Source organism: Lonchura striata, chromosome 2 (assembly GCF_050655825.1).
Source record: "Lonchura striata isolate lonStrDom1 chromosome 2, ASM5065582v1, whole genome shotgun sequence".
Classification (NCBI taxonomy): Eukaryota; Metazoa; Chordata; class Aves; order Passeriformes; family Estrildidae; genus Lonchura; species Lonchura striata.
In genome coordinates, this window is record NC_140704.1 from 148,243,745 (window position 1) to 148,682,453 (window position 438,709).

Here is a 438,709-nt window from a genome sequence, read left to right on the forward strand (position 1 = left end):
TCAGTGAGCAATTCAATGATGCTTCAAAAAATTCTCACCAAGGTGCTGTAAAAATTCCAGTCAAAATAAATTTTAAACTTGTGTCTTTATTCCAGCCATGAAAATCCTAGCTTTATCTTCAGAACAGCCTAGATGCTAACCTCTGTGCATGGGATCAGTAAAAAAAGGTTTAAGAAAAAAATCATTAGGACCTATTCAGTGCTTTGCAAGAACAATGTATGAACGAGAAACAAGTACAATGGATGCATATTTTTTTCCCCATAGCTGGTAGCTATTAATTTCTTTTTCATTTGCAGAGCTCATGTAATTAAGTAATCATTGGCTATTAAAAAAAACATATTGCTGCTATTAAAAAGTGGCATTTATCCTAATTTTTGAGTAATCGTAAATGTTTATCCATCCACCTGCTGTAAAGAGACAGGGCAACAAGTGAGTTACCTGCTCACCTTTACTGATCAGCTGATCCTTCCTAGAGAGAGACCAGTTTCCTTTCCTGAAAAGATCATCAGTAAAATTGTCAGAACCTTGCTATGTATTGAGGTCAGACTGGATAGTTCTGTGTATTTTGCTTTCAGTAAGTTCCACCACATCCATCTACTTTTAGTAAAGAAAAAATCCCTGCACATTGTGTACTCATTTGTATGTGCTGAATCTAGTGGAAAAATGTGATAAGGTGGGAAGGAAAGAATAAAGTAAGATTCGCAGACCCAGTTGATATAACTGCTAATTAAAAGAAACACCACTAGTTTCTCTCATCTGTAAGCTAGGTGCATTTAATAATGTCAAAAGAAAAAAAGAAAAAAAAAAAAAATCTGAGGCTGTTTTCATGAATCACACCTTAAGACATGACTTTTCTTTAAGGACACATTCCGAAATTCATTAATGAATTTGCATCAACTTCTGCAAACTTTGGTTCAAACCTGAGAAGTTTCCAGTTTGCTTCCAGTACCCAGGGTGAATGGTGGTCATTAATGTTCTGGGTAAAGGCATTCAGCTCCAACATTTAGACATTTTATTTAAGTGTCCACTTCTAGAGATGTGATTCAGTGGCTACAGCAGGGTCTGGGGCCTTTTGAGATGCCCAGCAGCTCCCACCTGGACTGCAGGTGTTTGTTGTTGGTCCAGAAGGGCACAGATCTGCCATTGATCTACCAGCCCCATGTGGGCTACACAGCAGCTTAGAAAACTGGATAAAACTTTTGGTCTCCAGTGACTGTAGTGGGACCTGAAATGCCTGACTCGCATGCACATGTGAATTTAGGCATCTAAATTCATTAGTTATGAGCTGAAGCCCTTCCCAAGTTTCTAACTGAGCTCTGGAGAAATCAGCATTGTGCACAAGTCTCTTCCATCAGTCTTAGGGCCACATGAAATGTTCCTCATTTGCAGTCTCCAGTGAAGGAAACAGAAACAGAGGATGGCCTGGTGTTACCTCCAGGGAAGCAAAAATGCTAAAGGTGAATGAAGTCTGGGTAGGGTTAGAGTTGCTGAGCTAATTCAGAACATTGCAGACAAACAGAAAGTTCTCTCAATACTTCTGATTACAAGTTCATTTGAAGGCAGGAAAACACTCAGGATGTACAAGACATGATGTTAACACCAAGCAAGCTTTGTGATCTGACAAAGGGCAGGAATAATCTTACAGACCTTTTAAATTGCATTTCTTCCCTGACAATGCCATTACAAAGAAAGGCTTCCTAATGATCTATATAACAGAGGAATAAACTAAAATGTATGTTTTACCAAACAGGCCCAATAGCACTGGAGTTGAACTGCCCCTGAAGACAAAATGAAATGCCACACTCTTTTCTGGGCTTGTGTAGTCACTCCAACCAATGCAAATGCACTATGACAGCCAGACAGCCTTAATCACCATCACAAAAAGCTGTCACTGCCACATATTTATCCCCTGCTGACAAGACAGATTCAGGTCTTCTGGTTACTGAATCCATTGCATAGTCTGCTTCAGCAAGATAACAAAAATGCCAGTAGGAAGTGTGAAAGGAGCTGCCCCAGTTATCCATTCCCTGTCATGCTTCTCTGAGACTTGATCCTTGCTGGGGAGGGGAGAAGGAACAATGAGACAGCTTCGTTTTGGATCTGTGCTGGAACTCAGATACCCATACCAAGGAAAAAAAAATACATTAAATATTAAGTGTGTCTGTTTTACCACTCATGGATATAAATTAAAGAGTTTAAGTGGTCCTTAAATAGATATTGGGACTAATACTTCTCATTATAATAGATTACGTAAGTGGCTGTTAGGAAGCCAAACTGTAAAGATTATTAAAAGTCTGAAAGCATTCAGCTCCAGTCCTTATATCTTTTGTCAACTTATCAAAGCTGGAATAGAATGAAGGCATCTCTACAGACACATATTTGGTAATTATTAGATAGCATATGAAGCAAAGATCCATGATTCCTTCTCCAGCAGCAGGAGCAGGTAGAAAATTATATCAGAAAGCTGCATTTTCTGATCACAGCATCTGTCCTTCAGGGATTCCTGGTGACACAAATTATGGAGTTGTGTTTCAGTCTGAATTATGTGAGCCTAACCTAGTCTATGCTATTAGACCTATAAGTGAGGTGTATCTTACCTTTAATTAAGTTAATTCTTTCTGGTTTAGGATATGTTATCCCACATCTGAATTCACCTCAGTGCATCTTGGAGCAGCAACTGCCACCCCCTGCCAGCCAAACCAGTAATCCTCCTTCTCTTCAAAGGACAGCCTCTATGAATATAAGTTTAGAAGACAAATGCAAAAATTTGTCTAGCTGTAAGATTAATGTCTAGGAATGGGTAAGATTGCTATGTAATTTAAGTGCCTGGCCTGGCAGATTTGTATGAGAACTGGGTATTTAAGAATGATCATCCAGATGAAGTTTTAGAAACATGAAGATACTCTAGAGGAAAATTTGGACTTTTGAATATGCAACAATGCATATTTGATGCCCAATTATGTGTAAAACACATGCCCAGAGTGCAATAAGCAAAAAAAAGAAACCTGGCATGTGCCTCATTCTCAGGTTCTCTTCACCCAAACAGAGCTCAATGATTGAGCAACCTTGAGCATGTGGAGTGTGGTTTGACCTACTTAGCTCCAAAGTGCAGCTGAAACATACACAAGTAAAATAAAAGAGAAACAATAGCTCTTGCAGTCGTGGGGTTTGTAGCTCTGTGGCATCCACAGTTGCCATGGTGATGCTACAGAGTACTGCAATAGTAACAGGTGTAGTTAAGGTTACCAATTTCATTCCATACCTTTGGATTTTCATACCTTTGCCCTACAAATTCTCCCACTAAATCAGGCATGTACAATTCAGTGTGAAGATATTAATCTGAATCTGCAGCTCTGTTCCATTTTCACAGTGCTTGAAAATAAAGCAAAGCTCACCTAGACGATGAAGGTTCTATGATTGCTTACAACCAGACAGCTGTTTCCTTTTTTTTTAAAGTTAAACAAGATTTGCTTAATCCATTTTCTAGCTGGGTTAGAGGAGATGGAAAATACTGTTTTGCTTTGAAAAAAACAGTCAGATTAACCTATAAACAACTTACATGCCTTTAAAAGGCACAATTATAATATTGTTTAAGTATAGGATTGCAAATTTAACTTATGCATATATTTGCTAAATTGGGTGTCAGAATCTGTAAATGTCACTTGCATATTCAGTTATCAGTCCTGAATACTCCCCTCTCATTGAATTCACAGCTGCATACCTTTGCCCTAGTGTGCATAAGAAGCATTCCCAAAACCACAGAACACCTAATGAAAACAAAGAACCAGAGGCAAAGCAGTGCAGCAGTTACATGGACTTCTGAGCATAAAAAGCTGCCTTTGTCACATCTATTCCATTGTTTCTAGTGTCACAGTACCTGCCAGCTTGCTTATAAATGAAATAAAGAATGAATCCATCAAGAACCTTTACCTGTAGCATCAAAGACGGGAGTGAAGCAGGGTTGTTTGACTAACAGAGCTCCCCTGCTCTGTTTGTGACAGCCAGGGGGTGACAATGCACAGCCCTGCACTGTTTGTGACAGCCAAGGGGTGACAATGCACAGCCCTGCTCCTGCTGAGATTACTGCTATCAGACAGTCTTTGAGCCACCTGCCATCACCGTGCTCACATATTAGCAAACCCAGACCTGTGCTGCCACTTGAGTAGAGGAAAGCCACTCTCTTCTGGTCCTGGAAAAACTGTCTCATTACACTGATGACAGAAATCATCTCAAGGAGAGGAGCTCCCTGACAGTGGACTGTTTTCTTTAGTGTTTTCAATGCAATTCTAGAAAAAATGAGAAGAAAACAAAAATCTGAGAAATGATAGCAGGTATAGTTAAAAGAGTCCAGCCTAAGATTGACACAAAAATAAAGAGCACAAAGTGCTGAAAATACCAAATAGCCCTTCAGAAAGCTCAGCTCCTTCCACCCACCCTCAACAGACCCTCTGTGGATCCTGAGTCTGCCTTTCTCTCCATGAGGACGTCTCTGTGCTCAGCAGTCTCCCTGATGATCAGAACAACTAAGCAGAACTAAATCAACAACATGCTAACAGGTTATACTGATGGAGTTTTTAAGAGCCCCGTGCTCAGTATTTTTCTTTCTCAGACTCTGTCCTGAAGTTTTCTCAACTTTCAATGCTGAGTTTTCCCAGCTTAGAAAACGCGGAGGAAGCCAAATGCAAGGTACAGGTAAGCAAGAGAATTTACTACTTCAAATCTGTGATAGCTTAATAATATAAGAACTAGGTCCACCTATGGATTAAAAAAAAAAAACAATGTGTATTGTTGGTTTTACACTGGCACCAGTGGGAGTTGGAGCAGGGCTCAGTCTCACCTCATGGGTGAGTTGGAAGTGGACACCCAGAAAAAGCAGACTCGTTCCTCTTCCCTGGATTCAGATTACTATCTCCATACCACAGTTTGACACCTGTTACCTGTAATTTTTCAGCAGGCCACTCCAATACTTTCTCCCTAGCTCTGTTCCAGTCTTCCTGTAGCAGAGGAAAGAGGACATCAGGAGACACTTCCATGCTGTCAGAAATATTTTTTTCCTGCTGGGATGCATGTGCCAAGCATGTACTCAGCTCTGGATCCATCTGCCTGTGGAAAGCTGAGAGCCTTGTTCATTGACTTTCAGATCTGAATACAGTAAGGATATCACAGACAGGAAAATTTGCTCCTATACCTGATGTGGATGCTATAATATATCAGTATCTGTGATATTTAAGGGTTATTTAAAATCTATTTCTTCAAATTTTTTACTGAAAAGTGAACGTTGTATCATGCATTTTTTTAATTCATTAATTTTCACACATTTACATGTTCAGCAAAGACTTTTACTGAATTCTAAGAAACAGAAGAACTTAATAGAGATATTCATTACATGGGGCTTGTATCAGCCACCATATTACATTTCCATAGAACATGAAAATAGAAAGCTCAAGACGTTAGTGTATATTGTCTGAGTGTGGTATCCTGGACTGGCACAGATCCTTATGGACAGATACCTGATTGCACAATCTGTGCATTTAATTGATTTCTTGGAAGTTCACAATTGTCTGTATCAGAAATTTAAATTATTTTTTATATTTTTTGGCTGGTTTTCCAAGGGTCTTGGAGGAAACTCATTCTGGTTTATGACAGGCCATTATTTGTGCAGGCAAGAAGCAGGACACTCATTAATACGATGTACAGTGCTTGGCAAAATGTGACTGTTCTTTGCTGACAATTTCCAGTCTCTTCTTTCCTAACTTCTCAGCCCAAGCTGAGCCCAGACTCAGCTCTGGATAGAGCTGATTTAGGTTTAAATACATTTCTACACTTCTCTGTTTGGCTGCAAGCCAAGCTCAACTTACATAAGGAGAGATGTTGCTGTTGTTGTACCCTGTTCTTTGCAGAAAGATGACTCAGTGAGTCCCCTTGTTCTGTGCTTCACTAGTACAAATTTTGTGTAAAAGCAAGTTTATCCTCGTTACTTCTGTAAAATGACATCAAACTGACTTTTGATTTCTCTTTAGCTGATTGACCATGAGTGCTCTTGCCCCAGATGAACATTGGGAGTACATGCTACATTCAAATGGTTTCAGGCACCTCGTTTCTCTCCCTGGAGCTCCAACCCACTGAAGCAATCAAGTGGATATCTGGATTTGATTTAGGGCTCACTCCAGGGACACACAGAGTCAGGAGGTCCCTGATGAGGCTGTAGCAGAGTAACTGTGATGGGAGCTGAAATAGAGACCATTTCTCAGCGCTGGGAGCCAAGGCCCCTGGCTTAGAGTAGCCCATGGCATGCCAAACCACAAATGAACCTCTGCAAATCTCATCTATCACAATGACCATTTCCTCCACAAGAACCCAGAGAGCTGGAGCTGAGGGATTGCTGCATAGGAAGGCTGTGGCTGTAGAGCATTAGGGAAGCATTAGAGAGGTTTTCTGGTCACATGCACAAATTAGTTGATTAGAAGCTGGACACAAATTCATAGCCTTTGTGATTCCTCAAATCCCACATGGTTATGTTTCCTTTATTGCCAAAAAGAAAGGTCAGATTGATTCTTGGTGTAATCCTTGTGGTCAAGAACATGCAACCCAAGAATTATTTTGGCCCTAGTTCTTTGCTAGTGGCTAATGCCTTACAGCAAAGGCAGTGTTGTTATTTGTTTCCAAGAATCAAAGAATGGTTTACATGTGTGCAATTCAAATGTATGCTATATGAAGTACACAAAATGCTTATTCACACAGGACCAGGCTTTGGACACTTCTTTAACATCAAGGACAGAAACCAGTTCTATGGAATTGCCAACAGATCTGACAATAAAAGGCATATCCATGATGTAATGAATTTGGTTATCTCTGTACTTTTGGCTATAGCTTCCAATCCCAACTGTAGCTAATGTCTGTGCAGATTAATATTGTTTTCTGTTTCCACCATTTTAAAATAGTTCTGCCTCCCCCTGCCTTATCCCATTCTCTCTTTCATGGTAAAGTTTCTTGTCTTTTCAGTAGAAAGGTGAATAGAATTGATCCAGCATTCAGCATAACTGAGAGCGTGAAAACCTTCAGAAAGAGACTGAAAGTACAGAAATCTATTTCCCTCAGTGCTCCTACTTCTGATTTGTTCAATATTGCAGACATAATAATTTTTATGCTACACATTTCTAAGAAAAGCTATGGAAACTGCAAAGCAAAACAGCTTGTATAGAAGGAATGTAAAAACAGGGAGAATTAACAACTCTTTTCAGTTTAAATACATTGATATTAAAAAACATATAATCATTAATCTGCTGTATTGCTCAGGCTGGAATGAATTTGTTTTGTGAATATCCCAAGCTTTGGTGTTTCTAATTTTGCTTAATATGGTGTTGGTTTTGTATCTATAAAAAGGAAGAGCCTTGTGTCTTGGAAGAACTGTTAATTTTTGCTCATTTTTATTTTTTCTTGGATAAGGTAAGTCACCTACTGATTATATGTTTTTGGGCAGTAATAAAAAAAAGTGGACCTGAATGAATCATGGAGTTAAAACTTGTCCATGAATCATAATGTTTTAACTAGGAGTGAGTCATGCCATGATGAAGCAGCTGTACTGAGTACCACCAGGTTTTTTGTCAGAAGGGCTCTCAAGCCAAGCATGTCATCGTGCTGTCCCCCTGGGCAGCAGGACCATGGCTGGTGCTGCTGGTGCTGCACAGGAGGCACAACACAGTGGGACATTTCCAAACCTGGGGATGGCAAACTGCTGGAAGATGCTGTGGACACTATGCAGAATATACAATGGATGTGGTTCTTTGTATGGCATCTAAGGATTCCTGAGAGCTGCAATTGTCTGAATCCCATATCCCAGGTGAGTTACTTGCAGCAGCCACAAGTCCTGTGAACATTGCTGGAATTCTGGACATCATTGATCCTGACAAGAGATGCCCTGCATGATGGATTGTTTTATCTGACAGCTTTGCATGGTTCAGGCAATAAAAAGGAGACTGAAAGCTTTCTGATAAGAGAGGATTAACTTCTACACCCCTGTCCATCACCATAAGCAAAGCATATTGTGGATGGCTCCCATCTAGCTGCAGTTACCTGCCCTGTCTGCCTGGACATGGGCAACACACAATGTAGACCAAAGAAAGGCACACTGGCTTTTCATGCCATTTGTGCCTTTGCTTCCAAGCTGGAAAAACCCCAACAATGAACCACAGAGCCCAGCAAGTCCTGTGGGCTTTGCCATGATACAGCAGTAAATCCCATCAGCTCTCTGAACACAAGCTGTAATCCTGAAGCACACCTACCCTTCCCATGTTCCATCTGTGGATCTGGGGACCAGCAATGTTCAGACCTAATTCTATGAACACAGGCCTTTTTTGCCATGGAAGAGTCTGCCCTCCCCTCGCTGCATCTCCCTTGACTTGCTCAGACAATATGGATAGAGGAGCTTTCCATGTCAGTGACTGGAATGGGATAAATAAAGACTCAAAGCAAAAGAAAATAGCTCACTAGATGTGTCTGTTGCATATTTGGATAGAGTTGTGGCATTATGGCAATGAAGAGGTTGGAAGTTTAGCTGTCTATTTATAAGCTTGGTAACAATTTTTTTATAGTACACTTAACATTGCTACCTCAAAATCTTTTATGGGATCTCCTTTTATTCTATAATATGACATTATCATACTGCTTTGAATAGTCTCTGGTTTTTGACTGAATCAGCATTGCCTGTGTAGCCATGCCAATCAAAAGAACAGCCTCCCCACAAGGGTTACATAACTTTTCATACTTCTGCATAGACCCATCAAGGAGGAACATACAGACAAAGACATATAATATACTGACCAGTCTCATTTTTTTCCAATCCCATACACATGTGTCCAGAAAATTAAGATTTCAGGTCTAAACCTTCCTGTAAACCATTGCTAAAATTTGTATATCTTCTCTCTGCCTTCCTGGGCCTTTACCTCTTGCATGGTAAGAAGCAGGCTCTTTCAATAAGATCTCTTTTCTGAGTCTGTTTGAGATGGATCCACAATTAATTTTCGCCCTTTAGTCACTGCAGCTCATCCTTGCATCTTGCAAGCTTCTGATAATCATCCCTGTCATTTCTCACTGACCTCAGACCAGAATCAGATTCAATTGAAGGGATATTTTGCCAAGGAGCTTCTGTTTTAAGGCTGTGAAAAGAGCAACATCTCTAAGCTGCCTTTTGCAGCTTGCATCTGCTCTACTTGTTGGCCTTTGCATCCTGTCAGCAGCTTGACCCAAAGCTTGTTTTAACCATATTACCAGATGCTTTCTGACATGGCTCTGCTCTCTGCCACTGATTTATATGTCAGTGGCAATCACGTTTCTTCAATTTCTGTGAGAACCAGGACTTAAAATAAATGATCACAGGAAAACAGTGATATGTCCTGTATTGGAGGTGATTATGAGTAAAAGTTTCAGAAGCTTTGCTTTAATGTTTTTCTGTCTTTCCAAACCACGTTGCTGTCTATGCAGCTACACTAGTCTGAATTCCTGTCAATGCTGGCACTCTTTTTTGTATAAGTCCCACTGTTCTTGATTCTACCTTTATAAAGCAGTGTTCAGAGCAACAACTCCAGGATGAGAGTTGAACCAAATTTGCCACTGCCACCTTCACATACCACTGAACAAGTGGTCTAAAAGCAACTTGAAGATTCATAGAGCTACAGAGTCACAGAAGTCAAGAAGAAGTCAAGAAGAAATCAGGAAGCCATGCAGACCCCTGCCATGCAGCTGGCAGTTTCATGAGGCTGACATAATTTGTGACAGATGGATGAGATTTGTTATCTCATCCTAAAACCTTTTGGTGAGTTTAATCATCCTACACAATATTTCTCCTAAAGGCTAATCTAAATGTCCCTTGCTATAATTCAAGGCAATCTTTCTTTTCTGTTCCCAGGCAATACATTCAATTTTTCACTGAATCTGTAACACCCAGATATGTGTTTCACAGATACTTCCAGAATTTCCCTCTCTCTGACACCAGTCTTCTCTGAAACAGAATGAGTGCACAGAGTGTATCTGTTCTTTCCTGCTCTTTCCCAGCCTCTCTTGAAGACATCTTATCATGATGTGTGCTACTCCTCATACATCTGAGCAGTTCATTTGTGCAGTTGATTGTACATCATTGCTCTCCTGGTTGTTTCTCCCTGACCCACTTACTGTTAGGATAAATCATGTCAACAGACTCACATGAGGTGTGGGATCTGTGTGTGATCTGTGTGTGTAGTTGAGTTCTGGAAGACTTGTGGGGCTCTTTCCCAGGCTGGAGTAATGAACTAAGGATGAGATTCTGCTAGTCTATGCTGTAACAACAGAGATTATGGTGTAGATGTCTTCATATGTAAATTACAAAAAATATTGAGTAATGTCTCGAAGTTCCTTGCACAGTCCTGTGATCATCCACAAGTGATGCTAAAATTCATCTTTTTCCATCTTTAATGGTGTAGACCAGCCTCAAAAGTGGTTTTAATGCTTTTCATGGAATCATTCAGCAGAGAGGAGTAGGCAGTGAAATCCTACTTTTATGGTACCAACATTCAGAAGGAGCAGTGACACCAACTTGAGGACTTTCTCCTGTTGTAATCTAGATATGGATAAAGTAGATCTTTATTTCTACATAGGTAGGAATAAATGAAACAGGCCAATGCTCATTCATTGCCCCTAATGCCAAGCAGCATTGTCATCCATGTGGATAAACTCTCCATCAGCATCAGAAGAAGAATCAGGTGAGGTGCCATTTGACTTGGGTCTGTGGTGGGGTCATGCAGGACCACGGCCAGGCAGTGCTGGTGAGGGGCAGCTGGTACAGAGCCCAGGGTAATGGTCAAACTGGAACACTCCTGACCATCACTGCAGCCAGTCCCAGCCTCTGCATTACACATTTGCTGAGATGTAGCTGACAAGACCTTCAGGTCTACCTCGGGTTATCAAGGAATGCTGCATTCTATTGACTGATATGCTGAACCTTTCAATCCATAAAATGTGTTACAGCACTTGAGTTTAAATATCCACCTTCTGAAGAAAGGGAAAGAAGGTAAAAAAAAACCATCTGTAAAAGCATGGCTGAAACAGAAGGTCAGAATTTTTTGTTATAGGGCAAAAGACTGGCACTATACACCAACTAAATCAATTTCCCAAGCCCACTCACTCTCCTCATCCCCTGCAGGAGTTTGTAGACAGCTAAATTTAACTGCAAGAAATTCTTTTCCATGCTAGTCTTCATGATTAAATGAAATCATTCTTTGATTAGAAGTACAGAAAAAAATTAGGATGAGTATCGCGAGAGTAAAAATGGAAACACAAGTTAGATTGTGAACTGAGTCATCTGGCAGAAGTATAAAAACAAAAAACAGAGGCATCCCAGAATAGCTCCTCATGAGAGAAAATACTGTAGGGACTGAAATCTAGACATCAAACTATTGGAATAAACTACAGGAGATTTGACACATTTTGGCAGATATTTTCACCAGTTTTTGTAAGCTTTAGAAGCATTTTGGAAAAAAAAAAAAATCTAAATTTGGTGCAAAACAATAACAATATCCAAAGAGTACAAAATAAACAAAGGAAAGTTTCATTACTCACTTATAACAAAGATGCTACAGTCAAACCACAGCCAATATTTTGTCATGATTTAGCCAGTTATTTTCTCTTCAGATAAAAACCACTGTATGAAATGATAACAGATGTGATTTTTACAGTGGTTAAAAACCTTTTAGTTATTCACCTTCATGGAATGAGCTTCTTCACTGTCTGTTTGACAGGTATAGGCAATTGATGTATTATTCAGGAAATTCTACCCAGGCAGATGCCATATGCCAGAAGAACTAATTTCTACCCTTGCTTCTTGGCTTATCTCTCCTGTCACGTGCAAAATGTTGGCAATCCTCAGTAAGAATTGTTTATCTTCATAAAATTATGTAACTTTCTATAAATTTAGCATTAGCAACACAAAAACAAGTGCCCAAGCTAGTGAATGGCTAATGCAACCCACCATATGCTCCCTTTTACAGGCAAACTGCACAACCATGGATGCTTATGCAATATTCAGCACAATATCTGAACATTTTTTGTCACAAAGGCTTTATTCCACATTTTTGGAAAGGCTCAGCTTTCAGGTTATTAGATAACTCTCCTTTTGCCACTGCTCTGGCCCATTCCTCATCCATTAAATTACTACAAATTGCAAACAAATAGTAATAATATTAGGTGTGCCTGTTTCCAATTTAAAATTAAAAAAAAAAAAAAAACAAAAAAAAAACCCCAAAAAACCCCTGCCTTCCAGTGGTGTGTTCCTAAATTTTCCAGCTAATACTCAGTAATTATTTTCATCCATTTAAGACAAGCAATTTCCACACCCATTTGGAGACTCTGAGCTCAAATTTTTAACAGAGAATTTTGTTGATGCAGATTCAAAGATCCACATTCCACAGTGTAGGACTGTGCATCTTCTTTGCTTTTCAATCCATAGTGTTTTATTCTCTATAAGAAAGAAAAACTTTCTTCTAACTGACATATATCAAATCTTAGAAAAAAATACAGCCTACAATCTGCTAGGAGAGAGAAATCATCAACCAAATCAGTTCTGAGCATTGTCATTTTTATCAGAGAAAAAGTTTATACATTTTATTTCCCCTCTGGAGGCTGGTACACATGAAAGATGAATTAGTTCAATAAAAACTTCAGTGGAAAAAACTTGTTCTTTAGCTCAATGCAAGATCTTGTGATTTTAAAAGCCCCAAATAAAATTCTGCTGATAGCTTAAGTAAGAAAAGTTACCAAAAAATAACCCAAATTCAGAAAAAATACCTCAAATGTGTCTTTAACTAATTCCCAAGTCTTTCCTAGAAATGTAATTTATGAACTTTGGGGTTTTTTTTTAATATGTCTGAAGTCGTAGTATGAGCAGCTACCCCCTTCCTGGCTGGCAGCAATGCTCATCTGAGCCTGTCTCTTGGTCATCTTCACTTCACAGAACATCTCTATGACTTAGCTTGTACAGATAAAATTAAATCCTTCAGAGCATGTGCCACCAAGGGCCTGAATGGGTCTAAACCAAAAAAATCTGTTAATGCAGATTCATCTCTGGCTTGGGGCGGACATCAACAGATGAAGTTCTGATTCCTGTGCCTGCAGGTTAGGTTCTTAGTCACAGGTATTGTATTACTGGCACCCAAGGTTCATATTGAAAGTTATCAGCCTGTCTCTATGCAAAAATTAAGGTCTGTTTAAGAAACCTTGGTGCCCTGCAAGGCCCGTGTGTGACATGACTTCAGGCAGCACCAGCAGAGATCACCGGAGCTCACCAAGCCCTGGGCTGTGCAAAGGAGAAAAGGGGGGACAAATATTAATGTATTATTAGCCTTCAACAAACGGCAAAATTCAGCTTTTGTGAAGGTTTTATCAGTTTTGAAATTTGGCTTCTTTCCTAGGGAGAACTTTGACCCCCACTTCTGAAATCTCTGTGACTGAGATCTGTGGGGAGGGAAAGAGTGTGAAAAGTCAAGGTATTCATCATTCAGCAATGTAAATGCTGCTTTCTTAATGGATTCATCATAAATTTCCACTTCTGATATCACTGAACATATACTTTAACATTTACACAGGCTACAGTTTATGAAGATAACACAGAATAATCTCAATTCACTAAACATTAAAAAAGGTCCCATGCATCTTTTATTTCTGTCAAATAGCAAGAATCCAAGAAAGGCCTGCTGGTGTTTACATGTAGGACCAACACTGGAATAAAGCCTGCATGTAATAAAGCCATGGAATTTGGTCCTCCTTTGGTGAAACTACAATGAGTGAACTGGTGCTGGAGTTAGTTCTTGCTTCTTTGTGCTCCCTAACAGCTTCAGTGAAGAAAGACACATTCCCAGGGAAGACTTAGAGGAAGACTTCAAGTTCTAAGCAATGCTAAATATGACATGTGGCCATGATGTTGGGATACACACGGCACAGGGTATGCCTGGAAATGTGATGGTCCCATTTTTTATGCTTTGGAGAATTTCTCTCTGTCAAAGACTTCCTTTTATCCCACCCAAGAGTCTATACTTACTGTTTTTTGCAGAATTCAGTGACAAGGCCCTCTGAATGTAGTAGTGCCAGGGTATCCCTTGGAAAGTGCTGTCTTCCATCTGATGCTTCTCACTGTCCTCCTCTCTGCCTCAGCACCTTTGTATCTTCCCCTCTTCTGATTCAGCTGCTTTCAGATGCTGTTCCAGTAGCAATAATGAGATGGTGCTAATATTTGTTTTCTTAGTGCAGGGCTAAGCCTTTGAAGAAATAGCGCCTTGTGTGATATGGAATATTTCAATGTATTTTTACACACAGCAAAGGAATTTCTTCACTACTTTCATGTGCTTTGTGACAGTTCCTGAGACGTCAGCATATCCTGGGATTTGGGAACTGGCATATTGTCTGTGAGCCTTGAAAAAAGTGCAATTCACAGTTAAAAGGAAATTAATTTTTTTTTTAAATCCCAAAACATAGCATATATAATACAGGATCTTGATCTACAACATTTACATAATGTTACCTCTCCTTAAAAAGTCAGGGAATTTGTAAAAAGTCTCAGTGAGCTGCAGACTTCTAGAAAGAAAGACATTCATTACTGCCCTTAAGAAAAGCTGAAATGCTGATCTCTTGGATTTGATTTAATATCAGTCAATTTACTATCAGTTTGGGATTTCAGATCTATGATAACATTGTTAAAGGCAAGATTTCTCCTTATCCAGGTGAGATTCTCCACAAAGACATTGTTTCAGCCACTCCCCTTGATTATTCTTGTCATTAAAAAATATCTCCTAATGTGTATCCTAAAGCTTTCCCTTCATAGTTTCAGGCCACTACTTCTTATCACATCATCCACTGAGAATTATCTTCTTTATATTTATTGTTACTCTGAAGCTATATATAAACTACCCTTCCTGAATCTTCATTGTCATAGATGTATAAATTCAGCTTCCTCTATGTTTCCACTTGAAATTTTTTTCTCTAATGCTTTTATCTTTTTTATCAACCTTTGTATTTCTTTGCTTCTCTGCTGCCATCCTAACAGGTACCATTCTTTTGCTGACAAAACCTATTTTTTACCAATGACAGAAAAAATGAAGAAGAAAGGCCATTTTTTAAAACTCTCACTTTTTCCTTTACAAAGTCATAAAGATTAAAGGTAAAATTCTTTAGTTCCATTTTCAACCTGTGGTTGTTCTTATCTTTTGACCACCAGGAAAGATCATAAATTGCCCAAGCGTTATGGAGCTTACAACAGTATTTGCTCTTTATAGCAACACTGTTTCACACTCATTACATTTTCTTTTCCAGAACATTTCTTCAGAGATAATGGTACAAAATTTAACCACAATAAAAACCACTGTGGGAAAAATTGAACTATCCAGGGAAATTTTTTCAGGATATCCTTCATAGATATGTCAAGTAAAGGTCTGTAGTAACTGAATGTTTCCACTGTCAGAGACTAAAGTGTATCTGCATATAAAAAGTGAAGTTTTCTTTGTAGAAATGTGGCTTTGTAGCCACTCCTTAACACAAGCAAATGTGTAAATTTGTAGAATGAGATGCAGATAGATAACTTCTCCTAACATTTCCTGTAGAAGCTTAGTTCCTAAAGACCCTTGGCTAAATCAATATTTTTGTATGCATTTTCACGACAGAATTAACATCTTTGAGTCTTTACTTCTTTCACTTTGCATTTTTATGTGAATTACTCACTAGCTTTGCCAGTATTTTTGTGCCCTGGTGCACTTAAGTCTCCTCAGGAAAATATTGATGTCTGTCATCTTTGTTTTTACCAAATTGCAGTTGTTCTTTGGCAATATGAGAAATGTCAGAGGTACCTGATTTTCATCATGCTTTCTTCTGCAGTCCAGATTATTACACTGCTAAGCACAAATATCTTTATGTTTTCTGTGCACTGAAAATTCTTTTGGAGAGCCTTTTCTGCTGCTTCTGAGACCCTGCTGTCTGCTGTGGACAGGAATCTCTTTTTATTCCAGGATTTGGGGGTTTTTCTTCTCTTTTGTTGTCAGACGTTGTAAAATGAGAAAAATAAGCAGCACCAGATTCTTCTATACTGTTCTTAGCTTCTGATTACTCAAATCCATAAGAATAATCCAGTTCTTACTGTTTATTCATATTCATGCTAAGTTCAAAAAGAAAGTCTGGACTGAAAAGAAATGGTGTTTCTTCACAATCCATAATTCTTTCTCTCCCCTGAGTATTCACCAGGCTCCACAATTATATAACTGTGTGCTTTATCTAGTTTATTTACTGTGTTCACTGCAGCAGCTTTCAATTCATCTGCAGAACTCACAAATGGAAGGCATCTAACATTGTCATATTGATAAATAAATACTAGTTAATTATGAGTTGAGTTGGAAATACATATCCCTTTACTAGGAAGGGGTTGTCTGGTACATAGCATACTAATTTAGTATTGTATTTTATAATCATATAATATATATGGATTGTGTACAATACCAAAATTGAGGAAGGGTTTCAGTCTTGGGGAAAACTGACTTTAGTTTTGCTGTATTATGTACTATTTTGTCTCATTATCACAAGCACAACCTCACAGCAGTGAATTATGGAATCACAGAATACTTTGAGTTGGAAGGGATCTTAAAGACCCCTTAGTTCCAACTCTCCTGCCATGGGCATGGACACCTTCCACTAAACCAAGCTGCTCAGGTCCCCATCCAACTCAGCCTCGAACATTTCAAGGTACATGGCAGCCACAGCTCCTCTGGTCAGCCTGTTCCAGGGAATCTTTGCACAGTGTCTGTGGGATACAGTGAAATGGTATGAAAAATGTGTAGCAGTGGGAATGGAAATTAGGTTGACAGACCTGTGGGCAGACCCTGGTTCAGCACTGCCAAAAGAAACCCTTAGACTATTTATAGTAGGGTGTTCAAACATTTTGCTGTTCTTTATCTGTTACATTGCTAATACTGATCCAGAATGTACAGTTGACTGTCTCTTAATTACCTGTCATTAATATAACTTTAATCATCCTTGATCCTGATTTGAAATAAACCTCTTAAATTGAGTAGGGTTCCCCTGCAGCAGTCACCATCACTCATTTTACATTTCCAGAAATGAATACTAATTACTATGAACTAAGTTAATGAAATACTTTGGTCTTTAGTCTGGCATGCTCTGGCTAACTCCAGCAGAAGGTAGAGGCAATTTTAATAAGAGGGAAATGGAACTTCTTTACTATGTGGGTAGTCGTGCACTGGAACAGGTTGTCCAGAGAGGGTGTGGAGTCTCCCTCACTGGAGATATTCCAGAATCATCTGGACACAATCCTAGTCCATGTGCTATGGGATGACCCTGCTTGAGCAGGGAGGTTGGACCAGATGACCACACTGTAATCCTTCCAGCTTTACCCATTCTGATCCTCAAAATACAACCAAGGTGAGGAAATGTGCTTTGTTATGTGTTGAGCCACACCTGGCTCAGTGAGGCCCTGGTGGTTTTGGCCTGTTCAAAGGTAATGGTCCTGAGGATGTCCAGATGAACTGAAACAAAAACGCTGAAATTGTATCATTTACTGGCTACCCACACTGCAGCCATCAACAGAGAGGGTTATGGAGAGCAAAGAGGAGATACCTTCACCTTTTCTCTGCCTTTCTTTGATGTGCTCTAGTTAAGAATAAGAAAATTTATACCTAAATATATTCTTATAGGTAATAGAAATATTCTCCTTAATTTTGGCAGTAACTGTTGTCCTGGGAATCTTAGTTGATGTAAAATGTTTCATTAACTCCAGATAAGTACGGAGATATTGAACTTCTAGGTTTTAAGGCATTTTGTGATGCATTTCACAGCAGGCAGGAATAAAACAAAACAACCGAAAACTACATTTTTGTTCAAATTATGACTGTGGGAAAATCACAAGTTGGCTTACTTTAATTGTGTTCTTAGCCCTCACCAAAGGGATTTTTAAGATAGCACTTGATTGTCAGCAAGATGCTGTAGAAATGAGCATGGTCTGTGTGGCCTCAAGAAAGTAAATGGCTTCATGCTTTGTTCTGAGAAATGCTGCCATTTGGATTTGAACCAAATGGCTTCTCAGGGAAAACACTGCTGCCTTCTGCCAGCAGGCTGCAAACAATCACCATGGCTGAAATTCATCTGAGTACGGAGAAAGCTAATCTCTGTGCCTGTGTTCTGAAAGCCTGATACACAATACCAAATAACTCCTCTCTCTCATTTAGTTCTGAGTGCCTTTCTCACTTCTTGGAACTATTAATTACAAGGGTAGATTTAATTGTGGCCCTAAGTGAATTCCAGATCCTTACTGCTGATTTTTGACTTGAAGGACATAAAATCTTTATGACCCTGCAGGAGATTGTGACTTTTGCTACTTATACACGTACACCAGCAATAAACAGGCCCCAGATGGGAATACAAACCCTGCCAGCTGTGTTCCCACAGCTCAGGAACCCAGAGAGAGTAGAAACTTAGAGACCTGGATGATTGCTCAGTGCTCTGCACTGCACCAAGGTAAAGGGTGGGAGGATGATCCCACTGATCCCACACATCTCCATGACCACTGCGCTTGGAGCAAATGAGACTATTCCACTAAATAGGAATGGCTGTAAGAGCTCAGGCATATCAATGGACTGCCACAACACTCAGCTTCTCAGAAACTCTTCTCTTTTTCCAGAGGTTTAATTCTGATCTGAGTTTCAGTAGTCCCACGTCAACAGAAGCCCAGATTTACATCAGTGATCAAGATATAAAAGTCCATCTTCTACCATATGCTGTGTTAAGTGAGAAAACAGGCTGACTGGCACTTCCATTACTACATTCTCTATGTCTTGATGAACAAATCCAACAGAGGTGTCATTCATGTGACAACATGATGGCAAAACACAGTGGAATTTCTCCATGACCACCCTTACTGAAAGAGAAAATGGGGATGGAAAGCAAAAAGCTCCAATTTTGCAAAATGCCATTTTCAGTTCACTCCAGAATGCCATTACTATATAACAAATATGAGCTGGCAAGCATCTGCTTCTTAGCAGAAAATTGAAGTATTTTACTGGGGCTGTGGATAGTATAATATCTGTGAGAAATCAGCTGCAGGAGGTAGGGAAGAAGGAAAAAATTGCTATAGAGATCGTGCAGAGAAGCAGGATTGTCTCTGCCTGCTTAGAATTCAGAGCAGGACTTCTGCATTCTTACTAAAACCAGATGCTTTGAGACATTGCACCTCAGTCAGGTTTTGTCCAACATCATGGGAATTTAGCCATCTAAAAATTAAGCTAAATTCGGTCACTATTGTGAAAATTCACCACCCTTCCCTTTCTCTTTTTTCTTTTGAAAAGAATAAAATACAACCAATTAACCTCCCACTAAAGGGATCACACAAACATCTATGAATCAAAGAATGTGAGGCAACATTAAAAAGCTAAATTGACAACAATTCAGCAACAAGTCACATGAATAAGCAAGTCACATGAATAGAATAGCATTTGATGGCCTGGAATGGAAAAAGGCAGCTAGTGCCAGCACAGGAGAACTAGTCTGCTTTGCCATGTTCTTAGATTATATAATAAGAAAGCATAAATAGACAAGCGAAGGTAGCCACAGAACCAGAATAAATATGAGATCAGTGAACCATTCCACACTTAAAAACTCTCACCCGAATGACTTTGGCACATTAAAAGCCAGCAGTCTATGCCTCTTGTTCATCTGCAATAAAAATAACTACAAAGAGCTATATCTGATCTGGGAACAAATCTGTCCTTTACCCACACCACAGAACTTTGTCCTGCAGAACTGGAAAGCTGCTAGAAGGTCTCCCCAGAGCCTTCTCTTCTCTAGAGCCCCAACTCTGTCATCCTGTCTTCACAGCAGAGGTGCTCTTTCCATCTGATCATCTCTGGGGCCTCCTCTGGACTCGCTCCAACAGGTTCACATCATTTGATGGGAAGATGGGGACACTTCTCAAGCCCATTGAGATCCCTTTGGATGGCACCCCTTCCCTCCAGCATATCAAACATTTCACATAACTTTGTGTAGTTTGGTGAACTTGCTGAGAGTGCACTCAAACACTCAATCCCACTGTCCATGTTGCCAACAAAGTTGTTAAACAGCACAAGTCTCAAAACTGTAAAATGCATACAGTTCCTTGTAGCTATGACTGAATTCCACCCTTCCTTTCACTGCAGATTGTGCTTTATGATCCTTTTCTCTGTAGTTCACAAACAAAAGTACCCAACACTTTCTTTTTTTTTTTTTTCTTTTAAACCTGTCAAGCTGACAATGGAAACAAAAATGTGAATGTTCACAGTCTTACTGAGCTGATGATCATCAGCATTCTCAGTCTGAAATCAAATTATAACTGAAATAAGAGATTGGTAAATAGGGGAGCCTTTGAGACTGGGATTTTCTGTTTTGTGTAGTACCTAGAGAACTGCCTATCTGTGCCTTCTGAAAATATCCTTCCTTTGTGGATGAAAAGCCCTTTGAACAGAGGAAACATGCAAAAAAATTAGTCTGAGAGGTTACTAGTGTTAGTCTGTTCCTGTATAGTTACTTGATAAAATCCAACAGGAATTAATTGCTTGTACATAAACTTTTGCTGACAGCCAGAAGCTAATGTCTGTTTAACCTCTTGGGTGTCAGTTTCCTTTGCATATTTAATTTTCTTGGTGTAGCAGTTTCTTACTAAAGGAGAAAGGATGCAATTGGGAATTTCCTGATGGTGCAGAAAAGCAGGTATGTGGTTCTACCTTGGACCTTGAGTTATTTCACAGAAAAGAGGAGCTTGCTGCTTCTCTTTGGCAAGGACTTTGAGGGGGTCAGGTACCTGATTCCCAGCACAATTTCAAAAGAAACTTTAAAATTCAGATCAAACCTATGAGAATAAGTGCAGATTACTCACATTTTGGGGTGCCAGGTAGCTACTGAAGGCATGTCCTCTGTTTGGGCTGTCTCTGCCCAAGTAAGCAGTAGGGGCAATAAATTGATTTTCCTCAAGTCTGGTTTGCCTGCAAGGTTAATTGGCAAATGATCTCACTCTCATAATCTTGATCCATTAACATTTTTATCCCAATTTCTCTCATCAATTTGAACTGAGGAACAAGCAGCTGAGGGTCGTTTGGCTGTCACCAGGACTAATGCACCACAACTCTCAGGAAAGTGAGGGAAGGGACAGTCCTTTGTCCTTACACACAGCTGAGATGTGGCCAGGAAACTAATTGGGACTGAAGAGACCAAAAATACATCTCCACACATTTGAAATCCATCAACATGAGAGAGAGAGTTTAAACTGTTCATGGAAAATAATGAACAGCCTTTTTCACATTCACTTTGAGAACCCTCCTCAAGAATATTCTTCATACAGGTATAAGCCTGTCAAGAGAAAAGTCCTCCTAATTCCCTCTATTCCCAGGGCTAGCAGAGTATTTCATTTTTTATAGCAAGATTTTCATCCAGAAGATACCAATTAAATTTTGAAAAAGCTGTGTCAAGAGCCTCATGGAGTTCCTCCTCTCTGCAGCTTCCTCTGGGATGTCAGAGCATTGGGGAATCTTGCTCCATGTTTTCAATGCCCAAGCCACCAGATGCACAGGCTTCTGTGCCATTTTTTGGGATTAAATAGGAATTTGTCTGAGGGGAAGAAGACATGGAAGCATTTCTAAGGTAAGAAATGAAACAAACTTTCTCTGTGCCTTTGGAAATGGCTCCACCTGGGCCTGTCAAGTTTTGCCACATGTTTTATTAAGGGATTACACTTCAAAAGCTGTTATTTCTCTTCAGTAGTTTCCTAGTGCACTCTCCACTTCTCTCCCCTCATTCCCAAATGAATTTTTACCTTTTGGGCATCTTGGGCAGAAGATGATTCCATTAAGGGCTGGCAAGTTGGAGCGCTCCCAGGACGGCATCGTTCTTGCATATCACTTAGCAACATTGGAGAACATTTATTGCACATTCTGCTATTTATGTTTCATGTTTTATGTGTTGACTTTCTCTCCTGTCTCCAAGTTTTTATACTGGAATTGCTTCATGTTAGATGCCCTGTTAGTGATGGCCAAACACAAGTCCCCATCCTGTCCCTGAGAACTAAGCAGGGAAATTATTTCACCTGCTGCAAGAGCCAGTTTTTCCTGCTTGTTTTTATGGAAAGCTGCAGCACCTGATTAATGTCAAATATATCCTCACTCTTAAATAAATGCCATATTCTCAGATACAGGAGCTTCAGCAGATGCTCCCAAAATTTAAAGCTTATAATGCTTCACCTGGAGTAGTTTTTAACACAGTGGAGCATCCCATTCTGTACAAAGTCCTGCCTTCATTGCCCTCTTGGCACACTCCAAAATATCTCCTTTCCCTTGGGTGTCCCTCCATTTTCACTGGTACATCCACACTTGTATGTCTCACGTGCATTTCTTTCAAGGAGGCCAGCTGGCTGGGAAGGAGTGAAAATGACTGGTCAGAAGATAAAGGTGTCCAAGACATCCACCCCACCCATCACCTAGGGTTTGGTTTTTCTCATATTTTTGCCCTTCCAACTTTTCTGCATCAGAAAGCCCAGACTGGCACCAGAATGTGCTCTGCTACAGTACAGCAGATGCATACGAATAATAAGGTGCAGGACTTTCTGAGGGGATTCATGTTCTAGATATGTGACTCTGCTTACAGCTGTTTAGAGAGGAACTCAACACCTCAATATAGATTCAGAATAGAAATTTACCCTTATACCCCCAAATAAATATGTTTTGGGGAGAAGGGAGAGAGGTAATGCTCTTAAATATCCAGCTGAACTTCTTCACAGTGATTTAAAATATCTAGCAAAGAATAAAAGCAATATGTATTGAAAATAAAAAAGATGAAAACATAGAGATAAATATTAATGATTGTTGTGTGAAATTGTATGAGCTGGATTCACAGAGTTGTGTGAAAACCTCTTTTTAGTCTCATTTGGTTTAGTTTCTCTCAGATTTCACTTCAGGGTTTGCTGCTTGAGTGTAATTTTGTAGAACTGTTTCTGGAAGCAGTTGAGCTACATTCTGGGAAACAATCCCAGCAATTGAGCATGAAAAATAAACTATGACCATATACCTGATGCACTATTTCCATTTTCATCATGCATTTGACTGGAAGAAGAGGAGAAAGAACTGCTTACAAAAATTGTACATGAATTTAAGCAAGCAATCTGCAGAATAAGTATACAAATTGGATACTGTGACAACAAATCAATTTGAACCTTGATGCAATCAGAAATTATTTCTATATGAAGGCATACCACATTTCTGGGTAGAATGACATAATTTGTTGGAGAAGAAATAAGGATATAACTTTAAAATAAGGATCTTAAGTGCAGTTGTGAATATAGAAATATTAAGATTAAAATAATATAAATTACTCATTCTCATATACAAAATTTTTTCATAGAAAAATGTGACAGCTACTGCCATTACAAAACCAGAGAAAGCACAACAGTGGCAAAAAAAGCTATCATGAGCCTAAGGGAACTCAATCTCTCACAGTAACATTACTTTTTGTGAATCAGAATGTATGCATACAAGGTATTTTGGATTTTCTACAAGAATGGCAGTCAATTTTGTCCATGCTTCTTTCTAAGTTCTTAAGACGCATCTAACTAAAATGGCATTTTGATGCAGATGAAGTTTCCAGTAGCTTTGGTGATGTCTTGAAACAATCAACAGACTTGAAAGCTAACATTGGATTGCTGAGTGAAAAATAAATGCAAGGGAGATGTTTCTCTGTATGTAACTTTTTGTTACTGAACACTTTAGGCCAGCAAACTTCCTCAACTAAAATCTATACTAACAGTATCCTCATGATATGAAATAAATGTGGGGAAAACAATGTGTACTTATATTCACACCTGCAGGCTGGGCAGAGAAGTGGTTGAGAGCAGCCCTGTTGAGAAAGGATAGGGGATGGTGGCGGATGCAAAACTCACCCTGAGCCAGCAGTGAGCACTTGCAGCCCAGAAAGACAAATGAATCCTGGGCTACAACGAAAGGATCTGGGCAGCAGGCTGAGGCAGGTGATTCTCCCCCTCTACTCTGCACTTGTGAGACCCCACTCAGAGTGCTGCATCCAGTTCTGGGGCCCCCAGCACAAAAGGGACATGGAACTGTTGGAGCAAGTCCAGAGGAGACCACGAAGTTGGTAAGAGGACTGTAGCACCTCCCCTGTGAAGACAGACTGAGAAAGTCGGGGCTGTTGTGCCTGAAGAGAAGGTTGTGTGGAGATCCCATAGCAGCCTTTCAGTACCTGAAGGGGACCTGTAGGGAAGACAGAGGAGGACTCTTCGTCAGGAACTATGGTGATAGGACAAACTATGGGTTCAAAATGAAGGAGGAAATTTCAGTTAGATATTAGAAAAAAAGTCTTTACTGTGAGGAAGATGAGACACTGGAACAGGTTGCCCAGATAAACTGGATGTCCCAGCCCTGGAAAGTGTTCAAGGCCAAGCTGGATGGGGCTGTCACCCAGTCTTGTGGGATGTGTCTCTGCTCATGGCAGCAGGGTTGGAACCTTGAAAGTCAAGGCTTTAAAATTCTTTGAGGCTGTTTCCAACCCGAAACCTCCTGTGATTCTATGACACCAGTTAATGTCACTGTTTTTCTTTCTGTCAGTGTGTGCAGGTAGGAACGAGTGAACCAAGGGAATGACTGTGTTGAAAATCCAAGGGAAAGTGGCGAGTCACTCACTCTCATGTGAAGCTGAGGGGTGAGGATCAACTCCAAGTGCTAAAAACAGGCTTGGGAGAAGGGCCAGACTCCCGTTTATAGCAGTGGCTGCATGAGTGATGGCTCTGTTTCAACACCTGCTGGTGGGATGGGGGGTCCAAGTGGTGCTGGAGAAGCACCATCTCCACTGTGAGGTATTTCTTCCTGGAGTGCCTCCAGCAGCTCCCCACTGAGAGCCTTTAAACAAGAGCAAAGCCTTCCCGGAGCCTCAGGAGGGTAATCCATACACTGAAATACTCTGTTGAGCAGGTTGTGTAGTTTCCTGCTCAAGCAAAAGGGGAGATACCTATCTACTCAAACATTACCACCTCCTTTGGAAACCACAGCCTGCGCTCTCAGCTGTGCTTTGAAATCCCAGCCTTTCCCATCTCAGAGGGAACAAGGGTGTGTGCTGGCCTTTTTACTTCAACAGTTGAGCCAGAAGTCCCCACCGCAGCCACGGAGTTTATAAATGTTACACACTGATCATGAAGGAACAGCCACACACCAGCTGTGACCAGGGGCAGTTCTCACCAGGAAAAGATGGTAACAACAATATATATTCTAAATTCATGGTGCAAGCACAGTGAGCCTGGAAACCTCAGCCCCTGATACATCTAGCCACTGCCATCATCACATCATCTTTCAGAACAGAAGCTTCTCAAGACCAAAGGCATCCAAACAGATAATCCATAATATTCAAATTTCACATACAGCCTGGGCTGTTGGAGACTACCACTGATGGCAAAAACCATATGCAAGCTATCAGTAAAGTGAGGGTGCAAGGATTTTAAGTTAAGTGGGGGCCACTGGTGGTCAGAAAATGCAGAACAAGGTGACACAAGACTCCAGGAAACCTTCTGTTCCTTCAGATCTCCCAGCCAAACATTTTAAAGGAGTTGATAAATACTTGCTGGTGCAGAAATATTCTTTCCTTCAGAAGACAGCAGAAAGTGCAGATTGTTTTTAAGAAAGACACACAGGCTATTTTTTTTTTTTTTCGAGGAGAATTTCAAATATCTGCTGACACCCTCAGGCAGAAAGGCAGATTTTCTTCCAGTTTAAAAAGCATATGCTTCTCTCTCTCTAAAAAAAACTCAAATGAAAACACCCTTCATCCAAAGCAACTGAGGAGGGGCTGTTTGCTAATTTTACTCAATTCAGCTGCAAAAAAAAATATCTAAAAGTAACTCATATGCAATATCTAGTACTCAGAACTGTAGTTAACAGGCCACAGCTCCAGTACTGAGCAATCTATAACAGAAATTTGAAATATGCTTTATTTGCTTCTTTTCACTTGGTTCTCTAGAGTTTTATTACTCTATAAAACTTCTTCTTTCCCTAGACAGTAAATATTCTCAGAGTGAGAGCTCAGGAGGCCCAGAGCAAGTTTGGGCAACTGCTGAAATTCAAGCAGTAGGTGCTGTCTTCTCCAGGAGTAAGAGAAAGCCAAGGAGCAGAATGGCTCCATGTGCAAACAGCAACAACAGGGCTGCTCTGTTCTGTCATCCTGGTCCTGGCCCTGGGCAAGACAACAGTCTGAGCACGTCATGCTGATGTCACCCAGAGCCCCATCCTCATCCTCCTGCTACTTATATTGTTCTTTCTGGAGTGACAGCTATGTGTGATTACGTAGGAATTTATGTACACATTTAAAAATAAGTTTCTTCTGCGAAATTCAAAAGGAAAAAAATGGGAGGGAGAAAAGGAAAAGCTATTATTCCAGTATCATGATCTTAAATTGGTTTACTTCTTGGTAAGATATTTTGCATTCCTGAGGCTTGTTTGAACCTTCAGCATCCTCATTTCCTTGTTCTTCACTGCTGAAAGGAAACAACAGGGACACTGCTCAGTTCTCATACAGATTTACCATGACATGCCATTTTCTCTTGGAGGCAATTTACCAGATAAGGAAACTATCTGTTACTGTATACTAAAAAGTTTTTAGTTTTGCTGTGATCCTGCATTCAGCAGGAATTAATTCAGTAATCCAGATGTACTAGAGCTGGGGTCATCTCCTCTCATTTTACCAACACAACACTATTTGAAAAGGTCTCTTTTACAAACTACCAAAAAACACAGAGTTAACACTTTTTTCCGTATCTCTGTTTAACATACATCTCTTAACACTTGCTCTGGCCTGAATTTTTCTCCAAGGATAGAGTTTTGCTCCAAGGAGTAAGTGCTGAGTTGCCATGTGCAAATGCCTCCCATTGACTTATGAATGCAGGCTCCAACAGCAAAGGTCACAGAGGGGGTGATAAGACGATGAAAAAATTCTTACAAGACAGTATAAAAAAATATTTTTTCCCCCTTGGAAGAGGAATGGTCCATTAGCAGTGAAGAAAAAGTGAGATGTGAGCAGAAGAAAATTAAGAAAGGCTTTTCGCAGTGGATTGCAATCACACCAGGTCAGACTGTGCCAGCCAGAGGGAAATTTCAGTGCAGAAATGACAAACATAACGAGTATAAATGCATTTCTACAGATTGAAAACTTGCTTGATCTTCACATCTCCTCCTTCAGGTTTCCAAAAGTTCTTTGGAGGGTTTTGTTGTTTGTGGAGGGAGTTTTCATACTGAGAACTAGGTTTAAACAGTTACTCTCTCATAATCAGTCTTCTTCTCCTCTCTTGCCCTTCCCAATCTGTAACAACCAGCCCCAAGAACTCATCACACTCATCAACATTGAGTCTCAGAATCTCATACATCAGGGAACAGGAAAACAATATAAAACAGAAGAAGAACTCTCAGACACTTGGGAAATATTTTAGAGGGCTGATGTGATTTGCTCAATGGAAGTACCCACCTGGAGTTAGCCCATGGCATTTCCTCATGGGAAGAGGTGCTTTTAGAGAAAAGGGGATTTTAAAGAAGAGGTGCCTTCAACTAACTCAGTTACCATAAGTGGTGTAATTGCTGCCTGTTGTCACTGGTGAGATAGATCTATCCTAAATGCATGAGTCAGAACCCTTCTGCTGCACTGAGTTTTGCATCAAATCCTTTTTCAGTATAGCAGGTACAGCAAAGATGATTGAGATTTCATCTGAACAAAAGTGAGAAACAATAGAAACCTGAACAAAAGTGAGAAACAATACACAAAGGAAAACACTTGGATGTGTGAATGGGAAGAAGGGTATGACTGGGAGGACCAGGGTCATTAGGTATCTGCATGAAGTCCAAATGCAATTTTAGTTCCCTATTGCCAGTGATGCATTCCAAGTCAGACAGGATGACAAGGACAATTATGTCCCTGCAGCTCTCACTGAGGTGAGACATGCAACTGCAAGAACAGATGGAGCTGATAGCAATTATTGGATGAGGAAACATGATTGAAACATTCAGACTGTGTTGGTCTGAAGAAAAATGCAGTGGTATAAAATTCTGCCTATTCTTCTGCAGCCAGTAGACAAATAGAGGATCAGCAGGAAAAGAAAAATATGAGAGCATTGTAAGGGAAAAGCCTTAGGGAAGGTATAGCAGTGCAAAAAATTGCTTGACAACATCCAAGAAATAAATGTACTAAAAAAGAGTAGTAGGTTTGTCTGAGGGGTTCATTTGCACAGAGAGTTACTTTTTAAAACTTGTGCTCCTTTTAGCCAAATCTGACTTTCTTTAGCTCAAGATGGGAGGGACAGGGAAGGGAAAGAAGGAAAACAATCTAGCAGAGAAAGAGAAAAGGAAGAATACAACTAAAGCTGTAAAGTCAAACCAAAATCTAAAATTCAGGCTGAAAGGTTAATGAATGCAAATAGCTCAACTGGGGTGCTGCATATTGAAAACTAGAAATCATATTGAACAAGGGAGTAATTAAGAAAGGAAGGAAAAGAAACACACTGGGCCATGGCAAAGTCACAATTAAACTCACTTGATGTAAGTCAAATGGTTTTTCATAGAAATGTATTCAGTGCAAATGAGGTCCATAATTGGAAAATATTATTTGACACCTCTTTCTTTCCCTACTGAAACATACCTGCTGTTTTCATTTTTGTATAAACAGCTGTTTGTACAAATATTTCTAGTTTTATATAGCCAGATTTAAACCAATAACTTTCCTCCAAGTGCTCTCAAAGCCCAAGGTGAAATCAGCAATGCTGCACAAAGTGCCATTGCCAATGACCACAGCTCGGGGTGTCAGTGGACACAGGACCAAGCAGTGTCCCAGACAGGTTTGTGAATGGACATCAGCACAGCTGAGTGCCTATAAACCAACCTTCAAATGGCACGGGAAAAACAGTGAGGAGCTTGCAGTATTTGACCAGCTTGTTCAGCAGGTCTGCACAGCTGCTCTGCATTGCAGAGAGAGAACTTCAGAGCAGGGAAAGTTTTGAACTTATGCTAAAAGTGGGAGCCAGGCATTTTTCACACAAATGCAAGTATCTGGCCATAGCTGGCATTCTGGGACTTACACAAGCTGCATCTGGTTTCTATGTGAAGTTTCATTTCCAACCCATGAAACCATAAAGAGAATGGGCTGACAGAAGTGTGCAAGGAAGTTGCAGCCTTCCCTATTGGCACCGCCTGGGGCACACACTCTGCAGCACTTTGTGGTAAAGCCTTCCTTCTTCACAGCTCCTGGTTAAAATGCTTTGGATGCTCCCAGCCTGAGAAGCTGCCTCTGGACATTCCTTGGACCTTGCATTATGGCATTCAAGGAATGTGAAACTATATTTTTATTTTAGTAATCACACTAAAAGAACTTAAGGATAGGTGAAGACAATGTAAGCAAACTGAATGGTCTCATTCAATAATAATCTTTTTCAGTAACAGTTATGCAGAATCTCAAAAACCTCTCTTCACTGCTTCTTTCATTCTGTTTTTTAATAGTATTTTTAAAAGCCGAAAAAATAATTAGAGGACTAATCCTTATATCTGCTATAACTGGAGATTTCTGAACCTAATATGATCAGGGTTTTTGTTGGTTTGCCCCATAGAGCCTGGCTGCTTCTTAGCTGTAGATTATGGTCTGTCATAGAAAAAGCAGCTTTTGTCAGTTTTAAACTGAAAGAAGTTTCTCAGGTGAGTATTTTTAATCTGAAAAAATCTGGAAACCAGTAAAAGTATTTGTCTTGAAGAAGAGAAGTTGGAATGTGTTTTGGTGCAAAAAACAGTTGGAGACCTCATTCAGTTCTCTGGGGCCAGAGACTGGCAGAGCTCACATGTTCTGCATGAGGTCTGGATTTTATTAGACTACGTGCTGTGGACCTGTCATATTCAATAAAATGAGACTTTGGCTGCTATTTGTTTCTTAATTAGAGTGTTTTTTTAAGAAAGTCTGCTCTATAAAAGATAGCAGTAAAACAAAAAAAGACTAACCATAAATAGTGTCAAGTAACTTATTTAATGCAATAGTAAATCTGAGAAGCAAAAATGTATTTCACGCCTTCAGAGCTCAATGCTCCTGTTCTGTTTTTTAAAAAATCTACCCTGTTGTAACACATTTTCAACACCCAGTTCCTTCCTAGGGTAACTAGTCAGGGTCTCAGTGCCATAAGATTTCCAATATTAGAGGGTACCATATAGTCATTCAAGCGAAAGGAAAGTGAAGAAATAAGTATCATGTTTCCTTTACTTTTTTAAACCGAAAAAAAAAAAAAAAAAAAAGTCAAGACAAACATCTGATTACTCTGCATAGGTTTAAAAAAATTCCAGAAAAATGAAAGAGAAAGGTCACCTGCATATCTTAGTATGTGCTTTGTAGTAAAGATTTTGCCCTGGGATTTTCTCCTTCAGAGAAAGTCAAAGAAAACAAAGAAAAGAATCTTCAGTGTGAAGCTGGCAGACATATCCATAAATGTGCACATTGCTTCCAAATCTAGGTGGATAAAGCAAAAAAAAATTGGGATTTTTGAAAACAGATTAGAGGCTGTCCTCAAGGAAGTCAAGTACAAGAACTGGACAAACCCTGACAGGCAGAGGGACCTTTACTCATTCCCAGAATGACTATGCAGTTTCCTCCTAATAAGACATTAAGTTACACTGCTAAAATTGTGTGGTTTCAAGGTCTGAAAGGGGCTCTTAGTCTTTTCTCAGTAAGCCCAGTAGTAAGTAGATAGACTCAAAGAAACCTGCCTGAAACAAAGTGTTATATAACACATTACACAGAGTATCTATAAAGAGCTTACTTTTTAAAATGAAGAGATGGTAAATCATCATCCACATAAGCAAAAAAAAAACAAACAAACAAACAAAAAATCCCACAATATGATGTAGAAAGTATCCAAGAGTAAACAGTAAAACACTTTTTTTGCGTTGTTAGGGCTTTTTTTTTTTTTTTTTTGGTGTTTTTTTAGTTTAGTTCTTCTTGTATAACTCCCACTTCAGTAAAACAGCCCTGAAAATGATTCAGCAGTATTAACTCCCTAGGCAATGATGTGCTGTGAGAGGCAGGTTCTCCTTTCACATGTACAGTTAAGAAATACATTTGTTTTTCTCTTTTAAACTGAACATACTGTTCTTTGTCCTCACAGGAAGCAAACAATCAAAGAAACAAACAAATCCAACCAATAAACCAAAAAAAAAAGCTCCAAGACTGAAAGCCCTGGGCAAGTCAGAATTTAATTCTCTATTAATAAATGAGGGCATCAGAGTCTGGGGAGTGTGCATGGAGAAATGGTCTCTTAAGTGCCAACCTGACAATTCCATAGAGCTTTTTTCATGCAAGTTCTGGAAAGAAGCTTTATTAAATGATTTACTCTTACTTTAGCCACAGCACTTACCGTAGGAGAATCTGGCTGGAAGCTGTCTGCAGCCTGCTGTTAAAAACAGTGCCTTGTGCCAAAACAGGAGTGCAGGAAGAAGAGATGAGTATATCCAGAGACTGAGTTTTGTCTGGGCATTTTGAGGTGGTTTTACTTTGCTCAGAATGAGCTTTCATCAGCAATGCAGTTACTGCAAACACTGCACTGGGGCTCAGTCTGGCACTGTTGTGAGGAACTTTGAGAGTGGGGAGCTGTGTGTGCCTGGTTTTCATCCAGACCTGATGATACCTCCAGGATTGCTTAAAGCATAACTAATGCTGCAACTACCATCCTGTTTTGCTACTCTGGGTCTACCAATTCTTCTCACATACTCCTTCCCCAAGAGCATACCACGGTTTATATTCCTAATTTCCAAAGATCTCCAGTTCTGCCCTACCTGTCCTTCTTATCTATTAGCACCTAGGTTAGCTCCTTCCTTTACTCTTTAGGTGGCTGTGTTTTTTATTTAAATCCTTCTCCCTGCCCCAAATTCCTTTCTAACTTTTTTTTTTTTTGTGTATGTGTGTGTGAGAGAGAGAGATAAATATAATTTTAAAAGTTTTAAGCCTATCAACCTGTCTGCAGCCCAGCCTCACCCCAAAACCCACTTTGGGTTAAAACAGCAGCTGCCATGAAAAACCACCAGTTTGTGCATTGCAACAAAACCTGTTGATTGAGAATTTAGAGAACATTTAAATTGTCTTAAATATTGCCATTACTCCTTACCTCAGACCTTTCCACTACTGCTTGCTATTAATTTCCTTTTCTTGTTATAATTTCCCTGAAAACTGAGGCACGTTCTTGGTGCCTGGATCATCCTGCTGTGCAGTAGGATGACTCCTGGCCAGCAGTCAGTCTGCATGGCATGCACAGAAGGGAAGGGATGTTTATGTTTAGGGCTGTTAGTGGAAAGCTGTGGACTCTGGCACTGAAAACTTATCAAATCTTAGCTGTCACATCCTTGCAGTCCACAGCCTTTATGGCACTAGGTACTGTGGAATTTTGGATATGGATATACTAACATATTAGCATGTTTGTAGCCTAGCCATGTGGAGGTGGTGTTTGTTGCTTGCCTCACAGCCTGATCCACTGCACAGCTCTCCTGAAAACAAAAGGCAGCTTAGTCAGTTTTCCCATATAAGCAGCAATTCTTTGAAGAGATGCAAAGAGGTTTTCATAGCTGCTAAAAAAGCAATGCCAGGACACTTAATATACCTTCCTTCTAATTTATCTCTGTGTTTCAGAAAGGCTACAGCATTTGTACAGGATTACGGTGTGCTGCATCTGCCTGGGAAACTATGGTTTTGTGGGCTCCTTGTGAACTGTACTTTAAAATATCAAAGACCCCACATTTTCTCTTAACTGTTCTGAAACCTCAGCTTGTCATTTCTTAATCTTCCCCCTCAGCTACCTCCCACCTTCCTGCCTGCTGTTCTCAGACTGGTTTGTATTAACAGGGGCAGATCCTGAGCAGAGCCTGGGGGTGAATGAGATCACTCCTGTCACAATTTGGTGCTGGGTGGGTTTTGGGCTGAGGGGAAGGAGCAGCTCCTTGGTCTGGAACATTGCTCTCCTGCAGCCCTTTCCCTCCTGTCCCTGGTGCATGTGGGCTGTGGGGCTGCAGGGCACAGAGCAAAGCCCTCCATGCCAGTCTGAGGCAGAGGAATTGGCCCCAGTGATGTTCCTGAAGAGCAGGCAGCAGGAGCAATCCATCCTTCCCAAAGCCATGGATGGCTGCAGCGAGAGCTCCTGCCCCACCCTGGCTATGAGCAGGTCTGCTAAATGCTCACGTTGTGTATAGTGGAGGTTCTCCTCACACAGAGCCCTTCCTGCTCTGATGAGGAGCCAGGAAACCTGCAATGAGGGAGAGCTGTGGAAATGGCAGCTCCCCTGGGCTAAGGAAAGCTGAGAGTTTGGAGAAACTGTGAGGTTTGTGCTTTCGTAAGGCTGAGGTCTTGAGATGGCCTCACAAAGGCCACCAAAGAGCTGCAGGAGGCAATGGGTGAGCTTAAAATGGTTTGTGTTGTGGTGCTGCTTGGAGGAATAATTCCCTACTTGGCTGACAAACACATGGATCCTTCTCATTCCCCACAGCCTCCAGAGTGCCCACCCAAGCTGGAGGACAGGGCTCTGCCTGGTGGGCAGGCATTTATTTACACAGTAGTCAGCTGGGCTGTGGAGAAGCTGCCTTTCTGCCAGATCTCACCAACTCTCTAAAACAGCCTGAATATCTTTTAATCTACATCTTATTCCTTGCTTTTTGGGAGATTTTCAATGCCACCATTATATATCTCAACATATATCTCAATTTTCTGTAAATAAGGCAGGAGTAATGGGGTTTTTTTATTTCCTTCCTTCCTTCATTATGAAGCTCAACTTGTTAAAGTCTAAATTTCTGGGTTCTACACTACTACATTCATATAGATACTAGAAAACAAACCCAGATCCATTATATGTGACTGGGTTAATTGAGGTTTTATTTTGCCTTTCATCTGTCAGTGATGCCATTGACTGCAGCTGCATTAAGAGCCCTTAGAAAATCTCACTGGTGTCCATGATTCCATGTTTTATCCATTCTTTTGCCACCATCTCAGTAGCTGAGTGGTAGCTAAAAAAAGAAGATAAAGAACTGTGTTTTCATTAGAGAACCAAGCTTAGAACCTCAGAGAAGTTATAAAGGCAGGGTAGCATTTAATATTGCTAGAAATTCACCTTGCCTGCCCAACAGTAACTACTAACAAGCCTCTATTCAAATGTCAGCAACTCCCTCAGCAGCAGCTGCTCAGTCTTTTTCAGGCCCTAGAACAGGCACCAGCAGCACCAAGTTTGCTGTCTTTCCTGTCAATAATGTTTCAAATATTTTTTCTCTTCATGTAGTTTTAATATCACTCATTGTGGCAATATTGTTGCTAATTAAATAAAAAGCTGCATGACTCAGAAACCTCCTCTGCCAGGACCTGAAATAAGTGTAAAAATATGCATTTGTGCATGTGAAAGACAGTTTTCCTTTCCAACAACAGTTGCAAACTGCAAATCCTTTTAGTGCAAGTAACAAGACACCTGAGAGCCATCTTGCTAATGTGAAGGCAACAGCTCATAGAATTACATTTGTTCATATTTTATTTGCTCTGTTTCACAATGTTCAGGAGTTGTTATTGTCTAGTTCTTTAGAATTACACATTTTAAGATGAAGCTATAGCACAACTTTTAGCTGTGCAAGTCCTAGTTTAATCTGCATTTTTATACTTTTGCTGGGTATTTGCTAGAAGTCCAGCTGGTGAGAGATTAAAAAACAACTCATTAGCTGCTGCTCACCAAACCCACTGGCAGGGGCATGGTCTCTCCCTTTGTCCCAGCACCTACCTCCTATTACAGAGATCAGTTTGTAGCAGCTCTTAAAGTCCACCCTGGACATTCAGTGATTGCTGGCAAAATGCAACCATCAAGTAGTAATTTCAACATCTGCAGAACTGGGCCATTAGACATTCCACTGATAAATAATGCTGCTGGCTGTCAGGGTACAGATAGCCTTAAAATAAAGGTTACCTACAACAGAATGATTGGAGTCTGAAAACAGAAGCATGTGTTCATTTGTTTTGAAATGTATTTGAAAATGCAATTCAGTTTGTGCTAAATTAATGATCACAGGCAGAGATCAGATGGTTGGTAGAGGAAAAAGACTCCACATGCCATGTGCCTGTTTCTGCTGTGATGTGATGGGACTTAGTTTAAATATATCTCTTACATCTGTTGACTTTTGGTTCTACTTTTGAGTAATAATCCAATCTGCATCAGTATTTAAAAAATAATTCAGCTCCATACTGCACCAAAATTTATTATAAAACCATAAATAAACCAAAATGAAGATTACTCAAGTCCCAGGATTGTAACAACATAAATGTGTAGGGATGGCTAACTCATTTTGACACACACATGAAATATTATTTAAGCTGGCAACCTGCTGGGTTTCTTCATTATATCAAAAGTAACCTTTAATATTATGTAACAGCTGTAAATATAGCACCAAAGCAATTAATGGTTAAAAGAAGCTTGACAGAAGCACTGTCTTTCTTAGTTATTCAGCTATCAGACTCAGAGAAGCTTGGTTGTTGCAGCAGCAACAGACTTCTGCCCTCCAGTGTAATTCTGACTTGTGCTGAGCATCCAGTGAAACTGAAGCACTACTCAGAAAAAGAGGGAATTTATCTCCTTTTCCATGATAAACATAATTTGATACTTTTTGTTATACCTGACTGTTTTGGTTTTGTTTGTTTTTTTTTCATAAGCACTGAGCTAAGTGCTGTGTCAGAGCCCAACTGCCCAAAGAAACCTCAGGTCTGCATCTTTGTCCCTATTTGGGGCCACTCTGAAGCACCTGCTACTGTGTGATCACACACACAGGTGCTTTCCTGGGCTGGCAATAGCTAATTATGTCCATACACAGGTGACTTTTTGGCCAGATCAGCTTTGAAAATGTTCCCTTTCATTGTGTTCCTGCAGTACTAAAGCACCCCACAGGCTCAGGCTAATTTCAGATTGGTTTTAGTTAAACTCTTTGTGCTCTAATTCAGGACAAGGGGTTCCACTCTTTTCCCCTCATATTATTAGAGTTACACCAAAAACTAAAAGCTTGGTAAAGAGTCTACATGACAATTACAGAACCATACCAAGCCATGGTTCTGTGACCTGACTGTCAGGCATTTGCAGTTTGTGGGATGAAGTGTTGGATTTGATGTTTATCTCCCCAAATTACTGAAAGACACTATCCAAGAGGACTCTTTCCCTGCTGTCCTCCTGGCTGGGGCACTCAGAGGTGCTGATACTTCCTCCTATGGGGAGGAGTCAGAGGGCACTGCTCTCCCTTGAGGACTGCTTGGCATCAGAATCCTCTCTGCAGGTGTGTTTCCAACAGTCCAAATATTTTTGCTTTTAAACAGCAAATTATTCTCTCTTTTTTTCAGATAGTCAAAATTGGTGGAGTAGCCATAACAAGGATCATTTAAGTGGAATGAGGTTGGAGCACAAAAGTAGCACCTTAAATGAAATTGGACCATAGACTGTATCATTAGGTTTCTGAGCTGTAGTACATATTTTAAAACCATAGTAAAATTCTGGCTGCTCTCAGCAGTTTGGGATTTAACTTGTAAATTCAAAATGGATGCAAAATGTTTTATTTCAAAAACTGAAGTACTATATCAATTCAGGTCATAATAAAGCCAAGATTTGTACAAGGAATGAAGGAAGAGAGAAACAAGAGAAACATTCAGAACACAGGACACTAGTGAGAATCAGTTATGCTTAAGAACAATGTTTAGGTTGTCATGTCCCTGAGGACTCCTGGGGAATGGGTCTCATGTCATTGAGTGGAAATGCCATCTTACCTGAAATAGTCTTACGAACATATTTATTCTAAAAAAATCCATTTTCTGGGAAGGAAGTATAGCAGTAAAATATTTTAAATGCAAATTTACATAAACAGCTGTAATTTAATAGCTGAGTCCAAATATAAAAACACAAAAAGTATGAGCATGGGTGACTATTTTTTTTACTTTCCCAATAATAGGCTAGACTTTCCAATAAATATGCTCATAAGTTTTACTTCTAAAGCTACTGAAAATTTTATATGAGTTTAATACTAGAGGGATTTATGTTTCTATTAACATTTCAGGAGTTCAATTTATTTTCGCAATAGATATTTGATATTCTTGTCCTGGCTGCTTTAAAGGAAATGTTTTCCTCCAATGTTTAAGAGTGTACATCATGGGAAGAACTGCTTTTTTAAGGCTAGAAAGGAGCTTTTATCTGGTTTCTATAAATTTTCGACAAAGCCAGGAAACAATCCAACTTACTGCAATCTCAACTGCATGCTGTTTAAATTGTCATATCCACAGAAAAATAAATTACATTCTGGCTGATGGATTTATCTCCCCTATAGATGTGAATAATTTGAAAAGAATTATCAGAATGCAGTTACATTTTATGGATTTCACGCAATTCTCAAAATTTCTTAGTGTGAAAGTATTTTATTTGATGGGAGATGGCTCTCTAGCTCATTAGTTAGGAACGGGTCTGGAATACTTGGACCCTTGGCAAAATTGCATTGTCACTTCTGTGTGTATCAAAGACAGATTTAACCGTGTTATTCTCTCAGTTATGGCATCACTGCTTCCCACTGCTTGCTGAAAGCAGAAACAATCTGCCTAAAATATTCTCCTCTGTCAAAGTTTTAATTTTGTTTCTGTGTAAATAATGCATATGCACAGGCACTAGTACTGCTGTCATTAACTGGGAATAAACCTGGAGCTTTCAGCTCTGCAAGGACGGACCCACACAATGTGAGCAGAAGAAGCAGTTCTGTCACATTCTATTCAATAACCGGCTGCTGCAGCTGCTGTTACTCACCATCGGGAGGGCAAATCTGCATGTATTAAACACTGTTTATAATATTAAATGTGGAGATGCCAGCAGAGACCGTGGGGCCCTCATTTGATCACTTTTAAAGGGTAGGAATCAGGCATGGCATGAGGAGAGGTTGTTGGTGGCTTTGCTCGCAAGCACGTCTGCCTCATTGTGGCTCTCCCTGGCTGTGCTGTAGTCATTAACTACCACGGCTCTGTAAATCCAAACAAACCACACTGGAAGCAGCAACTGCAAATGAAATAATTAAAGTCAGCTTTGCTTTGCTGAATGTTAATAGACTAATTGTCCCAAAGACATTTAATGGAAGCATGTACCTTTTCTGTGTGTGAAGTAGTGAAAGCTTACTTAAATGCTCCAAATGCGCCTCAGATGATCCAGCTAGAGACACTACGTGCTGCAGAGGTAAAAAAAGAAAAAAAAAAGTTCCTTTTTCTCAAGTCTCAAAGTGATGAAATCTCGATTGCAGGGGAAGGCTGTCTTGAAATGCCTGAGAAATAATCCATTGCATTGATATTCTGTCAGAGTCTTTCACTGCTTAAGACAGAGAAGTAAAACAAATAAATCCTGTCACTAAGGAGCGAGCTGAACTCAATACAGTGCACAATGTTTGCAAGGTCAACTCCCTGCTCTCTATAGGCAGGTCTGTTTATAACTGCTGTGCTGAAAACCAAAGCCCACTGCTGATCCCCATGTGCTGACAGCAGTTACTCTCACACTGAAGCCAAAATAATAAATCTCACCAAGCATTTTTCAAAAGTAGACCTGCATCCTTCAGGGTTAACTGCATGGAAGAGACAAGCAATTTCAGAATGGAGTCAAACTTTAAAAAACCACTCCAGAAAAGCTTTGAAGATTGCTTGGGCTTCAGGAGGGGAAGAGTCCAGATGTCACACTGATTTTTCCATCACTCTTCTCTTTCCAAACAATTTTTATTTGTCTAGTTGTAATTCACATTTTCTGTATGTTTCACCTCTATTATTCTGTGCCTGAGCTTGAGGAATCCCTTTTCTGTAATTTTTTAACATCTCTCTTCCCCTTTCAAGCTACAAAAAGGGGGCACAGTTGAAGTGATGTGCTGCTGAGGATGAGTGGATCCCCATCATCTTCTGCACCACTATCACACCCACAGAACATGTTCACTCAGTGAATACACAGATTAAAACATGTGTACAGCTCTTTTTAGCTGATCATACACACACATTACTTTCCTCATCATCCTGAAAGAGGATTAATGAAGTTCCCCCCTCCTCAAATGTGCTCATTCCATGGGAAGGGGACACAACAATGGATTTTAGGGTCCCCAGTGACTCAAGAAGGCAGCCAGTCCTTCTGCTAGGACCCCAATAAACAGTATCTAGGTATTGACCTCAAGTCCTGAGCCCTCCTAAGCACATTTTCAAATCAAGGAGAGAATAAATGATTGAGGCAGAGAGCAGATGTTTAGGACACGGCTGCTTATAGTGTGAAACAGAGAAAGATATTTTCCTCTGTTGATATCAATAAGGCTGAGCTGCTTCATTCTCTTATTTGAGGGAAGGTAAAGGGTGTTTTGAAATGCTACCCCTGCCTTGAGGTGGTACCCACAGGTCTGCTGAGGAGCAGTCACAACCAGCCAACTGCTACACCTTAACTGAGAGGGACAAAATGGGTAAAACTATCAACCTGTGCTGTACAGAAGAACTCAGTGTACACCTCACCACTCTCACTGTCTCATTAAATTAAATCAAATCACCTCTGAGGTTTAGATGGCAGAATTGTGCACAACAGGTATCTGTCTGGACTTTCAATTCTGCATGAAGTGTGGGTAAGAGGAATGTGCCTTTGCAGCTCAGTTTCATTGATGTATGAGCTAGTATTCATGTCAGGTTTTCTTTAAAGGATACTTGAATGACTATTTTTAGATTTTACTGTGATGTTATTTCATCAGCTACTGCATGCATAATGCATCATCAGCAACAAAAATTTTAATCATAGCATAAATCAGCCAAAAGATGCTACAAGAAATCAAAGTCCAAATTGCTTTGCCTGGGGACTTGAGTAAATTATTTTGATTTTTAATTTCTAAATTCAGAGAGGCTCTGGGGGGCATGCTCCCCAGATGTGTAGCTGATTGGTAAATGTGTGTTGCAAGGTTATTCAGGAGCAATGCCAAAACCTGAAACATCGTATTTCAATCTGAAAGAGCTTTTACAGATTTCCTTAAGAAAATTGAGACCATGATTTGGGTCTCTCATCTAAATAATTCAGTTAAAGTACAGTTCCTGACTGATGTCCAAAACCACCTGCTGATTATTCACAAATTCCAAAACCAAGGAAGAAGAATCTGCAAAGTAATTTCAGTGTAGTCCCCCAAGATCCAGCAAGGAAACCTTCCACAGGCACAGAAGGCTCACAGTGTTCCAGTTTAATTTCCAACAGAAAAGAAAGAGTAATTATCTGGGGCTTTGGCCTGTTATTAATGTGTTAAGGAAATAGAATTCAAATCAGACACCTTACAGAACAGCACAGAGACCTGGTTTTCAGCTGGGAAAGCTTTTTACTCATTGCTGCTGGTTTTGTTGTGGACAATCCATTTAATCTAACTCAACAGCTTTAAAAGTGGGTTAAATATGTTATTTGTGGGGTCAGATTTGCAGGGCAGGGCATGTTCCTTTTGCTTGCAGATCACATGGATGTGAGAGCACTGGCCATTTCAGCGAGGAGAGATGCAGCTGTTGGTGCAAGCAGGTGTCTGCTCCTTGTTTCACACTCTCAGGGAAGCAGAGGCAGGACCAGTTCAGGGACAGCCTGGGCTGGAAAGGAAGTGCTGAAGGATTAGGGAGCCTCTTGCTTCCTGAATAACTGTGCTAGGTGAGATGGCTGAGCCAGATCTAGGGAGCAGGGTAGCAGCTGGATGTCTCCATCCCAATGGGACAAATCTCAAAGTATCATTTAATCAGAGGCCCATACCTATGACAGCAGGAATATTTTCTCCTAACCTCTGTGACTCTTCTTCACAGTGTTTTATCTTTTGCAGGGAAAATCTTTCTCCTCCACACCTCTGCAATATGGAAGAGCCTTTTGTAATTCTCTGTTTCATGGTTCTATCACATTTATCTTCAAGTTATCTCTTTCCTTTGATTAGGCCTTTTATTTCTCTTTCCCCCTGGGTTATCCACCTGTTTCCATAGTACATAACTGAGCTGCTGAATATTCATTATTAGTCCCTGGAGTCACATAAAGATCTCTAGAGGAGGATAAAACTCTCCTTGGTTGTGTTTTGGTTAGATCAGAGCCAAAATACTAAATGTAACTTAGTATGCAATATCTCCCCTTAGTTTAGAAAGAATTGGAGAGGGAGTATTTATCCTTTCATAAGGGAAAGGAGGGAAGGAAAAAGACTTGGAGACTGAGAGGGAAGGGGGGAAGAGGAAGAAAGCAGACAGGCAGCCAGCAGGAAGGGGAAAGACTACAGTCCAGCCACTATGATGTGAAATTCCCCTCTGTCCTGAAATCATTGTGTTTACTGAGGGCATTTCATCACTGCTTGGTAATGGTGTCAGAACAAACAGACTTTCAAAGCAGCAGGAATAAAAAATTCAAGCAAATAACTTTTTATTCACTCAAGCAAACCTGCCAGATACCAGCTCCTTTTGCAAGCAGAGTTCTAACAGTGCCAGCAGCACCTCAGATGGTCCAGCTATTTATTAATGGGAGAGAAGATCATAGGTGAGTTTTGATACATCACCAGTTTTAGGCATGGCTTCATTCCCTGGGGATCCCAGCCCCACTGGAGCATGGACTGCAGCAAGGGAAGGCTACCCTGTCTGCTCTGCCTGTTCCAGGCTGATTTGCCCTGCCTGGGGAGGGAGGCAGCCGGGACAGTGGCATTCCCAGGGGCAGTTCAGGGTATCTGGAGGTGCCATCCTCAGCACAGACTTGTTGGCTCAGCCTTGATGAATGCCCATTTGACACTGCAGATCAGTATATATAAGCTGAATGAACACATCAGGAAAACATATCAGTTTGGAAAAACAAATCAGTATCTTTTTCTTCTTAATAAAATTATCTGCATGATAAAAGTATTTGAACAGTTTTGGATTTATTAGGCAAGTGCTATGTTTGACTGTAAGAAAGTACACCTAATATCCTCATTTAGCATGACTTCAGTTTGACCTTTTTATACTTTGCACTAAGAGAAACATTCTCCAGTGACTGTGGTCAGGACACTAATCTAGATCAATGTCCAGGGATATAATGAACATTTAAAAGCATGAGCAGGGGAGATGAAAGGCTCTAGACCTTCTAGGAAGGTAGAAGGACATACTCCTGATGGGATGCAGCTGGACCAAAGTCTCCTCAAGCACCAGGTGAAAATTAACCCGATGTTCCTCTCCACTCTGCACTGCTGTTGCAGTTACACCATTGCAACCTTCTGATATCATTGTCCAGGACACCTGCCTCAGCACAGGCATTTATCCACAGAGGACCTGTGCAACCAGTGTATTACATATGCTACATTCTGTTAAATTCACCATAAGGGTTTGCTAGCAGTTTCTTACATGTGTACACACGAGTTCCCTTGGTGAAACTTCATGCTGACAAGGGCAGACATGCCGCATTTTCATCCTGAGAGGTAATGATGGGATGAATCCCCATGATCATCCCTTTCCACATACCCAAAGCAACTCCCAGCATCTCAAAGTTGCCTGTAATGTTGCAAAAAAATAGAAATCTGGGACACATTGTCAGTTTAAAAACAAAAAATAGATTTGTGTTATAGAAGGCATATAAATTACAAACCTGTACCTTATGGGTGATGATCTGGCTGAATAACACTTCCTTTACTGCTTTAGGGAATTTTCAAAAACAATGTATTTTAATGAGTCACTGTAATGACTTGAAACCAAGTCAAAAGAGAAACTTTCTGTAAAAGGCTAGTTTTAATTTGGAACATGAGGTATTATTCAGAAAGTATCAAATATCTGTTACTCATGCAATGATTCTTTACAAACCTAGTACAAAGATTTTCTTTGGTAACTCCTGTGTTAAATGGAAAATCTAAACCCTGGCACATGATAATCATTGCTATTCTCATATTTTGAATTGAAAAGGAAAATAATTTTCACTCAGATTCTTTACCGTGTATGTTTATAATCCTTCTTTCAAAACAAAATTAAATCTAATAAATATCCAAAACAAATTTCCTAAAGGTTGACAGTTCCATCCCATGGGCTGGTGCTTTTTGGTTTAAACACTTTTCCTTCATTTTGTTGTTGATTTTTCTTTGTCTGATATCAATGTGAAGCTCACATGTTAAGGAGGCAAACAGTAAAAGGACAAAACCACAAGTCTTGAAACTTAAGAATTGGAATTACTCACAGCCATCAAATCTGTGCATGAGTTATAATTAGCTCAATTTTTCACCCACATGAAAATTAGTAAAGGCTATGTTTGGCTACTACACATAAGCAGTTATACCTGAATATATTGAGGGAACGTAATGTACAGCAAGTGCTGTTGCATTGCATTTTTTTTTATTTTTAATTAATCAAGAAAGACAGAAATTCCTCCAAATACTTTGGACAGAAAAGGAGGGTTCTGTCACATTATCTAATCACACAGATGGACCAGATAAGTATTTATTTGCTCATGATAAACACACAAATATGCAGTTCTCAGTGCTGATGTTTCCAAAGGCAACACTGTGGAACTGGATCAGACCTTCTGGGGGGAAGAAAAGAGGAAAAAGAGCAATCTGCAACTCTGACAGAATTTACAAACTTTCTGAACCATAAAATATGTTGCTTCATGTCTGCCATGGAGAAGGTCAGGAGGGTATGTAAAGTTTTAGCAAAGGCATAGAAACTCAAGCTCCAGTGAGTTCTAATCATTAAAAGCTATGCATTAACTAATTTATTAGTTAAATGTAAAAGTTAAAGTAACAACGTGCCAGTCATGTTCCAGTTTGAATAATTTGAGCCTGCACGGTTGAAACCCCTTGCCTGGCTTAGTGGATCTGTGGGTCGCTCATTCCTTGGCCCTCTTTTGCTTTCCAGGTTTCCTTTTGCTTCCATCTCTTTGTTTTGAATTTCTTTCCCCACGCATGGGTTAGCTTGAGTCTTTTTCCATACTGAGTTTCATTTTGTTATTTTCAGCTTGGCTCTGAGTTAGATGATGCTCATGCTGCAAAGCATTGCCAATCTTGTCATACCATCTGTTTCAAAAATTAGAGAAGAAGCTCAATCCCTTAATGGAATGAAATAACTGTACTTTGCTCTGGGAGTTTTCTTCATGGGTTCTGTTTTTTGTTCACTTGTTGATAGTTCTGTCCTTTATGGCCCTGTAATTTAAATACCATTCTGTTTTCTGCCATTAAGCTTCCCTGAAAGCTTAATTTTGCCTAAGACTGCTGACGCTCTATACAATCCAATTTATTTTGCACTTCAAAGCAGAAAAGTCTTCACAGTTATTTCTAAAATCTCAAGTAGCAATGAAAAACATCATGTTTTATGAGGCAATAACTAGATGGTTCTTCTGCTATTTTTTAAGGCTGTATCTGCATAGATTTCTCTATCATCACTTAAAACAGTAAAAGGCAATAATTTTATAATTCCTCTTTAGATATGGTTGTGATTTTTGTTTGAACTGAACCTTACTTGTGTTCTTTCGTGAATCCTATTGCTTCTGCCTTAGATCTGGAGGATTTCAGAAGGGACAGTGAGAATGTGTTCCTCTACCTCAATGGCAAACAAAGGAAAACCAACCTGGAAACGGTGCAAGAGAAAGGTACAGCTACAGGACTGAGGAAGCATTGCTTCTCTTCTGTGCACATCTGAGCTTGTTAACTCCATCCTCCTGCTCCTCTTAGCAAACTGGCACTGAAGGTGAGTGCACATATCTGCAATACTGGACATGATGAGGATTTTCTTTTTTTTGCAAAGTCAGTGAGTATGTATAATACAGTTAAAATTTAACCTTTCTCCTAGTACAGTCCTATGTATGCATGAGAGTGTTGGTTGTTTTTGGGGGTTTTTTTAATTATTTCTTAATTTCAGTGTTTTCTACTGAGTGATCAAACCTGGTTCCTTCAGAGGGTGGCATTTTCCTCATCTGAGGAACAAGGAACAGAGAAGAGCTGGTAGAATCTCATTACAAGGGCATTTCAGCAAAAGACCCACCAGGAAATTTTCAGGGCCATAAATAAGCAGGAGAATGACTGAGGAAGATTACAGCAGTGGCAGGGGATTCAATAAGAGCTGAACACTTCAACACTTATTTGAAGCTCACATAGCAGCTGTTGACAGATTCTCTGTTTCAAGCCCTGCTGCAAGCTGCTATTGATGGGGAGAATCACAGGTCTTGCTGTCCTTTTTCTCTGCTAACCAGGTTTATCTTCAGCACTTTAAGCTTTCTTCTTGCAATTAAAATTTTTCTTCTGCTAGACTTGCTAGAGCTGTTCTGGACAAAGACAGTTGTAAGTTAAGTGCTGAAGGCATGAACCACAGCACAAAGCATAGCTAGAAATAAGTAGGGGTCTGTGGTGTGTCTCAAGCACATAACTCATCTGCAGTTACCAGCCCTGCAAAACACCCATGTGAGTACTGCCTCAGACCATCACCCTTGGACAGATGGGAATTTCTCTCTTCCCTGGAGCTGGGCAGTGGAGGAAAATCAAACAGTTCATACTTCCCTCTTATCTCTTTGCTTCATGAAAACAAAACACAGATTATAAAGTCATGGGAATGGATCAATTTTACAGGAGTCAAACAAATTTAGAGGAGTTAGAATGGTAAGCTTTTATGGCATCATCTTCCCTTGTAAAGCACTGTTATTGTTTCAGAGAAAAAGGTGCAAAAAACAGTATTAGAAAATAATAAATGTCTATTGGGAAGGATTAGACTACAGCTTCAACTTGAGAAATGTTTTTTCAGATTGGACAATTTTTAATAAAATGCTGTAGTGGTTTGACATGGAAGAGAATTTTCTCAGGAAGAAGAGGGTCAAAACAATCAGTGGTCAGGGTTGGATATTGGCATTTGGACTGACCACTGAAGGCATGACATGCCTCAGAGAACACAGAGGGGCTAAAAGCAGAACTCCCAGGGGAACTCTCTCTTTGGTCCCGGTCATCAAAGGGAGCAGACTCTCCCTGCCCAGCCATGGGGAGAAGCCATGCAGCTTGGCTGAGGTAAGGCCGAAGGGTGGAGGCGCTGGACTGGCCAGCTCCCTGCAGATGGAAGGGTGGAGGAAATCTGGGATGTCTGCGTTCCCCCCCCCAGAGTCTCTCTGGAGAGAGAGAGAGAAAGAGACAGCGATGGTGCCAGCAGAGGAGGAGGAGGAGGAGAAGGGAGAAGGAGCAGGGGAGGGGAAGGTACCCAGTCGTGGGAGCTGGAAGTCTGGGCAGAGATCCCAAGAGCCATCTGGGGAGTTGGGACTTTTAACCCTTCCTTGGGAAATGAAAGCTTTGTGAAATATTACTCCTCCTTGTTTTGAAAGAGAAGACAAGAGACAGTCTGGGACTGAGATGTTAGATGGAGAAATTCTAGGTGGGAGGAGATGATGGAGTGGCCTTGGTGGGACTTTTCTTATATAGCCATAGACTGAACCAATTTCTCCTCCAAGAGAGACTGTATTTTAGGGGGATGCAATCGTAAGCCAAGAGACCTGCCTCAGTGACTACCAACACAGGAGTGGAGTGAACAGAGGAAAGTTGAGGAGGGTGTGGTGATGCCCTCTGTCTTCAGAAAGAAGATGATCTCTGTTCTTGAGACTCTCAGGCCCAGTGGAGGAAGAAAATGGGGGGGACTGTGGGCAGATTTTCTCCAGGCGGTGCCATGTGTGACATGGAAACATCAGAGGACACAGCTGTGTTTCCTGGGGGTCTGTGGCACAGGAGAGACTCTTCTCTCCCTTGATGGACTGAGTATTGATTATCTGGAGGGTAGGAACCTGATTGGGAGTCCAAGTTGTGTCTCACTGTGGTTTATTGGAATTGGGACAGGGGGAGGAGAAATGTTTTGGAAGGTTTTTATTTTGGTTTTAGTATCTGTTTTTCTTTCTTTTTCCTTTTATAGTAGTAGTAGTTTAATAAAGTTTTTCCTTTGTTATTAAGCGTGGGCCTGCTCTGCTCTGTTCCTGATTGCATCTCACAGCATTCGTTTGGGAAGTTGCGTTTTTGTGGGGGGTGCTGGCATTGTGTCAGTGTCAAACCATGACAAATGCATATCCTTCCTCTATCTGATTTCATTTCCTAAGACCTGAAGTTTTCTCTCTCATAGGCAAACTTCTTGTTTCTGTGGGATTTTTGATCGCATAAGGACTGCACATATTCACAAGATTTGAGTTATTTTTAATTTTTTATAATCTCTGAGATTAATTATTTATAAGCACTTTTTACAAACTTTCAAGTCTGATGTTACTAATTTAATACTAATTTAATATTTTCTTCCCAAATACTTTTGATAGTGCATTATTATGCAGCTCAGTTCAATCAATAATGAAGCTGCATTTTTTCATTCTAATTAGTCATCATATTTTCAATAGCCTACAAAACAAAAATGACAAGTGATTTATTTTTCTAAGCCCACAGCCAAAAGTTTGGTACATATACTCAAAACCAGTCTTTTCCTTTGAAGTGTAAATCAGTCTGTGGCACTTTAGTTTGTTATCTGCACAAGACTAGATTGTGACAAATAATATGCAAAGAATTTTGGATTCCTACACTGTCCTGTTTTGTTAGCAGAGTAAAATTATTATTATATCATTATACAATGCCATTCATGCTACCTAAAAGCACCAATTTACCTCTTCCCATAGCAGGCTCTGTACTAAGAGAAAATATTATTTTATTCTGTTCCATAAGTGAAAGTCAGCATGGAGTTCAGTGCTCTAAAAACTCTGCACATTTTGTATTATTTATAGATAATACAATAATAATAATAATAATAATAATAATAATAACAACAATAATAATAATGCCTCATCTTTGAGGGTTTGGTTTTGTTTTTTAATTTTGTTAAAGACCACTAACAAATTTGAAAGTGGGAGAAGAAATTGCCTAAAATACTGAAGGGGCCAGTCAGTCTGCGATTATACCTGTTAACCTTTGCTGTTAAAACAGAACCAGTTCTTGACAATATTACACAAAAATAGACAAAAGTAGAAAGAGATTCTCACATAGTCTCTGGAAACTTCTAAATTTTCCTAGGCTTTTTTGATTGTTTATAGCTGTAGTTGCCTAAATTTCATTGATCCATATTGAAATTTTTACTGTTTATATGCTAACTGGCTTTAAGTGTTTTCTAAGAACAACTACTCTTAATTGAAAGAGTTTTTATTCCTTTAATGTTTGTTAAGGAAATTCCAGCCAAAACCAAGGATCTATCTTTATACCAAAATAGTGACTTTCAAGGAAAAAAAAAAATTAAAATTACTGTGAGTTAACATCATCAGGATGGCTGAATTATATGAAAAATACAGTTCCATGGAAGCCTGCTATCCATATCAATTTTTTGATATTAACAGATCAATTTTAAGAGCTTCCTTTCTGTGCTACTCTACCTCCTTAGCAAAGCAGGTAAATGTGCATTCTTACCTCTCAATAGAGGAAATGGCTCCTTTTCCCAGTCCTAGTTTCATTAAAGATATGTTACTGCTTTGGCTGGAACAAAGCTGATATAGGGTTGGGTTTTGGATTTGTGCTGGAAATGGCATTGATAACACAGGGATGTTTTAGTTATTGCTGAGCAGGGCTTACACAGAGCCACGGCCTTTTCTGCAACTCACAGATGCAAGTGCAGAGGAGTTGTGAGGGGACACAGCCAGGACAGGTGACCCCCACTGACCACAGGTATATTCCAGGCCATATGCTGCTGTACTCAGCATATAAAGCTAGGGAAAAAAAAGGATGGGGAGACATTCAGAGTGACGGTGTTTGTCTTCTCAAGTCACTATTATGCACTATTATCCCTACTTTCCCAGGGATAGCTGACCCCTGCCTGCCCATGGGAAGCAGTGGATGAATTCCTTGGTTCACTTTACTTGTGCGCTCATCTTTTGCTTTGCCTATTAAACTGTCTTTATCTCAACTCACGAGTCTTCTCACTTCCACCTTTCCCATTTGGTCCACCATCCAGCAGGGGGAGAGAGCAGGTGGCTGTGTGGGGCTTAGCTGCTGGCCAGGGTTAAACCACGGCAGAGGTTATATGGCATATACCTTGGCATGTCTGGAGTACTCTTGGGATGCCAGCATGCAGAAGTCTCTGGCAGGCAGTTTGACCAAGTGGACAGTTCCATCTAATCTGAGGGATGTAAATTTTAACACTCTACAGGAGATGTGTGAGCACATTGATCCCGTAGCCTTCAAGGAAGGCAGAATAATTGTACTTTTACAGATTCATGAAAGCAAAATACTGTGCTACTTGTCCCAGTCTGTTGTTACATTTTTCAGGGGGGCAGGAAAGAGGAAGGAGGGAGATTGCAGGGATTGCATTGCAGAAAGCAATCCCAACGAGAGGTGGTGCTGCATGTCCACTTTAGACTGATGTTCTCTCTTCTGCTAAGTGTTGGTTAGAACAGAGGGTGGGAGGCACGTGCTATCTCCCTCCAATGGTCGTTAAAATCAAACCACTTCTTTACAAGAGCAGTACAGTATTTATTTTCCTTATTGTGGCCAACAGAATTTATTCCCACTCTCACTAGGTGAGATCTGTGCAGCATGAAGTATGCATGAGCTCATTTTCACTAGAACTTCACATCAGTTACAAATTCAAAATGACCTCTGAACCCTTCTTTTCGATTGGGCTCTTCTACAGCTTCAGCAGCACATTTTTGCTGTCAGAGATGAAAATTTGAACCTCTGTTAATGAAATGATACTCCATAATCATCTTTGCATAGTTAATCATTATAGGCAGATTTTCGTCTTCAAAACTTGAAGATAGAAGGTTGGATTTAAGTCTCTTTATTACACAAGAAGAATGGAGGTTATACTTAGAAGACAGTGGATCCCATAAGGAATGGTGTGCTGCTCCCTCACACTAACACCCAAGGAAGCCTTGCTGGAGACATGAAGGTTGGGGGCAGCCTTGGCTGCAGTGACCATTGTGGAGTCAAATGCTGCAAATGGCTGGAGTAAGATTGTGGAGTTTAGTTCCAGGTGAGGAAAAAGCAGGGCAGTGAATAAGATTGCAACCATGGGCTTCAGGAGTACCCTGCTGCTCAAGGTGGATACAAGGCGAAGCTCAAGGTGGGCTCCTTCAGGGAGTGGATCATGAGTGAGGCTGAAGACCTCATAGCAAACCAAAAAAGCTGGTAGAACTCGATGAATTCCTTAAGGAGCCTCTCCTGAATAGCAATGACCTCAAATATATTTGGATATGAACCTCCTAGTGACAGACCCAATGCTTCTCACAGCTATGATGGCCTAGATATGGGCCAAGTATGAAAAGGTAAAAACTGGAAAACTGTGAAGAGATGCTTTAGGGTACCAAAGTATTTATGATGCCCAATGGGATGCTGAAGAGCAACCAGCATCTGGTGGGCATCACTGAGAAGGTGAAAGCAGAAATAAGTCTGGAGGGAATTGACTGATGTGGTTGCCAAGTCCTTCTTCATGATATTTGAAAAGTCATGGCAGTCAGGTGACTGGAGAAAGGGAAGCATCATCCCCATCTTTAAAAATACAAAGGAGGTTTCTTGGAACTACTGACCTGTCAGCCTCACCTCTCTGCCTGAAGCCATGCTAATGTACATAGAAAACAAGGAGGTGATCTGGGACAGCCAGCACATTTTCAACTTTCAGTGCTGCCTAATCAACCCTGTAGCCTTCTATGATGGAGTGACTACATCAGGGGACAAGGGAAGGCAGATGTAATGTATCTGGCTTTCTGTAAAGGCTTTGACACAACAGACCTCCACAACTTCCTTCTCTCTAAATTGGAGAGAGGTAGATTTGATGAGTGGACAGATTGAGCAGCTCTGCCACGAAGGACTTGGGGGTGCTGGTGGATGGGAGACTGGACATGATCCAGCTATGTGCACTGGGAGCCCAGGAATCCAAACACATCCTGGGCTGCATCCAGAGCACCAAGGGCAGCAGGTGAGCTGGAGGGTTCAGCCCTTCTGCTCTGCTTTGGTGCAACCCCACCTGCAGTGCTGTGTCTAACTCTGGGAGCCCCAGTACAGGGAGGACTTCAGCCTGTTGGAATGAGTCCAGAGAAAGCCAAGATGATCAGAGGGCTGGAGCACCTTTCCTAAGAGGAAAGGCTGAGAGAATTGGGATTTTTCAGTCTGGAAAAGAGAAGGCTTAGGGGTGACCAAATTGTGGTCTTCCAGTACCCAAAGGGAGCCTACAAGAAAGATGTAGAGAGACTCTTTACAAGAGCATGTAGAGAAAGGACAAGGCAAGTGGGTTCAAACTGAAAGAAAGTAGGTTTAGATTGGATATTATAAAGAAATTCTTTACTGTAAGGATGCTGAGACACCAGAACAGGTTGCCCAGAGAAGTTGTGGCTGTTCCATCCCTGGAAGAATTTATGGCCAGGCTGGACAGTGGCTTGAACAACCTGGTCTAGTGCAAGGTGTCCCTTTCCCACAGCAGTGGAGCTGGAAGCAGATGATCTTCAAGGTTTGCTTCCAACCCAAACCATTATGTGATTCTATACTTTTACTTATGTGGCAAAGTCCTGACTACAGGATTTTAGAAATAAAGTTCCACATAAGAAGATGTCTCTGATTGCTATGAATAAAAGCTTGAAATAAGACATAGGTGTAAAAATAAGTCCCCAATATCTGAGGCAAATAAGAAGAATTTAATTCTTGCTATTATTGCTTAAATCTGATGGTAATTAAGCCAACCTCATGGTTTAGCAGAAGCAGGAAAATAAGAACAGCAGATGAATATATTTCCAGTCCTTGCATCTCTGACACTATGTGTTCCATAACAGCCAAGATAGGTAGGAGGATTGCCAGTTTGCAGTATTATTGGAGTATCTTGCTGTGGTGCAAGTTCTTTGCATTAGTGGAAGAGAATATTATACCTGATGTTGTAATTACTGGTCCTGCCCTAAATATGGGGAACCTAAGAACTGATGCCCCTAAGAACATAGAAGGGAAGGGGCACAGTCCTGAGTCCCTGCTCATGGACAATATGTTTATTTGTGACAAGAGTGCTTTATATAAACTAAATTTTTCAGCCAGACCACAAATTTAAGGGAAGGGTAAGTTTTTAGCAAAATGTTCTGATTTAAAGTTTATTTCCTGCAAATACACTTATTAATCTAAACTGCAGAATGTATAAAAGTGTTTCTGCAATCTATGTAAAATATATCATATAAAGTAATGCAGGAACTAGGCATCAGTGTCTCAGCATATCCCTAGAGACCCTGAAATTAATAGCTATATTTATAATTAAATTATATATTCTGAATCTTAGCAATGGCAAGGGACGTTGTGTACGAACTGAAACATGTTGCTATTCTAGTGAGATACTGACTCACTAAAGGAGGAACAGAACTGGGTCAGCCCTAGCAAAGTCTGAATCTATGCCTGGAAGAGGGGTACTATTATCCCTTAAATATTTCTGGAAATTCAGTTCTTCCTTGAGGGCAAAACACTGGGGATTTATTCTGTAAAATGCAAATATTCGAAGCCTGGCGACTCTTTCCGCTTTTGATCTGCCAGTTCTTAATGTCGCTCACAGCCTGTGGGCACAGTGTCCTGTCGCCTGTCTGTCCCCTTGCCTAACTCCCATCAAACAGCAGCCCCTGAAGGGTGCAAGAAGTACTGTAGAGGATGGTCTTAAACCTCCCTGGCACCTGAGACCTGCTGATGGGGCCAAAACCAGGCTTTTGCGGGATCACTAGAAGTGGGTGATTAAAGAATGGTACTGATGTTCCCTTCATCCTTTATGTTTCTCTCACCCCAGATTCATCTTTCTTGGATTCTCTCTAGAGACAGAAGTTATCAGAATAATCTCAAGTGTTCTAACACTCAATGTAACACTGAAGGGTGAGTCAGTGTTTTACAAATGAGGAATTGTATACCTGTTATCATCAATATGCTCCATTCACTCTTGCAGGTGTAACAATGCATCCATAACTGTTTATTTTACAAACACAGAAGTCTATAATACAGGATTTGTTAGCACATCCCATAGTATGCTGAATTAGCTTGAGGAGACTTCACACATTAGGGGAAAGCTTTAATGGGTGGCCTTTTTGAGCTGCTTGTCATTTTGAATTCAAAGCCACAGCAGAGCAGCCTGGGTGACATCAGTTACTGCCCTCAATTCTTTTCTCACCGTGCTCATCACCACAGGAAATCTACCACCCCATCACCTAAACAGCATGCTTCCTGAACTGTTGGGTGTTATTCCTTAGCAAGGCATGAGATGGGAATGTAAGTAGGTCACCTTTCCAGACAGCCATCACAGCTGGAGACATAGCTGAGGAAATGCTGTGCCTGAGATAACATTCAGAGAGCAGCACAGAGAAATTATTCCTAGTCCTCAAGTTCTCCAACTAACCTTTACCCCACCTCCTGTCTCCTACCTTGTCCCTGCTATAGCTTTACCCAGCTATATTTTAGTTAATAATATCATGGTAATCTATCCTCAGAATTAAAGAAAGGACCTTTTCAAGCTCTGCTGATCAAAATTGTTATCTTTCAAGAGTTTCAAATACATAGAGAGTTTTGGGAAAAATACTCTTCAGGTTGGACAGGTAATCACATAAATACATTTCTAATGAGTGCTGTGGGAGAATAAAAGCAATCTCAGATGACAACCTCAACCATTTCCATCTGCTTTGAACAGCCATTTTAGAGCTCCCTAACACAAGCCTAAGAGACCGAAGGTAAAAGGTTGCTAGAAAGGTTGCTAGAGCCCTTTAGTTTCTTAGTCTTTTTTGAGATGTAAAATGAATGCTGAAGTAAAGGATAAATGCCAAAGCACTGTTGGGGTATCTTTTCAATTTCAACTTTCTTCAAATTCAGGATACTGCCTCGAATGGCAGGGCGCTGAAACGAGAGGATCTTTAAGCTCCAATTTAACCCAAACCATTCTGTGAGTCTATGATTCTTCTGACTCGCAAATAAAGTTGCTTCTTGTCACTACACAGAGTTCCTGGAGAGAAAAACATGTTCCTTCATTCATTTTTATTCCTCCTTTCACTTCATGAAGTTTTGCTCCATAAGAGGGAGCGAAATGATAGTGTGCTGTCAGCCAAGTGGAAAGGTGTAATTTTATGGACCACTTCTCTGTGGAATGGGACTGATGAGGTAAGAAATACTAAGTCTCACAGCACATGGCTTCTATAGCACTATAGCTGGAAGGGAAGAGGGGTTTATGCAAAACTATTCCTTTAAAAAAGGTCAAATAGGGAGCTAAAACCTTCCCATCAAAAAGGCGTTGATTATGTGAGAGCAATGCTTTCCATCTACCCTTTGAAATAGTACAAGAGTACAGGGAATATTGAAGCAACTTCTGAGCCAATAAGAAGTAGAGGCAAGATGAAAGTGGCTGAGTAATTGTGTCAGAAGTTTGCAATTAATGAGAAATATCTGGCTAAAAATAGTAGAATAAGATGTTAATCTTTTGCATTTTATACAATACCAGGAAAGAAAAGTACAGTTTCCTTTCAATACTGCCATTAAATATTTTATTGTTAATACAAAAAAATATATTTCACTCAGCTTTAACTTAAGAATCAAGTGTGCAAGCACTAATTGTAAACTAAGACCTGTTCTCTGTAGCTTTTTAAAATACAAAAAGAGCAACACTGCAGCTGTAGGATGATGCCTGAGACCACAACCCATTTGTATGGGACCAGAACATGTTCAGACTCCCTGACAGAAGTCAGATCAAACATTCAAATGAATTCTTTGGACACTATCCAAAATGAGCTCCTGCATTTAGAGATAATAAAATTGCCAGTATAAATCATACTAAAGATGGATTTGACTGCAAATGCTGCTAATACATCTGGTGGGTGACAGACATCAGCTATGAGTAGTGACAAGCAAACACTTCATCCTATGCCTGTAGAGGCTAAACCTGGCTAGATTTATTTGCAAGTATATTTTTAGTTGCAAGACATTTGAAAGTGGTCAGGAAATTACTGACGTAGCTGAGAATTACACCAGGGCACATTATTTTTGGTTGTATCTGTGGATTACTCTTCAAAATGCATGTTGATAATTGTGGTTTATTTTAAATAACTGTTTTCTAATAATTATTTCCATGTTACAAGCAGAGCAAATTTTAGGTTAGGCCTAAGTGAGAAACACTTCCTATAGGCAATGTTCTTCTTTTACACTAGAATATAGATAACAAGATCCATTAAACCTAACATGAAAGACCAGATGTAAGTGTAAAACAGAACTTCTATTTTGTCAAGCTTTATTGCTTGTGAAATTAGCTTTTCTGTTTTCAAAAACCATAAGGATATAGTGCTGTCACCTAAGATTAGTCATACTACTGCAACACATGATGGAATTACTTTCCAACTGCAGAGTGAATGTCACCACAGAAAAGGGAAGGAGGGAAGGACTGAGGGAAGGAAAAAGGCAAATCTGACAGATCCGTCTTCAGAACTATTTTGTAGTCCTGAAGATTTGATTAATGTCATTAAAAGGAAAACAAGTGAAAAATCAGATGCTTCTCACTTGTAGTATATTGCAATCACCAAGTGAGTGATTATGTGGTAAATTAGAATCCCACTCCTGTGTCTAGGACACAGAAGCATTTTATACAGGTCTTTCTGTAACATTACAAAAAATTTTAACAAGGTCCTGAAAAGGAACCTTTTAGCTCCAGGTGACACACACTTGTCTTCACAAATGTTTCCCACGTAATATTCCTAATTAAAGTGTATCATTAAAGTATATTTTGTCTTTGAACCACACATTTTGGTGACACATAAAAACCACTGCAAGCCGGAGTGAAAATACAGCAGAGAGTAAAAGTTACACACCTTTTTTGTCAGCTGATTCTATCCACTCATCTGAACAAGACAATGATAGTGGGAGGAAAGAGATAACTGCTATTAGAGTAACCAGTTATACTTCCACAAATTAAAAGTAAGGATATTGCAATAGTTACAACAGGATATACTGCTTCTAGAAGTTCTTTAAGATAAAAGTAGATATTTAGTTTACTTCATTTTAGTCTTCTAAAGATTCAAAAACATTACATAGGGATTCAAGTCTATACTTAAAAAAAAAATAATTCATGTGATCAACAAGGAATGGTGCTTCCAATGGTCACATCTATGTTCTCTCCATATATCAACAGGTTGTGAACAATAACCTGTAAAGGAAGCAAAGAGATATTCACCTTTTTCTGATCTCCATACAGAAATATAACTTCTAAACAAAAAAATCTGATACTTAAGGAACATGACACAACTGCCTTTTAGTCCCTGACCCTTTACAGTTCAAATTACTATTATCATGTGCAAGGCACCTGACAAATATTTAGAAGACAAAGTAGTATGGAAGAAATTCTTGAAGAGTCTATATTTGTAAAATCTGTCCAGCTTCTTTAGATAAAAGGCATTATCATAGAACCATAGAATGGTTTGGGTTGGAAGGGACCTTGAAGATCATCCTGTTCCAACCCTTGCCATGGGCAGGGACACCTTCCAGCAGAGCAGGCTGCTAGAAGCACTATCCAGCCTGGGCCGTTCCCTGAACAACTTGTTTCAGTGCCTCACTACCCTGACAGTGAAGACCTTTTTCCTCATATCTAGTCTAAACCTACTCTCTTTCAATTTGAACTAATTTCCCCTTGTCCTATCACTACATGCTCTTGTAAATAGTCTTCCTTCATCCTTTGTTTAAGTTCCACTCAAGCAGAGGTGTATTAAATTTATATATTCAGGTATATTATATATAGGAATTTAGGCTCAAGTACTACAAATACTGTGCAGCATTTTTTATGGTTTTTTGTGGTTCACGAATTAAACTAAGAAAATTTTTATAAAGGTCACAAAGAAAATGAACAGTTTATTTTTGGCAAATTTAGTAATTAGAATTCAGTAAAATTCAGAAACAGAAATAAGCAGACCTAAGGTTTGTGCTTAGTCCTGTTCACATTTCGGCTGCAGAGAATTGTGAATGTAATCACTGCTCTGCTAAAGTCAAAGGATTATCTATCAGCAGGATCATGGTTTATTCATATTTACAATCTTAGATTAAGGACAGAACATCCCCAACAGTACAATATAAAGGACTAAAAAAAAAATAACTGCTATTATTGCTGCAAGTGTTGAGAACTAGGATTGAGGATCAGGCACAGCAATTTCTTTCATTACTGACACTTTTCTTGGAGAAAGAAGTCACATTGTTATTTTAACTCAACTAGATTTTTTTTTTTTGCTGCTTTTATTTTCTTGAATAGTATGAGATTTTAAACTTAGAAGATTAAAAATACATACAAGCTCTCTTGCTTCAGAAACTTTTAAGTGAAAACCAGTTTAAGATCGCAAAATATAGTTTTTATTCCTCAACAAATTGTTGCTATTCCTGAAATGAAAGTCATATCTTCTGCAAGCTATTTCAAAAGCAAAATAAATATCTCTTTCATGCTTTCTTTAGACAGCAAATCATAAAGCCAGCAGAAAATAGAAGCAATTGGAATAGATAAGCAATTTAGAGACACTTGTTTAATCTCAGTAATTACCTATTCATAGAGGCAGGATTGGTTAGAAAGGGCTATAGATATTTTTCTATTTAAAACTTTACAGAATTTCCTGAGATGTGTTAAATACTGGATAAATGTCATCTCTCTTCTGTCAAAATCATACCAAGATAAAGAACAGAATATGGTCAGATAATATTTTCTGCTGCAGTCACAGCAGATGAACAACTCAGAGCTAAATTTTGTCTGTTCACATGTATACAAATCTTGCTTATTTCACTGAATTTCCTTCTGTCAGGCAAAGCAATGTCAGAAAGCAGCCCTGTCAGTGATTTTCTGAACAGCATTTCTTGAAATGGTTTTAGAGTTCAGGAAAATCAAGAAGCTGAATTTTAACACTATGTCCTCTTTATATCTTTTGTGTGGTTTGGTTTTTTCATAGATTGCATAGTATTTAAATATATATTCAGTCCTTCACTCTTGCATTGGTCACTTCAGTCAGCTTGGTAAAATCAGATTAATTTGTTCCCAGACAGCAGGACTAAGTTTCAGAGGACTAAGATATACACAGCACAATATGGCACTTGGCTGGGCAAGTTCTAGATGACTCTGGGAAAAATTAAAAAATTCCAGTGCTAAAAGAAAAAGAATGTGAATGATATACAGCATCAGGCCACTTCACAGACAGCGGTAACCCAGCTGTGGAACTGCTGCCCCTCCTGGCTGCCAACTTTTTGATCAGTTTTTGCCCTAATGAATTTTGTCTTCAAGGTGGCCCCTAATGTGAACCCTTAATGAAGGACATTCGGCTCACAGAGTCAGGTTGTAAGCATGCAGCACCAGCTGGAACACCTGAGAGCAAAGCTGAAACCAGTGCCAGATTTGGCAGTCACAGATGTCATGGCAGGGCATGACCTCCTCCCAGGCTGCTGCATCCAACACAGACTAGATAAAGCAACACCTATAGCACAGTTTTCTATTTATGAACTTGGAATATTCATGTAACTAAATACATGCAAAAAGAGGAGAGGAGAGGAGAGGAGAGGAGAGGAGAGGAGAGGAGAGGAGAGGAGAGGAGAGGAGAGGAGAGGAGAGGAGAGGAGAGGAGAGGAGAGGAGAGGAGAGGAGAGGAGAGGAGAGGAGAGGAGAGGAGAGGAGAGGAGAGGAGAGGAGAGGAGAGGAGAGGAGAGGAGAGGAGAGGAGAGGAGAGGAGAGGAGAGGAGAGGAGAGGAGAGGAGAGGAGAGGAGAGGAGAGGAGAGGAGAGGAGAGGAGAGGAGAGGAGAGGAGAGGAGAGGAGAGGAGAGGAGAGGAGAGGAGAGGAGAGGAGAGGAGAGGAGAGGAGAGGAGAGGAGAGGAGAGGAGAGGAGAGGAGAGGAGAGGAGAGGAGAGGAGAGGAGAGGAGAGGAGAGGGTGCCTGAAGAAAACCATGAGAAATTCATGAAAGGGCTGAGAAGATCAAGAGGCTGTGAGGAATGCAGAGGAATTCCCCTACTATTTGGGGGGTTTGGGGTGTTTTTTTGGTGGGCTTTGGCAAGGAATGCTGAGTGATGCCAGTGTGACTCTGGAAGGCTTTGAGATACAGCAGGCCACAGGGACTCTGCCTCTACCTACTCTCCTCTTCCTTAGTTGCCCTGAACTATAGGGTCTCCCCACCTCTCCCATAACACAAAAACCCTATCTTGTCCTCGGTAACTACTTCCATTTTTGAAAATTTTTCAAGGAAAGAAGCAACAACACCCACTCCTGTCCAGTCCTGGTGGTGCAGAGGGATTAAAAAACAGGATGATCTAGGAGACAGGACTAGAGAGGAAGCCTCTGGAGGCACAGGAAATCAGTGCATAGGTATTGACAGTAATTGCTTTTCTGCAAGGGGCCACTTGCTATAGCAGCCACAATTGCCCTTCTAGACAAAATTCCAGAAAGAAAAACCCAAGATTTCTGCATTGCAAACTCTATGTCCCAAAACTTAATCTTCATGTGCTTCAATTAAAATGAGGTAAAAGTGTCTTATCTATTAATCTCAAAAAGGGGCTGTAAAAGCAAATTAGCATGTACATTTAGTGAAGAAATAAGTATTAGTGAGCACAAAGGCAAAAGTCCACCAGGAAATTAAGTTACAAAAGCAAAATCTGAATACGTAACAAATACTCCACTGGGGCATACACTAAACAGCGATAAGCAAACAAATTAGAGAAGTTTCTCATCTGATAAACACTAATTGCTATGTACCTAAAATGTGGCAGAAGTCCTAGTGGAAGAAAATGTATATCTGTATGATCAGGTATGTGCAGTGCAAAACTCTGTGCTTGAATCTGAGGGAAGAAATTAAGTAGGCACACGCCACCTCCTGGCATTTCTTAAATAGAGCTTGTGACTTATTTATCTATTGCCCACATTGGAACTTTGCAGGAAAATGTAAATCTGATACATATGTGCCAAATAATAATGACTGCAAAAAAATAGAAAAAAAAATTACATCTACACTGTTATTTTCAAAACAAAATCTCCTGAAGCTTTTGCTCCATGTAGCATTATTTCAAAATTTATCTAAAAAGACAGAGTGGGTTAAACATTATAACACAGATGAAAAATCTTTTGAATTTATCTGCAATTGGATATTTTTTTAAAATATATTAAATTTTTTAAAATTTATTTTTAAAAATATATTAAATTAAGCGAGTTGACCCAAGACATTCATTAGCTACCCTTAACCCCAGTATTTCAAGTTAGCCAGCATTTCCTACATTCCCACACTCTGCTCTCCCAGTGCCACTCCGTGTGTCTTGGTATCACCGACCCCTCTGCACAGCCCCAGCCTCCTCCTCGTGTCCACGCTTCCAGCTTTTACCTCAGCCCAGGTCTTCTCTCCAAACAGACCCTATTTCCTGACAGAGGGTAAAGAAACCTGAGAAATTTTTTGGGATACAAAGGAGTAAATATCCTACTTAGTCTTGATACTCTTAAAATAGTCAATATTCTACTTCCTTAACATAATTTTATGTCCATTTTCCTAAGACTTATTCCTGCCAATTTTTTTTTTTAATTTTATATATTTCCTAGGAAGTATTTTTAACATCCTAAACCAATGGGCAAATTGGCATTAGGTCAGTACAACTCAATTAATTTCATATTAATCCTGCCAGTTCACACAGGCTGAGAATCTGGCCCACTGTGATAGGAAATTAGGTACTTTTTTAGTCAGTGGAGGCTGTCACCCACAGGCCATTTAGAAATGTCTTTGGTTATTTTTATGGATGTGGCATATCTTTATGCAAAAGGTATCAACATGAAAAACTTTTTTTTTCTGTGAACAGTGGAACCAGTAAATCTTAATTTTGCACACCTGTATCTGTACCTGCACTGTGATAATTCAAATTCTTCTCTTATTTTCATCAGGATTTCATTCCATGATATTTTAGTAGCCCCTTCCTCCCCACCCCATTCACTCACTGCCATCTGGGAAGAAAGAAGCACAGTCAGATCTGTCTTGGTGCTGTATCTGTGCTGTCTGCTGTTGGTTGTGTCTGTAGCTCTTAGGCACAGAATGGCCAGGCCAAAAACTACAAAAAATTACTGAGTTCATGTGAGGCTTTTTTTTTTTTTCTCAGTGAGGTAATTAATTCAGTTCACTTTTGCCTACCATTTTACAGATCTTCACAAAATCTCCAGAAGCATTTTACCTGTGAGACATCTACCATAGTCTAATGTGGCTAAAATTGACCTGTTGGTTCCCAACTTTTTTGAGACTGGTCAGTGTGATTGCAAAAGCCTTAGAAACCAAGAAAAAGAAAAGAAAATGCTATGGGACATAATGTGCATTATTTGTTGTCTGTACTTTAAATGACACAGAATAAATAGTTTTTGCAGCAAAAGCAAAGATTCTTGGAGCACATTCATTATTTTCTAGTGAGTTTTAATTGGTTCCCCCCAAAAAAAAATACTCTAGGCAACACTGAAAATGGAAGAGAATAATTAGATTCTATTTTTGAATGTTATGGTAATCAAAAATTTTGACACTATTTTCCTATTTTACAGCAAAGGAAAGAGAATACTTCAAGTGAGGATCCACAGAATATACCAAGGTACATCAGCAGCTCAGTAGAATGGAGTGGGAACTTGGCTAATACATAAAGTCACTGATTTTGGAGCATAAAATACTTCAGGTGTGGCCACCTGTGCATGTGGCTAGCTCTCCTTACAGATAGCATTTCAGGAAATCAGAGTTTCACATGGAATGTTTGAGGCATGCCATTGCCATCCACTCCTTTGGTGAAAGCTCTGTATTTCATACTCCTACTGCCTTCAGTTGGACAAGTTAAATTTTAATCACACACACCTCACTTGAATATAGTACTATAACCCCATTAACTTTATAGAAACACTGCCTATTCTAAAAATAAAATCTATCAAGATTGCTTGATTCTGCCAGAAAAATCATAATCATAAACATTCCTGATGACAGAAAGGATGGAAAATATGTAATCCAGTGAGATAAGAATGTTTCCTCTGAATAATTTTGTTGTAAAGCACCTTTAAGACAACTAATGACTTAAAAATAAAATGTCTGAATAATAAGTTATTGTTACCAAATACATATGTGTAGCTATAGATATGAGATATATGTAAATATATGTCATATATGTCATATGAGATATGTAGATATATGTCATATGAGGTTCCTTTCTTACTCCCTTTAGGATTCTGTAATACTGGCATGATGTGGTTTTGAAAGGTATGTGGGGATTTGGGCTGCAATTTTAAGATTTTTGCTTTAAGACATCTGTGTGACTTTTCTGTCAGTGGTTGCTCAGATTTCCTAGGAATTAAAAAAAAAAAATGTAGTCATTCTAATCTATTTTTTCTGTCCCTCTGACAGATGTCATCCCAGTGAGCAGAGCTGTCACTGAGAACTCTCACTTGAGATGAAACTGGGGGAAAAAACTGATATCAACCAGGAACTGTGGATGGTCTGGGGTGTGGAATTGGCACAAACTCTCTGCTTTGCTTTTTATGGCTGGTTAATATCGTCACTTTGCATCCACCATGGCTCCTGACAAAATTAACAATGACAGAGTGAAAGTGCTAACACAAGCCCTGGGGATTTTATCTCTGCAGTTTAACAAAGCTGTAATGGGTTGACCTTGACTGGATGCCAGGTGCTCACCAAGCTGCTCTATCACTCTCCAGTAGGGCAGGGGAGAGAAAAATAAGATGGAAAACAACTATTAGGTTGAGATAAGGCAGTTTAGGGTCTGTGAGTGCATAAGCAAAGGGAAACAAAAATTGACCTCTACTTCCCATTGGTGATTCCCAATGCTCAGCCACTTTCCAGGAAGCAGGGCTTCAACACGTGGATTAGTTGCTCTAGAAGGCAGACATGATTAAATAGCAAATGCCCCCCATTCCTCCTCCCTGCCTTAGCTTTTATATCTGAGGTGATTTCATATGGTATGGAATATCCCTTTGGATATTTTGCATCAGCAGGCCTGCTTGTATTCCCTCCAAGAATCTTGCCCACTCCCAAACCCTTCACAGGGGAGCAGGAAAGGAATGTTAGAGAGACAGCACAGCTGCTGTGCCAGCACTGCTCAGCAGTAGCCAAAACACTCATGTGCTACCAACACCCCTCCAGCTACCAATGCAAAGCATAGCACTGAGAGGGTTGTTAAAAGAAATGAACTATACCTCAGTCAGACCAAATACAGTCTCCATCCCTTATTTCATATCATTTGAGTCATGCTGAAATCCCACATAATTTATATATCTTCCAAGTATTCCATTCTATTTTTTTGTCATTACTGGAATCCATTCTTACCCATACACACAATTTTAAATACGTCCCTAAACCATCTCCTTACCTGACACAGATTTTCATTAACCTTTATCCTGCATCCTTTCACACATAAATATTATTGTGCCATTTCATGGGCTTCCTTCACCCCTCCAGATCCAGGACTTGGAGTACAATGGGCTTCTGATCCTTGATAACTCCAGCTTCTTGGAGTGACCTCGGGTTTCCCCTGAGGGGCTCTGTGTCTTAGCTTACAATGTAAAATGTAACCAAAAGCATGTATTCTATCACCATCTGTTAAAACCAGGTGGGGCAGTGTTCTTTATCTCTTCCATGACCCATCCCTCATAACTGCCTCTGAGGGAGATACCTGCTGTTAATGGGCCATCAAATCTCATTGTATGACTCGTAAATTTCTTCATCCCATTGTGAGATGATCCACCCAGGGGAGGAGCTAAGCATTCCTACCTGGATATCTCCTGAGGTTTGGAACACCAAAAGCAGCCTTATCCACGGGATTCCCAGAGGAAGACCAGGCCCATCTGTACCATCGCTGGACCTTCAGAGGCAGATCACACCCTTCTACAGGATCTCTGCTTCAACAGAACCACATTGGTCATCCCAAGACGATTGCAGACACCGTTGAACTGGACTGCTACCAACCCTGATCAACAGCGTTCTCAGGTTGTATTTTGACTGTGTCAGTGTTTTGTACTATTGCATTTACTTTAATTTTCCTATTAAATTGTAGTTCTGACTTGGGATCTCCCAGCTGGTGCGCTTTCTGTTAGAATCCTAAATATTAAAAATTTTAAACTTGCTCTTCTTCAAGGCACAGACCCACAAGAGGACAGTGCATTTGACATAGTCGTAGAACAAACTTTTAAAACTAATAATTAGCATTAAACTTATGAGTGTGTAGTTAGTTAAAAATCTGTAATATCACAAAATAGAAAACTTAGAGTTTAGGATTTTAAGAAATAAATATGAAGCAAGATGGAGGTTTTAGGGTGGAGGTAGGTTGTATTTTACCTTCTTCCTTCTTCATAGGTTTAAGTGATATTTTGTGATTAGACAAAAAAGTCTGCATTGCGGACTTCAGGAGATCAGTTATTAAGTTAAAAAAGAAAATAATCTAAGTGTCCTTCCTTAATTAAATAGTGTTGTTTTAAAAGACCTTAAAGCAAGAGTTAGCCATTTTGTGCCTTACTAATGAAAAAGCTGCCAAACTCACAGTAGTGAGACTGTAACATAAATAAAAATAATAAACACCTCAGTCCAAACATAAAATACCATCTCAAGTGCCTTCAATCCCAACCTCAAAAAATCAATAGCTTTCGAAGTAGTACACTTTGCCAGAAGCTCCAGGTGACACCCTGCTCCCCTGCTGCAGTGTAGAGGATATTCCACATGGCTAGTCTGTCAATATGGGCCCAAGAGCTGTTTCCTGTTTGATCTGCTCAAAGTCCTCCTCGTTCAAGGCCCCACTCAAAATATTTCTTCTTCTTCTGGGTCACTTGATAAAGGGGGCAACAAGCTGACTATAACCTGGAATGTGCATTCTCCCAAACCCCGCTGGGCCTAGGAAAGCTTTTTTTTCCTTCCTCTTAGCCAGTGGGGACATAGCAGCTATTTTGTTAACCACCTCCATAGGCACACGATTGCACCCATCCTGCCATTTTCTCTCGCAAGAACTAGATCTATTTGATGCAGCCTGCACCCCAGATTGCTCTTGCTTTCAAGTTCTTAAGAATGGCTGATTAGGTCTACTTTAAAATGAATTATTTATTGAACAGACCCAAGATTAACAAGATATAAGATTCTAAACAGAATACTTACTAAGCTGGATAAAACAAAAATAACTATATGTAGATAAAAAATACAGTGCATGACAAAAAGGTTACCACCAAATTGATGATGGAGAATACATACAGAATACACATAGAATCCCTTCACTCAATTTCCAGGGAATTAACCACAAAGTTTGCATCCAAACTTTGGGGAAAAACCTACACATTTCCAGGGTGTGTGTAGGCGACTTCTGATTTTGTGAAAGTTTTGTGTGACTTTTATAGTTTGTAAAGTGAAGTGTCTGTCAGTCTTGTCAGTCTTGAAATGCTAGAAATTCCAGCTTATCTCCCTGCATCTTGTTCACAAGGCCAGATATTTATTGTCAGCTGGTAATTCCACCTCTGGCACCAGAGATAATTCCCTACTGGACAAATGTCCAGCCTGGTTATCTCACCAAATCCTGTGAGGGGGAGAATGACCAGAGCTGTCACAACTGCTGATAGAACAGATAAGCTCTTCTGTGGTAGGGAGGACAGTCCTGCCACACCTGTGCAGGTCCCTTTAGCTTACTTTGTTTTGTGGCAAGACCAGCTTTCAGATGAATTTGGATTATTTTTTTTTTTTCTTGCTGAAAAATTTCTTCTGCAGTATTGCCCCACACAATGATATCATTGATGTATTGCAGGTGTTCTGAAGCTCCACCCTTTTCCTGTGCAGTCTGGATGAGTCCATGGCAGATGGTTGGGCTGTGTTTCCACCCATGGGATACTCAATTCCAGGTATACTGAATACTCCTACAAGCAAAAGCAAACTGTGGCCTGCACTCTGTTGCCTGAGTGACTGAGAAAAATGCATCAGTGATATCAATTGTGGCACCATTTAGCTGCCTTTGACTCCTGTTAATATTGGAATTCCAACACATGCAGCACAGCAGCACTCGGAAGCAGCGTGACTTCATTCAGGCCACAACAGTCTCTATCAGCCTCTATTCCCCATTAGACTTTTGCACTGGCTACATGGGGCTGGTAGAAACATATCATCAGCTACATTTGGATGGTAATAAAATGTTGTAGTTGCCACCCATTTATAGAATCAACCATAAAAATGAAAGGTTGACAAAATACAACAAAAAACACATATTAACAAAATTATTATTTGGTGTCTCATTATATAGTTATAACATTTCATTTTCATTCCATGAAATACCTGTGAGTGGCTGAGCAAGCAATGGAGTCATTGCTATGAAAACTCCTGTTTTTTCACTACTAAAAGCTGAAATTAATGTTATAATGGATTATAATTGTTCAGCAGCTGGACTATTAATGTTCACTAATCCAGCCATTACTCATTTCTGTGAATAAGTACTGAATATTTCCTTATCTCTTTGCTTTATCTGCAACATTTTACAATCAACAGTATCCTTCTTACACAGGTATAAAAGCATCATCAGCATCCTATTATTCCTGCATTATATTGTTGCTGGAGTACATTAATTTCTTTGGGATTTTTTACTTTTTGTTATTTTTTTCTTTAAAACTCATTTAAGAGCTCATTCTCTTAGACCATTTAAGGCTAACTAATCATTCCTGATACCCTCTGAACCTCCTTCAGTACTTCAAACTGAATTACTTTTTGCTGCTTGCTGTAAATACTGAACATTTGATTGCAGTCTTAGGTGATTTAGTAATCCAATCAGAAAACGTAGAACTGCTGCTGCCAAATTACTCATGCAATTCACATTTTATTATTGGCTGTTGTACAAGATGTTTCAGTCTCACACTTCAGATACTTCTCAAGTGAAAGTTCTAAAAGTTCTGCTAATATAATAATCATAGAATAACAGAATGGATAAGGCTGGAAGGGACCACAGTGGGTCATCTGGTCAAACTTCCCTGCTTAGGCAGGGTCATCCCATAGCACATGGCAAAGGATTGTATTCAGATTCTGTTACATTGTGCTCATGGGCATTCTGTTCCCCCTTCCCCGGGACCCTGTGATCTGATCAAGATAACCCTGGACCCCTCCTTCCTGCCCTGACAGGGCTGGCAGAGAGCCAAGAAGCCCACCCTGTCCAAAGTCTATATAAACCCCTGACATTTCCTGTTAGTCCTCTTTTGCCCCGCTCTCCCCTTGGACTCACAGAATAAAGAGAGCTGCAACATCATATATTGGGCTAAGAGCCTCTTTTGGAAATCTTTGCCATCTCCTGATATTCCTCCCCTCAAAGGCTCGGATCTCTGGGCTAGCCTGATAATTTAGGGGGCTGAGCGGGGGGTTGGGAGGGGGAACATCAAGATGGTTCTTGAATATCTCCTGTAAAGGAGACTCCACAAACTCTCTGGACAAGCTGTTCCAGTGCTCAATCACCCACACAGTAAAGAAGTTCTTCCTCATTTTCAGGTGGAACTTCCTGGGCATCAGTTTCTGTCCATTGCCTCTTGTCCTATTGCTGAGCACCACTGAGCAGAGCCTGGTCCATCCTCTGACACCTCCCTGCAGGCACTGACAGACATTGATGAGGTCCCCTCTCAGTTGTCTCTTCCCAAGGCTGAACAGGCCCAGCTTTCTCCAATTACCTCTGTTGCCACCCATTGGACCTGCTCCAAAATGATGACCACCACATTTTACAGAACTTGGGCCATGGAGTTTTGTGCATATGTGGACCAGCATGTGTAGAAACTGTTGCTCCGGCAGATTTAGGAGATATTCAAGCAAAACTGGCCAGTCCACTTTGATGGGGTTGGGTGGAAGGGGTGTAAAAACAGATAATTTGGCTGCAAATTACCCATGAAGCAGTGGTTTATTAATGCAATTCAACTTTTTCTTAATCTTACTGGGTAGTTTGATTGTCAGCCTAGATATGGTCAAAGGTCCATCTTTCATTGGCGGTAAATGAAAAATTGATGTTGGACAAAAAGGTGTCCGGATACTCTTCTGATGTCCTCACTAAAAGTAGAAATTCTTGTAATTCACAACTACATTTGCTGCCCATTACTTAATACATAAGGAAGCTCAAAGAGATCAACACATATATATTTATAGACTACAGCTGTTTCCTCTGCTTTGAAACTGAATTAGGAAAACAGTTGTTTTAAACAACAGCACCACAATTATGCTAAGGGCTTTATTGACTTTTATTGAGTATTCCATAGCACATGGCTCATGTAATAATGTAATAAAAGAAACTTGCTTTGAAACATATCAACTGTTCTCAAACAAACCTCAATCCTACCACTGTATTTATTCTGTTATCTGAGCTTTGTAGGGCTACTCCATATACACAGATATGTTTAAAACAATAAAAATGGGGGAAAACCTTTTGAAAACCCTCAGAGAATAAAAAGTATTAATCACAGAAAGAGGAACTATAATGTCAGGCAACTTAAACTGGTTTTAAACGGTTTTAGAGAAATCAGGATGCTACTCATAGTGTTACATTTAATATCTGTGAGCAGTGGCTCCAACCTGACTTGCTGCTTGTTTTCTTCAGACAACTAGTAAGATATATCAACTTCACTAGTTGCCAGCATTCTGCTGAAACCATATGGCATGACGAGAACATTGGAGCCTGCATGCCCTTATGCACAGAGAAAAGAAAAATGAGACAAATAGTTGGAATGAAACTCTTCAGTAAAGAGAGGACTGTCTGTAGCTGATGGTTAGAAGGATGATCTTTGAACTAAAGCTGCATCTGACATGAGTTAAAACCATAATAATGCATTTGAATATTTGGCTGATGAAAAAAAATTACAACTTTCCTCTCAGTTTCAGAAAATGAGGAGGATTATTATCACCAGCTGTACTTAAAGGACAAAGGGCAAATATAGTTCTGTGTAGTTCTGACTGTTGTTGGCAGAGACCTTAAGAAATTGGCTTCTATGCTAATGCTAACATGTTCTGCTTTGCAGGTAGTAACTCAATACACATATTTATAGAAGGCTGAATGTTCACTGTGTCTTATCACTTTCATTATGTTTGGCCCCAAGAGTTCAAAACCATAAGCTGTACTTCAGAAATTATATAAAAAGGACTACAGTTTATTTCTTTAACTTGCTCAGTTGCACCCACAAGTGAGTCTGTCCAATTTTCACGAATTAACATGTTTTGGATACTGCTGAAAACTGTGAGACGTGTAGACATCTCACTTCTTCAGTTTCACATATTTAGGGATTATTTTCAAGGAACACAAGTGAAACACTGATCCTGTTTCCCCTATTGGTGAAAGTTTCAAGAAGTTTCAAAAGCATAAGAAAATAAAATGCTAGTTTTTAGCAGATGCAACATAAGCAGAACTGAAGTCACTGAAAGATATAAATTCAAATGGATTGACATGTTCTCCTTTAGAAGGAGCTACTACAACTGGAAATGGGCTTTTAGGGCTATAGGCTGGATCAATGGGCCAACACCAATGCATGAGGTTCATCAAGGCAAAGTGCCAGGGGCTGCACTTGGGACACAACAGCTGCATGCAGCACTGCAGGCTCGGGGAAGAGTGGCTGGAAAGATGCTGGTGGAAAAGGCCCTGGGAGTGCTGGTCAACAGTGGGTGAGCATGAGCCACTGTTTGCTCAGGTGGCCAAGAAGGTTGATGGCATCTGGCCTGTATCAGCAATAGTGTGAGAGCACTGACTGTTGCCCTGTACTCAGCACCGGCGAGGCCACACCTCAGCTCCTGTGTTCGGTTGTCGCCTCCTCATGACAAAAATGGACATTTGAGATGCTGCAGTATGTCCAGAAGAGGACAACAGCGCTGGGGAAGGGGCTGGAGCACACATCTGATAAGGAGCGGCTGAGGGAGCTCGGAGTGTTTATCCTGGAGAAATCAGGGTCAGGGGGACCTTCTTGTCCTCGACAGCTGCCTGAAAGTAGGTTGTGTCGAGGTGGTCAGTCACTTTTTCCAGGCAAAAAGAAACAGGACAAGAGAAAATGGCCTTAAGTTGCATCAGGGGAGGTTCAAGTTGGGTATCAGGGAGGCTTTCTTCACTGAAAAGGTGGTTAAGCATTGGGAAAGGGTGCCCAGGGTGGTGGTGGTGTTCAACCACTGGACTTGCCACTCAGTGCCATGCTCTGCTCCACAAGGTTATAGGCTGGGTCCATTGATCTTGGAGGTCTTTCACAATCTGAACGATTCTAGAAAGACTTCCGCTTCCCCCTGCTTGTCTGGAAAATCTGGCATCAGAGGCATCAGATTTGGAAGCTGGCAGCATTATTTCATGGAAAACAGACTAAGAGATTGTGCTGCCTTGGGCTTCACTGATTTTCACCGGGGTTTGGCATCGCGGTCTGTGTAGGTGAGTTTGGACTCCAGTCTCAGGGCAGCGTCCAGCACCGCTCGCTCTCCCCTCCCTTCCCTCAGCCCACGGCTGAGAGGAGCCCGGGTCCACGGACAACGGCAGCCCCGCCCGCCCGCGGCCCCGAGCCGCCCTCACGGCGCGGGGCGGCCACGGGGAGCGCCGCCCCAGGAGCCGGCGAGCCCACGCCGCAAGTGCCTCTGGGAGTTGTGGTCCGCTGCGGCGGCCTCCGCCCGCCCGGTCCGCGCCTGGCGGGGCTCAGCCGGCCCCATGCCCCGGGACTGTCCCTCCGTGCCGTGTCGGTGCGCTTCTTCGTCCGCCGCGACCCCTCGGCGTCCTCTCTGTGTGGGAAAGATTGGCGGAAAAGGAGACAGAACGACTCCAGCTAGAACTACAGCTCCCGGCGTGCACTGCGCTACGGAGCACTCAACGGGGTGGGTGGGGGGGGGCGGGTGAAGATGGCGGCTGCTAAACCGAGCCGGAGGGGCGGCTGAGGTGAGTTTGGGGCAGCCGGGCAGTGCTCCGGCCGCTCGTGTTCACCCTCGCAGTCGCCTCCTCGTCGCGATCTCTCGCTTCTTTCCCCTTCTGCACACTGGGGAACGAGGAGGACGCGCCAGAGGGGTGGGCGCTGAGGGAGTGGCGGGAGGCTCGGGCCTCCAGGCTGGCGCGGGAGGAGAAGCCTCAGGGCATCGCCTCAGCCTGGAGCCGCCGTGGCAGCGGCCCGGGGGTCCCTGAGGGCGCTGGTCCCGGCAGGAGGGCTGGCAGGCTGGCTCTCCCCCTCCGGACGGGAGCTGTGGGCACAGCGAGCGGATCCCCCTTTTACCGCGCAGGGCTGTGGCTTTGGGAGTTCCCTCAGCGGGCTTTCTTCAAATGGACCTTGAGACAGAGAGATACTAACCCAACACGATGCGCATTGACAGGAGATCAATTATCAGTCGAGATATTAACCCAACACAATACACATTGACACTGCGAGCTTTCTTGGCTTCGTCTTTAAAATTAACTGTGCATCACGGAGCCGTGCTTTAGATCATGGAGGTGTGGGTTCACAAATCCTGCTACTGGAAACCATAGTACAGCGTCTCTTTTTGGATACATCTAGAAAGGTATCCCGTGGTCCTTTGAGCTGAGATACAAGGAGGAAAACATTGTGGTGTGCATTGTCTCTATGCTGTTGTGGGACTTGTGGGAAAGCCTATAGCTTTAAACAGGGGTTTTAATTGCTATATCAAATCCCAGTTTGCTAGCCCAGGTGTTAGACTTTGCAGAGCTGCATCAAGGTTTGCTGGGCAAACCGAGTAGGTAAGCTAAACCCAGAGTTAACAGCCAAGGCTTTGCGATTTTATAGGTAGTTACCTCCTAAAGCGTTTATAATTAATTCTAAATATTTAGAAATATTCTCAAATAACTTCATCTTGCCTGAAGACTTGATGTTAGTGTTCTTAAACATATGGTAAAATTTCTTTGGGAAATTGGTAGTTTGGAGTTGAAATCTTGATTGTAGTGCACTGATACGCCTAAAGGCTTATCCATAGGTTTTATTTAAGCCTTTTGATAACAGTTTTAATATTTGTCTAAAAAAGACTGCTAGAATGAGATTAATTTCTGATTCAGGAAAAAAACCTTACAAAAATGTAATTAAAATGCAGTTTGTGATTAAACACCTGTTTTAGATGTTGCCAATGTTTGCAGTTCATGATAGACACTAACTTCTCTCTACTTCTAATCCAAACTTGTGCAGTAGAAAAGAATGAACAAATATTATATTACACGTGAGTTGAAGGCGGTGTGAAAATACTCAGAGTTGGCAATTCAAGTATAATCATAAAATCTAAATTATAAAGAGTACAGGTTAGAAACAGCTGTGACTGATGTCAGTGACTTTTAACTGCCCAGCCTAGCTCCATAAGGAAGTAATCCTTGTAAAGTTACCACACAATTTTTTAACAATTAGAAGATATGTAATGTTTTTAAGTGAAAGCAAATAATGTTTTCTGTAGTTGCATTCTGTCTTGGGTAAGAGAACAGGATAGTCTCCATTAATTCATCCAGCTTCATGCATAGCACTGCTTCTCCATCTGAGAAAGGTAATTCAGATTAAAGTCAGGTCCTTTCCCAGAATTACACTGTGGTATGTAAATCCATTTTATATTGCATTTTTTGGGTTCTGGGAATCTTAGTTGGAGCTTAACAGTCTATATTTAGGAATGAACATGTGATTTATTAATCTTGCATTGCACTGGCCATTTGCCTACTTTGAAAGCTAAAGTCATTGGTTAATTTTTCAAAGAGGAAATATGAGAGTGATCTAAAAAGTAAATGTGCAGTGGATTTTTAATTTTTCAGTTCATGCCTGTGTGGCTGTGAGAGGTGCTTAAGCCTCTCCCTTTATTTGGCTTAAGTTGAAGGAATGAAAAGAAGCCCAGCTGGCAATTTCATTTTGGAGACTCAAAATCAACTTAAATATTTATGGTATTACATAGTAACATAACAGAGGGCTTATTGGAAGAAAATAAAAAAATCTCAGGTATGCTGACTTCTCTTTCTTTACCTGTGGCACAAGGTTATGTAATTTTTTCCATTTTAGGTGTTTTAAACAGGTCATTTGTTTTAGGGCATACAGGAAAACAATCCCTGCTTTTCTCTTTGGCTTTCAATGCCATTTCTGGAATCTTGTGATAATAAGAATTTTTTGTGCTCATAAATTATGCTTTAATTTCATATCCTGGGTTAGTTAATGGAAAAAAAATTTGAAGAAACTGTATTTTTATCCTTGTTCTGATGAACAATAAATTGACATTGGGTTTCCTAGCCAAATGGTGTAAAATAATCTCAAAAGAAAACTGAACTTGTGTCATGCAAGTGTTCCTCTGTTTTTTAAGGTACATTCACTAGCTTTGCCATTGATTATAATTACATTTAGAACTATTTTTATATCCTTAGGAAAAACACAGTAACTTTTAGTCCTGCACAGAAAAGTAGGTATGATTTTGTTGACTTTCTTAATATCCAGGAGTCAGTTGCTTTGGTGGAGAAAATAGTGTCTAGTATTTGATATCCATAAGTTGCATCTGGTGATCTGTCACATGTCACAAATTGACATGGAATATGTTAAACAGTAAGTGTTAGGCTAGGAAACTAAATGGTATCATATGATTTTCCACAGCTCTCTTTTAATTAGCTATGTTCTACTTCATCAGGTTCTGTGGGGGGTTTTCCCTCTTTTGTTAGGTAAAATTTTTGCTCAGTGACAAATAGCTGAGCAGACTCAGTGGGAAGCTTCTTGGTTTAGTTCTGTTTTGCTATAACAGGTGGCAGCATCTGTGGATTAAACTTTGTCCTAGGCCAAGTGAGGCAGTGATGGGAGACTTTATGGAGACGAAATTTTGTGCTCTGTTCTGCATGTAGAGGCCAGGCCACCTGCATGTGGAATTTTGGTCCTTTTACAGATCATAAAATGACTAAAAACCCAGTGAATTATTTTAAAATAGGTATTTTCTATATGTCTTAGTTGATACAACTTTTCTAGTAATTTCTGCAGAAAACTCTTCTAAAAATATTGTAAAAGTGAGTTGACTTTGCTGACAGCAGTGGTTGTGCTTTAGAAAAATGCATTGCCAGAGATGGTCAGTAAGACACTCTTGAGTCTCTGGCACTTGACTCCCTGAAACTCTCACCAGGTTCTCTGCATTTTTATTTTCTTTTATACCAGTAAATATGTTTTCTGTAATGTTTCAGCTAAGTCTGTAACTACATTCTGAAGGAGAGATTTTGCTTCTCCATGTGTCTGTTGGATATGACAACCTGCAGCACATTTCCTTTTACAAATTACATTGCTTTTCATGCTGCCCTTGGAGAGGGACCTACAGCTTTCTAATAGATGGGATATTTTAAATAACTTACTTTGAAGTACTATATTTAATCCCAGTTGCTGTCAGCAAATTGGAACCTTTAATTGAAATGCATATATGAGAATAAAGTTTATTTTTAGCAACTATGAGCATTGCTTTAATATGTGGTCATTAAAACATATGTTGACCAAATGAAATGTTTATTCGCATGTTATCCATCCATGGAATTACAAATTTTTGGTTTATGTATACATACAATTATTAGCTGAATATCTTTTATTTAAAAATAATTTTATTTTTGAAGAAAGCAACACTCAGTATCATTAACTGAGATTTTGTTCTTGTGGAAAAGTACATTTATGTGGAGTTTGCATTTGGCAATTAGTAAAAGCCAAATACACTGCTTTAATACAGAAAAATCTCCAAATAATTTGTATTTTAGTGCTAAGTAAAGGAACAGTAGATTTGGCTACTGTTGTTGTAACTTCAGATGAGTTCATTTTATGAATATATTTAATTACATCAAAAATCCTGTGAGCAGCTATTGTGTATAGGAGGTTGCACTCTGATCTAAAATCTGCCTTTTCTGATACTGTGAGAAAAATGCCCTAGAAAGTGCCACACAGGTTTTTCAGTTGTTTTTCATAGTGTTGAAAAGAAACCTCTCTCAGGCATTTTAACAGGGAAGTGCTGTAGTTTAGAGCTGAAGTGGAATCATCCTGTGAGATGTTCAGGATTTCTCATCCTAAACAGTGGCACTTGGGAAGGTCACAGTACCCAACAGAAAAATGTTTATTCCAGCATCTAAGGCAAGAACAGGATGACTGCATTTCAGGAACTGGCAAAATCTACATCTAGTTGGTCAGCTAAGAGGATATCTGGATTTCTGTGGTAACAGCCTCTTTGGTATTAGAGCTGAAGAATGCTCATTCTGCATGAGTTACTGAGCATATTTGGATGTAAATTGTCTTAAACTGTAGTCTTGACTTGTTTTTTTTGTTTGTTTTCTTCATAGTTTCTTATGTTTTTTGCAAAATTGAAGACATCCCTGATTAACAATGCCTGGCAGTAAGTATTATTATCTTGAGTACATTAAGACAATATTTAGGGGTGTTTACTGTTAAGGTATTTTCTTTGGGGTTTAAAAAAAAAGTAAAAGGAAAAAGAAACATGATACTTGCTGTCATTTATAAGAATTTTAAGATGTTAATACTATCTAATCTCTGCCTTTGTAAATCTCCATATATTTAACATATATTTTATATGAGCTTTGCATTTGCCTTTTTGATTACAGCTTCACAGTATAACATTGAATTTCATGATTTAGACTGTGTTCTGAAATAGTTGGATTCAAAAACTGAAAAAAATTTATATTATAAATCTGTGTTTTGATATAGCTGTAATCCTATCTTTGGAAAATGACACCTAGTGTTTATAGAAGATAGAATCACTATTTAGGATAAAAAGTGGTATGACTTAAAATTTTTGACATTCAAAGTTAAGTGAGATTTTTGAGGCAAAAGTTTCTAAGAATCAAATTATTTACCTTCAAGAGTATCAAATTTCTCTAACTCAAAGGACTGTTATAAAATGTGTTAGAAAAGTATAAATTTAACTATTTTTAATGATTTTTTCCATTTAGAAAAAATTCTACATGATCTGTAGTAACATTATCAACACCAGTCTTTGGATAAAGCAATCTGTTTTATCCAAAAAGTTACAGTACCACTCATACTGAGTGCATTCTAATATAGGTTTGTAGTGAATTTCATGGATGCTTAATTTCATGAGGAAGTCTTTGAGCATTTGTTCTGTGCTGTGATTTGTAATAAGCTGTGTCTGTGGGCACTAGAAATGCCTTGCAGTAGTTCTGTGTTGTGTCATTTGAACCCTGGTCATGTAAAATACTTTACTGTAAGTATGATGTGTCACACCTGTCACGTGAAGTGGAATTTTTTTAACCAATTAAACTGGAAAAGTAAGGGTTTTTTTCATTTAAACCAGATGTGCTTATATTTGTGGTCATTCATATCAATGCATGTAGATTTTGCATTACTGCAGTCAGATGGGAGTTAAAGTAGACCAGAAGAGCTGATTGCAGTGTCTATCTGTGCAAAACACTCAGAACTAAACAGCCATTTATTTGTCATTGCCTGTATTAATGAGTGTAACTCATTGCCTGGGTGAAGGAAAGGGAACCTAACAGATGGGTGCATTGCAGTTCTTGTGAAGAATTTTCATAATATTTTACTTTTAAAAGTGATGGCAATGAAGATGTAGAATGGGATTTTAGGGCATGCAAGCGTCCTTTTGTGGCTGGTTGTACTTCTAATCAATGGAGATAGACCCTTCAGGAATTCAACTCTGTTGCATGTGGAAAGGAAATCTTCTGCCTGCTAATTCAGGCTTCTCTAAAGGTTCCATAGCATTCTTTTCAGAGCATATTGATGAAACAGGCTGCTGCTACAGTATTACTTTGAAATCTTAAAGTTGTCCTTGAAATCTGAAAAATCTCAGTTGTTTCTAAAGGTTGGGGGTTTTGTGTGTTGTTTTTATTTTATTTTATTTTCACATTCATCCCACACATCAAGAAGTGCATTCACTGTCTTCAGGAATAAAACTTATTCCTAAACAAAAGGCTGTTATGGTGAGATATTTTCCAAAAATATTTTCTGTCACGTTACAATGAGTTCTTTACAAACTAAGTAGAAAAATAGTATCTAGGTAACAGGAAATTTTGATGGAGTTCTTGGGTCATACTGACCAACTGCCTTATCCACTATTGCCCTGCTTTGTTTCCTGGGTCTGTGTAGCAGTTCCTGGTGGTAGTTTTATCCCTCCCGCACTTTATACAGTAGTTGAATGAATGCATAGGTCTAAAGGCAGTGTTCTGGAATATCATGAGAGATCCAGATAACTCGTATTACATAAAGACTGAATAAAAGCTTAATTAGTCTTTCTCGGGAATTCAGCTGTACCTGGTGATACTTTAGAGGTCAGCGTTGAAGTTACTGTGAGTGAAACATTGACAGGACAATATGTTTTTTAATTTCTTAAATGTTAACTGCAGAAAAGTATTCATTAGTCAGAATTGGGCTGCGGTACTGAGAAGGGGAGTGATGAACAAAGTTCATTAGCCAGAGATGATGGATACTTTTCTCTTTCAACCTCAGCTCAGCTATGGCTGCAGGGCTCTGCCTGAATTGTTCTTTGCATGTTTGGATTATCACATTTTCTATTGATGTTTCTGCTTAGCAAGTCTACTTAGGAATATGGGGATTTAGTGCTGCATTGAGTACTAAAAAATGTTATGATTTTAGTCTCAGTGCCATTGTAGGAGCCAAAATAGAAAATTTTCAGTCTCCTCTCTTTACCTTGAGAAGTAAAAATGCTTGGCTTTGACCAGCCATGACATGGCATTTGTGTTGACATCTGCAGTGGAGGTGTGGTGCTCTATCATTGCTGCAGCACTTGGATCAACCTTGCCAAGGTGTAGCTTTTCCCTGGACTTTTTTATCTTTAACTTTATGGTACAAGTTTTTCTTGTGCAAATAGCATGGATATTGCTGCAAATGGTTACCGACATGGATGGTGGCTTCAGCTGAAGCTGAAATGCAAATTCTGAAATGCTGAGGAAGTGAATGTGTTTTCTCATTTCTGATTGAGTAGAGTAGGACTAGCTTTGAACCACAGCTGTTTTAGTAACTGTTTAAGGTGTGCTAAATCACAAAGAAACTGTGGAGTAAAAGGTTAAATAGTGCTTTTATTTAGAAGTAAAGCCAAAGAACTTATAACCAGATAGTCTCTGCAATAGAGGCTGTATGTTTCTCACTTGCCTCGTGTGCTCTCAGTTTCCCTGTTGAATAATTTGTGCAGATAATTTCATACTTCTGTTATGGAACATGGGTAGTTTTGGTGGGTTTTTTTGTTGGCTGCATTTGGATTGAAATGTTAAAAATGCTTCTGCTGTGGAGAAAAAGTGATAGCTAAGTCATATAAAAATATTTGTTGAAGACTCTCTTTTTGAACATTATGTACTGGATATTCACACTTAATCAGATGTTTGAAACACAGTTTGATAGAAAATGAGGTTTTACTTTTTTAGAAACAGCTAACCTACTTGCTGGATATATAACCTGACTTCAGTGAAATGTTTAACTTAAAAGGCAGCTTTTATACTAAAATTAAATTGCTTGAACTAGAAGAATTATATAAGGCACAGGTGAGAGCACCTGTTGACTATAAAAATGTATTTTACTTCTGGTAGCTCTGTATGTGAATATTTTAACTTTTTCGTACCTTATTCTTCTCTCCTTTGACTTATACCATTAACATAACTGTATCTTTGGTTTTCAAGGTTTTCTTAATAATAATTGTTAGTTAAATTGTTTTTAACTGATAACAGTTCTTATGGCTGACTCTTAACATATAAATTAAGAGAACAAATAAACAAAAATAAGGATTTTGCCAAACATAATGTTCCCACATTCTTCCTTTGATTTATGGCTGTGAAATGTAGTAATATTAACACCTCCCACACTCTTCTGTTAGATATTTGTCAGACCATTCTGATTTAAGAGGTACATATATTAGTTATGTGGAAAATATTCTATTTGGCCTGTTCTCGATAGCAGTGAAGAGGCAGTTTTGGTTACTTCAGAATGACTCAAAGCATGCTCATGAAATTACATAATACTTTGTTTCCTTGGCTTCTCAAAGACTGTGTGGCTTTTTGCCCCTTGTCTGTGCAGAGGCAGCTCCTCGGACAGCAGGTGGAGCACGCTGGTGGCTTCCCTGCTTTGTGCAAAGTGAAAACAAACAGGAGCTGGAACAACTGAGTAGTGCTTGTTAATGTCTGTATTCATGCATGCTACTTCTTTCCTTGTGTTACTTCATGGTCTTAGAACAAATAAATGACCCACTCCTCCCTCAAGCCCAAAAATACCCAACAAACTTTTGAAATTATAATTTTTTATATGCATGGAGTTTTCTTTCCAAGTGTAGGAGGGAAAGCAGCACTTGAAAAGGAATTTGAAATGAGTGAATTCTTAACTGGCATTTAACATTTTCAACATATTTTAAGAGGCAGATAAATTCCTCATTTTGGTTTCTCCCCTCCCAACAATTTTGGGAATATAATTTATTTGTGTTTTGTGATTTTAGTTTTTATTGCATATGTATAATAAGTAAGTATTAACAAGATTGGTAATGGGAAGGGAAGATGCCCTGTGAAATAAAATTCTGAAATACCAGTGGTTGGAGATGTGTTCCTAAATAAATATTTCGAGGACTAAGCTTTCTAATGTTTTTAGTGAAAATCAAGCCATAGTTCTCATTTATTACTGTCTCCACTCTTTCCATCCAGCATACTTTTTTCCTCATCTGGAATATGTTTCTCATGTAGAATTCACACTTTACAATGGGACCTGCTACTTAATAAAGCACTTTTTGTAATTTTGTAGGCAGGAGAAACCCTCTTAATTTTATGACAGCATTATTGACTACTTAAAACAGTGTTAAATAGATTATCATTCTGTAGCATTTTCATATTGACTATTACAGAAGAATTACATCAGAGGGTGTCTGAAATTTTTGTTTGCTGCTTGATTCTGGTATTTTAGGATGAGACACATCAGAAGCCTGGTATCATGTCCTTTTCAACTACTAACCTAAGGGACCACAGGAACTTGGAAAGCAGCTGCCAGGGGAAGGTCATGGTTTTGGGCTTCCTTTGGCAGTTTGCCATGTGCTAGGACTAGGCCAGAAAAGGGAAATAACTGTATTTCAGAATGTCTGTGACTATTATAATGGTATGTTTGCAGAATATGTAATAGATTCTTTGCATAATATGCAAGAAATTAATTCAATACAAAAAAACATTTACAGGTTTTTTCAGCTGATTTTTAGGTGACTGTCTTTTCTACATTGAAAAAGTAGTAACTTCTCCAAATGTATCCTTGATTAAGCTAAGAAAAGAAACAAAACAGGAACTTGCAGCTGGAAAACTGTAGCTCTTTGTGCATCTCTTTATTTAACTCCTGGTACCTTAAACAACTTTGTCTGCCACCAAACTGATGCTTCCTCATTTAATGAATATTCATGGTTTCTTTAATACTTGTTAATTTGGAGCAGGTGTTCCTTTTGTTGTTTTCTGTTAGCTGTCATTTCTGTGTACACATCATCCTAGCCCCGTTTGGGAAAGTTAATGTTGAGGAGCAGTTCCATAGAGAGTCAAAACTACTCATAATAAGACAATATCACAAAGTGATATCATCATCACTCATCCTTCCATTTCTTCCATTTATTTTGGAACACACTTCAATATAGCCAAGAAATGAACAATGGTGTTTTATCCATTCCTTGTTAAAACCTGAAGAATTTATTTTTTCAGTTGTTACTTCTGTATGCACAATCTGGGCATCTTAACATAAAAAATTAAGTTCTTTAGAGATGAGTTTCATTCAGTGCCCATCAAAGCCTTTGTGTGCTTTCAAACTGTACATGGACATTTCCCCAAATACTAAAATGTAGCTTAGTAACTTTTGGGGGCTTTATTACGATATGGCTGTCATTGTTATTTACAGAAATCGCTTTGCAGCTATCAGTCAATTAAGCTTCATGTGCAGCCTTGTTTGCTATTGATTTCTGAATCATGGGGAAAAAGGCTAAGAAGGCTCATGCTGTTTGTGCATGCAAGTGTCCTATTTTTTTGTGCATGGCAACAAAGCAAAATTGATTTTTAGGAGTGGGGGTAAGATTTCCATTATGTGATTAAATGCATGTCTCTGGAAAAGCCAGGGTGAACTCCTTTTAAAAGTGTTTTGGGTTTCCCTTTCCTTGATGTATGGACTTTCCTTTCCACTGTTGGCCCTTATGAACCTCAGTAGCTCTCTAGGGAATCGCGTTTCTTGTGGATTGCTGAAGATGAAAATGAGCTGTGTACTTCACTCTTGGCTTTTGAAGAATGCTGTTTCATTTCTAGAAAGTTACATTATTCAGGATTAATTAATGCAGGAATTAGACAGAAATTAATAAGAGGATAGGGTAGGTCAATGAATGAAACTCTTCCAAGTCTGCTGAGAGTTCAGGAAGAATTTGGACAATGCTCTTAGGCACACAGTGTGATTCTTAGGGCTGCCCTGTGCAGGGCCAGGAGTTGGATTTGATCTTTATTGCAACCCTTTGTAGTCAGAATATTCTACAATTCTATGATGCCTTGTCTAACAACTTGCAGACACTGAGAATTCAAAAATAGTTGATGCTTGTGTAACTCATGTCCTGCTTGAGGTGTGCTAAAGGTCGCAGTCCTTTCACTTTTCAAGAAGAGCACAGTTGTGATACTAAATTGCACTTGGACCTGTTACAGTATTTTGTTGACAACAGTCTGTACTTTGGCTGGAAATGGGCACCCTGAGTCTTTAATTGTAGTTTGAGAATACTTACTCATTCCTTAGTAAGGGAATGAGAAAGGAATTCCAATCTAACACTAAGCTATATAATTATGCTAAATCAGTGCTCCTTCCTGATACTTTTGTAGAGCTGTTCATGCTTTGAAATTGGTGAAGATAATGCTTCATGGATATTTTGTTAGAAGTGCACTAACAAATACTCAATAATTTATGCTATTAAAAAAAAATTTCCTGTGTTCGTTAGACTAGAATGTAACTGTGTAGTAATTAGAAAAGGACTTTAGGATGGTGATACACTAGTGATGAACTTTATATATAATAAAATATGAATAGTTATAATTGATCTGTGTCTGACATGATTCAGCTAACAGAGTTCTCTTGTCTCGTAATATATGCTGTGCAGGCTGTTTTCAAGACTTTCTATGTGCTTGTGGTTTTTCTATTAAATGAGTTTCTGATTCATTACTGACATTGGTTTGGACGTGACCTTGAAGTTCCTCAGAACTGACAAAACATAATTTTTACAAATTGAGTCTGATGTTGGAATTGCAGTGTGGTTAGAAGTGCTGGTTGTGGGCAAGAACTGCTGGATTGCTGCAGAAACCAGTGAGCCTTTGTGCCCACAGATGTCCTGTCTGGTTTGTACAGAAAGCTGAGACACTCAAGATTTACTGATTAACAAGGTGTATTTATAAAATGACTTCTTTGTGTATAGACAGGAAGCTGTCTGTCTCCTACACTGGCCATCTGCTAGACTGGCCACTTCAGTTAGGTGAGAAACAGAAGTTGTGGTAGAAAAGGGACATGCACAGTCTGTAGGTACTGGAAGTGCCCAGAAGAGCAAATCCACTGTGTCTGTGGTCCTGTGTAACTCATTAGACATTACAGGAGGGAAGAATTTGCATTTTAATAAGCTGGGATATGTGGTTCTAGACAGGGATATGTTCTAACCTTATATCCCACTGCCTGGGAGAAGAGCTGCATTTCAGTTCTTGGGGGAAACCCAAATTCAAGATGAAGTACTCTTTAGAGCTAATGGAAAAGATGACAACCATGAGAATATTTTGTAATTCATATTGACCTAGAAGGAGGGGTTTTTTTTCAGTGAAACTTACATCTCTCATATCTATGTTTAAAACTGTGCTGCATATACTTCTGTTTGCTGGTTTGTTCAACAGCTGCTCTTCTGTGAGGACAGAATGAACGAGGTAAAACTGTTTGCCGAGAAAGGGAGACATGTAAAATGGAGTGTATTGGCAGCTCCAAGGACTTGTTCTTGATAATTTGTGAAGAGATTTTTTTTCAAATTTTTGATTCCATATTCTTTTAATGTTCTTTTTATTTTAATGGACATGTACATTTCCATGTCCAAATTGCACTACCTCATTTTGTAAATTCTTTCTGGGAAAATCAAGCTAGGAATAGAAACAAGCAGAGCACTTAATTGAAGATTGGTGATATTTAAACAAGAATTTGAGTTCTGAAGCCTAAGTATCCTCTGTGACTGTTTTTAAAAGTAACATTATAACATTTTTGTTTAGCGTTTTATTTTTCATTAATGTCAATACAGTTTAAACACTTTTGGTACTGAACAGGAACAGATGCTTTGTCATATTTTGAGCTCTGTGTATGTGCCTCAGCAGAATTGCTGCACTGTTTTCTCAGTGAAAATATCACAGTATGATTCTAGAGTCACAGAAACACTTTCATCCACTCTTATGTTACTTTCTGTGTACATTGTGTATGTGTGCAGGAAATAGAATGTATGCAGTGTGGTTTCGAACTACTTGTGAACAGAACATTTTAAATTCTTTTAATTAGGAAATATTTTCCAAAATCTTAGAACCTTGTAACTGGATTTTCTCAGATGAAGGTAAAACTTGTTTTTGAAGCTCTGGCCATGGTTATGTTGGTATTTGGGATGTTTTAATAGAGGAAAGATCTATAGAACAACACAGTCTTACATGTCCTATGAACAGGTCAGTGGTTTATGTTGGACTAGTTAAAATCTAGTCTCCTGAGCTAAGCTTACCTTCTCCATTAGCTTTGAGGGTTCCAGAGAGAAGGCCTGTGAACCTTTGCTTCCTCATCATCAGGACTTTGAATCATGACATACATGCATGTTTCACTCACAAAAACATTCTTGTGCCTTGTTTTTCAAGTGGCAGTGTGATGCCTACTCCCCTGTTGTGTTTCAGCCCTGTGTGTTTGGGCAGGTGAGCTGCAAAGCACTGTTGGGCAGGAGTGGAGAATTACATCCCCCCGGCCTATGTACTGCAGTCATAGGACACCTGCGATGAGGAGGTGATGCAACATTCTGAGCATCCTTTTTTCTCAGGAAAAAGATTGGCAGCAGCATAAGATTCTGGGAGTTCTTACCATTACAGCTGTGTTCCTTCCCTGTGGATTGGATTAAGAAAGCAAACTGCATCATCTTAAGGAAATGGAAGAATTCTTCATGTGGCTTTACATTCAAGTTTTTCAATGTGCAAAGCTTCAGGTGCTTTCCCTCAAAGAAGAATTGAATCCCTGGGCCCTGGCTGACCAGTTCATTGGTTTGAAGTGGATGTGTTGTCTGTAGGGCAGGTGATAGTTTATCAATGCCATCCTTATAGCTCACTTCAAATAATAAAGATGTATAGTAATGACAAAATCTTAATAAAATTCTAAAAGTAGAGAGTGTGTGACAATTTTCTATCAGTTTCTTGTTGTAGGGAAGCAGGAAGCAGCAGTTTCTAAAGCAGAAGACACTACTCTGTAATGCAGATTTCAGTTGACCAAGAAGATAATACTTTAGACGTCTTGGCAGCTGTCCTCTGTGTCAGGAGCCTTTCCAGTTACTTTTGGGATGCTGACCCTGGAATTAAAACAACTGCTGAAAAGCAGAACTGTTCATGGTATTTGAGTGACTGTTCTGAGATGCCAAGTAATCCCTATGTGCTGCTGCCCTAAGCTTGAGAAATTAAAGGTTCCATTCATTGTAACTCCTAGAGTTGTATCTAAATCTGTGCTCCTGTCCAGCTTCCCATTGATTCCCCTCTCATCCTCACGTATACAAGGGGGTATTACTGTAAAGGCAATAGCTTAATCCACATGAGTTCCTGTAGCAAAACAGAAATGAAAAGTAAGTGTTAAAATAACTCTTTTCATTGCTGGGAAAGAGGTCTGTGTCCAGTAGTATGAGGAAATGCAGTGGAGGGGGAATTGTGGAACATCTAGACTAGAAATTTTACAGCTAACTGGGCATGGGCAGGAAGGCACAAAGAAAGTCCCTGTCAGCAGTCTGCTGTGCTGCCTGGGGTTGGAACTGAGAAGAAAAGGTATAACCAGATCAAACATCTGGGTGACATTCTGTAGCCTGGATTTAGTCACCAAAGTACTGAGCCTTTTAGACAAGTATATATATTTTTACCAGTAGTTGGCCAACCTGCTGATCAGAAGTATGGTTTGAAGGCTCCTGAGGCAGACAGTGACCCTTTTGGAATAGTTTTGCCTCTGGCAGCCCTCTAGAATGGCTTCTTACTCACCTCTGACCCCCATGGAGATAGGCTAAGTGTTGCTGCTTGGCCTGTTACCTTTCAGCCATGCCTTGTGTAGTGCCTTTCCTCTCCTTCAGTATCTGTCTCAGTCCAGAGGTGCACCAGCCTCTTCTGGTCTTCTGTGTTAGATCTGTTTCTCCCTAATCTGCCACAAAGTGGGAGCAAGGTGGTAGGAGATGTGCAGGTGTTGCAGCCCCTCTTCTCAGTGGAGTGTTAATTAAGTTAGGTGGCTTGGCCTTTGAGCACACATGACATTTACAGTACTCTTCTCTGTCACCTCCAACTGTCTTCTGCACCTGGAAAGTGTTCAAGGATGCAGAATTCTGAAAATGACTCATCTGGGTAAGAGAATAGCTTGGGGCAGGCTTTGAGCAGAATTGTCTGGAACTCAGAGGCTGCCTCTGTGCCAGGATCATCACTGTGCTGGGGATTTTCCATTCCATGGATGCTGGGAGGAGCCAGGCATTTAGACAAGCAGAGATAAGTGTGTTAAACAGTAGGAGTAGAATGAGGTCACTGTGATAATGCCTATCATTCTTTACTTCTTTTATTCAGAATTTAATAGTAGGTAACGAATGTCCTGCGGGCTCAGTGTGTTACTGGATGTGCACAGTGGGTGTTTTGTCAGGTCAGGAGTCTGCTCCATGCTCTGCTCTTTGCCTGATGTCTTCAGAGAGCACACAAAGCACGATGAGCCTTTCTTTCACTCTCTCTCCTTTAGTCTAGTTGTTTATTTACATCACATTTTTCACTGATTTATGGAACACCTTGTTATGAAATCAGTATTTCTTTAGAAATAAAGGTCCAATTAAACAAAGACTCTGTGGGGTTTTTTTTCCATCCACTGGATTTATCACCTAGAACTCATTTCCTATCTGCTAACCAAATACTGAAAGCAGGAATGAAAGATGGACTTTGCCTCATTTTTTTTTCCCTGAACAGGGGAAATATTCCCTATCAGTGCCAGCTGTGAGGAAGAGGGTTCAAGGAGATTTATGTAAATGTGCCTTTCTTGTCTCCTAAAGTCTCTTTTTTTGTATTGCTTCAGTGATAGAAGTCAGGGAAGTAAATTACATTGGCCGGCTTAGTAGGAATATAAATAAGGACAGGAATTTAGAAGCAAAACATATCATAGAGCTTCTTCCACTGGAACCAGATTAGTTTTAGGTAATATTAATGTTGTACTAAACATAAGAGAGTGACAGTACTATCTCAAAGCAGGAAAGGAAGAGACCATGTTGAGGAGAGCAGAAATGAGCAAGTAAAGCAAAGTTACTATGTGAAACCAGCAAAGGTGGGAGAAAGGAGAGATAGTATAGAAACACTGCCAGTGGTGGAACCTAAGGAATGCAACTGGAAAACGTGATGTAATGGAAAACTTCCTCTTAATGGATTGCAAGTCTGCAAAACACACTATCCATCCCAAAGAGAATATCTTCCTGGAAGATTTGTTCTAATTACCGCTGGTTCTGAATAGAATATTTCATTGAAGAAGCTTGGTGGTGAGCATTATTTGACTAGCCTGGGGTTTTTTCCTACTTCATATTAGTAACTTAAAGTCCATTGTCATTTCTTACTTTTATAAAAATTTTATATTCAAATTATTTTTACATGCTTTTCACCATAGCAAAATGTGCATCTCTCCATGCTGGTTCCAGTATGCAATGCTACAGGTTTGGAGAAGAGTGGCTAGAAAGCTGTCAGAAAAGGACCTGTGAGTGTTGGTCAATAGTGGCTGAACATGGGCCAGTGTGTGGCCAGGTGGCCAAGAAGGTCAGTGGCACCTGGTCTGTATCAGCAAGTGTCATCAGCAGGACCAGGGCACCGAATCTCCCCCTGTGCTCAGCACTGCTGAGGCCACACCTTTGAGATGTGCCCAGTTCTGGGCCCCTCACTGCAAGAAAGACAATGAGAGGCTGGAGTGTGTTCAGAGAACAGCAGAGCTGGTAAAGGGTCTGGAGCACAAGTCTGAGTTGCACTTGAGTGAACTGGGGCTGTTCAGGCTAGAGAAAAAGAGGCTCTGGGGAAGCCTTACCACTACAACTGCCTGACAGGAGGCTGTACTCAGGTGGGTTCCCAGGCAGCAAGAGACAGGACAAGAGGAAATAGCCTGAAGTTGCACCAGGGGAGGTTTAGATTGGATATTAAGAAAGTAATCTTCACATAAAAGGTGGTTAGGCACTGGGATAGGCTGCCCAAGGGAGTGATGGAGTCACCATCCCTGGAAGTGTTCAAAAAACACATGGACATGGCACTTCAGGACATGGTTTAATGATGAATATGGTGTTGGTACTGTGTTGATGGTTGAATTTCATAATCTTAGAGGTCTTTTCCCAACCTTAATGATTATATGATTCCAGTTTAGAAGAACTCTTGAAGTCATATCACACCAGAATTAACTTGAACTTTTTAGCTTACTGTGAGAAATTTTAAGCAGGAAGCTGTTTTTTTTACATGCTGTTTTCATTTGTCTCAAATAAACTGAGCACCAAAATATTTTTAAAAATAAGTGTAAAATTGTCAAACCTAGTTATGGATGGAATTTTCCCCATTAGGTGTTACTGAGGGTTTGCTGTCATGGGGGCCAAAAGTTCACATCACCAGATGACTATCCTGTTCTTAAGACAAAAATTGCATCAGCATGTTGGACATTTTCTTGGGTGCATTTTGGTGGAGAGAGGCTGGAAAGCAGCCCCTTAGAAATCAGCTGGCTTTGGGTGAGGGGATGAGGCTTCATCCTGTGTAAATGATGAGCCCATCGTGCCCTCTGGGAGGGCGTTCCAGGGACATTGCAATGCTGATCAGCGCGCCCTTATAGCAGTTGCTCCTTTTATAGCAGGTTGAAGAATATTTTTAATTAACTCCCTTATATGGCTGGAATAATTTTCTTGTTATAAAATGTCTGATCTCATAGTGGAATGAGAATACCCTTGAAAGTCATTTTAGTCCTGAATTAAACACATCAACTGATATTAACAGTTCAGAAATAACCTGGTATAGTAAGTGGTTATGGTTAAAGTGTTATTTTATGCACTTTCATCAGGCTATTTGAAAGAAATTTATTTTATTTATATTTCTCATCTCAGATACAGAAAAATAAGTAAATGAAAGTTTAATGTATTACAGTCAAATAAATTTTTACACAGTTGTATTTAAGTACATTAAGCAACCAAATACAATTTAAATATTGCTGCGTTGCTTGATATTAGCAAAACATGCATTTTCTGTCGATTGAAACTTCTATGTTAATTACACCATTTTTTGATAGAATATGATTTTTTAAAAAAATCTTGGCTGATTGCAAATAATGTTAGTGCTGACCACATCCAAGCTTGGGACATAATAAAAATATTCAGTGAGTGAACATGAAATCTTACTTCTGGTTATTAATACAATGTAAACAGTTGACAGCAATATTAGACATGACAAAAATGTGGAAGAAATACCAGCATTAGATAAAACAGATGGTTTATTTTTCCTAGGTTTTGATAGAAGAAAATGTGGCAGTTTTAAACTCAATCGGCAAAACTTAGTCTTTTATATTTAAACCACCTTGATACTTTTGTTTTCCTGAAATTTTATATGAGTAAGATATAATTTAAATATTCAGACACACTATTTTTGAAATACAGCTTTATTTTAATACAGTTTTTCTAATTTACAACGTAGGGTTTCTTGTAGTAAACTATGTGGGGACACTTTTCTGTGCAGCTCAATGCTTTCTCTGAGTTTATTGGTATTGATCTCTTAAGTGTTGAATTGATATGGAATTTTTATGTACTGAAAATTATTAGCTGTATTTTTATTAAAAACAGTACTTATAATTTCCAGGGTTTATAAAAATGTCTTTATGAAAATCCTGTATTTGTGTATCCCAAGTGGATATAGTACAGGAAGTGAAACAGTAAAATGCTGATAATTAATTGGAAGCTGGAAAGTAACTTCAGAATTGCTTAACTGAAAATTGATTTTCTACCTAATGGATCATAATCATGTTAATGATTTAAATCCTGTAACCCTTGCTTCCTAAACTAGGAAGTATTATTAGAGATAATGTTAATTTCATTATTTTTAGATTGTTTCTTTAATTTTAGACATAAACATTTCTGTTTAAAAATGTCTTTTTTGCCAGTAGTCTGCCTTAAATACATTTCTTGCTGTCTGTTCTGCAGGAGGACTAAGCAAGTAGGTTTTGTTAAAATATTTATCACTCTGCAGTGATACGTGGCAGCTGTCTGAAGATAGTTTTTCCTGAAACGATACACATTTTTTGATTTTGGTCAGAGAAATGATGAGCTGTGTGTTCCAGGCAAATGGAAGCAATGAAACTGTCTGCAGTTTCATTGGAGGAATGTGTGTGAATCACACATTAGCAATATATCTTTTATTCTTTTCTCTTTTCCTGTGTCTGGCCTTGTTAACAGAATTTGATACTGAAGTTTTTCACGTGTTTGGTGGCTTTATGCAGATGTCACTGAGCTGATCAGATAAGCTTACAGTGTTGCAGAGCCCTTGCAGCTATGGGAGTGTGAGAGAGCAAATTTCTGGGACAGGAGTCAGTTCCCTTAGAGTGAATCCATATCCAGGATGAGGCACTATGTGCAGGTTCCAACTGTTGAGCAAGAAAAAGCCTATGATTATAATTCTGCTTTTGAACCGAGGCCGTGTATGTGTTTGGGTAGGTGAAATTACCATTTTCTGCTGGCGGGGGCTGTCTTACTGCTCTTGTGTAGAGTAAATATGTGTAAAAAGAAGTACCTGTGCAGCTGGTAAATGTGTAGAGTTATAACATGAAAAATGCAGATGATAGGACTTCTTTAGCAGAAATGTACATGCTTGAACTTGATAAAAATCCTGCTATTGGACAAGCAAACAGTATTTTTTAAACCTTATACATTAACTTTCATGTTACAGTGCAGAATTCTCTGTAGATATTGCTTTAACCTTTATATTTACTTGCATAAAATGATGTAAAGATGTGTGCAAGAGGGAGGCCATTAAAATTTAAATTTTGTCTGACACTAAAAAGGAATTGTCATAGGATTTTTCCTCAATAAACCTGCATAAAATGGAACTGTTTTGGTTTTTTTACCTGTGTTCTGTAGACCTGTGAAGCAGTTTATTTATGTGAAATGAATTTGTTTATCCAAATAAATTTTTATCTGATTTAAATTGGTATCCAAGAAGTAGGGAATCCATTTTCAGTTGCTCAGCTTCTATGCATCTTTGACAAGATTCATCTTTTTGGTCTATGTAGTAAAATGTTCCTAAATTTTATGGGTTACTTTTAATGTAGTTTGTTGACTTGATCTTTTGGGGATTTTATTTTTTTTTGTTGTTGTTGTTGTTGTTTTTTTTAATATATTAATACATTCTGTAAACCTATTCCTAATTTTTTTTTAATCTTTCATGGTTATCTCAGAGTGATATAACTCAGCAATGATTACTAGTTTTCCCGCAAAATCTGTGTCGTGATTGTTAACTATTCTGGTTTTTGCTTTTGGTTGTCATTTGTTTTTGTGTTGTTTGGAGTGCCTGTCAGTTTTACTTCTGATCGTGTTCTCCTTGGAGGCTGAAAATTTTGGCAGATTAAATCTCATTTTCTTGTACTTGAATGTTCTGTTTAATGTAAGAAGTTCTTTTGATAGCATTAACGTCTTAGTTTTAAGTTTATACTTTGATGATGAAGAATTTTTTGACAAGTTAATGGGTTTTTTTCCATGTAAACAATTACATAATTAAATACATAGTAATGTAAAGATACTACTGAAATCCAAGATGAGGAGGAAATTTCAAATCTTATGCATACTTACTGTTAGGCCTGTTTTTGGTGTCAAAATTCACTATGTTCCATAAATTTGGAGAGCAGTATTTCAATAGAGCAGTATTATGTTTCCATTAAGTGAAACCATCTGGTAAGGCTGCCAGAATGAGTTGGTACTGTTATCTGATCTTTTTTATCCATCTCCAAGAAGTAACTGGATCCAGATTTTATGTTAAATTTATGTAATTAACGCAGGTTTGAAACACCATTTTAAGATTTAAATTGAAGTTCTTTGCAAAGACTTTCTTCTTCTGTCACTTAAAGAGGGAGAAAGTAATACTAAAAAGTATTTTTAATTGCTTGTCTTGCAGTATTTTAGAATGTTTTTCTGCTCTTTTTATGTTTTACGTTGTTGTATGATACAGTTATTGTTGGAATATTTTGCTGTATTTAGTAGTAATCAAACACACTGTTTACTGTGGACCAAAGTTAATGGTCAACCATAAGGTAGAAACCAAGTAGGAACAAGAGATACATAGAGTGCTGAGCCAAAGAGTGCTGCAGAGTTGCATACCTGCCTCAAGAAATATTTAGCAATATTTCATGGTTTTGGTGGATTTTGATGGTCTTACTTGAATTTCCCAATACAGAATGGTATGCAAGACACTAATACAATACTCCTTTCTTATTATGATTTTACTTACTTCTAAGATGTTGAATATAATTGTTCTCAATAGAATATTTATGTAGAACTGCAAAAATTATTTCTATTTTAAATCAAATAGGATTTTCACCTCCTTTCCTACCTACATTTTCCAGCATATTAAATAATTTAGATTTTATCTACTTAATACCTACAGCTTTTATGTAAATGTAGATTTTTATATTTGTTAGACCTCCATGAGTAAGACATCAGCAGCAGTGATACAATTAAATTGACAGTAGTAACAAAGCATTGTTTAACACAAAAATTCTCAATATTCTTGTTTGTTGTTAAGTACTTTTTGTTATCATTATTGTGTATTGAAGTCATAAGTCAGTATTGATGTTACTGGTGGTACAGGACTCTTAATTCATAAGCTGGGCAGAATTCAAGTCCATTGGGGAGAATTTGGAGTTAATGCACAGTTTTAAAATCATAGACCTATCTTAGATAATTGTTTTGATTAAATAAGTGGCAATAATTAAGTTATCGAAGTATAAGCAGAATACATTTTTTGTCCAAGAGACAATAGTATCAGAAAACAGTTGTATTTGAGGGAGAATGTCTACTCCTGTAGAGTCTTGTAATTAAAATTAAGTGAAATTACAGCCAGTGAAATCCTTGTTATGAACCTCCATATGTTCCAATAAGTATGTTTAAAAGCTACAAAGATTATGTAGGTATCTTAAGTACAGAAATACAAGTCTTGATGCTTTTGCAGAGAAATTGTAATCATCAAAATTTTCTGCCAAGATACCCTTTATTGTTTGCATTTTTTACTGTTTTTAACAGTGTTAAAAGATTTTTCTGAGTATGTAAATGGAGATCTTGAATAAGACATTTGTAAGGTATTTAGCTACTCTGAATTCTTCAGGTGTTGCAACTTGAAAGACAGGATCTGCATGTATGCTTGATGCATTATTATTGAGTGTCTAATTGTTAACTCAGTGACTTTTAGAGCTGCTTTGGTGTTGATCTGAGGCTTGACCAATTAGTTAATCTGATAAGATGCCCACTAAAACATTTAAAAACTGATTTGTCAAAAACTTTTAAAAACAAAGGAGTAAGTCTACCCTGATAAGCAGATACCTAGAAACAGATTGGATATACCAATACCAGATATTGGACAAATACCTAAAAACTTTTTTCCTTTGTGCTGAGTTTTGACTTAACTCCAAAATTCTAGTAGTTCTTAGTGCTAGAAAAAGGACCAAACATTTCTTTTCAGGTTTGTTGCCTTTTTAAAGCAGGCAGTTTGACTTTTAAAATTAATAAAATTGAAGTTATGTGCATTGTTCTGACTATATGGTTTAGTAGTAGAGTAGAAATGTGATCAAAAAAACTCATGTCTCTGCTTCAAGTGACTGTCATTTCAGTGATGCCCAGTAAAAGGAAAGATAAGGGATAAGGAAGGCAGAGCATGTTTTGTATATTATGGTTTATATCGATTTATATGGGTGCCTTTAAAATAGATTTCATTTTTGTTTTCTTTTTTTTTTTTTTTAGAGTAATGCACATTTGGGTATTTTGAAACAGTCATTCAGAATGAGGATTAACGTGCAAATGAAGTAGCTTTGGTTTTAATATGACTCAATTTTAAAATGCCTTGACTTTTCTGCATGTTTTTAAGTATGGGTGGCAGGTGCATTTCCAGTACTCAAGATCCTTGCATATTTTCTCATGTATTGCAGTGTGATAGTCGTTTTGCTTCTTTGAATTGTACTTACTTTCAACTCCCTTGGTTTTGCTTTATTGCTGATAATTCAGCAAGCTGAAATCAGTGTTATCTTCTTCCTCCATGCTTGTCAGCTTGTCCCTTCAAATGAGTCCCTAGAACTGCATCCTAAATCCCGTTGGGTAAATCTCTCTGCAGGAGTTTGCTGCTGCTGTGCTGCGCTGCGACCTCGCTACAAGCGTCTGGTAGACAACATATTTCCTGAAGATCCAAAAGTGAGTAATGACTGAAAAATTTTAAGGGATTGATGTTTGAAAATCTGTGATATACCTTGTGCTTTAGCAATTTTTTAAAATTTACTTTTTTCATTTATCTTTTAATATTTTACCATAAATTCTGCTTTAGCGCTTAATAGCTTTAAGAGAGATTAGTAGAATAGTTTATCTGGAGAGAGATCCATGGAGATCATCTGGTCTAATTCCATTTCCAAAGCAGGGATGCACACTGAAGAATAAAAATTGTATGTTTTGCTCAGAGAAACAGAGATTTCATTAAACAAGATATTCTGCTGCAGAGGTAGCACTTCATCACTCTTTAGAACCACAAACAATTGCTTTCTTGTGGTTGCATATGTGAACATTTACTGGTTTTCTACAGGATTTTAATTTTTTAACTCTTGACTTACTGACTGTGAGCATTTTTATAGTTCTGGTAGGCTGTTGTGACCCAAAAAGGTTTTTCTGGTATTTTTTACAAATTTTTCCAGATACTCATCTACAATTTTATTTCTTTATTTTACTGTATCAGTCTTGGAGCTATATTAAAGCCTAACTCTCACTCTTTGTGAAAATAAATAACTTCTCTTTACCATGGAGGAATGCATGTGTCTATACATAATCATTTGACAGTTCAGACTGATCAAGAGCTTATGTTCCTGCTGCTCTGTATTTTTAAGTGTGTTACCAAATTTTTATGTCTTTTGTTATTGTAGAAGTAAGCAGCACAGTCAGTATTTACTTAATATTTGGCTTATATGTTTACAAAGTATGTTGGCTTTTTTTTTAATTATGTTGTACTGAGTGCCAGGTATTATGTAAGTGCATAATACTGGCTTTACAGGAAATGTTTTCTGTGAATACAGTATATTGAGTGCATGGAACAGTATGGTTTTATAGTTTTCTAATATAGTTATTGTTTTCTAATATAGTTTTTGATACAGGTGTAGAAACACCTGGAAATGCTACAGCTGTAGTGTTTTAATTTAAATCTGACTCAGTAGCTCTGAGCTGGCACTTCTTCGTCTCTGCTTTGGTTAGTATTCATTGGGTCACTGGAGGACACAGGCCAGTTCATAATGTTTCCCTTGATTTGCAGACCTTCTCTATACCATCAGAAGATTTGCTTGATAAAATTCATTAATCAATAATGAACGTCTTAGAAGCTTTTAAGTAATTTATTTGCAAAATAAATGTTTTTATGAACTTCAAGAAAAAAATACAAAAAGCCTTATCTTGTTTACCTGATAATTACAGGTAAACAGATACAGATGATTATAACCTCATCTGAGCAGATCTGTGTTCATATTGGAACTAATATCTTAATCTTTGATCTTGTTCTGACAATTAGCCCTGAGATGCCTGGGGGTCAGCCTTGTTCAAGATCTGACACTGAAGAAGTAAAACATTTAAACTACAATATTAAATATTTAAACTACAATCTTGTTTGTATATTTTATCAAAACTATGCATTGAATATACTTTGTGGGGGGATGGGAAGAGAAAAAAATTACATTGTGCTATTAGGAAAGAAGTGTGTCTTAGAACTGGTCACATATCTCACTACGTACCTTCTCTTAGAATACCCATTCCCTCAAAAAAAATGGTGGAGCAAGCTAGTTGCTTAATTTTCTTTAAAAATATTTTAGTTGTTTCATGTTGCTGATTTTTGCAGCTAAGTTTATGGCAATTTTGCTCAGTAGTTTGGGGGGTTTTTTCAATAGCTTATTTCCATCTATAAGACTCTGATCTTTAAATGTTAACTAGAAAAAAAGAAAAGTACTTGGAAAGCTTTGTATTTCCTATGAACTCTTTAATTTTCAATTTTGTATTTCTCTTTCTAGGATGGTCTTGTTAAAGCCGACATGGAGAAACTGACTTTCTACGCAGTTTCTGCACCAGAGAAGCTGGATCGAATTGGGGCTTACCTGGCAGAAAGACTGACCAGGGATGTGGCCAGACATCGCTATGGGTAAGGAGAGAAGTCATGAAAAATAGATGCTAATGAGTCATGGAATTTCATCATGTTTGTTCTGATCAAGTCTGGAAGTCCAGACAGACCCAGTCCCTTTGTGGTCAGTTAACCTTGTCTGATTGCCAGCTGCCCATCCAACTGCTCTCACTCCTGCTGCTCAGCTTCATGGAGAAGAAAATAAAATGGAAAGTTCATGCTTTTTCCCCATGGTGGAACTGAGTGACTTAACTTGGGGAGGAATGATTTAATTACTTCCAAATAATGACAAAATAAGATAATGAGAAATTAAAGCAGAGCTTAAGAACATCTTTCCTCTAGCCACCTTTCTTCCCAGGCTCAACTTCACTCCCCAGCCCATTGCCTCCACCCCCACCAAGCAGTGCAGATTAGGACTGGGGACTGTCGTCAGCTTGTACCATCCTGTGTCTCCTGCTCCTTCTTCCTCACACTCGTACCCTGCTCTGGCCTTGGGTCTGTCCTTGTAGGCAATCCTTTAAGAGCTGCTCTGGCATGGCTTCTTTCTTCAGGATGCAGCCCTTCAGGAACAGGCTGCTCCAGTGTGGGTCCCCCATGGGGTCACAGATCCTGCCAGAAAAACTCCTGTGCAGGGCTCCTCTGCTGTGAACAGCCATGGGGCTGCCAGAAGCCTGTTCCAGCAGGGCCTTGCTGTGGGCAGCAGTTTCCTTCAAGGCACATCCACCTGCTCCAGCAGGGGGTCCTCCATGCTCTGCACTGTGGATATCTGCTTACCTGTGGGCACTTCCAGGGTCCTTGAGGGGCTCAGGTTTGGGAAGTGAGGGGTTGGTCTTGGACCTGGCTATGTCTGCCCTGGTTTCTGACAGAAACCACCCCCACAGCCCCTTGCTGACACAACCTGGCTGTGTAAGCCAAGTACACCCTTGAATGTCAGTCAGGATATAGGAAAACAGCATTATCTTTCTTTTCAGCCCTTTTGGCTAAATCAAATATTTAAGTGAGAAATAGCAAGTCTAAGAAGTATCAGGAATTCTTAAAGAAAAGCAATATCCATCACAGACCACCATTTTTTGGCGTTCATGACATCCAAATCTGTTTCTATAACTTTATAGAAAGGGTAAATAGCCAGCACTTAATTCTATACTTCTCTCCCTCCTACACCACCCCATCTCCTCCTCAAAAAAAGAAAAAAAGAGAGAAAATATGGATGTAGAAAATAGCTCCAAGTGTCATTTTTATGCAGTGGGAAATATGCACCTTCCATTCTTTCTTTTCTGGTTTTTGTGGTAAGATTGTAAGTTACATTAGTTGAGTTCATGATAAATGTAATACATTTTTATGTGTCTGTAATTAATTTTCAGTTATGTTTTAATTGCCATGGAGGCACTGGACCAACTTCTAATGGCCTGCCATTCTCAAAGCATAAAACCATTTGTCGAAAGTTTCCTTCATATGGTGGCCAAGCTTCTGGAATCAGGCGAACCAAAGCTGCAAGTCCTTGGCACTAATTCTGTAAGTAAGATTCAGATGCTGAATCAAATCAGAGTATATCTTTGCTTGGGAAAGTAGTTAGAGAAGTCTTAAAGGGTGTTCAAGTTCTCATCACTTGAAAGATGCTGCATGTAGCAGGGTGTATCCTTTGTGCCTAAAGACAGAGCAGATACCAGCTGGAGGCAGATAAACTGTTTCCCTTCAGTATTCCAAATTCTTTTGATATCTGGACTCATTCTGTCCAAAAATAATCCTGGAAGGAACAGGAAAGCTGTGCTGTGAGTTCATGTTTTGAATCTTTAAGCAGCCCTCCTGGAGCCAGTATGTAGGTAAGACAGTGTTTTGTTGTCTGGCAGCTTGAGCTAAACAGAAAGATTCTTGTTAGCTGAAAAGCTCTGAGTATTGCAACCTCATCCTCTTATCAGTTTAAATATTTCAGATCCAGGCTTGAAGAACATAACTAAAAGTGTTAAAATGAAGATTTAGAGATCTGATTTTCCAATTAGAGTGATGGGTACAATCAAGGGTATAGCTGTGTCATACTTGCCTTCTAACCACTATTTTCCAGCTGGTAGAATTGGTATCTCATAAATTCCAGGATTGTGATGTGGACTGCTTAGAGTTACTGCCTTTACATGAGTACAGAGTACTTGCTTTTCGTGTAAATTGTTGCTGTTGCTAACAGTGGGGGATTTCTTTGTGGAATCAGTAAAGGTGTTGGGCTTTTGGATTTGGTTCCCAGCTGATGAAATTCAATGGAGTTGCAGTTCAGGAAGACAGGAGGAAGACAGTAAACTGATGTTACCCCAGAGCAGAATTTCTTGTTATGGTGAAACAGAGTTTTGCTGTAATGTGGGGCATAAGTGTACCCTTGTTCCCCCACTACGAGGGCAGCATTACTGAGGATAACAAGATCTATATCTCATTGTACATATAAAATTTTATTTATTTATTTAAATATCATTGAGCCAGGCGATCCTGCTTCTTTTGATGTGTTTGTATAATAATACCTGGGCAAGTCCTTTTAGGGAAATTACTTTGGAACTTGTTTCCTAGGCTGCCAAATGGCAAGGTGTGCATCACTTTCCAGTTGTTTAAAATCATTGGTTAGTGCCAGCCTCCACTGTGATGTACAAGGCATATGTCACTTCAAAATGCATATTACTGAACAGGACTCCATTTAGGGTAATCTGTTTGATATTCCTGTTGGTTCCTAAGTGTTTTGTGAGTAAAGGAGATTAATGGACTTCCTTAATTAGGAGATAATTTGTGTTCGTCTTCTATAAAACTCACAAAAAAAAAGGTTTCCCTAAATGAGAGGAGAAACTCTATGAGGAGAGAGAATTTTTATGGCACTTCAACATCATTCCAAGACATTATTTTAGCCTAACTCTGCTAATTTCACTATATGCATTCTAGAGTTAATGAAGACGAAGCATACAAGACTATTTGTATTGACTTGGAAAAAACGAGGGTAACAGCTTGTCTGTTACCAAGGGCACTGCCTTACTGTGTTCTTAAATAAATTTTGTTAGATTAATGAAGAAAGTTTACTATCATAGTCAACCTTTTTTCTCTTTTCCATAAGTAAATAAACAAAACCCAAAAAGTAAGATGAGCTGGTCTGGTGACTGAATAATAACGTCATGTGCTTTTGCTGATGAATCACTTTTGAGTGCAAACTGGTATTGTCTAGAAGAGAAGAATGGGTTGTATATGAAGTAAATGTGTTTAAACTGGTGAAAAGTCAGGCAACCTTTGGAAAATTTTACATAATATTTTTAGGAAACTCAGTTTAAGACCCCTACAAATTTATAGTCTGCTTACATTTAAAATATATGGAGTATGATTGTGGCTCTAAGTAGATTTTGATTCTTTCCTATCCAAAGCTTCATTGAGATAGAAAAGCAGGAATGTCTTTGAAGTAAAATTCAAACCTCTTTACTTGAGCTGTAGGGTTTTTCATCCTCACAGATTTTGCTTCAGCTGCAGGGACTCTTGTGATGGGTTAAAAGGGTTTCAAATGAAGCAAATCTCTGTACAGAACATCTTTGAGTAGTTTAAAGATGTATTTAGAAAGATGTAGTTGGAAAGATATGGAAGCTCCCACAGCTTCCTGATTGTGTTTTCTTGACTTCCAGGTATTTGGTTTTGGATGCAGAACTTACTCTACTTGGTGTGCCCTATATTTTAGGGAAAAAAAATGAAATTTTCACTTAGATGTCATCTTAAATTAATTTTGGAATTTAAATTTCATTTAATGTATGATAAAAAGTCAATTTGTTTTTGAAAAGCAAACCTGAAGATGACTAGATAAATAATTGTTTGGGTTTATTTATGCATATTCAAGCCTGATCTTCAGTTTACATATAATTAATTTGTTGCATTTATATATTGCATCTATAAATTATGTTAACTTATTTCCTACAGCAAGTGTTTTTAATTTTTTTTTAATAACATAATTGTAAATCTATTTATATAAGGCAGATACTTAAAAACGGTAAAAATCAATAGTGGATATAATGAATAGGTGTTGGGATTTTTTTTATATAGGCCAAATTTCTAATTGCTAATGTCTGTGAGGTTAAAAATAGCTTTTCTAGCATGGAAGATGTTTCTATAGACCATGTGCTAGGATAGCATATGCTGGTCAGGAAACTGAAAAAATGTGGTGGGAAAAAGTGGTATCTCCTTGGCTTATGCATTAAGGATCTGAAGACTGAGTGCAATAAGCTTTTCCTTAGAAATTTATGACAATACTGTATTTCTCTCTCTAATTTTCTTGTAGAATTTCAGTAACTGAGTATCATGAAAAGCATCTCCATTGCTCATGTACAAAGAATTAAATGTATTGCTTAGGTCTGTAGTGTTTATTACTAGGATAGAATTGACAAGCTTTAAAATCTTTCATGTTGTGGTCAAAATTTTTTTTAATAAAAGATCCAACTTATATCTACTAATCTATATCCAGTTTATGTCTATTTCTAAAGTTTTTAAAGAAGGTTCAGAAAATTTCTTTAGTGGGTGGCTGGTCAAGAGCAATTGGATACATAATTTAGTAAAACTTTCATCTTAATCCATATTTACAAGACTCAGTTAAATACAAAACATTTTAAGCTAATTTGGAATTCTGATGGGGTGAATTATGAATTATTTGTATTTTGTCAGTAAGATATTGGGGTTTCGTGTGGAAAATAGCAGATAATATGTGGAACCCAATATTGCCACATTTTAGTTATCTACCACAAATGCTTCTTTAGTTGATTGGGTGCTTCCTTTTATAAAGGCAGTTTCTTTGTAGGAGCAGTGAAGTAATGATCCCACCAGTGACAGTGTTGAGCTTCCTGTGCATGAGAAGGTGGCTGTTATTGCTGGTTGTCATAATTTGTAATTTAAAGGAAGATAAACAGACTCCCACGTGGAAAAGTGATTAACCGGTGCCTGAGACAAGACTTTCATATTTGTTAGTGTTGGTTTATAAAAGCAGTTTGTTTGGGCAGAATTAAGTGCATATGTATGTAAAAATAGTATAAAATGTTAACACTTTGAAACTAAGCTATGTCAGAGTTAATATTCCCAGCAGAGTACTTGTTTGCCTTGTCTGCAGCTTGCTCGTCTGGAAGTAGGCAATGGAAACTTAGCCTTATTGCAGGATGCTTATTTCATTCCATGTACCAATACAGAATTATGTGCTGGTGGTGATTTAATGCACAATGGAACAATTCCTTTTCTAGGAGGCCTCCTTTGTCTTTTTAATAGGGTTTAAATCTCGGGGAGACAGATTAACACACAGCACTCTTTCTCATCCTCTGGGTTATTAAATTATGTTAGAAATTATGTGTCTGCATCTGCTAGAATTTAAGTCCTTTAGGGTCACTCCCAAATTAAGTTTCTTCCTCCACCCATACTTGTGCTCTCTGGTTTTGCAGTTCCATGGCTACACTACTGTGGCCCTGTAAGCCAACATTCCATTGCTGATTTTGTTACACAGCTGTAACAAAATGTGATGAGCAAAAGAATTTTTATCCAAGGGGCTCAAACTAAAATTGAATGTGAAATTATCCATCCTATTCTAATAAAACTGAAAGTGTCAGGTGACCCCAGGTATTACTAAATAGCTAAATTACCAGTTTTCATTGCTGAGAACCTTGTGATTTTTTTCAAACAGTCTTTTAAAGTTAATGTATCCAGTGTCAAGTTAATGTATCCAGTGTTTGAAGCTTTTCTCTTTAGGAAAATTGAAGCGCTGTCCTTCTGGCGTTTGTTGTAGTGCATACAGAACATTCACACTTCTCATTAAGGTTGTACTGTGTGGTTTGTAAAAGTTTTACGTTTATAGGAGATCATGACTTCCCATGTGACAGTTTCGTAATAATGAAATACAGTACTTTGGCCTATGAAAGGTGCTAACTGCCAGTATCAGCACTCTGTGTTTGAAACAAGAGAAAAATGCAGGCTGCAGAAGACAGACTGGGGAGCTCAGATATGAAAAAAAAAATTCTCAGGTTGAGCCTAGTGTTCTTACAGGGAGATATTTCAAGTAACATAATTCAAACTCAAATATGATGCATGGTGATTATTATTGAATAAAACTGACCTTCTTTAAAGTCATCCAGGGACCATTAAAAGTTAGAGTTTTTCTCCTAATATACTTGCTACCTAATAGTGATAAAACAACATAAATGCTTAGAAGAAATTTTGTCCTTGATAATTTGTAGGATTTATTTACAGGGCTTGCACAATCTCTCTTTCGCTGGTAATATGGTCCAAATGTCTCTACTCAGTCTGGAACAAACAGCTTCTGAATATATAATACATTTCTTTACTTTGTGATAGATTTATATGTTTTTACACTGATTGAATTTTATTGGTTTCAAAATAAATGGAAATAAGGTACTACCAATGTATTCTGTATTGTGAAATATAGAAGATGCTTGTATTGGTAAAAAACTTCAGTAAGTTACCATTGGATACTTGAAAGAATTTACGGTGACTGAATGACATGTTTAAATCTATAAAAGCTTTGTAAATAATTCTTAGGCAAGTGCTTGGACTTTCATAAGAGTTTTATCCTTTTTTAGGTTGAATAATTGTTATATTTAAAGTTTGTTTGAAAATACGTGCTTAGGAGTAAAATATCCTTTAACAACAATAACAACACCACCACTGCAAAGTACAGACTGATGTCTACTGTAAAAACTTAAAATTTCTGTGATGGAACGGTATTTTACACTTTACTGGATGACAATGCACAGCTCAAAACTGTTACCACAGACAGCTTTCCTGTGGCCTAAATGCTCAGTCATATGAATGCTAATCCTGGATTATGCTTCAGAAATGCTGTATGTTCAATGGGTGAAATTGTTTTGTTATAAACAAGAAGACATTAAAAAACCTTTGCCCTTTCTGGATCTCTTACTGTGCATGCTGTTTTGAAAGGTGTGATTTTCATGTGTTTGTGTCCCTGCTGCAAAGCTGCATCCTGATACAGGAGAACTACTAAGAATGAGGGAGGCCCTGGCACTTCCTTGACCTAAATTCATCATTTGTTCTTACAAAGCAGTTTCTTGGTACAATAAATTTCTCTGCTAGCAAAACAGTTTACTAGAGTGTATTAAGCGTTCCTGTTGGGAGATCCTGTCAATCAAATAATTAGTACTTCAGATAATAATAATATTAAAGGCTGATACTAAATGCAACATGAATTACCAACATTATTAATTACCAATTAATGTTCTCACTCTCACAACCACTCCCACAGTGCTCTGTCTTCTTCAGACATTGTTTCCATTCATTTTCATGCTTTTATGGAGGTTTTCTGGGTAAGCATTTGTAGACTTGAGTACTCAAATGTCTGAAAAATATTAAGATAATATTGTTTGAGTGTTTATTAAATCCTTAGTCTTCATGCCTTATTGAGATGTAAGGACTAATGCAATTCTTGTCTGAAAAAAAAATCTATTTCTGTTTTGCTACTAACAGTTCCATGAAACAAACTAGGGAGCCACAGTATATATGAAGCATTTGCCAGGGTCTCTTGGGAAGGAAATGATCATTTTTATAACTTACTCTGTTGGGGAAAACATATGGGTGCTGTTTGTAGATTGTCTTTCAGTCTGTGGCAGTGAAACATACAGAATTAGATTTTGACTTCTGTGACTTTTTTACTACCTGACGTACAGGATATTCCTAACAGGACTTGTAAAATGGACTTGTACTGTACAGTTTTGCTCCATTCTCAGTAACAGCTGAGAATGTAGTTTTATGAACTACTGTATGTTCCTGTAGCTTTGAGAGGGTGAACTGATAGTGGAGCTGAAAGGGATAAGTGTTCTAGATAAAACAGAAAAAAACACTAAACAAAAGAGTAGGAAAAAAAATTGTAGGTTTTTTTTTTTTCTGAAATTCACAGCTTTCACTTCCAGCTTGAAAACCTCAAACCCTCCACAAATCAGTGTGCTGTAGATTATGCTCAATTGCTTTGGGCTTGTCTGATGTCTGTGGGTAATGTGCTGATGAAAGCAGGTTTTACATCATGAAAAATACAAAGGAAATGCCTCAGCCTGTGCTTAGGAATTGATAAAAATGGTGTGAGTAAAAGCAGAGGGATCTTAATAGAACATCACTCCGCTTCAGGGCAGAACCAGCACGGTGTTTGACCTTTCCTGACAATGTTTTCTTTTGTTTTTTATTTCCCTCTGTAGTCTGTTCTTAGAACTGTCGCTGATGGAGGATCCAAAAGGTCTTTAGGCAGTCTGCTTGCTTTAGAAAGGAGGAGTTTTAATGGCTGACTTAGACTTTGCTTGAATATAAGTCTATTATTGCTGTGCTTATTACCATTGGACAAAGAAAACAATTTATTATGTTTTTATAGCTGTCTTCTGTACCTTTTAAGACTGATACCTTTTAGGCAGCTGTAGTCTAGGTAATTTAGTGTATTTCATTCTTCTTTTACAGATGTTTATCTAAAGCTTTGTCCATCTCTTGAATAGTTGGAGAGCTGTATCAGTTATTCACCATTTTAGGCTGTGATGTTTCAAGTGGATGCACCACTTCATTTAAGGGCTTATTTGGCCCAGTTAGATGGAAAAAGTTTCTTCATAGGTGCCATGAGTAATGCAGATGTATCTTAGTATATTATTCTCTTTTCCATGCCATTATATTGGCATTGACTAAATTTCTTTTCTTCATTCAGCTGTTGTGGCTAAAATGTTGGTTTGCATTAACCATTCCCAAATTGCTTCCTTGGTTTTTCAGATCCTATTTCCAATTGCTCAAAAACTAGACATCAAATCAAATGTGCCTGCAACTCTGGCCAGCTTACTGTTCTTTGCAAATTCAATGAGTCCAGTCTGCTCATCTAAGTCTCTAGTGAAGCTCAAACCATATTTTTGTACTGTGATGATTTACAAGTGCTCCTTATTTTTGCCAAACTCTTGTACATCTCTGTGTCATGGTTTGACACTGGCACAATGCCAGTGCCCCCATGAAAATGTGATCCCTACCTTGAATGCTGTGAAGTGGAATCTAGAATAGAGCAAAGCAGGCCCAAGCTTAATAACAGGAAAAAAAACTTTATTAAACTACCACTACAAAAGAAAAGAGAAAACTAAAGAAGGGAAAAAAACCACACAAAGATCAAAATGAAAACCTTGCAAACCATTCCTCCCCCCCACCACCCAACTCCAACAAACCACAGTGAGACACAATCTGGACCCCAATCAGGTTTCCACCCTCCAAACAATCGACACTCAGTCCATCGAGGGAACAGAGTCTCTCCTGTGCCACAGACCCCCCAAGAAACACAGCTCCACATTCTGTGTTTCCATGTCACACATGGCACCGCCCGGAGAAAAAGTTTGCCATGGTGACCTTTCTCCTTTCCATGCACAGTGCTCTCACCACCAATGCATGGATGGTCAGACTGCCTTTAGGATTTTTCCTTTCAAGGATGCCCTGCCAAGAGGGGAGAAAACAACAGTTCAGTTTTTCATTGTTTGGGACCACAGTCCCCCCCCATTTTCCCCTGGGGCCGAGGGCTCAAGAACAGAGATCTTCTTCTCTTCTCTTTCCTTTCCAGGACAGGGGGCGCCACCACAAACCCCCTAACCTTTTCTCTGCTCACTCCACTTTTGTCTTTTTCCCCAGCTGAAGCAGGTCTCTTGACTCACTGGCATCCTCCCAAAACACAGTCCCTCTTGAAGGAGAAGATTTGGTTCAGGTTGTGGCTAACATGGAAAAGTCCAGCCAAAAGCCACTCCTTGTCCCCCTCCCATCCAGAATTCCTCCTTCCAACATCCCATCCCAGGGTCCAAGGTGTCCCTCTTCTTCTCTTTCAAACCGAGGAGGGGAAAGGAAAATTCACAAAGCTTTCATTTCTCAAGGAAGGGTTAAAAGTCCGAACTCCCAGGATGGCTCGATGCCTGGACATCCAGCAACTCCCACGCACTGGGCACCTTGCAGCAGCTCCCCCCGCTCCTCCTTCCTTGCGGCTTTCTCTCTCCCTCTCGGGAGAGGAACTCTGGGGGGGGGAAATGGAGACATCCCAGATTTCTTCCACCCTTCCATCTGCAGGGGCCAGCCCGATTCCAGTCCTTTCACCACCCTTGGGGCTTTCGGCCTACCTTTCTCAGACCATGGGGGCTTCCCCTCCCCCACCCAGCTCGTGGCTGGGCAGGGGAAGGTCTGCACTGCACGCTGACCGGAACCAAAGAGAGCGAGTTCCCCTGGGAATTCTGCTTTCAACCCCTCTGTGTTCTCAGAGGCGTGTCTACTTTCAATTGGTCAATATCTAAATTGACCTCTTCCTTCCGGGAAAAATTATCTTTCCGTGTCAAACCACGACACTCTGTTACGGGAAGTGTTCTTTTGACAGTGTTTTTTCTAGCTTTCCTTTAAGAATTTTGTGTATTTTTTGTCAGAAGTATCACTGAAGTTTTGACAGATGCTGCTTCATCTGGATTCACAAAAGTTATTTACTTGTAGGAATAAGACGGATTGCTGCGATTTGTTCTTGACAAATCCATGTTGACTGTTACTTACCTCTTTGAGACATTTTAGATGTTGGCAAATTGACATTTTTTTAGTGTTTTTCTGTGAATGGACTAGAGTTGACTGTATTATAATTGCCCGACTCCTCCTTTTTCCTTTTTGTCAAGATAGAATTGACAGAATGCCTCCAAGTTCATTTCCATTGAATTTGGTACCTCAGAATGTTGCTAGGTAACCTGGTAGTGACAGGATTGTGTTTGATTGCTTGGGCTGCTCTCTACAACTGCCTGAGAGAGCATGTAGCAGGATAGGTGTCTGTGACATTCACATTCTCTGTACAGAGAGACACAATTCTGTCTCTCAGGAGAAGCACAGAGAAAAGAAGAGAAAACAATTTTATCTCTGCTTCTTTTTTTCCCCATGTGGAATTTGGTATGGAGATTGTTTACCTGAAGTGATTGCTTGATTGGATTCTGGTGAAGGTTGTTTGGGTTCAGTGATCAATCGGATCCAGCTGTATCTCAGACTCTCAGCAGAGAGTCACAAGTTTGTAGTTAGGTAAGTTAGAAGTAAGTACGTAGAATAGGATAGTATCTCTTTAAATAGTATTTTAATGTAATTGTATAGTTTTAATAAAGCCAGCCTTCAGATCTACAGCCAGACATCATCATTTCTTGCCATCGGGGGTTGCCTGGTTTCCGGTAGGTGTCAGGCTTTCCTCTCAAGCTGAAAGAGTAAGGACAACAGGAAATGGCTTCAAGTTCTGTGAAGGGAGGTTTAGACTGAATATTAGGGAAAATTTCTTGTCTGAAGGAGTTATCACCATTGAAACAGGCTGCCTGGGCAAGTGGCTGAGTCACCATCTCTGGAGTTATGTAAAACAAGGTTTAGTGGTGGACTTGACAGTGTTAGGGAAATGGTTGGACCTGATGATCCTAAGGGTCTTTCCCAATCTAAGTGATTCTGTCAGTTGACAACTCCTGTTCAAATGTGAGATTGTTAGATGTTTCCATAGTGCATGCTATGTTGCATTTCATACAGTTTCACACTTCCATAGCTATCTAAATGAAGTTCTTGTGGGAAGACTCTAAAAAGGAAACCCTCCTATTGAGATTTTAATTCGCTGTAGTTCTAAAGTGTTATCAAAATTGGGTTCTTAATGCAGTTACTTCATGTTACTTGTTAAATTAAGCTTAAATTAAGCTTTACTCATTATTCTATTTTAGAAAATTGATATTAACAGTTGTTTTAAATGTATTTCATTTTTCCAGTTTGTCAAATTTGCCAATATTGAAGAAGACACACCTTCATATCACAGACGCTATGACTTCTTTGTGTCCCGGTTCAGTGCCATGTGTCATTCCTGTGACCCCGATCCAGAAATACAAAATGAGTAAGTGTCATTCTACAGGAATTACTGAAAACTGTTCACACATTAATACTGTCTGTAATACAGCTTTTATTAGGGTGTTTATTGGACTAATTCACTCCATATTAAGAAAATGACAGTCTGACTTTTTGAGTAGCACTGAATATTGCAAATCTTAGGTAGCTAGAACTCCTAGGATATTTAGGTGTAATTTTGCCTTAATAATGCGTGTTAGATTTTGTGGATTTTCTCCAGAAAGGTACCACTTATTATTGTAAATGCACGAGTTCATAACTTTCTTGAGATATTAACGAGGCTACCTATATGAAAAGCAGAAGCATATATTAAGTCTGTTCTTTGAGAATTACTCATTAAAACTGTGATTTCTGAAATGTCTGAAATATGCTTGTGTGTGTCAAACTCAAGAGCCTCCATGAATGGGAATTCTATTTTTCCCATTCTTATGTAAGTGCCACAGTTTGTTTTCCTGCCACTCCCCCTGAATGATGTGTCCTTCCCAGCAGCAGTTTTTCCTCCTTGTTTGTACATCCCTCTTCTCTCCTACTTTGTGTGTAATCCTATTGAAACTATCTCAGAAGATCTTGAATGAAATAGTGTTCATCTTGAATGCACAAAACCTCATTCAGAAATAGCTAAGATATAAGCAGCTATAGATTTAGGTATTTACAAATTAAAATCCAAACAAAAATAATTACTTGGTTATTACTGGAGAACTTGGTTACCTCTGTAGTTCATCTTAGAAATGTTTTAATTCAGCGAATTTGACTGAGTAAGGGCTTGTTAAGTGTTGTCCATACCTGAATCAATATTTAAAACATGAGGGGTGGATTTTAAGAGAAATAATTAAAAATTTTAATGAGGCTTGTACTTCATTTGATAGATGTACTAGCTTCTACTTGTTTTCAGTAAGTAAATTCTCTTCCTACCCTTTATTATAATGGACAGTTTGCTATTATCAGTTCAAAAAATAGTATTTTGTTATTCATGTCATTGAACAGATTCTCCTGCAAGCTATTTTTGTTTAATAAAATGATTGCAATAGCTAGTGGCTAGACCAAGTCCTTTTTTTGAACTGATGTATTTTTTTATTTTTATTTTTTCATTGTTGTTGGTTAGTTCCCAGTTGATTTCAGTCAAATGGTTTTAAAATAAAGTGGTGGTTCCTTTTGTCCATTAGACTGAAGTAGACAGAATTATCCTTTGCTTTCCATCTTGTGTATCTTTCAGAAATCTTTGAAGATCTTTTCTGACTAATCCATAGCCTTAATTACAACTTCTAATGGCACAATCACATGGCTGTGCTAGATACTACTTCTGTTGTGTTGTGGTAGTTTCTCATTTTTATTCAGCTCTGGAAGAGGCTGATATTGTGTGAAGTTTTAATTGATGGGTGGTAGATTGGGTAGAGTTGGTGGGTTTTATCCAGGGGACTTTTGTCAGACATGATGTACAAAATTTGAGTCTTCATTGAGTAGTGTCAGCTTTATTCTTACAGTCCATCTTCTGTTCAGTTGTTTGTTTTGTCAGCTTCCTTACTGGCTTTAAAGGTGTTCAAAGAAAGCACAGGCAATCTTAATGGTTGGCCAGTTTTCCCAGTTGCTGGTTGTGAGAGCCTACTGGAATTCCACAGTACTTAATTTCTGCTGCCCAGAGCCCTGCTGGGAGATGCTGTATTGCTCAGCTTCAGTAATTCCTCCTTTCCTTCCTCAGGATCCGAATCGCTGGAATCAGGGGCATTCAGGGAGTGGTTCGAAAAGCAGTTAACGATGAGCTTCGAGCAACTATATGGGAACCTCAGCACATGGACAAGATAGTGCCATCACTGCTCTTCAACATGCAGAAAATAGAAGATATTGACAGGTAATTATATTCCTTGTCACTGGTGTGGTTTTTTTAAGCAATCTCTAGGCTAAGTTTTTATGATGGATATCCTTTTTCTTTTCAGTGGAAGCAGCAACTCACCTTTACCAGCTGGGGCTCCTTGAAATTGATAGTATAGATTTACATAATGGTTCTTAATGTTTCCTAACATCTTTTCAACCACATTTATTCACTTGTTCAAGATTCTGTTGGCCTAAAAGTTATTCTAGAAATTATATATTCATATTTTGACTTGATAAAAATCGTAAACTCTGTGTTTTAGTGGATCAGATGCAGAGATGAGTAAGCAAAGGCTTTTAGGTGACTGAAATGATTTTGCTACTTAGATTTCTTAGAAATTGAGGTTTTAATTCCTTTAGCCATTAGTAAGAACTGCTTGTCCTGGCTAAAAAAGTACTTAGAGTAAGGAATGAAAGTTTTATTTATAGGTAGATCACATTCTCTTTTTTGCTTTTGGTGACTCCTAGACATATTACTTGCCACATTTGCAAAGTGACAATTAAGGCTGAGGAGATGCCAGTGACCTTACAACTGAAAAGTCCCTTTTTTTTGGTCCCTGTTTAAACACTGTGTAGGTGTTAAAACTGTTTATTGGTAGCACTGGGAAATTTCCATAAAACAAACTTCAGTGCAAGCAAATGAAATATTAATTCCATGTCCAATTCTGGCTGCTTCAAAACTTGCCTTCTAAGAGGCTCAGCAGCCTTCCTATAACAAGAAGCTTTTCATGCTTTCACTCAGCTTCCTAGATCTGTCAGTTTCTCTTTTTTTTATTTAAGTTTTGACATTTATTTTTCAATTCCTTAACTTTATTTTTGTGTTATTTCTGACTGCCAGTACCTGTCTCATCTCTAAAACAAATTTTCAGACCAAATAGCTAAAATCAATAGTTCCCCTGTCTGCTCATGCCTTATCTATTTACTGTATCTAACTGAGGGCCCACACAATATTTATAGAAATATCCATTTGAATTTTACGTCTTAAGAGTGAGCTGAGTAAGAGAGAAAGGTTTCTGAAGCTGCTGTTTGAACAAGGAGAGCGTGGTTTGCCTTTGCTTAGTCTTACAGGGCTTCTAACTGCAGGTGGGCCCTTTCCTTTGGTACTCTTTACAGTGCCCTTGGGCATACACTTTCCTTTAGGTGAATTAACTACTGGTGGAAAACTGACTGAAGCAGGATTTGGATTAGCCACTTAAAGTGGATCAGTTTATATGTACTGCAGGAATGATTTTTATCATCTGTGGAGCAACGCAATAATAGTGGTAGAAAAACAAATCTGTCAAAAAGCAACTTAAATTTCTGAACTGTTGTTCTTTAAACTTGCCCTATAATGCACATTGAACATGGAAAAAAAAAAGACTAATGATTTTCCAAATTGTAAGAAGGGGCCTTTTATGATGTGCATATGACAGCAAAGCTGAAAACAGTGTTCTTAAATTGTTACCTGCTGGTCTTAATGATGTTACAGATAATTTCTCATTGTATTTTATGTGTGACTTCATATTTGTGGACCACAGGGACATCTTGAAGTGTAGGAGTAGGAAGCATATTGTTCTGGCAGACGGAGACAAAGCATGGTTTGAGAAAGAGCAGAAATTCCAAAAAATATCCCAAACTTAAATTCATAGAAGAAAAATTGTTTTTTGGTTAAAGCTGAGATAAATGTAGGTACTTACCTTGGAAGTCAATGTAATTTTAGCTCGTGGAACTTCACAGCTTAATTCAAGATTCTTTTGAGTACATACAAGATGAGACACTTCCTGGAGTCAATAATTTACTATTTAAATGACATTTTAAAAATATAATTGTATTTGTGGATGTCATTATTTGTTCATGTATCTGAGTGCACATTCTAGTTATGTGCCTATCAGACATTATGTATTTATCTATTTACGTGCATCTCCAAAGTAGGGAAGGGATGTATGAAATTAGTAATTCCCTTACTTTGTGACATATTCTTCATAACTGTGGAGCTAAACCTACCAGCCTTATTTCTGGCAGAGGGATACTAGCATTTAATGTAAACTTGACTTCAGATCCTTCTGATACATCTGTAATGTTAATATAATAATGTTTTGTTTCAGAGGAAAGTTACAGGGTGTGTGAACCATAGTCAAACATTCCTGTTCCTACTCCGCTCAGAAATGGTGGTTAAGTTGTACTTATGTGTGCTGTCGTATCTTTGGCCAGTCCTGGCTATGTGACATTTAAGAAGTCTCATGCTTAAGTTGCTGAGTTGTTGTGAGCTAGTTTAAGTCTGTGATTAGGTATTTGCTATGGAAACTGCTGTACTTCAGCACATCCTTCTTCCAGTTCCTTGTTGCTACTTCTGATAGAGATTACCTACAAAAAAGCCAGTAGAGCAGCTAAAGGGAGTTGTCCTTGCCCATTTCATTGTAAAGCACATTTTCAGCCCTTTTGTGGTAGTACAAAAGGTTTGGATGCAGAGGAATACTACTGTTTTTTTCTTAACTGTTGCAGTTGGATTTCTCAGAGGTTTTCTGATATTTCTGTAAAAACCAAGTCAGTGAAACAAAATGAGTGTAAGATACTCATTTGAATATAGAAACTTAAGAGGCTGTACAATGCTTTCCTATAAAACTAAAGAGAGTATTCAATATTCATTGTCTATGATCTGCAATCCCAAGGAATGCTTACTGAGAAATACCTTGAGGTAGGTGCTGTTAAAGTTCAAATAAAATGTTACTCCCACTGATGACACAGGATAATTTTTGACATTTTGATGCAAAGAGTCACATTTTATAATAGGAAGATTAATTTAAAAATAGACTCCCAGGCAGTGCTGGAAAGTCACCTTCTGTAGGTTTGCATATACAAGCACTTAAAACATAATTTATTTTACTTCATTTTAACTGGAATTCTTTCAGACAGGCTAGGCTCTGAGTGCTGTGCTTTCTGCTTTCGTCCTTCCTCCCCACACACTCACCTTTGCAATGCTTTTGTATTTTAGGGAATCTGTGTCAAAACAGCAGTTTTCCAGTTCCAGCAGGACTGGAAATGACAGTCCTACACTGTCTCTTGTATCTTCTCAGGGCTGAGAAGGGTGCCCGTCTCCCTAGATCAGAGTCCAGGCAGTACAGGGGAAGGTAAAAAAGGGAGGATGGGTGGCACAGAGTTGATAAAGCTGGAGTTTTGTGGTACTCGTGGATTACATACAAATTGTATACCTTTTAAAATTCTAATCATGCTGCGCTTCTAAAACTATTTTTCCTTATCTAACAGAATTCCTGAGGCTCTTCTGTTACTAAAATCTGACAAGCTAGCATTGTTGTAGTAACTTCTGAAACACTGATGTTTCCAGAGGCAACAGGATTTTCATATGGCCAATTTTAGATTACAGTAATATTGGAACACTAGAAAATCTTTTGCTATCAAAAGTAATATTACAACTATGATGTTAACATGTTTATTTGACTATTGATATTTCAATTTGCAACTTTCTATAATGCTCTAAAGCTTTTATGATGCTTAAGCAAACTGAATGCTCTTAGTTGACACTTTCAAATGTATTTAACACACAAGCTTGCACTGCAGAACTGAAATTATACTTAAGGGTTTAGTGTACTGGTTTCTGCAGTCCAAAATGAAAGATGCATAATGTTATTGTAAGTGAATGAATCCTCACTTAAGTTCCTATAATGTATTTTGTGAGAGGAAAAAAAAGATTTCCACTTGCAGGTCCAGTGACTCTTGGTAAATAATGGAAGTACCTCAAGGGGAGCTGTTTGCTTTCTTTCTGAAATCTGTGTTCACCAAGGTGCCCATAGGGAGGGACTCAGCAGTGCTCTGTCCATAGTAATGATGGGAGACACTCAGGTAGAGGGTGACCAACTTTTGCACTGTCTATTTAGAGGTAACTATGTAGGTGATAATGTTCTAATCAGTTCATTGACATTTTTTTCAACTCACAAGTCATCTGTTTGTGCAGAACTATTGCAGTTTCATTTAATGCTCACCCACACAGTATGGATGCAGTAGTGGGCAGGTGAATTAGATCAGTAATCTGAGCAATATTACTAAGATTCTGTCTAATTTTTTTTTAGTGGTTTCACAGCCTTTGTTCATTATTAGCAATACATAGTGTTTTGTCAAAATGTGGTAGGTAACAAGTTAATTGAATATTAGCAGCTTTTGTGTTTGCCATATAAATATTTACTAATACAGTGGTCAGTACTGAGTGAACAGATGATGATCTATGGTCCTTCTATAAGAGAATAAAATATGTTATTCAGAATTCTGGTTTGATGCATATCTGAAATGCAGTTCTTGCCTAGTTCAAGATTGTGACTCATGAATGTTTAATAATAAGGGTGGATACAGTAAAGAAAAGGTGAATATTAGTCAGTAATATAATCAATACATTTTGTCTTATTTCAGCAGAACAGGTCCCCCATCCTCTCCTACAGTAGGAGTGAAAGAAGAAAATCCTTCTGTGCTGGCTGAGAATTGTTTCAGGGAACTACTGGGACGAGCAACCTATGGAAATATGAATAATGCTGTCAGACCAGTTTTTGCGTAAGTTGAAAATTGTGGAAGATCTTAAGAGGTTTTCTTTATTTCATTTTCAATTCTGTTGCATTAGAGTTTTTCCTACGTTTCAACTCAAAGGTTTCCATTCACATTTCTTAAAAAAATTGCCCCTCTTTTAATCTGTCTTCTCTCTTCTCTATCTATAAACTTGAAGGCAGTTATGGAGGAATGCATTTCCTTCTTTACTGATTTTTACAAGTGAAATACAATAGTTTACGTGAGTTGTTCCTTCAGCTGGCCTTTTTTTTTTCCAATATGATACTATATCCAGGCTATTGATTTCCCATAGATGAGTCTTACAATCAGTGGATAGACAAACCAAGTAAAGTACAAGTATCACAAAGGAATACTGTGCCCCATAAAGTTACAATTTATGTTTTCCTGCCATTTTCTTCCAGGACCTATTTTGATATTTTCCAATGAATATCTTTAACACTCATTTAGGGATGAGTGGCAGATATGCACACAGTATGCACATTATGCACAAAAATGCAGTACAAATTATACCTCTTGTATTAACACTCAGTGATACCACTTCAAACCCTGGCTCTTACTGGTGATGAGGAGACCTGCTTGCTTCTTGTAAATTTTTCAAAGTACATCCCAGGTATTGGAATACATTCTCTTAGATGGCCTAGTTCTTCCCACAAAGATTAAGCATGTTATTTATACACCGAAAGACCTTCAAGTTATCAAAAGCCATTTTCAAGTTACTAGTGTTAACAAAAAAAAGATAGGGTTGGTGTTGAAGGCAGAAAACTTGTGTAACCCCTTGTTTATCCTAAAAAAACATTGACTACAAAGAACTGTACCATTTCTTTACTTTCTGTATGTATGTGTTATACCAGCCTGAGAGGAGTTTCTGTTGCAAAGTTGAGTGATTTATTTAAAAAACACTCATTCTTTCCTAGATTTAAAATTTGCATTCTTCCAAAATACCTATGATGACACTGAAGGCCTCGTTACTACACAGTCTGGGTGGACTACTTGGTACTATACTGCAGCTGCTTTCTTGACCGCTTCTCAATTCTTTTACTGGGTTTATCTCAAAAATGCATCATTATTTGCAGTGGTTTGAGTCTTTTCAGTCATTTTAGTCTCAGGGAAATTACCTACTAACAATTCCTGATTCCACAGACTAGAGGTTTGGCATTTGAGAGGGTGCCATAGCTGCTTTTCCTGTGGCTGATCTGAAGCCTATGTCTCTAAAGTTTATTTCCAGCCTATTTTCATTTCTTACATGCTATGACTGTAAGGAGCCAGTTGGTCTGTGTGCACCTCAGTGTGTCACATGCTGCATTTATGCACTGAAATGAGTAGATAATGACCAGTTACTCTGAATGTTACCTCCTTTGTGAATAGAGAGTCTTTGTAGTCACCATTTTTGTGTTCCACTTTGAGGACAAATTGCCAAATGTGTCTTTTTAGAAATGACTGCTGTAAATGTTTAGTATTTTTTGAAGAAGAAGAGATGTAGAAAATGCAATTTCAAGCTGTTTTTCCTAAACATAAAGGGAGTACTCTATCTAATCAGCTTCACTTTGTGAATGACAGAACAGAGTGAAAGTTGGAGATAGAGAGTCTATTGCATTTTACTGGATTGAAAAACCTGATTAGAAAACAGTTTCTTCTAACAATGTTCAGCTCTTTCACAGCTTTTAAGGAAACTCTGGAAATGCAGATAGGGCCTCGTACTACAATGCTAACATGAAGGTGCAGGTTCAGTTCCCCACCTGAAGGCTTGCTTCATGTGACACTGTAGTATCAGGCAACATGCTGCTACTTCTTTGCAAAACTGAGAGAGCTGTGCTGCCTGCATCATGAGGCAAGGTTTATTCAATGATTGATGGGTTTAAATATAATAAAGATAATAGAAATCTGAAGTCAGTCTCCTGGTATAGGTTTGGATTGACATTAATTCTCCTTGCCTTAGGCAGAAAATCTCTATGGTTATGTCTACATGCAGTAGCTAGAAATTCTCAAATAATAACTTGCAATAAAATCTTACAGAACAATCTCACTAATTGCTTAATGAAAGTCAAAAATGTTACATTAATTTTACCTGAAAAAAATTTTTATGTTGTGTCAACAGTCAGAAGCTATTGAGACATACTTAGCATGGATTTGCAACAGTGAATAGATTAGATTCAGAGATCTAGAAATACAGTGAAACTTCCCAAGTGTAACCACTGCATTTCCATTCTTGTCAGTTATCACATCACGTGTGGAGGGGTTTGGAATATTAACAGACTGGTGCTCAATATTCTTTCAGCAAACATGATGCATGAGCAGAATATTTTATATATTCCCATAAATGCATGACTCAATCATGCTTTCTGATCCCAATTTATCATTATTACTTTAAGGATTACTTGCATGTGTGGCACTGAGAAAGAATTCGGGGATGATTAGTAGCTCTTTCCCCAGAAACTTGCATTATTGGTTCTGCTGGTCCTTTGAAATTGAGAGGCCTAATTGTGCACTTTTGCTACATATGTGCAGCAGATCTCAATGGAAGGCTGAACAAATTAACAAATGCCAAAGGTTTGGCATTTGTTAATCCAGCAATAAAATGTTTTGCAATCTTCAGTAGATATTCTTTATTGAAAGAAATGTAATTTGAAAAGGAAAAGGAAGTTAAGGTGTGACTTGATTTTAACTGAAGTAAATGCACCATACTAAAAACACCCTTTACTGTCTTTTGCAAAAACAAAACTACATTGAATGCACTTGTTATGATCAGTAAAATACATCACCTACAGGAATTTAATCCTGCTGTCTTTAGGAGGACAATTCCAGTATACATGGTATGCTGCCCACTGAGCTGTTACACAAAGTTTTAACCAATTCTGTCATCTGCCCCCTGCTGTCTTCCCAGCAGTTCATCTATCTACCTGAAGCAGCTAATATTTGACCTTTGTGGCAAAATAGGACTGTATGTCTTGTTTAGAGAGGAATTTTTTGTTTGTTAACGTGATATGGGATGCAGTGGACCATAATCTGCCTAAATGGATTTTTGGGGCAGATGAATAGGAACTGTCAAGGATAACAGAGAACACATGCCCTGAAAGATTAAAGGATCAGTTCCAATCAGGAGAAGATAGTGGAGAGTATGATTTTCCATTTGATAATGCCTGTGCACAAGAAAAGCAGCTATTCCCAACAGGTACTCAAGTTGGATATTTAGTAATGGAAATCTGCTGTTATCTTGGCAGGCGAATACCTTTAAAAGTTCTGACATTCTTTCCTGTAGGGATTTCTGTTAAAGGTATGTGATGTTTCAAAATGGCAGAACTTTTTTTAATCTCTGGAATGGAGTACAAGGTAATTTAGGGCACAGGAGATGCTTTGTGTCATCTGACTTAATCAGCCTTGAAGGAGACCTGTGTATGTGGGTGACTGGGCTGGGAGCAGCCCAATGAGGGAATTGAGATGTCCAGATTGTAGCAGAGTAAGTTACAGCATCTAGCCAGTGTTCACAGTGCTGGTTTCTTTCACCTCCAGAGCTTTTGAGTTTCTTGTTTCAAGCAACTTTATATGTTTCCTAAGTTCTTTGAGAAAAGGAAGAACAGTAATGGTTCTGTACCTGAGATATTCATTTAGGAACAAAACTTAAATTAATTTTCTGTTAAAAGGATTTTTTTGTTGATTTGGCATATTTGCTGTTCACTGGCAGATTTGTTTGTGGATTTGTTTTGATGTTTTTTAAACTTAAATTATATCAATTTAAATGCATCCAAAGTTACCTTTTCTTCAATCTTCTAGCCTGAAAAAACATAGTTTTTTTTTTTTTAATGCTTTTTCAGGGACACAGATCTTTTTTTTTTTTTTGCAAAAGTCTGTGTGCCCAATTCATAGCTTTCAACACTTCTGCTTAAGCAGAATTTTTTGTATTTGTTTGAAACACTGATAATTTTTTTCTCATTTGTGGTTCTTATTCCATTTAAAGAGAAACTGACACATTTTTTTATTGGGATTTTGATTTTGATATTTCTTGCAGTAAATGTTGAAGTGCTTCAGAGCATAAAGGCATATATATAAGAAGAGCAGTTCTTTTTTGTTTTCCATATGTTTTATTTATTAAACCATTGCAAAACCAGAAATATTTCTCAGAGTTTCTATTCTGGATGGAGCATTCAGCCCTAATTATTTTGCAGTTTGTAATTTAAAACAACTTATTTATCCTTTGTAAAGTATATATCTTCAAGATGTTACAACCTTCAGCAGAGCCCTTTTATGTAAATAAGCATCTAATGTCACAGCACTCTGGAAAGAGTATATTCTTAACTATATATATTCAGTGCAACTAGATTCCTTAAATTTCTGGAACAGGAATTTCTGTTCATCCAAATGTTGTCTGATCATATCCTAAACTTAGAAAACAAGGGCTTTTCTGAAGTTCTAAATTTCTCACCTAGTTAATAAGTCATTGTATAGAAGTTTTATGTTAGTAAATAATCCCTTTGAGGTGAATTTTGAACAAATTCTTGTGATACCATTTATTATATCTGCAGATTGTAATTATTTCATTATGTCTTAATTTTTGCCTACAGGCATTTAGACCATCATAGACTATGGGATCCTAATGAATTTGCTGTTTCCTGTTTTAAAATCATAATGTATTCTATACAGGTAGGATTTTCTGGATTTTTTTTCCTTGCATACATGTTTCAAACACATGAGAAAAGTTTCAGTGCTCATCTCACCATGCTAGTGGTGGACAATAGATGAAGTCAAAGAATCCAGAAGACCCAAGGGTAGGTAGTGGGGTGGTCCTTCTCCAGAACAAGGAGCAGGGTAACCATGCTGGTGTGACATGGTGCTTGACAAAGAAATTTCTCAGGTTGGTTATTTCTCCATGCCAAGACAGCTGTGCTGATTTTCCAACTGAAGAAAACAACTTCATATGCATCTGTTATGCTTAGGATTTTTAATAGTGGACAACCTATATTGTGGCCTTAAGCCAAAGGAGGGAAGGTAGAGATTGGATATTAGGAAGAAATTCTTCACCCTAAGAGTAATGAGGCACTGCAACAGGTTGGATGTGACTTTGAGCAACCCTATGTGGTAGAAGCTGTCCCTGCCCATGGCAAGGGACTTGGAACGAGATGGTCTTCAAGACCTGTCACAACTCAAGCCATTCTATAACTCTATGATTGTCTGTTGTAAACGTCAAGGTATTATTCTTTGATGGCATCAAACACAGATGCCCAGAAGATAAAAATGTAAAATTCCAGGTTTGTCGGAGAAAGCCGTGTTTTCTCACCATTTACATCAATGATGCTGAATTCTTTGAACTGCAGTTAGCTGAGTGAAGGACAACTTTATGCTTCCTCTGTGCTTGCAGATGTTCCTGGATATTTTAAGACTCTTAAGGTTTTGTACACTGAGCTGGCTGAATGAACCTGTATTGCTTCATCTGTCATGGCAGTTTTTTGAATCCATATTTAGTCATGAATTAGTTGTAATTTTGATAAATTTCTGAATTAAAATGTTGCACAATAGGAGCATGGTCATGACCATAGCTGAGTGCTGTATGAACTATTCTTGTTAAAGTCACAAATTAAGATTTTCTGTCTGTTTTCTTAATAGGCACAATATTCCCATCATGTAATACAAGAAATCCTAGGACACCTTGATGTCCGCAAAAGGGATTCACCACGAGTTCGTGCTGGCATTATTCAGGTTCTTCTGGAAGCAGTTGCAATAGCAGCTAAAGGATCAGTAGGTAAGATGCATTAAATTAAAGCATTAGGTCAAAGGATAAATTTGCAGGGTAGTGCTCATTTTCACTTTGGTTTCAGACTGATTGGAAACATTTTGAGAAGGTTTTGTGTATAATTTTTTTTTTCTTTGTGCCGATAAATGCTTGAAAACTAACTTGGTTTGCAGTTACTCCAAGCATATACACTTGGTTATTTGACTCTTATATAATCCTTTGCATTGAAAAAATTAGTGAAAAAATTGTGAAAGGCATAAAAAAAATCATAAAGTCTGAGAGAGCTGTGTGTGACCAGAAAATATCAAGAGCACTGTTGCTTTCTGATACAGTGACTGGAGTATTGCAGGAATATAATTATCTTTGAGAAATGTTACCTTATTGACACTGAAGAAGCTGAAATAAGGTGAAATATGTCATTTCAAAATAGGATGGTTCCTTGAAATAAGAGTAGTTTTGAAGAAATGTACACTCTAATGCTCTTTTCCTGATGTTCACTGGTGTCCTGCTGAAGCATTATTGTTTTGCTTCATTAGCCTGAATGTCTCCTTCCTCTTTATAAGAGACCCACTTGCATGTACAGACTTGTGAAATCTTTTACCATATGATGAACAGAGTTCATTATTTGATCCAATGAATATAACTGGATTTTAGTAGCAGGTTTCAAAAAAACCTGAAGTTCAGGAGCAAGTACCTGCAGTTAAATCCATTATTGATGCTTAATTTCAGCAACCACTTGTGTTTTGTATCTGAAACTTGCATGGTGAGTTGACTCTGGGCTGTTAGCATTCCCCTTTCCCACAGGACAGGAATAATCTAGAAAGAAAGTGAGAAGTTTAATGGATCAAGATAAAGACATTTCAATGGGTGGAGAAAAAGCTGCATGCACAAGGAATATCAGGTTACCTCCATCTTGGCCAGACCCAGTAGTGGATCATAATGGATTATGCATACATACCTGGCTGTATTTCCTGATTCCAAGTTAATTTCTAAAGTGTATCAAAGTGTAGGCACACCTCTAAAGTTTTTCTCTAGCCAGGATGCTTCAAACACTATAATTCACTTGGTTCTCTTCATCATCCCTACTTTCATTACTTGTGAAAATGGATTGAAAAGCCCAGTTTTCATTTTCTTCTGACATCTCCCCCCTTGACATATGCAATCACTGTTATTTGTTGTTTCCAGGCCCAACTGTTCTGGAGGTTTTTAATACCTTGTTGAAGCACCTGCGCATCAGCGTTGACTTTGAGCTGGGTGACAGACGCAGTTCATTAGAAAGTGCCACTTTAAGCATAAGCTCCAAGGAGAGTGATGAGAGGATTGTCCAGAATGCAATTATTCAAACAATTGGTGAGTTATACAATTGACAGAGGGTCACTTAAAATTTCTCCCCTTTTCCCTCTTCCTCAATGAGATGATATTGGACCAGCTTGAATCATGAAGGAATACTACCAGGTGTGGTTTCTCTAATTGTGTTTGCCTCTCATTCTCAGGCTTGCTTTATGTGTTTGATTTCTGAAAGGTTTTTTTTGGTTTTTTTTTTAATTTTAATTGAACACATAGCCAAGAAGGTTATGAAAATTAAAAGTGCTGGTGGACTTATAATTAATTTTAATTATGTTATTATGTGGCCCTTGAAATGTAGAAATCTCTACCTTTGGTCCTTTGGTACAGAACTACTTATTAGTCCTTCTATGAAAATCACTGCAAACATTTGTATACAGTAATATATATTTTCATAGGTACTACTTTAAAGTTGATAGACATAAATGTTAAACATAGTAGCAACAATGACACCTAATGGCTGGTTGTGCTACCATGACTTAACTGAAGTACTTTAATGCACAGCACTTGAAATTATTTTCTCGACAGTGTCTCTCCCTTTCTCAGATTTTCCCTTTATGACAGTGATGTTATATATTGGGGTGCATTTATTCCTTGTATTCCTTTTCTTAAAGAACAAGGGAGATGTAGCTTAAATGTTGTTCACTGATCTGTATCTTCACTTGTTTGAAGAGCAGTAACAAGTATGTAGTACGTTAATTCTCACCATTTCAGTAAAGTTCCCAAGTTAAAATGTTCAACTCCCACAAAAAAAAAATCCCAGAAACTCCACAAACCAACCTTTCTGAAGCTTCTTTCTACTGAAGTTAATGGTATACTATTTCACTGTAATAAAATAGAATATCTGGAGTTTGAAGGGACAAAAAAGGATCATTCAGACCAGCTCTCTGCTCCTTCCAGGACTGCTTCAAAAAAACCATGTGCCTGGGAGCATTGTCCAGATACTGCTTGACCTCTGTCAGGCTTGGTGCTGTGATCACTTCCTTGGGGAGCCTGATCTAGTGGCCATCCTTCCTTTCAGTGTAGAACCTTTTCCTAATGTCCCATCTGAACTTTCCCTGGTGCAATTCCTTCCCATTTCCTCATGTCCTGTCGCTGGTCACTAGAGAGAGATCAGCATCTCCTGTTTCACTGCCCCCCTTGAAGGTGTTTGATGTTCTTAGATTGAGGCACCCAAAGCATGGACTCGAGGAGAGGCTGCAGCTGCAGTGTAGGATGGGACAGTCACCTCCTCAACCAGCTGGTGCTCCTGTGCTTGGTGCACCAGAGGGTACAGTTGGCTCCTTTGGCTGCCAGGCCACACTTGATTCACACGGGACTTGCCGTTAACCCAAAGGCCCTGATTTCTTTCCATGGGGAATGTTGGGAATAACAGTGTTATCTCAGTTCCCTGGGAGTGCTGCCACAGCTGGGCCACTGCTGCGGCTGTGCTGCTGTAAGAGCAGGGCCCATCCTGCAGCTGGCACTGGGATGGCAGCTGTTCCCACGGGAGCTGTGTCTGGGCAGCTGCTTCACCTGTGGTGTGTGCAGAGCTGGGAGAGGACAGGGTCTTGTGTGAGTGGAAACCATTCCTCCCTGGAATGGATGAGGAGCTGGCAGAGCTGCAGTGCCCTTCCTGCTAGCTGATGCTAGCACTCCCTAAGAGATACTTTTAAGGCAGGGGAGGTGTGTGTGTGCCTGACATTTCTTCTGGCCCTGCCCAGGTTCCCTCAGCCATTGTGGCTCTTTCTGCTGCCTTGAGGTTCCCCTGGTCCAGGAGCCCTCCCTGTACCTCATGATGGAGTGCTCCTCTTCCCTTGGTGCTGGCACAGAAGCTGCTCACCTCATCACTCCCCAGGAACAGCAACACTCATAAAATACTTGTATATCTCTGGGATTTCTGTCTCCTCACTTGTAATATTTATTGGAGACTTCACAGACAAAAGTAACAATACTGTGTGCCATGATAAACACTTCCAACTTTTCACTAGGTACAGGTTAATAGACCCCTGATATTTAATTTTTAAATTGTATAGTTAGAGGAGGATAAAATTAGAAGGTTTTAGTATTCAAATATGAAAGTATAATGAAAAAGACTCACTATAATCATTCAGCAGAAGTAAATATGAGATTGTGCCCTAAAACAAGTCATATGTTTATTCTTCATCTACTTTGACCTGTTTATATATTCCTTGTATTTTAGGGGCTTTTCTTATAAAGAGAAGGGCCCTATATCTCATTTTCTTCTGTGATTTCGTTCTATTTTTATTTAGGATTTTTTGGAAGCAATCTTCCAGACTACCAGAGATCAGAGATTATGATGTTCATTATGAGCAAAGTACCTGTTTTGGGAACAACTTCACAATCGCTGGATCCCAGTAACCTTGGGTTTGTATATCCTACATTTTTAAATTTGAAATTAAAAATCTAGATTTTTGGAATCCTGATAAATTAAGAACTGAAAAACATTAAGAAAAATGAAATGCAAATTCTTACTCCTTCTAGGCTGTATTAAATACTATGCAGAATCAAGACCAAGACAAGCTCAGTGTCAACAATATGAAATCAACCTACAGACATTTTACTGGTAAAAATTACTGATTGCAAGGCAGTTTGTTTTTTCACTAAAACACTCTTTATCTTTGCATTTTTACAATTTTTTCTGAAATTATATACTTTATGGTTGTTTATTCCATAACTTTTTATATGTAGGTTTTGAGAATGAGAGGAATTCAATTATAAATACATTTTTTCAAATAGTTGCATAATTTACAAACTATTTTTAAGGTTTGTTTGGTTTTTTTTAATTCTGTACAAGTTGACTTCAGATTAAGAAATAACTGCAGAAATTCCAGTGAATTTTGGATTTTCCCTATGTATTTAGAAATGGGAAAACCTATAAGTGGGCAGACTTAATAAAGCCATAATTTAAAAGTCACCCTACACTGAATACTTTTCCCTGTAACAGGGATAATTTTGTTTAAAAGATTGCATTTCCTCAATAAATGGGGAAGTCACTGAAAAGCCTGAGCGGTTCTTTCCATATGTGCACAGACACTTTGCACCACATAAGTGATCCCCTAATAGATTAAGTAGGAAGCCATTGTCATTCTCCAGCTTCTTACAGCTTTTCATTCAGTGTCCCTGCAGCATGGGATGCTATTCCATGGAAGATACAAGTCTGTGCCAGGCAGTTGTCACTGATTATGGAGGTATTTCAAGAATGAATCCATATGAAATTCTTACTTGGATAAACAGTTGGGGGTGGTGGTTGGTTTTTTTTATAACTGTATGATTTTCCATTTATGAGATTCTATGTAAACATGTGCCTGAACAGTGTGTTAGTATGATGTGCATATGTCACTCTGAGCAAAGAAGGCTTTCTGATTGCTGATAAAGTCTGGCATTACTTAGAATTTTGGTTTCAGCTACCCAAGACATTTGAATGATACAGCCAGGAACGTAGCTCATTAAGGTAGAAGTTTCCACTGTTACATAGCGGCCAACTTTTGTGAAGAGGGTTGATCTTCCTTTACACTATTTAATGGAGAAAATGCCTTGCACCTTTTTTACTTTCCTGAAAGAATCTCTGTGAATGGAACAATTTATTCCAAGTTCACTTATATCTTCTAAGACCTTGCAAGAATAGTGACTATATACCTTTAGCTATTTGGCTACTTTTAGTGCCTGCAGGAGGAAAGTGAAAACAGATGAAGAACAGGTCAAGTAGTGTTTCATGTACCTTCCTGTGATACAAAAGCTGAGGAGTCTTACAGTTTTTCTTACTGATTTTGCTGGTAACTTTTTTCCAGTCTCAAAGTTTTGGGGTGATGCTTAAAGAAGAAATGTCCACTTTTCTTGAAAGACTCAATTGCATTTTAATACAGAATAAATTTTCAGTGCTGATAGTTGTGAAAATAACAAGCTATCAAGCTCATAGTGGTCAAACATTTTAGAGATTTCTGAGTAAAACATAAATATTTATACCTGCTTCACATATACAATTTAACTTTTTTTTCAAGTGAATGTGCTCCATTTTTTAAGCCTTCCTGTAAATGTGTCTTTCAAAAACATTTAATTATTGCAACTCAGTTGGGGATACTTTCCTTTATCTATGGTCATCCAGCATTCCTTTCAAGACTGCTGTATTCATTTGTCAAAAATGACAATAATGTCTAGAATAGAATAATATTTCAAATATATACAAGAAACCTAATTTGCAATTTTTTTTCCCAATTGTAGAGATTTGGGACCCAGGAGGATTCAAATCATGTTATTGAGATCTTTACTTATGGTAAGACTTTTGTGATCAGTATAATGTTATAAATACACAGTGTTTCACTTCATATATATATATTTACATATAAAAATACAGTATAACAACACTGGATTATGAAAATAAACATACATTAATATTACATAGACCTGTAATTCTATTATGTAATATTGTGAAAGCTTTTTTCCAACTTAAATTACAAACAGCACAACAAATATGCCTCCACCTCTTGGAGAACTTCCATGAATGTCAGTTATAATTGGATCTGCAGATTCAAAAGAACATCCTAGAGGAGGTTGAGTTCTGCCAGCAATACTGGCAACATCAAAGTGAAATCACTTTTATCTCTGAGCTTGGAAAAGTGGTAATTAGTAGAATGGCCAATACGTTTAAAACCATAGGAATAGATACCTCAGACACAGTTGCTCTTTCCTTTCTAATGTTTCCCAAAATTCTTGTAAGATATGATTGAATTGTTTATCACAAATACACTTTTCAGCTGTAAATCTTCAAAGAGTATTTCTGGAACTAGATCCAGCTGGTAAAATTCAGAAAGTGCGTAGTAAAGGAGGTTCTTGCCAGTAGAATCTTGGCCTGTCTTGTTGCAGAAGCTGAAAACTGTTCAGTCACTCAGACAGGGGAATGATTTCACAAACTAAAGCAGAAGACTGTCCTCCTGGAAAATGAGTTTTTGTCCCTGCTTTGACATGAAACTCATGTATGGTGTTAGGGAAATAGGTGAAAACATTCTTGGCTTGTCCAAATCTGAAATCTTAGACTCTGGTTTACAAAAGAGCTGGGCATTCAGAGTTGCAATTTCAGGATAGAAAACTTCTTAGGAAGGACCTCAAGTGGTCATTTTGCACATTGTCTTCATTAAATATAGACTCAGCTATGTCTAACTATTCCTGACAGTATTCATGTCACCATTGATAAAATTCCATTAAAACAGGTAAGAATTTTTCTAATGATTTTAGGTGCTACATAGCCTGTAAATATGCTTTAAAGGAATCAGAGTGTACATGTGGAAGGGATTTAACATTTTGGTTTGCATCTCTTTTAGAATATGGAAGTAAAATCCCATTGTGGCACAAAAGGGTGAAAATTACTGTTCTGATAAAGTAATTGTTCTTAATAAATTAGTCATTGATAAATAATGTGGAAAAAATCCAGCATTGTACATCATGTATTCTTTACAAAAGAATAATATTTCATAACATAATTAGTCTGTTGTCATGCATACACAGGCAGACAAGTTAATGCTGTATAGGTAGTTGAAATCTGGCACTTCATTAAAAGTGTGCACTTAGATTTGGAGCCCTGCTGCTTGTCATATCAGTTATTTTCCTTTTCAGAATGATTGATCAGATACCTTCTTGTTCCCTGGTGCTCCTGTCAGCCATGTCTCTGTGAATACTTCAGATAAGCTGTGGCCACCATGCTTGCTCAGTGTTGTGGTTTAACCCAGAGGCACCAGGGACCACCCAGTCACTCACTCACTCTGCCCCAGGGGGATGGGGAGAGAACCAGGACAGTGCCAGTGAGGAAAGTGGGTTGAGATTAAGACAGTTTAGTAAGTAAAAAAGGAAGCCAAGAAAAACAAAACCAAGAAATGAGAGAAAGAAGTATTAATAAAATAAAATAAAACCTTTGCCTAAAAAAAAGCCAACTGCTCATCACAAGCCAAATGATAGCCAGCCAGTCCCTGAGCAATGGCAACCCTCACAAACAGCCTCCTGTTCTGCTGCTGAACATGACACATTTTAATATGGGATATCCTTCTGGAGGTGTGTCTTGGTTTGGAAAGGCAGGTATCTGCTAAGGAAGGCAGAAGCCTCCCCTGAAATGGAAAAAACAGTAGACCCCCTCCCTTCAAATTGTTATAAATTTGAAATTAAGAGTGGCTCTCAGGCAAAAATATGGGAGCACGAATAACAGTTCTTTATTAGGGAAGAAAATAAAAAGATAAAATAGGCAATGCAGTGAACCAAAACAACACTGACAGAGTCAGAATACAACCTGACATCATGTTGGTCAGGGTGTTGGCAGCAGTCCAATTGGGAATTAAGGCTGCAGTCCTCCTGGAGTGGCAGGTGTAGTTCTGATGGAGCAGTAACTCTGTAGAAAAGGGTGTAGTCTTCCTTCTTGGCTTCTCCCTCTGGGCGGAGCATCTCACAATGGGATGCTGCAACTTTCATCAGTCCTGCAGTGACATTCAACAGTCCATTAACAGCAGGTGTCTCCCCTGAGAGAGGATCGTTTGTAGAATAGATAAAGAAAACTGCCCAATTAAGAGAATATAACTGCCACACCTTTAACAGATGGCAATTAAGTACATCTTGGCTTGCAGTCTAGGACAAGGTGTGTAAGCCCTGCCTAGCAGTAGCCAAATCATCTCTGTGTTCCCAGCACTGCTTTGGTCACAAATCCAGAAAATTACCTATCCCAGCCAAAACCAGTAAAACACAGCTCACATGTAAAAACTGTAAGGGTATGGAAGATATATATAAAGAAGATACAATTATTGTGTAAGTCTTAGATGAAAATACGATTGCATTTATTATTATAATTAAATTAGGAATAATTTTGCTCCCCTCATCCTCAACAGGCTATATATACTTCGTAATATATTCTGAGATTGTAATATTCTAGTAACCTCCAATTTAAGATATGGTAAATTGTAAATATTTCTGACTACTGTACATATTCAGCTAATTAAAATTTGAATTATTAGTTAGGTAGAAGTTTTTCTTTGTGTACCTGCAGAATTTGCTTTAATTAAAAGTAACCAAATGAGACAAGGCAGAGGTAGTATTAATTTTTAAAATAACACTATGGCACCAGTTTTCTAAGAAAGTGATACTTGCTTACTTCATGTTTTGCAATAAAGTAGTATCCATAAATCTTTAAGATGTACATATAGGCCCTGGTTTCTCATTTTTTATTTAACATGAACTTACTCTATCATATGTGAACAGCTCATAACCTGAAATGGATAAATCTCTATTGTAATTATCAACTGAAATTCCTGTCATCTTCAGTTTATGCCCTGCAACTTTTCATAGGCCTAATAAAAAAACCACATCATAAATCATACCTTTATTTTTGATTTGGGGTGTGTTTGTAAGGAAAGGATTGTGAACAATCCTTTTAACATGAGGGATTTAATTTGAAAATGTGTGCTAACGTCCTTCCAAATTAATCCTGAGGTCAGGAATTTTCAAAATTAATACAATACTTCAATTTGAATCTACCTTGCGGGTGCCAAAGCAATCCCACTAAAACGTGAATGACAGCTTCAATTAATTCTTACAATGCAGTAGTGACACATGAATTTTATTTCCAACAATGAACAGGTGACTTCAGGGTACAAAGCCACAACAATAAGTAATGCACTTCCTGCCGCCTTTCTGGACCCGTTGCTGTCTCCTTCACTCATGGAGGACTCTGAGCTGAGGCAGCTGGTCCTGGAAATCCTGCACAACCTCATTGATCGGCACGACAACAGAGCCAAGCTCAGAGGGATAAGGTAGAGCTCTTCATTTATTGCCTACTTGAAATTCCAGTTCATTACCCAAAGGACAAGTACTGTTGATTTTTAAATGTTTTTGCTAATATGAATTATTAATGTACTGTTTTGGTACATGCACAATCCTCAGTGTCAGTTATTCATGGCAAGAATTTTACAGGTAAGCCTCAGAGCACAGTATCCTAAATAACTATTACAAATATCATTGTTTAGTCGTGTAGAAGACAGAATTTTATTTTTATTTTATGTAGATAAAAACATATATGATTGTCATAATTCTCTTTCTGGTTCTCCCTCTTCAACTGAAATTTGAATATCCTTGTTAAGGATGGATATAATTAAAATGGGAATTGGGTCAAGATCTGCTTGAATACTTCCTGTTTTCCACATTCTCTTAATTTACAACTTTTTTTTTTTTTTCCTGAAACAACACATTTCTTTCATTTGTAGAATAATACCGGATGTTTCTGATCTAAAGATAAAACGAGACAAGATTTCAAGGCAAGACGTGAGCTTCATGAAAAAGGTAATAGAATGAAACATCACTTTTCTATCTAGAAATCAGTAACTGAACCAGTGGTTTTGCTTTTCTTCTACAGCTGTGGTTTTGCAACAAGTCACAAAGATCAGTTTCAAATTTTTGTAATCAAGTTAGAGTGATTTCAGTGTTGCAGTTCTCTAGATACTTAAAAGATGATTCCATGCAATAAAATTTTTATTTATGTCTTCAGTTAAAACCTTTATATGCATGAAATTAGAACAGTGTATGTCAAAACCTTGATTCTGAAAATATCTCCCTGTTGTTAAATCCCTGTGCAGCATTTAATTTTTGCTTGGTAGCAGTTTTTTCACTAATTTGGCTTTTATTTTGCTGTATTTTTAGACAATTCTGTGTTTAGAAATCTTTTTATACCTGTGGTACAGAGACTTATGTCTTATGTTTTAGGTTAAAGATGTCAAAGAAAGTTAACTTTGCCCAAAACAGCTATCTTAAAACATTGTTTTCACAAGACTTCTGACTTTTCAGTATATTTGGTTCTAAAGAAAAACAGGGTTTTTTTAAATGATACTTCAATGGAGTGAAATTGCTTACAGTAGACACCTTGGGTTTTATGTGGGAAAGATACATACTGTGCTCTGTCATTCCTGACTCTGGTTTATCTGTGTAAGTATGTAAACAAAACCCAGAAATACTGAAGTAAGCCAAAATACTGTATATGTAATAATATGCAAACTAGAGTTGTACAGCATTCAAGTAACTTTGCAAGATAAAGGTTCTAGCTATAAGTTAGCCCAGTTAATATTCTTCCAGTATATGTTCAACTGGAATAATACAAATATAAAAAATACTCCAACATTGGCAATTATTAGTAATGTGTATTTTAAAAGTGAATTAAATTTTACTTCATTAATTTAATATCTAATATTTAATTATTTAATATTTAATTTAATATTATTTAGAGTAGTTTGGATAAGTTGTATTTTGCTAGATGAAGGTTGTAGCTGTCAGACTAAGTATTTGAATTGTTAATATTGATCTGAAAAGACAAAAGAGGAAAAGAGATTCTTCACAGATCAAGAAAACATCATACAGGCTTCTAAAAAATACATTAACCCTGGGAAATTAAGTCAGTCAATGATTATCTGTGTGATACTGTTACTCACCTGGTGTAGATGTGCATGTTGGCAGCCTGCTCTTCCTAGGTGCTCTGCATAATCAAAGAACAGGGATGAGGAATCTCCAGAAGTTCATTAATACCTGGAGTTCTATTTGGGCTTGTTTGATGTTACATGGGGATCCCGAGGCAATTCTGTGTCACACCCAGGTGGAATGGAGCCAAACATAGGCACAAAACTCTTCATCTCAGACCAGTTGCTCAGTTTATATCTATCCTTTCTTTGAAGGGAAATATTTAACTTCTTGCATTTTCCAGTCTTCTAGAAAGATACATATTGATAAAATCCACATAATCATTTATTTTCCTATTTGAGTGCAATTCTTTATCAGTGGGATAAAAAAATTCATTATTTTATTTTCCAAATACTGGGTCTTTAAACAGCTAACTTTTATTTGGTAGTAGCTTCTGTGCTTTTTGCTGATAGCTGTGTTTACCTCATTTTTAAATATAATGTGTATTTGAGCAACCCTTTGATTTTAGAAGTAATGAAAAGACCAACAATGTCATCATTATTTCTTAAGTAAATATGTCCTCTTTGAAAAAGGGAGATTGAAAATCACTTTTCTTCCTCCTTCTAGAGCTGAATTAATATATATAAAGTTAGTCTTTAGATCTTGAAAATTACTTGTGTCAGCTGATACAGACTTGTACCCCCCTACAGATAGGAATGTTGGAGAAAATGGGGAAAATGCTTTGCATTTTTCTTTTGTGTTGAGGTAATAGTTTATTTACAGAGCTTTGGTTAGGCATAGTGTTATGAGAAGAAAGTCACTTTTGAAGTGGAGAGTCTTTAATTAAATGACCTATGGTCTTCACTAGAGCTGCAGCCTCCCTACACACATCAGTAAATGAGCCCTGCTCACCTTCTGAAACACATTCTAGTAGAATTTTTTTCTTTGTTTGCTGTTTGAGGGGGGTTGTTTAATGAACAAATTTGATGTCTTCACAAGGATAACACCTGGAGCTCATCAGTTACTCAAATGTTCTTGGAAAATATTTCAAGATTACTTTTTGGTTTCTCCTTTTCATCAAGGGGCAATTGCTTTTCTAATATTTCAACAGGAAATGAATTCCAGCATCTGATACTGTGCAGTAGTCATGCAATCCTCTGTATCATCTCTATCTGTACATTTTTACATAAAATAGAACAGTACAGTGTTTATAAAGAAGCTGTTATTAGAAACCTCAAGGTCTACTTGATTAATCATGTACTTGTTTTTCTATGTATGTGTACACCATGTATTTTATCCTTTTTTTTTTTTTTTTTTAATTCTCAATTAATCTAACATCAAAGTTGGCCCTGTTTGGAGTAGAGAGTTGGACCAGAAGACCATCAAATATCCTTTCTAACCTAAATTATTCTATTCTTTAATACGCATTTCCCCGTTTATGTCTTTTATAGCATGGTCAGCAGTTGTACAGACACATCTACTTAGGCTGCAAAGAAGAAGACAATGTTCAGAAAAACTTTGAACTCCTGTTTACATCTCTAGCTCTTACTACAATAGAGCTGGCCAATGAAGAAGTGGTTATTGACCTCATCCGATTAGCTATTGCCTTGCAGGTATGGGTCTGTATTGGGTTCATTGACTGACCATTCAAATGTGTAGTTGGAGATGTGAAGAACTGGGGGGTTTTTGTATACTGGTCTTCAAATTGGAAATCTCATAATTCAGTCTGAACTTGATTGATCACTAAGGAAGTGCACTTTGTATGTACCACTTACTAATGGGGAAACTTGATCTAATCAGTTTTGTAAAAAACTTCCACAGCATGTGCTGTTCAGGAAAAACAGCAGATGTGGAAACTTGTTGGAACATTTATTAGAATCACCGATACTCATTAGCAGATTGGCAAGGTGTTCTCTCAACCTATGATCTTGTGTTCTGTATAAAATGTATGGACTGTCTGCACCCAGGATGAAAACTTCTGTATACTTGATTGTCTGGGAATAGTTAGTAAACCAGGCTATTTTATCTTACCTTAAAGTAAAATTCTGTCACTGTCTTAGGTTTTATTTCTTAACATTTCCTTAATAGGTTCAAATATTAATTCATACTTGCATACAGTCCTCAGGGAAACTGTATAACTTACTAAGTTTATGTGTGTTGAAATCAAAAATAAAGTAGTGCTAACGTGTACTCTTGATGAAATCATGCCCTGTATTCTCAGTTTTTTCTGTCATTAACCTTATTCCCAAATGTGCAGCTGTATTATAAAACATCTGAAATGCCGTATGCATCCTTAATTTTAAAATATGTCATTGAACCAAATCCTTAATTGGTGGGAATGACATTAGGAGTTTTACTAGAGCAAAAATAATGCAACGTGAATAAACATAGAAGTGCTAATATGCTTTAACTAATTTCCTCTGTTGTTCTGTATCTGTGATCCATACTGGTGATCTTTATTATCAAAATGCTGTTTCTAATTTTCCTGAGAAAATATTATGATCAACAGGTGGTAAGGACAAGAGACTACCAGTCATTAACCTATACTTGCTGTATGAGAAACAGAATTTTGAGTTGAGGAAATTTATTTTTCTTCATAATGGTTGAATCTTTTAAGCTCTCTAACTTTAGATCAATATATTCCTACTTCAGGAATGAGCTTAAGAACTAGAATTTTAAGATGACATATATCAAATATTAAGTAATAGCAGATAAACATGATATGTCAGATAGTGTTACCAATGATAATTTTGACTTCCATGTATTCAAGACAGCATGCTAACTTTGGAAAACATTATGCTACCCCTTATATTTCAGGACGTTGCCATCATCAATGAGGATAACCTGCCAATGTTTAATCGTTGTGGAGTCATGGCATTGGTTGCAGCATATCTAAACTTCCTGAGTCAGATGATTGCAGTTCCTGCCTTTTGTCAGCATGTCAGCAAGGTAAGACATTGTTAAATAGTTCAGGTCATTTAGAAAAATACACAGTCCACTGTAAAATCAATGAATTACTTGTGTCTTGCTTGTTGTGTTGATCTCCCCTATTTGTGTCCACTGACATTGTTCTTGATTTTCAGTCTCTCATGGCATTACTTGCTGACTCTTAAAATTATAAACAAAATAATTTTTTCTCAAGATACAGCATTTTATTTTGTTTATGGTACCATATATAAAGGGCCAAATCTCTATCTGGTGTAAGACTTTACAGCCCCACTATCTTTGATAAAACAGTATTGACATGCACAAGACCATGAGAACCAGATTTTTAGTCTAAAGGGTGGGAGCCACAGTCTTTTTCCCTGGTTAAAAAAATCCCAAATGTTTCATTTGTGTTGAGGTTGATGCTTGTGAAGGTTAGATGTTGAAGAAAGCAACTATGGAACTGCTCCATTTGACATGGGGTTTTTTTTCAGGTCATTGAAACCAGAAGTGTGGAGGCAGCTTATTTTCTACCAGAAACAATTTTCAAAGACAAATGCAAGTAAGTAGATACAAAATGTGAATTGGTGCTCAGTGAAGTCCCTATTTTGCTATTAAAAATCATACATCATTGAGAAACATTCCATATGTGAAAAAAATCAAAGTTTCTGTGGTGTTCTGGACAGGCAGAAGAGTCCCAAGCATTAAATGCATGTACACTTACCGGGGAGAAAAAGTGGGCTTCAGACTTTTTTATTGTAGTCAGAGGCATTTATGCACAATAGGATGCTCAGTGTGCTAACACTGAGCAAAATACACAATAACAGCAAAATAAATTTTCAATGAATCACAGAATGGATGAAGCTGGAGGGGATCTCCAGGTTGCCTGGTCCAAGCCCCCTGCTTAAGCAGAGTCACCTAGAGCAGACTGTGCAGGACCACATCCAGATGCTCTGGAATATCTCCAGGGATGGAGACTCCACTACCTTCTGGGTAACCTGTGTCAGTGCTTGGTTACCTTTGCACAAAAAAAGTGTTTCCTGATGTTCTGACAGAGCCTTCTGTGTGTCAGTTTGTGCCAATTGCCTCTGGTTCTGTCACAGAGCAGCGCTGAGAGCTGCTTAGTTCTGAGGCCTTTCCACCCTTAAAGGAGCTGTAGACACTGATGAGATCCACTGATGAGATCCTGAACTGGCCCAGCTCTCTCAGTCGTCATTGGAGAGATGCTCCAGCCCCATAATCCACCTTAGTGACCCTGTGGGGCCCTGTGTTGGACTCCCTACGTGTCCTGCCTTGCCCAGCTTGACTCGGCACAGGTGTGGCCTTACCAAAGCTGAATAAAGGGCAAGGATCTCCTCCCTCGACCTCCTTATGCAGCCCAGGACACCCTCAGTCTCTTTTGCCACAGGGACACACTGCTGGCAAATGACAAATAGTACAATTAATTAATGAATATTACTGTTGCTGTGCAGATTTTTTTATTTAACAGAGATCATATTAATCTCAAGATGTAGCAGAAAAGGTGAAGAACAGATAAACAAGAAGTGTTAAAGTAATCTAAAATACTGCAGAGGTTTTCAGTGGACTAATTTTAGGTGTGTATTCATTCCTAAAAAACTGACCAAGCTTTATTTCCATCAAATCATTACCATTGACCCTCCATGGTTGCTCACAGGCATTAGAAAAATATTTTACTTAACCAACAAATATCTATTGGTAGACTATAACTTCAAATATATGTTTTGACAGTCTTCCAAAATCCTTAGAGAAGGATGAAACAGATCTGTTTTTCCTGACCAACAAGATTGCAGAATCATTAGGAGGCAGCGGATACAATGTGGAAAGACTGTCAGTTCCATATGTGCCCCAGGTAACAGGTAAGTGGTGATTAGTAGCAACACAACTTAGTACCAGTTTTTAATAATGTTTTCCTAATGTATTGTGTGCCAACAAAATCTAATCAGATCATTTTGTCTTCTCAAGGTTGTTTGGTTTTTTTCCGGCAAAGAATGGAAGTGAGGCCTAAGGGCCTAGAACACATTTTGACTCTTTTTCATGAAGTCTTTGCTTCAAAAGAATACCTGTACTAACTTAATATAGAACATGAGGAAAGAATATACAAGTCAACTTACTTTATCCATTTCATGTAAACATGGGATGAAAGATACTCCATCCTTTTGCCATATGGTCTTGTGCTGATTTGTTTCCCTTAGTTAAATTGTAAATGAGAAGATGTTAATTTAAGCAAGAATGAGATATTTTCCTCCATCAGATATGTATGCAAGCTTTGTGTCAGGTAACAGTGGAAATAAAGTATTCCCTGAGGAAGGTTTGTGGGAGTTGGTGCTGCACAGGCTGAGTGAATTATGTGAGAAGGACTAGCTACTATATGACATTTGTATGGTTTTCACTTTTAATATATTTTCAACAGCTAATCGAGCAAGTTACTGAAAAAAAATTGATTGAAGAATTTGTTCTTAACCATGTGTGTTTTGTGGTTGTATATAACTGGTTGCTATTGTAATAGACTAGGGGATACCCTAACCCAAAGCATGGCCTTTTTAAAGTAACTAGCAGTAAAATGTGATTTCTGTATTCCCTGGCTCACACACAGAAAAAACCAAAGTACAGATACACAGTGAATGCCAGATGTGTTCTCTGGCAGTCTGATTAAGGACAATTGCTGCCTGCTCTTGAATCTCTCTTTTGGATAGTTATTGTGGGAGGAATAGAGTTCTCCAAATACAAGCAGGCACATTAGTGATATGTTCCAGCACAGCCACAGTGTCTGTTTTCTGTTGCTGGTTGTCTTTTTCTAAAAAGGATAATGTTCCTATGCTTATTTCTTCTGGCACCTAAAAAGCCAGTTAACATTATAGTTTAGTATTGGTAGAAGAGGTGGGCAGCAAGTGAGAAAATGTTACAGGCTGTGAGTGAATGAGAATGGAGTGAGAAAGATAGCCTGGTTTGAAATTTATGTTGAACCACTTCTAGAAACTGAGATATATTTGTACCCGAATGACCTCAGTAAGATTTTCTTGTATACTTTGCTAAAAATGCGTTCTCACACAGGAAGAGACGCAAGTTCTGACATCAACATTAATTGAGTTTAGCTGAGAGTGTGTGAGTAACTGCCACTGCAGGTGATGAGAAATTGCCATATTTAATCCTTAGTAAATGTGAATCAGATTGGTTCGGGAATTTTGTAATTTTTTATAAAGAGCAGCAACCAAAACTTGTTTCTAGACTGTTGCCATAGCCAATTAAGTTAATTTATCTCTGATCCTGTGGAATATTGAGTTTCCCAAGCTTTTCCTTTAACTGAATGTGGACCAAGTGAATATTTTGGAATTCCTAAGTTTTTATTTATTACTGCAATGAAATGCTACATTTCTGCTATTAAGATTATAATGCTAGAATGTAGTGTTTCAAAAGAGATCATTAATCTTAATAAAGAAACAATACCTTTTTTTGTATATTCCTGTGAAACCTAGGGTTGAACCCAAAAAGCCAGTGAATATTTCATCCTAATTTCTGATATTTCCAAATATCAGTTACAGTGCTTAACAATGACTTACAGAACATAATTTTGCCATTTTGTCTTTGTTTCATGTCTTGATACTTCTTAACAACTAGAAAGACATTAGTATTTGCACATTTTTATACGTTTCTCTTTCTTACTTGAGGGAGGGAGAAAACTAATAATTAGAAAGGCTTTCAGTCATTTTTTTGTCTACATATATATATATATATATATGTATATTTAATTCAACTCTATTTCCATCAGGCAAAAAACCTCATAAATGCAAACACAAGTGGAAAGGTAAAAATGAGCTGTAGGTCAGCCTCCTCTCCTGCCCTGTGGTGTCTCCCTATAGGATGTGCAGTCAAAAAATGCTTTTAGAAGGCCTAAAGATATTTAGGCCAGAAATTGTGTTGTACTTAGTGGATTTAGTGTTTCCTTTTGCTTTTTTTTGTTTCTCTCCTTGACATGCCTGTAGCAATGTTAGCTGCTGTGGGGTTTGCTGTTGTGTTTGCTCATTACTTTGTACTCTACCAAAAAGTAGTTTCCTGTTCTGTTTCCCTGAGCAGGTAGTAGAGCCATAGGTATCATTTTTGTGATGGTACTAATTACCTCTTTGAGTGACATTACAAAAACCTGTAGAAAGTTGGAAGAAGCTCTCAGTTGTTTGAAGAATGATGATTGATCTTAAATCACTAGCCATTCAAGATAATGACTGCACAAAGAACAGAGTCTCTCACCCAGGAAAAGAGGCACCTTACAGGTCTTCTTGTTCCAAGCCCCCTACCATGGGCAGGGACACCCTCACTATCCCAGATTGTTCAGAGCCCCATCCAACCTGGCTTTGAACACAGCCAGGGATGGGGCAGCCACAGCTCCTTTGGGCAACCTGTGCCAGTGCCTCACCACCCTCATGGGAAAGAATTTCTTCCTAATAGCCAGTCTAAATCTACCCTCTTTCAGTTTAAAGCCATTGTTCCTTGTCAAAAGCAATGGATCCCACCTCGGTCAGTGAGGTGACATACAGAGCTGCTCCCTTTGCCCAGGCAATGGGGCCAAGGCTTCTGGGACAGCCTTGGCAGGGGCTGGGCCAGTGGGTATTTGGGCTCCTTCACTGTCCTCAAGTCCCTGGGCTCCTTCATGTGGGTGGATGAGCACTGTACTTTATAAGAGAAAAAAAATAACAATTGTCACAAATTTTTGCCATCTTAATATGTTGAAATTAGAGATAAATGGGCATTTTTCATATGCAAGTTCAGTGAGGCATCCATTACAAAAATGAATTCTGTCCAAAGTAGTCCCTAAAATGTATTTTCTGGTGTTTGTGTGTCAGTTATAGAGGGGAGCAGCAAGATGGCAGCAGAGATGTGGTTTTGTCTGGTGTTTTCTCTTGGGGGCTGAGGTGCTTTCCTCAGATTTTGAATATATTGGGTCATGCACCAGTGAGCCATCAAGGATTAAAAACTGAGTAAAATCCTTCAGAATGCTATTTGAAATATTCAGGGTCTCTGAGAACCTAGCAAATATTGGTAGAATTCAGGTGTTTTTCACAAATCTTGTTCTTTCACTGCCTCTTGATCTTAAAATGACATTTCATTTATGCAACTTCTGAAAATTATTTCTTGGTTTTTAAAAGCTGAGCAAATGTTCAGCTCTGCTGGAATGAATTCTGTTTATTCATGCTCAGTATTTGCACTGCAAAAGCACTTTGCTTAGCCAGAAATGGTTTAAACAAAGGTTGCAGAAGAACCAGCATAAATTGTCATGGGGGAGTTTTACAGTCCTTCTCTTCTTTTTAGTATCAAGTGCCTGTAGCTTCTTCTAACTATGCAGTGCAAGTCATCAAATAAAGATAGCAAGGTCCAAATGGCTTGATCTTGGCTAAAATCTAAAATGTGACATTGCAATTCATGTAAATGGCACACAAAAGTCAGGGCACTCAAGTATCTGTTTGTCAGAGGATCTCTGTGGCGAGTCTTCAAATGTATTTTTACTGTTCATTAAAATCTTTTGTTAATATATTAAATGTCAAAAATGAGAAAACACTAGTGGTGCAATGTCCTAGGACTGCAGTCGCAGAAGGAGATTTCATCAACTGATGGATCATTTGATCATAATGTCCTTATGCATTAATTAAATTGTTATGTTTCTTTTAGTATCAGCACAGTTAGTCTTATTCTGACAACTTTTTAGGCCAGCTGGACCTGCTAAAATATTTGTAGGAAGTGAGAAATGGAGAGATTTTTTTTCACCCAGTAGATTTTTAGACTTACTGAATATGGTACTTGTAGTAACAAGAATAAGGAAGGATTGTTGTTCATTTCCATTCAGAAATCTTTGTTTCTTCTGTCAATGACTCGTATTCCAATAAGTCCTTTTCTGTTTCAGAATACCTTAAAATTAAGACCTTAATATTTCAATTTCATAACCAAAAAAAAAAAAAGTTCAGGCTTTTGTAAAGTATTTTACAGCTATGTATGATCATGTGCTCTGTTATTATTATGCATTTGAATAAGACGTCAGTTTTTAAAATTCTGGATTTTCAAGGGAAAGTTGAAAAGATCTGTAATGAGAGACCTATGAAAATGTTATTTTTCTTCATGTTTAGTAACTTAGAGCAGTAACTCTAAATGTATCATTTTCCACAATTCAAATGATAGAATAGATGATCTTGGGTTAAACAGGCATATGGAAATAAATCTGCATCTGATGGGTAGAAATTTGACTAAACATATTTCAAGAGTGTTATGCAAAAAGTGAGATAATTTCTTCTTGTGCTAGATGAGGACAGACTCTCCAGGAGGAAGAGTATTGTGGACACAGTGTCTCTTCAGGTGGATATTCTGTCTGGTAACAACACAGAGGATAAGGTATGAAAATCACAGGTTATTTTAAAGCAGCATCTTGAGTGGAGGGAGAGGGGAATGTAAATCAAGTATTCCCAGGAGGTCAAATATCTTGTTATTCTAGCAACGTTAAACACTTTGAGGGGTTTGGTTTTTTAAGTTTTGTTCTTGCAGAAATATGTTGTCAAAGACACTCTTACTGTATAAATAAATATAAAATATAAATAAATAAAAATAAAATATAAAATATAAAAATAAATATGAAAATGAAGATCTTACTGTTTCAAAGGGTCAAGTATTTTGTCACTACAGTTTTTACAGATTGTGGTGTAGCAATGCATTTATTTACATGCTGAACAGTTGGCATTTTATAAGTAAATATTCTAAAGTGTTTTCTTTGCCTTTTGAGTGATACAATAAATTCCAGTATCTGTATCCCTGTATCATTTGAAGTATTTGAGAGACTTGTTCAACAGCCTGGGGCTGTGAGATACAAGCCTAGAGAAGTAAAAGCCTGGTGGAAGAGCTGCAGTCTCTGAGAGGGACAGGGGAAGACTGGGCAGGCTGTGTGCACCAGTGTCACTGTTCCTCTCCAGGAGACTTTGGCATGCAGCACAGGAAGTATAAAGTAGCAACAGAAAGTTCATATGTAGGGTACATGAGCTGATGCTAATTATCCCTTAGGAAGACCACAGTATAATTAAAATTATCCCACATCGTTTAACGCTTCATTTGCAGTATTTCTTAAAATAAATTCCTACTTCTACTGAATATTTTTCAAGGTTCTGCTGATTTTTATTAAGTAGATTTCTGCTGGCTGCAATGGAGATTAGCTGTTGAAATGGAGGTGTTTGTACCTCACATGAAGTACAGATGGTTCTTACTTTTGACATCTTCAAGCACAAACTGCCTAGAGACACAAAGCAAAATGTGTGAACTGAGTCAACCTGAATGTTAGTTAAAAATTCAGTATTAAGCTGTAGCAAAGGAGTAAGCTTTATTTTGGATAGAGGTGATATGTTTTGCATTATTATTATTACTGTTATTACCATTGCTATTATTCCTTTTTGCTTTGTGCTCATTTTACCTCAGATGATCTTTTGTGTTCACTTCTTGCTTTTCAGCTTTATCAAAGATACAGATAAAAGTAGAGAGAATAAAAAAGTGTTTGAAAAATAAGTGAGACAATCAGATCTCTAGCTTTCTGGAGCAAGTAAATGCTCCTCACGAGACTTAGGCTTTCTGACATAAGTATTCTTTTTAAAAATCATGCATTATATGTGGTTAAATGTAATTTAAAAACTCCCTTGAAAGTAGAATTAGAGAAGTTTCCATTTCAGATCTCAAATTATGCTGATGTTAGTTCAAGCATTGATACATAGATCATAGACTTTTTTTAAGTGGATGTAGTGGTTGTAGATAAAATCTTTTTATGGGTTCTCATCTTAATGTGGTCTTAATGTAGTCCAGTGTCTTAGATAATGAATTCTTTTTTATCTCTTAAAACATGAATTTTATTAATCAAGAACACAGGAAGTAAAGTATTCCTCCTTTACTTGCTTTATGAGGTTTGTTTACAAGGCAAAGGAGAAAACAGTATTTTCCAGTTAGCTGACTGCATCTTCATACCTATGTATGAAATCTGGTTTTCTTGCTGTCTAGATTAGTCAGTATAGCAACACATAACCATTAGCAAAACTCAATTGCAAAAAGAACAAGCATAAATCTTTATATTGAGGGGATTACCTACTTAATTAATGGAAATTTTAGGACATAATGTTCTATGATATCATATCTGCACTGAGATAGAAGACTGTTTATCCATAAAATAGCCGTTATTTTATACTATACAAATGCAATTCTTCTGTCAGTTTTTTGTGGTGCCAAGTCTTTTAGTGAATCTTGTTCAGGAAGGTGAGTTTTCCCATAGTTATCTCCATTCATAAGGTGAAAATACTTGTAACTGCAGGTAATTCTTCTGGGATATTAATTAATCAAGTATAATGCTAGGTAATAGCAGCAACTAATGTGGAGGTTAACTATGAAAGGCAGCCATAAGCAACTAACATTTACCAAATATGAGTTGTATAAAAGATGATTTCAGAACCTGAATACTCTTGGTCTTTAGCCATATCCAGAAATATTTGAGAAAAAAGGTGTTTCACTATTTATAAATTTTTATTTATTCAGAAGTAGAGAATACATGCTTATTGAGTAAAACCTGTTAGAAAAATGTAATTTTCAGCTGCATCTCATGAAATAACTCATGTAAAAAGGAACCAGCTACTTCCTTTTCCCTTAACAGTAGTTCAAGACAATAAATTAAAACATTTAAAGAACTTATAATCTTCTGAGTGGAATAAAGGAACTTTTTGCTACTTTACCTCTTATCTTATATCATATTGGACCATTCTGAAGAGTTAGTGTTTATCAGGAAGAATAAAAGTTCTGCCTTGTCACATGTTGGAAGGATTGAAGTGGGGAAATTCAAGCCAAGAAACCATGTTCAGGTGAAGACTGTTCTGCCATTTAAACATTCTCCCCTAAGCCACCCCAAGAAGGTGGCTTCACTATAAATATGTTTACTGATATAGAAACTAGGTCTGTAACGAATTGAAATGCTTTGGTAATTTTGCATCCCCAAGCAATTCCTGATGAAGTGCATCTGCAGCAGCAAATGGATATTCTTATCAGTAGATGAACAGATTTTCTCAGTGTATCAGACATAGCTTGTTATGAAGAGCCCTTAACTCCAGTGTTTATGATGTAAGCACCAAATTATTTGGATCCATCATGGTACAAAGTTAGCCTAAAGCAGTAACCATTTTCTACTCTGCACTCCACTGTCAGCTCCTGTTTTAGCATCACATTGCTGGTAACTCAGGGAGTCTCAGGAAGCAGCTGACATTATTGGCAACAGCTACCGAAGAACCAGTACTGAGATTTTACAGTATAGAAAAACTATAGCTTATTTCTGACCTAAAGGACTCTTCTACCAAAATCCAAATCCATTTATAAAGTATTGTTGCCATAGAGCATCTTGAGTACGATTTGGAAAGTTTTCCTTGATCTCATTGGATGAAAAATTCCACATTCATTTCAGTGGCTTAAAAATGTGAATTAGTGATCTGTTGGTTGTCACAGAAAGTCCAAATGAAGTTATTGGAGACTTGTAAGGCAGAAAACTTCTGGCTGTTTTGGCCTTCTGTGTTTTATCATATTCCTTATTTTTTAGAAGCTTATATGTTATACGTGATGATTAAGGAGTTTTATTTCTATGTGTTTAGGTTGATAATACTGAAGAAATCACCTTTGAAGCTTTGAAGAAAGCCATTGGTAAGATTTGTTACAGTTGTGTTTGTGAAAAAAAGTTCACAATTACTATGAAATAGCTGAAGAAAAGGGAGAGGCCTGAATAACATAAAATATTTCTTTTTTTTCTTTTCAGCTAGTAAATCTATTTAAAACTCCAGTTATTTACTTCTAAATCTCTGAAATTATATCTTGATAATGTTAGTGAATTCCTTTTCTGAGGTTAATGGGAGTAAATTAAAAGTATCTGGAAATGCCTGTCATCTATTACATTTGTGGTACAGACAAAGCTATAAATGTGAAATATTCAAATTAATACATAAATTAACTTGAATACATAAAATACATAAAAAATTTAATACATAAAAAATACTCAAGTTACCATTGACTTGTGAGGTAACTTGAGTATTTTTTATGTATTAAGATTTTTGGTCTTCAGTGCATTCAAAAAATAGGTTATAAAACACATTGTGAACTTCACAGTACTAAGATTTTTTTAAAAGAACATTTTTCTGACAAATGACCTGGCTGCGAGAACACAGAATTACCCAGATTCCTTATTTCATATTACTGTAAGTAATTGCTAATTAATGCTTTTCAGTCTACCAAAATCCTGTTTAAAATATGGATTAAACATTGATGTTTAGAACAGTAGACACATTCTAAAGAGTAAGAAAAGTTTGGCCACCTGTCAGCGTGATATTGGAAAATTCTTGTTTCCTCCTGAATCTGAACCTGTGTGCAGAGAGAAGTGCAGGCAATAAGGAAAAAGGGAGCATGGATGTTACTTATAATTAAAGACTTGGTAAGAAAGGGGAAAAATTGGGTCCTCAAACCATCTCCCTGAAATTTTATTTGTGTTTTGCTTTAGGTGCAATGACAGCTTGCTTGAGAATGCTTGCATCTCTTCAGGCACAATCCTTATTCACTTCTGCAATGTGCAGTTGATATTTCTTGTACTTCATAGGCAAAGATTGCATTTGTCTTTAATTTTTTTTATTATTCCTTTAAGATAACAGTGGACTTGAAGAACAGGAAAAGGAAAAAAGGCGTCTTGTGATTGAAAAGTTCCAGAAAGCACCATTTGAAGAAATCGCAGCTCAATGTGAAACCAAAGTGAGTTTCTGCAAAATGTTAGCACTGAGGATATCAGTGTAGGCATTAGTGGGCATGTGCTGACTGAAGGGGATTTAAGTTGCCGTGTTGCTGCTGCTGTTACTTGTTTAGAAGTTCAGTTCTTTGTTTTGTCTCCACTGCTGTCGATGTTAGGAGACTACAGTAATTTGAAGTGTGTTTTTGTTTGTTCCTAGACCATTTGGAAAGTAATGCATAACTTGTACATTCTTCACCTTAATATTTTCCTTGCTCTCTTTGAAATCCAGGTTCACAGTCCATTCCTCTTTCATTCTGGGATAACTGGAGCGGCATTTAACCCTCTCTGTATCTTAAATAACTAAATGTATTTCAGTTTTGTTAAACTCCTGTCTGCAACAGCAGAATTTGCTATGTAATTCTTGTCACTACAGGACAGGCTCACTTAATCTCAAATTCATCTTTAAGACTCCAAATCCTTGCAGCAGTGAGAAAGGAAATTAAGCAATGTGGCCTAGATTTACATGTGGCAGTGTGGAACACTCTCTTGAGTATGGCCTGGCACACCCATTGTAGCTCAGGTCATTATCTAGGAGTTAATAATTCAATTTTAACTTTTTTTTTTTCCCCTAGGCAAACTTGCTTCACGATAGACTGGCACAGATACTGGAACTCACCATCCGGTAAGGCTTTATGCAAGAAGAATATTTTACCCGAAAAATGACTTATAAAGCACCTGTGGCTATTTTCAGATGGCAATAGGGAGAAAATAATTGCCTTAATTGAATGCTGTGGCTTAACTCTGGTAGACCCCATGTAGCCACTGGCTTTACCCTCCTCAGAAGGATGAGGAAGAGAACTGGAAGGGCAAAAGTGAGAAAAAACATGGGTTGAGATCAGAACAATGTGATAGGTAAAGCAAAAGTCACACATGCTAGCAAAGCAAAGTAAGAAATTCATTCACTTCCCATGGGCAGGCAGGGTTCAGCCATCAGCTAAGCAGAACTCTTTGGGAAAGCAAATGCCATCACTCTGAGTTTCCCTTTTTTCCTACTTTCCTTAAAGTTGTCACTGCTGAGCATGGTACCATATGATATGGGGTGTCCCATAGGTCAGTTGGGATCAGCTGTCCCATTTATGTCCTCTCCCAGCTTCCTGCCCACCTGCAGCTTATGCCCTGGCCCAGCAATGTGACAAGCAGAAAAGGCCTTTGACTCTGTGTAAGCTCTGCTCAGCAGTAACAAAAACATCTCTGTGTTATCAACACTGTTGCCAGCACAAATCCAAAACACAGCCCTATACCAACTGCTGTAAAAAAAAATACCCAAGCTAAACCAGTGCACTGAAAAAGAGTACTTTTAAATTGTTTTACTTCTTTGAATCTTTCTGATAGTGGAGAATATCCAGAAACTGTATCATTGTCTTACAGTATCTCTGTGTCTATCAGTAGTATTGCTATTGTTTTCCCATTGCTGCATCTACTTGAGAAAGTAATTAGATATTGAGCACCCTGAGTAATACATGGTGTTATTATAGAGAGTTGTATACAGCATTATGCAGGATAAATAGTATTTATTAGCAGTAAGATGCATTTTGATAGTTCAGTAGCATCAGTGAAATTGATGATACAGACAAGAAAATAAAAATCCTCAGGGCATGATAATTTCATTAGAATTTCAAGAACTAGAATAAAATGCTGTTGGTATTTTATTATTTTATGATATACTGTTGGTATATATATTGGGGGGTAGTTTAATCTTGTTTCTCTCCTATAAGCATGTAAATTTATATGCAAGCAATCCGTATAACTGTAAATTCTGTATATTGGTTGTGCTTCTCACACAGTCCTCCGCCTAGCCCCTCAGGAACGATGACCATTACTGCTGGACATGCTCATTACCATTCTGTTCCAGTCTATGAGATGAAGTTTCCAGATCTTTGTGTGTATTAAGTGTCTTCTGAAGTCTGCTGGACATTATTTAGAATAGAGTACAATAGAAAGAACAAGATGAGTTTTCAAATTTTATTTGTTTATTGTATCTAACTTTAATATAATGGTGGACATGAGCCAAATACAGATTACTTTAGCCAAATTCATTAAACTGTCTTGAATTGTTTTATTCTGTAATATATTTTGAGTTAGGTTTTTCACAGACCATGTTTCTTCATTTTCATATTGGAGTACATGTAAATGTCAGATTTAAAACTTGTCTTGCCATATAGGTAAATATTTCAGTTACTCTAGGAATTTGTATTGCTTCAAATTCCTTTAATTTGAGATATTGTAACTGAAAACCTATTAAAGCCTTTTTTTTGGTTTGGTTTGGCTTTTGTTTTTTTTTCTGGTTAGTTGTTTTGTTGATTGTTTGTTTGGGTTTTTTTACTCCACCTCAATTTTGTGTCAAACTAGAATGCTTTTGGCTTGCGTCATCTCATTCAGTGTAACCAGGGGAGCAGTACCTGAGCTCCCTCTTGTTCCTGCTGTCATAGCTGCTCAACTTGTTTGGAATAGATAGAAAAACCAGTTACCTTACATGTGTTCAAATACAGTGAATGAATTAATGGGCACTTGTTAAGTATATTTTGATGCATCACATAACATGCTTTTTAGATAGATACATCCAATATATGTACTGTGTTTCTTGCTAAAAGTTAAATCTTAAGCTTTGCATAAGAGAGGAGAAATCTCCTCTTGAAGCACGGAATTGTGCAATATATTTCATGTCTTAAGATGTATGGTTTACAGACTGTACTTTTGAAAACACTGTAGTATTTTACTGTCTGCTTTAGTATAAATACAGGAGAGATATATTTAGTATAGGAGAAAATAAACTGAGGGCATTTTAAATCATAAATACTAAAACTATATTCTATGAGACATTTCTCTATAGTTTATAACAGCTTTTTAGTGATGTTTTAGAAGTTGAAAGTAAACTTAATGAAACCATTTAAAGATCAAGAATTTATTACATATATTTTCAAGCAAAAGCATTTTTAGAGACGCATCTCTGTGTTTGTTTTTGTTTCATCTCTCAAACCTTTAAGGTAACTTTCATAGGTTTATGTATCTGAGCATATGCTATTCAAATGTAAATAAATTAAGACTGATAGAGAAAATAATGGACTTTGATGATAATTATCAAGGCTGTCTTTATGACTCACTAAATCCTGCCAGTAAAAAAAGAAAAACAGCAATCATTGATGCCAGGAATAGTAACTTTGAAGTCCCTTAATCTGTCTGAATCTGACTGGGGCAGGGCAAACATGAATGAATGCTCTCAAATATCTGTAATAAATGTAGACTTCTAATTGAGTGTTTTGGATGAACAATGAACATGAACAAAGTAACATAACTTCAGTTAGGCCTGCTTTGAGGAGGAGTCTGGTTTAGATGAATTTCAGAAGTCCCAACCTAAATTAATCTTTGATTGCATAACTCAAGATCTGAAGGATTATTTGCCCTACTAATAATTGTAGAAAGGATTTTACGTTTTTTGAACAGTAGTCCAATATTGTACTGGACTACATTTAAAAGCCTGATGTGGCATGACCTAGAGAAATATCAGCTACTTAAACCTATGAGATGACATGCTGAGAGTTTCAGAAAGCATTCACAAAGCTCAAAAGGTAATTGAGACCTTCTTTTCAGTTTAACAGTGCAATCACAGCTGTTAGTGGATGACGAAACAGCCCCTTATCTACAGCATTCCGTTGTGATTTTTACTGCTGCAGCGTATCAGCCTGATCAGACCACAGTCTACACATAAATAGGACTCTAGCTTTTAGTTTTCACTTTTTTTTCTTTTTTTTTAAGGTAAGACTAATAGTTTTTGGCCTGTATAAAGACTGTAATTTTTTAAAAAGTAAATCCAACATAGGGATACAATGTAAAAAAATCTACCCACTCTGTCATTTTTTTTAAGAATAACACTTGGCACTTTTGTACAAAAAGGAGTCTAAGTAATACAGAATGTATTTCGGTTTGCACTTGTGCAGTATGGAGACTGTGCTGTAAATACAGGATTGTTTCTGTGATTGAATTCTGTTGCATGAATGCTGCATGTGAAAAAAAACTAGATTCAGCATTTCATTTTCTGTTCTGTTGGTGAAGTATTTTTCCTTTGTGGTGATGGTAGGTTTCTGTGTTTCAGATGTTCAGTTTGGGAAATGCAAGTGTTCTGCAGGTGTAGTGCAGGAAGTGAAGAGCTTGTAACACTCTTTGTGTTCACATGATATTTAATTTCTTCCTTTATGGAAATTCAGGGAGTCTGTAAGTTGATATTTGGTTCACTCTTGCCTTTCTGGACACATGGGAGATGGGAGTGACTGTAAAATGTATTGGTTTGGTAGTTATTGTTATATGAGCCAATGAATGAAACCAAAAGAATTAAGAATGCTGGTTATTGTACTGTACAAAGCTGCTTTGTTTCACTTCATGTTCTTCAGACAAGCTGCAGAACTTCAAAGCTCCTCATGCAAACTGGCCCTGTGTTATCTGCAACACACTGAGGACTGTCTTAATGGTTATAATTGTTTAAATGTATTACAGCTGTTGCTTGGGGTTCTCTTTCTTATTATGTCATCTTGAAAACATATAGCTTTTAGTAGTGAGTCACTTTAAAATAAATTAAATTCATGATCATGCTAAAAGGTAGAAATAGCCTGTTGTCCAAAATCAGAGTAGGGCTAATTTGTCTGTTGTTCCAATGGTAATATATTCTGTACTCTATGTAATTAATTAGTTTCAGTAAATGTAAGAACACACTGTGCATTCTATATTTAAGCAATAAAATAAACCAAAATTTAAAAATTAATATTTTCTAAGGTGTCAGTTAATTTTTATTGCTCACAATTTATATGTCAATTACTAATTTTTTAGTATTTAAAATAGCCCTCAATTTGCACACCCAGTTGTTTTTTGCAGATATTACAGTATTGCATCATTATTAAACTGCTACATTTATTTACTATTAAACCTGGACAGGCTTGAGAGGTGGAGCTGTGAGAATCTCATGAGGTTCAACAAGGCCAAGTACAAGGTCTGCACCTGGGGTCAGGGCAATCCCAAGCACAAACATAGGGTGGGAGAAAAATGGATTGAGTGCAGCAGCCCTGGGGAGGACTTGGGGGTGCTGGTGGGTGAGAAGCTCCATGTCGCAGCAATGTGCTCTGGCAGCCCAGAAACCAAACATGTCCTGGGCTGCACCCAGTGCCCCATGGGCAGCAGGGCAAGGGAGGGGATTGTCCCCCTCCACTCTGTCCTTGGGAGACCCCACCTGAGGTCCTGTGTCCCACTCTGGAGCCCCCAAAACAAGAAAGTTGTTGACTTGTCCAGATGAGGCCACAAAAGTGGGTAAGGGGCTGGAGCATCTCTGCTGTGGAGACAGATGGAATTTGGGCTGCTCATCCTGGTGGAACATGATTTCCACTGGCTCTGGGGAGACCGTATAGCACTTTGAATTACCTAAAGGGGATTCAGGAGAGCTGAAGAGGGGCTTTGGGAAGGGCATACAGTGATAAAACAAGGAAGAATGGCTCCAGATTGAAAGAGTAGGATTAGATTAGATGTCAGGAAGAGATTCTTTCCTGTGAGGGTGGTGAGGCACTGGAACAGGCTGCCCACTGAAGCTGTGGATGGCCCATCCCTGCAAGTGTTCATGGCCAGCTTGGATGGAACTTTGAGCAACCTGGTCTAATGAAAAGTGTTGGTGCCCATGGGACAGGCAAAGAATTCAATGATTAAAAAGGTAAAATATTGAAGTAGGAAATATTTGTAGGTTAGTAGTTAATAAATTAGTTATTTGCTTTTGATAAACAGCTAGGTTTTGGCCAGATGTACTCCACATCTATGAAAAATATGGTGTAAAGTGACTGTGAGAATGAGTGAAGAAAGAAAAAAGCTATGCTAAATGTTTCTTTTTGATCTGCTTGTCATTTTTAAAATTAATTTAGCACTGATTCCTGATTATGAATAAATGTAGCTAATCATGACTAGATTATTTAAGACTTCACTTTGTCAACACAATTCATGCGGTAGTAATTAGGGCACAACTTGTGTGTTAAACTGTTTCTGAAACAGAGATACTGGGGGGAAAAGCACAAAGGAATTAATGACAACATTGCCTGAACAAAAGCGTATTTATCTTGTTATTTCTCTTTTACCTGATTGATGAAATGATCCATCCCTATTTCTGCAGTCAGAAAATTCAGCATCGTTGAGTGAATGTTTGCATAACCATGAAGGTAGTAATAATCAGCAGAAAGGAATGGGAGTTTATTTTAAGGTGCAGTGTTCAGAGCAGAAGCACCACTCTTGTCAAAGAGATTAACTGATGTTATTGTTACTCTGCAGTGCAATTTATTCACCTGTTTACAGGCCAGTTTTCCACATTTCAGCTCATCATTTGTCTCACTTTCTCATTGCAGTATTTATTTATAAATTCTGTGAAATGTAAAATAAGTTTTCATCCCTATAATAAAAGTTGCAGTGTAATGCAGATCTCATCCTCAGCATAGGACAAAAATGGACATTTTGCAGTTTTAGCATTTTGCTTCAGTTCTGAGATGTCCTTTTTCTGTACGGCATAAAGGGGGAGTTAATTAAAATCTTGTCTGCAAATAGAATTTCTCACATCACTTATTTGACGTCTGCCTTTCCTTAAAGTCTTTTTATTCTGTTGGTTTTTTCACTAAGGCTGAAAATGTAGTCACTGGGATCCAGAGGGATTCACTTGGCTAAATACCTTTGAGGTTTATTTTGGAGTTTGTGTAGTGGGATTTGTTGGTTTGTTTGTGCTTTGGTGGGGGGAAGGGGGTGGTAATGTTTAGGGTTTTGTTTGTTTGGGGGTTTTTGCACTGTAGTAATCCTTTGCACTTTTAATGTAGGAAAAATACTGAAGGGGGCATATCACCAGCCAGAAGTTTATCAAATATAAACTGTTCATCCAAGGACATTCACCTGCTGTTCTCACACTGTTCAGTTCACACAGGATCACATGCTGGGTTTGGTGAACTGCAGCAGGATCTGGAAGAACACAGGCAGCATCTCTGCACCCAGCATGAGGGTACGTGCTATAGTCATTGGATATTAGGGATGCATGCTATAGTCATTGGTCTGTAGGAACACTTTGGTGACACAGTTCAGTCCTGTAGAACAAGCTGATGGAGAAAAAATCCAGACCTTTCAGAGCAGCTGAATGAATGACTGGGAAGTTTGTAGCAACATTTTTTGTTCCAGGAAGTGCTGGTGATTCATAGAATCATAGAATGGGTTGGGTTGGAAGGGATCTTTTAGAGAATTTTCATGGCCTAATGTTACACCTCTCTCCCTTCAAGTCTGTTTTAAAGCCTGTCAGTTCATCCTGATAGCTCATGAGCAAAGACCCTTTGCCCATGTGAGAAATAGGAATCCCATCTGACACAAACAAGTCTGGTGATGTGCTGATCACCCCAGTACAGAAAATACCCAAATTCTTGCTGTAACCCCAGCCATAGAGCCAGGTGTTGATAGGCTGAGTCTGTCTGTTCCTGCAAGGATAGGGGAAAAAATGACCTATGCTCCACATTTCCTGATCAGCCATTCTAAGATGCTGAAGCCTCTTTTGATCACTCTTGGACTGCATGTTGTGACTTCATCACCCCCAACATGGAAGAACAATAGTAACAGTCTGTGGGATGTACCAGGCTGGGAAGTTTCCTGCTCATGTCCTTTACTTGGGCCCCAGGGAGGGAAGAGGTTTCTCAAAGAGGAGATTCTGTCCAGAATTTTGGACCTTCTGTTGCCTTCAGAAGGCACACACCTATAGACAGGGATGAAAAATTGAACTTTCATATAATTACTTTAGCTTTGCTTCTGTGTGTTTCCTGCTAAGCTCAGTAAAGGACAAATGTCTGCAGAGGGAGTTAGAGTAGTTGCAGGTTGGTTTAATTAAAAACCTGGAATATTGGCCACCATCAGCAAGATCCAATCTGAATGAAGTGCACAGTTAACAAAAGTCAGTCTGATCACAACAGTTTTTACATAAGAAAGCAAGTGAAATTATATAGAACACTGTCACATAATTATTTAAGGTAATATCTGACCTAGGTAGATGGTCCATAGTGCTGACCTCCCCACAGTAAGGAGTTAATACAGCCTAACACCTAATCCTAGTCTATGATTATGTCATTTGTGTGCTGGAGAGAGTGAGGCAGCGTGTAGGGGATAAGGAGGGCAGGTACTCAGTGCCTGGCTGCTGTCCTGCCCCTTCCCAAGCCCATGGAGGTGGGTGGTCATCTGCCCTGGTGTCCCACAGCTCTGGAGCTCCCCACGTGATGCTGCATCCCTCTCTCGGCTCTTCGGAACCCGCTCCGCAGGGCTCCTTCCTCCTCGCTGCTCTCCTCGGAGCTGGAGCCCCCTGTGCCTGTTTCTGTGCCTGTTGGGGGCCTCCCAGCAGGACCCCCCGGGCAGGAGATCTTCTCCTCTCGGCACTCCTGCCCGTGGGGAACCTTCAGGCTCTCGTTGAAGAAGGCAGAAGCCATGCACTGGGCCGCGGCCATGTCGCAGGCACAGAGGAGCTTCTCACACGTGCTCCAGCCAACGCCTGGAAGAGAAGTTTCACAGTTCATGTTTGAAAGCTGTTCAACTTACTTCACGTATGATTTGCGATGGGTAGATGAGCTTTTGAAAATAAAATTTTCAAATCTGCCTTGAATTTTAGTCTCCAAAGTCACCATTAATTACCTAAACAAAAGCCGACACCAAGGTGCCGGGCAGTGGAAGGTCCTGCTGGCTTTAGTTGAATTTGTGAATGTAAAGACACAAATAGCTGACTTCTGATTGCAATTATAAAATGTCTGAATGTAATTTTCTCAGCCTGAGCTGGTCACATACACAGCAGTGTAATAACCTTTATCTCAACTAGGAAAAAAGTTCAAGTTTATAGTAAACATTGCTAATTTTTTGTAAGCTAAGTATTTGTCTCTTCAGCTCCAGCAGCTCTGTCATAGTGTCATTCAGTCTATCATGTTGACACACTATCATCAGGATATGAGAATTTCCTCTCACACAAGCTTACATTTTGGTGTGTGATCAAAACATACAACTTCAGATCTCAAATTTCTTTCTGCATGACATCCAAGTTTCTTAACTTGCTCCATACAGCAGTGATGAGAGAAGCAGCATCTAAAATAAACAATAGAATGGAAATAGAAATAGAAATGGAAAATACTTACTCTTCTGGAATCGCAGAATGCTCACAATTTTTTGTCTGTATTTATTTTCAGTACCCATTAAAACTAAAAAAATTTAGTTTTCATGCCCTGGAATTTTTTTTTCTATGAAGAACAAAAAACAACCCAAGCTGTTCCTACTTTCACTTTCCTCTTCCTAATTCCTTTTGTGTCATGTGTTTGACAGGGTTGTGTTATAATTTTAAGGGTCATAATTATAATTGTAATTGACCTAGTCTGCCATGAGAAGTGTCTTCCAGTGTTCAGATCTTGTCTGGAAATCTGAAAACTGCATCATGATTCCCAGATCATGCCATCTAATGCAATTTTTCATGCATGAAAAAATTTCTTGTTTGTGTGTGAGTGCAGGAAAAAGGTGTGTGCTCTCCTTAGACCTGACATGCCCCAACTGTTAGGAACTTCCCAGAGGAAGAGATTTTCAGCTGTAAATACAACACTCCCAGAGCCACTTTTATTTGTGGAATTCTCTGCATTGCCCCTCATTGTCAGCCGTGCTGGCTCTTGGCCAAAAGAACTGACAGAAACTCTGACAGAACTCTGACAGAACTTAGCTCCAGCTGTGTTCCCTTCTGGAGAACAGTGTGCCCTGGGTGGGTGTTAATTCTTCTCTTCATAAGTCACTTTCCAAGCCTCCTCCTAGCCAAGTGACCCTTATCCTCATCCCTTTGACGTACTCCTCCTTCTGCTTTGCTTACCTCCCATCATTCTCCTTTCTTATTTGGAGTTAGTAAGGCCTCTCCAAAATATTGGCACAACAATAGAATGTGGTTTAGTCACATTGGAATATTTTGTGGTTTATGTATTCAAGTGGATTTTTTTCCCCCAGAATGTGACTTGACTACTGCTACATAGCTACAGAATGCCCAGAGAATGATGTACTGCTCTTCCTTGCTCCATGGATACAACAGTAGCACCCACAGTTAATGGCACATAGAGAGAAGCCCACACCTGTCCAGTGCATCGGTGGGATCACCTCTTCCCTCTTGGCCACAATAGCAGCCATAAGACTCAAATTCCTCTGGGCATCGCTCAGTTAAGCAGAACAGCATTTCTCCAAGCTGGGGCAGCTCCCTCTCCACTCTTCCACGTCCCCTCTGTTGCACAAAGGTCAATCGCTCGCACACTACAAAGCAAAGTTGTTATTTGACACATCATGTTTTCACTGGTTGAGGGCTCTCTTGTGAAGATAGAAGTGTTTCCAGAGCTATCAGAAACTTTGAAGGACAGCATTTTACCACCTCTAAATTATTGCTTCAGTCCATGAATTATGGCTCTTAGAGTACTGCTGACTCAGCAAGACGGCAAAAGGGCAAGGCAGTTTAAAGGGGAGAGAGATTCCTATGAAGATAGAACACACAAGTCACATTGGACAGCAATGAGGATATTTAGCAGTCCTTTGTCATCTTTAAAGGTAAGTTTTCCTTTTGGAATATTCAAACTCAGATGAGTATTCAGTGGTTTCTGTCTTGGTGATTTGGAAAATACAGTCCTAACCTCTCATGCTTTCATGGTGATAGTTGGGCATGTTTTCCTGAATGAAACAATATTTTTTTTGTTCTAATTTGAAATATAGTCCAATTTGAGCTGTAGTACCCCTAGACCAAATGTTGTAATGGCTATTGTGCTGCTGAGGTTTTGGCATCACCAAATCCCAATCCTAATATCTCTGTGGCTCCCTCTACCCAGGAAGAACTGATATTATGGGAATTATTCATAAGATTTGGAAGAACACAGTGTTCCATATCAGGAAAAAGACATCAAAGGGGCCTGTTCTGGGACTTTGCAGGGGAAAGGATGTAGAGGCTGATGGCTGGATTGCAGGAGGAGGAGGGAGGGAGGGTTTCTGTTCCTCTGCATCCTCCCTTCTCCCACGAGTAATCCCATCTTTCCCTCTGAAGCTCTAGACTGATTCCCTGCTCCTGTCAGGGTCAATCCTGGATTACTGTTTCCAACAGGAAATACTGCCCATATGCCTTCTTGGGTCTTGACTCATTCATGTTAATTCCCAGAATAAACCACAGGTTCAGAGAATTGATTTGTGCTCTCTAAAAGCTGGTATTTTAAAATTGTATTTTCCAGTCTGGTGAAAGGTGGGGTTGATTCTTCTGCTCTTTTCCAGTTCCAGTGCTGCTTCTCTCCATTGGGAAGCCTAAAAAGATGGATGAGACAGTCCTTGAGTGTGGATTTATAGCCATGAAAGGTCTGAAATATCTTAGGATCTCTGGGATACCTGAGCAGGAATTGGAACAGAATCACAAATGGTGAGAAAAAGTCTGACTGGCAAGACTGTGGCAAAATGTGAGAATGAAGAGCAGGAAAATTCCTATTGCTGCTGCTGCTTATAAAACAAAGTAACCTAAATGTGTGATTAAATTATTTTCAACCAACAAAGGCAGAGAGAAACATTCCCTGAGCTCATTTTAGATACTGTATTATATGAAAAAAAATTCCTTACGAGCCAATAATTAGGTTTTATAAGTGTTACTGACAGCATATTGGCAGAAGAGGTTAAAGTGATGGAAGTTTTTGCAGAGTTCTCCACCTCCTTCTAAATACCAATACGTGTGCTTAGCTAACTGGTTTAAAATAACTATAATATTTATATGTAATACATACCTGCTTTCAATACAGAGGTTGCTGAATATTTCATCAGATGTAATGGGGAGAAACTCCTTTATTTACCTTTTCCTGCAGGTCCCCTCTCAGACAGTCCCAGGTCCAGAGCTATTCCAGAGGAAGCTGTGCTCAGGCCACCCTTTGCAGGGCTTGTCTCTGGACAAGACAAATGCATAGATTAGACTTGTGAAGGTAGAATAACTCTTCTTTCAGCAGTGTGTCCAAAAGTGCATATTCTAAACTATTAGCAACTGCAGTCTTCTAAAATTTGCTAATTCTTTGTGGGAGGCTGTTTATTAAAGGTTAGTGAAGCTTTCCTGGTCAGGTGGCAGTGAGCTGCCCTTTCCAGGGCAATCAGTGCTATTCAGCCTGTATTGTATGTAACCTCCAGATTTAAGTAACAAAATAGTTTAATTCTACATATCCATGAAAAATGCTGACTCCTCAGATAGCTGTAAACAGGAAAAGGGGAGTGCTCTACATTAGAAAAGGTGTAATTCATTTTTCACTTGCCTTTTCCTTTTGTCCTTGCAGGTGTGCCTGCAGGACTCTTGTTGGTGGGGACAATTTTGACTTGCATTGAGTTACTGTCTCCTGGGAATGAGGCTGGGGAGGTGCTTATCTCTTCCACTGGGACCAAAGCTTCCATAGATCCATCTTCTTCTAAGTAAGCAGAAAAAATAAAGCAGAAGAAGAAATAGAAAATAAACAGCAAGATTTTAATTTTAGATAGCTGGTGAGACTAATACCCTCAGGCAGAATGAGTGTGAATTGATGGTCATAGAGAAGGAGTATCGAAGAGGAAAATTGGAAAAGCAGAGAATCCACACTGGTCATTTATGCACATCTCTTGCCTTTCAGAAGAAAGGACTGTAGTTAATTATGATAAATTTAAATTTAACTGCTGATTTGTTTATTTTTTTAATTCTCTGTGTACTGAGACAAAGAACTTTGCCAGGTGCCGAAAATAATGTTTTTTGCTGCTTAGTCAGCTGTACTGAGAGATAAAGTACAGGTGAAATGTCATTTGCTGAGTAAATTGCTTTAAAAAGTGTCTGTTCACCTGAAGCTGCTAAAACTGAGAGTAGCATCAGTGAAAGGAAGAAGTTATTTGACTGATGCAGAGCTGTGTGACTGAAGGGTTTACTGGGTTGTAATCACAAGGAAATATTGAGGGGAAAATAAATTGAGAAAGATTGTTTTCATGAGATTCTTTATCCTAAAAATTAATTTGATATTTGTTTTTGGATTATCTGACACTTTATTGTTGATCAGGAATATTTTGTTGAAATTGGAGGTACTAAAATATTATTCTTACTTTTTAAACCTTTTTTTATATAAAATAATTTGTAAATGAAAACACATCAAATGGTTTCATTTTTTTTTTTTAATGTCAATGAGAACAATGTGGCATTTCACAAAAGAAATACTTTGAAAATACTAATGGGCATGTATTTTCATATTTTTAAAGCTTTCCTTTTGAATTACTGAATTTATTGATTGGACTAAACTCAAATTCATTAAGCTTATCCCTCTGATGTTGTGGTTTTAGTATGTGTTGAAAATAACCTGTCATAGGATAAGAGAATAGATTAAAAGAAATTAAAGTACTCTAAGAACGCAGCAAAGCCCATGAAAGGTGGCAGAAAGGGATCAATAGTCACACACTGGTTTTGATATCTCAGCAAGGTGCACGCTTTATGCCCCTTTGGCAGTGGAATGTTGAAATGAAAGTGATCCCTGCTGGATGTAAAAAATAAAACCAGAGTTTGGGAAATTCTACACTTAGCTAAGAATAGATATCACAAATAATCTCCTGGGAGCCATGCAGACCTGCAACACAATGCACAGAATTTCTGATACATTTAAGTTAATGTAGGAGAACCTTTAGTGATTTTGAGCAGTGCTTAGTACAGCAATGCTGAATTCATTGGGGTGGGAGACAGGGATATTGTTCAGACAGTGGAATCAAAGTCAAAAATTACTGCTTTTTTCTCTCCATAAATATCAATTTTCCCTGACATTTTTCTGGTGGATTTCAGCCTGCCTAGATAATCCTTTCTACACAAAAGGGGCCAGAGGAAACTTCCAGATCTACCAAGGTGCTCCATTTTCAGCTGGACCTACTGGTGAGGCTGTGCTCAAAGTATGGACTCCTGCAAAAGCTGGAACAAGTTTTAGATTGGGAGAGAGTTCCATGGAATTATCTATAATAAAGGAGGAAGCAAAATCAAAATAAACCCTTCTGGCAGCAGATGCTGTGAATGTAATTTACAGAAACAACCATTATATCATTAAACCTTATGTGAAGAGGCTTTCAGAAATACTTGGATGAGGAGTGCAAATGAGTGGCTGGAGGCAAGGAACAGCTAATGCTTCTCAGCTAAGTTTTATTGTTTGTGTATCTGCTATCTGACCCTGATCTAAATTTGATTCTCTGGCAGCCCTGTTGCTACCATGCACAGAATTTTAACTGTGATACTTTTAGATGAAGAATTGCTATGTCAGTCAAAGAAAGAGGAAAAATGAGGGTCACTGACCTTTTATTGAGAGGATGGGGGGAGCAGGAGCTGTGCCTCTGTGGTTCCCTGAGGTACCTGTACAAAAAACAGAGGCATCATGGTACTGACCTGCCAGGTGAATTCCTGCCATGCATTTCTGAAATTACTTTGACTTAAAGCATTACAAAGCCTAACCAAAGAGCCTGGATTTATAAAGATGGTAATTAGGAGAAGCGAAGTGTTTTGCTGAAGGATGTGCAAGTCAGAAGAAGAAATATTAACCAGAAATCCTCTGCTGAAGATTTTTGACTGTGACACCACAGACCTTCATAAATGAAAATCCATCTTCACCTGTAGTCAAGAGTGCCAAATTTGTCAACAAAATTTAATGACTCTTACCTCTGGCTTTGGAAGTTGCCAAGACTGTGTCAGGGGGCTCAAAAGAAACCACTGTTGAAAATAGAAAATATAAACTCAGGAAACACATGAACAGTTATGAACAGTTAGGTTGCTGAGAAGAGCTTTTTCTGGAAACAGGAAGATACAGACATATATCATGGATAGACATTTACCTATTTTTCTCAGTGGTGTATTTATTGATGGCTACAAAGTGATACTCATAAATTAATCTCATTGCATGTAAATAATGTACTAGCATTAATAATGTAACAGCACTAACACAGGATTCTATGATTCTATGAAAGATGTGTAAATATGGATGAATTGGGAAATTCAATATTAAGTCCATTTGACAGCCAAATAGACTAAACAGGATTAGGTCTGGCATCCCAGTCTTGTGCACAAAAGGATGCTGCATTCCTTGTGAGCACCTTGTGTTTGCCTGCACTGAGAGTCAGGTGAGGATGGGCAGCCATAAGGCCAAATACCTCCCTGATCTCTAACTTGTTTTCTTTACCTGATAAAATGATTTTCATTTGTCAGTTGCCTTTTGAACAATTATAAAAATAGCTATCAATCAAATGATCTAAAAAATCATCTCCACATTTTTTTTTCTGTGTTGTTAGGATATTGTGATGGGAAGAATAAATAGTTTGACTTTGAAGGAGTTTCTCAATGATACTTAGCTTTGGTTTAATGAAACTTCCACAGTAGTCAATCTTGAAGATTATTTGGGCTTAAACAGGAAGATAACTAGTTAAATAGTAAGTGGTTCTCCAAATGTTTCCTTCAAAGACTGATTAGCAACAGTATCTATATTGTTTTCAGCTTTCTAAAATTCCTAATACAGGTTTTTGTTCATTGGTAATACTTGGAACCTCATGATGGACTGTGCCTCAATAGGGAGCAGGAGTAGTTGTTTTTTCAGGAAGGGAAACATTTTTACTGAAGTGCAAATACAGGTGCTCTCATTCCTTCAGGAGTTCTGTTTTCTATTACAAAGTGTCCCAGAAGCAGATAGAAAAGCATGAACCAACACTGGATCAGCTGCTAGGCGAGAATGAAAAATACTGTAAAAAAACTACTTTGATAATACAGGACAGGTATGAAGGAACAGCCAGAACTTACATTCAGCATAAAGCCTTTTCAGGTACCTACACTTGGGCATGTGCTGCTATTTAAAAATATAAAAAATAAACCAACAAACTTTTAAATGTCAGAAACCTTTTTTTAAAAAAAGAAAAAAAAAAATCCATGTGGTTTTCATCATTCCGGATTCACACTTGGGGCAATGGCACAATAAAGGAGCACAATAAAGCTTGAAATCAGCTTCTTAGGTTCTCAAAAAAATCCAGTTTCCACGTCTCCCCATGCAAGCTGGTCTAGTGCAAAGTGTCCCTGCCCACAGCAGGGGCTTTGGAATGAGATGATCTTCGAGGGCCTTTCCAACACAAACCACTCTGTGATTTTCTGGGTTAAGCAGTGGCCTGGTTGCACATATCAGTGCATGTTGTTTGTGTGCTTGGCAGAGATGGGGTCTGTGAACAGGCAATCACGGAATCATCAAGACAGGAAGAGACCTTCAGGTCACCCAGCCCAGCTGCAGCCCAGCCCTGCCCCTGGAACCCCTAAACCACCAGACCACATTGCCCAGTGCCAGATCCAGATGCCTCTTAAGCACCTCCAGGGATGGTGACTCCCTGGGCAGCCTATTCCAATGTCTGAGCACCTGAAGAGTGAAAAAATTCTTACTAATAGCTAATCTGACTCTCCCCTGTCTCATCTGAAGGACATTTCCCCTGATTGTTTCCCTGCAGGATGGTAGAAGAGCCCAGTGCCCACCTCCCCACACCCTCTTGTCAGGGGGTTGTAGAAAGCAATGAGGTCCCCCTGAGCCTGCTCTTCTCGAGACGAAACAAACCCATCTGCCTCAGCCACCCCTCATAAAAAATGTTCTCTGGTCCTCTCATGAGCCTTGCTGCCCTTCTCTGGGCACTCTGCAGCACCTCAATGTCCTTTTTAAAGTGAGGAGCCCAGAACTGGGCCCAGCACTCGAGGTGCAGCCTCACAGTGCAGGCTACAGAGGGGCAATCACTTCCCTGCTCCTGCTGCCCACTCCGTCCTTGGTGCCAGCCAAGATGCCCCTGGCCCTCTGGGCTACCTGGGCACACACTGGCTCCTACTGAGGCAGCTGTGGGCCAGCACCCTTAGTCCATTTTCCAAACAGCTCTGATGCCTCTTCTCCCTTAGAAGCAGTGTGACTTTGCTTGTGATGGAGCCACAAAGTGGTTTAGAGACTCACCAAGGAGGATCCTGAGTGAGGAGGTGTCAGCCTGGATCTCTTTGCTACAAGTAAATAAAACACCAAACTGGTGGCTTGTTGGCACAAACCATGCTCAGAATTTCCTCCTGTTACTGTTTGATCTTAATTAATTCAATATCTTTTAAAGACAAGAAATGTGCTGTGGGTCCAGTGGTTGGCACCCACAGAGGGCATCTCTGCCAGCCAGATCATCTGCTCCAACCTGTGTTCCCAGGGAAACAAAAGGCTGTTTTGATGAAAACAGGTTTTGTTGTAGAGCATTCTCAGCCCTTGGGAAACTTACTGTAAACACTGGTTAAACACATTACGTGCACAAATTGAAAAATTGCACCTTCCCATTCAATCTTGAACTCCATCACCAAAACATTACATCTAGTTTTACATCAGTCCTTTTGGGAGGGCAGGAAGAAAGCAAACATCTTGTGTTCTCTCAGCTTTTGGGAGCTGAAAGCAGGACTCTTTTCACTCTAAGTTGCAAACCCAAACCTTCTTCCACAGATGCAGTCACAGCCCATGTTTCATCAGTCCCTTGATGAACCAATTCTGCAAAAAAAATATTTACTCCAGAAACTCGTGGCATAGGGTGCTCCTTAGACTGTATCCTCGAATAACATGATCAGAATCATCAGAAAGGAATTTATTTCTAAATATTATTATGATTACAGCAGCAGTATTAAAATATTGTTTTAGTATTTATACCCTACTGATACTAAAGTCTATTGAGCTACATGCAGTATAATAATAAAAATAATCCCAAAGAGTTTCAACCTAAACAAGAGGAATTGGCTGTCAGTCAGCATTCTTTAAATTCTCATTTCTTCAGATTATTTTTCTGAGTATAAACTGGTCTCAATTTAATACATTCCAGACAAAGAATTACAGAGGTTACCTACCCTCCATGTGTTGTCTTGTCAGCTCTCTCTTGCTGGTTGTTTCTGAAAGAGAAAAATCTCTCATGAAGTGTGAGAAGAGGATTTTTTCACTCTTTGATCTGACTAGCACAAATCAGGAGTGCATTGAATGTATTCCTATTAAAGATTTAGTCAAGTACATGCACATTTCACTCAAATTTTTCTCTGCAATAAAGAACCTACCAAAATCCTTTTTCTATGGATTCATCAGATAGGGCTATTTTCTTTCCCAAAGTCAGAATTGGACAGAACAGCTATACAGAAGAATTATAATGTGAGTGAACGCTAAGTGAAAATGTTTCATTAAAAGTTGCTTTTTTTTCATCAAGAAATATAATCAAGTACCTAAAATTAGCAGAGACATCCAGTGAACTAAAATGGAATCTGTCTTCATCAGCACTGATAAAATCAGCATAATTTTCCTGTTGGCAAAGAACAATATCCCCCTTATTTTTAGTGTGTTGGATCTACCATACTGTATATCAGAGACATCTGATCCCAGTGAAAGATTACTGTCTTAAAAAAAGACAGTGACCTGGTTTTGATGCAAACATTCCTGGGGCATTTTCTTCTCCCTTGATGCATTCAGGAGGGTATGCACACATCCAGGGTGTGATGCAGCTGTGTGTGTCTGTCTGTCCTTAGCACTGGAGGCTGTGACTGTGACCCAAAGGATTAGAAAAGCTAATGTTGCTTTTTCACATCTCCCTCAGCTTGGGGACCCAGACGTCCTGCCCTTGCTGTGCTCTGGTTGCAATCCATCTGAATGAAATTTTTAATCCAGGCTTGCTCCCACGGGGCAGGCATTTGGTCTTGCAGGGCTGTAATTTCAGCTACAGAGCTCAGATCAGTGTGTGACCATGGGGATAAACCTCCCCTTCATCCTTAGCAGGGTTTTTCCTTCCAGAATGGAAACCAAGTAACTGAACAGAGTAAGCCTGTTTTTGCTTTTCCAGTCAGTTTTTGAATGGTTTAAGGGAAGATTTGGGTTAGCAATAATTTCATCATTTCCTGCTAGTGACATCATCACAAGTATCACTCATTCATTCCAGGTGGCAGAAGCTTCCTGAAGAAAAAAATTTCTTCACATCTAACTGGAATTAGTTGAGTTCCTTGCACCCTGTGCACCTCCAGGAAGAGTCTGGCTGCATCTTCTCACCACACCCCACTCAGTACTGAGAACTGCAAAAAGATCTCCCCAAGCCTTCTCCTCTTTCCTCACGGGCTCCAGCCCCCTTCCCCATCTCAGGAGCCTCTCCTGGCCCTGCTCCAGGACAACAATCCACCTGTCTCCACCTTTTCTCCTGCTACTCACCCAAATAGCAGCAAATGGACAGGAGACATGAAACAGAGACCAGATTTATGGCAGGAAAGCACCCAGCTCCTGCTTCGTTTTCGTTGGGTGACATTTGATGCCAGCAGAAAACCTGGCAGGAGGGGGCACTCCGTCAGATCCCTGTTATTACCTGTAACTGGAGATGGGCAGGAGGAGACATCCAGCCCACTCAAGGAAGAGTTGATCTGTGCATTCACAAAGCATTCAATGGCATCTTTGTCACAGGTGCAGAGGAACTGGTCACAGGGATCCACAAACTCTGGAAATAAAACAAAAATCTAGACAAGGTGCTATTGAAAAATCTTTTCCACCTTCTGCTTTTTCCTCCCTGTAAGGTTTGTGTCTGTATTTTGTTAGTCCAAACTTATTTATTTTGTGCTTCTCCATGCAAAACATGGACAAGTTTCATAGTCCAACTCTTGCTTTAAACCAGTTGATGCAGTCTGGCATGGCTGTTAATAAATTATTTTCTCTTTGGTGGTGTCTGCAGAGTATTGAAGACTACACAGCAAGGCTTTAGTTTATCCATAGAAAACTTAATCCAGCTGATACTGCATTTAATATTTCACAGCCTTCATTAAAATATTCCTCCTAACTCCACGAAGTCACAATCCACAATCCAAGCCTTTCATGTGAGATGTGATTTGCTCCTTATAAAGAATAAGAGAAGCTTAGAACAGCTTGGATTTGAAGGTGTTTTAAACCTCATGTCATTCCACCCTCTGCCACGGGCAGGGACACCTTCCTCTAGCACAGGTTGCTCAAAGCCCCATCCAACCTGGCCTTGAACACTTCCAGGGATGAGGCATCTACAACTTCTCTGGGCAATCTGTGTCAGTGCCTCACTGCACTCAAAGTTAAAAATTTCTTCCTAACACAAAGAGTTTCCCATGAAATACTATTTTCTCTCTTCAAAATTTCCTACCTTTCAGAGTATAAAAAAAATTTACTTTTCATAGCTGCCACACTTCTATTTTGTATTGGGGCTATATAGAAAGAGAATGCTTAAATGCACTTGGACTATTAGAGATTGGCCTAAATAACAAAAATGTTTTTAATTTGAAAAAAGGAATGGAAATTGGATCAGATTGTTGATTAAATAGGATGTAAGGGTATTAGTTTGGGGATTCTGCTCCTCTTTGCTGGTATCCTCAAACCATGTTCTAGCATATAGTCTTTTCTGAGAGCCAATACTTGATGAAAGGATATTAGGCATTAAAGACCCCCACTGCACTCTTGTCAGGCCTGTACCAACATTGCATGGAATAGCTCCTGTTATAACACATGATCTCTGCCCTCACTGGTGATAGTGCTGTAGCTGAGGAGTGTGTGTGACCTTATGAACAAAGAATTTGATCCCTCAAGGTGCAGAAAAATCAGGCCTTGATGCCTCAGAACAAGATTGTTTTTCAGGTTTCTCTTCAGCATCTGCTGCATTTCTGATGTGTAAAGACATCTCAAGCAATGCTTAGTGGTCTTGCAAAGTAAGGGAAAGCCCAGGAAGAGGTTGCCTGTTGAGGGGCTCTGGGAAGTGGAGGTGGTTTCTGATGAACTTGACTATGACTTTTGGTAGGTAGACCAGAACAAACTTCTGGTCACAGTGAGGCTCCAGTGTCAAGCTCTTTTGAAAGGTCAATCTCACCACAAGTCAGGTTTTTAGTAGAGCAGCTGACATCTGCAGAAATCTTTGATGGGTCCCACGTGCACTCCATCTCCAGCGCTTCCTCATAGCATTTGCGGTGCTGAAAACAGCATCTTAAAAAGGAAATAACAGAGAGGTCAAACCATTCGTTCCCCTAGCTTGGTTTCCCTTTGCAAGCAGGGAAGGGATTGTTTCCCTATCATTGCAAGACATGGATAGTCTTCTGGGCCTGCTTCTCTGTCACAAAGTCTGTGGAGGCTCCTAATTTAGAGATGACAATGAGCTACTCTGAGAAATGGGAAAAGGTTGGTCTTACAGGCACTAGTACTTTCCCATGCCTTAAAAACCTCCTGTGAGGCACTGAGTCCTTTTCTGTGGAACAGAAATGGCACAGACAAGCCCCAAGATTTGTACAACAATTTTCTAAGAAATAAAATTGGTGAAAAAACTGCAACACTGTGGGAACTATCTCCAGGAGAGCCGGGCAAGCCACAGGTTTGGAGGCTCCCCTGAACCAAGAACACCTCTCGGTCAGTGGCAAAGCAACAATCAGTCTCTGCTGCACATGGCAGTAGGAATTCTGTGCTGATAGGGAAACCTCACCCCAGGGCTGCAAAACAACTTGTAAATACAAACTGTCTGTGTGGGTGATTCTCAGGACAAACCTGCTGATGGACGTTTCTGCAGTTTCTGGGTTTGTGCTGCTCTGCACTAAAATGAAGCTGAGTGAAGCAAAAGCCCAGGTGCTCAGCTCTTGGGTATCAATCCATTGAACTGACTCAAGCTCCCATTTCAGGATGTCATCACAATTGTTCAGAAAACTTTTCACAGAGAAACTCCATGGCTTTTTTCCAGTAGCAGAATTAGATCTCCATTTTCCCAGCCATTCCATGCTGCCGAGTGGGTGGATTAATTTCCAGCTATCTATAGGCTTAGCCCTTTCTGAGCCACTGCTGTCTTCACTCAGGGAATTAATATATTACATTGTTGGAAAACCCATTTTCTTGACAGACATGGATGTATCTTGATTCTTTTAGAATTTCCTTTCACATCTCCTGCTGATATAATTAAACAAGTATCTGATTGTCCTGGCCTGAGATTACTTTTCCTCTCACTAGAGTCAGATGATGTGCGTCCTACTTACCCACAAATAAATCTATCTTTTTATTACTGTTTTAAAATAATTTATACAGATGTTATGCTTTGGACAATCAGAGCATGATGGCATTTATTACCAGTCTGGGCAGAAAAGGATCTCTCATGGATATGACTTACTCATCAACTTCATCCACAGGGAGCCCTTCCATCTCAAACCGGCAAGAGCAACCATAATCTTCAAAATCCCTGGGACAGAACCCAGTAACACACTTCATTCTGTTCACAAAGTTGAGAAGGGCAGGGAAGTTGGTGAAGATGGACTGTAACCAGGTGAAGTGAGAACCCAGGCAGTCTGGAAAGAGAACAGCCATAAAACAGCTGGTAAATGGAGGTGAGGCAGGCGTGGGTGACACACGGGCGATGTTTGCGTGAGCACAGAGCCCAGACAAGGCAGTGACAACGGGCACTCAGCAGTGTTTAGAGTTACAGTGGTCTTTGGGGAGATCTGCATCCACAAAAATCCCTCTTTCATCTTAGTAAATATATTAAAACAAACCCCACAGGATTTCTATTCAGTGCTAAAGTACAACTGGAACAGGTACATACCAAAAAATAATGCAACACTTTCCACATTTTGAAAGACTCCATTGAAGAGTGTGGTATTGTCTAAATGAAAAAATAAACAAACAGTGCTTACTTAAAAAAAATAAATTTTTCTTCCTCTACCAGACTTCCCTAGTCTCACTTCAGTTTTTAAACCATTTGGAGATGAGTTCCTAGCCATTTGCTTCCCTGTGAAGCTTCTAGAATACAAGGGTTCCCACTGCCATGCAATAATGCAGAAAGTAAAGCTTAAACCTTTCTTACTCAAGATTCTTTCAGGTGTGTTAAGCAGCTCTGGCAGGAATGCTGCTGGCTCCAGTTCTTGGCCACCTACCTCAGCAAATAAATTTGAGAAGAAAAAGGTTTAAATGTTAGAAAAAAAACAAACACAAAAAACAAACCCAAAACAAAACAAAAAACCAAAAACAAACAAACAAACAAAGAACAACAAAAAAAACCCCCAAAAGATCACAATAAACCAGCCACATATATTTCATTATGATACACTGCAGTTGAATATCTTCCTACACTGGTAAGCTGATTTATCAAAGACATGAATACTTGCTCAGCTCCACCACATCCCTGAAAAGGTCAGAATTGTACTGGTGTGGACTGGTGTTTACTGGTAATTCACACCCGCTTCAGCTCAAAACCCAGTCTCTTGAACAGGTATTGCTGCTGAGGATGAGCTAACCCTTGTCTTCCTATTCTCATCTGAACAGTAGCCCTTACAGGACAAATTAGTAGAATTATATAAAATTGGTTTAGTGCCCACCTATCCCAAATACTCCGTAACCCTGTGCTATAACGTGAAACAGGGTTATATAATGTGGATGTGAAACAGTTTCATATAATGTGAAACAGTGCTATTTGAAGTGATTTGGTTTTTCTGAGTCCATCTTGGCTATTCTATTATTGCCTCACTGCCTCATTGTCTCTCTTCCTATAATTCTTTATATTTTAAGTTAATTATCTCTTCTTCCTTTTTTAGATGAGGTGGTAGATTTGGAATCTTTTCAACACTTCCATTTTTACTGTTGGCCAAATCCTGAATTAGAGTAAAATCTAATATTTGTTCTCTCACTTCCAATTTGTAACCTGTTTTTTTTTTTTTTTCCTCTGCATGATTTCAGAAGACAATGTATTATTTTGGATTTATTTAACCTTGGCTTAAAAAAAAAGAAAAAAAAAGTAGTAAGTAAAGGATATTTGCTGTCTCAAGAATCTATATATTTAAAACTGAAAAAGCCCATAGTGTTAAATTCATGGTGTAACTTATGTCTCAGAATAACTGGCATTAGGAAAGCTGTCCTTTTTCTCCAAAACAAATCTGGGAAAGAGCTGACAGTCATCTTGCTCATCTGTTATATTTTCCTGCAATAAATATAGGGTAAAAGAGTAAAGCAGAGTGGTGGGGTTTTTAGACAGGAAGCTTAACTCTGTGTTTAGTAAAGGATTAAGAAAAATAGGAATTTTCTTTTTTAAGATGATGTATAAGTGCTTTCTCAGGATGTCCACAACTTTTGTGATGTGAACAAGATTTTCATGGTAATAGTCATATCCTCCCAGCAATTAATTTCTCAAGTTCAGTTGAAGAATATGGATAGAGGATTCAGTGAGTCAGGAAGGGGTGCTTCCTCTTGTGTTATTCTTTTTCCTGAAATTCTTGAGAAGCTTTTAGATAAACAGTATTACACCAAAAGTGTCCTTCTGTGCAGCAGAACTAAGGGGAGCAAATTGCTTTCTACAAACCTGAAAAAGTCTCCCAATAAAAGCTGGTCTTTTCACAGAACTGGAACAAGTATGTTAAAAGCTACATTGCCATGAGGAATTCAGCTTCAGGCAAAATAATGGCATAAAACCAGCATTGAGTGCTATATACGTACACGTGCTTGCTAAAGAAAGACTAACCCTTATTTTCTGGCTTAAAGCCTGTATTTCCTCTGCAATGACAAACATCACTTGGGCCAGGTTCTGGTAAGTGCAACTGGAGCCAGGTTTGACACACTGCACAGCACCATGGCTCAAACTAAGTGTTGATGAAGAGCCATTAGTCATTTGGTCCCTTTGGCAAAATGTTTGGAGAACATGAAAATCCCATGGAGTGGAAATATGTCAGAGGAGAAAATTGACAAAACCATATTCAGGGGTACTGGAAGCTGTGATTGCTCCACTATCCTTCTCTTGCAATTAGTTCTTCTGAGCAAACTGAACTGTGTGCACCCAATTAACACTTAAATGTTTGAAGTTCTTCTGGAGAAGAATGTCTGCTCAGCAGTTTGGTAAATCATTGGCCCTTCTAATCCTCTAATTACAAAGACAAACTTTTCTAATTGTCACCAAGTCAAGATCAATGAACCAATATTTGCTAACAAGATTGCTTACTTTTGTTTAAATTGGGAGTGGGAGGAACAAGGAGAAAATACTTTCTGGATTAATTATTATCTTTTCCTCTTTTAGTATCATGTATTTGGAACTACTGTCCTATGTCATTCCCCGTAGAGGCAGTGAAAGATTTTGCTACAAAAATCAATCCTTTAAATCTCAGAAGATTCTGGGGATGCCAATTTGTCTCACCTCTCTCTAAAACCTGTTAAAAAATTCAGTAAGTTTTGAGGAGACTTGTATGATACATCAGCTCTTGGGCTTTCCCATTGTACATCTTATCTATAGAACTTCTTTTAATGTTCAGGTACATATAAAATTGTTTCTGGACTGCATCTGTGTTTTTCCTACCTGACAACAATTTCCTGAAGTGTTGTGTAAAAAAAAGGTCATCAAAAACATCACTGCACCTCCAGTTGTCTTTTTCAGCCATGGCTCACTAAAATGTCCTGATATAGGTCATGGATGCACTCCTTACAATCCTTGGGAAGCAAAAACCTTGACTATACCAGAAAACGTCAGGGTGCAGCAAACCCAAACTATTTGATTTATTCTAGGTAAGTCACATTAATTCCTCTCAAAGATGCTGTTTCATGCATAGATATTTGCTTCAGTCTCAAAGCAGAGATCAGCAGCATAAATCCCACAGAAATATAAATCAATAATCCTTCCCAAACCTAAACATGGTAGCACTTTAACTATTCATGTTCTGATTGTATTTAGCTAGGGGGAAACATTGTTGCACATCCTTTTAAGATTTGGGGGAATTATTTTTTCAAATGCTTTGACAGAAAAATATATGAATGTCCAGATATTTTTGAGCGCAGTATCAATATAAAAATATATACATTTAAAATAAATAGATAGTGCAGGTATTTGAGCATTTGCTGTCACTGCAGTGAGAAATGTGAATATTCTTTCTGATTACTTTCCATATTGTAGGAGTCTTAAGGTTCAGCTTCATAATTTTAGCCTATATGTTTCATGTTAGACCTGTTTGGTTTCTGAATTGCAATGTAAGCAACACCTCAGAAGAGAAGCAACTGGTCAAGTTGATGAAGGTCAGTGCAGAATTTTTCTATGCTGGGGTCCTGAGTTTTCTCTTCCCTTTAGAAATATCCCCATGGATTGACCAGAAATTGTGACAGACCTTCTAAAAGTTCTTCCGTCACTTGTACATCATAACTCTTACTGACATTCCTACAAAGAGCAGAGACTGCAGAAATTTGAGATATTTGTTCATCCCTGACTCAAGGAAGTTCATTCACTCATGACAATAAAATCTAAAGAGTTATATGAAGAAAAAGCTATTCATACTAAAATTCAAAACAGGAGCTTTAGGTTATTTTTCAGGATGTACTGAATGTTTTGGAGAATTAAGACAATAAAAATGTATTTAATGAGTAGAATCTCTTTATATGAAACTTATAAATTTGGAGTCTTAATGGCTTAAATAATGACAAAGTGCTAGCAAAAAGAAGTTGCAAATTTTTTTGTTGTATTTTTAACCCCACTACATTTTTTGTTGCTTCACTACAAGTCCTGAGAAAAATATTTTATGAGTACTTCATAAAGAAAGGTCTTCAAGCACATCTGGGTGTTGAACACCAAAATTTGAGCAGAGAGAAGGTGTGTTTCTAAGGGATTGTTTCCAAATGCTCATACTTAAAATAGTATTTTGACATAATATCAAATAATCATAAAAATACATTGCCACTTACCAGTGTACACCACCATGGACATAGACATGAGCAGAATTACAATCATTTTTTGTTTAATCCAAAGACAAGAAAAAAGTCACACAGCAGACTGGTGTGCCTGGTGAGTTAAGTACAATATTAGACAGAATGTTATCTCTTCAGTCTGGGAGTGGGAAAACAATATCTTGGGAAATCATTCTTTTGTAGCCTGGATATATTTCTGCTTGATAAAATTCAGTTTTTACCCTTTTCATAGTAATATAAATGCATATATTACAATAATGATGAACCTTATATATCCTTATTTTACCAATGTTGTCTAAAAGTCAGACTAACAATATTTATTTGGGTATTGCTTTGCGTCAACAGACTATGAAACTGCCATGTAGCAATAAAATGGTGCACTTACAGTTTCTTTTGTTTTGCAAACAGTTTTCATATCTTCCTTTGTCTCATACAATGTTCAAATAATTCATATATTTAAATGAAGATATTGTGAAACACTGTGCTGGTGAAGTCATTCTGATGTTACATCTATGGAATTCAGTTTATCCACAATCCATTATATTTCTTTCATATCACAAAAATTTGTTCTCAAACATTTATTCTAATCTGTGCTGAGACTCATCTAATACATCCTAATATTTTCCTAATGAGAAATATGATGTTATTTGGAGATCTTCAAGAAATAGTTGTAAAATATTCATCTAAATGTGTTGCACTAGTATTTATTAAATTGAAGATGATAGATTGGTTTTTAGCTACAGTCACAAATTACTTTAAATTTAGAACAAGCCAGGCATAGAGTTTTTTAAAGCCAAATAAATGAATATATATATATATATCAGTTTACAAATATGTACCTGATGATTATTATCTGCTTTTCTGAATTCAAATATGGAATTCATTTCCATTAGAAAATTGTGTAATATTTCATCAAGAAGTGAGATTATAAATCTAACAGCTGTAAATATTTATATTCTATTTTCCCAAATCTCATAGCTTATTCTACATTGTTTTCTTCTTGCTTCCCTTATTATAGAGAACATCCAGACAGACTTACCTTAAGGGTATTATCCCAAAGCAGCTGGATGGAAGACAAATGAATATCAGCAAAGCCAGTACTAACTTATTTATACCCACTTGGATATGGACCTCACCCATGTGATCACTTCCTTTATCAAACCCACTTCAACATTTATTAATTAATTCTTCCATGAGATTCCTTGGAGTGATTATGCCCACAGTGTATCTGGTAATATGGCTCCAGCCATGTAAAGGATCTATACTGAGAAGTCTGTTCTGCAGGTGCCTTCACCATATAATAACTTTTCCTAATACTCCTGGCTCTAATTAAATAACAGTCATCCCATTGTTATTAATCACTCACAAAATCTCTTGGGCATGTGAATGTGGCTTTAATAGCTTATCAAGAGGTAGTGTTTGGTGATGAAAGATGAGTGAGAGTTTACACAGCTTTAAACACTGCATTCCTCAGGGTTGGGAAGTCTTCTTGAATCTATCCACAGTGGCTCTGATCCAAGGCTGAGTGAAATGCAGGAGAAGGTTGATTCAGTGAGCTTTGGGCAGGCAGTTTTTCATTAGGAGGGTGTGCTTTCTGCCAGGGCCAGGCACAGCTACCCTTCAGAGTCCATCAACAGAGACAAACTGTCCACTGAATTGTAGCATGGAGAAGTGAGAAGTCTGACAACTGGGAATTGTAAAAATACTTACATGAGCAAAAGGCCCTTTGACTCTGTGACCTACAAGGTTTTCAGGAAGGCCTTCATGGTCACCTGTAAGATATTCATGGAGATCTTACAAGCTGTTGATATCTGAGCTGGATGTGCCTGGGGAGGTGGTTGAAAACGAACTGGTGGGGCTCCAAGGGCTGTGGCCAGTGGCACAAAGCCTGTTTGGAAGTCAGTGCCTGGTGGTGCATTCCAGCAGTCAGTGTGGGATCCAGCCCTGCTTAGCATCTCCATGAATGACCTGGGTGATGGGGCAGAAGGCACCCTCAGCGGGCTGGCAGGTGACACTGGACTGGGGTCAGGGACTGGCATTTCAAAGGGTCACGCTGCCATGCAGAAGGACCTCAACAGGAGCTCCATGAGGTTCAACAAGAAGTGCCAAGTCCTGCACGTGGAGATACGGCCTCATACACTAATATGTGCTGGTGACCACCTATCTGGGAAGCAGCCTGGTAGAAAAGGACCTGGTGTCCTGCTGGACACAGGGTTGAACAGGAGTGAGAGGTGTGCCCTTGCAGCAGAGAAGGCTCAGGATGTCCTGCACTGGGCAAAGTGCTGCCTGCAGGTTGAGGGAGGGGGTCCTGCCCCTCTACGCTGCACTGGTAAAGCCACACCTGCAGAGCTGTGTCCAGTTCTGGGCTTCCCAGTACAGGACAGACATGGGAAAACTTGTGACAGTTCAGAGGAGGGGCACAGAGATGATGAAGGGACTAGAACATCTCTCATGAGGAGGGGACAAGAGAGCTGGGACTCTTCACTAGAGGAGTCTTGGGGGGATCTCATCAATCCAGTAAACCCTCAAGGGGAGGGTGCAAAGGGACAGAGCCAGTCTCTGTCCAGTGGTGCTCAGTGGCATGACAAGAGGCAATGGGCACAAGCTGAGAGCTGCTCCAACAGGGTGAGACCTCCCACAGCAGGGCAGCACCACGGCCATGTTAGGGCACTTCTTGAACTTTGTGAAGTTCTTGTTGGCCCATTGCTCCAGCTTGTTAAAGTCCTTCTGGATAGCAGCAGGTCTTATACCCAGCATATGCTCACTGTATGGACACTCCTGTTTATTCCATTCTTTTATTACTTTCAATGTCTGCTGTAATTGGTACCACTCCAATCTATCCTGCTCTTTGACATAACACAAGTTCTTCTCTCATGCTGTTGAGCTCAACAGTGGAATGTATTTTGGAAGAGAACTACTGCATCTCACCTCTCCAGCATTGCTTATATTCTTTATATTGCCATTTTTCTCTTTGGCTTTGCCTTTGAACACATCTTTCTTCAATGAAACATCAATGTGCAGCAGCTATAGTGCAGATAAACTTCTTATTTAAAAACAGTATGAATGGCTTGATGGCATACTTTGGGTAGATAGTAGCATAATGTTGCTGCAGCATAGAAAAATATGGGACATGAAATTGATGTGGTTATTCTTTCATTATTTTAGAACTGGTTTTAGTTCGGCATACTTGCATATAAAGGAAATGAAAGCTGGGTTGGAAGGGGCAATCTCACCTGAGCAACCTGATCTGGTGAGGTTTCTTTAAGGTCCTTTCCAACTAATTTTATAATTCAAGGTTTCTCTAATCCTAGTGAGCTCACACAAATATATCTCAAAGTACAAGAGATGCTGTCACTTCCTGGGTTGACACTGAACAACAGGAATTGCTAAAGTAATAGAAGTTTTTGATTTAGAAGATAATCTGCATATATTTAATACCAGAGAGTCCTGTTTGTCTTCAGTATTTCAGGTTGCTTTTAAATTACTTTGCATTTGTTAATTTTGACTACTATGTCTCAAATGTCAGTAAAATAAATAGAAACTATTCACATTCACTAGCCAACCAGGTAAATATCCTTTATAAAATTAGACTTTTTAAAGCCTTTCAGTGCTTTTATTGCAGTTACATCACTTGTATAAAATATCTCTGTATTTTACACATTATTTTTACAATGCCTTGGAGGAGAAGACATTTCTAGGTTAACATGTGGTTAATAGCTTGTCTGATTTCAAATACTTGCAAGTTGCTGCTTTCTGACTTTTACACTGAGAAATCAAACAGAAAACTAAAACTGCCACCGGTCTTCCAACTTGCAGTAAATTTTCTCAGTGCTCTAAACAGTTGTGCAGATGTTTTTAAGGCATTTTTGCTTTAATGCTGGAAGAACACAAGAAAATATTAGTTAGAAGAGGTTTTACAAGGAAATATTAAAACATGCAAAAAGGTAAAATAATTTGTTTAATCCTTTAAAAATCATTATCAGTTAAGATATCTATCTGATGAAAGACAGCAAATACTCTGTGGATATACAAAAATCTTTGTTATATCTTCATAACAAAGTATGTAGAGATAAAGAGATATAAAGTGAAAATGTACTTACTGTGGGAGTAAGCAACTCTTTTGACTCTTTCGCAGACATAACTGGCATTTTTCACAAACCAGGAATAGTATTCAACACAGTATCTGAAGATGTAGTTACAGATAGGAGATGCAGTTAAAGATAAGAGGTTTGTTATCTTTCATAAGGAGAGGGACTTTGGACAAGGGCAGGTACTGATAAGATGAGGAGGAATGGCTTTAGGCTGAAAGAGGGCAGGTTTAGTGACATATTAGGCAGAAATTCTTTACTTTGAGGGTGGTGAGACAGTGGCACAGGTTGCCCAGAGAAGCTGTGGATGCCCCATCCCTGGAAGTGCTCAAGGTCAGGTTGGATTTGGCTTGGAGCGACCTGGTCCAGCAGAATGTGTCCCTGCCCATGGCAGCAGAGTTGGATCTAAGTGGTCTTCAGATCCCTTCCAACTCAAACCAATCTGTGATTCTATGATAAGCTCAGTATATCATGCTGCTATAACTAAATATGGAAATAAAAATCTAGATTCCAACCTCAATGATGCCATTAGATGTTTGGAAAGATGCAGCTGGGCTTTTTTCACCGGGCTGGAATACTGAAGCCAGATTGGCTCCTGATCAGTGCACTGAGACACATTTGGGTCTCAGCCAGTGGCCACAGACCCTCCAAAATAATCATTGCTGATTGAAAATTGTCATTTGGGAAAAAAAAAAAAAAAAAAGCCTGAAGGAGACAGAGATTTTAAGCAGACAGAGAAAGAAAAAATAGTGCCAGGTTTTACCTCATGGCTTCCTTTCTGGAATATCTTCTCTGACCAACACAGAGGCACAGCTGAAAGAACCTACAGAGCTCCATCACACAGGGGCTGATCTTCTGCACCATGAGGGTGACAGGAGGTGAGGTCACACGGGGCTCTCTGAGCATCGCCTGTGGGCACCCTGGGCAGAAAACACAACTCTGAACTAGTCCAAATGCTTGTACCACTAAATTTCCTGCTCTACCTTATCTGGGCTGTGGTGTCCAAAGCAATGCCTTCCCTACTTCAACAAATAAGTGATATCCCTGAAAATGCCATTCTGGGAAGGCAGGAAGGGCAGAATGAGAAAGAAAAGAAAGGAAAAAAGGGAAGGGAAGGGAAGGGAAGGGAAGGGAAGGGAAGGGAAGGGAAGGGAAGGGAAGGGAAGGGAAGGGAAGGGAAGGGAAGGGAAGGGAAGGGAAGGGAAGGGAAGGGAAGGGAAGGGAAGGGAAGGGAAGGGAAGGGAAGGGAAGGGAAGGGAAGGGAAGGGAAGGGAAGGGAAGGGAAGGGAAGGGAAGGGAAGGGAAAGGAAGGGAAGGGAAGGGAAGGGAAGGGAAGGGAAGGGAAGGGAAGGGAAGGGAAGGGAAGGGAAGGGAAGGGAAGGGAAGGGAAGGGAAGGGAAGGGAAGGGAAGGGAAGGGAAGGGAAGGGAAGGGAAGGGAAGGGAAGGGAAGGGAAGGGAAGGGAAGGGAAGGGAAGGGAAGGGAAGGGAAGGGGAAAGGTGGAGAGAAGTGAAAGAAAAAGAGAGAGAAAGAAAGAAAAAGAAAGAAAGAAAGAGAGAGAGAAAGAGAGAGAGAAAGAGAGAAAGAGAGAAAGAGAGAAAGAGAGAGAAAGAAAGAGAGAGAGAAAGAAAGAGAGAGAGAAAGAAAGAGAGAGAGAGAGAGAGAGAGAGAGAAAGAGAGAGAGAGAGAAAGAGAGAAAGAGAGAAAGAGAGAGAGAGAGAAAGAAAGAAAGAAAGAAAGAAAGAAAGAAAGCAAGCCATGGTGTGATAGTCAACTATTTTTTCCATTTTTGTGTAAGTAGCAGCAGGCTTTGGCCATGTGTGGATAAACTGCCTTACCTGCTGAATATAATCCCCTTAGCCAGTGTAATTGCATTTCCAGGTTCACATGTCTCACACACTTCATGGCTCTGGGCAGTGCTATGTTATGTGATAGCAGAGGTTATGAAGGTTAAATTTGGACTAATGAAGTCCTGTTGAAATAAGCTTGAGTCATCTAGTGCTGACAAGAAATTTAATATAAAATGGCATTCTTGGGCAGGAGGAAAATCAAGACTCTACCAATCTGAAAGAGAAACTAGTTTCATTGCTATGAAACTATTTCTCTCCTGGCAGTGCTTGACCAAGATAGCAGGAGTATGTGAGGGGCAAGGCACAGAGCCTGGCAGCTCCCAAACTCACAGGCTGCTCTGAAAGCCAGCTGTGTGGAAGGCACTACACAAATATCAGGTGAAATTAGCCAAAGATGGGCAAGAGGAAGCCCCATTTATCTCCATCTCAGCAATTTCACATGAATGCCATTAGGCTTTGTCCACTTAATAGCATTTGACACACCTTGATATTCTCCTACATGGAGTAAATTAAAAATTAATGATTCCTTGCTTAAGTAAACACACTTCATGTTAATAACCAAATATCAGAGCATGGGACAACGAGGTTTTAATATAAGTTGTTCCAGAAAAGTAATGTTAAAATTGATGAGAAATAATAAAGTTGATGAATAATTAAAAGTTGCTGAAGGCCACCCTCCTACAGATTTCAGCCTCTGCAGAAGTGGGTCCTCCTATCCTGCCAACCAGGTATTAAATGCTTTACTCAAGCTATGTGTTTTGCTAGCAGAAATTCAGTTTTATCTACCTGCAAATTGAATGTTGGTAATTTCAATTTGGAATCATCTATGTGGGAAAGAGAAGTCAAACAAAAATGCTGAAAGTGCAGGAAATTGATTTGGAAATTCATTTCTGACAATCACTTTAAATGAACACTGTATTTGCACAATACTGTATTTGTTTAATGATGAAATTCTTTTTCAATTAATATTCTATTTATTTTTTTTTATTGCATAGTATAATTGAAATATAATTGAAATTTAAATTTTCACCCATTCATAGTGATGCTTTATATCTCTTCTGTAATAAATTTCTACTGTGAAATGTATTTTTTTTGTGTTCAGTACATAAGTTCATAAAGATAAGTATAAGTAGGAATTTATTTCAGAACTTTTTTTTCTAAAAGTTCTCTTTCTTAAGCAATTGAATTAGTCAAGAGACCAGAAAAGGCAAGAACCACAGCTCCTGTGCAGAGACTTCCTCACGTGTGTTTCAAATTGCCACATTATTGTCAGGGGCAGTGAAGTGACCAGCTTTTGCAGTAAACAGACAGTTCTTTTATTAATTCAATATCACATCTCTGTGACACTGAGATTAAATTTTGCTGCCAGTGAAGACCAATGTCATGGTTACTGTGAATGATTCAGACTCAAAATATCCCTCCCTGCACACTCTGACATGCACATTTACATGTTTTATTGGTTGACACCCACTTCTGTGATTAAAGAAATGAATAATTGGAATCATTACTCATCCCTCTGAGCAATGTGGGTGCCCTTTCTTACTTAGGGATCCCAGTGCTGGATTTATTTCCCCAAATGTATGATTGTTAGAATCAGGCAGGCAGCCTGTGCCTCCATGGTTTCTCACAGAGAGGCATTTGGTGACTCCAATTCATCCATCTCACTGAAATCCATGTTTTCCCCCTTTTCAAAGCATCCTAGGTTCTCCAGGGTCTATAGTTTTGCACGAGAGGAGGACTCTGGTATTTAGAGTCCTTTAAACAGAAGTAAGATGACAGAGAATTAAATCTGATTTCAGAATTTAATAGCACTACAAGAGCTAAAAAGATGACCATGAAAATGGAAGTCCCAGCATTTCAGTTCCTTAGACTCTTCTGGTTTTATCTAAAATATCAAGCCTAAAGGATACTGAAGATACCTGCAGGTCAGGCTGATATGTTACCTTTGCACTATCCAGCATCCATTCTTCTCTTAAACAGCCACCACACAGAAACACAAGCAGATGAGAATGGAGCTTTCATGAAAATCTAGCTGATGATGATCCTTTTTAAGCTGAGGAAGTAGTTTGCGGTGTTGTAAATTCAGAACAGTTCTGGGAGTTTCATGTGGCATGAGCTGGTTCCATAATTTTATTTATGATGGGATTTAAAGCATGATATTTTCTTTTGGAATGACTTTTAAGAATGCTAAAATTGCCACACAGAGTAGCTATTCTAGCACCACAATATGACCCATGTTTTGAATTTGCAGTTTTGTACAATTCACAAGCAAATGGGAAGCAGTCCCTTGGATATTTGGGGTGGTTTACATACATAAACCATCACAAGCTAATTAACCATGTACGTTTTTTCTGCATGGGAATGTTACTATCTTGCATGGGTTTCAAACCTACTGCTCTTTTTTCTGCATGAGGTACATTTACTTACTGGTAGCTGAGTAAAGTTTCAGTGTGACACCAGGTCGGTAGGAAGGTGGCAGAGACAGTACTGTGGAAGGCAAATCTAAGGAGAGGGAAAAGAATAGAACTTGCTTTGGCACCTTAAAACAAAAAGGCAGCTTGGTTAAAGGAGCAACAGAAAAGAATAAAAAAACTAAGCCTGAACTCACAGTTCATTAATAAATATTTACATAGACAGTGATGTATAAACACATTGTCAGTCATTTATTTCTATATATTACTTTCTATTTCATAAATGTGCCAACTGACACACTTTGTTGCTATCCAGACCAGTCTTACCTGGCTCTGTTTGCATCAGTTGGCTGGTTTCTTGTGGAGACACTGACTGCATCCAAAACATGGACGTGTCAGCTGTGGGAACAGACACACCCTTCCTTTATTATTTATCTGTCTGCTGAGAAGAACTGCTACGTGTGAGACAGCTCAACAGCCAGAGCCCCTCACCCAGTACTGCCAGTGACATATGAAAATGCCAGGATGAAATAGGAAGGACAAAAACTGCACTTGACTAGAACTTGAATAGCCTATGCACTAGAGAAGGGCAGGATTTCAAAAAGGCATCAAGAAACCAAAAGAAGCATTTCTCTATTGCTTTTTCACAGGTCTGCTCACCAAATTTGGAGCTAAATGTGAAGGAAGATCCAAGTGGCAGAAGTATTTGTGGGAAGCAAGACCAGGTTATTCCCCTAAAGATAAGAACCTACAGGATTGAACCTATAGCTGATTTTGACATTTCTGCAACAATCAACTCACTGGTGACCCAGAGTGGGTGTCCCTGAAGGGCTCCCCAGCCTCCACCCAGAGACACTTGGCAAACCCCAGGGCAGTGCAGGGGGCAGGTTCCTGGCCATACTCACTGGGGCTGGGCTGCAGGGCTGGTGATGGGGCCAAGCTGCCCCCAGGGCTCAGAGGAGGTCTGGCCATGCCTTGGGGCCTGGGAGCATCCCCATGGGGTGATGGAAACCACGATCCTTTGGCTCCAGCTGTCTTTGGCCACAGTGGGAACTTCGTGGTGGGGAGTCCCCCTCCTTTCTGGGCGAGAGGGGTCCTGGTAGCTGGAGAAGCAAGAGAGACACAGAAAGGGGACCAGCACACTGGGGGTGCTGGTGCCCCAAGGCAGCAGCAACTGCAACACACCAGGGGAGAATAATATCCAAAATACACCCAGAACATCCCATCTACCCCTTGAGTGCTTCTATGGCACTTAAGCAGGCACTTGTCCATTTTGTTTTAAATATGAAAACACAGGGAGCTTCAATAATGTTTGAAATTTTAACTGAGAACATTTTAATGTGTGAGTTTTCATAAACAAAGAGAGAAACTGCAATGTTTCTGCAGGGTTTTGTTTTTTTTCTTGACGTAATTTGTGCTTAATTTCCTGAACTGCTTCACTGCAGTAGAAAGAGAGAAAGGTCTTGTCTGATTGAAGGTGAGCAGGCAGGTACTGGAGGGCAGATGCTGCAGTTTGAGAACAGACACTCGTGGCTATGAGTGATAAGAAAGGTGGGCATGTGGTTTAGGAAATTAAAAAAAAAAAGTTATAAAAGACAGCAGACTGCCTACAGGAAATGCAGGCATTTTGTAGGAGAGAGATGCAGCTGCAGTGACAAGGAGGCATGAAGTCAAGGTCAGAATTTCTATTGATTTCTACTACAAGTGAGCAGGAGCAAAGCCTTGCTTTTTGGTTCCAAAATGGGGCAGAGCAGCACTTTTCTATTTTGTAGCCCCATAGCAAAGTTAAATGTACTAAAGTTTATGAAATGCTCAGGTACAACTGAATGTCATAGAAAGAAATAGAGAATAATACAGCAAAAATTACCACAGAAAAGAAGAGGAAATAGTTTATATATTTTTTTTTCTTTTTTCCTTTTCTTTTTTTAATCAACAATCAATTTTTCTCTTCTTCTCTGCCTCTTTAGAAACTTATTTTTTTCTGGTAAAATGGCTTTTCACAAGAGTTTTTCTATCCTCCAGCTCTTTAATGCATTATTGACATCATTTGCTGATTCAGAGAAATTTTATGCTACCCTTTATTTGGAGTTAACATCACAGTTAACTGCAGCAAATATACAAGATCACTTGTCAAGACATTAATCAAGGGGAACACAGATTTAGGTCTGAGAATATTTGCTCACATTTAAAAGTCCACACATAGTCTGCTGATGAATCCAGTGTCTTGTTTGGGTCTTCCTGCAATTTCACGAAACTTGAGAAAATTGAATCTAGGTATTGGAATTATGAGAAGACAAAGTTAGAGCACTCTCTATCCACTGCAAATTGTGTGGGAAAAAGGAAAGGAATCAGGTTCTGCTACCATAGAAGCAGCTGTTGTTTCTAATTAAAGGGGGCTTTGGCCAAGTGTCATCTTTTTTTGTTTGTTTGTAAAAGGAGAGAAACATCCCACAGCTTTCAGTACAACTTGCCACTGATTTCAGTCTGCCTGAATTAATTTATGCTTGGAAATGGGAGATAGTGATGGGCAACAGTGAAAGATGAGCACCTGAAGTGCAGCTTAAACTGGCAAAGCAGTTTGGGGTGGAGGAGACACAGGACAATGACTGAATGGATTCACCTGCACTCTGAATGTAACCCATGTGAAAGTAGGAGGTCATTTGTGCTGAGAGCTATGGAAGGCACGCAGTCAGATTTAAGAGCACTAGAGACCCTCCCCAGCCCAATGCTGAATTCTCTAAAAGCTCTCATCCCAGCAGGTTTATAACAAATAATTTAAATGTTTGTAAAATCGGCTTACCTTTATGATATAATTATTGTATTAAATTTTCAACAATGTAAAATATTATTCTAACTATAATCAAATGCATAATATTATGCAAATATATAAGCAATAATAAAAAATGAAATAATATTTATAGTAGTAGTAACTAGGATGGAGTACTCATTGCAAGAGCTATCTGGACATGATTTTTACTCTGTTTCCTGTTCTCTTTTATTCCCCAGGATGTACTTACCCAGGTCAGATGATGTGTTACTGGAAAATGTGTAATTAATAACAGGAGTCTTATCTAGTAATGCCAAAAAATCAGACAGATTTTTCCCTGCAAATAGAAATGCTTACAAATATCAAGAAAGGCTTGTTTCCAGTATAAATCATCACTGAGGAAAACTAAGGCAATATTTTTGAGTGGAAAGGTTTTAACTTTTACCTGTCTGCCCTGCCATCACACAGATATAGATACAATCAGAGTCATTGCTCTGATGCACTGAAAGGCAAAAAAAACCATAAAAGATATCATTGTTACCAGTTTTCCTTGCATGGAAATATCTTAAACAGTTGAAAACACAAATAAAAAATGGCATGTGGTATGGCAGCTGACCAAACATTTTCTTTCTGATCTAATTTTTGACAAAAATCTCAAACCACGATCAAATCCAAATGTTAGTATCTTCAGGGAAAAAGTTTCTATCTAATTAAAATACTAAATTACAAGTATTTTTATATGGAAAAAAAATCTTCAGATAAAATAGCCCGTACTAATTCTCTGTGAATTAGAATTGCTCAAAATATTATGTTATAATAATTCTCAAACCCACCAAGTTTAGTAATTATAAAATATTCAAACAACATAAAATAGAAACATGCACATCTCTATATTGCACACATATACATTATATATGTATCTTGTTCCATGTGTTGCAAGAAAAGTGCTGTTGAGTAAGACTTGTAGGCTTTTACCCACATTTTTATGGTTGTTTTCATGCCAGGAGTAAATGAGACAGTTAAGACAATGATAAATGTTCAAAGGAAATGCAAACCTGATAGAATAGAAGTGGATTTGAAAATTTCTGTGAGATAACTGGTGGAGTTTCCAATGATATCAACAAGTAGAGCTGTAAAATCTAGACAACAAATAGAGGAAGTTTATTATTGAAAACACATATCCTATCATGTAGTCAAAAATTCACTCCTATATATGATGATATTTTAGATATATGCTCATACATGACAAAAGTTTAAAATATTTTAAAGGTTAAAATATTTTGCTGGAGAGGACTAAAGAAACCACAAAAATACTTTCAGAAGTATGTTTCAAAGATGATATCCAAAATGACATCTGTGTGTCTAAAAGCAAACTTAAATGGAATTTATCTGTTCAAGAGAACACTTTGAAGTAATGCCCTCCTTAGTCTGTTTAAATGTAGAAGGAGATCTAAAGCCTGCAGGTCTTGCCTGCTGTAATTGCCTGTCTGCTGTGTAGGAGCTTCCAAAAGGCATTGGATTTTTCCTCTGGGGTCTGCTTCAGGCATTCTGATGATTGAGATGTCAGCCCAAGAAAAGGCTGGTGGTGCTGTGGAGGAACTTCCTAGCAGAGACAGGTCACTGGTCTCACTTAGGGAGAGCTGAATTTGAGCACTGAATTTTTACTGCTCTGGAGAATGCTCCAAGCCCCAAGATATTCTGGAATTGCAGCACAAAGATTAAAGTTTCTTTGTTATTCTCCGAGGTAAACTGTGCAATTATCCATAAAGGTTTGTGAGATGCCATGAAAGCCACTGTGGCTTCTGCAGGGTCACCATGTGTGGCAGAGGGTTTGGAGTCTGGTCTGTAGCTGCTGATCTACTCTTGATGCCTTACATTAACCAGCTAAAGAATCCAAACACTCAAATGCCTCCTGAAATATTAAATTCTGTGAAACCAGGGGTGTGAATGAGGATTTCAGGTGAAGGGTTTGCCCAACATTTATACTCCATTCAACTGTTCTATGAAGTGTTAGTGCTCGTGTTTCACTTCTCTTGGGCTCACTGAGGTTCCTGGAAGTTTCTCTGTTGGTGCAGAGAAGCCCTTGTCCATCTCCTCTGGTTTATCTCAGGGGAGAAAAAGGGGCCAAGGTAAGGTACCATATAGTGCTGGTTGTCTCTCCTGTGCTGCAATTTGTATTTCCAAGGAGGCCTTTTGCCAGCCAAACCACACCAGTCACTTGACTGATGGCTCCATCCCAGACTGGCTGGCTGCAGCCACCTGAGATGAGGCTATGGAGTTAGAGCAGCCACTTGTCATGAATTATGGCTGTTGGCCTCAGTGTGGTGGTGGCAATCATAAGGATGAAGTCTGCAGAATTCAGACTACAGCCTTCAGCTCCAAAGGAAATAATTCAGCTTAAGCACATGCAATTGCCAACCTCTTTTGTGTACCCACCTGTCAAGTCATTTGTCACATTATTCAAACAGTAGCAGTAGTGCATAGGGAACTTGCCAGGGTCAATATTTTTTGCATTAGAGACTGGAGGGAGAGACAGAGAAAAAAAATCAGTGTATTGTGGGAGACAAACTGCTCCAGAGCCAAGCAAACCAACACTCACTGTTGTAAATGGTGACTGACACTTTGTGGAAGGCAAACGAGCTGTAAGAGGTGATGCTCAGCAAAGAGAAGTGTTTCTTGGTACCTGCAGAAACACAGGTCCATGCTATTAGTGCTGAGAACAAATAGTGAGAACAGCATGTTTTGACTCTGCTCATTTAGTGTCTAAAGGATTCCCAAGGTGCCAGTATCACACTCATTCCATTCTCATTTCCACTGAAGGAAGTATCATTTGTACTGCTTCTTCCTTTTTATTTTGTTTTTCTTTTAATTGAAATGTACACTAGATTAGAAAAGGCTTTTGAAAGGCGTCCCACAAGTAATTCTATTGTGTTTATATATAAACCCACACTAATTTCCAAGTTCTCTGGGGTAGGCAGCCATCTGCATGATAAATGCACAGAGGTAACATGCTCCTAGAAGTATTTCTGGAGGCTGACAGCACATGTTTACAGCTTCTCCTGCTAACACTTGTAGTGCCTGTTCTCCTGCATGGCTGGGCTGGCAGCTGTGACCTGCCCAGCCCTGTCCATTACCTCTGAGTGCAGTGCCCAGCATCCCATTCACCAGCTCTGTCAGGTTAATAGCAGCCAGGTCCAGGGACTTTGCAGGCAGCTCTGAAAGAAAAGGGGTGCATGAAGGCACAAGGAAACAGCTGTGCACCCCTGTGCACCCTTGTGCACCCACTGCTCACATGTGCCAGCAATCTGCCAGAACGGGAAAACCAAAATGAGCAGATTTTGTACATTTGGGGCACACCAAAAAAACCCTGATGGGAAAATAAAATTCCAGGACCACGGAGATGAGTCTAGGAAATAGCAAGATACAGCAACAGTAGAAGGGTGGGCCAGAATTCAGGTCTGCCAGCTGTGCCCTTGACCATGCCCTTGAGCAGCTGCAGGAGCCTGCCAGCCCTGGCATGCTGGTGCCCTGCACTGCTGGGCAATGGGTGTTTGCTGCCAACAGAGCAGCAGATCTCACCATGCAGGTCACAAAAGCCAGAGAAAGTGCCTTTTGTGAGGCACTTTCCCCAAACCTACATGAAAATACAGATTTTTGGTTTTCAGCTACATTGATGGCTTTACTGCTTGCTACAACAGAATAATTTTGCTGTAGCCAAATCACACTTTTTATCTTGACATGTTTTATTTATATTGATGTTGCTTATTTGTTTTTCTCAAGTTAAATTTTCAAAGATTTTTTTTTGCTTCCCTCCCACAAAGCCATGCAGAAGCAGAGCAGTACAGTGTCTGTGTGAGGGAGGAAGGTGTGTGTGAGAATGACAGAGAGAGGAAGAACAGAGCAGAATGGAAAAAGAAGCACAGAAAGCTGAAATGAGAACAAAATTGAATTTGGGGAGAAATGCAATTTTCCAATGACATCAGTACTATTTATAGCCAGTATGAAGGCAAGCTGCACCCCAGGGCTGAAAGCAGCACATGTCCACAGCATAGAATAGAGAAAAGGAAAAATAAAAGGGAACGAAGATCTGGGAAGGACAGAAAGGAAAAAGAGAAGAGTAGATTTTGGGAAGGACAGGTGTTAACCTGGGTGGGGTGGCCTTTCAGCAGGGGTGGGTTGGGGCTCACAGAGTCTGCAGGAGCAGAGCCCATCTGCTGCCACCTCCATGGCCAGCACAGCACATCCCCCTCCCATTAACACCCAGGTGCTGGGGCTCCTGATGTGCTGCCTCTTACCTGCAGTAGCCAGCACTGCCAATTGCTTCTCTTTCTTATTTTCTTTTCTTAGGCATGAAGCTGAAACGTGAAGAAAGAGATTGAGAAACCCTGTTGAATTTGACCCTTAATAATCAAAATAAAAATATAATAGTAAATATTTGCAGAGATCTTCACTAGGCTTGCACCCAGAATTTGCTGCAAAGTACTGAGTAAAATAAGGACAAATCCAAACAAATCTTCCCTTCTCTCTGCATGTTTGTTAATCAGAGCAGTCATGCAATTGAGGACTGTTCTCAAGATCTGTGTTGCAGGAGGAATGGGCTGAAACTGGGCTCAGGACGTTGGACTGGGTTTCTAGGACTCACTTGGTGACCAGCCAAAGTGTACAGCAGTAAAAGAGAGATTGCAGGCTGAAGATATGTGTTTAGAGATTTAGGTTTCCTATCCCACCAGAGGAGAGCTGAGTACCTCCTAAAAGAAATCCAAAAGGCTCTCCAAAGGAGGCAGTGCTAGAAAATGCAAATCTGCCATGTTTCTATGAAGCTTCAGCTTCTCAGCCCATCCAAGTTCCCCTTTATCTATGTTTATAAAGGATAAATACCCAGTAGGAATGTATAATCCAGGCCTTACAAACTGTGATAGTGTTAATCAGCTGTATTAGCAGCCCTCAATTAGTCAGAGCTAAATTTGGATTGACAATCTAGGTGCCAGGAGCTCTTCTAACCCTTCTCTCTCTTTCCTTATAAACCTTTCTGATTCCAGATTCTTGGCATGGGATCCAGGAATAGGCATCACCTGTTGTGCTCTGCTGAGTGCCAGCAGCCCTGGAGCTCCAGCCTGTCTGTGTTGCCTACACAGGGTGAAAGAACCAGGCCTGCCAGATGTGGGAATGGGGCTGTGGGAGCAGCTGGGAGGGAGGCACTGGTTATTCCCTGGGGAGCACCAGACCATTGTCCTTACCTGTGCTGAAAACCAGGAAGAGACACAGAAATCCCAGGCTCATCTTGGCTGCCACATGCCAGCAGAACCCCTGCATTATGGATGCTGACTTCCAGCAGGTTTGGCTGCCCTAGGAGAGATAAATGTTCTTTTGGTGGTGTTAAAATTTTTAGCATTGAGTGATTTTCTCCAGCCTTTGTCCCAGAATGATTTGACCACAGGAGAAACATCAAATTTCTGTGATGCTGAGAAAGACTGGTGTTGGAAATGACAAAGGAGCACAAGCAATATTTCCTCTGTGCCTGTGGGTGCCATGTGCCTCTTGATTTTTGAGTCCTACCTAAGTGGCTTTTCTGGGGACTTGGTAAGGTTGTCAACACAACCTCCTTTGGCAGGATGAGCTGTGCCTAAAAGGTACCTGAGACATCAAGTGCCTAAAGCTGCTCTGTTAAAAAATGATAAAATTTGTTTATGTTTATTTTAAAACCAGAAATGTCAACTGAGGTTCTTTTCCACAGAAATGTTGCTTTTCTGATCATTCCTGGTTGTGTACGTCTGTAGTTACTATCACCAGGTTATATCCTGTGCTGTTTTGACTACCTTCTTGGTAAGGATTAACAGTGTTCTGCCTTTCAGACATGACTGCTTTCCAGGTTTCAAAGATTTAATTAAGTCTTTGAAAAAAGAAAAAAAGGTTCTTTTCATGTTTCCCCTGTTTTTGTAATATCAGAACATGTCAAATAACTCTAGTTGTCAGAAAATGAGGGATGATATGAAAATCAGACAAAAAAAAAGTCCAAAATTTTTTAATATCCTCTAGGAGCAGCTAATCTTGCAAGTATGCAAAAAAACATTATCTTGAAGGTAATGCTATTTGATTAGAAAACTATCATTGTCATATTTAAAATATTTTTCATATTGAAGTCACCAGAGAATTAACACATTCAAAAAAATGGCTTATTTGTACTTAGTGGCTCTAAAGATACTCTTCCTTGGGATGGTGGAACAATACTAAATATTTCTGTGTTGGAAATGTCTATGTTTGCTGTTCTGATGAGTCAAAAGTGTGGAAGTGCCAGCTCTGCTAATTCAGGCAAAGCTCTGAGAGCTTTCAAGCAGTTCATTCTAAGTATTCAGCCCATCTGCCCAATCCTTTTCACTCAGACCCAGGCCTGGACTCATCCACAGTTTCTGCACAGCATGTGCAGAAGAAAAGAAGCGAGGCAGAAAGTGTTGGCCAAATCTTGTTCCCAGACTCCATCACCTTTCTATGGAGGAATTATGCATGGACAGAGTCCAGTATCCCATGGACAAGTTTAGCGGAGACCAGTGTGTTAGCTCAAGCCTCACAGGTGGCTGTGATGGAAGCAGTGGAGGTGTAGTCTGCATGGAGATAGGTATAAAACCAACCCTAATCTCTGTATTCTGATAATTTTTTTGTCATCTTTGGTTTGGTTCAATGAAATAGAGAGGAGTTAGTGAGAGATGCTCCTCTGGGGAGCTGAGTGTGAGGAAATGGTGATTTGCAAGGCAGCAGGGAGGTGGCTGTTGGGGAGAGCAGGCTTTGGGAGGTGGAGAGTTGGGTGATCATGCAAAGGGAGGTTTGTAACTACATGTAATATGGAGCAGGGTCTGTGGTGGCTGGTGCCTCTAGATTATCAAGTCTCCTATTAAAGGGGAATTATTAGGTTGTGTCTTTGATGTGGGAAGTGGGGTGAATTGCTGCTTTTAATAGAACTTTATGAATTTTGATTGTACTATGAGAAATGTCACCTTAGCTCTGCAAAATCTGCATGGGGATGAGCTGTGCTTTGTGATGATGGCTCGGTGTTTTCGGGCCACAGCCCCTCTGAGCAGGTTCCCCATGACCTGCTCCATGCACACAGGAGTGACCAGGCTGCACAGCCAGGGCTGTCCCTGTGCACACCAACCCAAGGGACATGGCAGGAAACACAGACAGCAGAAGTGCTGCCACCGAGCTGTCCCTGAGGTGCAAGGCTGGTCAGCTGCAGGGTCTCTGCAGCCCTGACTGGGGAAAGACCCACACCTCTGCCCTCCACAAGGAATTTGGCTGCATGGCAGGGAAAGTCCCAGAGCTAGGAGTGGGAGAAAAGGGCATGTCCTGCCCCATTTTCAATCTGTCCCTACAGAAAAGGCCAGTGTTCATCCACCATGAGGAAACTTGATTTCCAGGACCTGCTTTGAGGAATGTGGGCTCTCCTGGGTCGCCAGTGAATCACAGTAACACTGAAATCCTTGGTAAGAGCATATCCCAGACTGATGTGAAAGCACAACTGTTTTGCAAAGGTTCATATGTAAAAGGGTAGATAGCAGATAATTTCCTATAAGAGATTTAACTTAGTGCTGATTTATTTAAACTGGCCAGAGTTGTTTGACAGGGGAAAATAATTTTTCAGAGGACTTAATGTAGCAAGTAAGAGCAGGGTCTAGAGAGACCACATTCCTAAAAGACAGGGAAGAGGCAAGAGGATTGACATATGAAGGGATCATCTGTTTTTGGAGAGAGAAACAGAATACAGCAAGACAAATTGTGCTTGGAAGCATTCCCCACACACTGGGTGAACCTTTCTTCCTCACCTGAATTGTCAGTTCCCTGCTGTCCTCCTCACTGAGCTGCTCCTCTGTGCTAATCAAGACACACTATTTTCTCCACACACAGTGCTGATTTCCAGCAGGAATTCAGGGAAGGCATTAACCTGGCCACATCACACTATGGACTCAACCAAGCAAAACATCTAACCGTAGGGACAACAGGCAAACATAGCCTGGAATGATGGATCACAGTAAGACAAATCCTGCTCTACTTCTAGCAAAGAAATATTGAGTATTGTTGCTACAAAATTATGGAAAATCCTCCACTCATGAGAATGCTTGTTTTGCCTGAATGCCATTTTTAGCACTGGTGTATTCCCTGACCAGCACAAAATGCTTAAAAAGAAATTGCAGGTAAATCTCTATACCAGGGATATCACTCCAAAATGGACTACCCTTGCTCCTTATTTGGTAGACTTGATTTAAATTTGAAGCATTAGCTTTTAGTTGCTTCCCAAAATCTTTTTCCAGCATTAATTCTCTGAAATTTATGCTATCCAACTAAATTTCAAAACCATGTGTGACAACTATTCCTAGAACTGTTGCCTGAAATATCTCTCAGCAATGTGAATACCAGTAATATTAACTCTTGCAGTACATGACACATTTGATTACCCTCGTTATTCAATATCCAATTTTTATTTACCAGGGACAAGCCTTTATTACTTTGCAATTGTGTCTCTCTTGAAGTGACTCCACTGTGATGACTGAAATACGTGTCCAGGCTGCAAATACGAAACCCTCATTGTCCTCCAGACCAAAATCCCCATTTCATGTCAGACTATACTGAGCTTCACAGGCACTGAAGGCACAGGTGCCCCACAGCCCCGAGCAGGCAAATCCCATAAACTGACTCAGAGAGGGTTTTCCTTCCAAACAATTGTCTGATAAAGACTGAGGGTCAAGCCTTTGGTTACAAATTCTCCTTCACCTCTGCTGGATATAACAATCCTCCTCTGTTTATTTTAAGCTGAATGGTATTAGTAGAATCTATTTTATTTAGAACTGTTGATCCAGAGTTACTTGAACTGCTGAATTGGATATTTTAATCCAGTTCAAATTAATTTTATACATTCATGAAGACCTCTTATTAAATCCCTCTCTGTTACTCTGGGTTAACAGCAATCTTAAACCAATGTGTTTATTAGCTATGCTTCAGTAGAACTCCTTTAAATGTGGCAGATAACCATGAAGTTTGAATTGTTTTCATTTTTCCTGTACCAATGTACTGTACTCCAATATCAAGCAGTTTCCTCATGTCTTCATGCTTAACAGAGCAGAACAGAAATTAAGAGAACAAAGAAATAAAAGAGGAAAGTCTTTGAGTGCTAATTTCCTTACCTTATTTCAGTAGCAACATCTAAAGGTCATGTCTCATTCTAAGCACACCATCATCCACCAAGTCTAAAGAAATATTTCAAGTAAATGTGAAAATATGCCAGTGTTACAACTGCATGCTTCATTACATTGATACAATTACTTTTTAAATTCAGATTTATTTGTGTGAGAATGCGATATAATGCAATAAATATACATTTAATTTAAAAAACAATTTAATTTGCTACATTTCCACTGAGCATTAATAGCAGAGCTGAAATGGTTTATTCCAAATACAAGCAAAACCATCAAGATCTGGAATAGTTAATATCAACTTACCTGATTTCTCATGACAAAAATTATTATCTTCAGAGCCTATATAACACTGGAAGTTATTGCCAGTTCTTAATAAACACTTTGTGAAAAATGTTGAGTAGACAGGCTTGATAATCTTTCCTTAAAATCCAGTGAAAATTGTTATCCTAATCCCTGAAGGACCAACTAGAGGTAACACAATTGTAAGCACACAAAGTGCCTGTTGAATCCTGCATGGAAAGGCTCTGTGGCAGGTCAGGTGGGGACTGGAAGCTCCTTTTGGCAGTAGAATTGAATTGTGGAGGATTTTTTTTCCCTTTTAAAGGAACAGCTCTGCTTACTGCAATTAGACCCATGCCACCTTTGATGGTGAGAAGTAATCAAGGGTGAGCCCCCCTGGTAAAGCTTTAGCCATCCTTCATTTCAAGCAAGGGACATTGTCAAGAGGGCAGAGATGACACCTGAAGTGTATTTTATGTGTGGAACCTCAAAAGGAATAAAATGTCAGTTACAACAGGAAAAATAGCCTGGAATCATGGTTAAGTGGTGAGGAAGGAAGAGAGGTCTGGTCAGAGAAATGACATAAGGCAATTTCAGTGATGCTGAGTGATGTTTAATAGTATCCGAGGGAAGATCACTGTTGGAAACAGTCAGCAAAATTCTGCTACAATTTACTCCAGCGGGCTGGAAATAATTTCTCTGAAATCAGTGAGTTTAGAGGCAGCACATTTAAAAGCCAATGATCATCTGTTCAGTTATTTCATCACAATCCACCAAACTTTTCCATTTATGAAATCACTCAAAACATAGCAATTAACAAAGGAAATCTCAGTGGGTTCACAGTCGGTTTATGAAACAAAAACTGCTCTAGTGACAATTTTATGTGTGTGGTTGAGCTGTGTCTCTCTCTGTCTAACAATCCTGCCTTAACCAAAAACTTCAGATGCTGCAAGGCAACTGCAGCCACATTTAACAGAGCTGTAGCTGGTCAATAGATGTCCACACATGATGCACGTGCGTGCACAGTTTTTCCTTGCTTTCATTCACTCTGCTTTTCGCAAAAAAGCATTATGTGGTATTGTGTCACTGCATCTAGTATTATTTAATTCTATATGGAATTTATTGTTGTGAAAAAAGGAAAATTTTTGAGAATCATGACTGAATGCTGCAGCTGGAGGAATATGGAAGCACCTTTTCTTTGACAAGACTTACTTTACTGACTTAATTACCAGTTGCTCAATAGCACATCAAGAAGGCTGGGATGAAAGTCCTCTCTGTAACAGCTGACAAAACCAGGTATAGACAGGAAAATGTGTGTGCTGGGATCAGTTCCAGCCGTTTGATGTTTGCCTGTGAGGATAATTAGACTTTCAGCAGGTTTTGCCTCATGCTGTGTTTTACCCTGGGACTGTGTAATTTTAACTTTCCTCAGCTGCTGAGCAATGCTCAGGTGACCTGGGAGGGGGCTTTTGTTCAGCCTCAACTTTGACTTTTGGGGACAATGCTGTGTTCTCACTCAGAACATCCCTCTGAGCAAGTAGCTTTCTCAGGAGTATAGTCTTTACATGCCTCCTTTTTCCAGCATCCCTTTGTGTGGCAGCACTGTGTCCATAATCACAAAATCCAGAACAGGAAAAGACATTTTTAGTGTCTCTTAGTAACACAGTATAGACACACAATTCATATAAATTACCTAGTAAATGCATCCATTTCCTGAAGGTTGCACAGGGTAAGGCCCTGCAAATGCAATTTAAATAAACACAAATTCAAGGAAATGCCTGTGATTTATCTGTAAGAGACAGCGTGGTGTGATGTTCTGGTAAGGAGGGAGAAAATTAATTCTGGCTGTTGAAGCTCTGTCTCTCTGTGGGCTGAGAGCACAGAGTGAAAGCAAAGCACTATTTCTTCCTTCTGGCTTTTTCTTAGGCCTTTAGATGTGATTAAAAGCACACATTTCTCTACAGAAATTGCAAAATGTGTAAGTGACTGCAAGAGCTGTGGCCATACGTTCCTGTGACGACAGCCAGAGCCATGAACAAGGTCCCCTCCCACCTGCTCTGTCCTGGTGTGACAATGTCCTCAGGTGTGGCCGCCCTCCAGCCTGGCTGGGCTCTGAACCAGCTCTGCCCTAAAAGATGAGCTGTGGCACCTGGAGCACTGTAGTACCTAAAGCACCTCGCAGAACTGCCTGATTCACCTGGTCAGAAATCACAAATCCAGCTGTGCCTCTCTCGCCAGATGCTGACATGCAAGAGAGAAGGAAATGCCGTTTTTAAATCGAGTACAAAGAAGCAAACTTAACCCAAGTTTACTCTAGAGCACCGAAGTTTTATTTTCAGTTACACTTCATTTTACTGTGGCAAATGTTTCCATGAAAGCATCTTTAAGTGGTTGTTAAATAAATTTTGTTTAGAAAGGTATCAATTGAGTAAATTTCATTTGCTCTGAAAAAACTGATTGCACTTCAACATTTCTCTGTTAGTCCTCTACCACTACAATTTTACAAGATATTTAGCTTATTATATTAAGAAATGTACTAGCTCTATAAGGTTTAATTTCCAATTCTACCAATACCCTTCTATTATATATTTATTTTTGGCACAAATTTTATTAAGGACAATTCTAAATGTATTACTGTTTCTTTGTCAAACTTTTTTCAGAAGAATAACATTTTGTCTCCTAAAAGAAAAAATATATAAAGAAACACAGAATTATTACATTTGGAAAAGGCCTCTAACATCACTGAGTCCAACCATTAACACAGCACTGCCAAGTCCACCACTAAACCACATCCCTGAGTGCCACATCTACACATTTTTTACAGACCTCTAGGGATGGTGATTCCCTAGACATCTCCTGGACAGCCTGTTCCAGTGTTTGGCAGCCCTTTCACTGAAGATAATGTTCCTAATATCCAATCTAAACCTCCCCTGGTACAACTGGAAGCCATTTCCCACTGGGAGCTTTTCAGTCACTCAGCCCCCAGCCTGGAGCTCTGCAGGGGGTTGTGCTCAAGTGCAGAACCAAACACTTTGCTTTGTAGAACCCCAAATATAGAGTTCTATATATAAACATGTATTGTTCCCATTCATAGAACTTCCTTCCCATTTCAGAACATGTGTTTAGAACTGAAAATACTTTCTGTCCTTTATATAACTTTAATTTTTTGTTATCAAGGTTTTGCTAAGATTGATACTAACACCACAAAACTTCCTGAACAGAATGTGCATTAAACTCTACCAACTGTTTTCAGTAAGAGTGTTTTATATATTTACTAAAGTAGGAAACACTTTCTTTTGAGGTGTCTGATATTGAGAAGCTTTTTTTGAATTGAAGTATGCTCTTGAGGGAGTAAAAGAAGAGAAAGTAAAAATAAAGGGGCCATGGAGATCATGAAAATTTGTAGTGACAAGAGACATGGAGTCCTAGTGGTTTTCTTATCTGTGTGTGAGTTACAATACATGAGATTTTTACACAATACTCTGCACTGCTTCTTGAGGGTTTCTAAAGCTGTTAGCTTGTGATCAAGCACTTGGCACTTTTAAACATAGATCCTCATAAAACCTTGATTAGATACCAAGAAATGTCAACAGTCCAGAACTTAGAAAAATATTTAATGACTTATCCAATGATTTTATTTCTGACAGGATAGGTGTCAGAGATGTAATTTATCCCATAAAATCTGCCAGAATATTCATAGCACATATTACACCTTTTTTCATGATGTCTGGTCTGTATTCTGCTGTCCATCTGTACCTGACACAAAGAAGCAGGAGAAAACCCACTGGGCTGACAGCCATTATCTTAGAGGGCAATTTCTTTAAATAATGTCTAGCTCCTCTGCTGCTCTCTGCCATGGGATTTGGCTTTCCTGATTCCATCCCTTCTCTGTAGTCCAAGAGGATGTTCTGTGTTAGTCAAGCAACCATTTTACCCTGGCAAGTCTTAAAAATCAAAGCATCCTGCAAAGAAACAGAAGACTACACTGAGAAAATTCCACTCCTGACACTGTTTCTTAATTGACACTGTTTCAATTTTTACCCTTTTTAAAGTGCTGACCCTAAGTCTTATTCTGCTTAGATGGGGGACAATTTTATAGGATCTCCAATGTCCCATATAGAGGTTGCACCCCTGGATACAAGCAGGGCTTTGCCTGAGAATAGGTATCACATGATTCCCATTTTAGAGTCCTTTTCTTAAAGGATCAGACCCAATGTGTAAGTAAAATTTGTCAGGCTCTGGTATTTGCGTAACAGCCAAGGGGAAATTTTAATGCAACACCTTCCTATGCAGGTGGTGGCCGCCTTCAAAGCCTTCAAATTCGAGTGGTTCACCTGTTGTGTCTGTGAAATGCTCAGGTAAAGCCATTTTTGTGCCTGGCAGCTGCAGGGCTCAGCTCAAGCTGGGACACTCAGTGCTGAGGCAGTGATGATAATGCAGGGTAGAATTGTCTATAAAAGTGGAAACACTCAAAAAACCCCTGAACCCCAAAAGGTTCAGCATTCCACACTCTGGTGCATTAGTTTGGAAAAACACAAACTGTCAATCTTTGGAAAGAATAGAACTTGGCTGTAAGAGCCTAACATTCACCCTATTTCTTATTTAGTTATTACTTTTATTTAAATGTAAACATTTAAAACAAACAAATAGACTCAAAAGCACTACAACTTAATGTTGTGGTACTAAAGGATCTTTTAATTATTCCCACTTTACAGTGTTTTAGAAGTGGGATAAGACATGGCATAAATGTTGAATAGTTTTTTACTTACCATAAAAAATTAAAAGTCCTTATTTTAGGTTGCATTTCAAGTGCTCAGCAGAGCTCATTCCTTGGTGTCAGCCATGAAACTGAAGCCACAGAGAATGGCTTAAAATACTTCTCTGTGTCCAGCTAACTTTTTTGGGAAGGGTAGAGGTTTCATGTGTTTCTCTTCCTGCCCCATTCAGACACAGAAATGCAGCAACAGAACCAGGGGCAGAATTCAAGGAAATTCCCTGCAGGGGATATTCAGATCATGCTTGTACCAGTACTGTGTTCTCTCTGTATTTCATTTGCAAGTTCATAATATTTTAGCACATTATGTTTCCAATATGAATGCATTTCTGCCCCCCACCCCTTTTCATTTTCCCTCTCATGTATGCTCAAAGCCGTATAAATTACATGGCCACTAAATCAAAAGATGTCACAAATAATGGGATCTACTGTGTGTTGACAGGGCTGGCTGTGGAAGCCACATAAAACCTGCTTGTAGCCAAGTTTAGTCCTGCATAGATTAAGTCAAAAGGGTCTTTGCCAATGTCTCTGCTGGAGTACATTTGATAATATATTCTTTTAATATGTGTGAAGATATCAAGATTTAAATGAAAATAAATTCATCCACATCATAATTGAAATTTCTATTTATTAATAAGTGGTGCAGTTTTTAAAGACAGAACATAAAAAAATCAGTTAAGAAGTATTGTTTGCATAATATATTGAAATAAACATATTAAATTTGTTCAAATATTGGACAGTGCCAGAATAGAAATTACACATACAGTTTAAAAATTACAATAAATGATATTATAAAGAGCACTAAAGGCCACTTGTATAAAAGTTGTGTTCCCTTGTCAGCCAGAATCTGAAAAGCATCTTTGTAGCATGGAGAAGATTTCAGTGAGCAAGGCACAAATACTAGTAATAATAAGATGCCATAACTAGAAAACAAAATGCAGTTGGCTATGTAACCTTCAGTCTCAGCATGTTCTTCATGATGGAAATAGGATCCCATTTTTAATATTTTGCTTCAGTTCACTTCAGGGGGAAGCTACTCAAAGCTGCATTGGGAAGGATCAAATCTTACAGCCTAAAAAACCAGAAGGAAAAATGATGCCTGGAATCTTCATTCCCAGAGTGCCCAGCTATATACACTTGAAAATGCCCCTTTTTCCTCTGCACCTCTTAAAATAATCTTCAAATTGAGCACTCACGTCCAGCTGTGTTCCTGAAAAAGTGACATCCCATCAAATTCATGGGGTGCTTTAGGAAATTTAGGTTTGCAGCTCTTAGACACCTAGAGCTTGGTGGTGGGGGCTGTGGGGTGAGAGGAACCCCGATCCAGCTCTTCCCTCGCATGCTCTGCAGTAACCAGGATGGATTTACTTCTTTCCTAAGCAGATGTGACCCCTCTGCAGCAGCTGGGCTCCCAGCAGGGGTGAGGGGGCTCCTCACTCTGCATTTTCTGATTGATTTAGGCTGTGATCTTGCCCCACTACCCCCAGGTTCAGGTGGGCTTTAGTTTGCAGCACTCATGGGCCACCACTTGAAGCAGAAAAATTTTAAACTATTTCCACTCTGGACCATAATAATGCAGCAATATTTAAAAAAAAAAAAACAAAAAAAACAGAGCAAATATAGCCAAAAGTAAATTTAGGGACTTCTAAATCAATCTCTCCATGGGTTGAATTCCCTTTTATTTAGATGGGAGTCAGAGTGATAAATTCAGGTCAGGGAAAAGCCAAGGCAAGGACAACAGCCATTATCTGACTAGATTTTTTTTTTTTTTAAGTGTCAACTCTTTAAGTAGAGCATAAACCACATCTATCATACTTTCATACTTCAACTCAGCATTCACTTTTGCCTTATTCAAATAGTCCCAGTTTGCATCTAAAATTAGGAAGCTTAATTGATAATAATGCTGCAAAGAGAGGCATACAATGTAAACACAGATTCACCTTTCTGAAAACTTCCAGACATCTTTCATTTTTTTGGGACTGAAAATCACTCTCAAAATGTAGCCAAGAAGAATGTCTCCAGATCAGTGCTGTCCTTCACAAGGAAATGTACAAGTAATGGCAGATTAGAACCTTGCTCCCAGTGCATCACTGCGAGAAGGTTTCTAACTTACTTCAAGGAGAGCAGAGAAAAGCTACACAATTTCAAATTACAAAAAATATCTCAAGGCCTGAAATGAGATGAGAGTCATCAAAGTCATTAATACTTTTTAATGTTAAGTATATGCAAACAAAGTGCCACTGTCAGTTGAGATGCTAGAAAGATCTGACCCAAAGAGAATTGATAACTCTTAAACTAAAACATCATGAAGAAGAAGGTATAAATCTAATTAATTTGTATTACAAAGACTATTATTGACCCAGATGCCTTTCTCAAATGGAATTGTGAATAGAGATTCCTTGTGTGTGGAAACAGGTGTCATTCTTAATGTCTCACAGAGAGTTTATTTTGCTTTGTCCAGTATCTATGGCTGGCACATGAACCACAGTTCCAAGGTGGATGCACTCCCTGGACTCACATTGATTGAAGTCTGGTGATTTGTGGGCACATCCCAGGTCAGGGATGGTCTCCAGATCTCACCTTGCTGGTGACACCTTGACACAGATCTGTTGTCATCACAGACAGCAGAACTGATGGATGCCCTGTTTTTAACCCTGATGATGTAAATGGTAGAGAGCTGCTAACAACAGCACCGTTATGAACAGAGCAGGAACAGAATTCAATACTAAGAAAGAAAAATAAATATTAAAATAAGCCTGTCTCATTTCCTGGATCTTCTTCACGGGACTCACATATGTCTGCTGCAGAGGATCTTGCTGAGTTTATCACCAGTGCTTTTTAAGAAGAGGCAGATCTTATCTGGCATCATTAAATATTTCATGATGTGGCTACAAATGCCTGACCTGACACCTTAAAGATGCATATTGCAAATTGGTGATTGCAGGCCAGAGAAAATACTAACTTCAAGACAGTTCATCTGCTAAGTGTGCACAGTGCAGGGCAGCCCAAATCCTGCTTTCTCTGGGGCTGTACACTGTGTGCAGGTAAAAATTCATCCAAGTCTCTGTCCTCTCTTGGATTTTCTCTTGGAAAGAACATAAGTTTATAAGGAGGCTGTTTATGGATTTTCAGCTGGGTTTAATACTGAGAAAAGCTTCCTTTTCTACAATCTGTCATAGAAATGAACAGAAATCTGAAGAATTTCAGTAGGAATTGGACAGGGAACTTCATGGCATAGCCACTATCAAAGACAGTCAAAAACAAATTGATCAGACTGCACCTGCTTTTTGGCAGCCTTGATTTTTGATTGCTTAGCTCTAGAAAGCATTTAAAGGACTAAACTCAGATAAAACCAGTAGGAACAACAGGTCCTTGACATACAAGAAAACTGAAGCAGGCTTGTCTAGTAGATACTTACACTTCAGAAGTGTAGTAGTGTTAAAATAAGTATTTCAGTCTTTTCCATTCTCTTATGTGAGGGTTAAATATCACAAGTTGCCACAGACATTTATTACTGTTTCAGAAAGCCTGCAACAGGTAAAACACAGGTATTTCCAAGAACTGTAAGGGCCAAAGAATTCTCAATATGCCAAATTGTAACGAATTACACTTTGGTCATTTAGTTTTATTCTTTGCAGATTTCACCACAAAACTGTGCCAAATATGGATTATCTTTCAGGTCAATGCTATTTTCTCAATTTAGTAATTACCAAAATTGTGCCTCATACCATCATAGTTACTGGTTTCAGAATAGCTTCATGGACTCAGCTCAGTCTTCAAGGGCTGTAACTGGTCTGCAGTATTTAATCCAGTAACAACAGCAATTTGCTCTTCCTGAAGATCTGTCCCAGAAGGATGAAACATGATTTAGCTGAAGAATCAGATGAAGTAAGAAGATCCTAATCCTTTAGATGTCTCTTCCAATAGAGAAAAAACAATGAAGATGAAGGCAATGCCTGCATCTGGGAAAGAACAGAAGCTCCCTGGGTGGAATGAACACTTTGAGATGTCAACAATGCTGAGGAATTAAACTAAAAGTTTACTGTGGTCAGAAAAACCCAACAAAATATTGTTCATCGGAGCACTTTCAATCCAGGGCTGTGCAATTCCCAGTAAGCACTGGAAAGCCCAGAAACGTGTTCTTGGCTCAGACTGGATGTGCCAAAGAGGCTCAGTTGTGCAGCTGCAGTGTAACACAAGCAGTCTCTACAGAAAGTCCCTTTTGCAACATCTTTGGGTTAAACCCTTGCATCTTTGTTGGTCAGTGCCCTGGCCACAGTGGAGAAGTCGTGTGGAGTGACAGGGATTGTTCTGGACATGAGGTCGGGATGAGCCTTGGCCAAGAAGCTGCACCTTGGATCAGTGGGCAGAGGTGAAAGTCTTAACACTGACTGCATGGTCTCTGATCATCTGACATCTAAGCAAGTCACCTTCTGCCCTCTTTGAAGTTGCTAGAACATTTGGTCATTGTAGAAAACTGAGTTAAAGGTGAGATGAATCATCATGAATTTGATGTGTGCCTTTGTTGCTGTACCCTGTGCTCACTGACTCCTTTGTTTCCCACCAGCTGTAAAGCATGTACAGCCAACAAGCTGGACATGACATGGATGCTATTTCATGGACACATTGACTGACATTCACCTGTAGAGGATATTTGGATATGCTAGTTTCACCAGCTTTATAGGTCCTGCATTCCCACTGTAGTGGGGAGATCTTTGATTCATTTCCTTCCAGTGATTTTCCTGGTCTCTTCCTTCTCAGTAATTTCCTACTTCCATTAAAAATGTTTGGCTGAGGCCTAGGGAGCACACTTATCTCTCTGTTGCTCAAGGACACATGACAAAAGTGGTGACTATTTATTCATCCATTAATACTAAATATAGCACACATTCATGGATTTGGAGCACTCCATTTCCAAGAGAAAAAGTAAACAGAGAGAAACAGATCTCACACTGTAGAACTTTCAGGGAAGAGAATAGCAATTTTCTGCACATCTGAGGACTTCAAAGCACTTGGCAAATAATAGAGAATTGAGCCTTTCAACCTGTGAGCATGTGTGGAAGTGTAACTCCCAATTAAAAGATTGGGAAACAGAGGCTGAGTTACATTATGCTTCTTACTTAGCAGCACCTAAGTCAATAGAAGAGTGGAGTGTATAAACCTGGAGTTCTCTACACTGAACAACCTTACTTTTGTAACAAAGAAAATTTGGCCCCATAAGTAGCAAATAGACTTAGCAAAAGATTTTCTAAAAAAAAGCATTATAATCCTACTTTGAGCAATTTTATAAACATTATTGAAGATTTTCAAAGTATTTTGGGGGATTTCTATTTACATTTTACAATAAATAAATACATGTGATCAATCCCAGGAGGTGGCTTGGATGTTTTAAAATCCTACCCTTAATTTCATTTCAACATTGTATTTCAGGGATAATTATATAAGAGATCAAATGAGAAACACTTAGTTCACAAAACCATTTCAATAAGGTCATACTTTAACTCAGCTTTTCCCCTGCTTTTGATATTAGAAATTCTTGGCTTGCTTGATTAGAGATTGATTTGTTTATAATGGAAAATGATTCAGACGTTATGTTTCCACAAAGGGATATTGTTCCTGAAAATGTTTTTATTTTGCTGCTCTGTTTACAAAATGTAGCAAGGACCACTGTATCTTGTCTGTTATCAATTCACCATTGTTGTATTGAAGAGTACCAGATAGATATGCATCATGGAAGAAATCAGCTGTTCCATTTATATAGGGCAAAGTCATGCAAACCATGCTCAAAACTAAGCTCCTTAGTTTTGGTAGCATGAAAAAAACTGCATTAGTAAATTGTATGAAATGGTGCAGAATGACTACCACTAACATCACATGCATCTTATGCAGCCATTGGTGTTTTGAACTAGTAAGCTCTGGGTGTAGAGTAAGTGAGATATACAAAGTATGCTTACATTACAAGGAGAAGTCAGCCAGTGACTGCCCCCACACACACTTTTAAACTGGCTTGTTTGACGGGGTCCATACTGAATCTGAAATCCCATCTCCTGTAGAGGACAAAGGCATGGAGCCACTCGGTGTGAAGGGGTCTGTGTCTGTGTCTGTCTCCCCCTCTGCCAGGTAGCGTTTCTCTCTCATCCACGCCGACCCCCCGTTGGGGCCGAAGGGGAAGTCGTCTCTCTCCTGGGAGATGCTGAAGCCGCTCGGGGAGCGCTCGAGTTCCTCGTGGTTGACGGAGAGAAGGGACAGTGGGGTATCGCTGTCCCTCGTCAGGCTCCTTCTCTGCCTCGGAGACACCTTGTCTGAGTAAGGGCTCTGAAGGTCCCCGTGGCAGTGGTAGCTAACCTGGGAGTCCATTAATGTAAATATAGGCAAAACTGTTGGCCTTTCTGCATAAGCAGTTGAGGAAGATGTGGCTTGCAGTTTGCCAGAGTTTTGCCCACCTATTGACAAAGGTTGTGAGTGAGCCGTATGACCCCGTGCTGAGAAACCGTAGGGGCTGACTTTGTTGACTGGAACCTGCTGGAAGTTGTAAGGAGTTTCACGAGAACACTGCTCAGTGTATTTATATATTATTGTTTTTAATTCAGAATACTTGTTGTCTTCTCTCCTCTCCCTTGCAGGAGAAGCTGTTTCTTTCAATGGACTTATCTCAGCAACTTGTATCTGCAGCTGTTCCATATGATGCATATGCATATCAACAAGAAAATCCAGTTTCTTCCCCATGTCATTTACCTGAAAAATACCAATGTCATGATATTGCTTCAAGTCAGTTGTTCAAGAAAGGTCCATGATTCCATACATGCACTGCCCCTAACAATGGTGTGCTGCCACGTTTATTGGTCATGGAGGTTCTCACAATAACCGTGACCTTCCCTCAAAACTGGGCTGAAATTAATGACAGCTGATCCTCTAACTGCCTCAGGATAAGAAAACCCATCCCTATGAACTGTGACAAAAAAAAAATTAGTCTTGCTGGATATTTAGCAGTACAGTATCCAACAGGACTCTATAATGTTATGACAAAATCCTGATACCAGTGGTAAATAGCTATTACCAAAATACAATATATGGAATTACCTTTGCATACAGACCCATTCTCTAACTGTTAATCACAGAATCTTTGATGTTGGAAAAGACCTTTGAGATCATTGAGTCCAACCTATGACCTAACACTATCTAATAGCTCCACAACAGGACTAGTTAGTTTCCTTTCTCTTTTGGACAGGGCTCAAGAGTGCACAATCATTTTGAGTCCGGACCCTGCAGGAAAAGGGCTTGCTCACACCAAACACCAGATGTGATGAGTACTGAAGCTACAGGAATGAAAAAGTCCCACTTCCACATCATGGTTAGGATCTTCTGCCATACACAGTGACATTGATTCAACAAGGTTCAAAAGGCATACTTCCCAGGTAAGCAAATTCTGTCATGAAAAACTAGCAACATAGTTTTGTGATCATTAGAACAAGATCTCTGTGAGTCTTCACCACCACTAGCACAATTCTGCCTGGGTCAGCCAGAGTCATGCAGAGTTTATATCAGCTCTATCATTTCTGAACAAGAGGCTTAGCCTCTGTCATTGCCATGAAATTACTTACCTGCCGCTCAACTTTAACAAATTTTCCCATCATACTTTGGTCTTCAGTATCGGCTGCAGATGCTTTGGCTACATATGGTTCATTTCTGCAAAGAATTAATAACTCTATTAGTGTTCAATAATTCTTTGCATCACAATAAGCAATTTATGTCAGAAAACAGAATTACCATCTTGTGATTTATTCATATAGATCCTTGGAGCCCTTTTAGCTGTTTATAAAAACAGAAGTGAAAGTCTATTTTATGTGATGCTAATGCATTCCTAAAAAATATAATCTTGATTTTTTTTTTTTTGTTTTGTTTTCAAATTTAAGATAAAGATTTAAAAGCCCCAGAAGTTCAAAATAAAATTTAATCTCCATACAGCTTGTTGGAATAATTTCAGGTTTGTGAAAATTACTGAGATAGTGCAGTCAGTGGGTCTACAGATGGCCATGTGTTTTTAAATCTAATTCTTTATGATTAGTGTCTTCGGAGACTGAATCTGAGTTTCAAGGATGAGTGTGGTTTTTTTTCTCAATTTCATTCTATCAAATAGTAAGTGTCAGAGATTGGAAATGCTGAAAAGAGACAGTCTGTTCTGGAGATTTAAAGCTGATTCAAGAATAGGTTTTCATCTTTGCAATGTCCTCCTGCCTGTCCACCAAATTCCTTAGGTAAGAAGATGATCTCCAACTAAAGAGTTTGATTTATAACTTCATGGGACCTTGGATTCTCAGGATCAAGTTAAACTTTTATCAAATGGTTTTCAAACTAATGTCAAAGGAATCAATATCTTCCCATAACCTATGCCAAAGTCTAGAAAAACAATTTCTGAGCACTTGCTCTTTAAGATAATTTGGAACAAATATACTCTAAGAATTTTAACATGGCCAATTCTTATCTTTCCTGACAAAATCAAAAATACAGCTGTGAATAAATTGTAGTAGAGCAAAATCTATACCTAAAACATATCAGATTTTCCACATTGGGCTACTGGTGATATGGGCTCATGCAGCTTTTGCAATCTGCTTTCCTCCCCAAATGATCACTGCCTCTTCCATATACTTAAGTCTCTTTCTTCACATTTACATGGTTTCAGATTTTTGCCTGTGTGGGATAATTTATTTTCTGAAAGATTGCTTTTGTTCTGAGCAACCACGACAGCTTTGGAGACAGATTGTGGATGGTCTTGTGTGGTTCTTGATGGATATTTATTGACAGATTGATAGTTGTAAACAACAGAAGAAATGTCATTTATTATTTAATTTTTTCTATGTGGAATGCAGCAATACAATAATATGGTGCAACTTTCACACCCAGAAATCTGTTATTACAATTTGTTTTGAGTATCTCTCACCAATCACTGATTTAAAAGCTACAGCATTAAAAATCTCTGCTTGCCATTTGGTGTGCACTTCAGGAAGATAACTAATTTACTTTCAAACTGTTAGTGATTTTTACTGAGCTTTTAAGTGGTTTTACAAGTTAAATGTTAGAAAATTAGCACATCAGCAATCAAATACATTCATTTAATTTAAAACCATATTTTCAAACTGTGGAGAAGCTGAGCTGGACAATTAAGAAGCCATTGTTTAGATTTCCATCATACATTGCTCTTAATGACTTTCTGGCTCAATATTTATTCACATATGTATCTCATAGCAACATATCCTCTCAGTATCATTACTGTAACAGTGGATGAACAAAGATTATGCTTATTTGAATTAATTAACTTTTTAATTCTGTGTTGGGCTGTGCTAATACTAGGTATAAAAGAATTCACCTGGGAGACTGTTGTGATGGGTAAGAAAAAGCTCCTCCCTTTTGGGATTTCTTATGCTTGGGAGTAGATGGAGGTCCAGGTGTAAAAATCATATCTACTCTGAAAAAAAGAAAAGTGCAACTGTGTAAGTCCATCTCCGAATGCTAACACATGACAGAATATGCTGTGCATCTCTGAAGCAAAGATTCAAAAAGGAAGCACGTGTTGATTTCGTAATATATTGAGGTTCATGATGTATCTGCTCTCTTTTGGGTCACAATCAATGGACTGAATTGCAATTACCTGGTAATTTAACAGTAATGCTCTAGCTCACTGTTTCCAAACTTCAGCATTTGAAACACAACTTCTTTTCCTTCAAAGGAACCAAACAGCATGATTGTCAGAAAATATCCAATAGCAGCTGCTCTTAAAAATGTCAGGAGACCCATCAGATTTAATGCAGGGTAATGAAAATCAGAACTTGGCAAAAGGTAGAATTTCTGACATTCCTAACAAACCAATAACATTCTGTCAGTTGTTGTTTCTAATTGTCAGCAATATTTCAGTCTTTACTAATTATTCTTTTGGCTTGAAAAGCATAACTTTAAATGAAGTTGAATAAGGAAGTCTACTCAATTTTTTTATTTGGCACAAAAGCAAAAGATTGTTTGGAATGCTCCAACCCATGTAATTATACTTTTTTACTATATCAAATATTCTTTTATTTGTCATATCCAACTGCTCAGGCGCAAGTAAGTCTCTGTTTATTCAGTTCACCTCCAAAAATGGCCACTTATCAATCAGCAATAGTCCACAGGCTAGTTATCTGCATTATGGGACAGTCCATGCAGATACCTTGCATGGTTTCACAGTGCCCCATGGAGTTTTGAAAATGGAACTTGAAGCAGCTCCAGGCAAGCCTCACAAAGCTGGCTAGATATTGGCTTGAATCCCCAGGCACTGCTGACAGACATGCTAAGTACTTGAAAAAGAGATAGCGCAGTGCATGGAAAGTCACTTTGAAATAAGAAATTACAGAGTTCAGCAGAAAGATCAGAGCAGCCTTTCAGAGCCAAGGTAAGTCCAGACAAGGTCCAAATGTGCAGCAAGAGTTGATTTCCCTCAGCCCATTTTTGAGAGAAATGAAGGTGATTGTGTGGCATTTTGCTGTTCAGAGTCACTGAGGGCCTCAGGGAATGTGCTGTGCAGAGACTGAGCACAGACAGCTGCACACATCTGCACGCACATCTGGACACACATCTGGACACACATCTGGACACATCTGGACAAACATCTGGACACATGTGCACTTAGGCCCACACAAATATACAGTCCCAAGCTCTGACCTGGGCTCGTGTATCAGGGGATGAAAAGCACAATTTTTTGTAGATGTGCCTCAAAATCACATTGCAATGAACCCCTTCTAGGATGAAACAGCTGTGCATGCAGATGGCACCTGAACAATCACAGAGGCCTAAAATTCCAACTTTTTTTTAGATAGGTCAATTACACCCAAGTGAAACCTTTTGTGCTGATGTATTTTTGCACTTTAATGGGATGTTTCACTAGGCACATGTCACCAGAAAATCCAGCCCAAAGAAAGTTCATGGAGAACAGCTATTGCTTTTATTTATTATCTGTAAAATGGGGAGAAGGACAGAAATTTGATCCTGATCAAATAAGGCAACAGTCGAGAAAATTCCTAGGATTTTTTAACTCTCATGTCCTTGTTCCAAATCTGAGCCAGTGGTCTCTCCCTGCAGTTATCCCTGCAAGCTCTCACTGGCCTTTTGTGCTTGGGGAAAGGTTTCCTCATGGGCCAGCTACATGGTGCAAAGGTGTAGCTTCTTCTTAATAAGCCAATGATTTCATTTTGCCAGCAAAGCAATACATTTCCCTCATTTACCAGAATATTCTTACCTTGCCTGAAGGTATTTTATTCTGGAAAGCATATCAAGATGCCCTGCTGAGTATTGCTCTATCACATCCTTTACGTCATAAGGCCTCAAAGTCTCCTTGAATTTTTTTTTATAGAGACGAAACTGTAGTATTCTGCAAATTAAACAGAAGAAAAAAATATTCATTTCTTATATAAATTCCATGATGAAAATTTCCAGTTTTTTCAAAATGTAGATGAATTCTCTGGGTGTTTGTAAATTAAGTGTGTTATTTCTAAACAAGGCAACAAAATATAAACAAAGAATCTATACCATCATACCATATTTGAAAATTGACAATAGTTGGCTTTGCATAATTAATAGTCTAAAAAATGGTTTAAAGTTTCAGAATCACAGCCGGAGCTTGAATTTGAACATCACAAGTCACAGGAGATTTTTAAGCTGTGAAGCTGAAGCTGCTTTTATGCTTCAGCCTATTATAAAGCAAATTTATAGTATATGCAAAGCTGAATGATTTTTATCTTGGTTTTAATTTTGCACCTGGGAAAGCTTTGGATAGGAAATGCTAATTAGATATAAATGTGGAAGTTAAGAAGTTAGCAGCAGTTTATGTTGTGAAGAGGTGAAAACTTTTTAGAACTGCCTGAAGTGTCCTTGAAGACAACAGCAGCATCACATTTTTGTTGTTGTAATGTTAATAATATGATTGCTCTTACTATTGCTATTGTTATAAAATGACCTAGTAATTAGTAACAGAATTCTTATAACAAGGCACTCTGTTGGCCAGAGCACTTGAAAAATGTTTGACACTCTTTTTTTCATCTTTTTCTGTTTATACATTACTTTTTAAATGTATATATCTTGGTAGATTAAACAAATAGAAGAAATATATTTAAACAATGAAATCTTTATTCTGGTTTAGATTTGGATTCTGGATGTTTGCTTTCTCAGTAGAGTCTCCAGATACTTATTGGTCTGGACTGGGAAATTGCTGTCATCTTTTAAGATTCTAACTTGTTTTTTTATTTAAGATTGGTGGGTTTTTTAATGTTTTTAAAGTCTGTAAACTTTCATTTAGCAAAGATAATTCTATTACAACTTTTTAAGGGCTGCTGATTCTTTAACTCTGTTGATCATAAATATTTCAAGATTTCAAAATTATACCTGTGCCTATTTTAGCCAAATTATATATGGTAACAGCAAAATTACCATTCAAAGACTTAAAGGAAAAATAGGGATCACAATGTTAGCAATTCTAATTTAATAATCTCCTTGATCATGACCCTGAAATCCATTAATTTTTTTTTCTGAAAGACTTACTCTCAATTAATGTTCAGGATCTGGGTACACTACTCAAGAAAAAAAAATCTTGGCTCCTGATTGAGTTTAAATGGAAATTGCATGAATCAATTAGATTTGGACAGGATGTGGGGAAGAAGTTTTTTTTAAAGTAACAATAACATGTCTGAAGACAAGCAGGTATCAGGGAAAGAAAGGGAAAGCTGTGGAGAACAGGGATGAAGAAGCTTCCAATGGGAGGGAAGAAGTCATGGGTAACATGAGCAAAGCCTGTGTCACTTGGCTTTCAGCAGCCTTAAGAAAGCATGGAAATTTTTAGAAACTGATTCTCCTGCATCCAATTTGAAAAGAACCAGGAGTACATATAAGGGTTATATACATATAAATATATGGTTATATTTTTATTACCATCTTCCCTGAAGTTTTTCTAAGATAAATGTGAGACACTCCATACTTGCAGTATTTCACCTGGAAGGTGGTAAGTCCCTGGCCCGAAAATTAACAACTTCTGGAATAAATAGCAATCACAATGAAAGCAGAGTATTTTTTCATTAGGACACTTTTCAAGGGAGAAGACTAAAAAGTACTGCATCAAGGAGTAACAGAGCATCAGCGAATGAGTTCTATTTGCTTGATGTGCTAAATGCATGACCAAGGCTTACTAGGAGTTTTCTAAGCCCCGGGAATATCTCTTGTGATGTGAGAATAGAGGTGACACGTGTCACAAGCCAAAAACTGCTGAAATTGAGACCTCAGCATCTATTAAAATATGACAGCTGAAAAGCAGGTTGCACACTCATATAATTGCGAATAAAGAGTTGAATCAGCTCAGAGTTTTTTTATTAAGCAAAAGTTCCAGTTTCATATAAATATTAGTCACTAAATGGAGAAAGATATATTTATATGACATTTTAACAAGGAACAGTACAAAATATTATTTTAGAAAAAAAACACTGTGGAGTATCTCGCAAAATGACATGGTCAATGTAACTGAAAAATTTTCTCCTTTCTGCATAGTTTCAACAGACCGAATAGGGTCTGTCTCATGTTTTTGAAAACACTGGAATTATCTAATCTATTGCATCTAAAAAAAGTAATAACAGAAACAGTGTTTCTGAAACAGGTAGCAACATGGTAATGTTATTTCCTGAAACATCATCCTTCAAAAAGACATTTACCTGACAGCTCGGATGGCTGTCTTGAATGTGGGGATCATATCTTCCATAGGGAAATCACTACTGTCGCCTCTGTCTTCTGCCATGGGCTCCCCTGTTCCTGCATCTGCAAAGCATGTCAAAAAACCAGATGTGTGAACATCTCACCACAAAATATTTAGAGGAATGTCTGACTGAATAAAGCACTACATAAAGTAAGTGCAATTTAATAAAGAAATATCTCTTACAGTTTCTTTCATTGCTCAATTATTAAAAAGGAATTTAATTATTTTGGGGCAGCTCTGAGACATTATTGAAGGATCTCCTCTCAGATTCCACCATTTCTGAAACACTGGGAACTTGTCTTCCTTTCCAATGGATCTTTGCCCAAATTATTTTACCTAAAGGCTAAAATAGGTTGTAGAAACCACAAGCCAAGTTCTCCTTTCACTGGCACTGCCTGGAGCTCGTGTACCTTTGTGAAGGAGAAAATCAAGTTCCTGGTGTGGACACCCAGGCTACATCCAAGGTAGCATGTCCAGCACTGGTGCCAGCTGGCACAAGAAAGGGGAACCTGTTATTTAAAGACCATTTTGATGTTATGGGCAAGAGGAGGAAAATGTGTGCTCAGGGAAGCTGAGAGGAACAATGCCCTATAATGTTGCATGGAGACCCAGTGGAAACCTCTGAGGGGAAGCAGGCTTGGGGAGGGAGGGGGAGGGAAGAAGACATCGACTCTATAAATGAGGTTTAATGAGATGGCAGTGAGGGTACATTTGAGATGCCTGGACACAGGCTGGATGCAGTCCAGGAAGGAGCAATCTTAGCATCCTTACTCATAAACCAAGCCAAGATGGTGTGTGCTTTTTGGGGATTGACTGCCCAGTGTGCCCACTTTTTCCAGGCCAAATAGGCTGAATCCAGCACTGGCTTTATCCCATATCAATTGCTGGTTTTGAGAAGGGCTGTTGTTTGATTTCAAGCATCGTGTTGCCTGGACTCCAGGAATCTTTTTCTTGGGCTTCCCCAAAAGTACTACATAAAACCAGGTACCAGATATGCTTGCCCCAGAAAGTTCCAAACCTTCAACAGAATATGCAGAAGAACAAAGTAAAATGAGGAGAACAGGGGATGCATAGAAAGAAATCAACACAGATGGGCTACCTTCTGAGCTTTGCCAAAAAGCGTATGCTTTCATTCGGAATGCAGTGCGAAAACGCTCCTTATTATTCAAGACAACATTCTTAGGTTCTTTTGAAGGACTTTCTTCAATGGCATCTACATTCAGAGGGGTAAATAGCTTTCCTTTAGTATTGGTACCACGAACCCGATCCAAGAGACCCAGCTTTTGGCTACAAAATAAGCAAAAGTAATCATTTTCCTCCTTTGTACACTATTAACTTGTTTTCATGATGCTTTAAGTATATAATGGGCTAAATAATTGTTTTGTATGTAAGGACACTGCTGGGGCTACCATAATTAATCAATGTTTTTGTAAGCAACAGTTAAGGTCCACAGATAATTAACTGCTTTTTATGAGCATTTTTTGGTACCAATGTTGAAAATGTTACCAGAGGGTCATGCTATCCTCTCCATGCAAGGTATCACAGTGCTTCAGCTCATGTAGCACACCTGAAGCAGTAAGTTTATTACTGAGACATGAAACAACACTACTGCCATGGGCAGGAATGTCATTCACTAGACTGAGTTGCTCAGAGCCCCATTCAGCTTGGCCTTAAAACAGTTCCAAGGATGGAGCACCCACATCTCCTCTGGGCAACCTGTTCCAGTGGTTCCAGTGGGGAATTTCTTCCTAATGTCTAATCTAAACCTGCACTCTTTCAGTTTGAGACCATTCCTTCTCATCCTTTGTTAAAAATACTTCTCTCATTTTCTTGCAGTCTCCGTTTAGGTACTAGAAGGTGCTCTAAAGTCTCTTCAGAGCCATCTCTTATCCAAACAACAACCTCAGCTCTCTCAGCAAGGAATAAAATAAAGTCAGATGTGCTGAGAACCAGATAAATCACCAGCAAAACTCTGGCAAGGCTTTGCCAAGCACTGATTAGGGACATGGTAGGGCAGGATACCCTGTTTTCTCTCCACCATGACCTACAGGAGTTGTAGTGAAGTGACAAATTTTATTCCTCTGATGTTTCCTTGCACTGTCTGTCCTCTTAGACATTTACTGTCTGGAATACATTTGTCCTTCAGTGACATCACAGATATAGAATTTCATCTACCTGCCATTTTTCTAGCACCACTAACCCACTAAGCCTGATGACTGTAACGATCTTAAAGGTAATCACTCACACCACTAAAATGGCAACAGAATCGGAATTTCCTAGTGAGTTTATCAGCTTATATATGTTCTGAACACTTTGTAGGTGATGGATAGTATATATATTTGATTTGCTTTTTTACTTTTCTGCTCAAATACTTTCTAATTGCACATTTGTTAAAAAAACAAAAAACAAAAAACCACTACACACCAAAAAAAACCCCAAAAAATATAAAAAAACCAAACCAGGTCTAAGCCATGGGAAGAAAGCTTTTTAACACATTCCTGGGACAGCTCTGGGGAGAGGTGAATTGTCCACACATTAACAAGAGGCAGTTCTGTGTGGGACACCAGATCAAGTAAGCTGAGTATGGGGAGGGAAGAGGCTTTTATAGCTGGCAAGGTTCTGAGAGCTACAGATGAGAGCAAAGCTGAAGGATGAACAGCCATGGTTGCCAGAAGAAAGAGTTAACAGAGTTATCATTGCAGGATGCTCAGCTGCAGCCACTAAACCTTCTGGCAGGGGAGGCAAGCGTGGGGAGGCTCCACTGTGCAAGGACACAGTGGACAAAGATGGAGATGTGTGTGCAGACCTTGCAAGCATGAAAAAAGGACCCATTTCTATCTCAGAGCTCTGTCTGTTGTAGTATCCCACCACAATGGATGTTATCTGAGCATCGAGCATCAGCTGTTACAAGTTTTTGTGCCATTTTTGGTTTTTTTGGGTTTTTTACATGAATTACTGGGGTTCTCATCTTTATTGTGTGTTTCTGATTAATATATCTTTAAAATATGGTCTTCTCTATCAGAAAAATTGCAAGCACTAAACCTTTGGGTGTAGGAAGTTTTCCTAACCCTTCTGATTTTTCTTTTTGATATGACAATACTTGTGAGTGTACTTTCTGCATCCTAGGAAGTGCAGACACTTGTCCTGTCATTGCATGGATGAAGTGCACGTGTGAGTGAGTACTGAAGTGGCAACTAAGGAGGAGTTGGGTATGGAGACACAGATTTAGTCCTGATAGATCAGAATTTCCAGGAGATAAAAGCATGGATTTGAGTGAAGAATTAGAACAGTCTAAATGAATGATATCTATTTTACTCAGACTTTGCCCTAATGTCATTTCCTGAAGAACTCATGGCATGGGGGAAAGATGCACAAAGTACAGACAAATGTATAGAGTAAAAATTAGGGATTACTTCCTTCTTTGTAGAAAAAGATGAGATGTTGCTTGTTGACATCTGTGACAAAATACGTTTTAGAAAAATCTCACATTTGAGCTTAAGAACTCTTTAAAAATAAAAATTATTAAAAATGTAAAATGGCTTTAAAATATTTTAATGTAATTTAAAATATAAAATAGCTTTAAAAATGATTTTCATAGTTCTTGCTTTTGGGGTGGAATCTTGATCTGCTCTGCCCACCAAAGTTCTGTCAACACTGAACTGATGGTGAGTGCAGAGTCCCAGCAAGTGATTTATGTTCTACTAAATTAGGGAGATCCTTCACCCTCTTTTCTCATCACTTTCACTTCTGTTTGACCACGATTGAGAGCAGTACTGCTTTACAAGACAGATATTTCAATTCTCTGTGAAATTTGGATTCTTCAAGCACTCATCTGCCATACATAGGGCAAACATATACAAGAGAAGAAAACTAATGAGCAAGTTTGAAAAGGGCACAAAATATAAAGGTGAAGAAGTAAAAGTCAATGGAATGATTTGCATGTGAGATTTTTGGATGGGTAAAGTAGGGAAAATAAATTCTCCTGTCTCATTAATACTAAATCAAAGTTTGAAGGAAGAATTAATTTTGAGAAGTATGGTCAAGAAGAGTAAAAAAATCATGGCACATCACTGAAAAGAATTTTAATCCAAAGAAGTGCACCAAAAACTAGTTAAGTGATAAGAGAGTCAGCCAGGCAATATAAATTGATGGGTCTGAAGGTGTTAGAGAGAGTGAGCTTGTGAGTGAGAATTTCTTTAATATAAAAAAAGAGCAATGAGTCATGGACATCACGGTGCTGATCTGTGCAGACTGAAGGAGACTGTGGAATAAGATAGAAGAAAGGAGAAACCAAAGCAGATTTAGGATGAGGAGATCTTTTTCATTATAATAAAATGACAAAGTTTGTTTCTGGGTCTGAAAAAATTGTGCAACTGGCTTGTTGGAGATCAGCTTTCTCCAGGTTGGGGGTCACTGACAATAAATGATTGATAGATGAATCTCAAATGCAAGGAAGAGTCAAGTGGGCACACACTACACACTGGCTTCAAGCAATGTAATAAATATCACAAGATCTGACTTAGTAACTACAGAGAAAACTCTCAAGAGAAAAATATCCTTAAGGAACAGAACCTGAAAGGCAAAGAACCAGAAACAGGTGAGGCAAAAGACTGCTGTTGTTTATAAAAAGCCATTTAGTACTACATTAAAATAATATAGCTGTCATTACATGTGGTCTCTAACTCCCTCTCCAGAAACTTGCTTAGTTCTTCAAAATACATATCCAGCTGTCCCAAAGTTTGCCCCTTAAAACTCCAGTGATAACTGCCTTGCATACCAGAAAAAATGGAGGCGTAAAGTGAGGTGAGGATCTGTAGGGATCAGAAGGAAAAGGGTTGGTAGATGATGCAAAGTATCCAAAATATTGATACAGTGACTTTCTTAAAGTATAGGACAGCAATATAAGCAAGATATGCAGAAATCTGTCATAAAGCTATGCAAGACTGGAACTGAACAAGATTTTATATCCTCCTCATAGATAAAATCAGAGAAAAAAATTCCTCTGCATTCAGCACAAAACCCTACTTACTTGCAGTGACATTTTCCACTGCATACGTTGGCACACTCATTTGTGGGGTGGGGTTTTTTTGTTGTTTTTTTCAGTGTGGTGGGACTTAAGGTAGATAATACAAACTGAACGCATTCCCAGATTTCCATTTCAGAGTTTTGCAGATAGCCCTGCTGATAAGCATCAGTTTAGGAAGAAGCTATTCTCCAAAGACTGTTGCTTGAACATCTTAGGCTTATGAGCTAGAAGTCATCTGATCTGTTTTAAGCTGTTAAAAAATGTAAACTTCCTGTCTAAAGACTACTCTTTAGATCCATTTCTATAACCTGTGAGAAGTCAGCAATCAGTAAATAGGGAGAGTATGGTTCAGTTTAGGATGACTTTATACTTGGGGTACTTGGCTCTTGTTATTGACTACAGAAAGATCAAGATGGGAAGTCATCCAAAAAGCAGATCTCTAGTCTAAGTTAAAGTTACCTGAGCTGAAGCTTTCCTCATTAATTGAATCCTGAAGGTTAACCCTTGAAGTAACATTCAGGTTCATAACAGTATGTTTATGCAACAAATATAGGCAATTGTGTTAATATCTGGCAGCCAGAGCAGTAAAATAATCAAACAATAATTCCTCAGCTTCACATCAAAATATATAACCATGTGTTGTATACAAAAGAACCCCAAACAAAACCCAAGCTTCTTTCCAGATAGCGACTGTCATCAGGAAAAAAAAAGACTTTATTCTCATTTTCAAGGAATGAAATCTGAGTCTGCTGGGGGTTTAGTTTTCATTGATCGTTTTGAAAGCACTGAGGAAACGTTTGTTCTCATGACAGCATCTCCTCCATCAAAGCAGCATGCGCATGGCTCGGTCCCGGGCGTGAAGCATGCGCCGATCACACCGTCCTGCACAGGGGCTAGCACAGTGGTTCCCACCCACAGGGCCATGCACTGCTGCTCGTCTTTCACACTCCCCCTTCTGATGGTAGCTGCTCTTCCTCTCCTGGGAACAGTGGTCCCACTTCATTTGGCTTCCTTACATTCAATAAAATACAATTCTCAACTTCCAGCACAGTTCCAGAAACTGGGGAGGTACAAATCCACCCCAAGCATGCTGACAAAAATGCAGAGCAGTTGCCCTGGCTAGCTTGGATAAATTGCCATTTCTTGTTTTGCACACTATTGCACCCTCTGTCTCACAGGTTCCAAACCCTGTGTCTTTGAAATGGGACCCAGGATGAAAATTCCTTATGTCTGTGGTAGATACAGATCACCAGAAAGGGAGGAAGGTGAGAGCAGTACAGTTTCTTTCTACCTAAAGAAAAATTCAGCTCTTAAATTTTTGTTTCCCAAGAGCAGTGGGAATTATTTTAGACCACCTGAGAGATTATTTTGGTGGCTTGATATACAAGAGATGGCTGGATTCTGCAGCACATATTTTACGCTTGCTCAGAATAAAGAGTGGGAACCACTGAACTAGAAACATTTTCCAGAAACAGTCATGCAAAGAAAGAATGCATTTACATCCCATCATGCAAGCCAGATACTCTCCTCTCTATCCTTTTCCTAGTACTGGAGTTTCATAAACAAATGGTATGTGTGTAAGGAGAAAAATAGTGAATTAATTCTAAGAGTGAACCGAACAGCCCTCTGCCATGGATTTACCACTTTCATCTAACAAGGACAAATGACAATCAGGAGATTTTTCTGTATTTTTTACAGTTAAAATCACTAGGTGCAATTAGTCTCAGGTAATTGGAAGCATGTTTACTCCAGCATTTTTGTACCTTATCAGATGAACTTATATGGGTGAACTTAGCTTTGGAAAATCAAACATTCTGAATGAGGCTTCCAGAAGTATTCCGTATTCTGCTTTGAACAGTTCCTAATAGAAATCAACACCAAACTAATGTTATGACAGACATGAATTCTGCAGTGAACCTGTTCAACTGATCTCAGGCTATGCGATTTCTTAAAATAAAACAAAGAACATTCCACACTTCCGAGGTAGTTCTAAACTTTAGCCAATCAAATTTCCTTTTTATTGAGTAGCATTCTTTCTTTCAGAGAGGATCTCAAAAAAATGTTCTAACCCAAGATAGTTGACTACAGCTTCCTGAAAACTAATGACTTCACATTGCACCGGAATCTTGAGGTCTAAATTTGCATGTTTCTAATGTGTGAGGAGGAAACATCCCATCCAAGTCAACAAACTTTCACAATCCTTGGAGGTATACATCCTCACCGATATTTAAGGGTGGGTATGACTCAAAATCCAGACTCGCCTATCATCCAGATTATCTGCCCATAAACATGAGTACAAACCAAAACTTCAGCACAACTTTGATGCCCTTCAGAAAAAGAAAGAGCTTTTACATGCACTAAAGGCCTTTGCATACCCCCTTCTCTCATCCACACTTTCTAAACGGATTTGAGATGGATGAAAATAAATAATGTCACATAAATCTATGGGAGGAATAATCCAAATCCAATTAATTGTGAAACCAGGATGGATATTTTTCACCAATGGATGCAGACATTGTAGGTAGAAATTATATGGAAGCTGACCCACTTTTTGTTTCAAAGTGAACATATGATGTATCATATGACTAGAAAGCAAATCAAACTGCTTAATCAAAGTCTCTTGACTATTTTGCATGGGCTAATCATCAAATGAAAAAATGGAGTGCTTTACTTGCTGCTCTCCAAAAGCTGAAGAGCTCCAGCTAGAAAAGCTGAGTTGTAGGTTGATGGTTTCGTGTTTGTGGAATGAAGTTGGAATGAGAACAACCAGATAAAGTTGAATGACAGCAAGGTGTGGGATAGAGTAAAATACTTTACAATTCAGTCAAAATATTATTTCTAATGATGTGTCTTTTATATTCCTGAAGTGCCACAAGCTGTATCTATGTCTCTTTGCAGGAAGGTAAAGTTCTTGCCCCATGTCTGAGGTCACAGTTCAGCAAGATATTTAAGCATGTCACTAACTTTATTCAGATGGTCAAAAGCATCCACTTGTTTTCCATTTGCTGAACCAGAACCTGCAAGTACACATGCAAAGATGTTGTTCCACTGAACTCAAATTCAAAGTAACTTGCATGAATTGTGTTGGCAGGGTTAGGACCACATAAGGAATAGTGTTTAGCTTTTATAATATATTTTTCTCACAGTAAATTTCAAAATTCTTTGCAGACTAGGCTGGTTTAATTTCCATACAGTGGAAACAAAGAAAAGCACCTGTTCCTAAGCAGATTATTGGGAGAGCTAGGATAATGAACAGTAGAACAATTTACTATTTGCAAGGTCATGCAACTTTCTTTTTATGCTTAATAACTTTTCAGTCTTATTGTCCATTATTTTTGATGGTGGTTTCTGTAGTAAAAACAGAAAGTGCAGGCAGAGAATGGCATGCAAGAAATATGAAAAGAATAAGGCTCAACTGTTACTTGAACATATATACCTAAGTTTTCTTGTGAGGCTTGATCCAAAGAATGACTCCCTACTAATCATGACATTACTGTAAAGTGAAGAAAAGTTATTAAGATGAGACATTAATGATTACCCATGAAAAGCTCTATGAAAAAGAATGGGAGCCTTTCATTTGTAGTTAATGTAGTGTGCAGATCAGAGTGGCCTTTTTTCCTTCCTGTTTTGGGCAGATGTATTAGGATGAATAGCTTACAGCAAAATTTTATACCTTGCAAAGTAGGGTTTTATTTCCATTTTGTTGTCAACATTGGCAATACAAAAATGCACCACATTTAATTAATTATTTCACACTCATGTAATAGGAAAGACAGGTACTCATGATACCACTTTAAAAAATCAAATCAACTTTCCAAAGGCACAGAAATATTATTTATCTTGTAGAGATAAGGAAACAGGGATAAATTACTTTTCTGCATGCTCTCCTGATGTCTAGTTCTAAAGCTGGACAATGAGGATCAGGAGCAAGACCCTAGAAGAAAGTTCAAAATTCTTCACTAAACTGCCTGTACATGCAAGTTTAAACTCTGGTCAAAGTCAGTGGAACAGTTGCTAATGGCAGCACTAAAAAATCAGGCCCAAATATAAATTCCTGAAACATAGACATAAAAAGTTGCTCAGAATAAAAATATGCCTGGCAAGCAAACACCCATCCTAAATGTAGGTCAGGCTCCCAAATGTTTGCTGAATTATTTGCTGCATGCCTGCAGAAATGAGCATTAGCATCTTTTCCTCATAAATCTCCCTTCTGGAGAGCTGAACAGATGAAAAAGCTTTGCAATACTGAAAGAAAAGCAGTTGCTATCTGAGATTTCATGGAGCTATGAGGTTTAAGCATTGATTAAGGAAAAAAAAAAGCTAGTGGCACCTCTGGCATGAGGTCAGTAAACTCCTCATAAGTGAGCCACAGAGAACACAGCCCAGATCTTCCTGGGCTGGGGAGCTACACATAGGGAAGATGCTGTTCACTTCCCTTCACTGTTTACAGGACAGAGTCGAGCTCCAGTTCAATGTCCACTTCATCATATCTCATACTTTCACAGTTATACTTTAAAGGGAGCTTCAATAAAGTCTTTGATTGCTGCCAAAATTTACTTGATTTTCCACTGTGAAAAGTCCTTCCCTGCAGCCTTGCCTTAGGATCCAATTTCTGAAATTTACTTTTTCACTCATTTGTGACCCCTGTGTTCTTCCCAAATGGTCTAAGAACAAGGTCCTGTATTTATCTGTGACTTTGTCATCATGCCAGCTCCTGCTTCTCTCCTGATCCAGGAGAGATCCGAGAAGGATCTGTCACAGAGTTCAGCCCTAGAACTGTGGGGTTCCTAAAGAGTTTTCACACCACTCACTAGAATCTATGCCACTTAAAGCACCTCCCATTCTCAAATTTTGACACAGCCAGGCCTCATTTTTAGTTTGTTAAAAGCTTCTGTGAAAATTTTGGACCAATTATTCTCTCTCCTTTGTCAACCATGGATCAGATAATGCAGTTGAATATGACATCAGCACTACTACTTACTCTCTCATCAGTTACTTAACTGATGGAAGAACCTAGAGACTGAGGACACTATGGGCTTCTCCCCATTAGGACCACATTCCCTTATTGCTCATTTATTTCAATGCAGTCAAAGCACAAACTGCAGTGGAGTACAACTAATAATTTCTATACTAAATCACTGCAGAATGAAGTTTTTTTTTTTATTATCTGGTTTGTAAATAAGATAAGAGATGGGATGTGGTACTGTCAAAACAACCAGATTTTATGGCTGAATCACATTTCTACTGAAGTCAGTAGATGTACCCACAAGTACCATCATATGTGTGTTTACCTGGAGGGTTTCCAATCCCTTTAATTGAATGCCTCATTCCATAAACACATTTCTGCTAGCAGGAAGGCTCCCATGCAGGTGTACTGATTATTTTGCTGAGGGTTATTATATACATATAATAAAATAAAATCAAGTTATATCCAGCTAGAATGAAGGGCTTTGGGATTATAGTTTTAAAGATTTTGAGCTGTGAGTCATACTTTTCCATTTTTAATTCAGTATGTTGACATCAAATTATTTCTACTGCCTGAAAGCTACAGTAACTCAGAACTGCTGCAGGTGCAGGAGCTTTTCCAGTGGGGCTGTGACCAGCAGTGAATGCAGCAGGCGTTCTCTTACCTAATTTTAATCTGGTGCTGCATCTCAGCCAGAACATTTTGACTCAAGTTATAGAATTACATATCCAAAAGGATTTCAGCTCTTAAAATCTCCCCTACATATTAAAGACCAAAATTCAGCTGTTACCAACACTGGAAATGGCTAAAATCTCCAAAAATATGCATTAATGCAACTGAGCTTGCTCATGACTGCTTAGCCTGGGGAGTGCCATGGCTGTAAAGTATTTAAGGTTCATGGGGGCTCACAAACTGGGCACCTCCTACCCAGTCGTCTTTGAGGTGAGCTCATGATTTTGGTGGTAAGAGAAGGAAGACATCCTTCCCAATAATTTGTCACTAGAGCACTTGCCTGAATTGTAAGAAAACTTGAGGTAGGTTTTTCTTCTCTGCTAAATGAGGCTTGAACCCCAAAAATTCCTAGGAGAACAGCAAGTGTTAATCTTTATTTTTTTTGGTCAACTTCCTTTATTGAAGTTGTCATGTGTTGCATTAAATATTTAAAAAACAGGAGTAAAAATATAACTTCTCATCAGGCCAGGGACTGGAATTCCAGACCTGACCTCTGGCTCACAGTTTTTAAATGTAGCTGCAATTCTTGTTCCTTTTCTCTGTGCTGTTAATGGTGATGCAAACTGAAGTAGTTTCAGCACTGTGGAACTATTTATCCTTTAATTGCTATTGAATTTCATTGTGAGTGACCCATTGATAGTAGTTTGCACGTTAAGTTTTGTTTTACAATTATTGTGTGTGCATTTGACTCTTCTGCATATCTGAAGAGGGCTATAAATATATCATTTCCATTTGAGACTGCAGGTTGACTGACAGTGGCTGCTCTGCTCTAGTCTTCAGTGATTGATGAATGCTGGGGTTGATGATTCCTTCATTCTCTTTGCTTCTGAATACCCCAGTGTGATGGGGAGCTTTCCTCTTTTTTTTCAGCACAGGTGCCATCAGGCCCTTAAACCTAAGGTAGCTTTTACAGTACTGCAAGAGAGATTTACTATCCTGCTGTTCCATCTTAGACACCCATCTCTGTATTTATAGTCAACAAATCTTTGCACATGGTGAACTGTCACTGGCTCACACCACAACATTGCTCTGTGCGAGACCATGGAGCAACAACAGCAACCAGAGTCTTAAATTCCCCCCAGAACAGCCTGGATGCTAAACCCTGGCTCTGCAGCATGGATCAGGAGAAATCTAGACCATGATTAGTGATAACAGACAATAAAGCTGTTTGCAGACAATCAGCAAGCAACACTGCCTTTGTACAATTAGCATTTTAGTTGTATTGTTAAACTAGGGAAAAAAGCAAGCAGTTAGGAAATGGACTTGTTAATAAGTTTTAATGATTACCTGTGGTGTTAGTAGCATGATTTAGTTAACAGCTCATGAATCCACAAAGAACTATTTAGCTTGCATCCTCCAACAGCTGTATTAAAACTTACACATACAATAATGACAGCTACATACCTGGCAGTACCATCCAATTGCTCTTTCCTTTTATAGAAGAGACATGCAGTGCAAGAAGGCAAGGAGAGAAGAATCACATCATAAATTAATAATATTTTTAAAATATAAATTGCTAATCTACTGCTAATACCTTATACTTCTTTTGTTCTGTGACCATAACTGACAGAAAAAGCAGAATAAAAGCTACATTTTCAGCTAGCTATAAAGAAAAAAAAAAAAAAAAAAAAAAAAAAAAAAAGTGATATAGATTCCTGAAACCACTCTGTGCTGCTTAGATTGGCAATCCAGTTTTTGGTAAGAAATAATCTCCTCTGCCCTCTCTCCCAGGGTCTTATTTGCAAAACACCTATTAAATTTCAGGTTGCATTTGAATCACAGAAAAAACCTACACAAAATGAGCAAGTTTGAGTCACAGTAATGAGTTCAGATTCCTTATGAATCTGAGAGTTATTCTCTAAAAAACCCTGCAGTCAAGAAATCCTGAAGAAATTACTCTGTAATGGAAAATGTGGGAATAGACAGAGACTGAAAAGAGATCAAGAAAAGGAAAAAAATGTACTGAGCCTTAATTAAACAAATCTGGTGTTAAGAGTTTTGTTTTTTTTTTTTGTAGACGTTTCCTTTTTGAAGCCCATGAAATTGATTCTAAAAATGTATTGTGACTAAAAGAAAGAAAGGGTGAGTATTTGTAATTTGCCCTTTGTGAATGCAGGAGTCTGAAACATTTCAAGTCAGTCTTGAGTGACAGCTGGAGCTTCAGTATCAGTGCAGTGAGCACAAGTACCCATGGAGACCTCTGAGTTGAATGGTAAATTAAGGGCACTTTTTCTCAAAATGAGGCACAACAGCAAGACCAGGAGGAACATTTAAAGCACTAACTTGGACGTAATGCCCATTATTATCAGCTGATAATCTGTAGCTAAAAGTCTTGGCTTTTCATAGGGCTATATAGGTGTTTTTAAAACAACATTTTAAAATATTAAGATCTAAATATGAGAAAGATGCCTGTTTGACAGGCAAGGAGAGTGAGGATCAATCTATTAGCCATACAGACATAAGCATACATTTTTTCTGAATATCTTTATGTATGGAATACTTTCACTGAAGTCAAAAGTGGTGACCTCAGAAAAGATTCCTCTTCTTTGGAAGAGTTTTCTGGAAACTGTCTGTTACCTAAAAAAGCCTCATTTATATATATATATATATATATATATATATATATATATATATATGTATATAAAGACTGTGTTCCCTGTCCTGACTGATACTTCACTTAAAATGATAATGGAGAGGTGGACAATGCACTTACCTGAAAAATGGGAATGATACAATTGATTCATAAAACCTCCAGGTAGCAACTAAATCAATCCTGTTGGGGTTAGTAGCATAGTATCTCCAGGCAGCCTAAATTATAAGGGAGAGGAAATAATTAGTGTTAGATGAAGTTATTTCCCAGCTGACTCTTTCAAAGAACGTAACAATGCACCTGAGTCACTATCTGGAAATTAATTACTAATCAGCCATACCAAATGAGTGCCACTATATGGAAAAGCTTTTGACACTGAATTTTAATCTTGAAGGGATGTTAAAGGAGACAGGACATGAAGAGACCCATTAACAGAACATGACATTACATTCGACTAAAATGGTTTTATTGTCCTGTTTGGTATGTCTAAAAGAACTTCAAGCACTGCTGGACTTGTTCAGTAATTCTGGACGTACTTAAGATAGTGTCCTGGGTTGTAAGATAAGCTTGTATACTTTTCCCATTTGCAGACCCTTATCTAAAAATGGGTCCTATGACTAAGGCTACGGTGTCTGTTATCAAGTTTGGCTTCTGGGTTAATTGGGTGAGGAATTCATGGATCTTTAATTTCCTCTGGAAGGCAGGTACATGGATTCATAGCTATCACACGTTAACTGTATGTTTTTGGGGTTACTTTAATAACGGTACCTACTGCGAGGAAATAGCACCTGGGCAAACTTTCTCTCAACCTTTTAACCATCTTTTTGGGTCTGTTCCACCAGTTCTCAAAAGGTTAAGATCCTTTATAAGTGCTAATGATACCATACAATGGGTGGTGTTGCTGATAGTCCTGTTATATTTAGCATTCAGAGATAAGGGAAGATTAACCTGGATAACTACCCTCACACCTACACCACAGACTCGAGATGCTGCTGCTCCAGAGCCTGACCCTGCCCCACAGCCCACCTCAGAAATGAACCGCCCAGATTGGGTGAGGGTTCTGGTTAAGGAGATACGAGAGATGCTGAAGGAGTGCATTTCCCCAGCTGGTGAGAAACCGGCCCTTTGCCTTGAGGAGGGACAGTCTAATAGTACAGCTGTGGAACCCACTAATGTTACAACTGTCCAGGTTCCAGCTGAACCACAAGGGCAGTCACGGTCAGCAGCAGTGGCCCCGGTAGAAACAAGGAAGTCTAAGGTGAAAGCAGAGCACCCTGCAGATAGGGACAGGAATGGAGGAACCTCACAACCCACAGGGGAGCCAGAGATTGCTATCATCACCGAGTCCCTGACGTACGAAAGTCTTCGCAATCTGCATAAAGACATTGTGCGACGAGGGCGTGAGGCTTATGCTACCTGGCTACTCCGGGTTTGGGATCTTATGGGTACAGGCGTGCAGCTGGACGGTGGTGAGGCAAGGAACTTGGGACTCTTGACCCAGGACTCGGGTATAAATCAGGTTTTTGTAAGGGAACCAGGGTCCCTTTCTCTCTGGGAGCGGCTCTTAATGAGTGTCAGGGAGAGGTTTATCCACAGAGAGAGAATGCAAGAGCACCATCATAGAATGCGCTGGAAGACCCTCGAGGAAGGGATCCAACAGCTGAGAGAAGTGGCAGTATTGGAGGTACTCTTTGGGAGGGATGGACGACACAATAATGACCCTGACAAGGTCAGGTGTACGGGACAAATGCTGTGGAGTCTGGCAAATCTTGGGCCATCTCAATACGCCACCTTCATTGCAACGATCAATGCTGACACCCACCGGGAGACAATAGGTTCTGTTGCCAACAAACTTAGGAATTATGAGAGTATGATTAATGGCCCAATGCAGGCTCATATCTCAGCTGTGATTAAGGAGTTTAAAGAGGAGATGAGGGAGGAGATAAAGAAGGTTAATACAGCACCCGTGAGAGTCACAGGCCCCAGAATCAGCACCCAACAATCCCCAGCTAGAGAGAGAGGGTACACCCCAAGGGCTAATCTGTGGTTCTTCCTGCGTGACCATGGGGAAGACATGGGGAGGTGGGATGGGAAACCCACCTCTGTCCTGGCAGCACGGGTCCGTCAACTCAAGGAGGGAAACTCTAACCGGGGGAGTTCCACCAAAATGAAGGTAGCCTCAACCTCCCGTAACCAAGCTTGTGGGTACGATCTGTCAGACCCCCTTGAAGGGACCTCTAGTATGTATGCCCAGGGAAGGAATGATAACCAGTGTTAGAGGGGCCCTGTCTCTAGCCAGGGAGAGGCACGGGAAAACCGGATCTTCTGGACAGTGTGGATCCGATGGCCTGGCACATCAGAGCCACAAAAATATGATGCTTTAGTTGATACTGGTGCACAGTGTACTCTGATACCATCGGGACAGGTGGGGGCAGAGCCTGTTTCCATTGCTGGTGTGACAGGGGGATCACAACAATTGACTCTGGTGGAAGCTGAGGTGAGCCTGACTGGGAAGGAGTGGAAGAAACACCCTATAGTGACTGGCCCAGATGCTCCGTGTATCCTAGGTATAGACTTCCTCCGGAACGGATATTACAAAGACCCAAAGGGACTCAGGTGGGCTTTTGGAATAGCCGCTGTAGAGGCAGAAGACATTAAGCAATTGAACACCTTGCCTGGACTGTCAGAAAACCCCTCTGCAGTAGGACTCCTAAGGGTGGAAGAACAACGCGTGCCAATTGCGACCTCGACAGTGCACCGCCGGCAGTATCGGACGGATCGAGATGCCGTGATCCCCATCCACAAAATGATTCGGGAGCTGGAGAGCCAAGGGGTGGTCAGCAAAACCCACTCACCCTTCAACAGCCCCATCTGGCCTGTGCGCAAATCTGACAAAGAATGGAGATTGACTGTGGACTATCGTGGCTTAAATGAAGTGACTCCACCGCTGAGCGCTGCTGTGCCGGACATGCTGGAACTCCAGTACGAGCTGGAGTCCAAGGCAGCAAAGTAGTATGCCACCATTGATATTGCTAATGCGTTTTTCTCCATTCCTCTGGCAGCAGAATGCAGGCCTCAGTTTGCTTTCACCTGGAGGGGCGTGCAGTACACCTGGAACCGACTGCCCCAAGGGTGGAAACACAGCCCCACCATCTGCCATGGACTGATCCAGGCTGCACTAGAAAAGGGTGAGGCTCCAGAACACCTGCAATACATTGATGACATCATTGTGTGGGGGAGCACAGCGGCAGAAGTGTTTGAGAAAGGTGAGAGGATCATCCAGATACTACTAGAAGCTGGCTTTGCCGTCAAGAAGAGCAAAGTCAAGGGACCTGCCCGAGAGATCCAGTTCCTGGGAGTGAAATGGCAAGATGGACGGCGCCAGATTCCCACTGAGGTCATCAACAAGATCACAGCTATGTCCCCACCAACCAGCAAAAAGGAAACACAAGCTTTCCTGGGTGCCATAGGTTTCTGAAGAATGCACATTCCTGAGTATAGCCAGATTGTGAGCCCTCTTTATCTGGTTACCCGAAAGAAGAATGATTTCCACTGGGGCCCTGAGCAGCAACAAGCCTTCACCCAGATCAAGCAGGAGATCGCTCATGCTGTAGCCCTTGGCCCAGTCAGAACGGGACCAGAGGTCAAGAATGTGCTCTACTCTGCAGCCGGGAACCATGGGTTGTCTTGGAGCCTTTGGCAGAAAGTGCCTGGGGAGACTCGAGGCCGACCACTGGGATTCTGGAGCCGAAGTTACAGAGGGTCTGAAGCCAACTACACTCCCACAGAGAAGGAAATCTTGGCTGCCTTTGAAGGAGTTCAAGCAGCCTCGGAAGTAATTGGCACAGAAACACAACTCCTCCTGGCACCCCGACTACCGGTGCTGGGGTGGATGTTTAAAGGAAAGGTTCCTACTACCCACCATGCCACTGACGCCACATAGAGCAAATGGATTGCCCTCATCACTCAACGCGCCCGTATTGGAAACCTGAATCGCCCTGGGATTTTGGAGATAATTACGAACTGGCCAGAAGGTGAAAACTTTGGTCTCACTGATGATGAAGAGCAGGTACAAGTGGCAAGGGCTGAAGAAACTCCACCATACAACCAACTACCAGCAGAGGAGACCTGCTACGCTCTTTTCACTGACGGTTCCTGTCGCATCGTAGGGATGAACCGGAAGTGGAAAGCAGCCGTATGGAGCCCCACACGCCAAGTTGCACAAGCTACCGAAGGAGAAGGTGGATCGAGCCAACTCGCTGAACTCAAGGCCGTTCAGCTGGCTCTGGACATTGCTGAAAGGGAAAAGTGGCCAAAGCTCTACCTTTATACTGATTCATGGATGGTAGCCAATGCTCTGTGGGGCTGGCTGGGAAGGTGGAGAAAGGCCAACTGGCAACGTAGAGGAAAGCCAATCTGGGCTGCTGATATATGGAAAGACATTGCCTCTCGGGTGGAAAAGCTGACGGTGAAAGTCCGTCATGTAGATGCCCATGTCCCCAAAAGTCAGGCTAATGAGGAGCACCGGAACAACGAGCAGGTAGATCAGGCAGCAAAAATAGAGGTGTCAAAGATAGACTTAGATTGGCACCATAAGGGGGAGTTGTTCCTGGCTCGATGGGCTCATGATGCCTCAGGTCATCAGGGCAGAGATGCCACCTACAAGTGGGCACGAGACCGAGGGGTGGATCTAACCATGGACAGTGTTTCCCAGGTTATCCATGACTGTGAGACGTGTGCTGCCATCAAACAGGCCAAGAGGGTGAAGCCCCTATGGTATGGTGGGCGGTGGTCCAAGTACAAGTATGGGGAGGCCTGGCAGATTGACTACATCACACTGCCCCAGACACGCCAAGGCAAGCGCTACGTGCTGACCATGGTAGAAGCCACCACTAGATGGCTGGAGACTTTCCCTGTACCTCATGCCACTGCCCGGAACACCATCTTAGGCTTGGAAAAACAAGTCCTGTGGAGACACGGCACCCCTGAAAGAATTGAGTCTGACAACGGCACCCATTTCAAGAACAGCCTTATCAACACCTGGGCCAGAGAACATGGTATCGAATGGATATATCATATTCCCTATCATGCTCCAGCTGCCGGCAAAGTTGAACGGTGCAACGGACTCCTTAAGACTACCCTGAAGGCACTCGGTGGGAGAACATTTAGAAACTGGGAAATTAACCTGGCAAAAGCAACCTGGATGGTCAACACCCGAGGGTCTGTCAATCGAGCTGGCCCTGCTCAGTCAGAACCCTTACACGCAGTAAATGGAGATAAGGTCCCTGTAGTACATATGAAAGGTATTTTAGGGAAAACTGTTTAGATTAATCCCACCTCAGGCAAAGACCAACCCATTCGTGGGATTGTCTTTGCTCAAGGACCTGGTTACACTTGGTGGGTAATGCAGGAAGATGGGGAGACCCGCTGTGTACCACAGGGAAACTTAGTCTTAAGAGAGAACTGGGTGTAAGATTTCATGGTGTGCAGATGGAAATAGAATAAGGGGTGGATAATGTCCTGGGTTGTAAGATAAGCTTGTATTCCATTTGCCATCTGTCGAAGGCGAACCGGTTGGACAGGTTTTTTGTTATCTCTCTCAGAGACAATGGTTTGTGTATACACCTTTGACTGATTCAATGAAAGGCTGAAAAAATGTAACGCTGTGAGGGGTCCCACCCAGAGGGGAGAAGCAGCGCTCTCGCTCTTCTTCGCGGGACTCCGAGAGAAGCAGCGCTCTCGCTCTTCTTCGCGGGACTCCGAGAGAAGCAGCTCTCTCGCTCTCTCTTCGCGGGATTCCGAAAGAAGCAGCTCTCCCTCTTCTTTGCGGGACTCCGAGAGAAGCAGCTCTCTCTCTCTCTTCGCGGGATTCCCGGGGAAAGCAGCTCTCTCTCTCGCTCTCTCTTCGGCGGCACCCGCAGCGAAGCAGCCGGCGCGCGCAGAGGCGACGGCAGCGGAGCTCAGAGGCAACCCCGGCGCAGAGGAAGACCGGCCCCCGCTGCCACCAGATCTTCAGAGGAAAATTATACCCTTCTAAAGATCACCACTTTAGCTGCAACTCATCAACTATTGCAAGGGAAAGCAATTGTCCCAGCAAAACCTGATACTGGCATTCCTCAGGTTCTAGACTTTTTCTTTCACTAGTTTTGTTTGTACCGATTGCATTTTCCTTTTTAAATTGTTGTCTAGTTTTCTCCTAGTAAAGAATTGTTACTCCCACTCCCATATCTTTGCCTGAGAGCCTTTTAATTTAAAGATCCTCGTAATTCAGAGGGAGGGGGGTTTGCCGTTCTCCATTGCACAGGAGGCTTTGCCCTCTTTCACAGACTCCTGTCTTGTCTAACCAAGACAGATAGTTTGTCTCCTAATGTATCATCAGAAGAAATTTTGCTGAGCAATTTTCTATTTCAGCATTTAGTTCAATTTAAAATTCTCCAAAAAAATTCCCCAACCTAAAACCCACTAGCTAAATAAGCTACTTGATCAATGGAGATACTTTAGTTTAAAACTAAATTCCATCAAATCCCACTCACAACTCATGCCTGCAGCCCCCTCTGTTTGCTGAAGTGCGTTTTTAATGAGAACAGCCATGAATTTTAATGCCATTCAGCCTGTTTCTCCCGAGGACTGATTTGATCCTCAGCACCAATGCTTCCATTTGTTATACTTTCTCTGTCCCTCTGTGAAAATGCTGTCATTTACTTAACTGCTATCGGGATGTGCTCCATACCTAGTAAGAATAAATAATTTCAAATTTGTCAGAACACAGACTAATGATTTTAAGCTTAATATCCTGAATTCATAGCAAAGGCCATAACTGATGTTCAAGTGTGGTAAGCACTCTCTTCCCACTGAATTTTTGGATCACCCAGTGACAACAGAGGATACAGGGTGTGTTTTCATTTTTAAAACCTGCATATACCATTTATGTTATTTGCCTCGATTGAAATTTTCACTGTGTATTGTGTTACTTCTATGGCTGTTTTCACATCAGTAACAACATAACTGTTTGCACAGAAAAGCATTTTCTGAAGGGAACTGAAGAAAAAAATCTGTATTTTGTAAAGAATGTGTTTTCAACAGCTTGTTTCCTGTGATTTTGTGGCAGTGATGCAGAAGCCAGTTGGTTTACAGAAGCTAGCAGATGAGATCCTTTCTTGGAAAGACACTGTTCTTCTGAAAGATATTCTGGGAGTTGAAAAATTCCTCAAAACTGCAGAGGCCTCTGGATTATCCAGCTCAGTGTGAAAAACTGACAAACAAAAGTTCTTACCTCCTGCAATGGGGAGTGGGAATTTGGGCAGGGGAGGAGTGGTGGCCCTTGCTCACATGATGCAGCAGCATGCACAACACTTTTTCAAGGAAGAGGAAAGTGGCTGCAAACCTGAATGAGCTCAGCTGCTGGCTTTCTTCTTTTCTCAAAATGTTTTTGGCGATGCTGCTCCTGGACCTTCAGAGCCAGCCCTGACCCCAAAATGCCCTGAAAGCAGAGAGTGATGCAAGATTTTAGACATTGCTTACTCAGAACAAAAGGGATTAATGATGAGAGGATGCAGGTCTGTGGGTGGAGATGGAGATGGCTACATGGAGTCTTTGTGCAGTTCCCATGCCTTTCCTGCTGCTCCACTCATGGGACAGGAGGTTGCCATGATCCTCTCAAGGACTGCAGGCCACACCAAATAATTTAAAGGTCCTCAATTGTTGGAACTCAAAATGTCTCTCAGACATTTTTAGAGGTTCCAGGCCTTGGTCAGAAGCATTTTAGACCCTGACAGGCAGCTGGAAACAGCTGTGATTTTGAGTTTGAGCCATGGAATGAGTTACCAACTTTGGAGGTGAAACAATCAGTCACAAAGGGTTAGATAGTATAGTAAAAGTAGTTACAAAACAGAGGGGAATTTTTTTTAGTATTATACAGGGGGGTTTTAACTTTGTACATGGGGGTCAGACGTTCTAAAATGGAGGAAAATGGGCTGATCCTGTTCTTCCTCCTTCTTCTTCCTTGCCTCCATGTTCTTGGTGATGCTGGCACTCACAGATTGGTTTAGAGTAGAAAAGCACTTTGTAATATAGGTAGAAGGTATTGGGGGAAAATTATAAACATGTAATCTGTAATATATCATATAGAAGATAGCAGCAGCCCTGGGCTGGGGGAGAGAAGAAGAAGACAGCAGACAGAGAGGATGTCAGGGTGTGTGTGTGCCTCTGCCCGGGCCACTGACCAAGCAGCTGCAGCCCGAGAAGACAATCTGTTAGATAACTCACAATAAACTGCCTTGAGACTGAACAGCAAAAGCCTGCGCAATTTTTCTTTGGAAGCACGGCTTGGAGGAGAAACTTCACCACCACATGAGACCCCAGAGCAAGCCTGGGGTTCCCACACTCAATAGGCTTCTTGAATGTCTACTGCCTTTCCAAGCTGGTAGTGTCCAGGTGCTGTGTTACTTTCCATTTTCACTGAAACTTGGCTTGCATGATACAAGGGCTCTGCTAGACCATGCTTTGGATCTGACAGTGCAGGACTTGTCATCCTCTGTGAAATTCTTGCCAAGTCTGGATCTAGAGGAAAAATACCCTAAAACCTGGGACTGAGGCAGTTTCTGTTGATATTCAGCCTGGCTCAGTCAGATTTAGTCTCACTCTTATCTGAGGACATTGCAGACAAAGGAAATAAAGGGCTGGATAAGATGGGTCAATTCTAATTATTACAACAGTGGACCCCAAGTTCTTTGAAAATATGTTTTGTGGGGGTTATGCTAATGCCAGTAATACCATGTGCCAGTGTACAGTCTCATTAACTGCCTTGTGGTTTCCCAGATGTTCACTTGCTGGTTTAATTTTGTCCTGTGCCAACTAGCACTGTCAGACAATGGCCACATAGTGATTCCAGGAGTATTGGGGTAACATATCATTCCCAATAGGCTCTGTGCAAAGTTGGGAAGAAACAAGTTCCATTTACTGATACAGACCCACTCAAATCTCTGGAGTACTTCTTTCAAAGGGATTTGGTTCCACTGTTGATTTTATTAACTTTACCTTCTTTTTGCAAGTGCACAGCCCTGGGCTGTGTCTAACAGAGGAGGGAAGGTACTTACTGCAGGAAGAGCAAAGAAGGACACTCCAATGAGAGAGAACGTGGCTGCAATCAGCCGCCCCTCCCATGTTTTAGGGGTTTTGTCACCGTATCCAATCGTAGCTAGGGTAATCTGTGGGCACAAAAACCAGGTCTGATGTAAGAAAAACAAAGGCTACAGCTCTGTGTAAATGTCACCATAAAAGCTGTGAAACTCACTTAGCCCTGAGGGTGCTCATGCACAGCTTGGTGAAATAGGATCTTCAGGATGGGTCAACCAATTTTTTGGTGACATCATAATCCCAAGGCACTACATGGAGAATGGCTTTAGTTTCAAATCAGCTCCCTCTTTCAGATGCATTTTCTGCAAGTGAACTCCACATAAATCTCCTGCCCACCATCAGTACACAGTCAAGAATGGGATTTTCCAGTTAACAGCTTGCAGACCTTTAACAACCTAGTCAGAACTAGCTCTACCTGAAGTCCTGGTCTTTTAAAGCAAAGATGTCTGTGTGGAAACCTTCTCCTTTCTGGCACAATTGTTAATTTCCAACTGTGTACATTTTCTCACCACTGAGACTCTACCTAAATGTCCTGGATATAAAAGGACATGGAAACATCCAGGTGTTCTAGGCAACACTTAGTACCTTTTGACTAATAATGGGGGAAGGGGAGTATCTTATATTTATGCGTGAACTACATTGAATAAAAATATTCTGCTGAATTTAAGTCACAGCATGACTTAGACTTCCTTAACTATCAGTAACAAAGCAATTCTGGAATGGCAGGAATATCTGTGATTGAATGAGTAGTGGTGCAAACCAACACTCCTCTTTTAATCAGAAGAGACAAGAACAGATGCATCAAAAATCCCTCTTGTTCAGCATCCTTCTACCAATGGCATTCCCTGATCTTTGGGGAATGCATGTAAGACATGAGAATTGATATGTAAACCTTTCCAGAAATATTTTTTTACTTCCTCCATCTGAACCCAGAGACATCTTCAGTCACTGGCTCCATAAGAACCAAACCTGCCACGTGTGTCTTCCTCAACTGCCCAAATGTTTGGTGCTCTTTGACAGCCCAACCCACCCATCCACTGGGCAGCTCTGGCTCTGCCATTTCCTGAGGAAAGCAGCTCTCACTACAGGACACTGCTGGCATGAGAGCTCAGTCTCCTATGGTGCAGTGACACCTGAAGAGATGCTCCTCTAAAAGAGCTTTCCCAGCCACCAGGAACACAGATTGATTTCTGAAGGAGGTTTAAACACCTAAGGGCCTTTTTCTGAAAATCAACCTGAAAATCAACAGAGTTGTAGGTTCTGTTAGTTGGTTGTAGGGGCACCAACCAATTGGTTGGTAATGTTTTAATGTAATGTGACTTTCACGCAAATATAGTAGCACTTGCACTGTAATCCCTAAAACTTTATCTCTTCTTGGATATGAAGTTTTCAAGAAGGGTATGAGGTATTTTTGGAATCACTTACCAGCCCCCACCACAGTGCATCTGCATAGGTTTCAAACTCCTCTTTCATCTCCACCCCATTAGCATCTTTTTCAGGAACATCTTTTTCAACCAAATAAACAAGAAATGAGGATAAGATGAGTGTCAGGAACCCAATGTACCAAGCAGTGATGAGTTCCTGCAAAATAAAAAAATGAACATGAAGGGGCTGAAAAGAGCCTCAATAGCCACAGTGGCAGAGTAAACACCAGGAGAGAGAAGCACAGAGAGTAACAGCAGAGCTGCCACTGCTGGCTTTGGTCACACCCGTGACCAGTCCAGCTTAGCACTTATTGGGAAATAATGCAGAGATTTACAAGAATTGGCTCTTACACAGAATCTTCCTTAGGATCAGCCTGGAGGAATCTGCAGCTGTGGCTCTGCATTAAGCTGGGCTTAGCTGCTCCATGGCACAGGGAGCTGCAGGGCTCTGACCCTGACCTTGACTCTTTCCTTTCCTTCTGCCACTGGGCTTGGTCAGTCTTGGCAAGGAAATCAACAGCCCTGCCCTCTCCCTGCCTCCAGAGAGTCAAGGCTGCAGGATGCACTTCCATCTCTTCAGCCATATCAAAGCTGATCCCATCATGAATGAGGTTTTCAAAATTAATTCATGAAATAAGAACAGAACTTGAAAGTATTCTGTGTGCAAACAAACCCCAAATTTGCTGTTTTAAAGAGAATGACTAAAGTGGAGTGCCCCACTGAGGTGGGGCATTTAGCAACCCAAATAAAAATCCCAAAATCCCAGCAATATCTGAAATAAGGCAGAAACTTTTTTTAAGGTCTTCAGAGGTCAAAAAAATCAATATTCCAATACATTTTTATCATTCATATTAGTCATTCATCCAATTCAATTAACAGTATTGAGACAAAAAAAAAAAGGAAAAAAGTTGTAGCTGATAACTGTGTAATTGAATCTTGAGACAAGTGAAAAACTTCCTTAGCTAATTTCTGGTGTGCAGTCAGAGAAGAAAATTGTTAGCAAAATTGTCTCCAGTAAAGCAAAGTTCTCACAGCCCCCTCTAACCTCCCTCAGCCAGCTGAGGTCTAAAAAGTGCATGCTGGGGAACCAAACAAGTAGTATTTTAAAGCAATCCCACACGATGAATCTTTTAACAATTTCTAAACAATGTTTTTGTTACATAGACTTTTTCCATTATCTGCTTCCTGAGAAACATTTTTGACATAAGTGTTTATCTGCCACCTGTCTTGTAGCAAGTTTATATGAGGAAGAAGCAGAAATTCATAACAAATGAAGCATGGTGGGCATCCCCATTAGTCCCTACACAGAAGCAAAATCTAAACATGCTATGCCAGCTGGCATTTTAACTTTCCAAACCCCCCTGAAATGTCAGGAATGTCATTCATGGGTAAAAAAATCCAGTATGTTGTGGAGTATATGCAATTTTTCTACATCCTGTGCAGATGAGAAATATCATCTAGAGGACTTTTGGAGAGAAAGTTTTTAACTTGTAATAATGTTTTGTGAAAATGCAAGAACACAAATACCTGTCTGGTGCAAGACAGGGTGTGTATGATTACAGCATCAAGTTAGACCAAGCAAAGATGACTTTAAAAAGTTTTGCCTGTCTGGGCTCCCTCTGTGTCCATCTCTGTATTGTCTGACCTAAGATAAAAAGAAAAACTTTACCAGTAGGTCCCTTGAAAACTATATTTCTGTGCATATTTCTCAGGGTAATCAGCCTCTTTCCATCCCTTCAGAGGCCTGCTCCATCTGTTGATCAGACAAGTCTGAGAAGCCACTACAAATATTGCAGCTTCCCAAATTTTTCTTTTTTGTCAAGGATTTCAGCACCTTTCACTATAAAAGGGATGTCCCTGCTTCCATGCACAGTAAAGGCAAAATTCACATTGTAGCATGTTGGAATGAAATGGTCTCACATCCTAGCACCACTACTGAGCACAGAAAGATAAAACAAAGGGGCAGAAATGGTTCAGAGAATAGAAAAGGGAATAAAGCTGAAAGAACAAAACTGTATTTTGAACTGCTAAACATAACCCCAAGGCACTGTTGTACCTGTGCATCCCCTCTCTTTCCTTTAAATCTTTCTCCCCAAGGCCCCTCTGAGCCCTGCAAGCTCCTCGCTTACTTTGCTGTGTGCACAAATAGCTGATCCTAAAAGTTTCCAGGTGCCGCCCCGCCTGTCCATGCGCAGCATCCGCAGGATCTGGAGGAAGCGGAGGCTTCTCAGAGACGTTGCCAGAACATTGCCCTGGTTCCCAACAGCCACCACTGGCACCGAAGCAATCAGCACAAAGATATCTGCAAGGCAAAAAGAACAAACCCTGCCAACAAAAGTGGCCCCATCACCTGCTTCTTAATCCCATCTGGTTGTGCTGCAGATTTCCCTAGGCGAGTTTTGAAGCTGCCTGAAAATGCCTTCTCTTGCCAATTAATCAGATATCTGCAGCTGCCACACATCAGCATCAGGCACAGAACCTCCTGGAAAGCCTTGGGATCTATTTACAGATCAATGCAGTGGACCTGAGACACTGAGCTCGCTTAGGGATGCATGGAAACAGTGTCCAAATGCTGTCAGAAAATCAGCCTTAACCTCATCTGTACCACTGGAATACCACAGTGAACAGGTCAGCAGATGGGAAATTCAGGTTTGATGGTACACTTATTATTTTATTCGTTTGGCTGAGTTTTCTTACTAAAATCTTGAAGTCAGTACTACTATTTTTTTGTAAGTGCTCACAGGAGCAATTTGCTGTTAACTGAAGAGGTTTGAAATGTGAATAAATTCATTTTTTTCCTTTCTTTTCCTTGTTTCCCCCTTCTTTTTGATCCTTTATTCACATACAAGAAGAAAGTGGTACCAAACAGCTTCAAACATTCTCTGGGCATTTAGTCTTTGAATTGTCTTTATATTCTCTTTCCACCCAAAAAGACTGGATTTCAGATTTATTCACTTCCAATCACTCTCAAACTTGTACCAGTGACAAATGAGAGATGATTTTAATAAATCCAGGATATCTTCAGTTTTTTACTCAGATATCAATGAAGATTCATACTCAGAAGTGAGATGGCACTGCTACTGAGAAGGAATGAGACAGTATAAATCCCACTTGCTCACGTCTGCTGCCTTCACAAACCTACTAGAAGCATCTGTATAGCAGTAGCACTCAAATGAACATTATTAAATTGAGGATAGCACAGATGCACAATGCAAATTTGTCACAATTGTATTTATCACTTAGCTCCATGAGATAAAGAAAAGGAGAGAGAGGAAAGAGAGGTTTGTATTCATGCAGCACCATGGTTCCCAGAGTGTTATGTGCTATAAAAATAAAGAAAAAACCACAATGTTTGGCCTGAAGAGAATTGAAACAAGTGAGGGTATCCTAAAATCAGTGAGTGAATGGGCATGACTGGTGTTCAGGTCAGAGTGAGCTCCTAAATGTTGGCTGGCTGGTTTGTGGATATAATGAGTAGATGCAGGAGGGTATTCAAACACGAATAATGAGTAATTTTATGGATAATTATAGGTAGTGCCTTCCAAGCCTGAAAGACAACATGGGTGAATTCACAAAGATATTTGTTTGTAAATACAGACCAATAATACAATTGTAAAAAACCCCCACAAATATGAAAGAGAGCTGGGGAAGATGGTACAGACTTGGGTTCTCAAGTGGTTTGAAACTGAAGGCAGAGAGAACCTTCCTGAGGATGAGCTTAAGAAAAGTGCAATGGGGCTTAGGACAAGGAAAATGTATTTGAAGAGCAGAAGGATTAATTTTTTTTTTCTCACTGACTAGGTAGCCAAGTGTGTCTTAATTAGAAGTTATTGCTGGCTACTTCAGATAATTGCACCAAGCGGGACACAGGTCCTGACATAAAGAGCAGATCTGATTTCAGTGCTCTTTGCATTGCCAATCACCAGTTCTTTGACATCCCCCAAACTGGCTTAAAAGGAAAAAGGACATTAATGAGGCAGACAGTAGTAGAGAGCATGTGCCTACCCAGCATGCACAAAGGCTTCCTGGCAAATTTGAGTCTCCCCCTCCATCCTTTGTAGCGACAGCAGCAGCCAGCAGCCCAGATTCTTAAGGCAAACTCTGCTCCAAAGATGAAAATGGCAAAAGTTTCCTGTATCAAGACACAAATGAAATTGTTAGTCTCACAATGAGTTTTGCAGTAATTCTGGACAAAAGGATACAGCTGAAGGAAACAGATGAGGTACAAGTGTTAGGATATGTGTAAGAGAGAGGAAAAGAGTGGAGGAGAATCGAGATTGATGACAGAGGCAAGGCAAAGTGGGGGCATAGTTTTCCAGTCTGCTAAGTACCATGCAGGAAGGATTTGCCCCTGCTGTTGGGTAAAAATGAAGTGCTTACCCTGCCTTAATGGAAGGACAATTACTTCACAGAAAGACCTCCTGCTCCACACAAAATGAGCAGATGTATGTGAGGGGTGACTGCAAAGTCCCCAAGGCACTCTGTACCCACCCCCAGGGTCACCCACCAGCAGCTGATGCAGCCATAATGTCCAGACAGGGCAGGATACAGGATACTCATATGGCCATGAGTTTAAAGCAGTGATAAAGACATATATAAGACAAATTTAAGGCATATATTGTTCCCTTAAATTTCTGGTGGATGAAAGAAGGGATTTTCCACCTTGCTCCAGTACCTTTCTAAGCATGGGGAGGGCATGGGGAGCAAAGAGCTTCTCTGAGGTGCTCAGGAAGGTGGGGTGCCAAAGGCAGCCTGGGGTACACAGTTGCTTTTCCTCTCTGTGAATTGCTGGCAAGAGGAAAAATGGGACTTTTCCTCATGCTCATTACCCACAGCTTCTAAAAGCTGCTGAGAGCCACATAAAAACAAGCACAGGAGGAGGAAAGATAACCTCAGGCTTTTTCAAATGTGAAAGATGGGCCTAAGTAGGGTTACAGAAACCAAAACCAAGTTTCTCATTCCCTGAGGAATGGAGGTGTTTTCATACAGGCACTTTTTGAGAAAGAACATGCAAGGGGAATTCACCTTTCATTCCTTTTGGCATTTAGATCTTGCTTGAATCTGTATGTCTCTGGAGGTACAAGGGGAAATGGAAATTGAAATCCTGGAACTAATTTTGGTGTGCAGTTTCTCTAGGGTTACTTTAAACAAGGCCAGATTAAGCGAGACATTATGCCCTGTATTTTGTGATAGCTGTGGGAGCAAAGGAAGTTCATTTTTAGGGTCATTTTCACAAAATGCTGAATTTGCAATTTTATATTTAATGAGGGTTTTTTCCTATTTTTTAATTCTTCTGCTAAATGGGAAGCCTTGCTGAAATAAAATCTTGAGCATGAACTTCAGCATTTATAGAACAAGCAATCTGGAATTTGTTTGCTGTGAATACATTTTCTCTCAAAGGCACTGCCTACAGCAATTTCAGTTACACTGCTATTGGACACAAGCATGAGTCCAACTTTGATGACCTACTAGGATTAGTAGAATGATTCAAAACTGTTGAAAGATTCCTCCAAAAAACATTTTTCAAGTGTGCTTAGGTCTGGCATGATCAATAGGAAATTTCCTGATAATCTGATGGAAGGACTGTTAGACAAATGCTGAAAAACCAATATTTAAAAGCCTCAGGCTAGAGTCTTTCCTCTCATTTTCTTTTTGCTCAGGAACCTCACTTATTTTTTGCTCAGTTGGTGTTGACAATGTACTGGGAACTCTCCAATATGTAAGTGTACAGTCACTGCTCCAGGAGCAGGAGCAGAATCCTCTCTGCAGGCACAGCTGGGAGCAAGTTTCCATTTCCATCCCTGCTGATGGGGCTGATTTAAATTAAATGGACCTTACCAGGATGATGCAGCAGCCACAGTTTACTTACCAGCAAGAGGAGCCAGTCTCCAGAAACTGTTTCATACTCCTTGAAAGTTGTCAGGACTGCTAAGATCAAACACCCCAAGACAATCAGAAACCTGAAATGAAATAAAAAGCACAGAATTTTTAATCTTCTCTATATTTGCACTGGAGATATTGCCTATAAAACCACGAGTAGAGACCTCCATGGGATGGCTGCTGCCTGTTGGTGAGAATGAGGTGGGTTCTTATGGAGAAGTTTTCAGCCAGGTTGGAGCAGGGGGAGCTGGCAGTCATGGCAAGACCCAGAGTCAGAATGTTCCTGGGACAGACATGCTTTAATCAACTCACATTCTTCAAGGGTGAGATGGGTGATAGTTCATTTTGGGAAGGGGTTGTGTGATATGCAGAGGGCTGTGTTGCTCAGGGGGTCTGTTCCAAGCTGTGTGCTGCCCAGAATGGCACTGCAGTTACAGGGCAATGGATCTCCCTGGCACATCCTGAGGCCTGGGAAACAGTAAACATTCACTGCAAGGCAGCACTGGGACAAACCCTCCCTTAAGAATTGCATTGCATATCTTTTTTTTTTTCTTTTTTTCTCTTTTTGCACTCATTTCTATGCAGATGAAAAGACCAAGAGGTTTGAAAGAGTAAGAAGAGAGGATTAATTTCTGTTCTCCAGTAAACAAAGTGTGTGATAAATCATTGCCCCTTTTATTTTCTGTCTGTGAGGCTCCAGAACACAGAGATTTTACTAAAAATTTAACTCCCACTGCTGGCAAATCCAATTCAGTCTAATTGATCTGCTTTGCAAAACTATTCCCAACATCAAGCTATTCAAAATCTTTTTTAGAAGTGATTACTGTAAAGCAAAGGGGAAAATTCATATTCTGGTACTCCATGTACCCAGATCACAGGCATTTTAATGTGTTTCCAAAACTTGACCCACAGGAACAGAGGGGCAGGTGGCCATGGAAATATTTTGAGTTTAATGAAAAAATTAGAAAGATGTCTTTGTAAAAGCTCTGGATTCCCTGCTTTCATAGCTAGGGTACATCAAAGATATCATAGGCATTAGGTACTGAAATTATCCAGGGAAAAAAGCCTGTGAAGAATCAAGCTGTGTTTATGTGTACTACCTGCTTTGAATTTCAATATGGATCCTGTAGTGTGATTTCATCTCTTGCTGAGAAAAACTCCACTTTGTTTCACTGGGTGAAATGAGCAGAGCCAGAGCCTGCAGAGGAGGCAGTGACAAGGGAGCTCAGCTCAGCAGCATGAAAACCTTGGGTTTTCCTTTCCTTCATGTCTGAGAAAACCTAGGGCTAAAGAATGGTGTTCTGAGAATGTGCAAATTATTTGCAGCTGGAGTGAAAGGACAGAGGTGAGCTCTAGACAGCTCCTGCTGGTTTTTGGGGGGAGTTTCCTCCAAGCAGAGCTCACTAGCACTTTACAAGCAAGGAAAAGACAACAGTGAAACACTTCATAGCAAATCCTGAAGGATTACTTTGCTGTAGCTTCTCTGAAATTCACTGTTCTTATGCCAGGAAAATCTCAGATCAGCCATTTTGAGCAAAGTTAGAACAGAAGTAAATGTGTTTGCTCATGCTAAATAATTTTGGATTTCTTTGGCAAGTTTCACCTTTCCCCACTCCCACCACTCCCCAGTCCTGCTCTAGAGCATGGGCTATGTAGGTGGTAGGAAAGAGACCAAAAAGTGTCTTTTGCCATCTACCTATATCTGTACTGCTGCTACTCAAGACATTTGGTGGTTCACTTAGCAATTTTGTGGTGCTCCTGCCATGCCCTGGAGCTTTGTCACACCATATCTTCTTGTCCCCTCCATGCAGTTATAAAGCCAGTGGCTCCCTGGTTTCCCAAGGCCCATGATCCAGCTATCCTGAACCTCCAAGAGCAAACTGGTGAAAACTAAGCAAAACCAACATGATCCCTTTGATTAACTATAAGCCACCTATGCTCTGCCACACTACACTCTGCCTTTAGAGTGGTACCAACACCAACATCCCATTTAGAGCCTTGAGCAGCTGCTGCTTGGTACTTTCCATTACAGCCACTTCTTTGTACCATGTGAAAATTCAGTCACCCATCAGCTCATAAGTGTCATTTTAATGATTTAATGAGAGGTGAAACACACTGAGAGCAGTCCAAGGAAATTACATCATCGCATTACATCACGGGCTACTTAAACTAAAGGCATGAAATCACGATGTCATTTTAAAAAACACCGCTGTCAATTAAAGATGATGTACAGAATTTTGTCCAAAAGGAAGACAGAAGATAAGTTAGTAGTGAAATCATCCTTTTTTTGCCTGGAAATGCCTGCGGTTTTACCACTAGAGGGTACCGGTGCTCCGCAGAGCGAGGGGTTACCGATCCCTCTTTTCGAAAGACTCAAAGCAGGGGATGCTCAGGTGATCGCAACCACGCATTTGATACAAGGAAAAGGGTGATGAATTTGGTCAATAAAAATCCCAGATGTTGACACCAAGGGACAACTGCTCAGTGCTGCTGGGGGTGCTGCTTGTTCAATCCCTCCGTGTGGCACACGCTGCAAGTCCCAGCTCCAAGTGAGAGCCCATCCATGAGAACAACAGGTCATGCAGGACAAAACAGCCACGAAAAGTTGTTATGATTAATCTTGAGGGCAAATCTGAGAGGAGATCGTGGCCTGGAGCCTCCAAGGCAAGAAGGGCATGAAAGCACCCCAGAGGTGCCATTGCTGAGTGGGACCTGCAGTGCCCAAACCCCGGAGCCACAGAGCCTGGCTCTGGGCTCCTTCCTGCAGGACTCTGGGGTATGGAGGGATGGAAAACCCGTGTTAATACCCATAACCACAACCCACCTCGGAAGGGCCTGCTTTCCTCCTGCTGAACCTTATCTGAAGGGTAAACACCGACTGCAAACACCCACAAGTTAATCAGCTCACATCTCAGCAATCCTCCTCAGCCTCTGCAATAATTATCACTGCAGCTCAGAGCACGCCATCAATTTTAATCTGCACTGATGCTATGCAGCCCAGCCTCTTCTGGCCCGGATCTTGATGGGTTTGAAGCCTGCAAGCCTCCCTGTGTCCTCTTTCTATGGAAGATGTCACTCAGATTCCACCCTTCTCACATCAATCCCCCTCGTTCTGCAAAGATGATAAGAAAGTTCATTTTCCCCTTGCTGTATTGTGGGCACACCAGTGACCATATGGTGGCCATGCAAACATAAAGAGAGTTGGCAACAGGACAAGTAGCCTGAGTGTACACTGCCTAATTTCATTTTATAGAGGCAGCAGTGTGGGCTGAGTGGTTGAGTCTGGCTCTAAAATTGTAACAGGAAAATCACAGGGTAAGAAACTGCTGAAATCACAGAGGATGAGCAGGAGGAAGACTGCCACTGACCTGGGAATCAAGGAACAGAAGGGGAGAAAATCTGAAATTTACTCACAGTTATAATGATTCATGGGACATAGAGCACTAAGGGTTGGAAGAAAGAAATAGGGTGAAAATCAAGGTTTTAAATGAAAACTCTGTCCTATTAAGTCAAGGCTTCCTATTAAACTGTGTTTCAGCAGGTGGCAGTCCAGACTTCAAGAAGGTATATCACATATACCAAATGAGGATCTGAATGTGTTCTTCAGCTTTTTAGAATCATCCTTGCCATTATTTTACATATTTTTTCACAGCACATTACATGGTTCCTATTTGCAGCATTATGCCTTAAAAATCTGATTAGTTTGTTGTATGCATAATTTCCAGACCACCAAATGGCAGTGCTTGTTTGTTACTGTCACAAATAACATATTATTCAGGTCAATATATTTTCTTAGTTTTAGAAATTACATATTTAATACTCATAGTTTCTAACTGCACTATTTTGTTGTGCTAAAAAGAGTTTGTTTTTTTTTTTTTTAAATCTTTCCCCAGAAAAGAAGAAGTAATTTACAACTATGCATGATCATTAATCTAATGTTTTTTTTCTGAACATCACAGACTGTTTTGTTTGGTAAGTTTTTACTTATTTTGCTATTCTTTGGGTTCTTTTTTTCTATATCTGTTTTCATTTGAAGCCAATAGAACACAGATCTAGATGAGAACCTTTATGAGTTTTATATATATATACCTGCTCATCACATTTCTTTCACAATCCCTTCCTTACAAAATTGTAGGAACAGATCCTGTAGAAATTTGCCTGTAATCTATTCCAAAATAGCTTTCCTATGAAGTTGTTTTGAGGACCAGATCTGCCATAGGCAGGCCAAACTACATTTGCATTTGATATCATTTTGACAAATTTTTGTGCTGTGGGACAAAATGCTAAGCCTCAGTGAGGTTTAGTCAATAGAATGTGCTTCTGTGAACAGCTCAGGCTGATTTAAAGCAAGTAGCTCAAGCTGGGCAGGAGCACCTAGAGAGGATATTTCTTCTCTTTAAAGGTAAGGACAGACTGATGCTGAGCTCCTATGGAGAGGTTTACTGCGCAGATCAGCTGAATGCCACCCCTTATGTTTACCCCTGGTTTGGATATAATTATAAACACCACCTCTTCATAATGTTTATGTATTTTTGCTACTGAAATTAGCCAGCCAGCCACAGCAGTTCTGCTTTGTCTGAAATTCCTTGCTGTAAATTTAGGTATCACATCTACATGTGGTCAAGGATCCTGGTTACAAAATTATAATCCAGTTTTTGGCTAAGAAAGCCTCTAGCCTCTAACTAAAAAGTTACTAGTAAGAAATCACCCCAGTCCAAGAGTGCACAGATTTCTTTTTCTCTCTCATCTTCAATACCACTTCTTGTAAGACATTGGGACTTTTCTGTACACAAATATTCTTATGAATCTTAGATTTTTTTCGGCTGTGCTTCGTTTGGTATTTTATTTTCTTCCCTTAAAGCTTGTGCACTGGTTTCATTATGCTCTGCCACCTGGTAAATGCTAATGGAATTCTCTAAGATTGTGATATGTAAGGAAAATCTGACAGTGTTCTGCTAAATTTTTGGTTTAGGGTATCCAAAGCAATATGGTTCTAAACCATGATTCCCACACAGTTTCCCAAATTTCATATTGGAAAAACCTTATTTTCTTCAGCTATTGGCTTTTACCCATAAGGATTAAAAATGCATCTTTTCTCACATTTTTTTCAGTTGCTCTATATTCCTACCCACCATCTTTTTCTCTTCTTCCAAACTTCATTTTTCACAGAACATCTGCAGTATCTTGCACTGATCGCTTTATGGTTGCTAATGAGAAACTTGAGTCAGGGTTTTTAACACTAAAAAAAATGACATTACCAAATATTTGAGAACAGCTCCTCAGAGAGAAGGGAATGCATGCCTGATTTCCACAGACACTGGAATATTCACTGTTTAATATTTAGATTCCTGAATCTCTGCACTTCCCAGCAATAGGCCAGGGACCAGTATTGAGATAAGGGTGAAGAAAAAATCCAAACATTTTGTGAGGCTACAAAAGGGATGGGGATGCATGAAAAAGCACTGAGAAACTTAGTGGAGGTCTTGGAAGAGAAGAGAAAAAGCAACAAGTCCTGCAGAAAGGATTTCCCTGAGTGCACACCCACAGATCCACGTAAAAATCCCTGTCCCAGTGCCATGGTACAGCAAGGACAGGGTAGAAATGCCACGCTCAGTTAGCTGCATTGCATTCTTGCTCTGCTGCCATGGCAGAGACAGAAAAAGTCCTTCACATGATGCTGAGGGAAACCCTAGGAAGTAAAGAAAGATCCCCAAAAGAGCCCTGGTCTAACTGGCATACAGGCTGACCTGGCAGGTGATGAGGTGTAGCTAGAATGACACTCGTCCATTGGTGACAGAAGTGACAGACATTGTCCCTGGCACAGCAGGAAGCTGAGGCAGAAAAGCCCAGACCCTTACTCATGCCAGGTTTTTGATGACCTTGGGCTCTCATTTGCAGGAATGCCTCTGAATGGGCTTCACTGCTGTTTCCACGAGTCTGGAAAGCTTTTAAAATCAAGACCTGGGAGGGGAAATGTGTGTTTCACAGTAGGGTATTTAGGGTGCAAAAGAACAGTTTTTATATCAGATGGTTCCTCTTTCCTCTCCTCCATGTACTAGCCAAACCTTGCCAAAGCTCCCTTGTCTTGCTTTTTCAGGCCCAGTCCTAAAACCCTTTTTTCCTGAGCCCTGTTGACCACCATTGCCCTCCCTCTTTCTCAGGGGGTCTGGCGTGCTGGCACATTTTGCATCAGCAGTGTCAGACAGCACAGTTACCATCAATCTGCATTTTCTGTCAGAAGAATGGCCTGACACATTTCCCAGGTTTGCTGATATGAGACTGCAACACAGCCCAGAGCACATTTCCCTGCCTGTTTTTCCTCAGCTTAGAAGACAAGAGTCATATACCAAGATCCTACTTCCCTCCTGGGACAAGTGTTAAAAGTGCTCCAAAATTCCTGGCACATGTAAGTTACTGGGAGAGACCAGGGCATCTTCTCACATGGGTGCCTGTGTGGGGGACAGATGGCAGAAGCAAAGGAGAGGCAATGACAGCATTTGCTACCAAGGAGTTGGATGTCTCCTATCCCTTGCAGCTTGAATAAGGATGGAAAATCTTCTGACTTGCAACTAAATATCCTCAATTGCTTCATTAGTGGTTTTAAATTCTATTTTTATATCAAGTGAAGGACATCAGACTGAACTATTGTTTGGGGCTTTTATCTGCCATGACCAGAATGCCTATCCATGGGCTTATCTCTGGCTGGCAGCAAGCTGCTAATTGAGTTGAGACACACAGACTGCAAAGCACGGTGAGCCACCAGTGCAGCAGAGCAGGGAGAGCACAGAGACAAACCACATCACCCAGCAGCCCCAGCTGCAACAACCACAAATCAAATGGGCATTCTGCAAAAGACATTAAAAAACTGTTGTGGAGCCATTTGAAGGTAAACCTTAAGATTCTTACATTGGTTTCTGCTAAATTTTGCAAAATAAAAGTGCTGGAGCTTTGAAAGCCAACCTGTAATTGAGTAGTCAAGTGCCCAGACTACAAAAAACTCTGTAAAGCAGTGAATTTAGATGATAGAAAGAGCCTAAGGTAAGACTAGCAATCATCCATATCTATGCTTAAACATCTGGAGAAAAATTTCTACGAAGATATCTTTTTAAATGTCACCCAAGACTGCTGTGTCCAGAGGGACAAAAGACCTAAGAGTCTACTTCCAAACATGACAAAATCTCAGGGGTACACAAGATTTAGGATGTCCCACAGAGACATGCACTGATCTCCCACACACACCCTTCCTTGTTTCTTTAGAAAGAAGAATTAATTATACTCTCTGAATAAAGTTTTAGAAATCTCAGAAAAAAAAGCAAATGACAGTAACTTCTGAACCCAGTTGTGACTTCTGCCTTGATTGAACACAATGTTGTAATATTTTCTACCTTCCCATTTGAAATCAAAAAAGATCAAAAGACTGTAGCAGGCAGAGAAAATAAACAGGAAAACCCAGACAAAGAGCCCACCCACCCTTTCTTCCACCTGACCAAACTGCCTTTTCTTCACACATCAAATATATTAAGTCCTCTAAAGCTGGCATAGCTGAAAGTAAATTTCTAATATGAAAGCAGCAGTGTCCAGAAAAAGCCTCTTTAGTCTTTAATACAAAGTTACTAGGTAGGAAATTGATAATAATAATTTGGTGGTCAGATAGATTCTTACAATGATCTGACAAGAGAACCTTTGCTCTTTATGCAAGACTTCAACCCATTTGGGAGTATTAATAATTGGGGTTTTTCCTATTTTTGACCATACATTGCAAACCCCATACTCTCAAAAATGCCAATAATTCCAACCCGATGTAGCACTTCAGCCATGTGGGACTGCCAATTGAAAAAACAATTTGCAGCTGGGACTGTATCTTCTTTGCCTGTGCCTTCTCAAACTTATCACACAGTCACCCCTACATGAGAACATGAGCACTTTCTACAAGGATCTCAGCTCTCCCTTGCAGTGGGACATTCAGAAGAAAAGCTGCATGGTGCCACTCCCAACAGACTTTTTAGCCTGGTCAAAGATTTGCAGCTGTGTAAGGAAGAGGTGCATGGCTGCACCCCACAACACCTCTGCCAGCACACTCCAGGTCCAGGTAACAGCTCAGTGGGTTTTCCATTATAGGCAAGAAAGTGTCCTGATAATGCAGCTCCCGTGGAGCCAGACATATGGCTCACTTCTCTCAGGTTAGCTAGGATCTCTGGATTTTCTGACATTTACTCCACAGTGAGCTCTAGCATTTTGCACCTCAGGTGGTCACAGTTGTGCTTGTGACACAGGGCACTTGACTCAGGGCTTTTCCAGCTAAAAGCATGAAGTACTGCAGCTAGCATGGAATATATATCTTTTCCACATAGTGTTCAATCAGTGCCTGACCTGGGGAAAATCAGACAAAGGTCTCAGATCTTTTCTTTGAACCATCCAGTTGTTGGGTTTTTTAAATCCAGGAAGACTTTCTGAAATTTTTCTACAAGTGAAGAGTTCAGAGTTATTAGTGCAACTTAGATTATTTGACAACACTGCATATCAGATTTTCCTAACAATCTGGTCTGTAGACTATGACCCATTCACAGATCCAGTGGTGCTGCAAAACAAACTCACATCAATCAGTCAGGGAAGGATTTATTCCTGTGCAGAATGCAAAGAGGATGAGCTGACCTCACTATAGCCACAGGGAGAGAAGAAGAGAAGAAAGGATCTGTGCTAAGAGATGCAAAGGCTAAACTTCATGTCACAGGAGCCGTGGATAAAAAGAGCAGTGGGTGTGTAGAGGAATGCTTTTTCTTGGAAATTGACACAGGCAAAATACTGTGTTAATAGAACAACTTTCACTGGAAATTAAACCAGATTTTTAATCTAGTTTGATTGTATGCTGTTCCAATAAACCTTTTCTTGCACCAGACTCTTCACCTTTGCTTTGTGCTCCATAGCAGGTTGTAGTTTGGCATTTGTGATCAGTCAGATGACAAGGATTCACAGCTCTGGCTCATTTACAGAATAATATCCCAGAAAAGGGCATTAGCTGGAAGCCAGGGGAAGGCAACTGAATGCAGAATATTCTTAAGTATCTCCTTAGAACAGAAGTGGGAATGTCTCAGAGAGTCTAGATTATTTCAGATAAAATAGCCATTTTTAAGCATATTAAGCACTTTTAAGCAAGTGTAGGAGCATTATCTCAGTCTGATCCCAGGGGATGGGCTTTTCCCCAGTAATGATGGACACCACGATGCAACTCCACTCTCAAGGTGCTTCTCCATGGGGAAACAGAATTCCTCTCCTAGGTTCTGTTGCATACTTCCAGCCCTGTATGGAGTCTCACAGTGCACTTGGTGCACATGACCTAAGCCCCAGAATTTTTACGTTTTTGAAAGAGATGTCTCCATTATATCAACCAAGAGTAATAGCAGAGTCCTGGCCTTGAGCACAGTGCCACATGGATGAAAATCGCTTTGGGATGGGAACCTGGGAATGATCTCCCAATCACACCTTCCCCTGATGGCAACATGCTTGATGCCAGGCCCTTTCTCTCAGTGCAGAAATGAAACCACTCCCTGTAACTCAGCCTCACATCAAACAAACCACTGCCACAGGTTTTCTGTCTTTCAAAATATATTTAAGGGCTTCTCTTCCCTGATACTTCTATAAGAACTGGGAAAATTTTTTAATATCTATTTGTTGGAAAGACAAAAGAAGGACAAAAGGTGGATTTTGACCCTAAAATGTCAGCTGCTGCCTTGATGGTTTAATGCATAACAAGATATGTGGTCTGGGTGGAAATGTGAGGGGATGATCAGTTGTTTAAAGGCAAATCCATTTATAATAGTATTTTTTTCAACATCTTGCCTTTAAACTGATGAGAATATGTCAATAACTTTTAAGTGTTTCAGCAAAGGTGCTTACAGAGGCTGTGTCATGTGGAATTTCTGAAAGATCTGCATCCCCTTAGGAAGGAGCACTGAAGGGTCTTGCAGCTGCACACCCATGGTGCTGATGGAGCATTGAGGCCAGCACAGCAACAGCTGAAGTGTGGGGTGCAGATGAGTTAATTGTGCTCCTTTTCCATCTCCAATTCACATTCATTAGCAAATAATGAGTTGTGTTAGCATGGCAAATGAATCACAGCCTCACTGGAGGTGAACTTTGGATCAGCTCTTTGGAGGTCGTTGTGTTGTCAGGACTGTGATTTACACAACTGAACAGTATCATTAGCACACAGTATTTGTACCTATGTAAATCTGATGATGTTTCAAAGAATTTCTGCTGGTTTGCATTACCATAAATGATTAATCAGCATTCAAAATTCAGAACGATCATCTGTAAGCATGTAACATTTCATTTGATGCCTGAAGTTGAAGTCTTTGGAGGAGGTTATCAGTCTTTTCCAGACATGTCCAATTTTATTCCTGAAATGTTTCACCAGCATCTGCAACAATGCTTCTCAACACAATGTATGATGGCCCTTTTGCTCAACTGACTTGTTAATGTCTCAGATTGCATTGTCCCTGTTTAACCTGACAGATTCAAACAATGACAATTCTATCAAACCCTCAGAGAAAAATGGCAATATGGAAGAAGATATTTTTGCTTTTATTTGAAGAAAGAAATCTATTGAGTTGAATAAGAAAATTGATATGGCAGAGATTTCAGCATATGTAAAGTACATTTAGAAAAATAGGAAAAAATGCAGTAATGAGAAGTCCTGCATGCAGAGTACAATCTAGCAAAAGAGTTAAGCCTGTGCTAAGAAACTCTGTTAGGACTACCATGTTTGTGTCCTCAAAACCTGTGAATCTTTCTGTGTCTCCTAGATGGAACAGCTGGTTTTACAGAAGGAAAGTAGTCTGTAATAGAGGAATACTGGGCTCAGTGAGACACAGTCTTGACATAACTTTCCTATTCCTACTTGACATCCATGGAAACAGGAATTCCTATTCTTAATTCAAGCTTTGCCACCTTCTTCTGTTGTGGGGTCAGTGCAGAGGGTGACTGGAATTTCAGCACAATAATGGATCAATAAGGGTGGAGAATTAAACCCATTTTCAGGTACAGCAGGAGTGATCTGACCAGCCAGTAAAGCTCACTCAGTGAGCTGAACAGCCCTCTGAGCCCCACAGGCAGTACCAGCTACATTAGAGGGACAGCAGACACTTAAATCATCTGCACACACAGATAGTAGGGTGCCTGAACTGGATATTCAAATTACGCCTTGAATCTCATCTCTTGCAGGTGAACAGAAGCAGAAATTCTGGAGCAGCAAGGAACAATACTGGTGCTCTGCTCCCAGCTTGCAGTGCCTCTGCCAGTTCTGAACACTGGGGTGATGGGGAAGGTTTGCATCAGACACATAGAGTTTTTCCCTTTATCTTTAACATTAAGACTGTTGCAGAGGGATGAATTTCAGGCCTAGGTTTTTATTGATCTCCCAGACAATCATTATGGTTGACACAGGTATCTAAAAGGTGTGAAAAGTCAGGTTTTTCTCCCTTTATGTCCCACCAGGACATGTCCAGGGATAGGGAGATACACTTGCCTTGTGGCTTCACATGAGCACTAGGCTGTAACTCATTCCTGAGTGAAAGACCTATTGACTCAGACAATCCCTCCATTACCCCAAGTCTATGATTAAATAGGGATCTTAGCACTGGCTATCTACAGCACTGGCTACACCTTTCTATTTGGTATAATGTGGCTTGAAGTTGTTCTCAACGCTAATTAATTATTTATCTCATAGGCTGCAACTGTTTCAGAGGTGTTTACTGAAGTAGTCTTGATCAAGATGCTTATGACTGATTATACACTGATTGTTCTATTGCTTACCAGCAGCAGTAGTCCCAAAAAGTTTCAGAATTCTGGTCTATATTCAAAGTAGTCCATATTCTTTTTAAGCAGAAAATTAAGGACCCAGTCCCAGGCAGTTTATCTGGGGAGCCAGAATTAATAAATGTTCTTATAAATACCTCCCCGTACCATTTTTACACTCAAGTATAGATGACTTCTATTGTTTTTCCACAGACAACTATAAAAGTAAGAATTTCCAAAGAAAAAAAAGCTTAGCTTCTCCTTTGAAGGAGAGTTATAGCTAGGAAAAAAAAAAATAACCCCAAGTATTGAAACACCAGTGGAATTATAAGACCTGATAACTACTAGTTTTCAAGTCATTTGAATTCTGGAGATGCTGTGGTAAGTCTAATGATAAACCTAATTACTCACAAGAACAAAATTTGAAAGAGTTTCATGGTGAATGCTTCACATTAAATTACTGACACTATTTTGGTCACTGTGACATTTAAAAAAAAAAAAAGCACATGGTTGTACTCAGCTTACTTGTAAAGTTATTAGATACATCTCAAGGTGCCTGCTTTAGGTGTACACTAAACAGATGTAATGTGGCTGTGGATGCTGTTTATCTGACTCAAGTGATTCAACATGCCCACAACAGAAAGCACATAATTAAGTTCTGCACACACCATTACTGGAGTTATGGGGCAGGCTAAGAAATATTTCACCCTTCAGACTCTTGAGGGAACTTGTGCTCCTTCTTCCAGCATGGATCGTTATGTTCTTTCCTTCACAGGACAGAAAAATACAAAAGTGTAGGAAACATTTCAAACATAAATATTGTTTTGCCAGGAATTTTGAGTCACTGTCTTTATGCAAGAAATGTCACACTATGCACAAACACAGGAACAGCTTTTCCCTTGAGCCTGCACAGTAAAAATTAATAATGCAGTCACTATTTTGTGCCTAGTGTTGCATCTTTCAACCTTGCTCCACTGCTTAAACTCACATCAGTTTTATTCTTTCTGAAATTATTTAACATGTGGAAGTTCTTTATGTTGGAAGATACAGTCATAGAGAATTATTTTCTCACCTCCTGGAAGTAGTTCAAGTCCTTCTGTTTTATTTATTTATTTCTTTATTCATTTATTTTAATCTGTTTATTTATTTCCAGAACAGGTTTTTTATTAGTGCCCTAATTTACAGAGCAGGGAATAAATGGCACATGTCTGTCTCTTCATCCTTTATTACAGCATTAACCTTTCCATTATCTGCTCAAAAGCAGGGTTTAAATTGCAACCATTAGATCCAGCAACGACTTCATCGGCTAATTTAGCAGCAATCCCAATCAGTCAGTTGATGGCCCACAGATCCCAAATTCATGAGTTAGATGATAAAAGGAGAACCAAGAAATAACAGCTAACACCAGATTGAATTCAGGGGTTATTGGCTGCTCTCCACTTGCTTTTATGGTACAGCAAGTTAGCTCGACTGGAGTCACACAATGCTCCTAATTGATAAGGTAGCAGTGCATCAGATCAGACAGTTTTGCATGCATGAATTTTCTCCATTCAGCTTGGAACAAATAAAGTATAGATTAATTTTCTAGGATTCACACATAAAAATCCATGTTTATGTCATAGGTATATATGAAACATATCACTGTGCTGTTGGGAGCTCCCAGTTCCTGTTTTAGGGTCAGCATGCATTGGTGTGGCTTGCATGCTTCTGCCTGCCCTCAGGCTCTCCTCTCCCCTTCATCCACTCCACCTGCACGATGACAAGTTCTTCTCTGTTACTGTTTGGTGCCCAATAGGAACTGAGAAAACTTGAAATATTAAACTGGGGAGATTCAGATAACTCCACCCTACCCACAGCCTGTGGGCTGGATCTCATCACTTTGGCAATACTGGGTTTAGGGGGAGTTCAGGCCAAGTCAATCTATTGCTCAGTCTTCACTAAGAATTTACATTGACATCCCTCTGCTTACTGGTGATGGGATTTCAATACCAGTGAGTAAAAAATAAATTTACTGTGGTCCCTGAGAAGTTTGTACACACACCCTTAAAACCTTACCTTAAAGCTGGAGAAACAGATCTGGTAAACCAGCAAGCCGTACTATTACAGTTACTTGTTAGTACCTCTAACTTAATTATACAATGTTTTAGTATGAGAGTGTCAGAATTAATGAGTCTATCAAGGGCATTAAGACAAATGTAGCTGAAGTGCAATGGGTTAATTTTTCATTCTAAGAAGCAATTAATGAATATGAGGGCACAAAATCCTGTGTTTTCACAGTTGATCTGCTCCCATTATCACTGTAGCCTGGTCAAAGAAGGCTCAGGTATTTCTACATCCCACTGAAACCTGTTGCATATTTGCATTTATTGTTTCCTAGAAGCAGTACATATACAAAGGCCACCATTTAAGAAAGTAATGACAGCTTGAGCAGAAGTGCAGTACAATCCAGGAAGTCTTTGATGCACATGATGACACATTTCTTGTATCTTAGTTCCACAGTCTGATTTAAGCCAACCACCAGATTTGGCATCAGGGAGGGATATCTCTTCATTTCACTCTGGCATCGAGCACTGGCTTGGGCCCGGATATTTTTTTTTCTTTGGCCTAGAGCATAAAGCATAGTCTATTTCTTAGGCTAATCTGGGAGATACTTTATTATAGCAGGAAATAATTAGTGTCTTACACTTTAAATGCTTGGTCTCCAGTAGAGGCCTTTTTCTTTTTTCAGTGTTTCATGCTCATTGTAGAGGTAACTGCCATTGTTCTGGTGAATGCAGTGCATAAGTAGATTGTCTCTGATATCATGTGCAGAAAATACTTATTTTTATGCAAATGCATGTGACTGAAGCTGTTGGTCCTTGTAGTCTTTGCAATGAAACAGAGGACCCCGTCTTCATATCCTGGAGCCTGACTATGAAGGGTCAGAGGTGCAGAAGGGGCTGTAACTCTTGCACATGCAGTGGAAGACCAGTGAAGTAAATCCAAAAGATCAGAGAATCATAGAATATGCTGAGTTGGAAGGGACCCATCAACATCATCAAATCCAGATCTTGGTCTTGCACAGGGCACCATGAGAAACATGCCTGAAGGAATTGTCCAAGTGCTTCTTGAACTCTGTCAGGCTTGGTGCTGTTATTGCTTCCCTGGGGAGCCTGCTCCAGTGCCCAACAACCCTCTGGGTGAAGAATCCTTTCCTATCATCCAGCCTAAAGCTCCCCCAACACAGCTTGAGGGCACTCCCTCGGGTCCTGTCACTGGTCACCAGAGAGAAGAGTCAGTGTCTGCCTCTCCTTTTCCCTTCACGAGGAAGCTGCACCTGCAATGGGGTCTCCCCTTGGTCTCCTCTTCTCCAGTCTGACCACTGCAAGTAACCTCAGCTACTCTTTTTTGGCTTCATCTGAAGACCCTTCACCACCTCATGACCTCATCTGGATGTTCTCTAAGAGCTTAATGTGTTGGTTTTTTAAATTGTGGTGACCAAAAACAGAACACAGGGCTTGAGGTGAGGCTGCCTCAGTGCAGAGCAGAGCAGGACAATCCCCAGCCTTGCCTGGCTGGTGATGCTGTGCCTGATGTCCCCCAGAACAGGGATGTCTCTCCTGGCTGCCAGGACATTGCTGGCTCATGTTCAACTTTCTGTCAACCAGGACCCCCAGGTCCCTTCCCAGAGCTCTGCTCCCCAGCCTCATTCCCCACACAACCAGGGGTGCCTTGTCCCAGGTGCAGAATCAAGAACCTGCCCTTGCCCTTAGTTTGGTTGATGATGGCCCATGTCTCTGATTTGAGGTCTCTCTGCCCTTAAGGAAGTCAACAGCTCCTTCCAATTTTGTATCATCACCAAACTTACTCAGTATAACTTCAGGTCCAAGATGCACATCTGTCTCCTTATTCTATCTTCCTACAATTTTACTGACCAGCTCCTCTCCCTGGTTCCCAGAACCGATGTCAGAAAATGATGAGAGAGCACAGGATGTAAGTGGAAAATACTGAATAAAGAAAGCAGACATCAGTAACTTCATTTTCCTCCTGTCAGGTTTAAAATAATTTTTGATGAATAGGGAGAACATCTTTTCATGTGAGCTAAAAATATTACAGGAAATTAAATAGGGTTGTGAAGATGTTAAATCTGGAAAGTGTATTCAATCATTATAACATCAGTTTTAGCTCTGATTTGAGCTCAAAACCTCAAACCAAACTTTACTTTGGAGCCCTCACATCTCTGGAGTGTATTCTGGTTGCTATATTTATAGACAGTGTTACATGAATATTCTCTCTTTATGTGCAGCCATTCAGGAGATATGGAGGCAGTGGGTAGTACTCCGGAACACATCTGCTTGATGTATCAGCATTATGGAGTCAGGAGGGTTTAATTTAGCAGCTTTAGCTGCATATATTGTTCACAGGGCTTAGATGTGAGCAACCAAAAATTATTTAATTATTTTTAAACATGAATACCCAATTACTTTTGGGAAAGTTTGTATGTGGGAGTGAGCATGTGCATGTGTATTCTTACTTTATTTTCTGACAACTAAACATCCTACAGACATGGGTTTGCTATTTCAAGGAGAGATGAAATCTAAACTACCTTGATATCCTTACCCCTATTCTAAAGAGAACTTCCCAAAACACTTGAGACAATCTGGCAAATCAAGCTATTAATTTATTTTTTTGAACTGTTTTTACTCTTTAGCCAAAAAAAAAAAAAAAAAAAAAAAAAGGCAAAAGAAGACCAGAATTGACACATACACTCTGGGGAACAAAGCCTAGAAAGAAACATTTGGGAAACTTAAGAAAGGGTATGAAAGAAAATTAGAACTTGATCTTATGCTTTTAGAAATTACTGGCAAAACTCTTAGTGACTTTAACAGTGAAAAGACCAGAACTCAAAGCATAAGCCCAAGAAAGGAAGAAAAGAACAGGGCAATAATGAAAGAGAGTAGGCACAGAGAAATGGTGACATTCAGAGAGCAAAGCCCAAAGCCATTTTCACATTTTCATGTGAAAATCTCCACACTTCAATGACCTAAGCATTTGTGATGTGTGGTAATTTGGGGAAGATGACCCCAAACCTACTGTCACTGTGCACTGAACTCAAGACATTCAAAGTTGCTGTTTATTCTTCTTTAAAGTTTTCTATTTTTATTTTTTCAGCCTATCTCTGTCAGCTCAGGAATTTTTACCCCAATTCTGAATACCTATGTCTCTGGTGACTGGGGGAAGTCTTAAAGAGGGATCTTACAACTGTAAAAAAAAACCTTTTCATTGTAATGGCTTGGAATAGGCAATAAATTCAGATGCCTTTAGCTAATGCTGTATGTTTGTGTTTTCCAACAGAACAGGAGAAACCTACTAGAGCAATTAAAGACTCAGGGAAGGGAATAAGACAGGATTTAACTAAGGTTTTTTTATAAGAATTACTTTTGAATTTTACAGTGTCAGTTCTGAAGGCCTGGGGCTTTAATCCTGCAGAGATGTTACTGTGCAATGTGTGCTGGATGTTGCACCATGATACATCATTCCCTGTTTGCAGCACAAAGTCTTTTCTGATTGAGATTTCTGAAAACTTTGAAATAATAAAGCATATGATTCAGCTCCCATTGATCAGCTGAACTACACCAAGCTGCAGAGCTTGTGAGGATGTAATCTTTTGGGGGAGTTAAATTTTAACAGACTGCTGGAGATATTTTTGGTTTGTCATGTGCAATCTGGCTGTAAGCTCATTGGTACCCACTGAGAAGTCAGAAAGGATGATGTCTGTGCTAGAGCTGCTGGTGAAAGGTTATTCTTAATTTTGATCTGGCAAGTGAGTTATCAGCCATCATGAATGACAAGATTCCTTCTCCCACTCAGCCAGCGATGAGCAGACTTTAAAACCTACTGTTTTAAGAAGGCATAATTACAAAACCATTTCAAAGTCAAGGTTTAAAACCTGAGATGCTTTATTGCCCTTTTACAGAAGAATATGAAATAGCATTGTACGCTTTCTTCCCTGCCTCCATTAACTAATTCTCTAAAAAAATCAGCAGTTGTTGTTCTAGGAGGCAACTGACAATTAGAGACTAGAAAGAATATTTTACCTTAAACTGGAGAGAGAGAAGTGTTAGATAAATAAGAGGTTTCAGATTATTTTTTGCAAAATCAAGCTCTGGATCAAATTGTCTGGCAATGCAGAGTAGGTTTTACCATGAAGTAACAATTGAGGGCATCACCTGCTGAAAAGAGCTACTTATAAGTGGGTGAAGCTTTATGTTAATTTAAAATGCAGTGATTCAGTAAACAATGGGAATCATTTAATTGGTTTGTGGGACAGCACCCCACCCAAACTAATGGAGTAAAGTTTTCCATCAGTATCAGTGCTGATTTGAAATTGTGTCTGTTTTTAAAGTTTGAGCAAACTAAGGGAAAAATAAATAACATAATTATTTCTTAAATAAAATCTTCCATTCACCCTCAAGGAAATGTTAAAGAGAGGATCATTTGATCTAATCATGTGATGTGAGCAAATCTCTGAATAACAGCTGCAGCATGAAGAGGGCATCAGTGTTAACTCTCCAGCATGGGCACCAATGTCTGATGGTTAGCACTCATGAAAAGCACTTTATTGCAAAACCCAGTTGCTAAGGGACCTGAAAACTATTTAAAGCCAGAAAGTGGCAGGCATCCTTATGCAAGCTCAGTGTTATGCTGTCTCTGCAATCTTCTTTAATGCAAATATTTGTGGTGAGAAGTTTCAGCTGAATAAGATCTCTACTGTCTTGCAGGTAATGATGGAAGGAAGGAGGAACAGGACAGAGTAGGGGGTTCAGCCAGCAGGTAGTTCTACATTCAGAGTCAGCCCCTGGCTTCTACAGAGCCTGGTGCCAAAACAAAACAGCTGCATTCATTCAACGTGTCCACGTTCAAAACATCTAAACTCTGCTGCTGCTGAAGAGATACTTAAACTCTGTGTGCTGCATGCCCTGCTGCTTTCCACAGACTGACAGAAGGTTACTTCACCTGCCTGATGTTTGCTTGCTGATGACAAGGAAGAGACCTCAAGCAGAAACTGAAATTGTCATTCCACACAAATCCAAGCCAGAAGCTTTACAGTTGTACTTTTCTATCTTATGAGATATTGTCCACACAATTGAATATAAAATAATTCAAAGAAGCTGCTTGACTCTAATCACATTTCTTAAAATTATGATTTTTTTTTTCTGATTTCTGGTATCAGTCTGAAGTCTGACTGCCAGCATACTTAAAGCACTGTGCCTCAGTAATTTATTCTAGCAGACAGAGAGCCGAGGGTTTATTTCATGTACAGCCTCTCAGTGCAGTCTGGCAGTGGTCTTGTGATTCCATAATTCTGAAACACTCCACAGAGGCAGGATCCAAAACAGGGGAGGTAACATTTCTATTACAAAGTTTCTATTGGAGCTGTGTTAACAGTAACCCAGCAAATTAACCCTGGTACCTTCACAATTCTCCTGGGTGATGTCAGACCACACCTAGAGCTGCTTTCCCCTGAGTTACACGGGTAATCACAGCATGCAGCACAAATCCAGAGTTTGGCTGGAGGAGACTTCAGGAAATACAAATTTACAAAGGTTACAGGTCCAGTATTTTCTGGAAATTTCAAGAACTCCCTGTACTAATGAAACGTTGATTAAGGGAACTTGTTGAGACAGTGCTGAACTGTGAGGCTAGTACTAAAAATTCATTAAGAAAATAAATCCCTGTTCAGTGTTACTAAGAAACAATGACTTGGTAATTTCCTTTGCAGGGCATATTATTGAATCTGGAGCAGGTTTACAATCTTGGAATATTAATTACCTTGCACTAATGTTATCAATTCCAAACACACACTGGTGGGCTTTCACAGATCAACTGGTCTCTTTATGCAACTTAAACTGAAGCCATCCATTGCTGTCCCAGATTTCCACCTTAATGTCTGATTTCAGCCAAAGTCTGACAGCCAAAAGGAGGAGTGGGAGATGAATGTTATTTGGTGACAACCATGGTGGGTTTTCTATCGATGCTGATAATAGCTCATTAATCACAAATGAAACCCTGCCATAAAGCAGCCACTTTTAGGCTCACAGCACAAGGAGAATGTGTATACACAGTAAGGGAAATGACCCCTGTCCCCTGCTGCTCCCTCCCCAAATGTCACATGGCCCAAATGGTGTTCACCAACACAGCCCATTTTGATGACCACAGCTCCTGACCCACTTCCAGGAGCTCTTATTCTTCCAAGAAATGGGGTCAAAATCATCTCTGGGACGTGTGACATGGCACATCAGACAAAGCAGAAGGCTCTCCTTGGGCAGGAGTTAGTTTCTCCAGCACTGCAGGCTCCCAGGCTGTGAGTATGTAAAGGGTGACACTGGCAACAACGTCACAGGTAATTTCATCACAACAAAAGTTGAGTTACTTTTGGTTTTGTAGGACCTCATCAAAGACAGCCACCCTTGGGTGCCATTGTGTTCTGAGCGTGACCTTTTCTCTGCCCCACCAGAGTGATTCTGGCACTATGAATAAGAGGCAAAACAACTTCATCACAGTGGCTGCTGTGACCTTGCTGAAGGAATGAGATCAGTTCTGCCTCTCTGAGAGCTGTGATTTGCTCCCCCTCCTCTTCCCCATGACAGTCTGGGACCCACTCGTGTCAGTCCCCAAGTCCCCATGAGCTCCAGCCCAGTTAAAGGCAGGGCTTTAACACAGCAAGGCAGGATGAACTTTGCAAGGTGAGAGCCCACACTGTTAATCTTGTTCCTCTGGACGTTTTCTCTTCCTTAGCAGTTCCTCATTACTTGCTGAGTCTCTGTAGCAGTCTCCTAGCCTGAATCTGTCGGTTGGTTTCTCTAAATCCTGTAAGTCTTGGCTTTGTCCAGAAGCTGCAGAGCATAAAACATTACCTCCCATCACAGCCACAACCCAGAAGTGATGACAACTCTAAAGAGCATCTCAGCCTGTAAACCTATATCTGGCATTTAGGATTCATTTTATGTTATCTTTACACTGCAGACCAAGCAGCAATTTTAATACATGAGTAAACACACAGATTCACCACACCAAAGGACAAAACATTCTCCTGGGATGTACAGGATGTACACAAAATACAGTTTAATTTTTTTTGCCTCTAAGGCTTTTTAGTGCCAAAAGGCCTTGAAATTTATCTTTTAACTGCCCACTGCTTTTCTGTGTTTTAATCTCTTGCTTGAGCCATCTCCTCCGTGAGGACACACTGTACACTACAAAGAGATACATAGTTTGTCCTAGGCAAAAAACACCAAACCAAACCAAACCAAAACATTTTTCTGGGGAAAAAAAAAAAGTCAAAACAACAAGATATCTGTCTAGAAACTCCTTTCTCATCTCAGCAAAACATCGCTACTACTTTCAAAGCATCTAAATGAATCCTTCCTGGTCTTCTTTAAATTTTTATCCATTTACCTTTCATTTTAATATACAACCTTCTGGCTTTTAGAGATAAAGCACTTATAAGGATGAAGTCTGCCCTCACCTACCAGTTCTCTTGGGATAATCACCACTCCAGTCCTACTGGGAAAGATACATCACTGTGGTTTCAGGTGGACTGATTCAGACCCTTGAATGTGCAACTTCTCTCCCTCCTCAGGTTGCAGCATTTTATTGACTTTCTGTGGTTAGCTGAACAGGCTGAATATCTATGTATCTCACTGAAAGCTAAATCCAAGAATATATAGTGAGTGAAGGTCTAATACATTAATAAATAATAGCTGTGCAGAGGAAGGTAGGAATTCAACACCTCCTGCAAGTACTCACAAGGGTAAAAGCAGTGCCACCAGGCAGCCCAGGGTGAGCCACTGAGTCTGGAAGGCTGGAGAGGCAAGGACATGAAGAAATGACCATTGTTAGCCAATGACAGAAACTCATCCTTAGTTAATGAAATTTGATGGCTGAAACAGGTGTTTTAAAGGCATTTCTGTTGTCCTGTGTATCTCTCAATGAGGCTCCAGAATTGTGTTAATGGTGAGATAACACGAGCCAAGTAAATGTCAAAGTGAAACTCTTGGAAGTTGTCGCTTGCAGTGGTGGATTGGCTCCAAGAGCTGATACAGCTGGACCCGCCTTGGCTCCTGCAGACACTGCCTGGTGCTATGTGAGTTTGGCAAAACCAAGAGTCCCCAAAGCAGACAACCAAAAATAGAATTGCAACTATCCTCCAAACCCATTCCTAGCACTGTAAAGGCCAAAGGCTTTGAAATGATGAAATTCTTTTCCATTCTCAGCACTGTTTTCTGTCTCAGCCATCTGTTGCTCTCCTGCTTATCCCAGGGAGCTGTGCCACTGTCTGAGATGCACAGCTCCCCACTGAAGGGCTGCAGCCCAGGGAATGGCCTGTGCTGGAGCAGGGAGAAGGGAGAGGCAGAAGGAGCAGCCCAGAGGGGCTGTAGGACCAACCACAGCCCCATCCTCAAGGTGGGAGGCAATGCTTTCAGTTCATATTTCCCTTTAGAAAGTTTGGGGCAGTCATCACTGGTAAACCAATCTATATATTCTGGATGTTTTACTATTTGCTTTGTTACTTAATCCAAAGTTTAAAAAGATAAAAAAGGGGGAAATATCTTATTTGGACACCCATTCTAGAGGATTTGTTTTGTTGTTTTTAGTATTTTACTGGAGTAAACTGTAATGACCTTGACTGTAATGACCAGTGGCTATCTGAGTGTCTGGAAGGCCAGTCAGAGCCACAGCCAGAGTCAGGGGCAGCCCTGGTTGTGTGGCCAGACTGGGGAATGAGAGACTGGAGAAAAGAGCAGTGGGAAGGGACCTGGGTCCTGGTCTGTGGGCAGCTGAACATGAGCCAGCAATGTCCCAGCAGTCAGAAGGGACATTCCTGTCCTGGGGGACATCAGGGACAGCATGGCCAACTGGACAAGACAGGGGGATTGTTCCGCTCTGCTCTGCACTGGGGCAGCCTCACCTGGAGTATTGGGCACCACAACGTGGTGGTAGTGACCTATTAGAGAGTAGCCAAAGGGGAGCTGTGCAGATGGGGAAGATGTGAGGGGAAGCACATGAAAGATGTGAGGGGAAGCTGTGTGGAGAGCAGCTGAGGTCACTTGGATTGTTCAACCTGGAGGAGAGGACACTGAGGACACCTTGTTGCAGTTACAGCTTCCTCATGAAGGGAAGAAGAGGGGCAGACACTGATCTCTTCTCTCTTGGCCAGGACCCAAGGGAATGGCCTGAAGTTGAGTCAGTGCAGGTTTAGGTTGCATATCGGGAAAAGATTCTTCACCCAGAGGGTGGTTAAGCACAGGAACAGGCTCCCCAGGGAGGCTGTCACAGTCCCAACCTGACAATTCTCTCAGGCTCATGGTGTGCCACTCTTGGGGTGTCCTCTGCAGGGCCAGGAGCTGGATTTTGTGATGCTAATGGGTCCCTTCCACCTCAGCATATTCAATGATTCCGTGATTCTGTCTGATCCTTGATGAACAATTAGTGTTGTTCACATGCTACTGACCACTGTCAGAATTGTCACTCTGTTTTTCACCTAAGAGAAAAAAATTATTTCAGTGTTTTCACTGTAACCCAATTACACCCCATGTCAGAGCAGAACAAAAGCAAATGTGATTTTGGCTTCAAGCCTGCCAGCATCGTTCAGCGCTTCGGTGATTTTATTTCCCCTAAGTCAGCAGTATTTAAATTTGTCTGTACATAATTCCTTGTCGTTTATTCATATCTCAACAGCTGGATAGTGGCACGGTGCCCTCCATTGTATCAGTGTAGGCTGAGCAACACAGAGCCACTGTGCCTCAGAGACCATCTACTGATTTATAGCTCACTCGGCCAGAATTTATTTTGGGAAGACACAGAGTGGAAGATCCATTGCCAGTGGCCATCTGACAGGAGCAGGAAAGCAGCCACTGCCTGTGCTTAGGTGGTACAGGAAAAACTCCACTTACACTGAGAAAAAACCTGGTAGATGAAAGTTATTTTAATGTAGCCAAAATTCAGACTGGAGGTCTAAACAATTGCTTAAGCCAAGGCAATCAGTGCATCATTGTTTAACAGGTATCAGCTGGGCCTGCTAAGTGGCCATGCACCCATAGCACTCTGCAGCTGTGAAATAAAACATTCTAGCTTAGAGCAGGAACTTCTGAACCAGTGATTTCAGCCACAGCTTTGGCTGTGGTAATAGCTTTGCCTAGGCTGGAAATTATGGTAATGATCTTTATTGTTCTCTGGGTTAGTGTTTTTAATGTCAGTGTACAGGGTAATATCTCAGCAGATTAATCTAAATTTTTAACATGTATGTATATAAAACTTCCCTGTAGCCACCAAAGGAAAGCTGTCCAGTGTCAGTAAAGGATTTCTGGTTCTTAATTCTATCACAGATGCATTTCCTTAGCCTCCATTTACTCATCTGTGAAATGGAAATTCTATTATTTAACTGCATTTCAGACCAGTGAAATGATTGCAATTTCAGCAACTTGGAATCAGGAAACATTGTTGTTAGCAATGGGAGACAAAAAAATAAAACAACCAAAACCCACAACAAAACAAACAAAAATATTCCTACACCTTTTCCTAACTGGAGGTCTGTGGCAATAGAAATTAAGAAGTTGCTGGAAAAAGGAGTCCTGCCTATTCCCCTTCCATGCTGAGCTCATACACTGTTTAAAATCATTTTCTGCATTCATCAGCCCAGAGAAATCCTCTTCACAGCACCTGTAGGAGCTCTCTGGGGCATTCCCAGAGAGCAAAGCATATGGGCTGGGAGTGTGTTTGTGCTTCAGCTCCTGAGGGCACCATGCACAGAGACCAGGGGAGGTGAGACTCAGCACCAGCTGTTGCAAACACTGTTCAGGCAACTCCCCAGCTTCCTCTTCTTGTGTCTGTTCAGCAGCAGCAGCAGAACAGCAACCCCTGGGTACCACTTTGCAACTCCCATTCTGACTCTGCCTGACCCCAGACATGTCAGTTAACCTCACTTTGCCATTTTATGCTTGAGTGTTAAAAGAATGCAGCAGTCACCCTCCTCTTCTGGCTGTTGCAAAGCTTTGGTAATTCATACTTGTCAACTGCTTTGGGATCCTTGGACAAAATGAGCTAAAGGATCAATATTAACATTTATGAGAAAACCAAACCTATAAGATAATGCATGCAAGTTGAATGCAGCTGTCCTTTGCTGGACAGCATTGGGCCACTGGGTTTATTTCTCTTCTCTTTGTACAGGAGCATGATTGCAACAGCATCCTTGAGTGGTTATGTCATTTAATGGGGACTATACTTGGCACTGTTGCATTTTTCACAACAAGAAACAATTACCTTGATATTCATGGTACCCCAAATATTGCCCAAATTGTTGCATGCAACAGTTTGCAGAGGTACCTGGACAGCTTGACATAATTCCTTAGCTTCTGTCCCATCCTTCACAGTAAGTCTTTATTTCTTTGATCTGAAACACCATTAGTCAAATTTTTATTGTGTTAAGAGAAGTCCTATTTTCACAAGACTTTGTGCAAAGTTTAGTCCTGCTTAATGACTGACTGCAAGGTATGGACAATTACCTATAGGGCTAATTACATACATTATGATTCCAGCTACACAGAGCAAATTTCTGCATGACTGCAAGAGAACCATGTCTTCTTGAGTGCCTCTTTTGATAACAGAAGCCAACAGGAATGTATGTGAGATTTCTTTCAATAAATTAGTCAGTAAAGAGAGATTTGTAAGAGTTGCTTGCCTAAGTCAGAGGGCAGACAGAGAGAAATGCTCCTGTTGGCTTCAGGGAGCAGAGTGTGCATCAGAGAATTGTCTCTCTGCCCTCCACCGTGGGTGCAGTACTACAGCTGCTGGTACAAAGACCAGGCTATTTGCCTTTATGCCCAGCCAACCTTCCTTAAACTGACTAGGAGCAAAGAAGGTGGCAAACATCAAAAATAGGCTTTTGTAAGTAGGAAAAGAACCTGTGAACTCGTCAGACTGAGAGAGGTCTCCATGTGCTTTTTACAGTCTGGTCACGTTCTCCAATGCTCTGGTGATTTGTACTTAATCACAGCCATTCTCCTTTGCTTCCCATCCACTCCCCTCTCTGGCCCCGGGATGAAGTCACAGGCTGAGCCTGTGATGATGACAGTCAATGACACAGTTATAGGCAGTATTTTGGTCTGACTGTAATGATGGCAGATCTGCATTTTCACTGCAGGATCAAACAGGAGAAACTGAGCAGGGTACAGGAGGGAAAACCTTTATAAATTTTAAGGTAACCAGCTCCTTTATATCATGTTAGATGATAAATGTTGCAAATACCAAAAAATTATAGGGGAACAATAGGGAGAAAGACATTTCTGAGTGTGGGGTATAATGTGCTTTAGGGATTTATGGAAGCTAGCACATTCCCCCATTCCTCCAGGCACTCTTTTTCAATCTAATGAAGCATAAAGGAAAGTACATGCAACTTCAGGATGATGTAATGCATCTGCGTAACTGAGCACTGCATTGTGAAAGAGCATTCAGTGTAATGTTATGGATATTTGATGAACCATTTCCACTATTAATATTCACTAAGGATTCCTAGAATTAACTGTAATTACTGAGGGAAAGGGCCTAGATATGGCTGAGCACAGCTCAAAGAAAACATCTGTTCAGTGCTCTGTGCTGGGCAGCCACAAGGATGGTTTTAGGCTGCATTAGGAGAGGACAAGGCAACAAAATATGAAAAGAGGCAATTGAAAGAGAGCTGAAATAATGAATGGCTTCAAATTAAAACCCAGTTATAAATTCTACTGCTGACACCTAGAGAGAGGAAATCTGCAGATTATTCACCCAGATTTACATGACTGTATGATTCTAGAGGATCTTGTAAAGCAAGACCAATCTCTATTTTTATCCCAGAAAAATTCCCAGAATTTATGGTAATAAGGAGGGAATGTATCTTGTGAACAAACTGATATATCACCATATAGCTGTTTTGCAAATCAGACCCCTAAAAGCAAACACCCCACACAAAGGAGGAGTGTGAGGGATTGCAGAATATTCTTTCATTTATTACAAGGAGCCAAAAAGCAACACTTCTTGATTCATTAACAGATTAGGTCACAACATGGCAAATAAAAGCTTGTTGTTTTTCTCCTGAAAGCTTCTAAAATGCTTTCTGATTTTCCCTAATGTTTCAAAATTTGACAGCTCTAATGAATTATTTTTTCAAGTGAGGAGATGCTGAAGAGATCTTAAAAGCACATATTCAACTAAGTTATATGTTCTGTCACTGTTGTCTTTCTAGCATTAAGTTGTCCTACTGTATTAATGAACACTTGCTTTAATATTATGATTCTGCTACACCCATGACAAGGGATCTTTGATGTTGTCAGAATATTAAAATATGCAGGGAAGGAGACTGGTGAATTGCCCATTATCTAGTCTGCTGTTTATTCTGGCCCCCCTTTTCTAGGATGGAAGGCAAGTCTGGTGGTTCTGGCTGAACAATTACATCTTTTTAGGATTTCTGGTGGCTTGAATATATAACAGGTCTAACAGTCTTGGGTGGGGGGAGGAGGGGGCCTCACATACACAGCCTGTGACATCTACCAATGTCCAAGGCATTCTACAGTGACACAGTTTAGCCCTGTATTCCTGCTTCTAAACTGATAAGGAAATTTCTTAACTTTGATGGTACAGGGATTTTTCAATCTGACAGGTTATGGGGTTAAGAGACCAGTGATATGTGAGGCAAATTACAGAAAAACAAAACAACTGATGGGAATAAATCCTTTGGGTCATTACATCCCTCCTACCACAGGATGTCACATAATACTGTGCAAAAGCAGGTCAGACTGCATCTCCATTGCTGTGCTCATCTCTTCTCTGGTGCTTCTGATGCAAGAGCATCACATAATCTTACTCCTCAACTAGTCTAACCCTCTTGTTTTCAGCCTAAAATAATCATGAGCAATATATTACATTTGGTTGTACCAGGACTGTCCTGTCTGCTAACAATTGTGTCTGGCTCCCCAGTGATCACACACTGGTGTATTGACAGATAACATATATTTCTGCAGCCTCCACTTTGCTGAAGTTAAACAAGCTGACCCAGTGTGTCTCTCCTCATAAGAAAATAATCTCTCAGCTTTGTCATTATCCCGTGGTCCACCTCTGCACCTGATCTAGTTTGAACTCCTCTGCTCCCGATATTGCCAGATTCTTACATAGATATGGACTGTAGCTTTCTCATTCTCTATTTTTCTGGAAATTTTTTATTTAACTTGGACATCCTTTCCAAGTTCCTGCAGGCCTCTGGAAAGCAAAGCTGATTTTCTGACTTGCCTTTTGCTCAATTTCTACAAGTTCTCCATGGACCTCAAATAAAAAACCACATGTTTGCAGTGTTTTAGATCTTAGTATCTTAGCAATAATTATCTCCAGGACAAAAACTTCTGATGTATATCACAAGTGCATTTACTCTTTTTTACATCACATTTTCTGTTTACCTCTGTCTTTTGAAAGAAAGAGACACCTACAGCTCTGTCTGCTCCCAGGGCCAGGGTGCCAGCTGGATTCTGCACAGACCATTTGGCCATTTCTCACCATTTGACTCCAGGAAACCTGCTGGCTATTCCTCTCCCACTTTGATAGATTTACTGAAAACACTCAAATGACAATCAATATGCCAGCTTTTCGGGGTTCTGGGACAAAGAGTGTGATGCTCTCTGAAATGTCTCAGCGTTCTTTGAATTTTGTTTCCATATAGGATCTGATGGCTTCCTCTATCATGTATTTATTTTGTATTTTGTTTTGGCTTTTTGTGGTTCTGTGCTCACTAATTAAGTAAGAAATTGGAATTTGGTACAAAGAGATACTTGCAGAGAAATGGGATTAGAATCTGGTGTTCTTTGCCAATAATAATATGTGAAAAGAGAATTTTCTTGTTTCAACCTCAAAGCTGAAGGGTTATTTCAAGATTTGTTAGGAAGCATAATTGTCATCTTGTCTCTGTTCCAAATTGGAATAGATCATCAGTAATAATCCAGAGATGAAGAGAGCCACAGAACTATGGCCTTTGGAGTGCATTAGAAATTAATGTTCATTTAGTTTTTCCTCAGGGACAGTTCTGATTCCCTTGGATCTAAAATGGGGTTGAGAATCAGGACTTGTGGTCCCTGTTTCTGATAGTGAATCAAGCATTCTCTGAAAACATAGTGATCCCAAAGTATCAATTTAGAAGCAAAATAAATTATCTAAGGTATTCAAATTATTAAAAGCATTTTGATTATAAAGGACAAGACAGATTTATTTCCTACTTTCTTCTTTTATACTGGGAGTACTATGCTGGATACTCATTCACAGAATTTAGTGAAAAATTAAATATGGTTATTTCTTTAAAAAGATGCTCTGAAAAAAACCCAAAATTCACAGAATTCTTCCATGGATGCAGAATGACATTGTGAGCTTTCTTGTCATTATAGGAGTTGATTATACTAGTGATCTGAAGAATCTTTTCTTCACTTAAAAGTGATGGAATTCAAGTATGAGAACATGTGAATTTGCACTTGAAGGGTGAACCAGAAATGTAATATACTATTCCATTTTGACACATTCAATACTGTTCTGTGAAACCTTTAGTAATGCTCAAAAAGAGCAAAAACCTAAAAGCTGATTTTCACATCTTCCCCAGTACATAAAGGAAAGCAGCTCTGTTCTAGTTTAAGAATGAAATGTCTCTGTTTAACCAAAATGTTTTATACTTGTTGACTTTATCTGAAATGCAGTGTACACACCTTCCACAGGTCAGAGCATTTCACTGGGACCTTCTCCCTTTTTGCCTTCTGTGCTGGTTTCATCTGGAGTGGAGTTAGTTTTCCTCACAGTGGCTGGTGTGGGACTGTGTTTTGGATTTGTGCTGAACAGGGGGTTGATAACACAGAGATGGTTTTGTTATTGCTGAGCAGGACCTACACAGATCCAAGACTTTCCTGCTTTTCCTCCTGCCATTCTGGTGAGGGGGTGCAGGGCAGGTTGGCAGGAGACACAACCAGGACAGGTGGCCCCAAATGACAGAGGGATATTCCAGACCATGTGGCATCATGCTCAGTATACAAAGTGGGGGGAAGGAGGAGGAAGGGGAGACATTTGGAGTGATGACATTTCTCTTCCCAAATCACCATTACATGTGATGGGGCACTGCTCTCCTGGAGATGACAGAACACCTGCCTGCCCGTGGGAAGTAGAAAATTAATTCCTTGGGTTTTTTGCTTGTGTGCATGGCTTTTGCTTTGCCTTTTCAACTGCCTTTATCAAACCCACGCTTTTACCATTCTGACTCTCTCCCCAGTCCTGGTGGGGCTGGGTTGTTGGCTGGGGTTAAACCACAACAACTTCTCAGTCTTTCTCCCACCTCTTTCCTTAATGGGAACAGACTTCTGTGCAGACTTGAGGATCAAACCACACTTCTGAACCTGCCCACAGTAGTCTCAGTCACTGCTGTGATTTATCCAATTGATAATATCCGCTTTAATTTTGGCAAGGAAAGCTGCAAGGTGTTAGATTGCTCAGGATAGCCTGAACCTTTTTTCTAGCGTGGGTCATTTTGACAGAAACAGGGCAGGAGTTTATCACGCATCTTTTCTACCAGCCCTGCAAGCATGGATTTCCAGGTCAAGGAGGGAGGTAGGAATTCAGTTGAGATGAGGAAAAAGCCATTAACATCCTTATCCTTATCTCCTTATAATGCATGTTGTCTGCAATTTGAGAAGCCAAAAACCTTTTACCCTACCATTTTTCAGGTAAGCTGCATGACCCACCTGAGTACACAACAGTCTGGAAAAGAGATCTCATAGTAGTGTCCTGCTAGCTCAAACTAGTGTCCCATCCAGGTGTTCTTTTTCCAGAAGTAGAGCAGGAGCTGTGTAGGAGCAATACTAGGAGTGTAACATGTTTTCCAATCTGCTCTCTGCACTCTTCCAACACACACAACTGCTGTGTTAGCAGTGCTGGATCTCTCCACTCTGAGGAGTAAAACACAATCTGAGCATGAAAACTGGCAGGTTGATCAAAATGAGATTGGGAAGAAAAAAAAGTGGCACATCCAAATGTTTTCTGAGAAAAGGTCAATAGATAGTAGGGATGATGTTGTGATGTGAATGGAGATAGGTGACCTACAGCAGAGACTCATGTTTTGAGCCATGGTCCTGATGAAGATTGATGAAAAAACAAGTGTTTACAATCCCAGCTGCTACAGGCACAACAGGGATGAGTGGTTTGGGCTGCATGAACTGTGGCATAGAGATTGCATAGTAGACTACATGTTTTTCCTGGCCTTCAAGTTTCTCCTGAAACAGGAACAAGATGCAAACAGCCTGTGGTGGTGGAGGTGGCTCTCTACTTTGCCTCTGGAGGGAGGCCAAGCTTTGCACATGTTTCAATTCAGACTAAATGCCATCAGATAAAGCTGTCAAGTGTCTGGGGGTTGGCATCCACTGTTGGAGAGGTTGTCTAGGATGTCGAACAGAAGCTAAAATAGGAAAACTGAACAGTTGCACAGTGCTCAAGAGTGGTCACAGCACACATCCCCTGTGTCATGACAGCACTAAAACAGGAGAACTGGCAGTGAGGAGGAGCCCATGAAAGTCACTCAGCATTTTTTACCTGCTCACAGTAGTAACCCAGCTGCTATGAGACTTGTGAGTATGAAAATGATCAATCTTCCTTTGAAATAACAATCCCAACCAGAATACAATCAGAATCAAGGCAGGGTTAACTCTGAGACTTAGCACAGGTTGTGCTCATGTGTGTAACCTCTGTGTAGGCAAGGTGCCTACATTTCCACTTATCTCTACTGGAGATCTAGGGCTTGGTTTATCTGCACAGACAGGGTGCTGTAATGGGAGATTTTCTCCGTGTCCTACTTAGCATCCCATACTGATACTTTGGGTCATCTCAAATGTCACCAGTTGTTTACATATAGACAATAAATCAAGATAAAATTACCCCCCCACACTAAGTCCTGTGTCCCTGTGCCCCACTCCAGTCCTCCCCAAATGAAAGAAAAACAAAACCAAAAAGCTCTTGAGCAATGCATTCCCTCATTCATAAAATCAGGACACTATTTTGACATCTTGCACCCATTTTTTATGTCAAGTTCAGGCAAACTCAGTCTCCTGAAGTTTGGGAAATTGTGTGTTTAGTAGTTGCCCACACACCCTTAAGTGATGGATGAGTTGAAAGTACGCATGGTCTCATTCTGCCTAAGAGCTGCACAAACACAAGATATAATTGTAGTTGTGTGTGATATTTATGTGCTGTTAATCAAGTTCTGGAGATGAAATTCCTTTATTTCTGCTTTGTCATCCAGTGTTTGACCTCTAATTTCTGTTTTTAAAGAATGCTCCAGAGTCAAGTTTCTTTTCAAGAAAGCTTAAAAATATCGTCTGCCCAGAAGTGCCAGTTTTCTTTCTGTAAACAATAATTTAATTACATTATTTCTTCAGCAGGCCATAGCATGCCATTCCAAACCCCCCTGATGTTATTGTCCTGATATAAATACATCTGCAGCTCATTTGCTCAAATCTGACTGTTTACAGTCCCAGCAGGAGCTGGAAAATAATGAGTTTGATCACACACAGTAAGGTAAGGAGGCTAGCCTAGCTTACAGATTTTCTAAGCACAATGCTTCCATTAACCCCCTAATGGAATCCTCAATTGAATGTTTTTAGACCAGAGCATAAATATAACAGCAGCAGGCCTGTGCTTGCTGGAAATAGGCTTTGCTCCCAATATTCAGTTAACTTCTCATGTGATGCAAGTTAGGATTTTCTGTTTCCTGTCCGTGGGGTCCTAAGACCTGCAAAGAGAAGAGTTAACACAGAGAGAGCTCATCAGAGTCAGTGAAATGCCTAAGCTTGTTAGCTGAGCTGGCTTGGAGAGAACCAGGTGCCTCCACAGGAAGAGTCAGCGGATCTGAGATGTTCCTCACAGGGTGAAATGAATTGCTGTATTGCAGCAATTTTAATTTGGAAGCCTCAAATTAATTCAAACTCACAACAGCCCCCTGGTGTGCAGCTGAGAAGTGGTTTCTTTGAAAACAGAAACAGAGGAAAAAGTTAAGCTGCTTGTCTTGGACATCTCATGAGTCACCAGCAGCCGGCAGCGGATTTGACAAGTCTTGGCTCCCCACTGCAGAGATATGAGCACTCTTTGGGTATAAATCCTCCCCTTTGGAAACACAAAAGTCCTGGCAGTCAATTAAATGAGTGTCTGCAGATCGGTGAGGCTCCCCATGATGTCAGCAGGGATTCACTGGGCACTCTGTGTCTGGTCAGTGGGGATCTGGGTGGGGAGGGTGGACCAAGACTTCAGCTGTGCAGCTGGACACCATGCTGGGATTGCAGAGAAAGAGGCTGATTTTCCATTACATGAAGGGTTTTTCCACTGCTCTGACAGGATAAAAAGTGGTTGACAAAGAGTGGAAGTGTCCCTGTGGAATGTTCCCTGGCACTGCAGTGTCAGAGGTTTGGCTTCAATACCCCCCTCTGCAACTGCGCCCCAGTTCCAAATTTAGGCTCTGTCTAAGATGGATATTGAAGGTATAGAAAAGAGCCAAAGGTGATCACTCAACAACTACTGAGACTGTGCTTCAGAAAACAAGTATTGATCTCCTTGCACACATTTCAGCTGCTGCAGGCAACTGTGCACCCACAGCCCCTGTGAAACCCAGCTCGTGGCTGGGGGGAATCTCTGTATAGAAATTAACTGATTGCTGGATAGAGCTGAGTGAGGCTGCATGCAGGGGCAAGGGCAGAGGAAGGAAAATCCTACTTCAAAGTTGTCCTGAAACATTAATCATGGAGCTATTCTTTTGGATTGTCAGTCAAGAGACAATTTATTCTGGATAATATAAATTGAACCTTGTAGATCTCAATAGCTTGGAGAAGCTATTTTTCTGACAAATTGCAACAGTATAACATAATATTCAGGATTTTTCTAAAGCTCCCGCTCCTTGAGTTATATGATTACACAAGAATCTCTGCTTTGGGCAAAATAAAGGAAAAAAAATGATCTGTTGATGTGACAGCTCTACTGAAAAGTCTGAGAGAATCAGACATGAAGGCTCCAACTTCAGAAAGCTGGTAACTTTGCTTGGGTTTAGATTTTAAATCCAAAAGGATTTAGAATCTGTAGCCCTAAAGCTAGCCAGCATTAAACCCACTCTCTAGAGATAAGGGTAGGAAGGATGTAGACAATGATTCTGCCATCCCCTGGTGTGGGGAACATCTGCAGTGAAATGATCTAGGGTTTTGTTCCAGGGTAATTTTTTTTATTTTTGGGGAGATGGTGTTCCTTTAAACCTGTCTATGCAAAGAGCCTGAGACCTTTTCTCAAGAACAAATACTATTAAATTGCAGTGCCTTACACAAACAGTTGAGACACTGATTTGAGAAGTGCTGGACAGTTTTGCATACAAAGATTCCCCTGACTAAAACCTGCGTGCTTTAATTATATCATGCTTCTGTGTTTGAATTGCAAATAATTTTTATTCTGCATCCTTGTGCATTTACCTGATGAAGAATTTGTCACTTCCAGACCTGGCATATTCGTGCAGTTTTTCTGTTTTGTAAACAAATCACTTGTTTTTAAAGCTCTTAAAAAGTTCTACCTCAATATTTTGCTAACTTATTTATGGCTGCACCAAATACAGCTGTGTGAAATGTGGCTTCTGATGCCACCTGTGCCCTATGAAATGCATGTCCACAAATCATTTTAAGCTCCACTGGAATCCAAGTTACTACATAAGCAAAAGCATGATGTTTCAGAGCTTTAATATTTGAGTTCAGATTCATTTATGAACTTCTATAAATTTACTGTGGGGAAGGAACTAGGATTTCTCTTTTTTCACTGGCTATATAAAATGACAGGAAAGTCTTAAAAAGGTTCAAAAGTTTAATTCCACTAACTGTCTACAGCTCAGGTACTGTTATTCCTTTGATCTAAAATTGTATTAACACTGAACAGATTTCCTCTGAATTTTACCTACACTATATATTTGACCATAATGACCTTCCAGACCTCCTGATGTTTTTTCTTGTAATAATTCCTTTTTTTCCTGGTAGCTTCCAACTATTTTACTTTTTGAAGGTGCAATTTTATTTTCAGGGGCATGGCTATCTTACAGGGATTTAGTACCTCAATTTGCTTTTCCTAGTTTCTTGTCATCCTTTCCCCTTCTTACAAGTAACCCTGAGGGTCTGCAAACTCCAGGCTGGAAACTGCAGTTCTCCATTCAAAATAAAACAATTTTTCTTTCTGCACAGGCTGCTGAGGGAGGGAAAGACATGGGGAATGAGAAATGGGGAGGAAAGGGAGGAAGAGGGCAAGGGGAGGGAAGGAAGGAAGGAAGGAAGGAAGGAAGGAAGGAAGGAAGGAAGGAAGGAAGGAAGGAAGGAAGGAAGGAAGGAAGGAAGGAAGGAAGGAAGGAAGGAAGGAAGGAAGGAAGTCCCAGACTAATATATTTCATGAGGTACAGGGACATTATACTGCCAAATAATGTTCTTTTAATTAGACCTTTAATGATTAAGCCTGGAGAAATTTTACAGTAATTTAATTCTATAGTGTTTCTGAGGTTCATTTACTTCATTTCACGTAGATCCTCAAATTAATTTTCTCTGGGTAAATTCTTACTGTGCCTTTCTAACCCCTACCCCACCCTTGTGAGTTTGGTTCTGCTTTGAATCAATTCTGAATTGCCTTTACTAAAAATCCCCCAAACAAATTAAAAAGGAGAAAATCAAAAAGGCAGAAGAATAGGCCTGCAGCACAGGTTTCTGCAAGACAAACATTCTTTCTTATGTAAAAATCACTTTCCCAGCTGGGAGGAGGGGCAGGAAAGACAGGAGTATATTGAAATCTTTCCTTACCATGAGCCTCACTACAGTTCAAGGAGAGAAACCAACAGAGATTATCACTGGAGTGTTCCATTGTGTTAGATCTGCACAAAGGTGCCAACACATGGAGCCTCACCCTGTCACCCATGAAAACCAGAGTTATAAACATGTTCTGGTCATGCCTACTGATTAGGACTTATTTCAAAAGCCAACTCACTCATGCCACATGGCTCTCAGAAGCAGTGGAGTGGTGCCTTTTGTCTTCTGAGCAGATTGTCTCATTTCATTAAATAAAATTATTTTGGAAACATCCCAGGCTTAAAATCCTGTCATTAAAACAACCCACCTTGGATGGCTTGGCTGGGCAACTAAAGCTGTGACAATCATGTCTAGTGTTTTGCTAGAAATACTCCAAGAATTAGGCTGCAGTCATTTCCTGTCCCAGCCAAAGGGCTGTACTTTGCAAGGAATTCCCTTGCATCACACATAATGAAGGGAAGGCAATACTACCAGTGCCAGAACGACAGCCCCAGCCAGAAATGAAGGCTGAGGGTGCACTGGCAGTGTTTAAGCAAGGATGCTCAAAAGAACTTCTGAAAGCAACTCTGATTCTTTGCCTATAGGTGGGTATGCAGGTGCACTGGGAACACAGGATGGATGAGATCAGCTAGGCCTGTACTCTGGCTTTGCAGGTAATTCTGGAAACTTTTCATCTGGAAGCACCCACCAAACCTCAGCTCAAGTCATCTTTGCAGACCACAGCTATGTAAATGTACAAAGGATCAAAAATTACCAGAACTACACAATGGAGGGGAAGAGAAAAGGAGAGGTCGAGGAGATCATTCCTTCAATTGTAAATGCACTCAAGTGAAAATACCCTCTCCTCTCAGGATGTGGATTACACTGTAAGCTACAAAAACAACAGATGAGAAAAAACAAACAACAGACCAGGTTTTAATAATCCAAAATGGAAAAAAAAATCTTCTAAACCATATATCTGATAGCCATTTTTAACCCATGTTGAATGAATAAAACTCTGAAACAAGACATCTAGCACCTGTAGGAGCAGCAGTGTGGTTCTGGCCATCATCTATTCTCTTGCCACAGCCAATCTCTGCAGTTTCACATAAAGGTGACAATTAATTTTTTCTATGAAGGCAAATGACATGCCAGGCTTGGGAGACCAAGGGTGGAGGATATCCATGGCACCTGTCACAGGCAGCCAGCCAGAGAATGGGTATGGAACAAAAGAAATGTCATAAATAAAGTAAAAGCTGGTTGTGACTCAGGTGTCTGAGGACTATTGACAGCACTGGGCTGCATCCAGACCATGATTTGTCTAAATGGAAACTGGTGATGGCAGAACCTTTGCCAGTACAAGATGCAGACTGTGCCCACCCTGGCATGGGAAGGGCAAAACAAAAAGGAACAAACGTCCCAGTTTCCTGCAAATTCTCAAAGTATACCAAAACAAGCGAGATGCAGGATAACCCCAGTCCTTGCTCTCTTATCAAATAATACAGCCTTGTTTTCACTAACAAATCTGGTTAGAGGCAATTAGTTTGATTTGGCCTTGGTAAGAAAGCTGTTCATTACCACAGAACTCATGCATTCAAGCAGACAAAATAGATTTTTAAAACCTCTTCAGCTGAAGTGTTTTGCTGTACCAAGGCACGCAGAGCAAGGATACTGCCATCCATCAGAACACCAGACAATATTGAGCAATTTTCACTATTAAAACTTTGTGTTCTCTCCTGCAGAAATTCAGGAACTCTGAGGTGGAAAAAAGCCAGTGACCTCCCAACACTGGAAAAGTGAACTCCAGAAGCCTGGGAAAAAGAGTCAGTCATTCTCAGAGTGCAACACAAGGCTGTCAAGTTCAATAAAGTGCAGTGAAAAGAAACAGATTCTCAAAGATATTTCAAACTTCTGTATTTCAAAACACCCGGGTATATGCAGACAGTGCTCCAGTATCAGGAAGATGGAGAAAAGTCATGTCCATACAGTAGAAGAATGAAAGGGGGTGACGTTTTAGGAAGTATTTAGGAATGATAATTTTGTGATTATAGAATAAAGAAGAAATTTGGCTGCTATAGGTTCAGCTGTTGTTTTTACCAAAGATACTATATATCTTTGGTAAAATATATATAGTATATATAATAGTATATATATAATAGTATATTTGGCCATTTACATGGCCTGCTACTGAAACAGTGGCTGCTTTCCTGAAACTTACCTGCTTTCCCCCAGGCATAATCAGCATTTTGGGTATGTGCCTGAGCTAACTTCAAGGATATGCTTAGGATTGTACAAGAATTTAAGATCTCTGCTAATTAGGGATAGGCTGAGACATGCAATTAAGTGCTTTGCTGAGTCATCCTTAACATGTTCAAATTACCTTGCCAGAAAAGAGCTTTAAAAACATTTTTCACTCTCATGAGAAAAAGGCACATCTGGTGGGTAAGGATTTGAGGTACGGAGTGCTGGGTCATGCAAGTAAACTGGCCCTAATCTAGTAGGTTGCTTCAAAATGACTAATTTTCCTAGTTCTTCTAACAGTGAATAAAGAGACAAGAAGTGCTTTGTGGGGAGTATTCTGCCCATTTACTGAGGAACCTGCCCAATTTTTGCTCAATCCTGCAGATTCTAGAGGTATCTTTATCTCAACTCTGACTAAGGAGCTCAAAGCAAAATAGTTCTTGCCATACCCACTTTCAATGCTTTCATTTAGAGAGAATAAATTCTGGCTGAACAGGCAAGGAGATAAACAAATTTATTCACTATCTCACATTTTGTCAGATATGATCTGCTTGTGATTAGCAGACTTTCTATTGCTTCTTTTGTTGAGCTACTCTGGTATAATCAACAGTCAGTTTAAATTCCTTATTTCTCAGTGGTGCTTGATTACTCCCTAATTTCCCCCCTCTCCCGCCCACCAAATCACTCCCTTTCTTCAGGCTTTCCATACGTGTGTATTTTCACAGCTTTCTCCTCATTTACCCATCATTTCACAAGTGAGTGTAGCAGGAACTCTTTTTCCAACCAACTTCCATAATGTGCAAAAGCAATTCCAATGCAAGTAGTTTACTCCAAAGACAAAGCCTCACTAAAATAACCTAGGAAAGAATACATCTGCAGGATGAACATGGAATCTGGTACAGGAACAATCTGTACCTTTTGAGAGAGATGTGATTTGGGGAGAAAACCAAAAAGAGAAATCTTCTTCTTGAGAAAAAGCTTTGTAAGGTCTGTGGAGAGCATTTGAGAAGAAAGGGAGCTGGCAGAATGAATAATTGTCACCTGTAAGCCATGAGCAAAGAAACTTCTTTCATATCTGGTGATACAGGGTCCAACAACAGGAACAGTCCTACATTAGGCTTACCTGGTGTGTATGCAGCAATACAAGTCCCAAAGATCTATCTCTTTGGTGTTTCACAGAAGCACAGAATGGGTCAGGATGGAAGGGACCACAGTGGGTCATCTGGCCCAATCTCCCTGCTCAGAGCACATGGCACAGGATTGTGCCCAGACAGCTCTGGAATATCTCCAGTGAGGGGAACTCCACTCCCTCGCGGGACAACCTGTTGCAGTGCATGGTCATCCACACAGTAAACATATTCTTACTCATTTTCAAGTGGAATTTTCTGTGCATCAGATTCATCCCATTCCCTCTAGTCCAATTGCTTGGCACCAACAAGGGCAGCAAATGCTAAAGAGCTGTTACTGGCTAATAATCCTGTAAATTAAGGCTACTGCTGTCCTCTTTGAAACTAGTTATTCTTAGTGGTCAGAGCACAAAGGCCAAAAGAGTAATTCCCAAAAGAGTTATTTCTTACCTGCATAACCCTAAAAATTAATTTGGTAGAGATACATGGATGGTGTTAAGACATAGAGAATGGCAGCAAACAACATCTGCCCATCAGCAGAGATGTCCAATACCAGGAATATACTGGTACCAGTCTGCTTCACAGCCAGTGGCCATCTCCATCACTTGAAGCCTGCTAAGGACAAGTCAAAAATAGTTTCTGTGATGCTAAGCTTTCCTTCAGGCATAACACTGTCAAAGCAACATCTCCACATCCCTTCTGGGCTGATTTTATACCTGTTTTTGGGACAGGAGGATGCAGTCTGGAGCTCTGACAGCCAGCTCTTTTCACAAGCCTATAAAAAGCTCAGTAAAGCAACTGCAATGGGTTCTGTAAAAGAAACATTTTGAAACTGAAGTAGACAATGCCCAGATGCAGAGAGCCTACATAAATCTGTCAAAAGCCCCTAAAGTACTAATTTTGCAAACATTCATTTCACTTCCTATCACATAGGTGCTTGATCTTCTTCTAATTTAATCAACCTCTGTAGCAATCACAGAGAAAGGAAAAAAATGCAAACTCATGGATCGAGGAAAAGAGGAAGCATCTCTGCTTTGTTGCATCTTCTCAGCTGTCACCAGTGATCATGATAATTCACTATGGAAGTGAAAACTGTTTGAAAACTTGGAGTGGGGAGAAGTGATGAAGCACCAAGCAGGACGTCAACTACATTAAGTGATGGAACAGAGAAAGCTCTGTAAAATAAGCCTTCCTAGAAAGGGACTATAAAGAACTGATTTGATAAAGAATTATTTGGCCATGTGAAATATTTCTTCCAGAATTAAATTTGATAACTGAACACTCCCTTAGAAAATATCACTGTACTAAATAAGAAAAAAATGCTGATACTCTCCTCTCTGTCTCACAGCTCTCCAAATATCTGAGCAGTTTATATTCAGTAATGCTTTTTGACTCCTCTGCTAAGGTAGTTATAAGGTGCTGGCCTTATTTCACTGAGGAGGAACCAAACCATAAAGTGGATTACGTGAGCAACCTGAGAGCGTACAGAACTTTGCCTGATAGGCTCATTTGATAGATATCCAGCAAAACCTGAACTGAGAATTAATCCCAGATGTCTTGAATCCAATTTGTCAGATTAAATTTTATCAAAACTTCTACTGGGATTTCAGGGACTGAGGGATAGTCACATTCCATTTATCTATATGTAAGGCAGATGGAAGTCCAGGGCAATGCCTTGGCAATAGAAAAATGAGTACTGTCATCTGTGGTTGAACATAGATCTGACCAACCTGGCCCTGCTCTAAATTCTTTTCAGAAAATGTTGTTAATCACTAAAGGAATATAAGCTACTCTTTATGGCATAAAAGACTTCTGCTCATTTAATTGAAAAATACTTTGGGTATGACTAGAACAACTGGATAAAACATTAAAGCAACAAAATCAGCATAACTCCCAGGAAAACTCAGGCAGAACCAATGGGTCTTTTTTACATGACACCAGTATTTGCACTCAGGTGCTGACCTATGACAGCTACTCTCAGAGGAAGAAATCCCAGTGTTCATCCTGAGAAACTAAATCCACAAGGAAAATCCCTCCTTGTGGCTCTGGGAGTCTCCTGCTGCAGCCTGGCTCTTACTCCAGGTGAGAGGTGCTAGAGCTCTGCAGACCTTTGCCAGGTCACAGCAACCAGGTATCCTGTTTATCCACAAGGAGTAGCCAGGGCTCACTACCCAGGCTGGGATAATACTCCATCCCTAAATCCCACACTTTAGTGCAGTAAACAGGTAGATCATCTAGCCTGGAGCAAAAACAGCCTTAGCAACTGCCTAGCAACACTACTGCAGAGCAAGGCAGGAGCTGCAGGTTATCTGGATGCAGTAACCCACAAGGAAGGGCCAGCCCCAGCCAGAACTCAGCAGCTCTGGAGCACAAACTGAGTCTCAGCCTTGTGTCTCTCTGCCCTAGAAAGGTATGAACCTTCTGTTAATAAAGCAATGAACACTCAAAATATGTTAAAACCTTTCCTTAAAGATCTGCTTGTCCCAGTCTTCAGCCTCAGCAGGTTGAAAAACTTGCCAGGTAGACAAATTAGCAGTAACTCAAAGGTTACTGCTCACTCCCAAGACTTAGAGGTTTTTTTAATCTTCAGAACATATCAGCATGATTTTGTTTTTTTGGGTTTTTTTCCCTGTTTACAGAAATGACTGATGGATTGTGGAACTGTTATGGCCATCTCAAATTCCTCACTGAAACATTGCACAGTTCTAACTTTCCCCCTCTTGCAGTTTATAGCTTCCATAGCTGCTTTATTAACACTGCTGCAAAAGAGAAATATGACTTGGGCAGTATATTGGTGCCCATTAGTGTTGCAGACTCAGTGTCATGCATCACATTGCAATGCCTCTGGTACCACAGCCAAAATGGTTACAGGGTGAATGAGGCCATTACCTCCAGGGACTACGAGCAATTTAAATTCAAACACTGTTCCACCTTAAAAAAACAGTCTTTCTTGCAGGTTTGGAGCTTGCAAACCTTAAGTTAGCACTTTCCAGGTGGAAAGTCATTCATATGAAAAGCAGCTGAAACAAGAGGCAAAGTTAGAAATTTAAGAAAAGTATTCACTTTGGCTGTCTAGTTGCAAGGTCTTTTTGTGTAATTCAAATTCTTTTTTGACGGAATGGAATGGAATGGAATGGAATGGTTCAGTTGAAAGTGGACTTACAAAAACCATCTAGTCCAACTTCCTGGCCACTGCAGGGCTGACCAAAAGTTAAAGCATGTTATTAACTCTATTGTCCAAATGTCTCTTAAACAGTGACAGGTTTGGGGTATTGACCACCACTCTAGGAAGTTTCTTCCACTGTTTAACCACCCTCTCAGTAAATAAATGCTTTCCAATATCAACACTGAGCCTCTGTTGATGCAGCTTTGGATGATTTCCATGTGTTCTATCACTGAACACCAGGGAGGAGCCTCAGCACCTCCATTCCTGTAGAGAACCACAAGGTCACCCCTCAGTGTCCACTTCTCCAAACCAGACAAGCCCAGAGCCCTCAGCTGCTCCTCACAGGTGCCTTCCAGCCCTCTCACTGGCTCTTTTACCCTCCTTGGGACACATTCAGGACCTTCACATCCTTCTTAACTGGTGGGGTACAGCTCTGCACACAGGGCTCCAAGGCTGATCACAGAGAGAGGATCACCTCTGCTGCCTGTCTGCTCATGCTGGGTTTGATGCAGCCCAGGATGGGGTTTGCCCTTTGCCTGCCATATTTTTGGAAAACTGACTGCAGTTATAAATAAATCCATGAGGTAATGACTAATAGTTCATCTTCTTCTACTCAACATTGACTTTGAAATTTTAGTTTTAGAATTAAATTGGCAGGATGCCAGTTTGACAATAAGGTCAATTGAATTATAGATACAAGACTGTAATATTTCACCTTTAGGTTATTACCTACTGAAATACATGGATGCAATTTCATACCACCACTGCCTTCCCTTCTTTGCCTATTATTTTATTTTCCATACTAAATATATTTTGAAAGAACATGCTTTTAGTTCTAAGTTAGCTCATGCTCATAGGTTTTAAAAGCACAAGTCTGTTGTAATTCAAATGGTGAACTCCAGAAACACTTGTCAAGAATCAGAATCATAACATCTGTCTTAGAAACCTCTTTGCAAGAACAGCTGGGATTTTACATCACGTCACGGTAAAGGACTCCATTGGCTTCTCTAAGAGCCTTGATTTCCACTTGGATGATTTTTGGAGCATTTTTTTGGAGTATGGGTAGATTTTTGCAACTATCACTGTGGGGGGGCTTTGTGTGTTTGTTTGTATGCTCATTTCCAGAATAAATCCCCCTCAAACCCCATAAAACAGCAAATTTAAATTGATACTTTGGTTTAATTGCTCAGTGCACTTAAGCAGTGAAAAACAACTTGGAGCAGGTCCTATATCCCTGGTAAAATCCACTGTAATCCACTTCCAGTCTTTTTCTCAACAGATGCAGGATCTGAGCACCCACTGGTCTGCATAGAAGGCAGGATGTACATCAGGATATTCAGTCCAGATCCCACAGAGACATACAACTGTGTAACAGTAATGAAACACAAAAAACCTGCCTCTTTGTCATATTGAAATATAACTCCCACAGCCTGTACAGGACTTGTTTTTGCATGACAGTATTCAGACCTTTTTTATTTTACCAGCTTAATGCAGATACTTTACAGTTTCAATTGCTTTCTGTATAAATTCTTTTTTCCAAACCCCTCCATATGCAAAGGCACAAGAGACTTTTCACTGTACATCCGAGTACTGGAATGAATCTGTCAAACATTTCTGTTTTAATCTAAACTACATTACATTGGAACATAAGCTGTCAAAAGCTGAAAGTGGTGAAACTTATTTAATAGAGTTGAATGCAAAATGTTTTTCCTGCTTTATAGAAAATGAAGAATATAACATTGATAATTGCAATTTTTAGATCATCCCTCACTCTCTTTACATTTGGACCTGACATGCTTTTCACTTTCTTAAAACTGCACAGATGCTAATACTCATGATTTCTGACCCCCACCAGGATCTCTCTGTTTTGCTTTGTCTTGGTAACCCCATTCTGATAGAAGGGATGAGGCAATGTCCATCTACTCATAATAGAATAATTCCTTGTCTGAGTCTGCCTTGAATAGAGCAAAGCAATGGAAGATTTAATAATTTCTGGCAGCAGAGTTTTACATTTCTACAATCACCAAGCTTTCCTTCCAAAATCCCTGATTTAAACTACATTTCTTGCAGACTTTTGTATATGTTTAATTCTTGGATTGCTTTTCCTAAATACCAAAATACCAGTAGTTTTCACTGGAGTCTTATTTGGAAGCATTGGTAAGGATTAACAAAGGTTAGCCATATTATGGGCGTGAAAAGGGCTGTGGATCTGGCAATGTGTGAGGGGGAAGATAAAGTGTTTATCTAAAAATCACAGCTGTAAATGCTGCAATCTCAGTCTTTTCAAAACTGCTATATCAAATTATTCCTTCAGAAGCACAGGTAGTTCACTGATGGTATTTCCCTTTAACACCTGAATCAGAAATTATAATTTATGCTATTTAAGGACTCTGCACTGCTTCTTTCACTCCTTTTTAAAGGGGTGACAAGAGAAAGGAAGAGACAAGTTATTGCACAACCTAAGACCTCCAGATCTGTCTCATCTGTTAGGCCCAGCATGAGCTAAGTCTTAAACCAAGGAAGTTGCTAAATCAGCTGAAAAAACTAAAAGGAGCACCTTCAGCACTCATTGCAGAGAAGCAGGCAGGACTGTGGCAGTCCCATGAGTTTGTAGGGATTAAAGAGGCTGCCCCCATCCTCTCACTTGGGAAATCACAGTCTGTAGCTGTTGGATAAGCACAAACTAAGAGAAGAGGGGGATCTGAACTCACTGTTAACACACACTTGTTTACTGTCTTGCTCCAGTGGGGCAGGGACTCAGTGGGGAAAAGTATGAAATAAATCCTTGAGTAGGTCAGACACTCAGTCCTGCTCCTGGCTTGTGCTGACAAAACCCAGTGTAAATCTAGACAGGATTTAACTACAAAGCCGCACCTTATAAAAGTGCATCTATCATGTTATCAGACAAAACAAGCAGCATGGTGAGTGAAGGAAAACCAAAGAAAACAATATATATTAAATGAAAAATATGGAATGAAAATCAGGAAAACAAGGATCTGCTGGGATGTGAATCATACTCATATTTAACCAGTGCACTCAGAACAGGTAATTAGTCTGGACCAGATAAAATATGGTGGGGAATAAATCTATGAAGAGCATAGAAATGGCTAAAGGACAGACAATTCTGAGGTCAGCAAGCTGTTGATTTATGTCCCTATGAACTGGCATAGCTACCAGACATACTGACTCCAGATCTTGCTGCTTCCAGAACTGCAGAGGCAACAAATGTCCTCACAGGCTTCTCTCCATAATGGAGAGGAAATATCTTCTTTTAAGTCATACATGATTATTGATACTTTTATCTTAGAAAGGTTCCATTTTAAGTTATTCTTTTTAAAATTAAAACCAATACCTTCTAAAACAGCCCAGAAATTTTTTCCAATTTATTTTTTAATATGAGTGCATTTTTTATGGCACAGTAGCTTAACATACTGATGCATTAGTTTTGCACTTGAAACTGGAATATTTCTGTTCTTCATTCTAGCTCTAGAGTACAGAGCAAAACTGGCATATGATTATAATTTTAATTTTCCATAAAGATATATGTTTGTGTCTTTTACTAATACATCCTTCAAGGTTGATAAATTAATATTTTTAATATTGCCCTCTTTTAAAATGTATATTGCAACATTAAGTGAGAACATTGGACTCATAATGACACAAATTCCAGGAAAATATAATTCTTAACAATAAAAATGCAAGTTTCTTTAGTAAATAAATACCTGAATATGGACTCAAAAGACCAGATGTTCTACCAGCAACTTCACAGTATATAAGAAAGTACATTCAACAAACAGTGCAGTCCTCTGGGTCCTTTTTATCAATGAACTTTCATTTATAAACTTTCTCTGAATGGAGGTTTCCAAAGGCTCTGGGATAAATTAATTACATCCCTTTGTCTTAATCTAAAACTCACTTAAATATATGGTAAGAGTTCCATTTATTCTAGGGTGGTTGGAGCCTGACCCTATGTCACTTAAAAACTGGCTTCTCTGCAGAGTGCTTCAAACATGCTGATGTTCTGAGCCAAGCACAGCCCTAGGTGGTGGCAAGGCATGTTGCCAGTGCACAGAGGTTGTCCTGATTTTCTCACTGGGCTGAGAAAATGCAGGCAAATATTTTTCCTGCTGTGATGGTCAGAAAGGATTTCCCTGTGATCTGCTTTTCAGGCTATGAAGTGCTGGAGTCATGGCTTTATGTTTTTGTTCTTTTACCTTTGATTGTGTCATTCTCATGTGGTTTGTCCCCACTGCAAGACTGAGACAGGAACAAAGTCATGTCCTGCTCTATTTCAGGCTCAGGCCATGTACTGCCATGAATAATGTTCACCTGTTTAGAAATTCAAAGTGATTTGTAGATTTTGGCATTAAATCAAAAACTATTTTTTATTCCCAGAACCTCTGTGCTCACTAGGAAATAGCCCATAAAACCTGGGCATCCTACAGCATTAAAGCACAGTGTCACCAAGGGAAATAAAACAGCAAACCAAAGGGGGGAAGACTTTTAACTTCACCCCTAGTTACAACAATCCCGCTGATAATTTTTCTGGCCTGTTCTGTTGCTTCTGCCTTGACACCTCAAAATGAGACTCTCCTCTTTATCAGTGGTCAGCCTGCTGCTCCTGCTGTCTTTAGGAAATAGGACATATATTTTCTTTTGAACAATGTGTCTTCCAGCTGTGCAGTGCAGTGTACAGTACACTTGGCTCTGCCTGAGCAGCTCCTCAGATCCTTCCTTGTTGAAAGACACCTACACCATTTCCCACCCCCTCACTACACAGCTGAGCAAGTCTTTCACACAGCCACATATTTCATTTCCAACGCTCTGACCTCACACACTTTTTCTTTCCTTTTGTGCAGTATTAAGTTTGATCAATACTTCCATGCTTCCCTGTCTGTTGTGGGGGTTCCCTAAAAGCATCGAGTTAGTTTGGCTTTTTTTGATGTTTGTTTTGCCTGACCTACTTATGGTACTTGCATTAGCTGCCTTTAATCACTCCATTTTACCCAAATTAGTAACAACACTAAAGGTCAGTAGTAGTCACTAATTTCTTGTGCTTCCATTCCCTGGCATTTAAAATAAAACCTCCTAGACTTTCTATACTGCAGGGGAATTCCTCCAGACCCAAATTAGCACAGACATGTCTACAAACCATCATGAACCACTAAGATTAGAAAAGCCCTCCAAGATTGTTCAGTCCAACCTTCGAGCAACACCACCCTGCCCCCTGAAGCACACTGCAAAGTGCCATGTCTACTCATCCCTGGAGCACTTAGAGCAGGGATGGTGACTCTGCCACTGCCCTGGGCAGCCTGTTCCAATGCTTAACCACTCTTACAGTGAAGGAATTCTTCCTAATATCCAGCCTGAACCTCTCCTAGTGCAATTTCAGGCCATTTCCCTTTATCCTATTCCCAGCTGCCTGAGAGAAGAGCCTGACCTCCACCATACCACAAACTCCTTAGGAAGAGAAGACTCAAAGGCAAAGCTTACACAGCTCAGCCCGAGTGCTTGTACACCATACAGGGCCACTGGCAGCAGAACAGAAATGATTTTTAAAGCAGAAAGAATCATAGGTATTTGCCCTTTCCCACAGGGACTTGAAATCAGCATGTAAAATGGGGATGTAATGCAATGTTCCCCAGCAGAGGAAAGGAAATAAAGAAGAATATTGATATTCTAAAGTTTATTTCAACCATCAAGGTGAACAGTTATTGCAGAGATAGCATTGGGGAAGGAAAGATTCCCTCTACTGTAGCTTGCCTTTCTGTCTGGCCTTGCAACAGCATTTCTTGTACTCTTCACATAAAAGATGATCTAGGCCTATTAAAGAATTAATGTTCAATTCTCCTTAATAGGATAATTCTGGTCATTTCAATGTCAAGACTTAATTTTTTTTTGGCAGCGATTTGATCTGGAACATCCAGATAATGTTTATCTACTGCAAATGGATTTTTTTTTAAAGAATAGGAAAGTTTTCAACAGGCATATAAGGGAGAGGCCAGTAAGCTTAAGTAGGTATTTCTGTGTGTGTATTCAAAAGATCCTGTCCTTTTTTCATCTGTTCTTTCTGTCAGGTGTGGGGACAGAAATCTTTCTGCCTGAAGAAATATATGTGAAAAAAGAGATCTGTGACATTTGGAAAATCCTTTGGCAGTAAATGTGAGTAGGACTAAAAAAGGCCAGGTTTGGATGTATTTATAAAGATAAAGTTGGCTGAAATCAGCTCCATTGGCTTCACTTCAAGCTCTCCAGGCAAATTGCTCTTAGCATGAAGCCCCTTATAGAGCCCTGGAATTTTTCTTAGTGACTTTTTTGACGTCTCTATTTTCAGGCTCTAAATGTTGTGATCTGTTTGAGTAGGGCTGGTCCATCAGGAAATCACTGCAGGGCACTGTAGTGATTTTTGTTGTGCTGAAAACTTGCTGCTTCAGTTGGAAAAGATCATGTCTTCCACCAGTCTGCCAAGAAGCAGGGTGCTAATACCGAGGTAATTCAAGGGCAGCCCAGGTACTTCCAGTGCTCTGCTGTGGTCTTTTCCATCACTTAGTGTGGACTTCCCCTTGCTGCTCCTGTATTTAATAAAGCCCATGCTGGGCACTGTGGAAAAATAAGCAACCTTATGTCTCTAGAGGTACTGTCATTATGAAAACTTATTTCTGATGCTAGAATTCCTAGAGAGATTTCAAAATCTTGAAGAATATTTCATTTTTAGGATTAAGATTCTAAATCATGTCTGCTGCTGTAAAAGTGATACATGTTTAAGCTCTATAGTGTTCATGCATTTTTAAATATTTCTATTTAATTATTTGCTTGCTTGCCTGGACCAATTTCTTTTCTCTTAATAAGAATAAAATGAAGTTAAAGTGTATGTATTATTAAATTTAATAGGAAGTTACAATTGAATTACAAAATAGTAGATATTTCTCTTATTTGTTATAATGTACTGGTCTCTCTTTCACTCACAATGGATCTTCTTTTTCTGCTTGTAAGATATGGGGGAAATGGCCTAATAAGCTGTCTTTTACAGCTGAGATTTGCAGAGCAAACTTCAGATGTCTGAATGCCCTCATCCCGTTCAATTTAATGATGACTGAGAATCAAATCCCTTAAGTGACTACAAAAACTTGAGAAGAGAGGGAGGATATTCCAGCAGCCAGGGCCGTGTATGCTGAGGCTGCCTGGTCTATGGGGAGCTCCCCTGTGACTCCAGACTTCCTTTGCCTTTTCCTTTCCCCCTGCAGAGTGGACAATGCACTCGGTCACCTCTTGTGGGGACAGAAGGGCTGTGTGGGGATGAAGACATTACAGACAGTGAATTTTTGGACTGCACAGAGGCAGGGGTGTGCACCTAACACATGAAACCACCATATCTCATAACTATTTCCCTGCATAGACACTGCAGTCCTGGCATTTCAGAAATGCCAGCATGATGGAACCTGTATTGTTCGATACAAGAAACCATCAACTTCCCTGAACAATGGAGATGAAACAATGATTCAGGTAGAAACAATGATAAGCAAAAGAAGCTGTTTGGGGTAAGAGATCACCCTCTCCAAATGACTGAAATTAAAAAAAAAAAAGTAAATTTTGGCCATGAAAATTTTTGGCTACAGAATAGCTAACGATATGGCAGCAGCCCTCACACAGTCTTACAAAAGGGGTGATGGAGACAAAAACACAGGGCATGCCTAAGATTTGGAGTGCAAAAAGTGCAGCATAAAAATATTTAATATAAAAAAACAAGGTCTTTTTCAGTCCCATTATACTGAAAATCCTTTCAGAGTAAAGGACATTTTATAACCATAGTTACACCTCTTATGTAACTGCAATGTGATTGAGAGATTTAAAGGGGAGGAAATGTGCACTGGTTTCCAAGGCATAGTGGAACTAACTGAGGGCCACAATAAAGAAAGAAAGGGAGAAAAAAGAAACAGAAAATGCTAATAATCAGAAAAATGCAAAAGGAGTTCTAAAGCTGGGCAGAAAGTTTTGACTTGAAATAATACAAAAACATCTTAACATGAAGGAGTGGCATAGATCACTAACATAGGTGGACTGGGTTTCCCTCTGCAGAAAGATCATATCTTTCTTCCTCTGTCATAGGTTTCAGAGGATCCTTTCAAGTCTTGAAATTCACAATTGTGAATATGAGTAAAAATATAGTAATGATAGAGAGACTCTTACTTATCTTCTCCAAGGAATACAGAGATTCTAAGTGATGCTAGATTAATGGAGGTAGGATTAATTTATCAGTGTCTCATAAATTAGAAAATAAAAAAATAGAGGAGATTAAAAATGTAACTGTTATGAATCTGGAATGAAATTGTCTTTCCACTAAACTTGAGAAAAAGAGGAGAAGCTAAAAAGGAGGAGGGGAGAGGACTAAGATATAAATGGCAAAGATCAAACTTTGATACAGCAGTGCATAGTTCTGACTTTATGTGCCTGAAAACCCTGAGATTTGGATCACAGAGTGTTCTGTAGCATCCTGGATTTACCTGACGCAGATATGCTACACTTCCTGAAAGCCCTGACTGTGATCCCTGCTTCTTCTCAGGGAAACCTCACAACCTTCAACAAGTATTAGCCTGGTCATAAAACTCTGCTTCTCTGAATTTATTTCATGGATTTTATGGATTAAGGACTCTAAATCCATTGCAGAAGGGAATGTTTGGCTCATGCTTAGAAATAGATAGAGATATTTTCCCACATAGGTCATTGAGCTGGATCTGCTCCAGGTCAGTAGTGAACGTTGTTTCATTACAAAAATCTCATGTGGATCCCAATATACCTTTGAACAAGCAATTGCTATTTCAGCTGATTTCTTAGGTTAAGTCTAAAATGTCTTGAAAACGCCATGACACTGAGGTTATTATCTCAAAGACCAGCCCTCATTTACCCAGGGTAATGGTGGGTTCAGATAATGGCACTCACAGCAGGAATGGGATATGGCTACAAGCTGCAAAGGATCCGTGTGGCCCTGTACAGCCACTCTGGGTCCTGCAGGACTCGTCAGCTCTCAGCTGCAGCTCTGCAAGGTCTGGATTATTCCTTGTAAAGCCACTGGTCACTCCAGCCCCCTGCAGTCCCAAAGAATGGTGAAGGGGGCTATGCACCACTCTACAAATGTACAGAGCCTGCTCCTCTGTAATGCCATGCTGCTTTCCCAGAGTAAGAAACATTGGGAAGGCAGTGCAGAAGGAGCACTGCTGCTCAGCAATTGGGCTGCCCGTGCAAACCCAGCCTGGAGTGAGCACTGGAGATTGTCTTGTCCTCCTCACACGGGCAGGTGCCTGCAGCAGACCCTGCAAGGGGCATGGCTGTCCTTGGGTAGGCTGAGGGACCTGCAAGGGACTGTCATTGACAGCATCACTGCAGAGCAGCCAGGGATGTGACCAGGGAAGGGGCACTTGGCCGTATGGCAGAATGATTCGGTGATCACAAACTCATTTGCAATGGACCACCACCATCACTCTTAGCAACAGTTTTCTCCCTAGCTGTCCCACAGAACTTCTTTTTATGACAAAAAGGCATCCAGTTTTCACCAACAGTTGTTGATTATCATATTTCCAAAAGTGGACAAGCTTCCTCTCTTAAGAGGTGAACAGCATGGCACAAGGAAGGGAGTCTGTGTGCTTTAGTGCTCTCCTACTTTAATCCACAGCCCCTGGCTGCTGACAAGGCAGGCTATTACAGCTCCTTTAGAGCTCTGCAGTGTGCTTGTGCCAGTTCCTTAACCATGGATCATTGATATGATGGAGCACAATGGCAGCCTCAGAACCCCTTATATTTTCAGTTGTCAGATTGAATAGAGGGAGATGCTCAGCAGCAGAAATTCACTCACTATAGTGCTCCTTTTATGTGTGTTCATGGAGCCTTTACAATCTTTCATAACAGAAAGGTACAAAATACACTACTCCAGATTTTTCTAATTGCAAAGGCCAAATTACCAAGTATAATGGGAAAAAACTATTTCATTTTTGTCTCGTTTCTGAGCTAAAATGATACAATTACGAGACCATCAGAGATTCAGAATACTATTTTTGTTCCTTAGTATCTCATTATAAAATACAGTTTTAAAGGCTGCTTACCATTGCTATGCACCATTAGAACTTTCCTGACAGATCTCACTTCTAAGCACATTATTGTTTAGAGATGAAGAGTTACAAAATAGAATCCAGAAGGGCATTTGAACAGCATCCTGTCCAATATGCAGCTTAAAATGGCAGTAGCCAGAGCAATAATTAAATCATGCTTGTTTCCACATTAAAAATGTCAGTAGTAAATATCAGATCTCTATGCTGCTCTTCACATGTGCAATAGAGGAAAGGGTAAAAGTTGTCAGCTCTGTGCTGAAATGAGTGGCAAGATGAAATTTTATTTACTTGGCATGTAACAACAAAAAATTTGGGGTTTTATTGTCAAAGCATTGATGGGCTTGTCTTGTTTCTGGGTAAAAGAAAAAACAGTCTTCCCTACCTTTCCTCCTCTTGAAAAAGTTCAGAAGGGGAAGGATATAGCTTTTTCCTCAGCAGACAGAAATTGAAATTGAGAACTTTTATAGAGGTCAAGATGACTGCACAAACTCCATGAAGTGAACTCAGCCACCACCATTGTCTGATTCACTTCAGCTTACTTCTCTTGTGTCTGAGCTTGTCCCTTAAGATGACAGCCTTGATGACAACATCTTGAGAGCCACTCCAAAGCAATTTAAAGCAAGATATAATTACTGTGGGGCTGAAAGCTCCCAGTTTACAAAGCAATAGCAGCTGTATGAGTTCTGGCTCATCTAATAGGATGAGCAAGCTTCTCCAGCCTCTTTTGCAAGCTTACCCACTGGATCACAACACAATTCATTTGGGCTCTACAGGATCTGGAGCTCAGCTGTGCCTCAGGAACTGCAGCACTTCTCCAAGGACAAGGAGCTGGCAGTCAGTGCTACCAAAACCAACAGTGAAAGGCACAGGATGGGCACTGGCAGGGGCTGCAGGGAGCAGTGAGAACACAGCACAGGCTCCTCACACTAAGGAAACCTGGTGTTAGAACAATCAGCTCTAAGGGGGAGCTTGCCCAGTCTCTCACTTTGCTGAGGGGATTGTCAGGTTCCAGAGAGCTTTGTGAGACATTCACAATGGTTCAGGCCAACATCCAGATCCAAAAATCCTTTTTTATGTGCATCTGGATTTATGGGTCACCAACTACACCGTGTGCTTAATACCAGCACTTTGGATCCAGCTCAGTATGTGCCACACAGTCCATTAGAAAACAACAACCTTTAGCCACCACATCCTTAATTAGGCTTCAGTTCCCTGCTGGAGTTTGGAGTTCTTCTCTGGATTCTTTTTTGTGGTAATGGGAGAAGCATGAGTTACTGGAGATGTGCTTTGAAGTGATGCTGATAAATAGTGATTACTTTTGTGGCCCCTACCTAATTAACTTTGAAAATTATTTTGTTATTACTTGACTTTATCTATTCTCTCCCTCAGAGCTCTTATCCAATATATACTTAACAAACCTTCCTCCATACTCAAGTAAGTTTTCCTCAAATAAAAACTCAAATAAGTTTTAACAAGTACTCAATATTGTTAAGAGGTGACTATTGATTAATAAGCAAACAGATGGCTTTTCTCCAGAAGTTAGATCCAGAATTACATAACTTTGGAAGAGAAGCAGTTTTAATGATCAAGTAAATTATTAGAACAGGAAAACTAATCACCACAAAAGCCAACTCACTTGTAAAACATTTCAAAAAACTCAACATGAAGTCTTGTTCCCATATCCTGTTTCTGTACTCTGATTAAGCTGATTTTCATATTTTGCTAATGCTCATCTGTGGTATCTCTGATCTGTGAAGCAGAACACCTCCAAGCTCTGGAAGTCATTGATGCTGCACTTGTTAAATCTCATTCCCTGTACAGTCACTGGCCAAAACAATGGGGATCCAACCACTGCCTTCAGCAGGAACAAAGCCATCCTGGCTGGATTTGTCTTGAAAAGCAAACCCAAATTCCAGTCAGCCTCACCACGTAAGAAATCCCAGTCTGTAAATACAGTTACATGTCTCTGGTCTTAAAATATCATAAGATAAAAACAGTAAGATTGTTTTTTCCCACCTATTTGGTTATTTTGATACACAGAATTGCTGTCCAAGGCAGGTGCCGCACAACCACAGAGCTCTGTGTGGTCTGGGCTGTGCCTGCATGGATGGAAGGGATTGTGCAAAATTATCTCATCCAAGAAATGCCTGTGCCTATGACACTTTCCCATCACTGACAAAACAACACAGTTCCTATCTGTGCCCTGTGATTCAATGGAGAAATTCCCTATTATGCTGGTGAGACCTCATACTGATGGGGAAAATGTCAGGGTAACATAACAGCAAAGATCTGTGATGCTCTTCAATGAGCTATAATTACCACATTGTCTAGAAAAGTAGATCAATTAGCAGAGATACATGCATGGGGGATTACTGTGGTAAAGAACACTCTCCTTCTAATGACTTTCTTACTGAAATTTTTACTCAGAGGGGATTTTAAACATATTAAATGCTGGGCAAAGGGAGCACTGCAGGAAAGGTTCAGCTGCATTACTGAATTTTGAAAGAAAAATTTAAATTACTGAAACATTTAGAAACAATTCAAGCACAGATAATAAATGCTTAATGATTATCAATAAATGGTTGGTCAGTGGGTATGACAATCATCTAAGAGGTCCACAGGTTTGCTAATGTGATGGGATTGTACCATGTATAAAATATGGCCACTTCTGTTACCAGTATGCTTTTAATACCTCTTTATTTTTATTTAACCTTTTCCAATTATTTATAGAGATGGACAAAATATTAATTAAAAAAAAAAGAAATATTGGATCCTGTTGGATTAACTGTAAAGGTACAATGTTATTAAACTCCTGCCATCCACTTCTAGCTACAAAGTCTAGAGGCCAGAGTCACACCAGTGATGTACTGGTCCGGTGTGTCAGGAAGAAGGGCAGCTGAAGCAGATGCTGGTTATTAATTCTCTGATTAGCTTTTCAGTTTGCCTTTGCCTGTTTACATCTGTGGTCCCTCAAGGGTAGTCCAAGACATATTTCTACCTGCTTCTGAAGCATTATGGTCCTCTCTACAACCCACTCTCTCCTACCTGCATATTCCACCTTCCTTCCTTGCAAGCAAACTCACAGCCACCCTCCGCTACTGCAAGGATGGATTCACAATCAATCCCCACCAAAGCCATACATCTAGGGCCACCACACTCCTTCATGGCTGGGAAGCACCATTCCATGGTCATTGTCAGCCTTTATTTAGCTATAAAAGTGATTCACTCTCTCTGCTATGCTGCTGACCTTTTCAGAATTACACCCACAGCTCACCCTGAAGCCAATAAACTCTTGGTGCAAAGGGAAATAAACCTGCCTTAGCCCATTGCAAGCCTTTCTAATTATTTCTGAAATGTCTTTGCTCTTACAGCAGATTTGGAGGGGGGGGTCATTGTACAATGCAGCTGACACACAAAAGCTCCTCCCCATCTGTGAGAGCTACAGAGGGTTCTGGAGCAGGCTGACAGTGTCAGGTTTATTCCTGAGGTCAGGTAAATGCAGGTGCCATCTCTCCACATAATATGTTCACAATTCCTACTGCCCCGCTGCTGGGAAATACAAACACAGCAAACACAGCCACAAGAGCTCCCAGCTTTGTAACACCTGAGCTTTGCTCACATCTCCAGCACTGGATCAGAACCAAGCCAATGGAGTCAACTGGGACCAAGTGCAGGAGGCCAAGGACAAGGCAAATTGCATCCTAAACTCTGCTGATGTCACTGAGCAGCTCTTTCCCTGGACACAGTGGGGAGCAGGGACGTTTGCTCAGGTGTGGGTGTTGTAGATAACCACCTTACTCAAGTGAATTTCACGCCTGTTTATTATCAATGGAAGAGAAATGAGACTTCCCTCTGTAATTTCAGCCTGCTTAGAAAGGTTGTGTTGACTACTGAGGTTTAATCACACACTGCTCTATAAAATGTTGCCATTTCATGAGCTCCACACTGGACAATAATTTTTTTTTGGTTTTTTTTTTTTTTTTATTATTTTTTAGCAGGACCACTTGTAACAAAAGCTAATTCAGAAAAGCAAAGATTATTAGGAAGATTCAATTTTTAACAGAGCATACTGTTTAACAAAAGTCAGTCAAAAAAATCATGCAGATGCTAAACCTTTTTTTAGTTCTTACCAATACAGGTGTTTATTCCCTACCCTCTAGCCACTGATGTAGCTGCATGAGCTGCCTGGGGTGATTCCACATTTACCCAGTAAATACAGGGACAAACCTGCAAGACTGCAAAAACAGGGACAGAAGTAAATTTTGTTAGCCTCTGTCTGAATGACCAACTATACCAATTTTAAAACACATCATCTGTTTTTTGACTCTTTCAGGTCACAGGCAGGACTCAATAGTTTCCAAAGTTTTCTGACAAATTGAAGCATGTTACCTATGTTCCTTTGTTAAAGACTCTATTATTTTGTTGGAATGAAAAATAGCACAAATGGCTGACCTTAAGCCAGGAAATGTAATAATTTCATGTTCTAGGGCATGATTCCCCTTATGTGGTGCTCAAATGCATTGTCTGGTGTTATCTGCTGAGTACGGGAAAGCCAAAAATGAAAGCTGAGACTGAGTCAAAAAAAAATCTATGTACAGTCATGCCTCCACTGCCTGTCATGCTCATGGGCAGGAGACAGGGATGAGGCAGCAACCCAGGCTTCAATGACCTCTGCATGGATGTCAGAGGCACTTTTCTACCCATAGAACAAAAGTTTCCCATTGAGGTGAGGAGTTTCCCTTCTCCTGGGTTATTGTTGGGAATATCTGGGCAGACATTCACTGCTTCTGGCTCCATCTCCCTGTTGAGGAAATCTCCATTCCCAGGGCAGTCTGATGTCCTCAGTTCCTCCTCAGGGCCTTGATTTCCCTTAGGATCCCACTTGGGATTCCACTCCATCTGTCTTGAGATCCAAAAAGCCCGAGTGGCATTCCCAGTGGTGTTAGTCACGCTGGGTGTAGGTGGCCACTGCAGGACTCTGTCACCCTGGAGAGGGAAGGGCTCATGGCAGCACAGGAGGGAGGGAACAGATCTGGGCCAGGACTCAACCTGGGAAGCTTTAAGCACCCATCTACACAATGTGAAATAATCATCTTATCACTTCAGTCTCTCTTATCAGCCAGTACCATCCATTTGGCTTGGTTTTGGCTCCAAGGGCACCCTTCACACTCTGGCAAAGACCACAGAGAAAACATAGATGGACTCGCAGACAGCTCTAGAGTGCTTCAGCTGGGGTGATTTAGGCTTAAGACACACACAGGAGCTCATAAACACCTGTCCAAGTTCCTGACCCATAAGAACCTTACCCACCCCGTGTTTTTTAAACAACAGCTGAATGTGGCCCAGCAAGGACCCCTGAAAGGTAATGCAAGCAGCTGGGAATCAATTCACCAAAGCTTCATTACTGAAAAGCCTTATACTGGCCTGAGCTCAAGATTATGGGTGAATTATTCTTGCCAGTCAGAGATTGTCTGTTCATCACAGTCAAAACTGAAGATAAAGCAGATATGGGAAAATTATTAAGGCCTTTTTTGATACTTATTTGGTTTTTCAGCCTTTCTGTCTCTTCCCATTAAGAAGTAAGAGCCAGATCCATGTACACAGCTTCTAATGAAACTGCAGGAGTGACAAGAGGCAGCAAGATAATTAAATTCAGCTTGAACTAGAACCTGTTCCTTTGGTCATTAATTTGGCCAATACTCAAAGTTGTGTTAGTTTAGGTACATTAAATTAAATGTTGGTAAAAGCCTGGCTGGGAGTGGGTGCCTGACTCATGCTCTCAGCCATCCCATGGCAATGCCCAGCAGAACCAACTCTGGGTGAGACACAAAAACTTTAGCACAGACTGGTTCCCTACACAGCCTCATTCACCCTGTGCTGCCCCAACTGACAACAAGGTTTTCCTCAGCCAAGGCAGAGTGCAGGCAACACCTGCAGTTGGATGCCCTCAACTCTCTTGGAAAGGACTAACTTGACAGCCACAACAAGGGTTGAATAACCAAGGGGTGAATAACCACAGGGAAACCAGCCTTTGGGACACAACAAAACTGCACTTCTTGGAGCATCCTGCTTACAAATAAACCAACATAAAATATAAAATGAAGTTTAAAGGAAAAAAAAATCACATTCCTTAAAGATTCGAGCTCTTTTCAGAATTACCAATTGAATTTCCCATATACAGGCAAGCCCTTGGGCTGCCTGTGATATTGTGCCACATTAGTGGGTTGTTAAGCTCTACTGATGAGCATACATCAAGTTGTTGTGCCATCCCCATGTTACAGCACTGTGGAATCAGAGTGAAATGAGGCTGGAGGGGGCACACAGTTGGTAATCCCAGGCTGGAATCTATTCTGGATAGGCAGCTATCAAATGAAACACCTCCTGTAAGAGACATTTCCTTGTCTCCCACGCTCTTTTTGCTTATTTAGCTAGATTGACTGCTAAAAAACATTCTTCTAATTTCTGAATTAAGTCTTCTCTTTGAGATAGTTCCTCATTGCTTCATGTCCCATTCCATATTCCTCATTCCATCATGTCCCACATGTAATGAACAGGAAGAACAGACAATTTTTGCACCAATCTGTTGTATATTGACCCCTGTTTCTTGACACCTGCCAGTCTTCCCCGGACTGAGTAACCCCAGTCCTGTCCACCTTCCAATGCATGTCACCAGCACAGTGTCTCTAGCTGACACACAGCTCTTCCCTGGGTTTTCTCCAGCTCTTCCCTGGGCTTTCTCCAGCTAGCTCAAATTCTCTTTCCATGTGGCGTTCACAAAACCTCAGACTGAGGTCTGACTCAGTGATGATATTGTCCTCCTGTGTCCACTTCTGCTGTTGGCTCATGAGTTTGATTACTTAGTCAAGGCCAGCTTCTCAGCCACTGCAATTTCCAGAGCTACTCTTGCAGATCTGTTTTCTCCCACTTTTATTTGTATAGTTGAGACACTCTGCCTAAGGGCATTTTCTGCACCGTAATTTCTCAGTTTTCTTAAAAAGTTCTCAGATAACTTCTTTTGAATGACTCCCACCAATGAGCATGTTCAATCAGACCCCACTTGGTGGTACCTGCTAACTGCCTAAGTAGGTTTCTTATTCCATCCTCTAGGGTTTCAGTGGAAATAATAATAGGCCAGACAGGCCAGTGCAGACTTCCATTCATAATAAATCATTTTTGTAGGTTTCTCCAGGCTATTATGCAGAGATGTTCAAGCAGTTTTCCTCAAATCACTTATCTCTAGATCTTGCATTATTTTGTTATACCAGTACCTTGAGAGAGGTGCCATGCCATGTTTTGAAAATCAAAACTTTTCTTTCCCTCCAGGTTCATTTAAGGCTCTCTTGTAAACCTTACCCTGCCTGGATCCTACTTGAAGCACTGCCTTTAGTTTCCCATTTTGCCAGACTGACTTCCCAACACCATCTTTCCTTTCCTTCTGTTGTTTGTTTTTGATGTGGGCTGTTAAGTCTTTTTAGTGCATCTTTGGGTTGGTGTTGCTGTCTCACCTAGTCAACAAGAAAGTCCATATTCCTTGATTTAACACTTCCAAAATGGGAATTATACTCCCAATTAAGGTGATTGCACTAAAATCAAATGAGAATCCAACACAAAAATGTGTTGATTGAGGGAACTTTTGTTCTTTTTTTATATATGGGATAAAACAGTATAAACACCTGTCCTATAGAGAAAACTAAGTTCTTGGCATGCTTTTTTTTCACTTTGAGCTCATAGCTGAAATTTTGCCCATAATTTGAATTCAACCATTCACCCTGGAAAAAGGACAATGCTGCCTTGGGTAGAAGACAATTCAAGAGTAAAGAAACACATTTGTCCTATAGGTACCTGTCCAAATGTTGGCTATTTTAAACTGTTTTTGAAGCAAAGACCTTTAGTCAATACAGCTGATGGAGCCTGAGGAGTGACCCACTCATACAGACACCAGCTGCCCACTCCAGGGTGAGTTGAGTTACTCTCTGGGCTGCATCAGCTTCACTGACTGCACATCCAGGGACAGCACTGGGATCCTGAGGCACAATGGGCTCATTTCAGTAGTCCATGTGGGCCTTTATCCAGTGTCATTTGGGATGATCCAGGGTATCTTTGCTTTGCTCCTCCTTGGGGTGTCTCACAGAGCAGTAAGCTACTGCATAATTTCTTTACATGCTGCCCTATATAGGTAAAAGCTCTTCAGTCTTGCTTAAGTCTGAAGGATCTAAGGTGGATCAGCTGAACCACAAAGAGAAAATCCTATGTCTGGCAGCCCTTCTCTAGAATATATGTCACATTTCTACACTGACTTGGGGATAGAGAGGCAGGCAGAGCTGAGCAGAAATGGACATGGGATCTCTTCCCTGTTAGCTCCTGTCCCTGTTAAAATGACTCCACCAATGTTAGAAAAAAGCCCTGGGCTACAGCCAGGTCCCAAACTCCTTGCTCAGAAGTTTACCCAGTTACTTCTTTCTTTGATGCATCCCTTATGATATCACCCTGCTGTGTACTGGTCTTGCTGCACTACACAGCGAGGACAACTGCACAAAGAAGTGTTCTGTATGTGCCATGCATCAGCAAAAATTATTAAATTCAATAGGAAGAAGTGTCTGAGAAATATGCCAATCATAGAGTTCCTTCTCCCCATTATAAGGCAAGCTCCACTCATTGAAGGCCACCAGCCTTGGGACCATAAGGGTAACTGATGATGCTGTGTAGGAATTTGAGAAGTCCTGGGTTTCAGCCCCATTCTGCTGATTAGTTCACCTAAATCATTTACCAGAAGCTCAAAAAGAAAGGGAAACCCATAAAAAGACAGCTTCCAGAAGTACATGTGGTGTTGGAGTTTATGACCAGGTCTCCTGCCAGGATGGCTCTTCACCTGTCACCTTGCCTTGCTCTGACCTTCTACTTCTGAGATTTGACCTATATTTTATGCCAAAAGCCAAGTTCTGTGCTTTTAACAGGAGAGTCAGCAAAGACCCCTGATACCAGGAAGAAGGTACAGGCCCATTAATTCCATTAATTTGTGCTGTGTGAAAGAATTATTTTCTTTGACAAACAAATACCATGACCCACAGTCTCTGAGGACAATGTGTGCTAAATAAGCTTCTTCAAATTTTCAAATTTCTTGGAATGAAGACCCAAATTCATGAAGTAATTTCACTGCCTGAATCCCATTGAAATTCATGGGAGACCAGAGCAATGGTGCTTTGTGAATCTTGGCCAATGTGCCATTGCCTCCAGTCCAGCAGCCAAGGACCGGAGGCAATGGCAAACTTCCCACAAAGATCAGTGGAATAGGCTTCAAGAGACTGTCATTGTTAATATCTAATGTTAAGGTAACTCCTCAGCTGAATTAAATTGTTCCAGGCTTGCTGAAGTCATCTTTTATATCTGCAACTCGCAGGGTCTCATCCCATTTATCTCTTTGTTTTGTGAGCTGCCTCTCATGTTCTTTTAACACGAGTCTGCTGGCAGAAACCACAGCAGTGGCCTGTTGGACTATTCCTGGGAAGAGTGAGATAGGTGGAGTAATCTTGGTGCATTTTCCTCATCACAACACATTCTCATGAAAATGGCAATGGAATTGCCATGAGGTGACCTCTAAAATCCCTTCCAACAGAAGCAGGAGGACAGAGAGCTAGAGAGGTCTGAGATACTCTCACATTTGCTGAAGTCTCCAAGACCTAAGACATTATTCCCACATATATTTTGTAAAAGTGGATCAGTAAGTAAGAAGCTAAAAATTCAGCTAAACATGGTGCCAAGTTGTAGCATGCCTCTCCATCAGTCTCCCTGGAGAAGATTAGGTAATCAGCTTTTAAATATTTTATTTGCAGTGAATTTCAAGCATTTCCTTAGCATGCTAAAATGTGCCAAGGATTGTGGCTTTTGATATTTAAGCCAAAACCCAATAATCTGTTGACCTGTCAAATATAATATTCCTAGTGCTTAATAATAATTTTTTAAATCCTGTAAAAGTCAGTTCAGAAAATATTCCTGTTAAACAGACACTGGTGACTGCTTTAAATCCTTCACCTAATGCCTGTGTGGAAGAGAGTGAGAGATAAGACCAAAGCCAACATATCCTTTGAGCACTGTGATCAAAGTACATAAAAGATACTTCAATAGAAAAAATTTGCTGTCAAAATGCAGCTTCTACCCTAAAGCTCTCACAGTGCACACTGGAGAAACTACTGAAGGATTTGTTTCTTTCAAACAGCAGCCTCTTGTGAAGAAACACACCCCAAAACCCCACAAACACTAGCAGAAGTCTGACCAGCTGGTATCAGGGGGCTGTGGATCAGATTGCTTATGGCCTGATTTGACCCTTCATTTAAAATTTTTATGAGGAGGGAATGTGTCACTAGTCCCACCAATAAGAACAGATCCATCCTGGCACAGTGATGTGCTTGCTCTCACTTTGTGTCACAGTCAATGGTATTGAGCTGTACCAGCACTCCCAGGGATTGACTGCATGTTCAGACCTGAGTTGCAGGACAAATGAATTTCAAAAACTTCTAAATTGCTGTTCCCATCACTGAGTGTACCTGTGGATATGTGCCCAATGTGATGGTGACAAATCTTCTCATCTCCCCAAATAAACTGGGGTTTTTTTGGGGGTGGAGGCTTTTTTTTTCTAAGATCTAAATACATTGCAGCTGAACTTGGAACTAAAGAAATTGTGGTCTTTTAAAATCTTACACTGACAGGCAGCAGAATAATAACTTCAGTTTTCTGGGTCTTCTAGAAAGGATGATAGGCCTTAGGTAACAGTCCCCATCATTGCTGAAGTCATGAACACAACCATATGATCCTATTGAAGAGGTAATCAGGAAGGCAAAATGATAATATACAATATGAGCTTGATTAATAGAGGGATGTTGGCCAAATGTTGTATTTCAAACTCAGTTAACAAACAAATTTAAATGACCTATCTGGAAGCAGATGGCATCTTAAATTATTTCCACTTTGATGAATCAAGGTATCAATTAGTAAAACTGGTGTCTTGTTGCATTAGAAGGGATTTAGAACGAGTTACATTTGTGCTGGGAAAGTGCTTGTGATTTGTGTTTTAAATAAATAGGAAAATAAGTTCCTGAGGGATCCAATGAGGGCTCAAATTTAATGCCTATGTACTGGAAAAGCAAAGCAAGTCCTAAACCAAGAACATGGACCAGTGTGCTACTGTCTTCACCAAATGCAATAAATCTTGGACAGAAAAACATCCTAAAACTGTCCACATTTAGAAATGTGGTTACTTCTGGGAGCTGTAATGCCTGCATACGTGCCCAGAATGGCCTGAATTGAGGAAGGAAGGCAAGTCAAGAAAGATGCTTGAAGTGTGTTCTTTGTTTTGTTGGGTTTCCTTTTCTTCATGGTGTGCTGTTCAGCTCTGGCTGGACATGGTTTCTCTCCAGACTGGTTCAGCCTCTCTGTGCAGGTGGTGTGTAACATCTCAGCTCCCCAGAGAGGAGCCTGGTCCTTGGCTCAGGCAGATAACCATGTTGTTGTCCAAGGAGAAAGCTGGCTCAGAGCACACGGCCGATGGACACAGAACCTTCCCCTAAAACATGGGCTCTAAAGCAGGAGCTTTGCTTTCCTTGAGCATAACAGAGCTGTTTATATCAAGATGGAAAACAAAGTGACAATATAAGGAAACGGTAAGACTAATGCTCCTTATAAGGTCTAGCTGAGGGGAGAATAATGTTTATCTCTGAGAGCAGCACATCATAAAGAAAACACCCCTGTGATCAGTGTACCAAAGCCTGTTTCAGAGCAGCACCCCACAAAGAGCAACCCCTAGCTGGGCTCCACAGAGGAGCTTCATTACACTGGCAGTAGGCAGAAACCCAAAGTTTTAAGCTTCTTTCCTTCTCTCATGCATTTTGGAGTCCCTGAGAGGGAAGAACAGGGCAAAAATAATTGAGAAATACTGATCATTCTTCTTTTTGTCTAGGGATGTTCCTTCACACCCCGTTTTGTTTTTCTGGTGCTTTCAGGTCCCAGACTCCATTCAGAACCTCTTCAAGGAATTCAAGCATAGTCCAATCCTCAATCACTGCAAAATTTCTAACACGTCTTACATCCACCCTGCCCACTGGTAGAGCAAGACTTTTGAAGCACTCTGACAAGTTTCCAGTGCAGAGTTCCATGACCTCTAGCTCCCATCCTCATCCAGCCCTTTCTGTGGCACTGGCTGAGCCTCCTGGCTCCTCAGTTTGGGCACTGAGCTCAGCCTCCTCATCTTCTTTTAACTCTAGCAGGAGGTTGTAAAGCTGCTCTGAAATAAGACATGGCCCATAAAAATGGATTAAAAAAATCATAATTCCTTGCTGTTCAAGGGGATAAAATCGACAATTTTGTGGGGTTTGGAAGTCTTCTTCTGTCTGCCGGTCACAGAGCAAAGTCCTTCGGTGACCAAGAAGGCATTAAACGATGTCTTCAGCTCAGCAGGAGCAACTTCGCAGCTCCTCTCTGTGCTCCGTGCTTTGGTTGCTCCTCCAGTTTGTCCTTGTGATACTCTCTCAGGGTTTTCATTAGTAGAATTTCAGAGATGATGCTGCCATTAGACATCTGTTTTCTCCAGACAGTTTCTGAGGACCAGCTATCTACATCTATATGAGTCTACAAAAGGACCAGGACTCGTTAGCTGTCCCTCATGTAAGGACTTAAAGAGCACAGCTGACTGTCTCAAACACCATCAGAGACACAGAAGGAACCTGCCATAAGATCAGCAACCACAGTAGAAACTTGAGATAAGCACAGAAAGGAGGAATTTCTGACACTGAGGCTCAAATTTCAGGGGAAGCCAAGATCTGGTGAGTGCATCCAGATGGAAATTCCCACTGTGGCAAAGTGTGGGAAAGGAAGCAACTGCTTCTACACATATCACCCCAAGTTATGGGAACAGCCTCTACAACCACTCCAGCAATACCCATAACTTGAACCCTATATATAAAGGTGGTAGCCTCAGAAGAATGACTCTGGGACCCCCACCACTAGGAAGGCCAGGGTGAAGAAGGACTAGTGGGATACTGCTGGATGCATGGATGGGTGACAATATTCTGCTTGATCTCTCTCTTCTCTTCTCTTCTCTTCTCTTCTCTTCTCTTCTCTTCTCTTCTCTTCTCTTCTCTTCTCTTCTCTTCTCTTCTCTTCTCTTCATCTTTTTCTATCTTTTTACTTTACGTTTATAGTTAAATAAAATCTATATTATTGTCTTTAGCATGTGGTCTTGTTTGCCCCTTAATTGGGACAGAGGCATCTCTCTCTAATGGGACCTTGGCAAATGTAACATTTGCATGGTTCACTGGAGATATTCCACAACTGTCTGGACACAAAGCTGTGCTGTCTGCTCTGGGTTGGATCAGGTGACCCACTGCAGTTCCTTCCAACCACACCCATTCTGGGATTCTGGCATTCTGTGCCCCATAGGGTCACTTCTCTCCCCTCCTGCCACAGGTTAGCCTCATCCCTGCTCCTTACTGGGACTCATGTTTGCCTGTAATGCTCCTGAAGGTGTGGTCTTTGAGAAACCTGCCCTGCTCACAACAGTGCCACGGTGATGCTGCACAGTCTGGATAGTTCTTGCACCCATGTCATACTCCTGTTTAGTTTATTAGTTCAGATATTATTACTTATTCCAGCTTAAGCTATTGAGGGCAAGTTTTTCCAGACTTAATGTCTAGGATAAGATTTAGACACACTTCTACTTACCACAGCCTTTCAATATGTCTACATATTTTTGTATTTCCTGCATCATAGATAAGTCTGCATATGGATATGATCACAAAAATAATCACGGGATATGAAAGTAAATACAGCAGAATACTGTGAAATTCTCTCTTCTATTTCCATTTCAAAACAATCCTGCAGTATTGTTTTTTAAATTTAAGTTTTTCTAATGCTGACACATCAGTATTTAAAAACTTCATTCTGTGTGTCAGTAAAGTAGTGAAAGTTATTTCTCCATTGCTCTGTGATAAAACTTGCCAGAACAGTAGAATATTTTTCTGCATATTCAAAATACTCTGGCCTTCTGCACACTTGCAATACTGTTAGTGAAAATATGAGCATCATCACTAAGTGCCTGAGGTGAGATAAGAAATTTGTGTGCAAGAGAGAGAGAAAGAGAGAGAGAGAGATCTCCCATTCTCTGAAGCGATGTTTCTCAGATCTACAGCTTCTTACTGAAAATTCCCCTTGCTGTAAATGCTGCTGATGTGCTGAGTGGATCCAAAATAACAGCAATTTCATTGGAGGTCAACTGTCAGGCACACAAATACAGACAAGCTTCAGTCAGGCTGATGTTGCCAAGAAGGTTCTCCACGTAACAGGTAATAAGAGACACCAGCCATACTCAGAGCATGTGTGCAAATATTGAACAAGAGTTTTATATTGTACCTGAATTTCATAAAGGCAAAGGAACATCACATGGTCATAGGCAGCTAATGACATGAGGGACTATATTCAAGACTTCAAAACAGCAGTGAGAAGGGCAGAGTCGATATGATAGGTTTAAGTCAATTCACTAAAGGCTTATTCATGTCAGAGGATCAGGTTCCCAGAATACACTTGCAAAAAATGCTGAAGACAGCCACTATGTAAAACATGTAAAAAAAAGATGAGCGTAAGCAATAGAAAAGAGATTCTTTCTAGCTTAACCTGGGGAAATGCTCCATCTTTAGTTCTGATATCAGATCAGGTTTTTATTCCCACGTTGCATCACAGGAGAGCAGTCAGACAGGTACATCTGTCCCACACTCCTCCTCAAGAACCACCATAATTCACTGCTCAGGAACAGCCCAGCACGCTGTGCCTTGGATTTATGTACTAGGCAAAGACACAAGGTAAAAACAATACCATGAAATCACTTCACATTTAGACATATTTGTGCCCCTTCCTGGGTTTGTGTTTTATGGCTGTTGATTTGGACCTTTCCAAAGGACATCAGCCAGAGGGGCTGTGGATGTTTGTGGTGTCACACACATTGACATCTGACCCACTCAGACCCTGACGAAAAGTGCAGTGAAGTCAGTGACAGACTTTTCTTTCCTGTGGCACTGGATCAGGTTTTTGAAATTCAGACTTGCCACGGGAGACAAGAGCCTGTACAGGTGGCTCTAGAATGGCTCTAGAATTGCTTTTACCTTTCTGATTTTAAAGGTAGTTGAAAAATTTCTTCCCATCTAAAATTATGCTTTCACCTCAGAAACTGAGAGACAGACACCCTTGTATACAGTCTGGCTAGGACACGGCAGCCTTGGGCAATGATGCATTAATCACAAGCATTAACATCTCCACTGGTGCAAAAGCAGGGGGATGGAAGTCTGAAATCTTGTTACTTCAAAGTCAGCAGAAGATTTCACATTGTGAATCATTCTTTTTGTTTATGTGGTTGGATTCTGCCTGCAGCTTGTTTCCTTGTGGAATCTGATTGAAGAAGGACAATCTCGAGTTCGGGAAGATTGAATATGGAAGTGCCAAAGCACATCAGCATTACTTTTTAATTCCAGTAGTACATTCATAACAGACTATAATCACCAGATTACTAAAATTTACAAAACAGATAATTTGGTTCAGAGCAATGCTGGGCTTCAAGAGAATGAGGAAGGAGAAAATGAAGGGGAGAGGGAAAGCAGTGCAAATATTTCACAGTAAAATATTGCCAGATTTTGAAATTTCTTCTTTGGAAAAACAGCATCCCTCATTTTTTCCCTTGCAGGTAATAGCTAGAAAGAACCTTTGACCTCAAATGCAACTGCCTTTAGGGAAGAAAAAACAAGACAAGATAAGAATTATCTCTGTTGCTCTTATTTGAGTTGTAAGCAGTTTCCTTGGACAGAGTAACAACAGGATACACATAGGAGAGAGAAAAGAACAGCAAGGATAAAACCTGCCATTTCTGATTTTGGTGCTAACTCTTGTAAACATGCTCACTGTAGGAGACAGACAGACACAACATACTTTCAGGCCACCTGGAGACCTGGCAAACTTATGTCGTTGTGGTGCTCTTTAGAACATTGCTATTTAGCTGCCTTTTTGGTGATGAGTTCACAGCCAAATGTTCTCTGAACATGATCCATTTTTAAGCACATGGCAAGAAAAAATGGAAAAAAGTAAGTGTAGAAAGGGAAAGAAACGATAAGATAATGATTATATAACCTTGAGCCGTTCAAGCTTTAGCAAAAGCCAATTGAGAAAGAAGGAAAAAAAACCTAAACACATTTCTTCACATCCAATTTGCCCAGTCATCTCTCAAAGTGAATATATGAAAGTTCAGCAACATCAACAATTTTTGGAGTTCAGCAAACAGAAGGAATGACTGCGATCCTTTCCACCTCTTCTTCAGTTATCACTCATATAATTTAAAAAAAATTAGCCCAAAAAAACTTGTTAGGTGAGGCCCTGGAATTCTGTGAATGTCCCATCCCAAGGATTCAAGGCCAGGTTGGACACTGGGCAACCTGATCTCATGGGTGGCATCCCTGCCCATGGTGGGGGGGGGGGTTGGAACTCTATGATCTTAAAGGCTCCTTCCAACCCAAAGTATTCTATGATTACATGATTCTGTGAAAATATGTTGTAGGTCCCATTGACTCACTTTCTTCTTTGTTAGTTAGGCCTATTTCCCAATACACCAATCTATTCTGCTGATTTCCAGCTCTGCACTTGTTTACAAAACTAGGTCTCATCTCTGTCTTTGATTGGCATGCACAGACCCTCTATTTGGATATAGATGATCTGTCTTTAGCTCTTGCTGACATTTGAACAATCTCTGGTATCAGTCTGAGTCAATCTTATTTACTTTGGGTCTAGACCTCTACAGAAACACTCAGTTCTATCTTCCTCCATGGTCCAGGAAACCATCTGAACAGTGAGGTATCATTTTCTATCTGAAAATTTGGAATCCTACCTGATCTAGGAATGATATTAGGGAGCAGAAAAGAGATAGCAAGAGCACACTGAAATCTCTTCAGAATATCTGTTTCCATCAGGAAGCGGACGATTTACAATCTAGCTGTAGTCCTGAGGATCAACTTGAGTTAGACTTGTTTGGTATCTAATTTAGGACACCACAGCGTTATCCCTGAAAAAACCCACTGGCAAAACCTGTTTGACCCAGTGAGCTTTGGAATCCTCCTTGTTTCTTGGTGTTCTGAGATGATCATCACAGGGTACAGTTTGCATACCTTAATAATGAACGAAGACTCTTAGATCCAGATAATAACTCAAACCCAAGCTGAGGCCAGGGATTGACTTTTATATATCTTTTTGTTTAATTAATCTCACATGAACTTGCCCTTCCTAAGAATCCTCAGACCCAAGGTTAATGAGTTGATCTGGATCTTCTGAGACAAGAAAAAAGCATGGTTTTGGTTTGGAAGCTGCTCCTAAGCTGCCACCAAGTGACCCCAGCCACAAGGCACTAAGATCTCCATCTCCAGCAAGGCTGGTCTCTCCTGCCAGTTGATCAATAAATCCATGACCAGAATTAAAAGAATGGAAAGACCCACAGACAGGCCCAGGATGGCTGAAACTCCTCCCTGTCTTAAGGCATGGAGCTGGTGAGTCAGTGTGCACTGAGTTCAAGCGTGGGTTTCTGATATCATGGGGTCATACTCTCACCATCAATATTGCTTCATTTTTGATGCATTTCACCAATATTAAGGAGAAATACTATATTTCTTATAAAAAAAAAACAAAACTTCTCACAATAGTCATGGGGCTTTTTTATTCATTTTAGTAATTTAATAATTTAGTAATGTTTTAAGAAAATAATTAAACATCAGGTAGGAGGTTCACATTCTTATTTTGGGATATAATTTTTAGCATATAATTTTATTTTATGTTCTGTCACTGCACATTTTTCTGAAATATTTCTATTTTAAATAGCCAAATTGTTTCAATGATGATTGTTGATAACAGATAATTAGAACGTCTCTGTTAACAAATCAATTTTCTTTACTTTTCATGTATGCAGTGAGGAATGAGTCTATCATGATAGCAAAGGTTATTGAAGATGGAGATGCCAAGGCACATCAGTATTACTGTTTAATTCTATTAATGCACTGGTAACACATTATACACCTCAGATTGCTAAAATTTTCCTGAATCTCAAAAAAAAAAAGTGTCTCTAACTGTTTATTTTCTTCCCTTATAAGGATGGAGTCTTGCTCTAGAAGCTGTTTCAATATGTTGTATTAGGTATTAGTTCTCTGTTTTTGTTGTGGTTGCAAACTGATGTGTAACTGTTATAATTGCCTCTGAAACATTATGTCTAGGTGGGGTCACTGGTGCTCAAGAAAAAGCAATACAGTCAAAAGGCATGGAGAAGAGAATGGAGGCTCATCTAAGAAAAGAGTACCAGGTAAAGATCTGGTCTGTTTTGCTAAATTGGTTTTTTTTTAATTAATCAGGAAAGTAAATAGTAGGGAGCAAGATGAAGCATTCAAGCCACAAACTAACACTGATAAAAGCTAGGGGGAATAAAAGCATATAGAAAAAGGTTATTAAATATCAGGTACTTCCATAACTAGCATTCATTTTGGACTTCTGAGAGTGAAATATTTAAAATATTTTCAGACTGATCATGATATCTTCAAGTGGTTGTATGAAATGACAGCACTGGAATTGGTCTTTGGTAACTCTCTTTTACTCTCCATCCATAAATGTAATCCTTATTCTGAGAATGTCTGAATGAGATGGACAAGAAGATGCATGAAAGAGACAGACATAAGGAGAATCCATCAACAAATATGCTTGATTTGCAAGTGAAATGATCCCCACACACATGCACCAAATGCCAGGCTTTCAGATGTAATTGGAGATCTGAAAGTCAAATTGTGACCTTTCTGTCTCGTTCCCCTTCACCAGGAATAAAGATATTTGTGATCAGAATTTAGCTGTTTTGAAGGGTATTTTTGGTAGTAATGTATGAGGCTGAATATCATTGCTTCCTTTACTGAGAGACAAGTTCACTCTGTGAAACTCAGACTCGAAATGTGGCAGACAAGAAACGTGCCTGAATCACACAGAAAAGCCAGATCTAATGACTCACAAAATACTATATTCACCCAGATCCATGGGTTCTTCTTTTATTTCTACAGCCACTTATTGTGTGATTTGTGTTCAAATCCACTATAAGGTAGCTCAGAAAAGCAGTATGGGTCAAATCAGAAGCTCAAATGAATTTTCACTCTGTGTCTGATTCAAGGCAGAGGCACCTAGCAAAGAGCAGGGGATAGAAAACAGTCTGGTTAACTCTGTCCTGTGATGTGAATTCACAGCTGAATACTCTGACACATCCTTGCTAGAGAAATGCCTGTGATGGTGCCCCCATGTGTTACCTACACAGCAGCTTTAGTAATAACAAAAGTTGTCCTAGATGACCTAATACATATTTTTTCAAATGCAGACTCCATGAAACTCAGTTGAAACTACTAATTAGAGACAGAGAAAAAAAATTACTGAAATAGAAGGAAGGCAGAATGGGTCACAAGAACTAAATTAAAAGAATGATCTCAGTGCTACCTATAATGTGTTCTAGCAATAAATTAATCAACTGCATGATAAAAATCTATAGGGAATTCTGTTAGCATAAACTAGGCAAAATCTGACTTTGAATGTCTTTTGTAGAGCAATTTCTCAGGTTAGTATGTAGGTCAAATGACACACTGAAGCTCAGCATTCACAAGAATGGCAAAATGACTCATACAGCAACTCCAGGCTCTTTTAGTCAAAAATCCATTAATGTGGAGAAGCTATGTTTGATTCATAGCTACAGACATCTGGGGGCATGATTCTGCTGCCATTGGAAGCATGGCACATAACTCACAAAAAGCTAAAGGAAAATACAGCAACTGATGCCTCTGTGAGATAATGTCTGCAAGGAAGGTGGAAAGCTGTAGGTCTTCCTGAAATTGTCAATCACAGATGAAAAAAAAAAAAACAAACAAAGTTTCTGACACTTCCTAAAGAAAGAATTCTGAGAGCCATCAAATATCTGGCCTCTCAGTATGGTTTGACAATAACTTCATTTCCAGAACAAAACATGGACCATTTCTCAGAATCAATAAACCTCACGGTTTGGATAAAAAGTAGGTAAAGAGGGACAGGTTGATTATCATTAACAGGAGGATAAAATAAATTGTACCACCTCATTTCACCTATTTCAACTAAAGAAAAAAAAAATCACCACAGAAAACAGTCAAATAAACCTAGCAAAACCTAACAACAAAAATTACTTAAACCAAAGGTTTATTCTCATACTGAATATAATGAAATAATGGCACCCATTATTGCTTTTTACTTCTCACAGAATTGTAGGAAAGTTCTACTTTCAAGTTTTAGAAGAATAGTGTAGGGTAGATACTTGATGATTTTTATAGTTGTGGAAAACAGGCATTGGAATTTAGGTAGCTAAACTGTTCTATATCCATTCTATCTCAATCCCAGATGCAGAGGAATCTGTTTTTCAGTGTGGTCCAAATTTATATGTCTAGGGATCCAGTCATGAAAAAAACCTTCAGAAAGTTTGGCAGTTTATAAAAGTCTTCAGTCAAATTCTTTACATACTTTCCAATTCATTCTACAGAGAGAATCACAGAACATAGGACAGAAAAGGTCTTTAAAGGGTCATCTTGTGTACACTCATGAAGCAAAGTCCACTCTTATCAAAACTTCTTCCAGTTACAGCATTCAAGAGTAAAATGTATAATTTAGATGTGTCAGCTGCTCATGCTAGGCCACTTTACCTTTCCGAAGCAATCCTCCCAAGGTCCTCACCTTCAGTTGAACTTCAAAATATAAAATCAACACATTTACTGAATTTAAAATGCCATACCAAAACCTTTTTAGATGTTGAATTCTTCCCATTTCAAAGCAGAGGACATAAACCTCATGTACGTTTAGACAGACTGTAAAAACTCTAAACAGCAAACTTGGAAAAGACCTGTGAGAAACCAAGGCAGCATTATTGACACTACTCAGAACTTAAGCATAATAGGGAATTGTGCATTAAGATTTTGTATCTTAATCATTTTACCACTATTTTTACTTTCTCACTGAAGAGAGACAGATATTCATGGAAGAATTCTCATTTAGACCTTGCAGATGAGACAAAAAGCTATCCGGGCAACAAAGAAATGAGTTTGCCTTCACAGGATTTGCAACTAAATGATATTTTCAACATGAAATAGGCACCAATCCACACAAAACAGAAAGCTTAAAGATTTCTTCAGAGCAATAAAGGAAAATAAAATAAAAAAAAAAAAATCCAAACTAAATCTCCATCTTTCCTTTCAGAGCAGATTTCCATAGCCTCCCTTGCCTGCACTGCTGTTTGGACTGACATCAGTGACTGTATTTCCTTTCAAACAAGGTGGCTGTTGTGGGCCACACAGCCCCCCACAGCAAGAGAGCCCTATTTTCTGCTACAACATCTGCTGCTATTCACCTGTCCTAGGGCAGCCAAAAATCTACTGTTCAGTAGTCCTGGTCCCTGCTGTGTCTGCCCTACTTTGTCATATCAGGGTATGCAGTTACCAGTCTAATCTACCAGGATTCAGAGGAATAATGTCAGCATCTTTCATTTCTAAACACAATGCCAGCAGCATCTCTGGAATCTGACTAAGATTCCCCTACAGCTCTTGGATCACATTTTGAATCCTTACCATATCAAAGGTTTTCTTTCAGTACCAGCTCCTGATCCTTTGTTATTCAAAGGGATTCTTTTTTCTCTCTGCATTTCCAGATCCCTGAATGAAATTAAACTTCCTAGGCAAAATTAGATAACCAGTAGCCTTAAAAACAAGGGGTAATATTATATTTGTGATCTAAAAATGAAAAAATCATGCGTTTGTGTTCTCAGGTCTTGATGTTTGCATGCACTATGACAACCATTCTATCTCTCAATGGGAAAATGGCAATCCAAACTTTTTCACTGCTGAGTGATCAACATTTTTCTCTATAAGAAACTTCAGACTAATTGTGAAATAGCATTTTTCTTATTTACCAAGAAGATCTATAACTGGGAATATCTGTATCTGAGCAAGTCACCAAAAGCTTCCTTGTAGTCAACAGACACCTTACCAGAGTGTTCAATGGAATTTAGGATGAGATTCAGTAAATTATTCTTATTATTCATACAATCTCTGTTATAGGAATAATCTTCATACAGGCTGAGATGATCTCAAGAAGACCTCAGATGATTGTCACACTCTACTTGCCTTGACTATAAGAAAAGACTCAATTAAATCTTCAAAGCAGATCATAAATATCTAAAGATTTTATCAGGCAAGTTTACCCTGGATATCTAAGAGTGTCCTTGTATGCCATTAATTGCAGCATATGAAGAAAGGCATCTCCAGAAGAGAATATGTTAAACTGTGTTAGACACCTGTCCTGAGATGACAGCCCTCTAGAAGCACTGGCATTTCTCCATTTTTATCCCATGGGCCTAAAGGAGTTGTGCACACTGGGGACCTACCCATCAACGGGGCTAAAGACAGGGGAGATGAGATCTGAACTGATGTTCTGTGACTTTAACAGACAGAGACATCAAATGGGGTAAAAATAATGCTTTTAGCAAACAGTTATGCACAGTGAATCAGCCATAGTGTGGCTTCAACTCATAGAGATGCTGGTTCATCAATAAATAAGCTGAGCCAAGATTTTTTCATTATCATTTCTCTTTTCTTTGTCATTCTGGTGGTCACCCCATTTTCAAATAATCAATGAACTGAGCAGATTTTGGTGTCAACACTGTGATTCTATGTCTGCCTTCTTAACAGAATGAGAGGGGTATGGACAGCTAGAAAATCTGGAAATAGCCTTGCTTGGCTCATCTCTTTGCAGAAAAAGACTTCACACCCCTCTCTCCTTGCCCAGTATATATGCAAACCTCTCTTCAGGCTTCTTAACATTGCTGCTGCTCTGGCAGTTCTGTCTGTCTGCCATTCTTCTCTGAATTTAAAACAGGAGACAACCATGGCAAATCTTAACAACCTCAGTCTTCCAAAAGGCAAAAGAATTAGTACGCAGACGAGACTGCATTTCTAAGAGCTGTATTTTCACAGGTCAAGAACTAAAAAGATTATGCAATGGTATCCTGTTATTTTGTATGAAGAACTAAAACAGGAATGTCAGGCTTTGTTTTAGCTTTTATCATATTTAGTTCCAAAATCCATAGTCTGTTATTGATACTTTTCTAACCTGAATGACAGTGTCTGTAATTCTCACATCTAGTAGGTGCACAATACTTCTATCTAATTATTCTATAAAGTTTGCACAAGAAACTTCATAGAAACACAGCAGGTTTTGGGTTGGAAGGGATTTTAAAAATCACCCAGTTCCAAACCCCTGCCATGGGCAGGGACACCTTCCACTAGACCAGCTTGATGAAAGCCCCATCCAGCCTGGCCTTGAACGCTGCCAGGGATGTGGCAAAAGATTCTGTTATGGAAACTGAGGATGTCAAACAAAATGGAAAAAATAAGGGCCCTGCTTGGCATGGTGTTGAAAGGTGCTGGATGTGGTTTCTTGATTCTCTGTTCCAAGCTGGGATCAGAGCAGGCAGCTCTGCACACCCGTGGAGACAGCCAGAGAGCAAAACAGCACTGTGGCAGCTTCTCCCTGCCACGGCCTGACAGCACAGCAACAAGAGCACCAGCTAGCCTGGCACAGCAGCTTTTGGGGAGCTTGGCATGCTGCTCTGGAGAGCAGACTGTGCGGGAGCATCTGTCCCTGCAAGCAGGAGAGAAGAAACGAGAACGAGGATAATGCAGACACGCTCTTGGACAGAACAGAGAATCCTACTGATGCAAGCACAGGCATGAACAAAGGGTCATTCTGCTCCATCCCCTGTAATCCAATCAGCTAATATCCCTTTTTAATTAGCTACAATCAAGTTAGCATAATGAGTGCCTTGTCTATTTACAAGCTTCATCTGTCCTCTTCCATTCTTGCATCCAAATCTGCAGTGCAGTTGCGACTGAGTTTTGATGATATTTGCTAAACAGCTTGACCGAGGGCTGTCCCAAACTTCCCATTAACCTCAGGGCCACTGGAATGCATCAGTCTTAACTATTAGCAATTAATAGAGAATATCCTGCTACGCTCATTCCTAGTCAATGTTTTGCTCTCCAAAGAAAATCCCCCCCTTTTCTGGAGGAATATTTTTGTATTGTCAATAATCTGATCAAATGCATCAGGGTTAAGAGAGCCTTGCACAGCTCTTGTACCTGTGCACAAGTAGAAGTATGAAGGACATTCAAGGAGCACTGAGGGGACAGGCAAGAAGACAAGATGTCCTTGAAATCTAATGTGTCACCTTTGTATATTTGTACATAAAAGACTTAAAAGAAATTTGTAGCAATAGTCTGGGATAAAGTCTGCTTTGTAAGAATTTGCTATGGTTTCTTACATTAAAGCAACAAAATAATTCTCTCATTTCACAGCTCATGATTCTCTGTCAGATTATTGCATAGACTGCTTTTTTTAACTGCTCAGTGGCTTTTAATTGGTGTACATTGTAGGAAAGGAAATATCAATTCAAGAATGACTTAGAAATGCAAAATAACTAGGTTATTATCCTATTTTACAGTAAGCCTTCTTTTAATAGCCACTCATTTCTGCTGTTCAAGCAGACTCTGTGAAAAGGGATTTTGTCCTTCAGCCAGAATAAAAGACATCTTGATGCTAAAAATAAAAGAAATGGGAATCACTTTCCGGAGCTGGAATCCTCCCCTGCAAGAAGCCTCTGACAGCACTGAGGCTGGCAGAGGAGCATTGTGATGGAACAAAGGCAACAGCAGCCCTAAGACATCTCCCCTGCACAGCAAGAGAAAAAAATTGATAAGGGTCTGTATTTCTTCGAAAACATCCACTGAGGCTGTGTCTACTCTCAGACTCACTAAAATAAGGCAAACCTTTCCATCAGCTCCACCAAGATTAGCCAAAGATTTTCCAATGACTGCCTGCAAGCTATCATACTCTATCCACAGCAGTGCAATTGGGGCCAAAATAATGTTCTGGGGGTTGAAAAGTGTAGTTAATTAAAACAACAAACTGCCAGAATTTGTCCTTTACTTTTCACTTTCCCTATTCTCTCTCTTGTTTTATTTTTTCCCCCTTGTTTTCCCGAGCAGATCATATCTTCTGCTGAAATAAATCAGAACAACTCCTGGCTTCAACAGCACGGTATTGGTGTGCAGTATCTCAAGATTTGGCACATACAAATTTTAACATTCCTGTTGTAAGAAATACTTACCTAAAGAGAGTCTGCACCTGCTCAATGAAAATTAATAAAAGGAGAAAACCCTCCCTGTAAAGTATTTTTTCAAAGCTTTTTAAAATCCAAGTTAAAAAGCTGCTTTATGTCACTGCTCAGCCACCAAGTGTACAGTAGCTAATTAAAATGCACAGCTCCAGCTAGGGAGCTTATTCTGACTCCTGGCTCTAACTGGCAGGCTTCAGCCTGCCTAGATAAAGGTTGATGGGAACATGCAATGTCAGACAGCTCCATCTCCTCCACTGTGTTCCTTTCCCTGCACTCATCAGGAGCCAACCTGCAAAGGGGTCTGAACCCTTTTCACATAGGGCACAGCCCTCCTGATCCTTGGCACTCGTCCTAACAAGCCAACCTCAACCTAGTTCAGATCAGGGAAAACCAAATTAATCAGAAAAGAAAGCCAGAGAGGGATTCTTTACAAGGGCATGTAGTGACAGGACAAGGGGCAATGGCTTCAAATCCAAAGAGAGTAGGTTTAGATCAGATGTTAGGAAGAAATTCTTTCCTGTGAGCATGGTGAGGCACTAGAACAGGTTGCCCAGGGAAGCTGTGGATGCCCCATCCCTGGAAGTGCTCAGGGCCAGGCTGGATGAGGCTTTGCTCAATCTGGTTCAGTGGATAGTGTTCCTGACATGGCAGGGAGGTTGGAATTGGGTGATCTTTAAAGTCCCTTCCAACCCAAACTGTTCTGTGAATCTGTGATAGATGTTTGCAAGGGAAAGAACCAGGAAAGAACCTGACTGAGGAGCAGGTACTTGTCTGTGTTGGCTGACATTTCAGTATGAATGGAGGAGAAAGCTCCCTCTATCAAAACAATGACATGAAACTTTAAAAGGTGAACCTACTCTAGCCAGGCATCTCAGGAAGCCAGTATGACCACACATGCAACACACCCAGGGTGTGGGTCTAAACTCAGCAGCTGAAAAAGACTGCTGCCCAGCAAGGGCTCACTCCCATTATGTGATGATGGGCAAAGAACATCACCTGTCTCAGAAGTGTCTTCTAGAGGGACACATCACTTATAACATGTCTGATCTTTAATTTCTCTGTAATCTTCTCTGGGGTGAACAAGGTTGGAAACAGCCAGAAGCACAGAAGTGTTTCTCTCTGAGATGTTCACTTCTGCTGTGGCTGTGTTGCATGTGCAGGAATGCACAATCCTGCTGGTTCCCTGAAGTGCAGTTGAAAAGCAGGGTCACTGCTGTGTTTCACAAGCACTCATTGCATGACAAGAAGGGCTCAGCTGCCATTGTAGGGTTTAATGAAAGAACCTCTGTAACATAATTGCACAGCAAGGACAATACATCCCTTCCTGTCTTTCAGGATTAATTGTAAAACTCAGGCAAGCTGTAACTCATGACTAATAATGCATTACTTACAAATATCTCATTGGCAATCGTGAACTCTGCAATTACAAGATGCTCATTAATATGTGGGAAGTTTCTACTTTTTCTCAGAGTAACAGTAACTTACAGGCTGTGAACTGCTTTATGCCTGCTCAAGATGGGTATGTCCACTTGATTCTTAAATCAAACTTGATATTGGCACCACTTGGTATTTTTGGTTTTTCTAAGGCATTTTTGATGGTTTGTTGTTTGTTTGTTTTTTTTTAACATAGCTGTTGCAGAGATATCAGCTCAGATAAAATGTTGCCAAAGTAAATCTAAAATCATGAGGTAGCTCAGACAGAAATACATCAAGACACTGCAAGTGATACTGAATGAAGGAAGATAGAAATGAGCTGAGAGAAAAGAATTTTCTTCATCCACAAGAAAAACCCATCTACATTTTAGTGAGGTCTGTCTGCCCTGGTTCCTCTCTGAGGAACTCTGAAATTCCCTAATCCCTTTCTTGGCAACTCTTCCATAGCTGGTATGCTGTTAGCACAGAGCAGGGACACAGATTTCCATGATGCAATTTGCTTGTTTTTCCTTAGTCCTTCACTTTGTTTAACTTTGCCTATATGCTTCCCATGGAAATCTCAGCTTCGATGACAGAATTATTAAGAGTGGTGAGGGCTGATGGGGAATCTCAAGCAGAGTAAACACAAACACATCCTGGTATAGCACAGTGTTTGTTATTGCATGTGTCATGGTAAAACTTTATGAAAAGAAAAAGAAATGTTCCACTTCTTATAAAGCCAGTCTCATGGGACACAAACTATTCCATCAAGACGTTCTAAGGGAATAAGGTAAATTAGCTTTTTGGCCCTAATGAACTGACTTTTATTACCACTAATGTCCAGAAATGTATGGGACACAATAGCAAGATTTATGGTCAAAGCATTAAGCAGTCAAGAAAATACCAAAAATGGAACAACCATGTAACTCTCCATTCCTTTTTATTAATTCTTCATGGATACTGCAAAAGTCTTGACTTAATCACAGATGAGTTTTTCCACTGGGCCACTACCCCATAGAGCACACAAGACACGATTGGCACTGACCAGGTTTTCAAAATTCCAACTCACTGCCCCTGCTCAATGGCAGCTCTACACCATTTTTGTCATGACTAATTCAAACTCTGCACAGTTTGAATTCACTGTTGACTTTTTTCTGAGTTCATTATTATTGTCCTGATGCGCTTCAAGAGGGACTTGATTTCATTAGACTTCAAGAATATTAATATCCCCACTTTAAATACAAGGGACTGGGTTTGAGGGAGATATTGTTAAATACACTATCAGATTTGAGAGCCCAGTGTGTTATGTCCATGGCTTGATCCTTCTGGATACCTAACATTTTTGTAGCACCTCTGTCCACATACACTCATGGACAGCATTTCTTGAAGAAGAGAACAGTTTACTGGGATCTTGGCACAGGAGAGCAGATGTGAGGACTCAAATCTCTCAAACAGATGGGGTTTCTTGTTGCCATTGGTGGTGGGAATCTTGTGAATATCCTTTCAATGACATCTTCATCTGGATTGGGTAAAGCTCTACTGCTCATTTCCTATATTCCAGCTGGCCTGTGATTCTATGAGAACATCCCAGCAAACATAATTTATCACTACTTATATATCATAACCCTATATAAGACATTTCTAAAATAAATACACTAGAAGGACTGGCCCATATAATCAATTCTGCACTTGCAAGAATAATTTCTGTTTACTATTTACAAGTGCCTTATCTAAGCACAATTTGATCACTTCCAGGAATCTCTTGCCTTGTCATTCCACACAGGATCATTGAAACATAGCCAATTAGAACTAAAAAACTTGATTTTCATGCATTTAACTTGTCAGTAAATTCAGGCCCATAAATTTTGTCACCAGTTCCCACAGATTTCAGCTGAAGATCACAGTGCCTGACCTTTCTTCTTGTGAACCCAAGCCCCAAGGGTTACATACTTCATGAAAGAAGACTACTTTGGTCAAATTACAATCTGCCACTCTTAAATAAAAATATGATCCAAGGCTTAGTGAGAATCAGGTTTGTGCAGATGACCCTCTGGTTAACCAGGTAATCTTGTTTAAAACAATTTAATTGTTTTACAACTTTCCCTAACACCCAGCCCTCCCAGGAGTGAGAAAGAGCTTCTTCCCCTCTTCCTCTGCTCTGTGCTGGAAACACAGTGAGAGGGTCTGGGAACACTAGCAATTGTCATTCTGCTTTTGAGTATTTGCAAACAAACAGCAGTGTCAAAGATCAGGAACCCAGGGGCCTCTGCTTTGGCACTTGTTCAGTAGCACGGGGAACAGGCTGGATGCAAATCACTACAACACAGCAGAAAAAGCAGAGGAAGGATGGAGTTTAACATAATTAGAACCTGTGGGAGAATTCATCTCCTCAGTCTCCAGGAGGGCCACAGAAATTAAGATCTCAGATCTTTGACAGATTCAGGCAATTTTTCAGAGATGAAACACCCCAACAGGAGCTAAGAACCACAGCTGGCACCTGCCCTTCAAGGCAGGAAAGCCTTTCTGTGATCTGCTGCTCAGAAAACTTCTCAGGGTGACATGTAACAAAGTACCCTCATTCTGTGGGCTTAATCCTCTTCACATTTGCAGCTGACAAGGGCAAAGCTCCTCACAAACTCACTCAGGAGAAAAGAATATTTAGCACTTGAACAGCTACTTACCTCTCCCTGTGCATAATCGAGTCTGGATCACTACAAAGTGTTTGTTTAAGCACAAAGAACCTTGGGCTCAGTTCCCAGCTTTTGCACAGCCTTCCTTGAACGACACTGAGAAGTCTCACAGGCCCAAAACTTTCAAGTTAGTTAAGAGTCTCATAATTTGAATGACTGCTTTCCTCTGGATCTCATTTCACACATACACCTTTGAAGATCAAGGCTTTACCCACTCTGCTTCAGCTTCCCCTCTCAAAGATAAAGGCAGTGTTCCCTGATCTTAAGGCAGGTTAAGGAAAATAAATGTAACATGACTGGTGGTAGCATGCTTGGTAACCTAACAGGCAGCCAGGAGGCTGAGGGAGTTCTGCATATTATTTTTAACAAGCATTTTATTTTACATGTATGCATTACTGCCAAGGATGGCTGGGTAAATTTAAAAAAAAATAACAATGATCAATTCCTTGAAAAACAAGGGGGTGGTGTAGTTCATGGACTGTACTTGCTGTCCTCCACAGTCTGTTCTTCCCAACCATACAGCAGGAATCTAGGGAATGAATAGGGAATAGCTGCCCTATGGTGAAAAGACTTTAGTGTTGGTGGATGCTCTGCAGGCATACGGACCCCATGGGACATGTAAAAGAGGGAAGAATATGTCACTACAAACTCTCATGCATTGAGATGGAGTTTCCTAGAGGACTGGGATTTATGAGAATTCATTAGGACATTTATGGTTGGCATTAGCCAAATATACACACAGCTGTGTGCTCCTTTCCTTATTCAGTTTGCCATGGGTGAAAAGGAAATTTGTTTTCAAGAGGCTGTCACAGGATAAAATGGACTTTTAGTCACCAAGTGAAGACAGACCATGGCTGAAAAGTGGAGTCCTTCAGAGACAGGGTCTGAGATGGAGGGATGCTGGGATGGAGCCCAAACCTCATGAACCCAGATCTGATGTCCTCAGGCTGCAAGAGAGGGAGTGCAAGATGAGCTGCCCTCTTAGACATGTTTGCACTGCATCAAATGAAAATAAAAATTGATGTTAATGTGGCATTTAGCATTTTCCCATGCTAATCCTTTCTCCTACAGGTCTAGGTTGCTCTCAGTTTTTCATGTAGAAGCTGCCCTGAGTTGTAGGAATGTACTGTTCTCATGGCATGGGGTCCTGCCCTCTAGCATGGAGTCAGGTACTACTTTAATTAACAGCAATGGTCTGTGACTGCCAAAAGAAGAGAAGGCCAGCTCAGAGCACCATTTAACATAAAAATGCATTAGACCTCAGGAAATGGGACCACAAGTACATAATACTTTATGGACAGATGTTGCTCAGCAGACAGCTCCCCTGACCAGTGGAGATTATTCAATGCATGCATATGACACTCCCCTTTTAAAGCATCACTCATATGAGCACAGTGCTCTTCTTGATTCTTTTGACTTTGTGCCAGAGGGAGAGGACAGCCAAGTTGCCCAGCTTTAAGAAAAATAGACCTTCAAACACACTATCACCAGATTTCTGCACTAACATATTTTGTAGCAGGGCTGCTAAACCCTAAACCCAAGGGCCAATTTGTGTTTTAATTCATACAGCAAATTGCCTCATGACAAACTCAGTATTAACTCATTTATCATCCCTTTTTTCTGCTCAGCTCACCAGCTACAGCTCTATGTGCTGCCTAAATGCTGAACTATAGATAGCTTGAGAGGCAGAATTTGAAATGAAAAATGAATGCACCTTACAAACTTAGCGCCTTGAGCAGTGATCTTGTCAAGCTTTACAAACTAAGCAGAATTGGGTTAGACCTGCACTGAAAGGAGAGCTATGAAGAGGAGAGGCATGAGAAAGCAGAAGGTGACATTCAGCTTTATTTTCCCCAGGACAGCAGGGAGAAGGTTCCCTTGTGTAGCCCTGGTGGGTGTTGAAGAAAAGCCATCAGTTGGAGCATGTTAATGTTAATAATGTTGGTTTGAAGGCATTAGAGGAGAGTTGTACATTGATGCTTGTTATGATTGCAGGGTGGTTTGTTGTTTTTGGGTTGGTTTTTGTTTTTTTTCACCAGATCATGCACTCATATTGCATCCTCCTTTTGCAGCATTTGCAGTCAGACTTGTACCTTCTGACAAGGGAGGCAGAAATGCTCATGTTTATGGCAGAGCCTAGTGCTGTCCATCTGAAGATTCTTGGAATCACAGAATTATTTGGGTTGGAAGGGACATTTAAATCCCCAGTTTAAAAAGTCCAAACCCCCCTGCAAAGTGCAGGACACTTTCCACTAGACAGATTGCTCAGAGACCCATCCAACCTTGAATGTTTTCAGGAATGGGGCATCCATCACCTCTCTGGGCAACCCCTTCAGTGTTTCATCATCCTCACTGTAAAAACGTCTTCCTTTTATCTTAGTCCACCCTCCTTCAGTTTAAACCCATTACCCCTTGGCCTATGGCAGCAGGCCCTGCTAAAATGCTTGTTCCCATCTCTGCAAATGGTTGCCTGTTTTCTAATAAAATAAAGGAATAATGCAATTTCTGCAAAGCTGAGACACCAGGAAACTCCTAGGTTTAAAAAGTAAATGGGCTAGAGGCAAGGAAGAAAGCAAAAAGAAAGAAAAATAAGTATAAAAATGCTGTGATGTCTGCAAGAATATAGAAGACTGATAAGAAAAACATACTATATTTTTTTAATCTATCTTTCTAATATTTATATTTTTTCTCTTGAAATCAGCCTTTTTGCTGTCATTATCACATTCCCACATCTTAGTCTGATTCCCTCTGCCCTTTTCTCCTACTGGATTTCAACCTTATTCTAACATTTTAGAGATGGGAGAGAAAACCTTAAAGACAGAAATTCCCACAAGATTCCTGATTGCTGCTGTCCAGAAAGAGGAAGGAGAACTGAATGAGCTTTTCTGGTGAGGAAAACCTGTGATGTGAATTCCCCTGCTGAAATTGTATTGCACAATTCCAAAATTCCCAAACCTGTCGATGCCCAGCCATCAGCCAGGTTGCAGGTGCCCAAAGGCTCATATCACGAGCTCTGCAATCAGACTCCTGCTCTCCTGTGAGACTGACCCCAGCATCATTTATCTGTAGCCACTTTGTCCTGACTCTTTGGGTCCTCTCCACTGACCAGCTCAGCCTCACAGGGTGCTCTTAAATTTCTTTTGAGTTTTGTTACTGTTAGAAATTAAACTTCACCCTCTAGGGATTTTTCTCTCCTTGTGTGATGAACCTTCATGCCTATTAATGCTATGCCATGAAAGCAGGATTTCCCATAATTTCCTGCTCTTCTTTATGATTAATTTCCTCTGCTAATCAGCAGAAAAACAACAAAACATCTTCACAAGGAAAGATCTCTTAAAGGCTAAAACCTCAAAAGTCCCCAGCTTTCACTTGAAGCTCTATGCCATCCCTGAAGTCTGGTTTCTATTTCCAAAAAACAGGTCTTTAAATCCCCTGCTGTAGTCTATACCAAGCTGACCTCCTTGGTATGCAAACTCTTATATAACAAGAAAATGCCACTGTGCACAAAATTAAAAGGGATGGATGGTCTCAGTAATAGCCATCACTCCAATTCTTACCAGCTTCCTCAGAAAATCAAGTTATGTCACTGAGGAAACTTTTCAGCATTTGCCACTAACAGAACAGCAAAGTCCTCAGAGAGTTGATCTGGCATAACAGCTGACACAAAACACATGGGACAATTCATCACGTAGAAACTGCACACAGGTAAATTGCTTTCTCAAATGTCTTGGGACACTCCTCAGAATAACACAGAACTCAAGAGAGAAAAAAAATGCTGAAATATAGATTCTGAATTATTGCCTCTCCCAATTTAGCAATTTACAATGGAGCAAACAAGGGAATCCCTCAGGGCACCTCACCCCAGTGAGGGCATCTATGAAAGTTTGCAAATGCTGAGCTTTTTGGCTGAAGAGTGAACCTCAGGAAAAAGAATTACGTAAATTTTTGCATGTGCAGTGAGTTGAATGGGACATAGAGGTGGGAGGGGTGCTATGGGAAGCAGCAAGAGCAAATTTCTGGGTGGCAAAGGCAGGAGGGAGCCTGAAGTAGGGGAATGGGACCTCAGTGAAGAGGCAATCCCAGCTGCCTGCTTGTTTTCCCCAGGGCAGCAAATTCATCCATTGTACTCCACAGTTGCTGCTGAAGCAATGCACAGTGGGGAGAACCAGACAGTGCTGGGAACTTCTTTAGAACACAATAGTGCTGTTAAAATACCACTTATTTTATCTTGACAAAGCTGCTCCCCTGTGTAAGAGATGCTGACACCATCAAGGGAGGCATAGAAAAGTATCTGATGGCACAATGAGCCCAGAGAGAGAAAGAGAATGGATGAAGTAATCACTTTGTAAGCTTTAAATGCAGCCTTTGCAGAATATAGGGTTTTCCTGGGTGAATACATGTCATTTTTCAGTTTTTACCTTCCAGACATTGGAAAAAACATAAATATATAACAAATTTTAATCATTTTGACTTGACAAAACATGGTTTTCAACTAATTCAAATTCTCTTCAGGTATGCTTTGTCCCTATTATTTGACTTGGCAGATAATTACAAACCAACCCCTTTTGCCCATAGATTTGCATCTTAAAGGTGAATTTCTCAAGAGCTTTTTGCCTTTTTTATTATTTTCTTTCAAAGCAATCCAAAATATCAGATACTTGTTCATTGAATGTTGTATATCTCTAAAATCTCATTCCACTTCGGAGATCTCAGCCTTTTTTTATTATCATTATTTTTGTCAGGAATGTGGTATTTCACAGTTTTAAGTCTGTAATTTTCTTCTGGACAAAAATCAGGTTGTCTTATAACTGTGGCTATCTCCTTAGTACAAGATATACTGAGATATTAGATGCTTATATTTTTTAAAATAAGAACAATTGTGTTTGGACAAGGAGCAATTTGGTTTGGGTTTTCCTATAGAATACCTACAAGAATTATGTGGAGTGACAGATTTGGATTATGGGTTATGGCGTGAGGTATAAGGCAAAGGGTGGGGAAATTTGTGCCACGCTGAGTCCAGCTAATATCCCAATTCACAGAATTGTAGAATTGTTAAGGGTGGAAAAGACCTCTGAGGTCACTGAGTCCAACCACCTCCCCCACACTCCCACCTGCCCAACCCACCCCATCTCCAGGCACCACATCCACACGTTCCTGAACACTTCCAGGGGCTGGAACCACACCACTTCCCTGGGCAGCCTGCTCCAATGGGTGACCACTCTTCCAGTGAAGAAATTTTCCTACTATCAAATATAAATATCCAGTGGGACAATCTGAGACCTTTTCCTCAGGTTCTGTCACTTGTTACCTGGGAGAAGAGACTGACCCCCAGCTGGCTACACCCTCCTGTCAGGGAGTTGTAGAGACTGACAATGCCTCCTGAGCGTCCTTTATTCACATGCATTAAAAACAGCTACACTGAAAGCTCTGCTTGGGGCCACCCCTTTCTTTGGGTCTTGTTTGCATGTCCAGGTGCACCTTGGCAGAGCTGCTGTGCCAGCAATGTCTCCTGGCTGTGTGTTGAGGAACAGGCAAACTTGACATGTTTGCTGTGAGCAGCTTTGTTCAAAACTCCCATCCACCACTGCTGGTGAAACAAAATAGAACAAAACAAAATCCCCAACAGATTCAGGGAGGCACCAGGTGACTTATTCAAAACAATTACTGAACCTGATATGGAAAAAACCCATGAGAAAGCCTGGTCTGAGCCAAGCATGGATTGGAACCAGGTCACTTCTGCTGTCAGTGAGCACAGGCCTTGAACGAAAGCTGTTGGTAGCACAAGGTCAGATCCTTACTAAGCAACAGAGTGTCCTGCAAATATCAGGCATTTTGTACATCTCAGAGAAGACCTGAAAAGCACTTTGCAAAGCACAGATGAAGCCTTGTCATATTCAGAAAGGCAATCAGTGGAATTCATAGAGGGAAAAGCTGTTGGGATTTGGAGTTTCTTGGCAGCAGACACACATTATCATCAGTCAGTAATTCTCTGCTTTATCATGACTGGTTTTCTGAACCCTTTGGAAGCAGAAACTGTGAAGATTCATGCTCTTTCCCTGCCATGTCTCCCCTCATATGAAGCTTTTCCATACAAACTTTGGGAGGCACACATGGCAGGCTCTTGCATTCACTGCACATCCATCACAACTCCAAGTCTGCCTTTGCAGACCAATGGGAGTCCCCAGCATCTCCAGAAGAGCTCACAAAGCCTTCATTGCTGCACTGCTCCCAGAATCACAGAATATTCTGAGTTGGAAGGGACCCACAAGGACCATCAAGTCCAGCTCTTACAGAGATCAATCCCACAACCATAGCATTATTTACACCATGCTCTAACCAGCTGCTAATCTAACATAAGCTATTTAATTTAATCTCTTAATCAATACATCAGATACACAAAACACCAGTTAACTAACCAACAGGAAGGATTTCAGCAACACTAAGTTCTAAATATGAATATTAAACAACCAGACTCTTCCTTGAATCAGAATTTTGACCCCAGTCCCTCAAAAGATGAAATATGGAGTTTGTCCCCTCGCTTACTGGAATTGTCCTGTCAAATAATTAATAAATCAGGATGAATTTAACTAAATTTTTGTCAGTTTTGTTTTAAAACCAATAATAATTTTGACCATATATGATACATTTTACTGTCAGATTATTACTCACAGCTGTTGTTTACCATGGCATTGCAGATGACCCTTCAGTGGTGACCATACACAAAACACAGACTCTGCTTCTCCCAGCCCCCTCCTGGGGCAGGAGCTGGGGGCAGCCAAAAGCACAAACGTGACCAGCCAACACAGCGTGCACTGAGCTGCACTGATTCACTCCCCATGCCTCCCAGGGCTGTGCCTCAAGCCTGCTTGTGTGGTGAGCCCAAGATCACCTGGAAATTTTGTGACACAAAAAAGAACAGGCAGCAGGGCTCCCCTGTCTGACAGCAGTCTGGTCCTGGGATCATCCTTCATCATTTCAAAGGAAACCTGGATAAAGACAGCCCTGGCAGCTTCAGTGAATATAAAACATTACAGGTCACCAAGAGGTCACCAAGAGCCCCATTATTCATACTTCTCCCCAGCTGCTACCTCTTCCTGTAAATCTTCAGCATCCTTGACAGTCTGAATTCAAACTGGGACCAATGCAACAGATAACAGAATACAGATCTCTAACTATCTTTGTTCAAAGTAATTCATTCCCTTTCATGTCCTTGACATTGGGATAGGGTGGAAGAAAATGTGCCATTTGATGACACATTACTTTTCCCCATCTCCATCCATCTTCTCCAATGCTTATTCAATAGTTACATGACTTGAATTCATCGCATCAAGTGTACACTAAAATTGAATTAAAACAATTTGAGTCAGAAAGCATACAGATGCTCATATGTTTTCCATAGCTAAGGACATCCTGTTAGAAGTACACAGCTGCACATTTTGAAACATTTAAAAAGAAAATTGCTTTACATGGGGGAATGAAAGAAAGGAAAGATGCCTGGTTTTAAACAATTCATCTTCTACATTATGCTGTTTGGTATATTTTTTAAGTTTTAGGATGGGGAATGCTGGGTAGAAAGGAGGAAAATTCCATTAGTGTCTCCAGAAAGGGTTTTTAAAAAGCTCTATACAGCATTTTAGCACTGAAAAGCATTCTTCTAGACACGTTATGCAGGGACAAATTAGACCCACTGAGAATTTAAAAGAGAATTAAAGAACACACGTTTACAGAGGCTTTAGGAAAGAGATTTCTAATCAAATGTAGATAACAAAACACCCCAAAAAACAGCACTAGGATGAGATTATCAGTGGGTGCAAACTGGTGGTGAGACCCCAACCATGAATTTCTGATCAATTTTAGTTGTCATTTTTACAGGTATTTGAGTGAGAGAGGGACACATAACTTTGATCAGCTGTTTATTTAATGGCATGAGAAGCTGACCAAAGGCAGAACTCAGAATACACTAAGCAGAAGACTACCAGGGAAATGGATCTGACAGTAAACAATATTTGCAATCAAGTCCTCCTCCCCATAATTCCATGTCTATATAACAGAGAGACACAGCAGGAGCAATCATGGTGCAGGATTTGCCTCAGTGGGCTTTGAGCCTTCTCTCCTTCAGGGAAAATGGGGATCCCACTTTTTTTTGCATGTTCAAGCTTTTTCCTCAGTATTGTGTCTGTGAGCAAGGGTGTCATTTACTTCCATCATTTCCAAGATGCTGACACATTATAATCATCTAAGATATCTTCTAATTAATTTAGTATTGCATTCATAAAAATAGCAGAGTATCAAAGCATTCTTCTTGCAATTTCTGATTTGTGCCACCCAGAATCACTGTCAGGGAATGCAAGTGAAAGTTTTAGCTTTGCCAGAAGCAATGGCTCTTTTGCCCTTGTTTTCAGAGGTAGCACAAGAGAAAAGATGGAAAACTTAATTTCAGCTCTCTGCAGGAAAACTGCTGTGCAGTTATGCTGTCTCTCATGATATTTGTCAGTGTGTTTCCTTTTCACAGGCTGCAAATGAAGGAAAAGTTTGAGAAACTGAACAGACTGGAACCTGTGGGAGTCCCCAAGCCTTTGACCCTTTTTACTCTTCCAGCCATCCAAGCAGCTGGTTGAATACTGGTTCACTTCCAGGAGTAAGTGGGTATTTCAACCAGCTGAGTCTTTTGTCCACATCTTTGTTCTTTCCAAGCAAAGAGCAACAGGGAGAAATCTGTTCTTTTCACTCATCCATGGCAACAGAAAGATAAAAGTGTCCAAAACACACTGTAAGCAGCTTTTCCTTCCTATAACCACAAATTAGGGCACAGTGATGTTCTCTACGAAAATTACATCATCATATGTGTGCTTTTAAAAATAACTTTTCTCATGGATCAAATGGATTTATGTGATTACTCATCTGTAGGCAGCGGAATAAGGCCCCTGTGATCTGTGGAACCCAGCTGGACCAGAAGGTTGTGTGTCCATTTCAGCTGGCAGAGTTCCCTTGGCCCCAGAGGATCTGCCTTTGGCAGTGACAAAACAGAGTGTGTCCCACTGACTCAGGTGTGGCAGCAACTCTGGATGCCTCAAGGCCTTTGGAAATGGACTGGACCATCCACACCAAAACCTCCTCCCCTGGAAAATGCACCACAGGTGTTTAGTGAGTGTGTAAGTCCAAGACAAGGGTGTCTGGCACCACAAGACAGGAACAAATGCAAGACTCAGCAGTCTTGTACAGCTGATAGATATTAAATCATCAGCCTGACCTGCAAATACACCCAGGATTAATCCCTAATGGCATTTTTATCCGAGTTCTAACTTGGCTTGGTATCAATTAATTCAGGACATATAACAAGATCACAGCAGGAGATGAAATGGCTGTATCTTTACATGCCCCAATTCTTAACTATTGAATTTTCTAATTAAAAGATGAATAAATAAAGAAGACATCCAAGAGCTTCTAAGTTCTTTAATTAGAACATACAAAGCAAGCCACACAAGAGCATCCAGAGAAACAACAGCAATGCTAACCAAATGTGGATTCATTAAACAGTTGCCTACAGCAACTCTCCCTCTAGTCATATAGATTAGGATAAAAATTGAGAATTAAGTGAGAATTATGGCAATAAGTATCTTAAACTGAATTATCTGAAAGTGACCACCTAATTCCTTATGTGTGTGCCTTCATAAAAAAGGGTTTGCTTTCCATAGTGTAGAGAAGAATCACTTGGATAAAAGGAGGTAGAATATGCCACCTGAAATGTCCTGGGTTATCTCACTGGCCTTGAGAAGGCCCAGAGCAGATTGCAGCATCTTGGTTTCCCTTTAGACCCCATCTCATTTTTTCCTGCTTTATCTTGGGTATCTCAGGACTCCCCATACTACACACCTGTGTTTAGGCAACTGAATAATTTCCATCAAACAGCACTGCATGCTTAGGCAGTGCTGATAACTCCAGAATTTTATAGAGTCAATATTGTATCCTGACCAAAGATATTGATTACTGCTTCCTTTCCAAAGTAAACATATACATATACATTCCAATTAGCGACAAAGGAAATCTATAACATCCTCAACAAACACGGTTCATTCCAAGTGTTATACCTCTTAAAGTATACTTACAGTCTCCATTTGAGGAACTACTTCATTTACTTGCTTGGAAATTAAATAACTGATATAAAAAAGCTCTATGATGTCATAAATTGTCTCACATAAGAGACAGTGAATGGCTGAACAACTTCCAGCTGCCTTTTCCAACAAAATAGAAGGAATAACATAAAACCAGCAGGTTAAAAAAGATAAAGAAAAAATTAGATCATTCATTACATGACATGTTTATAAGTGACTGTAGATAGAATCAATTATATAATGGGAGAGAAAACAGATGGGCCTTACAAAAAAAATAATCTGGAAATTACTGAGGCAAAAGTCTTAGAAAACAGGGGAAAGATCCTGGGGAAAGATCAGGATATAGTTATCCTTAATCTCTTTCTTTGCATCCCTTTCAGGTGGGATTGGGAAGAAGATCCTGAGCTTGTAAATATTTTCTGATAATGAAGACTCTTAGATTAGCAAAGTGCAAGTGTAGTAAGTGCAGCAAGTGTTCTTTGGAAACAAAGAAATACTGGTGACAGTAATGGCCTAAATGTGTCCTGATTTCCTTTCTCAATTATTACTCTACACAGTCTACATCCCAGGCTGTGAATCAGCAGGACTGCAAAACACCTAAGACTTCCTAGTGTAAAACACCTAAGATTTTCTAGTGTAAGGAAACCATCCAAACAAAAATTTTTCCCCTTGACACATCTCAGCTGTAGGCAAACTTCCTGATATTTTTGTGACCTCACAGGTGAGATTCTACACTTTCTCTCGTTTCACACGTGACAGTAGAAGGATTATGAGCCAGGGCTGCAGCTGTGAATGAGCCTTGACCAGTGGGACTCCTCTGAAATGTTCTCTGCTGTCAGCCTACTGCAGAGCTGTCCACAGAGCAGGGAGAGCATGGCACTGTGCTCCCAGAGCAGAGGACAGGGATGGGGAAAAGAATTTGAGTCTCCTGACCATCACCTGGGATTAGGCTGGTCCATGGCTCATTTTTATTCAAAGGAGGACAAACAAATCCTGTCCCAACAAAAGAGAAAAGATTAGAAACCGGTTACATCATGGAGACATGTTGCTAGGTATTTCATAGTCTCTGGGACACATAGGAAGCCACAGGAATTTAGAATTTCTAAGTTTTCCTGAAATAAGCAGTTCTTGCAATAATCCAACCTCCTCATCCACGGATTATGAATAGTTTAATTTATATGTCTGTGCTACCACCCAATTTATGCAATGCACTTTCCATTTCTACCCTTTCATGTACACCTTCAGATCTACATGATCCCTTTGCTAGTGCTCAGCTGGTCAAATCTTTGACACACCTAATGGAAAATTAATTCCCACAAGTCAAAGTGAAAAAGCTAACTGCTCTACCTATCCTCAGAGCTGGATTCCAATCCCCACATGAAATGGCTACAGAGAGCAGTGTTAAAGCTGCAGGAGTCAATCACCGAATTTATGCTTATGCAGCACAACACCACGGGCAGCCCCATTTTCATTCATTCCTATGTGCAGCACTATAACAGAAATAAATAATAATAATAATATTGCAGCACTGAGCTTGCTGTTCCCTGCCACTGCTTAATAAATTCTCATTATTATATTAAGGAAATCCAAGTGTGTGTATGTTCTGTAATTAGTCATCTCTCTGCTATGTGGTATAGCTAGTCCTTATACTCTCCCTAGTGATACAGATGTTAGCAGGGGAGCTTACAAATGCATTCCCCTTTATAGGCAGACTCTATACATTTCATTTCTTTTAATTATCCTCATTTTTAAATATATTAAATAACAGTACTTTTTACATCTGATCCTCCTATAATTTTATCTAATAGCTCCCCACAACCTCAAAAGGGAAATCTTTCACTTTAATTGCATATTAGAGCTTATTTTCAGAGAGGCATACAGCTATTTATTAATTGAGCTATTTCCTCTCAGAGACAAAGCAGTCCAGAATTCACTGAGTTAAGAGTAGGGTAACTGCTGCCCCAAAAATGTATCTGTGACACATTTCTCAGAAATCTGTATTCTCCAAATCCCCCCGAGTAAGGCTAGAGTCTCTCTACCAGCATTAGCCCAATGACGGAGAATAGAATTTCTGATACAAAAATGTCATGTTTGGTCTCTGATTTTTCTACTCTTGTAGCTCCTGCAACTAAGCTTATCATCACTGCCAGTGAGATATATGCCTATTTATCAGTAAAGAAATAAAGAGAGTCTGACAACGTTGGGAAATCTGGTATGCTATAGACTACCTGGCAATGCAAAGTGTGATTATGTATGCAAGCAACTCCTAAAAATACCACAGCTCTTAACAGAGGGTTCATTACCTAGACAGATGAAGTAGTTTTTTCCCAAGACAAGCAACATCTATATTAAAGGAAAAAAATTAATTCTGCTTATTTTGACTAAAGAGAGGGGAGGGAAGAGGGAAGTGGAGCCAGGAAAAGAGACACTAGATAAAAGGAATGAAACAGCCCCTGGTGAGAAAATTGCCTCATTAGGTGTCATAGGCTTATTGGTGCCTGTATGATGTCTGCATCTGAAACTCCTGCCTCTAAGTCTGCAGTATTCAGAGTTTTGTCCATTATTGACTGATCTCCTGGCAGATGGCATCACCCATCTGTGTCCCCACGAGGCCACTCTGCCCAGGTGTGTTTCTCACAGCCTCTCCCAGAGAACTGACTGACTTGGGTGTCAGTCAGAAGTTTCTGTCTTGGAGGAGAAATGGCAAAAGCCCAGAGAAGCACCACAGGCTGATGTGATGGGGCCCAGCATGGCCAAAAATGCTCTTAACAAGAGGAAGAATTGCCCTGAATGCTGCCACAAGGTCATGAGTCATTTCCTAGGCAAAACCAGACACTGCTGCAGCCAAAAATCATCTCTGTCTTTAAATCTGTGCAATCCTTCCCCGTGGCTTCCCTGGGCTTTTGCACTTGCTTTTGGGCAGGCTTGGCCATGACAATGTATTGCCCTTGAGGAATTAATATCTGCTCTGCTACCAGAAACGAGCAGCTGGTCTTCCACAAGGAGGAATTGCCAGCAAACAAAAGGATTTTCCAGCATGTCCCACTAAAATGACTTTTGGCAGGAAAGTGAGAATCTTTCACAATGGAGCCATTTTTAAGGGACGCCTGTACCAATTTCAACAGAAACAAAACATTTGATTAAAATACAAAAGGCAGAGAGAGACAGCACAAAGAGATTGGATTATAAACCCCCTCCAGCAACCAGGCTCTCCCTGGTCTCTTCAGCTTCTCATGGGAACTGCTCCACTTTGCACATCTAATCACTGCTAGCCTGGAGAGGTCAGGGACAGACATGCTGTGCATTTGCTACCATGGCCTCTTTCACTCCCCATCAACCCCAGGTGCTGTCACACCACCTGTGACATGATTCCACAGTTCCCACATGGAGATTAGGGTAACTTTCACTCTCCTTTTATGGTTCTTTTTCAAGTAAGTGAAACGTAAACTTTAAGGAATTTAGAGATTTTAGAGGAGCTAAGATTTTAGTTAGAAATAAGCCTTACAAGAGTTAATTAAAATAAGTAGGCCTTGATGAAGTTTGGAGTTAGTAGTTAACTAATAATTGATTGCTTGTCAGCACAATGTTTAGTTAGCTGGGTTTATAATGAAGAATATAGAAACTGACAAAGAGCTTTTAGGAACATAAGACAATTGTGGGCCTCCTCTGTTCTGAAACCAATTGAAGACAAGGAATGGGAGTTCTACCAAGAGTTCATTTGTCATACTTGCATTGAAAAGGTAGAAAGGTAAGAATGAGGAAAACTTCATTTACTTCCTCATTTTGGGACCCCTCCCCATGAAAGGGACACCGACCCATTTCAAGGAACAAACTACGCATGCTTAATAGCTTTTGGAGTGATTAGCATAAAAAGCAGGGAATGGGATGTACCAAAATTATGGATATGTATTTGTATTTTGTGTATTCAATACTTGGATGGATAAAAAGACTCTGTAATCACCTGGAAGGCACGGTGTATATTCAGGAGTGATCCCACACGCTGCTCGAATAAACACACATTTTCTAACTTTAAACTGTTAGAGAGTTTTTATCTGTCACAGTTGGATATCGGTACTAGATCAATATCCATATTTTTTCAATAAAACATAAGAAAGTAAAGCTTCAAGGTCAGGTCCATGATTTGAACCAGACAGAGCAGGAAGAATTTCAGGTCCTGTCTCTCATCATTGTCCCATCATCTGAGAAAACTCCCTCTCTAAAAAGATCTTTAATTATGATAAGAGGCAGGGAAATCTGGTCTCCCACAGACTCTTCCAAGTGGGAAATCACTTCTGTAATAAATCTAGTTTCTTCTAGAATTATGTTAGCAATTAGATTTAAGTCCAGTCTGACTTCAGAATCACAATGTCCTTTCCAACCTTTTATAACTTTGCATGAACATAACTATCTATTTTACTCTCGTAAGACCACACTTTCTCTTAATTCAACAAATTACATTAAATTTAAAGAGTTTCTTCATTTCTTTTCTCCTCATGACAGCAAAACATCTCAAATAACAAGAACGTTCTTTTAAAAACTTCTAATAGTGACAAATTATGTGAACAGTTTTTTATCTGGGAAGGACTGCTCATCAAGATACATTGGTATGAGAGGGCTGTGAGCTCCTCTTCTGAGTGGGTTAGATCTCTGGTGTATAAACAACACAGGGGATCTCTTCAGTAAATTTAAGGTATCCTAGAAAAGCTGAATTTACTGGACATTCAATGTACATTGTTTGCATAATACATGTAATAGTAGTTGTGGTTTGACCTCAGAAGCAAAAAATGATTGGCTAACTTGTCCTTCAGAGTATTCTGGAGTGAGGCAGAGAGCAGAGAAATTAACAGTTTCAGTGGTGGCAACCAGCTCCTCACTTCCCTTTTCTCATGTTGCCAGATATAAAATTGTCACATGGCAGGGACAGGACCAAAAAAGCTGGCTGGATATTAAGAACCACTCTTTAAATACAGTACTTTGCTGCTGCACAACTTTTTCTCATGGGACACTTCCTTGGCCCTTAGCCAAGTTGCCTGTTGTCCATTGCAGCAATGCTGGTCCAAGCAAACCAGAGAACAGCCCCATCATACCAGTGGTTACAGATATTTCCCTAAAACCTGCCTAAATCTTCTCTACAGTAATTCCAGCCCATTACAGATAATTATACCACCTTACACCATCCTCTGTAATTCCCCTTCCTTCTTGCTGTTTACACTTCTCAGGGATGCATGAGTTGCCCACAGCAAGAACTTCACTCTGGCTCATTAACATTTAAAACCTCCAGCAAAATGTTTACAAGGTTACCTTTCTTTTAAGCCAGCCTAAAGTATGAGTTTTTCTGTGTGGTTGGATATTGAGGTAATTAAAAAATACAGACACTGACAGGAAAATGGAAGACTACAATAAAAGGCATAGAAAGAGATTCCAGCATTGCTAAAATGAAGCCAAGGTTTTCTGTATTTTTTATCTCTGAATTAGCTGGAGTGATTCCTATCTTAAAACTTACTTTACCCAGAATCAAATAAAAGGGCATCCATGCCTTCTGGTCTGTTTTAAAGGTTTGCTGTGGTCAAGTTATACTCAGTACAAAGAATCAAGTCTAAATTGTGATATACACTGATCATTTTATAAAAAGAGACAAGATATTCTGTCTACTCTGTTCCTTCTACCTCTCTGTGTGTTTCCTAATCTGGTGCAGTCATAAATTCCTGTTGTTTTAGTTATGCAGTTTGCCAGCAAGCATATTCTGGAACAAAAGAAAAGCCCATTGAGCACTCCACAGGAGACACCCAAATTCTCTGTTTCAAGCTCTCCCATCAAAAATTAAAAAGAATTCTGAAACCAGAAGCTTTTTTCCATGCAGATACTGTCCTGCTTTCCATAAATCCTTGAATGTCTTACGCCACACAGGTGTTCAGCTGTAACATGAGAGTGCAATAAGAAACCTGCCCAGAGCAGACCTGTGCCAGCAGCTACAGCTGGCAGATGCCCACAGCTCATCAGATGCTGCTTGCTGGGGCAGTAGTGAAAAGCAGGAGAAACTTTCCATATTTGCCAAGGAAATCAGACTGAGTGAAGCAAATAAACTGGGTCAGCCAAGAAAAGAAACAAGCACATGAAGGTCATGGTCCACAGGATGCTGAAGATATCTGTTATCTGCTCAGTCAGCCACAGCCAAAACCTTCCAGCCTGGACACCACTGGTCTGCAACTGGATTGCACAAGCTGCTGATCTGATTGCCTGTCAGTGGTAAAAAGGAGTCTTATTTTTGGAGACCACAATTCAGCAGTTCAACTTTGATTCTGATTTGCTGCATTTGGAGCAGGCTTTTGTAAAAATAGGGTCTTAAAATGTGGAAAAGAGGGATTATTTTTCTAATTCAAATAGACACTGTGCAAGGTGTGTGGAGGAGTAAAAATAAATGATACCAAGGACTCAATTAATTTACCCACACATGGGTGTCAGGTGCCACTGGAGATATCCAAGGGAGATCATAGAATCTAGAGAGCTGCAGGACTGGCTGATTGAAGGACAGGATCAGGGTCTTCCAAAGGGGGAAATTGGGGGTACCCATGATGCTCTAAAGCATCTCACATGGTCCATATAGCTGAAACTGATGCTGAGGGAGGAGATCACCTCATCCATCTATAAATGTCTGTATCTGAGCAAAGTGCCTTGGCTTTTTTTTTAAAGACTGTGAAGAGAAGCAGGTGCATCCAGATCACAGCTTTCACAGCTTCTCTGCCCTATTTTAGGGTGAGAGAAATATTCTCCAAAAGACCTGTCTCCCTTTATTGATTAGATGGGAAGCTCAGATGTGGGGTAGCCTAGCTAAAATTGGAATTTCTCAACTGCAAGAACTTAATGTCATCCGAGCAGTATTTGCCAGGGATGGCTATAAAGGTGAAGGCTCCTTTCTACATTCTCCTTCTAGCTGAAGAAAGACTTGTGGAGACACAAGTTCAAGGTGTCACATATGTCAGAGTAGATGCCTGCCTTTGCAGAGATGAATTCTGCCTTTGCACTCACTCAGATGAATATTGCCTAAGGCTTTGGCTAAGCCTGGGGCAAGAAAAAAGTACCAAGAGGAATAAAGGTTTGCGAGGGAACATGAGAAATGCTGCTGGACTGTCTGGGTCCAGCATTATAAATTAAAGGAGAGTGTTCACACTCTGTGGTTCTAAATGGGATGTGAGCTCACCCACACTTTAGGGTGGGAAATCCACAGGAAGCTTATGGGAAGGAAAAAAGGACAGAAAAAAAAGAAAAGAAACTCACATACAAAGTGAAGTTTGGCTGCTCCTGAATGTCTGTGTTCTGACCCTTCCAAAAGTTTGGGTCAAAGTTCAGATTAAATCAGCTTTTTAAATTAATTATTTGGTACTTACAAAATAGTAAAACATCCCACAGCATTAACTTAGCAATGATTAATGTTCTATAAAAGATTTTTTCATGTGTGAATATATCATGCAATATTTATCACAGCCCCACAAGTTGCTGGGTCATCACTTTTATGATGAACCTCCAGAGTCTCTCATCTCAGATGGGTATAAATCAGGAATACGGTGGAAAGGAGGGTCATAATCTATTCCTCCCCTGTGTGGGAGGGTTACAACGTTATTAAAATATTAAGTGTGTAATATTTTACAGTTGGGAACTTGGAAAATTAGTCTTGAGTCTTCTTCATCAAGAATTTAGTGAAGAGATGAGGAAGTTTCCACTTCATTTCACTCTCTAAGAAAAGGAATTAATTTCCTTTCATTAGGACTCCCAGTCTGGACTGTTCCTGCACTCTCACTATGGAGATTTAGTTGGAGAAGTTTAAATTGAAACTCAGCAATCAACTGCACTCACTCTCCTGGTGCATTTTAGGGTTTACTAGAGAGGAGACTCGTAACACTCCTACTTCAACATGACTCCTGGGCAGAAGAGATCAATGTGAAGAGGCACATGTGAGGCTCACTTCAGCCTTTCCGGTTGAGAAATTGCATGGAAAACTTGCAATTGTACCATGCCTCAGTTTCCCTACCTGTTGTATGAGAAAACACAAAAAAAAAAAAAATTAGGGTTTAGGGTTCATTGCATAACTCCTGAAGGTTTTCTGTCACCTGGATATACAGGTACATTTTTTTTTCCTGCAAATATAACTTTCTGAGATACTTAAAATACAAACTTTCTCTATTTTTCAACATTCCTATATCTCAGAAGAGTGACCCTGAAACTATTAGCCTTGATACAGTTCACAGAGTCAGGCAAGAATCTCTACAATTAGATCATTTCCCAGAGCAGTGTTAATTCAGTCCAGTTTGCAGAATGATGCAGATTTACCCACTCACCATTCCAAAAAAGTAGCCTGGGAGCATGTGTCAAAAATTTGCCCTGGCCTCCTAGTTATAAACAAGATGGACTGTGTTGTAAAAGGATTTTCTGTGACCTCTTCCTTTATACATCAATTTTATGATCAGTTTGCCTGCCAAACTCAGATCAGCAGCAGGAGAAGGTATTCAGAGCTAGAGGGAGTCACTTGGTCATGGCTGTTATCAGCTCTCAGGTTAAAGGGAATAGTGATGCTCCTTCCTTCCACCCTGGCTGAGGTATCCTGGCTCTCTGCCTTAATTTCTCAAGAACAAACGAGGGGACAGGGCTGTCAGTTCATGGAGCTGCTACCTGGGCAGTCAGGGCTAGCTCTGCAGCACCTTCCCCATCTGGCCCTGGCTGAGCCTGCAGGCTGGGAGAGCTCAGGAGCCACTCAGGGCTGCCAGATGCAGCCTGAGATTCCCAATGGGAACACCTCCAGCAGAGGCGTCTGGCTGGGAGCAGCGTGCAGGGACCCAGTGCAGCTGAGCTCAGCCACTCTGGGATCTGCCAGCCCCACAGAAATGCCCCACTGAGCTGCTCCCAGGCACTTCATGTACCTTTAGGGGTTGAATTTGTGTAGACACATGCAGGGTCTCTGTTCAGTGTGAGTGTAGACACCAAGAGAACACTATAGACATCCAAATGTCTGCTTTTGGAGCTGAATCATAGCCCTGGGGCTCAATTCATATAGGCTGCTAGTGCCATCTAGATGCTCTGAAGTGTCTGAGGACCTCTGAGCACGCCACATCCTTCTGGACAGGCAGCTGGAGACTGGGCTGGATATCCCAAGGTAGCTCTGATGGCTCAGAGAGATGAAGGATGCCCCCAGCATGTTTGGTCAGTGGAGTCAACACTAAATGCAGTTGCAGAGCTATTCCTAAGTTTTCTGTTTGAGAGATTTGAGCCTTTTCATGTTTCAGGCACTGTGAATTTAGTTACATATATTCACATGTAAAGAAGGTAGATGAGCCTCACTTCATTTATTTTCCACAGAAGTTGAAAGCACTAGTCTGTGCACGACAGGTTGGTAAAAATGAACAATTTCCTTTGGGTATAAAAAAAAATCTTTCATTATAAAAAAAGGTTCCCCAAAAATGTTAAACTAATAACATCCCTTTACCTTCATCATGTCTCTTTTCTTTGTCTCACCCTTTCTTTTTCAGTGATGAAAAGGAACCAGAAAGAACAGGAAGCAGATGCTGGGATCACAGGAGAAAGCACAGAGCTGCTGATAAAATGAAGGGGGAAACTGTGGAAAGAAAATGCTTCTCTAAACCCTTCAGATCAATCACAACAATAAAAGTTTCCTTCCAGAGCCCACTAAATTCACAGCAGTGATTTCAACTGTCTGCTTGATTTGTGAAAATAATTTTTTCAATAAACTTTCAGCTAATTTAGACTCAGCTAAAACAACATTCAGACAAACTGATTTCTACCAACCACCTAAATGTGATTTTCAGGGTGAAAGGCAGCTCCACCTTTTGCTACAAAAGTCCTTTTGGTTGCAACTATTATTCACAGACATTGCAGCAAACCAGACGGGGCTGTCCATTAAATAGGCAGTTCCCAAATAATGAGTTTCACAGTCATGGCAGCACAGATGCCATTTATAAGTTGTCAGCCACTGGTCCACAAAGCACTCATGACTTTATAGGCAGTGATCTGTACCAGGCTACTTTGTCCAGCTTAGTACCAAGACTTCTCTACCTCCCTTTGGTGTCTCCAACGAAAAAACACATCCTTGGATATATCACAAATACATCAGCAGGTGAAGCTTGCTTAAAGTACCTAATAATAATAGCAAGGAAAATTATTTAAAACCGTTGTTGAAGCTTTCCACCAACTGGCAAGTACCAAAACAGTATCAAGCCATTGTGCATGTGTCCAAAGGCAGGATGTTCACGTTTTTGTTGCAAACTTCATTTTCTTATAGTTTGTCACAGGTAAGTTTCCATACACCAATGTTTTTGTGCTGCAAATTCCCATTGCACTGCAGATTGCATGTGTGCTCTCTGATCCGAGGGAACATGGATGTGAGGGAGGTCAAGGACCTGCCACCACATCCTGTGGGTTCCCAGTGATCTCTGACAACAGAACCTGAAATCTCAGAACTTGTTCTCTGTTTCCAGTCTCTCTACAAAGGCATCTGATCAGAGGTCACCGTGCACTTAATTAGTCACTAAAAGGGAAGATATCAATATACACTGAAACATACAAGGGGCAATATGTGTGAGTAACAGAGACCTCATGCAAAATGAACGTGGGGGTGCCAGCAAGAGGCAAAACAACCTGATGCTACATCCCACTAGCAATAAGCACAAGCCAAGAAAGGAATATATAAATGACGTTGTTGGCTATTTGTTAGTTCAGAAAACGCCACATCCCCTCACGAATGTTTCTCCTCAGAGTCATTAGTTTTCCCTTTGCAACAAAATGAATGATGAGGCAGACTGAAAAACATTGTGTTCCATTCAAGAACAAGTGGCTAGAATTCATGATTAGGCCAGGTGAAGGGGAGAAATGAACATCTCTGTCTGACAGGAGGGACACTGCTAAGTTAAGGAGCAGAGAACACAGCCCATAGCTTCTTCTTGGGGTCTAGCAAGGCCTTGGTCCAGAGAGAAAAACAAAACTGGCACCATAATAATCAAAAGTATTTAATTCAGATTTAGACAGGAAACAAAACAATGCATTTGCAGAAGCATTTTCACCCAATTCATGCTGAAGTTTCCAGAATCTGTGTCCACATCTTTCCCCGAGCTCCATAGTCTTGATCCCACAAATAAGAATTGCCTTGTTGATCTGACTGCACTTAGTATTGATTCCTAAAGTTTAGTTCTTCTGATGTGTCTTAAAATACTTGGTTTTAGTCAGGCTAAATTGCATTTTGCAACCACTTCTTTCAGGAATTAATTAATTCACAGGTTGTTAGTATTTACTGCTCATAATTTTGGAACTATTTACTTAATGGACAGTCCTTGGTTATTATGTAAAGGGTTTCTGTAGCAAACAATGGAACTGTCTTTGACATTGGAAATCCATGATTTCTGATTTGTCTCGAACATGCAAACAGTTTGGGACTCGGATCTCATGTTCCTCCTTCTGATTTCTCAGTATTGCAAAACATAGCCATAAAATCTCTTTGAAACATTTTGGTTTAAAAAAGAAAAGGAAAAAAAAAGGAAAAAGATATCCAAATCAAAAAAGCCAATATAAAATTCACTACACAGAGAAGTTACTTTCATATTATGAGAAAAATCCACAGTTTCTCAAATAAAGACACTATTACACAAAGGCAATGAATCTAAAGGAAAACAATGCGTCTGGATCTCTGCATAATGCATAATGGATTTGTTCTTCATTCAAAAATCCTCTGTCCTGCAATGACTTTAATTCTCAGTAAGAGATCTGAGTTTATATTACACTGAATTTAAAAGCTACAAAATCATATATTCTTTGATGTACTTCTATATGTTATCTCAAATCAGGTTATAGTTGACCATGAATATAGCTAAGTGACAAAATCTGTGCTGTTTTATGCCAAATTAATCCCTCTGTGAGAAAACATTGTGTTACTGTTAGGTGGATCTTATTCATAGAAACAAAAACAGCCAATAAAACATTCATGCATACATCTCAAGAACTCCTTGAATTTACTAAAGAAAAATAATAGAATATCATAATACAAATCCTGCTTCAATTTCATCAGGTCTTTTTTTAAACTACAGAGAATAAACTCAACAGAACCTCTGAAAGTCTGCCACCTCAGAAGTAGTATTTGTCTCTGGTCTCAGTGTACATGCCTCAGGATATTTGTGCTAGCCAGGAGGAGAAGAGCACAGGGTTGGCAGGAATTCCTTGAGACAGCACAGCACAAGAAGTCCACAGATGATTGTGTCCTACTTACTGTTTTTGCCACCTACATTTGCTTATGAGAACGACCTGATTCCTCCAGTGAGACTGAGGTGCAGCTGCTGGGAAGTTTTCTGCCAAAATCTCATTTTGATATCAAACTGGATTTCAATCTACCAAGGAGCCATTTCTTCCCATTTGTTCATAATTTCTGTCACTTTGGGACTGAAAAATTTTCAGGTTTGGAGGAAAAAAAGTTTCTTTTGCTTGGTAGAAGCCACTATCCTGCTTGCTTCCATCAATAGATTCTGAGCCACTCAGGAGATTCTGGTGGCATTGCCATCTTGTCTGCACCACAGTTACTCTCCTGAGTTTCCACATCCTGACTGGGACACAAAGAGGTAAACAATAAGTTATACCAAACAAATCAATGAAAGACTCAATGACAGAACCAGGATTTTTGCTTCCAGTTCTTTTCCAGATCGCTTTTGTCCTAATAATCTTCCAGATGATTCCCTAATAAGCACAGCAGTGCTTATGTGTGAGCATTTGAAGATTCTGCTGTCTAAACTGACATTATAATATAATCCCATGGTTGGAACACTAATACTCTTAATTAGTTTCTAAAAAGTGACTCTTATCTGTACCAAGTCCATTTGCAGGATTTAAGGTCAGGCTCTCTCTAGCAAGACCACCATCCACAGTTGCAGACTGAAAACTTGCTTTTAATATTGTATTTTCTCAAAGTACATAATTCTAATCATTCCAATAAATATGATTTGTGCCCAGATCATCAATTTATTTTTCTACAGGATGCTTCTTCTGCTTTTATGCTGTTCTGGTTTTATTTGTTGAAGTTACTTTGGAGAAAAAGTCCAACATAAATAAATAACATGAATTGCAGTGCTCCTCTCTTATTAGATTTTTGGGCCTCTGGAACTCAAAAAATAAAATTATGTTATTATTAAATTTCTTATCTTTCTAATGGTTTATTAAGCCAAGGAAAGGAATACATTGGAACAAACTTCTCTTGATGTTTAGACATGCCCTGCAACAAAGGAAAACCAAGCATCCAGCAATAAAACATACAGACTCTTAAAATAACCTCAATGGAACTGCCTGCCTCTGTAATCCAGGACAGCTGCCAGGGAAAGGTCCTGCTTAACTTTAATTCTCATTTTCTCTTCACCTCCCTGCTTTGACTATTGGTCATGCTTGTGAGATTGCCTGGGACAGAGACTGTGTTGTGTATTTTACACTGTTTCCACATGGACCAGTGGAGTTCTTTATCCTTGAGCAAGGTCACTGGGCACTACTGCAATTAATCCAAGCAGCACTGCCAAGCATCCTAAAGTCATTTTCCTCCCTGTCATAGGCTGCTCTTTCTGTCTCCAATTTGAATATAACAACAGAGGGTAATGTAATAAAACTGCCTGTATGAAACATCTTATGTGCCTTACAAGGAGTGATGGAAGCTGATTCCATATTTCCCTATTTCATCACGTTGGCCCTGTTCCCATATTGGGGATGGCAAGCTATCTTTGTGGTCCACCAGAATTTATCCACATGACTACCCTTTCCCGGAAGGGTTTTCTCAGGTTTCTTTCTCAGCTGATTTGGAAAGGAACTCGTCAGGTGAGTGTCAGGGATCAAAATCCCTTTGGGAAGTTACCTACAATGGATTTCACAGAATCACAGAATGCACTGGGAAAGGACTTTAAAGACATCTAGTTCCAAGCCCCTGCCTTCCACTAAACCAAGTTGCTGAAATGTCCATCCAGCCTGGCCTTAAACACTTCCAGGGATGGGGCACTTGAGTTGCTGCAGAAGCAAATGAATGTTTTTGTGTGGTTGCAGCATTTGCACCCAATTCACCTGCACTAAAATGGAGATTTCAGCACAGTGATTTCCTCTTTGACCTCAAGAAAGGTCACTGCAGACAAACACAAAACTGTTTTATGCTGCCACAACCTTTCCCAGGGCTCTTACATGGCACAGAAAAACAGTAGTGTTTCATACTCTATTGGAAGCAGAGTCTGACTTCTCCAATGTCCACTGCAAGTCCAGGAGTGCAATAATTGATTTTACGGTGTGCTCTGTACAGATGGGGATAATACAGAGTTAGAGGGAATCAAGTGTGCAGTTCCCTCCACTGCAAATGTGCTTTCTTAGTTTAGCCTTTCAGGCATATCTCAGCTTTGTAGAGGTTTCTGTGCAAGAAAAATGGGAGGCAGGTATTGCTTTTGCATAAGAGCATCAGCTTCAGAAGCCACATATAATACACACAGGTGAGACTAAGATATATCTGTATTATCCTTTCCAAGAGAATGAAATGCAACAAACAAAGGCCTAATGTTTACAGATAAATGCTCTTCCCTATACTTGAGGCAAAATTCCAATTTCATGGAAAGCTGTGGAGAAATTAATTTTATGTATAGTCAGGATTTCACTCCTATTTCTTTTCTCCAATGTCTTCACACAATAATAGAAATTTAATCCAAATGGTCCTTATTTGAGATAAGGGTATCTCAGCTTTGAGATTCTGGAAAGGCTTCACTATCCAAATTTGTACACACAGCCTGAGAAAAAATTTGTTAGAAAAATCCATATTTTTTTTTCCATTTAACTGTGTCCATTAAATGAAAACATAACAGTAAATTAAAGTGCAGCACTCTTTAAAGCACATGAGTTTAGATATATGCCTAGACATAAAACCACACTGCAATCTGGAGTTCAAAATATTATTTCTTATGTTTCATAGGGAAGGACCAAAGAGCCACCAAGAATGGTGGCCCTGCTGCCGTGTAATGTACAACAGCAAGTGGTCCCTGCCCTGCAAAAACCCCATAGAATTATTTTCATGTTCCCTTTCCTGAATCCAGAAAATAAAAATTGAAGTAAATACAGAGTATAGAAGATAAAATCATGTTCCAGGGGCTAACTCCTGCACAGAACTGTATTACAGACCTTTTCCATGACTCCCTAAATTAACCTGAACCTCTGCTGCTTTAGCAAGATGCTGCAATTTAGAAAGTTATTCAATAATTGCACATGAACAAACCTTCATTTGCCTCCCCTGTGCTCATGCATTATGATGAAGCTTTTAATTATAAGTGAACATATATTATTATTATTTTTAGAAGTTCCACATTTCAATGCACAGAGAGAATGAGGCACTCTGGGCAAACCTCTGAATGTATTTCCTCCTAGCTGCACCCTGTATCTGCACTGACTATAACTTTGCTGAATACTTCAAAACCCCGCTGGGAAATAAGACCATCGGTTTCCTCACTTCCAACTCGACAAACCCCTGCACACTTCACAGACACACACAAATTCTCAAATTCTTTTTCATAAATCTGCTGCAACATCAGAGCAATCCTGGATTTATTTTATTGAGGGAGGAACTGAGGCTGGGAGGAATGGATCAAAAGAACAATTTAATTTTTGACATCTCAGAATAAGGACACCATATTTCATTTTTCTATTCTAAAGGTTTTTATCAGTCCAAAGCACAGCTCTCTCTGGCTTTGGCTGCAGCTGGAAGTGATGAGCACTTCTGACTTGCACAAGTGCTGTCCCATAAGCACCCACTCCTCCTCCTCCTCCTCCTCCTCCTCCTCCCTGGGGTATCAAGGAGGGAATTAAGGCAACTCTCCTCTTCCAGCCTCCTGACATTCCTTGGGAAGACCGGCCAAGACCTTTCACCCTAAGCAGAATTAGAGATGGCAGAATCTGGGAAGAAGTCAGCTTCCAAATTTCAATGAGATTCTTGTAACAAACTAGAATTTTTCAAAGTTCATAATTTCTTCACATATGGAAACTTCTACAGGAACACCAAATTAATTATCCCAGACATAAAGGCAATACTTCTTACCAGTGCTAAACCCACAGTCATAAAAATGTGACAAGTTTCACTGTAGCATCCCTTTTTAGCATGAACAAAAAATATGTCCTGATTTCATTTTCTGAAATAGCTTCTTGTTTTTTGTTGAAAATTTTAAAAGGCTAGTATCAGATTTTCAGATGGGGACAATGGTCAAAATTTTGCTGTCTCATTATTGTTAATGACAGACATCACTACCAGTCCTACCTATATCTGATGCAGAAGGATCTGCCTACTTGCTGTCACCAAGGGATACAAAAGTGCAGCAACTTTTAAAATTTTTTCTTAAAAAAACAGATTCCTCTATTCATTGAGTCTCTTGTTTCTCCTACTACCTGCCAAGATGAAGGAGAACAGCTGAGATCTGAAATTTCAAGGCACCAGAAACTTAAGGAGGATTTTGCACCAAGGCTGTGTGAGGTCTGTTTCCAACTGCAGGCTCTGCCTCACAACATCCTGGCTCCTGCTGCACTTGCTAATGCAATCACCCCAAAATACAGTGTGTGACTTCCTCTTCAGGCAGTCAGGACTCAGCTCATTAATTAAAAGTTGTAGCACCACTTCCAGCTGCCACTTCAGTCAAAGGTGAGTCTCTCCTAAATCTTGCAGGGAAAGGGGAGTGGGATTAGGTAGGACAGGTTCTCAACCACCTTAAAACCATTAGGAAAGGGAACTAACTGCAAAAGAGTTAACAGTAACATGCATGAAAAAATTTTATCTGCTTGTGGGTATAGAAGAATCAGGTAACCCATTGAAGTTACTTGCTCTGAGAATCATGGAACCACTAGGGTTAGAAAAGACCTGTAAGATCAAGTCCCACCATTAGCCAGCATTGCTATTAAACCATGTTGCTACAGTGCCACATCTGCATGTCTTCAGAACTCTTCCAGGCACGGTGATTTCACTCTTTCCCTGGGTGGTGTGCTCCCATCTTTGGCCACCTTTTCAGTGAAAAGTTTATCTAAACTTGTGTGTGGTTGTTGGCAAGTTGCTGTATGTTCATTACGTGCTAAGCAAAGGCAACATTCAGAGGACTATGGCACGAAGCCGTGTGGGTTTGTCAGTACTTTCCCAGCTTGCTGTGACACTGTTCTGCTCACCCTGAGGCAAACAGGAGCTGAGTAACAGCAGCACTGCACAAACGTTGAGCTGAGCAGCTGCTGAGATGGGAGCGTGAGCAAGGGCTGCTGCACAGCCAGCTCAGGCTGAGCAACAACTCCCACCTTCCTGCAGTGGGCCAGGGCTTCCTCTGTGGCTCTCACAGAGCTCCTTCCACCAGCTCATCCCAAGCAGTCATGAAACAAAAGCTCAACCTCCCACCCAAGACACACTCAGGGCAAGCTGGCAGGGCACTGGCAGAGCTGAGCACTGAAAGCTGCTCTTCCAGCTGAAGACAAGAGCACTGGACTGTGATTTACAGCTGCAGTGCTTGGTTGGTAATAGTTTTACTATGTTTTTTGGGTTTTTTTTTTTGTTACTAATGAGCCTAAGGACCTCTGGGTTTGCATTAAGGACTACTCTGAATGAGTACTTAAACATCAACACTCGATTGAACAGAATATCTTAGTAAGAATGAACCTACATTTGTGCAGTGCCCAGTCTTCAAAGAATGTCCTTCATCTCTTATGATTTAAAAGTCATGTGCATCCCTTTGCACCACAACTCTGTGAATGTTAATGTTTTAATGCCTCTCCACTTGTGCATCCATTTTTCACATGAGGAGGCAGATGGCATGCTCTAGCAAAGGATGGGAGAATATTCAGGGAAAGAACATTCCCTAGATATTAAGGGATAAATAATGCAGTGGAAGGAGACTTGTTTAAAATAGAGTTGTTGGAGTTTATTTTATGTCAATGTGCATCCAATGTACTCTAGCTGATATCAGCAAGAACCTTCTGTTTATATCATCTATATTTTTATTTAGATTAGGATGGTTTCACAGGAACTAAAGAGTGTAGGGTACCCAGACAGAAAGGGGGAAAAGGTGCCTGTTCAACATTCCAGATTTAGTCCTGTGTTTTGTAAACTGAGGTTTTTATCTCCACCATCTCAGTTAGATCTAAGAGTCAGTTATTGGGAAGAGGTGGGAAGAAAAGTCTAATCTGCTGATTTATTAAAATATGTTAATGCTTTATAGTGTAAATCTTGAACAGGATGTGTGTGGGGGCAGTTGTTTGCATCGGCTCAATGCCCTATTCGTGACTGAATGGAGCAGGAAGGTAGGCACTGGAGGGGGAGGGTGGATATTGCTTTCATCCAGCTGACATACAGAATGCTTGCACTGACAAAAAATTCCATGTTCTTGTTCAGTTGGTCACTTTCAGTACATTTATATTGTCAGACAGGTTAGTATCACACTTTATGCCCTGGTGACCACTACCTGGAACAGCTGTGTGGATGTAACCCTCATGTCTGGCTCAACTTTTATTTCTGAAGGGCTGTTAGGGATTTGCTTCTCCAGGGCAGATATCCCTCCTCCTGTCTGTTGGCTACTTCTTCTCTCAAAAAACAATATTTAATACAATTGTCTCAGCTGCAGTAAGCTGGGGATGCCAAAATAAGATATTAGATGCTGTATATTAGAGATTGACACAGGTAATCAATATGACAATGTATGTGGGCAAAAACTCAGACATAAATGAAATCATTCCATCCTACACATTTATGTCAGGCTCTCTCAAACCACATGGACTTAATATAACATCAGTGAACTGGCTCACACTGGGAAAGTTTCCCTCCTGCCAGAAAAAAAAAACCCCGTGTTTCAGTTATTTTCTGTGAATTGCTTTTTTCAGCCAAAGATCAGAGTTTAGAGTCCTGGCCACAGCTTGGAAGCCAGCAGCAGTGGTGATGTATCAGCTGGCAACTGATCTGCAGCTGTGCTTTGCTTATCTTCGAGACATCTCAGCTGGGGAATGGTGGGATTCTGCATGATCTGCTTTTAAGGTCTTAAGAGGAAATTTGAGACACAACCCCTTTGCTTTAGGAACGCTGACACAAGCAAAATAAAACTGATATGGCAGCATTTAATGTTTCCTTCAAATGTGCTTCCTCAAGTTATCCAAAGAAATTTAAATTCAAGAACATTAGTTTCAGCTAAAAGTCATTTGCAAATCAGGAGATGAAATGCTTAGTGGTGAATCAATAATATTTTTGGTTTGGTCCAAGAACTTGATACTTCTTGTTTTGTTGCTTCCCATTCAAAATGTTCTTGAGGACTTTGAAAAATTACAACAACAACACAACGAAACAAAACGCCGAACTACAACTAAAAAAAACCCCAAAAATATAATTTTAACTCTAAGTTCCAGTTATACATAAATACAAAAAACATTGAAACTTGTCATAGTGGCCAAGTTTTAGGATGTTTTTTTGGCTGAGCTCAGCTACTGATATCACTTGGTATAAGACAAATGAGCATAATACAGGGATTTTAGTTCAGGTAAATGAACTTCATTAATTGACCAAGGAACAGTTAATGGGCCCAGAAAAAGAATTAGCAATTGGCAGAGAAGTAGGTAATAGAGAATTTAACAATCTCAGAACATACAATTTGTTATTTTTGAATTATTGTCTTTTTCTCATAAGAGTACTGCTGACACTCAGCTGTGTTTCAGGATGCATTTGCCCCCTTCCCAACAAGTGTCACCTAGAAAAGACTCAGCTCTCAGTCTCTGATTAGAAGCTTTGAAGCAGTGAGTGGGAAGTGGGGCAGATGTTGCAGTAAATCTATTTTATTCCTGCACAAACCAATTCTCTGCAACCAACTTGCAGAAAGCTGCTGTTTTCACCTACAGCTGAGAAAGGTTCAAACCAGATTTTATTTCTAGAATTACCTTCAATATGAAATTCTCCATGAGACATTCCTGCTGCATGAAAATTGCTCATTTCAGAAATATCTCCACTAGGTCTATCAGTTTTACAAAATTCAACAGAGAATATTCAGGGTCCTGCTGTAAGTGTCCAAATGTATGTTCAAATGGAAAAAATGTCTCTGTGATTTGAAATTGCAATTAAAGAGTCTGATCCTGCAGCACAGGCAGTTTCTTACCCATGTCAAAGAGATTACTTTAGCACCTTCCATTACATGTTATAATTTCTGATGGCAATGAAAACAGAAGGGGATGAACCTTGTTCTGAGATTAATCTTCACCGTGCTGCTTTTGTCACAGATTCTTGAAAAGCCAGAGGAGCCTGATGGCTCAAACACTGGTGAAGAACAGACACACATTTCGTTATCTCCTGACTTTTGGAAGTCTTGGCATGTTTTTCCACTTGGAACATGACTCCTCAAAGCCTGAGAGGTTCCTTTTGAGCTCTTATGATGGTCCTGACACAATTTAATGTGCTGGGATCCCATTTCAAGTGGCAGGAATTCTCTTGGAGCCCTTTGGATCTAGATCCTGGAAAGCATCCTCAGAAGAGTCAGTGGGCCTGACAGTCTTGTTTATGATAATTGAATCTGTTTGAATATTTGCATAATATTTGAGAAAGGCTGAAAAGTAGACAACCTATGTTCTCCTGTCATGGACCCTGAAAAATGTGGGGGCTGGAGAGGAAAAGTCAAGACTATTGAAATGCCCTTTTGAACTCCAGGCTTTTTGATGACTACTCATAGCGTTAAGTGGATGAAGTGGACACACTTTAGTCCAAAACTCTTGTGATTAATTCAGAAAAACATAAAAAGGGAAGTCTCTGTTTCCACAGATATTCTCTTGAGGGCACCACAACAAAAAAGAAAATCTATATTGGTCTGTTTATACACACTCTGTGAGAAATAATATTTTATCTCGGACACATGCAGCTTTTAAGTCTTAATGCAAGGTTATGCAGGTTCCTCCCCACAGACCTTGCTTAAAACACCACCTTCTGTCGGGCATTGTGAATGTTATTGTGGAAAAAACATGTTCCAAACCAACTCTAAACCAGTGGAAAATCTACCAGTATCACATCCACTAAGTTTTTTCAGTACAAGATATCGTCTCTGTGTCTTTCTTTCCATTACATTTGCCTCAGTTTCTTACCACTTTATCTTACTTTTGCTTTTTCTGCCACAGCAATCAACTCCCAGCAATGTCCGTCCCATGTAGTTTTCCACAAACTACTCTTAAATAAATTTAGGAGCATAACAAAAATCCTTCCCTGGATAAATTAAAAATTTCCATCTGAGTTGTGTTTCTCAAGAAGACATTCTGAAAATAGCAAATAGGTCTTGTACCAAAATCTTTCTTATTTGTTCAGCAAGTTCTTTTAAGGTTAGATACAGTACAGTGTCCACCAAATTAAGCTATCTCCTGAACATTCTCCTACTCCTACAGCCAGGATCCTGTACTCCCTGTTATCTATAGATTGGCTAAGAATTCCCACCACATGATTCTGAAAGAAATTCACTGGAGGAAGTATTTCACTGCATTCTGTACATGTAATTACCACTATTATATGACTGGGAGGGAAAGAGTTGTTTAATGAATTCAACAGTATTTATCATATTATATTCACCAAATTAATATTAAATAAGACAGTACTGCATCTAAAATTTATTATTCTCCTTTTGCTCTAAGCTTTAAGCCTTCTAACACAAAATGGAAATGGGTCTGGAAAGTAAACTAACAAATATTCAAGCCTGTGTTAATTGGGCTCCCTGCCTCCCTGTCACAGCCAGACAAAATGCTATTTACAGCCAGATGCTAAAAATTAATTGTGTCTGTGGCTGAATGGAAACCAGGAAGGAGCTTCAAATGCCAACAGGAGAACTGAGATACAGAGGTTATCCCATTTGTACGTCATATGGCAACAGCCTGGGAAATCTTGTGCATTTCTCACAAATAATCTAATTAAAATTAGAAGAGGGAAAGATATTTGTCAAAATACGTGTTGGAATTATGCAAGTAAATGAGAGAAAACAAACCTCTGTGCTTGCACTAGGGGAAGAAAAACAAAAATCTGCCTATTTATAGCAAACTTCCCTGGCCTCAGATGGTCTGTGCAAGGACCAGTGCTGGCACAGCTCCCTTCACACTTTGCACCCAGTTTACCCAAGCTTAATATCCCTAATTGTGATGGTGTCCTTCAACTGGAGAGGCAAATCCCATCCCTGGAAGTCTTCAAGGCCAGGATGAACAGGATGCTGAGCAACCTGGTCTGAATTTGGGTAGGGAAGGAAGTGGTAAGTAAAGGCACCTCAAACAGCAAAGGAGTGAAATCCTCTTGTAGGACAAGGAATAGGACAAATCTGGATAGAAAGTCTTGTCCTTTGTAGAGTAACTGTAAGATGCTCTGTTGTAAATACAATTTAATTGTGGGTGACATTAGCAATGTACCTAAACAAGGATACCTTATAAAACCAAAGGTCTTTATTTTGGAAGAAAGATCCTATTACCAAAATGCTTCACTATGAAAAAGGAGACAGCATCTAGTAATCTTAGTTACCAAATGCATGGCATTTAAAGCTCATGAAAAAATGAAGCAGCCCTGCTTGAATGTTTCTCTGCGTATTTTCTCCCAAACCAGACCTACAATATCTTTTTACCACTGTAGCAATTTACAATTCAAAACCTCTGTTTAGATGCTCACACAGTTCTTCTGAAGCATGAGCTGCACTGAAAAGATGGATAAGCACTGAACAAGGTCCATTTGCAAGTGATCAGAGCCCCAAGCCTGCCAGCGTTCAAAAACCCCTTGGACAACACCCTTAGATAGTTGGTTTAACTTTTGTGTTCAGCTTTGTGGAGTCAGGAGTTACTTTTGATGACCTGAGTCTGTTCCTACCCACAGCATTCCCTAGTGGAAGGTGTCCCTGTCTATGGCAGGAGGGTTGGAACCAGGTGATCTTTAAGGTCACTTCAGCACAAACTGTTCTGTGATTCTATTAAACCTTCCAAGACTGTTAAAATACCTGGTCAGGTGTCTGATCTGCAGGTAGGAAATGCTCATTATGAAGCAAAGAGCTTTCACTGGAGCAGTACAGAATGGAGAAGTTTTAACCAACCCCTTCACCATGCTGCCCTTCATACAGCAGGACAAATTAGCAGTGATTTAGCAACAGGGTAACCCCCCCACCCCAGTTCTCCCCTCCTCTTCCTGCCCCAGGCTGCAGCCTGCAGGAAAGCAGCCACTTGCTCAGCTGAGCAGTCTGTTATAAAATTGTTGACCGGGAAAACAGAAGAAAGTCAGCTGTCTAAGTGACTGCACAAAAGAATGATTAATGACAATATTTGAGCTATTTTCGTGCAAATGAGGTTATTGGGAAGGACATATTGAAATTAACTTTCTTCACTTACTTACTCCATCTTCAGGAATTGATTATAGCTGTGGAAAGGAGATAAAAGCTTTGAAAACTTACAGATGACCTTAAAAGAGTGGCCACAAGCCCAAGCCACATACTGTGGTTGGAGTACTATGATAGGGTACAAAATCAAGGTATTCAAAAGGCAAAGCTAGCAAGACTGTTGGGCTGCGGGGCAGTACTGTAGGGGATATGCTCAGGAGTGTGTTTCTCTGGGCTCTGGGGCAATACTGTAGGGGATATGCTCAGGAACGTGTTTCTCTGGGCTCTGGGGCAATACTGTAGGGGATATGCTCAGGAACGTGTTTCTCTGGGCTCTGGGGCAATACTGTAGGGGATATGCTCAGGAACGTGTTTCTCTGGGCTCTGGGGCAATACTGTAGGGGATATGCTCAGAAGTGTGTTTCTCTGGGCTCTGGGGCAATACTGTAGGGGATATGCTCAGGAGTGTGTTTCTCTGGGCTGACAGGGCACCCTGGGAGCTGTCACTGGCAGTTTGAGCTTAACTGAGAGCAGCAGAGGCAGCAACAGCAAGGGGTGCACAAGTGTGGAACTGAAGCAAGAGCTGCAGCACTCAAACTGAGCCCAGAAGGGACTGTGAGGGGTATGTGCACCAGCAGGGCATTGCCACGCTGGGACAGACCTCATTTGTGCTCAGGTCTGAGGGGCCAAGCAGAAAATGAAGCCCTTCTGTCCCACAGCATCCCCAGACCTTTACAGCTCAAACACAGAGCACAAGGCTCACACAACTGCTCCCTCCTCTGCAAACAATGCCTCGCAGTGCATGGCTGTGACCTCTCTTCTGTCCCCAGACCCCACAGAACAAACAGAAGTGCTTTACCAATCTGCCACCTGTGCCCAGCATGAGAGGACAAGGGCCTCAGGAGAAATGTGCTGGGGGCAGGAGAGAAGCCATGGCACATGACAGAAGGTCCAGGAGGTGCCTCCAAGTTGCACCATTTCCCCCACTTCAGCATCACCACCCAGTGACATCTGAATGCAACCCCCATCATCTGTCTAGGTATGGGTCTCACCCAGGCACCACTGCAGCACCATTCCCTGAAAAAGAAAATTCATCACAGGTCAGATCCATAAAGTGCACAGAGGAGTGGAAAATTCAGATTTATTGTGCAGGGCCTGAAAGGGAAGTGGGACAATACCAATAGGACAGAAATCCAGGGGCCCCAGCAATGGTCATCAATGAGCATCAATATTATCAATGCACAGCAGGACAGAGTCTATTTGTGAAAGCAGGAATGACTCAGCCACAGCAGAGACTGTGCAGCTGATATATTCTTTGCATAGGAGATAAAAGCTTAGGAAATAAGTCTGCAGACCTAACAACAAAGGCAGAATTCAATGCAGACTCTGACTGCAAGAGCAGAAAGCATCTAGGGGAAATTTTGTCATTTGAGGATAAAAAAAAAAAAAAGCAAAAAAAAAAAAAACCCAGCCTTTTTTAAATCATGTTCAGAGAGATTTAAAGGATTTGAAAGAGGAGAGTCGATAGAACACATATCTAGGATTGACCAACTGAAAAATCAGTAAGCCTGACCTACACTTCAGGTGCCTGGACAAGAGACTACAAGGGATTATTTTATTCTGCAAAGGGAATTATCTCTATCAATAGTGATTTCTAAGTCCCATTGAATCAAATTTCAAAAGCATGAAACTGCATCTTCTGTGGACAATGGAGTAACAGGAAGTGTTAGATCAGGATAAAAACATTACTGAGATGGAAAATTGTCCATATAGGCGGATGAGACAAGAAAATAGGAGGTCCTAGAAGAAGCACTCACACTGTCACCATCAAAAATAGCATCAGAACCTGAAATCTTCCATGAACTTCCCTGCCCAAAGGTCTAACCCAATCCAGCCCCATCTGAAGTATGTGTTTAATCCCAGGCTGGATGATAAAGTTCAAATGTCCAAAAGCCTGTCTTTAACAAATTAATGTCTGATTGTTTATGCTATTTGGATTCCATGGTTCTTTTAAGAAGCCACGCAAGGTCAACAAGACTTAAAGACATCCTAATTTTCTTTATGGATTGGATCTAGGCATGGTATATGCATTTAAGAGTTTTCTAATCTAAATCTTTAATCTCTTTGTAATTTGCTACCCACCTCAGGACTGGAGACAATAATGTTTTCCTTTCCCCATTTGTCTGCCCTGTTAATTGTAGTTTCTTTAGCTGTAAAGTCTTAGCTACAAGGACAGAAAATACCCTGGAGCAAGAATTGTGCCTTCTTATGTTTTAATAATGCATAACAAAAGACTGGTAATAACCTAATAAAAAATAGCAAGATCAAACAAACAAAAGTATTCTCTAACAAAATTAAACTGCTCTCAAATGTACACTCCCTGTTCCTCAAAACATCAAAACAAAATGGCTTTGAAAATAACATATCCAATCTTCCCAGCAATTATTTCATCTTTTGTTCTCAACAGCAAGAGAAGCACATGTATTTTGTGACTGAATAGGAAAGAAGATCTAAGATACTAGCCATAAACAGTTTATCTTCCCAATAAATTAGAATCCTCAAACCTACTCCTCTTTTTCTCTGTGAACAGGCAGGCAAAATGTATCTCACCAGAACGTGCTGCTCCTGTAAGAAGCACCAGCTCTTAAAAAACCATGAGAACTCCACATGAACTCTGCAGCACCTGTTGGTAATGCTGACTCATGGAGCATCGAAGCCTGCACATGGCATTTCATACACAACATTCAAGGTACCAAAGTGAGAGCTGAATAAAATTGATAAACCAAAAATCTGACTGAAACTTGAATTCAGAGGTTTTTCTTAAATTGTACACAGAATTATATCCCCAAGAAGAATTTCTATATCTTAGTCCCAGCACAGGGAATTCAAGCATCTTTCCTTTCAGCATTACATTTCTACAGATTAACTTCTGAATTAACTTTGATTCATGTCCAGAATGTCCTGATTCTACCTCAGGGAGCCATGAGCTCAGGTAACCCTCTTTGGGACAGACACTGAGCCATTTTAACAGTCCCAGTGAGGTGTGGGAACAATGTGGGTCCCAGCACTCCTCCTGTGCTTGTCCATATGTGCCCCCTTTTCCCTTGCCTCATGCCTCTTTTTCAGCCTTAAGTCATTTTCACTCAGGATTTTTGCTTTCAAGGTACTTGTCTGTGGGATAAAGCTTTTAACCCTGGAATGAGGAGTAGGCCCGATTCTTCCTCTGATATTTTGCTAGTCTGCAAAAGTTCCTGAAATCTATTGCCCTTTTCAATCCAGGAGCATTGGAATAGCTAAACCCTTGCACTGGTGGAAACATGGTACTAAAGTTTCCTACCTAAGACTAACTTTGACTTAGATTTCTTTGTTTCCCAATGAAAATACACAGTTTCCTGACACTCAATGTCAAACTGAGTCAGGCATCAGAGTCATCACTGCTCTGCTTAATGCCTCCCACCCAGGATGTTAATTACTCAAGCTATGGAAGAACCCAGGCAAAAGAGAAGAAAACTGGGGCAGAGAGACTGAGATGTGCAGAGGCTTTTGTTCTTTTCCCAAAACCTGCAGGTGAGGCATCGATAATTCTTTTCCCCAGTTTCCAACTGCAGCCTGCACAAACAGCCCAAACCCACTGTACCAGCAATTCAGACACCTCATTTCAATTTCTAGAAGTAACCTACAACAGCTGGTGTCCCCAGAGGTGGTGCCTGCCTGGATACAAAGCCTAAAAAATCCACTTCCACTCCTACCTGCATCACATGAGCTTCAAAGGATCCAAAGAAAATAATTTTCTTTTTCTGTTAACACATTATTCTCCTTGTAACAGCACTTCCAGAAATCTTGCAAAGGAGGGTTATGCAAGAGCTAGGAATCATTGTTATCATTATTATTACTAGTACTACTACAATTCCTCCAGAAGGCTTCACAGCAGTGCAAAATACAGCCCTGAGCAGTCAAAAAGAGGTTTTGCACCAAGAAATATCTTTAAAACAAGCTTAGTGATGAATCACTTAATCGTCATATTTTGCTTTTCCACTGCATGATCGCACATAGCATAAAAATATTAATTAATTCCCAGACCAGCAGGAGGGGAGGAACTGCCAGTTCAGCTCAGCCTTAGGTCTCCTCAGTTACAGCGTCTCATATCTCACAGGAGAGTTCAGAGAAAGGTATCAGAAATCTCACAGCTACCCAGAACAGAGGAATTAAACCCAAAGGAAATTCTTGTTCTAACCTCATGTTGTTTTGAATCTAAAGCTACAATGATAAGGTATTGTTCATCACCCAAGGCAGACAGGCAGCACCTTGTCATTCTGACAGCTAAAGGAGAACAGGATGCTTAATTATCTGCCTAAGGCATTAGGGCTGTGTTTGCATTGAGGAAACTCCCTACAATGTGACCACATCAGTGAAAAATCTATAATGCAGTCATCTGCATTGGCTCGAGGCAGGGCTTAAACTGCTGCAAACCCCACTAGAGTCTATTTTCAGATTAAAAGCCATCACCTGTACGTGCAAACTGCCTTAGGGGTGGCACAGGCGACAGCTCCCAGTACCAACCAGTCCTGCTCTCGACCAGAAACTCAGCAAAACCCAGATCTGAGTGTGTGGCACTTTGATTCAGCTGATGCTCCTGTTGTGATACAGCCTACAGGAAAATCAAACCCCTGTTATGGGGAGAGCATTCCCTTTCCTACTGCTCCTGCTCCTCCTGCTGAGCAGCGCTGCAGCAACGAGCAACAGGCTGGGCTGTGGCACAGGGAAACCCCTCTGCTCTCATCACAGGTTCATGACCGCCCATGACAAGCAGATGTATCTTTAGCTTTGGCTCAAAGATGTTTGTGAAGCTGTCTAAATAATTCATCTTTAAGAGCTCATGCCAGCCTTTCCAAGGGCATGCTCCACTGAGAGCTGACAGCCAGAAGTCCCCACAGTGCATCAAGCTCATATGGAAAACGTGCGTGGAGACTAAGGCAGCTCACCATGCTGCACTGCAAACACCAGGCAGAAGGAACAAATTCAAATGCCTGACACAGACCGTTGTCTCATTTTGCTCCTGGTGTCTGCAGTGCTGCTGCTGGGCTGTTATTTGCACAACAAACCCAGCCCTGATCTGTTCAAAGAGCAGGAATCGATACTGCTCTTTGGCAGGCTCTGCAGTTATGCACAGTAATGAAAGCTAAAAGGGGCTTCCCTGGAAGAGATAAAGCTATTCTATCACCATTAGGAACCCACTGATTATATGATAATAATTTCTTCACCAAGTCTGTAAATGCATGACAACACAAGAAGGCACTAAGCCGTGTGTAATGATTTCAAATGACAGAGAATCTTCCACACTCTTACTGAGCTCCAGAAGATTCCTCAGCCCATTCCACAGCATGCTGGAAAGCCATTACCAGCATATCCCAGAAAGAAAAACAATTCATTGGACAACAATTTTTTTTTTTCAAAGTGAGAAAAATCAGTGAAGATGTTGAATTAATTGATGAAGACATTGCCTCCAGGCTGACCAAAACCTGGACAAGGTTCACAGGAGAATAAAGTCCCACCAGTAAACTCAAGAGGTTGATTTTGAAACATTTAGCTGCAGCTCCATTTTGTTTTGTGGAGGTTTTGCCTGCCTCATCCCAGGCAGTCCATTTTCATGCACACACTGCCTGCATGGCTATGTGGCAGGGAAACCCCCATCTGCTCCCCTTGGATTTACACTCAGCCGTGACAAATGACTTTAGCTTCAACTTTCTGCTAGGAGATGCATATAGAAAATGAGGTCAAAAAGGCTCATTTTAAATAATTCATTGTGAAAAATTCTCCCTGTCTTTTCTAAGGCTGTGCAGCCAAGAGGAACCACCAGCTCTCTGGAGCCAGCAGAGCTGATCCGTGTGTTTGCTCTGCTGCCTGTGGCTCTGCTCTATCCCAGGGACGGCAGCACAGCAGGGGTGTGGGAGTGAGCAGATCTGGATTTCTCTGTTCCAGGCACCAACTGTCTCCATGTGTCAGCCTGGGAGAGTGAGAAGCATCCATTTGCAGATCAGAAGGGACAGGGTTGGTGCTGGAAAATCTCCACAGTGAAATCCCCAATCCACATTACATGAGAGGCCAGGGTGATTGATCATAAGTGCAAGCAAATCTGTGGGGGACTACTAGGATTGTCTGCCCTGATTTTGTGGTGTAACAGAGAAATTGGCACACAAATTTTCTGCAATCCAGTCAGTTATTTTTGCTTAAGTGAAAGAGATATTTGCAGTGAAAAAGCAAAAAACCTCCACTTTTAGTGCAACATGGTAAGAAACAGAGGAAATCCTCATAAAAGGATGTGCTGGGCTGGGAAATACTGGGGCCATAAAATCAAGTGTCTGTAATCTACAGCTAAGATGCAGTTCATGCAGTCATGTATTTATCTGGTTTCTTGGCTATTTCTGTAAGCTCACTCTGCTTCCAGCTGTGCCTCTCTTTCCAGAGGGACTGATTGACTCACATTTTTCCTCAGGCTCCACACACTCTTTACAAGCATCTTACGTGACACAACAACCTAATTTCAGTTTATTTGTCCAAGCAAATGGTATGTCTGCAGTTTGGTACTTGACAGCTCTAAACTGGGCAATTGTTTTGGTATCAGCTAGTAAGTTATTGGTGTCCATTGGGAATATACAAAGGCTTGTTCCGAAGTGCCAGCAGCTGCCAGGGTCTCTTTACCTTCAGAAACACTCCACATCTTTGTGTGTCTCTTATAATTAAGCTGTTGACTGCCATTACTAATCTGCTTTTAATTAATTTTAGTACATTTATGTGCTTTCATTTCTGCCTGTATCAGCTTATTTTAAGTACCAAGACAGGTTAAGTCCTAAATAATAAAACATGGTGGATTTCTATTAAACAGATAGATTTCATTATTTTGGAAACCACCTCTTGATCACTTTTTGCTTAGGACAACATTTTGGAGATCCTGACCTTGAACACATTGATTACAACGTTGTGCTTAGTTTTAAACCTACAGAGAAGTTTGAAGAGGTCCACTCATGCATCTTGAGAGAAATCCTCTGGCAAGCAACATTATGTGGAGAGGAACCATTTAAAAGGACAGGTAGTGGTAGGACAAGGGGCAATGGCCTCAAACTGAAAGAAATATATTTATATTACAGATATTAGGAAGGAATTCTTTATTGTGAGGGTGGTGAGGCATGGGTTGCCCAGAGCAGCTGTGGCTGCCCCATCCCTGGAAGTGTACCAAGTTGGGTGAGGCTTGGAACAACCTGGTCTAGTGGAAGGTGTACCTGCCCATGGAACCAAGTGATTTTTAAGGTCCTTTCCAACCTAAACCATTCTGTGATTCCATGATTTGATGCTCCTTAACTGTTAAAGCTAAAAGAAGGCAATGCACACACAGAGTGTTTTACAGAGCTGGCATTCAGACACTAATAGCAGCAAGCACACAGACTTCTCCTGGGGGAGACGGGGCTGTAGCCTTCTTTTTAATTAATTCAAAATAAACTTTTCCTGTAGAAGGTTGTTTTGCAAATGACTTACAATATAAGTAGATGCAGAAAAGTTATTCCTACTATAAATATTAGAAGAAAAAAATGTGGAATCCCAACTTTGCCCAGCATTCCAAAGCACTCCCCTTACATGGTGTTGAGTGGGATCAGTACAATCCAGAACAGGAACTCAACAGGCAAAGGTATTACCAATCCTGCACTGAACATCATCACTTTTGGTGGGAATGGACATTAGGAACAGTCTCATAACTGCTTGTACTTTGGGAATTGGAGCCTGGTCCTGGAGGGCAGAGAATGTTCCCAGTGCCATTCATTTCTGTAACAGCTGAAGAAATTTAACACCCTCTTGGAGAATGAGACTGTGCATGAGATTGGGCATTTGCATGAAATTGAGAGTGAAGGAAGGAGGGAGGTAAAATAATGTTATGATGATGGCCACCCAGTAGGCTTTATTTGCTCTCCTGAAAGTAGGTAAATACCAGTCTGTAGTCAGCTAAATGCATTGCCTGCTCAAGCAGTTTTATAAGCATGAAATTTACTCAGCTGTACCCATAACCTAATAGGCCAATTATCTATAAGAACACACTGTCTATGCCAGGATTAACAGCTAAACATAGGTTTTCTTAAAAATGCATCAAGGAATTAGAAAGCCACATGGTCATTATTGTTAATAGCATGAAGGCAATGCCTAGAGATATCAGGTAGGAACAGAAATATATATGCCAGGAGCTGTATAAAGAGGACAGGACAGTGGACACCAGAAAAAGCTGAGAATATCAGAAGAAGCATAAAAATATGGGGAAGGAACAGCAGGTAGCAGGAGAGGTGCAAGGAGAGATGCAAGTGTCATCCAAGGGTCATGAATTGTGTGTGTCTGGGTTTCTATATGGGATAGGTTAAACAGAGGGTGTGGAAGCTACTGGGAAGGCAAAGGAGAGGCTCAGTGTTAGAGAGGCAATGTTGAGTTAGAGAAGACTGGGAGAAAATAAATAAGATTACTGGGAAATAGAAAATTGAAGCAAACTGTTAGTGGAACAGTCAGGAGCTGAGATAAGGACAGTCCCTGTTCCAGCACAGAAAGCCTTGTGGAACACACACAGCCATGCAGAGATCAGAAGACCACGTTGGAAATTTCTCACCAGCCCACAGACCAGGTGTCCTGGGAGCCTGAGGAGGGTCTGCACGGATTCACTTCTGTTCAGATCCCCCAGGCTCTCACACACTCCCAGGTGCTTCATTCCTGATGCCTTTTTTGAGCTCTCCAAGTGTCTGAGCCTGGTAACACTTCTGCTTACTTAGCAGTTGCTTCTCCTCCCTCAGCTGTCACATTCCTTTTGTGCCTTCCCAAGGGTGCTTTCCTCAGCTTTCCTTATGTCCTTTCTGTTTTCTTCAGGGAGTCTTAAATCTCCTTGGCGCAGCTTCTCTCCTCATCAGGGAGAGGTGGGAAGTTCATCACAAGTTACGTGTTGCCTTCTGCTCCTGGCAGAACTGCAGGATAAGCTGTGTGTCTGCTTGTGCCTGCGATGAAAATCACCTCTCATCACCAGCATCTCAAACCCCAAATGGACATTGGGGAAGAAAAATTATCAACCTGTCTTACATGACTTGTTAAAGTGCTCAGTGCTGGGCCCTGAGGAGGTCACTTTGTTTCTTCAGCTTTGCCGGTGCTGCTCTGCAGCAGCAACCTCAATCTAGATTTGCTGCCTGTCCTCACATGGCACAAACTGCTGGGTGATCACCTGGTGCTCCTGGAGAATGAAATGCAAGTTCACCCTCCTCAAATGATCCACAGGAACAGTTTCCTGGCTGAGGCACAAGCCTGGGGCTCAGCTCCTGTTCCAGCAGAGTCATCTGTCCCATCCATCTTTACAGCATCGTGCCTTGACTGATTTTCGGCAGAGACAAAGACTCCCTAAATTGCTCAGAGATTTGTCTGCCATAGGGTTGGTAGGATTTGTGCACAGGCTAAAATGAGGGTTGGCTTTGGTTGCCTATAGGAACAGCACCACAAGGTGCAGGCAATGAGAGCTTGGGTACAGCACACTGCTGGAGGCACTGCATCTCTGCTCTGCCACCAGCTAAATGAGCCTGGATTTCCTACTGATCTTTCCCCCTTTGTCTTAACTGGGACTGAGCTGGGGGCATTTTGGCACAAGAATTGTGTAGCTAGGTGCAACACCAGCTTCAATCTAAGGGTTTTTTTCCCACCATGTTACAGAATTCACTCCAGAACCTTTTACATCAGGGACCAGCTTCCCAGACAACTCCTCATCTTTCAGCTCCCATTTGGGGACAAATATCAATCTTAAATGACCTTCAGGAAACACAAACAAGGATGACTAATTGTCATTTTAAGGGAGTTCTAAGATACAAAAGACTGGGCAAATCACTGGCCATTAATCATGGCAATCATCATGTGTTGTATGAATGCAGTTGTTTAAGTTATTCATTTGCATATGCAGTAATACACATTATGTATGGAGAAGTGGTACTTGCAGAGACAAATTGAGCATGCAATACAGTGGCTAAATTGTTTAAATAACATGAATGTTTGTCATTTAGTTCCCTGCATGAAAGACTGGGCTGTTAATAATTAGTTTCCTACCTCCAAAAGAGCACATGTTAATTAATTAATAGTTGCAAAGTACTTTGAAGTTGCAAAGCACCACAAGAAAGCTATCCATTATTATGTTTAGTAAAAGTAATTTTAAATTAAATAATTTGCTTATCTGAAATTATTTTCGTCCCCAAATCCTCTAGAATCCCTTATCCATAACATTCATGTATCTACAAATAAATATGTGTGTTTCTGCATTCATTTGGAGTTTCAGGAGCAGAACTGCTTTTCCACCCCTGGTGTGACAAGAGTAAGACACAGTGGCATGAACAAGTACACACACAAATACAGTTGTGTGAGCTGTGTACCACAGACAGAGCAAGGCAAGTGTCGTACAAGAGCAGAGACTCCGGGGTCAAATTGTGCCAGTGTGGAAGAAGAGAACTGGGTGTGACTGGAAGCCCTGGGGTAAATTTCTGTGTGACTCTGGACATGTCTCCTGACCTGAAGGTTGGGACTCATCAGACAACTCCCTAAGCCACAGCCCCACAGAGGGGGTGCACAGCACAGCAGCTGGGGTGCCTGGGCTGTCAGCAGAGCCGATGCTTCGACAGCATCACCCAGCCCAGCACCCCTGATGAGTCTCTCTCCTGACATCTGCTCCTGAAGCTGTCAACAAGAAACCAAAGCTGGAGCTCCATCTCTCTGGTTTTCCCCAAAGTCTCAAGATGCTTCAGAAAACAGGTCTGAAGCTTAATCTTATGTCATGTGCCAGTTTTTATCTTTGGACTTCAGGTCCCAAAAGCTCGTGGTGTTTAATCCTTCAGTGCTTTACTTCCTCACAAGGAAGTGTGTCATCCTCAAATGAATGAATATTCACCTAACATGTGAGAAATTACATCTAATGGCTACCAAGAGTGAAATAGCCCAGCAGGCCCTCCAGTGCCTGCAGTAACTCCAATTTCCTGCTGAAGGAACACCCAGCAAAGAAACCAAGAACCACCACAATGCTGTTGTGATTCCTGGAAGAGGTGTTTGATGCTCAGGAGGCTGAAAAAATGGCTTTCAGATTAAAAGTTTATGGGCTTCATTTTCTCAGGATTTCCCAGACACTGAAAAGAGCTAGAGTCATGTGCTGCCTCGAGAAATAGGCACCTCAAACCTTCTGAAACCTGGGGTAAGCCTTTCAGCCTGCTGAGCCCCACCTGGGGGCATGGGTGAAGGTTGTTGACCCACTGAATGCAGAAGTAGCTGCAGCCCCTCGCTTCAGTGCTCTGATATTTCCCAGGTGGAGCACAGTAACAGGGTAGGAGTAAACTCTCCTAAATATGCCATCAACTTCATGAGGAAAACAAACAAAACACTTTGGATCATAATTTCACTGATGCAGGAGAACTGGATACTACCTGTTTTCAGTTTCTCTAATTCACTGGAGAATTAAGAAAAATGATCTGTGGGCTTCATATTCATTATAGGTGACCTCACTCAAGATCCCTTCTTTGAACAAGCACAAGAAACAATTAAACGTTCCTAAACATTCTAAAAATAACAGGTAATTTCTTGGAAGAGCAAATTTTCTACCTAGCATAGTGTAACTTAATACTAGACCTCATTTTGATGGACAAAGAAAAGTCAATTATGACATAAAAATGAGTGGTTGCTTAGGTACTGAAGATTATGATGACAATCTCTTTACATTTACTGAGTGCAAAGAGAAAACAACAGTGAGCAGCAGTATAAGAATTTTTGAAAGGGCTGATTTTGGACAAACTAGTGAGATTGTCAGCATCACTGATAGAAACAGAAATTTAAAGGATGAAATCCTAAAAGAAGACTGTAGTGGTAACTGTTCTCAAATTTCCAGTTGAAGGCTCCAAAAACCAGAAATCCCCAGCCATGTCAGTGCTCTACAGGGAAAAAAATCTTCTGAAATACTGAAAGACGATATGGAAATAGCAGTAAGGCAATAATTTTTTATATATTTATAGAGCAAGAAAGAAAATAGGGAGGAAATGGTAATTATAATTTACAAAACATTTGACTGATAATAAGGAAATTAAGAGAACAGTTAAATGACCAATACAGATAGAAATAATTGCAGCATTTTTTTTTTCAACATAAGCTATTGCTACAGGTACACAGAAAAACTGTTCTTAGGAAAGTAGAAAAAAGTAAAAATTTTCAGAGGATAGATATTTTTGTCTGTATATCAAACTGAGCAGGAATTTTATACTGAGGGTGGAACAGAAAGGTTGCCATCTGTGATGAAAAGGGGATGTGAGGTAACATTTGCTAAAATTAAATATTTTTTAAAAACAACAGACATATCTTTTACCAAGAGGCTTTAAGGGATGAGGAACTCCTGGTAAAGTTAATTGCAACAAAACTTGGGGAAAAAAATTTCAAATTTCAAATGACTGCAGGATTATCAACAGCATTTGAATACTCTAAAGTATAGAAAGGATGAACTAGAGAATTACAAACTAATCAAGCTAATGCTGATCCTGGGTAAATAATATAAAACTGAATTCTGGACTATATTACCAAAAAATTTGAGGGGAAAATGTAATTAAAACCTCCACCATGATCTCACTTGAAAAGGTGGGTTTTTAAATCCATCCCTTTTTTGGATTAAAGAACAACTGACCAATTATTATTGTGTTTATGTTTAAAAACCTGTGAATTAGTACCCTGCAGCATTTTGATATTAAAATATTTCATTAACATACAGTGGATGGGTTACCATGGGCTTACTGACAGGACTCAGCAGACAGATGTCAATGAGAAATATCTTTTAGAAGGTGTTCCCAAGAACTGCTCCTTGGTTTAGCTCTTTGGTCACTGACAGATTGCTTTACCAGGGAAGCCTGAAGTGATGCACAGGGCAGGAGGTAGAAAGCAAGGAGAATAAGTCACTACTACAAAATACTTCATCTACCACAGCTAAAAAGTCAACCATTAACCCAAAAAAGGTGATTCAGATGAAAATTTTTCATTAATTTGGTCTGATATGAATTCTAGCTGTAGTAATAAAAAGGGGATGGTCAAACAAGAGTGAGTAGAGAGACAAATGTGGGAAGAAATGGGTTCCAAATAGACACGGAGGAAAATTATCCAGCAGAAAAGGTAATGAAATAGAGGTAGATGGTCCAAAGCATTATTCACTCAACATGATTTCTGACTTTTAGGAAGAGATTGGACAAATACCTTTCACAAATGACTGAGATATGTTGCTGTGCTTGGTTTCTATTTTAGCAGTGGACAAGATGACCAGCTAAAATCCCACCCAATCTTATATTTTGAGGTTATACTGAATTTGGTGGTATCTATCTATCTATCTACTCCTGGTGTTCAGAAGAACATGAAAAGAATGGGAGGAGTTCAAGAAAGTGCTTTAAAAATGTAAAATCTCAGAAGTTTCAAAAAGCCTTCCCCACAAAGCCTTGCCTCCTCCCTTAGAAAGAAGAAAAATTGCTCTCCAAGCTGGTTTAATAAAACTGGACTCTAGAGGAGAGAAAAGATTACTTTTTATATGTTTTTTCCCATCCCTATATCACTACAGTGGCTTTTTAATGTTCCCAAACTCCACATGACATCTAGTGAAGCTCATTTAACACAGGATAATCATCCACTGGATTCTAATGAAATTTTAGAAGCTATTAAAAAAATTAAAATATCCTGGATGCTTATTAGTTACTTGGGGTCTTTTTCGTCCTCCTTCTCCATTAAATCATTGGCTCCAAACTTAACACAAAGAGGCCAGTCAATCACAACCATTTTTATCTGCTGTCTTTGTCACCATTTATCTGCACAGCTTTAAAAACAAAAGCTGTACAAGACAGCATCAGATGCCTCCCCTTTGTGCACTGCTCCCATCACCTGTCGCACTGCTCTTGTTCAGTCTTTGATGGGAGACTTCAGCATTCCTGCAAAATAATTTATGCATTTCCCCACCTCTGCAACTACCTTGTGACAAGAGCCAGAAATCACAGAGTAGATTTCTGCAATTAATGCATTTCCTCCATCTGAAACCAATGCTGTGAAACCAGTGCCCAGCCTTGTCACAAACATCCAGTGACATTGTCTCTACTGACACAGCAGCTCAGCTGCAACCTGCATTGCTCTGACCATGAATCAAGAGTGAAGTTCAGTCAACCTGAGCCCGTGTCTGCAGTTAATTTAGGAGTTTATGGTAAAGGAAGACTATAAATGTGACATCTGTGCAAAGATAATCTGTTTGACTGATCCCTTCCTAATGCTGGGGCTTAGCTTCACTGAACAATCCCATGCATTGAATCATTCATATGTGAAGTTCAATCAAAATTACAAAGTTAATTTGTCCCATTAAGGTTATCATTTAGATTTAATACTAATCTATTATGAAGAATATAGAAAAGTGGAAATCAAGGATAGACCTACCTAAGGAGGAGATGTTAAACAAAATTGATTAAGCAAAGAGCAAAACGTCACCAGAATTATAGCTGGAGCATCTCCAAACAGTCTGGAGAAATTCATAAGGGAAATTATGGGAATTCATAAGGAGCTCAAATGGAACTGCTAATCAGAGAGGCAAAGTCACTGACACCGCCTCAGGGGATCAGGGTTGCAGCCTGCTTTTGTAAAGCAGCTGAGCAAGGCTGTGGGCTCTGCTGCTGATGCAGGGGAGGTGTCAGTGAGGCACTGGCCACCAAGGGACTCTCTAGTGCCACTGGCTCTGCTTCCCAGCAGTCAGGGAACAGAGCTAGACAGATCTCAGGAGCTTCCAGCAGCTGAGCTCCAACACATGCCAGAGCCTCCTCCATAACACAGATTAGCCTTGACATTTCCAATATTCTAAAATATAAAGTAAGAAAAAAAGAAATATGTATATTTTTAGGCACTTTTCTCGTCTGTATTTTTTTTCCTGTAATAAATCATAAGGGTACAAAAAGAACCCAAGTTTAAATTTAAATATTTTCTAGAAACCTTTAAGAGAAGTACATCCAGTATCAAGGTCTCTCATGTTTATAAATATTACAAAATACTATAAAATAAGGTAGCAAGAAAAGGTTAAGAAATTCCAAAAAAGGATCCCAAGGTTGCTTTTAGGGTATTTTTCCTCTTAGATACAAAAATGTTATTTTTTCTGTAAGCCGTTAAGATAGAAGATGACTATTCCCTTTAATTATGCTAGGAAAGTGAGGAATGGGGGAAGCAGAAGAGCTGTTTGAACTGAAAACCAGCATTGGCAAAAGACAGAAATGAATATACACAGGCTGTGCATAAATATAGATACGGATTTGAAAGGTTTTGAGCCACTAAAATAGCAAAAGCCTTGAACAGGCTTCAAATAGCAGCCGTGGGAGCAAAGCAGCGGGATCCGTGTACCCAGCAGTGATGTGCAGATGTGCCCAGGCTCTCTGAGCACTGCTCACTCTTGGGAACTGCCTGGCTACAGAAACATGGGCCACAGTTTGGGTTAATTTGCTGAGTATTGCAGCCTTTTTGCTTTCTTCTCAGCCTCCTTCGTGGTCTCTGTGGAGCTCCATTCTCAGCTGCTACTGACGCCTGAGCTCATCACCAAAAGTAGAGCCAGTCCAGTATGCACTGCAGTCCTGCTCTGAGCCCAGTATGGACAGACCCTGATTAGCCTTCACAAAGACTTTATCTACTTAAGGAAAATACCACATTATGCTCCTGACTCAGACAGAAGAGAACAGAACTCAATCCCTGCAAAGATTTCCTTCCTGTCCCGGATTCTTCTATAGGTGCTTGCTTCTTTTCAGAGAAACAAATTAAAATCTCCTTCCTCCAAATCTTTCTGTCACTAGCTTGCCAAGGGAGTCTGAGAGCTATAAAGTGTCTCCTGATGTGCAGGCAGGGGTGCCTGAGCATATGAGGGAAGGACCAATTTTACCTCATGGCTGTGCAATGAGCAGCCCACTGCAGTCCCCACTGACCAGGTGCACTTATACCACACGAGTAAATGGGATATTGTCTCACACAATACCTGCTGAACAGACTTGTCACTTTTCCCACTTTACTGTATCAGCTGTTTCTTCTTTTGCCCACTTCATCTCACCCACACCATTATATTTTTTTAGACTATGAATCTGTTATGTTGTAAAAAACTGCATTTCTGCTCTTCTGGAAAGATACAATAGCAGCAGACTTTAATGGGCAAAACCAGAACTGAGCCCCCAGGAGAAATGAGACATTTATGATTTCTATATTATCAAAGTTTTCTTTTAAAAAAAGCAAATTTGAGAGAGCTGGAAGTATTCTGTTCCCAGTATTTTGGAAAGCTTGTACATACACTTACATCTCTCTGACTGCCTGGTAACTTAAACCTTCCAAAGGCAAAAGGAATAAATAAAGAAGATTAACATATATGTAAAAAGCTTCTATAATTGTCACAAAAGGCCCCTTGTGGTTAAGACTGCAAGAAACTCTGCAAATATCTTGGGATTGGTACTGAAACTGAAAGTCACCACCACTAGGAGACCTTTCTTATGAGCTAGCCAGCTCACCTGTAATTCAAAATTCAATAAACAAATATATCTAAGTTGTTTTTATAGTGTTTTTGCCTAATGGTGATAAAATAGAGACAATATAGGTCTATTGGGTTTTATGTTGGTTGGTTTGGGTTTTTTCCTAAGTAGGAGCAGATGCAAAAGAAAGATTTCTTTGTAAATGGCTTTGCAATTCTTAACTCCTAAAAAGGTGCTAGCAACAACATCTATGAAAGTTATTTTTGAAGAAGGATCCCTGTGCTTTCTCCAAACACTAAGATATAGGCAATACCAGAAAAAAAAAAAAAATCTTAAAGATTATGCTTTTCTACTTTAACAAAGGCTGTTTTATAACCTGAAGGAAAATGACTATTTGACTGATTTTTACATAATCTACTTATATTCAATACCTACCTTTTCAGCTTTCCTGGCTATAAATAGCCCTTACTGACATGACACAGCAAACCTCACATCTCCACACACTGTAGATACCCCAGGAGGTCTGCAGGAGGGGTCTGTAAACCTTCCCTGGGCTGGCCAAACCTCGCGAAGAACACGGACACAAACAAGGAGAACCCAGAGTGGAACCAGGCACTCCAAAGGACGTGAGCTCACAAGCACGGGCTGACTCCACCAGGCCTCCTCTGTGCTGCTTATCCCCTGCTGTGAAGAGATGTTTCACAAAATCATAATTAACATTTAAACCAGCAGTTAAAGTGAAGACCTCCTTAGAAAAGATGCCCAAACCTGTTTTTCATGAAAACATTTTTTATTGCCTTAAAGGTTTTATTAAAATGCCAACAGAGCAATTACATTTAATTGTTTCCAGCATCTACCTGCCTTGGTTACCACTCAGCTCACAACAGTGAAAGATGTTTGCTCCATTACAGGTTCTCCCCTCCTTCTCTGGAGCTACATTTTTTATTCACTACTGTTCCCCAGGTAGTCCAGAAAATTTGGAAGATCAATCTCTTTTGCTAACAATATAGTACCTTACAATGAATTTAGGAGCTCATATATCAAAGGATTTGTGCTGCCTAAAACAACAAGGAAAGCTCCCTCCCAAACAAAACCCCTCATGTCCAAAAACTGATTGTATCCAGAAAAAAAATCAATTTATAGAAAGTGCTCTGTTTGAAAAGCACTGACAACTTAAAGGAGAAAATAAAAATTCTGGGTAGAATATTCTTTGCACTGGAGACTAGGATTACTTAAAGTGGAAAGAGGCAGCAAACCCTAAGCACTGCTGTAACCACCCATTCAGCTGTTCCTGCCATGGCAACAATGCCATTAAATTCCCTGTCCTGTCACACAGCAGAGGCTCATGAGGAAGCTCTTCCCTGGTCTATGGGGGCCCAGGGCTGCAGGCACAGAGCCTCAGGGACAAACTCCAAGGATGTGGCAGCTCTGAGAGGGACCAGTCCCTGTTTTGGCTCAGCCATCGCATCTCCTGCCCTGCACAGCCAGAGAGGTGCCTGGGAGGTGATGCAGGAATAGGAACAGCTACAGCTTGGAAACATTTCTCCATTGGAGCTGTCAGGGGCTGAGCCTGTGCCTTGCAGGTCTGTGAGTTTACAGGAGTGCCCCTATTGCTACCAGTGCCTGTTACAAGTGCATTACACACCAAGAGATAAATTTGATAGTTACTGTCCTTTGAAAGGTATCAACATTGTACTATAATCCTGGAAAATCCTACCAATGGCATGTTTAGAGCAATGGAAGATAATGTCTGCTTTAATTACATTGACTAAAAACACCAAAATGGAGAAAAAAATCAGAGACTTTTCTTGTTTATAATACATGTATTACCTGGCCACACTGTTCAGCATCAATAGAGTCACTTGTGAAATCAATGGTGACATTTAAAATAGTTACACTTCCAAGTTAAAGTCATATGCAGACACTGAGCAGCTTCTGGTTCCTCTACAGTTCTCCAACTCAGAATTGTAGCATAAAAGCTGTTTGTACCTTGGAAATCTTTTGGGGTTTTTTGAAGGAAGCTGCTTGGGTTTTTAGTAGCTGACTGCTATGAGAAATGACGGAAATCCGAAAGACATTTTGTCCGTCTCATTTTTAATGTTTTCCAATTGTTGTCTCTAGAATAAGCTCATTCCTCCACAACCAGCAATTTCCTAGCCAGAGATTTAAATAAATCAGTGAACAGTGATGTGCCATAGCAGCATTACTAAAATTAGTTGCACACATATAATTCTGATTTCCCACCTCTGCTCTTCCCTGGAGTAGCGAGGCTGCAGAGCCAAAGGACACAAAACTGAATTATAAAGATAGGCATAATGTCTTCAGACTTCGCCAGAAACTTATTTTTGGCATTTATGTACTACAGGCCTCTCTTCAGCCAGTTTATCATTTAGCTCACTTCATCTTCACCAGAATATTCAGCCAAGTTCCAGCTCAGTTTATGCCACATTGAAGTCACACTGTTTCTCTGAGAGCCTCCAGCATGCTGTTAGAGCTGCTCACTCATTTTTCTTTCCCATTGTCAGGGATAACCTCCAATATATTTACAGATGAGAAAAGGATCCTTCTGGAAAATCCTTCTGCAGCTGAACTGAGAGAGCTAATGGGGCTCCTAGGTTTTTCCTGAGACACCACAAACACCTTCCAGCAGACTGTGCCCATTTGTTTGCTATTGAGGGAAGCCCTTTGGACCCTCAGCTTTCATCCAGGATCTATCTCCTGGTATTTCCAGCTAAGGCTGAAGAGCTGATGTGGAGCAGAGGAGCTCCACTAGGAGCACCCACAATGTTTTTTAAATCACATTGTCCTTAGGAAAGCTTTGCTACTGAGGGCTGGGCTTCAGCTTCAGCCCCGGTGCTAGAGCACAGCCCAAGCACTGCAAGACCACCTTGACAGACAACTGAGCCCTGAGTCATGGTTCCTTCTGGGCTTTCCTTTGCCTCCTGCTGGCAATAGCAGATCCTCACAGATCTGTGGCAGCCCTTATTGATCGTGTGTCAGATCTTTATTGCACTCACCCCAAAGCTATTAGTTGCTCTGGCATAAACTGGAAGAGGCAAAGATGCATGAAGCTGCCTTGCTGACTTTTCTAATAGCTCTTCTTCAAATAAGCTGTTCCTGTAGTACATACAACATTATTAACAGTTTATACTGAGGGCAAACTAGTGTGAGTACTACTAATGCTTCTTGTTTCACCCCGCTTCTTCTGGATCTACCTGTAAATACCCCTATTACACTAAAATTGTAAGGTCTTTGAGCAAAAACCAGTTTTTTATCTGCATTTTCTGTGAGATCACAGACAATAACTAGGTTCGTGCTTCTGCTACCACACAAATATTTTAAGTCCTACTTCCCATGAACAGGCATTCCATTTTCCTTGCTTGTTCCACCTTCCCTAATAACAGAAAAAATAGCAAAGTTCAGCCATTGACCCTCCAAGCTGCAGTTACCAGTGTCATCTCACTGTAACAAGTTTTGAGCATTGAATGACAAAAACTCATTTCCCTTTCCAGCCCTTCCAGCCCTTCTCTCCTCACAGTCCCTTTCCTCCCCAGTTAAACCAGACACTGTGCAGCAAAACCCACTTGTTGAGACAATGCAGACTGGGAGAGCCTGGGAGAGCTGGATGGGCCAGAGGCATCCAGCACTTGTGCCAATTCTGCCTCCATTCCCTGCTTGCAGCAGCACCACATACAAGATTCAGAGGCAGGAAAACAAGCTTTGCTTTCCAGAGGTGCCAGAAACAAAGCCAACCTCAGCCTGTCTGCATAAACCAACAATAAAAACAAAATGCATGAGCACTTGCCAGCTGAAGGAACACAACCCACTTCAAGGTTTGTGCATCAGATTTAGCCCATGTATCTCCAAAATGCAGCAGCAACAGCCACGAAAGGCTATAGCTCAACAGCTCAGGGTGGCCCAGAAAAGGAAGAAAACCTCAGCGTTATATGATTCTCTGTTTTTTATTGCCTCCCTAAATCCTCTGTATTTCCATCAGAGATGGGTCACTGCAGGAAGGGCAGAGATGAGGCAGACCACAGGTGGGAACAGAAGATGCACACAGGCTTCATTTTTACACCCTCCAGTCTCCCAGTGTCAATAGACCAAGGAAAATGAGATAGAACCACAGATTTCAGGTTAAGTGACTCAAATAAATCTACCTAATCTACCAGGAGCTTGCATATTAATCTGAGTTAGCTGTGGCTGAAAAATATGGTTTGAGAATAAAATGGATGGGACCTCCAGAAACACAAACCCAACCACACCAGCAAAGAGGAGTATTCATCAAAAATATCCCACCCCATCACTAGCTGGGTATGAGCAGCTAGATGCATATGATTGCAGCTGGAGACTGCCCATGTGTGACACACCAGCCATAGAACAATACATGTTCTTGAATTAATGTCATCAAATTTTTATTCTTGTCTCTTCAGCACTATGAGCAAAACAGACCCCAGCTCCCAAAATCAGTAGCTCCATCCATGGATTCATGGATCCATGAATTGATAAAAAAGAAGCTGAATTAGCCCTCAAACATGACAGCCTTTAGTTGGTTTATCTTCTCCCCCTGTGAGTGAAAACAGCAGGATTAACAACAGTTTGTGTGTCCACAACTTGCACTGTCATTGAGCCCCACCTCAGGAACAGTGACACCCTCTCAGGAGCAGTGACAAAGCAGAGATGCCTTAAGAAAGTCATTTAATCTGTGGCATAAGTGAAGACAATGCCAGTGAGGATGCCAGCCTTGCAGATGTGTGTTGAACATCATTTAAAGGCCAGTTAGAGGGGAGAGTCTCTCAAGTGATCCCTGACATTTAACTCCCAATGTCTTCCCAAAACAACCATGAAGGGCTTGATCCACAGTTATCAAAGAGCATTTATTAATATTGAACCACTGCTGGTTCTGGAGTGACACCACTCTCTTTTCCAGCACAGATACCATCTTCTCCTACTCACTGGCCCACTTTATTCACACTGTCTTTTTCCCTCTCTGTCCCTTGAGCAAGGAAGGAGCAGTCTGTGGGAACCAGAAAATCCAGCACTATGCTCCTTCCAGTCTTCCCTTGCAGGACGTTTGTCTCTGTGCCATACATGCAAAACACTAATAATGATACTGAAGCACTGAGACTAGTAATTAGTACAGTAAGAACACCTGCTTTCTTGTTAAATTATACTTCACCCAACTGGTAATCACAGTCTTTTTCTGTGTCTTCTTATGTGTTGTATTGCACTAGAATGTACAAATTTGTCCTCAGCTTGGGACAAGGATCCTCTTTTCTCTGTCTGGGCAGTGCAGAGCACAAGGGATGGCTGGGCAGGGTGAACAGCATCACTCTGAGGAGGGCAGGTGTGTCCACACCTCATCAGGAGAAGGCTGGAGACTTTATGGAAGCACTGTGGGGGGACCTAGAAGTACTGGAGGAAGTCTGGGATACTCTGGGAGTACAAAGATGCACAGCCCAAAGGGCTTTCATCTCTGCTTGTCCCTGAAAGTGCTTCTATAACACATATAAATAATTTCTGAGTTAGTAAAGAAAGCACTTGCTACATCCAAACAGGACTAGGGGCTGCAGTGACTGTGTGGTACTACTCTATTTCAAACACACATTCACATTATGTCAGACATAACCTTTGCCATCACATTCACCTCCTATTCATCTGGATTTAACACGACTGCACACTGCTAATAGTGTCCTTATTGTCACTAAAAATTATTTGGGAGCTTAAAAAGGGTGCCATGACATGAAGATTAATCTCAGACTAAAACCCTAATTTTATGGTACATTTGCTGACTCATAGAGAGACCAGTGACTTTCCTCTGCCTCATATTAAAATAAAAAAATATTTTAAAAATTAAAAATAAATTTAAAAAGACCAAACAGACAAACAACAACCAATCTGCAGGGAACATCATGCAAATTATATAAAAGCAATAACAGAGAATTACAAAAGATCTTGCACCTTGATACCATGTTGCAGTGTATGAAATACACTGAAATATTATGAAATACAGAAGTAAAGAAACTGAAACTTACTGAAGAGAAGCGTTGTAGGCCATGAGAACAGAGAACAGCTGAAATCATCACCTCACTATGTGCTTCTCCCAGTCCTGTGAAATCTCAAGTTTGAGAATAAAATTTAGTTTTGAGAATGAAATAGTGGAGCCACCATCCTAAAAATGTTCAAAAATACATCGATGCAGCACCTCATGACATGGTTTAGTGGGCATGGTGGTATTCAGTCAATGAATGATGACCTTGAAGGTCTTTTCCAACCTCAGCGACTGATTCTAAGCTATTCCTCTTTTATCTTACATTTAACATGCCTAGAAGATGCAGCTTCTTGGGTGTCTCTCTTTATTCTTCACACCTTCTTCAGGCTTGGAGCTGACCTACAAGCATGCAGGGGAGAGAGGGAGGTTCACTGTTCCAGGACAGCCCAAATTGCCACAAAGCACACTATCCTAGGATTTCAGCTCTGGGGGCTCAGCTCTGCACTGGAATAACAAACTAAGCTTCCATCTCCCACTCTTTGGGTGTCAGTATAGAACTCACAGCTCTGTGCTGCCAAGAGCAGATGACAATTTTATCATCAAAGCAGTTCTATCCATGCCATGTGCAAAGACAGTGGATCCACCTCAGAAATCACAGCCCCCTGGCTCTCTGCAGAGCAGGAGTAGTGCAAGCAACAAGCAGCTGCTTTCCTGCACTACCTGGGCAAGACTCCTCACTGCTGAGCAGGTCTTGGGCTTGTTCTCAGCACATCCAGAGCACACAGAGGTTCCCTGCCACAGCAACATCAGGTTTCACACTGCAGACACTTTGCAATTAGACAAAAATAGGGAACTTGTCTGAAACAGCTCCTAAAGCACCAGGTGGGCAATGAAGTCATTTTCTCTATAGAAGCAGCACCTTCATTAGGTACTTCTAACGTGTTGACCTACACGAGTAGACTTACTCCCCCTTCTCCTTCTCTTCTACATGTCATAATGAGGTTATTCCTCTTTCCTCTAATTTTTTCAAGTTGGTTTCCAACATCTCCCTTACCTCCTTCTGCAGCTCAGCTGCTGTTTTGTCACCATCACTGGAACTGCTTTGAAAGCTGCTGGCTTCTTCCCTGAGCTATTGCTGTCTTCTATCTTACCTCGCTCTGAAAAACATGGGCTTTATTGCTTATTTTTTCCTCTGCCTTTTTGGTTTTTTTAACCAAGTGGGCTGAAAATCATTATTTTTTTCCCTCTGGACAAGCAGACATCAGACAGGTCCATCTGTTCTCCTTACAGGATCAGTGGCAAAGAGACTGAATGGACACCTAAAACATCCCACTCTTCAAGAGACCTGACAGCTGAAGAAATCATCATACTGCAATTGCTTTTTAAAATAACTGAAGAGATACAGCTAGGTGTTTGTTTTCTGGATACAATAACTTTGACATAGAACCCTTTCCAATAAGAAAAAAAAAATAAAACCAAAACACCACATTCTGGCAATCATTATTTGGCCATCAGTGTAGGAACTACATCTACCAGAAAGATCAGCAACAATTACCGAGCCCAGTCCTTCAAACCTGTTAAATGAAATTTACCTTCTGAATGCACATGGAACCAGGGGGACATCAGCAGAGGTCACCATAAAGTGAGCCTAAAGGGCATCACAAAAAATATTTAGGTACAAGACTGAATCAGAATTCAGCACTGCAGAAAGTTGGTGATCTTGGTTCTTGCATTTGCATGCTTTGAGAAGGGTGTTTCAGACTTTAGACTGCATGGGGTTTTAGCATTTGTCAAAGTCATCTCAAGGCCAAAAAGTTTGGCTTGTTTTATCCTTGTGTCCAGAATACTTCACAAATTATTATCCCCACAAGGCCTTCAACAACATGATTAGGATGAGATTCACCTCAGTGTTTGTAATGTAGATTTCTACATCTAAGCCATGTGTTGAAGCTCCTCTTACAGTCAAGGGACACCTATTTATTTGGCACAGTCTCTGGTAATCGGGGTGTGGTAAATCACTGTCTCATTTACTTCAGGATGAGCTCAAGACCAGCAATGCTCCTGTGGCCACGGTTTACACCAGCATCTGAGGAGACTGAAATGACACATTTAGACATTTACAGGGAAGACATCTACATTTCATCTTAAGCGTCCCAGCACAATTACTGTAACTACTACTACTTCTGTTATGTTACATTATGTTGTTAACAATACAGTTAAGATACAAGTAAATGTCCTTTTCCTGAGTTAATTCATTGCTCATTTGCTTATCTGTTACTAAATTAAAAAAAAAAACAAAAACAAAAACAAAAAAATCAAAAAAAAAGCCCAAGAAAACAACAATCCCCAAATCCAACATATTCCTTGCTATATCCTGCAGTTCTGCTTAATCACCAGCCAAGAATATACAAAACCATTGATTTAGCCCATATTTTGCAGCTAAGATATAGTCTACAGCTGTCTTCTAGAAAATTCTTCAAGTTAGGTTTAAAAATGACAAGTGGAAAATTGATAATTTCTTGTGCTAATTCTTTCAGCTGATATCTGATCTGCTATTAGACCTTATGTATAGACTGAATTTATCTTGCATCACCTTCCAATCATGCTATATCATCATTTATGCCATTAAAAAGCCCTCTAGTAAAACAGAATCTCCATCTCCATAGCCTGGAACAAACACTGATGGAAATCTCAGATTAATGCTAATAAATACATTATCTACTTCAAGTTGCTGGGAAATTAACTCATGGTAGAGTAAGTGAAAACAAGCATTGCCAGTGAAGACAGATTTCCATCTGCTCAAAATCTCTTTTCTTCACTCATCCTAATGATGTTTTCTTTAGAGTTACTGTTTCCAGAAAACTATAAGGTATTATTCCATAACAGCAGATTTTCCCTATGGTGTCCAAAAAAACATTGCTTTGGAGGTGATTATGTCCTCCATTGGTGTCTGGGAGCAATGTTCTTTCTCATCCCATTTGCTGGGGAATGTGGTGACTCAGGCACTCACAGCCCTGGCTATGTGCTCAATTGCTACAGAAAGTTGCTGTCCATTTATTGGCACACCAAAAGCTCCTGTCTTTAATTTCTTGGTTAGCAACACCAGCAGCAAATGGAGCTGCAAACTAGAACATGGTATTATCATCTTGACTCTGGGAGCAACAGCTGCAGCTGTGACACCAGCTGTGCATGAAGTAACATATAGGTCATGAATGATGCTGAGCTCCTGAACCACTTCCTCCTACCACTGAGACCAGGGACAGACATTAGTTCCATTTGTATCCTTTCTGGGAAGATAAATGGGTGTCCACCTCCACTTCTTATTCCCTCTTTCTTGAGAGAACAGCTGAGTCACCACAAGGAAACTGTTACCTCCACAGGTCATCAATAAATCACTCTTTCCCAATACCATCGCCACCCCTGGGCAAAGAGTGATCAGGAACTGTGACTCAGAGGTGTGTGGGCCTGAGTCTCAGCAGCTCTACAAGCTTCTCCTGCAAGGATTTGTTTGTGTAGGGACTCAAAAAGCCTTGCCCTAAGTCACAGGTAGCCTGCTGGAAGGACCTAACCCCTGGATGCCATATTCCCGTCACAAGGAGATTCAGAGATAATTCTTGCATCTAAACTACCTTGCTCCATATGGATAAAGGAATTCTTGATGAGACCTGACTCTGGGGGAATAGAGGCACAGTTTTAATCCTGACATAGATGAACCCAATGTCAAAATCCAAAAAGTTAAAAAAAGAGGGGTAGAAAAGATCAAAAAAGTAAATACAGCTATGTATGAGTAAGAGACAACTTGCATGTCAGCTCCATCAACCTGCTATCAGCACTTAGGCCAAGGGATTTTAAGTCAAATTCAACTCTGCTGTCCCAGTCACTTAATGTAGGAAAGGCAGAGCTGGAGGATCCAGTGATTGGTGCCGTTCTTCAGTAGTGAGGTGACAAATGCCACCAAGAGAAAGGGAAGATGGGATTGCGTGAGGGACAGGGAGAAAGAGATGAGACAGTGAGAAAGAGTTGTAGAGATGAGACTGAATGATTCTTCTGGATGATTAAAAAAATGGTGGAAATAGCAAATTGCAACCTCTGTTAAGAAAAAAAAAAAAGTCACTGGGGAAGACTTTCATCTTCAATGAACTCTACTGATCAATGAAAACTACACACAGCATTTCCTGGAGTCAGTACTCCGAAGACAGACAACACTGGTTTGGGTTAGCCTAGAGACACACAACTCCCTTTGTAGCTAAATATGAACACTGATTGCTCTGCAGTGGGCTGACCTGGCCAGCATCTCTGTCTAGATGTTACACCTCACTTCTGTCTGTGCACACTGAGGAGTAAATGGAGTGGGGAGAGAGAAAACTCTCCGAAAACTCTGGGCCCAGAAGTCTGCACGTTTTGTGAAATACATTAAACAACATATTCTGCAAAGAGCAACCAAATTTATTGTTCCCCAAATATAATGGAGTTCAAACCTTGGAGATGCACAAAACTCAACTGGATAGAGCCCCAAACAACCTGATTTGAGTTTAAAGTTAACCTTGCTCTGTGAACAGGACTGGAGACCTCTAAAACATTCCATTTTAAAAGGTTTTATGATTTCAGTTGTCAACTCCCCCTACAGCCCCAATATCAAATATGACCTACACCAAGAAATATAAAGAAAGACAGCCCTTCGCTTGCACAACTTCCCCAGTTTATCTGCACTGGATTTGTCACCCAGTTAACTGGATTTATGAGGAAGGGAAAAATTCTCTCTCATTTTTGAGGAGCAAGGAGGGAAGGAAAGCCTCCATGTTTGAATAAACCAGCCCCCAACATGAAGGAAACAAGCTGTGACCACCACAGAGTGAACACTGGCAGCTCTGGGATAGGTTGGTGCTCACTTGGTATTCTGCCAAGGGATCATCTCTCCTATTTACCTCACTCCTCAAGCTGTCTTACACTACTGTGAGGACAAGTGTGTTGTGTGCAAGTCTTTGATCCTGGCCTCTGGTACAAGCAGAATATCCATAAAGATAAAAATATTTTATATTGGATCCAGAACAAGCTTGTGGTGCAGCAGCCAAATCCAATTGTTCCTCTGACTGTAATAGATCTACTCTACATTTGCACTGACTTGACTAAAAGCAGTTGCTGGCTCAGTATTTCTGCAAAAACAAGCAAAACACAAACTAGCAGCTGTTAAAGGAATACATCACCACCCAAATACACTTCTTTATATCCGGGCATTTGCATGCATTCAGATTTCATACAGTTTTTCAATGATTTTCAACATTAGGTCCAATTATGCTGGTGTCCTGCTTCAGCTGGTGTATGAAAGTGAACATGCCCTTGAAAATACTGAGTGGTGCTTACATATCTGCAAAATCTCCAATTTAATACAGAACACTGTAGCACTTAAAAAATTGTCTGGGCCCATGAATGACCCTCATGATCACCCTCATCCACATCAGGTTATTTGAACTGACCTTGTTACAGGCTTTAAAAAGACAATGTTCAAGCCACCCTCAAAATGTCTTCTGATCCCCAAAAAAACCCTAGAAAACAGCAATGCCTGTTCATTGATTTTTGGAGGTAATTTTGAGTGATGTAGTCAAGAAGACCAATGCAAATGGACAGAAATTCAGGAATAGGAAGGAGGAGGACTGATGCTGGCAAACTGCCAGCACAGAAGCTTCTGTGCCCAGGTAAACACAAGAGACAAAGGGAAAAAACAGTCAATCACAGCCTTGGATTTGAAGCCCACTGCAACAGGTAGATATGTCTGGGTTTGAATGTGACCTCAAGATCAACTGCAATTACCATCAGAAATCAAAAGCAAATTTATGTCAGAGCTCAGGGAGATAAAGCCCAAGGCAAAACAGAAAACAAAAGGAAGGTGGAAAGTTCAATTCAAAAATCCCAACTAGAGAAAACTATTGAAATGTTATTTTCTTTGGCAGAATGTCAAGGATGAATGTAGGCTTGTCATAGGATAGGATACTAAGTAGCAACATATATAAAGCTCTTGAGGAAAGAGAATTATAAGTGAGCCTAATCCTAATAAAAGTCTATGTAATAATAAGAATAATATTCCTCTTGTCTTTAGAGGTATAACTCATTTGTCTAAACATGTCTTTTACTGCAGACATTTACCAAAGATCAACTCCTGCTAGACAAGGGAGAGTTACTCAGTGGAGCTGAAGCTGTGATTTATCTCCATGTAAAGCAGACTTCCACATCTGGCTGGATGAATTCCACCCTAAATTCTATTGATTGTATTGACTAAATCTCCACTGACTATAAAGAGAAGCTAAATACCTACTGCACACACAGAACCCTACATGAACATATTTACATTTAGCTGTCCTAATGTGGCTTTGATCCTTGCCCCTCAGGTCAGGCAGAAAGTTTCACATTCCTCCGGTGTTTTCACTGCAAATACCTAAATTTAAATTAGATCCATGAGGTCTCCTTTGTAGTCAGGGAAGAGTTTTAGGCGCTGCAAGATGTGATTAATCTCACCCATTTTAAAATTGTCTTTAGAATGAGATTAATTGAACTCCAGAAATTTCCATTTCCTGTTTTTTTCCAGCAGCAATAAAAGAATTCCAGACAGGTACCTCAGATAATGTGCTAGATGGATGGATCCCATTGTGGAAAGACTGACACTCAAGCCCTGAGGAAGAGCAAGGAAATGCAACTTGTGGAAGTAATTTAACACTGAAGAGAGAAGTGTATTTGACACTGTACTATGTGATAGCACCATATTCTGAGAGGAGGAACTGTGATGAGCCTCTGCCAGATCCCATCTCTGCACCCAGGACCTGACAAGGAAATGGAGGAACATCTACAATAATGAGTGAAACACTATCAGGAGAAATAGCAAAATATCAGCATCCACACAACTAGGAATATCTTCACATTTTACACAAGAAGCTTGTTAATGAATGATCAGTGGGCTCTTCCTCCTGGATTTCTATCACAAAAATGTATTTTTTTTGTTAATATGCCAAGATGTGGGGGTGAAGTGTTGAAACCTCCATGGGAGGGAGTTTGATCAGCACAAGCAGTGTTGAAACAGAATAAGGCAAAAGCCATGGCAAAGTCCCATGAACAGGAAGGAGAAAAGATGTAGAATGTAAAATATGGTATTGAACACACACCTAGGGTGAAACCTTTATTATTTCAGTGGGGTAGGATTTCTTGGGCCTTTGTCTAAATGAAAGATCTTATCACAGGGGTAATGGTTTGAAACTAAGAGCATCAACTTAGACTAAATGTAAGGAAGATTCTTTTTACAATGAAGATGATAAAACACCGGTACAGGTTGCCCAGAGAGGTGGTGGATGCCCCATCCCCAGAAACATTCAAGGCCAGGTTGGATGGGGCTTTGAGCAACCTGCTGAAACTGAAGGTGTTCTTGCCCACAGCAGTGAGGTTGAACTAGACCTTTAAAGATCACCTCCAACTTAAATTATTTTGAGATTCTATCCCAAAAAGTGGCTTTTTGCACGGACCCAAAAGGATAACCTAGAAGTGGTAAGATCTCACATATAAGAATGACACTTGTTCTAGCCCAAAGATGCTCGTCCCAGCTCTCTGTTCCCAAGGCCAGCTGGCATGAGTGGTGTCCCCACCACTGACCTCACCTGCCTCCAAGGCAGGGAGCCCCACCCAGACTCCTGCTGGGGTGGTGCCAGGTCTGTGGCAGCACCTGATCTGTGCCCAGTCACCTCAGAACAGAACCACCACCCAGCAGTGTCCTGCTGCCAGTCAGAGCCTGTCGCTGCTTGGGAACACGCCTGGCACACTTTGACATTAGCCAAGACAAGGCTAATGACTGCTCTGAGCATGGGCAAAGCTGCTGGCACAGCTGCAGAGCAAGGCTGGTCCTGGGCTGCATCTGCTGCCAGGGCACAGAAGTGTCTGAGGTGTGATCAGGGAGCCTCAGCTGTGTGCACTGAAATCCTCCCAGCACCTCTCACAGGAGCAGCAGTGTTAGCAAAGGTAGAAGAGCAAATTCCAGTTTGTGTAATTACCTTCCTAAACTAATTCCCCTGCAATTTCAATCAGCTGCTCTTGACATTCCCTCCTCAGGGTGTAATCCCTCCTCATAAACACTCTGAGCCTGCAGGGAGAGGCATGCACAGAGTGAAGATAAGCAGAGCTGACTCTGCACTGCTGAGAACTGGTGGGCAGCTCCCCACCAGGAGCGTTGGGGATTTCAATATCAGTCCCTCAACAGCTGCACTTGCTTCTCTTCCATCCCCACTGAAAGCAAAAAATTTTACACTCTGAATTTACAGTCAGTGGGGAATGTCTTGTAAAGAGTCTTCTGGTTAAAGATTAACATCTCTTGTCACTGACCTAAAGTTAGGTACAGCCCAACTCTAATGGCTCCTATAAAACATAGAAGAGCTAAGACCTGGATTGTTTGGGATATTTAAGCTTTCAGCATTGCTTTATCTCTACTCCAGTGGTGGATGGTGCCAGGAACAATTAATTATTTTGTTGTTTGAGATACACACCATGTCAAAAGCATGAAAAAGAGGAGATGGAGAGATAACAATTAAAAGCATATCACAGAACTAAATAGATAAAAATAGCCTGAAACTCAGGTTTGAACAAAAAGAAATGAGGAAATATTTGCAGTTTTGACACAGGTGTAATATCTCATAAAATCTTTGGTTTGGTATTAATTCAGATGGCTGGGAGAAACTATGTGACATTAAAAACTGCATCCAGAGCTATAAACAAAACCCTAAAAAATTACATTGTATTAACCAGGAAGCGGGAAAGTTATTATTTAATGAAATGATGAATGGTGTTTGTTAGTTCTGGCCTTACTAACTGTTTCCTTAATGATCTAGAAAAAGAACTAAACTGAATATTAGCAAAACTTTGAGGTACTAATCTAGCAGGTGATCAAAACACTAGTGAGGACAGAATAAATTAAATATAAAAGCACTTGAGATTAAAAAAAAAAAAACACCACTGGAGAGTCAACATGGCAATCACAAACTAACACAGGTTGCCAAAGGAGTGCAAAACACACTCATGCTGCTCTCAGCCACAGCTCTGAAAATACGGAGACAAGTGAGATCCAAGTATCCATGAAATGAAATAAAGTGTGGAAAGTCAAAGGAAGTAAAAGACAGCAGCAAACCAGAGAGGATGAGGATTCCTCCTCTGTCACTGCCATACACTGGATCTCTGCAGCTCCACCACCATGTGCCAGCAACTGAGAAAAATTAAAGCAGGAAAGACTTTGGCAAGATTAATCACAAGGCAGAGGGGAGTCAGAGCAAAAGCCATCTCAAGAGACACCCAGATGTGTCTCATCTCAGGGTCTCAGCATCTCTCCAACTGAGATATAGCAGAGAGATTGGTGTAATATTTAGAGATATTACACCTTCACTTCTGCAGGGTTTGCACCACTAACAAGGACAAGGTGGTGTCCTGGTGACTACAACCAGAGGTGGTCATTAAGCTGTGGGGAGGCTGAAAATGGGTGATGGATCCTGTGAAGAACTTGACCTTAGGAGGATCCCACCAGGCCTGAGTGGAACAATGAGCTGGTTGTACAGAGGAAGATGATGGTACCTCATGCTGCTTTCCACCAAATCCCAGTCACACTCTTCTGCTCTGGATTACCTCAGTGCCACCTTGGATAGGTTCCTCCTGACTTCAGTGGGATCTTTCATTTGCTCCAAGTTAAAAACACATTTATGCAATTTGCTCACTTAAGACTGGGAAAGGCAGTTTACAGATTTCCAGACTGGAAGTTCTCCAAAAGTGCCTTTTTCCAAGTAGGTTACCAAAACCTAAATATCTCAGGGCATGTCCCTCTCCACAGAAAATGCTAAGTTTCCCAGCTACCATCCTAAGACAGAAGACAGAATACGCTTAACAGCTCTTGTGGAGCTTATTCCCTGCAAAGCTATTAATATTTAAGTTATCCCTTTTAGTACAGTATCTGCCAGAAGCAATAGCAGATGCATGGGTCCATTCTTTCTGTAAAGTTTCATGCACAAGAGAGTATGGGATTCTTAAATACAAAAAGGGAATATAATGTTATTAAACACAAGAATAAACATTATCATTTATTTATACCATGCAAGGCTGATCATGGTAGTACCCAGCCACCTGGCTGTGTCTAAGGTCACCAGTTTTTAAGTTTATAAACAACATATAAATTATCTTAATGCTTACTTGATCAATTTTGATCAGAAAGTTTCTTCCAGGTATTAAATCAAATTCCTCAAGTTCAGACCTTGTCCTTGAATATGCATGCCATTGTATGACCTTCCACATGCATCTCAATGCCACAAAGGACTTCTTGACAGTCAAGGTACACAGAATTATGTTCTACATACGTGCACAGGTTTGCATGTTGGGTGAGCTATAAATAAAAATGAATATGAGGGCTATCCAAAAAAAAAAAAGAAATGTGCTGATTGAGTGGATTCTGAGGTGACCTTTGGGAGAAGTAGGAACAGCTGGGGCACCTTCATGTTCACCTGCACACAAAAACACACAGTGATATATGACTGGCATTATATGTATGTATTGTTTTTGTTTAATCCAGCTATTAATACACATAGACTTCAGTTACTATTTATTTCCATTAAATTTGTTTTGAGTGCTCCTACATTTTACAGCAAAATGAGCAAAACAGGCATAGAAAGACTCTCCATGCTCATTTTTGTACCCTTTCCCCAATCTCTCTTTCAGATTACAACAAGAAGTAAAGCTCAGGTGTCCTCTGCAGCCAGCAGCTGTCCCAAGCAGTGCACAGACCCTGCTGTGCCCCACCATGATCCATTGTTTGCAACAATGAACAAACAGAGGCATGTGAAGAGGCTGGGATGGCTTTTATGAAGAGTGATACCTCTGACCAGAGTCCAGGCTGAAGATGCTGAGATAAATCTAGTCCTGGGCTTTCCCACTGACAGCATCTCCAGAGCTGCTGGGGTGGCACAGAGATGCTGCTGCTCCTCACACCAAGTGTCCCAAAAGAGAAGAAAAATGTGATTTTCTGGCTGCTGCAGAGGCTTTGCTATATCATTGCTTGATTAACTGATTGAATTTGGGACTGTTCAGTTTTATAGACCTAACACCAGGGACTATGACTCCTGTTTGAGGAGCTATTCCTCAGCTGGGCTGGCAGCATTGAAAGACCAACTGCTGAGTGTTTGCTGGCACTGGCAGCACTCCTTTCCCCCAAAATGCTGGACACCATGGATTCCTCTGCCCATCCAGACGTGGCTGGTCTGAGCTGGGGAGTGAACTTGCAGCAGGGTGCTCAGGGACCTGCAGGGGGACACTGAGGCACACCCTGTGCACCATGCAGCCCTGTACCTGCAGCTCCCACGAGCCACGGCAGTACAGAAACTTGGCAAGTGGCAGGGCAGCCATGGCAACATCGAATACAGGGCACACCAATCCAGCCTGGGGGTACCCACTGTGGGGTGGGTCTTGCTCTGAGCACTGATGCCCAAGCACAAAGATTTGAGGCTGAAGGTGAACATTTATTCCCACCAAAGGGCTTGGTCCATGATTTCAAAGGAAGTTTGGATGTTTAAGCAAGCACTGGGCACCTGTGAGCTGCTGAAGGGATTCCAGAGCTGCAGCTGGGGATCACCACTCATTACCCAGGCAGTGGCTTCCCCAGGCTGTGCTACCCCTTGTCATTCCCCCCAGCAGATCCCAGCTTTCCTCTGTCATGCCAGCTGATGCCAGCAGCTGAGCTACAGTCACATCCCCCCAACCACACACAATGCCAGGGCGGCTCCACAAGCCTCGGTGGAGCTGCAGGAGCAGAGGTGTGTGGTTAGGTCTCCAATGACTAAAACTTCATTAGTTTTTACAAAGCATACTGCAGAATATTTATCCATGCATTATGATGAATTAGCATAAATAATTAAAGCAGAGCTCATATTGGCACACACATAAGCAAAGGGCACTCGCTAATGGACCAGGCTGACTCTGCTGCTCTAGGGACTCACTTAGATACAAGTTCATGCCAAAAAAGCCAAGAAAGGATTCATAGTTGTCCCTCTTTTTACCCCAAACCTGCTCCCATCTCCCTCCAGATGGCTCACAGAGTCTGGAGGGTGACCACATCTTGTGGAGCATCTCCTGAAGGGTGAAGAGGAAAATAATAGAAAGCCTCCAGACCTTCAACCTGTTCCCCAAATCCCATGACACACTTTCCTGCAAACAGCCCACCTACAGCCAGTCATGCAAGAGGTGCTTGCCGGTGCTTCCCAGAAACGCTGCTGCTTTGATGGATCGTGTGACTCTGCCTCCTCTTTTATTCCAGGTACTGAAAGAAGATTGCATGGCAAACAGAGAAGGTTTCTCTCATGCTCCCCATGGCTTCCCCCTGACATCAGCAGGTACATCGCAGTGATCTACACCAGCAGAGTGCAGGTGATATTGCAGACTTCCCCAAAAAGAAATATATCATCCCAAATCTTTACCTAGTCTTTTTTTCCATTAAAGTAAAGGCTGTAGTTGTCTCAGAAGATGATATGAAAATGAGAATATCTCCTAGTTACCTCTCCTTCATCCTCTCTTAAAGTCAGGTTAAAAATTTTCCACAAATTGCAATTCCAAACAATCTGTATTATATTACCTTTCTGTACTCTGTTCTTTACCCACCAAATATTATGTGCTTATGACTAAAAACAACACTGGAAAAATAAAAATTAAACTTGTTTCAATTTTTCATTCTACTCATTAAAGCTTCTGTGCATAAATAAAGCATTTGGATGGTTTGTGGAGGCGGGCAGGTCTTTAGTCTGTCTCCCTGGCCACAGCACATATCCCACGAGGCACAACTGCAGGGGTTTCCTACAATATATTGCACTGCCTAACACAAAGGGAAATACAGAACATCCTGGGAACAACAGCTGTACCTACAGTGACATGAGCTCAGAAAAGAACAGGGATAGGCTGTAGCCTGACCTGCAACCCCCAAGAGACATTTACAAATGAAATATCTCAAAAATATCTCAAAATCTCAGGTTATTTTATTTTATTTTTTACTGAAAATATTCAGCTAGAGTTTAGCTTTACAGACATGAAATTTTTCATGGGAAAATATTTTTTTCTTACCAAGTAGGACCACTAAGACATTGCCATATTGCCAAGAACACCATGAACTCTGGTGACCCAACAAAGGGGAACATCATGAGGGACAACTAAATCTTTTGTCTAGTAGAGCTACTAGAGAACCAATGTTTTCAGATGGTAAAGGAAACAGAGCTGGCTTCTTTAGGGACCAAATCCCCTAGGACAAGCTTAGATAAATTCACTTGTACAGAAGAAAGAAGAAGGAAGGATCACAAGGAAAGTATCTGACAACACTTTCTCTTAATTACTGCCAGTGAAAGCTGAATGCTGAAATTGCCATCAGGAATTACTCCCTTTCTCAACTGCACCTCTGTCCCTAGGGCTTGGCAGGGCCTGATCCCATTTATGAGCTCTCCCTGAATTACTTCCTTCGACTGAATCATTTCAGAGCACCCAATGCCAGCTAAAGCCAGCCTTTATGAGAGGCAGAGCTGGAGCCTCATTTATGTGCACATTACAGCAGTGAGATCCACTCAGGATGCTGAGCCCTCTGCAGCCACTTGTGCATCTCTGTATGCTTTAACGAGATCCCATTTGTACCACTCTTTCAAAAGTTGTGGCATCCAAAGCTTTCACACAGACCTTGTCAAAGCCCCTTCCTGCCCTCACACACCACCCCCAGCATGTATTGAAAAGTTGCAACCCTCTTGCATCAGCAGCTACCTGCCTCCCAAACCCTGGGATATACGCAATACTGGAGTGCTTTGCATCATCTCTTTGTCAAACACCTCTGAATGCTTGGATCTGTAAAGAATTCATCACATCCAGACATCCTGAAATCCCTTTTGGCCCTCAGCTGTTTATTCTCTAGTTATTTGTATATGACCACAACAATTCTTATTGGTTAATTTTGGGTGCATGGCACTTACTGCAAAGATACTCAGAAGATGAGACAAATTGTGATATGCCGTTAAGATAAACATAAATGGGACTTTCCTTAAAAATTAAAACAGGATCAAATTTGCAGATTTTATGGGAAGACTGGCAATCTCTCACCTTCCCAAGGAAAAGTGTAAACTGTTCTAGTGTGAAAAGAAGCACTGGGAGACTGCTGGGATGGTACTACACCGTGTCACAGCAGCACCTTCAAATGAGAGAGACTCCTTTAAAGAAGGAAAAAAGGTTAAAAGACAATTCATTTGAAGGCAAGAATAAAGACTTTGGGTATCCACTTCGATGCCTCTTCCCCACAGCTCCTGCTCTCAGGCAGGTATTCCTTCTCCAGTGGCAGGAACAAGCTCTGAAGCCTGTCAGCCAGATCTCAGCACACTCTTCCATCACTCTCAGCAGATTCCTTTTGTAGGGTTGGATCCTACAGTGAGGTAAGACCCCACAGCTTCAACCGAGTTCAGAGGGAGCTGAGACTGAACAGAAACTCCGTGGGGCCAACTTGGACAGCAAGATCCTCTGGATATCCTGGGCAGGGATGGAGTGTCTGTGCTGGGCTGACAGACTTGTGCATTTTACTTCCTTTACGGACAAGGACTTCTAGAAGTGTTTTGTTTTGTTTAATTTTCATTAATATTGAATTTGTCACTGATGGTTTTCACGAGGCTGTTACTGACTTTTGTGAGTCAGGCTGACATTTCAGTTTTGCAGGACTGAGTATTCATCAAAGAAAAGTTGACCACACAGTGTCAGGTCCACTCCTAAGAAGGATCAAACCTTACAAACATCATGATTTTTTTCCCATTCTGTGATCCATATTGCATAAGTATCTTAAGGTCAACCACACATCTAGAGAGTTATCTAAAATGAATGCTGTAATTTGGAAATTTTTATACTACTGCAAATAATTGTCAATTATTTTATTCAATTAAATGAATTCAATATTCAATTATATTACTGTCAATTGTCTGAATCTCTTAGCTCACCTGAGCCTCTCCAGACACATCCACTGTCCTATTGCCTATATCCAGACATGAGCCTGTACACAGCTTTGACCCAGCTGCCACAGAGGGGTGCAAACTGCTTGGAATGCTGTGCTGTGTGCTAAAACCTCACTGATGTGTGTGGGCTGACCAAGGCAGGATGAAAGGGCTGACCAAGGCAGGATGAAAGGGCTGCCCCTCTGCCCAGTTGTCACTTTCCTCAGGACATTATGCAATACTGAACACAACAGCAAGCTCCAGACCAAAGAGCCTTCCCAGCAAAACGCACTTCAAGTGCTGTCCCTCCCTGCTTGCTAGCACGAGTTTTCCTATGGCAAAAAGAGGTGAAAGAACCAAAAAAGTGTGACACCATCCAGTTTCCACAGTTTCAGATTTTAAGCACCTGAGTCCCAAGATGTACTTGATGAATAAACAACATCAACTGAAAAGAGGGGAGCAAGCAGTGAATGAGTGGTACACAAGCAGCATTCTAGTAGTTGCCTTTTAATCCTTGCTCAGGGCTAAAACACTGTGAACATCAATAAAAATGTGCCTGAAGGTAAAATCACAGCCCTACATTGAAGTTGTTTATTTGCAGGTGCAAGGACTATGCCAATGATCAGTACTTCCTGAGATCCAGGCTCACAACCCATGCAGCCTAGAGAGCTTTGTCTTTGGCAAATAAACCAATTTCAAAAATCACTGCTTAAATCCTCTGTCACATAAAACTCTGAACACCTTACAGTGCCAAAGAAAAACAGTACCACCGTGATCACTGAAAAACCCCTGGGTTTTCAAGCACGTTCACAACACTAAAGCACACATTTATTTTAATACGACTCTGCCAACTCCATTCTGTGACGTTCACAGAATGATCTTTTTGATATTCTTTATGACAACTTAAGTCAACAGAATTTTTAGGGATGCAAACCAGTTGTCATTCTCTTGACTTGTCACCTATGGGCCATAAAACGAGTTTATTTCCTCTCGGTTCACTTGTGGTCAGTGTAACTTTCTGGCTGACAGCGCTGCAGTGCTCGGGTTTCATGCACTGCGGGGTGATGCTTATCGGACCGAAACCCGATGGTTCTCACTTGACGCTTTCAGCTACGGAAGGAATCGGTTCACTCGCGGTCTGCAACAGCGAGTTGAACCTCACGCTCCGGGTTGAGCTGAACTGGCCGCGTTCCCCTGAAGCACTTCGAGCCTTAAAACCGCTCAGAGCTTGGTTTTCCTGGCATCCCTCCTCCAGTGCCTCAGACACACAGACTCGGGAATGCCACTCCAAGGCAACGTGGAGGTACGGGCAAGACAGAAACAGAGTTAAAAAGCAGCTGCTCCTTTTGGAAAACCCGACGACATGAGAGCAATAAAGCCGCTCAGCAGCACGCCCCGTACCAGACCCTTGCTCCACACACAGCCGGCGCCCGAGCGAGCCCCCGGAGCGCCTGACACCGGGAATGATAAAGCAAAACGGCGGCCCCGGGCGCAGCCCCCCGGGGCAGCCCCGGACGCGCCCCGGGAGCCGCGCTCCGCGCTCCGCGTACTCACACGAAGGCGTGATAGAGCAGCGCCCAGCCGCGGGGTCGTTCCAGGGCGTCGTAGATCAAAGTTTGGATGCGGCGGTACCTGGCGTGGTTCCGCTTCACCGGGCGGCTCAGGGGGGTCTTCGCCAGCAGCCCCAGTCCCGGCGGGCTCCGCTTGCCGCCCTCCTCCTTCCCGCCGCCCTCCAGCAGCAGCGTCCCGTCGCGGTCGCCGCCGGTGCCCAGGGCCAGCGAGCCCTGCTCGGGGTCGCCGCCCGCCGCCGCTCGCCGCCCCGCGGCCGCCGCCGCCCCGCCGGCCGCGCTACCGCCCGCCGCGCCGCGCCGCGCCTTCAGCCCCATGGTCGCCGGCGGGCCCCGGAGGCGAGCTGCAGATCGGCGGCGACAGCCCCGGGAGCCCCAGGGCCATGATCCGAGCTCGCCGTCCCTCCCCCCAAAATGACTTCTCTATATATTTATATATATATTCATCTGTGAATGTATGTGTGTATATATATATATGTATACATATATATATATGTCTGGAGGGAGGGGGTAAGAAGCGGTGGGCAGGGGGAGGCGGTCACATCCCCGTCAGGTCACCCCCGCCGGCGGGCAGGCGAGCGGCGCGCACCTGGGCCGGCGCGAGGGAGGGGAATCATCGCGGAGTTTATTTACCAGCCCGATGCCCGAGCCCCTGCTTCCCCCCCCACACCCCCCACCCCGCCTCCTCTTCCTCCTCCTCCTCCCAGCTCCTGCCTCCCCCCAGCCCTCACGTTAGGGAGTGGCCCATTGTATGCAGCCAGCAAATAGCCGGGCGCCCGCCCCCCGCTCCCCCAGCCCCGGCTGTCGAGTCATCCACGGTGTGGGGGACCCCGGCACCGGCCCCCCGCCACGGCACTGGCCTCCCCTTGTCCCCCCACCCCCCGGGTGCCACCCCCCGGCAGCCGCCGCTGGGGCCGCCGGCGCCGAGCGGGGAGATCCCGGCAGCCGGCGGAAGGGGAGACCCCGCTCGGCTCCCGGGGATCCCCCTGCAGCATCACAGCCCCCCTCCCCCGCTGCGGCTGGAGGGAGGGAGAGGAGGGGAGGGCATTCCCGGCCCCCGGCGGGGGGCTGCTCCCACCGCCGAAGCAGGAAGGAGCGGAGGAGGGGGATGAAGGATGCCGGGAGAGGCGGCGAGTGGGCGGCTGGAGGCGCTGGCTGCGCTGCGGATCGCTGCGAGCCGAGCCGGAGCGTCCGCCCGCCGGCCGGGGCCGGGGGCAGCGCCTTGTGCGCGGCTCTCCCGGGAGATGCGGCTCCGCGCCCGCCCGGGCGGCTCCTGCCGGGAGCGGCGCCGGTCGAGCCCCGCTGCGGAGCCGGGGCCGCCCGAGAACTGCCCTCGCTCCGCTCTGCCGTGTGAACCGCGCCCTGGGCCGCTCCTCGGACCCAAAACCTGATCACGGGATGTGATCAGCAGCCGCGGACCCTTTTCCTTTCCGTTTCTTGCCTGTAAGGAAGAGGGGAAGAGACAAGCTTTTGTGTGCCTTGCACCTTTGGTGCCCTCGGATTTCTTCCACAATGCGCTAAGAAGCATCCCCTCTGAGCGCTGCTGTCGTGTAAAAACCTGCCTTCAGGGCTGGGCGTTCGCATAGCTACACCTTGGGAGGACAGAAGCGGTCTAAAGATAAAATTAAATGCAATAAAATGAAATAAATTATAAAATGGACTAGAAAAGTATACGTAAGATAAAAAATAAAATAAATTTTTGAAATAAAATTTAAAAATAAAATAAAATAAAATAAAATAAAATAAAATAAAATAAAATAAAATAAAATAATAAAAATTAAAATAAATAAAATAAAATAAAATAAAATCATGCAAAGCCTTATAGGTTGTTAGTGGTTTTCACGGGAGGTTCTCCTCCAGATGAGGGAGTTTTCCTGGTATCTCCTGAAGAGATGCCAAAACACCCAAGAGCCCCTCCAGACTCAGATTTGCCACCTACTCTATCTGCTCCTGTTCCATTCCTGAGGGATTTATGATCTGAGCAGTCCTTCCCCCGTTTCACACACCGGGAAGGACAACAGATGCAAGTGGAGCTGCTGGAGGTGGTTTCTGGACCCAGCACAAGCCATACTACTTTGGACCAGACAATCCCAGGTCACTCAAAAACCACACTTCTGTCATTGCAGAGCTGGCTGGAAGAAAGGTTGCTTTCCCTCCCATATTTCACCCTCTGAGGGTCTAAATTGAGCAAATTCTGTGACAAAGAAGAAAAAAACACTTCTTCCTTCAGCTCTGCAAGCTCCAGCATTAATGGGTCTCAATCACCATCTGATTTTGGACCTTTGGATCTGCCCAGAAGCCGATGGAGCAGGCAGGGTGGCACCTCATGCCGTGCCCCCCGTGTCAGCAGCCAGGGCCGGCGCTGAGCTCTCCTGGCATTATCAGCGAGGAGGAGCTGGGCTGGGCACAGCGCTGACACCACACACGCTCTGCTGCCTGCTCAGCTAACATCTATCAGCATCATTTGAATGTCATTTATAGCTGAATTCCCAAGGAGGGCTGTGGGAGGCTAGGAAGTTTTGATAACTAGGCCATTTATCTCTCTCCAGCTCCTGTTCTACCTCAGTACAATAGCGATTACACTTCCTAATGCCACAGGGGAGCTATAAGCATTAGCGAGGATGTATGGGGCACTGAGAATCAGTACTTGCTTCAGATAACACCCTATGCTTTAACCTTCATCCCAGTGTAACATTAGGAAGAGGTGGGAGGAGAAGGGGAAAGACAATTTATAGCTAAGCAATTCATCACAGCTTTGAACCACAACAGTAATGTTCAAACCGAAATGGGGATGGTAAATAATTTTCATGGGGGGGAGGCAGTAAATTATTTTCACTTGCAAAGGGTTGCAGCAATGTCAGATAGCAATAGGTGATTGATAGGAAGGCACACCAGCTTGTTTGGCTTTTATAACACTTACACCAGAGACAAAACACTTTTCAATATCAATTACATGTAGGGGTTTTTCAGTTGCAGGCTTCTGGGACATTTTCAAGCCTCAAATCACTCCCATACAAACCACCACTTGAGACCCAACAGGAAAGAGTTTCCATCGCCTCTCTAAAATTAAAATCCCACAGCTCAGTGTCAGGAATTCTCCTCCTCCGTATTCCATCTGGGATAACTCCTGCGCAGATGTAGCCGTACTGGCTGAACGGTGAAAAGCAAGAGAGGTTGACTAAAGACTTCTAAATCAATCCAAAGACACACAACAGTTTCAAGGGGGTCTGAATCAGCCCCCAGCAGTGGTTTTACAGCACCCCACTGATGGCACCACTGCTTGGGACACATCTATTGCACACCTGCTGGCAGAGCTCCCGCTGGTGTTGGAGGGAGTTTGGCCAGATGGAGGGCTCAGGGCTATGATTTGGCTTAATGAGCAATTACACTCCATTACTATTATTTATGAAGTGTTGCTGGCAGCACCCAACATGCTCAGGTTTGATATCCACCTCCTTGGCTGACACTGGAGATCTCTGTAATCAAAAGCAAGTGCTTCTGCCGAGCTGGAGCTGGCAGCCAGGAGGCTGTAACAGGCTGTGACAGGAACGTGTGGAGGGACCGCTGATAAGCATCTCCCAGTAGGTTATGCTGGCCCTCATCAAACAGAAAACTGGTTCAGTCAAACAGGTTATAGCCTAAAATCAGAGGAAAACAGGATTGTATCTGTTGGTCAAGATAATATGGCTTTATCTTGGCTTTTTCATGGGTCATCTGGATTCTTGTGAATGACAAACACAGGAGTGCTTGGTAAACATCACATTAACACACAGAGTGTATTCTGGTAGAGCCACATAAACACTCAGCTGGACCATCTAGAAGGAAAATGCAAGTGGAAAATCAGTTACTGTGCAAAAGACTTTAGGAGAAAAATGGACAAACACCTGCTCATGAGCTCCAGTGACAAAGGAACAGAGATTTCTTACTTGAAAAAATGGTCAGGCTATCTAGGAAATAAAGAAACACTGTCTATACTGTGAGTCAAACTGTCATTAAAATGTGATGTCCTGCTCTAGTAGGCCATGCTTTGAGAAAGGTGAAGAGCAGAACCACGGGGATCATTTCCTGGGATGAGAGATTTGAAGCTTGAGGACCTCTTGACTCAGGAGTCTTGTATATGGAGTAAGACCCAGTGCATGGAGGGTGAAGGTGTATAACCATAGAAGTGGAATCTCAGTTTCAGTGTAAGCACTGATGTTGAATTTTATTGCCATTTTCTATCCTTCTTCTGGCTCCCCTATCTTATCAAGCAAAATTTTTGCAGTACTTCAAGGCTTCTAGTTTCTCATTTAGGGTGACAAGACCTAGTTTCTCATTTAGGGTGACTAATCCCATTTTTAGCTGTCTCTAACACCAGCTTCCACTCAACCTTTGGCGTAAGTTCCATCAAGCATCCTCATGCTCTTTCCTTGGAAGCTCCAAAAGCCTTAATAAGGACTCCATTCACACACAAAACTACCTTGCTTTTAATCTTTTTGTTAAAACTCACTACTTGGATGCCCACAAAATCTACCAGTGCCACTGAGTATGGTCTGGAAGCCCCTACTGAAGAATGTCAAATGAGCCACTGGAAGTACAGCACTGACAGCCCAGATGATTCAGGCAGCAGGAGCAGCCTGGCTTTAAAAGAAACCCAAAGCTCTATGGGGGCTGATTTAGGGGGTTTCTAGCTCAGACACAAACTGTGCTCTCTCATCTGCATTGTTCAAACACCCAGCCTGAATCTTGTCCTGTGACTTCTGTGTTCAGAAACATTTCCTCTCCCTTCTTTGTGCATCCATGTCCTCCTTCTTCCTTACAGCTACATGTCAAAATTTTTAAGGGTTTGTTTCTTAAGGATTAGCATTGAAGGAATCTAAGATGTGGCTTAAAACAACACAAAGTGTAGCCCAAGAAGAACAACTGGTTGGAACAAGACAGAATAAACTAGCCAAGCATGAAACACTCTTGGACTTGGTCTTAAGTCAGAGTTGCAAGTTTGATCTTTATTTTTAAAAGCTATAGCTTAGTTTAACTTGAAGCTATGTTCTGTGATCAGCAGGTGGTCAAACTGATAAAAATGTCACACTGGCATCCAGATCATTGCATAAGCATCATGAAACCAGGTCAGGCAAACAACAGTCATGTTGGGGAGACTGAGATCAGTGTCTGATCCTAAAAATGGTGGTGGAAGAGTGGTTGAGATGTCCATGAAATCTCAAAGCTGTGCAGAAAAATAAAATATAGTTATGACAGGCAGCTCTTCCTTCCCCAGACTGCAGATGAACCTAATGAAAAGTAGCTGCTGCTCCAAGCTGTTTTCTGTGCAGTGGAAGCCAGAGCCTATATTAGCTGTATGTTCAGAATAAAAATAACTGTAGGGCTGGTGCTGCTGGTCCCAAAGTGGATAAAATTTATTAAAAGAAAAAAGAACAACCAACAAAATAAAACAGCAACTGTAAAATACCTCCGCAGTGCTCACTTGAGGGAAAGACTTGCCAGAACATGTCCCCTGGTCCACGAGCTAGCATGGAAAGTGTTCCCTGGTTTGCAGCTGCAGCAGCTTTGGCCTAGCAGAAAACATCCCTGTGTGCCAGTGTGGAAATGAGGCCGCAGAAACCCCCCCATGCCAACTTTGCTCTCCCTAAGCATCGAGTTCCCTGGCTCCCACATCCTCAGAGCAAAGAGCATCCATAGGAATGGGACACCAGCTGCCAGCTGCCATTGGCCTTGCTGCCTGCCAGCTTCATGGAAAACATAAAGTGGAAAATAATTCTTCACCACTGCAAATTACTGCATGGGCAAAAGAAAACCAATACATTGTAACTTCACACTGACTTAATGCCATTAAAAGATCGTTGAAAACCAATCAAAAGAGCATCCATAATTCACTCATACTCCCCTTACTGAATCCCTGTCACAGTCACAATGTGTGTGTGCATCCAGAATCTTGTCCCATCATTTTGCACAGTCCTTGTTTTTGAGACAGAAAGAGGGATTTCAGCCAGCAAGGTTCTTACATTGCATCAGTACCCTCAAACCTTGGGTTTCCATTTGTGTTGAGCTCTGACCATCCCAGTCCTCGACTTTTTTGAAAAAACTACTCATCCAAAACTTTTTTCATTTCTCAACCCAGTGAGCTTAACCCTTTCTCATGGTTGAATCTACCTTATCATGATTCATTTTCAGGCATGGCCCTTTAGCACACAAGGCAGGGCAGCACTAAATCATTAAAAGTAAAAGGTATCTGAAAAAAATAGTTCAAGGAAGGAAAGCAAGCAAATAAAGATGGGTCCTCATGAGTCTTTCACTTTCTCTCAGTCAGTTTTCATGCTGTATGACTTTTTCTGAGACTCTTGGAATTTCTCACTTCCCTTCCTGATTAGGAGTGAATGAAAGTAAGGTGAGAGTCTCCCTTCCAGGTGCTGGGACATCACACAATCAACCCCAAATCCAGACATTTGAACTCCTATCATTACAGATGGCAACTCTGAGGAATATGTATTGAAATCATTACTGACTCAAATGATTTCTCCATTTCATTTCAGATAATTTTTAAAGTTCCATATTTTGCCTAAGATATTATTGTATCTCCCTGTCAAAGTGTGTCTCACAATTGGATATTTTCCCTTAGCATCAAAATAATCAGTTGGAATGTCATTAGTGGAAATCTGATCATGCAATGGATTCAATATCTGTCAGTGTAGAGTTACTAGGAGGTGCAGACTGATTTTACAGAGGGCTCTCATCAAATTCCTTCTTTGCCTTCAGACTGCAGAAGTCATGCTTGCAAAAATGTCTTGCAAGAAATTTGCCCAGTGGTTTCCTTTATGCTGCCTGTTTTCATAAAAAGAAGCAGCCAGGCTCAGCAAACCAGTACCTCTTAGGTATTTTCTAGAAATATTTATCCAGTGCTTCCAGTTTTCTGCAGAATAGGAATGACCATGTAGCACAATTTGAAGTAGAAAAAAGGAAGAAGTGATGGCTACCAATAGCAGGAACCTCTGAATATCAGTTTTAAATTTCTATAAATGGATCCACTGCAAATTCTTCAGTCAAGGCCCTTTTAGTGGAGCAAGACAGAAAAGGCCTTTGCTTTGAGTGTCTTGTGTGCCAGAATTGTGTTTCTCCATTACTTGGGCTCCATCACTGATGGCAAAATATGAGGATGATTGAATAACTGGTACAACTTCACCCCCAGGTATGGATGGGGCTGTAAGTGGTTGTGTAAAGCATCACACAAACACTGAAATAGTGATGATGTCTGGAAAGCCTTCATGGTACAATCTGCTTTACAGCACTCAACACTCAACTATGCCAGGAGAATCCTAATAACCTCAGTGGAAGAAGTCTTCAGATAATCATGAAATCACAGAATCAAAGACTGATTGAGGTTGGAAATTAAACTGGAGGTCACCCAGTCACCCCTCCCCCTCCTGCAGGGCCACCAAAACCTCAGGATCATGTCCAGATGGTTTTTGAGTATCTCCAAGGCTGGAGACTCCTCAGTTAAATACTACCTCATTTCTTGCTTCTGAACACGCAGTTTCACAAAAGATTGATTGAAGTACCCGACACATATTTTAATATAAAGGAATTTAGCCTAGAACTACACTATGATTTACAGTTGTCAGTCCTCCACACGTGGCTCCCAGCTCTGGTTTGTACAGATATCCCATCCCCATTTCAAATTCAGCCCTTGGGAGAACATCCCATAGGCTGGCAATGATCCTAAGGGTAAGTTTCTTTACACTGCCTTTGGTGACTGCAAGATTTCACTCGAATCATTCCAAGGATGCCACTTATCACTTGTCCAAAGAGAGGAAGAAATTTCCCTGTCTTAGGACAACTTCTTTCTTCAAAAGTATAAAACTGAAAATCTATTTCCAGCCTCCTTTTTCCTTTCCCACTCATTTCCAAAATGACACTTCCCTCTCCCATGGGAAGCAGTCTCTGACAAGCAGCTCCTCCAGGGCTTTCTGAACATTAAAGCTCTGAAGGAGCAGCAAATCCCCAAGTCCACACCACACATATCCTAGTTTTTAGGTGGCTTGTCTCCACATGGACATTTTCCTGCACAGGCAGGCAAAGCTCTCCAGCCCATGCAGTCTCTCCATGCTGAAAGCAGCAGTACCAGAAAGCACAGCCTGGAGCTCACAACATCTTTTCCTCTTGGTTTGCAGCTGAACAGGCCCACCCTAATGCACAGGTTCCCTTTGAATGATGTTGCCAAATCTGTTCTAGCTTCTGTAGAACCAGGACATATTCAAATGATGTCTCTCTGTTTCATAATTTGCACTTTCTGTGTGCTAACGTTCAGAAGGAGAAGGGTTCATAATTGATTGTAGAAAACTGTATTTTATTGCACAAAGATGAATGTTGATCAGCCTGCACAGCATCAAAGTTGACTTCAAGCAAAAAAAAAAAAAAATTGGTGTGGCTGTAACCTTGTTGCATCTCCCAGGTATAACATAATTCCTGCAGCTCTGTGAACAGGGGATGCACTGTGAATCTGCCAAATTAAATATTTTTTCCACTTTTCTGGAGAGCAAATGTCCACACCTCCCACCTTGGATGATGTGGATCTGCACTATCAGAGCAGCATTTTTCTACTGCCATTATCTTTCCTGTTGCTCCAAAGGTCTGGTTAGGAATTAGCCATGAGAACAGTGTCACAAGACTCTGCTTTGCAATAACCCTCTGCCTGCCTATCAAGTCAGCCTTGCTGGACCATTGCAAACGTGGGTCTGGCTGAGTCCAGGGTACCTGAGCACTGAAAACATGGATGTGCTCCTTAAATCTTATTATTGCTTAGCTTGATTTCATAATGAAAAACCCAAAGAAACAGTGAACAGAGACTGTGTCTAGAAGACAGAGTGGGAAGGATTAGGATTTGCTCTCATCTGTTCAGGAGGAGACCTGAATTGGAAATTAATATGTATGTGCAGCACTTTAAATATCTTGCTTTTTTTTCCTGCAATTGCCTCTTCCCTGTGTGGCTGTGATCAATATTACTCCATGTACTGTTCAGGGAGCAGTTGTTTGTCTCAGTTCCTGAAGATTTGGTCCTGTGCTTCATTTTCTGCCAAGGCCAGTGCACACAGCTCACTGGAGCATTAGGGCTTTCCTGCTCTGGGACTACAACTTCTGGTGCTGTGCAGGGCTTGGCATGATGAATGGGATCCCTCAGCACTCCATTATTAATGAGCAGGTGAGTAAGGATGTGTGTGGCACTGCAGCCCTGAGGTGTGTCGACTGAGGCACCAACAGTGAAAGCACATCTGTTAATCCCATCTCCAGCAGATGGTTCCTTTCTGTGCCCAAAGTTGCTGTCATTTATTTCATCAGTAATTTAGTTCAGCTACCTGAGGAATGGACACATCCCAGGTAGGGGAATAGTGGTCTGACACCTGAAAACTTTGACAGGAACATAAACCCATGGAAATTCTTCAGCAATAAGTTAAAGACACAGTTTCCTTTTGAATGGATGACCTGATTGAAAAAAGGGAAAACTTTTTTTGAATTAATATATGCTAAGCTAAGCTCTTTCTTTTTATTATTATTCTTTCTTGGAAACAAATTTTTGGAGAAGTTTTTTGCTTGGGAAACAAGTTTTTTGCTCACTAAAAAGTTTAAAAGCTGATTCTATTTCAATTTAACAAAATAAAAACAACAAAATGGAAAAGTTTGGCAAGAAGTTAAAAGGCTGAGCAAACAATTATTTGAGATTTCAGCATTGAGCAGTTCTTCATGCTCAGAGCTTCAGGAAGGTTTAAACCAGGGCAGTACTTTCTCCTTGGGGTGGACAGTGAGGACACGTTTGGGCAGCCAGGGCAGCAGCAGGGAGTGCTTGGGACTGAACAGGCTGTTTCCAGTCAGTCAGTATTGTTTTCTGATCTGTAACTCTGTAAACTGGGAAGATTTGGTCCATTTTTCACTGAGGCTCTGTAACAAGACCACATATTTATCTGAATCTTCAGGCAGCCTGAACTCGCACTCAGTGTTGCAAAATTTCACCTTTTTAAAGAGGACATCATAATGTCCTGGGCTCCCAAAATAAACATCAGTTCTATTCTATCACTTTTTGATGAAAAGGCAAAATATTTCTTCCATGCATGGCTGAATGTTTATCTTGCTGTCCCATCCCGTTTTCACAGCAGCAAAGGTTGGGCTGTGACCATGGCTGGAGGTTGGATGGGGCTCTGAGCAGCCTGGGCTAGTGGAAAGTGTCCCTGCCTATGGCAGCAGATTGGAAGTGGATGATTTCAAGGTCCTTTCCAGCACAAACCATTCTATAATTCTATGATTCTGTGATTGTTTTCTTGGACACTGAAATCAAACTGAGGAGCACTTAATCTTAATTACAGCTTGATCTTCTTTGTTGGGCAGAAGATCATTTGTGATAGCCAGATACAAAAGGATCTTGAAGTCTTTGGTGCATGTTTCTAGCAAGCTATGGGAACAAAAGCATTGTGAGATGAACGGTTTCAAACTCTTGAATTCATGATGGGATTTTAAACTCAGCTGAGGGTCATTTCTCTTTTGTCAAACTCAAAACATATTAATAGGAAAATGATAACAAAGAAAAAATTGAGTGAAGGGTTGTTACTTATTTTCAGAAGTTTAGACAGCATCAAAAACTTTCATTTTAATATTGGTTTGAGGTGTATGTTTTACCAGTTCAAAGCTCTCTTTTAGCAGTTTAAACCAGTAGTAATGAAATTAGAAATGTGGTCAAAGCCAAAATACAGCATTTGGAACAGCTGAAGCAGATTGCTCCCACAGTCCTTTCTGAGCCTTGAGGTCGCTTGCAGTACTGCTGAAGTTACATGAGGTCCTTTAATGCAACTGAATTTGCAATGACTGTTTTTATGGCATTTCTCTGAATTCAGCAACCTGACAGCAGCCAGAACCCAATTTTTATTCATTCTCAGTGTGACATCTCTTTTTCTCCATATGTTTGTGTGTAATGTGTGCAGTTGTATCATTAACAGCCTCAGACGCCCCAAACTCCACCCAGCAAACACTGATGATGGCTGAGGGGTGTTGCTCAAGCAGAGGAAGTTCAGGGTGCTGTGCCTTCCTCCCTAGGGCACATGCAATTTAGACTGGCTACAAAGAAATCACATTTAACTCTGCTGCAGCCATAGATTTTGGTTACCTAAGCTGGCTGTTGCTCTATTAAGGTAAAAAGACATATTTTTACTGTTTGCAGAACATAAAACCAAGGCCAGATCCTGGAGTTTTTGATGGTCACTCTTTTCTGCCATGGGGACTTAATATTCCTGATGTTTGATCCTAGTGGGGACTTTCCTGGAGCAGTGTTCAGGCACATTTCTCTAGTTTTAGAAGAGTACTGCAAAGCCACTTTTGCAATTTCATGGGGGGAAAAAAGCAGGTTCAAACAAAATGCTTTCTCTTTCTCTTAATGCCACAATGTGAGGTCTTAGAAATTATTTGCCTTGCATGGCAGAGGTTTTGGGCAGTGCAAGGCCCAGAGCTCATCCCAAGACTTTGCTATTGCTTGCAGAAGCTTCCAGTTCAGCAGCTTCTTGAAGTTTGAATCCCACCAATTCAAGTGATTTAAATGTATTTAAATGTCTTCCTGGGTACATTCTTGTTCCTTTGTGTCCTGGTGGCCCTTATGGATTTCTCAGAATTCAGCACAGAAGCCAGCAAGTGAATAAAAAGAAGAGCTCAGAGGAAGAGATGCAGATGAGGATCCATTTTGCCAGATCACTATCAAACTTCCAGGCTGAATTACAACTGAGCTGCTCCTATCTTGGCTCAATCAGTCTGCCCTTAGAAGAATGATCTATCAAAGAAAGTCTAAATATATCCAGGCTTGGAGAAAGGGCTCCCAGCAATTCATCATGGAGGCCAGAGACAGAGCAGTTTAAAGGTATTCTCAGCACAACTCCATCACCGGTAGCTGACCTTTCTGCTCAAAAAGAGAATTAATACTTTCAGACTGTCAAGATCTTTTTCTTTGGAGGCATCACTAAAAGGTAAAGTGCCTGTACCACAAGATATTTTTGTCCTCACCAGGAAGCTCCAAGAGCATTAATTTAAATGCATTAACACGATGTTGCAATTTGTGGATGTTGGAGGGAAGCCCATGTTCCTCCCCACTCCCTCAGCTGCCTTTCAGCATTTCTGCTTGTGACAGGGCTGTGCTGGGCCAGGACTGGGACTTGCTGCTAGTGGACACTGAAGGATGTCCCACTGGGAAGGGTAGGAAGTGTGGGAAGATGAATTGGGTATTTCCAGGTCTCACTGCAGCAGCTCACACCACAACAGTGAGCAAGCCTTTTAGCCCTCAGTTTCTAAAATTTGCCCTTAGATCACCCAGGCACAAGCTGTATTAATCAGCAGAAGCTCTGCACTAACAGAACTGATGGAAAGCTGAAGGATGACTTGGCCAAACCAAAAGGCCTCATTCAGTTCTTCTGAATACCTCTGTATTTCCCCAACAGATTTCCAGCAAGCTTGGAAAGAAGAAAACTTTGCAATTAGCTGGAAAGTTTCAGTGAGGATTTCAGTACCTAGACTGGGATTGTGGTGTTCGAAAGTCCCAGTGCTCACTGTTTCATGCCTTAATTTCCCTACCTTTCAAATGGAGATGATGTGGCAATAATTAGTATCTGGAAAGTACTTCAGATGTTTATACAGTGCATTCCCTAGAGTCAGTTACCTACAATCAATGGGATATAATGACCTCATATTATCACAATAATTAAATACTTCCAGCTCTTCACTTAACTAATGTTTACAGTGCACCAGTGAGATAGAGGAAATCTTAACATTACCTGGTTGACAGAGAACATGTAAAGGAAAAAAACTACAATATTCAAGACCTTGTATATAAAAAATCCCTGTCTTTCTGAGCAATTAAATCCCAAGAACTGTTAGGCAGCTTGGATCACTTAGTTTTTGGACTGCAGGAATCCACCCTGAAGCTCAAAGAACTGCAGCCATGCACGGCAGGTCTTATCCTTGATCCTGGTAATAAAAATTATACAGACTGTGATTGGGGCAGCTGTACTTCTGCAGCCTTCTCCAGACATTTACTATCTATGGTTCTAAATATAGATCTTCAATAAATTATTGCTGGGGCAGAAGGAGTCATTCTAGTTCTCTGAAGCATCTGTCTCTATGGCCAAAGCAAATTATTGGTATTACACTTGTGCTAACCAGCTTGTCTTTAACCCACACATTGTTTTGGAGAACATTTTTACCTTTGTCACACTTACATGGTATTCAAATGTAAAAGTCTATTTGGAGTAAGAACAGGTGATAGATGCATTTTTTACATAAAGGTATCTAGGAATTAATGAAAAAGACCAAACAAAATCTTCTAGGATTTTATGTCTGAAGTCTGGGTTCTGTTCTGCTTCACCTTTCCTTCCTCCAACCTGGAAAAGAAAGGATAAATCTGGTGCATCAGGTCTAGGTGTATATACATATATTCCTTTTACTATGAGGAAACACATAGGCCAGAACCATTATCACAAATTCTGGCTCACCAAAACCTGAACTTTTTACAACTTACTCCTGTGTTTTGTGCAATTGAAAGAAAACAGAGACTAAAAAGATGTATCTGAATAATACAAGAAGCTCTGTGCATAGGATGGTGCAAAGTGCACCTCCAATGTGATTACCAGGAGCCAAGTGGGACTGTGTTATTTCAAACTGATTCTGAGTTGTATAATGTATCCCCCAGAGAATATATTGCAGCATAAGTAACAGCAGACAGACCATTTCATGTAAGAAAAACATACTCTATTTGATGCATCATCAGAGTAATACTGAATAATAGAAGATACTGTGTATCATCTTAATTTTTTATGATGCAGCGCCACAATACAGGTCAAATAGAAATTTTCATTTAAAAAAAAAAAAAAAAGCTCAAACATGTAAAACTCTAGAAATACAGAAAGTGGGACTCTAGAAGATAGACTCTAGAAAGTGGGAAACTTTGCTTTGACTGTGCTAGATCAGGCTGCTCATATCCTTATTTACTCAGTCCTTCAAAGATGGCATTTCTTAAACTTGAGATGAAGAAAAGTCTTCATGAAGAAGGCTCTTTAAGCAGCTAATGAAAAAAAAAATGAAAGGAACTTCTGCTGCCCATTTCTTTACATCTCCTCTTGGCACTCTCATATATAAAATTGCTCACAAGCATTCACTGAGAAAATGCAATTCAACCTCAAGTAGAAATATAGACTCATAGAATGCTTCAGGTTGAAAGGGACCTTAAAGATCATCCAGTTCCAAAACCCCTGCTATGGGCAGGGACACGTTGCACTAGACCAGGTTCCTCAAGGCCACCATTCCTGATGGACTTTTCCATCAGATGCCTGACAAAAGTTTGACTGGAACCTATATAAATTCAGTGTTGTGCCAACAGGAGCTCATTTCAGCAGCGTATGGTAGAGATCCTTGGCCTTTTGTTAGATACCCTTGACCCAACTTTCTGTCCCACATGCCTTCACATCCAAAGCTCCTGCTGCTCATTAAATCTCTGCTTTTGGTTCAGGGGTTTAAATTATTCTATCAGTACCATCAATTGACATGAGCCAAACTTTGCTATATGTGAGCAACCACAATAGCAGAGAAGTTCCTGTTGGCTCAAAAGGTTGTTAAAACAAAGGGAAAAGATAGAGACCTCCACTTCAGTAACATCTACTGTGTCTGTGCACTTTGTGTGATTTGACAAGCATTAGCATTTTGTTTTGTTTCAGTCTTGTAATTAGAAGGATTGTGCTTCATTATCCCACTGTAGCTCCCACTGTGACACAGTCCTGGTTATCTTTGCAAAAGCAGTATTTTAGACCAGCATCCATTTCTGTCAACTGAGTACAAAAGCATTGGATGTTTCTCCATTTCTTATTTCAAAACAGTATTTAAATTGAAAGGAAACAACATCTCCCCCTTGCCCCCGCCCCAGCCGTTTCTTCTTATGAAGTGCTTGTATTTGGGAATGATATAAGGAAGCTTTTCAGACAAGGGAGTTTATTTCCATAGACCTGAGTACTTGAACTATTGAGGGGAAAGATATATTTTGGGGACTTGGGTTTTTTCCTTTTTCTTTACATGACAGCTCTTATTATAAGAGAAAAAAACAGTTCACATTAATTAACTGATATTTATGTGATGGGGAGGAGGGGGTTAGGTCATTTTTTTTCCCTAAAAAAGGCCCTGAAGAGCTGTTCTATAGAAATATGCTTGCATAGATACCGGCAGTTTTCAGTCTAAGTCTCCAAGGTTGTATCTATGAACTCCACTGCCTCCTTCTTTTCTTCAACTCATCTGCCAGTATCCTGCCCTTCCTTTAACAATCAGAGCCTCTCCTTGTACAAAACATATGCTCAAAGCTAATAAGATGATGTTGTCAGTGATACATATAATCTTGTGTTCCTGTGTGCATATGTTAACTGCAGTATTCATTTGGAGTATTCTGATATTCAGAAGGGAAAAGGGCTTTCCTATATTTATGTTAATTAGCATAACACAGTCTACCCAGAATTCATCATATTCTGCTAAGCTCTGCCAGAGAAAATGTATTAATAGCTGAACTGTTGCGATCCTTTATTAATATCAGCACTGCAAGCTCTGTACCAATTTTAAGGCTTATAAAGAAGACAGGATTCTTGTACTTATTCCTTAAGTCTTTCCTAGTAAACAGAGCTAATGAAAAAATTGCTCCAGGGGAAGAAGCTTGGGAGGAAAGTCAAGTGGTTTTTAATTCCATACTGGGTTATTATGTCCTGTAGCTCCTGTAGCTGTTGGATCAGTGACAATGAATTATTCCAAGGGTTCCCAGTTCAGGGGAGCATTTCATGCTTCCTCATCCCAAATAATACCTGCACCTTAAATCTGTGCCATGAAGGCCTGGAGAGGCCCCTCTGGTAGGAGCACTTCCGAAGTAGATAAGTCTGTTTTCTTGGAAAGCTCTGATGTAACAGGATGTTCTGCCTAAGTAGGGGTAAATCAACTCCAACTTTGCCCAATTTACAAAAGTTACCAGTGGATGGAGAAGTGAGGTCACACTGCTTTTGGTACTGGAGAGTGCTGAGATCAGCCTGATCCTCCAACCCCTAAGTGAAGCATTCAGAGGATATTTTCTAGATGAAACTGGCACTGGTGAGGGTGTGGCCCTCGCAGCTCACCCAAAAACCTCTGACTGACAGGTCAGTTACTTCATACAGTAAAAGTCCACTCCCACTTTTTAATGGCAGGGACTTCTAACATACTCCTAGGAGTGTATGGAGATTCCTTCCTGGACTGGGTATGTCCCACAAAGTCACTCCTCTAGACTGAGCAAAAGAGAATTGCCCAAAGTCATTGGTATGGATAAGTAGCACTAATCTCTACTTAATAATTATTAAGCTTTTAATTTGTTAATTTGATAAATAATAAACTATATTAGTAGTTATAACTATCTCTACTATGTAGTAAATAATACTGATTAAAGTCTCTTAGTCTTATCATTATCATCATCAATTAAAATAAATCATGTATTTTATTCATATGTTTGGCTTGACATCCTTAATCCTGTGGGATAAAGTCATGTGAAGGTTCAGTTACACCTATATAATCCTTTAGACACAAGTCATTGACCAAGTCTGTGGTTAGAAGATGATTCAACCACACCAGACTCCTTTCTGAGGAGTTTAGATAGCAAGGGGGCCCTTTCTGCTCCTTGTGACTAAATGGAAGGGTCTTCCTGATAAACCTTGCCCAGAGCTTCCATTCAGCCCACCACATTTGGTGTGACACTGTTTTCCTCCCACAAGGATTCTCTTCAACCTTCTCCTTCTTTCACTTCAGATTTAGTCTTTCCTCTCTGCTCCCACACTTTCAGAACTTTTTTTGTACCCTTCACTCCTTTTTTTCAAGGTGTCTCCTTCTCTTTCTGGCTGATCATCTCTGAACTGCACATCTGGACTTGGGGCACAGTTTTTGCAGAGAAAGGAAAGCAAAAAGAATTTTAACACACCATGTGTGGGCAGTGTATTGTCTAGTACAATATACTCTGTCTGTCTGGGAAAGCTCTTCTGTTGATGATTTTTATCAAAGGAACTGTTTTTCCTGCATACTAAAAGGACTCATTCTTCTTGAACTCCTGGGTACAAACTGACACAAATATGATTAATACAAACCTCCAATAATTACCAGTGTTTTAAAAAAATCATCAAGCTGAATAGGGAAAACATTAAAATACTTAAGAGAAGAAGGAAGGGGAAGGAAATGCATTATAATTTGAATAAGAACAGATGCCTGGCTATGAAGCAAAAAGAAAAAAAAAAATGAAAAAAATTCAAAACATGTTAGGTCCTTTCTAGCATCTTTGTATTTGCAAAAGAAATCATTGTATCAAGGCCTACAGATGAGAACTTGGAGACAAGCTCATCTAGGCACAAGTTTTACCAATTGGCTTCATTGACCAAGAATATGAAAAAATAGTAGCAATCACATATCTCCATCTGGCACATCTTTTACAAGTCAGTCATGGCACAAAAGCAGCTGTCCTAGCAAGGCAAACCTTTACACCTGCAGGAAAACACTACAGGGGAAACACATTTCTGTTTCCAAGCCCTAAGGTAAGGACTGTCTCCCCATGTGCCAACAATCTTCCTTTGCTTTTGTTTCCTACTACTCTTCCCTGAAGGGGATTTTGAGATCCCACTGCTTTCCATTAGGTCAAAATTTCACTAAATCATAATCTTCCCCACTCTATTAATATTTTATTGGAGAGTATTAGTTTTCTGAGCTGCTGTCTCTTCATTTTTTCTACAATGTTCTATTTCATCAATATAGTTAATATTTTAAGTTGGGGTTTTTTTTTGGTGAGGGTTATTCATTAAGGTTTGATATTAATTTGAAAGTGGCTAACCCTGACCACTTATCTTGAATGCAAAAACAAAATAAAATAGCCTATTTGTAGGAGAAACCTTGTCAAACAGTCTCATTGGGGTCACAGAGCTGTGGTGAGATAGCAAAGATGGCTGGAGTGCTATAGTGGAAGGATAAAGGATTTTCAGGAAGGACAGGCTGGAAAGTCAGACAAATTGCCCTGTGTGAGCTGCAGGAAGGCATTGCTCTGCCTAGGGATGGATGATGAGCCAGCTGAGAGGTCAAGAGCAGTGGTCAGACAAACATGGCTGATATGGGTAAAGGTCACTGGAGTTGAAAAAGCAGTAGTTTCAGCTACTGAAAAAAGCTGAAAAAGCTTCCAGAAGCCTCACATTCCCAGACTCTGGTCTGCAGCAGGGGCTTGAATCACTCTGGTATCTTCTGAAAGGGGAACCCAGCAGGTCACAAGCAATCTACTGCCAGGCTCAGAGTTCTGAGGTCAGCAGCAGCCTGGCCAGAGGTCAGTCACCAGGGGTGTAACATGGGGCTGATGTTGGCACAAGTGTTTAACACCTGCTGAACTGACAGAGATGACCTCAGCATGTCCCCTCTGGAGGTTTCCAAGTGACACAAAACTGGAAGAGGTGACTGATACATGAAAGGGTCGTGCTGCTATTCAGAGGGACCTCAGCAGTATGGAAAAATTAAATCCAACACACAGAAGTCGAAAGCCCTGCCTCTGCCAAGGAACAACCCCGTGCAATGCACCAGGACAGACTGGATGCCAACCAGCTGGGACACAGCTTGGCACAACAAGACCATGGGGCCCATGGTGGACACCAAGTGACCATGACACAGAAATTTGTGTTTGGGGGAGCTGATCCTTCCTCTCTGCTCACCACTGGTGACACACATCTGCAGGTTCTGTCCATGCTGGGCTCCCCAGCAGAAGAGAGACATGGACACACTGGAGCAAGTCCATTGAAGGGCTGTGAGAATGATGAGGTGGTTGAAGCATCTATTGTACAAAGAGAAGCTGAGAGAGCTCAGGCTACTAATCCAGCAGAAGAAAATGATCAGGGGGATCTTATATTTGTGTATAAATACCAGTTTTGACGGAGTAAAGGTGATAGAAATTCTTCTCACTGGTGTTCAGTGACAATAAAGAAGGCAATAAGCATAAATTGAAATATGGGAAATTCCACTAAAAATAAGAAAATGCCTTTGTATTGCCAGGGTATTTGAAAATGGAATGTGTTCCATTTCCAGAGAGGCTCTAGGGATGTGTATCGTCCATCCTTGGAGATAATAAAAATTCAACAGGACAGCCCTTGGCAACCTGCTCTAGGTGACCCTGTTTTGAGCAGGGCATTGGATTAGAAGAGCTCCAGATGTGGCTTCCAACCTCAGCTGCTGTGTGATTTTGTGAAATAGAGCCAGCCCCACTGCCTGGATACAAAAAAACATTCACAGATATTCTTTGGTTGAAAGTCAGTCACTCCATAGTTTACATTCTGAAGATGCATAAAACAAGGAGTGACAGGAGGGCTTTGCTTGGTTCTTCAATGAAACAAATTATCTGGAGTAACACTTCAAGGTCACTGCCTCCATCCAAGATAAGACCTGAGGGCTTGTACTACAGGTCTGACATGCTCAAATCTCTAGCACACACAAGTGTTCCTTTATTCTTAAACATGGGATTGTTCATGAATTTTACTGGAGTGGTGGGCAAGACTAGAGAAGTCAATAGCTGACCTAGGAACCAGAGCCAGCCTCTGAATTTAAGGTCAGACCTCCACCTATGAGACTGGAACAATGTAGCTGACACTGGGATATGCTCTAGAGATTCGACTGTTGCCAGTTGGCCAAAACAAAAATTTCAAAATTTTGGGTATCTTCAAGTGCTCTTGTTTGGAGTTGAGCAGGATTTGTCCTCTTTCAGAGCAGCAGGGGGATGTTCTGAGATTACAGTGGTAATTAGATAAGGATAAATTGTTGGAGGGAACAGAATGCTCTTCATTTGGTGTCTGAACAGAGTAACTCTTTAGAAGTCAGCACAGAAGATAGACAGGCTGAATCAAGGTGGCAAATATACCCATGGACACTGACATTTTTGTTCTTCCATCAGGAATTCTTGGGGGACAACTTCCTCTGGCATCCAGGACCTTCTTTTTGCAAGGATCTCCATATCTTTTGGCATCCTAATGGTACAGTTTAAAAAGAACAATATTCTCTAGAATTTAATTTTCTTCTACTTCAGCCTAATGATTTCCTGATCGGCCCCAGCAGGGATTCAAACTTAAACTTCCTAACATCTTATATATAGTAGCAAGAAACCAATAAATGCATTTTGATTACTGCAGTGGTGCTCAGCTGTGCTTCTTCATACAGCAACAAAGAGGAGATGCTGTCTGGAGTCATCTTGAGATGGTAAAGGAGGGGCAGAGAAAGTGAGAACCAAGATACTGAGGGTTCCATTGCTGAGTAAAGGCAAAGGTATTTGCACTCAGCACATTAATAGTAGATGAAAATTCCTCTGATCATCTCAGAACAGCTGGAAATGGCTTTGTGCATGCTCATGCCCACATAGGACCATAAGTGGAGGGTCTGGAAAAGACATGCTGGAGGTGGCAGGTCTGTGAGGTCTCAGCAGGGAACAGATCTGCAGCCCTCCAAAGGCCAGAGCAACCAGAGCTGAGAAGGAGCTCTAAATCCACCATGAAACCTATGGTCATTGAATAGAGTCTTGGTTTAAATTATGTAACATTTGATCTCTGGACAGGAAACCTCACGCAATGTTCACTGGAAATTACAAGAGTCAGGCCACCTACTGCAATGCAAGAGAGACAGAGGCCATTTCAGAATTCAATTAATTAATGAGGAAGGAAAAAGTACTGCATTGTGAAACCCAGCCCCTTAGTATGCAGAAAGAGATATAAAAGCATTGCTTTGGTGCACACTAGCTCAACCTATGAGTCACTGTGCCAATCCATCCCTGGTTTTTAAAGGCTGAAGAAGACAAAAAAGAAATTCATTATTTTCATTCTCTAGAAACAATCTTTGACCTCAAATACTTACATCAGAAAGAAACTCAAAGAGTCTGGACTCTGTGTTATTCAAGCAGGTTAGTTAATTAATGTTCTCCTCAGGGTTTGTGCTAGGGTCTAGCTCCTAACAGTTGCTGTATCTGAGCTCTCCTTAAGGGTCAACCATCCCTTCTCCTTTGTCATACAAGTACGTTTCCATCCAGGTTTGTGGAGCAAAGAGGACACTCAGTGGCTGGTTAGGTTATCACAGGTATGTGTTCCAGCAGTTTTCCAGAGGAGCTACTCCTGGATGCTGCTGGCAGAGGCTGTTCCCAGAGGCATGCAGTGCCTTGTTGGTGTTACAACACCAGCTCCAGATTTCCAGAGAAGGGCAGTACTCCCCACTCCAGTCATGGGCATACTAAGGCAGTGATCTATTTTTCAAGTATATTTAGACAAATGCATTTCATAACAGAATTTCTTCCAGTTTCTAGGAGATGGAAGGAAAAAGATTTGAGAATGTCTCCATGAGATTTTTCCTTTGTATTCTTTGTAGAAAATATGATTATCTCTTTTAGTATTCACAGTCACAACTTTCCATATACCCAGGGGCATTTTGAGCACTGTAGGCACTCAATGGATCAGGGCCACAATGATGCAGCAAGACAAAGATAATGTTTGTGGGATGAAAGGATCCAGGCAAGCACTTCCCCAGTATGGATCAGAACTGAGTTTTGAGGGGTTTAGCCTGTGCCCCCAGGACCCTCTCACTGTCATGGCTGATGCAACACACTGGTATGAGAATAGAAAATATCTGTCAACCAGTTTGCAAGCAAAAGACCTTGATGAAAAGCCACCAGCCATATGGTGGGTACTACATATAGTGTGTGTATATTGTTATTTCTGCAGTGCCTGCTCATTTGCTTCAGCACCTTCTTTCCACAGGGTCCCTTTCCCAGACAGGGAGTAATGCAGACTCTTGCATTAGTGAATGTTGTCACACAGGCTTGTAACTCCCAGATAAAGGCTGCAAGCAGCCTGGAGGTTTGACCACAACTGTGGTTGTATTCACTGCTGAGTTACCCAGACGAAATGAGCAGTGCCCATTTCTCAAAGAATAGGTAATGTATGGGTTCCAGAATGAATGTATCCATGGGCTCCTTTCATTATCAACATAAATACAGGGAAGTCAGGAATTCAATTTATTCTGCTCCCTACAGGCTCCTGGCATTGGGGAATAAGGAATATTAGCAGAACAGCAAAGGCAAACTGCATCACTGCTGCCTGTGGTTTTCTGCTTTAAGGAAAGGAAAAATTGGAACCTTCAAGGCTGGTCTGGCAATGTTTGCTGTAATTAAGCCAATGCATCAATAAAGGGTGAAGGGTGGGTGAAGAAAAGGGGTGAAATTTCTAACTCGAGTGGTGCTCATTGGGTAGTGACTGACACTGGGAAGTGATTGGCAAAGTCTTTTTTGATATCCTCAGGCTGATAAAGACAACAAGGGGATTTCCCACTGATATCAAGGAGAAATTTGCACAGAGATCACAGGCAAAATAAAGCATTCCTGTAGTAAGTAAACTCAGAAAAAATTTTCATTACATCTAACATAGTGCACTGGCTATAGTCAACAGTATCCTTTGCAGCACATCATCCTGCTTTATCTTCCTTTGGCATCTGACTTGGATTTCCTTACCTCTTCCTTTTTTTGCCTCTCTTGCAGTCTCCCCGGCTGCTCCACCTGGCAACAGAGTCAGTAGCAGAGCTTTTATTAGTAGCATCTTCTGGATTTGGCAATTATTAGTCAGCTCCAAGCCTTAAAAAGGAAATAGGTCTGATTACATTTATACTCCTTGCGTGCTCTTTAGCACAGGGAGCATGTTTTCACCCTGTATCTGCAAGGCACTGAAAGTGATAACGAGTCACATTGGAACTACCATGGTGGAGAAAATAGTGCAGCTGCTGCTAACAAGGGTCTAAGTGAGAGGCAGGTACAGACATCATAGAGAGGAAGTGTTTTAGCCTGCCTGCAGAAGAAATAGCTAATGCTGCAACAATGTACCTGGGAGATTTTGTCAGCAGATGTGTTGGTGACTTAAAAGACAGAGATTTATATGCTCATAGATGTATATAAGCTTATTGATGCTTGATCTTCCATACTATGCAGAATAATTGTCAAACATACAGGCACAGTGAACACCTCAATCTGGACAAATCCTGTGGCCAGGCTCAGGTTTTGATTTGTCATATCACTGAGTTTTATTGTTTTTATTGCTCAGCCTTTTATCAAAATAGATCTGGTACATTCTTCTCATCCCTTCAAAGGAGACTGCAGTAAGGTGATGCTCCTGGACTGTATCCCTTTACATCCATCTGGGACAGCTCCTCAAACTAAAGGCTTTGTGCAAATAATCATCTCCCAGGTAAGCTAATATGGAACCAAATACTGACATGTTTTCTTAAATCATATTTTTGTTTAACTTCCTAAAAGCTGTTCAGATATCTGACGCTACTGAAGTCAAAATAAACTAATTGTTAAAACATTTTAAAGTATCCATTGTTAAAACAGCTGCCTGGGACATCACTGGAGGGGTTTCTGCACAGATAAGGACTGAACAGGCTAATTTAGGATTTGCCTTGTTATTTCTCATTGTTTGCCTTTAAGTCAGCAATTTCAAACTAGTCCCACTGTTATTGCTTTGTCATTCAAAACTCACTTCTCCCTGCCAAAATCTTTCTAGCATTATGGTCTAACTTGTCTCCAACTTGCCTAAAATTTCTTGAGTTTAACTGGATGTAGTTCAGTTTGAGAATTAATGCAATACAAAAGCATAATCAATGAGCAAGAAAAAATAACTATGGGAATCCAGGGCTTCCCTCTGGCTGCCCTGGAAGGCCTGGGACCCTGGCAGGGTGTCAGGAACCCCCCTGGACAGAGCCCCCAGAGACACTGTCTGTGATCTCTGCCCATGGAAAAGAGTTTTCAATCTTACAGGATTAATTACCAGCTCTGAGTGTTTGATATAAGTAAAAATTAAGTGTGGCACGGGGGCAAAAGTAAAATTTTAGGATTCTAGATTAGGGGTTCAAAGGAAACAAGATGGAGGAAATTGGGTGTGCCTTGTCCTTTTTCTCCTTCTTCATGCCCTCCATGTTTCACTGCGGTGTTGGCATTTTTCTGTTGGTTTAGGCTGGGGACACACAAGGTAGATGATAGATATTGGCATATTATTGTAAATATAGCACAGGGAGTTTCTGGTATTTAATGTTTGTAACATCCCACTGAGGGCAGAGCCCCACACGCTGCCCTGCAGGACAGAGCTGGGCAGGGCAGCAGAACATGTTAGAGATAAACAGAATAAACAACCTTGAAACCAGCATAGAACAATTATGACTTCTTCTTTGGCAATGGGGCAGAAAAACAGAGACTTTTTACAGTCTCTGAATCATCAATACCACAGATTCCGACAAGTAACATTATCCTTTCTCAGTGTGTTGTATTACTGCAAAAGTCAACCTAGACCAATCTCAGTCCACAGTTATACATATTCCTTTCAGTACAACCACAAGAATTCAATTAGGGCTGGCACCAAAGACGAGAAACTTTCTGAGAGTCTTTTGAACATGGTTAGTGGACATAAAAGTCCTTCAGACTTCATCTAAAATTGGTGAACAGGACTTATGTAGGCTTCATAAGAATTTGGCTTGCGTGCTACCAGAACATTCAAAAAGGCCCTTTGTTCTTATACTTGAATAAACTAGAATAAAAATGCCTAAAGAATACTGAAACAAAAGTAAAATCAATATGTCAGACAGAGGGACACAAATTTGTATTTGATAGTCAAATACAAATAGTCATGAGCAAATAGGCTCACAAGCCCAGAAGTAGGAAAATGGAAGGAGGAACACATTACAGAGAGTAATTACAGAAAGTAATGTTTGCAAGCAGTAAAGTCAGGAGCTGCTGCTTCACAACTGCTTCCCATGAAATCTGGAGTGGGAGAAACCCAGGTCTGCAGTCCAGAATTAGACTGACTTCTTTAAAAACTGTGTGCTTTACCTACTGCTTTTCAGGCCCACACCTAACTCACTGTTTGTGGTTTCCTTATGCCTCCCTCATTGTTTTTGCTTTCCCAGTGTCTTTCTCCTGTTCAGTGTTTCACCTGATTTCTTTCATCCCACCTACATGCTCTTGCAAAATCACCAAGTCCCATTTAATTTCCTGCTCTTATTGTAAACTTCTAAGAAGGCTTTACCCAGCAAAGGGGCTGTGTTTTGTGCCCCTTGTAGCCCACCAGCTGTCATTGCTGGGATTCACAAGGCCCTAAAAGCCTCAGTGTTCTCCAGCTTTCTCTGTATCTCATCACCACTTGCAATTACTGGCACTGCATTTCGCAAACCAAGTGCAACAAGATAGAATATCCAAACTGAAACACTTTGTCTTATATTCCTTCTGCATCCTAAAAAGACACTTCTAAAGTAGGACAGTTCTTTTCAGTCTGGATCTGTATCTTTGGCAAGGTTGGCTATTAAAATATCAATGCCCTCTCTGTACTGGCTGTCAAGTAGTTGGGACCTCTACAGAATCTTCCTTAATACTGTGGTTTGGGAAATGTGTTTCCCACATAATGACTGAATAGTAACAATGACACTAAACCACTCCACTCCTTGGTTTCATCTTCTTTAGCAGAACAAACCTTTTATTCATCCTCCTGCTACCCTTTTTCAGAAAGGCTTAGTGCTAGGCAGAAGAAAATTGCAGGTGGGAGCATGTAGCTGAATTTAGCTGTTGAAGTGGAATTACCTTCCACAAATATTTGCCCAGCCCTAAGGAAAAAAATAATATCTCAAATTCAAATTTAATTCAGGTTTAGTTACAACCTAATCTTTTAGAAAGATATTAGCTAGATCAAGATGTCCAAAGAAGAGCAGTGTTTCTTAGAAGGATCAGCTGGGATGTAGTGGGAAAGTGTGAGGGAGCCTTTTAGAAGCCATGGCATACAGGCAAGGTGGCTGTGTGATAAGCAATATTTTCTGCTCAGTAAGGGCAAAACAAATAGTGCTGCTTTAGTCTGCAGCATGAAAACAATGTGGCAATAGATGCTGCTTTTAGAGGCACATTAGGCAAACATCTGAGAAAATCTGGGAATAGCTGTTCTGATCGTGAGGAACTGGAACAGTCCCTATGTGTCTTCAGTGTTGTAATTCCTCTGGCTCTAGGGGAGCCCCCAGCAGCTCTGGGAACTGGTGCCAGGCTCATCCAGGGCTGTGTGGGTGGGCACAGGAAGGTCTTGACAGCAGAACCCCACTGGGATGCAGCTTAAAAGCCACACCAGCTGTGAAAGGCCATAGGCTGTCTATGGCTGTTCACACCTCATTCCCAAGGGAGTAGCTGATCCACAAGAGAAGAGGAAGAGGGGTCTCAGAGCCAGTCACAGCTTTGCCAAGGCTTATTCTGCTGGCATAGTCTCTCAGAGCCATCAGTGATGCTGGTTTAATTGCATTTGCATACTGTGCTATTTCCGAACACCCTACGCAACCACCCTAATTTTGCTCTCAACAAGATGTGACGTCTCTGACTTCACTGACAGTCTAAGCTGCTGAAAATCTAAGTTTTATCTCACAAGTGACTCATAGTCCTGGCCTGTGATCATGACCCTCAGTACTGGTTCAATTTCCTCTTCATATCAGATCCGTCTGTTGTTCTTTAGATTAAATAATCCAGGAGGGCCTGATGGCTCTCAGAGAATTGTAACATGACTGACCCAGCCTCCATCCAGAGACCAAACTCTCCCTATTTAAATGCAAGTGATTTCCTCTCCTGCTCTGCCCATGGAAGGGACATCCATCACAGACTGCAGAGGAGCAGTGGGGTTGTTCTGCACTGCCAGCCAGGGAAGTTCATGGTGGTCTTCAAGAAGAATCTTTAGTAGAAAGTAGGAAAGCAGGTCAAAGGATGAGATTCAGATTATTGGGAACCTTAAATCACTCCCTTAAAAAGAGAAGCAACTCAATATGTAGAGAGGTAAGGAGTCAATCTTGCTTTTGTTAATATCATATCACAAGGCACAGCAGGGACCATAATTTGGAGTTGACCTAAAATTTTTATAGTTGAGGAAATTCAGCCATGGTTTAAAAGTCTGTAATGATGAAGATTTTACTTGATTTGAAGTTGAAGTTGGTTAATTGCCCTCTCAGTTAAACATTAGCTTCATTTTTCTATTCCTGGCAATGTGGCTTCCTGGTTTTATGGTTTATAGTTCCTGGGTCTTGGTGTACCTTTAATCTCCTGGATAGGAGGGCTGTGGTTCCCTGACAGGTCTTTGAGGAGCTGCCTATGGACAGCCAGAAGTGTTCCAGCAATGCCTGAGCTCCCACATGGAGGCTGGGTCTGGGGCTCTCACTGGGGTGTGGTTTTCAGAGCCAAGCCAGCTGTCACTACAGCCCAATTCTTAGACTCATAATTCTAATACAGGCACTTCTTTCTCTGACTTTGATCAGTGCTCTATTATTTATGATTTGCAAACATGGTACAAACCACTACTTACTCATCAAATCTTCATAATATCTTTCTCAGTCACTATTTTAGTGCAAATTCAGGGGCTTCTTAAATTAAGTTTTGTCCTCTGTTCCTTTTTATTACTGTTTATTTTTAGAATAAGAAATATGCTTAACATCATTTGATAGCTGAACATTGAACAAGTAGTTCTATTAATAGACTGAAGTGTTCCTGTTGCTGAGGAAGATTAGTACAACTCTGTCTGCTGAATGAAAAGCACAATAAAAAGAAAACATTTGCATAAATGAGAATGTTTTGATTGTTTGCTATAGTTGTCCTTGGTAATGAAATACAAGGTGAAACTGCAGAAATAATATGAACTTGAAACATTTTATTTATTTTAATAATCTGCATGTGGGGAAGTTATTCTAGAGGGGTGATTGGTTTCTTGGTGCTTTCCCCATGTCAGTGTTCCTGCAGATCATGACTTCCTTACTAATGCAGATGTTAGCTTAAATAAAGTACACACCTCCTTAATTTCAAGCATAACAGGTATGACTCTACCTGTTCATTTCAGACTAGCTGAATCCAGAACTTCCTGCAACATTTCTGTGTTACAGATTGAAACCTAAACTAGCAAAGGTAGCAACTGTCAACACAGATTTGTGTAACCTCTGATCAGTGAGAGGAGCCAAGGGAATGGCCTGAAGCTGTGCCAGGGGAGGTTTAGGTTGGATTTCAGGAAAAGATTCTTCACACAGAGGGTGGTTGGACATTGGAACAAGCTCTCCAGGGAAGTGGTCACAGCACCAAGCCTGACAGAGCTCAAGAAATGTTTGGACAACACACTTGGGCACATGGTGAGGTTCTTGAGATGTCCTGTGCAGGGCCAGGCGCTGGACTCCATGAGCATTGAGGGTCCTTTCTAGCACAAGTCTTTCTGTGATTCCATGGTTTTGATTCTCTGCTTTTATTCTAACCACCAAGACCACAGTCAACAATTGTTTCCTGAAATGAGTATTTTCTTTTGCTTTAAAATGAACAGTAACATACTTGGCTTATATACTTCCATTATATTTCATGCAAATATTTTAAAGATGCCAGAGTATCTTTTCCAACTAACTCCTGGTGAAAATGATATAGGTGATAAATATTAACCTGCAAGCTAATTAAAATTCTTAAATAGTCCTGGTAATTTTAAGCCCTTTTTATTTCAGTGGCATTTGGGTTACAATCTCTTGGCAGATTCTGCTCTCCCATAAAAGTATTGTTTGGATGGTTAAAATGTTCTCCTTTTATTTTTATAGCGTATCTACTCAGAGTCTCGAAAAATCACACAGTTCTAAACTGATCTGGGATTGGCCTTACTGAAGCTGATTTTCTCCATGGCCTTAGGTAAACCAATATTATCTCTATTCTATGTCAAACAGAATTTCACAAACACATACCCAAAGTCACAAGTGTTTCAAAATCAGCTTTCATTTAATAAACCTTTGAAGAAAAGTATTTGAGCACTAAAAGGCCCAAAGTGCAAGATATCTTTCAGATAGAGAGAAATGTCCAGCAATATGCTGTCACCATGTGACAGGTCAGTATTTGTTTAGCTTTAAATCTCTTTCCTTCTCTGTGAATGTCAAAATACTTATTATATTGCTCCGTGTGTGTGTAAAGGCCAGGTGTAGTATGATAAACATTGGAATTACTATTAAAGGCATTAAATGAGCACACGATTGGGTTTCCATTTTTTCTAAGTAATGCAGACCAACAGTTGTACTGTAGCTCCAACATATTGAACTTGTTTTCTAGTCTTTCTAGATTTCTTTCTGCCAGGCCAAGCTGCATCAAAATTGCAAGGGAACTCAGTTCTTCTGCTGCTGACAATAATTTCTTGTTAATCTTGCTTTACAAGACATGATGCTATTTGCTTGATTGCCATGTTTGCCCTTGCCTTCAAAGAAATTTTGTGCCATGGAATAATTTTTATATGAGGAAGAAAAAACCCTTTTCATCTACTCAGATGCACAAAAGTCATGAATGCAGGCAGCTCCAGAGCTAACCTGTACACTGGACTAAGTCCATTAGGTCATGTCTACATCCCCACAGCTGGACACCAGGGGAAGCTGCCTGCTCCTGTATGAACAAATCATTTTCCCTGTGAAACAGAACAACAGAAGAGCTGCATCCTTAATACCATGGGGAATGACCCCAGTTCCTGCTAGCTCTTCAGCTGTGTCTGGGCATGGTGTGGGAGCATATTAGTTGGTCCCAGGGAGAAAATATGTCGGTAATAATTTCCAGAAACTGTGGATAGTCAGCACTGTTAACTTAATGGCAAAGCTATAGCCTGAGAGTCCCCTTCCAGTAAACAGGAGAAAGAGGCATTTTGTCATGAACACCAGAAGTAGATAATTCACATCTTTAGCTGCTTAGTTCTCTTGTTAAGGAGACCTGAATAGTATGAGGAGTGACTAGGAGGGAGACAGACATCTACGTGGTAGAAATCTAAAGGTAGATGGGATCAATCTTTCTGAACTCACAGATACACTTGCAACAGAATGTCCCATATTAAAGTCAGTGGAACTTAATTAATAGTTCAGTTTTACACATGCACTTCAAATGTCCTTCCTGTCCATCAATGATTCCTAAAATCAAGGCCAGTTCTTTTAATTCTGTTTTCCCTGAAGCTAAGGGCAAACTCCCATTTCTTCACTGGACCCTGGATTTCCTTGTTAAGGTTCAAGTCTCCAAATGAGAGATGCTCGTTTTAATTGGATTACTCACCAGTGTCTCTGCTGATAGGCAGCAGAGACCGAGAAAAACAATTATAACTCTGATATTCTGGACAGCTCTGCTACTCTAGCTCTCCCCCAGCATCTGAAGAATTGGCAGTTCTTAGAAGAAAGTCCATACTAAATTAGGAAGTGTTCCTTTCTGCACTATATTAACAGCTTGCAAGCAGCAGGAGACCAAAGAGTTTTGCTCTATGAATTATTTTTTTTTAAATGCAGAGAATTAGTTCTTTTCTTGTTCTCTATTTTTATTGCAACACTTTTGCCAAGACTCCATATGCCAAGATGTAATTAGCTTTCAGAGAAGACATTTGCAGATCTGGCACAGACCACGGATAGTTTAACAGCTTCTTTTCTGTTTCTTCTGAATATTAAGCAGGAGCATATAATTGCTTGTGACTTCTTTCAATGCATCTCCGGAGTTTAAATCACTTTTCAGAATTAAATAAATATTTTAAAAAATAAGATTAACACAAATAGTATTCAAAGGAGATATTTTAGGCACATACAAAATCAGGAATTCCTACTATTATGTAGTTCATTTCAGTGCAAATCCAGTCCTATCTTTTAATTATACATATATTCATTCTCTCTCTTTCTATATAAAGATACCAGGTGCGTGCACTAGAGAGGAGTTGATTTTCTAAGGGCCACCATGTCTTTTGGTATTCCTTGTCTCTGGAGTGCTTAATATCCCATTCATTTCTCTTTATATTTTATGGATTTTAATTTGCTCAGCAATTTGTTCTTAACCAGACATCTGGAGCTAGCACAATAATTTCAATGAGCTTGAAGATCATTGGAAGCATTGAAATTTTTTTACTGATATCACTGCTTTTCACATCTCCCAAAACCTGTGCCTGCTCTCCATGGTAGAAGCCATAACTACACTGCCCCTCAGCTCCCTCAGGCTGGCTGATCCTTGCTGTTTTACTGCCCACCATCTGCCAAGGGGAGTACAAAGGATACAAAACCTCACAGCTATGGTGATATTCCCCACTTAGCACTGGAACAAGAATGAAGAGAGGAACGAGGTAAATCAGCCTCACTCCTAGGCAGACTGAGGGTAAAGAAATGTCTGACTGCATTACCAGTGGTACATTGACTGGGGATCTCTCATATGTCCCATTTGCAAAGAGGCCCTCTCTGACAGCAACAGCTCTGTGAATAGCTTCTGCAAGGATGTCTGCATCTTTTTGACTAATTTTCCACAGCACATCTTCACCTCTGTTTGCTGGACCACCTTTGGCTCTGTGGGCCTGTGTTCTCAAAAGTGACTGGTATTTTGAAGGGTTTTTTTTCCCCACACTTCTTGTCTGGCTCTTCCACACATTCATCTTCTGGCACCTGGGCAAAAGCAGCTGCCAGTGAGATTTGCAAGAGCTGCTGTGAATGGCAGTGAACTCCCTTTACTGTTTCCCATCAGACAAAAAAATATTGAAAGTTATTTTACTTCTGTAAGACTATCAGGATCTGGACTCAGTGATCCTGTGGGTCCCTTCCAGCTCAGGATATTCTGTGATTCTGTGATGAGTGCCAGCTGTGGCCATGCACGTATTAGTGCATTGTTAGAAGATTCTGTGGCATGGGGACACAGGAGGGACAAACTGGTGAAGCAACCTTGTGTAGGTCATGTGTAGGCATGAGACTGCTCTGTGCATGGCACTTCTGCGGGAGAGTTCTGAGGATGTGCTGCACTTTAGGCAAAGAGCTGATTAAGTTTCATGTAAGTAAAGTTTGGCTGAGGTAGGAAAAACACTTGAAAAATCACAGACTTACAGAATTGCTTGGGTTGGAAGGCCCCTTAAGGATCATCCAGTTCCAAATCCTCTGCCCTGGCAGGGCTGCCATCCACTAGATCAAGATGCTCAGGACCCCATCCAATGTGTCCTTGAACACTTGCAGGGATAGGGCATCCATAGCTTCTCTGGGCAACCTGTTCTACTACAGAATTAAGTTAGTCCTCAATTAAAATGGAGTGTTTGTACATGTCCAACTTAAAGACTGATTAGGATTTTAAACTAAAAAGGGTGACTTGACCTGAATATATGGAAGATGTAACAAAATTCAATTTCTTTCATAAAATACCTAACTGAAATGTTTTGCTGCTTGACTGCACCTTGGCAATGCACCCAGAGGGGGGGAAAAAGGGATCTTGGTTTGCCCAGCAACTTAATATGTAGAACTATCAAACAAAAAAGTTGTCAGTGTTCACTGAGCTGGCAACAGAGACTAATCCACTACAAGGCTGGAAAAAATGTGTCTTGGGTCTTATGTAATCTGGACAGCTTAGTTTTCAAAGGGATGTATTTTTGCATGTCAGAAAGTCAGGCTTTGATTAATAAGGCATTTAACATAAATGACATGGTTTTGACAAAGAAAAAGTGACAAACAAGCAGAATGTGATGCCTCCCCTGCACTCTGGCTTCCTCCAAAGACATTTTCAAATCCCATAATAATTAAATGCATCTGCAAGCAATTGATGTGTCATGCCTTTAACAAGCAAAGGCTTGTTTTCGATGAGCTAATTGCAACAAAAATCCATGCAGATTCTCCTGTCTTATCAACAGAAAGGGATGTTAAGGATGGCTGAGTACCACACGCCATGGATCACCTGCCTTCAGCCTTCTGGTGTCACTCACCAGCTGATTCCCACTGCCTGAAGAGCTCAAGATGAGGCAGCCACGTCAGATTCCATCCACTACTACCAGCTGAAATTCTTCAAATAAGTGCCTGGGATGCTGCAGGCTTTCTTCACCTCTTCTGCATGAACACTCCAAACCAGAAAGCTGGCTGTTGTCACTGAATGAGAAGCTGTGGATATTGCAGTGGGAAGCTTCTGGAAAGCCAAGGATGTTTGATCTAAACAGCATCCTACTTATGAAATCCAGCATAAGCCAGCTGAAGGCTGCCAGCACACCTGGCTCTCCACATGTCCCCTCCTCCTACTTACTTTCACCCTTCCTGTGCATCCTCATCCTGTGCATGTCTGAAGAGTGTGGAAAATGTGTGTTTTTCAGGTTGCCATAGTGGGGACAGAACAGGTCTCTCTATTATCACCACTGCAGGAGAAATTTTGTTGCCTTACAACTCAAATATTCCCACTTCAAAACAGGAAGCAGACAGAGTGAGGACCATGACCACATAACTACACCAACCCTGTGAGGATTATAGAATCAATAAGAAAGAGTCAGGCATAAGTGACCTCAGGAAGCTGCAGGGTATGTCAAACTAAAACAAATAGTAAAATAACCTAAATAGGAGTGTCATGGTTTTGCAACTGAGCCCACAAGGGGCAACAAGGACAAAACTTTTAGCAAGGCCATTGTTTGAATCTGAATACAACCCCAGGAACCAGGCTAGAGCAGCAGTGAGGCTGAAGGCTGAGCCCCCATACTGCTGTCAGCTCTGCATGGGTGCCCTTCTGTGCAACATGGGGAGCTCTGCACTGTGGGAAATGGATTTGTAGAGAGTTGTCAGGGCCTGACAGAAGGCCCACACAGTGTGCATCTGTATGCAAACTTTGAGATAAGAAATGCTGACTTAGAAATGTCATGGAATAGGACAGATATTGTTGAGAAAGAAATGGAGCTAGAAAAAAGTTTTGAAGGATTACTTTGCAAATAAGACTGGATACTTTGGAGAAATAGAACCATTAAAGATGCATTTTAGTGGGACCCACGAGGGGTAGTTTTAGATTATTGGCTTTAAGGCATCTACAGCATGATGTGGCAAAAAGCTGATAGGCCAAGAAACAGAGTATATTGTAAGTAGGAAATAGCTGGCTTCTGATTGTGATGGCATGAATTATAACATCTGTATTGTCTCACCCTTCTCATGAGATTGAAAATTGAATGAAAGTTTTTAGAATTCCTCTCAGTTGCCCCATCTCTGGGTCAGGAAAAGGGTATTGTCCAACACTGGACAGCCTGAAGGATGCCTACAGAGTGCTGATGAAAGAACCAGGACCTCCAGCAGCACTAGTGATTGGGTAGACATGGAAGGAGAAAGAGACAGTGAAGGAAAAAGTAGGAGAAAGAAAGGTCAACAGTCCTCTCTTTCCTAGGCCCCACTGAGGGTTAAATTATTCACTTGATGGGCAATGTGAGGATGAAGGCAGCAGAGCTGACACAGCAGAGACCCACAGCAACACCAGCGATTAGGATGTTACTTTTCTGAAGCATGGTGGAGGATTTGTCACCAAGTCATGGATGGCATGGACATGGGAACTGGAGGAGGAGCACCAGCTGGCATCGCTTCTGGTGGATTCTGCAACTCCTGAGATAGGGCTGAGAGGCAGGGCCCCATCAGGCTCCTAGAAGGGTTGAATACTCTTCATCAGGATGGACTTTGTTTATCTAAACTGTCACAGAGTAGAGCTGCTGTCCTCAATTTCAGCAAATTTGTGAAATAGAATAAAGAGTCTCTTTTGCACCTAGAGGAGGATATCAAGAAAGGGCTGGTGGAAGGGCTGCCAGGCACATCCTGTGAGGAGAGGCTGAGGGCTCTGGGCTTGTCTGGTTTGGAGAAAAGGCTGAGGGGAAACCTCATTGCTCTCTAGCAGCTTCTGGAGGGCGTGAAGGCAGCGGGGAGTGAGAAGCTCTTCTCCCAGGGATCCAAATGACAGGAAGCATGGGAAGGGTTCAAATTGTGTCAAGAAGTTCAGAAAGGACATTGGGAAGATGCATTTCTTTACTGAGAGGATGGTCAAACACTTGAACAGGCTTCCTAGAGAGGCGATCAATATCTTAGGCCTGTCACTGTTTAAGAGGCATTGGATAACACCCTGCACAACATGCTTTACATTTTGGTGAGTCCTGAATTCATTGGGCTGTTGGACAAGATGATTGTTGCAGGCTTCTTCCAGCTGAACCAGTCTGTTCTGTTAATTTCTGTTCTACTCTAGCCTATCCTATTCTATTCTTCTCTTCTTGTCGCACATGTGTGGGGTTTGACACATGGATGGGGGTTCATCAATGGATTTATATGCATAGGTTCTGCAAAAATTCATATGACACCTTATTTCCAAGGATTCAACATGAATGCATGGAGTGCAGCTGAATTTCTCTGTCTGTCTGGTATTGAAATGCCAGAACAAAAGAGGAGACCAATAAGAACAACTCAAGTTCACACGGATTTAGTGCAAGAATTTTTCAACTCCTGTGTTCAGACCACAGCTCTTTCTCCTGACTGATGTTCTCAGGTTCACTGATGTATTTGCCATTTAAAAAGCTATTTTTGAACTCCCAAGTCATGCTTCACTCCAAAATTCTTTACAATGGAATTCACAATGAGTTTCTTGACTAAGTCTAAACAACTCTGCATTTTTTATTGTCTGCCATATTTCTATACCACACTATCGGAATAATCAAGGTTAAACTGCCAAGGTCTGAATCTTCTGACAGAGTGCAGTTATAAATTTAGTGGAGACACTGTAATTGCTTCACCCTGAAATGCCAGTGAATGTGTTGAAAATTGTAAAGCTTCTCCCTGCCCTCTTACCATTTCTCAGAAAGATATATTAAATGTAGATACTAATCTGTTAATTGTCATGCAGTCGAAAGCAAGCAAATGATGTAAAAGTGGATCTACTAAAGAGTATTGACATGTAAATTTTAAGTTTTTTCAAATCTAATGGGAACAAGAACATTCGGCTCTTTCCAGCTCCATTGTAAAATAAGTTTGTTCTCTTCAAAAAATAATTTTAAAATAATTTGAATATGGGCTCCTAAAGGTAAAAGTAAAAATGTATACCTGAAATTATTGGAGAAGTTCTCTGCTGAAGTGACTTTTCAATTGAAAGTTACATTTTTGAAAAGCATTGTACAGCCAGATTGCAGTGGAAGTGAGGAAGTCCCAGCTGTTTCCCTCAGGAAGTGACATAGACAAAAATGCTTGAAGAGTTTTTTGTACTTAGTGCCTTTTGCATCTTGGCGTATTCTCCTTTCTACTCAGCTCCAGTCCAGAAGAAGGGAAGACACTCTTTCCTCTGCTTTATCTGCAAATGGTGGTGTCTTTTTTCATCTCATCTGCCTCTGGGAAATAAATCTTGTGCATTTACCTCATCTGACTTGATAAATGCTGCATGGAAAGTATGAAAATATTCTGTGCTTTTGAAGACGTGTTCTTGAAATTCTTGCTTTTGTTTTGTGACCAGTCCCTGTCCAGCATAAATCAGAAATTCTGTTGTGTTCTACTTTCCGCTTGTATATTTCCACAGATCCAAACCACGTTTTTAAGCAAGAACTGCTGAGTTCAAGTTTAAACTTTTCCAAGGAAATTATGAAAGGTAGGGTCTCATCACTTACTGAAAAAATGGAAAATCCTTGCTCTCCAACGGCATCTCAGATTAGATACAAAATACAGAAGCAATTGAAATGGCCAGTCATTTGAAAGTTTTACTGTCAATATTTCAACCCAAATATTCAATTTCAACCCAATATTTCAACCTTTACTGAGTCTATGGAAAAGGATGTTCTAGTTCATATAAGGAATTAGTTTTTTCAGAAAGCTTTTGAAAAGGTTGAAAGATTAGCAAAAGAAACTAAGCTGTCATGGCATAAAAAGGAAGGTCAGCTCAAGGTTAAAGAATTTCTTAAAGACAGGCAACAGAGTAAAACTAAAGGGTTTTCACAATGGAAGATTATCAGTGGATCCCTAGAGAGACCTGGGCTCAAAGCTGAGCTGTGCAACACCTTCTCAAACGGTCCAGAAAAAAGAGATGAACAATGAGATGATAATAGTTGCTAAAATAAATGTTGTGGTGATAAAATGGCTTGTAGGAATCATATCTCAGACTGCCTGAGAAGAGCACAAAAATGTCTGAAAATCCCAAGGAATTGAGTGACTGAAGGAAATAATAGCTCAATATCTCTTAATACAAAAGGGAAGGTAACTCTACCTAAACCAGCTTGATCTGTCAGTACATAGTGGCAGGTTCTTGTCTACCTATTGAAACTCAGGATATAAAATTTGAGCTCCCTGTAGGCAGTGTTATAAATACATGGGCACAGTGCTTGGCAGTATTCAGAAGATAAGAGACCATTAGGAATCTGTAGGAAAGTGAGAGATAACATGGTGCTGTGTAAAAATCACTTAGATTTTGCCCCACTCTGTCCTGGATGTAACAGAAGCAGAAAAGGTTCTGAGGAAAACAACAGGATGAATCAAAGGAACTGGGAATCCCTGAGGATATGTTGATAGGCTTAAAATATACTAAGGCAAATATTTACAGGATGCATAATTAAAGCACGAAGCTTGTAGCCACAGGATAAAGGATGGAGGTTTATAAGCATAGTTAGTGTGAAATAACAGCAACACAAATTCCCAGAGGAGTGTTCTATCAAAGATAATTGCATGGCAGCCCCCCAGGTCAGACTTTCCTCTAGCTGCTGACTGACTGAGATTGTGTCAGGGAAGGATCACTCTTTTCAAAATTTCTTATACAGAACAGGGTCAAGTCTTCCCAGCAGAGGATGCAAAATTCAATTTTGCCTCTCCCAGAATGATGGGAAGGGGCTGGACTAGGTTGGAGTGTGCAAGAGAATCTGCCTGCCTCAGGGGTTAGAAGGTGTGATGGGGCAGTGACCCAGAGCCCTCCAGAGTAGTGGGAGATTGTTACTCACTGTATTTGCTGGCCTAGAAATGTCCTGCTTGAACTGAGGCACATCTTGGGCTAATTTGGCTTCTGGTTTGGCTTTATCTCCTACTGCTGTGGGTAATGGCATAAGAAATTTATTGGTGATTTGTGCCTCCTGCCCTCAAATGATAGGCTTTTGAATTATATCCTCATTTCTGCCACTGCTGGATCAAGTGACTGAGGTATATCACTTTATCCAAAATTCTTCATATGATCACCCATAAGATGAGCATATATTTTCCCAGTCTTGACTCATAGTTCACCAATAATTTCAGCATCAATTAAGCTGAAGCTGTGAAGCTTTCAGAGCTCCTCAGGAAGTGAGGAGATAAAAGGATAAAACAGATAGATAAAACAGTAGAGCTCAGCCCTTCCTGGGAAACGGCAGGTTATGATGTATGAGGTCCTGAAGTAAGGCACCTGTGGATCTGAGTGCTGGGAATTTATAAAAAAAGGAAATGGTGAGAGCTCCTATGAACTCTAACCAAGAACTCTGAAATCAGCAATCAAACCAGAACCACATTCTTGTGGCATGGTCATGGACTGGTGGAGTCTGGTTTAGTTCAGGACTGGATGGCAGTTTTGAAGTAGGTCTCTATTTGTTATTCCCTTCTTTGCAATATCTGGGAACAGATTCTTGGAACCACCTGAGCAGACCCACTGTGTCACGGCCCAGAATGGGCACAGAGGTACAAAAGCAGAGAGAACATTGTGCAGGACAAGAAATGGGGAGAATTTCATACTTGTGTTCACACACAGGTGTTCCTTCCTCTGACAGATTGAATAATACCTGACTAAACAATCTTCTTTCCCAGTCTGAGTAAAGATCCATCCAAAGAATACTAAATAAAGCCTTTACAGCCAAATGGAATCTGGAACCTCAGTCTGTCTGACCAAACTATGCATTTTTTTCTTCCCAATTCAAGATCCCAGTGATAAATTCAAGATCTGATATTTCAAGAGCTATCAGTTGCTGAAACTAATTTCACAGCTCATTTAATAGGCATATTTTTCTGTCTCTAACTACATGTAGTAAATTTCTTTAATTCTGTGATTCAGATATATCCAGTAATAAGATCTCTCCTACTTGAGTCCTGAGCTGATTTAAATGGGCATTTTTGCCAGCTGTCCTTGAATCTTCTACACTGAATCCTGAATTAATACAAGGGGAAAGAAGAACTTCTTTATCTATCAAAAAAACATGAACTAGATTTGAGGTTTTCAACGATGAGATAGCAGGTTTGAGCTGATCCAGAGAAATTCATTTGTCTGGATAACTGTGACTTCCATGCCACACACTTCTCTATTACTTATAAGCAAATATTAGACTGAGTAATCCCTTTGAAACAACCATTAAAAAGCTTCCCTCAGTCATTAAACTCTTTCATTGCCTCATTAATTCTAGCAGCATAATCTGATTTTGATTAACCAGGTTGTTAAGCATCCAGTGTCAAACACTGATAAAGAGGGAGAATTTGCTTTGCAGATCACAGACATGTAATTATGTATCTCAACACAGCTGATAAAGTGTGAGAAATTACCTGAGCCCCACTGAAACTCCCCCAGCATATTAGCACCAAGTAATCTGACTACACCTTCACAACAATAGGTACATAACAACATGTCACAGGAGCCTTTGATACTTCACTACCCCTTTGAGAATGTTCAGACTGAAACTCAAGTTTTGTAGGATAGAAACTGAAAAAGTTTAATTGATTTATATAAGTACTCTAGACCTATACTGGAGGCACAGTTGGAAAAGTTTTAAGAATATTTGACAGTGACTTAGTTTCACACATGAATTCCCAGATTGAGCTAAAGTGTAGGCATAAATTTAAAAAGGCAAGCATTTTTATTTAGCATATTGAAAAATAAATTTAGTGAGATGAATTTACTACAGACATAAGGAAGGGTGACACTTTAAAGCATTTAAATAGTTGAAGCTGTAACTAGATACTGAGCAGAAGTACACATAAGGAAGTTCTGGAAATGGTGCAGGATATCAGCATCTTTAAATATTCAGAAATACAGTACAGAGTCTTAGGTTCATGGAAATTTTAAAAAATGAGTGAAAAAAAATGGACTTGACTCGCTTAGAGGATTTCCACTGCAGAATGGAGTTTGGTGCTGGAAAAGCAGGCAGTTTGGATTTCTTCTGTAGCTGATGTCATGCTTCACTTCAGCTATACTTCATAGGTGCCTGATAAATCTCCATGGATGCTTTCCCTTTGAAAATTTTCACAGTGATGATACACTTTAATTTTAAATATAGAAGCACATTGGAACTTTATTATCAATCTCAGTGAAACCCTTAATTAAAAAGTCAGATGGCTGCCTGCCTTGTTGCAGAAGCAGAGGAGCCAACACTAATTTATGTACACTGTCAAACAGGCATAATTATGCTGCTGGTAGACTTGCAGATGGTTAGCAGTAAGAGCACAAAAGCAAGGGTCAAAACATAACCACAGGTCACAACTTTCTAGCCAAATGTTCACCAGTCTACTCTTCTATACACATATTTCCTATGAATTTTCTGAGGAGAAAGTTTAAAGCTGTGGAGTTTTAAAGTGTTTCTGTTTATATGATATATTCTATAACTTCTGAGCTCCTTTTTTGTCCAGACATCCAGGTTGTACTATGCTGAAAGTTGTATTTCCAGGAACAGAAGTATAACCCCCAATGTGGACCTGGTCATTATGATTTTCCAATGCATGATGCTAGAAAAGCTGTTGTTAAATATCAGAAAAGTGCCTTATAAGTTGAGACACCTCCATATAGTGCCCTATATGGGCAAACTGACACTTTGTGCAGATACGAACTCATCCAAGGGCAAAATATTATGCTAACACCTAGACAAAGCAGAGGCTGGTTCTGTACTATTCCATCTTCTAAAGGGAATGGGCTTTTCACTCTTGATCCCTGGCCAATCCCCACAAAATCAGGGCTTCTCTATGAGGAGCTGTAGAGTTTCCTTAAATGGATCTGTGGCTCACATTTCTGTGCTCTGTGTAAGGGAGTGGTTGCTGTTGTCTGTAGGGTTTGTAAGGCAGAAGAAACTATGCCCAGTCTGTCTAACATGGTTTCCTTGCTTCCCTGTTCCTTCTAATGTCTGTGTTTTATAATTAGCTCAGGTAATCCATGGTGATGCTGAAACCAACACAGTAAACATTCTCCAGAACTGATGTACTCTGTGCCTCTCACAGTGTTTTGACTGTGACATGTTTGATGCAGGAACAATTTGTACAAAACCTGCCTCAGAGAGATCTCACCTGACTATTAGATAGTTCCAGTGCACAACTGTGCAACCAAGAGCAGCACTTCTGGCACTAATAATAGCTTTTATAATTTCTGCTTTTTAAAAAGTAAAACATGAACTGTCACTCTGAATAAGCTGTTTTCTAAATTATGTCATATCTTTTGTCCCTGTTAATTCATATGCTGTTTTCTTATATTTCAGCTTCATTGAGCTTTCACTCTGCCTGAGTGTATCAGAGGTGGAAGGAGAAAATTTGTTCTGTTGGTATTGCTCAAGTGCTGCAAATGAGAACAGTAAACTTCAGCATGCTACAAATGACTCTGTAACAGAAGAAGTACATTTATAATTTGCAATTAAACTGTGACTAGGTGGTGCCCAGTGATAGGACCAGAGGCAGTGGGCAAAGGCTGCACACAGGAAATCCCTCTGAACATCAGGAAACACTTTCTTTTTTTAATGTGAGGGTGACAGGGTGCCTGCACAGGTCACTCAAGGAGGCTGTGAATTCTCTATCCCTGTAGATATTCTAAAACCATCTGTATATGGGACTGGACAACTGGCTCCAGTTTAAACAGGGAAGCTGGACCTTGAACATTCTGTGAGGCTATGATTTAGTTTGGGTGAAGTTACCCACTCCAGCACTGACAGCTAACACCTGGTCTTTAGCAACTGTTCAGAAAAAGACTAATGCTCAGGACCCCTACATTTTTCTTTCATAGTCATTAACCAGTAAGAAATGTACTTGCTACTCACCAGTTCCTCCTTATGGGAATTATAATTTGAAACATGCAGTGGGAAAGCATAATTTGCAGGTCCAGTACTGTTACTCATATATAATATACTTTTACTGAGTATATTCAGAAAACTATGACTAAAAGACCTTTTGGTAGTTTTGAACCAAGCTTGCTGTTTTATTGCACATTGTTCTGCACTACAACTGTAATTGGAAGTGCAGGATAGCTTTATCCTGTCACAGTGTAACAGATTCCCTTCTCCTTTTGCTTCTTTTGATCAAGATGAATCAATGTAGTGCTGGAGGGAAATGGACACTTCCTGTTTTGTACATCAACAAAACTCTCATTTAGATGGCAAATCCAAAACTTACATTCCATCCTCATCTTAGAACAAGAGGAAGATTTTGTGGCAAATCCAAGGGCGTTCCTGAACTGTTACACATCTTTCCTCTCAGTACTGCTAGAATTTTTCATTAACCACATCCATCTCCTGTCTACTGGATGATGAGTAAATCCATAACTGCATGCTGTTAAAATTCTTCCAGTCATCTAGTTAGAGGTGAAATATCACAACACACACTCAGTGCTTTCTGAAATTTTAATCTACTTAACCCAATTACGTAGTAAGAGATAATGCTGTATGTACAACTGCTGAGTCTGCAGTGGCAGAATGCAGCAAGTGGCAAATCAAAAAGCGGCAAATCAAAAAGCAACATTTTTTTGTCTCCTCTAAGTATGAGAATTGTGTTCCAAATGCACAATGGCTTTGATCAGCTGCCATTTCCTTAACTGGGGGACAATGCTGGAGTTTCCTTCCTCAGTCTTCCTTTCTCTGGTGGGGGCTCTAACTATCTTTGATTCCTTTTGTTATCTTCTAATTTTCACTATATTTCACTATTTCACTAATTTTCACTATTTCACTAGATATTTCCTCTATATTGTCTCCATGTCCTTCATCCTCATTTGTCTTCTCTCAAAATTGCATTATAGTAATCAGAAATTTTGTAAGGTGTGTTTATGCTCTTGTGGTATCATTTTGTGCTCGTGCACTTTGTTGCTCTGTGATCAACCTCTGCTTGTGTTCTCCATGGCCCATACCTGACTGAGAGGTTAATTGAAGCTAATTCTCAGAATATACTCTGTGTTCAGGCTGGATCCCAAGATTAGGTTACCACATGAAACAACACTTTCTTCAGTAGCTCTGAGAAAGTTTCGGTATCTGCTATTAATTTTTCCATGAGGTGTCATTGTAGCTCAATACATTTTTTATTTTTCCCCCCAAAACCAGAGCAAAATCTATTTACAATGAAACCAGATGAAAAAGAAAAATGAGTTGGAAATGATATATATAATCATATATATAATCATATTATATGTTGGTTTGACATTAGAGATTTATTTTTATAGCTTTCTTTATAAAATAACCATACCTGAGCAGGCTGCATGGATGCCTGTTTTCCACAATTGTCTGAATCTCTTGACAGATTCATCCATATTGGCTGAAGGTTTGAAAGGCTGACTGTCCCTACAAAATTTTCATAAATAAGCAATGAAGAAAAAGAGGAAAACCTGTAAAAGGTTCACATCTTAGAAACATCACAGAATCCTAACAGCAGTCTATGAAATTACAGGAAATTTAGAAGTTTTTCAATCTGCTGCCAAAATTTACCGATTCTTATCTTCAAAAATGTGGTGGAACCTTTCCTTTTCATCTATCCCAAGGTCAGCAAATTTCATACATCTGAAAGAAAAGGCAGTAGGCTAGAAAGGAATAAAAACTTAAATTGTCCATCTGATTGCTAAAAATTACTTTATCTGTTGCCTGTTTTCCCATTTGGGCTGCAGTTTCATGAAACAGCACCAACTTTTAGGACTCCCAGGCTCTTCCTGGCCTGCAAGGGGGTCTCTGTTCCACAGGGATTTCTCTGGGGCTGCCAGGGGAGGATCCCTTCTCTGAGCCTGCAGCTCCTCTTGCTCTCCCCCTCCTCCAGCTGCCCTTGGGGTCCCTCCTCAGCTCCTCCTCCTGCACTGCTGTCACCTTTGGCCCTGCTGGAACCTGTTTGTCCCCAGGATCCTGCAGCCCCACTGCCACCCCCAGGGCAGGGACACCCTGTGCCATCTCAAATACAGAACCTTGATGTGCAATATAGAAAATTATCCATGCTCACCCTATGGGCATATTACTACCCAGTGAGATCAAGAGATAAAATTTAATATGCCTGTTCCATAGTTAGCTGACAAGGTTAGGCATTTCTAGTAAATTGGGACATATTGCAAAAGCAGTTGATGTTTTTATACTCCATTAACCAGAGCAGAGCTGATAAAATATATACCAGGGCTCAGAGGCTTGTATCATTGAAAAATTTGTTCTACAGTTGAAAAAATTGAGTCAGTGCAGAAGAAAAATCCAAGATGATATGATGGTCCATCAGAGAATGCCCAAATTCAACTTTGGTTTATGTCTTTGAGATATATAAATTTTCTTTTCAGCTTTTAGTATATCCAGCATTAGTATGAAACTTCATTTTTTTACCCTATATCCATTTCAAATTGCAACCGAAGAAAATGCATCGGTTCAAGCCATCAGCCTAAGCTGATGGATATTTTCTGCTTCTCTTCAGTGCACTTTAAGATATACTATTTATCTTTATCTTACATTAAACATCTGTGAAGAAAACTATAAAACACTTTAGAGTGGCTAAAAATTCCCAGAATTCAATGGAAATATTTTCATTCAAACTGCTGAGGTTTTTGCACATTTTTCACAATTAGGGATACAGCACTTTTAAAGGCTGTGTTATCAACGTGACTGTGTACTGAGGATACTGGGGGCACTATCTGAACTTAAAGAGTGGTTCAATTATAACTCCATCTTATTAATCTTCTATCTTAAGGATGAAAACAAGTTTTAAGCAGAAAATATTGATTCTTCCTGACTTTGCTTGCTTTTGACTAAAATCAAACTCATTTAAATCTGAAGCATTTTCTCTTCCAAATGAAGTCTTCCATTATAAACAATTACAAATGCATAAGGAAGG

The 438,709-nt window shown here is 40.3% G+C and overlaps 4 protein-coding genes and 3 long non-coding RNA genes across 17 annotated transcripts; 3 read left to right on the top strand and 4 right to left on the bottom strand.

Annotated features, from left to right (window-relative positions):
• The first annotated feature begins 43,548 nt into the window (after window positions 1-43,548).
• Window positions 43,549-64,080, top strand: LOC110476979 (uncharacterized). Its single transcript, XR_013339683.2, has 4 exons — window positions 43,549-44,480; window positions 44,579-44,769; window positions 52,810-52,892; window positions 61,559-64,080. It is a non-coding gene; the product is annotated as an uncharacterized LOC110476979 (long non-coding RNA).
• A 6,751-nt stretch (window positions 64,081-70,831) lies between these two features.
• Window positions 70,832-148,854, top strand: EFR3A (EFR3 homolog A). 10 transcript variants are annotated; one of them, XM_085573978.1, is made up of 24 exons: window positions 70,832-75,137; window positions 75,262-75,314; window positions 93,471-93,611; window positions 95,456-95,583; window positions 96,924-97,074; window positions 107,316-107,437; window positions 109,145-109,294; window positions 113,713-113,850; window positions 118,419-118,497; window positions 119,458-119,593; window positions 120,770-120,934; window positions 123,181-123,295; window positions 125,150-125,201; window positions 128,540-128,712; window positions 129,163-129,238; window positions 131,794-131,955; window positions 133,160-133,291; window positions 133,762-133,829; window positions 135,017-135,144; window positions 139,572-139,660; window positions 142,924-142,972; window positions 143,961-144,064; window positions 144,674-144,723; window positions 145,886-148,854. In XM_085573978.1, the coding sequence occupies exons 4-24, from the start codon at window positions 95,477-95,479 to the stop codon at window positions 145,989-145,991; spliced, it is 2,352 nt and encodes a 783-aa protein (XP_085430104.1). In that variant the 5' UTR covers window positions 70,832-75,137; window positions 75,262-75,314; window positions 93,471-93,611; window positions 95,456-95,476; the 3' UTR covers window positions 145,992-148,854. The 10 variants fall into 10 exon arrangements, with proteins under 10 accessions (XP_085430104.1, XP_021398038.1, XP_077638134.1 ...); XM_021542363.4 differs by having other exon boundaries at window positions 93,535-93,611; XM_077782008.2 differs by having other exon boundaries at window positions 70,832-70,890.
• On the bottom strand, window positions 104,612-107,322 carry LOC146768475 (uncharacterized). The gene is made up of 2 exons (XR_014953459.1): window positions 105,678-107,322; window positions 104,612-105,574 (listed from the first exon to the last, which is right to left on the bottom strand). It is a non-coding gene; the product is annotated as an uncharacterized LOC146768475 (long non-coding RNA).
• OC90 (otoconin 90) lies at window positions 148,186-170,919 on the bottom strand. The gene is made up of 15 exons (XM_085573984.1): window positions 170,807-170,919; window positions 166,965-167,030; window positions 166,704-166,763; window positions 166,275-166,449; window positions 165,000-165,112; window positions 163,488-163,616; window positions 162,004-162,045; window positions 161,597-161,653; window positions 158,788-158,838; window positions 158,428-158,484; window positions 156,401-156,550; window positions 155,954-156,043; window positions 154,220-154,394; window positions 153,097-153,203; window positions 148,186-152,622 (listed from the first exon to the last, which is right to left on the bottom strand). Exons 1-15 carry the CDS (start codon window positions 170,850-170,852, stop codon window positions 152,312-152,314), a joined length of 1,629 nt encoding a protein of 542 aa, XP_085430110.1. The 5' UTR covers window positions 170,853-170,919; the 3' UTR covers window positions 148,186-152,311.
• On the bottom strand, window positions 167,822-196,629 carry HHLA1 (HHLA1 neighbor of OC90). The gene is made up of 18 exons (XM_085573989.1): window positions 191,410-196,629; window positions 191,095-191,157; window positions 187,162-187,270; window positions 186,220-186,279; window positions 185,059-185,139; window positions 184,524-184,607; window positions 184,361-184,444; window positions 182,980-183,063; window positions 182,370-182,426; window positions 182,175-182,261; window positions 181,341-181,427; window positions 180,063-180,260; window positions 179,485-179,556; window positions 179,174-179,248; window positions 175,661-175,817; window positions 174,910-174,992; window positions 171,849-174,686; window positions 167,822-170,903 (listed from the first exon to the last, which is right to left on the bottom strand). The coding sequence occupies exons 3-17, from the start codon at window positions 187,235-187,237 to the stop codon at window positions 174,643-174,645; spliced, it is 1,329 nt and encodes a 442-aa protein (XP_085430115.1). The 5' UTR covers window positions 187,238-187,270; window positions 191,095-191,157; window positions 191,410-196,629; the 3' UTR covers window positions 167,822-170,903; window positions 171,849-174,642.
• A 141-nt stretch (window positions 196,630-196,770) lies between these two features.
• Window positions 196,771-394,559, bottom strand: KCNQ3 (potassium voltage-gated channel subfamily Q member 3). 2 transcript variants are annotated; one of them, XM_031504106.2, is made up of 16 exons: window positions 393,879-394,559; window positions 239,661-239,751; window positions 237,797-237,923; window positions 235,921-236,093; window positions 233,793-233,948; window positions 232,328-232,438; window positions 230,617-230,712; window positions 223,356-223,450; window positions 222,047-222,073; window positions 218,381-218,437; window positions 211,018-211,205; window positions 209,878-209,980; window positions 207,423-207,554; window positions 205,524-205,622; window positions 203,761-203,845; window positions 196,771-202,894 (listed from the first exon to the last, which is right to left on the bottom strand). In XM_031504106.2, the coding sequence occupies exons 1-16, from the start codon at window positions 394,208-394,210 to the stop codon at window positions 202,157-202,159; spliced, it is 2,610 nt and encodes an 869-aa protein (XP_031359966.1). In that variant the 5' UTR covers window positions 394,211-394,559; the 3' UTR covers window positions 196,771-202,156. The 2 variants fall into 2 exon arrangements, with proteins under 2 accessions (XP_031359966.1, XP_021398041.1); XM_021542366.3 differs by lacking the exon at window positions 218,381-218,437 and having other exon boundaries at window positions 393,879-394,558.
• Window positions 269,131-277,215, top strand: LOC146768476 (uncharacterized). The gene is made up of 2 exons (XR_014953460.1): window positions 269,131-276,002; window positions 277,071-277,215. It is a non-coding gene; the product is annotated as an uncharacterized LOC146768476 (long non-coding RNA).
• Window positions 394,560-438,709: the final 44,150 nt, after the last annotated feature.

What these genes read in the sequence shown, in the direction of transcription:
- OC90 (XM_085573984.1), bottom strand. Translation starts at nt 170,852, where the DNA reads ATGATTGTAATTCTGCTCATGTCTATGTCCATGGTGGTGTACACTG. An exon ending in GTCCATGGTGGTGTACACTG is followed by an intron (nt 167,031 to 170,806) that starts GTAAGTGGCAAT and finishes TTGCTGAGGTAG; the next exon opens with GTGGCCAAGAACTGGAGCCA. An exon ending in TGCAAGGACAAAAGGAAAAG is followed by an intron (nt 156,044 to 156,400) that starts GCAAGTGAAAAA and finishes TGTCTTGTCCAG; the next exon opens with AGACAAGCCCTGCAAAGGGT.
- HHLA1 (XM_085573989.1), bottom strand. Translation starts at nt 187,237, where the DNA reads ATGCAGGGGTTCTGCTGGCATGTGGCAGCCAAGATGAGCCTGGGATTT. An exon ending in CTTCCTGGTTTTCAGCACAG is followed by an intron (nt 186,280 to 187,161) that starts GTAAGGACAATG and finishes TTCACGTTTCAG; the next exon opens with CTTCATGCCTAAGAAAAGAA. An exon ending in AAGAGTTGCTTACTCCCACA is followed by an intron (nt 174,687 to 174,909) that starts GTAAGTACATTT and finishes GTGTTCTTCCAG; the next exon opens with CATTAAAGCAAAAATGCCTT.
- EFR3A (XM_077782012.2), top strand. Translation starts at nt 89,782, where the DNA reads ATGAGGCACTATGTGCAGGTTCCAACTGTTGAGCAAGAAAAAGCCTAT. An exon ending in TATTTCCTGAAGATCCAAAA is followed by an intron (nt 93,612 to 95,455) that starts GTGAGTAATGAC and finishes TTCTCTTTCTAG; the next exon opens with GATGGTCTTGTTAAAGCCGA. An exon ending in TCATAATGTATTCTATACAG is followed by an intron (nt 118,498 to 119,457) that starts GTAGGATTTTCT and finishes TTTTCTTAATAG; the next exon opens with GCACAATATTCCCATCATGT.
- KCNQ3 (XM_031504106.2), bottom strand. Translation starts at nt 394,210, where the DNA reads ATGGGGCTGAAGGCGCGGCGCGGCGCGGCGGGCGGTAGCGCGGCCGGC. An exon ending in ATGCACTGTGGTGGGGGCTG is followed by an intron (nt 232,439 to 233,792) that starts GTAAGTGATTCC and finishes TTGTGCCCACAG; the next exon opens with ATTACCCTAGCTACGATTGG. An exon ending in CAATTGGATGGTACTGCCAG is followed by an intron (nt 218,438 to 222,046) that starts GTATGTAGCTGT and finishes TTCACTTTACAG; the next exon opens with TAATGTCATGATTAGTAGGG.